Source organism: Drosophila kikkawai, chromosome 3L, assembly GCF_030179895.1.
Source record: "Drosophila kikkawai strain 14028-0561.14 chromosome 3L, DkikHiC1v2, whole genome shotgun sequence".
Lineage (NCBI taxonomy): Eukaryota > Metazoa > Arthropoda > Insecta > Diptera > Drosophilidae > Drosophila > Drosophila kikkawai.
Genome location: NC_091730.1, coordinates 6,995,550 through 7,486,318, shown reverse-complemented (window position 1 = coordinate 7,486,318; position 490,769 = coordinate 6,995,550). Strand labels below are relative to the sequence as shown.

Genomic DNA, 490,769 nt, shown 5'->3' with positions numbered 1-490,769 from the left:
GCATATTTCAGCTTATCGGAATCATGAAATATTGAAGAAACCAAGACATATGGCAAACATGGAATCCCAATGACGGCAAATCCCCCTGGGTGGGCCGAGAGTGGGCGGAGGTGGCTAAAAGACGAGCCAATGAACGTGACGAACAGGCAACCAAAACAATTGGCAAAAGTAAGAGCAAAAGAAAACTAAAGCTGGCAATTTATATATGCGCTCGTATATAGTGGTCTAACCTCCCTCCGTTCTATGCTTAAATTTACTTAGAGTTATTTATGCAAAAAAAAAAAAGAAGAGAGAGAGATAGGGATAGGAAGCAAGGACCAAAGGAAAACCCGTTCGGAGCTGGTCAGGTGCAAGATATATTGTAATTACTTGCAGTGCTCAATGAAATTTATGCAAAGCCAAATCAATTTCAATAACAAAAAACTGTCTCCTCGTCCTGGCTCCCCTTGCTTATCCTGCAGTTCTAATTAGACAACGCCCCCCATCAAGGATGCGGGCGATATATCCTTTCACATGTGGGTGGGAACGCGTAATGCATCAATGCTTTCCAAGGGGTGAGGCGGCAGGAAGGAAAGGAATGGAGATCCTTTGGCTCCTGCCTTGCGCAGAAAAGTGCGCCGTCTTTTTTGCACGTCCTCGCAGTTGACTGGCCAGCTAGAACCCGGCTCTCTGGACTCCTGTCTCCCATCCTGCACTGGGCGGCAATTTAGTTTCGTGGTTTCCGTCAACTTCTTCTTTGCTGTACATAGGCCTTGCGTCCAGTTTTCCCACCGATTTTCCCCACCCCGGTTGCTTCATCTTGTCAAATGCGGGCCTCCTTTGCCGCGCCGAAAGTTTGGAGAACCACGCCTAACGCGTACATACATTACCCTGGGATCTGGGATCTGGAATATGGGATCTCCCTCTAGCTCTCCCCCTGCTGGCCAACACTTTCCCCCATTTGCCGCCACGCCCGCCTTGCATTTTCCTGCAATTTTCGTTTTGGCCAAAAATGCATTTTCCTCCAGCAGCCTGCAGCAGCCTCCGACTAAGGGCGAATATTTCAAAGCCAGGGCTCGTTTATCCTGCAACCCCATCCCCATCCCCATGCCCATGCCCCTTGACCATTTCTGCATCTCTGCATCGGTTTCGGCAACGGCATCGGCATCGGCATCGGCATCTGCATCCCACGTTTTCTGGCCTCGACTAGGCCCGGTTCCTGGTTACGTTTCTAATTAAATTTTATTTTATGCCACCATTTCGGCGCCTTCCACCAGCCAGCAAATTTATAGCACTGCACTTGGCTGCGCATATCCTCCTAGCCGTTGCTAGTTGTGTTCGAGTTGTCCTCGTTGGATTTTGGGACCTTCAATTTCGGCTACGGTCCCTTTTAGTTAAGAACGCGTTCGGTGTGCGAAAATTTCGCCTGATTGCTCTTTGATGAAAACTCAATTATTGGCCGTAGTGCGTAGGACACACGTCTCCTCCAGTCCTCTAGTCCTCCAGCCCGGCCATGTCCTGGCTTAAGTAACGCTAGTCTGCTGCATCCTGCTTTGAATCCGAACCTCGTTTCGGTCCAGGCTCTGCCTGCTCCTGCTGCTAATTGAAACGCAGCAGAATCTGATGCATCTGACGCCACCCGTCATCGATCAGAAAACGAGTGACAGCGATGGTGATGACGATAGAGATGTGTGGTAATCACTTTTACATGAAATAATTAATTATTTAAAGGGGTATTAATTGGTTTGGTATATTTATTATATATAATTATATTTCAAACTAAATTGCTGGATATATATCTTACTAGGATTCCTAGAGTTTCAAATCTGATATCGATCAGATTATACCAAAATTTAGGAATCTTTACTTGGTAGTAAGATTAGATTAGTTTCATTTCTTTTCTAAATTCTTGAAACACTCTTATTTATTTGTTTAATATTTATTTTTTATATTTACAATGTATTTAATAATATATTTCTTGCAGTACTTCAGGAATTTATTTAAAATGGAATTGTTTAACTATTCTTACTGAACAAAGAGGAATATATTAATATTTTTATTTTATATAAGAAAATATAAATATAAAGAATTAATGTCAGCAAATAATAAAACTTGGTATATAAATTATAAAATTTATTCTTAATAGAAGACCCTCTTTTACCCATACTAATTCCTTGACCTCGACTGTATTCCGCTAGAAAATCATAGGCTGCGCTGGGTGCTTGTCCCCTAGTTAGCAGTGTAATCTTATACGAGCAACAGAGCCAGCGGCTTTTGGCATTTCCTTAATGAGTCTAAGGTGATATGACGAATGAATGATTGATTTTTTCCTCTGCGTTTCCGTTGGTCGTTTTCTAGCCTCAGTTTTCGCTTTTCCCCCGCTCTAAACTGCAGTCCCCTCTATGCCCGCCCACTGAGTTTTCCTTTCCCCGATTTCTTTTGCCATACATTTCGATTTTCCCCGTACACACACACACACACACACAGATGGAGATGATTGCAGGGAGTGGATACATGGGGATACTGGATGGCCGGCATCATCAGCGCCGCCATGTTCGTTTTTAGTTTGCTTTCCCCCTTGGAGTTATCCCCAACTGCCGCGACCCCCCCCCCCCCCCCCATCGTTCCGTTTCGATTCGAGTCCGAGGCTCCTGCAGGATCCTGGAACCCGGCTCCTTTGCTCCTCTCTTTCGCCCCATACATAGTTTTCTCTATTGAACATTTTACATATTAGAAATTTCGCAAATGGGCGAGTGTGCCTATGGCCGACCGAGGCCCCATACCCCGCCCTTTGTCTGCCCTTTCGTATGCAAAAAGTTATGTGTGCCCATTGCAGGGGGTTAGGGTTGGGGGTAGGGGCTGGTTGGAGGAGGCTTGTAACGCACACGCATCCGAGTTTAAATTTCGGCGTCGTCATAGCTGGAGAACCGGAGCTTGGAGCCGGAGCCGGGGCCATAGAAATAGGAACAGGGCCCAGCGTCATTTCTATTTCTCTGTCGTGGCCAGCGTCGTCAGCAGTGGCCTGAAAATACACCACCCCCTAGCCGCACACACACACACACATACAGAGGACCACCTCCCTCAATTTTCCACTACCCCTTTCTGTTGTTGTTTTTGTCGTGGACAACGGTGCGGCTTTTGATGCTCGTGAGTGTGTGTGTGTGTGTGTCCGGGTGTGTGGTGTGTATGTGTTTGACTGCAACGACTGAGGCACAGGACCTGCCTGCCTCCCAGGACCTCCAGCTCGTTTCGTTGCTACCTCCCTGTCGCTCACGATTGAGGAACCGCAGCAGGAACAGCAGCACCCAGTCATTCCATTTATGCGTGGTATATTGATAAAAGGCACTGAGACTTGAGTTTTAGGGTTTTATTAACTATATTAAATAAATGTAATAAACTAAATTTACAAATAATTAAAACAAATGCGTGAGAAGAAAATGTAAGAATTATAAGAATTATAGGACAGCGTGGTGTATTTTTTATTTGTAAAAATTTTTCTGTTAATTTCCTCTTTAAGATTAACCAATGATTATATTTTAGCATCCCTTAAAGTTATATTTTATTTTGTATTTATTTATTTTCTTTATTTTTTAGCCATTTAAAGATTTCCCCCTGTGCAACGCACCAAAAGGCATCAAAAAAGTCAGTTGCCAGTGTCGCCAATCGTCGTCGTTGCCTCTCCTCCTTTCTCCTTTCTCCTATCGCCTTTCGCCTTTCTTCTGGTGGCCAGGATCCGGCTGCTCCTGGACTCTGACCAGGATTCTGCTGCTGCTCGCACTTTCGGCTAAGCCATCGCTGCCGTTTGATGCGGCACCCACACACACACATGTGCGAATACATAGAATCACGGCCTAAACAACAATAACAACAGCAGGAACAAACGAAGAGGAGGACAACGAGATCCAGGATACTTCTCTGCCCACCAGGCAGGAGTTTTTCCCGGACTCCCCGCTCTCTAACCCCGGACATTTTCCTTCTGCTCCGAGGCTGGAGCTGCCTGCCATTGTATGCATGCATATTAAATTCAATCGAATGTATTCTCTCCACTCGATGCTTCAGCTCTTGCTCCCGCTCCCACTCCCACTCCCGTTCGATGCCTCCTCGGCGACTCCTCTGCAGGCTGCGTTCCTTTTTTCCAGCGCGCCACTCGGCGTATACGTAACGGAGCGATGCCGAAGCGAGCGAAAGCAAACGGTACGTATCCGTCGCACATTCGTTAGGAATAGGAATAGGCGGAGTTATCAACGTTTTCAAGTTATAATAAAAATGCAACACATTTTACAGACATGCCACTATGTGTACATACGTGTGCATACATACGTACAGTATCCTTCCATTTTCCCCTTCACTTTTTCCATGGTCTGTGCTTTGGCTCTGGCTACTTTCCATAGATTTTTTCCTTCGTTATTGGTTTCGAGTGGCGCAACATATTCCCTTTTTTTTTTGTTGTTGTCATTCTGCATGTTGTATATACAACAGACTTGGTTTTATTTTTTCCTCGATTTTATTCAGTTTTTTTTTCTTTTCGTTGCGATTTTTATTATTTTTCAATGCTCAAAACTCGACGTCGCATAAAACTTGTGTTTTTGCTGCCGCTGCTCCGGCAGGATCTGCCACCCCCCCTGGCTACCCTTGGCCCGAATCCTTGTCCAACGGACGCTGCTTGTTACAGAGTTTCCATTTCTCGCTGAGAGCGAGACATTTTGCTAATGCATTGATTAAAATTGAATTTTTAATTAAAATATTGCAGCAGCATGGGTTAGCTGGGTGTGTCTAGTGTGTGCTAGTTTTTGTTTGATTTGTGCACAATATTTATTCCTTTCCTCCTTTTTTGTATCGCTGAATGCTGTCATTTTTTGTAATCAGCTCAAAGGATTAGTTTTAAATTTTGCTCTTAGAAGTGAAATTACTTGAATTTAAAGCGAGTGCCAGAACAAGATTTATTCATCGCCTTTCACTTTCGATTTGCCATCTCAATTCAAATAAATCACAAGCAATTATGCAAACCAAGCATCCTTAAGGAATTTTCACACTTTCACACTTGGCCACAAAAGTCAAGTCAGAGGAGCAATCCCTGGCGTGCCATCTCCAGTCCAGTGACCAGAAAGCCACAAGTGCATTATACCAGCATAAATCTCTCAATTGCTTTCTTATGCAGTTCGAGGAAAGTGTGCATGTTTACACACAATATTTTCTTTGCATTTATTTTGCCCGAGAAGCATAGGCCGAGGGACGCACACGCAAGAAGGGCGAAAGGTGGACAATGGCCAGCATAAGTGAGCTAATAAATGTACAGAAAATTTCGACAGCAAACATTTACTTAAGCAAACGGCAATTGAGTATCGAGAATGCATTCAGCAGGCCAGAGAAAGGGACGAGCTCCGAATCTGAGACGTTTGGCAGGAATGAATGAATAAGTGGTTTGTGCACTGACGAAAAAAGTAGCTGAAAGTTACCTTTATAATATGTCATCAGAGCTAAGAAGTCGTGTGAAATTGTGGTAAATACCTTAAGATTTTTAAGTGATTTAAAGAATTCTATAATGCGTTTTGTAGCTGATGAAATATAAGTTACAAATCTGTAATATATATAATATAATCTTCATTTGTTATAAATCAAACTAGCTTCTTTTAAGACATCTTCTTAAAGCCTAGGAAAATATGTAAATTATATTTTTTCCCTCTGCAAATGTGCGATTGCCATGTGTGTGTGTGGCTTATGTGTGTGCGTGGTGTCAAGCCACAAACACCTTTTGCGTAAAATAAAGCAATCAAGCAAATAATGTTGCCACATTACACTATCAACAGCTTCCTGCTTTCCTTGACTCACAAACACACACACACACACACACCCACACGTGGGAGAGGGAAAGTCGAGGGAAAGTAGCCAGCCGCTCACAAGCTGGGAAAATTCTTTAATAGCTCACACAGACACACACAATCTCACAGCCAGGACAAAATGGTTGTGCAGACTGAAGTAAAATTGAAACAACCTTGAGGAATGCCGGAGCAAACACACACACACAGGAACACCCCCTCACAAACACAGACAGAGATGCAGACTGAGAGGCAAAAGTGTCTGGCAAAATGTCTCGACTCCTGAATTTCCCTGAGTCTCCCCTTCGCACTTGGCCTGCCTCTGTGACCGAGACTCAGTGGAAGTCAAGGCTTTGAGCCAACGACGACAAGGCTGTCCTTGTTGAGCAGCAGGATAAGGAAGGAGTCACAGTCTGAACACGAGTCGGAGATGGAGTCACCAGACCAGCCCCTCTCTCAGAGTCCCAGACAACTTGTGCACTTTCGCTTTTGGCCTGGCCAAAACTGCACATGATGCTTCTGTTGCTACTGCCACTGCTACGGCTTCTGTGCCATATTTAACAAATTATCTGTAATTTCTCGAGAGCAGGCAACATCAACTTGGGGCTTCGGCTCGACTCAACTCGACTCAACTGCATCTTTCCGCAGAGCGTGAAGCCAATTGCCGGGTCAGAAACCATTGGCAGCGATTAACCCATTAGGTGAGGATAAGGGAATACTTAGGAAGTTGTTTCTGTATTAAAAATGTTTTGATAAAGTTGAAGTTTATAAAAATATGTATTCAAAGATTCTAAAGTCTCTAGATAATTCCAATAAAATAATTACCTTGACAAAGAAATGTCAGACTCTCTCTTAAAAATGTCTTCTTATTTCAATATTTGAAATTAATGGTTAAAAATATATTCTGTGAAATATTCAAGCCAAACTAGACACTAGAATTGGATCCTTAAAACTTATATCTCACAAGAAGCTACCACTAAAGCACTCTCATGACACCCCACATAGTAAAAACCCCTGTTAAATCCGGTACCTCAACGGGTTAAGACGGCGCCAAACCACTTGTCAAGATGGCTAACGGCAGAGTGGCTGCTAACTGTTGAAGGGGCTTGGGTAAGCAAAGAGGGGAGTGAGCGGAAAGGCAAGGCAGCCAACAGCCAACAACCGGCAAACCAACCAGCCAGGATTTTGGGCTACAAGCAGCCGCAAATGCTTAACTTCAGACACATCCAAGTGGGGATATGGGGCAAAGAGGGATCAGGACGAGGAGTCGTAGTCGGAATAGAAGGAAGACAGACAGCAGGCGGCAACCACAGGCGAATTGCTGGCAAGGACGAAAGGCAGGATGAAGGCAGCTGCCGTCGCTGGAAGGAAGTTGTTTGTGGGTCGCAATTCAAGGCTGACCGAGAACGAGAACGAGATGGAGACCGAGACCGAGACCGAGAATGAGACTCGACCCTTTTGGCTCTCCTGTTGCTCCTCTGCATCCTCTTCCTCCTTCATTGACATCCCCCTCTTCCCGGTCCACCAAGGGTGTGTGTTTGTGTGGGTGTCTCACAAGATGAAAGCCACTTGCCATTCATGGCCAGTCGAGCGGCTGGGTTGCCTTGCTCGTTGGCTTCGCCGCACTGAGAGAAAATAAGAAAGGATAAGGGAAACATTACTTCCTAAAAATAACCTAATTCTAAAAATAAAAATTATAATAATAATAATATTCTTTCTGTAGTTGGTTTACTTAGGAAAATAACTTTAGATAGATTTTTAGATCTTTAATTTATGCAATTTTAATATTCCAGCTTCTCACATTCTCCATAGCTTCTTGAATTTTCTCTCAGTGGCGGCTTTTTGCTTGCTGCCCAACGGGTGGCCGGCAAACTGCTCCGGAATGACCTTGAGCATTACAGATGTACGCTTGTCCCCGGACTGCTGACTGCGGCGGCCTGTGTCCGGGACTCCCCTCCTTTGGGCTTCTCCTATTTATCTGCAGTCTGCAGCTAAGGATGCCCAGGATGTTTTAGGGGAACCAAAGGACTCCAGAGCGAGGCGAGACCAGTCCAAAGTCATGAGTCCTGGGAGCAGACCGAGTTTTGCATCAAGTGCAAAGTGATGTGTTAAGCTGTTAAGTGCCAAAGTAATTGTTTTCTTTCACCAACAACAACAGCATCAACTACAGCGGCGATTGGGGCTGTGCATGGAAAGCGTGATGGCTTCGCTTTCACTTGCCCCTTGACCTTGAGAAGTACTCGTGTCTGTCCTGGTGAGTGTGTGCCTGAATTTGTGACTGTGCGAGGGGGGGAAGTAGGGTGAAAGGAGGCCTTGTTGTTGTGCCAGAAGTTGCACTTGCTTTTGGGGGGAATTAAGTGAATTATGTCTTCGGAATTGGGGCCAGCAGTTTGTTGCCGAGTAGCTGCAGTCGCAGGGAAAGAGTTTCTAGGAGAGTCTACAGTAGAAGCCTTTTTTTTGGGATAGTTTTTATTTAACAGAGCAATGTTAAAAAGCTAATGAACACTCGAAATAGCCCTGATGACTAAAAATAATAAAAAAATTCAAGAAAAAAATATTATATATTGGCTTTATAAACTAATTTGTAAAAAGAAAATATATAAAAAATGAACATAATGTCCCTAAAATGCGCATATTCTATGCCTTAACTGGGCCATTTTATTTCCAAAACGTAATTATCGTAATTATCATACAAAAATATCAATAAATATGGATTTAAGAAAGCAAAAATTTAGGGTTTTTGGGAAGGCATTTGACGGTCAAAAACCTTATAGTTGCTAAGTTTTAATTTATTAATTACAAATATTCTGAATTAAAGTCTAATATTTGAAATTATTACTATTTGTTCAAGTTATGAGGAATTTCTATTCTATCAGATTTTTCAATTGCAAACTAAAAGTGTATTCAAAAATTAGTCTGCCAATCTTAGCCAAACTCTCTTGTCTAAATTTAATTCAATTGAAATCAGTTATTTAGCTTATTAAGCCAAATAATTTAAAGACTTTTTTGTTCTTGGAAAAACCTACCACTTTGAAAAATCCATCAGCGATTTTCCAGTTCCATTTAACCATACAAACCCTTGAATTCCAATTGACTTTTGAGGTTTTGAATATTCATAGCCTTGGAATTATTTTGATTTATTCCTCGACTATCCGCTTTTAAGCCATAAATAAAACATGGACACCGGTTGACATTTAGTTTTTCAATTTGTTTTTATTTTCTGTTTATTGTTGTATAATTTATTGTTTAACTAAACGCTTCTTTAGGGATAGATAATAATAATAATAGTAATAATAATAATAATAGTTCACTCACAGAGTACGGACAATACATATGCATATCTGACAGTCGAGTGTGTGTGTGCTGTGTGGCTGTAAGAGTGTGTGTGTGTGTGTGTGTTTACATAAAATTAGCACAAATTTAATGTGATGCTGCCTGCGTTGTTTGCTCATTCATTCATTTACAATGTTACAATGCTACAGTACGATTACGATTACGATTACAATTACCATTGAAGAAGTGCTGCGAAGGGCTCTCCGTTTCCGGGGGGTAAATCTAAGATTAAGTCGAAGCCTAAAGCTATGGAAATTTGTACATTATTTACATTTACATTTGGAAATACCATTAATATAAGTATGTGTGTTTGTGTGCTGCGTATAGGTATGCACTTCTCTATCCGTGTATGTGTGTGCTTATATATCTTAAAGTATTTGCTATTATTTATATATATGTATCTATATATGTATATAAAGTTGTAATTACCAGATTTGACAACATTCAGTGTGTGTGTGTTTGTGTGTATTTCTAGGGTTAAGCTACATTTAAGAAATGCACAAGTCTCTAATCGTAAATTTAATTGTTTACGGCTTACGGTTTTGCGGTTACATTTAATCGTTACATCTATTTATTATTATTATTTTTCGCGTGGCAAAAAAGGCAATCAACGCAACGAATTATCTTGAAAATAAATAAGACAAAGTACGAGATCCTATCCTTACAGGAAAGTTTCGAAGTATGTGTTAGGTTGGGCTGTGTGTGTGTGTGTGTGCGGGTCTTAGGGGTGTGCTTTAATAATAGGTTAATACTTTATACCTTCCTCGATACGCGCTCTAAAACTAGCCTAGGCATAAAAACCAGTTAGCAACTTCAACTAAGCACTAAACACTAAAAACGTTGGGGTTTCAAGTAGCAGTCCAAATGTATTTGTGTATTGTATTTTCTTTGTGTGTATTGTGTGGCTTTTAGGGTGGCTCTCATTTTTCTGGGCAATTCTTTCTTAAGACAAGTAATTGTTGGTTAAATCAGGGAAGTTGTTACATTAATTTTCAGGGTTGAAAAATATTTTAACAATTTTGGTGTGGTTTTATTTTGAGCTTTTTTTTAGGCTTTGGTATTCTTTAAAAGAATTTTGCTACTTAAAAATAATATATAAATTTTAAAAGGTTTTTTTTTTAAAGAGATATTTAAAGAATACAATTTAAGCCGTAAACTAATTATTTTTGCTTGCAAAATGCTCGTCTATAGTTTTACTTTTAAATAAGAAAAGCAACTGATATTTATATTTTTTTTAGCCTGAAAAACTATAACTTTCGGTTGTATTTAAAATTATTTCTTAACCTTTTTTAAATAAAAAAAAATAAATTCCAAATAAAAAATAAATCCAACTACTTACTGTTTTCCAACAATTACTTGCTTTCCTTAGAAATTCACCCACAAATTTTTGTATTTAAAAATTTCCCCACCCCTGATCCACCATACCCCAGCCGCCAGTCTCCGGGATTCAATCCTCGTGTGGCAGCTCGGCGGCATGCTGCTGCTCCAGCTTGATCTTCATCAGCGGCGATTCACGAACCGGATTCACGGGCGGCGCATAGGCGGCCGCCGCAGCCGCCGCAGCAGCTGCATCCGGATTGGCAAACAGCTCGCTCATGTCCTGGCCTGGTCCCGGGAAAAAGTCCTCGAAGCGGGGACTCTTGGTCACCGACTTCTGGAGCAGTCCGTTGGCAATCGCCTCAAAGTCTATGCCGGCGGGCAGGCTCTCCAGGAAGCGCTTGTTGTAGGCGCTGGCCTGGTGCTTGGCATAGTGGGCGGCGGAGTAGGGCGAGGCGGCGCCGGGTCTTTGGCTGGCGGTCAGGGACTTGGCGCTGCCGGAACCGGAGCTAGAGCCCCGCGACTGGCTGCCATACTGGCGGGACAGTTCGCGCTCCCGTTCCCGTTCGCGGGAGAGCTCACGGTCGCGCTCGCGTTCCCGTGATAGCTCGCGTGCATAGGAGGCGGCACTGTTGGGCGGCGCACCACCCGCACCCCCGCTCGATCCCCTTGAGGGCATTACATTCAGGCCGGGCAGACCCATCAGTCCCAGGGCCGAGAGATCGGGCAGGTTCTCTGCTCCCCGCCGCTCTGAACCCTGCTGCTGTTGCTGCTGGTGCTGATGCTGGTGCTTGGCCGCCGCTGCAGCCACTGCTGCCGCCGCGGACACCTGATCCTCGATCTCGGAGCGCTGCAGGTAAGCCGGCGACTTGTACATGTTCATCGACTGGCCGTGAGGCGACTGCTGTGGGTGGTGCGATGGCTGTTGCTGGTGGTGCGATTGCGCCTGGTGGTGGTGCGCCTGCTGTTGATGCTGTTGCTGCTGCTGCTGGGAGAGAATCTGGCGGCGCAGGGTCTCCGTCATGGAGCTAAGCGGACTGCCAGCATCTGGGGGAGCCAGTGCTGCATTCTGGGCGGCCATCTTGGCAGCGGCAGCGGCACTGTGATAGCCATTAGAAGCGGAACCAGCGCCAAAGTGGGACTATTGGGGAGTAGAAGAAAAAATATGGGAAGAAAGGGGGTTAAAGTGGGCTAAAAGGTTATCAAGTGGGAAATACTTAGGAGTCCCCAAAATGTTTAAAAGAGATAACTATTATTTTGTAATTAAAATCAATAAATATAATAAATGAAAATATAAGGAAATTGGTATAATATTAAAGAAATTTAATAGAAATTTTCTCAGGTAAAAATCATGTTCCAAACATAGCCAAAATGTATACATAGAAATACTACAAAAAAAGACCTTGGCGTTTCAAAAATAATATAATTACACTTTTTGTTTACACAAAACAAATTCCACCTAACTGAAATATAATTAGTATTGAAATTCATTCTGACAAGCGATAAATGTTTATTTTTATGTCTTTCTTTTTCAAATAACATTAAATTTCGCTAAAAAAAAACAAGCTCTAAGAACATTTATACCTTTACTGATTAAGAAAATAAGCTTATAATTTTAAAAACTATTTTTTTCTTTTTCAATTTCTTTTCCAATTAAAATGTAATATAAACATAAATATCCAAAAAGTACTTACACCATGGGCCTGTCCATTGGCATACTGGTGGGCACTCATATCCTCCTTGATTTCACGATAGTCCCTAAACACCACCGCCTTGATGACGCTGCGGATGAGCTCCTCCGGCCACATGCCCAACAGGATTCTCTGCGGACGACCCCTGGCCTTGGGCCTAGGATCGGCACCGCCATCCAGCGAGGGTCCCAGCATATTATGAACTCGATTGGCGTAAAGAACGAAAGTGGGATACGGGATGTCGAACTTGCGGGCAGCCTGCGACAGGGATAGGCCCTCCTTCAGCACACTGAAGATGGCTTCGGCCATGGCCTCTGGTCGCCAGGACTTTAAGGGTCCTCGCTCCCGGAATCTCAGCTGCTGCACCAGGTTCTGTTGATTGGTGTTCCAGCACTTTTGCCACATGGACTGCAACTGGTACTGGTAGCTGTCTGCTGAAAGGAACACGTCACGCGGACATTATGAAAAGGCTGAAATGGAAGGCCTTTTTTAGCTTGAACTTACCCGCCACTGAGGCAGCGCCGGTGGCAGCGGCTGCAGCACCCATCCAGCCACCATGTCCTCCACTTTCGATCATCTTGGCCTGGAATTGATAAAAGGGGAAAGGGAAATTGTTAGTTGTATATTTTTAATTCAACTAAAATGATAATACAGCTATTCTTAACTTAATATATTTATTTCTCCTTCCTTAAAAAAAATCCCTGCAGCTCAAGGAGTTGTCAGGAAAAGATTTTCCCGCCTTCACGACTTTAAAATAATTAGAAAACTTTGCATAACAGGTATCTGCTTTTTGTTTTTTTGGGGGAAAGGGGAAACTCCCAACCAATAGTTTTTCCCTCTGGCTTACTTCTTAAGGCCGCCTGTGACATTTGCACACGAATTGTGGCTGGCCGTAAAAGTTTATGAATGCCATAAATGTTGCCGTAGCATTTTCGTATGCAAAGAGCCAAGGAGGAGCCCACCAAAAGCAAATTAGTATACAAAGTGGGGCTATCCCGGACCCCATTGTCTTGGCGGCCCCTTTTTACGGCTCTGAGGCTCTGAGGCTTCACCTAGCGGAATATACAAAAAGCCATTTATTTATTGCTATTATTAGGAATTCAGGGGGAAGCTCTGTGCCGCTTAATTGAGCCAGCCTTTAACCCCATGGCGGCCGTATTAATCAGTTGAAACCGGTACAAAAACCCGGCCATTTAAGGGTTAACCGGGAGCTGAGACTGAAACTAAGAGAATCTCCATTTTTTTTTTTTTTTTTGTAATGCCACATAGGAAAAGTTAAATTGATGCAGGTTTCGTGCTATGGCCGAAACAGAGGCTCTGGCCATAAAGCCTTCCTTCGGCCAGCTGGCCACGCCCCCTCTGCGCACGTAGCCATGCATTTTATATGCAGGGGCGTAATACAAATTATGTGCAACGAGCATGAGCCAGAGGCAGAAAAAAAAAAACAAGTAAAGCAAAAAATATACAAAAAAAAAATATATAAAACAAAACAGAAATCCGACTAGGGAGACGAACCAAAAGAAAAAAAAAGTGCAGCTCATAAAGAGAACATATAATGCAAGTCTTAAATATTTGAGGAGTAGGCGCTGGAGGGCAGGAGAACCGGAAAACTCCATACCGAGGAGCCGAAGCCTGCATGCCAAGGAAAAAGGTCATAAAACGTATGAATAATTGAAATTGAAAAGTCGGAAGCATTTTTACATTTTTACAGGCGGCACTAGTGGCTGTAACTGTAACAAATGCGGCCGTGTTGCAAACAAAATGGCGTTAAAAATGCTATTTTATGTAAAACACTTTGTTAATGATGCCACTTTTTTTGTTTGCTACGTGGGGGTTGAATTATGGCGGGCAGTGTGAACACTTTTGTAGCTTGTAAATATCAGAGTTACAGAGCCGCAAAGCAGGTTAAATATGTGGGAAAGCTTTGTATAGTTACTATTTTTTTAAGATTTATGTCTTTATTGGGATATTAAAAAATATTGTTAGTTATATCTTAATTTTTGAGGTTTCATAGATTTATTTAAAAATATTTTCAGAACATGTTTGGGTTTCTTGGATGAAATTTTAACTTTAAATAAAGAAAACTAGAGTTTAGAAGTGGAAATAAATTCTTAAAAATTTCTTTCAAGATTTTTCCTTATATATTAAAATGTAGTAGTCCCATCTCTAGCTCTTTTCAGATATTAATCAACAAGCGGCAACACCCCCCTGCTGTCAGCCATTCATCCATCCATTCAGTCTGGGGCGATTATAAAACTCTCGCATAGTACAATTCATATAATAAAATATTACGAGCTCTCTGCTCTCTCAAAAATGTTTAATTAATTAAATTTTCAATTCCCCTTAGCTGGCAGCAGTCACCCCCTCTCATTCCTTCCCATCCCCACTCTTCTCAACAAAAACAAATTTGAAGTGTGCGCGCATTCAACTTTCTTTCAACTCATTTAATTTAATTTGCGGCGCTTCGCTGCTGGCGTCGCTGCCTTGGCTTCTCCTGGTTCTACATCTCCTCCTCGGCTTCTTCTGGATTCTTCCTCTTCGTCTTCTGCTTCTTGCCAATTACTCATCGTGTGCACGCCCCATTCACATAATAATTTATTTAATTAACTTTTCCGCTGCTACAAATTTCTATAAAAATTTATTGATTTTCGTGAGCTTTCCCTGGCTAAAGAAAATATTTTTCGTGTAGCCTTCAATACTTTTTTATTTGCACCTCCACTCCCAGAAGAGATCGGGGTATATATATATATTATATATGGAATTTCTATAACTTTGTGTGCGAGTGTGTGTGTGTCTGTTGGCAATAAAATATAAATTTATAACACACCCTCCACACACTCGCATTTGCCATCAATCCAAATGCATAGACCCAGGCCCCCGGCCACTCTCCCTTTGCCTTTCAACAGCCTTCAAGTTTTCACTACATCGCGGGTTAACTTCCCCCCCTTGGCAAGGGGTTTTTCCAGCACCACCCCCGCCCCGCTTGGCTGTATTACCCCTTGGATTCTAATGCAATTTTAATTTTATTTTTCAAGCGCGCACATAAACTCGGCGGCAGTACTCTACCCGAAACCCAACCTCTTTGGCGCGTTAGGAAAAGCACTAAAACTACACCTTCCCCCCGCTGGCATGTCCTTTATCCTTTAGCCCCCTTAACCCCCCTCCCTCGAAGTACCAGCTTAAAACACCGCTTTCCTCCTTGGCTCCTTGGAACTTTTGCTGTAGTTTTCTTCCTGGCGTTTTTGCTGTGTATATTTCTTATATTATATAACACTTTATTTATTATTCATTTTCGATTCGTGTTCCACCGTGGTGGCGTCTCAAGTTTGTTATTTCTCTTGTCTGCAACTTGCTCACCACAAAAACCCCACACTTCACCCACCCCGAACGCCGAAAGCCGCCTTAACCCCTGAATGGCCCATTGCCCCATCGAAGCTACCCCCCTTGTGCGTCACAACTACACGAAAGGTTGCCATTTCCTTTGCGTTTTTGGTGAAGGCAAGCTATTGCTTTTCCTGAGCGCCTGTTCCCTTTTAGCCTTCACTATTACTACTGCCAACTAGTTTTCTCTCTCTAGCTTTTGGCTGGCCAAGTTTCCGCTTTTCCGCCGTACTCCCACTCGTTCTATCTCTCTTTGGCTGTTCTCTGCCTTCGGGTTCATTCATTTATTTGTATTACTCAGCCAGTCACACGCATGCCACCCACTTGGGTGGTTACCAGCAACCTTGGCCACGTTGTCTTCCTCGGAAGTGGCTCCTGTTATTTTTGCATTGCAAAAAATTAAAGCTGAAACTTTTTAATATCTTAAGAAATCTAAGAAATATTTTATTCTTATTTTTTAAGATTAAACAATTATCTGAAATATTGATTTCCGATCTCAGTATCACTTTTATTTAGTATTTATCCTACTTTTCTTTCCGTGTAGCCGCACCTCTTTGTTTCATAGTTGTGCTCGGGACATCCATTCATTTTATAAGACGCCAGAAATAATTCATTTAAGAATGTCTGTCTCCTGGCCCCGCTAGGCCACAATTATCGAGTCCAGAGAACTGACACTTTTCATTGGGGGATCCCGCGAATCGATTTGCATTTTTATAAATCCCATTCCCAGGGCCCCCGAATTTCTAATGACACCTTTCCACCCACCTTCTCCCGCCCCTTCCTCCTCCACCGGCAGGACACCCAAAAAGGCTCCTTTGCCGTCTCTCTTTTATTTTGCCGCAAGACAAAAACGTCGACGTCGGCGGCAACTAAATATTTAATAGTATTTTATTGCACGAATTTCACATAAAATATGCATATTGGCCCAATGCATTATTCATGGGAATAATGTGAAAAACACATTTCGCTGAGGCGCCCAACAGAAGGGAAAGCTACTGTATATAGATACTTCTTGGTGTGCTGGGTATACTACTATATATACTTGTATCGGAATATAATGAAATGCAAGAGAGCTAAGCAACAACAACAACCAACAACAACAATAATAATGGCTATAAACAATTGCACTTGTGGAAATGCTGTCCAAGGAATTGCAGGGGCAACAGCAACCGGCAGCAGCAGCGGCAACAATAATTGTAGCAATCATAAAGCCAAGTGCGAGTGCATGAAGCGAGCTTCAACCCCACCAAGTCCCCTTCTACTCCCTCCTTTCTTTCTTTTTTTTTATACCTATCTACACACATACACTCGCTGAAAGTTTTGTTTGCCACAACAACAACAGCAATAGCAATAGCAACTCACCTACCAACAATGGCAACAATAATTTAAATGTAATAAATAATTATACGCCAAGTGTTGAGTGCAACGTGCATTGAGGTGTGTCAAGTTGCCGGCTAACCAGCAACTGGCAACACCAACAACAATGCTACTAGCAAAACCAACAACAATATTAAGAGGAACAACAACAACAACAACAACAAGAACAGCAGGAGCAACATCAACCGCAGCCGACAACAGAAATTGCTATAAAACATTCAAATGGGCCGCCGACTTCTTTCAGACCCTCCGAAAAATACCGCGTTCCGAGGCGGCACCCGCTTCTTCACCCTTCTGGAGTGTGTCTTCCCCCCAACGCCCCTGGCCAGTCCTGTTTCATTGTTGACCCCTCCCCGAAAATAAAAAAATATAAAGGTTGTCTTGCCCAGGACAGCTCCTGCGAGCTCAGGACGGCATTTGGACGCAACTTGGACATTGGGAAAGGGCAAATCGGTGAGAGATGACAACGTGACACGAAATGGGTTTAAATAATTATATTTTTGGGTATATAAAATACATAATTCAATTCAAAATTATTACATTTTATCATTATAATTTATAAATATTTTTAAGACAATTTAGCTCTTCCTTAATTTCTGTTAATTGCTTTTGATAGTATATCATATCCCTTTTCATACTTGAATAAGTACTTCCATATATTATTTTCCCATTTTCCGACTCCCTAAGGATTGCCTTTTAAGCAAATTCGTATCACGTGCCCATCCCCAAGGACCAAGCCTTGTATACACACGTATTTGTGGCATTTCAACTGTGCTCGACCCTGGACTTTTATAGAATTTACTTCTCCGTCCGACTATTGTTATTTTTGTTGCAGTTGTTCGGGGCAATTGTAACTCCTGCAGTCGTTGCTCATGTAATTTCTGCTGGCTTGTACTGACAAAGTAAAAATTAACCTCTTGCAAATAGTAATTTATTGTTTTTTAGCATTGGGGATAATGAGGATATACGGCCATTCACGACGGTTTTCTTCTCTACAGTTGCTGCCAAACGAAAACCCCCCGAAGCCTGCGCATTGTTGGTTATTGTAATGACTTGGGACTGGACTGGAGAGCCTTGCGTGTCCTTTGAGCTGATTGAATGTGCGCTTTCACTGCGAGAAAATGGCGGAGGCAGCAGCGCCAGTAGTAGTGGCTGAGGGGAGAAAGTCTACAAAGTGTTAAAACGGCTGCACACAGTCATTAAATATTAAACTTGTATAAGCTGCCAGACTAGAGCGGAAAAAACACGCCTCCATCATCAGGACCGAGGAGAAGAAAGCAGCGGTAGCTCGCTAATTATTCATGTCCTCGCAAATCTCGCAAGTTTAAATAAAAGAAAGGATAGCCAGGAAGCGAAAATCCGACTCCGGTCAAGCGCTCGAATGTATGCTACGCTTTCTCCCGCTTCTTGGCCTCCGCCAATCGAATCGCTCAAAAGACAGGCTCGCTACTTGCAACTGCAACTGCATTCGGGCAGTGGAATATATAGAGGGGTGAACGGGGTGCTGCCGTCAACTGCAACGCACTGCAAAGCCTTGAAATAATATTTAATATTTAGAGAGACATAAATATTAAATGAGCCCAAAGCTATGCAAAAAGGTAGCACAACTTTTGCCTCCACCGGCCCGCTGTCGCGTCCATTCGGCCATATAAAGCTAGAATTACAGCTAACATTCCGCCATTATTTCTGCGATCTTTAGAGGGGTATAATGGGCTAGTGAACCGAGAGGAAATAAAGTTAATAAAAAGGTTTAAAATGAAATTAAATTCATGTTAAATCGTTTTCTAAATTATAAGAACATATTGAACATATAAGTAAAAATATTTTATTGATATTAATAAAATTCTTTGCCTGAAGAGCACCTATAAATACACTCAAAATAAATTCAACTAATTTGCTAAAATCAAAAATATTACAAAATTCGAAATATTTATTTTTAAAAATTATACAAAATCTTCCTAATTCTATTTAGATTCATAGCATTTTCATTATTTTCTAAGAGGTATTTCCTTGGTCCATCATCTGCTACTTTCCATTTCTCTTTGAGGCGAAAAACTGCAACTATTTTGCAGCCGTGGCACGCTTTTCTTTGCTTTTGGGCCACAGTTTTTCCATTTGATACTTTGGGGAGTCGAGCAGAGAGTCTCTAGCTCTCGCTACACCCCGTTTCTCTGCCACCCCGGTTCTCCATTTCTCTGTTTCTCGTATTGCCCTCTCCCTCACTCTAGCCGAAAGCGCTTCTCAGTCGAACTCTGAGCCGCGTCGAACACTCGCCGGGCGCCATACGAAGTCTTATGAAATATGCACGGCCTGTGTAATTTCTTATTTAAAATGCCATTAAATTTTTTGAATAGCATAGAGAGGAGCAGCGGCCTGCCGCCCACTGTCTAAAACAGAGCGCAGCATGCACTCGGGCCCAGGGTGGGGTCCTGGGTAAATAGAGGCCCGTTAGCCACCCAAAAAACCCCCCCTGACACATGTGAGGCTGTGTGTGTGAGTGTGTGTGTGTGGGCCCAGGTTAGACAAATATGGTTTGGTCTGGGCTTTGGCTGCTGTTTGAGTTGCAGGCCATGGGGGAGTCGGATCGGTCCGAAAACGAAACTGAACTCGCCAGGAACTCAACTGAAACTGAACCGAAACGAGGCAAGGCGTCCAAAGTCGGGCAACTTTTAAAATGCATATTTGATTGTTTTTTTTTTTACCCTCCAACTGCAGGCCACTAAAAGGGGCAGCCTACACACTCGATTCTCTCAAGGTTTGGAGGTACGTGTAATTAATACAAATCAGGGATAAAGCCTTAGACTGAAGGGTTCTCATTAAAGTGGCAGCTTGAATCTAGAATGAGCACTGGAAAAATATTGGCTTAGAACTGAAAAGAATCTATTAAATTTTGTTAAATTTTTTTTCTAGACAACTGAAAAAACTATATATACTATAAAAACATCCTCTAATATTGCTTAGGTTAACAGTTTGCCTTAAGATCATGGCATCAATCAAACATAACTCAGTCAAAAAAAGGATCAAATTAAATTCGGAAAGCATTTCTAGGCTAGCTTTTTCTAGTTTAACAAATCTGTATATTAAATTTATGATTTTAAGAAAAAAATTCAAGATTTATGGGGTCGGAAATGGCTTCTTTACTGCTTAACAAGCTTCTGACTAACATTAGAATTGGGATGAAATTTTTTAGAGTGTTGCTAGACATCCATTAATATTAATCCAACTTATTTCTAATGCCCTTTCCCGGCGACATGTCAAGCGCCCGCCACTGCAAATGCCTTTGTATCCGTATCTGTGCCTGCAAATGTATCTGCAACTGCAACTGCGATGGCAGCGATTGTTGCCATATTCAATTCCGTATTTGCAGCGGCTAGTATGTGTGTAACACCTTTATTAGTCGGCCATAATATTGATTTAGTCGAGCGCTGTCTGCTCAAGATAATTATTATAGGCCAATGAGTGAGTGTGTGTGTGTGTGGGTGTAGGGGGTTGTGTGGGTGTGCGGGCACACACAAAACCATTACATATGTAAATATTCAACCGCACACGGATACAGCCACAGATACAGCTACAGATACAGATATAAACAAGCCCCAGCTGAGATTGCAGTTGCAATTGATTTGCAGTCTGCGGACGGCGAAAATAATTCGCAACACACACGGATTAAATTTGCATTAGGACCTCTGGCAATTAGCGGATCTGGGCGAATGGAGGCCAGGATTCTCTCTGACAGCAGCGCAGAGGCTTAGCACACAGCAAGTCCTGCCTAAGTCGAGCAGAGCAGAGATATCCTTTTGTGTGGAGTGCCACAAGCATTCCGAGCTAACATTCTTTTGCCATCAAATGATTTTATGCCATAATAATCTGCTCTAAAGGAAATATATGGCTCATATAATTGGCTTTAATAATGCTCTCGCCTGGATTTTGTTTTTCAATTGCTTTCAGAGAAGCAGGGGAATCAAGACGGAACAATCCAAAGTAGTGGAGATCGCAAAAAGCTGCGTCACTTTTATTTGTTTCGCTTGAAGTGCAGGAAATTGTCTGTAGCCCATTTAAAAATAAACAACAATAAAATAAATAATTAAGAAATACGCTTTCTGCGTTTAATTATAAACAAAAAGGCAGCCACATTGTTGTGAAATGAATTTGCTCGCCAAGTCAGAGGCAGAGGTAGCGGCAACTGAAAAATGGAATAATAAAACGCGCGTTACATAAACGCTCGAAATAAATATTAAATGCCCCAGTATTTTAATAAGTGAATCATTTTCAATGGCAGCAGCAGCAGCAGCAGCAACAACAGCAGCAGCACAGGCAACACGCGCAGCACAAATTAATAAAATAAATAAATGCCAAACTAGATTTTTATTTATTTGCGGTATTTATTTTTGGCCTCGCTCACAGAAATAAATCAAACTGGACGCGAAACCGAACGCTAAGACTTTCGACTCGATTTTGCTGCTACTACTAAATAAATCACTGGGCGTCCATTAGTTCCAGGGGCGCATTCCACAAGGGGCGTGGCATTTGTGGCCATATAGTTGGCTTTAGAAATTTACACGACCCCCATTGTCCGAATGCGTGGTCGGGCATTTTAGCAGTCGCGCCTTCACTGTTTGCTCTTCGAATATCCATTTTATTTGTGTTTTGATCTGTGTATTTATATATTTTTATTTATTTAACATCGTTTTTTCAACAAAAGTCCGAACAAAAAAAAAACGCTTCTCGATTGTTTTTAGTATCTGATTTTTTTATTTACTTTTAATGAGTCGCCACCCGTGGAGCGGAAATTTCGGATGCTGCCGCAAGTCCACTAAAAGATTTCTTTATTTTCGTGGTTTTCTCATAGAAAATGTAGATTGATCTCAAAGCGTTTCCAAACAACCACAAAAGGTTGAGGGAAAATTCAATAAAATGCTGAATAAATATAAAAATATATAGAAATATATATAGAATTGTGTCAAATAAATATTATGATATTTTTAGACTTCCGTTTGATGATTGAAAATTAATTTAAATTAAGATCTTGATATTTCTTTCTTTCGGTGCAGACTTTTTCAATAGAATTCGTCGTAGCCTGGTTCTTCTTATTCTCACTTGCCGAGATGTTTTACGTTTATTTTCCTTATAAAGTTGTATTTTTTTATGGCACGCAAATGACAGTGAACAATGAACGCGTCAAAGGCGGCCGGCAGTTAAGTAAAAGCTGTAAAAGCGATAAAAAGAATAATGCATAAAAAGTTGCTTATAAACTTCAGAGCTCTTCAGGCTTAACCCCTAGTCGGTGGCCGGGGGCGGAGGCAATTACACTTCCTAGAGGGACCCTAAAACACGCTCTCGAATAATATATAAACGAATGGGAACTCTCGACTTATCTGCAGTTCGCAGCTTCCAGTAATATATTTAAATTTATCGCCGTGTCTTTGTCTTCACCTTCGTCTGTGTCATCGTCTTCCACATTCACATTCGAAATTGACTTATTAATTAATTTATGCAGACACGTTTTAGTTTTATTATTTTTAAATTTGTGTAATTTGCTTTTCGTACAAAACCCAGAGAATTCGGGTGTATTAGGCTGGCCGAAAATAATCCCCAAGTCAGGTGGATTTGGCTACGATTCTAATGGATTACTGGGTGAATCGTAGTCGGAGATACCGATTTGTTTTGTTTATCGTTTGTTTCACAAGAAACTTTTGTTGCTGCTGCCATTTTATTATGTCTTTTTCGGCCATTGAGCATAAATTATTTAGCATTTGTGTGTTTTTCTTTTCATTTATATTGAGAGATATTTGAATGTTTTCTTATTTATATTTGCTGGCTAAATTTAACAATGTTTGTGATTTGATTTTTATGTCCCCGCTTGGAATTTAAATAAATTAAATTTTATTAGTAAAAATTGACGAGAAATATGCCGCGCTCCAATGGCAATAACAAACAAGATAGTTTTTGATTAATAAATGCCCCATCCGTGGGTCTGGTGTATACACAGACTTTATGGTGTAGCCAGCTGGCCAAGATGGATTTTATTATGATGGTTTCGGGGATGTTCTTTGATATCTCTCACTCTCTCGCGTACAAAACACTTTTTGTATACACTTTTATTATTTTATTACGACGGGCATTATGATGAATACGACGGCACACACACATCGGCTGGGTCTGCATTCGCTGCGTTTATTGTCGCGTCATGCGTCCCCCAAAAAACTGAGTGGGGCACGAAGGGGTTAAGCCAGTTCATGGCTCAAACAATAGTTTATATATATATTTTTTCTCTTAGGGTCCGAGGAGGAACTGTGTTTTTCATTCATTCAGACAATTGAAATGCTTTCATTTGGCTTTTTAAATGACCGACCGCCTTGGTATGCTGTCTTGGCTGCGGTGGAGCTTGTTGTTGGGCTCATTAGGTCGAGAGCCCCCCAAAGAGTTGTATAATTAGCTCCGATAAACAACCATATTTCAGGCTTTAAGCATTAGATACGTCCCAGAGCGAATCTGTCAGATAAACGCTATTTTTAAGCTCTATATTTGATTTTGGACTCGACAGCCGCCACACGCTGAAATAACTTAAAAAACAACTCCAACAGCTGATGGCCAACTCACAAAAAAAGTCTAATAGCAACAGAGAAGTTTGGCAAATGTAAGATTCTGTTTCGAGATGTATTAAAATTAAATTCAAACATTTCGTCGCCGTTTCTTGATTCTTTTTATTTCGTTTTTTTCTCGTCGCCCCGCGTGTGTTTTTTATTTTTTTTTTGTGTTTCTTTTTTTTTATAACATTTGCGCATGCGCAAACTGCCAAACGAGCAAATTAATAATTAATGCAAATAAACACACAAAGCGACACGACCAAAAAAACGAGCTGCTAAAAAGATACGAAAAACAACAGCAACAACTGAGGATTCACACAAAAGAAGATACAAAATCAGAACGCACGTGTAACAGAGCTTTGATTAATAAAGTAACCATTTAAATAAATATTATTAATAACGCCACTTTCGGTGGCTATAAATAAGCTCCAGAGGCAACGTTCGAATCTGAATGGCGATTTGGAATTTGGAGATCGGCTGAACGGGATATATAATAAGTATTATATACTGGCAAATCGCTTACGAAAATATATACGTATATAGAAATATGGCTTTTCATTCATTTCCGTTGCACCCAGAAAAGTGGACGGAGAAATGCCGGAAAATGGGTGAAATAAAAAGCACTTCGTCACCATGACAAAGGTGAAAAATGCCTCCACATATAGTGGCTTACAATAAAACTATATAATTACGAATGTGGCTCAGCTGACCGACGAAAATACTTTCGGGGGGGAAATGGAAAATACATGCAATGGGAGGAGGAGGCGTCTCTCTCTCTAAGAAAAGCCATTAATTAAAAACTATAAAAAATTACACGATCATATTTTATTGTATTCGCTTCGTTTCTTCTTTTTTTTTTTTGCCTTTATACATTTTATATTTTAATTGCCGGGCTGGCAGCGCGGGAGTCATCAACGTAAAAGTTTTCCCACTTTTTATTATTATTTAAATTTCTGTGTAATTACAGCGAGGACTGTCGTTCCTTTGTCTTCGCTTTATGCATATGCTATTAAGTATATTGTATTCTTTTTTTTTTTATTATTATATTTTTAAGGGGGCGTCCCGAGCTGCTAGGGGGAGTGGCAGCTGCCTTTAATGACCATGGCAGGCGTTGGCTTTCGATTGACATGAGCGCCTGCTACTGTATGATATGTATTTATTAGTTTGCTATATCTGTAGCTAGCTTTGCGCTGCCACACTTAATTGTTGGATTCAATTGAACTTTTTTATAATTCAGCAGCGTATCAATTACAATTTACGTCTAATTACATGCAAGACGGTAGCCAGGTGCCTAATTAGAAGCCTTTCGAGGAACAATAATCACAAGTTAGCCATGGGGGGGCCACTTGGGGAATGCATATAGGAAATAAAAGTATTTAAACTTGTATTAAAATGCTTAGAGATAAGCCAAAAAAATATAGAAAATATTTTTAAAATAAATAAATAAATAAAACCAAATCAAAAGTATATTTAGTGACTCAAAAAAATTCTAAAAAATATAAAAACAAATCCAGATACATCACAAAAATGTCTTATTGTTAAATGCCAACGTTTTAACGACTTTGCTGTAACCCCAATTGCATTGCAAACTCATTTCCATTCGCACTTTATCTGACAGATTTATTATAACATATTTCAGGGCTTTGAGTCAGCTGGATACCACTCCCTGGTAAATGGCCAGAATTATCGCTAATAAACCAATTTCATTATAAGCCGATGACATGAATCAGCCGTCGCAGCATCTGGCCAGACATTTACAGAAATGAAAAATAAAGAAAAAAAAAAAATAAAGAAAAGTCACACCCACAACGGCTCCGCCATGTCTCTTAGTCATTCTTAATGCAAACTATAAATTTAGATTTTAATTTCGAATAATTATGCTCGTTTGCATAAGGTGGTCCCTCCGCTCAAACAAAACAAAAGGCGGCTGTATCTGGCGAAAACAGTTCAAAGACCTGTTCGGCAGCCAGAAAATGTATAAAATAAAATTATATTAAATTAAACGAGAAGAAGAAGCGGGGCACAGCGAGGCAAGGGAATATAATTACACAAATTCTCGGCGTTCCCCAAGTAAATGTCAGAAAATAGTCGAGATTTTAGAGCACAAAGTACTGAAAATGAATAATAATAATAGGCAACGGCAATTAATCACTCACAGAAAATGCATCGAGAGGGAAAGATACTCGGATATTCTGTGGGAACGTCTAAATTACCGGCCGCTGACGCAGCGTTTTGTGGCCACAGCATTGGCATTGTGCAACATTTTCAATAATAAATTAATATACATATAACTAAATAGCAGTAGATGACACAGAGAACCCCGTTCCGACTTTGGGCATGGCCCATAGACCATAGACCATTGACCAAGTTGGCGTCGTCCATTCATCGCACACGAAGGTGACTCAGCTCACATAAATTTAATTATAGCGCGGCGCGAAATTTATTTAGTTTTGCTCAGCCCATTATAAAGTAGGCAAACACTCGCGCGCACACACACACGCATTAATGGGTATAAAAATATTTAATTAATTATGGCAAGCGGGAAAGCTAAACATACGCATATTCCTGGAAATGCGCTCACAAGACATACTGTTGTTTTGCCAAATAAATAAATAAATATAAAATATTGTGGACTAGGGCTGGGCTCGAAATCGAGTTCCCATTTTTGGGGTCCCCAAGCGTGGCAATTTAAAAAATTAGCCAGCATTTAGTTTCCAATTTTTGTCGTGTGTTCCGAAATGAGCGGCACACATTTGCGACTCATTTGAATTTATTGCTGCTGCTGCCGGTTGCCGGTTGCTGCCGCTTGCTGCCGTTGCTGCGGTTGTAATTAATAAAGTAAATTTGACCTCACACAGATGCAGAGACAACTCGAGGCGACAATATAATGAATGAACGCCAGCGATGAGAACAGCGAAATAGAGGCATGACAAATGTTTTAGCCTGCAATTAGCAGCAACTTGCAGACACAGATACGGATGGCAGGGTAAGTATGGATGTGGATGTGGCTGTGGATGCAAATGCAAATGCAGCAGTTGCAGCGGAGTAGCTGCTGCTGCTGTTGCAGTTGCAGACTGAGGCCCCTGAGTGTCTTGATAAATGTCTTTGACAGCGCAGAAAACAAACTGTGCAAATATTTGACAAAATACAACTATAAATATTGCTTAAGAATTAATGCGACGGCTGCTGCCGCGGCCTCTATTGCTGCTACTGCAAATGTATCTGAAGCTGTTGCTGTTTTGACAATTGGGGTCAACAAAATAGGTACCGAGAGATCTTTGATAACATCAACTGATGGAAAAGTTTAAGACTTCAAGAAAGGGAAACTTTTTGCCTTAAGCTGCTTATTAAAGTCACCTTTTTGGGTGCTACCAACTCAACCGCAACTGTGTGGCCTGCTGCTGTTTCTGGCAGACAAATAGACTCGTACAGTGACACCAAAAAGTGCGTGGCCCCGCTGACAACTGGCTGAGACGCTGGGCGCAACTGTGGCTTGCGGCCTGTCAATGGCACGCCGGCAACATCTCAGCAGCAGCAGCAGCGGCAACAGAACCAAATGCACCGCAGAATCTACGCCGTCGTGGAGTAACGGTGTCAATTGGACGACCGCAGATACTTGCATCCATCAGATACAGGGCGTGGTCCGCTGCAGGCCGACCACGAACTTAGCGTCTATCTTTTGTTTAAGCACATCTTCTGTTGACATTTCTGTTCGCCGTTAAGTAAATATTGAATAGAAAATGTATTCGTTGGGCAAATATTGTAAATACGATAGTTTCTGAGTTGATGTTTACCTGGAAAGACGGCGTCGAGCATACTTGCACATGCATTTGCATTTTTGTGCACAGGTGAGCCGGCGGCGGCGGTGACTACGACCCAGTGTGTGTATCTCACGGATGCATTTGCTATCTGCGAGACCTACTTGGCCATTTCCAGATGCCAAAAAGGGCCCGAGCAGGGAGATAAAATGAAAAACATCTGCCCAACGCAGCTCAGCTATTAAAAATCAACTTTCAATGACTTTCCAAACAATTTCCACTGACTCCGGGCTAAGCGGGGAGCATTAAAAACATAACAAAAAAGCAAGAAAAAACCATAACGCCCCACTCCACGACCCAAAAAATACACAGACACAACTAATAAAATGCATAAATAACAGCAGCAGCAGCAGAAGCAACTCAAAAGTAACATTAAAACTAAAATGGAAACATATGTTTCGCCTTACAAATTATATATCCAATCGTAATAATTACACGCCACAGCAGAGAGAAGAGACTACACTGGAAAAACGGGGATTTTGGGTAGAGAATATATTTTAATTTAAAAATAAAATTTGTTAGAATAACAAAAAAGTCAAGATGAGTAACTGAATAACCCTTCTACTCGCTGAAAATATTGTTATATATTTTATTTATATTTAAAATGGATGGATATTGATAGGATTAATATTTCTTAATATTTTTATAAAGTTATTTCGATGCCAGAATATTAAATAATATTTAAAATGATTTAAAACTTGACACCCCAATTTAATCCCCGTGTATTCCATATGATTCGATTTGGGAAGATCCTCACACCCCGCCACACCGAATCTCCTTTGTTCACTTCTTTGCCGGCCAAGCGGGGGTGCAACGAAAAGAACAATTGCAGCCGGGGAAGGGCAGGGAAAGGAAAACATGAGGAAGGGACTACAACGCAAACGAAGCAGATGAAGAGGAATGGCTAAATTAAGAAATGCAGTGCAGAGGGAGAATAAATAAATGAAACAAAAAAAGGAATTTGTTCTACGGCAAATGTACACAAAGTAATAAATATTGATGTGCGCGCAAGCAGAGGCAGAAGATGAACGGAGAAGTGAAAAAAATTAAAAAAATAAGAAAAATAAAGAGAGAGGAACGAACATTCCGTTTACATGTGTTCGTCGCTGCCAGCAGCAGCAGCAGCACACAAGATACAAGATACATACATTTAATAATTCACAGATGCATTTCCAGCAGATGTGTTAAAATTCGTAGAGTAATAAAATAACAAATCAAATGCAGGAAAAGGCAACTTCAAAGGCCCATTCCCAATCCCAATCCCAATACCATTCCCATTCCCAATACTCTGTTTACAGACGCGACTCGGCCCCGTGGAGATAAACAAACAGGCAGAGCCATTAGATGATCCGGAGATGGACTTGTGCAGGGATTGCAGTTGGACTTGGAGTTGCTTCTGCATAGTCCGCACTCGATTTCGCTCGCTTTCCTGGCTAATTTCACGCCGAATTATCCGCACGCCAAAGGATGCACAAAAGGACTCAAGCGAGTGGCAGGAAAACCACATGGAGTGCGGTGCCTCGGTGCAATCGAACCTTTCCAGCAAATTGCATTCGCATAAAGAAGAAACTGCAGTTGCACTCAGGCCTCAAGTGGGCGGATAAATGGGTGGCAAATGGGCGGAAATACGACTAGTGGGTGGGGTGGGTGTTGGAAAAGCGGCACAATTAAGTGCCAAGTGGAACCAAAGAGGAAAGAGTTTTTTTAGCTGATTGCCAAATTAGAGGCGTTTTACGTTGGCTTTTCTTTTTTACGCATTCCCTGCCGCAATACGTGCTTGTCATTATCCTGATGATGAGGGTTTGTTGATTTACTAGCATTTTTTAAGGAAAGTAGGTGAAAATTGGACTGATTATACACAAAGATAAAATTTTTCCACTTAGGGATTAATTATAAAAAACATTTTAGCTTGTTTTTAGCTGCTTTGCTTTACAATTTAATCTTTGCATTCTAGTTTCTTTTATAATTACTACTCCTTACCTTTTTGTATACATTTTAAAACTATTTAACTTAATTGTCACACAAATATTACAAAAACTATTATTGCCTTTCTAAGCACTTATTTATTAAAGTACACTTTCCCAAGATTGCAATTACTTTTGGCATATTATTGATGGTTATTATGGCAAGGCGACAGTATTTGCTTTCTGTGTAAGTACTGTCAAATTATAACACATTATAATGCCATTTGCGGTGGTGGTGAAACTACCAGATGTACAAGATAATTTTCTTTAATTTCGGTTTTCGTTTAAGCCGCCGCTATCTGTGTGCTCCCTTTTGTGAGTGAGTGCCCCTAATTGTTACAGGCTGCGGCAACATAGTATCTGCAAGATGCACGTAGCTGTAGCTGTATCTGCTGCTCTCGTATCTGTCGTATCTTCTGGTTATAAATATTGTATCTCTGGCCCAAGACGACTTGGAGATACACGCCGTAGCCGTGTTTGTCCGCTTGTAATTGCGTAAACAGACTCGTACATATTTTATTTTATATTTTATTGTTTCGCTCCGCTGCGCTGCGCCATAAGGGCAGATACCTATAATTTTCTTGTGTCTTTCCTACAATGAAAACACACCGAGGCAACAGTAACAGCAGCAGCAGCAGCAGAAACTCAAACTCAAGCTGAAACTGAAACTGAGGCAGAAACAGGCTATGGCAATAATAATCATCATCATCATCACGGTCGCCATCATTATTATTATCGTCGTCATCGTCGTAGTCGTCATAAAGACAACAGTCGCGACTGCACTAACGACGGAAAAGTGTGTGTGTATGTAGCCCACAATAAATGCGGAATAAATAAATAAAGTGTAACAAAAGGCAGCCAAATAAATGGAAATATAACAAAACTTAACGCAAGGAAAACAAACGAAGGAACGCAGCTGGAACATTAAGTGAAAGCGAATGGAATGGGCAGGAGAATGAACCCAGTGCATAGGAAAGTTTCAAAGTTGCCTCGGGTCATATAAAATATATATAAAAATATATATCAAGAACCAAGTGAGGGGTAAAGTAATTAATTTCTAAGAGTTTATAAAGTTAAATCTTTGATAAAAAAAAATCAAAGGGTACAAGGTCCCAACTTTAAGGTTCCAAAATATAAACACTATCCAATAAACAATTACGATAACAAATCACATGGCAAATGTTTCCACCAATAAACCAACGAATCTGATACTAAACCTATACTATATACCAATTAGCCAAATATTTTTCTATAATTACCCCCGAGGCAAGTGCACGGACTTGGGCCATGATTCGATGGCCATTGAAAAACCCAGATATACACAGAGCCATAAAAATTCTATTGTCCCCCAGTATACGCTAATCGTTTTTCATTTTTTTCCCTATTTTTTTTTTCATTTCTTTATTTAAACAATCACCGTCGGCCTGTAAATACAAAGATGATTTGGCCAAAATCGGCCAAGTCACTGCGTCACAGTCCCACGAGTCATCCGGCTAACTTTATCAGTCTTTAATATAAGAACTACAAGAGCACTGATCACGTAGCGCCAATAGGAGAGAATTAAAAATAAAGAAAAAATAGGAAAAAAAAATAGGGAAAAGGAATGAGCGGGGCTGGAGAAATCTTATCAGGGAAATTACCAAAGCCAAGAGCTGGCATCGACGCGACTTAAGATTACAAATTGTTATTATGATTATATTGTTGTATTATTTGCGCGGCGATAAGATCTATGTGGGTTTATGGCTCGCTCGGGTCTGCCATAAAATAAATTACTTATTTATTTCGAGTGTGGCCCCGTCGACCGGCTGCGGCTGCTCGGGCATCGAAAATTCCCTTTTTATATAACCTGGGCAAGAACAATTGCTGCAACGTTTATGGCCAAGGCAACAAACTAAAGAAATTATCGAAATTGCCTCGTAAATTATAGAATTCACATATAATTCAGGCGACTGACTGACTGAATTCCAAAGTGCCGCCTGGCCTTACGAAATCCTTTAATCTTCGAAATGGAAAATGCTTTTAACCACCAGCCCCTGGTACATATGTATACGAATGCCAGATGATAAGAGGCCCCTTGAGAGTTTCCCATTGGCAACCGACTCTGATTTCCATACTCCCGGGGTGGCCAACGATCGGCGGGGTTTTATGTAAAACCGGCGAACATAAATTTGATTTATTTCCCGGCCCCGGTTCGAATCAATCAAAGACCTCTAATGAGCTTCGGACCGCACAGGAAACAGCCGGTGACATTTGGCTTAAGTTGGGCTCGAACAAAAAAGAAAACTACATAAATAAGGAAAGATTCACACGCTCAAAAAAAGAGCGGAGATATAAAAAGAAAACCTCCTAAACTAACCATTTCCTCTGGATCGCTGGAGTTCAAGCAACCTGCTTTGCATAAAGCCAAAGCAGAAGAACCCACCGAGATGGAGATACCCATGGAGCAATTATGACTAACGCCCGAGACAAAGAGATACTGGGGGGGGGGGGAATTTTCGGGAAAACCCGGGAAAGGGGGCCCGCCCTTGGCTGTCAAAGAACTTTCAGCACTCGGCAATTTTCAGTAATATTCTTCTTGCAAAAACAATTCGCAAACGCACAAAAGAAAAGGCACGGCAAATACAAGGAAAAGTCAAGGAACTCGCACAAAAATTTGCGGAGAATATGAGGCGGGGTGGTGGGAGGACAAACCCTCTTGAATTTGAGTTTCTTGTGACTTTTCCTGACTGCTGGGTTCCCCCAGCGCTGCGTGTGTGTCTCCGCATCTCTCTCTCTCTCTCATGCCCTGTGTGTGAGCTGCTCTCGCCTTCTGGCTTCTATGAATGAAAATGCGATGGAAATGCTAGCGGAGGGGGGCTGGGGAAAACTCGAAGAGAGAACACTCTCGGAATTGACTGAGGAAAAGTTGGACTCTATTAAGTAACAGGCTCCCAGCTTCATCGTCCTTCTGCCTTTCTTGCGGCCAGGGACTTCCCCCCAGTGACGTCGTCAAATTTTGGTGGTTTTGCGGAATGAGGAAAAGTAAAAGAAAATGGGAAGAGGAAGCCTCTCCTTCTGCGCTTTTACTGCCGTCTATTTCTTCTTGATTTTATTTCTCATTTCATTTCAATAAATTAACAAAGGAACAGTAAATTGTGCGAGCCAGAAGCTGCGAATAATATGAGAAAATCAAGGGGGCATCCAAGGGTTTTTGCTCTCTTATATCTAATTCATTTTGCACGCATAAATATGCAGGCCGCTTGCCTTGGTAGCGTATCTTTATATATATTTACAACTTACAGTTGGAGAAATTAATTAAAAGAATAATATTTCTATGACTCTATGATGACTAAGCTAGAAAATATAAGATTTCTTATCTAAAACGTTTACTTTTTATAGAAAATACTATATTGCTGCTTTGAAAATGATTAATTTCTTAGAAATGAATATGATTTAGATTGTATACACTTCCACAATCATATTCTTGAATTATTTGCTTAGTGTACAAGCCAAGTTTCATATTCATGAGCAGCCACCCATTGATTATATGGATTTATTTACATAAGTTCCGAGTTGTATATAAACAATTCGAGTGCAAAAGTAATGTGGAAAAATATGCCGGCTCAAGAATAATGCTCAATGTCACACATTAAGTGTTTATAAACAAAAAAAAAAAAAATAGAGAAAAACATAGCCAAGAATGCAGCCAAAGTGCAAAAGTGAGGGAAAATCGGAGGCGCATTAGTTGCAATTATGGAGAATCAGATGCACGAGACGGACAAATCAAATATTTGTGCGACTTTTGTTTGCCTTGCCATCAATTTTTGCCAATTGTTTATAATTTTGTTGAGTTTCCCTCTCTGTTGCTCTTCGGTGTCTTTAGCCAGTTTTTGTCCCCGCATTTGTGTGTGTGCGTGCATTGTGCAATTTTCGTCATTAGCATTAAATGTTGTTGAATTATTTTTCAAGTCGCTGACGCACTTAATGTCGCGACCTCGTCGCCCCCCTGTGCCCTCGAGTCGGTTTTCTTATACAAATAGTAAATCAGCTTTAATTTGCAATCTAATAGAAATAACAACGAATAAGGTAAGTGCGGCCTGCGGTAAATGCAAAAGATTTCGTTAATATGCATGCACACTGCACCCTTCACCCTTGCACCCTGCACCCGCTTTCCCAGCCCCAAACGATAAATAAATAAGTGAGCGGCGTACGCGGCGTATGCGCATTATGCAAAGCGGAGGAAGAAGCGGGTCTCTGGGGTCAAGACGAAGACGGGGAAATGGAGCCCGACTTGAAAACTCTATGCTTGGATGGGTTTTTTCTCTCCAAGTATCAGTTCTACTCGCCTAATGCCTCTCTCTCTCTATATATATATTAATTGCTTTGGCGGTGCAATTATTTATCAATATTTATGATCGTGCTTCTGTTACTTTGTATCAGATTTGAATTTAATGATCTAATTTATTCGCTGAGATCTGTGTCATGTATTTGCATGTAAGTGGATTTTAAAGCCGTAATATTAGTCACAATGATCACATGGCTGGCTAGATGATTTCATGGCTTTGGCAGATAACCTCTGCAATTATTACTCATTATTTATCCTAAATCTAGCTACTTATTCATTGTTAGTTTTTAGTGTTCTTTGAATTTGTTTAATTTATATTTATATATGAAAAATTGGCTCCCAAAGAGGGCTGCTTAAAATCTTTTAAACAAATTCATCACTTTATTTATGTGAACATCTTTGGCCCAATTTCAAGAGATTTATTTTGATTTTCTTTTCCGTTTTCGGGGAAAAATAAATTTATCATAATGTCGGTTTCAACTAAGAATATGCAAAATGTTTAATTTATTAATAAGCTTTAATCTATTTTGTGAATAAAATTATACTCAGAGGGTTTTCTCTATTTCATTTGCAGAATAAAATTGAATATATAAGAGTTCAATAAAATTATTCAAAGAGGAAGGAAAGAAATGGGAATTCTGTTAGAGTTTTATCAACCAAAGTCTTAAATTTCTAAAAAGTTTTTTTAAATACTAAAAAATAAAACTAATATTTTATACAAGTATTATTATATTATAATCACTCACCCTCTCTTCTTCGCGAATCATCTCGGCAATTTCCGGCTTGATTTCCATGTCATCGTGATGGGAACCCACTGATGAGACAGAGGCACTGCCTCCTACTCCAGCACCGCCAGTCGGTGCACTGGCTCCCGATCCTGCGCCCGAGCCAGCTCCCGATCCCGAGCCTGCTCCTGCGGCAGCTGCTGCCAGAGCACTGGCCATGGCATGCGAGTGAGCCAATTGATGTTGGGCGGCCAACTGCTGAGCAGCAGCAGCGGCGGCATGGTGATGCATGGCGGGTGGAGGGGGTGGCACAACGGCGGCATGGTGAGCGGCAGCAGCCACGGCGGCGACCATGTGCGGGGGCAAAGCAGACTGGGCGGCCACTCCGCCTGGCGGGGAGTGCATGGCTGCCGAGCTGCTGCCATTGCTGTGTCCCGATGCTGGTGGCGGTGAGGAGCAGTTCCGCTGGGATCCTCCGGCGGAGGAGCCGCCTCCATTGCCGCCCGACAGCGACTGGGGATTGGGCGAGGCAAAGGGATTGCGCACGATCGTCGAAGTGGTCATGGCCAGTGGCTGGTTGGTCTGATTCTGGCCGGGAGTCGAGGTGGAACCGCGCTCCGAAATCTCCGACTCGCCGCCCTGCAGCGAGGGACTGGGCGTGGCATAGCTACCGTCATGGGAGCGCTTTCGCTGTCTCTTGTTGAGATCCAGGGCGCCGTCGGCCAGCATGCGCGGCCTCTTGGCCTTGAGCTCATCGTCCGCATCGGGATCGTCGTGTTGTCGCAAAATGGCAGTGGCTGCTGCCGCCAGCTCCTCGTCGTCATCGTCGTCGTAAACGGACATTGGATGTGCGGATGCCCCGCCATCTCCGCGACCCGCACTGACCTCCGCCAGGCCCCTGATCTTCAGGGTCTCGGCCACCTTGAGCAACGGATTTATCTGATCCTGGCAAACGTTGATCTCCCCCTTGTACATAAACTCCACCAGAGCCTTCAAGTCCGACCAGCTCACGTCCCGCATGATTATAATGGGATGCTGGCAGGGATTATCGTAAAATAAAGCCTGGAAGTAGGGCGAGCAGGCGGAGAGGACCATCTTGTGGGCCTTGATCGACTGACCCTCGCAGGACAAGGTGACGTCCACGAAGGACTCGCTCTGCAGCAGCTCGTCAAAGACATTGGTCAGGTTGGACTGGTAGTTGTTCCAACGCAGACAGAACTGCTGGTTGTCCCCGCCACTGGGAGGAGTTACCTTTCGGCGCGGAGTCTTCAGTTCCGGGCTGCTCTTGACCTTAGACTCCATGGGAGGCGATGATGATGCCTGGCCGAACTCGAAGAGAGCCGATGCCGCCAGCTTGAGGCTTTGCTGCTGGGGCTGTGGCGAGACGGGCAGGGAGCGGGACTTTTTGGCCTCCAGGCGGAGACGCAGCTCCTGGTCGTCGGGATCGCGGAGACCCACCACCTCGCTGGAGGTCAGCGGGCGGGGCGGCGGTGTCAGGGGCTGTTCGTTCTCCAGACTTGACTTTGGCTTCACCAGCACTGTGTCTGCTGTGTCTGCATCCTTCTCCGTGGACTTGATGACACCTGTGTCGGGTAGGTCTTTCTCTGTTTGAGGATCTGCCTCTTTGGGGTCCTCAAAACTAGTTTCCACTTCTCTCTCCGGCGAGGATCTCCGATCGCTCTCCTCCGAGTCCTCAATGAGGGGTTGTGACACCATTTTGGGATCTTCTACGCTGGGCATTGTATAGTCACTCGCCTCGAATTGATCTCCCTCGTACTCTGACTTCATTTCAAAGTCCATTATCTGTTTGGTCATGTCCATGGTTGGCTGGATGTGGTTTCCGTTTGTATCTGATGAAGTGAAGGTGTCTCTCGCGGATCCCTAACACATTTTTAACCGTGCCGTTACGAGAACTTTTCCGGGCAGAGCAGTTCAAGCGCTGGAAAAGAGAAAAATTTCACATGATTCTCAATATAATTAAAAGTACAATTCAAAGGAAACTATAAACTGGCGATTTCGCACATTTATCCAATCATCTATCAGTTTAAATTACAAATTTTAATATTCGACAGCCCCACCAAGTGGGGGAAATATTTCAATGAAAATTCTTTAGCAATTAAAACCTATATGTTTACCTGTATAAATTATTTGTTTTTTTCGGTTCTTAAAAGGCCTTTGCCATTTGAAATATTTCCAATTGAGCTAAGAGCTCAAATAGAACATCTTGCACAACAAATTTATATGAATGAGTTCTCAGCTAGCTTTCTCGGATTGCTAAACCCCATTTGTAAATAAAAAGGAAATGAGTAATTTAGCTTTATATTCTGCTAGAAAAAATATACAAAGCTCTTGTTGTTGTTGTGTTTTCCTTGGAAAAATCATTACTAATATATATTGCGTATTATTTGCATCAACTAATTGAATATGTTCGGTAGAATCTACTTAATATCTTTGGAAGTATTTCATGCATATCAAGCGCTCGCTCTTAGTCATAACTTTATGAAATAAGCCTATTAATCTTGCTTCTCCCTCTGCTGCTGAGTCGAAAATTTCCATGAATTTCTATTAATTTATGTTTAGTATTTCCTACGCCCGACGCCCGCCGCCTTCTGGCACCACCCACTGCCCGCCCATGGCCAGAAATGTGCTTTATTAGCTAAAAGCTAAGCACACATTTATTTATGTTTAATTTGGCTTAATTTATATTACTGAGCTGCAATTATTTGTAGGCTCCTCCGCTCGGCATTGTATTTATACACATCTATATACGTGTACGGGCAGCGGCAAATGAATATATATATATCTTTATATATATAGTATATCTATATGTAGTAATTGTGTGCGCTATTATTGCTTATTTTGTATTGTTGTCTCTGGATCTACTTGCATGCGCACATCGCCCATCTATAGATTTATATTTAATTAAATATTATTATTTATGGCAGCGCTGAGAGAGAGAGCCAAAAGTAATTATATTTATTTAAATATTTTGTATAATTTTAATTTATGAGTGTGCTCGGGGGGATGGGTTGTTGGGTGAGGCTACTGGGAGGTTGAGCCCGCATAAGGGGTGGAAAAGTTTCCGCAGCTGTCATAAAATTTAATTATATTTATTATTATTGTTATTATAATTCTTCTTCTTGCTACTTTTTATGTTTATTATTATTTCATTCCAATTAAATCTTGTGGCTGTAGCCACGACTCGACGTCGTCGACTGTTATTATTTTTGTTTATTTTATTGTTGTTGCCACAAAGAGAGAGAGAGAGAAAGCGAGTCATCGCCGAGGGAGCCTCACCCGCAGCCCATCAGTTCAGTTTTTCCCCCCTACAGCTGCCCTTGGAGAAGAACATTTTCTCTCCACTCGGCAGCTTTTCCTCCTCCTCCTCCTTCTCGCCTTTTTGGCAACTTTTGGTTTATTGTTATGGCCGCGCTCTGCCTTTTGTTATTCCTTTTATTTATTCATGTTTGTTGCTGTTATCGTCGTTGTAGCTGCCGCCGCCACTGTTCGCATTAAATTTGATGCTTCTTTGGAAAAAGTCAGTCTCAAATAAATAAATAAGTAAATTGCCTAAATGCACAACAAAATCCACAACTACAAACTGAAACGAGACTCAAACTCAAACTCGAACTGAACTTAACTGAACTGGAATGAATTTTTTCGGAAATCATATCGTCGTTTTCTTGATCTCTCATAGTTGCCAATTGCTTGGGCACTTCCTGTTTCCTCGTCATTTTTTATTTTTGATTAATTATTTATAACGAGCGCAGCTGTTAAACAACAACACAAAAAAAAGCATACTAAAGGGGAATAAACAACAGCGAAATGAGAGCCACTTCTGTGCACAGAACAAAAATATTTAAAGTTCATAAATGTTTCGGGAAATTGTATTTAATATTATTTAGAAGAATTTTGTGTTGAATTTTAATTTAATATAAAATAACTACACTTATATTTATACAATTATTTAATGAAAATTTATATAGCAACTGTAAGGTATCTATAACTCATTTAGTATTAAGCTAAATTATAAAATATTCGTTTATAAAAACGACTTTTTAAGTTAGTTAAAAACACTCTTTAGGATCAAAAAATAAACAAATTATATAACAATTAAAAAATCTTTAGAATAGATCCTTCCCATTATATTTTTAACCAAATTTAAAGTAAATAAAATTAAAAATAAAGTCAGGTACATTACCAAGTAATATATAATAACTTTTTTAAAAGAAAGTACTTTAATTTTATTAACAAATACAACTCAATTTTTCGAGTATATCAAGTTTTTTTTCCTGTGTGCCCTTTGTATTTATTTATTATTATTTTTGTATTTATTTATTTAATTTCGTCTCGAGGTTGTGGATCCTTCGAAGCTCGCACACACACACACACACAGAGGGGGTTGGGAGGAGGTTGGGTGTTTGCTGGGTGGATTTTCAGACAACGAGGCACATTTATATATTGTATATTGTATTTATTTATTAACGCTTATTTATTATTTATGCAGCAAGTAATAAATTACACAGGCGGCAGGGCTCGTTGCTGCTGCTACTGCTGCTGCTGCTGGGCCAGAGTTTGCTGCGAGTTTTCTCTGGGTTTTCTCCTTGCGGAAAATGTTTACAAACTGTTTTTGGCGCGTGCCACCCACTCGGTGGCGGTGGCAGAGAGGCACTCGGAAGCAACTCGCAAAAGTTGCTCCTTCGCGTAAGTTTTCTTCTTAATTCCTGTGCGCCCAAAGACGAGGCAGCAAGTAGCAAGCAGCTAGCTGCGGCAGTGGCAGCAACATCGTAGCCACGGCAGCAGCAGCAGCAGCAGCAACACCATAGCTTTTTACGACCTTTCGGTGGGTGGGATTGTGTTATAAATTAATAAATTACAATTTCTTTGGGTGGAACGCAAAATGCGCGGACGGGATAATTTATATATATAGTACATATACACAATATATATGCACGGGTATACTATTTCTATAAGGTAGGAAAATCGAGGAAAATCGATTTTCGTGCAGCGCCAATTAAATGCAACCTGCTCGGGCATTTGTCGTAAATAATACCACACTATAATTATCTTTAATAATCACGTACACTTCGGTTTGGTCTCCTTCTTTTTCCTTGGCACCACACACTCTGCTTTGCTTTCTTTTCTCACTGTGTTTTTCTTTTCGATGTTAATTATGAATATTAATAAAAACTTCTGGTGTTTATTTTTGTTCACTGCATGCAACACATGCTGCAACTAATCGTTGTTGTTGCTTCACTAGTCACTTGTTGTTGCTGCTTCAGTTCTGCTTGTTGCTGTTGTTTTTGTTGTTGTCACTAGACTTGCTTATGCTGTTGTTGTTGTTGCTCGAGTTTTTTTTTGCCGTGAAAACAAACGTGCACTCACGCCGAAAGTAAAATATCTACTGATTTCACGGTACATCGTATCCACTGAATACGTCGTGCAATGAATGAAACTCGAGACCGCTCAGTCTGCGTCGCCGTCGACGCCGGCAGCGCTCGGCGAGTGAGAGCGCTCGCGTTCGCTCGGAGGGGTAGGAGAAAGGCGAGAGCGAGGTGGTGAGAGCGCCGGTCGTTTTTCCGGTTTTTGCGGCGAATTCGTTAAGAGTAAGCAATTGGTTCTCTTAAAAAGAGGCATTTAAGTAACTAACAATAAAAATGTAGGTTTTTTGGGATTTCATTTTTATCACTTGAAAGATCTTCATGAAGATATGTTTAGAAGGTTATGTAAGTGATATTAGTAATTCTCATTTTATCTTATTTTGTCAAATGTATTTTGTAAAAATATGAAAAAATGATATTGGTTTATATTAAATGGTAAATTTAATATATTGGTAAAATTTTAGATCGATCGGTTAAGATTTATTTTTAATTTTTGTTTCCTAATTATTATCTTTTAATGAGTTATCTTTTATACTTTAATACCTTGTTTGATGTTTTAAAAGAGAAAGATATCCAAGAAAGCTTCGACCCGACAATTACACTGTTTACCAATTCCTTCAGATTGAAAGAAATTCTATAATTATCGATGGAGTTGGTAAAAGGTAAAACTGTAACAATTAGTCGTCAGAAATGCAGGCGATCGAAATCTGTGTCAACTAATAAGATAGGTTTAATTAATTTAATGAATTAGTTATTTTCCCTAGAGATAGGATAAGATTTCCAATAAAATAATAATTATTATTTACATTTTATAGCTATCTACAGGGAAAAATACTCAAATAATAAAATCGTAATAAATGAGGAAATCAAAACATACAAAAATAAAAACAAATTAAAAGATTTGATTACTATTTCTTGTAATACAACTCCAAAGTTTTCTAAATCCAAATAGATATCTATCATATCTGAAAGTCTTTTTTTGGTATAAACCAATAAAAACTACGCTACGGAAATATAATTTTAAATTTTTTGAACGTTTTTTTAATATATTAATTTCAACTTACATGTTATTTTTTTACTTTCAGAAAATATTACAACATTATATTTTGGTAAGTTTGAAAGCAACTTTATAACATAATATACATATATGAAAATAAAAATAATGTTGACTACCAAGATAGGTGTTAAGAATTGTTATTTATTTATTATTTTTTTTTTTTGTCTTCGCATTATTTTCATTTAAAGAAATTTAGTGGACCAAATTGGTTTCTCGAATCACTTACCGCCATATCTCTATCTTTGTAGAATGGGTATTCAATCAAAACCGGCCATATTTCACCCAACTCATCCCATAAATAAATCCCCCAAGTAAGAATCAAAGGAAATCGCGAATTAAGAAAGGCAAGTAAAGTATAAAGCCTAAAAACGCCAAAATTGGCGACTTGAAGAGATAAAGAAGCAGCAGCAGCTGCTGCAACAGCAACTTGCAGCAGCAACAAAGCGCTGCAAGAAAGAGAGATGCTGACCAATGTCCGGCAAGAAAGTGTTGCCAATAGTTGTTGCCAACCCTCTGGCGGCAGCTCCTTTAGCCGTTGTTGTTGGCTTGGCCCAAAACTATGGCAAAAAGAGCAGAGAAAAACGGCGCTCGCCACTTGGCCACGCCCCCAAAGCTGGCCGCAAAGCCAGCGCCGCATGGGAGTGAGTGAGCCAGCAAGCTAGGTGCTCCCGCACACACACGCTCGCACCCATTTGGGGCGAGAGAGAGTGGAGAGGGAAGCAACAACAAAAAAACGCGAGCCCCAACGAAACGAACGAACGGAAAACGAAGCTTCGGCTCTACTCTCTTCTATGCTACTGCTGCTTCTTCTCCTTGGAGGAGGCAACGAAAAGAGCAAAAGAGCACACAAAGGGGAGACGGTAAAATGGCAAAAAAAAAGGGGGGGAAAACTAGAGGAGAAGAAAAGGAGGCAAAGACGCAGGCAAGTGCAGTATTGCATTGCCAGTGTTGTTGTTGTTGTCCCGCTGACGTCACTTGGTAGGCGGCGCTACGAACGCATTTTTAATATTCGGCTCTCTTCTTGTCATTGCTTTTGTTGTAGTCGTTGCTGTTGTTGTGACACGCACCTCCATTGTGGCAATTGTTGTTGCTAGTTGACACGTGTGCGCAACCAATAACAACAACTAAAATAAATCCCTCTCCGTTTCAGCGTATGTATGTGTGTGTGTGCGTGCGATTTTGTATATTTTGCATATTTTATTCCATTTGCCTCTCTCTTTTTTGTGACCTTTTTTGCGCTCGGGCTTTGGAAACGAGCCTCCGCATGCTTCGTGCTCGACGCCGATTGGCCCGACCACTCGAAATATATATATATCTTATATATATATTTGGGTTTGGGGCCATATGAAATACTTTTATATATATATATTCTGCATATATAAATCGGGGGGCGTACATGGGCAAAAAAGCGTATCGCATCGCAAATGATTCTAGAGGCCCGAGAATTGGCGAATCGCTGACTTTTCTACATATTCTTCTTTGTGTTTTAGCTTTCTTTTGCGATTTCTTTTGTTCAGGGATTTATATGTCTTGAGATGGTTTTTTCTTTTATTGGAAAATGTTGCGCATAAAAATCCGGGGACTACCATGCGTATGATTTATATTGTCACCAGGTAATAATTTTATTCGTTTCTTTCAAAGCCTTTCAAATTTTGTTCAACAAATCATTAAATAATAATCTATATTCTAATATTTAAATTTATTTATTTACATACTATTCAGTATCTTGTATTTGAAATACAAATATTACGTATACGCAGCAATCGTCATGGTTTGCAAGGGCATCTTAAGTATTCAAAAAATATTTTGAAAAATATGGATTTATTTAGTAATAAATAACATAAATGAAAAATTACATAAATATATGTAGAGTTTAAATAATTTGGAAACCAGCACAATTTTTTTGTGTTTTTTGTATCTAAAAATTATCTGAAATTATCAACATTAAAGAAAGATCTTCTCCTTCTTCTAAACATTGCAATAAATCGGCCAAATTTGTTGCGATCTTTGCTTAAAGTAGCCATTGATTTCAATCAATCTCCAGCATTTCGTCACATTCGATAGCAGATCCTATCTAACTCCATCCATTCCTTCACTTTTCACCTAATATTTGGACTGGCAGCGAAAAACGCGACGGCGCTTTCGTGGCGGAAATGAAGGCCCTTTCCGCTTGACAAGTCCGAAGATGGCGACCGGAGTGCAGTTGCAGAAACAAAAAAAATACAACGGAAAATCGGAAAACTAACCGGTCCGCTGGGAAAGGAAACTAGCGCGCTTCCGTGCAGCAGCGATGAGGAAATTCAAAGTGAAATTATCGGAGCAGCGTGAAGAAAGCGTGTGGAGTAACAGGTTCGGGGGCAGTGGTCTGGAAACCACGTTAAAGGACATCCGCTGGCAAAGTGAAAGAGTTCAAATTGAAATAAGAAAAAAGAAAAAACACCAGACCATCACACACTTACGGCCAAAAGAGAAAGCAATGGCCAAAGAAATGGCGACAGGAAATGGCTAAAGCCGAAGCAGGTGCTTCGATATAAAGTTTGTCGATATTGGAAATGCCCTTTGAAATAGAAAAGATTTTCCCTTGAAAAGTATATTTTTTGTAATTTTACAATACATTTTTCTGAATTTAATTTATTCCGATCCCCAAATTCATTACATACTTCAAGGAGTGCAAAGTGTATACCCCAGAAATTGAATCCATAGATCACATTGAATTTTTTCATTGATCAACCAAATCTCCCTTCGAAAGAGTAAAGAATCCTAATGAAAATAGAAGTAAAGAGGGACTCTGTTTATACCAGTGTCGCCTGCAGGAGCTGAATATAAAAAACAGGGAGTGAGGGGGGAAAAGGAAGTCGGAGAATGCCTAGAAAGCCTAGCGCCTTTCAGTGGCCATCCGTAGAAGTGGCTGGCAAAAAAAAGGGAAAACTCTCGTTCTTTGCCAGTTTTTCCAAGCTTCTCTCAAACGCTCCTTGAAGCCACTTCAAGCTTTTCAAGCTCTCCAAGCCAGATATTGGAATCAAGGACAAACGGAATGATAACAGTAGCAAAAGCATAGTAACCTCAAAGGTTCTGTGGAAGAAGCTATACAAAAGACATTACTTCTTGAAAACCTCAACAAAAACCTTATGAAAAGTGGGATTTTCTAAATGAAAACTAAAAAACTTTAGCAGCTTCCATTTTAAGGGCCTGCTTAGCGATGCAATCCTACAGCTTGCATATGTTTTCCGCTGCTCCTTTGCTCTTTTCCCCCTTTTTCCACTTCTATTCAGGGATTTTCTGCTGGTGGCCACTGCGGCTAAGGCTGCTTAAAGTGTGGATCACGCAAAACCAACGAGCGACGCATGAAAAAAAAACTGAAAAAATGAGACTGCCGGGCACCACAACTGTGAAGAATGGCAGCGGGGGGAATCCTAGAGAGGTGAAACCGCCCGCGGAGGGGCAACAAAAGAAGTGGCCACATCAGCAGCAGCAGCAGCCACCCGGCCGAGACCACCGATGCAGCCCCTGGAGGTCCTTCGTCGGCCTCGGTCAATTGGGTAGCCACCCGCCTCGTCCTTTTTTTTTGCAGAAAATTGCGCATACGCGACGTCGTTGCTCCTCATCCTCGGAGGAAAGGAAGGCCTGCGTCGGAGGCGTTTTCTCTGCCGTTTTATTTCCCGACTTTGGAGCCTGGCAAACGTGCGCCAGCTAACAAAAGAGTTTCTAATGATTTTTGCGCCATGTTTGTTGTTGCCTGCAATACACTGCAATAGGGATAATTAAAAAAATGTATCTTAAAAAAATTCGATACCTTGAAAAGCGATGGAACTAAGAAATCATATTTTAAAAAGGATTTCTCAGTGGAAAATATAAATAAACGGATAAGCCTCTCTTAAGAAAAATTCCAATAAATAATTTTAAACTTGACTTGAATACACATTATGTAAAAACAAAATAATAGGACATTTGTTTTAAATATCAAAAATTGTTTAATAATTTGTATGATTTATTCTCTTATCTTTGCTGCTTTCTTCAATTATTTTTTCCCGTGCCTATTGTTGTCCTTGTTGTCGTTGTTGGCGGTGCCTGGAGAGGACACGGAAATGAAAATCGAAAGAATTGTTGACCAGGCCTCTTTGTCTACACCTCCTTCGCCGCTTTTGGGGCCCATGCGAGTGCAAATAAATTCAATCGATAGCCGGTCCAAGTTGCCATTGCCATTGCCAGAGTGGGCACTGGCCACCGCCGTCTCGCACCGCATTGAACTTCTCCCCAAACCTTTGGGCCATGCATGCGTCTGCTGCATTGTTTGGCTTATTGCGGGGCTCTGGGCTGGGTGGGAAAACCAGTGGGTGGGGCACTGCGGGCCTCCTCGAAGTTGCCGCTCGCGAATCCTATTATTTAGAAAAGCAGAGAGAGCACCCACCCAGTTCAGTTCTAAGCTGCGAAATGAAAATCCTCTTCTACGGAAAAAGGGGGCCAAGGAAATGGGAAATGGTTAAAGGTGGAGCCGGCAAAGTGGGAGACACATGCTCAAGCCCAAAACCAACATAGAGAGGAGCCGCTGCTGCCTCTGTCTGTTTCTGGTTCTCGTTCTCGAATTTTCCGTGCGATTTGCAAGCGCAACATTTCCACCGAAAACCCAAAAAGCAAACAGACGCAGTTCACTCTGAGAAAATGTGGGAAAAACTGCGAAGATTAGCGGGTTTTCTCTCAGTGCTAAAGAAAAAAATATAAAAAATATAATTGATTATAGAAAAATGTATCAAGATAAATACTTAAAATAATTATAATTATTTACTATATAAACAAAGGCTTTAGTTATCATTAAAAAATACCTTTGTTAAATTTTAAAAATATATAATTGCTTTTTATATACTAAATATTAATTTATCAAACTGTTTTTTTTTTTTTTTGTGTGCGAAAGGAAATACTCGCTTCTTCGCCAGGATTTTCAGCTAACATTTTCCCAACATACTTCGGGAATCGAAAAAAGGGGGGACGGACCCATCGTTCCTCAAGCGGAAACGCAATTTCCAGGCCTCCAAAAGACAACAAACAGAAATTTGTTTGTGCCAAAGAACATTGGAGCCTGCTCCACGAGAGCAAAACAGCAAAACAGGTAAATGAGAAGCGAGGAGGAAGGAAGAGGTCGCCAGAGGTGAGGACGGACCTCCTTTGGGATGCACCTGCCTTTTTGGTTTTTCGGTGTTTGATTATGCGTTGGCTTTCCTCATTTGGCCAATGGCCAGTTTATCATCAGCATTCTGTTTGTCGAAGACGCTTTGCATTTCTCCTTTTAAAAGGCAGGGAAGAGTCCTGCCCAAACCTAAATATACCCAACTTCTGACATGAGTTTGGACCGCAAGTTATCTTCAACGAGGTCTCATTAAAAGAGCATTTAACACAGTCTTGGTTAGGGTAAAAATTGGCTAAAAAAAAGTGGTAAGGAGATGGCCAAGGACCAGCGGTTCCCTTTTGGCAAGCCGCAAAGGGCCAACAAGTGGCTTATTGTTGGTGCGAATCACACCGCCACACTTCTACGGAAGTCATAATCCATGTGTTCTAACACAAATAAATCTGCTTTGGAGCTCATCTTCTACAAAAAAAAAAAAAAAAACAACCAAAACAAAGGGAGAAGTGCGAAAAAAGGGGTTGTAAAAGAAGAACACCAAATACCCTTTTGTCTTAATTAATTATAAATAATTAAAGACTTTCATTAGGTAGAAATATATTGTGAGGTCTTCGAATCTTTTCTTTCTAAAAAGTCGAATAATCGGTAATAAATTTAAGCAATATTTTACTATTACTTTATGTTCATTTTTCCACTCTTATAATAATCTATAGATTATTTACTTAATTATTTTAATCGAATTTCTTTAAATTTTCTATATTTTTAATAATTATTCCCCTTCAAACAAAAAATCCTCTCCCACGAGTTCATTATCTCGCCAAGGTTATCAAGGGTATAAACCAAAGCACAAAGCCAGCGCATTTTTCAGCTCCGTTAGCTGCTCTTTGCAACCCCACTCGTCCTGGGAAATCACAAGGACGAGCCCCAAAAGGCATCCCAAGCTCGTCAGCCTGTCACCCAGACAGAACGGTTGCAAAAACTCAGCCAGACTCCGCGACCGGCGTTATTGTTAAATATATATGTAATATATATATGTATATATGTAAAAGATTTCCCAGTTTTTACTCCACTCACTTGCCTGTCCTTAGAATGAACTCCTTGCAAAATATATTCACACACACACATAGCAGAGCCGGGGTAAAAAATGTAGGAATTTGTGTGCGTGAAATATAAAAAACTCTTTGCTGTCGTTTGTCGAGGTTGCAGCTGAGTGGCTCCGCGTTTGCCCCCTGGGTCCAAACTCCAGACCAGATCTGCGGCACGCGTCAACGAGGCGACAGAAAAGGCAAATACAGTATTACAAAATATTAAGGAAAATGGTATTACTCAGAAGTCTGAGCTTCTTAGATTCATAAAGAATAATTACAATTTTAACTAAGAGAAAATTGTATTTTTGTTCCATTTATTCTTACTAACTTATCTTCCCTGCTAAAATTTCAGATAAAAGTATATTCGAAAACCCAAAATTTTTCTCTCTGTGCCTGGCACTTCCTTTGGTGTTGGCTTTGCCACTGGCTTTTGGGTCTGAAGAGCCGCAGGAATCCCGTGCTGGCATCTCGCGCTTAAGTGTTATTTGTCTACGCTTACGTGGCGCGACCCAAAAGGATGGAGTAGACGTGTTCGGGGATGTGTCCTGGGCGTGTTCGGGTAATTGTGCCGCTCATATGTATGTGTGAATTAAATGTGCCGTAAAGGATCCCAATTTTCCGGTCACTTAACCGAAAACCAGCAATGTGCCGCAAAGCAGAGAAGGACACTTTTCATGTTTGCCATTGGCCATGGCCATTTGTTGTTTTAAGGTCGGCCAGTGTCCTTCTTTGGTCACTACTGCTCCTACCATTGATCTCCCACCAAATCAGCATCTTTGGTCATATAATTTACTTATCCTCGGTGCTCTCACATGACAATTTAATTGCTGACATAATGTCAAACACCGGCAGCTGGCAGCAGGACATCCGCTGACCGGCCAGCCCTTGGGCAAATGTTATCCTTTGCGTTTAACACATTTGCACTTTGGCCCCGGCGAAAGGCAAACAATGTTTTTAATATAAACAAAGTAAAACAAATTAGCGAGGGAAAAAAAATAGCAGCCGTCCAGAACAAGGACCACTGAGGTCGAGAATGTGTGAAATAGCTTTTATTTTATTACGTTATCCTTGCCTTTTCCGGACACATTATTATGCGGTCAGCGTAAAAAGTTTACATATATTTATGCGGCAAAAAAAAAGGACATACCATACCGTCCTTACTGTGTGTTCTATGTAGGTGTGTGTGTGTGTGTGTGTGGGGACAATTGTTTTGACTTAATTTACATGCCCGGCCAAGGATCATCAGCGCTTGGTGTTAAAGGACTCAACGTGTGCGGCTAATTACCAACACACGGAGCGAGCCAAAGAGCAAGGACTCGGTGTCCTTGCTTTCGGCCAAACGCACATTAACGACAAGTGCAGAAGTGCAAGGATGGGTGGATGTGAGGGGCCAATGATGTCGGACTGTTGCCGCAGTTAATTAGGAAATTAAATTGACTAAAGTGCTTGAGCGTTTTGCCTGTTTGCCCTGCCCTGGCCGGCCACATACTCCCGCTCCTTGGAAAATAATTTAGCGCAAATAAGTTTAGCGAATGTCCAGAGTCTGATTGATTTACATCACATTGCTGGCTTGGGGGAGGGAGAGCGCGTGTGTGTGTGTGTGTGCGCTTGGAAACGTATATTGCACATACGCCGCGTGGGCCGTTCGTACGTTGCACATACGCCGCGTGGGCACGCAAAACAGTTTTCTTGGAGCTCTCTCTCTTGGCTCCTCTTTCTTCTCCAATCCATCCTCCGCCATCTCTTTTCGATGAGTCTATGTATTTGGGGGGTTTGTTCGTTGCCTACTTTTAGGCGGCCTGCCATTCATTTTCATTTACTCGGCACGGCACTCGGCGCCTGCTGCTGCTGCCACTGATGCTGATGTTGCAGGTCCTGTTGATGCTCCTGCTCTTCCGGCTTTTCCTCCTGCCAGTCTTTTTAGCCTCCTGCTTCTGCTTCGCCTTATCGTTGGGTTTTCGGTGTACATAGAGCGCCAAGCGGACGCACAGAAACGCACCAACTGCCGGCTTTTGGAGGCGGAGCCAACTGGGGGAGAAATACAAACGGAGGAGCAAGCGAAAGGAGGCAAAGGAGGAGGTGCTGGCAAGAGACTGATGAGGCTGCAGCCCAAGCTCAAGCTGTACTTATAGAGCAAGGATTCCTGCCATTAATTATGATGGACATGCGTTCGAAGGGGACCCAGGCATCGTCCATAGCCGGGATCAATCAAACTGCAGCGAAGCTCAAATAATATTCAGAAAGTAGATAAAAAAAAGGGATCACCAGGGTCTGCCCTTTGACAATCTTTTTTCGATATTTTTTTGTTTAAGGAAATTGTCCATCAAATGTTTACGGACCCCTTCTTAAATGTTTAGCCCTTGCAATAGTTTCCTTTTTTTTATCTTTGCCTTCTCCAGTTGACAGACAAAGCGAGAGCGGGAATATTTTCCATTTGTGAGCCACAAATGCCAACGAAATGTCAAATAGAAAATGTTTTAGCGGAAATTTGATTTTAAAAAGCGTTTTGCCAGCAACTAAATGAGATTATGCGCTGCCAAAAGTGCAGGACACAGGACACTCACATGCCCTGCGCTGCCCTGCTCTGCTATGCTCTGCTCCATTCTCCGTTGCCTTCGGGGCAAGTGAGGCATTAAAAAATGCAAAATTATATATCAAAGCAGCCAGGACAAGCTGGAGCAAGAGGAGGAGCAGGCCGAGAAGCGAACGGAGACGAGCAGCGTCCGCTGCACGTCACATGAAATTATTATATCCCGCCACACATCCCGTCCAGGACATTGAAAATATTCCAACGTGATCCGGCTGCCAAGTGGCCTCCTTGCCGGGCTAGGGACATTTCAGAGGACATTTCGGAGCGCTCCGGCACAGGACAGTCAGGGCAGTCAACCTTGGTCCATGCAAAATAAAATAGCAACACGAAAAAATGCGAAATTTTGTTAGAAAATTGCAAAAAATTACATACATATTTGGTTTATGTGCAGCGGCGAAAAAAACCGAAGCAGTCAAAGATGTGAAGGATTTTCGCGAGGAGAGAGGGGGTAGCATGTAGTTTGTGTCACAAAGGACATGTGAGCTAACGGTAATGCACTGGCCTGTCAGCTGCAGCGAGTGGAGCGGGCCGTGTGCATGGCGTATACTTGATTTCTCATATGAAATATTAAGAACCTCCGCGTGGGGCCAGGCTCCATTGATGGCTCTTGGCTTTAAGTGCCTGGAATGTGCTCCATTGCATCCGCTTGTGTTAGAAGGATCCGTCCTAATAAAAACATCTTAATAAATCAACTTGCAGCGGGAGTGCTCCCCCAAAAAGGAGAGGGGTGCTGGAACTGGGAGGTGTATAAAACCACCCAACCATAATCAGGGCAGACAATACGCGCGTCCCTCAAGTTCATATTTCAAACGCTGGTCGAAACCCACCTAACCCTTCCTTGCCATGTCTGCCACTTTCAAGTGTTTTTTTAACCACTCGCGGGGGAGGTGGGTGAGCCAGGACGAGGACCAACCCTTCGAACACTTATCGCATTCAACATCATTTGCATGCGGAGTGTTCTGGCAGCGAAACAAATAAAATCAAGAAATAAATTAGAGAAATACAACAAAAATGAAGAAAATCCGGAAATGTTTGCCGAAAAAACCATAGAATCTATATGTGGATATATATATCCACACACACGTCCAACAAATATGGCCGTAGTTGATTTTTTGCAATCTGCACTTTTCTGGTCCTTTGTCGAAAATTGTTGCCGCAGACTCGCCTCCGACTCGAAGCCATCACGGGTCCTGCGAAAGGAGTATGAGAGTGAGCTCCATCGTCGTCTGTCTGGGATCTGGAATCTAGAACCTGCAAGCTGCCGGACTGCAGCCTGTCTGCCGCGTCTGGACACGTAGACGTGGACGAGGACTACTACCCATTCCTGTCCCAATACAACCACTGGCCCCAGTCCTTTGGCCACGTCTATGTCCATGTCGTCGTCGTCGTCACCTCGCGACGCATTCGTGGCACTCGCGTTTAATCAGCGATGTTCGGAGCAGGAAGACCTGCACTCCTTGCGGAGCCACCTTGTCCCCACCTCCGACTTTTATCATCATTTATTGTTAGTGGCTGGCCAAAAATGCTCTGCTGCTGCTTGTGCTGTTTTGTTGTTTAGATTTCTTTGTACCCCGGTCCGTCCGCTCGTTTCAATATTTGCATGTCCCATTCCGCCGGGATTGGGAATTATTTCCTGCTCGGACTCGAACGAGGGCTCCATCATATATCATGTCCAGGGAAAACACCCGTTCTTCTCCTCGCTAGGTTTCTTCTTGCCCAACTGCTGATTTTTCCCATGCTATTCCTCGGAAGCTTTCCCTGCTCTCGAGTTTTCCACAGTCACCCTTTCCTCCTCCGGTCCTTTTTTCATGCATTTTCATTATTTTCAATTTCCATTTCGCTCGGTCTGCAATTTATTAAGCGATTTGGTTATTCCCGCAGTTTGCCCTTTCCTAATTTGCATTTAAGCTGCCGGTCATCTTAAAGGCAGCCTTTCAATTATCCTTTGGCCCATCAGTCTCGTATTTTGGTTCCTGCAACAAGTGGCTAGTGGCAAGTGGCGATTGCTAAGTGCCGAATGGAAGTGGAAGTGGCTCTGCTGAAGCTGTGAAATCTCGGACTCAGAAGTGCAGTTGTTGCAGCTGGCAGCAGGAGATGCTGGTTATGGCTGCCCCAAAACAACAAGAAGGACGAAGGACACACAGGAGGAAGTGCCGGAGCCGGGGCACACAATTAACCGGCAGACGGGGCCAGAGCTGGTCTCTGGTCTCTCTGTGTGACTTCTGCTGCTTCCTTGAATGCCCCTGGCTTTGCAAAGGAGCACAAAGTGGGAGCAGGAGCAGGAGGTGGCCATTTTTCAGACTGGACACTTGAATGAGCATTTGTGGCAGTGCCTGCTTCGGCTTCTGCCTTTCCCCCAGACCACAAACAATTCTGTGTCAAGGTCGTTGAGGGGCCGCCTGCCGCCTGCCGACTGTGTGGTGTTTCCTGCTCCAAGACGATGCCGAATGATGAGAACGATAACGTCTCCATTTGCCGTTTTGCCAGAGCTCAACTGGGGCTCCGACTCTGGCTCGAGCTCTGTTGTCCTGGCTCCCGACTCCCAGCTCCTTTGTGTCTGTGCGAAGAGGAAGTGTTTTGTGCTGTCGGGGAGACAAATCAGTGCTTGTGCTTGTGCTTGTGCCCTCGTCCTCGTCCTTGTGGCAGAAATTCTTGGGGAATACCTTTTGGCAGCTCAGACTTGTCTGCCGCCTCCTGCCAACTGTTTGTGCTTGTTTGTTTGGTTTTCATTTGTGTGCTCGCTCCAGAAATTTGTGTGGAAATTGTTTTCTTTCCGCCCCTCCCGCCCAGGCAAGGTCCTTGCCTTGCCTTGCCTTGCCGGCTTGCTGTGTTTAAGATTCTGTGGCTTGTGCATTTTGTAAATAATCTTGTTTCACACTCCTCCTGCCCCGGCCTGGTGTCGCCTGTCGACAGGCGCCAGTGGTCAAGCCCCGAACGACTCCTGCATAATTTATGTGGGAAAGTCTCACTGCCGGAGTGTTGCTTAAGAATTTCGGCCAGGACACCTTGCGAATGTGTCTGGCCCTCCGGCCTGAAACTGACTCTCTGGCCCTCGGCCCGAACGAAAAGTCAATTATTGCCATTGCCATGGGTTTTCCGGCCAACAAATTAAATGGTTTTGTGGTCGAACACAAGTTCGAGTGGCAGCGATTGAAGAAAGTGTTTCGAATGGGAAGTCTACGCCTTCACAAATTAATTCTTGGGAGTCAATTTCCATTTAATTTGAAAGACCAATTGCTGTGCATTTGTGAAACCACAGCTGTTGAAATCTAAACCATTTTTGAAAGACCACTTTTGATTTCATTATTGGCAAACTTAGTTAGGGTGAAAGTCACAGTGTTTAAATAGAGCTGAGTGAAAGACAGAAAAAAAGGTATTTTAAGAGTTTACTAAAGATTCTTATTGCAGTAATATTTATATATTTAAAAATTAAATAAGAGGAGATATAAATATGGAAATATAGAATTAATAGAAACCAAAGCAAAGGCTGTTAGGATAGATACATGAGGTAAGTTATGCATTTAGTGTTCAAGATTTACATTAGAAAACAAGAGACTTTCCTTATTAATAAAATAAAATTCTTATAATTTGATAAGGATTATAATAAAAGGAAAACTTTCAAAAAATTATTTTTTAAAAATTTTGACATTTTCTTTTTCGAGAAAAATAACATTTAAGAACCCAAAAGTATCTTCAAGCTCTTATCTTGACTTAATCTTATCAGAAAAAAGACAGGGAAAAAGAGGAAAGTAATTCAACAAAAGCTTTCCACACGTACTGTACTATAGCCTTTGCTAAAACCATGATAGCTTTATATAAAGGGTGGAAATCTTGGCAAACACGAAGGCTGGGACTTTGGTATAACAGTATTTTAAAATAGTAACGAAAGAAGCTAAAGGCAAGTCATATTAAATGCTACTTTTTTACAACGATAACAATAACAACAAATATTTGGAACATTTCCAGTAAAGTATAATTCATGATTTCATCATCTTCTGAATCTTTCGTGATTTTGAACTTGTTGTTTGAACTTGTAGCTAAATCTACTCTAAGGAACTGAGCATAAAACAACGTTTAAAATCATAATTCCCTTTAGGAGGATAAATAAATAGATATTTATGATTTTTATTATTATGATTTTATTTATTTATATGATGAATTTTTGGAAATTATAATACCCCGGAAGGGTTCTTGAAAAGATTCTCCGATCATAAAAACCGAAGGCTGACAAGTAAAACAAATCTTCAAACTCTCGAAAAACCACCTGAGCCGAAACACCAATTGTTTACCTTAGACAAAAGGTGAACTAGATGCATTCCCCCGATAAGGCCTCACTATCGGATCGATTCGAGGGACACGGACCCGGTTCATGCGATGGAACCCAGACCAGACCCCGGCATTTATGGGTAATCACATCGCGCTAGCTGCCGCCTACTCATCCAATACAGAGTCCAAGGTGCACGCCGAGTAGCAATTATTACGTAGTTTCCAAGCGATTCAGAGTTATTTTGACGCCGCCGCAGAGCGATCCATAAAATTGATCGATAAGCCGAAAGTCAGAGGCCTTATCACCCCAAGTTTTCTATAGGAGAATGACTGAGAGAACCTGAATGCAGACACATTAAAAAGGAACGATCGTAATGGACTCGGCCGGATCATATCTCGGGCGAGCATTAGCATCGGACATGCAGCCGCCTTATCCATTATTATATTTTTGGTTCCCGGCTTATCAGCTCCGTTTGTTCGGGTCGCCGCCAGCTCGCCTTCAGTCGGTTTCCAGCGTCAGAGCAGAGCAGTCGGAAAGCGATCAGTCCGTGGAATCAGTGGCAATAGATTGACCCACGTGCCGAGCATAGAAACTAGCGAATAAATACATCAGCAGATCGGCCAGCGTCGAATTGGAATTAAATAAAACACAGCAGCAGCGGCGGCTGATAAGACACCTTGGTGCAGGCAAGAAGCAAAAAATAAAATACCCAAAATACACACAAAAATATACTTGGGAATACGTATAGCGACATCTACGTTCTGTCAAGATGATGTCACATACAGTGAGGTGCGTTTTGCTTAGTTTTTCCCTGGAAAAAACCCTATTAATTCTGAAATATTTCCCCCAACAGAGTTTTCAAGATGATGTACATTGTGGCGGGCATCCTCATCAGCAATGCGGAGATCTGCGACACAGTGGATCGCATCCAGATAGCGCCACGCGTCGACCTGAAGCCCGACTTTGATCAGAGAGCCCTGACCTCGGGAGGTAATAGTCCCGGCTCTCGCTCCCGCACCCATTCCCGTTCCAGTTCCGGTTGTGGTTCGGGTTCCGAGGACGGTGCTCCCACCAAGCGCCGGCGGGTTAGCGTTTCCGGCATAGCTGGTGGCGTGGTCAGAGGCGTCACCAGCCAGGTATCCAAGCGGGTGGGCCATCGCTTCAACTGGCTATCGGACATCCGGCTGATCCTGCAGCAGTGGCGGGTTTTGGCCCTCAGCTTCAATCTCTGGACCATTCCCAACTTCATTGTGCAGTGCTTGACCAGCTACATGAGCAAGAAGCTGCTTCTCAACAGCGACTGTGATATGATCTACAAGTAGACTAGGCAGCTACACCGAGAGGTTGCGAATTTATTGTTTAGTTCTAATTTTTTAGTTTTAACATAGCGTTAAGATTTGAATAAACAACTGCTAGACATAGACATGGATACGTGTATATTCAAAAAGGTGACAGTATAATTCGCTTGGCAGGAGGATGGAGGGTTTAGAAATTTATAGAAATGATTAGAAAACGGAAGATAATTTATAAGTGTGTTGAAATAATGTTTGAACCTTTGCTGATCTATTTCTGAATCCAAATATTTAACTTCTAACATTTTAATCAAGTTTATTTCTCTATAAGAAAATGTATTTAATTTAAATATGTTTTTTCTTAAAATGCCAAACGAATTATACTGTTCTGTGGTCCCAAGAGTCTCTTCCAGATTTAAGCCTTTCGTTATACGTTCCTTTCCGGGCCTAGTCCCCCTCTGCCGTGGAGTTATCAGAGTTATCCGGACTGCAGGGACTTCCGCCTCCCCCTGAAGCTCCACCTCGCACATTTAGGCTATTGTGCAACATGTTGGCAATACTGTCCACATCCAGGTTCTCATCCGTGGCGGAGATCTTACGCAGAGCAGAGCAAACAATGCTGAGATCACCCCTCAACTCGCTGACCACTGCCGTGATTTTCTGGGCATTGGACAAGACCTCGACACTCATGGTGTAGGGATTGTACCGCACACCAAACGGTCTCTGAATGCTGTCGGCAAAGGCTCTATAAATATTTACAGAAAATACGACTAATAAATTATACATTTATCCAGAATAAATCAAGGATTATCAGCTTACCTCATCTGCTCCTTGGCCTCTTCAAATGAGTCCGTGTAGTAGTATGCATTCTGGTAGGATGTGATGATGCACTCCTCTTGGCAAGTCACCTCCGGATCAAACTTCTTGATTTTCGCCTCTGTTGTAATCGCATGCTGCAATTCGGCCACGGAACTCAAAAGTCCGGCTCCATAAACCTTGAAAGAGCTGTCCGCCTGCTTGCACAAACCAAATTCCACGGTGAAAAAGTAGAGCTGGGAATGAAAGGGTGTCACTTTAAAAAGATAAATTATTAAGGATTAAAGAGGGAATACCCACAGTGGCCAGTTTTTCAATATCCGCATCACTGGCTCCCAAGGAGGCCAACCCAATCTCTTGGGAAAATTGGGCAAAGCTCGAGTTGGCCAGCAAAGGCATGTGGCCCAGAAGTTCATGGCAACAATCGCTGGGGAAATTAGAAAAATTATGAATCATATAAGTCAGCGGAAATTCCGTAATACTAATATTTTTTTTTTTGAAAGCAATGGGATTTTCCAATGAAAGCAAATTATTCAGAGAAGTATTATATTTAAAAATATCTTTCCCTTTAAAATATTTAATATTTATGTTGTGTTTTTATGAATTACACTTTTTTTATGTCGTGTGATCATTTCTTACTCTTGTCCTAAAAGTAGGCCAAGTATCTGTGTTATGTTTGCTATATATAAGATTAGCAATTATAAATAGTGATTCTTTTACCAGTTTATATTGAGTATAAGTCTAAGACTTTATTTTGTATAAAAAACTTGAATAAACTTACGGTTCGGGAGTGTAGAAGGGATCCGAAGAGTGCCGTATATACTGAGTGCAGTGAAAAACGCGAAATGCGAGTCCCGAAAGGAAGTCCCTGGGCGACAGATATCCTGCCACAGGTCTTAGCTGAAATCCCGTCTTGCGCTTGAGATACACACTCACATCCTGCAGTTGGGGTACGTTATCCTCACGGTAGCCGCAGTACTTTTCCAACTCGGGCCAATTTTCCATATACTCTGGAACTGCATGCAACACGTAGAGGCGGTGCAGCTCCAAGAAAACGGTGCCCCTTCACACAGAAAGTTTCAAAGTCGCCCACATCAATCGATGCTGCAGTGCAATCAATGCCAAATGCAATCAAAAACTTACCAAGTCTTCACCTCCTCCGGTGTGTACTGCACTCGGGGAATGGGATTGCCACTAAAGGTGAGGAAAGGATTTTAGGAGTGGGTTACAGGTGGGCTGAGATTTTCTATTATCCCGACACTTACTGTTTGAAGTTGTTAGCTATAGACGAGAACTGTTCACGGCGCTTGCGGTAAACCGGGTCCTTGAATCCCGGATGGTCGGCATCCAGTTCCGAGCCATACATCAGGACATTTTGGGCCTTGTCCAGGTCGGAAATCTTTCGTGGGAACCACACCATGTCACCGAAATCTGATGGTTTAAAAGTTAAAGTTTGAAAGGGGGAAGTAGGAATTTAATTTAAGTTGTCCTAAATATGGTAACTTGGTTTGAAATTAGGAAAATACAGATCTCTTAAAAAATTCGGAGATAACCCAAAATATCCTTAAAGATTATACATTTTCTTAAAAAAAAAACTCACCGAAACTGGAGCAAGCTGAGAGTGACGGAGCCCTGGCCAATCCCTGCGTATTCACGGACGTATAGTTCACGCAGGCCACCTCCCTGTTCAGCATCTTCACCACCTGGTCAAGCCTTCGGGGATCGCACTCCACATCCACTAGAACATCCGCCTGGTTGGTGGTCATCTCCAGCGGCGACAACTCCAGGTGCAAGACATTAATGCCCAGCTCTTGGAAGACCTGCAGAGCCCTGGCCAAGTTACCCACCTGGTTGCGCAGGGTAAAGATGATGGAGATGCGTTCACCAGGCGAGTGCTGCCGTGGAGGATCCTGTCCAACGCCACCGATGGCCAGCCGGGGTGGCTCTGGCGGTGCTGAGGAGTGACGCGACAGAGTCAAGTGTGGCGGAGCTGAGCCCGAAGAGCCGGAGGCCGTCGATGCTGTATCCTTTTTGAGCTGGTGCAGCGGACTGCCCTGCTTGACGGCCCACTCGCTCTCGCCGCTCCTGTAGAGCCACAGGCCCAGAAGACTCTTCCCGGAGGCACTCATCACTGCACTGCACTGCACTTCGGAACTGGAACACTGGGAAGCCGGAATTACTTTCACCGCGGGCACACGCGTCGTATGCGCAACTCAGCGCAACTGCAAGATCCTGCCGATGCGGCGGTCCTTTTATAGGCAGCCTGCAGGACTCCCGAACGCACACACGCACCCACCAGAGAGATACATATTCAATTGTATTTATTAAGTGTGCGTGGCGAGATAAATTCGTTCAAGGATATAAAAGCTACAAGTGAGTCTTTCCATTCCATTCAGAGGCCCCACCTCCTTTTGGGGGATGTGCTCTCGCTCTGATTGGCCAAATCATGCTGGAGTCAGGCCAAAACGCTAACGCATGACGTCATGGTACTTTATGAGGAAAGGGTATGTGGGTTTTCTATTTAAAGTGGAGTTTAATTTTAATTAATAAAAATTATAAATGTAAAATTATGTGTCATTATTATACGATTTTAGATTATATCAATAGGAAAAAAATGTTTAAAGCATTTAAAATTAAATGGAATGGAATTTTTATACATATTTAAAATGTATTTACCCAGCAATAAATCATAAAAAAGCTTACAAAATAACAGTTTTCTTAATATTGATATTTATTTTCCATATTTTAAAAGTTTTAGTTCATTACAATATTTTGTATCAAGCTTCGTTTACAATTTATTATTCATCTTAGAGTACTTAAAACTTCCCCTTTATCCCAAACATTTCACTTTCTAATCAGCAGCAACAACTTTCAATGGCTTGAATGGGGAAAAAGTCATGAGACTGGGGCCTGGGTTCAGTGAAAGGACAGACAGACAGACCTTTCTGTGCTTGACTTTCAAATTCAAGCGTTTAATTTATGCTGGTATCGCAGTAACTAGTGTACCGTAAGGAAAAACCTAGTGAACCCCTTTGGAACTCCTGCGGAAAAAACAAGGGAAGAACTCCTGTTAGATAAAATCAATGGGAAGTTGGTCAAGGGAAACTGCCTGACTCGGCGACATTGAGAGTGGCCAAATAAACGGGAATAGTCAAACCATAAAAGAAAACTCTTTCCACAACCAGCAACCACTTGATGCTTCCCAGCGACAGAGTCAATAGAAGATAAATAGCAATTTCTTTTCGCCCGCTTCTCTGGGCCCATTGTTTGCGCTTCAAGAAAGGCAAATAGAGCTCGGAGGGGAAAGCGGAAACCGTGAGCAGAAAACCAGAGTCAGGGCTACTTGACTATTAAAATATGCGAAAACCACGTCAGAGGGGTGCCGACAGCCACTAAACACATGCGTGGGCAGGGAGGACCAACCCATCCCGTCCCGTCCCGTCCAGTCCAAGCCTCCTCTCGGCTCATCAGCCAAAGCGATAAACTTAATGGTGCTGGCTAACTGATTGACCGGCAAACGAGTCCCAGAGCGAGGCACTTTCCACTTTCTATTTGCCCAAGAGCCGCCAGCCGTTTGATGGATTTATGGTAGCAGCGAGTGCCTGAGAGGATACGAGGATTTCGCCCTTTTCTCGCGAGAGAAATCTCCCAGACGGAGACGGAATCCGGACTGGAGTCGAGGTCACGATGAATGGCAGTTGTTGATTCCCTTGATTTCGGAATAATTAAGTTAGACCCACTAATTTGCACGGGAGGGGGTTTGGAAGGGATGAAGTGTGACTAGGATTAAATTTCAGCATTTGCCATGATTCGTCAGCAGGGATAATCGTATGAACATTTAAGGAAAATAGGTTTTAACAAATATTAAAGGTTTTCAGTTGCTCAAAATTTGTTTAAATATAAATTGCAACATATTAGTACAACTTATGAAAAAATAAAAATAAATGATAACGAAAACACTAATTAGTTAAAGTTGATTAGAGTTTAAGCAACCAAGATAAGACTAGCTTCTGGGAAATGGTTTCTACTTTATTACTAGATAAGTTACTAGGAAATAAATATTTAAATATACATAACTTTATTATCAATCAGATTATATCAATAAGGTAATCTGAGAAAGGTGCCATAGTTCTAGGAAAACTCCGTTAGACCTGTGCGCAAACATACTTCTTCATACATCATCCAAGTAAATATGACCCATTACTAATATCTAGAGCTTTACTAATTGTTTAGTTAGAGCCAGCAATCTCTTTCTCTCAACGGGTATAAATACTTCGAGGCGGCAGGTTCTGGACAACTATTGTATTCTGACACCCATCAATATGAGAGCTCTTTTGGTGATCTGCGTCCTGGCTTTTACCTCCTCGGTGCTGGCCCGCACCATGGACCGTTGCTCCCTGGCCCGGGAGATGTCTAAGCTAGGCGTTCCTCGTGATCAGCTCAACAAGTGGACCTGCATTGCCGAGATTGTGAGCTCCTACCGCACCGATGTGAAGGATCCGACCGGGAAGGACTATGGAATCTTTCAAATTAATGACTCGTATTGGTGCAAGCCGGCCAACGGGAACTCGGCGAACGGATGTGGCGTGAATTGTAATGATTTGCTTTCGGACGACATCACCAAATCTGTGCGGTGCGCCCAGAAGATTAAGGCAAAGCAGGGATTTTCAGCCTGGGCAGTCTGGAATCGTTGCAGCGGAAATCTACCCTCGATTAATGATTGTTTCTAATGGGAAATAACATTTTATGTCAGAGCATTTTTAAAGAGCAAGCACTTATATTATTATTTTATTATTATAATAATTTTCTGCTAAAGAAATAATTAAATAAATACTTGCAATTAATATATATAAACGGCAATTTAATATATTTTTTTAAATTAGTTATTGTAACAAATTTCCGGAAGCCCTAGTACCTTTGCAGTTGGTTTTTGGATGAAAGATCCAATGAAAAATCTCTCATAACTTGGTCAAAAAATCATTAATTTCAATTCGGAAAGCTGTTCTGTGTTACTTTTTACTAGGCTTACAAGTCTGCATACTAAATTAAAAATAAAAATTTTTGACAAATTTTGAAAAAAATAATGATGTAACCCCTTATCATATTTTGAAATTTTGAGAAAAAATTAAAAAAAATTTTTTTCTTGCGGACCTTGCTAGATTGACTCGGCTATTGATGCTGATCAAGAATATATATGATTTATAGGGTCGGAAATGACTCCTTCACATAAAATTCGAATACCCTGCCAGGGTATAGATAGTAAAGTAAAGTATACATTTTCAAAATTTAATTTACACTTTAACAAGGCAATAAACACACAGTAATTACTTATTAATATTTTTGCAGAGTAAGATACTGTTCAAGTAAAAAGAATTTATCTGAAGCAATCATCGATTGGCGGAAGGTTTCCGCTGCAGAAGTGCCACACGGACCAGGCCGTCCAGCCCTGCTCTCCCTGCACCTTCTGGGCGCATTGCACCGACCTGGTGATGTCATCCGAGAGCAGATCGTTGCAGTTCACATTGCAGCCGTTGTGCGAAAAGTGTCCATTGGAGGGCTGGCACCAATAGCGATCGTTGATTTGGAAGATTCCATAATCATTGGAGCCATCAGTGTTAGGGGGACCCACCACTTCAGTGCGGAAGGAGCTTTCGTGCTGGGCAATGCAGGTCCACTTGTTGAGCTGATCACGAGGAACGCCCAGATTGGACATCTCCCGAGCCAGGGAGCAACGGTCCATGGTGCGGGCCAGCACCGAGGACGTGGCGAAGGCCAGGACGCAGACAACCAAGAGAGTTCTCATATTGATGGGTGACAGAAGACACTAATGATGTAGAACGGTCTGTCTCGGGGTATTTATACCCCTTGTAGATCACAAACAAAGGGAATTATTAGTAATGGGCTTTACCAGTGATAAGACATATTTCATTGAGTAATTAAGAAATATTCATGCGGTAAGAGATATATAATATATTTTCTTTTAAAAGCTGGACAACTTATCTTGTACAAACAAAACCTTGCGTATTTCTCAGATATTTGATTAACCTTTCTGGGAAATTACCTATCGGTCTATGATCTCTGGTATCTATAAGAAGGTGAATGCATTTGTTGGCCCATTCGGATGAGCCATACTATGTAGTACTTTAAGTAAATACCTTGCGTAAAACATATTTTATAGAATCATTCGAATTTTTTCCTTTCTCTTTGTAAGTAATATAGTAATTTGAAACACATAATTTATGTTATAAGTATAAAACCCAATTAAGAAACGGCTAAGCAAAACCCATATCCATCCCTGATTGTTTCTTACTCTAAAACCCTTTGGAAGCCTCAACCGCTCCTGGCAGCTCGTGACCCAAGCGCAACAGCATTGCAATTCGCAAAACTCACCCCCAAATATTGGACACGCAGAGCGGATGTGACGCACTGCGTCGGCGCGCTACATGTCAACCCCCCAGAGAACGATTTGAACTTAAAATTCTTAAATGCCGCTGCTCCTCACCCTGTGTCCTGCCAGCAGTAAACAAAAACAAGTTGGAGAGCCAGAGAGAGAGAGAGAGAGAGCTTACGGCTGACAGCTGAAAGTCCCAAAATTTCCCTGGCTCGGGAGCACGGAGCACGGAGCCCACCACTCACAACTGGACGTCGAACGGGGGCTCAAGTGCGCCAGCTAGCGACGTCAAGGAAATTATCGATTTTCGCATGTGAAGTGAAAAATTTGACTCGACTCTCGACAGTGGCCGAAATCGCAAAAGTTAACCAGCCTGGCTTGAAGGTCTTCCAACATATAAAACCCCATCGAATCGAACTCCGTAGAAGCTCCCAGCTAGCCCGTAGTTGTGGGCGTGGCAGCTGGTCGAAGCCAGGTCCCAAGACGACATGGCGGACAGCGAGTTCGAGGAGTTCCACAGGCCCATATTTGAGCCCCACACGATTCCCACATTTGGAGCTGCAGCTGGCAACAAGAAGAATAATCCCCATGCATTTTACTCGTAAGTAAAGAAAAGGTTAAAGGTTACATTATAATTCCAAAAGTACCAAAGTGAAGTGATGCGGAGCTAAGAAGCTGCACGTGTCCCCAGGAGCACCCCCTTTGAAATTAGTCGGTATCCTTGAGGGGAATGGGAATGCATTTGCTGTTCTTTTGAAACTTTTTGAATGCCATTTTCCTCCTGACTGACTGACTCATCCATATGCACTCATAACACAATTTCCACAGTCTAATTCCCAACGATGACCTGGAGGACTCGCACTCCTCGAAGAGCGAAGGCGATGGCTCCGATCAGGAGGATGGCATCGGGCAGGTGGACCGTGAGCCCAAGATGCGTCAAGTGGAGGACGACGAGCTGGGCGATGGCCTGAAGGTCACTCTGTCTTCGGATGGATCCCTGGACACCAACGACTCCTTCAACTCACATTGTCATCACCCGTTGAATCATCAGGATGCAATTGGTGGTTTCCTGGGCATGGACAATAGTGGATTGGGTGGCAACAGTGCTCCGGTGACAATTGGAGCTAGCACAGATCTGCTGGCCCCGAATTCAGCAGCCACACGTCGACGGCGCAAGCTCCCTGAAATTCCCAAGAACAAGAAATGTAAGTTCGATAGATGAGAGTGTGTAGTTTCCTATTAGAGTGTCCTGCATGCAAGTAGTTCTAAGGGTCCTAACTGGTTTTCACTTCAACATAATGGTTTTTCATTAAGTTTTATTTAATCTATGAAAACCGGTTACTCCCCACTTGATATCCCTTCGTAGTTACGGGCTAACCCACTCATGGCCTCGTTGCAGCTTCCATTCTGCATCTTCTAGGTGGCTCCAACTTTGGCTCTCTTGCGGATGAGTTCCGCCACAATGGAGGACCTCCTCCGCTGGCAGCTCGTGGCGGCAATGGTCAGCAGCGCTCATTTCTGTCTCTGAAGTGCGGTTACTTGATGGACGAGGACTCTAGCCCGGACTCGGAGCGGCTGCAGAGCCTGGGCGATGTGGACAGCGGTCACAGCACAGCACATTCGCCGAATGACTTTAAGAGCATGTCGCCACAGATCACATCGCCCGTGTCCCAATCTCCCTTTCCGCCGCCTTTTGGGGGTGTTCCCTTCGGCCAGCTGGAGATGCTGGAGGCCACCCATCGCGGCTTGCACAAGTTTGTGCCACGGCACCATGACGAGATCGAGCTGGAGATCGGCGATGCCATCTATGTGCAAAAGGAGGCCGAGGACCTGTGGTGCGAGGGCGTCAATCTGCGCACCGGACGCCAGGGCATCTTCCCCTCGGCCTATGCCGTCGACCTGGACTACAACGAGTTCGATCCGACGGTGCAGCTAGTGAAGAAGGAGCGCTACCTGTTGGGCTACCTCGGTTCCGTGGAGACGCTGGCGCACAAGGGCACGGGCGTGGTTTGCCAGGCGGTGCGCAAGATCGTCGGCGAATACGGAAGCTCCCCCACCGGACAGACCTGCATTTTGGAGGTGTCCGACCAGGGACTGCGAATGGTGGATCGATCGGGACCGAATGTGAGTAGGACCTGATATCAGGAAAATATTTTCTGAGATAGATAACAATCCAGGCTAAACTAATTGTACTTAATTTATAAACAACCCCTGACCGGAACTACTCTTTCCCTCCCCTTTCAACAGCAAAACAAAAAGGATAAGAAGCCTTGCATCGACTACTTCTACTCGCTGAAGAATGTCTCCTTCTGCGCCTTTCACCCTCGCGATCACCGCTTCATTGGCTTCATCACCAAGCACCCGACGGTTCAGCGGTTTGCGTGTCACGTCTTCAAGGGATCGGAGTCCACCAGGCCCGTGGCCGAGGCAGTGGGGTAAGTCTTGCAAAGGGTAACCTAAGATACGAATCTAATAAACCCCTTCCTCTCCGGCAGCCGTGCTTTTCAGCGATTCTATCAGAAATTCATTGAGACCGCCTATCCCATCGAGGACATCTACATTGAGTAAAGTAATGGCAGGCAGGGTGGTTTGTGCTTCATTAACCAATATGATATATTTTTTGTGCGGTTATTACGAATAAAAACTAAAATCTCAAGAAATATTTGCTCTTCTTCAAAGAGATTCTTACAACAAATTCAATAAGCTCGCAATAGAAACCCTAGCGATAAAAAAACCAAACACTACTTTTAGATTATTCTAATTTTTCCGTTCCTACGAATTGTGCAAGATCTTAGACATGTAAATAGTTACCTTTTGGTTCCAAACTCCCCACTTGACACTCGCTTCAAGCAATCAGCAATAGCAATAGTTGCCCTTTATAGGAACACACCTTAAACACACACACCTAGCCTAGGTAAATGCACAACCAAGAAACCACACGATGATAAGTTGAACTCCTGTTGATGGCCCAGAATTTTGTATCGAAAGATAATGGCTCAGTTGGGTCTTTTGTAAAAGGCAGAGAAATCTGTTGGATTTATTTAAAGTAATTCGAAACCCTCTCGATCCATGGCACAGCACAAATACAGTGAGGCCAAAGTAATTTAGAGCTCTACAGATGTATATCCGGAGTTTAGTCTTAGTTTCGTCTATCTTTCAGTTACGAGACTCAACAATATCGAACACCAGCTGCTACATTTTCAAGTATTCTCAATAAAAGCCCAGTTCTAAGATGTGTAAACCTATAAAGTTGTATACAAAAAGACGAATATATATACTGTATATGTATACAAAGAAATATATAATGCAATTCATGCAAAACAAAAAGGAATGCAGGTGGTTTTATTTTATATTTGTTATATTTATTTATTTTTACAAGTATTTATTGTTGTAATTTTCTAAATACATATATGGCTCAAAAGTATACAGCAATATTTTTAGCTATGAAGAGTTCTTTGGGTATAAAGGCCTCCCAAAATGTTGCTTTACTGAACAGAGTTAAATGAAATCTGCCAGAAAGTAGGCAATAAAGCTTACTTTTTGCATTAAAAGGTAATTAATCAATCAGATCTATATCTTAACAGCAATTAAATGATCATTTATATTTAATCAAACGGGGTGAGATAATCCTGACTATGACGAAGCTTCAACTCTATGACTTTTCTGATATTAAAGTGTGTAATGATTTTGTTTATACATTATAAATTAAATATCAATAATTTATATATAAAACATAAGTATACATTTTAAAGTATTTTAACCTTAATTTAAGTTAATCAACTTTATTTTCAGTGCAGCCTTTCCTGTTACTCTTCCGAGTTTCCTTTGTGGGCATTGCAGTGAAATTATAACTCCAAGCTTCCATGTTTAATGTCGCCATTTCACCCAGGGAATTTCGTACATTTGCCACATATATTTGCCGATCGATCTATAACAATCACACATTAATAGTAACGCCCAAGGCTTTAAGATTCAAATACTGCCGAGCCATTACAAAGGCGATACATCAACTAGCCTTGGGCCAAAAATTATTATGCAATTTATACGAAGCCGACTTTCTTTGGAGGCGGTTCATTGATCGGGTGGGCCGGGTCCAGGTCCAGGAGCAGGTCCGAGCTGCCTTTGGGCAGTGTACTCTTACAGGAGCACTAACTAAATTCGTGTCGCTGGCAATGGAAATAGAGACCAGATGCCAGCTACTAATACCAGCTACTAACATCAGCCTTGGCAGCGACTTTGCGGCCGGCTGAGAGTGTGGGAACTGGTTTCGGAGGTTGGGAAAATCGGCACGGCATTCGCCTTATGCACTTGTCAGCCGGCCCGGCCTCTTTACGCTATCAATTAGAGATTAAACGACAATTTCAATTTAAAAAACGCTTGTAAAGCAGAGCAGCCGAAAAGCCAACTTGATTCGCCACACCAGAGGTGCAGCAAGGTGGGGGCAATAGACTCGTCAAACAATTTCAGACTCAAGGAGGAGTCTGAGCAGGGGCGATAAGCATACTTCTACCTATGAATGGTTAGAACTTACACTGGGAGAATAGAATGACAAGTCTTTAAGTTTTTAGAATTTAAAAATAATTAAGAGGGAACCAGTATCCTAAGAAAGATGTGTTCTTTTTTCTGCAAAAGATTTTCTTTTTTTAAGAGATACATTGGAGTTCGCTCATTTTAAAAAAAAGCTTGGCATAAATATAAATTCGAGTTCAATTTTACTAGAAAATATATTAAAATCCATTTACTATTAAATACCAATTTACTCTTTTAGAAAAAAGTGAAGTCAGGCATCTTCAAATTAAGCAAACAATTTCTTTTCATAACTCTCAAGAATATTTATGTTTAGAGTGTGTGTTTATCAATAAACTTAAGCCCAAGAGTGTTCCCCCCGAAACAAGTTGCTTGGCTACGCGCCTGGTAGCCCATGTGAAAAGCTACTCCAAGCCATAGACGGCAGCCGAGCCATCTCATCGCCGACTTCATTCAGTCTGCAACTCGCGTTTCAGCCGAGCAGACGCGCTCGAAACCAGGTCTCAGTCCTCAGTTCCAGTCAAGTGCAAGACCAAGTCCACGAAGAAGCCAAAGTCGTAGTCGCAGTCGTAGTCGCAGTTAGAGCAAGTGGAGCTCGGGTGGAAGTGGAGTCAATCAAACCGAGAGGCAGCTAATAAAAAGTGCTAATGGTGTGTTTAAAATATGAATAAACCGACGGTGCTGAGCCACAACAAAAAAATTATAAAAAGCTGTTACAACAACCAAGGCTGAAACCACAACGGTAACAATAACAAAAAAGAGATTTTCTTTTTCGTGGGACGAAGAAATCGCATTTGCATTTCACCGCTGAGCTGGGCTCGAAGATTAAATTGGATCAATCGATGTTTGTGCGCGAGTTCGGGTCTCGAGTCTCGGTTGCTGCCAGTGCCACTTTCATAAAAAGGTTGCCAGAACCCGGCCGAATAATAAATTCAAATCTAAATGCAAATATTGGGAACCCGTTAAGAGGTGCCGCAGACGCCGTAGAACAATAGCAGAAGCCGCATCTTGGGAGAGTCTCTCCAGTCTCTAGGCCCCGAGTGGGTAAGTAAGACTTATTCTTCTCTGCCAGCATGATCGATGCGGCTGTATCCACTGCGATTTGTAACTGTCACAACAAATAGGCGGGGGAATTCCTCATCCAGACTTTGTTGCTATTTGGAAAAAATCTTCATAAAGTCGATGGATTGCTTTAATGATGGAGCTGAGCTCCCGTGGACCCGAATTCGCCACTGCACTCGCAGCGATGCTCTGCATGAATCAAAGTTATTAAATAATTAATGGCCAGCGAGGCAAAAAAAATAAGAAGCAAAGAAGTGAAAAGCTGGATTGCTGCATGTTCGGACATTATTTACGGCCTGCTTAGCTAGGCCTCCGTATCGTGTCTCTCATTAGGCCGCGCATGGAGCCACCGCAGCTAGAATAATACTCCAACTGGCCACCAGGTCTGGTAATCAGATCATTTGGCCATCGATTTGCATCGCGAAGAAAGCGGCGGCTCCAATTTTTGGCAATTACGTAAAGCCCAAATGATGTGATGCCATTTTAATGAGCCCCCCAGTTAATCGTCTCAGACAGAAGAAACCGAAACCATTTTCTTAGAAGGCATTTATTTTTGTCTCGGGCCATTAGTCTCTTCCCAACTGATCCGTTACCACGGGCCTGTCCACGCGGACCACACGTTCCGCCACATTTAGGTATGCCTCGTACTCCACGGTCTCCGGCGTTGTGTCGTAGTGGTAATGGCCACCCCAGTTGCTGGCGGAGAAGGAGTGAAAGTGCTGCAGGCGTAGATCGAGGCCCATGTCCTTGGTCACCAGGGTGCCCACGGCATTCAGCTGGGCGGGCATCTCGTAGAACTTGAGCCACTGCTGGATCTGCTCGTGGGTGTGGATCGGTGTCGTGCTGAAGTCCCGCATCACATGCTGGTGGACACATCCCTTTTTGACCAAAAAGATGCCGCCCAGACCCACCACCTGGTCGCCGTAGTGCTGCTCCAAGGCCTTACGAATGTACTCGACAAAGTTCTCTTGACCTGTGCGCTGCTTGGCGCGGATTTTTAAAACCTCTCCTGGCTTACCTTCGCTCAGGAAGAGATTCAGGATGAGGGCGCATCGTGGCTCTGTGTCGGGTATCCTTTCCAGGACACACTCCTCCTGCTCTCCCCTCACAGTGGCCGTGTAGCTGCCATTGGTCAGTTCATCCTTCTCGCTCACCACAAAGTTGAAGATGCCCTCGCAGTTGGAGTTACGAATTGGCCAGGGTCCTGCCCCAGGTCCCACGGCAAATATCTTGCCAGGACCTTGGCTTCTCCGGGTGATCTCCTTCAGGTTGTAGAGCTTGTCGCGCTGGACAAGGGGTCGCAAGTAGGGCGGTCCGCCTGCCTCTAGGAGAGTGGGTTTCCCGCCCAGTCCACTCTCCACAAGACCAAACTGGCCTGCCTTGAGGTCTGGACAGGAACCGACACTCACCTCGGCGGTGGCAAAGTTGGCACAAAGAGCCCCCTGTATGACTGGAAAATCAAGAGAAAAGCTTTATCTGTCACAATCAGAGGAAGCATTAAATTATCAAAAATTTCGGGGGCATTCCACTCACCTTTTTGCAGCTCAGAGAGCGGCGGCACATGAAGTGGCTTCTCCTCGAAGAGCAGGCCCTCCGTTTGAAGGTGACTCCGACTCATGTTATCTCTGCAAATGCCACGATATGGACTCAGGGACTTGCCTAGCTGGAGGCACAGTTGCGACTGACCAGCAGACCATCGCCTGGCCAGAATTTGAACAATTTGAGTGGCCGTCATTCCGGGTGACGGGTGATAGGGCTGCGGTCATATACAGGGCGTCCTCCCCAACTGATATAGAATTTTGAGGTTTTTGGATTATTTTTAGTTTTTATTTTTATTATTATTCACTATTATTTACGGGGGGTTAAGACAATGGAAAACTAGATACGAATGGGGATGCGGAGATAAGATCTAGTCACGGCCCACCTTGTGCGTGGCCACGGGCTTGTCCACACGCACCACCCGCTCGGCCACATTCAGGTACGCCTCGTACTCGACGATCTCCGGCGTGGTGTCGTAGTGGTAGTGGCCACCCCAGTTGCTGAAGGAGAAGGAGTGGAAGTGCTGCAGGCGGAGGTCCAGGTCGTGCTCCTTGGTCACCAGAGTGCCCACGGCATTCAGCTGGGCGGGCATCTCGTAGAACTTGAGCCACTCGTTCACCTCCTCATCCGTGTTGATTGGCGTCTTGCTAAAGTCCCGCATCACGTGCTGGTGGGCAGCGCCCTTCTTGATCACAAAGATACCGCCCAGACCCACCACCTTGTCGCCGTAGTGCTCCTCCAGCCCCTTGCGGATGCACTCGATGAAGTTCTGCTCGCCGGTGCGCTGCTTGGCACTGATCTTGAGCACATCTCCGGGCTTGCCCTGGCTGAGGAAGAGGTTCAGCAGCAGGGCGCAGCGAGGCTCGGTGTGGGGAATCTTCTCCAGCACGCACTCCTCGTGGGCTCCGCGAACGGTGGCCGTGTAGCTGCCGTTGTTCAGCTCATCCTTCTCGCTTACCGACAGATTGAAGATGCCCTCGCAGTTGGAGCGGCGAATGGGCCAGGGACCGGCTCCGGCACCCACGGCAAAGATCTTGCCGGGACCCTGGATCTTGCGCGTGATCTCCTTGATGTTGTACAGCTTGTCGCGCTGGACGAGGGGCAGCAGGAAGGGTGGTCCGCCAGCTTCCAGCAGAGTGGGTTTGCCGCCCAATCCGCTCTCCACGAGACCAAAGCGGGCAGCCTTCAGATCCGGACAAGGACCCACGCTGACTTCCACCTGGGCGAAGTTGCCATTCAGGGCACCCTGTATCACTGCGGGAGAGGAGAGCAAACTGTTAGTGGAGCTTTATCTCGACCTCCATCTGGACAGTAAAACATATAGGCGTCCGAGTGCCAAAAGCTGCCCCAAAAGCTCTCGGCCAAAATCATATGTTTGTGTTTAGTTCGCGCAATGAAAACAGAAATCAGAAAACACAAATCAACAGAACTGAGCGAAAACCGGCTATGGAAAGTTTGGCTATGGCACAGTTCTGAAGGTCATTCGGCTCCCAGAACACAGAACACGGAACAGAGCACACAGCACAGAGCTCTCAATACAGCACGTATTGTTATCTGGCGGATCTGGGAAATCGGCTTAACGCTGCTCACCGTTCTGCAGCTCCGGCAATGAGGGCACATGCAGGGGCTTCTCCTCGTAGAGCAGTTGCTCGGTGTCTAGCTGCTTCTGGCTCATGTTGTGCTGGTGGTGGGCTTGTGTCCTAGTTTCAGCTCCTTCTACTCCAAATCAGGTTCCTTTCTCTCCCAACGAATCTCCGCTGGAGGCTACCGCTCGCTAGATCGTTGCAAACGCGACTGTCGACGCCAACCAGCTGGGGTCTCGCATTTTAAAGTTGAGTGCTCGCTCGGCTCCCGGTTTATAATTTGCCCTATAGTTAACATTGCTTGCCATACAGGGTGCCTGGTCGTGCCTTGCCTTGATGTAGATTAGATAAACTCTTGCAGTGTATTTAGTTTAATTAGAGTGAGGTATCTATCTGGGTAGAGTCTTCCCTCGCACGCCTAGTGCGCATGTCTGTCATATTTATGATGCGGTTAATCCAGTACAGTAGCTACTCCGTTTAACAACCGTACTAAACCTACCCTACCAAAAGGTGTTACCCAAAAACTTTCCACTTCACTGTTGTCACTTTCACTGGTCAGTGAAAAACAAGGTTCTCTGTCTCGAAGGTCTTTAGGGCTTAGGCTAAGGAACCCCAAAACTGGCTGCTCCGGTTTACGGCTCACATTTCCATATTCTTTGTCAGCAAGAAAGTTGTTCTGCCGAGTTGCTCTATAATTTATGCCTAATCAAATGGATTTCCTAAACTAATTGATGTCGGGATAGAGAAGAATGGTTATGGTAAACTCAGGTAGTAAAGTCTCTGTGGGGGCACCTTTCACTGTACCCCTTTTTGGGGAGATAAGCCCAGGCCACTGATAGTGGCTCTGCGTTCGTGTATTGTCATTTAGCGGTCACGTTTGCTACGTCAGTGGTCGGTGGCTGATAAGAAACTGTGCGGTTTCGCTATATAGATAGTTCAGCTTGGGTGTGTCGCGGGTCAAGCCGCAAGTGTTGGGTAGCTAGGGCGCTAATTTGATGTATTGCCGCGCTAATGAGCTGCCGAGCTGGCCTGGATCCATTTAATAGATGCCCGCTATCGGGGATGGTATTGGGAGACATGCAATGACAGCCTCCACGCCTCGGCGAAAGAGTCATGCAATCATTCTGTCCAGGATCGAAGGAAAAGACTGCTATCATGTCCAAACTGGTCCGAGCAATCCATCATTTTGCCAATGCATGGATAGTTTATCATAATTACTAAGTGAACCGAGTGAGGAGCTCGCTCTGTTCTGTTCTGTTCTGTTCTGGCCATCTACAGGCATTGGTTCTGGCCGACCGACCTCCTTAGCGGCCTGCAGAACTCGTTGCTGACCCAATTCCGCAGGCCGCCACTTCACTTTTTTCGCAGCTCGGCCTGAAACTGGTTAGGAGAATTGTGTCAGAGCTAATACTTGCATCCAAACTGCAGACATCCGACTAACATATGTTGTGTTCTTCTTGTTGTCGTATTGTCCATGTCACATTAGGCAATGACTGACAGGCGCCGATCCGCGACGTCGTCGTAATGGGCAACCGCATCGCATCCACCCGAGGCGACATCTGCGGCGGAGTGGAGGAGGGAGCCGCCGGTGAGGGCACCTCCAGGTTCAACACGCGCCGCCGCTACCAGCAGCACAAGCGGGAGTATTGCCTGCAGAGCGAGTATCGCTCCAAGACGCTCCCTGCCCGCCATCCGCATCACGACCAGAGCCAGAGCCATAACCACGACCAGGGCAAGGAGCGGCTTGGCTCCAGCAGCTGCCTAGGGGCCGGACCTAATGGCACGCCTCCACACAACGGGGAGACCTCGAGGGTGCTGTTTCTGCTCTACTTGATCAATCGCACTTGGAACGTCGTCATGGACACGATGGACACACGCACCAAGAGGTAAGAATCCATTCTCAGGCCGCAACACATTCTTAAATTATCATAATGAGAAATAAATACATATTTTACATTGTAATCGACGCTACTAATTATCTTCTAGTCGTTCTCCACGCGGAGCTTCCCCGCAGAAGGAGGAGACCGCGGACATTGAGCTGCAAGAGCGGCCACCGGATGAAGAGTGCTCTATTGGCATCACCGATCTGGATGCCTCCTCTATTTGCTCCCAGTATTCCTGCTGCAGCTGCAGTTACTGCGACGTCGAGACAGTGGGCACACAGACAAATGTATACAGCTCCATTGGCGACGATTATTCCCTGGACTCCATGTATGAAGTGGGCAAATCGGTGGCAGACAGGTAAGCCAAGCAAGTTGATTTTATAATAAGGTAAGGGGGATATAGATGCCAGCTCTTGTCAGCTTATGCTTGGCCAAGAAATTAAAGCCTACTTTCTGGCTTTCTTAAGATAACAAACAGTAAGCTATGAAAAGCGTTGCTTCATTTTATGCTGATATTTTATTTTTAGAACGAGTCAGGGTAGGCAACTGCTTAGAAGCAGCTGTCGATGGAGGGCAGGGAGCCGCTGCAGTAATGCCAGGTGGACCAGGCAGACCATCCCTGCTGGCTGAGCACCTTCTGGGCACAACGGACGGAGTTGGTGATGTCGTCGGTCAACAGAGCATTGCAGCTGAGACCACACTCGTTGTAGGAGAAGCGTCCAGAGGGAGGAGCACACCAGTAGTAGTCGTTGATCTGGAAGATGCCGTAGTCGTTCGAGCCGTTGTAGTTGGTGGGTCCAACCACGTGGGTGCGGTAGGAGCTCTCGTGCTCAGCAATGCAAGTCCAGCGAGCCAGCTGGTCACGGGGAACGCCCAAGTTGGACATCTCGCGGGCCAGGGAGCAACGGTCCATGGTGCGACCGAAAGCGGGGGCGGCCAGAGCCAGAGCAACCAGAACGATGAAAGCCTTCATGATTTCAAGTGATTGAAACTAATGCCCAAACAGTAAATGTCTCCGGGTTTTATATAAAATGTTCCGCTGATAAAGGAGTTATCGTTCGCACGCGTACTGATACGAACTCCATTCCTGCGCATTTGCAGCGCAGAGATCGCCATCTTTTCATTAACCTGATAGACCACGAAAGGAAATTTTTCCTGCACTTTGTAGTAAACATTGCCTTATCAGTAAACTGCCAAATACAAGAGATTAAAAGACTGAACGAAAAAAAATGGCTGAATATATCAATGAGAATACTACAAGAATGGCCAAACATTGATAAAGTCCAATTAAATAACAAAGTGTCAGCGATCCATCAATTTGAATCGAATTTTTCCATCGAATGACACGGAAATTTAATTCGGGGACTTTTTTATGGATAATTCCCAAGGGTTATCTGTGAGATTCGATGTCTGAAATCTCCTATAAAAGGAAGAATTTTTTGTGTGTTCTACATTAGTTTCAATCACTTGAAATCATGAAGGCTTTCATCGTTCTGGTTGCTCTGGCTCTTGCCGCTCCTGCTCTTGGTCGCACCATGGACCGTTGCTCCTTGGCTCGCGAGATGTCTGATCTGGGCGTTCCTCGTGATCAGCTGGCCCGCTGGACTTGCATTGCTGAGCACGAGAGCTCCTACCGCACCGGAGTTGTGGGTCCTGAGAACTACAATGGCTCCAACGACTACGGCATCTTCCAGATCAACGACTACTACTGGTGTGCTCCTCCCTCTGGACGCTTCTCCTACAACGAGTGTGGCCTGAGCTGCAATGCTCTGTTGACCGACGACATCACCCACTCCGTCCGTTGCGCCCAGAAGGTGCTCAGCCAGCAGGGATGGTCTGCCTGGTCCACCTGGCACTACTGCAGCGGCTCCCTGCCCTCCATCGACAGCTGCTTCTAAGCCGTAGTTTTGATTTGCCAGTAAAAACGCTTTGATTTCCTATATAGTTGGCTTATTTCTGGTGGGGATGGGCTCCGATTTCTCATTCCTCTATCTAATCACAGCTCAGGGATTTGGAGTTGCCCTCCAGCGCTTGACAGTCTTCATCGTCAAGTTAGAGGCAAGCAGTGGCTGCTCTAATGCTTGGAAGCGGGGTCTTATACGAAAGCAGGGGGACTGGTCTTATACTAGAGCGGGAGAGCGACTCTTCGGCTCGTCTTCGGGCTGGTAGCTAGTCTTCGGGCTTGAAGCTCGGCTTGGGTTCAGGCCAAGTTGGTGGCTTGGATCAGTCGGTGCGTGACTTTTCTTCGAGGCGGACGTGTCGAGATTGTGTTGGAAGCGGAGACGAAGCACTGTTTAGGTTACCAATTAAGTCTAAGTCGATGGCTCAGCTAGATAGGCTCGAGGTCTAGCCAAGTTCAATCGATGATCGACAGCCAGGCCTTAAGTGCAAAGCCAAGTCCTGTGAACCCGAAAACTACTCCCTCGGTCTCTCTTCCCCTGGACTGTTACGTGTCACTGGCGATTACGCGATATGCATTATCCTATTGTGTATTCTCGGGTGAAACGAGTTTGATTGGATAGAAAAGTGCGACTACTCGATTCTCGGCTTTCGGTTCTCGAGTCTCCAGTCTCGATTCTCGCTCTCCGGCTAACAGCATCGCGAGTGGAGTGCGCGCGCAGATTGCATTCTGCTGGTAACGGTAAAACGAGTACAACTCGGGGACTGGACCCGGCTAGAACTGGCCCCAACTGGCCTATTGCAGCATCCACGGACCGACCGAGCATCCATCCATCCGCAATAAAAATAACACAGACCGAGACCGAGGCAGAGGCAGAGGCACAGCGGTTCTGGCTTCTTGCTAATCTTCTCAATTTGTGCCCCTTGTCCGATGACGACGCAAAGTGCAGCATGAAAGTCAGCTCCAAGTAGGAGGAGCAGTGGTGTGTGTGTTGTGTGTATCGGAGTCGGGAATTTGAGAACGTTCTGTGGCCCAATTCGGAATCGTGTCAATATACTCCCAGAGCACAGCGCCCGCCGAACCTGATCCCAAATTGGATTTCGGACGACGACCAGCAACCAGGAGAGGAGAGGAGGCCTAGGTAAGCGCAAGTGGAGGAGATGAACTAGTTCAGTCAAGTCCCAACTAAGTCAGAGGGTCAGTCTTCCAAACGACTTGGTCAAGATCGTATCCGATGCGTGCCCGGGTTCAGGCCATATGCTAATGGGCACCGACTTTCTTTTGGAATCTAGATATGTAAATCTCGCTCGCTGGCTCGCTGGGCCGTGTGGGCAGCTCTGACATTGAACTGTGACGCCCACGCAGATCAGAAAAAGAAACTCTCGGCAGTTCCGAGAAGCAGAACCCAGCACACAAAAAAGAGCCATAAAAAGTCGTTAAGACTACTGCGTGTGCGTTATAAAAGTATGAAAACAAATTACATTTAACTGTACTCATGGGGAGATTGAAGTGAAAATTGAATTGGCAGCGGCACGAGACTTTGGCGTCTTCGGCGAAGCCCCAATCCGCACCAACAATGCCACTTTGTCCAGAAAGCCAAACACAAAGAGGAAAGCCCAACAAAGGAAGGCAGGGAAATAGTGGAGGGGGAAAAACGAAGAGGAGATTGTAAATAAATAAATAACACTCGCAGAGGCAGACAGAAACCACACATTCCGAGTAAAAAGCGAGTGTATGCCGGCCAAACTACAGAAAAATCTGTTCCGGTCTGATTTAACAATAGTTAAACAGCTTATGATGAGGAGTAGGAGGTGGAGGAGGAGGTGGCCCAGCTAACTTTCGGCACTACCTGAAATAGAAATTTCTTTCTTCTTCACCAAAATTTGCCACTTTGTGGTCTCAGCTTAGGCTTTTATTCTTCTTCTGAACCTTAAAGTAGGGGACTAGGCTTCCCTTTGGGAAACTGCATTAAATGAACCACATTAGCCCGGCCATCAGCAGATGTTGGACACCTTGACAGGCCCTGACAAATGAAGCAATTGGTAGAGATTGGGTAACCGCACTTGGGCAACAAAGAGCAAGCGGGCTTTGTGCACTGGATTCGAATGGAGTGGGCCATGAGCCGCGGGCTTTGTTCGATCGGAACCCAGACTAATTGGAGCCAATGGGCCGCCACCAAGGCGAGAGACAGGCTGGCAGGCAGGCCACAATAGAGATCAGAGGCCAATTGGCCAGACAAACAGTCACCCGGCACACAAGGGCTGCTCTGCATCAATTCAGGGCAGGTGGACTTGGGACCGGCCAGCTGCGAGGGGATTCACCAGAGAGTTTCCGCAATATACATACTTCATTCACATAATTATCGGAATGCTCCGCCAATCGAATTATCAATGGCCCTATCAATATGGTCCGATTTCCCGGCGAATCTTTTTTTTGCGACACGTCCAGATTAGCGGGCCCATCAAATCAAAATAATAGTACTCGAGATAACCGCCCTCCCTAGCTAGATAATTTTCCGGCTATAAAAGCTCCCCTCCTTGCGGGTCTCGACATCAGTTTTCGTCACAATGAAGGCCTTCATCGTTCTGGTTGCCCTGGCTCTGGCCGCCCCTGCTTTCGGTCGCACCATGGACCGCTGTTCCCTGGCTAGGGAGATGTCCAACCTGGGCGTTCCTCGTGACCAGCTGGCCCGCTGGACCTGCATTGCTGAGCACGAGAGCTCCTACCGCACCGGAGTTGTTGGTCCCACCAACTACAATGGCTCCAACGACTACGGCATCTTCCAGATCAATGACTACTACTGGTGCGCTCCTCCCTCTGGACGCTTCTCCTACAACGAGTGTGGTCTCAGCTGCAATGCTCTGTTGACCGACGACATCACCAACTCCGTGCGTTGCGCCCAGAAGGTGCTCAGCCAGCAGGGATGGTCTGCCTGGTCCACCTGGCACTACTGCAGCGGCTCTCTGCCCTCCATCGACAGCTGCTTTTAATCTGATTTCGACCCCGAATAAAATTATTTCATAAAATCTTATAAATGCCTGGTTATTCCTACAATTACATTTAATTCTCTGAAACAATTTATAAGTTTAAATCCTTTTGTTTTGGCCAGCTTTCTCCAACTTTTGATGCCCCAAGGCAACTACTTTTCGTCTCAATTAATAGTCTGCTATCGTGAGCTCAATTCCGAGGGGCCCTAGGCTCAGAGCAATCAGCTCGGTGGCAAAAATGCGTATAATCGATATGACATTATTGTCTTCGGTTCTCTCTTGGCAAAGAGACGGAAGTTCGCATTATTACCAAGTTAAATTTAGAGTCATTGACGGGTTCTGCGCTCAAGAGCTACCAGTCCGACTGGTTCGAACCTCATGTCGAAGCCGATTGGAATTATAATGAATTTGTCTGCGTTTGCATATTATTTGGCTTTGACCCGCTGTCATTTTTTAGCTGTCAGTCAGGCGAAGCATTAAGTTTACTTTCTATTGGGGGAAAACTGGCCGAAACTGATCGAATATATTTTATGTTTCTCCCGCAAAAATTTCTAACCTCGCACATCTATTTATGGCTTTATCACTGCGATAAGCAAATGCAAATTAGGTGTGCATATTCTATTCATCAGATTAGAAAGTATTTGGGAAATAAATCAATAAATTACCATAAAAGTGAAAACTAATTAGAACAGCTTGTTTCGAAATTTAAATCTTAAGTGGAAATATTAGAGAAACATTTTTGAATTAGTAAGCCAAAAAAGCATTAAATTAAATGACTTCTCCCATGCTTTGCAAGCTTCTTACTGAAATAATAATACCCAGCATAAGGGTAAAATAAATGGATTCAAATGACTTCACATTACTGGAGTTAAAAATCAAACAATGACTCATTACCCAAAGTAGAAAGAAATAAATCCCACACAGAATTCTACTCTGAATGTCTGTTTATGCAATCATTTTTTATTCGCGGTCAAGATCAGCTTAGAAGCAGCTGTCGATGGAGGGCAGGGAGCCACTGCAGTATTTCCAGGTGGACCAGGCAGACCATCCCTGCTGGCTGAGCACCTTCTGGGCGCAACGCACGGAGTTGGTGATGTCGTCGGTCAACAGGGCATTGCAGCTCAGGCCACACTCGTTGTAGGAGAAGCGGCCAGAGGGGGGAGCGCACCAGTAGTAGTCGTTGATCTGGAAGATGCCGTAGTCGTTCGAGCCGTTGTAGTTGGTGGGTCCAACCACGTGGGTGCGGTAGGAGCTCTCGTGCTCAGCAATGCAGGTCCAGCGGGCCAGCTGGTCACGAGGAACGCCCAGGTTGGACATCTCGCGGGCCAGGGAGCAACGGTCCATGGTGCGACCAAGAGCAGGAGCGGCCAGAGCCAGGGCAACCAGAACGATGAAGGCCTTCATGTTGACAATTTTTAAAAACTGATGTTGAAGGCCTGAAGGGTTTGGCTTTTATAGGGGAATAGCGCCCTCCCTATCTCAAGTGATCTATGTACACTTTCAAATTTCCATATCGAAAGTGCACACGAGACCTCAAAGAGGCACTTATTCAATATGGCTAAACAAAATTTAATCAGGCCGCAGCCTTTATCAGACACTTCCAGCAAAGTGGCCAAAAGCCGGTCCTTTGAGGTAACACAGAGTGGGCCAAGTAGGTCTCAGCTTCATCTCTTCTGTTTTTCTGGCTTTTTAGAGCAAGTAAGATTAATTTTTAAAGCTGAGCATTTGTTTCTTCAAGCCATTAACCTTGTTAGCATCTCCGCTGCGTCTTGACTGGGCAATTACGAGTGTTTAGTGGGCAGAAGGTACGGGCTACACGAGCTCTACTTTAGTGCACTTAAGTGAGCTGTGATTTGGTAAAGAACTCCAATCGGAGGCTTGGCCAACTCTTGTAACGGGCGTGCGTTCGCTCGTAAAACCACTGACTTGTCAGAGACCCAAGGCTACCACGCATCATCAATAGGTGCGCTGCACACGCTGCTTTCCCGAGCTGGTTGGACTTGGACCCAGGCAACGACTCCAACTTTAACTTCAACTCCAACTCAGACTCGACAAAGACTAACGATCGACGACCCAACCGCAAGTATGCAAACTACGGAGCCACAGTCAGTGCGGGCTGTTACATTAACCCCATTCGCAGCTGCGGGGAGGGGCACTCCGCTAGCGGTACTCCTGGGGTTACAAGTGGGCCCAAACCGAGCGCCAGTTGCCTGCGGAGGCAGCTGAGAGCTGAGGCATTCGGAGATTCCGAGATTTCTGCGATGCCAAGAAAGTTGTTAACCTTTCGCGTGTGGCTAAAAGCAAAGACAAATGACAAAAGGCTACTGTGGAGGCATTCGAGAGATGATGCTGGATGGGAGAACGAGCTGTCAGCCAGAGCTGTCTTCACATCCAGCTGTGGCCAGAGAGCTCTCCAGTTAGGCTCCAGCCTCGGGCATTCAAGCGTGACCCCCTTAGAGTCCCATGAATTATAGATGAATTCATAAATGAATGCTAATTTGTGGATGAGTGGAGCCTCGCTTGGCTTCGATGAGTTGTCGGTTCTATTGTCAAAGAAGAATGCTTATCACTTTTACTTTTTGCTGATTTATCGAAGATGCTAATGGCTTTTCTTTCCCGATCTGTGTCAGCTAACAGTTCTGATCAAGAAGAATTTTCTGCTGTCTGTCGGCCAGACCCCATTGCATATGCATGAGCTCGCCGAGGAGCCTACAATCGGCCCAGGCCAATTAAACCTCATTTCCATTCGTGTCGTCCCTAATTGTCAGCCAAACTTTGGGCACAGAACTGTTAGGATAATGGCCAAGACTCGCAGAAGATAAGACAAGAAGCCGCCGTAGCTGTTCTTCCCCATTTGAACGGTTCTCCATCTCCATTTGAGGCAATTACAATCAGTTAAGATTAAATATGGCCGACGTCATTGGAGTTTGTAAACAAACTCGGCCGATAAGAGGCCAACTGATCAATCTACTTTGTGGCCATTCAGAACCCTTTGGGGTCCTATCACCAAATTTTCATCGCAGTTGTAGTGCCATTGACAGTTCAATATGCTTATCACCTTATCGCCCCTCGAGTGCTCCTCTTCACCTCCTGATAAGGCACTTCACGGGGAGTATAAAAGCGCGCCAGGCGAGGACCTCATCATCAGTTTACTAAAGTAAAAGAATCAACATGAAGGCCTTCATCGTTTTGGTTGCTTTGGCTTTGGCCGCCCCTGCTTTCGGTCGTACCATGGACCGCTGCTCCCTGGCCCGCGAGATGTCCAACCTGGGCGTTCCTCGTGACCAGCTGGCTCGCTGGACTTGCATTGCTGAGCACGAGAGCTCCTACCGCACCCACGTGGTTGGACCCACCAACTACAACGGCTCGAACGACTACGGCATCTTCCAGATCAACGACTACTACTGGTGCGCTCCTCCCTCTGGACGCTTCTCCTACAACGAGTGTGGCCTGAGCTGCAATGCTCTGTTGACCGACGACATCACCAACTCCGTGCGTTGCGCCCAGAAGGTGCTCAGCCAGCAGGGATGGTCCGCCTGGTCCACCTGGCACTACTGCAGCGGATGGTTGCCGTCCATCGACAGCTGCTTCTAAACTGATTTTGACCCCGAAAAAAAATAAATAAAATACGTAAAGCTACATCTTGTTGACTATTTTAATACATAAAGGAGCTTTAAACTTTTTAGGATAGATTGTCTTAGTGACATTTTTTTATACCTGCCCTATTTCGAAAAGGAATTTCCTGCAAAATTTCTCTGTGTAGTTTCTCCTTTTAAACCTAAATATTAGTAAACTTTTATGAGATTTACGGTTGATGAATCTGTCTGAGGTTCGCCTGACTTGATCACTTTCTAATTTTGCCAAAAGAATTTTATATGAATTCGCTAATAAACATAATAGTGTGGGTCCACCAAAAGAGCTTTAAGTATCGGTTAAAAGAAGAAACATTGTTAAAACAAAGAGCCTTAAAAATATGCGCAAAAAATAATCATTGTTAAAACAAACAAAGATACACATCGCGACTGACTAACAAATTAGTAAGGCTGCTATTCGCCACTCTTTTCCAATAGAAAGTAAACTCGAAGCTACGTTTGTCAGCGGGTCAAAGTCAGATAATAACCCCGCCTGGGCATATTCATTATAATTCCATTGAGCTTGGACTTGTCTTTGGCAGAGTCCCAAACCTGTGTGACGGGCTCTTCTCGGCGCAGAGCTTGACAATGTTTTTATATTTAAATTTACAAAGGCTCCGAGCGAAACATGCAAGCTTAGGCCAACTTCCGCCTGGAATAATCAGAGACACAACTGTCAAACTTAAGAAAACAATAATGCCATATCGATTATAGAAATGACTAAGAGCCCCGGGCGTCCTCGAATTACGCTTTGTGGCCACGAATCGCGATTATCCCTCGATTGCAATCTCACTGCCCGAGGTGGCAATTGCGGATCGGAGAGAAAGTGGCAGCCCAGAAATCAACAAAGCAATTCTTTCTCAAAGCGTCTTTATTTCAAATCAAATACTCCTCCAGCTTAGAAGCAGCTGTCGATGGACGGGAGCCATCCGCTGCAGTAGTGCCAGGTGGACCAGGCGGACCATCCCTGCTGGCTGAGCACCTTCTGGGCGCAACGCACGGAGTTGGTGATGTCGTCGGTCAACAGAGCATTGCAGCTCAGGCCACACTCGTTGTAGGAGAAGCGTCCAGAGGGAGGAGCGCACCAGTAGTAGTCGTTGATCTGGAAGATGCCGTAGTCGTTCGAGCCGTTGTAGTTGGTGGGTCCAACCACGTGGGTGCGGTAGGAGCTCTCGTGCTCAGCAATGCAAGTCCAGCGAGCCAGCTGGTCACGAGGAACGCCCAGGTTGGACATCTCGCGGGCCAGGGAGCAGCGGTCCATGGTGCGACCGAAAGCGGGGGCGGCCAGAGCCAGGGCAACCAAAACGATGAAGGCCTTCATGTTAATGCTTTTCAAAAACTGATGTCGGAGGCAGGAAGGACTGTGCTTTTATAACAGAACCCTTGGCTGATAAAGGAATTATCTGACATACGTACGCTGATTGCGCCTATTGCCAGTCTTGTTTACACCTAAGCTTAATGACGATGGCAATTACCCACAAGTAATAATATAATGTATCTACAGACCACAAGTCCGCTTTTTTCATTACCCCGGCGTCACCTGATAGGAACCGTATGATTGATTGATGAAGAAAAGGCCACCTTCTCGATCATCCCATATATTGGCAAACACTAAAAGATATTGATAAGATATTTCTAGCAGCACACGCAGGAATAAATATAATTCGTTAATCAAAAGGTTTTGGGGGATTTTTTCAAGAGAGATATTCATTTAAAGATAGCCCGAGGAAGGACTATCTTGAGTGAGTTATCTTAGATAAGACAGACATTTGGCCCTATAAAAGCGCCACCCTTGGCGGATTCGAAATCAGTTTTCTGAAAAATATCGACATGAAGGCCTTCATCGTTTTGGTTGCTTTGGCTTTGGCCGCCCCTGCTTTCGGTCGTACCATGGACCGCTGCTCCCTGGCCCGCGAGATGTCCAACCTGGGCGTTCCTCGTGACCAGCTGGCTCGCTGGACTTGCATTGCTGAGCACGAGAGCTCCTACCGCACCCACGTGGTTGGACCCACCAACTACAACGGCTCGAACGACTACGGCATCTTCCAGATCAACGACTACTACTGGTGCTCTCCCCCCTCTGGACGCTTCTCCTACAACGAGTGTGGCCTGAGCTGCAATGCCCTGTTGACCGACGACATCACCCACTCCGTGCGTTGTGCCCAGAAGGTGCTCAGCCAGCAGGGATGGTCCGCCTGGTCTACCTGGCACTACTGCAGCGGATGGCTCCCGTCCATCGACAGCTGCTTCTAAGCTCGCTTAATAAACTTCACCTTAAACTAAATTTTGAATGTTTTGTTTGGGAATATACTTCTTTATCATATTTTATTGTTAATTTGGGAATACTTGATCATTCTCAACGATATGTAATCAATTTTTCCTCTTTCAAAGTCTACACTTCTGATCATTTTCATTGGCCTGTATGGTTCTTCAATTATTACCTTTCTCACACACTTTCTAAATGGGAGAAAACCAAAGAGAAAGAGTGGAAACAGCTGGGAACAGCTTCCCTTCTAGAATGGTGGCCACAGGCCGATGACTTTGACTGGGACCGGTCAATGAATTCTTAATGTGGCCAACGCAGTGGGCAATAAATTATACAAGTAGTCGTCCGGCTCTCTTGTTCTAAGAGTAGCTGGTGATAAACGAAGGTAAACTGGGCACCGACTCAGAGTCTCAGAACGGGAACGGGAACCCACAGCCCGTCCAAAGGAAGTGGAAACGCATAGACAAAGACCCTCGTCTGAGGAACAGGCTAAAACAAAGCAGGAAATCAAAGACCGGAAAATTATACCATTCCTGGGGACGGAGGTGGAGATGAAGATGGAGATGGGGCTCGCGGATCGTAGATCGGAGAGCTGTTGCCACTAGTGCCCCCAGCCGGAGTGTTTCCTATAATCTGAGCACATTAGCACAAGTCGGAAAGTCGACTGGAAATGGAAGTGCATAAGTAATTGCCCTAAGGTTGAGAGGTTCGGCGCCCTCTGGAGCGACATTGCGTGGGTCAGGCTAAGACAATTGCTGACGTCGGGGAAGTCAGTCGAGCGTTAAGTTATGATGGTCCACAGATAACAATTCCACTCGGGAGCCGACTTACCGCAATGGGCTTTACACTCGGTTTGTGGCCCATCTAATTGGTCTGAGTCTGAGGAGTAGCAGCTGACAGATGGAAGAAAGGAACAGGGAGAAGGGTGCCTGGGAAACAGGTTACTGGTGAATAAAGTTAGGAAAAAATACTGAGAATTTAATAACTACTTTCAAGGAAGTGCGAAAGAGGAAGTTTAGATGGTAAAGAAAATGTGGAATCTTAGATGAACAAAGTTCCAAGTCAAATGAATTCTTAAAAAATATATTTTCTTATGAAAAACGGTATTTATAGTTCTGTAACTAGATTTTTCGTATATATAGAAGCTATAGATAAAACCTTAGCTAGCAAAAAAGTATTCTAAAAAGCTTTTAAGACACAAATTACATTAATAGAGAATATTTTAAAAGAAATTATTGCCTTAAAAAGGAAATTACAAAGGAGTTCTCAAAAAAACACTCAAAAACAAAACTGGAAATAAGCTTTTAAATAACCTGAAAATTCCGCAATTCATGTGATTTTCATTAAGATTAAGGCTCGTAATTAAATTATCAATGGTGCCCTCTCAAGCCGACATATCTTCAGACGATTTGCCACTTGGCCTATCGGAACTGATGCCCCAAGTTCTACAAGTCGATAGTCGAGGGGGTTTACCTCTATCAGCTTTTCAATTTTATCAGCTCGCACGAGTTCCTCGAGACTCTCGAGGAAAATGGCCGAAATCAAAGTCTCAAAGCAGTTGGCTTTCCTATTCGGTGGAGTCAACAGTGTGTGACGACGGAATGTTCTAGGCGAGAGCAGGACAGGATCGCATTACCAGAGATATGACGTTATCTTTAAGTACGAGGGGTAAGTCTTCTCTGTGGATGCTCAGGCCCTGGCTGAACTTGCACAATCCCGAGATGATCGCATTACCCATTCTTCCAGTTTTCCACGCGGTTAACTTGACATGATCTTTAGCAGTTCAGCCATTGTCGGCGACAGGCCAACGGTGACACTGGCCCCCGCTTTTGAGGCCGAGCCACTTTCGGCATCAATTACCTGCCACCGATTCGACTCACAAATTATAAACATTTCTCTGTCTCTGGCAGCAGCTCCAAAACGCAACTGTGTCAAAAGGCAAGCTCCAGAGACTTTAAGCACCGAAAACTCTTGTGCCCCACGCCCCGCTGCGATATAGTTTCAGCGAGACAAACCCTAATTATATTATTTGACAGCTGGGGCCTGCTGATATATAACCTCGGGCGGGCAGGTGCCCTGCAATCTGTTGTTGAAAACAAATCCCAGTGAAAACTATAATGAGCGTTGGAAAAGCTCTTCCAAAAAAAAAAAAAGATACAACAACCATTTTAATTTGGAGTCAAGCGCAACGCCGTCAAGCTTGACAGTCGTCCGTCGACGACAATCAAAAAGATGACAAAAGCCGGGAATGGGCGATAGCTCAAGGGAGCTGACAGCCTTGGGAAATCTCGCTCGGAGAGATCTCGATCTCTGACAGCTGAAAAGTGGCCACATTTCTCTCCGGCTTTGTCGGTTGCTAAATTCTCCTAATAGTTTTATCTGCGAGTGAGTTTCGTGTTTCGTGTTTCGAGTGTGGGTAAAATTCGCCATGGACAAATGCAAATTCAAATGGGCTAAAGAAATGGAACTGCCATGAGAACTTTTGCCTGTCAGCGGTGACTTAATCTCTGGCATCATCGTCGCAAAGGTGGCAGCAAAGCCCACATCCGATCCCAGCTTATTGTGGTGTGTCTCTGCAAACACACAAATCAGGTGTATTTCCCATTCCTCAGCTTGTGTAACGTAGAAACAATTTGGCAAGGTGTCGGCTCAAAGCGAGGCAACAACTTTCCCATTTCCATGTCCATTCCATCTTCTTGGGTTTTATGATCTGTCCGAAATGGGTTTTCCACCGAGAAGAAGAATTCAGCTTGATGAGGATTCAAATGGGGGCTGGGGATTGAGGTCGACTCTGATCTCGGATCAAATACCTCCTGGAATGCCGTTCAACCCGCCCCAAAGACGACGACGACGACGACACCCTTGAGAATAGCTCAGCAAATTAATACATTAGGCTCTAGGCCGACTCGTACCTGGTCTTCGCCAATTGGCAAGGCCCAAAACGAACTCTAAATGGCAAAGTTGATCTCCGGCGATTAGCCGCAAATGGCAATCCCATAGACCTACATCATGTCTCTGCTCTGTCGCTCCGACTGCCATAGATGTAATTGAATCGAAATTGTTTTCAATCAAGCTAAAGTCCGTTGGCACTAAGAGGCCTCAACTGGATAGATACGGTGTGGAGTTTGAGGTGGAGACGGAGATCGAGATACATACCGTCGTACCATCCATGATAAATGCAGCGATAACGGCGACTTTTCATACGTAATTTGTTTTATGCCTGGAAATTAAATTAACTTGTTTGCCAGCCATTTGCCAGCTGCTGGCCAAGATAGAGGCTCCGCTTTAATGGCTAATAGATTTCATTTGCTTTGGCCAGGCCAACTGTCATAATGACTCTGTTATGTGTGGGCCATTATATAAAATTTCACTTTTCGCTGCCGCCAAAAAGGCTAGAAATAGGAGTCCACTGGCGGGGACAGTTTTGCAATTCCCGAGCGACACTAAAAGCCAACTCTTTATTCACTTTATTATTATTGGGCTAATTTTTTTGTAGTTTTTAAAGCAAGTTATTTGGTTTTGTTGATTGAGAGTAGCACAGGGATATGGTCACTCGAGAAGCTTCCTAAAGAAAAACATAAGGAAATATTTAGCGTCCAAATATGGAGGCACTCGATCATAATCTACGCATCAAATAAAGCCACACCAAAACTGTATCTCAGCATTGTGCGTAAGATACCTCTGGTGATGGTGATCGCTGGCAGTTCGCTGTCTTCCAGCTGCTATTCGAAATATTTATCTCAAAAATATAGCAGGCATTGTCTTCGCCATATCTCGGTGGGTCTCTGCTCACGCAACTCGGGTGCGGTTGCATGTTGGGGCGAATTATTCATAGTTATTCATTGTGCGGCATCCGAGGCATTCGGGTCTGGAAATGGCAATGCATATACCCGCAGATATAGTATCTCTTTCTTCGCCTGCCCAGACGAATTCCCATCTTTTGCACGGCCCAAGTTTAATGTCCGACTTTGAAGTGGAGTGGAAGTGGAGTCGCGGGTTTAATGGCGAAACAGCGCCACTTGACTGCAGCTATTAGCCCCCAGTTGTGGTCTGGTTTACGACCAGGTCGGGAGAGTGATTAATCATTAATCATCTGGATTACCACTTGGGCGGTTCCCGGGCTCTATCTCTATTTTATATTTCGGCTACTCGAACTCAATGGCACAATGGGCCCCTTCTAAGCCCATCGTCATTGTTGATATAACAGCAATTATGCTAATCAGCAGGGAGGGGCTCCACTCGTACCTTTCTCTGCGATTCATTGAACCTCTGAACAATGACGAGATCTTGGTTAACACTCGATTTTCAAGGTGGTTGATAGCGGCTTATCAGTCGAAAGCTTCGTATGAATTTCCCCTTATTCGGCAGCCTAAAACTAGGCAGCATTCGCAGCACGAAGTTCTTTTATTCTCTTTGAGATTGGACATTATGATGTACTCGGCCGCCTGATAAAGTTATTTTGGTCTTATTTCATGTTGTTTTGGTCTTGAATGAATTATTTAAATCTGCCAAGTAGCGGCGGCCTTTTTTTTTAATTATATTTCTATCTTTGAGTGTTACGAGCTCAAGGGCTGATAGGCCAGCCAAACGGGCGTCCCGATTTCCCATAAATACGCAGGCCAGGAGCTGATTTAGCCAAACAGTTTTGTTAAAACCAAACAAATCGACATGAAGGCTTTCATCGTTCTTATGGCTCTGGCCGCCTGCACCGCCACCGCTCTGGCTGGCCGCACCCTGGACCGCTGCTCCCTGGCCCGCGAGATGTCCGACCTGGGTGTTCCTCGTGACCAGTTGGACAAGTGGACCTGCATTGCCCAGCATGAGAGCGACTACCGCACCTGGGTGGTCGGCCCGCCCAACTGGGATGGATCCAACGACTACGGTATTTTCCAGATCAACGATCTGTACTGGTGCCAGGCCGATGGACGTTTCTCCTACAACGAGTGCGGCCTCAGCTGCAATGCCCTGTTGACCGACGACATCACCAACTCCGTGCGTTGCGCCCAGAAGGTGCTCAGCCAGCAGGGATGGTCCGCCTGGGCCGTGTGGCACTACTGCAGCGGATGGTTGCCGTCCATCGATGAGTGCTTCTAAACTGATATTGACCCCGAATAAATTAACTGCATATAAAACTTGTGGTTCTTAGTTCGAATAGTTGGGATTCTATCAAGGACTTTAGAGACCTTGGAGCCATTATATGGGTCTTTGTTCCTATCTATTAGGAAAAATATCAGCTCGAGGCTAACTCCCTTTCTTTCATCAAAAACATATCTTGAAAGGTCTTTCACATTTACTTGGAACTGGAAAACTCCCCCCTCCTACCAATACCCCTCAAGTTTTTACTGCTCCATTGATAAGTGCCTTTCAAAAAGTAACACTCGAATGTTTAAAAATAATCATAAAGTCTGCCCGACTTATATGGCAACTAATGGAGAGCACTCGCCTGGTTGAGACCATTAGCCCGGAGGAGGCTTTTTCACGGCTTATCAATTCCAGTTTGTGGAGCAGTCTTCGCTTTGCGATTTCAATTTCTGTCTCACAAATTGATTTATGCAGATTTTAGTGCTGCAACCCCAGTCGCAGACTCTGTTTTGAGTGATCTCTCAACACCCATCGCTGCCGTTGAGTTTCTCCTGTCTGCGGTTAGTGGCTGACATTGATCGAAGTGTTTTTTGTGTCTGTTGTGGGAACCGCATCTGTGTGGCTGCCTCCGTCAATCTGCGCTCAACTTCGACTCCGACTTGGAGTTGCGTGAGGGGCAGGCACACCTGACCAAAGAACCGAATGCCTGAGCATCTACGGTACGTGACTGATTGGCGAATCGATACCAGGCTGAGGTAACCATATAAACGTATAGGCTCATCATAAGCAACGATCCCCGCACAATGCCCGCGTCATTTGCATAGCCACTCATATGTATGAGCCGTTAACCCCTCATTGTGCTCCAACGGTACTTGGGGCCTCGAGAGGGAACTGCTGGAACCGAATGTCTCTTTCATCTGGGCGGGCAGTGAAAGTGTCTTTATTTCTAGCACATTAAAATGCAAATTCAGCAGAAAACAACAAAATTAAATAACAAATCAGTGACAGTCACAGATCAAAATCGATCGAAGTTCGATCGCTTGGTTAGTGGCTGGTGGTTAGTGGCTAGGAAACGGACCCACAGCCCACATACTCGCACCTCGTCTCCATTTGGGTGTCGTTGACAGCGGATATCCAAAGCACCTGTCCAGACGCCCCTCCAGCTTCAGCTCCGACTGCGTGTGCGACTGCAACTGCAGATAAGCCTTGGCTCAAATACAAGTACTCGCAGAAATATGTTCAATAAACTTAACGGCTTGTTTTTCCGGTGCGTTACGTGGTGGCGACCCAAAACTCCTATAGCCAGCCCCCCTGCTCCGCAGCTTATTTATGGCCGGGCTGAATGCAAATTCGAGTTCTCCCATGTCAGGCACGTACATTAATTGACTCCACCCGATTGGTTTTTCCCTCTCCAATTAACGCAGCGACAGCTCAACACTGCAGCGACACCAGCACCACCACCAGCAGCAGCAGCTCCGCTCGGGACACCGCCTCCAGATGGCTCCCAGCATGTGCGAGCTGCCCGGCCAGGGTCAGGTGCCGAGCCAGAGCCAAAGCCAGACGCCCCACAAAGCAGGTGGCTCCAACAGCTCGGGGACGAACAAGTGCGGGGCCAGCAGCCTCAATGGATCCCTGGCCTCCTACAAGATAGGTGGCTCCGAGCAGAGTTGGCCCCAAGCCCCAGTGTTTAGCAAGGTGAGTCAAACGCAATCTTAATGAAGTGGAAATCTAACGAAATCCAATCTCCAATCTAGGAAAATCAACGTCCACCTGTGTACAATCCCGAGGATTATGTGTACTCCTTGAGGAAGTTCACCAAGGGCAGCAGCTCGGGCAAAAAGCAATCAATTTACGATGTCAGCACGGGGATGAGTGCTAAGGAGGAGGCCTCCAGATCGGCCACGCTGCCAGCCAAGCATTCCGAGTACAAGTAGGAATTATAGAAACTAATCAATCGTAGACAAAATTAACCTAACCCTTCTTTACTCTGCAGATCTCCCATTCCCGCTCCGCCGGTAAACGAAAGGGAGATGTCCATGCGCCAATTTGGCTCCATAACCGATCTGCTCACCAAGTTGCGTGCCGATCTTCGAGTGTCCTTCAGCAGGTAAGTCTTCTTATCGAACAAGGAAACCTCAGAGATATAATTACTTTTTCCTGCAGCTTTGTCCAAGAGTTTGTGGCCACTCCTGCGGATGGTATTAGCCACCTGTTGGAGGTCCTGCGCGCCATTCAAATGGCTCAGGCCAGCAATGCCCCAGCACCCATGCCAGGAGCCAGCAGTTCCCTGGCCATGACTAGGAATCCCCAGAGTTATCAGCGTCGTGCCCTGCTCGATGAGCTGTCTTGCCTGTGAGTTGGCTCCCTTTACAGTCTCTTTCTACAGATTCCAACTAATCCCTCGATTGATCTTTCCACAGGCAATGTCTGAGCATCTGCTGCTCGCGATCTCTGGATGCCATAGCCCGCTTGGGGAATACTCCCGTTGGTCTCATGCCTCTGGCCTCCTCGGCCACGGGACAGGGCATCCGTGCCCGGATTCTGGCCTTACAGCTTCTGGCCTCCGCCTGCGACCGGCAGCCTTTTGGCAGTGGAACTGGCAGCCACAAAATAGCCTCCGCAGGTCACACAGCCGTCTCCGACGCCATGTCCACGTTGCGCCTGAGATGCAGTGAGCCAGTCCGCTTCCGTCTGCTGGTTGGAATTCTAAACAGCGGTGGTGGATCCGGGGAGCTCCAGTGTGCGGGTGTCAAGTGAGTAAAACAACCAATAATGGCCAAGAGAAGATAACAAAGATTTTCCATTTCCCATAGATTTCTCAACACTTTCATTGAAAGCGCCGTGAGCATCCAGCAGCGCCTGTACATCCAGGCCGAGCTCTTCCAGGCGGGACTCGATGCCAGCACCTTGGCCCGTACCATCTCCTCCTCCTCGCCTTGGCTGGATGCTTTGAAAAGCGAAGTCAAACGCTTCAACGAACTTCACATAGATGTGGACAAGATGATGGCCCAGGCGAGGGATGCGGAGCGTGTACGCAGCCAGATGGTGATCCTGGAGCGAAGGGTTCAGATCCTGCACGAGGAGAAGGCCGTGCTGACCTCCATGGAGAGGCGGCTGCAGGAGCGCTGTGCCGAGCTCCAGCGCGAGATCTTTCGCATGCAGGGTGCCCAGCAGCAGTCCAACTTCAAGCCGGTGGAGTCTGCTCACCAACCAGTTGCTCTGCCCCGCCAGGTACCGCCCAGCACCAAGACGAAGCCAACGAGTAGCTCCGAGCACGAGGACGAGGGCATCAGCAGCTCGGAGACCGGTGCCTCACTCAGTCCAGTGCCCATTCTCGTTCTGCCCTCCAAGGCGAAGCAGTCACGGAAGACGGCGGCGGTGGAGGAGGATGACGATGATGCAGCCACCATCGAGGATGTCATTGAGGAACTGGACAACATTGTGAGCGAGGCGGAGAAGCAGATCAGCAGCCAGGCGGGCACTAGTTCGAGGCCCAGGATGCGACAGCTTCGGCCCACGGAGCAGGAGATTGTGCCGGTGAACATAGTGCCGCAGCCACCGAGAAAGTCCCGATCCCTGGCTCACCTTGTGCCCCGCACGGATTGCTCTGAGCAAGATGGCTCCGACTATGGTATGGCGGTACTGCATCAGCCAGGGGATCCCGATGCTGCCGAGCGCCTGGCCGCCATGCACACCTTTTTCGATGAGGTGGACTACGACGCCCCGGAGACGGATCAACCCTCGGCCTATCAGATGGACTCGCCCTCGCCGGACATGCCGGAGGCGAATGCCACGGCCACGGCCTACAATGCCAGCACCAATCGGGAGCTGCTCGATGTGATCATGAATGCGCGGCACGACGAGCACGATCCCACCATGCAAGCCCTGCGAAAGAGTGTCCAGGATGTGGCGCCCATCATAGCGATTCCCCAGCATCAAACCACAAAGGTTAAAGCCCCAGCCCCGCCACCTCCAGCGCCGCCAGCTCAGCAATTCAATGGGGTCTTCTTTATGACGGGCATGAACACACCCCAGAAGTATCCCAAACCGGATATCACGGCTGCCCTGCAAGCCCGCCGGGTCACTAAGAATGTCGAACGCCTGGAAGCGGCCTTCGCATCCTCGCACTCCTCCCACGCCCACGAAGCCCTGAACGAGGCAGCCATCGGCAGGGAGAAGTCGCGCAGCAATCAGCAGATCTACTTCACCAGCAATCCGGCCATGCGGATGCACGAGCCTCCAAACTATCCCAGCGGAGGAAAGGGTGCCACCGCACGTACCCGCTCCTACACCCAGGGATCCATGTCCAAGGTGACGGACCTGCCCTCCGGCCTGTACTAGCAACCTAATCACTTCGAAAGATTCTCCAGCTCCTGTGCAATAGCAGTCCACTCCTAGGTTACATCCGCTTCACAAGATTCGCGTATTTATAGAACATTCAATAGATATATCCACAGATAATATATATATATTCGATATTATGCAATCATCTCGAGATAACTGCGCCCGAGACTAGCTTAGTGACGGTGGCAGCTTCAACAGGGTAACTAGCCGATAAGCGTTAGCTCAGTAGTTCTTCACTTCTAGCGTAATTATATTTCCATGTTTATTTTTCTTTGAATAAAGTTTATACTGTACATCGACTTGATATTTGGACGACTTTATCTATAGCTTTTTCGTGTGCCTGTGTGTGCAAATTGATAAGCAAGGTTCTTTTAACCCTCTGTTGGGGTAAGACATTTCAACTTGGAGTAGAAATAGTTGTCTTGCCGGAAACTGATAATTATCAGTGATACTTCGGTCTTATATGATATAAGAAAAAGCCAGACTTATTGTAATTTAAAAAGCTTCAATTATAAAATATAAAACGATATACAAAATAAACTTCAGGACGGGATCTTTAAATTCTCAAGACAAATTAGTTGAGTGTTTAGATCTCAAGATCTATAGATCCATATTCTTTAAATTCAGACCTCAATTGTTTGTTAGTCATGTTCTCCTGATCTTCTTTAAAGAAAAACAAGAAAGGAAGCTAACTTCGGCACGCCGAAGTTTGTATACCCTTGCAGATATTATTTTATTACATTTTAACTATACTTATTATGTTTACAGTTTGATAGTTACAGTTACATTCCTAGCTTTACATTTTCTCAACATCTACCGATCGCTTCTATGGCAGCTATATGATATAGTTGTCCGATTTTTATAAAATTTATATTTTATTGCTTATTTTTTAAGAGCATACTTTCAGTTAGAAGTTGATTTCCCAGTGAAGGAGTCATTTTTAAAATTTTTTCAGATTTTTTATATTTTTTATAATTTTTTTTTTTAGAATTTGTTACATTTTTTTAAATGTAACTGCCAAATTTGAATTTGAATTTAACTGTCAAATTTGAATTTAACGACGATCAGTTTCAGTGTGCCCAGGTGCAGTTGTAAAATAATACCTAAATATAGACTCAGAGGGTTTGAGTCTCCGCTAACTTGCGCCGGCTCCTAAATGGTTTGAAACTTGGACTTTTTATAACAGTTTATAACAGTTTTCAGTCGCTTGCTGCTGATTTCTGTTCGCCTGGTACCCCAATTTGGGAAACGGGCAATTTGCATGGAAATGTTCGGAAATTTGGATGGGCTGCTTAGGGATGTTGTTGTCAAAAAGGTTGTTGTTGCCATAAGCTGTTGTTGTCGGCAACAAATAGGTATAAATGCATAAAATGAAATATAACAGTTTATACCAATGATTATTTTTGCCCAAATGTTTTTAGAACAGTTTATACCAGTTTTCAGTTGCTTGCTGCTGGTTTCTGTTCGCCTGTTACCCCAGTTTGGGCAACGGCCAAATTGAATGGAAATTTTTGCTCACTTGCATGAGTGATGCTCATCTGCATCAGTGATGCTCATCTGCATCAGTGATGCTCATCTGGCTATATTTCAATATTGGAGGTCAATAAAGTCGGGCTTAATGTCAGTGATGCGCATGTGCATCAGTGATGCTCATCTAGCTATTTTTTTGCATTATTGGTAGAAAATTGCATCTCACTAGCTGCCAGTGATGAGCATCACTGATGGAAGTGAGCATCACTGATGGAAGTGAGCATCACTGTTGGTAGTGAGCATCACTGATGGAAGTGAGCATCACTGATGGAAGTGAGCATCACTGATGGAAGTGATCATCACTGATGGAAGTGAGCATCACTGATGGAAGTGAGCATCACTGATGGAAGTGAGCATCACTGATGGAAGTGAGCATCACTGATGGAAGTGATCATCACTGATGGAAGTGAGCATCACTGATGGAAGTGAGCATCACTGATGGAAGTGATCATCACTGATGGAAGTGAGCATCACTGATGGAAGTGAGCAAAACTTTTCATTCAAATTGGCCGCTTTCCAAACTGAGGTAACAGGCGAACAGAAACCAGCAGCAAGCAACTGAAAACTGGTATAAACTGTTATAAAAACATTTGGGCAAAAATAATCATTGGCATAAACTGTTATATTTCATTTTATGCATTTATACCTATTTGTTGCCGACAACAACAGCTTATGGCAACAACAACCTTTTTACAACAACATCCCTACAGCAGCCCATCCAAATTTCCGAACATTTCCATGCAAATTGCCCGTTTCCCAAATTGGGGTACCAGGCGAACAGAAATCAGCAGCAAGCGACTGAAAACTGTTATAAACTGTTATAAAAAGTCCAAGTTTCAAACCATTTAGGAGCCGGCGCAAGTTAGCGGAGACTCAAATCCTTTGAATCTATATTTAGGTATTATTTTACAACTGCACCTGGGCACACTGAAACTGATCGTCGTTAAATTCAAATTTGACAGTTAAATTCAAATTCAAATTTGGCAGTTACATTTAAAAAAATGTAACAAATTCTAAAAAAAAATTCTAAAAAAAAATATAAAAAAAATGAAAAAAAATTAAAAATTCAGGCAAAATTTTAAGAATTCAGAAAAGTTTTAAGTATTTAGAAAAAAAAAAATTTTAATTTAGAAAAATTGTAAAACATCCGAAAAAAATGTTTAAAATTCAGAAAAAAAATTAAAAATTTAGATTTGGCTTTCAAAATAATTAGATTTTTCCCCAAACGATCCCAAATAAATGCCGCCTTCATCAAACAATTGCACATTGAATTCACCATCTTTTATTGATTCATATTTGTGTGTTCCATCAATTAAATTTACATATTTAAATTGTATTTATAAATATTTTAATTATTTACACCTTCTGCACGCTTTCATATAGCCCGGAGCCAAGATCCGATCACCGTCCTCCACTGCCATCCGGTTGAGGTCTGTCCAGCCATCTGCTCGCTCCTCCAGCTTCATCTCTGACAATCCTAAAATTATATAAAATTACTTTATAGGGTGGGAAAGGTCTCCATCACAGCGTTGCAAACTTCTGACTGAAATTATAATACCCTGCAAGGGTATAAATAGCTAACTTCGACAAGCCAAAGTTGGTATACCCTTGCAATTTGCAAATGGATCAATATCCGTAATTAAATCGATTTTTTGAAGGCTAATAATATTGCTACTGCATTTACAATCTTTATAAAGTCTAGAAAGACTTGCCTGTTAATGCTGATCAAGAATATATATGATTTTGTGGGTTGGAAATGAATCCTCTACTGCTTTGCAAGCTTTTACTAAGATTATAATACCCTGCAAGGGTATAAAAACCTAAACCATTACCCGGCTAATCGCTAGCCAGATTAGTCGGATCTTATCGGCAGTTGCTTTGAATATTATATTCGAGTGTCGACCAATTGCATTGGCGGCTTTAAGTGCTCAATATTTTGGTCAGTCTGCATTTGATAGTGCTGCCAGCATGAGTAAAGTTTCCCCCAATCCAGTGCGTCCTCTGCCGGCGGGCCTGCAGAAGGTGGCCATCGAGGAGCTGAACGAGGTTCCTAGTCGTGTGGAATCCGACATTGCCGCCTTACGAGAGTGGCTGCAAAGGCAGCCTCATCTCTGCTCCTGCGTGGCGGATCAATTCCTGCTCAGCTTTCTGCGCGGCTCCAAGTTTAGTCTGGAGAAGGCCAAGCAAAAGATCGATCGATTCTACAGCTTGCAGGCCGTCATTCCTGAGATTTTCAATGAGCATCGTTTGGCCGATGATCCTCAAGTGCTGGAGATTATTCGCATGGGGTAGAAACTTGGAATTTCCAAAATCTTTGAAGCTATATTTAATTTGTGATTTCCCACAGAGTCATCTTGCGCATTCCCCTGGACAAAGACGACACTGGCCCAGCTGTGACCATCATTCGGGCCTGCTCCTACGACTTGAGTAAATTCAAGTTTCAGGACATCATTCGAGTGGGCTCCATGTTTGGTGAGATCATGATGCTGGAGGATGACAATGCCTCGGTCAGTGGCTACCTGGAGATCATGGACATGAGTGGCGTGACGGGTGCGAATCTGTTTGCCCTTCAGCCTCAACTTTTGAGCAAGTTCTCGGCCTATGCCGACGAGGCTATGCCCACGCGGCAGAGGGGCATCCATTTTATCAATGCGCCCAAGGCCTTCGAGACGGGCTTCAAGTCGCTGCTGGGTTGGTTTCCGGCAAAGATCAAGGAGAGGGTAAGGCACTTTCAGTCCTCAAGGAAGGTTTTACAACTCAATATTCATTGCAGGTGTCAGTCAGCTCCGATCCCGAGGCCATCTTTGAGTCCGTTCCCAAGAAATATCTGCCCGCAGAGTATGGAGGCACCAAGGGAACCATTCGGGATATAACCGATAATATGGAGGCCAAACTGGCTAGCTATCGGAGCTATTTCGAGGAGTCCCAGCACTTTGGCACCAACGAGAAGTTGCGCGAGGAGCCCACAAACCTTGGCCAGAAAGAGAGTCACTTCGGAATGGATGGCTCCTTCCGCCAGTTGATCATCGACTGATTCGATTCACAAACCTGTAACTTGCGCTGGGCTATAAACTAATAAATGCTTCGATAAGCTTTGCTGGGTGTTCTTCTTGGCGACTATTTCAATACATGGTTATCAGTGCTCAGACGATAGCTTATCGTCGATTCCAACTTGAGTTGCACAAATGGCAGGGTCAAAAATCGACATTCGTTCGCAGACCGCCAAGGAGATTCCAACCTCACGATGCCGTCCATCCGCCCGCTGAGTCCTGAGCTCCAGAAGAACGCCATCGAGAAGCTGAACGAGGTGCCCAGCAAGCTCGATGACGACATTGCCGCTCTGCGGGAGTGGATAAGGCAGCAGCCTCACCTGAAGGCTCGCACTGAGGATCAGTTTTTGGTAAACTTCCTGCGTGGATGCAAGTTTAGTTTGGAAAGGACCAAGGCCAAGATCGACAGGTTCTACACGCTGCGCACCAAGTATCCCGAGTATTATGGCGGACACAATATGGACGTGGACAAGACTCTGGAGATCTTTAAGCTGGGGTAAGTAGAAAGTAGCTGACAATCCTTTTTAAATATCCGAATCCTCTTATAGTACCATTATTCTACTGCCACGTCCACTGAACGATAATGGGCCACGTCTTGCTTTGATCCGCATGGCCGCTTATGATCCCGATAAGTACACATTTCAGGAGGTAAACCGAGCCAGTGCTCTTATGCAGCAAATCATGCTCGACGAGGACGATGTGGCCATTGTGAATGGCATGATATCCATATTGGATCTGGCCAATGTTACCACCGGCCACTTTTTGCAAATGACACCTTCGTTTGCCAAGAAGATGACGGTCTTCCAGGAGGAGGCCCTGCCCCTGCGACCCCAGGGCATTCATTTTATCAATACACCCAACGGTTTTGAGACGATCTTCAACATGATCAAGCCCATGATGTCCAAGAAACAGCAGGGTCGCGTAAGTGAAAGTTGTTTGTTGAAAGAACTAAGGTTTATAACTAATTTTTTTTAACCCGCAGCTCTATGTCCATGGAAGCAAATGGGAAGCACTCTATAAGCAAATTCCCAAGAAATATCTGCCCGTTGAGTATGGTGGAGAAAACGGTTCGATTCCTGAGCTCCTAAAGGAGTGGGAGCAGCGTATTCTAGACCATAGAAGCTACTGGGAGGAGGAGAACAACTATGGCACCGACGAGAGCCTACGAGTGGGACAGCCCGTCGATTTTGAGAGCCTCTTTGGACTGCAGGGCTCCTTCCGGCAACTTAATGTTGACTAAGGAACACCTAAAAATAGTCTCAACTGCAGCTCTTATCTTAGCTTACAAAGTTTAGGAACTCAAGTAGCCGAGGGCTTTGTACCTCTAATCGGTTTTTGATAAGATAAAAATAATAATAAATGATAATCAGAACAAAGGAGTAAAAAACAAATAAAAAACTGAAACTAAAATTTTAAAGCTTTATGAATTTAATAAAATACTTTTACAATATAAGATTCAAACAATTCAGAAATTTACTAAAGCTTTATTTTCAAAAGAGTAAAATCAAATATAACGAGAGACCACCTGTATCAGCTGTTGAAAAGCGAAAATCCGGCATAAACAAACACAAATTGAGATGTTTTTGAGAACAAAACAAAACGTATAATAAGAGCAAAGCCTTAATAATAAAAGTTTTTCCAAAAACTATATACCTCGGAAGACAAGAGAACTTCGCGTAAGACCAAAAATAAATCGTTTTCCCGAGAGATCCGTGGAGAGTCCATTTGTGTAGCTGTGCTCAGTCAGCGTTTGTGGGTCGTACGGATCGGTGTGTGTCGGATCTCTGTGCGGATCAAATCGGATCGGAGGGGGAACGGATACTCAGCATGGAACTTAAATTGGAAAACTGAATAATTTCCCCAGTGCAAATCAAAGTGCGATCCCTGCTCGGTAATCATCACATTAGAAGCATTTCCAAACTCATTACCCATCTCATGGGCCCCATAAATCGGCAGCGTTAATTGCCCCAACGAAATCGAAGTTCATAATTGCTCGGACATGTTATGTAGTCTCCCTAGTCTCTGTATAAGCGAAAAGCTAGAAGAGTTCTCGGCAGGCGTGGCACGGGTCTACGGCGTCCGATTTTGACGATGAGATGAATGCCCCCGCCGGGCAACGGGCAAAACGGTACCAAAATAGTCTCATGGAGTCTCTCGCCCAGCCTTCCCCCCTCGTTTCATCGATCGGCCTTGCCCCAGCAACCCAAATAAATAAATATTTGAACAAATAAACATGTGTGCCACAGACCTGTGTTTCTGGTTTACCTTTCGGCTTCCCAGTAAACTCTTGTGGCTCCTTTGGAGATCACAAGAACCAAGAAAATCAGACTCAATTAAGTAGGTTTCGTTATGGGAGAGCAATTAATGTTTTTTTTTTTTTTAATTAATAATGCCACTTTTCTCTGAACTGTTATCCATTAGTGTGCATTGATTAAAGGAATACCAAACTTCCTAGTAAAGTTTCGTTCCAAGAACACCATATTGTTCAAAACAACCCTCAGTTGTTGCATAATTTACCATTTATCCAAGTAATTTCCCAGGGTATTTAAGGCTTCGACCCTTGTCTTCCCGGTCTTGTCCTTTATTTAGTTTCTTTTGCATTTCATAATTTACAACCAGCCGAGCGGTAAATTAGCCAACGGAAGAAGAGAAGCGCTGGGCAACCATGTCGAGTAGGCGGGCACAGTCGCTGCCGGCGCACATGATGGAACCAGCAAAGCCAGAACGGGGACGCTGTGTGGCTGCCATCTGTTTCTCGTGGAAGGTGCTCACCTGCATCGTGTCCCATGTGCTGCTCGTGCTCCTCGTAGTTTCCTATTGCGTGGGCGGAGCCTACCTATTCCAGCATCTCGAAAAGCCCCATGAACTGGAGGTGAGTTTGGTTACCTAGTAAAGGAAACTCATTTCTGAAACCTTTTAAATTTCTCTACAGGTCAAGCGCGATATCCAGCATCTTCGATTTAATCTCACAGAGAACATTTGGCTGCTGTCAGATGACGCTGTGGTCCTGCGGGAAAGCGACTGGATGGCCAACGTGAGCAAACATCTGGCCAACTTCGAGAAGCAGATCCTGACGGCCATTAAAGCCGATGGCTGGGATGGCGACGAGGACCTGCGCAAGTCCCAATGGACCTTTGCTGGCTCTCTGTTTTACTCTATAATAGTGATAACAACTATAGGTAAGTAAAATAGAGACCATTAATTAGTAAAATTTACAACCAGGATAAAAATTGGGATTTATTTGCTTAGTCTAACAATAAGCCTAAACTATGCCTAAGCTAAGGGAACTATGTACAGCTGAGAGGGGGTGGAAGTGTTTTAATAGGAAGGAGCCAGGCAGGCACAGGAGATTCTTTGTTGCAGATCTCGTATGAAAGATCGTAATCCTAGACCTTCTTGGTGATCTTATCGTTCACCGTCCTGGGTGATGCTGCCACACTCTTGGCGCTCTTGCCCTCGGCCACTGCTGGAGATTTCTCATCGTAGCCAAAGCCTCCCACAGGTGGGAAATTTCCGCCATAACCAAAACCTCCATTTCCACCAAGTCCCAGTTGACCTAGACTCGAACCTCCAGCCAAGCCGTAACCTTCAGTGTACTGTGGCCCGCCAAACTGCGGATTGCTGGGATACTGTCCCAGTCCAGGAAATTGTCCACCTGGGGCTGCAAACTGATTGCCACTGAAGTCACCTCCAGGATAGGATCCATAAGGATACTGTCCAGTGCTGGGGAATTGAGTCAAGCCCAATCCGTTGCCGGGATAGCTGTTGAAACCGGTTCCCACATTCGCTCCTGGAAAGCCAGCACCTGGAATCGATTGTCCAACTCCTCCATAACCACCTGGATATCCTCCAATGCCATTCTGTGCTCCAGTGAAACCGCCATAGCCAGGCTGATAAGGACTAGGGTACAGAGGAGGTCTTCCTATGATTCCTGTGGGTCCTCCAGGACCCACTAAAACTCCAGGACTTCCGCCGTAGCCTCCACCAATTCCTCCAAACTGGCCGGCATTGGCCTGACCGCCGTATGGATTGTACTGGCGAGTGCCCACAGTGGGACTGTCCGCTGACCTGGTGGGCTCCACATCTGCATAATCCTCGATCTCATCGTTCTCCGGCTCCCCTGGAAGAGGTCGACGGGTGGTCGGCTCGCGTCTTAGCTTGTTGTCGTAGGAATTCCTGATGGGCGAACTCCTGTCGATGTCCCGGAAGGAGCGCTCCCTGCGATTGTAGGAACGCCAGACCCAATGGTCATGATCTCCCTCCGCCGACTTGGCCGCCGCTAGTCCAAGGAGACACAAGCCTATGATGAGGCAATAGCGTTCCATGATGATGAGCTTATCTTGGTCTTTGTCTTTGTCTCTGACTTTGCCTTTGTCCCACTTCTTCGATCACACACTGACCCGTATTTTGCGCTTGGTCGCAGCAAGCTCCCGCAACAGAATACTTCGGATTTGCGAGCGACGCACGCTACTTATATAACCGCACACGAGAACGAACCGACAAAAAGCCCAGCCAACAGACAGCAGACATCGCCGGCGATGATGACGCCGCACAAAGTCAGTCAAGCGACGAGGGCAGCCACAGGTGGGGATTGGCGACTGCCGCCCTCCGCTACCAATGAATCAACGCAAACATGGCATGGGGCAGACGATCGTGCCAGACGCTGCTGAGATCTTGGGCCCACGTATCGGCTGATTCACTTGAAGCGCGACCAGGCCGAGGCAGAGAGTAGCATGAGCCGCCCAGGAACCAATGAGGCAAGCGGATGATTCGGACAGTTGATTCTGTCCACCCAATGGTCACGTTGAAATCGCATAAATCTCGGTCGCGAATCGATCATTTGGTAATGGTAATTGCTCATTAGTCGACCCAGAAAACCCATTCCTGGAAATTACCATGAGTTGCTGGAAAAACCATCGATTGCAGGGCAGAAGTCATAGGTCAAAAATCCAGTTCGGACACAGTTAGTTAAGCACACGACACGTGAATGACCTCTAAAAATGGGTTCAGTTGGGTGGCGTTGCTGGGGCGAGGGTGTGGAGCGTGTCAATTGAAACCGAAAGTGGCATCGCTGCCAGCCAATTGTTTGTGGTCAAAACAACAGCAAGGTCAAACGCCACTGACCGATCGTGATTATCTTTTCTGACGTTTTAGATTTAGATTTAATGGTGGGATTTTTTTTTGTGATTTATAAAAGTATACCCTGGCATAGGGTTAGGTGGGCTAAGCTAAGGTTTGCGACAAAAGGATTACTTAATAAGAAATCAAAGAATAATTTCATATGTTTGTAGGATATTATAATTTTAGTAAGACGTTTTTTCGACGGGCTAAATCCTAAATATTCTTGAACAGCATGAAGAGACGAGTCGATAAATAATATATCTAATGATCTCCTTTAGAACCCTCTATATTTTTCAGTGCATAAATTGTTCTATGACTAAATTTCATAACTAAGTTAGGGCATTTAACCCATCACCATTCGCTTCTTAATATTCTTTTTAGTCGCTTATTTGATTCATTTTTCTGATGATGATGGGAGCTTAGTTTTTTGCTCTCTCTCCCCGATATGGATTTATGGCTTAAATACAAATGGGTTTAGTGACCGACTACGCCCATCAGATAGAACTCTGCGAAGCGGGGCTAAGACTGCTATCTATGAATTTGCACACTTCCTCAAACGCCAAAAGCGGCAGACTTGAAATACCAACTTGGTAATTGTTTGTTTTTGTTTTCTATTATTTTGTTCGAAGCGATAATGGGCTTGGCTTGTATTGTACAAAAAGAAGTGCAGATAGATTAAGCCTTAGCGGGTTTTAGACCCATTAGCATTTAAAGAACTTGGCGGTCACAAGGTTGAAGGTAAAAGTAGGGGCATGACTTGAAATCAAACTCACCGTTGGAAGTCGCATCCATTAATTATTTCCCCGTCATATTCTGGACAGGCTATGGCCACATATCGCCGCGCACGGATTGGGGCAAGGTGACAACGATTTTCTACGCCATCGTGGGCATTCCACTGATGCTGATCTGCCTGTCCAACATTGGAGATGTCATGGCCACATCATTTCGGTGAGTTTTGAAGCTATTATATATTTTAGAATATTTATTTATTAGTTTTCTGATAAATCCTATTTGATACTCACCAGGTTTTTATACTGGCGCATCTGCTGCTATGTCTGCACCCGTACCGCCAAGAGACCAAGGAATGCCCGCTCCCGTCAACGTTCCATGCGCTCCCAACGCAATGCCCGCTCTCAGCCGCCACCCTCTTTTCGTCGCTCCATGAAGATGACCCAACGCTCGGGCAATGACTCCGGGCTAGGGCCATCCATGGGACATGCCTACTCCGACCCGGAACTGCGGACAATGGGCAGGGGCTACGACGATCGAGAGTTTGGACACCGCTCAAGTGGCGGACGCAACCGTCGACATCAGCAGCAGCAGCATCAGCACTCGCACCACGATCCTCGCCAGCGGCACACCATTTACGGGGATGAGTACGAGACCCAGACTCTGAATCGCTCAAATCGCTACAGCAGCCGGCAGAGGCAGCGGGATCGGATGCGAGACAGGCATACGGTGGAAAGGGAGCGGTACTCCCGATCCCACTTGGATGCCGGCTCCATCGAGGACTTTAGCGACATTGCACCGCCAGCCAAGAGAGCTGCCAGTGTCCGTTCGGTTCGATCTCCGCATAATCAGGAATCCTCGAAGGCTTCCAGAGAGCTTCATCGCCTCCACTCGGCTCCTGGGAGAAGTAGAGCCAAGTCCGTGGATCCCAGGCACGTGTCCTCGCACTACGAAGATGTGGATGAGGATGTGGTGAGGAAAACTCCCATTATTCCAAACCGATACGCCTTGGACGACTTTGGCGGAGGCGGCCATAGAAGGCATGCAGCACCAAGGAGCCAATCCATGCCCAGATCCGCTCACCAACGACAACGCCAGAGGGATCGAGAGAGGGAGAGATCCCCGCAACCACCGCCGCACAGTTCCCATCGTCAGAACAATGGCAGGAGGGCTGGCAGTCTGGGTAGGCAGTCCTCGCGTTATGGCAATCATCTGGAACTGCCGGACTATGATGCGGGACGGGATCATCGCAGGGATCGACGTGGCCACTCGCAAGGACGATACGAGGAGTATGTAGAAGAGAGCTTCGATGAGGGGTCGCTTTATGGAGACCACTACGAGGATTATCCCGTGGAACGTCGTCGCTCCAGAAGCCGCGAACCGAGAAGAAATCGACGTAGAGAGCGAAGCGAACGTCTGCCTCCCTCACCTAGGATCATGTCTCCCATGGGTTTTCCTGTACAGCGGCAAATCCGTCGAAGACCCAGCTATGACTATGATGACGACGACTCTATGTATGGGGATGAGTATGGAGACTATGGCGATTTGCTGCCCAAGGACCGTCCTGTGCCCATTTGGTTGTGCGTCTTTCTGGTGGTCAGCTACATTCTTGGTGGAGCTGTCTTGTTTGCTTACTGGGAGAATTGGTCCTTCTTGGACTCTGCATATTTCTGCTTTATTACACTGACAACAATTGGTGAGGAGTTGTGGCTTAAATTTCTTTTGTTGATGATTTAATTTAATTTTTTTACAGGCTTTGGAGACTTTGTTCCTGCCAAGGGAGTCAAGGATGAATCAGAGCAGTCCATTGCCTACTGTTCTTTGTATCTGCTGTTTGGCATTGCCCTGCTGGCCATGAGCTTCAATCTTGTTCAGGAGGAGTTCATAGCCAATGTCAAGGAGGTGGCTCGTCGCCTGGGCATTCTCAAGGACGATGACGACGAGCACGATGAGGAATAAGTACTTGACACTTTTGGTCACTACATTTTACATAAATAAACAAGATTGCTTCTACTTTTACCCTAAAAAATCATTTAGGATTACAAATAAATTGAATTGGAGTCATAAAGAACACGAATGAAGGAGTGGAAAATTATTTAAATATTAAACTTAAAGTTTAGTTATTTTTTTGTAGAGGCTCCTTAACGTTATTTATACAAGTTCTACTAATATTTCCTTTCCCCTTGAATGGAACCCTCTTTAAATATTAAAACTTGAACTTATCTGTAAGTTAAACTTGAACTGGCGACCTTGAACTCAAGTCTTAAAAGCTCTTGCTAACTTTACATAGCATACTAAGTTTATTTAAATAATAATTGTACGAAATTCCAAAGTTTGATATACAGATTAAAAATAAAAAGAATATCGAAAAGAGCCAAACAAACAAAAACGATTCAAGTTACTGGGATGAGTACGGTGGGGGGACATCGATGCAATCAGGCCACGTTTTCTTTGTTATTCTGGGAATATGGTAAATAAAAGGAATATAAATATAAATCATCAGCGGGAGCTGTTTGTCCAGCGTTTAGCGGAAATCTCTTCCCTTGACTTACCCTGTTGAAGGCGGGCGAATTCCTTGGTGACGATTTGCTGGGCGTTAAAGAGCGAGACAAAGAGCTACTGCGCTTGCCAGTGCTTCCTCCGCCAGCCACCGGTGGCTTCAAGGCATTTGAATTCGAATTTGAGTTTCTGGTAGTGCCACGTTTCCTATTGATGTTATCCACGCCTTCAATGGGCGTGGAGTTCATAATGGTTTCCGTTTCGGAGAGCTCCTGAACCGAGTGCAGGGAAGAAGCATCATCCTCGCCCTCGCTGCACTGTTGGAAAAATACATTAAATATTTTAAACTATTTTGTTAGCTCATTAGTTACCTCATCTATGGTGGCCGTTGTGTCCAAGTCAGACCAATCCTGCTCCTGGCGATATCGCCTTACGATATCTTGATGCGGCGACGTGGCCACCAGCGATCTTGGATACACAAAGTCACGCTTGGAGGGCGTGGTCCCAGTGGGAGCATATGTCTTCAGCTCGCTTTGTTGGAAGCGCGTCACCTCCTGCTCGCAGATCTGCAACTGCTGGCGCTGAAGTGCAACATGCTCATTGGTTTGGCGAGTCAATTCCAAAACAAGATCGCTGGCTAAAGTGGAATGTCCTCTAAACATCTGCCTGTCCTCGGTGATGAGCTGCTGCCTCTCGGTGGCAGTTTCCTCAAGGAGATTTTTCTGTTTTCCTTGCAGCTCCTCCTGCTGCTTGTCGCTCTTTTGGCAGATTTCCAGGAGCGACTGCTGGTGCAGGCGGCTAGCCAGAACATTGACCTCTGTTTGCTTGGCACACTCTTGGCCGAGATTCTGTATGTGCACCTGCAGCATGGAGCACTTGGCTATGCCTTGGTCCAGGCACAGCATACCCGTCTCCATTTGCCCGCTGAGCTCTTTCCTGGCGGATTGAGAGGCTTCGTTACCCAACTTTTTGTAATCCTGAATCCCCGACTGAGTCCCATCGATGTGCTTATTCCTGGCCAGCCGATTCTCTTCCAAGTGACCAATGCGTTCCGACATGCTTTGAGTGTTCTTGGTCCGCAGATTCTTAATCTGCTCCATTTGCATCACCAGAGACTCGAGCAGCGCCTCTTCTTGCCGGGCCAGCGCCCGTTCATTGGCCAGCTCCTCCTGGAGCTGCTTCAGATGCTCTCCATCCGGCACACTCATGCCGCTGAGCTCATCCAGCTGCTGCTGCACTTTGGCCACATGCTGCTCCAGAGACTGGGAACTGCTGTCGATGATCTGGGTGAACTTCTCTTGCATGGAGTCCAGCATGGCCTTGTGGCGCTGGTTGTTCTCCTCCATCTCCTGCAGATTGGCCTTAATGTCCCTGCTCATTTGCAGCTCTCGCTGCTGCATCTGCTCCAGCAACTGGGCGACAAGCTTCTGAGTGTGCTGATCGCAGCTCTGCGAGATTTCGTTTATCAACTGCTTGTGCAACTGAGCCTGATCCGCCACAGACTGGCTGCAGATTCCCATTAGCATCTCGATGGTTTTGGTTGCATTGCTAGCCAAACGTAAGCTCACATTGCTGGAGTTTTCTGCAGATTCAGGAAAAGTAAATTTAAAAAACGATTTAAGATTTGTTTCTTTGGGAAACTTACCCAGTTCCTCGTTCAGTCTCCCTTTGGATGCTGTTTCCTGCTCCAAATACAGACTCAGACTGCCACCAATCATCTCCAGGTTGTCCTGCATGCGATCTTTGAACTTGTCGCAGGATCTGCGAATCTCCGCGTCCACATGGCGTCGCCTCTCAATAGTTCCATGCAGCTGATGGGTATCATCAGTGGCCAGATCGGCTGCGGCCAGGATTTCCTTGGCTTGCGTGGTAAGGACCTGCTCCGTCTTCATGTGCGAGGCCACCAGCTCCTTCTTCTCCTTGTAACGCCTCTTGGTCTTGGTCAGCACCTTTTTGGTGAGCAGCAGCGATCCCTTGGTGTTCATGAGGTTTTCCTCGGTCCTTTTCAGCTCTTGAGTCTTTTCCACCAGTGACATGCTCACCTCGCTGAAGATCTTCTCCTTGTTTTGGAGCTCATCCTTTAGGGCCTTTAGCAGCAGCATCTTTTCGTTGAGCTCGCGGTTCTGCGAGTCCAGCTTCAAGGTCATCTCGCCATATGTCTCCTCGGCCAAGTAGATGCCATTCTTATCCCTGGCGGCCATGAGGTCCCTCTTCAGCTTGTCAATCTCCTCGGTGTACTCTTTGAGCACCGTTTTCTTGGTCAACTTCTGGTTGACCTCGGGCTTATTTTGTATATTCTTGGCTCGATGGGCGTACTCCAGGGTGCTGAGCGTCTCCTCGATGTCTTTGTGACCTGGCGAAATGGTGGCTATGATGGAGGTCTTGGTTCTGCCACCCAGTGACTCCTGCAGGAGCCGTGTGAGCTTCGATTCGCGATAGGGAACATGGGGAGCACGATCCACCAGGGCAGTGATCACTCTGCCAAGCGTCAGTAGACTCTGGTTAATGTTGACCGTCTCCCGGACACGTATTCCCTTTTCGTTGCCCGCCTTGGAAACATTCTCACTGCCCGCCAGATCCACCAGATTCAACTTGCCGATCTTCAGCATATCCTCGCCTTCGATGCCGTTCTCCCGGATGTGGACCACAATCGAAAAGACCGTGTGGGAACGCGACGACTGGGCGTTCATCAAGGTAGTGGCCGTCTTCCGGCGCTCCTTGCCCTTCTCCAGCAGCTTGTACACATCGTCCTTGCTGTGCACGGGAATCTCCTCTAAGCCTTGGATGATAACAGAACCCTTCTTGGTGCTGTCGTCAAAAATGCGAATCTTGGTCATGTCATCAGTGGAGAGCAGATCGCACAGCTCTTCGTTGTACAGCTCCAGGTATGAGATGCGCATCGTGTACTCCACCTCCATCATGCGCAGCTCGTCGAAGAGGTGACTCAGCGCTCGCGGTATAATGCCAATATCAGAGTCCTAAAAGGAAATTGGTATTAGAAAAGATTTAGATTGGTTTTTTTTCTGCAATTAAGAAACCGGTTTTCTGGCTAAAAACCTGGCAGAAACCCTTTGCTTTGGCAGCAATTTAGGTTAGCAGGTAGGCAAGTAGTTTGTAGAGGATGGAATGGATGCTGTGAAAGGTCAAGTTTATACTTACATCTTCCCAGGAGGACTTCAGCTCGGCGCACTCATTGCCTACCATGGTGTGTGTCTTGCCCGTTCCCGTTTGCCCATAGGCAAACACTGTGCAGTTGTAGCCGTTCAAGACCTCCTCGATCAGTGGAGACACCACCACGGAGTAGACATCGCATTGCTTGGACTCGGGCCCGAAGCTCCGATCGAAGGTGAACTTCTTGGTCAGCTTGGAGTCCAGGGTGTGGCGTGTCACTATCTCCTTGGGCCCCACCACGTCCACCACCTCGGCAGAGCGTATGCATCTCTCCCGGGAGTTCAAGGGCCTGCGTAAAGAGGTCAAAAGTCAGAAGTCGCATTCCGATGCATCCTCCTGCGGCGTAGACACTCACCTGACGCGCACATACACCTGGATGTTTTGGTTGGACTTCTTGGGCGGCTGTCGCGACGTATTTCCATTGGACACATCCATTGCAGGCAATTTAAATCAATTATTTCGGCTTTTACCGCGCGTACAGTCCGAAAATGACGCCAGGCAGTTGCACTTGTATGCGTGCCCGTGTGAGTGTGTGCCGCCTGGAAATCCTTTTTTTCACTTTTCCCTTAACACACCTTGCAACCTATCAATTTATATGTACAGATTAAAGCCTTCCGAAGCGCGTTTTAGCACAAATTCCTAGGAAATCCGTGGGCGCAGACGTCTTCGTTTGTCCGTTTGATTTTAAAATAATGCGCAAAGTAGGGTTGTTAATAATATATCAAAATATCGATATATTGATGTTTTTCTATCGAAATCGCGATAATTGAAAAAGTCTGGCAACGCTAGTCGCTCAGACCAAAAAGTACCAGATCGTCCGTCGCGGACTGCCAACTTGTCGCAGACATCGATAGCGCTAAGTGTGACCAGTTGATGTGCTATCGATTACGCTATTATCGATAATTTTGCAGCTGGCAAAAACAACAACACAAAAGTTTAGAGAAATAAAAAAACATTAAAATTGCATTAAAATCACTCAACTCTATGAAATAAGAGCCAGTCTTCAACACAAGGTTATAAACAACATAAAGTATGGCATCCGCAACGGTAAGAAATGTATGTATGCCGCAATTAACCCCTAACAACCCGCTTTTTGGTGTGCCACCCCGACAAACCAGAGGTTTTCTTCTACCGAGAATAGAGATTCCCCTCAGGAAAACCCTCGGAAGGCTTTACTAACTTATCTTACATGTTGTCCAGGTGCCGCTGCTCGACGATGACACGATACCCTTTGGCGAGGAGGACGAGATGCGGGATCCCAGTCAGGCGGGCCAGAAATACACGTAGGCAGAAGTCGCCCTGTGCCAGCTGTTCTCACTTCAGTTAATACCTTCTTTGCTGCAGGCACCCATACGTCACGTTCTTCCACCTGTTCTTCAGGGGAGCCGCCATCGTGATCTACATGTTCTGCGGCTGGTTCAGCGAGTCCTTCATCACCAGCTTCGTGTTTGTGGTGCTCTTCCTCTCGGCGGACTTCTGGACGGTGAAGAACATCTCCGGTCGGCTGCTAGTGGGCCTGCGGTGGTGGAATTACGTCGACGACGACGGCAAGTCCCACTGGGTGTTCGAGTCGAAAAATGTGAGTCATTAACTAGGATCAACGAATTCCCTTGATGATGAAACGTAGTCTTCTGAATCCTTCAAGAGCCGCGTCAACAAGCACGAGCAGCGCGTCTTCTGGCTGGGCCTCATCCTCTGCCCGGTGTTCTGGGGCCTTTTCTTTCTGATGGCCCTCTTCGGACTGAAGTTCAAGTGGCTGCTGCTGGTGATGATTGCCATCGCGCTGAATGCCGCCAACCTGTACGGCTACATCAAGTGCAATTACGGGGCTAGCAAGGATCTCAACAGCGCCGCCACAGACTTTGTGAGGACGCAGTTGTTTAAGAACGCCATGGACATCATGACCAAGCCCAGTGGCGCTCCGCCGCCGACTAATGTGCGTCCCACGGGTGTGGTTTGAGCGGGCGCGGTCCAAGCCAGAGTCTACTAAGTCACCCTTGCCACCTTGTCTGCTGCAGCGCATTCCAAAGAGTATCAGACGCTTCTTCTGGACCGGACCAACGAATCCACCATCATCCCGGCATCGCTGTCTCTGTGTAACATATGTAAAACTTAATTTAGCCATATACTGCAATTTATTATAAACTTTTCTTACTTTTAACTGGATTAAAAGACCGCATGTCTGCCTCTGCGACATGCAGCCAGTATTTAAGCTTTTGGGTTGTTATTTGGTGTCTACGAAACTTTATAATTTGGGCCTGGAGATTACATTTTAAAATTTTCCTTCCTAAAATATAAGACTTAAACAAATTGTTATTGATATTTTATTAAAAATATTCAAATAAAACAATAAATAACAAAGTCTGCATCAACTGCCTCATCAATCTAGACAATTTTTAGTTTTGATTTTCGACCCCATAAACCATATATATTCTTGATCAGCATCAACAGGGGAATCTTTCTAGATATGTCAGGAAGAAATCGATTTTTTGGCCATTTTTGCAAAATTTTATAAGGGGTTACATCATTAAAATTTTGGATTTTGATAAAAAATTGAATTTTTAAAATTTTTAAATGAATTATGCAGATTTATTAACTGTAGAAAATCTTGCACAGAACAGTTTTCCGATTTAAAATTAATGCTCTTTTGGCCCAGTTATGATATTTTTAATTTAAAAAAAAAATCAAGAAGTTTTTTAATATAAAAAATCAGATTTTATAATACAAAATAATATTTTTCTAAGTCAAGGAATCATTTCCGACCCCATAAACCGTATATATTCTTGATCAGCATTAACATGTGAATCTTTTTAGACATGCCCGGAAGAAATCGATTTTTTGGCCATTTTTGCGAAATTTGATAAGGGGTTACATCATTAAAATTAGCAAAAATGGCAAAAATTTTTGATTTCTTAAAATTTTAAATTTGGTATGCAGTTTTTTAAATTAATAAAAACTAACACAAAACTGCTTTCCGAATCGAAATTAATGCGTTTTTGGCTTAGTTATGATATATTTTAATTGTTACCTGCAAGGATATACTAACTTTGGCTGGCCAAAGTTAGCTTTTTTTCTTGTTTTAAATTAAAAATAAAAAAAATCTAAAAATTTATCTTAGCTAAAAATTAGTTATTAATTTTAATTATTAAAATAACTAAATAGGTTGTAGCTTTGATTTTTAAATAATAAAATAAAGTCAAACGTTACTTATATTTGGTAGGATATCTTATAAAAGGATTCCTTCTAAATACTTGTTTTCCATTCACATAAAACATGTCTAAAGTGATGAAATGTTGCTTTATAAACTAATCTCAGCTTAAGATAATGTTTTCACGTTAACCACTAAATTTACCGACTACAATCAAGGCTTAAAAAACACAATAATACCGGCTATCAGACAAATTAGCTGTCTAATCGTTTGGTAAATAATAAATATAGTCGAGCAGCCGATAAATTCGCAATCTCCTTATGTAAGCCACGGTACTAACGCGTCGCTTAGCCCCCGGCTTAATGCGAAGAATAAATTTGAAATTAATTACATTTCCTGGGCACAATCAGTGCAGGATCTGAAACCACTGTGTGTTGGCCTCAACGCCTACTGCTGCCACTCTTTGTGGCACTTTAAAAGCCAGCTTTGACAAATCCTTTTGGGTGTGAAAACTGTAGGCCGTGTTTAAAGTGGCACATCCTCTTTTCTCCCAAATGCCGGTGTTTTAGGACGACAGCGAGGACAGGACGGGGAACTGGAGTTGGCGAGGTGGTGGGTAGTGGGTGGCTGCTATGCAGTGTCACGTGTTTCCTGTTAAATGCTCTAATGATGGGTATTAGGCCAGACTAAGTGCCACTCATAAGTGCCGCACACGCACCTGACTCCCAGGGCTCCTGGCCCTCCTCAACTTGGGCTCCCCTGGCTCCTTCGAATCCTCCCGAATCCGCATCCGAATGAGAGTCCGCATCCGCAAGCGACTTTGTGACCTGCCTCCGCCTTTGACATCGAAATTTACGCAATATGCGTTTTTTATTTCGCCCACCGTTCTTTCTCCCTCCTCTTTGGTCCGTTGTCATGGCCCGACTGACGGAATTTTAGCCCGCCTCCTGGTTGGCGAGGATACTAAACGGGACTCGCACAAATCCCCACCCCGCCTTCTGTCTGTCCCAGCTAGTTGAGTGTCCTCGTCGTACATAGTTCACCTGGCGGGTGCTCTGCGTACGTGTTTCTGTGCCACTTTCTGTCCTCTAACTCCAGGGATTTCTCCTTCTCAGAGCAGGGCTGATGATATCCTGCCAAAATGTCTATTTTTCATTAGTTTAATATTCTCCAAGAGAAACCAGAGGCTCATCTATAAATTATGATCAGAAATGTTTTAAACTGTGTGGGTAAAAGTTTTTTATTTCTTGAATACTTAATCTCATTTATAAATAATAATTTTAAGTGCTTTTTTATATAACTTTGTTTTAAACTTGAGATTTTAGATTGTATTAAAAATCACTATTTGGGGATTTTCAAATTTCTTCGTAGAAATTCTCAGTTTGTGAGTCTTATTTTTTAACTTAAGACTAAAGACTTTAAGACTTAATTATTATCTTATTTGATATTTCTTTATTAAAAAAAATAAATAACTACAATTAATTGAGTAATAATTGCAGGGTTTTATTTTTCACAATAAATATTATATATTTCTCATTTGCAAAAATTTGATTGAGACTGAAAAGTGGTGATAATAAAAATACATTTTAAATGAAAAACATTTCCTCTCGTTTTTACTCTCGGAGTTGCTTTATTTTCCCGCTCATTAAACATTCATAGGTTCCACATAATTATTGAATAATAATAAATCGGAATGGCAATCAAGATTCAGGATTTAAAAGCCAGCAGCAATCTGCAGGGAAACTGAGTGTATAAACCAGGAAGGCTTCATAAAACAAAAATATTTACTCAGGAATGTTTATTGTTTTTTACTCTCGACTTTTTGTGCTTCACTTTTTTTTGAACGTAAAGCAAACACTTTGACTTAATTAAAATGGCAAACGCAAACAGAAACTACAACAAGTTGGGCAAACAAAGGGAAATTGCTTTGATAGCTACGACACAAAATGGTCTCACTCTTCGCTGGACAAAATCCCAACGAATATTATAAGAATTTCTGTGGTCAGGCTATTAATTTTCTGACTCAAAAGTCAAGAGCAAGACCTACGCACAGGTGTGCAACTGTATGTGACTTTTCCATGTGCGTGTGTGGAAAATGAAAATGAAAAGTTGCAGTGAAAAATGATTACCAGCAGTGTTGGCTTCGTTCTCGTTGTGGCATTGTACCCACAATTTTGGCTTCACTCGCATATTCAGGGCAAATCAAGTTTCTGAAGGGTTTCAAGTGGAAGTTGTTGATACACTTTATTTTACCAAGGCAGTATAAGGACCCATAAAACCATATATATTATTGATCAGCATTAACAGACGAGTATTTCTAGCCATATTTTGAATTATGTTATCCTTAAACACTTTATGGTATTCAGTAGAAAACTCTTTTCCCTAATTACTATCTAACTTTTACTATATAACTACAGAAACTAGACCCACTAACTAGCTAATCGCACCCATTTTCTAAGGGTATTTCTAGGCTGACAACTACCTTTTCCTGGACTTTATGAGAATCCTGAAATTTGGTCGGTTTTAAGTGAACATTGCAGAGCCGTCTCTCTAATTACTGATGTGAAAATGTTGTGTCCATAACTGCCAGTTGACCGATTGTGTAATCCGAGGCGACGGCCGCCCATTAAATTTTATCCGGGCCTTTCCTTGCTTCCTGCTGAGTCGAGTGGCCCCGAGGCCAAAGTCGGGCTAGCAAACAAGGCCTAATAATTAACCAATTACCTGGCCTCACTTCAAAGCTGCTGGCCTGGCCCGCTTCTCGGGTAACACACTTCCCAACGCCCACACACAATCTCATACAAAATAGGGACCCTTTCAGGCCTTTTTGTTCTGGGTCCTGGACTTACTCGAGTTGCCTGTTGCTGCTGCCGCAGCTTCTGCTGGTCGGGAATCTGACCAGAGGCCACAAAACTTTCATCTCCAGCTGCGGACAGATGGAGAAGAATCGGATGGGCAGGAATTGCTTATTCATAGCTCACTGGCACACAAATGAGCGGCCATTAACGAGCTGCCTGATGGAAGCCCTGAGTTCTGACTGGCAAGGGAGTGTGGGACGGGGCCTGGTCCAAGTTGAAAATAGTAGGCGAGACCCTGCAGTGGACAGCAAGGATTAACCCGGATCAAATGTTGCCGAAAGAGTAGCAGATGAGATAAGCTTGAGTTAGTTTGCCGCTTGAATGGGTCTTATAAAATGTTAAAAAACGAGCTGACATTTGAATGAGGAATGGTTAGACATTTGTAAAATTATTAAGAAAATGTTAAAGTGTATACAAATCTTTAGAATTTCCAAAGATATATTTTCAACATTAAGTTTACAGCCATCGTGTTGCCTTTAACTCATGCTCAATTAATATTAAAACTGGAACAAATTGGGCTCATAAATTTGAAAGGCTACAAAACGTTGACAAAAGTAGACATTTTGTTTTAATTTTATTTTTAGCACTCAATTAGCGGGAGACATTGATTAAGGGGAGAGAGAAGAAGAGAGAGGGGGAGAGAGTGCTTGCCTGTGTAAACCTCCATTCGAAACGTCACATTCTTCGGTTAAGGATGCCACCTCGACGACCGTTAAGCGCGGCACTTGACAGGCGACCGTCTGTGTGAAAGTATCCCGTATCCTGGCATCCTTTGTTTTTATGCTCGCCGCTCCAAAGGACAAAAAGCGTGTATGAAATGCTCACCAGAGAGGCAGGAGAAAGGGACATCAAAAATGGAATATTACGCATACGCGGCGTGTGGTGAATGAATTTTTCCTGCCATTTACGAGCTCCACTCAAATGGCCTGCAGTGATTTCTGCCTTTGCACACACACACACTTTGTGTTATCTGTCAGAGTGCGTTGTAATGCAGAAATTAAATTTATAAATATGCATAATAATTTTTAATAACATTTCACATGGCGAGACTGTCACTTGCAGCGGCAGACAGTCTGGCAGGCAGAGACAGGCCAGGGAAATTGACTGCCCGGAGGGCAATTTGATTTTTCCCGGGTTAAGAGATGGAATTTCCTCTGGAATTGCATCGTCAAAAGATAATCTTAAAGGTAATCCAGCTTAAGCTTACCTGGAGATATTTTACCAAGCGAGTGTGTATGCATAATTATTTCCTTGAAAGAGTAATATATAGTAATTAAATTATATATTTTTATATAATTCGTATATTGATAAGAAATCTAATAGGAATTCCCATTGCTTAGTAAACAAAATAGACATTTCCCTAAATGTAGATAAAATCATTACCCGAAATATGTTCGCTTAAGAAGCATTTCCCATCACTGGCATCACTTTAACCCAAAACATACATATTAAACCCACCCAGATCCCACTCTTCTTGTGATGCTTGTCCCCACTTGATGGTTTTGTTATTCCTTCTCGTTTGGCCCCTCACGAAAACACAAATGTCCTTCCGGACGGGCACTCAAAACGATTGTAGCCGCTTGTTGCTCGGCTTGTTGCTCCTGAAACCAGATTCCTGATTCCCGATTTGTTGTCGTCTGTCGTCCGTCGTCCTCACAATTTAATATGCAATAAGCGGGCTGTCACAGGCAGCTCCAACTAAAGCCCAAGCTGAAACTCGAAGTCCAAGCCCTTCGTTTCCGATCCCCCGGGGGACTTCTCGTCCCAAAATAAACATGCGGAAAATATAGGTACGGGCTTATCATACTGGGACAGATGTTCGAATGTAATTGAGATTGCCACGACTTGGAGATGCCGGCGTGTGCAGCGAAAAGTGCAAACGATTTTAATTGAATTTCGCACAATTGATTTCATAATTTACAAAAAAAAAAAAGGAGAAGGACACGATAGCGACAGGGGAAGCAAAAGCGAACGCTGCGAAATTGACCAGCGAAGAGTGAGTGTGTAAAAGTGACGAGCTGGTCATTATCTGGGTCCTCCCCTCCGGCCGTTGTCGCCGTTCAAAGTAATTTAACTTAAGTGAGCACTTAATGCTGCTCCTCTTGCGGAAGATTTTCCCGAACCCATTCCGCTGCCCATTTCCATTGCGCTGAGTTAACGCGCAAGTGCATTAATTAAGCTCCAAAGGAGTCCATGGCAACCGGTTGGCAGGAGGATGGATGCGGGCCGAGCATGAATATAAAATACTGCTAAATGGCTGCAATGATTTTCATATCGAAAGGCTTCTTCAGGCAGGCAGCTGCCTTCATTGAGCATAAATTCAGCTAATTGGTGGCTCACACATAAAGGCCGTTTTATTGACACTAAACATGGCCCAAAAGCAGGCGCAACAGGGGGCGTATACGTAATGTTTTCCTTAGGCGGCAGGCAGGTAGCCAATCTGGCTGTTGACTTTAATTAGATACAGACATATTCCGGTGTTTGATAATCAAGTTCAGTGTCTTGTATATTGAGGATATTTATAGAATTGATTGATATATATATAAAGATATACAATTAGTTTACTGTAATCCTTTAATTGTTCACTTTAAATTCATTAGCAATAGCTTTTATTGTACCATAAGACATGTTTTAAGGCTATTTGCTGATTAATAATTATGTGGCCAGGGGTAATTAAAATGCTGATAATTATTTTCTGCACCATTTATAATATTTGTTGCCCTTTTTAATCCTCTTATTTTTGCTGCATTTTTAACGGATCATTGAGCAGTTAATGTGCATACAAAAATGCATTAATTATGCGGAACTTGATTTCAGGGAAATTAATAACTTTTCCCCTTGTTTGGATTTCTTTTTTTTGCGCCACTTGAAATCTATAGTAGTTTAAGTTTAAAGTTATGAGGTATTATATTTCGTATATTTGGATTTTTATACATTTTTTTATATATATTTAAATCTTTTAAGTGAGCGCTATTTCCTGGCAAGCTCAAAATATTTTAAATCTCTAAAGCCTCTTAGCTTATATACTCACTCTCCCCTGTTTTTAAGTGGGCAGTTTAAAATCCTTTTTGATTCTGTTCAAAACTACAATTTTATTTAGCGAAATTAAAAAAACATCAACAACAATTGAAGGGAAAACATGAGCAAATCGCTGGCAAACTGAGAAATTTAAAATCTGTAACGCCTGACAGCGCGGTACTGGTATCCATCGCTGGTCAGCACAGCGCTCTCGCCTCCGGCTGGGCCCTCCACGATCACCTCCTCTCCTCCGACCACCGGCGGCAGGTACTCCCGGGCAGCCTCACGCAGCTCGGCGGGCATCTCAGCCGGCTGCTGGTAGTGGTAGCCGTCCTGGAGCAGCTGCCCCGAAACGGTGGGCACATCCACCACACGGACATCGGCCTCCTCCTCCTGGGGAGCAGCTTCGGTGGTCTCCTCGGCAGCCGGTGGAGCAGCCTCAGTGGGTGGCAGGTACTCCCGGTTCACCTTGGGCTCGGCAGCGGACACCACTTCCTCGGTGTCATCGGCCGGTGGAGCAGCTGCCGGAACTTCGGGGGCAGCCTGTACCTCCTGGGCAGGTGGCAAGTAGGCCTTGCTGGGCGGCAGGTACTGCCTGGCGGGCTGCAGATGGGAGACATCCCGGCGGTTGCGATGGCGCAGCTTTAGGCGGCGCACCGTGCGGTACTCGTAGCCCTCATCGCCCAGGACAGTGCCCTCGGGATCGGCCTCGATGGCAGCAGGATCGGCCAGAACCTCGGGCTCGGCCTCCACAAGATCAGCAGCGTTCAGCAGGGCAGCCTCGGTCGAGGGAGGAAGGTACTCCACGGCAGCAGGATCCACCAGTTCGGAGACATCGCGGCGCAGTCGGGACTCGAATTGAGGAGCAGCCAAAGCCACGCTGGCCACAGCGGACAGGGTAAGGACACCACCAAGCGAGAAGATTTTCTGCAAGGAAAAATTATTTAATATTTATAGGGAAGCTGCTTTAAAGATGAGGTTCCCCTTTAAATATCCTTTGTATATTTTTCTGAGATATGAAAACCAAATCCTTTAGGACTCACCATTTTTCAAGTTTTGCTTTTTGGGGATTTGCGGTTTGCGTCTTGCAATTGAAAGTTGCCTGAGCTGATTGATGGTTTGCCACCAGCCAGTTGCTCAATTTATAGCCAAAAACCAGTACGGCCATAATTAGAGAAACAAAAAAATGTATATATATATATCCAAAGGCAGAAACAAATGGAGCCACTTGAAAGCAGAGTGCTCTTCTTAGGGGCTTCGCCTTGCTTCAGTTTCGCTTCGGACAATGTCAAGTGGCTCAGTTGTTGGCCCTCGTCCGTCGGCTTGACCTTTCTGCTCCGCATTTTTACTTGCTTATTTTTATAACATTTTTTTTTTTTTGTTTCCAGCGCTAAATATATATTTTTTGAGGTGTTAATTTGCTGTCCCGTCCAAGCGTACGGAAGTACTCTTTAAGGGCTCTTCAGAATCGCTCAGTTAGGGCCCGTTTGGTTTTTTTTTGCTCTTTCCACAGCTAATTTATCGGTTGAGCCTCCAGTGCGTGCGTATGAATAATTAACATAATTTAAATGCGCATTACATGAAACATAAACCCCGGCCGTAACTGTCGGAGCCAATGAAATTGTCATCAGAACTTGTTGCGGAAATTATTTATTGATTGCATTTCCCTCCCCGTTTGTTTGCCCTTTGTTAACCAAACATTGAGGGTCATTAAATAGTCATAAACATAATTGCAAATATTACATTTTACCCCAATTCAATTTGGATTGCGGTTCCCGGGGCGACATGAGGTGTAAGGTAGTATTAAAGGTGAGGAATTTTGATTATAAATATAACCTTATATCGAATATGTTCCCTTTTCGGTTAACCTTTCCTTCACCAAATGAATTCACCCTGTTTAGCTTTGCGTTTAATTTTTCTGGTGGCATTTAATGAATTGTTAATGAAGGAGCGAACCCGCGTATAAAGCGGGGGATCGGATCCCTTCTGGGATGATAAGCCCCACATCCTTGTTCGGGAAATTCCCTGCTGCCGCCGCCACATATAAATCATTCCTGGTTGTCGGCCTAAAAGGCGGCAACAATTTCCGTTGGCTCTTTAAGTTTCCCGCCTCGCAGTCTGCCGCAACGCAATAATTCGCCCCCATTCCCATTCTTATGCCCATTTTCTTCCAACTTGTTGCTTAGCCAAGTTTAAAGTGTCGAGGAGAGGCGTCTTGCTCCCAGCTTCTTTGCATAAAAGCCACTCATGTATAATATTTTATGTTTGCAGTGGCGATGGGTGGGGCATGGCAGTCGCCGTGTGAGGGGAATAATTTATAGCGGGAAACGGCAAAAAGAACAGGCAGATGGCATATAGGATATGTTAAGCCATAAATTGTGCTGGGCTCATTGATTCCAATGTGTGTGTGTGTGGGACTTTTGATTTCGTTTTTATACGAATGTAAAACTTTTGCTATGTCTATTTGCTGTCGGAATGCTGTGCTTCCTTGTCTGTTTGTTTCACAGTCAATTTGCATGTTGGGTCAGTGAAACGAACCAATGAAGAGTCCGGGCATTAGGGATGGCACTTGAAGGTTTATATTTCTAACAAAAAGTTTTAAGGATGCCTAATTTAAGTAATATACATTTCTATTAGATTTAAAAAGGATTTTAAAGTTGTTTTTGTGGGTAGAAATGTTTATAAAAGATGTATTTAGATATTTAATATCTTGTAAGTTTAATTTAATAAGAAATTATAGTATATATACCTGTTATATTATATTTTAAATATACCAAAGGAAAAAACTTCCTTTTCGCTAACAAAAGACCTGCTTAAAGCACCTCTCAGCCCCGAATCAGTACCCATTAGCCGTTAAAGCTGCTGTAAGGACCTGCACCTGAAAGGAAACTCTTCTTGTAAACCCGGCCAAGGAGCACAAAAAGGGGTTGAAAGACTAGCTGCCCGCGGCTGCCTTGGCTGCCAAGTCGAGAATGTTTGCCTAGGCTCTCGAAAAGGACAACCACCCCAGTCGAAAATAGAGAACACTTGAGTGGCAGCCGAAGGAGTAAGTCGAGGAGCTCCTCTTTAGTTTATGCAAATTCAGAGGCTTGAAGGCGCCGACGGCAACCGCTCGCCTGGCATTTATTAAGTTAAAATATTTATAAAATTTAAATGGGAACAGCACGGGGAAAAAAAACCATCGTGGAAGCGGCAAAAAAAAAAGGGTTCGAGGACCGTCAAGCCTATCGATTTACAAATTTAAATTACTTTCCTTTCTTCTCCGCCTGCTCCTTTGGTTTTTTCTTTTCATTTTTTTTTCGTGGAGGGTGGCAGCTCGCAAATCTCGACATGGAAATCCTTTTTTGCTAACAAATTCTCCTGCATGTTGCCAGCCAACCAGGATCCTGGATAGTCCCCCGCAAGGACAAGCATTTGCAATCATTTAATTTTGCATTTGCGTTGACGTTGCCTCAATTAATTGGACTATAAATCCAAGTCAGTCACTCTCTGGATTGTGACAATATAATTGAAATGTAGGGTCGGTTGGGTGATCCCTTAGAACTTGGTCATTGATTAGGTTGGCCCCCTGGCTTCCTTGGCTGTTTCTGGATTCTGGGCAAAAATTTGTTGTTAATGACAACAGCTGGCGGCAGGTAATTAAGTCACCGTTCCATGTTACATGTCCTGTTTGCGGTCTAGTGACAGGCAGGATGTATGGATGATGTGACCGAAAGTCGCTTTCGGCTGTCAGAGTTGTTGAAAAATTGATGAGCTGCCGCTGGTGGATACGTGTACAATTGCGGATCCGTGGGAGGGAGAATTTGATGAGCTTTGAGAGCTCAGCTAATGATAAATCCGTCAGCAATCAACGTTGAAGGACAAATCAGACAGCAAAGGTTCTTTAATCAATATTAATGACTTTTCTATGATTTTTATAAGCCTAAATTTATTTTTTTATAAACTAAGAGTAAATATTTGTATGTGTGAAAAGATTTCCTCTAACTTTCTGCAACCCAAAATATCCGTATTTATTTATTGCTGTCCCATTGTCGCTCAAAATTCAGGGATGACCGCAAAGCTTCATCAATCATTCGCCCCGTATGTCCCCAGTGCATTTCTGTTCGCATTAACTTATAGTTTTCCCATCCCCATCCATCTCTTTATCGCCTCCAACCGGAAAACCCAAGCAAACCCCCCGAAAAATGTTACGCATAAATATTTATAAACTCCAGACGGGGAATGTGAAGCAAACGAGCCAAAAATCGATGGCAAAGCAAACGTTTTTATTAGGCAACCCCCACAGACACACCCAGCACACACACAGATAGATACTTTTCGGAGGTGTTCTTTGGCTTGTGAATTTTTAAAATTCAATTTAAATTTATGTAGCCAGAAATTGCGTGCTAAGAAAAATGTTGGGTGACTTGGCGGCCGTTGAAATGTTGACAAAAACGAAAATAAAAATCGAAGCTTTGGCAATTAGATAAAAGCTGGCAAGTGGCCCGGCACTAAGCAATTTTCTCCAGGTATTTATAGCAGGAAGCGAGAGGTCATCCCTCGAGGTTTATTTTCTTATTCCACCAGCGACCGCGAGTAAATAAATAAAATTGCCAAAAGTATAAAGGTTAAACTCCAATTAGCTGTGCACTGGCTCGTGGTAATTAACTGGGCGAACAAGAAAAAAGGGTTAAGAACAGAATTTATTGTTTCGCTGTTCAACGTTGCGTATGCGTAATGCTCAGCCAAAGAATCTTTGGGCTTGTTCGTTGACTTGAAGCTTGACGCCTGACGTTTAACAAAGCTACCTGCCTGCCAGGCTGCCTTGCTGCCTGCTTCTTGCTCCTATTCATATTTCGTTAAAAATCAACCAAGGACTCCAGCTGTGGAAAACGATGAGCTGCCGGGTAGGGCACTGCACCTGCGGCTTTGTTAATTTCCCCAGACACCTTGCAACCGAAAAGCGACTGCCTTGTTGTCCCGCCCCCTTTGCAGCTTCTCCAAAGAAATGAAAATGAAAACAAATAAGACTGAAGTCCAATGGGGATGGGGACACCTTGGAAATGGAACTGGTGGAGGGGCGTACATAGGTCAACAAACAGCAACAATTTGATTTTGTTTGCCTTGCCCTCCGCAGGTTGGTTTGTTTGTCGATCTGTTTGCTTGTTTCGTGAGGGTCCTGGCAAATTTTAGGGGAAGCACACGGTTACACATGGAATTTTATAATGTTAAGAGAAGGAAAATTAGGGGAAATATATTAGGTAAAGAAAGTTTAAGAAGCCCTACCAGCAAAGATTATTTAAAACTTAACTTTCTTTAATATCTTAAAAAATTACTTATCTATGGAAAATAAGTTTACAATCTCTCTTTTCCAGTGTAAAGTCTAAATGTCGGGGCCAGCTTTCTGTTTCGTTTTTAAAATAAACAAATTAGGGGAAACTGCAGCTGCAGCATTCTGGTGAGTTCATTGAACAGGACTCACAGCACAAACAGACGCTTTGGCCAGGATAATGACTTTGTTTCAATTAGAATGTGACTGCGAATGCGACTGCGAATGCGAACGGGGATTCCCCCTGGGGGGCCTTAGATGGCCGGATTTATATTTTTTTAATTAGGTTTTCTGGCCAGCAGACGCACACTTCCATTTCAATTTACTTTTAATTATTCGCCCATTTGTTTTCACTCCCACTTCGCACACTTTTATTCTGTGCTTTTTAATATGAAATAATTGTTCGTTCGACTACAGCAGAAATAACCAGAGCAAACATGGCCAACAATTGGCGTGTCGTTTAAACGACGTTCAATTTGAGTGGCCCGACAGGGCAGGACATCGATACGGCTGTACGGTCAGGGGGGATGGGTTTGATGGTGAAACACATTGAATCGACACAGGTCCTTCGGCGCTCTCTGCGTGTTCGCTCTTTTGTTTGTGGAAATTGTTAAGCGGCAGATTCGTTTCAATTAAATTTGTAGCCATCAGTTGTCGACTTAATTAGTTGGCATAACCTCTGACTTGTGCAGCTTACAGACTATTTAACGTGGAAACGGGGGCAAAAGTTCGAAATTGTAGGGGGAAAAGTTTTGAATACATTACAGGTGACTTATTTAGAAATTAATGAGACTATGTATTCCTCAAAGTAAGAGGATTATTCATAGGAAAAGAATGGGGAAAAAGTTAAAAAATTGTTTTGTTTTTGTATATTTCAAGTTGGTTTTTTGGATGGATACATTTCCAGTTTTGTGACTTTAAGCTTTGCAGATTTATGTTTACCTATATTATTTTCTAAAAAAAAACCCCTCCAACAGTGTCATAACCAATATAAATATATTTTTTTGGAATTTGTAATGCCTGCCAGAGTCCATCTACCAACAAGTCTATTACATCATTATTCAGTGTTTTCCCTTTTTATACATTTCCTATTTCAGATACATCGAAGACAGGATGCCATAATAAGGCTAACACGGAGACAAATCCATTAAAATTGAAAAAATAAAAAAATACAAAGTGCTGTCCTCATCACCCGCTGTGTCCTGGTTATCCAACATGGAACGCTTATTTATGTAAGGTAAGGACTGGTTACCTCCTGATGGCTTTTGCCGATTATCTTGTTCCAGCAATTTGCCACATTCCTACGCTGTGCTTTGTCGCCGTAAATTGAGCTTAATTGGAAATTACACACCAATTGCCGCTTGTAAGAGCAGCACAAAGTGTGGCCAAGGACGCGGACGGAGAGCGCACTTTCATATGCATTACATAAACTGATTCTGTTCGAGCATGGCCACTTTTGGGTCGAGTTAATATAATTAGTTTCGGCGTAAAATTGTAAGCGTCAACCGCGAAAGACGTTTGCCCAAACACACGCGCAGTTTAAACCACACACACACAACACTCAACAGGCTCAAAACAGGACAAGGACATCATTGCACGGCCCCACACAAAGGAGTGAAAATCCTGCGGCCAAGGGCTGACAATCCCGTGGTATTAAAGTTTTCCACTTGCCACTCATTATGCCACACACCGACTGCCAACTCATCCCTTACGTATCCCTCGCCCGCCCGCGTTTTCCACTGGAAAATTCAGTCATCCTGCCCACGCAACGTGTCAATAGAGAGCAGCCCCCAAAGCCGCAGGAGATTTCCGTTCAATATTTGTACAATTTCCTATGTTTGCGCAATAGAATTTGCTGTTGACATGCCACTTTTTTGCTGGCCATGGGTGGTTTCAAATATGGCAACAAGGCAACAAAAAAAAAAGAAGAACTTTGCATGTTTTTGTTGCTCAATATTTACGGCATCTAACTGTGAGATAGGATAGATTGAAGGACCCCGGCTTTTGATTACATGTCATCCCTCAATCGTAGCTAGCGAATTTTCCAGCGAAAATGCTGCTCAGCTAAGTGTGAAATTATGAAAATTTCCGGTAACGTTGCAGGTGTGTGTGCGTGTGTTGTTTTTTAATTACCTGCAAAGCAAATTGCGTATACGCCGCATTACACGTCGGCAAGTGGCTCTAATGCGATGTGTGCTCTAGGGATGGCCATGTGTCATCTATTTTGATAAGGCGTTTGCTTGGAGAGAGGACTTTGTATTTGTTATTTTTAATCAAAGTCGAAAGATACAGAAATTTCATCAAAGGATAAAGTCAGAATTTTATTTTTAATCTAACAAAATTATTAGAATAAATCTGGAAATCTATCTTAGTTATATAATCTCTTTTAAATTGTTTAATTTGATATATTATAATCGACTTTAGGCCGCAGGACTTTTTAATAAATTCAATAATAATTCAATTTATTGTTTAATAAATAAAATCTAAAACGTTTTTTTACTGAAAAGGTTTTTCTTTTACCCAATTAATTAAATAAAACCAAATGCAACACTATTTTTTCTCTAAATTTTAATTATAAAAACAATTTAATTATAAACACAGCCAACTCAGTCTTGAATTTCTCCAACAAACAGCGTTTTAACGACTTTCAACTAACCAACTTGTATTCAATGGCCCAAAGGCCTTTCGTCCTTTTTTCGCGTCCTGGTAATGAAGGCACAAAAGTGCATGCAACTGAGCGTGAAGGCGACGACAGAAACAATGGCCAGGAGACGGGGAATAGAAAACGGAAGACGAATAGATGGAGAAAGGACAAGGGGTGGCATCCGCGAGATTCCTTGAGGCCAGCAGAACAAGACAAGAGGCTGCCCGCGAAAAGGGGTTGACGAAACTTTTTGAAGTTGCCACAAAATTGCGTTAACTTTTTAGTAAGTCACTTGATTATTCGCCTCGCTCCATTTGGGTCCAACGAACTCGTAAAGACTCCTTCAAGGAGGTGAAAATTGCTTCAATGAAGTTGCTTTGTCGTCGCCTCGTCTCTGGTTCCTCAATACCCCCGAGAGAAAAGGGTACCCGCTTGACCTTGGCTTGGCTTGATTTGGGTTCCAGAGTCCTGGGAGTCCTGGTGGAAGCTGCTGGAAGTCGGCGACATTTAGCGCATAATTGAGACAATTAAATTCGCTTTGACAGTGCGACCCGAAAAAGTCCAAGAGAATCGAGGCAAATCATCAGAAAAGCCGGAATGAAATGTAATAAATAAACCAAGCGGGGGAAAGGGGAAAGATAGGGCTGTCTGGCACAACACTTTGCCAAAAGGAATTCAAAATTAATTGAGTTTCAGTCGGGGTCAGTTCAATGCCAAGCACTGGAGACACACAATTAACACATTTATCTTGACAATTCTGGGCCATTTGCCTTAATCTAAGGATTTTTACTTGTTTAAGTTGTAACTTAATTTTCCATTTGTTGAAGGGGAAGATGGTTAAGATATTTAAAAAATGTATGTAATTTATTCAAACAGGTTTAGGAGTTTCTTGGTCTTTTTATGAATTAAAAAAGAAATTCATAAGAGCATAAAAATAATATACCTTAAAGTTATTTCTTATTAATATTATACAAATTATGGCATATAATTTTTTTATTTTTTATACTTTTCTTGTATAACTTTTCCCTCAGTGCACTTCCGCATAAAAAGGGTTGACAGAGGCCAACCTGTAAATTGTAATTAAATTTTTCCCTGTGGTCATAAAAACCTGTTCCCTTTTTTTTCCGGGTTACACCTTTCTGAATTGCTTTTCCCCTGGCCAGGATTTGATGTTCCTGCTGCAGAGCCTGTTGCATAAGTGATGTCCTCCCGGCCGAGGCGTCGACTACTTAGTATGCATTGCATTTCCCAAGCCGATTGGGCGACTCCTTTGCGATCCTGCCAAACTGCAAAGCTAAGGCGACAGGCGACGGGCTCCGACTGATTTTATTATGCGGAAAGTGATATTCGAGGAGCCTGCCATCCTGCGATTGGTATCCGTATCTTTTGCCGTACGGAGACGCGTAATTGGAGCGTAATGTGTTAAGTTGACAGGCACGTGAATTGCTTCTAATTTGTTGCCTTGCCTCCCAGCTCGTCCTTCCTGCTGCGAATCCCCTTCCGCAGCTTCTCTCCTTACACATCTGTTGCATATTTCATAGCATGATTACATTTTGTTCAGTTTTCTATACACTACACCCCACCTCCCTCCTGGCTTATATGTGCCTCGAAGTTCACAAGTTTTGCATGCAAATGACACTAAGACCAACAGAAGGCAAACATCAATCAAAGTTGGGGTGTGGGAAAAGGGAGGCAAGGGCTATTGACTTGCCAAAGAGTTACTTGAAAGCTGCAATCTTGGGGGAAACGAGAGGCCAGGGACCTGGGACTTGAGTTAATGAAATATGAAAATCCTGTAAGCTAGAGTAACCAACGCAGGCTTGAGTTTTGGCTATGATATATTTTGTTTCATTTATGGCAGCTAAATTTAGAGTTTCCCTTTAAGTTTCATTCATTCATTCTCTTGAACAATTTATACATTTAATATTATATATACTCTCTAAAAAGATAGTTTAATCATAATATTTTCAAAGCAAAATTGTTGCTAAATGTTCTTGTTTCATATCTCAAATTATCCATCAGTAAAAACTAGTTTTCAAAAATATTACTCCATCCCGAAGAGCTTTCTTTTCTACACCAAAACCATTTTAAAAATCCTCCTGCCCGAGGCGGTAATCTGTTCTAAATCTCTCATTGTTCGCTCTCAGGAAGTTTTGCCACTCTACATGGCCCGGTCGATTGGACCATTACCAGAATTTGAATAGTTTTTCCCTCTTGGTTTGCCCAATAAATGTTTTTTTCCTGTTTTATTCGGGGTTTTCTGATGCTGCTGCTGCTGCTGCTGCTGTTTTTGGTTGCTTACCAGCGACCGCCCCGAGTGGCAGGCGCTTGAACAAATATTCGCTTTTGCCATTTACCCCCGTCAACACATTGCCATTTGCAAAAACTACTGCTACTAGCAGGAACTGCACTGAAGCACACAGAATTTCATGAACATTTTAGGCCATTTCTGCAGCGAAATCTAATAGTAGTCTCGCCTTCAAACAGACCGAAAGGTATTGAACCGCGCGGTTGCAGTTCAGCTAAAATTCCTAACTAAATATTTAGCTTTTCTATTACGCAAACAGGTGGCAGGGAAAACCCATCAGATACCTTGCTCTGGGAATGGTGGGGAAATTTTTCAATTTGTACTAATCCCCGGCATGCGTAGCCAGCCAAAAAAATATAAGAATTACATTGAATTGAAAGGGAGGTAGTTGATTCTGGACTGGTCGTAATGGCGGATCAAAAAAATTTCAGCCATTTTTACTCTTACTTTTTTCAGTTTGTTTGCTCTTCGCAGGAAGGAAAAAAGAAGTGAGTATTGGACTTTTTTGTGGCATGAAACCTGGAACCACAAGGGCCCACACCTTGTCTCATAAAAAATGTTTGTGAAGGCGTATATATATTTGCTTGCACTTTTGGTCTTTCTTTTGTGGTATCGTAAAGTTGTCTACGAGTTTTAAAAAACTTGTATAATTCATTATATAGTTTTTTAAATTTATATTTTATTTTAAAAACAAATTGTGTTAAAAAAGAAGTTGAAAGAAAATCAGGGACTTGACTTCCTGTCTAGTCTAAAAACAAACAATGCATTAGCACTGTGTCTCTATACTTCCTATTAATATCAATTAAATTTAAATGTGGGTCACATAATCATATAGTTTATAACTAAATAAACTTTATCCTCATCCTTAAAGGGTATTTCTGGCTTTGTGATTCGTTTTTTTATTGAAAACATATCCTTTTGTATTATTTTTTTTCGACTGCTGCAGATTGGTAGACTAATATTTTTATTGGTAAATGGATTTGTGACAGCTTCGCTTGGTTTATGGCATTTGATTGAATATATTCCCAGCTTTTACTCTTTGCATAGAGCTTTCATTCATTCTTTCTCTTTGTGTTTTTGAGTCAGATTTCGATTTCGATTTAGAGTTTCGTTTTCAATTTCATCTTAAGCGGACTTAGACGGTTGAAGAGCGTTGGGATCGGGGTTTTTAACCCACTCTTTTTTATGTTTTTTTGAGCCGGTCAAGTGCGATAAGTCGGTTAATTGCTGTTGGATGATGCAGCAACAAATTACATCGCCCCATTGCGTGACTTCTCCGACACCATTCTGATCGAAGAGGTATATTTTCAGGTATTTTTCAGCCGAGTCATTGCCGACCTGCAGTCGGTGTAATTGTTACAATGCCCCAAAACACTTGACATTGGGGTCTTACAACGGCGACATTGAAATCGCAGCGAAGGTCCCCCCGACAAAAAATAGATACTATATTTATAGGAAAAAGATCAGCTTCAATTGTGTTTGCAGAATGGCGGAAGGGAATGAGGCGCTGGCATGCCATGGGCAGGGGTAATCTCTAACGAAAATATTGACAGATTCTTCGGCAATCAAATAGTGCAGAGCAAATAGGTAAACACACACGAGTCGGTTTCAGTTTCTCGGATCGCCAATCTCCAATCTCCGGGTCTCTTCACCACCGATCAATGACCATTGCCAGGGCCCGAAAAAGCCGGCGTCGAACACGTTTGAAGATGCCAGGCCCAAAAAGGTGTTTCGTCAAATGTGTTAATGCGGTTCGATTGCGTTCGATTGGCCATCGAACTTTTTTTAGTGGTACCCGCTAATTTTTTGTATAAATAGTTAAATCGATTTCAACAGCAGCAGCAAAACCCAACCGCAGCTCCAAGAGATTGAGCAGGTCAGAACCAGATTGCAGAGCAAGTGAAGCGAACGTTTTAGTTACAAGAAATATGGTAAGAGGGTTGCCAAAATTACTATTAAGTGAAGATCAATTAGTATCAATCTAGTGATATTTTCGCAATCAAAACTCATGAGTGATCTTGACATATAAAAGACATTTCGCACCCCAAAGAAAAATATTTTAAAAATAGTTCTTCTATATATTCCAGCAAGGATCCCAAGTGCTGTGTCTGCTGCTGGCCGCCTTAAGCCTGGCCAGCTGCCGCTTTGTGGTGCGTCGCGATGTGAGCCACCTGCCGCTGGAGTACCTGCCTCCAGTGGTGCTGCCCCCTGTGCCCAGTCGTGATTACTTGCCACCAGTAGAGCAGCATGCGGCTACCCTGAACCATGTGCTTCAGCCACCCCGTGATTATCTGCCTCCCAGCAATGAGTACCTGCCGCCCGTAATTGAGGAAGAAGTGGCTACCACCACTGAGGTGATAATTCCCGAGGAAACCACCACTCTAGAGCCCACCACAGAGGCTGCCACCGAGCCACAAGTGGAAGTGGAGGTCATTACAGAACCCGAAGAGGATGTGGTGCCCAAGACCCTGGAGCATGTGGAGGAGGCGCCCAAGGAGGAGAAGGAAGTGGAGTCTGCCATTCTCTTGGACGATGGCTATCACTACCGCACGCCCTCGGTGGTGCCTGATTTGCTGCCCGTAAAGGAGTATCTGCCGCCCCTGGATGGAAATGCTGTCGTTGAGGAGCTGCCCAATGGCGAGGAGGACTCCTCCGCCCTGCTGGATGATGGTTACCACTATCGCTCTGTGAAGCGACTCCGCTTCTAGTCCATTCCACCATTGAGTCACTCCCTCTATTATTATTCCACTACGAATTTCTGTTTCTGTTCTGTGCGACAATTGTTGTTTAATTTTACAAAATACATAGACAAATACTTTTCCGACATCGATGGTTTTCACACGCAATGGGAAAGGGCAAGGACAGGTTCGGGGGGAGTCGACTTGAAGGTACCTTAGAATAAAAACATTTAATTGAACATTTATCATATATTTTGTATATTTTATTTAACAGTCATTGAAGTCATTGAAGATTTATGCCTACATTAGCTCTGTTTTTAAGGTACTTAAATATTGAATCCTTTTTTAAAATATGGTAAAACTAGCACCCAATATACCCCTTTAAACCCTCTGATACCCATTAACAAGTCGATTGCTGCCGTGAACATTTCATTTATATTGATGACAGGAAATTAGAAAAATGTTTTCACAAAGCGCACGGAACGACGCCAGGGAACTCTTCTCTGGAAGACACTGTCGTCCTCGTCGTCGTCGTCGTTGAAGTCCTTGCAGCTCCTCCACCACTACCCCCCTCTCAATTGATTTGTTGCCGCCCGTGGCCGGGTTTTATTGTTGTCTTTACGTGTTGGCGCTCGGCATACATTTTCATTAACCAATCTCGAGAAAGTTTTCCGCAACTTTGCCCGCTGACAAGTTCACGCCAGTTCAATAATTCAGCAATTTTCCAATTGGCCGTATAAATATTTGAAAAGTTTTAAATGTTATTTCTGTTCGGGTTCCGGCGGAGGGTGTTTGTGTTGAGCCTAAATATAAATGGGATTTTTATGTTTCTGGCGGTGGCGAGATGGGATGTTCCCGTCGATGTTGAATTACTTATGAATTATTCAGCAACAGAAGGGAGAAAAAAAGCGCTGCGTTGGGAGAAAGAAAATCAAGTCGAAGCAACAAGTGGCTGGCATTTTGTACATTCTTTCCGCTTTTACCCCATTTTCCGCTGCGCAAGATATCAAAAACAAATAAAAATCTAACCCCGAAGAAGCTTTAAGTGCATTGCACTCTTTCCCATTTTTGTTTTCCTTTTTTTTGGGGGAGGGAAGGCGGGCATAAACCTCAAATAAATCGGGGCCAAAACAAACACCTGTAAACAGTCTCTGATTGAAAGCCAATTCCCATTTTTCGTTAAGCGTTGAACGCGGGAAAAGCTTGCGGAAAATGTAGGAAAAGCCTGCCGAAGCTTTGGCCATTCAATATTTGACGAAGCGGCTACAGGGAAAATCGTATAAAAGGCGAGGTCCAAGGAAAATTCGAGTCAGTTGCGGGTTAAATATTGCCGAATGCAAACGGAGCAGAATCGGAGTGGAAAAGCGGAAAATGCGGCCGGACTAAAGAAGACACAGTGCGAGCGAGTGAGACACAGATACACGGCTGAGCAACAGTGAAAATCGTTTGAAGGGCCATAGATTCAAGATAATGTCCCATCGAAAAGGAATCCGCCGTCTCTCCTGGCAATATGTGAAAATCACCCAGTGAATCCCAAAGTGAAAGTGTGCTAAAGGTGAGGGAGCAGAGCAGCAGATGTGATACAAGATAAATATAAACAACGATTGATAACAATGAAAAACTAGATCAAAACTGATAAGACAAAAAACTAAAACAAAAAAGGTCAACAAATTTCAAAAGTGCCTTAATTTGTCAAAAAAAGATGGAATAATATATTTATTTAATAAATTTACTAAGCAATACTATGAAAAATACAATTATAATATAATGGTATATGGGGTTTACCTATAAAATAAAATAAAAAAATAAAAATACCCAAGTAACATAATTATTTTTAAGGAATTCCTGGTGAATGCATTCTTTGACAATGATTTTTACTATAACTCTTAACCCTAATACCTTAATAAAAAACTATAATAATTAAAGTCTTAAATAAACGTTTTAAATTATTAAATAATAACTGAAATATCAAGCTCCTTGAATTCTCAACTCAGCCTTCTCTCAAACAATAAACAAACATAATTCAAAAGGCAACTCAATTTAATTGCACGATAAATCCAAACAAAATGCAATATTAATGTTAATTTATAAACATTTCAAAATTTCCGTAAACGAACTCAGGCACCCAAAACATTTTCAAGATAAGCAAAAATTACTCATTCTTTTTTGCCTCACAAAACACACCCCCAAAAACCCCGTAAATGTAACAGCAACAAATCATTAGCAAATATAAATCAAAATTAACATAAACGAAGTCCCACAGTGAATAAAGATGAACCCGAGAACAGCGCTCAAGTAACATGGCAACAACGGCTCGAATAAATCAAAATTAAATATGAATTAAGTCCGCATTAAAATTGCAAAGTAAATTGAATAAACGGAAATAACCGAAATAACTGTAAACCGGCAAATTGCCTTGAAAGAAAACGAATTAAACACACTTAATTTAACCGCAATACAGCCAAGCTCTTTCGCTCCAAAGTGAAAACAATTAAAATGCAATTAATTTACCAACATTTTTGTTGTGTAACAAATTAAATCTGTCTTCGTGTGTCGCCTCTTGTTAAACATTTTGCAATTGTCATTCCATTAATTCCGTCCGATCAATTCAGTGGCAGAGTCCCCGGCAACTAGCTGTGTGGCTTAGCAGCTTCATTGAATTTTCCTCGACAACAAATACAAACACAAACACACGCACACAAACACATAAAATGCATTTTCCTTTATTTTCCCTCGAAAAGGGCTCCCGATGTTGTTGTTTGGTATTTGTTGTGAGCCTCGGCACAGAAAAGTTTATTAATAAAACGTTTTGCCTAACAAAGCACAAAAATGATAAAATAAACGCGTCGCCGACAGGCAGCTTAGGGGCGGTGAATTTCCTGGCTGAGAGGAAGGAGGGATGGGCAATGACATTGTTCACGGTTTTTCACAGATATTGGAAAGGTATGATGAGTTTAGTTTATGAGGGAAATCCTTTATTCTGCATTGTGAGATTTTATTAAAAATTAAAGCAGTGTCTCAAGATTTTTGTGCTTTAATAAGACATTCAGAAAATCTACATTTAGCTGGCCTTAGATCTTTAAAGAAATTTTTGTAGACCTATTTAAAGTTAAAGGTTTATTTCCACTCCTATTATTCATGATGTAAACCCCTTTTTGAATAATACGAGTATATAGTATTTAGAAATAACTATAATTTAGTTCTCCCTGTCAAAACCTCACTCTCAAACTAGAAACTGTTCCCAATCCCATTTAACCATACTTCAGTGAGTAGGAGCCAAGTATTCTCCAGCTGAGTACTTCCATTGTCGATCAACTAATGTGCTCGCAATGTGTCAGCCTGCATCTTTGGGGCTGTACGAGTGTGCAGGGTGGCACTGTGTTTGGCACGCTTTTTGTGTTTATTAATAACAAAGTAATCAGAAATTGTAATCTCCCCGCAAAGCGTATTACAGCAGTAATAACAATGGCAACCCAACATCCAACCATCCGCCGTAACCCCACCTCAGCGCTTCAATCCCGTACCCAGTCTCTGCTATATTCCCATTCATTTGGCGATTTCAATGCGGGTTTATCTTTGCCGCTTGGCTGTCTTCACGGGGCTGCATCCTTGAATCCTCCCCGGATCCTTGATTCATTGTTGTTGCTGCCACCAAGCAAGCTTCCGGCTCAAGTATCTCCAGCAGTTGTTGTTTTTTGTTTTGATTCCCATTCCCCTGCATTGTATATATTTTCATATACTTATTTTCTATAGATTTGCTGTATATTTTCTGTTTTTATTATTTTCTAATTTGACGCTTCATTTGTCCATGAATTCTGGTTTTGTTTTGTACACTAACGGAGGGTATTTTGATGATAATTGAGAAAGATGGCAAATGGGAGGAATACATTTTATAATATATATATTATTACAATTTAAGGATAAAATATAAAATAAAAAAGCATTTGTTTTCATAATCCTTTAATTTGATTTTCTTAATTATAATTGAAGGCACTTTACCAGGTGATTTAAAAATCAAACAACATCCATTACCTATATTATCCCAAATTTAGTGACATTGTAAAAGTCTTCTACGTTAATAAAAAATCTCTTAAATATTTAGTGTTTTTAAGTATTTAAAATAGACTTCAAATGCATTGAAAGAGTGTTAATTTGTTGGTTCTGAAACCCCATTTATTTCTCGTTGTTTTCCCATTCTTCTTGCCCTTCCTGTTTTCTAATTTGACTTTTGTCGGGCGCTGATTTGTGCTTTGATTCTCGCTGACTGATTGGGATTTAGTTGATGGGGAGCTTGAGGACGACTGACTGACGAGGAGGAGAAGACGGAGGAGAAATTGGTTGGCTATCGGGGCCTGTCCTATTGATGACTCGATGGCGTGTCTTTATGCCTCTCAATCATTTTGTTTGGCTCGAATTTGTTATTTGTACACTCGCCTTTTTATGTAATTTCACCTATGCCAGTGGGCTTTCCTTTTTTTCACCTGCAATTTCAGTTTTGCCAATTTTTGCCTATTTCGTATGCAAATTGCCAGCCATTTGGTGTCAGTCTCAACACGCTGTCCCCTTTGGGTCTCCTCCTCCACCACCAATTCCATTACAGTCTAAGCCACTGGGTCAAAGTAATAAAGCAAACAAATTAATTTGATTTGTTTTGACTTGATTTGTGCCCATTTTCCTACTTCAATTACTACAGTACCTTGTTAAAAGTTTGCGTTGCGTATACGCAGTGTGGGAGTAGAACATAAAGGAATTTCTGATTTGAATTTACAATGCAACTAGCTACAATTTGCATGACATGGTCTTAACATATTGTTCTGTTTTGCAATTAGTGTTTCTTGAAGATTAAATAAAAATAAAGCTTTTTTAAGCTTTGAAATAAAGAAAACTTGTAGAAGAAACATTCAACTAAATACATATAAGTTCGATTTTTAATTAAAATCGACATTTATTTGCTTCATCCTCTACAGAAATGTATTTTATATCTATATTAATTCCGAATCTTTTTCATAAGAGATTTTCTGATGATTATACAAATATTTATACAGAAAAATATTCAGATATTCATTACCATAGCAAATCTGGAATTTTATTCGTTTTGATAATTTTTTGCAATAATAAACTGATTCATAAATTTAATATTTATGTTTCGATTACCAAGAATTTAACTTCAACTTGTTTATTTGCTCATCTCCCCTCTCTTGACGTGGGAATGGATTTTTTGTTTTGGTGTTTCGGTTGTTGGTTACACGCTTTAAAGACCCTTTTCGGCCACATCAAATACATAAAAAACGAACTGTCAACCATAAAAATCTCGCAAAAGCAACAATATTGGCAACGGCGGTGACTACAACAAATCAGTTTAATTTGAATTTCTTTTTTTTTGTTGAACCCACGCGTGTGTGTGAAAAAGGGAGAAAGTTTTTACACAGTTTATTTTGCCAAGACCTTTTTTTCAGCAGCCGCAGTAAAGAAAAACAAAATGCCGGGCGAGTTATCGAAAGGGAGCGAAACGAGAATGAGCCGGGGATGTAAAAATAAATTCACAATAATTATTTCAAATATTTTTCCTTTAAACGGGCATTTCATTTGGTATGCAGCCGCCTTGGCAATGGAAATATGCGCACATTTTAAAGTTCAAAAGTTCACCGTTGAAAACAAAGCGAAATAAAAAACAAACAAACGAGGAAAAATGCGAAAAATCTTCAGATGTTGTTCTTTATTGCATACGAAATTCTCAAATAAATTATCATCAGCCTAATCAACATCAACGTTATCATCAGCAGTCGAGGAGAATCGGAGAAGAAGAATACGGGAAATTCGCAGGAAGGCGCGACGACGATTTTCTGGGGAAAAACTTTTCTCCTGTGAGGTATGTATGCAAAATTACAGGAAATAAATTCTGATTTGCTCCTTTTAATATAGCCGAAACATTAAGTAGCCGCCCCGTGTGCGCTGGGCGGTTGAAGCTTAGAATTTAGCTGTCTTCCCAAAGAATTTTTCCCTTTGTGCGCTTTAGTTCATTCAGAAGCTGCCTGCCACTCTAAGCACTTAATTATTTAATTATGTTAAACGTCACACACACACAGGACACCACGGGACAGAGCACTTCCACCGACCACGACCCCACGAAACCACTGAAGCTGTTCCCGAAACCAACTTGGCTTCTGTTTACGTTAATTTTAGTACATTCTTCTCTGTCCTCTACCGCCTGCGGTTCCCAGTGCAATGTTGGCTCTGGTTTATTTACATTTCCGTTGTACGGGGCGTATGCGTAATATGAATATTTTTGTAAATTATTAAGTATACATAATGAGATAGTAAACTCGGCCCCACAGTCAGGCAGTGCGGTTTAGTAGTGTCAGAGTTGGAAATTGCATGTGCTCCCCAGGTGGGGCGTGCCAAATGGGCCAGGATAAGAAGAGTGCGAGGGCGAGTATGTGATGTTGGTGTGAGCCAGCAATTAGTTAAACACAAAAGTTTATGCGCCATCAGAGGTGGAGTGTAATCTTGTGCAGAGTTCCGCACTTCCTGGCATCCGGCCGACTTCCTGTTTATCCCCCACATCACTGAGAAAATAATTATTCAAACACACTAAATGTTTGCCTTTGTTAATTGAGTGTTTCTCTAGAAATAATATAGAATTTTAACATTTAAATGCTGTAGCATTTATTTTCTTGTTTATTTGTGTATTTATTTATTGGAATTAAAGTCCAAATACAATAGTAAATGGTTCTTATTCCCTTGTTTTTAATACTTTAAATTCAGTGCTGATATGTAATTCTAATATCTATTACTTAGCTTAATTTTCCTATTGTTTTTCCTTGTGTATAAGGCACTTTCCCTTCCTGTTCTCTATGACTTTTTATCTCATAGGCTCGCCTAGGTCTTAGTGTGGATTTATGCCGGCTCATCTGACTTAAGATATGTTCATTGGCAACCTGGCTGGCTAAAACTTTGAGCAACTAAATGTCCTGGTGTGGCTAAAAAGATGGTCTCACAAAAGTTTCGCTCGGGTGTCCGCTTAGATGTGCCAGTTATCTTGCAAAGAGAAAACTTTATGGATTACAGAGAATTCATAATTGAGCTGGGGTGTGATGTGAGAGCGTTTTAGGAAATTGATGGCTCAACGCAAATTAAAATTCCATTTGGAAGACGAGGCCCTAAAAAGTTCTACTTAAAGTTCCAAGACCTTTATTTCAAGGCTTTAATATTTTGTCTAATTTCAATTACTGTGCATGAAATATGGGCTTAAGGGCTTGGGACTGCCCCCTACCTGTAGTCGTCTGGCATTCAATTTCATATCGAATGATATTCCATCTAATCTATGCCTAATTTGTGTGAACACGTTACTAATTAGCCTGAATGTCATTAGCTGAAAGCTTTGAGCACATTTACTGGGCTGTAATACATTAAATTTCCTCCAACGAATGTGAACTTACTCTTTCTTGGGGTAGGAAGAATATTCCAAGAGGCTTTGAATGCTTATAAACAAACTAAATACATCGATTTCTGATATATAAAATGCATTTAATATTTATTTGTTTACTCAAGAGGCTGTATGTGCAGAGTATTCCTTACTTCACCTTCTTTACCAATTCTTTTCCACTGCAGATAAATCCAAGTTGGCCATCTTTAATTAGTAATTGAATATGCTAGCCGCATTGGGGATATATCTCCAGCCTTTAAAAGCCAAATCCAATCAGCTGTTGAGCGTGTTAATTTATTCATGGAATTATTTTTTCCAGCTCTCCTTCACTGACCTACGACCCTTCTTCCTTGGCCGCTGGTCTCAGGCTGATTAGTGCCAGCACAATCCTCTTTTGTTAGCAGTCCACGCACGAATTCGATGGAAACTTCTGGCCAGTCAGACCCAGTCACAGTCCCAGTCTCCGTTGTCCGTTTTCCGAATCCGGAACCCCCAATCCCGGAGGCAGGGCAGCACTCTGTTCAATATGTTCTCCGTTCATGTGCAGCTTTCATTTTTCTAATCCGAGAGCGTAGTCTATTCGGTTCTGCTTTAATTCCCCGGGCATCCTTTGACACATGAGATGGAAAATGCGAGTCCTTGAACTTGCCACACTTCGTTGCTGAAATACAAAACGCTGCTCATTCAAGTTCAACTCAATTACCAGAATCCAAATATTCAAGTTCAAATCAATTACTTTACTGAGCCAGGAGGCCTACGTTTGTTGTCCATTGCATTTCGGGTCACCTGACTCTATAAAAAAATAAATTGTTACGTTGCTGTCTTTCCGGTTTGCAAAATTAAACAAAAATAAATTTAAGCACATTTCGCGAACAATGAACTGAATGCAATTTTCTGTTTACTCAGCAATTGTCCATGAAAATTCGCCATTCAGACATATACACACACTCAATATTGGGTGAATAAACACACAACAAACTGCAAATGCGGATATGCAAGAATGTGTGCTCATGTCTGCCATATAAACAATCATAAACTTTGTGCTTTATGCGGCATGCGAGAGCATCGAAATGCAATCGAACGGAATTTGAATCGGAATTTTTTTTGACTCTTGATCAAAATGCAATTCACTTAAATTGTTCTCGTTCGCATTTTGTGTGCCAGTTTAATAAAGTGTAAAGAATTCAGAGAACAAAGGCATATTTTGATTTGTTAAAAACTTAAACAAAGTGACCAAAGGTGTAGTATTGTTGCAGAAACTAAATTAAACAAAGAAAAAAAAAAGATAAACTAACTACTAAGAATAAGTTTATAAAAACCTCAAATTTTATATATAAAAATACTCTTATAATATTATAGCTCAGTACATATATATCCCCTCTTCCTGGCAATAAAATTTGCTTTCACACTTTCTGATTTAATTTCCCAATGAGTTCTATGTTTATGAGCAACTGAGCAATCAATGCTTCGAGTACTGCCTTCAGCAATGACGTAGGGACTTCGAGGCGTCGAAGGCGAAGGTCCTGGCTTTGAGAGCTGGCTGTCTGCCAAAGCGATGCTTGACATTGCCCAGTGACTCGAAGGAGGTCCTCGGAACGCTTCTCCATGGGCACCCGGTCAGATGACCGGGGGAAAGGCCATAGCCTGCCCGCTGCATAACTTTAATGAAATTGCAGGCGGCTGCAGGCTGCACAAACAATAAACAGGAGGGGTAGGAGGCGTAAAGGAGCATTGCGGAACCACAAAACTAAATATGCAAAAGCACATGGGGTAATACAACCAACTAAAGGCTTATTCATAGCAGAGGGCTAAAGTCAACGGGGCCAGTCAGCTATCGGAATTGAGCCAGGAACTGGGGCCTCTGGGCCACAGGAGCACATGGCTCTAAGCGCAACGCATAAAGGATAACGGATAATGGACTTAAAATAAACAAAGCCAATGGCAAACGGAAGAGCTGGGTAAAAGGAAAAGGCCGGCGAACAAAACACAGCAAAATACAGAGAACGCCAACGAAAGATGGCAAATGGGAATGGAAGGAAAAGGAACTGTTTGGCTTTGTTTTGTTGCCGATTTACCCAGTGATCAGGAAAATATGGTAGTGTTGTTATTTAGGATAAAAATCACAACTACAATAATAATTTTAATAGCATACTTAAGCCTTATTACCGAGGGACACCAAACAAATTGTCTGAGACTTAGTAGCAATTTAGTAAAGTAGATTCTTGTGCTTTATGGGTATTCTTAACTTGGTAATCCTGTTATCCTTGAACATTTTTTGAGGTATGAAAAGATAGTTAAACTTTTAGAGAAAAGTATGAAATGTTTAGAGAAGTAACTTGTTTCGAAAAATGGTTTTATTTTTATTTTATTTAATTTAAAAGTTTTACGAAAATTACTTTATTTTTAATTTTTTAAATAAGGCATATTTTTGGTTAATATTTTCCCATAACGAAAGTACTGAGTACTCTTCAGTTGATCACTCTCCTTTGTTATTGACGTTACTCTTCACTCCTCAATGCACATCATTGACAATGAAGCTTCTGAAGGACTACAGGACGAAGGCTATAAACTTAGACAGAAGGCGGGAGGAAGTGGCCTGGTGGATGGTAGATAGCATCGCTAGGTAAAGGTAGAGGATGTAGCATTCATCCGCTTGGCTTGGCTAACTTGGATCATGTCACAAATTAGTAAGTCATTTTGCCAACCTGTTTACCCATTTAGCTGCCTGAAAATCATTTTCCGCCCAGCTGCTGGATTCGAACTTTGCCCCCCTTACTTTTCCCCATTTTGGACATCGTCCAATGCCTTTCGGTTTTGAGTTTTATTACGATACTCTTGACCGGTTTTATTGCCCCCAATATTTCTTGCATATACTGGCCACAATTCATTCAGCAAATATGTGGGTTCTGTCTGGCATTTGGCTTTTGCTTCTTCGGTTTTTGGCTTTGGTTTTTGGCTTGGGGTTTGTTTTAACAAATTTATAAGCTAAACAAATTCATATGGCCCTCTCTTCGTTCTCTTCTTGTTCGCTAGTTGAATTAATTATGAATGTTATTTTAACCCATTCTATTTGTAAGGCACATATTCATGTTTTTGGGTTGGAGGATTCCCTTTCCATGAATTAAGAGCGGTTGCTTTTGGGGAGAATGTTAATTAATGGGTATGCTAGACCTCGAGTGGAATTTTCAGCTTGAACTCAAATAAATTTCTGATTGAAAATGTTTTCACAAAGGAGTGAAAGATGAAAGAAAATATTTGTACTTACTGAGAGAAAAATAGAGAGTGGTCTAATTGATATGCGATAAATATTCTTAAACCGTTTTATTCTTTCAAAAAGTAAAGATTTCGTTTTACAAAATGATGAAATAATAATAAAATTTAATTTTTTTAAAGGTATGATCATATCTCCTTTGATTTCATTTCTTTAAGCTAACTAAATTTTCAAGTATTTATTTTGGTTTTTCCTTTCATGACACACATTGCTTTTCTTTCAGTGTCAGGGTCCGATTTACAGATGGCACACGCATTTCCCAGGCAAACTCCTCCTCCACACACACCTCTCATCTCACATCAGCTATCACCTTTTGCCCACCTTTCCAACCGGCTAATGAATTCGTTGGCAATGCAAATTTCCTACCGAAAAACACCTTAACGCGTCAAATGAAATGCAAACATTATACAAAACGCTCAAAGATGACGATGCGTAAACAAAAAAAGGCAGCAAATATCAAAAAATAAAAGCAGCAACAAAAACAAAAAGCAGGCAGCACATGGCAGCATAAACATTTGGCGGCAACTAAAAATATCTAGTACACTGGACGAATTTTTACACGTCTATTAATTACGGGATTAGTTTTTGACATGTTGATATTTTTATGAGGAAAAATATTTATGCAAAAATTTATATTAGGGCTTCAGCAAAAGATTTCGTATAGTTGCAAATATTTCATTTGTTACACAATTTCATAAAAATGTTTATATATTCCCTTAATTTTAATTAATTTTATTGTTAAATTATTTGTGTATATGTATGGTTATACAAATTTCGGCTTCCCTAAGTTAGTCTCCTTTCTTGTACATTTTTTTTTTCAGTGTAATTGTGGCGTGTGTTTTTGAGTATGTGGGTGAGTGTCGGCCGCACGTGTATGAGTGCGTGAATGCTGGCTTCACTAACTATATTTAGAGAGAACTTACCTAGAGGCTGGAACATTGTGTGGCAATGGTCGTGGGCTTAGTTGCCGGTTGGTGGGTGGTGATAGGGGGATTGAGTGTTGTATAAAGAGGGTGAGTGTGTGAGGGGTGTAAAAGGGGTCCGCTTCGAGTTTGGGCCAAATGCCAGCAGCTGTTCTGCTGCCCGGTTAATGAATGAATATGCATGAGGGGACAGACAAAGCTCATGCTCCCACTCAACATTCTTAGATTCAATTCCACACTTCTGTTATATTCGGTAGTTTTTGGGGAAATATTATTAGTTTTATTCGTCCGAAACTTAACCACAGTGAGTGGCCAAATTGGGGTATTTAGACAACGTAAGGTAAATTTATAAAAATTTAGGGAAATAGAGGAAATCAAAAGCATAACGCAGGTATAGATAAATGTATAATTTAATGGTTTAATTCTTGGATAATGGAAAAGCATAAGAAAATAAATTATATAAAATAATATGACTAATAGATTCTTTAATGAAAATTGTTATTAAAAATACAATAAGGGTTTTTATTTTATTTTAAAATTAATTTATTAAACCAACATCTTTTCTTCTGCTTACAAAAGGTATCCCTAAGTCTGGAAAACTCTGTCTGCTCCTCCTTTCACTTTCCCATTTACACATGTCGTGTTTTAGGTTTAGGTTTTAGGTGCGAGGGAGTAAAAGCTCTGCCCTCATTAATTTGCTTCGCTTATCAAATTGGTTTTGTTTTTATTAATTTTTGTTTTGGCGCGCTTGCTGACACAAAGTTTATCCTGGTGCTGGTGCTGTGCTTTCTTGTTTCACCGTGTTTTTGTTGCTGGCACAATATTTGCCAGACCATTAGCGCCATTAACATAATGAATTGCCATCGAACTGCGGCATCGAATCGCATCGAATCGAATATAACCGAGGCGATATACCATTATTTCCTACATGTCGGGACTGTTTACTCGCCATTTTACCTGGCGGGGTGTGCAAATGTTCCGCCGGTATTGGTGGCAGTGGGGGGGATGACATTGATTTAGAGGGGTTCCAAAAGCTCTTTTTATATTAGAAATGCAAACAAGGGATAAGCGAATGGAATTAAAATTGACGAGGGAGTATTAAGGTTAGTCGAACTTGAAGAATCTCTTCCTCTCTGTATTTATTTGAATTATAATTTATAATAAGACATTTCTAAACTGAATTTAAAGTACAATTTAATCCCGATAGCATTACAATCACACCTATATTTTTGTCTAGAGTTTAGTCTCAGTAAGGATAACTCAATCCCACCTCGATGGCTAATGATTGGCATTCCTGCTGCAGCATGACAAACATTTTCTGCTCTCCGACTGATTGTGATTAATCATTTGATTTGGCTTGCAAAAATTATAATTTATGATTGATTACGCATTCAGCTGTTGCTATTATCCTCAAAGGATCCAAAACAAAACAAAGTTCAGGCCAATTAAATCCATTGGCATCCTGCTATCTGTCAGAAAGGCTTTCACCGTCTTCTTCGATTTGGAAAAGCCCGCGAGGCTGCGTAGGAAAATTTCAAATAGCTCAAGACTTAAGTCATTTCAATGGATGATGCTTCCTCGAGGCAGCGATAAGTGTCGAATGACAGACGATGACGACATTTATGGGTTTTTGTCAAGGAGAGTTTTCAATTGCCGCGGCAACCGCTCCACAAATTTTCCCCCTTCTACCAGATTTTCCGTTTTGCTATTTTGCATATGCCTTGGAAGTTGGCAAAAGTTGTGCTTTTTTATGTTCTGTATTTTCTGTGTGTGGTGGCAGCAAACTTTGGTGACTTTTAACAGCCCAAAAATAAAGTTGTCTCTTTAGTTTTTGAGCCAGAGAAAAGTTTTCCTAATTGAGGCAGACTTTGTAGACTTTTTCTTCTGCTCGCAGTTGATATGAGAATATGGAAATATAACTTGCGAAATGGCTATTTTATTGATTACTCAATTAATTTCTACATAGAATTTCCACATACAATTTATAGAAAAATTGAGAAATAATCAAGAAAAATGGTTATTAAGACTTAATGAGGTGGTAAATTGGAAAAGCACTGACCTTCGCTCCATGGATTGTTGATATCTGGTGAAAAATACAAATATTTCTCATGAGCAGAAATTAAGAAATATGACTTATAGTTTATATTATGTGCCCGACGGGTGGCACAAATGTTTAACTAAATGGAAAACAAAGAACTTTTAATGGCAAATTGTGCGAACTGATTCACGAGAATTTCCAAGGAATTTCTCATGTGAATTTTTGGTGGGTTGCCCGTTGCGTTACTCGATAGCTTCGTTCTTGTCTTTTTTAATATTCATTTTTCCATTCAATTTTTCAATTTTTTTTCGAAGAAGAATTTCTTGTTGAAATATTTCTTCTTTTTTTTTTTTTTGGCAACAGCAAAACAATTTGTTTATAGCACGCGGAGCGTTGTGTTTTGGACATATTTATGCCGGTGGCCAGGCACTTGTGTTTGGCCCCTTCCGCTCTCCGCCTGCCACGCCCCCTTTGCGAAGTTTTCACCGCCGCCTTTGGCAAAAAAACAAAAGCCGATAAAAGGCAAAAGACGGCGGCGATGATGAAGACGAGACGCTGAAGCGCCGAAGAACAAGAAGCCGGCGAACGACGACCTGCGCCTGGCTTTAAGACTTTCCACAATGAGAAGTTTTTCCCTCGAACTGCCTGCTTTTCTTTTATTTCCGTCTTTTCCGCTCTGCCTTTTCCCTCTCTGCCTCTCGTTCACTGTTTTGCTGTTGTCTGTGGCACAGTTTTGTTTGAAATGCTAATGAAATCGGGCTCTTTGACTTTGTAGTTGGGTATAGAAATTAAAATTATTTTATTTTAAGATTTATTAAATTTATAAATTACTTAGAATCTAATCCCTATTCTTTATGAATAATAATTTCGCCCATTTTATATCTTTTGTTTTTAAACAAAACCCTGTAAAAACCATAAACCTTCTCCCAGCTCATCTACAGTATTTCTTCGATAATCTCTGGAAGTTTATAAGGGTATTAAAACTTCGCTAGATTGAAGATAAATTTTCTATACATTTTCTTCCTCCCACTTTTTGTTTCATTCGAAAATTTTACAAACAATCTGAAGTTGTACTCGTTCTGGCCCTCCCTGCCCCCTTTCTATCCTGGCTCCTGTTTTGATAGGACCTTGCGTGTCTGGCGAGCATTTCGTGAGACTTAAGTGGGCCGGCACCCAAAAACAAAACCCCTCTCAACCCCCTCTAAAAAAAAAGATCCTACAAAAATATATACATACTTAGGGAACGGTAGGCTCTGGCGGGGGAAATCCGAAAAGTAGATACGATATATTTATTGGCGGCGTCAGTTTGCGATGCTTTTTTGCGGGGGCGGCGGCAGTTTCTGTTTGAGTTGCTTTGTTTTGGGGTTTGCCTTTGCCTTTGCTTGTGCTTTCGCTTGTGCAAAATCGAATTTATTGTTTTAATGCCATTTTCTGTCGCTGTCGAGCGCAAAAATTGGCAATTTGTTTAGAAATTAGCGCACTCTCCCGTTTTTCTCTTTTAGCATGTAAAATGAAAATCAATTTCATTTTCCCCTCCATTCATTTCTCCTTTCAGCTAAGGACAGTCGCGGCGGGATGAGTGGAGCGCCGGGAGCGGGCCCAGGTGGGTCAGGTGGCCTAAGCGGTGGGGCCACCCACATCTTTCGTTCGCTGTCATCGGAAAGCCAGAAGCGGGAGTGGTCCAAGCGGCTTTCTCTCCGGGGAATGCGCCATGGCGGCGGCGGAGGAGGAGGTGGTCCTGGTGGAGGAGGTGCGGCAGGCACAGCCCCAGGACTGGCCAGCAGCAAGGAGGTGAGCTAATTGAACCACAAGCACAAAGACATTACGCAAAAGGTGCACTTGGGAAAAATACGAGGAAATTGAAAATAGGATAAGGGAAAAAAAAAATATAAAATATTTATTTAAATGATAAAGAAGAAATGTTTTAAAATAAATATAAATTAAACTAGTTAAAAAGGAAGTCAAATAACATATCCTAAATATAAACACATGATAACAATTTATAAAAATTTGGCAACAAGCTTTTACTTCTTTAAATTTTTTAACACAAATTTACATAAAAGAACAAGTAACCCTTTCTGATCAATAAGGCTTTCCTCGTTTTTTTGTAATTTGTTGTATTCTCTAATGGCCCGAATAATGTCTTAATTTTTGTTGCTTCTTTTTCTAGCCAGTGTACACAATGAGCCATTTACCGCATTTTTTATATCCTATTTCCCCTGTTTTTTTTTTTGCAGGAGAGCAAGCACAGAAAGTTCTTCAGCCGCTCGGCCTCGTTGCGGCAGGCGGGAAGCGGTGGCAGCCAGCAGGCCTCCATGGAGCTGCATGTGCCCGGCCAGGGGCAGGGTGGTGGTGGTGGAAGCTCCTCCGGAGCGGGCTCTCCCTCACAGCCACCGCAAACGCAGACACAGCCTTCGACGCCCAAGAAGTCCAACTGGGAGGTGATCGAACATTTCAATACAAGTGCCAAGGGAGGCAAGGCCATGGTTAGCAGCAGTTTGATTGCGGTGAGTATGGTTAGTGGATGGGGGCCAATGGGCAATGGGATTCTGGCATCAATTAATTTGCCCGCCTAATGGACAGAACGTCGGCAGCAGGCACCCTCCCTCTTACTTACCTGTGCTTTGGGATTTAAATATTTAATTTGATTGCGCCACAAATAAGCTGAGTTGGAGCTAAATTTAAATATAATTTCATTGCTAATGGGCAAGGAGAGAAGGGTGTCCTGGAAAATGTATTTAAAATCAAACAATCTGGCAAAAGCAAACACAGGCAGCAACAGCATGTCAGGAAATTTGGCTTTAATTAAATTTATTGTTTTATCGCAATCGAAGCTGAAATTGGGCTCGAGGGAAAAGAGCCTTGGGCCAAAGGAAAACTCTCTAAACTTTCTTACAGTCTTGTTTTAATTTAGTTTTTTAATTTATTTAGTCAAACAATTTTGGCTTCTTACTTGGGTTTTAGTTAGAAATTGAACATAAAACTTAAGCAAGTTGGAAAAACAAGAAATTGTATAAGGTTTCTCATTTTTAAGTAATTTGAAATTGAAAATTAATATTAAAAATGTTTAGGATTTTTGGTAGAGATAGGAAATTTTACAGTAATCTCAGTAAATTGTTCTATGCTTTATTTTTCGTTTATATATTTCCAAACATCAAACTCCCTTAAATGAACACTTATTTGTTGCTTTTCGAGAATAATAAAGTTAGTTTAAAGCTTTTAAAAAAGATACTTAACTGGAAAAACCCCGTGATTCTCTACACTCGTTTTTATTTGAGTTTTATTATTAACTCCTCTTTACCTTTGCAATACCTTCCCCACTGTGTGTATATTTCTTTTAGATACGTTTCCCTCTATAAAAGTTAACGTGTTTTAATGCCAACTAACAAGCGATGTCCTGGGAAAAGCACTACCACACACAGGCACAAGGGGCCACTTGGCAACTGTGTGTGTGTGGCGCGAGTGTGTATATTTCTATTTGCGTTCGTTGTCAAGAGTCAATTGACAAAGTTTAGCAAATTGAAAAGGCAACAAAAAAAAAGGGCGAGAGAGGAACGAAGAAAAAAACATTTTCTGGCATTCAAATGGGCGGCAATTTGCTTAAAAACGCCGCGGGGATCCACACACACACACACACGAGTCTCAGTTGGCCAGGGTGTGCCAGAGTGTGCATTGGTATGTGTTTGAGTGGGTAAAACGTTTAGTTCAATTGTTTGTGGACGCAAAAAAATCATAGCATACTTACAAGGGTCAAATGGATACTTTAGTACATTTAAATGAGAGTAGAAACATTAACTATAAACGTGGAAAGAAGCAACTCTTTAACTAACTATAAATTATTATTTAACACAGTGTCTGGATATTTTCAACTAAATTAGAGCATTTGTAGTTCTGCTTAATTGACTTTACTAAAAGTTTTAATCGCCAGTTTAAATAAATTTAATTTGATTTCAATTGCCTCAGGTATTATACATTTGAATTAAGTTTGGCACAATGATTTTTCAATTATGGCCAATAAAATACATTTAAAAGTAATTTATTATTGTATTTAAAACTTAATTCATTGCATTTTATTAGAGAAAAGTATTTATGAGCTTTAATTAATTATGTTTATTTACCTAATTGAATACTTTTAAGCATATAAACAAATCAAAGCCATAAATATTTATTGGAATTTAGTAAATATTTTCAAAAGTAATTATGGTTTGCATTTTACTCAACATATTTTAGCATTCTAATAAGTTTACAAGATTTCTTAAAATCCCCTAAAAATATTATTAATGTATTTTAAGGTAATTTGTGCATCCAAATATAAGTATATATTTAGCTAATTGATGCTCTATTTGTTTAAAATATAAAAATTCACATTTAAAAGCTTGTTGCTAACGGCTGAAAGTAATCTAAATTTTATTGACAATTTTCGGTGGTTTAATTGTAATATATAAATGAGATTTTATGCCTTCCAGCTATAATAATTCAATTATTTCACTCACTTCATCCCCCAACAGGCTGGCATTACGCGCTGCAACATCGACGAATCCATCGATTCCACCAACTCCAGCTCCACCTGCCACAGTCCCATGGTCTACCAACGTGACGAGGCGCAGCTGCTGCAGCACGGTAAGAAAAATGAAAGAATGCGGAGAAAGTCTTGGGTAATAGGAAAGCGTTTACCTCTCGTTACTGGGGGCTACTCAGGGTCAATAAAAATACCGACATGCACACATGCTTCCTTTGCCTGCCGAGAGGACCCTTATTTTTTTTTTTGTCTTCTTCCCCGCTCGCACCGCACCGCTCAAAATGTCACAAGTTGATTGTCATTGTCATATTGAATTTGACGAGGCTATTTCGCAGTCTCGTCTCTCTTTCTCTCGTCTCACGTTTCCTTGTCATTGGCATTTCACTCACATATCGCTTTTGCCACCACCCAACCCAAACCACTTCAAGGTTGTCAGGCTTCTCCTGTATCATCCAGCCCCAGACCCCATTACAGATTTATTTTAGTTTGCGTTTCCTGCGAACAGAAACCGAGCCCCGCCTTCGGTTTTGCTTGGCTTCGATAGACATCTGTATAGAGGACGCTGCGTAGATTTCTATGGAATTTACATAATCACGTTTGGCATTTATTTATTGATGCATATAAAAACATATTCCAAGATCCCTTTCCACATCTCAGACTCCATTCCGCCACACGGAATTCTGTTGTGTGTGTGCTGCTGCTGTGGTTTTTTGCATTGTGGTCAGGGCACGGGACAGTTGAATGATTTTAATATGCCGATTTGGCTGACGTTCTCCATTTTACAATAAAATATTTTATGGCTTTGTGTGTTGCATTTGAAATCAAGGTTTCCATTCTCATTTCTCACAGGGTTATTTTTTTAGGGGAGAAAAAGGGAAGGGCAGGGCAGCAGAAATGTCAGGCTCAGTTGATGATGATGTGCCACACACAATGCCTGGCAAATCGAAAATGTGTATAACACGTTAAGCGAATGAATTGTACTCGATGTCAGAATGGCCAAGGAAATATGTAGGTTTCCAAAAGGGGAGGTACAATAATTTGGTTTGGGTTTGCCTTCAAAAAAGACATACTTTGTGTTAACAAGGGTGAAAAAATAGTGCAATAGATTCATCTGGAACGGGAAATTAATTTTATAATGATTTCTAAACCAAAATAACATAATTTTGTGTGATTTTGTTTATTTTGTGGGTCATATTTAATGAAAAGAGAAGGAGGTATATAAATAAGTTGAAATTTCACTAGTAAACAACAGTTTAATAAGAGGTTTCTTAGTAAAATTATTTTGATTAAAGAATTATCCTCTTTTAACATTCATCAAAATAAACATTTCGCTTAATCTGGCATTAAAAGCTTATACCTTTTAAGCCTAGTCAAGTATCTAATTAAACATTATATTTTCCAACAAAAGTTTACAAGCAAATTAACTGAAAAATATGCATAAATAGGCAGAAACTTCTGTGATTTTGTATACATGTCACAAGTTAAATCAACCCAGATTACACACAAAACGGGTTTATATTTTATTCACTGATTTTAATGAGTCTGTGAGAGGCATTTCTAAACTATTTTATTCATGTGAGTCATGTGTCAATGGGAATTATCAACACAAATTTGCATTTAAAAGTCATCAACAGACTCATTGAGCTTCTGCTCACGCAACACCCACACACAACATTCATTGAACAATAATATATCATTCACACATTTACAATTACAAGTCTCCTGTAACTGCAAAACTTTCAAAAACTTTCCATGCTGTTTCCTCCCATTTCCATAATTCTAATTGTTGCCAAAGGTTTTCCCATTTGCAAAAGTCACTCGAATGTGTAATTATTTGTGTGCCAACAGCAATTTCGTATGCAGATTTCCCGGCATGTAATCATTTTGAACAGCTAATTGCAGTTGAGCTGCATTTCGACTTCAGATTCCAAAATTGAACTTAACTTTCCGTCTGAGGTATTAATTAAATTGGCTTTTGTGCAAGGACTCTAGGCATATATTCATAGAAGTCTCTGGCCGCAAATTGAATGACTCTGCTTTCAGGTGATCCTGGCAACATGGAGGCCAACAATCCAAATCCGGGCGGCGGTGGAGGAGGTTCCGGTGCGGCAAACGGTCCAATGAGTCCCAGCATCTCGTTCTGGTTCCGTTTGAACCGCATCATCCTGCGTCTCTGCTCCACGCACCAGTTCAAGAATCTCCAGGTAAGCTACTTACGCTGAAAGCTTAGCATAAAATCCTTTGCCAAACAATTTTCAAACTGGCCCAGATCCTGCTCCTGCTTCTGCTCCTGCCAAAGTTCTTTGCAACTTTTTCGCCAGCCTTGCTACTAAGTTTGCTCAACTTTTTTTGTTTCTGGCACTTGGAAAAAGAATGTGTTTTACAAGATAAAGAAATTACTAATGTTATTATACTTAAATAAAGAGAATTTTTGGGTTTTTATTAAGCTTCCAATAAATAATTTTAGAAAATATCCGTTTTTCCATTCAATTTGAATATAAAATCTGCAAAATTCCTTTCTCCCAGTGTACTAATTTCCTGATTTCATTCAGGTGGAAATGCTGTATCAGCGCTACTTTCTGCGTATGAACCAGAGCAACACCACGCACATCCTGGCCCTGCTTCTGGCTTTGGTTTTGGCCCTATCCTGCACGCACTTGGTCTTCACCACGCTGCAGCTGCGACGCAGCAGCTCCCTGCTACTGGAAATCGGCCAAATCGGTCTGGACGCAAATGCGACGACCGGTGGCAACTTGACGACAACCACAATAAAGCCTCCGGCATCAGCCTCTCCACAAATTGCCACTGGCAGGAGCAGCAGCAGCAATAGTAACATACCCTCCGCCATTCCGAATTTCGATACCGGGCTTGCGGGCTGGCCAAAAGGCACTGATTTCAAATCCGCCGTTAACCGCGACCCGGCCGACTTCGACGAGAATGATAATGGGCCCGGATGGGGACAGTGGCGGCGGCAGAAGCGCAAACATTATCGACGCCTCCACAAGCATCGCTACAAGCACAAGGCACACCAGCAGCATCGCACCAGGTGAGCAGTGCTGCCAATTACTTATTACTAAAGGTATTAGGGCAGAAAAAATATCAAATGTGAGGGCATTAAAAACAGCTGAAGCCAGCGAAAATTAATTTAGAAAACATTAGATAATATTTTCTAGAAGAAAGCGTTTTGATGAAAAGGAAAATACTAGGTACAAAAAAACTCTTGTTATTAAAGTGAAGAATATCCTTTTAAATCTAAAATGTAAGCCAACTTATCAGCACTGTAGAGGGGTAGGAAAACCCTGTAGGTGAGAAGTACATTTTGACAGGTCACCCCTCAACCAAGAATGTATTTCCCAAAAGGCGATTCATATTTCGCATTTGAGGTTTTTACTTTTACGCGCGGCTCTGAAATTCAATCAAACAACTTTAGGCTGGCCAAGAAGAGCTGAGCCCATAAAAGTATGTCCAAAGTAGGCTCAAATTGAATTTTAGGCAGAATGGTGGAGAGGCTGGAACAAGTTAAGCTTCAAGAAAAGTAATTTTAGCCAAGGCAAAGGCCACAATTGATCGAAGGGAATCCATGACATGGCTTTAATCAACAGAGGAAAAATTTAATTTAAAGCAACACCAAGAAAAGTCCAAGGCAAATATAATTTAAGACATTAATTTGTGATGGAAAATGTCAAACAAAATTTAAATGGATTACTTATTCAGGCAAGACACTTATTAACTTCCCTCTGCCATTGTCTAGATAATTAGAAGTTGAATTCAATGGAAAATCTAAGAGCCTGATTTGCTTATAAAATGAGCAGAGAGTAAGGCAGATTTCCTAAGGTCAGTTATAAATAGAAAAGACAAAGAACTCCTTGGGTTCTATTGGATGTAATTTGAGTCTCAATTATAATAAAATTATGCTGAAATAGAATACGTCTAAATGAAGAAGCGCAGATGCAGACAACCTTCAGTGTAAATTAAAAATATGAAATTCTCAGCCGTCTATTGAGAGGTGTTTAGGTTATTTTAAAAGCCACTTTCCCTGCAATTTTTGCTATTTTCTTGTACTTTCTACTATTATCTATTGTTTATTTATTTTCCTTTGAATATTTGTCAACAAACTAGACCGATTGAGAAGTATCTTCTACACGCACGCAAGACAAAACCTTAATCAATAACGTAGGCTCGTCTCCGTTAACTGACTCTGCAAATTCATTTTCTCTGCCGCTTCCATTTACATTTCGATTTATTTTCACACAAATATTTATGTTGGCCATAAATGGCAACAAGACGGATAGTTGGCCAAACACAAAACAGACATTTCCATCAATTGAGATACGAGTGAAATGAAATTTCCGACTTTATTGCAGATATAGGATACGGGAGAAGCGGAGTCTGGACGAGATCGAGCTGGTCAGTGGAGGAGGAGGAGCCCAGCTGATTGTTGACACTGCCCCCGATAATGTTTACAGAGCTCCGGCTATAGAGCGCCATGATGATGATGGTGATGATGATGATGATGGGCGGAGTGCTGGCAGTAAACGCATTACGTATACGCCGCGTGTCCGCGACAACAATCAAATTTCGCTTGCGGAACGTGATGAAGTGTTAAACACATCGTCAAACGCAGGAGCGTCAGTCAATAATTTGGACACTCCGCTGAGCTATGGCCACGCCCTGGCCCTGCTCCTGATGCAGGTGGATGAGTCGGTGCTGGTCTTCCTCATTGTCATGCTAATCTGCGGGATTGTCTACTCCTGTGAGTTGAGCTTTCTCGTCGCTCGGCTGACCTCTGACCGTTGACTTTGGCTCCTAATCTGTCTGTGTTTGCTTACAGTCCTGCTGTGTATCCTGTCCAAGCCGGCCATGAACGAGATCTTCCTCGTGCTCGTCTCCTATGTCATCCTGGGCACCTTTCTGGCCATCGAAGTCGCCGTCAGCTATGCCATGCAGCCAAGGTTGGTTTACTGGTTATTAAGCCTACACAGGCAGAATCAGTTTTAAATATAAAATTTAAAAAAAATCATAAGAATTTTAATTAACAAAATAAGAAAATATACAAATTATTTGATAGTCTTGAAAAAGGTACTATTTGAATACTTTGAGCTCTTGCTATCCTAAGTTTTCTCTGAGTGTCTGGCAGCTGTTGCCTGGCTTGACGAAATTAATCATTCACGTCTCGCTAATTGCAGGGACTTGGCCGGCAACAATCAGCTAAAGTCCTGCTAAGCAAACAACCACATCTGTGCTCTCCTTGGTGCTAATCGCTCTTCTCGTGTCCGAATTTCTCCTCTCCGGCAGCAAATCCTTCAATGGCAGCGCCTGCTGCATCGTCCTCATCTACATGACGTACACGATGCTGCCCCTGCGGCTCCGAGAGGCTCTGATCGGTGGCATCATCCTAAGCGTCGTCCATCTGTACACCTGTCTGAGGTTCACCACGGCCGCCGCCGCCAGGGAAGATGAGCCGACGGAGGCAATCAAATGGGAGGAGGTGAGTGGCAGACAGACGACACACGTGTGGTCTGAGCCTTGGTTAAGATGCTGGGTATTGTCTTTGTGTATAAAGTGATTTTTGGGCGAGGTATTTGTGAATTTAAACATATTTAATGGGCTTTAAAAGTATATATTAATAATGAAATGCATTAAAATTTAGTGAAGATCAATTTTTTAAATAATATAATTCATAAATTATTATTTTATATATATTGTTGTCTGAGTAAACATAAGTTAACTCTTTTAATTTGCTAACAAGGCCAAGTTTTCTATTCTCAAATTTCATGGCCAACTATAGTCTAGGGTTTCCTATGTCAATTGACATCCCCCTGTTGTTGTTTACATTTCAAATGAAGCATAGAGCCATTTATCAACAGGTTTGGCAGTTCCACAGAGCCGCAAATGCAAATTGATTTAACGAACAATAAAACTGAGACCCACTGCGCCATAAGGCGGCCGAGAGCTTTAATTGCCTCCCTCGCCAGTGAAAATGGGAAAATCAGTAGCGGAAAACAACAACAGCAGCAGCAGCTGAGAGTGGCACGTGTCCAGGGCCTGCGAGTAGACATAAATGAAATTAAATTAAATTGCCGCTAAATTGAATGAAATCGAGAATGTGAAGGGCGCCTCTTCCTTGCAGCCTCCTTAAGTGTTGTTTTCCTAGTATTTATGGCCTGTAATGTCATTAATGCCTACCGATCTGCCCCCGCAGCTGCTCTGTACTCTGGTGGCCCTCCTCCTGGCCAATCTCACCGGCGTCTACACCCACTGGCCCAAGGAGAAGGCCCAGCGCAAGGCGTTCATTGAGACGAGGCAATGCATCGAGGCCAGGCTGCGGACACAGCGCGAAAACCAGCAACAGGTGAGTGCTTTTAGGAGCAGTATTTCCTTTGAAATTAGGAGGTAACATAATTGAGGGTGCTTTGAAATAGTAAAATATACTTGAAAATATAATACTATTGGTAAATAATTCATTTTTAACAAAAGAAGCTAGCTAACAAACTTCAATAGAAAAATATCGAACAATTAAGAAACCTAGGGTGTGAAATCTAGCCTCTGAGAAACACCCAATCTCCTCCTAATACCTAAACCATAGCTAAAAATATGCCTTAATGGGGGAACCCTCTTTGGAGTCGCAGACAAAGCAATTTCAGCAGGTGTCATGTGTGGAAGCAAACAACATGAAAAGGCCAACAGGAGCAAAGGCAAGTCAAACAAATGAACAGAGAGCGAATTTCGCACAAATTGTTTGCATCAAACGGAATGTTGATTGAGGACCAGCGGGGTAACTGATTCAACTCCCAGGTTCTTTTCGGTGATTTTCAACGGCCTTTTATCTGGAGCACAACAAACAAAGGACACTTCAAGCAGAGAGTGTCAGCCCACGTGGTTTCATAATTTGGCAGCACCTTTTGATGGTGACTGCTTGAGCTTAAAGTAACACAGAAATATATAAACAACAAAATTCAGAGAAAAATGCAATGCAAATTCAAGTAATGTGATCGTAAAAAGGACACTCAGAAAAGGTTCTCCCATGTAAAGAAAATTGTACATTTATTATATATACACCGATCCCTAAGCCAGATTTAAATTTAAATCGTATTTTTTTTTGGGTGGCCAACACTTTGTTCCACATGTAGCATCCTGTAATGGATATGGGGTATTAACCGGAGATCCATTTGTTGCAGGAACGCTTGCTGCTGTCGGTGCTGCCGCGTCATGTGGCCATGGAGATGAAGGACGATATTGCGGGCCAGCCACGTGACACACAATTTCACAAGATATACATCCAGCGGCACGAGAATGTCAGGTGAGTTGAGTCCTGCAGGTCCTGCGGGTGTGCGTGTGTGTCTCTGAGTGTGTGTGTGTGAATTTATTTGCATGCAGAGTCAATAAATTGTTCGGCTGAGAGTCTCTGAATGTCTGAGCTTGTAACGCGAGCAATGAATTTGTATGCAAAGCCAAAAAGGAGCTAAAACAAAGGCACACAGATACAAAGGCGCACAGATACACACGCACACCAGAGCAGACACACAGAGCACTCAAGCAAGCATAATAAAGCATACTTTGGGGCGCACCTGTTTGAGCCAGAAATGTCGTCTGTCTGCTGCTGCTATTCCCTCGCTTCCTTTCAAAAGGAGTTGCTAAGATTTCTGTCCCAAGTTGCCAGGGCATAAAATATGGAAAATAGTTGGAATACGGATACTGGGCTGTGTGGGAAAATAAGATTTCTTATTGAAATTCAAATAGGAATAAACTTTTCGTGTCACAATTTATACCAACTGAATTTTTAGGTAAATTGTTAGGTTGGTTTCAAGTCACTCTTATTATTATAATATTTGAAACATAATCCTGGAATTCAGTATATCCTTCTATAGAGTATTTTTAGATTTTAACTCTCAAGACGCCCTGCCAGTGCTGCTTTGCTTTATATGTTTACCCTACCAAAAGTTTACCTCAGCCATTTTGTATTAAATTACGCGCTGAGCCGACTAAGCCCTTCTCAGTTACGAGTCGTAAAATCAGCAAGAAAGCAGCGCCAGATAAACACGAAACAAGTGGCAGTGCTAACGTGGCTCTGTCAACACATGGCGTTTTAGGCCAAGTGAAGGCGAACGTGAAATGGTTTTAACGTCATTAGATTTACGAGAATAAATAACCGACAACTTAATTCAGGCTGAGACAAAAAAAGGGGAAATAATTTTCCGGAAGAAGCAGGGAATTTAAATTTTAAACTCCATTTAAACAGCTGTTTTGGGGAGGTAAAGATTCTCATGAACTTAAGAATACATTAAATAAATCCTAAGTCCTAGAATATGTTTAAAATTCCTCTTTTAAGGTGGTTTAAAGCTTTAAGTTTGACGTTTTCAATTTGTTTTGATAAGTTTTTTGTTTTCCTTAACTGTTTACTATTTTCCGAATCTCCTCAAACTCGTTGTTTCATCTGTATCTTGCCTTTTTTTCTGTTTTTCAGCATTCTCTTTGCGGACATCTGCGGCTTCACCAGCCTCTCGGATCAGTGCACCGCCGAGGAACTGGTGCGTCTGCTGAACGAGCTCTTTGCCCGGTGAGTATGGGAATCGGTATTGGACCTGCCTCCTCAATGGAAAAGCTTTACGGCCAGAGGTTGTGGCCATAATTAATGCCAAACAGTTCAGACACTTGGCAAAAAAAAAAGAAGCAACTACTTTGAAATGTAAACAAGTTTGAATTGACAACAGTTTGCAATGGAAATCTAGAACCTCTAAAAGATATTTTAATAGGGAACATTTTGTCTTTAAATAAATATACAATTAAGATCTTTGATTTGTGAATAGTTTCCAGAATATACTTACTTTGACTATATTAACCTAAGTCTCAACAGGAGTTCCAAAAGAAGACAACTTCTCTCTGTGTAGTATCTATCTGTCTGCGTTGTTGTCTTATTCATGAAATGGAAACCCAGACAGAGCCTGTGGCTCTGTTAATTGCTCCAAGTGAGCGAAAGAAAACTGACCTCGGGGCAAACAAATAAAGCTGCTGACCTTTCTATGGCCTGACTTAGGCAGTAGTAACAAGTTGCTTTTATGCTTGAACGAGAGATGAAATTTTGGGTGTTAGTAAGGAAATTTTAATGCTTATCGGGCTCTCTTAGTGCCACTTTAATTTATTGATTTTTTATTCCGCATTTCAAGTAATTTAAGACTGAATCTGAATATAATGGAATTGTAATGAATCTTTTATTTAATTGAAGGTAAATAATATACTGTAAGGCCACACCAGATTTTAATTAATCTCGAACCTTTGAGACCTTTACTTTTTGGTTTCATTTCAAGTCCTTCAGAGTTATTTTATTTAAAGGGTCCCTGAAATAAGAGCCTGCTTCTTTTTGCGGTCCCGACTTCTCCGCCTTTGATTGTGATTTTCTTGACGATTTTCTTGGCGATTTTCTTGTCGATTTCTCAACTCCTTCATTTCCGCCTTCCACTTTTCCATTGCAGCTTTGATCGATTGGCTGCGGAGCATCATTGTCTGCGCATTAAGCTGCTGGGCGATTGTTATTACTGCGTCTCCGGACTCCCGGAGCCCCGTCCGGATCATGCCCATTGTGCCGTCGAAATGGGACTCGATATGATTGACGCCATTGCGTGAGTATCCGTATCCAGAACACGGGAACATGAAAGGATATTGCTGTTCTGCGGCTTTGTTGAGGCTGCACAGGAAGAAAAAATTAATTAAAATTGTAGTTCTTTAAATTTTGTAAAGTTTACTTAATATATATTTTAATTACAAAAATCTGCAGGAATTTATCATTTAATTATAAATTTATTTATATACTTTTTGATATTCTTTTCTCCCCCTGTATTTGTACTACAATCCCTTCTTTTGTTTTCTTTTTCCTGGAACTTTTGCAGGCTGGTCCGCGAGGTGATGGCGGTGAATGTGAACATGCGAGTGGGCATCCACACGGGCCGAGTGCACTGCGGTGTCCTGGGCCTGGTCAAGTGGCAGTTCGATGTGTGGTCCAACGATGTCACGCTAGCGAATCACATGGAGAGCGGCGGGATACCCGGGTAAGTCTCACCACATCTAATCTATAATCTACAATCTCCCATCCCAGTACCATCTCCCATATCCCAGCTGAAATTAATTGATCTTGGGGTCTTTAGCTGTCATCGACTGACACTTCAAAAGTGTCTTCTCTGTGTTCTGGATATTCTTGCGGGAGGAAATCCGCAGAAATTCAATTCACTTTGCTGCCATCCCCTGACCAAATTCAATTTCACTCTGCGGGAAATCCAATTCAAGCCATTGAAAATCCCGTTTCGGTCAGTTTGAGCCACTTCTGGGCGACAGCTGTGAATAATGGCTATGAAAGGCAGTCGTTCGTAATATCTGCTTCTTCCACACGGAAAACCCTGTCCGGGCGGGCGAAAAAAAACAAGTTTGCGCGGCGCACAATTAAAGCCAAAAGTTGTATACCTCCCATGAAGGCACTTGAGAGGCCAAAAGTGTCGTCCTTCGAGCTGTGCCCCTCCTTTGTTGGCTTAATCGTTGTAATTGCCACAAAACACACACGCACACAGCACACACAAGGAGCATTTTGCATGCGTCTTGTGGCCAGCTGAAGGCGTCAAGTTATTGGTAACTTGCGAGCACTTGCCAACCCCTTCGGAAGCTCCTCAAATAGCCCGACGCCCAATCGATTATGGCCCACAACTTGCAAGGCACCCGACTTGAGGCATGCCACGCCCCCGCCCACACCCGAACACCCACCACTGATAAGTGCCCTCGGAACAATATTTTGTTGCTGTTGATTCAGCTGCACTCACTTCAACACTCGAGCAATTTGTTTCTGTTCAGATATATACCCTGACTTCAAAGGATCAGGCTGGCTGAGCTATATCTGGCAGATACTGGGGTTTATCTTCTTTAATAATATATTTTAGATGTAGTTTTTTTGCATGGTTAAATTTAAGATTTATCTTAAGGAAAGTATTTTAACAAAGTATTTTACTAAGCATATTTCTCAGCCAATCTGTTTCTTAGCTTAAAAAAAGGAGATATTTCGGTTTCGAAAACCTGCTTAGATGGCTTTTAAATTCTTAAAAAATTTAAATTACAGTAGAAAAAATAGGCTTTGTAATAAAAGCCTATTTCTAAGGTTTCCAATTGAAATATTTTGTTAAATATTCTCTGTGAAATCGAACATTTTGTTGCCAAACACAGAGATAGGTATCCACATAAACTTTTATAAGACCGACATGGGCCTAGTACCGAGCCGCCCATTTCTAAGTCACGAGGAACTGTTCCGCTTTCGGCTGTCCAGTGGCCTGTCCACAAAGCAGCTAAATAGCCTCTACACGCGCTTTTGCGAACTGGATCGCTTTGAGGATGGTTATCTGACGCCATCTGATCTGCTACGCATCCCCCAGTTGGCCCTGAATCCCATGTACCGCCAGGTTGTGGACTGTTTCTTTGACAATCCTGGACAGGATGCCCGCCTGGGCTTCGACAAGTTCGTGGAGATCTTTGCCATCATCCTGAGGCCAGAGTCGGGTCCCTTTGGTGGCGCTAAACCTGGTCGCTCTGAGAAGCTGCGGTTTCTAACCCAAATGTTTGACTCCAGTCATAGTGGCTGCATTAAGCGCCTTGATTTTCGAAGGACCATGAGCTATTTGTTTAAGCAACAGGGGCTAGAGGACGAGGTGGCAGTGGAGTTGATGATGCTAGAGCATCAGGCCTTCGGAAGCAACACACGCGATAGGATATCATACGAAGAGTTCGAGCAGCGACTTCTGGCCGCAGATATAGATCTCACGAGCGACAAGTGGTCATGGAAATACTATAAAGATGAGTGTAAGAATGAAGAAGAGATTGAAGACATTCCATTGGGATCACGGGACAGTATCATGAAAAAGCTATCAACCACGATCTCCAACTATTTCTTGTCTATTCGGGATATTTTTTATCAGTAGCAGGAATAAATAAGGAGTTTCCTTAAAAATCTTGAGTATGTTTTATTTATACTAAGTTTAACTACCTCTTAAAGCCAATCAACTGATTTTGCTTCTCCTGTGACTTATTCCCGGTACAGTACAAAATAAACTTCACCACAAAATAGTGTAGTTTGCCAAGTCGAAGTTATCTTTTACAAGTAGCTTGGCCATGTTCTTTGCCCGCCTTCGGTGTTGATTTTTTCTTTTTTTGAATATTCACGCTGCGACTTTGGGTGGAAGTTTAAGTAACTGTTGAGTTTATTTGGGTCAGCCGGGCGACGTCAGCTCGTTTGTTAGCCCTGTCCCGGGTGAAATTAAAAGCAAATAGCTGCAGTGTTGGCCCTGGCTATATGTAGCAACAGCTACTCCTCCTGGTATGGCTTGGCTGGATGCCTGATAAGCTGCAATTTCTGAGCCGAGAGTTGAGCTGGCGTGGCATGTAAAAAGTTCGTTAGCAGCGGGGGTAGAAAGTTGCCAGCCTGCCTTGGGGAATGTGGACTGAAGCAATCCATAACAAAGCGTCGTGTAATTATCAATAGAATCAACAACAGGCCAAAGGATCCAAAGGATTCCAAGAAGCCAGGAGCATCTGCAGCCAAGAACAGCATTAAAAACAATTTAGTGGAAAGAGGGAAATGCGGGAAAGTGCGGGGCGTGGAAAATGAGCTCGTGGCTGCTGTGGCAGCAGCTTGTGTGTGGCATCTAATGTGAGTGTTTCCTGCGGTTAACTGCATTTTCCAACCAACCACATATCCTGGAAAAAAGAACTAACCTTAAGCTGGCCAAGATAATCATTAGGATGTGTCCTTTACTATATATTTTTTTCTAGACGCGTTCACATCACCAAGGAGACCTTAAAGTGTCTGGATGGCGACTATGAAGTGGAGCAGGGCAAGGGCAACGAACGCAACTCGTATCTCAAGGATCACCAGATAGAAACCTATCTCATAGTGCCGGGGGATATCTACAGGCCGGTAAGTTAACTTCTCTATTTACTTTCGCTCCCTCTCGTTTTGTATATATTTAATTCTGACCTTTTCTGCAGCACAAAAAGTCTCGGAATCGCCTGCAGGTTAATGGAAATATATCCAAAGAGCTGCGCATGATGGGTCATGGAACAGCCCAGAAGCACACTTCAAAGTGGGTTTTATAATTATTAACAAAAGAGTTTGATTGGAATTTCTTAAATTTTTTTATACATATTTGTTTTTGTTTATAATTAATTTTAGATTTGGCTTTGGGGACAGTTCGGAGAGTGCCAAGGATCCGGAGGACGAGGTCAATGAGTATCTAATGCGTGCCATAGATGCCCGCAGCATAGATCACTTGAGGGCCGAGCATTGTCAGTCCTTGCTGCTATGCTTCAAGGATAATGTGCTGGAGAGAAAGGTAATATAGATTAGGGATTTTAATCTTAAAAGCATGATACAAAATTCCTTTAAAACTTAATATAACTTTGCAGTCAGGTTACAACACATAGGGCAGCATGTGTAAACTTACATGAATAGCTTTGGGTCCAAATTAACTTGGCTTAACTTTAAAACAACAAGCATAGAACTCATGTTACTTTCAAGCTATTGTTTCCTTTGCAACGGGCACTTGTTTATTTATTTACAAAATGTATAGGAATATTACAGCTATGCCATTCTTTTAACGCTTTGTTTTTCAGTACGCCAGCGAGCCGGATCGCATGTTGTGTGTTTACTTCTACTGCAGTCTGTTGGTGCTGCTCGGAACGAGTGCAATGCGCCTGGTGGTGTTCCAGAGGTGAGTGCGGCATTGGGAATGGGCAATGGGAATCCGTATGGATGAGCTGAAAGCCACCGTTGTTGTTGCACTGCAGATGGGCGTCCGAGCGCAATGTGGCGTTGCAATGTGTTTGCCCGCTGGCTCTTGACTCCTTTGCATGCACACGCTGCGTATACGTGTTGCCGAAAAAGTTGCTCTATTTAAATTGGCAACCACTCTTCACTCTTGCCACTCTTTCATTGCAGCTCCCTGTTGACTCTGGCTTTGTCCACCGGCGCTGTGCTGCTGCTCGGGCTCCTGGTATTTCTGGTGGCATGTCATAAAATCAACTTTCAGGTGAGCACCCACACACACACAAAGAGCGAGCAAAGGGGGATTGTTGACATTCTGCATTTTTCATTCGGCGGAATGCCAAAACTTTTTAGCTGCCATCGGACATCAAACGCTTCTCATTGCGCATTCATAGCAATCGCAGGATATCGCAGTTTTTCGCCTTCGCCAGCGTCGCTTTGATTGTTCTCACCACCCTCCTGGCCATGGTGAGTGTACATGAATAAATATATTTTATATATATATCTATAATTTGACGGGGGTAATAGCCCTCTAGTAATTGGTTGCCTTTATAATATGCCATAAATATTTGAGTGAAAATTCAAAAAGGGACAAGCGAGAAGGCTACAACGTGGTACATTTTAATTTAATTACGAATGCCGCATTATGACAGCGAAATGGTTTTATTAAAAATGGCTTTTTCGAATTTATAAATTTATGAAAATAGTAGTGAGGCAATTACATAAGGTTTAAACTTTATATTATTCATAAAATAAAATTTAAAAAAAAGTCAAATAAATTGGTACATTTCATCTCTAAGATTTTCAATGAAAACATCTCAATTTTGAATTCACTTGAACTGATTGCAATCTCCTTTTAGTTTATTATTCAAAACAAAACCACTTTAAATTTCCCCCAAAAAAATCATAGAATCTGTCAAATGCAAAAATATTTGCCAAATAAAAGTTTTCTCTCTCTCTCTCTCTATGTGACACAATGTCAAAAGTTATTTCTGAAACAACAAGCACTGAATTATGCGTAGACTCTAATGCTACATACATGGCGTATGCGCAATATTATGGGAAATCATTAAGCTTTTGAAATTTTAGCCATTTCAAAAGACTTTAAGGTTGAATAAAAACTGGAAACTGCATCCCAACTGCCTTGGGGCTACTTTTACTTCTGTTTTAGGGAATTCCAAACTCGACCAAGTTAACTTATGATCCGACTTTTTATACCCTTGCAGGATATTTGCATTTTAGTTAGAAGCTTGTAACCCAGTGAAGGAGTCAATTCCGAGTCTATTTGTTTTGATCAGCATCATTAGCCATGTCGCTCTAGCTATTTACTTATTTTTTTCACAATTTTATAAGGAGGTCATTAAAATTGTCCAAAATTTAAAAAATATGTACAGCTTTATTCAAATTTGCAAAGGTATACAAACATCGAACATACCGAAGTTAGCTTCCTTCCTTGTTGTTTTCTGTTCTTTTTTTTTATCCTTCATTGGCTGTGCATTTACTTGCAGAGGAGCTCAGGGGGAAACTTTTGCGACTAGAAATTCCAGAGAGAACGAGACGATGGGAACCTCTTAAAAGGAATAAAAATAAAATTTACGTTTTGTAGTCCAAACAAAATTGGGGGCGCGCTTGTTGCGTTCTTGTTTTGCTGGGGCGCGTCAAAACAAAAGTTTTTCCATTAAAGTTCGGCATTGGCCCAGCAGAGAGCGGAGCCAAGCAAGGCATTCCATCGAGGGGCAATGAATCCTAGTCCCAGGCAGCTCCAGCTCCAGTTCCAGCTCCACATGATGAAGTGAGAGGTGGCTTTATGGGCAACTTGTTACCTGCCCCATGGCTTTTGTCTGGATCGAGTCTCCTTGCCCCCGGGTTCTTTGACATTTCGCTGTCACTTTTGTGTTTGTTTCGGGCCGCATTTAATGGCACTTTAAGAGGCATTCGTATTCATTTTGGGCCACGCTTAATGGCCAATCTCCGAGGGGAACTGCGACTTGTACGACCTGTTGGGGGCTGCGTCGTTAAAATCTGCCGCAGATCGTTAAACTTGTCTAATGTGAATTTCATGGCAAGACAGCTAATTAGCAATGCTCTCCACAATATATATATATATATATTTATATATAGTTCCAGGAATCGGCCCGCCAGCTGGAGTTGCTTCAGCGGAAGTTGTTCTGGCTGGATGTCAACGGGAATATAAATGTCACGGCATATAACCATCAGGAGATGTATGCCCTGGAGGATTCCGACTCCGATTGCGACTTTTATTTGGCCTACAATGTGAGTCACTAGTCTTTAGTCTATATCTCAAGCTATAATTATTATAATTTCTTGGAATTACCAGTTACTTTTGACTGCCCAGCTGGCAGTTGCTATGCAATTTATCCCCGCGGGCTAGGGCTGCATTTATATACATCTATAATTCTCTGATTCCGCCCACAGACATTCCTGCTGCTCACGCTGCTTTCGATGATGAGCTGTGCCACCTACCAAGTGCTGCGCATCCTGCTGAAGCTGATGCTGCTCCTGCTGGCCTCCGGCAGCTACATGGCCTGCTCCACCTACTTGTACACGCGCAGCAAGGAAATAAGCCAGGAGTTGGCGTAAGTAAAACATCCAGCATTCAGCATCCAGCACCCAGCAGTTGGCATCCGTACATTCTGCATTCAGAGAGGCAGCTGCGCTATCTCTGAATGAAAACGAATTATGGCGTAATGCAATTTCAGTTGGGTTCAGTGGGTCGCAAGGGGTTACAAGGACCACTGCTGAGTCGGCACCAGCTGAATTGCATTTACGGCAGCCGCAAACTGCATTAAAATTGTATTTAGCACCCACTCCGAATCCAAATGGAAACACAGAAGCCGCCGCCCTCGGCTTCATTTATCAACCAGCACTAACTTCTCTTGTTCCTTTCCGTTTCGTGTCCTTGTCGCCCTGCATTGCCCTTTAATGGACCGGAATAACTTCGTCATTGTCGCCATTTCGGGGTCTTTTTTTTTCTTTCATGTTACCAACAGCAACGAGGAGGCAATGCTGCGCTACATAATTGATTCCATATTCCTGTTCGCCTTTATGCTGGCGCTGATTTTTCACAGCCATCAAACGGAGGCCACTTACCGCCTGGACTTTATTTGGAAGCTGCAGGCCACGGGTGAGACAAGTTTAATTATTATTTCAAAGTCAATTGGGCAGGCAAAGTGTGCAAATGGAAACCGAGTAAAGCTACTTTCGAACTTTGTGAAAAATTATTCAGAAAACTTTTTAAACTGGTCAAAGGGAATGAGCTAGAGTGCTTTTACATTTTAGTTTCCAACTAATTAAGACGTTTTAAAGTTAAATTTATGTTGTAATTTATAATGCGGGTGCATGGAGAAGAAGTGTTTTAAACAATTATTGTTTCTGATTTTTGATGTAATTAATTTAAAAAGTATATTTTACTGAGAAAATGTATATTCTACTTATCAATTTTTACACTAACTGAATATTAAACTTGGGCAAGTTGAAGCCACTTTTAGGGCTGCATTAATATACCTTAATTAACTTTCAAGCTTACTTTGAAGCCAGCTTTTAATTTCGCATAAATTCCAACATGCAATATCACGTATACGCATAGTTGCCAGTATTCCCCTAAATTCACAAACGTCGAATTTCCTCACTCATTCATAAATTCCTATTCCATTTTAAGGGAAACCCCTCGTAGGATTCAGACTGATTAAAATTTGCGAGTTGGTTGAAAAGTTGTAAGCCGTTTTCCTGCGTTCATGACGTCGCTTTTTCCGTTTGACACACTGTCAGTGATTCGAAATGATTTCCAAAGAGATTGAGAGAGCGAGGGGGTTGGAAAAGTTTCGGGACATAAGCCACTTCATTAGTATTAGTGCACAATTGCAACGCCCACACTCACACAGATGCACTCAGACATTTTCCCCCGAATTTCCTTGTTTTTTGTTGTATGTGTGTGTGTGGGTGTGCTGTCAGCTTTCTGTTCTGCGTTCTGTTTTTGTGCTTTTACTTTACGCTTCGGTAAACTGATAAACTGATATTTCAATTTCACGCTTATGTTTTTTTTTGCTGCTCTCTTTGTGGCCATTTGTTGCGAATATTTCGCAGAGGAAAAGGAGGACATGGAGCATCTACAGGCTTATAACCGTAAACTGCTCGAAAACATTCTGCCCGTTCACGTGGCCGAGCATTTTCTGAGCCGCGAAAAGCACCTTGACGTGAGTACACAATTATACAAACAAATATTATTATATTTTTTACAGCTAATGGCAAAAAAATGGGAAAGAATTTAATGTAGACAAGTGTTCATGCTGAACAAGGGGCAATATCGCCAGGGGAGCATCTCTGGGGAAAATGTACCTGTCGCCATATTAGTGGTACCTCTCTTTTATTACTCTGAAAATAAATTCGAAAGAAGACGGATCGTTTGTCCTCCTCATCAACATCATCCAAAACCTCTGCCTGCTTTTATTGGGAATTTTCTGGACTTGTACTTGCCACGGCCCCGACAGCTTCATTTTTGGTCCTTCGCCCGAGATATTCCAGCGCCTTTTTTGCCAAGATAAGTACGGTGCCGAAATTCCCATCATATATGTATGTACATACATGCATATATATGTAGATATACTGCTGCATCCAATTTATTTAAAGCACTACCAACTTGGGCAGTAGTATATGTATATATATGCATGTGTTTACATGGCTATATGCCCCTTTCCTATTTTCTAAATCAGCCAATATCCGAAAGGGTTTACATCCAGTTTTTTTTTCCATACATAAAAAACCATACATCCACACCGATTCCGTAGTATATGTACGTACATACATACTTACACAATTTGCATACGCACATAGGTATGTACGAACATTGCCGATTTATGAACATACATATGGAGATCACCTTTGGTTCACAAATCGGCGGCATTTAGAAGAGAAAATAAATAAAGATCATATTCCATCCACCACAAATATACATATTTTCCATCCACTGCACATTAACAACAAAACAAAAAGATAAATAAAGATAACCCCCTCCTCCAGCTGGCCGATCATACGTGCATACATATATGCACATATCCATATACATAAATTGCTGGACCGGCAATTGAGCATCGGCAGCTATCAGTGTCGCTGCATTCAAACACAAAACCAAGTGAAACAAACAAAATTAAAAAATCTGCGTTTTTAATAGTTTTTTTGTTTGTTTATTTTGCGTAAATACATATGTATGTAAGTACTGGCCGCCAAGGTTGCGACGCTATTACCATACGCGTCTGTTAATGAGCCGTTCACACTTGGGTGCATTTTTTTTTGCATTATTGGTTTTTTGAGTTTCAATTCGACTAATTTACAACCTAATTTTTCCAAATCGTGTACACCGTTCCGATTAAGCATACATTTTCGATTTATCCTTTTGTCTTCACTTTCCAACCCCACAGTATTTTTCGACAAACATTTATTTGTCCCCGAATAATTGATTCTACATATTTTTTCTCGGTTCTATTTCAAATCGATAAATATAATTTTGTCGATTAACTCTGTTTTCCTGCGCTTATCCAGCGTCCCTGTATTGATTTAAAAATCGATAACATCCTTTTCGAGTATTATCTGTTTATTTACGCTTATCCAGCGTCCCTGCACTTATTCCAAATCGATAAATATAATTTTTTCGATTAACTCTGTTTTTCCTGCGCTTATCCAGCGTCCCTGTATTGATTTAAAATCGATAACATCCTTTTCGAGTATTATTTGTTTATTTACGCTTATCCAGCGTCCCTGCACTTATTCCAAATCGATAAATATAATTTTTTCGATTAACTCTGTTTTCCTGCGCTTATCCAGCGTCCCTCTATTGATTTAAAATCGATAACATCCTTTTCGATTAATTTGTTCTACGCGTTATCCAGCGCCCCCATATCTTTAAACCGGGTACATCCGTGCCAACGCGTTATCCAGCGCCCCCATATCTTTTGAACCGAGCACATTCGTGTCAACGCGTTATCCAGCGTCCCTGTATTAATTGGAAATCGATAGCTTTTTTTCGATTAATTTGTTCTACGCGTTATCCAGCGCCCCCATATCTTTTGAACCGAGTGCATTCGTGTCAACGCGTTATCCAGCGTCCCTGTATTAATTGGAAATCGATAGCATTTTTTCGATTAATTTGTTCTACGCGTTATCCAGCGCCCCCATATCTTTCGAACCGAGTACATCCGTGTCAACGCGCCATCCAGCGCCCCCTTATCCTTCAAATCGATAACCATTTTGAACGCTTTATCCAGCGTCCCTGTATTGATTTAAAATCGATAACCATCAATTTTGAACGCTTCATCCAGCGTCCCCGTACTAATTGAAATCGATAACATTTTTTCGATTAACTCGGTTTTTTTTTTGCGCTTATCCAGCGGCCCCTCTCCGAACCACGTCAAAGTCGATAGACTACCTCACTCACTTACATTTTCCGGCTCCTACGAGAGCTACGAGAGCCAATTGGTGACGGTGAGGAACCAAAATCCTTTTTGGCCGTTTCTAAGGAAAAAGAGTCTCACAGAGTCAGGGAAAAGAGTGAATCTACTGTGCCTTCCAAAAGCGAAAATCCCTCTCGCAGCAAAGGCCCATTGACAACCGCAACTCCACTAAGATCTTCGAGCACGTCGCTTGAAGTTCCACGGTCTGTTCCATCCACAAAAGCCGCAAGGTCAGTCGTATCTCCCCACTTCACTAGAGCAAGTGGCAGAATGGCTCAAGCTGAGGGAGACAGGGCCTTGAGGAAGTTCACGACCATAACCGATAGGGTGAGTCAGTTTGAAGCCAGAATCAATACCAATGAGGACACAAATCCGTCCATCCACACGAGTAGGGTTCGACTCGAACAGATCAGGGCCCTCTGGGACAAGGTGGAAAAGGAATATGAGACGTGCTCCGAAGTTGTGGCCAGTCAAACCTGCAAAGACAAAATAACAGCCATGCAATCCAAGTATGACGACTGTTATACCGTTTACGAGCGGTGCGCAGCAAGCCTCAATGAGATCATTGCAGATTCACGCGCACAACAGTCTGTTCAGTCCTCCAATCTGACGCCGTCTCAGGGCGGATGTCGCTTACCTCCAGTCGAGTGCGAAGTTTTCAATGGTGACTATGTTCAATGGCCCACATTTCGGGACCTTTTCTCCGCCATCTATATACGCAATCCTCGGCTTTCAGAAGTCGAAAAACTGTTCCATCTCAATGCGAAGACGAGCGGCGAGGCCAAATCCATTGTGGCCTTATCTCCGTTGACCAATGATGGTTTTGAGTCAGCGTGGAGAAACTTGCAGAATCGGTTCGAGAACAAGAGGCTGCTGGTCAATAGCCAATTAAAGATCTTGTTTAATTTGCCTTCTGTTGCCCAGGAATGCGGAAAATCCTTGAAGCATTTAGAGAGCACAATCCAAGGTTGTTTAACGGCCCTGCAATTAGCAAGAGTCGAGACCACGAATTGGGATTGCCTGCTTGTTTTCCTGTGCTCGTCCAAGTTGCCAAAACTAACGTTGGCTCTTTGGGAACAGTCCCTGCTAAGTAAGTCAGAGGTTCCACTCTGGGTTGAATTCCAGGCCTTCTTAAAAGATCGTCATCGAACGCTTGAGGCGATTGAGGAGTTCAAGCCAAACGCGAGCGTTCAATCCAGGGCACTGAGGGCTGACAATAGCTCGCGGTCGATCCAAACCTTCGAAAACAGAGTTACGGTAAACCCGCAATCCTGTAAACTCTGTGCACAAGAGAACCATCCACTCCGTGTATGTCCTCTATTCTTGCGAATGTCAGTCGCAGATCGAGAGAGACATGTGAAACAGCAGAAGTTGTGCTTGAACTGCTTCGCAAGAACGCATCTGCTCCGGGACTGCAACAGCACGCATAATTGCTACACCTGCAGTGGACGTCACAATACTCTCCTGCATCGAAGCGGCCCTCCGCCAGTCCATTCAGTGGTTATGCCTGACCAACAGTCCCATCCATCCACAGCAATCCAGCAACATATACAGTCCACTCCATCGACGGGTCAAGCGAATGTGCAAACGTTTCTTGCCGTTAACACGCAAGGGGTCCTCCTGAGTACGGCAATAATAGAAGTTTGCCATTTGGGCATCAAATACTCAGCACGGGCTCTCATTGACTCAGGTTCCGAGGCAACCTTTATCTCAGAACGGTTGTTCAACCTGATTAAGTTGCCTTATGAGTCCATCCAAGCGCAAGTTTCAGGGGTCAACCTTTCCGTTGCAGCTCAGCCCCGTAAGCGTTGTCAATTCAGACTAGGTTCTCCCGTCAAGCCCCATATCCAAATTGAAACCTGTGCGTATGTGCTACCACAGTTAGCCGGGAATCTCCCATCCTACACTATACCAGAGGATTCATTAAAGGATCTTCCACCTCTGCAACTAGCAGATCCAGATTTCTACCGGAGCTCGCCGATTGACGTGCTTATTGGTGCCGATATCCTGCCATCAATCATGCTCAGAGGCTCCCATTCCAATATTTGTGGAACACTCCTTGGTCAAGAGACCATATTCGGGTGGACTCTTTGCGGTCCTATTGCAACGAGTCCCATAAGCAGAATCTGTTCTTTTTCAGCCCGATTAGCAGTGACCGAGTCCAAACCAGGCAGCATCCTCACCAAATTTGGGGAGGTGGAGGATGTTCCAGTGAAGTTAGTAAAGGAATCCACCTCGGTTTGCGAGGAGAACTTTATCCGATCCACCAAAAGAAGTGAGGATGGAAGATATGTTGTTTCGTTGCCCTTTAAAGAGCCGGACAATATTAAGCTTGGACATTCCAGACCCATCGCACTAGCTCAGTACCTCCGAAACGAAATGCGATTAAGTAAAGATCTTCCATTGAAGGAGCAGTACGACTCAGTCATTCGAGAGTACTTAGACTTAGGTCATATGCACCAAGTCTCCCCTGACGACTCTAGCAGTTTTTATCTGCCTCATCACGCTGTCTTCAAACCAGATAGCACCACGACGAAGGTTCGCGTCGTGTCCAACGCTTCCAATCCCTCATCAAACGGGAACAGCCTCAATGATATCCTTCATGCGGGGCCTGTACTACAGTCCGATCTGACTATTCAGATTCTAAAATGGCGTTTCTTTAAGTATGTTTTTAATGCGGACATCACAAAGATGTATCGGCAAATCCGGGTCAATCCTGATCACACGCGCTTTCAGAGAATCTTATTCCGCAACAAATACGGTGAGCTCTGTGACAATGAACTCGACACAGTCACCTTCGGCGTAAATTGTGCGCCCTTCCTGGCCATCAGAGTGCTTCAGCAGTTGGCTCAGGACATCCGAGGCCAATATCCTTTGGCCAGCGACATCATTTCGAATTTTATGTACGTGGACGATGTGCTCGCAGGGGCTCACACTCGGCAGTCGGCAGTTTTAGCCATTAAAGAGCTTCGGCTGGCTCTCGAGAGTGCCGGTTTTCCACTGCGCAAGTGGACCTCCAACGAAAGAAGACTCCTACAAGCGATTCCGAGGGAACATTTGGTCAGTGCAGACTTCCTTGAGCTGGAAGATGCCAGCACGGCGAAAACTCTCGGGATCCGTTGGCAAGCTACATCCGATAGTTTCTTTTTTGTTCCAATGGTGATCCCCCTGCAAACTGCCTACACCAAACGAGAGGTTTTGTCTCAGATAGCCAAACTTTTCGACCCAGCAGGGTGGTTATCGCCTTTCGTAATCCGAGCCAAGATTTTCATGCAGGAAATTTGGCTACGGGAGCTAGGCTGGGATCAGCCACTCCCCACCGACCTTGTGACCAAGTGGCAAGAGTTTTTGAAAGGGTATCCAATCCTGAGGGAAATTCGTAGTCCGACATGGGTGCGTTTCCATCCTGCAGCCAAATTGCAGTACCAGGACGCGTATGGGGCTGCCATTTTCATCCGAGTCGAAACGACTGATGGCTGGTGTACCCATCGGCTGACATCCAAAGCCAGAGTTGCTAGTCAGGTCCATATCCATACCCCGCCTGGAGCGTTTTTCTACCTTCGACCGCCACAACATGGGGCGTCATCCGACGACCAGCTGCGAAAATTATTCGCCTCCCAATGGACGGCCCCACTGACCATAGTGACTCCTCAATAGATTAGTCCTTCCAATTGACATTTACTAGTCCTAAGTTGTGTCATCCAACGTCGTCGTTCCGTCCACGTGTCTTGTTCATCCTCATCCATAACACTTCATTTTCATATTTATCCATTTCTCTGTTTTTAACGTAGATCCGTGTATACAATGGCTCCAACGACCCACCGAAATCCTCGTCGCTCATCCGGGAGCAATGTATACAGAGTCTGCGGGAGAGTCCACGCTCTGAGGGTTTGCCAACGGTTTCTCCAACTGCCGGCTGTGAAGCGGCTCCGCGCGGTACTAATTAGCCAGTACTGCGCGAACCGTCTGGCAAGGAGGCTCATCACACGCTGCTGCACCTCCACACTGGGCAGCCTCGCTCTTCGCGGCCCCGACAAAGGCGCAACCCACCCTCGGATTCTCGGCCTCAGCGGCAGCCACAGCAGCGCCAGCAGGCGCCTGTATCCGGACCTCGGCGGCCCGCCACGCCAATGGATATGTCTCCATCCCGCAGCCGGTTGTGCACGCCTATCCTGGCGCGCACAAGGGTTAGCATCCTCTCCGGACGGTGTTCCCTTTCGTAGATCGCAAGTATTCCTCTTGCGAGGGGGGGAGAATGTTCATGCTGAACAAGGGGCAATATCGCCAGGGGAGCATCTCTGGGGAAAATGTACCTGTCGCCATATTAGTGGTACCTCTCTTTTATTACTCTGAAAATAAATTCGAAAGAAGACGGATCGTTTGTCCTCCTCATCAACATCATCCAAAACCTCTGCCTGCTTTTATTGGGAATTTTCTGGACTTGTACTTGCCACGGCCCCGACAGCTTCAACAAGTTTTGTTATATTATTAAATATATGAAATATTATAAAATGTATTTAATATATTGTATTATATTGTATTTTGAGGAAGGAAGTTCACAAATATAGGACTCTTGTAGGTGTTAAAATATTCTATGAGATTTTTAAAATATTAAAAATTTTTTAAAGGTTTGAAAAATCTTTTTTTCATATTTTTAAAATTTTTTAAAGACGAAAGATTAGTTTCTAAAACTATAAAAACATATTTGCTTGATAAAGCTTTCAAAAAGTGCTCAAAATGTGTCCCCAAAGTTATATTTAAATAAAAAATAGACCATTAGCATAGCCACTAAGCTGACTTTAGGTGTATGTACACGATTTCAGACATATAGTGGCTATATATTCATGAGGCGTGCTGGCAAACTGTTCAACATATTAAAAAACTTTGCGGCTGTGAAATCTGCGCCAAGTGGAGGAGCCCCAGAAGCGAGGGACGAGGCAAAGGACTCAGATTGGAAAACAAACCAGGAGGTTTAAGGGGAAATGTGGGTTAGGGCGAAAGAGGGAGAAGGAGCTGAGTATCCTGATGGCGATGCTGATGTGACCACGTGTATGCGGCCTGAAATCATTTCACTGCACTTGCCGCAAGGTGGAAAGTCAACGGGTTTCCAAGGCGGCGGGCAATGTGCCAGTAAATGGGGCAAGTCTGGGAGGCGGGCAGGGCGGGGCAGTCTGCCGCATTAAATGCAAATTCAACAAGCTTAGCCACATTTGATGTTCACATATACACACTCCATACAAAAGCCAATGAGATCGGCAGAAATCTCACTAGGCCAATATTGGATTTTTGGGCTTTCCCTTGAAAGGAGAAATTTATTTGATTTCATTTTGTGTTTAATTGAATATCAGAATATTCAAAGGCAAGCTGAGATTTATAATTGTGTTGGTTTGTGTTCAATAAAGGATTTAAATCCATTTTTAATCTGTATTAAATTTCCTTAAACTTTCTTGCAGGACTTGTATCACGAACAGTGCGATTCGGTGTGCATTCTGTTCGCCAGCATTCCCAACTTCTCCGAGTTCTATGTGGAACTGGAGGGCAACAACGAGGGCGTTGAGTGCCTTCGTCTGCTGAATGAGATTATCGCCGACTTCGACGAGCTGCTCAGCGAGGAGCGCTTCCGGTGAGTCCCAGCATCCGTTTCCGTTTAGCCACTTTGGGGTTTGGACCATTTCCGCTAACTGCTGCTCTCCACCTTCTATGCTAACCCCTTTCCCGCAGCTGCATTGAGAAAATCAAGAGTACGGGAGCCACCTACATGGCGGCATCCGGCCTCACGGCGAACACCTGCGACCGGGTGAACTTCAGCCACGTGACTGCCATGGCAGACTACGCCCTACAACTGTTCGACAAGATCGAGGAGGTCAACATGCACTCCTTTAACAACTTTCGGATGCGAATAGGTGAGGAAGCTTTAGCACAAAACTTTATTTGATGAAATTTACATAGTTTTGGTACTCGGGGACAAATTGCAATAGACTTTTGTTGATTTTCGAAAATTTCTATTTAAATTTATCAAACTTCTAAATATATTTTACCCTTGCCTTATCCCTATTTTAAGGCATCAATATTGGCCCTGTGGTGGCCGGCGTCATTGGAGCCTGTAAGCCGCAGTATGACATCTGGGGCAATGCCGTTAATGTGGCCTCGCGAATGGACTCCACGGGTCTGGTGGATCACATCCAGGTGAGTCCAAGCATCTTGATTTAATCATCGGCTAATCGTGGGCACTCAGCTGGCCGCGGCCTCGCTTTCACCAGCAAAAGTTGTACGCTGAAATGTTTATGTTTTGTGAAAGTTTGAAAAAGGAGTGGGCGGCTTACGGAGCCACGCCCACCTAATCAAGAACAACCTGGTCTGACCACTCCAGCGCGAAAGTTTTTAGTGTCAACGAAACTTTTTCCCCAAGGAAAAAAGGAACTGATATAGGTACACAAATACGAGATGAGGATACCTTTTACATCAGGGTGGCTCGATTTTTGTTGGATAAAGACTTCCAAGAGATACCTTAAAAGTAAATTAAATTAATTTTTAATACGATATGGATTTTGTCGCAAAAAGAAGAAAAGATTTTTAGAAAATGGGCATTTACCCCATATATATTCCTTAATTTCAAAAGTAACCACGAACCACCCTGATGCTCAAATGTGTGCAAATACAGATACAAATACAGCTACAGATACAGATACAAATGCGCATTTGATTTTATTTGTCGAGCGTCGACGGCGCTGTCAATAAAACGAAGGCAGAAAAAAAAATTTGCAAGAGAAATAAATTATTAAGCGGGCGAGTTTCGGGAGACTGGGATTCGTATAGGGAGTGCCCAGGCGACTGGAGGACTCCTACTGGATGTCCTGGGTGTTATCATGAAATATGTAGTCAAGGGTTGGGCGCGGGTGAATAAATAAAGCTGAGCCAGCTCCTTGTGCCTTCCTGCGGCAGCCATTGAACTTGTCAGTTGGAATTTATGTTATTGCTTGTTCTCTCCCACCCCCATTGCGTGTTCCTTTCACCTGTCCAGGTGACACAGGAGACGCAGCAGATCCTGGAGGGACGTGGCTTTGAGCTCACCTGCCGCGGCAGTGTGGACGTGAAAGGCAAGGGCTCCATGATCACCTACTTCCTCAAGGGCAAGAAGCCCATTGAAGTCAAGGAAGAGCTTGCCAAGGCCGAGGTTGAGCCACCCAAGACACTGACGTTGAGCAAGGAGCCGGAGAAGCCAGCCAGTGATACGGAGAAGCCACAGGATTCGGTTAAGGAAGATCCTTCGGAGCAGGAAGACGATCTGCTGCCCTCACCGGATATCGATCTCAATTCAAATATGCAGAACCTGACGGCGCAGCGGAGAAAATCTCTCTGCCGGCAGCACAACATCTCCTCCTCCTTTGGCACTACGGTGAGCAGTTCCACGGGCATCACGCCCAGCATTTCCAATAGCTCCAGTGTGGTCACCATTGGAGCTCTGCCAGCCATCCTGCGCGGCGGTAATCCTGCCTCGAATCCCACGGCCACTGATAATTGTTCGGAGTGTGGGGGCGCCAGTAAATCCCTGGCGACGCCCACGGCTCCGCCAAGGACTCTGGTGGCGGAACTCAAGGATGAGATAGCCAGAGATGAGAAAATTGGCCTCAAGGATTCCATTGAGAACCTAGAGATCCTGCTCAAGAACAACATCAGCCTGTCGGATCTGAGCAACAAACAGCAACAGAATCTCCGTGGTGAAAGCGTGTCCACCACCACGACTCTTCGGAAAAGGGATACAATAGTCAGCTTCAATGTGACAGAGACGGTAACAACCACAGCCACTCCGTTCTCCTCCTCATCAGGATCCTCCACCTGCTCCTCGCAGCAAAAGAAGCGGCGATCGGTGACCACCATTGCAGCCAGCTGCACCACTTCCACCACGATGCGCCTCCTGTCCAACGAGAGCCAAAGTTCCACGCAAACGGCGCCGGGAACGCTGGAGAGCTCGGTGCCCGGTCAATCCTCCACGGAGACCTCCTCCCAGGACTGGCAGCCCCGAACGGCCACGCTGGAACCCAACCGGAGTCCTATCAAGACCTCGCAGTCCATGAGCCCCATTGGACAGTTGACCACCGAGGTGTTTGTCCTTCCAAACAGCAGGAGCATGGTGCTCATCAGCAGCAGCAGCAGCAGCACGAATGTTGGCGGTGGATCGACGCTGGGTCTGGGCACGGGTGGGGGGGCCAGTAGCCCGAGGACCGGACTTCTTCAAGATGTTAGCACGTAAAGGATGCGCAGGCAACCGTGTAAATATGTACAAATCTGGAGGGCTTAGATGGTATTGTAGAAGTAGGAAAGGTAGTAGTAAAAGGTAGAGATAGTGGTTATTGGTTTTTGGATAGGGTTAGGTTGAATGTTAGCTTGTAGATTGATTGGGCTTGCCAGTATTCGGTACAGATGAACTTCTATAAGTTGGAATTAAATAATATTAAACGAATTTCAAGGTTATTATACACTTTTTCTTGATAAAGTAGAATAAATATATTAGAATCTTCAGTTACAAAGGCTTTTAAAGGTTTGACAACATTTCTTTTCCAAATAAATATTTATTTTAAATAAATAATTTCCCATGTTATATTATAACATTGTTTTTAACTTTCCCAACTTATAGAAGTTCGTTTCGTAGCCGCAACTCTTCCCTTCCCCCCATTGTATGATCTCGCATTTATTGTAGCTTTACGTGTTGTTCCTCAGTTAGTGTTTCAGGGCACCAAAATAAACAAAAACGTTTCCATATCACTCAGAAAAGTAAAGTACGAAAGCAAAGTATTGCACTTCAACGGGGTACCAAAGAGCATTGATTATTAAGAGCTAGAACTGTTAGCCATTCGATAGGTTGTAAGTGAAAGGAGGGTGGATGAAAGTCCTCTTTTGGCAATGAGTGTAGGTGTGTAAGGTTCCTATGTGCGTAAGTAGGTAAGATGGCAGCCAATGCAGCAGAAAATTAAAATTAAATTAAAAAGGAATAAGTGTGTGTGGAAAGAAATCGAATTTAATTGTTTTTGCTAAAACGAATAAGAAAGTATTAAATCTGTGAAGGGGAATGCAACAGTCTTTACTATACTTAAACTCCTTAAAATTTTATTTTACTTCAATATAAAAAGTAACCAACCAACTAAGAAAATCTCTAAAATATACATTGCATTCCCCTTGAAACACTTCTAAGCCCAGCTCTTGGACAGCACCCATTAACAACTCATTGGAAATATCTATTCCCTGCATTACCATATCCTTAAATTAAATTTTTCCGGCTGTCCTTGGCTGGTGTTCTCATTACCAAAACCAGAGATCTGTCAATTGAACACAAAGAGCAACATAAAATCTATATCCAACTGTTGCACAAATGATATTTTCTAAGGCCTAAGGTAATATTAAATGAGTATCAAATACAAAATACGTTAAATGTTAAAACGGCATCGTTTATGTGTAACGTTAAATGTGTTTCAATGTCTGTATGTCTCAATGTTGCTGAAAGCATCATAACTATATATATATAAATAGAATTATAATATTTAAATTGATGCAGAATATATATATAAATTATGCGAAAAACCAAAGAAAAACAAACAAAATTCTCGCTGTGATTTCTATGAAGAAAATGTAAGGATGCATAAATTATTTTATAACCTTTTGTTACTTAGTTTTAACTCGCAAATTTAACGAAAGCCTCTCGGCCGCCACCTTTTGACTATGCCTACAGCTACGAACTATGATTTAACTGATTGCGCAGTACATCCTATATATATATATATTTATAGTTTATATATAAGTGAATCTATATATCCGAATCGATGTTGACTAGCTTTGATGTTCAGTTTGAAAGTGAAGATAAGGCCCAACCAAGTATAAGAAACCCCCCGTCAATGTAAGTGTTTCATTGTCAACCGAAAGAAATATAAAAACAAAATGTGTTAATAAATGGCGCTATTAATTTGGAAACTCTACAGTCTAGAAATTATTTATTAGATCAAATCAATAGCATCGTAGTTGTTATATATATTTACAGCACTCCAATCGAGGGCTCTTACAGCTTTCTGGCCCGTCGCCACAGGCAATAGTAGCCCAGCAGATGAAAGCCAAAGTACAAACCCACCATGGCCAATATATTCCGGTAAAGATTGCTCTCATTAAAGCTGTACTTGTCCATCACATCCTGGCCAGTGTGGAAACAGGGCAGGTCGGCACTCTCCTGGAAGCAGGCTGCAATTACACAAATATATTGAATTCAAGTAAATGGAAGAATTTCCTAGAACTCACTTATATTCTGCACTCCGGACCACTGAGCTATGGTCATGGCCTCATTGGCATACAGCATCCAGGAGAGAAATTGCGTCCACCAAAAGGCCACGGGTAGGGAGCTGGGAATGAAGGCATTCTTTTATAACAAAGGACTCAAAAATTACCTCAACAAGAACACTCACTTCACTTGAATGAAAATACCAGAGGTTATCATAAATATATAATCCAAGGGCACCAGGTAAGCCATTGCCAGGGGAACCGAATTGAAGGCTGTGGAGAAAAAGCAACCGCAGGCTGTGGCCACATTCATTACCAGCACCACACAGATGGCAGTCACTCCAAAGGCATAAAATGTAGACCTCAAACCCGTCAGCCAATAGCAAATAATGACGAACAAAAAGGGCTCAATTATCATTCCGGGTAGCTGTAAATAAATGAAGAGAGGTAAGATTATTTATTTAAGAAGTAATACAGAACTTATTCTAAACATTTTTTAAATAAAATAAATAAATATATAAAAATTCTAGTACTCACCAAGGCCAAAATATTAGCGCTATAATATTGCCCTGTTGAATACAGTCCCGAACGTGTTTCCCTCATAAACAAGGGAAATCCCTGGGGGAACAAGTTCAGCACAGAGTACATGGGATGGTAGGTATTCTCCGATATCATTATAAACAATGCACCCTGCACCGCCTGCACTCCCAGTTGCGATGGCTCCGTGGTTCCGGCAAAGCAGGCGCCGATGATAAAAGCCATGGCAATCTTCTGTATAAATCGCAACCACTGTATGGTGGGGTCCCTCAACAGAGTCAGCGAGGCCCTCAGCCAGACCACATGGAACCGCTTGTACCAGGGCACGCCCCTAAAAGACTCCACCTCCGTGTCAAAGGGAAAATTCCCAGACTGTGCCATGTGGATCTCCAGATTCACCAGCATATCCCGCTGCTTGGCCGCCGAACTGACTGCAAACTGATCGCACAAATGCTGAGCAGAACGCTGCGAGGCCTGTTCATAGCCCGGATCGGTGGCCAAAACTCCAATTAAAAAGTCTGCTGGGTTGTAGGCCTCCGGACAATAGTATCCATGATTGGCAAAGAAGCTCAAAGCATGCTGAGGAGATCCCGTAAAGGCCACCCTTCCATCGGCCAGCAGCATTACATTGTTGAAGTTGTCAAAGAGCTGCGAGCTGGGCTGGTGGATGGTGCACAGAATGGTAGTGCCCTTTTGGGCCAACTCATACAGCGTGGCCACCAGCTGCTGGGCACTGAAGGAGTCCAGACCGGTGGTGGGTTCGTCACAAAACAGGATTACTGGATTGTTTAGCAGTTCCACGGCAAAGGCAAGCCTCTTGCGTTCTCCTCCGGAGAGAACCTTCTTGTCATCGCCGCTGCCAATCCGTGTGTGGGCAGCGGAGAGGAGACCGGTCCTCTCCAGCAACTCGTTGATGATGAGGCGACGCTCCTCCTTGGACACGCGACGATCCAGGCGGAGATGGGCCTGAATGGGTAAGAGAAAAATTTATTTCGAGAAGTTTCTAGAACATAAGTCGCTCTTTAAAGATACACAAAGTACACAAAACTCACCATAAAGTTGAGATGCTCCAGCACTGTCAGAGATCCAATAAAAAGATCATCTTGGTAGACATAACCACTGATGCGGTGCATGAAGGGCCCGATGCGCCGGCCGTTAATCAGAATGTCGCCTTGAACCACAGTCCCGGCTGCATCCCAGATCCCAATGCAAATGGAGCAGATCGTGGCGAGATAATGAGATAATGGTTAATGGATAAGCTATCTTATCGGAAACTACTAGGTACTACTACGCGCCACTTACCGGGCTGTCGAAAGGCCAAAGTCGACATAAGTGTTGTTTTCCCGGAGCCACTGTGAATGAGAGATGAGATGTGGTTTACTGAGGAATCTCTAATGGAATCTTATCGCTGTATTTGATAATCACAAGTGTAAATCCAACATCTTGACATAGTTGGCACATTTTTGGGCATCGTGTTCTTTTCCACTTGGATGAACTCTGCCACTGAGACTCGGGGATATATCGATTTCTTGGCCGGCTTACCTCGAGCCCATTAGAGCCATCAGAGTGCCCGGTTGAATGGCCCCCGTCGAGTTGTTGATGATCCGCTTCATCCGCTGCCCGGAGCCACCCACATTGGTGTACACACAGAGATCCCGCCAGACCAGTGTGGCTCCCTGCTCCGTGGGCGACCACTTGCTGTAGCTTCTTAAGGGTAAACTTCTCTCCGAACTGTTTCTTTTCGATAGTTTAGGAGTGCTGTCCAGGCTGGGCACCTCGATGGTGGCACCTATAGGCCCCACCAACTGCAGCTCGTGCTGCTCTCCAGGTTGTTCCAGGGGCTGTGGTGCCTCCACATCTATCAACTTGCTATCAGAGTCGGACATTATATGTCTGGGCTTATCCTATGTTTAAGATACTAAGTTTTGGAGACCGTTTCTCGAACCGAAGCGTGCCGCTGATGGGCACCAACTAACCAAGAGCGGTGACTGCTGAGAAGTTGTCGCCAGGCAAGCTGACATTAAGATAGACAGGTACAGTGAGCTTCAGGTATAACAAAATATTTAAATTAGAAATTACCACAATTTAGAGTCTACATTTGTAGATTTTATATATATTTTTTTAATATTATTAAACTGTTAGTGGCTCCAAAGAAAATTAAGCATTTAAAATCCAGAAAATTTCTCTTTAACTTTAACTATATTTTAAGGTTCCTCACTCTTCCCTTTATCCCCTGACTTTACTGTACTGCTCTGCTCTCAGCAATGCAAATAAAGCTTAGTGTTGAAACTAGGGACCCCTTCGGGGGTCTCCCAGGTGGCAGGGAAGCAGCGCAATCTTTAGGGTGGCCCTGGCAGCCAGCGCATTCGATCGTCTTGCAGTTTACCGACCGCTTGGGAAGCAGCGGACTTAGACAGCAGCTCCAATTACCATTTGCCCATGGCCAGCGATGGTGGGAGCAGCCGGAGGTGGAGGCAGCACTCCAGGCCAAGCCACCGGGAAGCCCTGCAGCGCCAGAGGGTACCCAGCCAGAGCAGCCAACGGGAAAACCGCCGAGCGCTTGGCGGATGGAAGCTATAATTCTGGTCTTTGTTTTGCTCGCAACATTCGCAGGGAATTTGCACAAAGAGAACAGAGAAATTGATTGAGAAATAAAAGTCTGCTAAACAAGAGTAATTCTCACACCTGGGAATGCGGAATAAATTTCACAAAGGTATTTTCTAAAACAAGCAGACTTTTCTATCAGGTACTCATTTTAATTTAAGTAATTTTAAATAAATATATAAACATTATTTACATTTTTAAAGGTTTTTTTTTAAAAATGCAGTCTAAAAACTCTGAAATAATTTTTTAAGGCTAAAAATGATAAGCAGCTTAAGGATTAAGCGGTAATTTCTTATTATATCTTATACTTATCAGATTTTTTGTCAAGTTTTAAAAGGATTTTTGTGTCAAAATTAATGCTTTCATAAAATTCTGATTGATTTTAGCTTTGTTTAGGGCCTAATTTAAAATTAGAAGATTAAAATATTTTTGTATGTTACCTATAGTTTTTAACCATTTATTTGTTGTATTTATTTTAAGCTCAACTCACGCATTATCCCATAACTATGCCTTTATTTTATATTTTTCGGAGTAAATCATACTTATGGCATACCTTTGGGCTGTTTAAGTTTCAGAAAACATTCACAATAACTACAGCTTGTATAAAACATAAATAACTTTATTTTTGTAGAAAGGTTTACTCAAATCCAGGCCTTTGTTAGCTTACTAAATAAAAATACAAGCCAAGGCCTAACCATATCCTTTCCAATTTCACATATAAAAGTAAACCTGAAAGAAAGAAAACAAATATTTAAAATATTTTTACCAGCTCGTGTACAGTCTCACTTAAATCAAAGTAATCGAAATCGCAGTTTTAAAATAAATACCAACCAGCTGATGGGAAAATCCAAGTGCTCAGCCAAATAAATAAAAACAAGAAAGGAAGCTAACTTCGGCACGCCGAAGTTTGTATACCCTTGCAGATATTATTTCATTGCATTTTACCTATACTTATTATGTTGAGAGTTTGACAGTTACAGTTTTACATTCCCAGTTTTACATTTTCCCTACACCTACCGATCGGTTTATATGGCAGCTATATGATATAGTTGTCCGATTTTCATAAAATTTATACCAAAATTCTGAACTAATAAAATAAGCTTATATCCCAGAGTAGAAAAAAATAGTTTGAAAAACAACGAAGTTATAATTTTTTTTCTATTAATTTCCTGATCGTTCCTATGGCAGCTATATGATATAGTCGTCCGATTTTTATAAAATTTTTACCAAAATTCAGAAATACTATAAAATGGTCATATGTCAAAAATAGTGCACATATGTTGAAAAACAGCCAAGTTATAATTTTTTTTCTAAAAATTTATCGAACATTTGTATGGCAGCTATATGATATAGTCGTCCGATCCGGCCCGTTCCGACATATATAGCAGTGAGAGCATATAGAAGACTATATGCAAAGTTTCATTCAGATAGCTTTAAAACTGAGGGACTAGTTTGCGTAGAAACAGACAGACGGACAGACAGACAGACAGACAGACAGACAGACGGACAGACGGACAGACGGACATGGCTAGATCGACTCGGCTGTTGATGCTGATCAAGAATATATATACTTTATAGGGTCGGAAACGTCTCCTTCACTGCGTTGCAAACTTCTGACTGAAATTATAATACCCTGCAAGGGTATAAAAACGATAACGATTAAAGTCGCAGCTATTGAAAGCAGTCGAGAGACACAGTATCAGCTTTAGTGACTGATAAGCCGATTTTGAATGGACTGAGACTGCCCTTTCAGCTCTCAGTTGCCGGCTAACAATTCAGCGGATAAGTCGCATCCACGCAGTTGAAATAAATATATTTTTGTTTTTAATTTTTATCAGTTCAAAATGAGTGCAGTGTTATGAATTAAAATTTAATAAACAAAACAAAACGCAACAAGGCAGCTAGAATAAAAGCGGAAATAAAACATACGATTCTATAGGGAAGCCAATAAATCAAAACATTTATTAAAAGTTCATATAGCTATTTAACTAGCCCCCTGAAACAGTTATCGCGTCAAATGGTAGGCACTGCTGTAAATCTCAAGTTAATTAGCCTATAATTTAACTTCTAGTACAAAAAGTGAGATTCGATAAGAAAGTTAGGAAATCCCATTAAATACAGCCAGACTCTAGGTAGAACTCAGCGAAACGCCTTTTCACGTGGGCCTAATTAATGGAATTATTTAATAGGTTTTGGTTTATAAACCAAGACGTTATCTTAGTAAATGTCTATACATAGATAAAGCTAATCTTGGAAGCAATTTGCAAGGCAAACAGTCTGAGATTAATGACACTCTGCAGTAAAGATATACCTCTTGAAAGGTAATCTTTCCAAAAAAATTGCAACGCCTAGCCTCGAAGGTTAATGGAATTGTAATGTAAATATTATAAAAATAGCTAGCTTTCGATAAGAGCTCCACTTGAGAAAAATTGAAATTCCAAATTAAGTAATAAATTGAAGAACCTAATCTAGTGACTAATTGGTCAAACAGACTGACAGAGATTAAGTAACTAGCAGGGGAAATATTAAGCAATAAATACTTTAGTAGATATTCTTTTATAAATGCAAATTTGACTGAATTAAGATACCCCTTAGTTAGTGTATTAACCCAGTCTGTTGATAAATTTGTTTGACTTGTGATTTAAATATTTAAAAAGTAATCTAGTGATAAGAACTGCAGTTTTACAGATGTTAAGATAGACTGGGAAAAGCAAAACAAACCGTCAGAGATTATTTAGATTTCCATACACACAGTTGCTAGGGTAAACATATACTAAAGAACCTAATCTAATGACAAATTTGCAACCCAAATCGTCACAGGTTAATTGAATTGTAATTCAATTTAAATAGATTTTACACGTGTTAGTATAACTTTGCATTCCAAACAGATATACTATATATAGAAAGTACCCCCAAAGTAATAGAAATTAATTGAATTGTCATGCTAATATTCACTTTAAAGCTAATCTATTGATAATACCCCTGCCCCTTGGCGGTTAAAATTCAAATTCTGAAAGCTGAGCAGCATAAAAGCTTTCACAACCCTTAGGAAAAACAATATTTAACAGCGCCGGAGAGAACGCGTGTGCGCAGAGTAAAAATGAGCGGCGCTGAGGTGAGTGGCGTTTATTGAGATTGTTTTTTTGTTTTACTCGCAAAACGGTTTGTTTTTGTTTTGAGACGCGTCTAAATTTATACCTAAAGTGCAGAATGCCGGCTGACAGTGACAAAATTACTAAAAAAAAAACCTAATAGCTCTAATGCAATTAGTTCTAACTCTATCTAGTCGAAACGAATTCATATAAATTGGACAAACGCGATTCTCTGATTGATTACGTATACTTCTATAACGCGGAGAGCAAACGGAAAAGAATATAACAAAACTAACAAAAAACAAAATTAAAGAAACATGCTCTGAGTGACCTTGAAATCAGCGGTGGTGGTGGCTTCGGCATGCGGCAATATGTTTGTTTACCTTACTAATATTTTTATATATATTCAATTGAAATGTATAGTGGAATTATCCATGAAATATAATAATTCCTAACTATAGAGTAACTCAAGTAACTGCCCCATCTAACGTATTGTTTACAATTCATAATAAAAGCGTGTCAACATGTGGCGGTAAGAGTGTTCATTAGCGATTGGCGACTGCTGAATGCTCTCACATTACATGTTCTATGGAAAATATGTGCAGAAATCTATATTTTCAGCTGATTATGCAAATTTAAACCAGATACATTTTCCATAGAAAATAACTTTGGAACTTGATATTATAAACCAACATAAGCAATACATTTTTAATAAGAACTGTGGTGTGACAAGCATTTAATTTTTACTTATAAATTAAAATTAATTTTGAATTAGCAAAGACTGAGTTAAAGATGAAAACACCTACAAAATATTTAAATCTTGAATGAAATTATATTATTTTATACATAAACGCTTAAAAGAAATATTTATAAATAAGTTTTTTATTATATAAATTCTTCTATTATTTCATTAGACTTTTTTAAGACGCTCTATTATTTTAACATTTTATTAAAATTTTTAATTATTTAAAAACCTTTAAATAAATATATTTCCATTATTATTAGATCATTATTTCTTTGTTCGTTGCTTCTTGGTTTCTGGTTTAATATATATTTCTCATATAAAAATCCTTGTGACATTAAATTATAATATATCATATATTTAAAGGACTTTAAAACCCTTTTAAAAGCACTAAAAAACCCTTGTACTCTTGTAAGAGCATTAGTTCAGCTTTACCAAAAAAACAAGTTTATAATGCCTTGTTTATTCTCTCCATTTGCCTCTCTCTCTTTTTAAAAGTTGTCATTGCCAACATCAAAATTAACCGTAAATGGAAGATGTATCAAAAAAGCTTACATACTTTCAGGCACCGGCCGGAAATGCGGCCCCGCGACGCCATAGTCAGATCAGCCAGCACAGTGAAAATAGTGAGAATAGCGCCACCGGCGATGTCCAGGTGCAGCGGGAAAGCTCAGGGCCTCGCAGCGCCTGCCAGTGGGTATGGCACGTGGTAACATCGATCTCCGTGGAGCCCACCATGTTCCTCTACATGTTTGCCTTCATGATCACCTCGGTGGTGGAGCAGAACTTCTATCTGTACAAGTCCTGTCGGGTGAACAACAACTTTACGGAAGAGGTTTGCCGCAATCTCAATCGGCCGGAGAACAAGGAATTCAAGGATCAGTCACTGCAGACCAATGCCTGGTTTCTGCAGTGGAACGACATTTCGGCTCACATCTTTCCCATTCTCTTGGCCCTGTTTCTGGGTTCCTTCTCGGATCGTCGTGGGAGGAAGTTCCCCTTGCTCATGGGTTTGGTGGGGAAGTTTATCTACTCCTCAATGGTGGTGGTCAATGCCAGGATGCCCACATGGCCAGTGGAGAATATTATCTTCTCGGCCACTCTGCCTTCAGCTTTAACGGGCGCCGATGTGGCCATCTTTGCTTCGTGCTTCGCTTACATTTCGGACATCTCGACGGTGCAGCAGCGCACTATTCGTGTGACTATCTTGGATGTGGTCTACCTTACGGCCATGCCCACAGGTGTGGCTTTGGGTTCGCACCTGTTTTACAATGTTTTTGATCAGTCTTATGCAGACATGTTTACTGTGAATGCTTCCCTGCTAGCAATGGCCATTATTTACACTCTATTTGCTCTAAAGGTGAGTTTGTATTTCACTAAATTTCAGTTTTATATTTTATATTTTTTATTCCTTCAATTTCTTTATCCTCCTTTCAGTGGCAAACCACCCCAAGGCAGCGATCTCTTAGGGAGCTTGGCTGGTGTGGCTTTTGGGGAGACTTCTTTGACAAGCAGCATGTGAAGGACTCTTTTGCTGTGTTGGTGAAACCTCGCAGGGCCCATAGAAGGAGCTTCTTGATCATCCTGCTGATCAGCATGACCCTGTACACATTCCAGCGAGACGAGGGCAGCTACCTGTACATGTACACCCTGGACAAGTTCGATTGGGAGGTTAGCTCCTACAGCAGCTTCAAGACCTTCAAGTCGTCGGCCTATGTGATTGCCATGCTGCTGGGAGTGCCGTTGATGAACAAGGTTTTGAATTGGAGGGATACGGTAAGTCCTTATCTCATAAAAATAGCATAACTTATAATTATAAAATTTATAATTTGTATTTTTTTAATTTCTAACTTTAGATCATCATCTTCATCGGAGCCTGGGCTCACTCGATAGCTCGGCTGTTCTTCTACTTTGCCAGCAACACGGATCTCCTTTATGCCGGTGCCGTGGTCTGCAGTCTCGGACCAATTGTGGGTCCCATTATCCGGGCCATGACCTCCAAGATAGTTCCCACATCGGAGCGTGGCAAGGTGTTTGCCCTGCTCTCCGTTTGTGATAATGCAGTGCCCTTCATCAGCGGTGTGTGCTACTCGCAACTTTATCGGGCCACCAAAAATACAAATTATGGCGGAAGTGTCTTCCTGCTGACCATTGCCACCCAGATGGCTGTCTTCCTGTTGATACTGTAAGTGACTTAACTTCTATTTTACTTTAATTATTTTATTTTAATTTGATTTATATTTCGTTATTAGCTGTATCCATATTGTGCTGGGCAAAAACTCACTTGCCGTACCGGAAGTTCCGGAAAAAGAGAGCGGCCTTATTGCCAAAAAGGAGGGGTTGCCCGCAAACCCAGAAGAAGTGGATAAATATTAATTAGCCCTCGCATTTAGCTTTTAAAGTGTTCCTTAAAAAAAAGACATAAAGCCTGACTTGCCAACTATTTGTAAACAAAAAAAAAGTGCGTCACAATATATTAACAATATTATTATATTTTTAAAGCTTTTTATTATTCGTCACTCCTTTTTTTTTACTTTTATATATACTTAAAATAAATAATTAAAAAAGTTTACACAAATTTATTACAATTGACTTGGTAGTCATAATTTATTTTACAAAAATTAAACAGATTTCTGGGAACCCTTTTTTAATTATATTTATTCCCAGACTGAAAACAAATCCAATTTAACTCACAAATCACTTGTTCTTGGAGAGGGTGCGCTGCTTCTCCGCATGCTCCACCACCTGCTCGTCTACGAAGAGTCCCTTTCTCCGTCGAACACTGTCCATATAGACTTTGGCCCTGTTTGCAGAGTCCGCCTTCTCGCCGAAATGCATCAGCTCCTCCTCGGTGGTGGGCAGCCAGAAGGGATCGATGTCGATCACCTGTAAATAAAAACAAAAAACAAAAAAAAAGTATAAGTAAATGGTGAATGGCCTTCCGGGAAATAATTTAAGCACTTGAGACGAAACAAAAGGACGAGGCGTCGCTGCGTCTATGCGCCTGCGCCTCGCACTGGATTGAATTTGGATTTGGAATTTGGGTTGGGCTCTTGGGCTGTGTGGATTTTACGGCGCAGCCCTTTGTCCCTTTGCCAGGGAAAGCGTGCATTTTCACATCTCCATTGTTTGGGCTCGAGAGGTTGCTGCGACAAAGGACTCGTCGCTTAATGACTTTCAAAGGACGCAGGGACACGCACATTGCGCGTTACGTGATAAGGCAGGCGCGCCAGGATACGCAGAATCCTCAATGGCGTGAAGAGCGTACCATTCCCTCCGCTTGATTGATGATTGCCTCCTGCGAGGCGAACCACTTGAGAATCTCTGGTGTGAGATCTGCATTGTTTTCTCTTCCTTTTTTTTTTCCTAGCAAGGACTCGTTGTCTCAGCGGGCGGGTGTCGAGCGGTTCACTGGAAAACCCAAACCCAGTGAGCTCTCCCACTCTACCAGGCCGCAGTTTGTATGCCTCCTGGCTTCCCTCATCAATGACTGAGAGACGAGAGCTTGCTCGGAAACTGATTGAGACGCAGAGGCATTTGGCCTTTTGTCAGCCAGAGAAACTTTATACTGCACAGTAAATAAGTATTATAAAAAAAGATCATAATTCGAAATTAATCAATTCGTAGTTAAAGAAATTAAGGAAATCCTAGAGGTATTATTTAGACAGAAATAATTACATTTCACGATTTGCTTCTGTAAATAAATCGCAATTTTATACAACTTAAAATTGTTAAATTCTCTTAACAATATTATAAAAGAGAACTATAGTAGTTTCTCATAGTAGTAACACCTTAATATACTTCAAATTCTGAGCAGTGTATGTTCTGGGCCATCTGTTCGCACTACGCTAAACTGCGGGCCCTCGAACATCTCTTCGCAATCCCATGTAGATCATTATCGGGCACAAAGTTTCGCTTGTTTAACAACAACCAACAACGCCATGTGGGGGATGGGATCGAGGGGAAAGGAAGAACTATAGGGAGCCACCAAGTAGTAGTCCTCGACAAGGTAAGGCCAGGCAATCCCAGTTTCGCAGTTCACAATCCCTGTCACAACACAGAACACACGATCTTTCTCTCTATCTCTCTGAGCTCTTGCCATCCTTTTTGCAAATGGTTCTGCGCATGCGCAGCAGCATCCCATTCGATCCTACACTGCTGTTGTCCCCTTCCACTCCCCGCAAAACGAAGGAGACCCTACGGCAGCTGAAGTGCTCCAGAAGTGCGCAGAACTTGCGTCTGAGCCGGGCCAGACAAATGAGCAGCCAGCCAGCAGCAGGCAGATGAGTGCACTGCCAAAAATATGTGGTAAAATGTTGTGATATTTGCCATACTTTTTAATGAGAATATTAAAAATAAAATATGTAATATTGTGGTAAATAAATTAAGCAACAGAGGCCTGCATTTTGGATAATATTAACTAAAGAAATTTGTGTAGAACATTTCAAGTACTCCGTTATCTTTAAACTTGCATTAATAATTATTCTAAGATCACAAATAACCATTTTCCAGTGCCTTTATACATGTATTTTTCCTGCCTGAAAGGTGGTTATCCACACTAATTCAGCACCACGCTCCAGATTACAGCCAAGTCAAAGGCTTTCCCCCACCTCCTTTCCCGCTGCAACTCCACCTTCACCTCCTCCGAAATTCTCCCATCTCGAAAGGTAAAAATATTAAGAAAAATATTGAAGCAGCCGCGAAAACCAAAACAAAAATCCAAAAGCAAACGACGTGACATCAACACATACTGACACATGCTATGGTTCGGTTTCGAATATAGTGTGGCATGGTAGGGTATATCTCTCTGTATCTCCATCTCTCTGGGCACACACGTGTTTCGTATCTGTGTGTGCTTATGAGTGGTACCTGTGTGTGTGTGTGTGTATGTTTACCTGTCCGACCGCGCGCGGTTTGTATGCAGGTAATTTACGCGGCAGCTACCGAAATACGCTGGCTGTCCGTCTGTCCGCCGGTCCCCGTGTCCGTCCGCGACCAAAGACCAAGTTGAGATTATTATCGCGCGCCAGAAACTGGCTGAAAGACTGCTGTGAAAGAGACCGGGCCCAGAGAATAACTCGATTCGAGTCGAGTCGACTTTTATACGAGAGTAGACTTGGGGGCCTGGGCCTTTAAGAGCGTTCTCCAGCGAACGGACAGCGGACAAACGGACAGCGGCCAGCGATGAGCGTCATTTTGACAGCCAGCGAGCGGACAATGCAAACCACGTTCCACTTAAGACCAACAACAACAGCAATAATGGTAAAGGAGTTGGGCAACAACAACAGCAATCCTTTTGGCCACTTGGATAAACACTTGCCCTGGGCATGGATATATCTCAGAACAGAGAGATTAAATACTATTAAAAAATAATATAATAGAATATTAGAAAGGTAAAGGTAAGATCATGATTTTTACGTTTTTTTTTTTGGAGACTTTAGACTTTTTTAGTTCGATTTCTGTTGGGAATTTAGTAATATAAAATCTATAAAATTAAAATATTATCTATCTAGATTACCCCCTTTATTTCTCCTTGTGCACTTGTGTGTGTTTGTGTTTATTCGCACCAGGCAGACTTTAGGGCACTGCCGTGCAATCCTCCTACCCCTTGGCTTGAACAGCACCACCTCCCTTCTACGGCTGCCTAACCTCCAACTCCGCCCCGACCACCTTCCCTCCATCGCTGAAACAGACTGTCTCCAGCGTAGTAGACTTTCCCTTTGGTGGGGGTCGGGTCTGGAGGGGACACACAGGGTCTTGTGGCAGGTATACAAAACGAGTTATCAGATTATTTGTTATTTGTCTTGGTTCTCTGCTCACAGTTTTGTTGTTGCCGGGCCTGTTATGCTTTTGAAGTAGTTCCAGAACGGAGGTCTTGCATGCAAAGCGCGACAAGCCACAGAAATAACAACAACCAAAGGTAAATCATATGCAACTCGCCAACTCCAGCCGTAACTCCAACTCCACTGCAGACCAAATAAAAAGTGGAGGAGAGCACAGGCCGAAAGTAAGACCAGTAGCCAAAGTTGTTATGTTATTTTACTTTATTTTGTTTTTGTTTTTTTTTTTCTCTCATTTTTCGGTAGGCTGCTGGTCTTGACCCTCTTCCTGTCCCCTGCACACACACGTAATCATAATAACAATCTTCAGGTTCATCAAGTGGCCAGCAGAGGAGATGGGTCTTTGGGAAGATGGGAAGTGCAGCAGTCGACGGAGGATTGAAGCTGGAGCATGGAGCACGCAGCATGGATGGATGGATGGAGGGGAAAAAAAAACAAAAGGAAGCTCAAAATTAAATAATAACAAAAGCGCGCAAGACAGTAGCCAGCAGAGAAAAAGAGATATTTGACGGTTAGACAGTGTCAGTCATAGGCTTAATGCAATTCGGTTTATAAAATAAATACCTAAGAAAGAATTCAGAAAATAATATACATTTTATAGACAAGATTTTAATTATAGAATTTTAAAGAAAGTCTTAACAAGCCCTTTAGAACCCTTTCATCTTTTCACTATGACACGCACTGTCCCCACATAGTGCATACTCTTGAGGCTGCTCCATCTTAATGCTGGCTACGTGAAGTGAAAACCCTAAAGGCAAGGGCAACAAAAAATTATGATATATGAAAATGGAAAATTAGTTTTTGTTCTTTTGGGTTTATGTTTCATGTTGCCCCAGCTACCAAGTTGCATCTTTCATCTTGCAGCAGCTCCAAGCTAAAAGGTCATCCACGGAGATGATTTCTTGCGGCTGTTGATCTGCCGATGATGCAGAGATGCTTAACGAACTTATTGTGGGCCATGATGCGGCAAGAAATCGGAATGGCTTTTTGGGAACGTTAACGTTAACCCCCTCTCTCTCTTTCTCTCTCTCTCTCTCTCTGTGTTAACCCAACCCACCTCTGGGCCCTTTTCCCGTTTGTTTCCCCCAACCAGAAGTTGGCCACTCGAGTGAAGTTGACGCCTTCGTTGTTATTATGGGCACGTGACAACTGCGCCCACGGCTAAGAGCCCTGCCCACTCACCTGGCAGGTAAGTTAAGGTAAAAAAGAAAAACAACAAAGTTAAAAGGTGGCGTGGAGAAAAGGGGGTGTAAAGGAGGACGGTGGGAGAGGAGGCCACTGGCCAACACACATGTGGGCGTGGACGGAAAGTGCTGAAAAACAAAGCGTTTTAATTGCTCGAGCGAAAGGTAAGCCAAAATCCTAATTGTTTTCGCTTTACCTTCCTTCAGAATAATGATGGAAATTGTAATCGAATATCTTTCAGATACTTTTCCACTTGTGCCGGCTAAACTAGTTTCCGTTAAGATTTCCACACACAGATAAAGGCTAACAGATATTGACTCGATACAGAGAGCATAAAATTGAAGTGTTTCTTCTTAAAAAATAAATCCAAGACAATTTTGATAGAATAATAAAAACAAAATCCTTATATTTAAAATGTATATTTTAGGTTTCTTATTTCGCATTAAAAGCTATACTTTAATTTCTTTCTCTGTTAAATGCATTGCCCCTTTAGTTTTCCCACCACTTTTCCACTTTTCCTGCTGTCTGGCACTGGAAATGCGTAAGAAATTATACGAGGCAACAACATCTTCGACGCCGGCAAAACTTGAGCTGAGAAATAGAAAATCGCCGGAAGTCATTATACAAAAACTTGTTGTTATCGATTGGTTGGGCGATATGCACTAATACTAACTCAAATACACTGATAGAGGCACTAATACCAATTCAAAATGCACGCACATTGAAAATAAGTTGTACATGCGACTAAAAAAAAGACTAATAGGAATGAAAAATCAAGATTTTGAATAGAGTTATTAAATAGAGAGAGTTTAGGTTGTCCAAAATAATATATACAATTATTTATATTTACTAAAATTATATTTTGTTGAGTCAGTAAACTTACTACCTTTTTAAGATTTTCCAGTGGCTTTAAACTCCACTTTTTGTTTGCTAAACAATTTTATTAATATTTTATGTTGAGATTAGCTCATCCGACGATCTTGTCCATCCGTTTGTCGTTGGCCAAGCCACCAAATGGCCAAAAATCCCAAGGAAAAGCCATCAACTTCATTGTTAATTGTGGCCCACGACAAGGTCAGAATGGCGAATGGGGAGAGGAGAGGGAACAGACTCTGGCCAAGAGGGAGAGAAGTCTGGTCTGGGGCTTTGGGTTACCCCGAATGGCACACAGCTGCAGCCTCAAATGGACCATATAACTTTCAGTCCAACTGTTGCCAACGAAGTTGCTGCCTCTGATGCTGCTGTTGCCATGTTGCTGCTGCTGTTGCCAGTTGCCTGTTGCCAAGTTGCCACTACTGCTGCCTGTGGTTTAGCTTATAAGACTTCAACAGAAGGTAACAGAAGGCATGAGCGCAGCGTAAGCTGAGATTTCTATTGACCACAGACAGTCGGCGATAATCTTGGGGAGAAAGAGCTATGCACTGGGAGAAAATCACGTAACTAAGGCTAATTATAAATGATTTAAAAATCAATCTATGCTTAAACACCCTTTAAAAATAACTGAATCTTATCATATCTAACACAAAAATAGGCAATATTTATAGTTTTCTTAATTATTCTCATAGATTTAAAGACAATTCTATTATTAATTTTTTTCGCTGTGTATATTGTGGAAAGGAGTGAGGGTAGCTACAGTGAGGCACGCACATGGCATATGGTCCGACAGGCGCTGCACTTGTGCCCCAGCAGGAGCAACAGCTGCTGCATCAATCTGTGCTGGGATACAGTACGACCTCTACAACTACCACAAACATCTATCTACCTGTTGAAAAGGCACCTCGCATTTATTATCCTAAATAGGTAATAAGGTATTCAAAGTAATAAATATTAATTAAGCCTAGTATTCTAGGTCTCCTCAAAGCTATAAGGTTTCTTCTTGCCAGATTTTCTTAGTTATAAATTTAGGAAATTAAAACTTCAGTACAGTAGTAACTCACCTCCCAGTGGCTGAACATGAGCTGGGGACAGGCCAGGCCAGATGTCTGCTTTCGCATCTCCTGGGCAAAGTTGAACGACTCGATCACTGGCAGCAGACAGGTGACCGCGAAGTTGCCGCTTCCTTGGGTCAAATCACCGGAGAGGATTTTGCCATGCCTTCGGCCAATTACAGCGTACATTTTACCTGCAAATAATAGTGCAAAAGATACGTTTCTTTGATCAGCTGTTGTTTTGAGTCTTCGTTAGCTAAAAATCGAATTGGAAAAGAGGGAAAAAAAGGGAAACCTCCACTAACAATGGCCGCCTTTCAGTTGGAGTTCTCAGTTTCTGCTTAATGCTTCTATATCGCCTTTTATTATTGTTGTTTTTGTTGTTGTTGTTGGTGGCTGGTAGTGCCGGTGCTGGAGCTCGTCTCAAGGTAACTCGTAAACAAATGAAATCTTATCGGGTTTGGCCCATAAAATTGGCGGGCTTTCGGCCGAACAGCGCGCGTTTTTCGCTTGAACTTCCAAGCCGGAGGAGGAGCTGGAGTTGGAGACCGTTTCCCCCAGGTCTCTTCACTCTCACAACTCTCTTTATACCCTAAACTTAATAAGGTATTACCATTCTTACTAAAATTTTAGGTTTTATGTAACAGATGGGTGTATTTTTTAAATATATTCAATAAATCATAAAACAGAAGAACTAAGGAGTGTATTTCCTTTATATTTTAAAAGAAATTTATAATATTTGTATTAAAATAAATACCAATTTTTCTTTAAAAATTTTTTCAATTTAGGGAACTTAAAGCTTCGGCTTTTAAGGCTGATCTTCCTTTCAGCTTAAAGTCTTTTCTGGATTTTTCGTTCTGTTCTTCTTTTTTTTTGGCATGCGCTACAAGAACGAAGCCCGAACATGAGACTGGAGCAGAAACAGCGGGGAATGGAGAATGGGGAGAGCCGACCAGGAGGAGGTGGAGTCCAAGTCGTTGGGGCTGGAGCAGGAATTAGTTTCCGGTGCCGTCGAAACAATGACAAAAACAACACAACGACGATGGCCAACAGAAACAACAGCGGCAACGGCAGCAAAAACGTCCGAAAGGATGCAACGGAAGCGGCAAAAGCGAGGCCTCTTTTTTGTTATTTTGTATTATTTTAATTTTTTTTTTTTAAGCCCAGCACGCGAGCCAGAGACACCTTGCCATCCGCTCGCTCGCTCTCACCTATACCGGTACGGATGCACCTCATAGATACTCTCACACACACACAACAGCATCAGCAGCAGCAGAAATGGATGCTGCAACCACCAGCGGGAAAAGCAAAAACAACAACAACTATGGCCCAGAGAACAAAATGTTCATTCATTCATATCCAGCCAACGATGTGCTCTCTTTCATGCTCTCTCGAGCTCGGTCGCAGCAGATTTTACACTGAGAAAAGTGTGTATTGCCAAGACTAGGATTTTTTTTTATATTTAAATCCTAAGCCAATTGGCTGAAAATAAAAATAATAACGTTTGTTATCAAGTAGAAATGCACCAAAATTAACTGCGCTTATCTTTTCACAATTACATTTTTAAGCCAAGGTTCTGATTCTTCACTTATAAAGTTTTACTTGTATTTAATAAAATTAATTTCACTTAAAATATAAACATATTTTAATATATATAAAATATATTTTTAAAAACTCTTAAACAAATTTTTTTTTTTTTAGTTTTCATTCTTTGTATCTACCAATTGACTGAAATGTTTAAATTTATTACCATTCCCAGTGATTTTCCAAGTACTTTATACAATTTATTTTCGCTCTGTGTAAAAACACGCACGCACAGGCAGCGACGCGAACAGCGACGTCGTCTCTGGCGTCGGCGTCAACGGCTCTCGTTCGCCGTTCGTTTTTGGTTTTGGATTTTCAGTTTCTGTTTGATCAGTTCGAAAAGTAAGTTGGTCGAGCGAACAACGAACAGCGCAGAACAGCGGAAACGGAAGCGAGCCGAGAGCACACAGCAGCCAGGAGCGAAGAAAGACGAGGCTTCCAGCAGAGAGAGAGACAGACGTCGCGGGTGTAGAATTACAAAATAATAAACAAAACACAAAATCCACCAAATAATTATTTGTAGTGCCACGAAAATTTCGAGTGACATTTTCGCCACAAATCAATCGATCGAGCTCGATTTGAAACCTGATTTGTAGTGTTCGATCGTGTTCAAGTGTGTGTGTTTTTGAGTGTGTTTAAGCCATGGGTTCTGGCCGTGCAAGCGAGATAGAGCGAGAACTCTGATTCGATTCAATTCGATTGGATTCGATTCGCTTTAATTCGAATTCAATTACAAAATCCACCGTAGTGTCAATTACAAACAACCGCAAATACAGATATCATAGCCAGCGAGTGAGTTTGGTTGGCAAGAGATACCACCAAAGATCCGAAGATCTAGAGATCCAGAGTTCCAGTTAAAAGCCACATAAATCATGCCTGCGACACTGATGTGGCTGCTGCTGCTATCTTACGTTGCCGTTGCAACTGTCGGCGGCACGCGACTGCCTCTGGAAGTGTTTGAGATCACACCGACTTCATCGGCGGCGGAGGATAAGCACAAGGCTTTGGAATACACTGTCTATGATGCCAAGGATCTAGCTGCCGCAGGATCTTTGGGAGGTGTAGCCTCCTCTTCCAGTACAGTAAAGCCTGAAACTACGCTAACAGTGGTTAATATTCCAACGGCAGAGCAGGAATCGCGGCGACATGCGCGGCAAATGTTGCAGAAACAGCAGCAACATCGTAGCGGCAATAGCAACAGGCATGGAGGACACGGAGGAGGCGACAAGGATCTGCGCATTCTCTACCAAGTGGGGGTGAGTTACCAAGCAAATCTATCTCTCTCCAAATTCAATTGATTAGCCTCCTGGCTAATTATCAGCGGTGTTTTGCCCATATTGCTCGTGCAACATGTTTGCATTGATCTATGCAAAAGCCAGCAAAAGCTAGCAACAACAACTGGCAATGGCAGGTTGCATAATGCAGTCGTCGTCAGCAGACACCTGTTCAACTGGTTGCCATTTGTAAAATGCCCACGCCAGTATTATCAACAACAACCACAGCACCAATATCTACACAGAAAATAAAAGCAAGATAATAAAGATTGATATTTGATAGAAGATGATTAATGTAGATTTCTATTAAGAGTTACATATTGAATTTAATAATTAATATGGGTGTTTTTTTTAAATAATACAGGAAACAATAGATGAGATTTAAATTTCTGAATTCAAACAAAATTTAAAACAGGAGCTTTTTTCATTGGCAGATATCTAACAAGATTCTTTATATTAAAAACAAATTTACTTTGGAGTTAAAATAAAATAAATTCTCACAGAAAATATCAATAAATATGTTAATGTAAATATGAAATAGTCTAATTGGATGTAATGTATTTTAAATGTTCAAAGAGAGATATATTATAAAGTCATTTATTATATCAAATTTCATATATTTAAATTATTCAATCTTTCCCCTCAAGTATCCACATATTTCTCTCCCTGTAGCAGCAGGTTTTGCAATGCAACTCAGCTTTTTTTTTTTTGTATTTATTTTTTTGGGCTGGGTCTCAGCTTTTCTCAAGTAACTCCGCCTCAGGCCTCTGGCTATATTTAGCAGCCGCCCTATAGCCATTACACTTGACACCCACAAAACCACTATCCATATATCAGCACACGCATATGGCACATTTAATTGCAACAGCAAAGCACACACCACACAACACAACACACACACACTCGCTCTAGATGAAAAATGAAAGTTGTTTGCAGCCAAGAGCCGCTGCTGCTGCTGGCTGGCTGTCGCATTTGATCAATTAAAGTCGCAATTGCTATATAGCCGAACGCTATATGAGAGCGAGATACCAAAACCAATTAGCCGGCCGGGTCAAGAGTTCAATGCTGCTGACTAAGCCGGTCGCTCAAACGGTCAACCAAAAAAGAACCGAGAACTGCCACAGATCCAACACGTTATCTTTCTTACGAAATCCATTACAATGCGAATTCTGATCATAGGTCAAGTCAAGTCGGTTTTTCCCCATTCATTGTTCCACTCCCGATACCGATCCCGATCTCTCTGGCCATAAATCAAGAGGCCGAGAGGCATGCCATATATCATGTATCGGAAATCTATTATGTCAAATGTCATATGGAAAAAACACGCCCTGTAAATCGAATTCTGGGTTGGTGTATATACCATATATATTATATTTCATTGCTGCGAGGTCGAGGCGTGAAATATCAACAGTAATCAAAAGAAAAATATTAACAATATAAACAAAGTAAGGAATGGGGCTGGGCACCAAAAAGGTTCGACGTGGGAATACCCTAAGACAGAATCAACTATCTTTAAAACGAACGCTTTTAGATTATAATAGATAATATCTAATAGGATGTATTACAAACTATCGATCTGAAACTTGATATTCCTCATTCTTAACCCCTAGAAAATTAACCCTCTTTTAAGCCAATATGCTCTGTTTCGGCTTGGCTCATAAATTTTAAAATCCGAATGTCTGCAATAAATTCTAAACGCATATAAAAAAAAGCATAACAAAGCAAGATCACAACACAACACCTAAAATAGACAAAAACACACAAAAACAAATAGAATGCAAGAGACTACTAAAATTGAGCAGAGAATTCCTGTTGTTTGGAAACTTGCAATAAAAACGCCTTATTGGAGAATAGAACACAACGGAATAGATCCACAAAAGGCAGCAGCAGCAGCGACAGAGACAGAGGGAGGAAGGAGGCTGCTGGGAGAGAAAAGTTGATAGAAGAAAACAAAAAGTTCCCATGCTTAAAAGCGCTAAACATTCAGTTCCGGTATTTAAAAACGTTTTCAACAACAGCCAGAGAGCGGGCCAGAGCAGAGCAGGGGGGCAGGGGAAGTGAGAAGGGGAAGACCTGAATGAAAGAAAATTCATGAATGAAATACGACCACGACGACTACAACCAAGTCGATGATGAAGATGATGATGAAGAACCAGATGATGATGATCATAATGATGGTGATGGTATGGCATGGCATGGTACGATATGGCTTGGTATAATGGGTGAACTTCAAGGGGGAGTGGGCATAGCAAAGGGGTCTGCAGATGGTGAATGTGTGAGTAGGTACAGGGAAAGAAAAGAAGTAATTTCTTATATAAAATCATATTTTAGCCGTTTTAAAATTTTGAAAAAATGGGAAATTTAACTTAACTTATTTTTTGGAGTTTTTTGTGTGTTAAACATTTTTATTTTGGCCAATTTTTGTATTTTCTGCTGGAGGGTTTCTAGATCGACTCGGCTTTTGATGCTGATCATGTTGATCATGTTGAATTAAACCCTCAATATTTTTTATTTATTATTTTCTACATTTTAAATCAATGCTCTTTTAGTTAATATAATAAAGCTTTAATAAAGTTATGTTAAGCATATAAATACTATTTTTTCTCCCTGTGTACATGTGTGTTTAAGTGAATGAAAAACGTAAACGCTGGATGAGCAACGGAGCAACTGCTACGTCAGCGACTTCAACTTCTCGCTTGGCTGGGCAAGTCAATCTCTGAATGAATGAATGAATGAATGCCAAAGCGACAGACCGTCCAAATGTATGAATGGATAAAGCCAACAACAGCAACAACAACAAAGATCGGGCAATTTGTTGGCCATATACAAACAGATCAGCCACGCATATTTGGCCTAAACAAGTCGACGGTTCGTCGGTTCGATGTGTGTGCGCGTGGCATGGCCATAAGCTATAGCCAAAGCGATGGGAAGGGGAATATCAAAAGAGGCTGCCACAAATTCCAATTGACTGGGAAATGCATAAACAAATCAAGCATGGATCCCAGCATAAACAACTCTTCCGTTTCCGAGAGTTTTTTTTTGACCAAGTTTGGTTCTGTTTTGTGGGCGTTTTAGAATGCGACCAGGTGTGAAAACGCTTTTTGTGGGCCACAATGCCACGAAAGAAGAGTTTGCCTGATGCCAAATAGCGCAATAAATATTTATGAAATAACATGTCTACATAAATCTTTAAATCTCTCATTGGCCGCTGGCCACACCTCTCTGTATGATGGTAATTTATGGAATTTTTATGCTAATGAATACATCCGATATGTTTGCCATGATTTGACAATATTTAATTTGAACATCTAAGAACTAGTTTTGTTGATCGTTGATCTGCTTTTTTTTTTGTCGTTTAAATTTATGCTCATCAGTTTTGATTTAATTTTTTCACAGAAACCATCAATGGAAGTTGGGTATCCGTTTTCTGGTGAATGAACCAACTCAGTTGCCTCAAATTTTGTGATTCTAGTGAATGAATTTCTACGATGAGAACTATCGTTAATTTAATGGGGAACAAACTTCCATGGAACCTTCTAATTGATCAATCACTGATCTTACCCAGAATTGGTCGACTTCTAGGGAATTGATTGAATCAAATCTTTGAATGAATCAATGATCAAATGGGAAACATATTTTGTCTTGTACGGATTATGTAAAAAACACATATTTATTTGTTATTCCAAGACAAGTTTATACCTTCTAATCCCTTAATGAATCGAGTGGCTTCCCTTGATTTCGCATATCATGTTTTCATAATTTCAATCTATGCTTTTTCTCTCAATGATGGAATTTTTTATGCTAAATATAGAAATTATTCAATGCGATCCGCGAGGGCACAAAAAAAAAAACAAATAATAATAATAATCATATAAAAAAGACAAGCAAATATTGAAAGAGAGTAGACAATATTTGTATGTATATATCGGTTAAGTGTGTCTGGATGCCGCAGACACAGATAGGCACATATATAAATATAAAAATATTTGCATAAAAAACAACCAATGGACGGCAGCAGCAGCATACCGCAATTATTCACCTAAAAAATGTGTTCAAGTCTACAATCTGAGAGGGGAGCTCCATTGAGAAAAATGCCTCAAAGCGGCAGTGGCCACAACTACAGCCACAACCTGAGCCAACGGATGCTCGGATACCAAAAAACTAGTTTGCCCACTTTTTTTTTCTCTCGGCTTCTTCTTCTACAATGTATATACTTTGTTGTTGGCGCGCGCGCCAAGTCAACTTTTATAGATAATATATATATATATATACCAATATGTATAAAAATATATTTCTATTTGAATTAAAAAAAGATAGATAAAGGAGGTTTAAAGAAGGGAGCTTAATTGCTTGTAAAGTACTGAACTAAATTTTTGGGAATTTTATAGACACATTTATATTAAAATCTAGGAAATTAATAGCCATAAAACTTATTCATTTCTAAAGTATTATTTCAAACATTTAATAAAAGCAATTTTGGAAAAATATGCTACTTCAAATCCATCAAATTCAGATAAAGATAATTTTCTACTTTCAAATCCTCTGCTTGATATCTATTCCCACAAAAAAAACATTTTGCATAATAATTCTTTATTTTCTATCTGTGAGGTCAACCAAATCTCTATATCTTGATCTCGATCGCTGCCAGACCTCCTCCATTCCGATCTCCATCGATATATGTAGATCCACTTGACTTTGTTGATTTCTAAGATCTCTCAAGTCTCCGCCGGCTGCTCCCATTGTTCAGCTGGATGGTCTTGGCTTTGTGCCACTTTTGGACATTTCTCTGTTGGCCATACGTATTGCTGGCCAGGCGGAAATGTGGCTTGGAACACTTCCGCTTTTGCTTCAGTGAAAGAGGCCTTGTTACAGTTATTGATGGACACGTTCCAATTTGCCAAAGAAAGCACAAGGGGCAACGAGGGGATGTGTTGACCAGAGCATTTTCCGATCGTGTAAGTGTGCTAATTACGTGCCCAAAGGCGCAATTTGTTTACAATAATAAGAAAGCGCACAACAACAGAGAAAAAAAGTAAAGCGATGGCGTAGCACAAAAAATAAATTAACTATAAATAAGCAAAAGCCAACAAAACGAGCGATGATGTGTGTAGTTGTGGCCGCTCGCTCGTCTTTCATTCATAAAAACGCACGCAGACGGCGGCGGAGTAAACAACAAATTCGATGGCAAACGGGGCGTGGCACCGGAGGCGACTTGCTCGTAATTATCAGACAAAAACAAGCACAAAAAAAAAAACCGTTTGCCAGCGTTTTAGTGGCGTTTTGCGCGCGATTTTTCCCCCTCTTTTGCAAAGAAAAATAAATAAATACAAAAAAAATTAATACAAAAACAACTAAAAACCAAACAGGCAAAGCCTGTTTGCAGCCGGGCAACTTTTCATTTTGCTAGCTGGCCGGGGCCATTCATTCATTCATTCATAAAAATCCCCGGCAACAAGCAATCGGCATTGTAGCCAAGATTTATTTATTTGGCGGCAAGCGCGTAAAAGGAGGCAACAGCACAGCAGCAGCACCGAAGCACAGCAGCACCAAAGCACAGCAGCAACATTGCAAGCAGCACTAGTGGCAGCAGCAACTGTTGCAAGTTGCAAGTTGCTGGCCATGGGCAACATGTTTATAGTCCCCCCCTTTAAAGTCGGCAACATTTTGCGGTTGTGTTATTTTCCTTTTGGCCAAAGCAACAATTACAATGGCCACAGAAGTGGAGAGGCTCAGCAAAAAAAAAAAAAAAAAAGCCACAAACAACTATGCCACGTTGTTGCTGAATGAATGAATGAATGAATTACTTTTTTCCGTTCCGTTGTGGCAAAAGCAGCAACATCACAAGCAGCTGAGAGTGATTGTGGTCGGGTATGTGTGGATGACGATGGGGTTGGGGTTTTGAGGATGAGGATGTGGATGTGGATGTGGTTAGTGGATGTCCGTGTGCGTAGACGTTCATTAATTGTGACGATCAACAAGCTACGCAAAAATCAACCATCAGCGGCAGCAGCAACTTCCCCCTGTTGCTCGTCGCCTTGTCGATATTGCTGTTGCTGCTTCAGCTGCAATTGGCTGCCCCCCGAGAAACCAGTTTCCCAGCAAAATACTCTACACAATCCTTGACAACTGCCTTGAGTATTACAGACTTTAAAAGAGCTTTGGATATAATTAGATTTAATCCAAATATTTACCAATCGGAACTTGTAAAATAAAGGTTTCCAAAAAAAATATTAGGAGTAGGAAGTCTGAAGTCTGAAGAGTTATGTCTTGACAATAGGAGTTAATATATTTATAAATATTTCCAGTTAGAGTATTTAAACTTTCTCAACTCCCCTTCGTTGCTGACATTCTTATAATATTTCTGCTGTTGTCTGTTGGCTTTTGCCCGCTTCCTTTTGGTTTCTGCTGTTTTATGAATGAAAATGTTTTTTCTTTGCTTGTTTGCGGTTGGGGCATGCTTCCGTTAAGGCAATCCAGAAGAGGAGAAAAAAAAAATGGTAAAAAAAGCGAGCAAAAGTGGCACGGTCAGTCTGCGTGCTGCCCCTTGGCAATGCCCCTACTCTAGTCTCGCCTATGCAAAGTATTATTATATTTATTTTTCTTCTTCACTTTTTTTTTGAGGAGCCCGGCAGCACACAAATCTTTTCTACTTCCGGCTCTCTAAGAGCTCAGCTTGAGTTGAGTTGAATTTTCACTGGAATTCTGTGGGACGCGGAATCGGAAGATGGCGAGAGGAGAGGCAGCAGCTAGTGACCTAACAACTTCCGTGTTACTTCCGCTTCTTCGGCTCTTCCTCCACATCTTTCACATCCGTTTCTAACAATTTTAATTGAATTTTCGTGTAAACACACCGAGTTTTGAAGCCATCCCATCCATATTATCTTGACCGGGACTAAAACAGAGGCTGAGCCGGCATACTTCCGCTTGCTCTGGCCACATGACGACGCCAGATTGCATAATTCTCTAGTCAAAAAATTGAGAAACCCAGAAGAAGATCCCATGTTAAGAGAAAAAAAAAACAATGTGAAAAGGAAATGTATAGAAAAATCATTAACGCACAGACAAAAGATAACAGCGGGCCGAGGGATAGGGATAGGATATATATGGTGCCGAGCAGGGGCTACCTGATGGCCCAACACACTTGTGCCAGGCGGCAGGCTGCTGCCATACGTCTCGTCTAACGGTCGTCAGGGCAGGGAAAATCGGAAAAATCTCCGGTCTACTCCGGACGTTGATCGTCGTGTGTGCGTCAACGCCCTCATGGGAACCAATAACCAAGAGCTCAGGGGTTCGGGGTTCTTTAGAGGAACCAACTGTTGCTGCTGCACAGAGACGTCTTCTATTTGTTGGGTGAGGAAATTTATGTCATTGATTGTCCCTTGGTTAGGCAGTTATTGATAGCACCAGATGAGCGAGGCAGGTGAAGCTGAAAATCTTAATTGTTTCCTGTGCTTTTTGCCAAAAATCTACAAGTCATTGTTGGGTTTTGGGGATTGCTCAAGATAAATCCGATTAAACTTTGAAAATTTAACAATTTGAACCAGGCCAAGTATTAATATAATTGTAATCAATAGGTATTTTGTTTAAATATCGTCCTATATAATCTCTCCTCTTTTAAGCTATAATTTAAGCTAGAAATTGCTATTGAATCTCTCTTTTATATAGGCCCCACTGTCTGCAATTCAAGACACCTCACTTCCGTTGCGTGGAGTGGCATTCCCGGCATTCAGGCAGCCACATGAGGCATGACAGCTATGAGGGGGCACTACACAGTACACGAGAATCTACCAGTGAGGTTTCTACAAGAATGCCATTGAGAGGGAGTTCCCCTGCTCCACTCCTCCCGTCTATATTTCTGGGGGGGTTGTGTGTGCGGGGTTAATTTGATTCAATTAAAGAGATGCTATGGGAGAAGCGGCTTTCCATTGAAATCAAAAGTCACAAAAGTTCGTCAACGCTTGCCGCCTCACGTTGCAGTGTCCAGATGGGTGTCATATAGGGGGGCTTTTCTGGGGTTTCCAACTCTTCAACGTTCATTGTCTTTGGCGCGTTCTCAACTTCCGTTGGCACTGCACTTTGACACATGAGGCTAATTGTTTGACTCTTTTGGGGAGAGGGACACGGACACGCGTGCTGTTGATGGAGATCGGAGCAAATTATAAAGTGTGGCAGCAGCAGCAGCAGCAGCTTTGCCCGGTCCCCGCCCCTTTTCTTTGGGGAGCTGTTAAACCGGAAATCCGGTTGCCTCCTCTTTCCTCTCTCCTCTCTTCACTGTTTGTTTTTTCAGTGTTTTTGTGTCGCTTTTTTTCTTTTCTTGTTGTTTTCTTGTCGTGTGTTGGCCCGGCAAAACTTTTACTACTCTTCCAGCTTCTTGGCCGCGAAAGAAACTTTCGTGTTGTTTATAAGTTGATTCTACGCAGTGCACTTGGAGAAAAGAAGGTTCTAAACAGAAAACAGATAATTTTTATAAATTACGTTTAAATTTGTGAAAAGGATTTCATAGAAACCTTAAAAGACTAGCTACAAGTTTGGCTTTAGTTTACCATAGGTGTAAATATTTTAAGAAATTAAAGTATTTTTAGTGTATATTTTGCCATCTAATTTGTCCAAATTCATTTAGAAATATCCCATAATCGACTCAAAATTTCTCTCCGTGATTCTATTGTGAGCGGAACAAAGATGAGCTGATGCCATTGGAATGTCGTTGAAGCATGTCTTCTTTTTTGATATTTGCTGCCCCTTCTGCCCTATGATTTGCTTATCAATATGTAAAATTTTTTTATACGAATAACGGTAATGTCTTTGAAGTGCCATTTCCCGACACAACACACACAAAAAACCGAAACTAAAAAACACTCCAAGAGAGACAAGGAGAGAGAAAAAAACATACAAAAAACTGGCAGCAAGCAAACTGAAGAAGGGGAAGAAATCTCAATAAACATGCTCGAATTTCAAAGAATTTCTCACGCTGCTTACTCAATGTGCCCCCTTAAGCACTTCGTGCATATCCTGCCATATCCTGGGGTGGACTGACAATGGTTCCAGAATCGGGCTGCCCCCCGAAAATCGAAAAGAATCTCAGCAATGCTCGAGGCTCGCTCCTCCTTCATGAAATGTGAATAATCAAAGTGAAAACAAATCTGCTCAACGAAAAAGGGTTAAGGACTTTGGCGGCCATATCCTCGAGCAGGTGCAACTGCCAACGAAACTAGGTCAAAAATGTGTGAGAGACAGAGAGTGTGTGAAACGTGGGGGAAATTCCGAAAAAGGAAGTTCCGGAAGGAAGCCGCAGCATTCTAAAAAAAAAATAAATCAGGAAGTAAATAAAACTAATAAAGGGGATAAGGAAGGCAGGCAGACAACTTCCGGAAGAGACAGAATGAGGTGGAGAATTGTCATAGAGAAGGCTGTGTGTTCAATTGAGCAAAAAGGTAAAAGGTCAGAGGACAACCTGTTCCGGATTCACTTCCGGCCTCGGGTTTCCCCTCTCTCTCTCACACACCTAACAGCTAATCCCTTTTTCCATATATGTGTGTGTGTGCACTCACTTCTTTACTTCCGTCAGTCGCACTAAATCACTTCCGGACTTCCGGTATGCAGCCATCTTCCTTCTCTGTCTCTCAGACTAAACCGAAAAGGATCCCCCCTGGAATGACCCTTAGCAGCTCAGGTAGCAGCAGGTGCAAGCCACAAGAGAAACAGAAAATACCCAAAAATAATTTGAATAAAAATCAAGAAAAAACATAAAGGCAGGGGGAGAATGGAGAGAGAAATGAAATTGAAACCAAACAAAAGGCAAAAAATAAAAAAGAGAAGAAAACCCTCGAGAAAAAGGGATCAAAAACCGAGAAGGAACAAGGTGCGCGACAGTTCCACTTAAAAAATTGATTGCTTTCGATAATTTCATTGGAAACCTGTTGTTATAGTTGTTGTTGTCGCCATCGAGAGTCACTAACAATAAAATCGTATGATAGAAGGAACATCATCAGCAGCCCCTGGAGTGGCATCCTCGAAAAGCACATACACAGACACTCCAACAGACAGTTGCTAGTTGTTGGTTTTTATGTTACGGCCAGGACGACGAAAAACAGGACACAATACATAAGTTTTTATTGGGCCTCGAAGCCAAACAAAAACACAGAGGAGAACTTTTGGGACTCTGTTTAGAGAATTCAATTAATGGACAGTATTTGTTGGAGAACAAACAAACCAGAGAGATATCCTCCATCTCGAGTTGGTTTTGGGTAGTAGTTATGTTAATCAAGTTGGCAAGATTGTGTTGACACAAGCGGACTATTATTGAAGGGTTCCCAGGCATTCAAAGCCTTGAAAGTTTGCCTTTATGGTATGTTTATCGTATGGAGATTCTAGCGAATAATCACTGGGATTTTGGGGAATTATGCAAATATATTTTTATGACTCGAAATGAAGTTCTAAGTATGTTCTAGGGTTACGATGAAAGACTTTAACACCTTTTCGTTATTTACTTTAAATTCCTTTAACTAACCCAACCTTTTTTCTTTCCCTTCCAGGACTCTGAGGATGATTTACCCATCTGTGCACCGAATGCCGTTTGCTCTAAGATAGATTTGTATGAAACACCTTGGATTGAGCGACAATGCCGTTGTCCCGAATCGAATCGGATGCCCAACAATGTGATCATCCATCATCATAGTCACAATCTAGGGGGATCGTTGGATACTTCAAAGTATAGAAACTACTATGAAAGGGAGAAGTTGCTGCAGCACAAGCGTATGCTGCTGGGCGAATTCCAGGACAAGAAGTTCGAAAGTTTGCACTTGAAAAAGCTAATGCAGAAGCTGGGCGCTGTCTATGAGGATGAACTGGATCAGTCACCAGACTACAATGATGCCCTACCCTACACGGAGTTGCAGGACAATGAGTTCCCGCGTGGATCGGCCCACATGAGGCACTCGGGTCATCGGGGCTCAAAGGAGTCGCCGGCCAGTTTTATTGGCGGCTGTCCTAGCAGTTTGGGCGTGGAAGATGGCCATACCATAGCGGATAAGACCAGGCACTACAAGATGTGCCAGCCAGTACACAAATTGCCAGTTTGCAAGTGAGTTTACAGAAATTAAAATTCATGTAAACATTATCTAACTTATATATTTTTTTTTATTTTACAGACACTTCCGTGACTACACCTGGACCTTGACAACAGCAGCCGAGTTGAATGTCACAGAGCAGATAGTGCACTGTCGTTGTCCTAGAAATTCGGTGACATATCTCACCAAAAGAGAGCCCGTAGGCGAGGGCAGTCCCGGCTATAGATACCTCTTTGCCTGCTCTCCTGTCACGGTAGGTCCTACAGAAAATATCCTTCTAAAAAAAATATAACTAAATTATTTTATAAACTTTTATTTACAGCGCCTTCGCTGTCAGCGGAAGCAACCCTGCAAGCTGTTCACGGTACGAAAGCGCCAGGAGTTCCTGGACGAGGTGAACATCAATGCCCTGTGCCAGTGTCCCAAAGGACACCGCTGTCCCAGCCATCACACGCAGTCGGGTGTGATAGCCGGCGAGAGTTTTCTGGAGGATAATATACAGACCTATTCCGGTTACTGCATGGCCAACGATTGAGCAGTTTAATTGGGATCATCATTCCACAAACACAAAAACAAAAAACCATTGTAAAGGAGGACAGATTTGAGCGGGGAGAGCAGCTATTATATAGATATATCGACTGAGCCAATTGAGTCTCGCCAAGTTACCAATTAATTAAAATGAGAAGAAAAAGATAACGGATAATCGAACAAATACAAATGCCTAGAACTTAAAATGCACAGATTCAGATGCGTGCGTTTTTTCATTGCTACCAAATTTTGGTCATAAAACGTATGATATAAATATTTAATTAGTTTTAAGAACCGATATATGTGCGCAGTTTGTTATACAAAATAATTTGTAATGAATATTTATGAAAAAACGAAACACAAGAGCAGAGCCAGAGCCCAGCAGCAGGGAGGTTCGCATATGTAATATAGCAACAAACTATACTCGTAATCTAACCCGCATAAATTGTATATATTTCTATATATGTGTATGTGTATGTATAACTAAAACAGTTTCAGTTTATAATTTAAACGGAAACGGAAATGACACGCAGCATATTTCAAAGAGCAGGACGACGACGACGATGATGATGATGATGATGATGTGCCAAACGCAAGAGGTGCAGTTAGTTATCGTAAGGATATAAGGATATACATATATGTCATTGAATAATTCATAGGGCAGTTCGAAACTGTGGCAACTCTGGCAGCTGTTTTAGTGCAATTTTTCTTGTATGGAATTTCCTTGAAATTTCCCTTTCAAGGAAATTGTAAATTAATCTAGAAATTGCGCAAAGGCTTTCCAAAAAAAAATAAAACCCCAAAAGAATCCTTTTATGCTACGCAAGTTAGTAAACACCCATGACTCCTCCTACTTTAACCCCTTAACCTAACCATATGTACATCGATTGAAGCTTCAGAAAATGTGGCAAACGAAACGAGCGATGTTTAAGTTTAAACACTTGTAAAAAGGCAACAAATAAATTTTAATTTATAAAAAAAATATGTTTTGAAATTTTATTTTTTACTAATTATTATTTTCTTTACTGATTTATTTAAAATTAACTTAATATTTGTCTGAGCTGCCCTTTTAAGTAGGCAATACAAATTAGGCTTTACGCACACAGACACGTCTTGGCTCTTATCTTAAGACTTTTTACCACATACTTCTAGGATCATATTTTATGCACAAATCATTGCCTACTTTTTGGCGAAATATAACAAAATTCTACATGTAACTTAATAAATTTCTTCAAAGTTAATATGTACATGGCATTTTACATGATTAAAAAATACACATAAATTAATAATAATTACCATAAAAAAATCATGCTAAAATAAAGCTATCAAACAACCATTTCCAAGTCATAAATCTAATTGCTAGCCTTAATAATAACTCCATTGTAAAATGTCTAGCCCATCTATTTAAGCAACGGCAAATCCTTAACGAAAACTTCTCAACCAACACGTCAGTCAGTCAGAGCAACGAAATGCAGCCAATTATAAAGCCATAAAATTACACTTCATGCTAATGGCAGACAATTATAGAACTTGGAAATTTGCTGCCTTGATTCTTGACCAAATGGCCAGATGCCTCGCATCAAAATTATTCAACCGAAGCGGAGCTAAGTCACACCGAAGAAGACGTCTAAACTCTCCTCCTCTGGCCAAAGCAAAAACAATTAGAAACTAAAGCAAAAGTAACCGTAGAAGCCGTTGAGTCAAAGCTTAAGCAGCTGAAAATGCAAATCATTGGACCAATGTTGATTAGAAAGCAGCTGCCGACGACCCGGCGGTTGTATAATTAAATAAATACCTCAAGAAGCTGGGGCCACAAATTCAATTACAGAAATTCCATAAAAAAAAATATGCCCAAGCAGAACAACAAAAAATTATCAAGAATTATGCTTATAAAAAGCATTACATTTTTTACCGAAAGAAAAAGAGGTGTAAAGTTATACAGTGCGAAAAGCCAAGAAGTAAAACATAAAAACGCGGTCACAAAAAAAAAAAAAAAGAGGAGTACTTTTTTACGGCATTAACCGGAAGATAAAAGCCGCAGCGTAAAAAAAAAAACAGTATAACCAAGAGCTCTAGGAGGGCTTAGCTTAGAATGCATAAAGCGGATTTATATTGGGCATAAGAGATCCTCAAAATCGTTTAGTGTGCCAACTAATTAGCCAAAGATCTTGGAAAAATGCTGCAGGCAGCCAAAAGCCAAAAGCTTCAGCTTGTAGCATCCACATGAAAACAGACAGAATGGGCACAGCCAGAAGACAGTTTATAGCATTTAGCCCCTTAACAAGACCCAGCGAAGAATGAACATACATAGACACTTTAGAAAAAACATTAATTAGAGTTTAAGGAGCTCGGTACATTTTTCATTAGTCGGGCTATGAAATTCACTCACTTTTAGCCCACAACACAGAACAGAAACCGACACCGCAGACACCGAAATTGCCATCAGTTAGCCACCAGAGTCAAGAAAATAATTCATTGTCGCCCATTCCATTTCTCGGCGTTGTCCTCAATCTCGATCTCTCGAGGTAGACAATTTTCACATCAACATGGGATTCTTGTCCCCAGAAGCTACTCTTCTTTTTTTTTTTTTGGCCCAGTAAAAGTCGCAACTGGCAATTGGATAAAGGAAAGTTTATATATGGGAGAAGTACTATTTAAGGAAAAGGTTATGAAATCTATATTAATATTATCTCGATTATATTTTCACGCTTAATACTATTCTATCCTATCTATTCTATACTATCCTTCCATCCATACAAAATCAGGCTTTAATCGCAGTAAATCGTAAGGCGCCAATTCCACTATTTATAGCATATATTTCCAAGACATTCCAAGATTGATTATTATTTTGGCGAAAGTCAATTTTCATCGCCCATCGAAACGCAGCGGGGCAATATGACTTTGACTTTGGCTACTGTTGCACACAGATGCCGTCGATAACTAATTATTTCCACTCATCTTTCAGCAGCAAAAAAGCAGCTGAGAGCTGCTAAGGTGTCTGCATTTTCAATATTTATGAGCCATCATCGTCGATGACTCCCCCCAGTCACAGTCTCAATCCCAGTTCCAATCCCGAGCCACTGACCAGATCCAAGCTGAGCTCAGGCCAAAGCATATACATATATTGATTGATTGGCTTTGATTATTGGCCGGACAGCCGATGGCTGAAATTTGCATGCCAAAAGCGACACAGAGAGGGAGATATTGGTTGCAGGGCTTTGGGTTCCAGTTCGAGTTATTGGATGCCAGATTTATATGCATCATTAGAAAAATGCCAACGGATAGCTTCTTCTTTTTTTATCTTTCACTGTTTGTAACTTTCTTTCGCATCATTAAAGTTAAAAACAACAAATTAGCCGCAAAACAAAAGCAAAGGCAAGAACTGTCCACAAAATAACCAAAACCCCGAAAAACAAAGTTGCATGTCTTGAAGCAAAGTCATATTTATGCACTGAAGAAACTGGGTAATAAGAATATTATAAAACATATTTACAGGAATTTCAACAAGTTTTGGTTAAAGATTAAAAGGTTTTAATGGAAATTCCTTAAGCTAAAAATTTTAAATACCAGATCATACCTCTAAAATCGTAAAAAAAATTCAATTCAGTCTTCATAAAACTTAAGAAAAATATATTTTTCGGCTTGAATATAATTGAATTATAAGTGAAATATAGATTATATTATAGATTATAATCAAAATATTTAAGAACTCTGACATATTCAAGATAAACTCCAAAATAAATATGGAATCTTTACATGGAATTCTTTACATTTCTTCGTTTTATATTTATTCTACAAAATTCTAAAGCTCTTTCTAGATTCTCACAGTGCAGGGGGGAAATTAGTTTCGTGTCCGAAAAATTTCTTCATTTGCGGGTCACTAATTAGACGCGATTTGTGAGCCCGACCTGACATGCAATCTCCCCCAAGTGAAAAAGGGGCCGACTGGGGCGGTAGAGCACCGAAGAGGGGCCGCCTTTAAATGGCCAACATCTGCATAATTATGCGTTGTTGGTGGAAGGTGCTTATGCAGCTCAATGAATTTAATTGAGCAACATTAAGCTCTGAATGGCAGGGCAGTGGTCTCTCTCCCTCTTGTTTCTTATCAATTTGGCCTGGGAGAAATGGGAAACAGAAGAAGCAGCCTCTCTCGCGGTTCACTCAAATATAATTATTCTTAATATATATCTTTTACCCTCGATGGGTACTTTTTTTTCCGGCTCTTTTCACCGTTTTTCTCCCTGGGCCAACACAGGAAGCTCCAAAGATTTCACCTGTTGTTGTTGGCTTAGAAAGCGAAATTCGTGGGTTCAGTTTATACACATATTTAACTTTATTTGTATTTGATTGCCTCTGTGTGAGACAATTTAAACGGAATAAGCCATTAATCAGTGCAATTAGTATAACAATTGCTTATTGATATCATCCGATGGATGTGGATTTTTGGCAAGACAAATTTCCCAGATCTTAATGGCATTTTAATGGGAGCAGCGATCAGACATATGAGATGCCTCTATGGCAGGGTGAAAGTTTATCGATTTATTTTTTGGGAAGCTGCTGGCCGAGGAAAACTTGTGATATGCAAAAAAAAAAAAACCAACCGATTGAGGCAAAACACTCTTTTTTAATGGCGAATCCAGACAATGCCATAAACTGCAACAATAAAGCAATAACAGTAACAATAACAATAATTGTAATAGCCAAAGTGCAATGCCAAGTCATCGTGATGCTGCACAGTGGGGCAATTATGATGGGATGTTTGCCCAAAACTTTAACAAGTGTAGGAATAATCTATATTTACATTTTGCATAAGTGTTTGAGGTTTTTTAGTGGCTCATTTAATTGTAAAATGAATTAAAATAAATAAAATGCTAATAGAAAATAACTAAATTCGCTTAAAAATATATTTAAGCTCTTCCCGATTTTCTCTGCTGCTAATTTAATATGAAAACTTTCTCTTTTGACCCAAAATGTAATAACATTTAAAAGAAAAATAAATTCTAAGGTAAGAAATCCTTACAAGAACTTGCAATCCTGGTCACCACAGTGCCACGCAGAGGTGCGGCTGCAAAACGAAAGCCGAAAGATACAAAGATACAAGATGCAAGATACAAAATCATGCATCACAATGGGCAGAGGCACATGCATTGAAATTGAAAGTAACACACGACTGTGCACTGCAACTTGATGATTTTCTAATTACACAAAAGCCAACAGCCAAGAGCCAGAGATGACTCAAGTGGCCGATGCTCAACGACGCTGAACATTTTCCCGAAAGGTGTTAAGTATGCAAATGACGAGCAGCAAACAGTCATGTTGTAATATTTACAGCCAAGCACATGATCTCTGTGTGGGCGGGGCGGCGACCATTCTGCCCGAAAAAGCGACTGGTAAAAGTCGGCAGAGATTTTCAGTTTTTCTTCTGCCTGTGACCCCACAGCCCCACAGAGTCAGGCAGTAGGAGATTCGCATCTTTCAGATACTTTTACATGTACTTTCTCTACTTAGAGTTTGGCTGGCATCGCACAATTTTTTTTTTTGCCTGCCTTTTAGGCCGCGCCTAATCGAAATTTGTGCGAAGACTGGGAGGCTGGCAGCCCGGAGACTGGCGGCTGGAGGTGGATCCGGAGGAGACCCCAAGATCAGCGAAGATCGGAGGCAGCGACAACGCTTTGATGTTGTAATTAACTTTCATTAGACTAACCAAACACGTTGCCAACTCCGAGAAGCCCCAGCACAACCAAAAAAATTATCGCAAAAAGGTTGCCAAAGAAATCTCTTCAAATTTGGAACTTCCGTAAGCGAATCTCGCATTTAAGTCTCTTTAGTTGGTTTTTTTCTCGGCGCTTTTTTTCATTTATTTGGTTTTGTTTTTTGGCACTTCCAGGTATAAAGGGGCACAAACTAAATTTCACTTTCGCTACACAATATCAACAGCGATTTAAGTGTGTGCTATATTTAAGTATTTACTTGGCCAACAAAACAAAAAGTGAGCACAACAAAAGCCAAATAAACCTAAGATGGGAATACCCTGGAATAGCGGTTAAGGCTATAAAAGGGATATATATTTAAAGGTAAAAAAAAAAAAAAACAGGTTCGTTGTAATATCGAAAATATTGTACAGTTTGTTGTATTGGAAATTGTATAATAACGATGCAATCAACAAAACCGATCGATTGTATTTAAAAATAATTTTTAAAATTTCATATTTTATTTCTTTTAATTTAGTTACTAGTTGTTAGTCCATATAGGTCCTTAAGTTATAAGAAATTCATCCAAAATATCAACAGAAAATATATACAAAACGTAAGAAAATCGATTTATGCAGCGGAATCTCTATCAAAATCAATAAAGTTTGCTAGAACCAGTCATTTTTTTAAACAATTTTTTAATAAAACTGATTTTATCTTCAAAATCCCAACTTAAGTTTATATCACAGAATATTGCTAAGTCGAAATACTATCTCTCTTTCCCCGGTACAACTCCTATTTACTTTTCAACTATTTCTTTTGGTCATGCGAATACGTTTCCAAGGCGCGTTGATTGTTTTTCTGGCCCAAACCACCGCACCACCACCCCCACTGCTACCCTTTCCCAATGCAAACGAAAAACAGTGAATAGAAAGAAAAAAATACTTTGGCCAAAAAAAGACAAACGATCCATGGGAAAGCCGCAAAAACGGAGATTCAAGCATTCAAATGAGATGCGGAGAGACTTGAAGTATTTGCCTTGATTCCGCTCAATTGGCAATTTCGGAAAGAAAGTCCCCCTCATGCGCGTCCAAAACCAAATCCGCTGTCCAAGAATCCCGCAGAGCTGCAGTGTAGCCCCTCTTGGCCAACTACTTGACTACCCAAAGAGATCGTGTCCGAGTGGCCCGCTGAGTAATTAATGACACGAACCCCAAAAAAAAAATCTCTTCACCCACCAGGTCCTCTTCGTCTAATTAAATAAACAAAATGAGTGTTTGCGAAAATGCAAAAATACCTCTAGGAGATAAAACCCATAAGCTTTTTTATAATTATTAGAAAAAACTTTCCATTTTAGACAAAAGGGTTTAAAAAGGGAAATAAATAAAAAGATTAAATAAAATTAAATAGGAAAATAGTAAAGTTATTTTTTAAATAAAAATGAAATTGTAAAGAAAATATTTAAAATCAACTTAAAATGAAAAAAAAAAGCACAGTTCTTTCTAAGAGCAGACTGCATTTTCACTTTCCTTTTCAACAGGCAAAAACCCAGTTTGACTAGGAAAAAAAAATGGGTATGAAAAAATTGGTAAGAAAAAAATCACTTGAGGAAAAGCAAATTAATGAAAAAACCCATTGACAGCGGCGGCAACTGAAGATGAAAAAAAAAAAAAGAAAGAAGACCGAAGGCAGAAGGAAAAATATAATTTAGGTGCAAGAGAAAATTCAAGCGCATCATGTGAGGAAAGGTTGTTTTTTTTCACGACTCTTTCTACTCCATCACCATTGCATCCCATGGCTGGATGACAGAAATGATGATGAATACGCGTTGGCAGCCGGGGCCAATCCTCAATCCCCCACTCTCCCCCCTCTGGGGAGCTTCCCGCCTTCTGCAAGTGGATATGGCAACAAAGCCGCAGACATCATCAGCAGTTTTAACGGCTGCCAAAGTTGCCAACGCTTCCAACTTGCGGGTGTTGCGGGGGCTCTTGTTGTTGTTTATGCTGTCCCTTTGTTGTTGTTGAGGTCTGTCACACCATCGGGTGAGTGACAGACATGTGAGGAACTATCTACACTAAAAATATTTAACTAAGAACATTTTGAAATATTTCAAAATAATTTCGAGGGGAGTTTTCTGTCATAGTAAAAGTTGAACTTGTTTACAAAATAAATGTAAGAAAATTGGTTTTTCCAATTTGTTCAAAATATTTAAACAATATTTCCCTTAGTGTAAAGTTTCCTATTGGGTGGCATTGGTAGGCAGCTACCTTGCCATTGCACTTAATGAAGCCACTTCCAACCCAGAGCAGGTAAAAAAATACAATGCGCGAAAAATGTTTCAATAATTTAATGCAAATGCACAATAACAATTGCACTTTTTTCCCCCACCTTCGGCTGGTTCCCTCATAAATATAACAATTTTCAAAATACATTTTTAATGAACTCATAAAAATCATTAAGACTCCATGGCAACCACGATGTCGTCAATCCTTTGTCTTGGTCTCTGTGTGGTCTGGAGTATGGTGCTGGAATGTCATGGGAGATGGCGGATGTCAGATCTGTTTCCATTCGCTGACAGTTGCAACACCGTGGAATTAACCGAGATAGGATCGCAAAATTAACTTAAAAATGTGATTTGAAATGGGTGCTTGAACTCGAGTTGAGGTGGCGGAAAATTCATAAAGAAATTGGCAGAGATTTTAGGTTTCATATGAATTAAGTGGATAAAGTGAGGGTTTAAGATGAAGATTAATGATAAGTAATAAGGGATTTTAATGCTAATGAAGTAATTAAAAGAAATTAGTAGTAACATAATTTATAACAACTTTTTGTGAATAAATATTAATTTTATTAATAATTTAGCTAAGAATTTAAAGCCTTAGTTAAAAAATATTGATTGGAATTCAAATACCCTTATGCTAGGTATTTCTAGTAATCAGGTGGCTTTTCCAAAACCGGAAATCCCCCTCTAAATACCTTATTAACTCTTTTTAAAATAATCCCTCTATACCCTATTAATCTTCACCAATAATTCCCTGATGAATGTGAGAAAACAATCTGGGACTATGGTAATTCCAACACAAACCTTTCACCAGAATAGAAATTTATGCCAAGATACAAAAGACACCGATTACCATCATCCTTTTCTCGGTTTCAACAGAGAAGTTTAGGGAAATTAAATCAAAACATTTGGACAGCTTCCTTTAGCACATTTACAAATTAAAATTGGCAACCGCAAAGCTGGAAGGAGGAGAAGGAAAAACACAAAACAGCCACAAGAAACGGACATTTGAGGGGAAAAGAAAATTGAGGAAGAGGGACAAGATACAGCTTCAGCTGGCAAATTGAAGCTGAGTTTGAACTACGCAAACTGTCTTCAGAGGTTAGTGGTATCGAGGAGAAGGAGGGCAGCAGGGACAGGGGTAATTAAGAGCGTGGGACGCCATCAACGAGCTATGGAAAACCACGGAAAATATGCGCCCAACTCGGAAAATAGAAAACCGACAGGGACAGAAACATAAGAGAGGAAAAAGTAAAATCATGAAATATGATAAACATGCGAAACATTTTTACAAGCCAATTTCGTTATTTTTTCTTCTGCTTCTTCAGACTCTTCTCCAAAGATTGCTTTTATTATTTCTCTTTTCTGAAAATGGGGTCAGGAAAAACACTTTCATTGGGCTTGAAAAGACAGAAAGAGAGAGAGAGAGAGAGAGAGAGCTTCGGTTAGTTGGTAGAAACTTCTTTATAAAGCCATTTTGGCCATTGTTCGGTCTGAGAATGCAACGCACAAAACGAATGCTGAAATATGACATTGGAGATGGGGAATTGTATTAATTAATTTGCATATAAACCAGTCCAAGTCGAGGTCAGAAAAGCACTTGGAAAGCCTGGCTGGAGGTACACAGGGAAATAATAATTGAATTTTGAATTTGAGGCTAAAAAACTTGAGTGAAATCGAAGAAAACATTATAGAATGCTTAGATTTTCTTAAAATATATAAATTAATAATAATTTCAGGATCAAAATCTTGACTGAGACTCCTGATTTCTGAGAAAAACCATGAGTATTATAACAAAAAAAAGGTTGAAAAATATTTTCAATTGGTATTTACTTTGAAAAACATTTTAATTAAAATTTTTATTTAATAAAAAATACGGTCTATATATAAAGTTCTGGGTTTTTGCCTTAATAACAAAATTATCTACAACTCAAAAAACTAAAATAGCTTTTATCCATTTTTAATCATTTTAAACCAATAAATATACTCTGTAATTCATTTCTTGTTTGTTTTTTTTTAGTGTATAGATACAAAGACGATCTTCCACTCATAAGTTCTAGCTGCTCTGGACAGTTACAAAAAAAAAACCTAGGAACCCAATGAAAGAAATGCAAATGCGTCGACGCCATACAAAAGACTTATGGCCAGACAAAAGGCCGAGTTTTGTCCAGTTTGTTATCCAGTTTGTAGCCGGCGATGCTTCACCTCCTCAGTAGGTCATAACGTTTGACACCTTTTCGATATCTATGTATATATATAGTGGTCACTGGTCAGTGCAACTATCTTGGCTTCAAGAGCTCGATATTCAACTTTTAACCCAGAGAAAAGAGGTCAAAGTTTAAGCCTTTGGGTTGCCTTATAATATTTTTAAAAATTATTATTGTTACCCAAAGTAAACTTTACTGGTACTTCTATAGATAATCTTTAGTATTTTTAATATCCCCATAACATGGTTCTGCCCTTAAGAACTGTAATCTTAGCCAAGCTCCGCGAAAATGGGGGTCATCTAGCTCCCGGAAATTACCACTAAAAAGAGTACTCAGAAAAGGATTTACGACCATAAAAATATTACACAAGCACTTATGGACCCCGAAAATAACAGCCTTGGGCTCTACGGTTAGAGACAGTAAAACCTAAAAAAGAGAGCAACGGGCCGAGACCGAGAACAACTTCATTACGGCCTGACAATGATTAGAGAGAGCAGCGACAATTTGCGCGAGTTTATTGCGGTTTACGAGGAGTATTTCGGTCCCACAGACTCCCGCGCGAAGGTGATAACTTTCAACGGTTTCACGTTTGTAATTGTAATTGACTTTGTAGCTGCCTGATGCTGAAGCTGCTGCAGATGCAGCCAAAAGCTAAGACTGAGGCTGAGGCTAAGGCTAAAGATACAGCTATAGCTACAGCTACCAGTCTGTGGGAAATTAATGAATTAAGCGGCGGCGTACAAGAAACAAAAAATGGAAATAAGTAATGCTCACATTACATTAGGCAGTAAACACAGAAACAAAAAAGTTATGGTCTTGAAACTATTAAAATTTAAGGGAAATTCTACTCCAAACGTTACCCAAATATACGAAACTAATATTTCAAAGTAAGTAATTATTATATAAATATCTTCAAGACATTTGAAGTTTAATTATTTGTTCAGTTTTAGTTTTATATCCATTTCACCTTTAATATTTATTTTTTTAGTACAATTTTTCTCCCCCATTTTATTTTCAGTGCACTAGAAGATGCGACGATGCCAAGTGGCAATGGCAGAGTATCGCGACTTTAACTCATTTCCACGACACTCAAATGAGCAAAAATTATTGCGGTTAAGTACGCGAGCGAAAAGATTTTCCAACTTCAGTGCAACTGGCTGGCTAAATCGGAAAGTAAGCTAAGGAAAAGCCCCTCCTCCGCCGGCTTGTTAGAAGGAAAAGAAAACCAACCAGAGACAGACGACGACTCAGAGCCAGATAGAGATAGAAAATTGCAATCCATCGTCGAGGGAATTTTCTCTGTTCCTTTGTCGCCGCGTTCGATGGCAGCTCGAATCGTGAATTAAATTTAAACGGCAGAAAAATACAAAATAAATAAATGGGACAAGTGAGCGAGCGACTAGCGGCAAAGAGTGTGGAAATTATAGGGCCTCCTAAGCGGGAATCTTCTTCAACTTTCCGAGTTTGTCTTGTCATTGATACTAGGTATGTTACCATACAAATAGGGGGAGGAAATGATGAAAGAAAGTTGGCCCTGGAAAATCGATTGCATAAAGTTAATTAAGAGGGAAAATATATAAAAATTTAATAAATATATTAGCAGAAATAAAGATATATAAAATATTTGAAACTCTTTAAAAACACTTTATATTTAAACGAAGTATTTAGATTTTATTTTCAGATACTTGGTAGATCTTAGATAAAGATTTCTCAAGTACTCTGGTTAATACCCTCTCTCAATCCAAAATAATAACAAAAGTTCAATCTTTTCACTCACTACCCTGGCTCAGCATCTGTATTTGATTGAAAACAAATAGTTAGATGCACAGCTCGATAGATAGATATCTAGATAGATAGAGAAAAGGCAATACTGAGAGGCTGGCGACCAAATTGGCACATTAGACAAATTGTAGCCAGGACGGCGGAGAGTCTCCAAAGCCAAGAGGGGCCATGGCAAACATCTCAATAACAATATCAGTGGAAATAGTAGTACTATCATCAACGGCAGCAGCCGCAAAAAGCAAGTCAAGGAAAACTGCAAATGCAAAATGCAAGAAAAAAAGGAAAAATACCAATGCCAAAGCCAAATCAGAGGTGGCGTCAGAAGAAAGTTGAATGAAACTTGCCATCGATCGTCATAAATCAAGCCGCAGAAAAGCCGCAGAGATTCATCAGTCAATCAGCCGAGTGGATCGGCAGATGCGATCAAATGTCAGGCCCACACCTCGTGGCTTTCAACCTTATATCCAACCAGTCACCATTTAAGCCATCATTGACCCATATTTTCGAGTCGAGTCTATGGCTCCCGTCACCCCATCAGCTCATCACTGGGGAATAAGCCCCCATGGATCATGATGACAATCATGACGATGATGATAATAATGACGGGGATGATGCCTCCTCGACCATGTTCCGTAACGTGTTGCCATTTAATTGGCTTCGTGTGAAGTTCAAGAAAACTTTGCCAAATACCCCAGTATGGTGCCACATGTCATCCCTGCCTCGAACACTTCCCTTCTCAGTTTACTCTGCTCCAGACTTTGACACTTTAGACTGGCTTGTCAAGCAGAAAAAAAAAAGTTGGAAAATGAATCAAAAAATATTTCACAGAATTGCGTTGTCTTTTCTTTTTTCCTACCCAACAAGTCGAAGATCCTTAGTAATCCTAATTTCCCAGAGAACAGATTTGCAAAACACTTAGCTCAAGTAACAAGTGTAAGCGCGTTGTAAACTCTAAGATTCCCATGTTCAAAGACTTTGATGAGTTAGAGAATGACCAACGCCGCAAGGATCGCAACAAGCATTGCATCAGCTTTAAGCCGCTTCAATATCCGCAAAACAAAAAGGATATCAAACTGCGACTGGCTGATGTACGCCATTGGGACCAGGATGCCTGGAGGAAACAAACTGGGACTACAACAATGCCGTCTATGTGTTCCAGAAGGTCTTCGACCAGATACCGCCCGAGGCCTTTGTGAAGTAACTGCATTAAATGAAGGCAGAGTTACGGAATCAGAGAGAATAGAGAACCCAGAATGAGGTGAATAGAGAACAGAAGTCAGGTCACAGGATACAAGCCTCGTATCTTAATCGTAAACCTTTTGGAAGCAACAGTTTCTTATTATTGTAATAAATAAGAGCTTGTGTGAGAGCATAAGTAGGCCCAGTCCTGTGTAAAGGATAGGATTATTTATTTCTCTTTAAGTTCTGTCTAACCTCTTTAGTTCTACCGCCCACCGCAGCCAATCCTGAAATGTTGTAAATGTTGTATCAAAAAGCAAAAAAGCTAGAAAATATTTATAAAAAGTGACCGAACTACAAGAAGTTCAGGCAAAAAGTAGAGAATGTGTTACTGAAGGTGTCTGCACAGATATATATATAGATATATTTCACTTCCCATAAAATACCCTTAAACAAAAAATCTTTAAGGATCTTAAAGGAGAAAAATTAAATATATTTAAATATTTACATCGAGGATTTTTAAATTTTTTTCAAACATATCAACGAATTTATTATGCTTTTCAATTATATAAAATTAAATATGAAATCAAATATAATGAAATGTTTTTAATATTCCAGAAGTTAATCATTTCCACAATAAAAATCTAATAAATTATTCGCTTCATTGTTCGTTTGAAGACCTTAACTATGCTTACTCAGATTTTCGACATCAATCCATTCCAGTAAGGGTATTATATTCGCTGCCTTTTATAAACTTCCTCAGCGTCTCGGATGTCGTCTAAACAATTTTTCAAAGAATTTTTCGTCATGCGCTTTAATTAAATTTTGTCAGCCTTCTTTTTGTGTGGTGTCATGATGGCCCGAACAGACTTGCCGGTCTGGTCTTCACAACTATCACTACTACTACAACTGCCACTGGTCTGGGTCTCGGTCTTGTGGGTCTGCTTGACATTGTTGACAATGACTTTACTTTGTGTTGTGTGTGGCTGCTACTGTGATGTCACTCACATGACCGAAAAAAAAGGAAAAAAAACTGAACTCGGATTGGGAGCTGCTGGAAACCGGCTAAGATCGCATGGCATGTCCAAGAGCCCAAACCAAATACATAATTACAAATTCATTTGGCACAATTATGCGGCACAGTTGCAATTGCCAAGTGCAATTGTTGCACAAACACACACAATCACACACACACACGACACCGATTTAATTGCATTTGGCAAACGGGCGCAACAAGTGGCAGAAAGACCCTGACTGAAGGCAAAAGCAGAAATAAAATAAAAGCCAAACACGCGAGTGTTCTCCCAATCCCAGAATCACACAAATTGCCACTAGAGGTGACATACTTAAAGTTTAGCTTCGATTTAAGGTGCAATTTTGGTGCGAGAAAATATAGCTAGGAGAGCTTAAAATAATTTCAATTAAATATTTTTTTAAAATAAATTAAACTAATATTTTCACCCAACATACCCACTCAAGGTAGCCAAAAAACTCTCATCTCTGGCAAAAGAAGCTCAAGAAAAACGCATGAAAATTGCAACCTCTGTAGACGGTAAATTAGAAAACTTAATGCGAAAGGTGCCGAGTGGAGTGGCGGGACGAATTTAAGGAAACTCGCAGCATTTGCCACGATTTTAATTTGTTTTCAGCTGCCGTAATTCATTCGAAGGGGACGATGCATCGCGATAAATGGAAATGAGCTGCAATTAGTTCGTGGGGGGGTGTCAGTTTTATCTATCTGACGATATAAGGTTTCCCGATAGCAGCAACTGGTTTCTGCAGCTGGCTTATCTAATGCGTGTGCATAAGCGAATATATGTATATATACATACAATATCTAGAAATGCAGAGATAAATTCTAGTTTGGCCAGTGCCGCTTTCACATCGAGGAAACCGAAGCGAACTAAACTGAAACGTATGCCAGAGCATCATAATCGGGAAATAAGTGAAATAAAAATGAGAAGGCTGAACCAGTTGCCGGAAAAGCAGCTGGAGGAAAATTCAGACTCAGTGGCATTTAGAATTTGTTTGTAATCGCTGCCATTTGTAACACACAATCCCAAGAATGTCAGAAGATTGAGGGCATTAGCTGAATTTATGGCTTTCAATTGATCTTAATTGATTATAGATTTTGCAGAAGGATTAATCAAATCGAGATAATTAATGTTACTTTGTAAGAGACTTACTTGAGTAGCAAACTTAATATTTAAATGTGTTTATTAGTAAACGAAAGACTTCTTCAAGAAGATTTTCTGAGCCAAATCATAAAGAAATCTATTCAGATTCCAGACCCTCCTAGCATTATCTAAAAAAATATAGCTTAGCCGCATAATGCCTCCAAGATTACTTCATTTTGATGCATTGAACTTAAGCTGCGCATCAGATAAGCTCGGGTTAGCTCACAAAACAGTTAGAATAGTTTAAGCCAAGCCCAGGCGATGATCATTTGAGCCATTAAATGGCTCTCTCAGCCGCTTGCATCTGGTGTTTTAGGTGCATTTGACCCACAATTGCTGGCCAACCAACGCCAACTGGTCCAAACATCTTCACATCCTGAAAGCCACCGAAAATTGCCGACTTAAGCATTTCGAAATCAATTTAGCAGACAATGGTAATTACCGCGGAAAAGCCGGCATATCTGTCTGCCAGTCTTGAGCTGAATCTGGATCTAGGATGGAACACTGGAATCTGGACGGACAGCTCTCTTATGGTGCGGATTATGCAATGGGCCACCGGTCGTTGGACATGATTGTTTCAACACCAACACTGCGAGCCTGCGAGTCAACGAACCTGTGACAGCTGGGCGCAAAAACAAAAAAAAAATGGTGCAATCTTTTTACCAGAAACAAAAACAACAAGAAAATAAAGCCTTCAACCATTTCCCTCACATATGCAACGGTACCTGGATATAAACTCAAAGTGGAACATTAAAGAACTTGCCCATTACGAAACGGCGAGTAACCGAAAAAAAAAAATAAAAGAAAAAGTACAAAAAAAAAAAGAACAACTAAACATGGTTTGGCCTGCTATTCCGACTACGAAGATACCCGCTTATGAATTCACCCATATTTTAAAAGTCAAAACCTAACCAGAATTCCGAATGTAACCAGGCATGCAACTAGAGTCTCATAATTAATGGATGCCTAATGGGATGTATATTAATTTTTTCGTGTTTATTGTAGCATTAATTGAATTTTGTGGTATAAACATAAGAATAAACATCATGTTGTAATATATAATTATTATATTAACCATAATAATGAAATTATTAAATATTTATATAATTTTGTTGGGAACAACGGAATACACCCGATTCTTATATGAATATTGAACTAAAAGAAGGCATTCAAGACCTGAGTCGCTGAGTGGCAACTGAAATCAGCCGGCAGGCAATAGCGGCAACTGCCACAAGTTTATATATTTAATAATATATAGCTCTTAAAGCGTGGCAGCTGCAGAAATCAGGAGCAGCTACAGCGGCTACTTCGGGGGCGCCGCTAATGAGCACCCCGAGGAAGCACGGAACCCAAGAACCTCTCCTATAGACAGATTCCCTGTTGCACACTTGTCATAAACAGCTAATAGACGCGTGCAGCGACAACTTGATTAATTGAAACTAAATGGGTTCGAGTCGGCAGATTGCAGGCAACGCTGCGTGCCGGACTGCAATTAGAAACAGTAAGAACTCAGCTCACCTGAACAGAGCAGAGCAGAGCAGAGCAGAACTCACCTGAACCGAAGAGAACTGAGTTGAGTTGATCTGGCAGGAAGTGCAGCTTGCAACTTGGGCACAATTAAGCAAATGACAAATGGCATCAAATTGCATGCAAAATGCTAAAATGGCAAATTGCAAATGGTAGAGGCGCCATCAGGTATGCCAGAGATCAACTTGGTCAGTGACCGGGCGGGCAACTAACTTGCAACAAACTAAACTGCAACTTCTGCAGCAACATGTTGCACATTCCAAGAGCTGCTGCCCGTTAGTAGTTAGCCCGGTGCAGTTTTAATAAATTTAAATGTGGCCAGAGCAAGAGCCAGCTAGCCAACCGAACAACAAAAGATGCTGTCATTTAAGCGGCCAACGAGAATTTGTAATTGATGCTACACAACATCTCCACAGGGAGAAATGTCAATGAAATCGGTCATTAAATGGGTAATTTATAATGTCTAAATTAAGTACTTGTTGGGAAATTAATGGAAACTTGCAGGAAATAAAATAAGGAATTCAATTTTTACGACTAAATGAGCTCTGTTTAATTTACTATAAATAAAGTAATTTTTTTTAAATTTAATTCCAAGCTTAACGTTTTAAAAGTTAAACCAAGAAACTATATAATTAATTTATATTCTCTTAACATTTTATATATTGATTAATCTAAATAAAAAATCGTTCCGAATCGTGTCTGGTTTTCTAGGAGAGTGTCGCTGAATTTGTACTTGGGAATTTTAAGGGCACCGCTCAAAAAGTTTATTTACCAAAAAGCTCTTTTATTAATTTCTATTTAACTTTTAACTTATAGAAAATATATTTCTTAAACTTATTCCATACTTTTTTTTCATTGTGTGTCTTCCACTGCAATTGTTGCTACTGATACGTGGTGCTGCTCCTTCTGATGCTGCTCCTGCTGCTAAAATTGTTCATTCTCATGGCTTATCACTGAATTTGCGAGCATTTGTGCGAGCATTCGTTACCCACGTCTTGCATAATGCACGGCAGCCACTTGCAACATCTCCATCTGTATCTGCAACTGCAACTGCAACTGTACCATCTGTGCCACGGTGACTTTTTGGATTCGTTGGCGATCAGGCACCGACCATTACACAAATAACAGCTAATAACAGTAATAATTCAAATTAATTTCGCACCATTTGAAATCATTATGTGATAAAGAGAAGATACCGGGGACGAGCCCAGCCACAGAGTACCCAGGACCGAACGCGAGTACCAACTACCGCGTGGAGGAGTATAGTACGAAAAAGCAGTATCAAGATCGCTATTAAAATAAAAATGAAGACAAAACTTTGGCAGATAAAAAAGGAGCAGCGCTAAAATGGCACCGAAATAGAGAGAGGAGAAGGAAAACCGAAGCGAAGGCAACCGAAAGCCAATAAAGTCTTGGCCAAAAGGAAAAAGTTGCACAGAAAAATTACCGCCAAAGACCAAAAGATCAAGCCAGGGGGAAATAAACAACAACAAAAACAACGGCAGGAGGAAAAGCGGCTAAGAAAAAAAAAAAGAAGATTGCTATTGGCACTTGAGCAGCAGCAGCAGCAGAAGCAGCCACATCGTGCTGCGTCTTCCTCTCTCTTTCACTCATTTAAGCTACAGAGAAATAAAAAATGTCAAGTTCTTAAAAACATGATTATATTTATGTTTAATATTTTTTTAAAAGTTTCATATTTTTTAGTAACAAAATTATATTAAAAACGGTAAAGTCAATATCCAATTGACAAAAAATATTTAATTGCTTAACAACATATAACGGACAAATTGACGGACAAACTGACGGACAGACTAAAGAATAAATTGACGGACAGACTGAAAAACAAACTAACTGACGAACAGACTGACCGACACTGTAGAGATAACAAATGCCCAAAAATCGACTTAAAAGTAAATGTATAAAAAACGTATTAATTTTATTATAATTTTTAGTAGTTTAGTAATTTCTTTCAGTGCAGCTCATGCTAAACAGTTGCAGCCTGCAGTAAAATAAGAAGAAGACAGCATAGAAAAAGGGCAAAAGCATTTTCATAGCTCAGTAAAGTTCAAGAGTTGCTGAGATGCTGCAGCAGTTGCTGTTGCTGCTGATGTTGCTGCTGTTGCTCTTGCTGTTGTGTTGTATGTTGCTTAGATGATCGTCGGTCGCATATTTTATAGCCAACAAAGAATGCAGACGCCGCCATTGCGTTGATGCTGCTGCTTCTGCTGCTGCTGCTGTGTCCTCTGCATATGCACAAAAGATAAGAGCCGAAGAAAGTTGCAAGTTGCGAGCTGCAACCACGCAACAGCAGCACCCACTCACCCGACTGGAGCAAGCAACATCTCCTAGGAGGAGTTAACAACTCCGGCGTTTATCCCATAATGATTATAAACGCCTTATGTGTGTCAGAGTCGGAGCCATATTGTCCAGTTTTCCACCCATTCCATGCTAATGAAGGAAGCGCCTGCAGCCTTGTCAACTACCATTACCCCATTACTCTGCCTTTTCCTTTTTCTCCTTTGGGTTCTTTTTTATTTTCTTTTATATTTTTTGTTGTTTTTGGGTTCTGAGATGGCTCTGGGCTCTCTCCATTAGGTGGCTCTAAAAAGGGCTAAGGAGACCAGCCTCTTTCTCACAAATTACACCACATTTGCCGCTGGCAACGAACACACAGTAGAGCCAGTTGGCAACCAGCAACTAGCAACTTGCAACAAGCAACTTGCAACCCAGCAGTAGAACAAACATTTCCCGCAACTATCAGGTGCATTGATCTATGGCTATTTTTTTAATTAACGCTCGGTTTCTTTTATTGTGCGGCTACGTGAAAAATGAGAAGCTCCACAGCAACAGCAGCAGTCTCTCCGCTAAACTTGAGCTTCGGTTTTCTTGGCAACAATTTCTTATTAGTTCATTTCTTATTGTTTTATTGCAGTTCCCAGGCGGTAGGGAAATTGTTTGCAGCCAAATAGTTGACTAGAAAAATGAAAGGAACTAGGTGAAAAAATTTCTAATGACATATTTAATACTCTATGGGCATGGGGGGAAATATTTATGGTATATCTATTTAAGATATCACTTTTTAATACAGTAATAAAGTAAACAAAATACTTAAGATTACGTAATGAATTTAACACTTTCTTAGCTTTAGAAATAAACAGAAATAAACCTAACAAACGATTATGTTTTTTTTCTTTAAAATAAAATAATCCCTTGACTAGCTTAAATACCCCATTTCAGTGTGTAAATATGAGAACATTTTGAAATGGAAATGGATGAGCCCGTCGCCTGGGGTTCATTAGTTGTTCTGGACACGAACGGGGCTACAGATCACCCAGAGGGAGAAAGGTCTCGAGAAGTGATATCATGGAGAGACCTAGAGAGAGAGAGTGGAGTGGAGTAGTGTGTTCGATGTGGAGTATTTCCCGAACTGCAATTAAGAAGGCCGCGACAAATTATGTTTAATGCGAGGCCATTTAGCTAAATTGAGCCCGAAGAGAAACGTTGAATATTTCAGCTGGTTTCGGCCAAGAGGTGTTAGGTGCTAGAGAGAACGGCTCCGACGACGACGACGAGTACCAGTCCAAATCGATGACAGGCTAAACGAGCCGAGTTGACATTGAAGCGAAAGCGGCTAGAACCAGGCCGGAGTATCTTCTGTGTTTGGAATGACTAATTGAATGGGGGGGCCTGGGCTCGGATATCTCGCAGATACCCAGCACGGGTATCCGCCAGATAATGCCAAAAGGAAGGCGTGTGCCTGGCCTAATGGCTTCGCCCAGCAACATGTTGCAATTAGCACTCTTCATTTGTCAATTGCAAACCAGGCCCTGGCAACATTTGCTACCAAACTTGGCAACATCGAGAGAAAGCGCTCAGCTTGAACACTCTCGCAAGCTCTCTTTTGAGATTCTCTGGTTGTCGCGGAGATTCTCTGGGATTCTCCGCTGGCCACTCTTCGGTTGCAACAACATGTTGGCTTCAAACCGGTCTCGGCCATGAACTTGGCGGTGAAAGAAGCCAAAAGCTGAAGCCTCAGCTCCAGTTGGGAGAAAAGTGCGCGAAGCGCCGCGTTTTCCGCTTGGAAATTTTTAAAAGACGCTGCCAGCCAGCGGCCTGGAACATTTGTAATCCGACGTTAGAAGTCAGCGGATCGTGGCCACCACCAGAAGCTTTATATCTCCCTCCCTCTGTGGATCCCAGACACCGCACCGATAGACAGAGACTCAGACCAAGACCGAGACCGAGACTGATACTGATTCCTGACTCTGGGACTCCTCTCGCGTGTGTGTCTGTGCCGAAAGATTGTTACTGGAGTTACTGTTAGTTGACACTAATACGAGCGGGTGAAATACGAGAAATACAAGAAAAACCGAACGTGAATCGCGAGTGCAAAAAAGAAATACGAAAAATAAAACAACAACTGCAAAAGATAAGGAAAAGAAAAATCAATTTAAAAGAAAAATCCAAGAAACTGAAACTGCAATGGTGCGGTTTAGTGCAGCCTGGAGCTGCCAATTGGCCCTGATTGCATTGGTTATGGCGGTATCCGCCTCCTCGGCGGATTATCCGGGCGTGATCGAGCTGGTGGGTTATAGCAATCGCCGGGCACGCACCTATTTCCAGGAGACACCGCGCTCCTCCAACCCCAATCCCAGTCCCAGCCTAACCTCGGCCAAGACCCGTGCGGACATAGAGACGGTGAAGAGGAATATAAGGAAATATGATCGCCTGTTAGAGCTCGATACGAAAAATCTGCCAGAGCAACAGAAGGATATGCTGGCCAGGATTGTGGAACGAGTGGCTAGGCTAAAGGAGTCGCTGGACATTGAGGAGCAACAGTTCAATCGCCAAGAGGCGACCACTGCCTCCAGGAGCAGTATTTCGAGCACCACGCAGCAGCAGCCACAGGAGGCGGAAACGGAAGCGGAAACAGAGCAGGACAGGGAACGCTTTGAGCAGAGCACACAGACACCGACTGGAGCCACCGTCGAGGCTGAGACGGATCCCACTCTAGTCCTGGATGAGACCACGCTCCTTGAGCTGCAAAACACAATGAACGAACAGGCGGCGATGAGCACCATCATGAAGGAGCTGCCCACCACCACGGATGTGAGTCAGCAGGAAACAGAAGCGGAAGCGGAAACGGAATCAGAGGCCACCGATGAGGAGGGTGAAACGACTTCACCCAACCTCACCACCCAATCCGAGCAGCAGACCACCAGCGATAATTCCCTCACGGAATCCACCGATCCCGACGATCAGTTTGTGGCCGCCAGATCGAACAATAATATTGCGGCCATAACGGCAGCCGATGATGCGGATGGTAGCACTACAACTACCGCCAACTCGGGCAGTCAACAGAGGACTCTGACCACCATGGGAAAGCTGAAGAACCGGGCCACCAAGCGCCCCTTTGCCCACAAGGTCACCGCCGCCCTCAAGAGAGGCGGTCAGCGACCAAGCAGCGTTAGTGCAGCTGCTGCCAATGCGGCTGCGGCCTCGAAACCCAGCAGCAGTGCCACCACCTCATCCACCGGCAGCCTGAAGCAGAAGATCTCCACCACCAACAGTTTCCAGCAGAAGCAGCAGCAATCTAAGCCCTTGCAAAAGGTCACGCCCTCGATGGGTGGAGGCACTGCATCCTCTCCATCTTCAGCCTCGTCATCATCGCTGCCTTCAATCACCACCAACTCGGCAGCTCCTGCCTTGCCCATCGAACAGTTGTACACTCGCACGCCTCAGGCCAATATTCCTCTGGCCGCCGCAGCAGCAGCATCTTCCTCAGCAGCAGCAGCCGCAGCAGCAGGATCCACAGGAGGCACTGCAGCCACATACAGCAGCCAGCAGGATACCATGGTTTATGATGGACATGTGAATGCCTCGGCCCTGATCGACAGCCTCAATACGCACGCTCGCGAGGAGTACTACCAGCAGAAACTGGGAGCGGGCAACAAGGATAATAAGGTAAGAAATGATAAATTATTTTTACATTTTTAAGGGGATTTATATAAAAAAAAAGTTGTTATAACATAATCAGGATTTTCCCAAGCTTTGCGCAGCAGGATGTATTCCCGCAGGCAGCAAACATATGTTTCTAAACCCATCTCCCAACTCCTTTCTATCTCTCTCTAAGGAAGTCAAAATATTGTCCATTCTTTAAACTTAATTAGCAATGAGCGACCACCAAAAAGTATCACAGTTCAAAGGGGAATTGTAGAAAGGGGAAAGGCGGCTAGAGCGCCTGTCAAGCCAGATACATATTTCCCAAGACAATGGGCCAAGACCATGGGACAGAGACATCTCTGGACACACAAAAAAAAAAAAATAGAAAAACGGAAACCGTTTCGGGCAAAGCTAACAAAAACCAGAAGAACCCAAGTAAAACCCCGTTGAATGTCAAATGCAGAATTATTGGAACAACTTGACTCTCAAACTATAACAACAAAGCAACAAGCGATGACAACGACAATGACAACAACAACAACGGCAACAACACCAGGGCATTGAAGGCACTATAAGAGCAACAAAAAGTTTAGAACTACACGGAGAAAAAATTATATTTTTGAATTATGAAATAGGAAATAAAAAAAAAGTTGAGACGTGAATGGTTTGCCCTTAAAGAACACCAAGAACTGATTTCAAACATATACAGGACTTTCTATTTAAAAATATAGATCTTTTAATATGCATAGTTAAAAAGAATTTAAGCCTCTCTCTGCGCTTCTCAAAAAGTTAAGGTAATACCTTAAAGCTTAAGGGCACATGCCCTTCTCAGAGATTTAAAAAAACCTATGGTTATACATCAAGAAGTATGTGCATTAAATACAATAAATACATTCAAAAATCATCTGAAGAAAGTTTATATTTTTAAGAAATTTCTAAAGTTCTTAAATATTTGTATAAATTAAACAAAAAAATCTTGTTAGGGCTTTATAATCCTTAAAAATGTTTATCAAAACTCCCCCAATTTCACATTTCTCTCAGTGCTTTATGTAGCTTTGCTGGGCTTGCTAACTTGGATAGTTGGCCAAAGCTGGCCACTTGTTATAAATGGAGCGCCTCCAGGCATATGGCTTTCCATTGCAAATCGATTGTCATAAGCTGGAGGATGTAAACGGGGATAAAGGGAGGGCTCGGGCAGGAAAACCGAACCGAAACTTTCAATACAATTGTTGAGTGGGTCAGTTTCAGTTTGGGCTCGTTCTGTTTTTGTTTTTTGGTTTTGTTTTTGTTTTTGTTTCTTTCCGCTGTATTTTTTTTGATGACATGGACAAGGGAACTGGTCAAGCCTTATTAGATACAGTCAAGACAGACGAAGAACTGCAGCCAGCTAGAGACAGCGATGAAGATGGAGGGCATCTGGCCGGAGGATCGGCAATGATTTGGGCAGCCAAACGCGCAGGCATCGGAATGCCTGGCAATTTGTTGCCACTACTGACCTATAAATTTTGATGTGCACCTAACAATGATGATTGGTAGTGGAGGCCGGAATGACTTCGCGTTTGAGTCGCTTTTCCGAGACTCTGCGCAAACAACGACATAATTTATGGCCATAGTGCGATCGGTGCTATCGATGCAAGGCGACATACATAGCCCAGCTTCCTAGCTCCTAGCTCTTAGCTCCCAGCTCCTCAGCGCCTCAGCTTTTAGCTCTTCAGTTTCTCAACTCCCAGCCATCGACAGGTTGAGCAACTCACTTACCCGGCACACAGAAAGCAGAAGAAACAGGTTGAGTTCGAGTGGCTAGATTCTAAGTAGCCTGGACTTACCTGAAATGAGAAGAGAAGAGAATTAAACTAAATGAAAATGTTTCACTTGGCCATGGGTGGTTGAGTCACTGGTTCTATGGCGGTCGTGTGCCTAATTAAAATTGCAGTCACATATCCGCACCTAAATGGGTTGCCAAGACTGCAAGAGAGAGAGAGAGAGACCAAGAGATTGAGACCCCGACCAGTCTAATGAAGACTTTAATTGTTTGCTTGCTGGCTCAATCGATTGGCAGATTAATCGAACTGCTTTTGTGCGGTTAGCATCGTTTGATGCCGTTTTAAGTAAAGACTGTGAATGGGATACGATTATGGGTTGGCTCACTGGGAATGTTTGCAGGAATTTAAGAATGAGTTGGATTAGGCTTGGGTCCCCAGTCTCCCCAGAAAGTTAAGCCCGGGGAAAGTTAAGACAGGAATAGCCTCTCTTATTGCCAATCCCCAAAGGTGAGCGCCGCTAACAACGTTTCCCATGGTTGTTGATTTTGATTTAACCAAATCCTATGATTCCATAATCTCTGTCACAGCGCCTCTCTCTCTGCGCTTCTCAAAGATTGCAGCTAAGCTTCATGAAATCAGATGATCGTTAATCCCAAGTGCTACACACACAGGATTTGCTTGTCCAAACAAAAGAATTTACGAGCAGCTTCCGCAGAGCTGACTTGGTTAATTAATAAATATTTCCCCACACACACAGACACGTTCACTATCTCACAGCACCTGCAGTGTGTCGGGCCCTGTGGAAATCTTCCGGACAGTAAACAAAACGAATTGAAAACCACTGAGTGAAAAGTGATCATTAATTACCATTCAATGCTCAGCCATCCAGCATGTTAATGGGCATCGAAAGGTCATAAAATCGAATCGAAGCTGCACAAGACAACGGCGCTCATCAGAGAAGAGACAGGGAGAGAGAAGAAGAACTTTATGATCTACCCATGGTCAGTTGGGGAGGAGAATACCCCGAGGATGGTGATGATGACGCTTGATCAGCGGAGCGTCAAGCTCGGGCTGGGTCTTGATTGCCGGCTGTCGGTTACCGCTAGAAATATCATAAATTAACGATTAAGCGCAGATTTGTTTACGGTTACCGCAGAGGGAGATGCGGCGGATCTGGCAGAGAGAATGCCTTGGTTTGGTTTAGTTTGGTTTTGGTGTTAGAACTGTGACCGCCGCGTGTAATTAACACATTGTTAAATAGATTTGTGTCTTTTTGGCCCGCATTTGTTTCTGCCTTTTTTGGCAACAATCGAAAGATGAAAGCATAATTGTTACATTGCCAACAAAAGAATTGGGATTCGCTCTTCGTCTTCGCTAATTTGCATACAAATAATAATACAAGAGTCTTTTTTCCGAAGGGGGAAGATAACAAAAACTTTCGCTGCTGCCAGGTTTTACACGCTTTCTTCTCGAAACACAATCAACTTAGAACTGCAAACGGGGCTAAAGACCAAAATGTATTTCGTTCGTTCGTTCGTTCGTTTGATTTGTGTGTGTATATAGACACGCCGATTGTGCTTAATTATAGAGGGCAAGGCACCGTTAGTTAGTTAGTTAGTTAGCCAGTTCTACAATGGCTAGGTCATGTCTGATTCCGGCTCCGCGATCTTCTTCGCATGAGTTGCGAATTCCTAGTAGTATTTTCCCCCTTTTACTTTGGGTGATGCAACCACAGCATAGCAACCGCATACGACTCTTTTTCACGCTTCCAACTCGGCTAATTAGTGGGGCTGGCAGAGGAGGAGGCAGTAGGAGGCACGGAGGCCCAGAGGCTTGGCATGAGCCAAAGCTTTGGTAAGACCACCACTCATAATAATTAATTATAGCCTTTGCCATATGCACATCGGCACTAAGAAGCATCATCAGGAAATTTAACTGCAGTTTTGTGATGAGCAGAGACTATAGGGTATGCCGACTTTAACATGATCAATAAAATAATCGCCTTAAGGTAAATGGTCAATAAGATTTAAGAGGTAAAGGAATGTGGGAAAATAGTAGTAATATATAGAAACTGGCAGCTATAAACCAATTAAATAATAGAGTTTTTGAGGCTAGAGATAGAATGGTTTATTATTTTATAACGTAAAAAGATTGACCTCGTTCTGGTTTGACTTTAACTACTTGATAAATATAAATAAAGTTGTCAAGTGTGTAATATATTTAACTATATTCAATTTGCATGAACTCGCAAGTAATTTTCAGAACCAAGCTCTCAACAATTTAATAAAACAATTTACCTAAAATAAATTGAATAAAATAAGCAAAATAAATTATAACCAATTGAGACAAAGAAAAAGACTATATCAGGTAATTATTGAAAACTAGTTCACGATATCTACCATTAAATTCACTTAGCCCAAGAAGCGTTTAGCCGGTTAGTTAGCCATAAGTTTTCTGTATGACCTTTTCTCCTCCAACAACGAAACAAGGTTGTTACACTTGTTATACAATTCGATCACTTTCAAAAAGCAGCAAAACTTTCGATGGCATTTTCTACTCTTCTGTTGCACCAAAGTTCGACTCGTGCCTCGTTTGCCGGCAATGACACCGACAATTTCACAAGTCATAGAGCATATAATAATACCCTTGTAACATGTAGAGAAAAAAAAACGACAAACGCTAAAAAAAGTGAATTGCAGTTAATGTGAATTTCTAGAAATCATAACGAATACAAAATAAAATCAGAAAAAAATATACATACATAGCAAGTAAAAGAGAAAAGAGACGAAGGCGGTGCCAAATCAAAGACGAAAGGAAAACCCTCCTACGGTTCGTGAAAGAGTGTGAAATTTGTTGTCCATCGAACTGACAGGCAGACATCGGCAGCTGCCGCCGATTTTCCCTATAAATATATTTACACGATCGCAGCATATATGGACAGTGGACGGCGGACAGCGGAAGAAGGCGTGACTTGGTCAGCAGATGATTGACATGGCAGAGTGCACTTATCGAGGGCCGTCTGTTGCTCGTGTGTGGGCCGATCAAAGAAGCCCTTGGAAAATCCGGGGGAAATCAGTCATGGAAATTGGACACTAAAGTGGGCTATCTCTAATTGAAAGCTGTTAAATGGCAGCTGAAAAACAATGCAATGCAGATGGCAAATGGTAGATTAAGTAAATAAAACTATAAATGAGTTTTAATAAAAGTATTTCAAGGGAAATATGAGAATATTTAAACATTATCATACCTGTCGGAAAATAAACAATAGATAAATAGACTTCTGCTTTTGTAGTTTATCTCATACCCCACACTATAACCACCTTTACGATATATCCCCTTGGGAATTCAAGAAGCTCATCAGCTTTCCGAGCTCTTGAATCAAAAAGTCAACACCTCGTACATCAAGAACTCTTCTCCTTTTCCAGCTCAAACATTTTCCCCCTGAGCATGATCCATTACATCACAAACACCGATTTTCCATAGAGAGAAAGGGGGAAGAGGTGGACCCGGCTGGCTTGCTTGGGTTAAACATTTACCGCTTTGTTTTATCAATTGCTTGTTAACACAAACACATGCCGACAGATATAGAGAGAGATGATTGGAGCTGACCGTTAGAGCAACGACATTAGACGCCCAAAGTTATGCTAATTTCAGATTGTTCAGAGGCAGCAGCACACACAGGCTCCCGGAGAAATGATGATAGACCAAAGACAATGACGACGATGATGATGATGATGATGATTCCATGGAAAACTGGTAGCAAGTTGAACAGTTGCTATGACACAGGGAGAAAATTTGTGGAAATTTGGAAAGATATTCAGAAATTATGCCTGAGAAACAAATTTTATAAACCCTAAAAAATGGGAAACTTTAAATTTATATAAATCAAAAATCATTATAATTGATACAAGATATAATGAAAATTAACCAGAATTAGGAATGCTCTTCCACATCTCTCAATATTCCTATTGATAAATTTTTCCCTGTGCAACGGAAGCTGCAATTCTGCCATCGAATGCAAATGAAAGCAGCGATGCAGAAAGCCAAGGAGGCTGAGAGAAAGGGGCAGAGCGTTATGCACTCATATATGATTAGGAAAAATCGAACAATGCTCCGGCAATCCAATCCAATCCAATCCAGTCCAAGACAATCCGACAAACACAGAAGAAAGCAGAGACTCCGCCAATCTTGTTTGGCTTTCTAACTTGCTTGTTTTTTTTTGTTTTGTTTTTGGGAAAGGGTTTTCTGTTTTTGTTTCTATTTCTGTTTCAGTTTCTGCGATGATTTATTAAAACTTTTACTAGCAATTAGGGTTGGGGGGGAAATGGGCGGGAAGATCTCACCCACTAATAACTGTAATTTATTTGTCCAACCAGCGAAAATTATTTCTCTTTGATTGGTCATCACAAAAACACCATAAATTAACCAACATAAAAAGCCGAGAGAAAAAAACATAAAACACTAAAGCAGAATCCCAGAAATGCGAAATGAAAAGTGAAATCCGGCAAAGGGTCAGACCCCCCCAAACAAAACAAAAGGCAAAACAAAGACCATAAAGGCCGCAAAAAGAAAAAGGGAAAAAGCAAGAGTAAAAATAGACTTTGTGGTAGTCAAGCCAGCAAAGCGCCTTTTCAATTAACCCAAGAACCAAGTCAGATATCTATTTGGTATCTGCCGACTGCCTACTGTGCCCATTCCATAATTTATCGAGCGAGCGATGCGCAATTTATGGCAATGACTCGAGCATCCAGAATTGGCCATTTGGCCAAAGCATTTATCTCGCCGCATGCTATTCAATTACGTGGAATGGCGAGACAAGTCTTCAAGATCTCTGCAAGATCATCATTGGGCGCCTATTTACCAAACCTAATGAAGAAGGTAATCAGGAGATGACTTTCAGATAAGCTGAAGGAGTAACTAATAGCTTAAAAATAGGATAAAAGAAAGGAGGTTTAAGTTTTATATTCTTTAAAATATGTAGTATAATCTACCTACTCCAATAAATACATATTATTTTCTTTAAAACAACCCCAGAAAACTCCCAAAAACACCCCATAAAATCCCCTACAAAAAAAGAACCTCAGAAATTGCCATTCAAAGAGAGATTCCCCCCTTAAAAGATCATTTGTCTCGTCGGAGATCATGCAGATCGTGCAGCTACAAGACATTGATATACTAATGAGGGCTGCACTTTCCATTGAACGATACGAGTGAGAGTGTAAATAATCATTAAGGCCGACTGCCAAAAACAAACTACATCAAGTTGGGCTAAAACAAACCTGACACCTAGACACCGGCAAAGGTGTGTGGGTTGCCCGAAGGGGGAGATATATCCTCGATCCCCCTATAGCATTAGCAACTCCCACACACCGAAACCGAAACGACTCACGACCAAATTAAGATCTCACAGCATTTGGCAAACTAATTGCAAATGTCTCTACTACAAGTCAAAGGGGGGGCCCCCTCGAGATGCCCTCGAGTTGAGGGAACACAACAACTGCAGCTATTTGCATTACAGAGACCCAAACGACCTATGAGATACTTGCCACATCTTTCATTCGCCGTCTCTTCTCATCCTGGCCATCGAATCTGTGTCTTTTCCTTTGTCTTTGGCGCAGTTTTTCGTCTTTTTTTTTTTTGTATTTTTTGGCCAAGATATTGGGAGACGACTGACTTTGGCCCGAGCTCCAGAGCCAGAGTCTTTGGCTTTCTTCTCGGTTGCTCTCTGGCAGCAACTTTCTGCTGCTTTGGCTTTCTAGGTCGTGTAATTGTACATACACAACAGCAACAGCAACGTCGAGGCAAACCAATTGCATTTAAATCACATTTTTTCTTTTAGTTTTTCCAGCATTTTCCGTTTTTCTCAATTTGTTGTTTTTTGTTTTGCTATTTTGATGGCTAATTCAATTGGTGATGCTGCCTTTTGCCACACCAAATTGATAAATAATTTATAAGAGCGGCCAGCCTTTTAAGCATTTATGGTCTATAAATTTAATATGAGCATTTCTACAAGAAACTGCCGAATAATCAGAACCAGAAAATATGGATATCATAACTTAATTTAGTGGTTCTCGGTTGGTAAAATATGTAGTTACCAGCTTCAGTTTGTTTGGTTTGATTTGTGTGGCTAGAAATTAATAAATTTATTAAAGAAATTCTTGTTCTAAGTATGACGGAAAACTTATCCAATTTAAGACTATTACTAATAATAATATTAATTGCATTTTTTAGTAAAAAGTACATTATATATTAAAAAAATATTATTAAATTTAATATGTATACAAATCACTTTAAAATTAAATGAAATTCAAGTATAAATTTAATGCAAATACTACTCCCTAATATATGCTTTAGTATCCCACCCTTGCCACTCACTCAAAAACACATTTATTTCTGGGCCAACTAAAGGCCAGAAAATCTCCATTACATGAGCCATAAGCTTCCGGCCGGCGGCGCGTCGCTCTAAGCCCAGCCATTTGTTAACAATTTTATAACACAGTGGCGGCCATAAAGCACGTGGGACTCGATGTTAAAAGAGCAACCTTTGCCAGGAACAAGAAATTATGCACCCCGCCTCCAGACGAGTAAAAGGAAACTTTTTGCGCATTTCAAGTTGAGGACAAGGCATTACAATTTATAAGCAAAACAAAAAAGCATAAATAAATGCAGTAGCAGAAGCAGCAGCAGTAGTAGCAAAAGTTGCAACATAGCCCGAGGGAGAGGCAAAAGTCAGGAGGCCACGCCCCGAAATTAGCAATTTAAATGCCCTCGAATGCCACCCAGTGAAATGCTGGCCGCCTTACAGAATCTTCAAGAAATATAAAAGAAGAAGATATATGCAGCCCGCCCCATAGAGCACTTTCTATGGAACCAAGACATAAATTGTACGAGAGTACAACGCCCCAAAGCAACAAAAGTCTGGGAGTAAAAGTTGTTGCTCTACTAAAAATCAGATGGTGATGAGGAAAGATCCATGAGGAAACCATAAAAAAAAAGCAAGTAAAATCAAAATAAAACCAATAAAAACGTTTTTAAAGGCCTCCACACACATACACACGCTGAAGATTTTGCCATTCAAAATACAATTATTTCGATGGCTGTGATTGCATTCACCTGTCGTGAGTGAGTGTCTGGAGTGATTTAAGAATCGAGTTTTGAGTGGGTTAAAATGCGGGTTGCATGTTCGCCTCTCAAGTAGGAAAGTCTCGGAGGAAAAGCCTCTTTTTCCATCCATCCCGTCAGGCCTTTCGTCTCTCCTCTCTTTCCCCATTTAATTGCAGGCGAGCATAGAAATTGCCGAATTAACGTCTGGCCCACAGACCTTTTCTGGGGGTCAAAGTTGCTTCTCCGACCGCAAATCGAGTTTTGATTTTATGAATTTATGGCTGATCGCCAAATTACCAGTTTGCTGCTTTCTTTGTTTTGCCTATATATACTTTTGTTTAGAAAGTGCAATTAATTCTTGGATCTATGATTGCTCATCTGCGATTAAAATTGAAGGGGAATTTGGATTGAGAATAGGTTGTTTGGTTTTAGGCTTAAAATCCCGGCTTAGGTTCAAAGTATTTATCATAATTTTACCTTATGAATTCCTTAACAATTCAACCGAAATATAAGCCCTTAAAATTTGATCAAAATAAGGCAAGGAATACAAAGTTAAATCAAAATTAACTCCTCTGCTTCTGACAGTAATCTTTCTGCAAACCAAAATATTACCATTTAACCTTTTCATATTGAAAGTTGACTTAAATATGAAATCAATATAAATCCTCCTCTACTACTCAATCAAGTTAAAGTTATCCGGTTCCCGTCTCATCTCCTATACAAAAAATCTTCAAAGCAAACAAATCCAATAAAAATCACAGCTCAAACATTTTCATTTTCGTTTCTTTTGTGATGGAAAAATGGGAAATACATTTGACTCCATCAACTCCACTTACAGCAAGTGTGGTCAGGTCGTGTTTTTCTATTTTTTTTTCTTCCATTTTTTATGTGTTTTGTAGGCCAGCTAACGCCAACACTGACACACTGACAACTGATTGCTGCTGCTGCTTGTTGCTTGTTGCTGCTGCTGCAGTTGCCGCTGACAACTTGACACAATTTTTAATAAGAGACGACGACAACGAGTGTCAATTTCCATGGCCAGGAAAAACCGAAACCGAGAAAGACAGAGGCAGCAGCAAAAATAGTATAAGGAAAATAAGAAAAGAAAAAAAAAATCAAACCCGTAGAATTGGAAACTGCAGCTGGCGGCAGCAGCGATCTCCTTCAAATCAGACAGCCGCATATCGATGGGCTTAAAAAAAAAACCATTTGAAAGGCTTTTTTTTTTCTTATTTTTTGCCAGCGGATATTACAAGTGGATAAATATTTTTGTAGCATTGTAAGGCAAAGGAGAAATATTTGCCTAGGAAAGTTGTGGCATTGGTGGGTTGTGTCAAAGCAATTTGTATTTATGTTTGCCAGTGTTTGTCCGGTCATTTGTCAGATATTTGCACGGGTAAACACACTGACTCCAAGCTGCCTGTTGCTGACTTTCCCAGAAACAGAAACAGAAAACAGAAGTTGCCAGAGGAGGAGCCCGGCTCAATTATGTGCGAAGATTCCATCGAAATCATTAAAATAACAAATTGGGCACGAAACGCAGCCCACAAAATGGCCAAAAGCCGCAAAACTCTTTTTTGGTTGTAGAAAGAAAATTGAGTTGGTCAACGACGAATGCAGTTTGGTGGCAAGGAGAGCCATGCCATGACCAAGGAAAACCGCAAAACAGCAAAATGGTGCAAAAAGGGTACAAAACCGACACAACAAAGCAACAGGCAGGAGGCAGGAGGCAGGAGGCTTCAATTATGGTGGAGGCCTTCAAAAATGCGCTTTCTAACTGAGGCCACAAAGCCTCCTGCATCCCTATCATCATGAAGTCATCGAAGTTTATCATCGTCATCATCATCATCGTCAGGCTGCTGCTAGAAAAAAGCAAGAGTTTCTTCTTTATGGGCTAAAAGCGTGTGCTGTGGGCGTGGCATTTGAAATGGAAATTTATGCCACAAGATACCAAGTCAGGCCAATATGTGTCATTTGTGGTAGTACCACCTTATCCACCTCCTACACCTCCACCTCGCAGCAAACCCTCTCCCTTTCCGCAGCAGATTCCCGGTGAGACAACACTAATTGAGTTCAAAGATCACGGAGCATGGAAAAAGTGGAAAAGCTCGACGGGATTCAGTGGAACTTTGCACAGTTTTATTAATCACTTCTGGCACACAGGCAAGGTCTGGTCTTAGTCCTGAGACCAAGCCAGGTTCCCAGGCCCAGGCGCAGCACCCGTTCCAGTCTTAGTTCCACAACCATAACACGACCGCATCTTCAATCAACGTCAAAATATTCCACCAAGAGTCCTCCTAGACCTGGTCTCTCTCTCCGAAAAACCGGACCCGTGGCTGCCCGCGAAAATTAATGAGCGAATTTCTCGCCCTAGACATTTTTTACATAGGCGGGCGATATCGGGTTTGACTGCTCGCATATGGATATGGCCAGGATGATGGGCAGGCGCAACAAAGTAGTCCACAATCCCAAATGCCTAGACATATGATGATGATGAGGCGGTGGCCAGCGGATGCCACCGATTCTGACAGGTTTATGCGCAGCAAATTGTGGTAAAAATTCTGGGTCTGGTATTAGGAAAATAACTTTAGGGCAAAAATAACTTTAGGGAAATCTTTGAAACCGAAAATAGCCTTAAAAAAATGTATAGTATAATCTTAAAAAAACATAAATTAAGTTAAAGGCTTTGAGAAAGCCTCTCCCATCTTAACAATTAAATAAAAACAAAGTAATAATAACACTTCAAGATCTCCAATCTCAACTTAAAGTGCCTTAAAGTAGGTTACTCAAGTAATTCCAGAAAAAGTCATATATTACCCAAACACTTCTATAAAACACTTTAAAACTTATCACAATGAAATGTACCGTTGAGGGTTATAAAAACCCCAAGTTCCTGCTGCCTCAATCAAAACACGATATACGCCAACGCGTAAACCCCAATTCACTGGACTCAATCCACCAACAGTGGCATCCTCACCCAGTAGATACAACTCGTGCTCGAATGCTGGTTACTGGACGCTGGAATTGAGCACTGGAGTTGGGTAATTTGATAGGCGACAACTAGCCAGCCACGGTAACAGCCAGCAGGCAACAGGCCAACAACCAACACGGGAAACATTGGACAACGGACCTGCGGTGGAGAGCTATGGGTAGATGCTCGTACAAAAAGTATCTCAACGTGTGCGTATCTTTTACAGCGCAACAAGCAAGTGCAACTAATAAATTAATGTGCCTGCCAGCCGGCTCTGTGGAGAATGGAGAAAGACTGCGACGGCTATGGACTCTGGTGGGGCCTTGTAACCACTCATAGTTGGCTGTCACCTGGCAAAATGAAAGCTACAACCCAGCCGCAGCTTCAGCTACAGCTTCAGACTCAGCTTCAGCTTCAGATCATAGCGTGCTAAATTTGCCAAGCAGCCAGCAAGGCAGTTGGCATGTCAATGGTAGATACAAGATACATTCGTATCGCACTCTCTTCTCAAGGAATGCGCTGCGTTTGCATACGAGATGAGCTGCACTTCGGATTGGCAGTCGGACTTGGGATATGCACTAGGGAAAAAAAATCCATGACTAATCTTAGAAATTACATGTCTTAAAAAGCGAGAAACAATAATATTGTAGAAGGAGATTTTAGAAGAGAAAACTTTGTGCAAATTTAAGAAAATATAAAAATCTAAAAAACCACTTAGGTCAATAGAATATCTATATTTCATTTTAATTGCCAATTTAAAAATATAATTTAACATTTTTAATTCAATATTTTGATAAAAAAAAAAAGGTTAACAATATTTTTAAAAGAGAAAAAAGAGAAAAGTAGCTACAAAGACTTTAAAAATTGCAACTCTCTTTAAATTCCAAAAGATTATCCCTAAAATATATCCCAAAATGTCTTTTAGGTTTATATTTACTGTAAATTAAATCTAATATTTTTCTTTAAGTGCCTTTAAAAGGGGGGGAAATATGGTAAAGAGAGGGCTGACCTGCATAACGGTGCCGCTATGGAACGAACTGCAGAATGAGCCATCAAACAATACCTGGCAAGAGATGGAGATGAAGCTGGAAACTCTCCGATCCGCTCGATCTGCCTCTCTTTATCATTATCCATAATAATAGAGAAGACAGCGACCGAAACCGAACCGAGACCGAGAGACCAAGACCAACACCGAGAGAGATGCAGCTTTCATATTGCTGTCCATTTTGATTATCATTCACTTAATTATGATTGATAGCTGTAAATGCCGAGGAGCCACAGAGCCATGTATATATGTATCTGTATCTATCAGATACCATTTCTTGGCTGCCGATTGCCTTTACTGTTAAGCTCAACGAACGAAGATCGTCCATACCATTTCGGTCCAACCACGAAATGCAAATTTAAATTGCCCGCGACTGTGAAAATTGCCTTCTACGAGCAACACTAAATTTGTCGCAAATTACAATTGACCAAACGACGAGTCGTCAGTGGGATTATTTTTTGTTGCTCCTTCAGACAGATATCTCAAAGTATCTACGAGTTATGCACTAGGCATCTCTGCTGGTCACAAAAAGAACCCAAAGGAAAAAGAGCGATGGGATAGGGAAAGGTATTTCTGCTTTATAACCACCGACTCGGGGGTTTTTCTTTCTTTTGCATTCCAGAAACATTAGTAATGGTCATAGTGCTTAGTGAAAATGACGTGGTATTCTCTATAAATATTAAATATATATTTTAAAGGAGAATAACTACCAATATTTTGTTATTTTAAGATTAAAGAATAGGCCAAGGTATCTTATATTTTACTAATAAGAAAGCAAAACTTAGCTATAAATCTTTTCAATTTATTATACGACTTAATAATGGTTATAATATCCTAAAATATTACCCTGTAAATATATATTAAATCAGTTAAATAAATCTTAAAAAATCCCACTTTTTTTTGCCAAATGAAAGCAACAAAAGTTGCAACAACTTGTAGTACTTAGCATTTCTTTGACAAAAGCCGCTCAACGAAAGCGTTTTCCGTGACCTGCAGCATAGATACTTGGAAACTCATTCGAATTCCGATCTAAGCTCGTGCATTCGTAATACAGACATTAGCCAGGTGCCTCCTCTTCTCAGCCTTTTTCCCTCTTTGCTTTTTCCTTTGCCTTGGAGGAATCACTGCAGCGTGTTCCCTTCGAGGCGGAAGCTAATAATTAACACAGAAAAAAGGCACAGACACTGATAGAAGGAAAAATGTAAAGTGGAAAATGGAAAATGCAAAGCGCGTAATGTCGGCATCTTTATCTCTCACCTCTTTTTTTCCTAATGCTGTACTCCATGGTGGGGAAAAGTCATGCGAAAAAAAGATTGTCAGATGCAAAACAAAAGCCGAAACGTAACCGCAGGGCAAAGGGGGCGTGGATGAGATGTGCAATGTGCGCTACTTTGATAAAATATATATATATATATATATAGAGAAAAAAAATAGCAAAGAAAGTCCAATAAAAGAAAGTGTTTGGCCCCAAGGCCCCAAAAACCAAAGAGGAAGAAGATGTCGGAAAAAAGCCGACGCTGGTGAAGAAGCAACCCAGTGCACATTATGCTATAGAAGATGAGGAATCGAGACAAAGCAAACAACTGCAGTAATTAGGCCCCGACAAAGAAATTATTTGCATTCGCTCTCTGGATATTTTTCATTTTAATTTGAAAAGCCTGAAGTGAATGGCCAAGCTCCCTTCAAACTTAATAGCTCATTTAAATGAACACCATTATTTTTTTTCCAAGTTCCCTTAAAGTTAAAATTATGCCATTCAAAATCATATTAAAATCTGGGTTATATTTATAATTTTTTGTATCATATAAAAAGTAGGAATTTACTCTGCTCTGACTCATATTTAATTGCCTTTCTGTACAAATTGTTTTGACCATTATAATGACTTCAACCGAATACTAATTTCGCTTTCTTTATAATTATATTTTCTGAAAAAAAAAGTATACCATTCAAATTCAAATTAAAGTGAGGTTTTTTTTTCTATCTCTGCCTGAAATTTATTTGCAATTTTTTGTACAAATACTAATTTCGCTTTCTTCAATTTGTTTCTTTCTTTCAGGTAAGCACACAACTGGCCACCACAATGACCATATAGAGTACGTGATTCGGTATACAAAAAGAGGAGGCTGAAAGTTTAGAAAGAACCCGCGGCTTGGCCCCCTCTCCAGTTATGCGTATTAGCGGTAAAAAGAAGCAATAACAACAAACAAACAAACAAAGAGAAAAGAAGAACACAACAAACATAAACGATTTGGCCTTTTGTTAGAGGTAAATGACCAGGCCTGAAGTATAAGCCATCAAGTGGTTATGGATTCGGTTCGTACACCTTTTATTCTCTTCGTTTTAAGTGAATTTTTTCAACATGTTTGCCTTGAAAAAATACACGGCTTTTGTGAATGAGTTTTTGGGCGGCTATTTGGGTTACTTATTTTATATGCTAACTGCGGAAGAACAGCGAAGAAAGTGATATATAATCAAGATTTGGATAAGGAAAGTGATTTTGTGGGAGATTTGTGGGAGAAATTCACATGAATAAGTTGAAGAATTTGAATGAATCAGAAATAGGTGGATTTAAGCTTGACAGCGAAGTTTTCTTTAAACAACATGGAAAAAACGCGTAGTATTTTAAAGCAACTTAAAGCTGAACATAATATGAATGTTTCTTAACGTTTTAACTTACAAAGAAATGTTGCAATTAGTTGGTGAAGTTCGTTGGTGTACGTTGGTGTAAGAGTTCATTTGTTGTTGAACTATGTTGGTGAAAATATATAAATAGCGTATAAAGTTGTTGCTTAATAGGCTATAACAATAAAAGCATTGTTATAAATAATTATATTTTTAGCCCATACAAGATTATATACTATACTATTGAATATATTTAAAATTTAGATCTTTTATTGATAGACTTAAAAAAATAATATAAAATTGTGCTTATACGCAAATTTAAGCTCCACTTTATCAAACTTAAAACATTTAAATTCACCAAGTCTCAGCAAAAAATCCATCTAAAACTTTCCACCTGTTAAATGTCACCTTTTCCGCTCCTAAACCAAAAAAGAACACAAAAAAATAATGTTGCAAGCATCCGGCTGACCGTCCGCATATCATCGTATCACCCAACTAATGTCCGACTTCCCTTTGGTATCATGACCGAATCGTTACCGTAATGCCACCAACATTAATTTTGTCCCACAAAGTGTCCCAAAAAAAAAAAAAGAGGAACTGTAACTGGCCACGAAAAAAAAAAGCAGAGTAACTCATAAACGTGCATTAAAGACCAGATCATAGCCCGGCATTTAAACTCATTAGGGGTTCAACAAACCTTAACCAACGAGCCAAAGAACTGTTAAGGAGACCGGACCGAGGGCCTCGAAAAACTAGAACAATAAACTCGGCCAACAGCAGTACCTTCTTCTTGTAAAAAAATATAATAACCAAGTAACGAGCCGGGGGAGAAAAATGTAAAAAAAAATATTATTATTATTACGGCACTGGGCATTAAACTCAAATGCGTAATGCTGACCACTGCGGCTTATGACCGAGCGAAATGAAAAACTATGGTCTTCTAGAAACAAATTAGAACAAATTAACGTTGCCTCTGCGGTTGACACATTAAACGGATTCCAATTCCGCCTCTAATTCCGATTTCGATTCAGTTTCATCATCACGAATGCTGCCAGCAATGATGACAATTATGAGCACGTCTTTGGTCGGTGGCTCGAATTGGTTATGGAATGTTGCTGTGCCTGATGTTGGGATTATTCAATATTTTTCTTGACTCCAGCCGAATCATGTAATTGCCTTGTATGCATCGTGGTTTCTCTGGGTGCACAGGGAAAAATGTATAGAGCTTTTCACTAATTCAAAAAAGCAACAAATTATTTGTAACCAAAATTAGTTCACTATTAAGATCTTAATGCCACATTTAAGCTTTTAAATTACATTACAAAAGACATGTAAAGCTAAAATGAAATTATAAATATTATTTCCTGTGTGGCAGCTTCTTCTTTGCTACTATCTTTACGTGTGTATCTTTATCTTCATCGCAAAGCGGCAAGCCACAGCACCGCCTTTGTTTGCCGTTTGACAAGTTATGCGCAGAAAAAAAAAGCAGCGCAGAAACAAAAAATTGTAACACCGCCTAAGATGGATATCAGTTACGCATGCGCAGCTCAGAAGGCCGCCGCTTGGGGTCCAACTTTGGCCAGAAGAGAGCGGCCTAAATGTCTAGGCCAGATCAGGAATCCAGGAGATTCAAGGAGCAGCACAAAGCATGCTCGAATATGGGTTTATTGTATGGGAAATTTATGAGGTTCCATAAAGGATAATATATTAATTCAGTAAACCATGTTTTATGTTTGTTTAAAGAGGTCTTTACCTTATGTTATTTGACTTTCTAATTTCTAATAAAAGAAAATTTATTTAAAATTTCTAGACTACCTTTATTACTCCCAAGAGGTATTAAAAAAACATATTTTTAAATGTTTACAGTTCCCTAAATAACTAAAAACTTATACTTAATAGTTATATTAAAGCTTCAGCCTTTCCAAAGCCTCTTCCTGGATCTTTTTGCAATTTAGAACCCATTAAACAAACTTTAACCCATGACGTAATTTATATGCAACACATCCGTTAGACTATTCAGTTCCAGATATACACAAGAAAAAAAAACCAAATCGACAATCAAACTTTACGATTTATTGAACATTTTAATTACAACCTGCGGACATAAACAACTTGAAAGTGTTGAGAGTTTATGAGAGCTTGGGGCGGCCACTCAGAAAACACCGAAAAAAAGAGCCATAGACATCGAGGAAGTGGAAAAGGCCCCAGCTGGAGATCACAGAGGAGGGAACTTGAAAACTTGACTTTTACTGGGACTCTCTGGGATGCTGTGGCCATGCCGATGATGATGATAATTATCAATTGCCCGGTGCAAAGCGGAAAAAGCGTTGGGCAAACAAATAAATAATGGTAAACAAACAAACAAACGACTCTCGGGGCTGTGGATTTGCATGAGAAACCACAGTTAACAACGGCGGAACTCAAGTGAAATGTGTGTGTGCAAGTGTAAGATTTTCGGTAGCTTGTCGTGTCAAATAAAAGAAAAAGGTCCGAAAAAAAATGTAATAAAAAAGATACATGCTCCTACATCCGTGAGCGGTAGGCTGGCAAACTACTTGAAACTTCACGCTTTATAAATAACAATAAAAACAAACCTTGGGGCGCAGAACGAAAGTACTTGAACTCAAGGTAAAAATTTCGTTTTCACTTCGAGCATAAAATTAAATAACAAACAAATAACACAAACAGCAAACTGAGAAAAGTAAAACTTAAATAATGGCAACTAATTTTCTGTTCTTTCCCACTCAAAGTGGTAGGTGTGTTGTGAGACACTCACTCACTCCGAGTGTGAGACTTTCTCGTAATTAAATCAAATTTCGAAATGAAAATGAAATGAAAATTATTTATTAATTGCACAAAGAGTACGGGGGTGGTGGGAGGAAGGTTGAATCTCATGCAAATTTCCATTGAATCGAGCGAAAAGAGAGACAAGCTTTTGAGACTTGCCAAGTAGCCAAGCTAAGCTAAAGGCGGTGAAATTTTATGTCTCTGTAGTATTTTTATTTTATTTTTTTTCTTCGCTCTCTTGAATCTCTTTAAGCTGATTTGAATAACAAGTGGCCGGGCTTTCGCATCTGCGAGATATATAGATACAAGCTGCCGCCGCTGTCAGTTACATGCGTTTAGCTCTGGCTCCGCTGCCGTCGTCTCTCATTAAAAGTAAATTTCGAGATGCTGGCATAAATCAAGCCTCTAAACGGCAACTCACAGATACAAATATATATGCACCTAGCTATATGTATATATACAAATTCGCGGAGGATAAGCTCTCGCATGCCCCGAGGACTTGAAATCCGAGAAGTGCTGATGACTGCAGGACTTGTTTGCTAAGCTTGTTAGCCGGAAAAACAAAGTCAGGAAGCCAAAGCAGCAGGTTTGCTGTGAAGTGGCTGGGAAGAAAAATGTTGCAATTTGTTATTTACAAAATTGTTCAACACTAAATAGAGGCTAGTTTGGGTGATATTTTTTTTTTAAGCTTTGCCTTACCTATTCTTCTATTTGATTTATGGCAAGTATTTATTTTTAGTGGTTAAAACACTGGGAAAAGTTTTAGAAAGACAAGAATTTGAAGAATTCGATAGCATTTTCTTTTAATATATAAATCAGTTTTAAACAATCTAAATTTAGTCTTTGAGTATTTTATGTCAAACTTTATCAAAAGCTAACATTGGTTATCTTAATCTTCTTTGAATTTTTAATATTCATAAAACTATGAAAGCGATTTGTTAGGTTTTACATAATTAGCTATTTTAAATTGGCAAAAGATGGTTATCGCATCAATTAAGAAGCTAGCCAGTAGTTTTTTGGTGTGTTTTTAAGCTTTGATATTTATTTAAAATTAAAGGGAATATTTATTTATGGCTGAACGTAGGTAGATAGCTTAAAATAGGGTTTTAAATAGTTTTTTCATTAATTATTTGACTTTCTTTTTAGAAAAGACTAGTAAAAACTAACCATAAACCAAATGTAAAATGTTTATTACTTCTTACGATGTAAATTCCATTTCCATTTACTTTAAAATAGCTTGCATTTTTCCCCAAATACTTTCCCAATGATAATATAATCTTAATTACCCTCTTGGCAGATTTTCTCCCAACCTAAACCCTCGCAAATTTCACAACCATTTGAATATGCATGTGAATATATATTTGCCATCATAGTCATCTACCGAATTTCCCCCCCATCAATAGCTCATCAAGTGTCGGCTAATCAAGTGGCAATCATGGCCACCATCGAAACAAGTCAATAAGCCAGGCGCATTCATCAGTACACAAATCACGCATACGTCATGTTGCACAGGGTGCAAGTAAAGTTAGCTTTGCTGCCACTGCAATTTACTGTTTGTTGTTTGCCATTTGCCATTTATTGTTTGCCATTTTGATGTTGTTAGAGGCCAAAGAAACACACACACACCGAAATTTCAACATCACTTACCTTGGGCCAAGTCAAAAAGGTATTAGGCACCGAAAGAAAGAGTTGCATAAAAGGAAAACTTTAAGGATGGCTCTCTGCTAAAGCGCACCATTCTGCTAAAGGAAAATCAACGGAAATGTCACTTTCTTTTCAATCAAAACGCAATTCATGGCACTCCAAAAAGGCATAAAAAAAACTAAAAAAAAAAAAATGGAAAAAGAAAAACACCAAACACGAAGTGCAGAAAAAGAAACACAACCCGTGAAAGGTCGCGTCGAGATTCCGCCGACTCCGAACTGCAGTCCAAATTGCAGGAAGCTGGCAGTGGAGAACACGATTTTCAAGTGGCACTCGGAGTGGGTTCGGGAGGGGGGAGCAGGGAAAGTCCGGGAGGGAAGTATGCATCTCCTGCTAACTGCCACCGGCTGAACTTTAACCTGTGTGAAAAGCGGACAGCGTACGAGTACGAGTACGAGCAACAGTAACAGCAACAAAACGCTTTAATTTGCAATTCGTGGAAAATTCTTTTCGGCTTAGGGCCTAGTTAGGGCAGCGCTAACCTTCTTCATTCCCTTCCCATCTTCCCCTCTATAAGGGGAACATGGTAAATATTTAAAAATGTACTTAACCAAAGTGAAAGAGACAGGCCGCCGGCTGTGAGGAGGAGTGGAAACAAAAGCATTGGCGGCGACAGTTTGGACACTTGGACGGAAGCGACAACCAGCTGACGCCAAATAGGGTCTGCAGTTCGCTTTGGAGTTGAAGTCCAACGAAAAGCCAAAGTACAAGCGATAAAAAATTCAATAATAATGGTCAGGGTCAGTGTAAATCACTCTCAAAATAAGACAAAAAAAAAAGGAGCTGCCAGGCCAGGGGACCTCCTACCTGACAGTAGGTGGCTCTGACTCCGGCTGACTCCGACTTTGGCCCAACTCCAAGCTGAATGGCAAATGACTGACATGGGAAGTACCGTTTCTTTGGATCATGGCCCAGCAATTTGGCCTAAACCAAAGATGCTTTCAGTTCAATTATGTGCTAAGTAGGAAAGGGAATTGTTTGAGTTGGAGTTGCGATAGGAAAAGGAAAAGGGGTTCTCCAATGGAGGCGTGGAGGATGCAACAAAGTCGATCGATAAATTGACAGCCGAAAGGAAAGCTGCTGCAGGCTGCAGTTACAAGAGATATTGCAGATTCTAAAAAGGGAATAATGGGAAAGTGCTTGACCTTTAATAAAAAGCAAAACCAGAAAAATGTAGATAAATATAAATGCTAGGCTTATTATTCATACCTTCCTTCTTTATACTCCAATAAAATCATTCCCTTTACTTCCTAGTTGCTCCTGTGATTTCTAAGTATTTTTACGCCTTGATACACATGAATATAAAGTAGATTCTTATAAAATAATTAAATAAATAGCTTCCAAACTAGGTAAAAGTTGAAAGCTACCTTCCAATTGTTCCTAGTTCTCAAGCAAAATGTGCTAAAAAATGCAAACTATAAAACTTTTTCATAGCCAAATAAAAGGTGCCAGAAAGGGAGACTGAAAGTTGCAGGGACAGAGTATCCTGAGTTCCCCCCTTCAATGGATAAAAGTTTCCCGAATGAAAAACAACTTCAAGAGAAAACACTGGGAAATGGTCGCAGGAAGGAAGTGGCTGATGGGTTGAGTTGAGAAAATATAAAAAAAAATAAAAGGGAGATGGCTGGAAATTACAAGAACTAAGCTACCAACAAGTAAAAGTGCGTTTGGCAGTTTACCCGGTTACCCAGGGTTACCAGACACAAACACATATTATAAAAATACACTGGGAGAATGGGAGAATAGCATATGAAAAAAAAGTAAGGATTTTCTAATTTCACATTAGACTCAAACACTTAAGAAAATCCAGAAACTTAATTCATTCAAATTATTTTTAGGGTATAAATAAATCTATTAAATATTTTATTATTATATAATTATATTGTATTTTTTGCTGCGTAGATACTCGCACTCGTTCTGCACTCGGATCCCCTCCAAGTTGCATCAATTTCTTAATAACTTTGTTCCCCCTTTTCGTTCGACGGAAAAGGCGCGTTGCAACTCGCGGCGAGCCAAGCAATTTTGTGTGGCATTATGTGAGGGTCTCGTTTGCCATTAACCTGCTTTGGCCAAGGCAACACAACTCGACTCAACTCATCGCAACTTATTGCAACTCAACTGGACTCGAATCAACTCAAGTCGAGTCTACTTTGAATCCATAAAAGAAGTTCTCCCGCGACTCCTCATCTTTTGCTTCTGCTTTATTACACTTTAACCGTTTTCGCTTCTGCTTTGTTATTAAAAAATAAATTTAAAAAAAATTGAGAAGAATAGGGTTTAAAAAGTGGACATATTGAATACCCTTTTACCCATTTTAAAAGAAAGAGCGGGGAAAGGTTTGTTTAATAAAATTAAAAACGGATTGTTGGATCTGTAAAATCTTTTAGGATAAATATGTTAACTCCTGCTAGTTTTAATACTGCTTAAATCTCCTGTACTTAAGAAGATAATACTTTTTTTTATATATATTTCGCAAAGTTCTGCGAAATATTCAGAGTACCCTACAAGGAGAAAAGAAAACTTTTGGTAGGAGGCAATAAGTTGGAATGGGTTTGGTCTGGGCCAAGGATGGAACTAACAATCCCAGGGGGAACGGCGTCAATTTCGCACTTCATCCGTGCCAGAGCTGGCAGTAGACAAACAGCACTCTGCAACGCCTCGACAAGACAACGCTCCTCTGCGGAGCAAACATTTGCCCAGTGGTCAGGCTACGTCCGAGTATCCAGCAACTTTAATTGCTGGCCAAATAGTAGATGGCAGCGGGAAAAAGAAACCCTTTTGGCCACATCAATCAACAGAAGCTGGAACTCATCTCCCATCTATTCTTGTTACTTTTTTTTCTTGCAGAAAACGGCGACAGCGAAACCGACGAAATATCATTATTATCCACACAATCAGCACATATATCTGCTGCCCGAGTGCGCCATTCAGCAGGTCTGCAATGCCGTCTACGTAAGGCTCAACTACACCCAGCCATTGTGCGCCTGTCCGTCCAGGTGAGTTGCTAGATTGGAACGACCTACCCACTTGTCACTCCCCAGTGAGTTCTAATTAATCCTGCAAATCTAATCTCTGTCTCCTCTCTTCACAGATATCGTGATCCCTGCTCAGCCAGTCTCAACGAAGATGATCAGCATACCACAAAATTGGTTGGCGATAATAAGAAGAAGGTAAGTGAGCCTAGCCTAGACATAATGTTGTTCTTCCCAACCGAATTACTTAGATAATTGCTTTGGCCATGATTTGATTCTGGGCCACGACTTGAAGAGATCACTTGGGAACCGAAAGTGGAACTGCCGGAGTGCAGTTTGTAGATCATTTGTTAGATCACTCTCTCGGTATAATCATTAGTTCAATGGATAGTTGCAGGTTCCGCGGCGGCACGACTTTGGGTTTAGTCTGGGAAAACGAAACCACAAATATGATTTGATCTCTTTTTAAATGAATCAATGGATGATGGTATTTCAGAGGCATTGGTAATTTAATAAAGAAGATCCACGAACTTCATTTTCTGTATTTGTAATCAATTTCAAACAGCGGAAGAGAACTATTTTTTTGAGGAAGTAAATACCAGTTACATTTTTCGTATTAAATAATTAAAAGAGAAAATATTCCCATAGATTTATTGAAAGAAAGAAGAAAAGTGAAATTGTTTTGTGGGAAAATAATTTTAGAGCTAAACTTTAAAAGATAGTTTCCAAAAGATCCTTTAGGAAGTACCTTTGTTACTCAATTTCTGCATCATTTTTTAAGAAATACAAAATTATAAACCTCTAAATAAATAAATAAAATATTCCTTAGCATAATTTTATTAAAAAAATTTCGACTTTAAAATATTTAAAAATAATTATACTAAACTTGTTCTTATAAATCCTAAACCAGCAAACAATTAAAACTGAAGATACTACATCTTACCTACTCTATTCAAGAGAATCTCTATATAAACAAGGCAAAAATAAATACCTCTTAAATTCAACTCCCCAAATGGTCTGTAATTCAAATCAGTTAGTAAGAAAGATCAGTGGCATTTACAAAAAAAAAAAAAAAAAACACAACAGTTACTCCCCTTTAACCATGGCGAATTTCCCAAGGCGGTGTTGGGTTAATGAAAAACACGATGTCTGGAAGCCAGCAATATATCATTTGATCAGTTAAAGATCAGCCCCCTAGATGGAGGCATCGAAATTGAGACTCATTTGCCGGATGACTGACTTGTGAAATTGATTCCTTGGTCTACGCCACAGACTCTCACTTGAGGATTCGTTTTCCCAGCATTGCCGAAGGCACGACCATGATGATGGCCAGGTCATTAGGGAGATCACCTTGTGTGCGGTTTCCAATATTATTTGCTTTATTGCCTGGCCATGATCTGCTCCTTCGGCCCCTGTTTTCCACCGATATGCGTTCAGTACATTTAATTGAGTTATAAATGCCAACAGCCAAGCTGCTCTCTCGGACTTGAGGTCTTGAAATAAATTAAATAATAATAAAAAATCATTTCTAATGGCTTAATGGCCGGGCCAAGTGCTCTGCATGGCGTGTGAGTGTGTATAGAGTGTGGGCAGTGTCAGACATTGTCATAATTACACTTCACTTTACCGTTAAATGCAACACTTGCTGCTGCTGCTGCCACTGACGCTGCTGTCGTGGCTTCCGAGGCTTTTCTGCTATTTCTACTTTGCCGGAACTGTACAGCAAATTATTAAAATGCGTTTAGCTGGAAAACAAGAGCGGAGCAGTAGGAAAAACTGGAACAGCCGGGCGGACCACATTAACCTGAATGCCACTCAATGAAGCGAGCAAGTTAAAATAGAGGAGAGAAAAACAAAGTCAGAGCCCAAAGAGTAGCTGAGATTTCTTACCAATCGACTTGACATGCAAACGAGCGCCGCAAGAGTCAATCAAATTACGTTCGGCGAACAACAGTAGCCCGAGCTGTAAATCAGTTAAAGGACAATCAAGTTGGCCAATTGAAAGCGTAGCAAAAAGGCCAAACACCAGCTCAAGCCCAGGCCAGCTAAGTGTTCGGGTTTAGCCCTCGGTTATAAAAGTCTGGCAGATCTCCAAATCTCTCCCCTGGGCGGTGACTGCTCCTGTTTTTTTTTTTTACCTTTTTTTTTTAGCTCGTGCTAAGTGACAGCTACGTGTCCAGGCTCTGTCCATAGCGTTTAGCATGCCAGCTTTCAATTTAGAGTCATGATCGGAGTCATGAGACGGTGTCGGTGTCGGTGTCTAGTATCGGGATTTCGGGGTAACTTTCTTTCCTGCCCTGCGGGCCAAAGTGAATGTCTAATCGCTGGCAGAGAGAGACTAACTATTAAATATTAGACCACGTCTACCATGTCTAGACAGACTCTGCACTACAACAAAAAGTATTTACAGACTTTTTTAAGCAATTCATAAATCAGTTTTACTTTTCGGGCTTAATGGAAGCTTAAGGAAGACGCATAAAAGTTAAAAACCCCATAGAAAATGGGGTAATGGGGTAGTTGCAATATATTTTAAGGTTTATCAAAGAGAATATAATGGTTTATTATTTAAAAACCCTTGAAAAAGAAACCTTAAATTGATGAGCGATAATTACAAGTATGTAGTGTCCGTTTAAAGAAGTTTATCGGTGATGATCTTTCATCTTCGTTTTAAGATGGTTTAGAACATTTTCCTAAAGAAATCCTTCCATAAATATAGGTAGTTCTTTTCTAAACTATTTTCTTTTTTAAAACTTATTACTTGTAGACCGTAAAAACTCCTCTTACTTTTACTCTCTTTCCTACTTTTTCAACTTTAATTTTTCAATCCTATTTTTCCCATTCTCTTCCTAGGCCATCACGCTGGCCAAGACCTGTGAGGCCACCACGGAAATGCGAGAGTGCCGCTCACCCAAGGATTGGTCTCTGCTGGCGCTCCAGAATACACGAACTGGCAAGTCGCATTATCTGGTTATCTGCCGCTGTCCCGATCACTTCAAGATGGGTAAGTTTAAGTATAGAAAACAAGGAAAAATAGCAGTGAGCTTAAAATAACAATTGAAAAAGTGACCCAGAGAATGCTATAAAATATTAAACAATAAGGGTCCTTTACTATTTTATTTCAAACTTTTAAGCGCAAGTTTAATTGATTTTAAATCTGTGTCACTTCCAAACCCTTAACCCATTTCAAATCACAACATTTTCATTAAATTTTTACCATTTTCCAGAGGGACCCATGGCTCATGACCAACCCACCTATGCCAGTGTGCCCGGCATTCGAGTCTTTGGCATGATGTGCGTGAAGCCAGGCTACTCTGTGCGCAAACCCAGCACCCAGCCACCCAAGAGATACCAGCTGCAGAAGCCCTTCTATCGTCCCTCCATTGGAGGCGGTGGCGGAAGTGGCTCCCTGGGTGGCCAGAAGGATAGCTACGGTCGACCCATCTACGGCGGAAGTGGCTCTGTGGGCAGTTCAGCCATCAGTGCCAACTATCAGCCGCAGGATCAGAGCTTCCAAAATGGCGGCAGCAGTTCGTATCAATACCTAAACCGACCGGAGAGCAGCCCCAGCAGCCACAGCTCCGCCAACTTCCGGCCGGATCAGTTCTCGATCAACAATTTCCCGGGCAGCAATTATGGACGCAACAACGAGAGACGCGGCGACCTGCCGCCAATCGAGGCAATTTCAAGTGGATCGGGAACCGGTACTGAGGAGCAACCGGGCAGCAGTACTCCCGCGGGCGAGGAGGAGGCCAGGACCACACTGCAGGTGGAACAGGTAGAGACAGAACCAGCGGCTGCAGCGCTTCCTGTGGCGGCGGAACACACCAATGCGGCGGAGGAGGCACCGCTCGAGAGCCGAGCCAAGAGATCGCTCTCCGAAACGGAAGACTACGAGCCGGAGTTTCCCTGGGATCGCGTCATCGAGTTCCAGCAGAGCATCATATGGGACTAAGAGGGTTCCGGGAATAAACCAAGCAACCAATCCTAGTAGATACAATTTCAATAGCACAAGGCGATTTCCGGCGACCGACTAGAAACTGTGCAAACAAACATAAAAAAACAACTGTGACTGAAGTGAGGACGAGAAGATGAAACGGATGAAAATGGCTTCGAAAAAGCATAACGTTCACGTCACGTAACGTCTAGCGTAGCGTAACGTAATTAGCGGCTAAGCTTTTCTTAATTTAAAACAATTTTTAGGCATTTCCCTTGGCATTTCTCCACCCGAACCCTCTCTCTTAATTTATATATTTATACATACATGTATTTATTTACAAAACATTTACGAATTAATTAAACAATTACACGTGCCCGGGCACAGTCACACTAATTGTTTAATTAATTTGTTTTGCATTTAAGCGTAAACAAGGCCTCAACTTTTCTTTAAAATAATGTTTAACGAATTAAACGAATAGTTTAGGTGCAAAACTGGAAACTATTTTAGAAAAAACAAAGGAAACAAGTAAACGAAAAGAGAAAAAATAATTTAAAAACAAAAAACCAACACCGAAATTATTTAAACTAAATTTAGTTGCTTATTTATGTTTAGACCTAAGCTGCATTTACTAGTAGTTAAATAAAATACTATTTTAAAAATAATTTTTAATCAAGAGCAATATTTTTTGCGGATTAAGAAGGTAAAGTATAATAAAACTAAATTAAAAACTTAGTTTTTTAGAAAATTCCAAGCTGAATTAAGAACGGAATAAATTCAGATTTTTCGTCTCGATGAAAATTACTTGGAAAAGATTTATACCGAAAAATATATCAGCTTTCAATATAATATTTATATATTTTATATCATTTTTGTTCCAACTCACCCAACATTTCCGCATTAACCACAATATTACAGCTGTACATGGGAGTAACCAATCTCTGCGGTTGATTCTGAAAAGCCTGACGACACACTTCTTTGGCAGCAGTCAAGACTTGTCCTAAAAATAAATTCAAATTACTTTTAAAAAATATTTAAAACTCGAATATATTAATACCCACCCGAAAAGGGACCCCTGGCATTCAAATCCTCTCCCTCCGACTGAATGGACCACTCGAGAACGGCAAAGCACACGCCCTGCATGGGCTCCTCGCATAGTGGACCTGCTCCCGAAGTCAATTGAAAGCCATTCACCAAGGAACTATTAAAATCCTTGCGAGGATCACTAGCAGAACGAATTTCCGTATCCGAAGCCTTGGCATGGCTTGACCAAAAGTCCGGTTGCTCATAGTCACTCAGGTTGAGCAGAATATTGGTGCCACAATTTCGAGGACCCAGAGCCCAGACTCGATCCACAAGCTCTGCAGGGGAGAGAGAACTCAAGCCGAACAGCTGGAGATCCTGGAGAGCATCAATCAGCTTCAGCTTAATGGAGGCCAGCAGTGTTGTCCACTTCTCCGAGAGCAGTTGGTTCCGGGGAATTGCAGATAGTTCCTATCAGAAAATATATATTATTAAAATAACTATAAAGATATCTTAAAAGCTAACCTTGAAAAAATCTGAATGCTTTTCCAGAAGCTCCACTGCCTCCACCGGCAGGGGCACCGCTATCACCTTGAGCGTGCCCAGTTTGTTTAATGTCTGCTGGACAGCTATTTTCTTGCTCACATCCTTGTCCTCCGCGGTCTTAACAATGGCCTCATTTACCATATCCACGGTGGCAGCTGGAACAATTGTTTCCCTGAAGGACACTATCGGCTTGGACACATTTACCTTGATCTTGGCATAGCTCTGTTCCAGATCATGGACACACTTTTCCACATGCACCTCACCGAGAGTGGTAATCACGTGTTCACCCGTCGTGGCCACAGACACCTGGACACAGGCATCAGCTTGGTTTAGAAGCTTTAAGCCTTTGACCAGCTTGGGCATATCCTGCGGCTGAACGGGTTCAATGGCCACTCGGAGGATGGGCGTGGCCATGATGCTGAGTTCACTGAAGGAAGTACAATCCAAGCTGCTGCTCAAGGTGGCTGTCTTAACAATGTGGGATTCCAAACCACCGATTCCAACGATATTTCCCGCGGGTACTTCATCCAGAAGCTGCAGTTCCCCACCCATGAACATGTAAAGATCGCCTATGGTCACACGACTGGCATAGGGAGCCTCATCCTCTTTGCGATGCGTGGGCTGGCGAGGATCGTGTTTAGGCGAGAGATTGAACAGCTGCATGCCGCGCTTCAAGGTGCCACTGAAGACTCTGGCAAAGGCTATGAACACGTACTCGTTGGGTTCTGCCTCCGGTTCGGATGCCTCCTTCTTGGCAACCTCCGTCTGAGAGCTCAGCTGCTCCACACCCTGGGTAATCTTCTCCAGCTCAGTTTGTTCAGTTTGCTGCTTTCGCTCTTCAATCCGGCGACGTACTTCGTCCCTGCGCTGCTGCAGCTCTTGGTCGGTCAGTCTCTTGGGTCTATTTTGAGGCAGTTGGGTTACATGCACGGGAGTCATCTTGGACACGAAGGCAATGACATTGGAGCTACCGGCATCGCAGCTGGTAAAGCTCTCCTTAAGCTTCAGGGTTTCTAGAGGCAGCGAATTTAGTTCCACATTTGCGGGGTAGAGTAATCTCTGGGCTCTCTCCTCGCTGATTTTGTGCGGCGGCGGAACGTGGGCCACGACCATGTGCAGGACACTCCTATCAATGGGGAGCCACTGTCCAAGCACTGCCTTGATTTGTAATTTGGGATCATTCAAGCGCAAATCTCTAACAGCCAGCTTGAGTCCCAACTTCTCAGCTATGCCAGGCAGCTTGTCCTTATCCTTTCTGATGGCTATGATGTCGTACAGGCTCCAGATGTTCTCCAGCACAAACTGCACAAACATGGGCTTTTTGGCCTTCTCCTGGGCACCCGGCATAGCTTCCTTTTTCTTGGAGTTGTAATAAAAGTCACCCCACAGCACCTGCTCCAGGTCTTCTCTTTTCATTTCCAAACGCTTGGCATACATGGCGGCAAAGTCTCGGACGGAGAAGGCCCAGCCATCGTAGGCGGAGCAGAAGATGACGTTACCAGAGCTGGGCGAAAAGTACAGATCCGAGTCGTCCACTTCCTCCAGGGCAGATTCATAGTTGTCCTTTTTGGTAATATCCTCCCTGGCCAAAATATCCGAAGCGAAAATGCTGCCCAAAACCGCATTGACTTGCTCCAGAACTTGAGTTAAATGAAAATAGGCATCCAGGGGATCCAGTTGCTTCTCTAGGATCAGACGATCCAGCTTGTTCAGCACCAGGACCGGCTTCAATTGCTCCTCGTAGATTTGCTTTAAGCAGGCGCGAGTTTGCGGGCCCACACCTTCCACCACATCAACCACAACGATGGCGCCATCGCATAGCCTCACAGCGGTGGACACCTCGCTGGAGAAGTCCACATGTCCGGGGGAATCAATGAGATTGATGAGGAAATCCTGATTTCCATCAGTATTCTCCGCTTCCTGGTAATACAGAGAAATGCTGCTGCTCTTCATGGTGATTCCACGCTCCTGCTCATCCGCCCGATTGTCCAGGTAGCGCAGCTTACCCGCCATCCGTTGGGAAATGATGCCGTTGCTGGCCACCAGTGAGTCGGCCAGTGTTGTCTTGCCATGATCCACATGGGCCAAGATGCAGATGTTGCGCACCTGTTGCTGGCGGCGCTGCAGCTGCACAAGATCCTTGCCCTCGATCACGGGCATCCTTGTTGTTTATAATGATTAACTTGTGGCCAATTGTCAGTTTGATATTAACTGGGAATTTCGTCAGTTGGTCCAATTGTATTTATAAACAAAAACCGCACGCGGCAATTTCGCAATGTATGTGACCAGCTGCAGGAACTTCAAAAATAACTGACCACTTGTTAAGTTGCAAAGTTTATGCGCATAAGTTCATATATCTACAAATATTTTATATTTAAATAATAATGAGTAAATGAAATGTTAAATAAATTTAATAAATAAGCAAAATATACTTTTACAAACCAAAATATTCATACTCAAAATCCCGAATTCCACGCATAAACGGAGTACATGTCTTCCCAATATCAAGTTGGCAGTTCTCGTCGCCAAAACAGCTGTTCACCACGCATGCAGTTGCTCTCTTCCTCTTCCCAGCAACAATTTCGTGATTTCGCACGAAACTTGAAATAAAAGTCCGAAAAAATGGTGGAATTAACGCCCGCGGAGAAAAAAGCGCTGATTACACGCAACCTGCAGGAGACGCTCGGCGATGACAAGCTGACAAAGATCCTGGGCGAGCGTGATCTTAAGATCTACTGGGGCACGGCAACGACGGGCAAGCCACATGTTGCCTACTTCGTGCCCATGTCAAAGATTGCGGATTTCCTGAAGGCAGGCTGCGAGGTCACCATCCTCTTCGCCGATCTGCATGCCTACCTGGATAACATGAAGGCCCCCTGGTCACTCCTGGAGCTGCGCACGCAATACTACGAACAGGTCATCAAGGCCATGCTTAGCTCCATTGGCGTTCCCCTGGAGAAGCTGAAGTTCGTCAAGGGCAGTGACTATCAGCTCTCCAAGGAGTACACTCTGGATGTCTACAAACTAAGTTCGGTGGTCACACAGCACGATGCGAAGAAGGCCGGTGCCGAGGTGGTCAAGCAGGTGGAGTACCCGCTGCTCTCTGGTTTGCTTTACCCCGGCCTTCAGGCCCTGGACGAGGAGTACCTCAAGGTGGACGCTCAGTTCGGTGGCGTGGATCAGCGCAAGATTTTCACCTTCTCGGAGAAGTACCTGCCGCAGTTGGGTTACGAGAAGCGTATCCATTTCATGAACCCCATGGGTGAGTCATCGCTGCCTGCCCTACTAGAACCTAAGCCTTAATAGCTGGTTCTTCTTTTTTCAGTGCCCGGTCTGGCTGGCGGCAAGATGTCTTCTTCCGAGGAAGACTCTAAGATCGATTTGCTCGACTCCCCAGCCAATGTGAAGAAGAAGCTGAAGAAGGCCTTCTGCGAGCCGGGAAACATTGCCGACAATGGACTCCTATCCTTTGTGAAGCATGTTCTCTTCTCGCTCTTCAAGGAGGGCGAAGGATTTGAGGTGATCCGGGAGGAGGAGCACGGCGGTAATATCACTTTCCTGAAGTACGACGAGCTGGAAAAGTACTATGCGGAGGATAAGCTGCATCCTGGTGACCTGAAGGCAACCGTGGAGAAGTACATCAACCGATTGCTGGATCCCATTCGAAAGGCCTTTGAAAAGCCAGAGCTGCAGTAAGTTATATTTGGAGTACAATTTGTTTAGGCAGAAACTTAAGGATTTATTCCATTTACTCCCTTAGAAAACTCAGTGCCGCTGCTTATCCGCCACCGGCCAAGGTCAAGGCAGGAGCAGCTGCCCCAGCTGCTGGTGCTGATGAAGATGCGCCCCATCGCCTGGATATTCGTGTGGGCAAGGTCGTAGAGGTGGCTCGTCATCCAGACGCTGACACCTTGTATGTGCTGAAAATAGACTTGGCTGAGGAGCAGCCCAGGACGATCATCAGTGGCCTGGTGAAGTTTGTCACCCAAGAGGAGCTGGAGCAGCGTCTGGTGGCGGTTCTGTGCAACCTGAAGCCCTCCAAAATGCGTGGCATCCTGTCCGAGGGCATGGTCTTGTGCACATCCAAGTAAGTGGCATCCAATAACATAATCTTTGTGATTTTATTAATATTTTAACCCTTGATCTACTCCAGCGCTGATCACACTGTTGTGGAGCCCATTGTGCTGCCAGCAAATGCTGCTCCTGGCAGTCGCCTGGCCTTCGAGGGCTACAGCGGCACGCCCGACGAACAGCTTAACCCCAAGAAGAAGGTGTGGGAGAAGCTGTCCGCGGACTTTAAGACCAACGGCGACGGCCTGGCCGTGTGGAAGGACAACTTCCTTTTGACGCCCGAGGGCGAGAAGCTGTCCAGCAAGCTGGCCAACTGCGCTATCAAGTAGGCTTTCGAATGCGCCAGTCAACCTGAGCCCGTGTAATACTTACCACTAAGCCGAATGTTCACAAACGGAAACTGATGCTAATTTATTGATTCCTTGTAAAGAAAATATATGCATTTTTTAAATAAAGCTCAAAAAAAAAAAGGCCCATTTAATTTAAATGTATTTGAGTGTAATTAAATATAAATAGAAGCTCAAGAAAGTTGATAACTTTAGTAATTCATTTAAATAAACTATAAGAATAAATTAATTCAAATTCCCCGCCTAGTTCCCTAAACGAGTTGGCAGCTCTGCTTTCCATCAGCTGTTTTCAGTAAACAAAACCCGGCGAAGGAAGTTTCTTTAGTTTTTTAAAGAAATGTTAAAGATTAACCAGCGTTTCCTGCTGCGGCACTTCCTGCGCCACGCCCACAACAAGGTGCGCGTCCGCTTTGCTCCCAGTCCCACAGGACACCTGCATTTGGGAGGACTTCGCACTGCTCTCTACAACTTCCTGTATGCCCGCCACTTGGGTGGAAAATTCCTGCTCCGGATCGAGGATACTGACCAAACGCGACTTGTGCCAGGCGCCAGTGAACGCCTAGTAGAGGATCTGCGCTGGGCGGGCATTGAGATCGACGAGGGACCAGGATTTGAAGGCGAAGTCGGACCCTATGTACAGAGCCACAGAAGGGAAATTTACAGGTGAGTTCCAGGGATAAAATTCACCAATTCCATTAAAGAAACTAAAACCTTCCTAACCAGTAAAGCCATTGGAGAGCTCCTGCAGAATGGCAGGGCCTATCGGTGTTTCTGTACAGAGCGCCGCCTGGATTTGTTGCGTAAGGAGGCGCTGAGAACCCGCCAAGTTCCACGCTACGATAACAAGTGTCGGCATCTCACGGCAACGGAAACCGAAGCACTGCTGGCCAAGGGAACACCCCACTGCATCCGGTTCAAGCTGACAGATCACGAAGAACCACTAGAGGACCTTATCTATGGGAGTGTCCATCACAATGTAAGCGACACAGAAGGCGATCCGGTGGTCATGAAGAGCGATCAGTTTCCCACATATCACTTTGCCAACGTGGTGGACGATCACCTGATGGGCATCACGCATGTCCTGCGCGGAGTCGAGTGGCAAATATCCACCACCAAGCATTTGCTGCTCTACAAGTGGGTTTAATTTTGCAATCATTTTTCTTGCATTAAAATGTGGTTTATTTTTCCAGAGCCTTTGGCTGGCAGCCACCTAAGTTTGGTCACCTGCCGCTTCTAGTGAATGCCGATGGCACAAAGTTGAGTAAGCGTCAGGGCGACATAGGTATCCAGCATTTCCGGCAACGAGGCTACTTTCCCTTGGCCCTGATTAATTATGTGGTGTCTGCGGGTGGAGGGTTCGAGCATAGAACCAATGCCAAGCAACAGTTGCTTAGCATGCAGGAGCTAGGCGAGCAGTTTCAGATTGAGAGGGTTAACTCTCATCCTAGTAGGTTAAATCCGGAACTTCTGGATGATCTGAATCGCCTGGAAATTGGAAAGCGCTTGAGTGGAAAAGAAAGCCGCGGGGAGTTGGTCAAGCAAGTTCAGGATTTGGTAAAGGAAGCCTATCCCAAACAGTAAGCTATTATTAAATATTAAACCCAACTAATAATAAAAGGAAACCATATTTTATGGCAGCTCCAACTTGGATCTGGCGGAGGATCACATACTGGATGTTTTAAATTGGTCTTCCCAGCGATTGACTCTACTCCAGGATCTCACCAGCAGCAAGTTGAGTTTCCTTTGGGTGAAACCTTTAGATTTTCAACTAAAAGAACTCACGCCACAGCAATTAAATAATCTGTTAAAAGAACTCCACTCCCATCAGGACTTTGCCAAGGATCCGCTTAATGTTAGGCTAAAAAACTTTGCCCAAACGGAGCACCTAAAGTTCCCCCTCATGATGAAGGCCTTAAGGGCAGCCTTGAGTGGCTTAAAAGAAGGCCCCGGCGTGGCAGAAATGATGGAAATCCTGGGAAAAGCGGTAACCCTCGAAAGACTCAAAGAGGCCATGCCCCAGGAAAGTCTTAACATAGAACAAAAAATATAATTTCGATTAAGTTTTGTTATATATTCTGTTGTATATCGATTACATATATATTTTATATTGATAACTGTTGCAAATTTGAGAATAAGATCAATGAGTAGACACACCACACTAAGAATCAAAATTATGTATGATTAATTCTCCGTCAGTTTCAGAAACTAATTTCTTGTCGCTCCATTTTTTGGCATTTTTCTCGCTTAAGCACCACTCCTAGATTAATTATTTAAACGCTAATAAGGTCGCTTAACTAAAGTCGCGATTGGTGAGTATAATGGGCGCAACCAGACTCCAGCCATAGATGAAGACACCCAGCCAGCTGGAGATGATCTTGACCCACATGGAAGCCTCGTTGCCGTTGAACAGCTCAATGTCAGAGTTGGGTCTGTCAAGAGAGATAAAGGGGAAACCCTTGTAAAAACTGGGCTTTAAACTATCTTATGATACTCACTTGTACCAATTGGTCAGTGTCATCATAACGTAGAGCGAGGCACACACAAAGACCACATGGAACAGGGACCAGGAGTAGGTGACGCCTTCGGTTTCAGTGTCGGTGCTGGGCTTTCCACTGGCCTCCTTGCCACCCGCCTCTGTGTCTGATAGAGCTTCTGTTAAAACTACATTAATTGGAGTGCAAAAGAGGAGCCGCCACATGGTGTTTCACACAGTTTCAAGTTTTCAAATTACCAAAAGGATTAGTTGGGTTAATCGGAAAATAAAATCAAGAGAGAAAACAAAGCGGCGAAGGCAAAACAAGTGTTAATAATCAGTATTAGCTTGGGTTTGTTTTTTTACAGCGAGCGGAAAATGAAAAGTGAGAGGCGGTTGAATGCGAATGCGTGAATGGCAAAAACTGTGGAAATGTGTGGGGGTAATGGCATGGAAATGCGGACGGGAAATGGGCAGAAACTTACCACGCTTCTCGCTGTTGTCATGGGTGATCTTCGACACCTCCACCGCCGAGCTGATGCAGTTGTAGAGGATGCACAGGAGCCAGACCACCAGGCCAATGATGTTGGTGGTGTCAAAGGTAACCTTGGAGTTGTGTGAGGGTGGAGCCACAGTTGTGGTGGCATTGCCAACGCCATCCATCAAGCCGAACATGCCAGGATTGCATTCCTTCTCTGGAAGTTTATAGATTTAATTTCAACGACGTTTTAACCAGGATTCCTCCAAGGATTGCCTACCCGGATTATTGGCCACAGCGGACCAGGTCAAATAGATCGTGTACAGGGTGACCAGGGAGCTCTGCAGCAGGCCGGAGTGTGGCAAACGCTCCTGAACAGCGGGCAAGATCGAGATCACGCTAATTACCAGGCAGAGTATGAGGTTGATAGAGATGAAGAACTTGTTGATGCCGCATCCAGTGCTCTACAAATATAAAAATCTTGAGTAAATAACAAATAAGCCTTATAAACTCCCACTCACAGTGGTAAAGTAGATGTACAGCAGCGTAATCCCGGTCAGCGATAAGATATAGCCCAACAGTGTGACCCCGGCCAGGGCATAATAATAACCACGACTGTTTTCAGCGCTCTCTGTAAGAAATTTAATTAGCCAAGATGAATCATCTTAAAAAATCTCCAAAGACCCATGACTCACCTATCCAATTCTCCGCCAGCGAATGAGCAAAATCCACAATAATGACCAACTGGACAAGAATAAAGGCCAGACCGCCTATTAGGCCCACCCACATCATAGCCGGCCCAAAGGATCCATCGGGAATGAAGATGGCACCAATGGCTGCCCCGAAGCAGATCAGGAACTTCAGAGGCCAAAAGTTGTTTTGAATATGCGCGCGCGGATCCCGGGAGCTCTTTACGCCCAGCATGATCACCGACATCAGGGCGAAGAAACAGGCCATTCCGAAGCAGATCCTATACACGGCCATGTAGCCAAGCGCATACTCGCAGTCCACCTGAAGAGATCCTCCCGAGAAAGTATCGATGGCCTTGGAGCTGTACGAGGAAGTCGAATTGATGCAGAAGGGCAGCTTCTTTAGCGTGTCCTGTAGTCCAGGAGAAAGGGCAATGGCGCCCAGGACAGTGCCCACCAGCAGGATGAAGGCGTACATAAAACGCGACGAGGAGGCATTGGTGCAGCTGGGACAGGCCGAGCAGCACATACTAGCCGCAGTGCCGCCGCAGCACATGGCGCACTGGACGAGAAAAATTGATGAAATTAACAAAGATATGATAAATGTAATAACAAATAAGAAAGGGTTTAAGAAAATCACTCGAAACATATGTTATTGATTTGTTGCAAATGACCAGAAATTACGCTGGTAGATTTGTAGACCTAGTTAGCAGCTAATTAGAAACTAATGTACTCACCTGAGCGGCTGAGCAGAGGCCCAAAACAGCTCCCATCTTGCGGTAAAGTTATTTATTTGGGTGAATTGGAAAATTGCGTTTTTGTAAAACTAAACAAAAACCTTTTTGTTGTGAAAAATGTGACTGCAGTATGGCATAAATCCCGAAAGAGTGTGACCAACTGGATGGATATCGATATATGAGAGTTTATCGCACTGCTTACTTCAACTGCTTACGAACTGCTTACGTCAACTGGACAAGCAGTGAATAGAGAGAGAGATGAGGAATAGGAATTATGCACCACTCTCTCGCAACAAAATTTCACAATATAAATATCGATAGTATCGTTTTTTGTACGATTCTTTATTACAATTATCGAATAGAATTAAATGTAATACCCTTCAAAGGTTTACAAATTAAGCCATAAGTTTTGACTAAGTAATTAACAAAAATATTATTCCATCCAAGCAAGGCACACCCTTTTGAGATTCAGTTAATATTTTTCTGTACCACCTTCAATTTAATCTAGAATACATTTTTATTAAAAAGGATATATAATATATTCGTATGCATTTTTCTTACTAAATTTCTGCAACCAAGCAGTGACCATCGATAGTGACAAAAACTATCGATGGTGGCTCAGAAAGGGGAAGCATTCGATACCTCGATAGTACCATCGAACACTCTACATTCTACACGAGAATTCGACCCCAAGCATGTAAAACTTTGTTTTGACATTTTACTTTGAAGTTCAGAGTGACCAAGGGGAAAATATCAAACAAAAATATGGCGATTTCGATATTTGGGCAAAAAGTATCGTTATATTTAGGTTTTGAAACACGCCAGATATAGTGGGAAAATAGCTAAATTGGCAACACTGTCACTAGCCAGAGAGCCGCTCTCAATTTGGGAATTCCATAAGCAAATTCTGTTAAACTCTCAATTTGGGAATTCCATAAGCAAATTCTGTTAAACTCTCATTTTAACAGAAAATTCTGTTAAACGCGCGCTCAATTTGGGAAGCAAAGTCTGTTAACGAGCCAAATTCTGTAATCGAGAGCATTTCTATGTTAAGTAACAGTTTGCTTTGAAATTCAGAGTGACCAAGGAGAAAATACCGAAAAATATCAAACAAAATATCGTTATATTTAGGTTTTGAAACACGCCAGATATAGTGGGAAAATGGCTAAATTGGCAACACTGTTCCCACCTATCCTATAAATACGGGTCGCAAGCGCCATTTTAAAAAATATTTTTGTGCGGAGCGGAATTCGATTTAAAATTTTCAAATTTTCCGGTGTTGGCGGCTCTTAACCGACAAGATCCTGCATGTGTGCATTTTAGCTGAAACCGAAAACCGAAACCAGCGCATTGGTGGTTGCTACCCGTCTCACTCTCTCTCTCCGCGTGTGCATGTGTGTGCGTGTGCCAGGAAAAGTGTGAAGCAGAAGAAAGCAAAGCGCAGCTCTAATTAAGAAAAACCCAAGATCGAGATAAAAGCGAGAATCAAATCATAAAAATGGCAAGCGAAGTGGCCCAAATACCCGCCGAGGAAACGCCCGCAGTGGCGGCGGCAACAGAGAGCTCCGCCGAGCAGGCGGAAAAGCCAGCCGCTCCCGCTGGCGATGCTGCCGCTGCAGCCGCCCCCGCAGCAGCCCCGGCTGAAAAGAAGGAGGGCGGAGAGGCGGAGGACAAGAAGGAGGACGGAAAGCCGGAAAATGCAGCTGCCGACGGCGAGGCAAAGAAGGATGAGGCGGCCGCTGCACCGGTGGCGGCGGCCAAAACGGATGCCCCGCCCGCCCAGAAGTTCAATGTGCACAAGACCAACTTCGAGAAGGACATCATCTATCTGTACCAGTTCTCGCGCACCCCGCTGCTGCCCTCGCTCTCGCCCTACTGCCTTAAGGTGGAGACCTGGCTGCGTCTCGTGGGCCTGAAATACGAGGTGGGTGCTAGATTAAAGCCACTAATTAACGAAAAACCCCTAGGAAACCCTAAGAACCCGAAAAGTATCCCAGATTTTTCTCGCATTTTTGCGGTACAGATTTTTTCCCAGCTCCTGCGGGAGAGTAAGAGAGAGCGATAGAGAGAGCGCCGCCATCATGGTGTGCGCTAAGCCTGCCTGTACGTATACTGCGTGTGCATGTGGTGACCTGCCCTGCCCGTAACTGAAAAAGGGATACATTTAGCGCTCTCTCTTTCTCTCAGCCCGTCCCGCCGCCGCCACCGCCTTTGTGTTTGTGTGAACCTGTAGCCTGGTCCTGTATGTGTAAAACAGCGTATACATAAAATTTGTGTGTGCGCCGACGCCGACGTCGCGTCGCTGCTTTATGCTCCACTCTCTGTTTCCCCAAACCACATCCCCTCCCCTTGCGAAAACGAAGTCGTGCTTCAAATTTTGCACTTGCCGACTCTCTCCCCTTCTGTCTCGCTCTTGCCTGGCACTGGCTCCGGCTCTGGCTCCCTCTCTCGCTCGCTCCGCCAGAGTCTTGCCTGCTCTTTGTCTTTTGTTGCTGCACTGTTTTTTATTTCACTTTTCCTTCGACTTCTTGCTGCTGCAGCCTGCCTGCTGCTTGTAATTGCTTTTAATAGAAATTGATGCAGTTTAAGACGGACTCAGAAATAGCTGTCCCCGTCCCTCCCTCCTCCTGATTCTCCTTGTCCTCTCTGCTTATCTGCCAGTCCGTTAAGTAGCTGTAATAGAGTGTGGTAGTAGTAGGGGGCGGGGGAGGAGGAAAACAACTGTCAACGACTTCCATTGGGTGCCTTCCATTTTAGCTTTTCGCTTTTTATTTCTTCTTGAGTTGTGTTTTTTTCTTTCTGTTTAAAGCGCGCGATGCGGTTTGCATATTTTTCATATTTTTATAGGCGCGCACACAAACGGAGGCGTCGAGGAAAACTTGAATAGTCGAAGGGGCGGGGGAGAAATGGGTGCGGTCACCCGCACAAAACGTAGAGACGCAATTGTTGTTTAATCTTATTAATTACATTGGTTAATGAAAAACGAGCCCCCGGAGGAATGTTAATTGATGCCTTTCCAGATGCCGGAGAACTGATAAGTGAGCGCAGCGCCCTCTCCCGCTCTTTCTCCCCCATCTTTTGCCATATGTTGCATTCCAGGCAAGAAAGAAGTCGAAAAGAAGTGAAGCAATTATGATTGACAGTCCATCAAATGGCCCGCAGCTGGAAATTACTTTCCATTTTCATTTCACATTCATTTCCACTGATAACGAGGCACCCTGAAATAGGAGTAATAACAGAGGAAAAACATAAAAAAGAGTTCAACAAACTTGCGGACCTTTGACATTTCTGGTTATCATTGTTGTTGTTGCTGCTGCTTGGCATTAATCATTGAAAAGGGAGGGTGACTGTGAATATTGTATGCAACTGACTAAGCCAGTTTGCTCCGACCGACCCCCTTGCATTTTTTCTGTGCCTGCCCCCCGCTGCTGCATTTTTCTCCTTCGCTTTTGTGTACACATTCATCAGTGTAAACAAGAGCAGAAGTTGTTTCTTTATTGATGATAAACCAATGCATATTTTGTTCACACCCATTAAGAAATACAACAGCAGCTACAACTGAAGCAGGCACAACAACAACTGCAGTAGCAGCAGCTATGCATCAGTTTCGCTTTTGAGGCGGTGGCCCGCATTGCTGGAATTCCTGGGTGTCGCGACGCATATTGTAGATTGTGCAATTAATACAACGTTTTTTCCTGCCATATGCACATTACTTACTTACACATACGCCACTCAAAAATCTTATTAATATTCAAATGGGAAATGCTGGCGCGCCATTTCATTTGACAATATTGCCAGCTTTAAAATATTAAGTACCGCCTAAGATCTGGCAACACTGCTTCCTTTAGCTGCAACTGTACGTGTGCGAATGTGTGAGAGTCCGTACGCGCGCGTATGTGTGCGTGCATGGGAGGAAGTGGAGTTCTTTTTGTTGTTGCTTTTGTTTTAATTAATAAACCGCATATTTGCATTAAAACAACACAGTGACCGGCCTTTGTTGTTGCTCACTCGACTGCAATTCTTTAGTTCCAGCTCTCTCTACATCTCTCGCTTGCTCATTTACTCTCTTTGGGATTTCGGTACAGGGGTGTGGATACACACACAAACACACGCATGCATGCAAATGTATGAGCTGCATAATTGCATTGCCTCTTCTTCTTGCCTGACTTTTTACACTGAACGAAAATTGAGGGGGTCCATTAAGTAAAGGTCCATTATGTGCGCCGCCTTAATTGGCATAATGATTTAATAAAAAAATAAATATTTGCATTGTATGGCGGCGCGGCTTCTGCTTCTTCTTCTTCTTCTTTGCCGACAGCAACCGTTATGCGTTGGCGTAGGCAGCAGAAGAAGAAGACGAAGCGGAGGAGTGGAAAGAAGAAGAGGAGCAGACAGGCTGCCTTTTTTGTGGATCATTGGAATTGAAAAATGCGAGACACAAAAACGGACTCCACCCTTTTCGCAGAGCGATGCTGCTGGAAGGCAAAAATCTCTCTATACCGCTCTTTCTCGCTCCCTGTTCTCGCTCTCTCTGTGCACTACACTCCTCCACTCTGCTCCTCTCTCTCACTGTGCGAGCAACCACACCCTGCCTCTCCCTTTTCGGCGGAGGGCGCGAAAGCATAAAATATGCCAACGGCTCGCTTTTTTGTTATGGCAGCAATTTCTAATTAGAAATTATTATGTAGATTTGTGCAGCCAAGCTGAAAACGAAAATGTTAAAACCGGACACCCGCCGCCTATAACTGTCACACGAGTCCATAACGGTAACGGTTCAAATGCCCCGTGCGGACGTGTGTACACACTGGAAGGCATTGGAATATGTCAAAATGTTCAAATAGCGGGCAATTGGAACACAGTTTCCCTCCCGCTGCGTCCGCGTGTATGTGTTTGTGTGAGTTTTAGGGGTGCTGGTTTTTTGGGTGGGTTTTCTGTTTTTGGTTTTCGAGTCCGGGTTTTGGGTTTTTGGGTTCCTGGGAGGTACAGCTAGCTTTTCGGGTAGTGAGTGGTTGGTTTTCAGCATCTGCTTGGCATACATAGGAAATACCCAAATACGCGCACACAGATACACACGTTCGCAATATGCCGGCTATATGTATGTCATGAGCGCCATCTAGCGTCCGGAATTCTTGCCGGGAAGAGATGAACTACATTTTCTCATTAGTCACAGGGAGAAAAAGGAAATTAAAAGAATTTACAACGGTTTCCATATGGACATTGCAATTTACATGCTTCTTCCAAGGACTTTCCATTATATGTGTTAAAAATGTTACAATTTTATACTGGATTTTTTGTTTTGTTTATTATATTATTTGTGGATTTGTTTATTTTAGTCCTTTCATCTTAAGTTTTAAGTTTTCTTGTAAATAAGAATTAACATTTACGGTCAGTATTTCTGGGATGCCCCACATTTAATTAAAATTTCGATATTTGTATAAAACAAAAGCACAACTAAACGATAATGGGGAGCAGGAAGTGCCGCCGTGATGACCAGTTGTCTTAATCATTTTTCTCACTGCATGACTCGGCCTGCTGCCCCCAGATAAAAAGAAAAGGTTGGGGTAAACAACCCCCACTCCCACTTCACATTCCACATGCCACATTCCAAGCACAATTACTCATCCTCAGCGCTACAGAAAATAATGTATACTCTTGTTTTCTGGCCCCGTTTCTTGCAGAATGTCGATCATAAGATGCGTTTCCGCTCCAAGAAGGGTCAGCTGCCGTTCATTGAGCTAAATGGCGAGGAAATCGCCGACTCTGCCATCATTATCAAGGAGCTGTCGTCCAAGTACGAGAAGAATCTGGATTCGGGACTCACCGCCGAGCAGAGGAATGTGTCGTACGCCACGATTGCCATGCTGGAGAATCATCTCATCTGGATTATCTTCTACTGGCGCGCCAAGTATCCGGACAATGTGCTCAAGGGATACAAGGTCAACTTGCAGCATGCCCTCGGCCTGCGGCTGCCCAACTCCATTCTGAACTTCTTCTTCAAGATTACGTTCGGTCGCAAGGTAACTGATAAGTTGGAGGATTCATTCATTCATGATCTCCCTGGGTTTCACTTTCTCTGAATTTGTTGTATGATTTTATATTACAATTTAGAAATTACATTGCATACTTTTGGTCATTTTTGTAAATAACCTTTAGAATGGTTTTAAGTATCTGTAATTTACCACAACCATTCTTAGAGACTTGATGCTAACTATTTGATGTAATTTTTATTGTTATCCTTAAAATCTTTGCTTTAAGGAACTCTCCCTTTGATTACTTATCGGTGTACATTTTTATTTTGGTAATGCCATAAATATTAACTATCAATCTATATTAATATTAGAAATAACACAATGTTAAACAAATGGAAATGGTCATAAATAATTCTAGCTTAAATGGAAATAGTTTTGTGTGGGGAACCCAGTGGAAATGAAATCAAAATAGATGTGAAAGTGAAAACCGGAAGACAAATGGAAACAATATTTAGTTTGAAACCCTAAACGTAGCTCAAGTAGTGTTGATCTAGTTACATTTCGCCGTGCCAGCAGCTCGCACAACCTCTCCAGTCAGTTCCTAAAACTGAAGATATCCGCACTTTGTTTAGATTTCAAGTGTAATCCAAAACTGGAGAGGTTTGCGAGATGGCTGACTGATAAGGCGGGGATGGATGGGTAGTGTAAATAAACAGTACTTGAGAAGCAAGCGGTGGCATATTATATTGCACCTACCTAGCAGTAACGGAACTAAAAACTCCAAACACCAACCCAGCCATACCCCCGCACATAGTTTACTCCGAATCGTCGTGCCATAAACAATCAATGGATCCCTTTTGTGGGTTGCATTTGTTTATGTCGCTATATTGGTTCTCACATAACAAAAAAATTAATGAAAAAAAACCCAAGCATCCGAAAAACGAAACAAAAATAATGAGAACCCAACGGGAAACAAGAAAAAAAACAATAGTTATTTTATCACTAACTCTTGCATGGTTTTTCTCTTTTTTCTTTTTCGTTCTTTTTTTGCATACCCCTTTGGTTTTGAACATCTAACTGTGTAATGCGTATTGCCCCCCTCGAATCCCCCAAAATAACTCGCACTCCAAAAAACAAACAACCCGTAACGTATGCTTGTGCATCCCCCGTAACCCCCATCATCATCATCCGTAACTCTGCTGTACGGCAAACGAACAACTATTGAACACAAAAAGTGGTTCCAGGGCACAAAGAAGCTGAAGGCGCACGGTATTGGCGTCCACAGCGCCGAGGAGATCGAAGAGTTCGGCAAGAATGATCTGAAGGTGCTCAGCGAGATGCTCGACTGCAAGCCGTTCTTCTTTGGCGATGAACCCACCACCCTGGATGTGGTGGCCTTTGCAGTGCTGTCGCAGCTCCACTATCTGTCCAAGGACATTACGTATCCGCTGCGCGACTACATGACCGAGAAGTGCCCCAACTTGATTGGCCATGTTTCTCGCATGAAGGACAAGTGCTTCCCCGACTGGGATGAGATCTGCACGAAGCTGGACCTTAACGCGCACATTCCCAAGCCAGAGTGAGTACTCGACTCGCAGTATATCTTATAGATTGTTTTCTAATTTTATGTAAATAAACTTTTTAGGCCCGAGACCAAGGAGGGCAAGGAGGGCGGCGAGCAGGAGAAATCAAACGAACAGGAAGGCACCGAAGGCGACAAGATCGAGAAGGAGTTGGAGAAGGACAAGGTAAGTCGTTGGTCTTAGATTTTAGATGGTCTTTCTTGATATAATGTCTTGTTTATATAAAATTAAAATCAGTTACAAAACTCAAATAAGAATGATGTACAACTATTCACACTTAATTCATAAAACAAAGACCCTCTAGAATCTATTACAATTTCAATGAACTGAAATTGTAACCAATTTTTCTTTCATTTTTCAGTCGAACGAGAAGGAGTCGACCGAGGAGAACAAAGAGAAGGAGGAAACAAAGTAAATTCGCCGTTAGTTATATGCGTACATATATCTAGTATATATGTGTATGGATCGAGAAAACACAAGAAAGCAACACCCCACATACACACACATTATATATATATACATATGTAGTACTATACTATATAGTAAGGCCCTATATAGCTAGGCGCTGCGCTCTCATATATAAGCATTCAGACATCAGAAAACCACTCGAAAAAAAGAACACCCATTTACAAAAACCTAGGACAACTGTGTAAAGCAAAAGCAGGCAAAAAACAAAAACCATCAGCAAAGAGAACGATCCACTAAGTAATGAAAAACAAAAAGAAACAAAAACAAAAAAGTATATACAATAACGTAACGTAAAACTTTGGACATCTTTTTTTATATATATACACGACGACGTTTGTATTACAAGAACAAGAAACAAAAAACAAACAACAAGAAAAAATTCAACAAAAAAACGAAAAAAAAACCGTAAAAACCATTTAGTATAAAATTATAAAAGTTTATACGTATAAATATTAAGAAGAAAGAGATGAATGCGAAGAGCAAGGGGGAGAAATTATAAAAAATTAGTTAAAGAACTCGAATAAAGAAAGAAAAAACAAAGAAAAGTGAGAAAATGTGAGTAAAAAAAAAGAAGAGTGAAGCCAGCGATATAGGAGGGATGGCAAGGACAGGAAAGGAAGGTGTAGAGAACAGCATACAATACGCATTAATCATTAGTTTTCATTCAAAACGCGATCTATATAATACACACTCATCCACACTCACAACACACACTCACTCACACACATATAGCATATGCAGCAACAATTGCAAACTCGATGGTATTGTTTACTCTTCCAAAATTGATTAAGCTTAAAGTAACGAAAAAGGATCCGCAGCCAGTACGCTATATATAGGAGGATACGATATGATATGATATGATATATACAGTGATGTCGCTGTAGTAGGGATGACATGCAATGGGAATGGTATAGGAATGATATATAACGGAATGACGGCAATTAAGTTTATTTTTTATATATATATGATTGCAAATAGTAATTTTTGATTCTCGTGTGCAAATAATTAAACAAAAAACGGATAAAATTTATTACTTATAATTATAAACATAAATCTTATATACGCGCCCCCATTATGCATAAAGATGTGTATAAAATAACAAACGAAACGAAACAAAACATAAGAAATATGTATGTTGGCTCTTTTATTATATTATATATATTATTTCTATATAAATATTATTGTAATTGTGTACTGTGTATTATGATTTTTTTGCTACTAAAAATCACGTTTTCGTATGAGATGCTCAGAGCTTTATCGATGTTTCAACACACACACATAATAAACAATCAAACGCATTCGAACCAAAAATGAATCTTTAAAAATACTCGGCAACACATACGAAAGATACAAGATACGAACAAAATTATTTGTAATTTTTTTTATACGAATTTGTAACTATTTTTTGTATATTCCCCTTTTTTTGGTACGTCCACCGAACAAAATTATATTATGTACGCCTCATTTATTTTTGTCTACTGTCTTCTGTGTTTTATACGATTTATTTTTAATGATATTGATTATGCAAATATATATATAAATATAAACATAATTTCTACTGTAATTAAAAAAATAACAACAAAACGCTGCAGACAACAAAAACAAACGCAAAAACCATCAACAAACTCATAGAAAACACAACAAGAGCATCCATGGGGAAAAAGCAGAAACGGAAGAACTGAAAGAAGAATTCACTGCGGGGAGGTCACCTTTCGCTCTTTCTCCCACTCACTTTCGCCCTTTTATATCCAGTCGGCCTCCTCCCTTTTCACACACGGATTCCTCGGTGTTTATTGTTTTCCTCCTCCTTTTTTTTTGTTTGTTATCGCGCTGCACTCGCGTTAACTTCTCATAAAAAATAAAAAAAAAGAAGGAATCATCAGCAGCCACAGATGGAGAATGAATGAAATCTTTTAATAGGGTAAAACTCACACAACTAAGAAATAAAAAGAGGGAAAAAAACGAAAACAAATACAGAACCCATTGAGGCGCGACAGAAGCAGTGAAAACAAATTTAGGAGAAGGTCAAGAGAAGAACAAGAAGAAAAGAAGAGAAGCAGGAGAAGACGAGAGCGGGCGACCGATCGATCGATCCACGGAAGGGAAAAGCAGATGAAAATCTCTATAACGATACGATTTGTAGACTACGCAAGTATTTTTATGTATTAAAGGTTATGTTGTAAGTTTTTATCACAATATTTGTATTGTAGCTCAGTGTTTTATATGATTATATAAAATGGATAAAGCAAAGAAAACAAAAAAACGAAAACGATAAACCGAAAGAAAACCGAAACCCATAAAAAAAAGCGTAAAAAAGCAGAAAAGTGCGCAACCCCGACAGAAAGAAAAATTATTGTATTACATACATCTTATATATAATAAATATGCTTCTTAATAAAAAAAAAACAAAACAAAAAACAAAAACAAAACAAAGCCCCCAATGTGAGACCAACTGATTTACGACGGCGGCTTCCTCGCACTGTCCCGATAAAGACAGTCGCATCGGTCGACTTTAAGCCGGGGTGCTTACGCCGTGAATGCAAAGGCTACAGGGCTATGGAAGACCACGGGAAAAATTTAATTATGACACCCGAGTTATCTTTGGACGTACACCCCTGATAGCTCTAATTCAAGTTTGCTTATTCATATCTAAACAGTCATAGTAGCCCTCGGCAATATATTTCCCCGATAGCAACCGCCCCAAGAAGGAGGAGGAGGTGGAGCAGGAGGCGGCACCGAAATTATTATTTGTGTGGTCACTGTTTTCGTGGTCAACAATCAGTCGTTGATGAATCAGTTTTGGGCCACTTTTAATTGATATGATTTTTTCCAATTATAATTGATCTCAGTTAAGGAGTTAACCAAAGCTGGGCAATTCAATTAGAGGCTCCGGCGTTCGCCGGCAAAATGAAGTAAACACAGCACTGAACTCTCTCTCTATACAACAGCTCAAGGTCACAAAGGAGACCAGAAAAGGAGGCCTTCCTCTATATATTTATTTGCACCCAGATATGCCAATCAAATTGACATTCAATCCAATCTGACCCAATATATTATATACACGGTAGAGTGACGGGGCGATAATCGATATTTGACCTAGGCCAATAAATTTACCGCCCTCGCTCATTTCCCTGGAGTTTGGCGGGAAGTTTGTCTAATCAACATTTAATTTGATGTTCGATTCGAACGCTTCGAAGCCATCAAACATCAAACAACATGGCAGGGGGCTTCGGAGCTTCTAAGCCCCTCGAACTAATCAAGGCAAACACATCGGGAGAATATATACATTGGAATTATTAGGCCCATTCAGTGGTCCCCCTTAAGCCCCACTCGGTGTGTGTGTGTGTCTCTGTCAGCGACATTTCTGGCAATTTATTGAAGACGAATTCCAATCAGAGCAAATCATGCGAATATGGCAAACGGAATTTATTACGCCAAGCGTGCAGGGGTCGTAAAAAATAAAAGGTAAGTGTGATATCGTTTCGATCCATCTAAAATCCGTCATAAGTTACAGCTGCAGTCAAGGTAATAGCATGCAGGTAGATTTTTATATATTTTTCAGAGTTTTTTCTAGGGAGAACTAAGCTCGAAATTAAAGTTTGACTTGGATACTTACTAGATTACAAACGCGATTACTATTACTATTAACATTAATATTAACCAATTAAGCTTGCATCTCTTACGTTCTTACTTAAAAAATATTTAAAATCTAAGAGATATAGAGCTATAGATACTTATATTTGGTACTCATTGTATTATTTTGGTTTCAGGGATTATAAAAATTAATCTCTAGATCTAAAAGGTCTTCAAATCGTTTTACATTTCATTTAATAACATGAAATATTTACTTATATAACTTATTAAAAACATATGACAAAATATATAGAAAATATTTTAAAATCTAGTTTTTACTTATTCTTTTAGTTTATATTGTATATTATAGTAGTTTTGTTCTTTAAAAACCTAATGATCCTAATTTTCTGATCACTTTTGTATCTCACCTCTCCCAAAACACCGTTACCTATTCGCTGTAACGGTAACATTTCGTTTGTCCTTTGTGGCAAATATTTTTTTCCAGCTGCCAGAAGCAATGCCAGTATTGGCGTGCACGTTGCACGCGGCGACAGGTGGGTGGCAGGGAGAGGGCCTTAGGGGGACTGTTTGTGTGTGTGCAAGAGATAGATAAGTAATTCCATGGAGCATGCAGCCCGGTTTGATGTCGATTTGGAATTCAAAGGCTCCCAGCATTGAATTGGTGTTAAGCACGAACCGAACGAAATGGAAATGGAAATGAGAGAACGAGACTGAGAATGAAAATCAGCAGTTGTCATTGTCATTGGAATTGGTTTGTGGACGTGCCAAGTGGGGGGGCGGGAGTGGCGTTTGCAGGAAAGAAAAGGGAGATGAAAGACACGCCATCGCAAGGAGGCTCCTCTGTTCATCCAGTTGCCGTTGTTCACTGCAACAGCTCGGTTCGGATTAGCTCCTCGTCCTTAACTGCTCTTTTTTACCGTTATTTCGCGTAGTTTATCTCACTGGTTAACCGTTATTTCGAGTTCATCCTGACTGAATTTCGTTCATTTGAGAGGATTGAGTGTTGATAACCTGTGATTCTGTGCGTTAAAACTTCCTGTAAGATATTTAAACAATAAAATGGACTTTAGTTTACCGAAGGATATATAGTATCTGAATTACTTGTGAAAGCCTTAAATAAACAGAGTGATATGAATAAATTGCCTTGAGCTACAATTTATCTAAAATAATATTGACACAACCACACGAGATTCATTAAAGTGGTAAAATATTGTTTATGAAATATATTTTTTTACACGTTTATATTGTGTTTATCAGACATTTAATCTTTAACTTTACATTTTATTTCCACTGGCTTGTTTATAATCCAGTTGTTTTAATTGTCCGATCGTGCTGAAACGCTGTAAACGGTTGTAAGATATTTATCTTCGGCCTAGTATTAAATTAAATCGTTGTAGTTCGAAATTACAACCCATAAGCCTATTTTTTGTGGTTTTTGCTGTTTGATTTAATGGATAATAAAAACCTTTATACATGGAATTAACAAATAAAACCCTCTCTTACATTAACTAATGGAATCTTTATTAGATTTTCTGAAACAAAAAGTGTAGAACTCCGTCATGTCCAATCAACTGTTCTTTCTGAGTTTGGCCGACATATTCTCTGTGTATCCTGCCATATTCAAGGAGCAAAGCAAGAAACTAAAAAAGACCAAGCAGATCTACCTACCCAGCGATGAGGAGTGGCAAGACAAGATGTATTATATGCTTCTGGAGATCCAGCGTCATGTAAACGACTCCTCCGACGAATCGCTCTCGCTTCAGGATATCAACAAAAAGGAAAAGCCTCTCTTTGATCCTCTGAGGATAACCAAGATTCTGACTCCGGGTATTAGTCCTAATGGACGACGTAGCAGAACTCTAAAGTACTGTCATTCCACCACGGTGAAGGTCAAGCTGAAGACGGGAGCCCGCTGGACTTTGCCCACTATCGCCAGTGCCGCCAAGCTGCTCCGCAAGCCACCGATAATGGTGGATTTTAAAAACGAGCACGAGATGAGATTAGCTTACTCCTTGATCTACGATGTCTTCCGATGTGGGTAGATCCTTTTGGATTGTAGTTTCTATTGCCATATTGAGTTTTGATGTTTCTAGATAAGATTGTGATGTCGAATGCCTTGAGCGATGTCTGCTTTTTTGAGCAACACAAAGAGGTGAGTTAAGGATATAGGGATGCATATAAAATATTGCATACTTCTCGGCAAATTATCTGCTTTAAAAAACACAAGGAAACCTAGTTTTTCTCAAATTTTAAACTAGTTTTATTCTAAATCCTTTCTGTTTAGTATATAAATGACGAGCAAAGAATTTGGTTAATGCTTTTCGAACTCTACGATCGCCAGTTTAAAGGCCGTAACTCCGAGGAAAAGGGTCTCCAGGCAAGTCTCTATAAGGAGGCAGAGGTTACAGGTGGGTGTTTACGTCCTATTATATATCCTATATAATCAGAAATTCTCAACAGAGCTGGCGGACGTTCTCTGGCAGCATCGCATCCGTCTGGCTGCCTCAATTTCTAGGATGCGGATACGGGTGGGAGCTCTTCGGCTCTCTCAGTTGCTGCCCATTCACCTGCAGAATGAGAAAGTTGCCATTGCTGCTGCCAATCCGGTGGTCACGGGATGGATTAATCCGTTCTTAGTGCGGTGAGTCAACGGATGCTAAAAGTTTCTCCTTAAAAAAGTATATAAATCTGATTTTATAGAAATAAAGAAGAGGCGGATAAGATACTCACCGAAATGGGCTTCACTGTCCATGGTCCGGATGATGAACAGCCGCTTCTGGAGCAGCACTGCAAGTGGGATAATATTTGCCCTTTGGTCATATCCTGTATACCCAAGGACCGCAGCGAGTTTACCAAATCCAAACTAATGACCAAACACTATTTTATAATGCAGGTGAGATATTGGAGCTATTAAAAAGTTGAAATCAAGTTTATAATAAATAAAGACCAGAAATAATTCTCTGTTCCTTGGTTAGTTAGTTAATGAAAAGCATAATATGATTGATCTATATTTAATCTTTTTTTTTATTAATAGGATACATAGTTTCTAGAGATAAATAATAAACTTATAAGTTTAGGTGGTGATTATTAAATCACATTTGCACAGTGACAACCTTAACCTAAGGATTAATACTAACGGAAATGTGGTCAATATTTTTATTTTAAGTATTAAAATTACGTAATCTTTGAATGTTCAATAAATTAATATTTTATTTTATTTTCCTTCTTTGAAAAAAGTTACTTCTAAATGATTACGAAAATAAGAACGACCTTTAAGTATTCATAAAAATTACTGGAACGATACGTACATACCTACTTAAGGCATTTTCTCGCTAAAAACTGGTTTACATTGTTTAAAAATACAATTTTCTTAAAAAAAGTGGTTAACGAAACTGCAAACGAGCAACAAGCAATAACATTAATTAAACATTAATTAAACTGCAAGGGTTGCAAACTTCGGCTTTTCGAATTTATCTTCCTTTCTGGCTTTAGCTTAAAACACATATTGTTTTCCAGGACAAAAACTTTACCTTTGGACCTGCCATAATGTCCAAGTTGATGGATTACTTTGAGTTGGATGGGGATATTCTGCAGACCCACATTGGATCCCCGCGATCCACTGCCTATTTGGCAGCCCTTTTCTACTCCATCAATCGTGTTAACAACTTCTATGTCTATGGAGCTGGTGCAAATCTAAAGGATTATCGCCGCTATATGGAAATGATTGGAGTAAACAATATCAGATTGTTTGGCGATGCCTTCACCTCGTTTCCCATGGAGTCCAATCGATTTAGAACTGTAGTTGGCATATTTGCCACGCCACCGAACTCCTTTAGCGCCATTTCCGATCCCATAGACTTGATATGTTCCCGCGGCGGTGATCTTAGTATGCTGGAGGTTCTTACCGAATCGGAGGTCAGTGACGAGGGTCGCCAGCGAGTGGCCATGATCCTGGAGGAACAGCTGCTGACCTTGACCATGTCAATGTCGCGTCCCCAGGTGCAGTTTGTCCTCTACCAAACGCACTCGATTGTGGGCACCGAAAACGAGGATATGGTGAAGCATGTCCTGGAACTGATCAATAAGCTGGCTTTGGAGAAGCATCGCAATGCCTACAAGGAGCTGAAGCGTTTGGAGGCAATAGCCGAAGCGGAGGCAGCCAACATTCCCGCAGCTGCGATGAGCAAGGATTCACCCAGGAAAAAGGATAAGCCATCGAATCAGCCCGAGGTGCCAGCCCCAGGATCTGGACCAGGTTCAACTGCCCCACCGTTGCCCAGAGTGGATAGCATTGATCTGATAGTCACACCCGATATCGATGAGTTTGTCCAGGATATAGTGCCGGACATATGCATCAATCAGGACGATTGCATCAAGCAGCAGGCCACAGGAAGCTACCTATCCCTTGTGCGGCGGAAAACCCTGACCCATCTGAACGAGAAATACCTAATCCGAAGGGCGGAACAGAGAGGACTCTTTGGCAAGCCCGAAAAGGATACCAAGGAAAAGGCCAAGCCCAAGGCAGTCAAGCTGCAGGAGCAGCAGGCAGAAACCACGCCCCAGGACATGGGCTATGATCAAAGGAACTCGGGCCGATCCAGTGCCCAACAAATAGTAAGTAGCATATATCTACATTATTGTACACTGGCCGAAAAAACCCTGACCGATGGAACAATATACACAAAAAGGCTGTTAGACTTTACACTTTATTGTTAACAAAAACAAATTTGAAAGGTGGGCGATTGTTGTTAAAAAAAAAAAAAATCTGAAAATACACAAAAATGAGGGATTTGTGGGAGATATAGGCGGTAATGTGACTGGAGGTTGAGGTTGAGGCGTGGGGCTATGTACACTCGAGTCTTATGAGCTAATAATTAACATGTCCATACTGTCTGCGGATCGATCATCGTCGATAGACACGCGATCGATGTCATCATTATGGGCCATCATCCGTTGAATCATTTTGATCTGCATCATTATCTTGTACCGATATCGACAGGCGCGTTTCCTATTATCTCAGGCTCGTGTTTATATAGAATACTTTTATGTCACTGGGATTTCGAAGGGTTATTAGTGTAAATTACATCAAGTTATCAGCATTTCTGTGGGTTTTTATCAACTTTATTACGACCTCCCATGAATTTTAAGTGTTTTAATTATATTTGATAAAATTGTAAATAATTATTCCGTTATTTGTTTTAATTACTGTGCTATGTATTATTCTTTATCAGTATGAACACTTATTTTTATTATTATTTGTATGCCTTCACTTTCTATTATTTTGTATTATCTTTATCTATATTCACATGATTTGTATTATTTGCATGTAGTGCTGGCGTAATTACATTTATTTGTATCATTTATATATTAGATTATTCATTTATTTGTATTCACATCATTATCATCTTCTGAGGATGCAAATCCACATCGTCTCTCAGTTCATCGTTATAATTATTCACATTACTTTAATCTATATTCACATCCTATAATCTGCAGCCACATCACGCCGTACAATCATCGAACCATTAGAGAGGGTGAGGTTTGGGTAATTAGCGTGAGGTGGCAAGCACTTTGCCTTGGCTTAGTCACAGGCTCCAAGGGATTAGGTCACGCTGCATCTCGGTCTGCTTATCTCATGGAGATTGATCGGGTCACTGGGAGATCGTCGTGTTCCTTACTTTTTCCAACCACTCATCGATGAGGTCTTGGCATAGTTCTGGCTCTTCTGCTGCTGATAGTTCTGCTTGACATCCGCCTTCTTGCTGGAGTAACCCATTCCGGAGCCCATGCTGGAGCTGCTGCTGCCATTGTAGCTGAAGCTGGACTTGAAGGTGGGATTGCCGATGCTCTTGAACATGGGATGGTTTTTGCCGGCGCCGACTGGTGGAGCTGCTTGGTTGTAGTAGCTCTTGTTGTTGGACAAGTTGTTCTGCTGCTGACCCTTGTCGGACATTTGGCGGGCGTAGGACGAGAGACCCAGACCCACGGCGCCCATTCCAACACCCAAGCCTACTGTGCTCACTCCCACTCCGCCCATGCCCACGCCGTAGGCCTGTTGCTTGTGGCTGGTGCTAAAGGTGGCCGCCTGTTGGTCACTGGCCAGGGATCCGCTCTGCGTGTAGAACTGCTGCTGCACTTCGACTATGTAGCGGTAGGCCTCCTCCATGCTCTTTGGGTTCCTTCGCAGGATCATCGAGTGCGTGGGCTCGGGCAGGTGATCGCGGAACACTTGAAGTGTGATCCTTTCGATGTCCTCCAACGCGTACAGCGTGTCGTTGTGGGTCAACTTTCTGTTGATCAGTCTGTGCTTTAACTTGGCCATTTTCTGGTAGTAAAGCTCGATATTAGAGTCCAAAACAGCACTGCGTATTTTGTGTATTAGGGAATAGCTAGACTCCCTTTCCGCGTAGTTGTACAACAGTTGATCCTTTAGCTTCAGCCAGGACTCGGCCTTCAGTAGGTGACCGTTGCCGGCTCCATTTCCGTTTCCCACGGGAGCGCTCATCTGCCGGGTGAAGACAGCCTCCCGCGCCCGATCCGTGCACTTATTCTTGATGTGTCCTATCAGCTGCGCTTTGTAATAATCATCGAAACTATTTATGGCCGGCATTAGGGCCTCGATTTTGTGAAGGAACTGCGGCAGCTTGCCGGGATCACTGCCATCGAAATTCTCAATAAGCTTCAGGCGACTGAGGACCTGATTGTATTTATTCACAAACTCGGGATCCATTTTGCATATGGGATTCGTGACCCTTTTCGTTATGCTACCGTTATTATATAGCTAAAGATATGGCTTCACCGTTCGTTGCGTTCGCGACGACGTTTCGGGAGCGACTGTTTCCAAATTTGAAATCACCGCCACAACGACTGCGACGCGCCAATAATTGTTGTGTATGGAAAAACAGATTTTAGATTCTTACAAATGTATAAATTAACATTCATTAACATGAATTTTACTTGCAAGACCCCAACGACAACGGATCGGAACGGAACGGCCCGGCCAGCTAGCTCCCGAACAGTGGCGGGTTCTGGGTTTTCGCTTTCGGTTTTGATTTGGGTTTGCGAATTCGAAATCGACACGAACCGTGGTCGAACCGACACTGAACTGAGCAGATCCGAACCCGAACAGAAATGAACTGACAGAATAAAAACAGAACGGAACTCAACAGCGCCCGCCATTCATTCGGGTGGGAGTTGGAGATTACCTCCTACCAGTGGAGTATGCAGGGTATAATGAGCATTTTCAGGTGGTATGGAGCGGGAAAACTTATGAAGGATTACTTGTAGGCTTCTTTGGGTTCTAAATTAATTAAAAAAAGGTGTCTTAATCTTAGAGGTTTCAAATCAATCGAATTTGCTTTGAAAAATATGCAATAAGATGGTTTCAGGTTTATAGTAAATTGTAGCATACTTATAGACGCAAATTAAATTATAAAACTATTTTTGCGGCTGCTTCCTAGAAACTTGTTCCTTTTTGGAATATTAATTAATAAAATCCTTTAATAATAAACGTAAATATACAAAATTAAAAAAGTTCTATTCTATTTTAAAATTTCATATATCAGAAATTACGTAGCCGACTAGTTGAACAGTCCTAGGAGCTAGGATACCTAAGGCTTAAATATTTTTCAAATACCATCAGTATTCTTGTATATGGTTATTAAAAATCACACTTCTAGGTTTAAAATAATTAAAATTTCATCTACCGGAAATTACGTAGCCGACTAGTTGAACTGCTTAACAAGAGTTTCGATATTATAAATACCATTAGTGTTTTTATGGTTTCAACATTAATATACAAATATTTTATTGATCGAAATTATTCTATTTACATTTTATAAAATATATTTCAATGCACTAAAAAATATAACCAGTTAATAAAGTTCAATAGAGGAATTTCTGCTTTCAAAAAAATATATATTTTAATTAGTTTTATGTTCAAAAATAACGGGTAACCAGAATGTCGTGACTTTCCCCTTAATGTTGCTATTTGCTTACTGTTGTTGTTGTTAAGCACGCTGAATCATAGGCGCACACTCACACGAATGCAAACATAGCGACACCCTGCGCACTCGATCGCGCTTAGATATTGTCGGTCAGATAGAGATAGAGATAGTGCCAACCCAACGGACACGGGCACACACACACACACACACACACACACACAGTGGCTGCCCGACGAAAACCCCAAAGCACGCACATACCCCCTAATACACAACATCGAAGACAACAACGAATTTCATGAAAAAGTGCGCACAAATCGCTTTAAACGAAGCGTTAGATTTGTTTTTATTTGTTTTATTTTGCAATTCGCCATTGTTGTTGTTTTAATTGTCAACGGCGATAGACGGATAGAGATAGCTAGACTCAGTGAGAGCGAGAGAAAGCACACAGACACGCGAGGATAACGGCAAATGATCGACAAGCAGCCGATGCTGCTTGACGAGGAGTTCACCCTGTTCGCTTGCACTGCTTCGAAATATAACGTATACGCACACTAAATTCCGACTCTATTCACATGCAAATTATTACAAAGAGCAATTGCATTCAAGGTCCTTTCATAATTTCAGATTTTTCCGAAGAATCTAATTGTGTGGCTCACGCTGCACCCTGCGCACTCGATTGCTCATCGCTTGATCTGCACTCAATCGACCCCAGCAGCATCTAATTCAGCTCGATTGCCTCCAATCTTGACACGTACACTAGGAGAAAAAAAAGTATTAGCCAAATGAGTCATATACATAATTAAGCCATTAACCTGGGGGGAAACCTTACATAGACGAAACGTTTTACATTAAATTTAACAATTAACATTTTAGGGCAATTATCAAAAGTATTATTTAAAAATTTAATTAATTTATTTCTATAATATTTTACACCAAGAGAAATGCAAAGTTTGATTTATTTTATTTATTTATTAGAAATAACCATTCATTTTTTTTATGTGAATTGAACTTATCATTTTATTTAGATAATGTCTTTCACGGCAGTGGGTTTTTTCTTTGACAGCTTTATTGAAAGTATGATGAAGCTTTTCTTTGAGTGCCCTGGGCTACACATACCAGCGCGCACCTTTATTAGAGCTAGCACTGCTTGGCGGTTGCCCCGCTTAACCCCGCCTTTCCCACCCAATGGGTCGCTTTTAAGGTCTGCTGCGCCGGCGTGCGCGGTTCAACTAATTAGCAACAATTTCTGAGCGTTAGCGGCTTGTAAAACTGTTTAATAATAGCAAAAACTTGTCGGCGTGTAGTCATCGACGAGGACAAATAACAAAGAAACCGAGGCAGACAGCGAGAGAGAGAGGGTCGGGGCAGAGATTAAGGGGAAAGGCGGGAGTGGGTTCCATTGGGGTGCTAATTTAAATCCCGTCTCTAAACTGATAAGCGGATTTAATTGCTATCAACTTCGAGTTGGATGACTCGGCCTGTCGCTCTTGCTCTTGCTCACCGCACTTTGAGTACTTTGCCTGCAACTGTAATTTTTATAGTTATTATTTTCAAGTAGACAACAACAGCGACTTCGAGTTGCCGCTTTGATAAGCAGGTTCAGGGACATCCCCACACCCATCCGATCCAACCCAGCCACGGCCCAACCGATCCGCACGCCCACAAGCGAATAATAATAAATACCTCTGCCAACCTTAAGATACCAATTTCCAGTTAAAAAAAGATAATAAATCATTTAGATAATGACGATATATTATTATTTCATTCACAAGTGTTATTATCAAGTGAGATACTTTTTACAAACGGAAGTTTTAGGCTTTAAACTTAAGGAATCATGTGGTTTTGTAAATATATATATGGATTTCCTATTTGTTTTTTGCAAAACAATAAGACAGGCTAACGTTTATGATTGTTATAAAAAACCGATCGTGATAATTTGATAAAAGATATTTATAAGGGTAGTAATTAAGATATGAAGGTAGAAAGTTTCCAAAACGTACATTTATTTTTCATTTTAAATGGATACATAGAAGGAAATCTTGGGGAAGTAATTTCCAATTATATAATCTAAAGGATTTTTTAGGAAAATCAGAACTTAAGCCAAAAACTTTAAGAAAAATAAATCTTAAATAAGCAAACTTCTGAAAAAGTGATTTTGTTATAAAGAAAATTCCAAGTAATCAACCGATTTTATGAGATCCAACCGTTAAAAACAAAATACAAAATTTAAATAATAAAATACGCTATTAATAGGCCCGCCCCGCATTTCGGTTTGCATTGTTGTCGAATGCCAGGTGTTAAAATTATATACAAAATAGCCCTAGCCCTGTGCCCAACAGCGAATTGTTTATTATTATTTATTTGTTTCGCCATAACTCATCTGCACTCAAGTGGAAGCCCCGCTCGATTCGTATCATTTGCAAGCCAAATTTGGCGCGAATTCTTTGCAAACATTTTGCGCATATTAATTGTGTTCTCAAAAAAATATTCAAAAAAAATTCTGTTCAATTGTTTGGGAAACTAATTACGTGCGCGCGCGCTCGCGCCAAATCTCTTTGCAGCTCCAGCGTTTGCAGCGTTCGACGAGCGCCAGTGCGATCCGTTCGCACCTGACCAAGGTATCCTCCATTTATCGGCGGCCCATCGCCTTCAATTTCATCAGGCGCGAGTGCAAGCGTTTTTACGTCTTGCCCGTCTACATGGTGAGTGTTTCATATTTCTGTTTTTCCCCCCAGACAACGTTTAGGGCCAGCAATAATATTTACAGCCCCCACCCCTCTTATACACACCCACTAAAACCCACCCACTCGCAATCCGAATCCCGATTTCAGCACAGCACCAAGCAGAGCATTCGATTATGGTGGCAATACGCGTACAAGTGCGTCACGCCCGCCGCCTCGGCTGATGCGGTGTGGAATCCAAATCTGAAATTCCGGCTACACTGTAGCCGGCAGCTGCGGATACGGAAATTGCGACGTGGTCCCTGGTCTAGAAGGCAGCCCCTCCGGCTGCATATCAACGACATCAAGCTTTTGTGCCAGGTGCGTCAGCGGAGTAAATAAATTAACGAAATGAAAGTCCAACTAAAAATCTGGTTTGAAATTCAAACGTTGAATGTTAGCCGCCTTTTCAGGGCAATATCTATCGATTCCAATCAATCGTTTCAAGTGTTGGTTAATATTTATATTTTTTAAATTATTTGAAAAACTTAAAATATAATAAATTATTTGTAATTAAAATTAAATGAAACCTTCCCTCTACAGAAAGAACCAAGAAACCCAACAATTATGTTTAAATTTTAAAGTATTTCAATTAAATGTAAACATTTTATTTAATTTACGAATAGTACAGGATATCGAGTGAATTAATTATTTAATAAAGGAACGAAAAATAGATTTAATAAGCAAATTATGAATACAATTTTGTGAAAGAATAAGGAACATTTTATGAATGCATTTCACAAAAGTTTATAATAAAAAACCCAGGAAAATATTTAATTACACTAATGGATCTTAAATAGTAATTGAATTAAACAAATGACTGGGAAAATGGAACAAAGGATTCTCTATCCACAATGTTAAGTATTCTATATGGTATTTGATTTATTTATGCTTGAGCGGTGATTGAGTACAAGTAAAAAATATATATTGTGAATGCGCTTCAATTTGAAATTGTCGGTCAATGTCCTGGGGGTAAACACCTTTTCAATGACTTACGAGGCTGAGTAAATGGAGTAGTACGCTAGGGGTTATAGTTATAGTTGTAGAGACGTAGTAATGCTGATCCAATTATTTGCCACAATATATTCTATGAGAGTCCCATGCGCTATGCTGCAAAGAGCAGATAAATTAATGTATATTTTTGGGAATTCTCTCTATATGTAAACCCACCTGGCATTTACTGCTGCAGTACCATTGATTCAGGCAGCTCGTACACTCGTATATTGCTTCATTAATCTGGCAGTGTTGGCAAATTTTCTCCTCCTTTCCGTTTGTGGTGGAGGCATCTCTGTGCTGCTGCTTCTTTTTTAGGCCCTTACCCGTGTTCGAGGCTCCCAAAAATGTGGGTTCCTCTTCTTCGTAGCGGTAGCTCGTGGAATGTAATTCATTGTCCTGCAGAAAGAAAGCAGAATTTGTTAATAATTAATTTTATTATTATCCAAAAGGATGGCTAACCTGTCTTTTGGCTTGATTACGCTGGAAAACCAAGGGACTGCTGTTGGACAGCGGCTTGAGTTGCGACTCATTCTCCAAAAAGATTTCCCGGGCCGACATTTGACTGTAGTATGGATGCTTTCCTGGAACCTGCAACTTATTGAGGGAGGAGGAAGCGGCCAGATTGGGCGTCGAGTTGCTCATCTCATGAGCGTATCTATAAATATTTTAGAAAAAGTGGATAAATATAAATATAAGTACATTTCGATATAAAATTATTATATACCTTTCTTGCGCTCGGTGTAGCCTGGGTCGCTTGCTAGCTGGCGGAAAGTCAGAGTTACGTTCTAACTGCTGTAGCTCTTCTTCTACATCCTGGATCCCGCGCATCAATGCCGGCCCCAAGGGCAGAGAATTTCTTCTATAGTTTTGTTGATGCTGTTTCTCCTCGAAATTTCGAAAAGATGCAGCTAGACCTTTTTCCTTCAGACCCAAAGCTCTGCAAAAGAGATGTAAGTATTTTTTTACCAAATAATTTCCCATTACTCACCCGCGCAGCCTTTGTATATCGCCCTGTGCGACCTCCACGTTGTTCAGGCATTGCTCAAGGGATGTTGAGGCCAACCTGGAGGGCAACTTGTGAATATGCTCCCCGAACAGTAACTCCTGTAACTCGTATAGCTCTGCCGTGCCGCACCCCTTGTTAATCACCGAGGGCAGCAACTTCTTGATGATGGACACTCGTTCCATACGCTCCATTCGTCCTCGAAGCTCCACCTTCATGCAACGCAGATGTAACAGCCGATTCCACTCATCTTCCTTTTGGGCCAAGAGTTTGTCCAGCGTTTTTATATCTAAGTCGATTTCCTCCATGAAAGACTTGGGATCTGGACTCATTGAATCCAGTTTTTCCTTAAAGATCGCGTCCAGGTCTGGGAACAGCTCCTTCAAGCGATGATGGAAGTTGGCATTGGGGTTTTTGAGATCAGGAGCTGAAGGCTTTTGGCGTGGAGACTCCGGCTGACCAGCCTGCGTCTGGGTGGACACAGTCTCCGACCTACGTGGCTGCGGCTGTTGCGGCACAGCAAAGTTGGTGGCATTAACCGGAACTTGGGGTTGTTCTTGCTGCATTTGAGCTTGTGGCTGATGTTGTGGTGGAGCCTGCTGTGGAACAGTGGGCCGTGAGGAGTTAACCTGCAGTGAAATTCGTGTGGGGCCAGCCGGTGTTCGTGGTGTGCCAACTTGAGCTGGAAGGACTCGTTGCGTACCGAATGGAGCTTGAAGAGCTCCTGATGGGGCAGCCTGCAGGGGGACGGCGGCCCGTGAAGGATCATTCTGAGCTGGAATGTCCCGCTGATGACCGACCTGAGCAGGCTGAGACCACTGTAATGGAGATGCATACGGAGAACAACCATAAACTGGAACTGTTACAGATGAAGCCGGCTGCTCTGGTGGAGCTACCACAATGTTACTCTTTGTGGTATGCGGTAAATTATCCGTAGGATAGGAGATCTCCATGGGCACTGCCGGCGGTGTGGGAGTGTTCAAGCTGTGCGAAAGTGCAGCCAGATTGATAGGCTGCTTGGCGTTGGGTGACGGTTGAACCAGTGTATATGGTGAGCTTAGTTTGAAGGCGGGCTGGCTCTGGAGAGAATTAACTGCTGGGCTGGCGACATTGGACGCTCTTGGTGGCTGCATTTTGAGCACTGGAGTTGACTCGACCGAGTTCTGTGCAACAACCGGATGAAATTCAATAGTATCATCTTCATCGTCTACAACACGACGCTTTTCGTTGCTCAATGGAGGCGTCACCGAACGACGCCGCTTCAGTGTGACATCCACCGCCATGGGTTCCTCAGCTTCCTCCACATCATCCTGCTGTACCAGAGTCGTATCTGCAGTTGCCTGCTCCAGTTCCAAGCCGGCGGTGAGCGTATCCAACTCAATTCCAGCTTGACTTGGTTGCCTGGGCTCTTTTATCATAAGGAACTCCTCCAGCACGGAGGAGGTACCGTTTTCGTTGGACTTGTCGTTCTCCTGCTGCTCCAATTGTGGCTGTACTGGTGGCGGAGGCTTTATTATCTTAGCTTTGTTCTCTTTAATGGGAGTTACATTTGCCGCCTTGGCTTCCTCTGGTTTCTCGGGGGAATCCTCATTTTCGGTATCGTCCAGACAAATAAGTTCTGGCGACTGGCTGAGACTGCGACTGTGACTGCGTTCAGAGCTGCCACTGCGGTCCAAGGAGCGGCTGCGGCTCGGACTCCGACTAAGGCTACGACTATTGCTGCGACTGTAGCTCAAACTTCTGCTGGAGGAGGAGTAGCGTCTTCGCCGTCCGCCCGACTTCTTGTCCTTCATGTGCAACTGATATTTCCCATCACACTGGTTAATGTGTTTGCCCCTGGAAATGAAGAGGATTGTTAACCAATTTTGGTTAGACGAGGTGCGGGAATAAAACACTTACCACAGGAGACTGCGTCGCTTGAGAAAAATGTAAGGGTTACGGTAGGGTGCGGAATCCAATTGCCTGATCTGGCGAATGGTTTCGGCGGGAGTTGGAAGCGGCTCTTGCTCAACCACAGAAGCGTCCTCCGCTACCTTGTCCTTTCCTGCGGCATCCGCCGCAGTCGGACTCCCATCGTCATCGGGTTTCTCGGAGGGCTGTGACATAGGTTTGGCGTCCGGTCCCGCTTTTATTGTCGCCGTACCGGGGCTGGCTTGCTTGCTAACCGCTGCCTCCATTAGAGCGTCGTCGTCCTCCTCCTGGCTGTATTCGTCGCTGCTTAGCTCGGAGTTGGATGTGTCGTAGATCTCCACGTTGGTCATCGCGACAGCTGCAACTGCACGGACAGCATCAGGTATGTACATAATGGACACACAAACCCCCCGAACTCACGCGCTCACGTCTGCAAAAAGGCGACACCAAAAGCGTCTGCCGGTTAAATTTTCGGCCTCCTGCAATCGCTGACCTCAGGCGATCACAGAAAGTACCGGAAACCTTGGCCCCACACACCTCAGAACGTGCAAAGCGCTTTTATAATCTGTTTTTTTGCTTACCTGCAGGCGAATGTCGCGAAATTCTTTAATAAAAAGAATTTGGCATTTGGCGAAATAAGAAGTCGGCAAAAATCGATGACACTATCGATAGTGCGGCAGTCGATATTGTAGTGTGACCGCAATCTGTTCTTTCGAACGCCATCTGGCAACACTTCGTTGCATCGCTGGCGAACGGTCACACCGCTGGCTGCTCACAAAAAAACAAATCAAGTTCGCACAAAAACATTGCCAAAAAGGTAAATGGCGGTTTCTAAAATCCAGTGAATTCATCAAATAAAGTCTTTGGCAATTAACCCCTTTTGGCGGCGTCATACACGTAAACAGTGGTTCAAGTGCGGTTTATATTGGGTTCGTTTGTGTTATGTGTATGTGTATGTACTTCAGGGAATAACCGATAAGAGCAGCTGCGGGATTGATAGCCCTGTGGGTGGACTTTGTTTTTGATAATAGTGGGTGGTGATGCGATCGCGGCTCAGATCAGCAGCGCAAGAGAGTGATAACCGTAAACCACACCACGTCACACCACCTCACGCCTTTCCTATGCGGACACAAATACACGTACACGTGTACGTCAGCTGCCCCCGTGGATGTGTTCGTGTGACCAAAGAACTCTTTTGTTGTTGTTCTCTATATAGCATATATGTAGTAAATGATCGAAAAAATGAATTAATTAAATACAAGCAAGTTGACCAATTGCATGCAACAATAAAGCGTTGATTTGGTTGACTTTTGGCGTATATATCTTCAATTAAATCAGCGCAGGAACACTGAACTCATATGCATATGAAGCGAATAGATAAGACTTTGGCCGAGTTAAGCAATTTACATATAGTTCCCTTGGAAGTTTGTTCAGTTTCTTGGGGAATATGTGAACAGAAATTATATTATGTTCATGATAACCCTAAAGTTGACGTTTCTCTATCTCTGTGTTATATCATAATCCCGGAATCATCAACACTTTTTGAACTTTGCTTAAAGTTTAATTTTAAACCTTATATAAATAACGTTCTAAAAGACTTAATTATATGGTTTCAATTACATTTAAACTTTAAATTCCTACGAGCATAGTTATTTAAATTAAAGTAAACTTGGCTTAGTAATACGTAATTTATGTGCATTTCACACTTTGTTCCCTCTTTTTAAAGAGCAAATAAAGCTGCTCGGGAGCTTCTACTGTAAAGATATCTTCGCTTTGCCCCATAACGACTACCTGTCGCACCTTCCGAACGGACTTTGTCCACAGCGGCTACTTTTCCACGGGAGAAGTCATCGATTGCCGCTGATTAGATTCCCTCAGCTGCTTCGACTTAATATATAGCCATAGCCAGTCCCGATATCTGGCGAATATCTCTCGGGTGCTGCTGAGGTAGCCGCGAAAGTGTTGCCCCAGTCCGTTGCCAGCCGGTGTGGGGTGCAGGTGCGTTGCCTTTCCCGCTTTTGACGCTCTCTTTCAACTTAGCCGCGTGTGTGAATCCGAACAGAAACCCCCAGAAATTTGCGAGTGAGTGCGCCGAACGCTGTTTAACGGCCATAAAACGCGTGGTTTACAGTGGCCTTAGTGGGTTTACGAGCTCCGTTAGGGTCGGGGCGTTTGAAACCTGCAATTAAAGTTTCGATTACGTAAAGATTACTGCAGTTTTTTTTATTGGTTAAGCATTTCCTACTTGCAGATCAAAATGGTGTCACTGGAGAAGCTGAAACAATTGAGACTGATCCACCTATGCATCGCGCTCACCTTCTTCACCAGTGGGCTGTGCATCAACTTCATCCAGCTGTTGATGCACGTCCTTATAAAGCCCATTGACAAGCGACTCTTCCGGAAGCTGATGTACTACCTGTGCTACTCGCTCTACTCCCGTGAGTATATACAGCTGCGAATATCCTCCAGAAATCCTTGTTACAGACTTTGTACTCCCACTCACAGAAATTGTCTTTGTGGCCGATTGGTATGCGGGCAGCAAGCTGACCGTCTATATGGACAAGGATGACTACGAGAAGTATGCTGGCAACGAGCATGTCCTGCTGGTCATGAACCACAAGTACGAGATCGATTGGCTCAACGGCTGGATGATCTGCGACAAGCTGGGAGTCCTGGGCAACTGCAAGGCCTATGCCAAAAAGCCCATTCGCTATGTGCCCATTATTGGCTGGTGCTGGTGGCTGGCCGAGTTTGTCTTCCTCAACCGCAACTTTGACAAGGACAAGACCATCATCACGGAGCAACTTAAGGTGGTCTATTCCTATCCCGATCCCACCTGGCTGCTCTTGAATCCGGAAGGTACTCGCTTCACTGCCGGCAAGCACGAGGCATCCGTTAAGTTCGCCCAGGAGCGGGGCATGACGGTGCTGAAGCATCATTTGATTCCGCGCACCAAGGGCTTCACCGCCAGCTTGGCTCCCATCCGTGGTCTCTGTCCCGTCATCTACGACATCAATCTGGCGTACAGGCCTACAGACAAGGTGAATATTTAATAGTTTAACATTATAATTAATTATTTAAGACCAATATTATAAGGCAGCTAAGTTTGACAATAATCGAAATTTTAATTTTGCATATATACTTGTTAGATTAGCTTGATCACCGTTCCTAAACATGACCGTCTACCTATTGCACTGCAATCTAATCTCACCTAGTTTTCAAGGTTTCCGTCCAATTATCTTGTTCAACAAAATGGCAATAATCCACCTTGACGAAATCAGTTTATAACCACTTTAAATAATCCTGTCAAATGCGTTCTCGATTTGGATTTGAATTTGATCAGCGAGGAAGAATTTTAGCTTATGTTTAGTGCATAAAACTCAACTAATTGCAGGTTATTAGGGCCTTAAATAATGAGAGTTTGCTTATATTTAGTGAGAGTGTGAAAGCCATAAAGTTAGTCATAAAAGCGAGTCATACTAAAATTTAAGCTACCATTTTTCCCACTGGTTTCTAATTATACTTTTATCGCCTTTATAGACCCCATCCACCATGCTTAGCCTGCTGCACGGCAAGTCTGTGGAGCCGCACATGCTGATGCGCCGCATTCCCCTTGAGCAGGTGCCCGAGGATGAGACAGAGGCCGCCACCTGGCTGCAGAATCTGTTTGTGGAAAAGGACAAGATCATCGATAGCTTCCTGGAGACCGGAAGCTTCTTCAAGACCTCCGGCGTGAAGGAGGTGGCAACATACCACATCAAGCCTCGGCTATCTTCGCTGGTTAATTTCGCCTGCTGGGCGGCATTCTCCCTGTTATGCATTTTCTATTACCTGGTCACGTCGCTGCTGGCGGCCAATTGGACGGCCTTCATTACGTCCCTCTCCATTCTGGGACTCTGTAAGTATTTGAATATGCGAATCCCTTGACCCTTAACTTATTCAATTGAACTACATTGCAGTCTATTGGATGATGGGCCAGGCCATCAACAAGACCCAGATTAGCAAAGGCTCGAGCTATGGAGCCGGATCTGGCGCCACGAAGGCGAGCACAAAATAACTTGCAATTTTCCGGCATTTAGTTTTGATTGTTGACGAACTCTCAATTATCTACAAGTGACTTTGTAAAAAGGCAGCCAGCCAGTCCCTCTCACAAATCTCTCTGCTATAAAAAGGATCAATTCGCGACTCCTGGACTGGGCTGGACTGAATCTAAAGTGTTTTTGAACAGAAATTAGTGCATGTTTTGTCTAAGTTTATGGTTACGAGGTAACTCCCGCACACTGGAGCCATCAATTTGCGTACATATGTAGTTGGTAGTTGTATACCTAAGTGGAAGTTTAATTGTTTGATCGATATTGTATTTTGGCGAGCATTGCAATAATTAAATTAAACAATAGTATGTGACGAGGTTTGTTTGTTTCTCGCTGATAATGCAAGCAGTTCACTGATAACGGCCAACAGCTGGTGAGCTGAGCAAGCAAGCAGTGCTGCGGTATGTATTACTGGCAAAAAAATACTAAAAGTGTCAGCGGGTAATCAGTTTCACTGTCGCTTATTACCATATATAATAATTAAAACATAAATATCATGCTTACCATAGTTTCCTGGTTATCTTTATCACACCCATACCGCTGAAAGGTCCAAAAGTCCTGTGCCAACAAGCGATAGTACGTATAACTGAAGGCGGAGACGGAGAGCCACTAACTATCAATTATCTTTACTCCACTTGTTGCGCAGACATAAATTTAGTTATCAGCATGTAAAACAGTTTCGGTTCCTTATCCTTCGGTTCCTTATCGATCGGAAGCATTACACGTTCCGTTAGTTCAACTGCTTGCCCTTGGCGACACAAATACATAAACGAAAACAGCAGTCGTCGGTGTTCCGAGATAAGCATTGCTGCTGGTCCCCCCATTAACTGATAACAAGTGATTAAAAGCCGGTGGTTTATAGGTTTCTGGGTGTACTATCGACGGGATCTATATCACTGGCAAGCTGCCTAGAAGAATTCACTTCATTCAGTTGAAATCTGCCGCCTGGTAGAACAAGTTGTCACTTCCTGGCCTGGTCTCTAGTTTTTTAAGATTCCAAAGAGCAAGAAGAGTGTGATAGTGTGAGTGTTACGATACAGTGTGTTATGGCAAAGAGAATACATTTCTATTTATGTTTATTTAAGCTTGTTTACCTAAAAATAGTTCACTTAAAAAATATTGGTTTGTTCTTGTTGTTTTCCAAATTTAGTTTAGTGACTTCATTTAAAGACTCTCCTAATAATTCACTCAAAAGAGGCTTCACTGTAGATGTGTATGTTTATAGCCGGCGTGTTTGTCATAATTTAAGCAGTTCATGACACATTGGGAGCAAAGTTTGAGTGGGCCATAACTCGATATCGCTCGCTGGACATATTTATTAACTATGTACAGAGTCTGTAGTACAGACATTCCAGAACATAAAATTCAAGGTGTATTACGTAAAGTTTGCCTAAATTTATATTGGTATTTATAGCTGAGGATGGCGCAACTGAAGGGATTGGGGCGACTGCTGATCGCTGTGACCTTTTTCACGGCCGGCTTCTTTATAAACATTGCCCAGCTCTTTCTGATCTTGGTGGTGAGGCCTTTCGACAAGCGTCTCTCCCGAAGTATTATGTACTATCTCACCTACTCCTTCTATTGTAGTAAGTATCCAATAGTTAATAATAAGTTAAAAATTCATTGACTCACGATATCTCCCTTTCAGTTCTGGTTTGTGTGGCTGAATGGTATGCCGGTGGCAAGCTGAGGGTCTACATCGATCCCGAGGACGAGAAGAGGTTCTTCGGCAAGGAGCATGGCCTGCTTCTGATGAACCACACGTACGAGATCGACTGGCTCACCGCCTGGATGATCACGGACAAGCTGGGAATTCTGGGCGGCACCAAAGCCTACGCTAAGAAGATGCTCCGCTATGTTCCAATTGTGGGATGGGTCTGGTGGATGGCCGAGTTCATCTTCCTGGACCGTAACTTCGAGAAGGACAAGATTGTGATCAAGAACCAGCTAAAGGAGGTCTTCTCGTATCCGGATCCGGTGTGGCTGCTTTTGAATGCAGAGGGAACTCGCTTTACTCCGGCCAAGCACGAGCTGTCCGTGAAGTTCGCCCAGGAACGGGGTCTTCCCGTGCTCAAGCATCACTTGATTCCGCGAACCAAGGGATTCACCACCAGCCTGCCCACAATGCGAGGCATCTGTCCAGCCATCTACGACATCAATCTCGCCTTCAAGCGGGATGCCGAGGTAAGGACTTCAAGAGGTTCTTTAACTATTAAACAAATGTTAATTAATATTATTTTATAGCCAAAGCCCACCTTGCTGTCGCAGTTAAATGGAGAGCCCGTGGAGCCGTACATGTACATTCGACGAGTGCCGCTGGAGCAGGTCCCCGATGGTGAAAAGGAGGCCGCTGCCTGGATGCAGGACTTCTACGTGGAGAAGGACAAGATCATCGACAGCTTCCATGAGACCGGAAGCTTCTTCAAGACTTCGGGCGTGAAAGCGGTCCCCGAAAAGATCTACAAGCCTCGTCTTAGCACGCTTCTCAACTTTATTGGCTGGGCCAGCTTCGCTTCTCTAGGAATTCTCTACTATTTGGTCACCTCATTGATTGCGGGCAACTGGTTTGGATTCATTACCGTTGTACTAATCCTCGGAGGCTGTAAGTCTTGAAAGCTTAGCCGAAAATATCTCATTAATGACTTTTACTCTTATTTTCAGTTTATGGTCTTATGGCGCACGCCGTTAATGCCTCGAAGATCAGCAAAGCGTCTGCCTATGGGGCCGCTGGCAAGAAGTAGGTTCGAAGAGTTTTGGGAACTCGGCAACATCTTTTTTAATGAGATGGATTATATTTAATCATTACTCAACTACATGACAATAGAAGTAAAGTACATTTTGTTGAATGTACAAGTGAATGAAGTTAAACTGAATAAAAAGTACTGAAATTAAATTGATTTTATGGCTAAGAGAAGTATATATAATATGTATTACTTGGCAGAACTTGTTTAACGGTTTTTTAATGCCTTTTTTGAAATACATTTTCTCGATAGCCTGCCTATCGTCACCAGCTGAGCGCAAGCAGTTCAAGACAGCTGTCTTGGTGGTATATTTACGGTATTTTTTACCACCACTGATATACGTACGTTGAAAATACAAGTATTCCACCGCTCGCCAACTTCGGTCATACCGATTACTTCCCAATTTTTTACAAAAAGTTCCAATGAAAATTAAAAAACATCTTTTCGTACCTTTAATGCAATAATATGTATATATTTATATATATATATAATATATAATATGAAGGTGAGTCGGTGCATCATTAGTGCAGGTAGCGGTTCGCGACGAATCATCCGACGAAAGTGAAAAGTGAAACGTAACGAAAAGTATTGGGAGAGAGAGTTCTGTGGAGTCCAGTGTTTTTCCTGGGGGCTCAATTGGCGTTCAAGGACTGCCCGCAGGATTAGCGACCGCTGGGGTCGGGCGGGGGTGGTGCAGGGACCACAAACCGCTCAGGTTTCTGGCCACAAATCCCTTTGTTCGCGTCCCAAAAGAAAGCGGATGGCTGATGACGTTGAAAGCGAGTTACGTTTATGTGCCCCATTGTAAAGGTTGGATTACCTGCCACCGTCCAACTACGAGTGTGCTTGAGGAGCTCGGACTCCTTGGGCGAACCTGATCCTCCGGCTGCGGCGCCCCCGAAAAGTTATCCAGGAAGTGCAGCCTCGGCATATATGTATGCGCTCCCCCCCATATACATACAGAGATATACTTGCATGCGTGTACAAATGTCGCCACACACCAACGCGTATGGCCAGCACCTGTGTATGGGTGTGTGAGTGTGCAAGCGAGAGTGTGTGCGTGAGAGCGACAGCTGACGTTGGGGGTATTGCAAGAAGAAGAGAAAGACGAAAGCGAAACTTTTTTTTTTCTGTGCCACTTTATGTGTCCAACGAACGATCATCGGTGTAAATGGGGAAGAAATAACTCTTTTATTTGTATAATCTTGACTCGGACCAATTTTGGTAATAACTTACATATGGGTATATTGTAAAGATATCTCTTAGAAACCATAATTTATTTTTAGAAATTTAATTATCATGATAACTTTAATAACTTCCTTGGTATTATATTTCTTTATTGGTTAACGGAGATACAATGAAACTTGACTTCTTGTTTTCTATAGTTGGTTAGTTTTATTAAATGTAATAAAAATAAATACAGAGTATTCAAAGTTACCCAAAACTTGACTTCCGTATGCTTCCCATCCGCAGCATGCCGATTCAGGCTCCCTCATGGACAGATTTTCTGAACTGTCCCATCTGCTGCAATGAATTCGCGGCCAGCCAGCGCTGCCCGGTCAGCCTGGGCTGCGGACACACCATCTGCAAGCTATGCCTGACGACCCTCTACAACCGGCAATGTCCCTTCGACCAGGTGAGTCCTCCCAGCACTCTCCTAATTCCACATGCTCCTACAAGCTTCCTATTTTTTACAGACCGTGATTGTCAGCGACATCGACAATCTGCCGGTTAACCATGCCCTACTCCAGTTGGTCAAGGATTCGGAGCTGCTGGAGCTGGGACCTCCACCGCCCAGTGTCCAGAAGCTTGAGCCGGATCAGCTCAAGTGCTACCAGTTGGGCCAGCGATGCATTGAGGAGCTGGCCCTGCACTTGAAGTCCTTCCTTAACCTGAACGGCAATGGCAATCTCCTGACGCGACCCATGCAACGCAAACTGGTTACCCTGGTCAACTGTCAGCTGATGGAGGAGGAGGGAAGGGTGCGGGCCCTGCGAGCGGCAAGATCCTTGGGAGAGCGTACAGTCACCGAGCTGATACTCCAGCACCAGAATCCCCAGCAACTTAGCTCCAATCTGTGGGCAGCGGTGAGGACTAGAGGATGTCAGTTTCTCGGACCCGCCATGCAGGAGGAGGTGCTAAAGCTGGTACTCTTGGCCTTGGAGGAGGGATCTGCGCTCTCGCGAAAAGTGCTGGTCATGTTCGTGGTGCAGCGCCTGGAACCGCAGTTCCCCCAGGCCTCCAAGACGAGTATCGGACATGTGGTGCAGCTGCTCTACCGCGCCAGTTGCTTCAAGGTGTCCAAGCGGGAGGCGGACTCGTCACTGATGCAGCTCAAGGAGGAGTTCCGCACCTACGACGCCTTGCGTCGGGAGCACGATGCCCAAATCGTCCAGATAGCCACTGAGGCGGGCCTCCGAATTGCTCCGGAGCAATGGTCTTCCCTGCTGTATGGCGACGTGATGCACAAGAGCCACATGCAGAGCATCATCGACAAGCTGCAGACGCCCAGCTCCTTTGCTCAATCGGTGCAGGAGTTGGTCATCGCATTGCAACGCACCAGTGACCCGGCCAAGCTGGCAAGTCTCCATCATCACTTGAAGTACCTGGCCAACATCGATCCCTGTGCGGAGGTGGCTCCCTGGCCGGATTTGGCTGAAGCCTTGGACGCGGTACGCCACTCGGTGGTGGGGCTGGTCAACTTTCTTCAGCACCATGGCGTGCGCAAGGCCCAGGATGGAATCAGTGGAAGTGGCAGTGGCGGAGCAGCTACCAGCAATCCCAAGTACAAGATCAGCCTGTGCAGGGACCTCAACGTACGCAGGGTTTGTCCCAGAGGTGCCAGCTGTACCTTTGCCCACTCCCAGGAGGAGGTGGAACGCTATCGGGCTCGTAATCGTGGTAAGCACATGAAAACACCACTGGGCCTGCAGGGGCCGCCGGGCATTAGTGGCGGAGCCATCAAGAAACCGCTAGGCGAACAGGATGGAGGACAACCAATGGGCATGCCGCCGATGCTGCCTGTGTCGCCGATGCACTACATGAGCTCACCGAGGGGCGGATATCTAGAGCCCAGTTTGGGTCTCTCCCCCGGAGGTGGAGGATTGCCAACACAACAACCGCCACCACCGCCGCTGCTTCATCCATCGCACCACAGTCCCATTGCACGACTGATAGTGCCCGGTCGCTATGATCCCCGCTTCACCGGCTACGGCGTGCCACCGCCAAGGAATCCTTCGCCGAGGGACTATCAAGGCAATCCGGGTCCAGGAGCACCTCCGCCTTCGCAACGCAATCCAAACCCACCGAGCTTCAGTGTCAATAACAACATGCACAAGGGCTACATAATGCCCGGAGGCGGTGATGTCTTCCACATGGGCCATCCCTGGGAGCATGCCTACCTGGGACAGCAGCAGCAGCATCCTCAGCATCCCCAACAGCAGCAGCCACCGTCCAGCAAGCCGAATCCCAGCCGACCGTTGTCGATTTTAGCCGCAACAGCTGATACCTCATTTTATGAAAAGAAACCGCCGAATAGTGTAAACATAGATCTGGACAGATCCTCGGAGTCCGATGTGGATGTTCTGCCTCTATTTCGTCGCTCCAACAACAACAACATCAACAGCAGCAACAACAACAACAACAACAGCTCCCACACTAACAATAATAACAACAATCACAGCTCTTCGCTGCTATTCTGGAACAATTCGAGCAAGGAGTCAGCGAATTTTGTACGCTCCGATTCCATATTGGATGACGATGCGTCTACGTTTGATGTGCCCACCGGCTCCTCCATGCACAGTCGTTACGGTCCGATTTGTCCCAAGAGCAGCACAGGCTCTGGTTCCACCAACTGGAACAACTGGCTGCTCGAGAACGACATGAAGAACGCCGAGTTCCTGAATGACAAGAGCAGCGATCTGGGATATGGGGGTGGCTACAAGAGCGATAGGAACGATAACTTCAATGCCAGCAAGGTGAGTGGGTGTGGCGCCATGAGGGAGGGGTTGTGTTTGCCTTTCTAATCTCTTCCGCCTTTGATAATTAAATTCACTCGATGAGTAGTAGAGGTGGAAATAAATCAATGTTCTTTACCTTTATTTCGATTTATTTCGAGCTCTTGTAGTGATGAAGAATTTATGCTTCAAGGGTGGGAAGGTTGTGTGCCAACTCTTGTATAATTTGTTTCTGTATCAGATTACAAATCTTCAATCCCTAATCATTTATATTTCTATTCCAAGCAGCAGCAGCAACCGATGTGGGGCAGAAAGCCGCAACTGATGTCGGAGGACAGCTTCGAGGGCGGCATTGATAGTGGCATGATGCTGCAGCTGGAGAAGAACCTGGTCGATATTGTCGATCCCGATGACAGCGGCATCAAGGTGGACTAGGCCACGGTCCTGGGGCACTCTCTCACCCAGAGGATATTTCTATATAGGGTTTATATATAGAAGGAAGGAGAGTGGGAGAATATGTATAATGCAATCATTTTACACATCGTTAGAAGGTTTGTACCGCACAGTTCAAACTCTTTGGTAGAATTTCAATTGTAACCGTAACTGTAGTTAAAAAAACTGATCCGACCGATCCGTTATTGGATCGGAGCCAAAACAAAAAGAAACATCAACTGGGTTGGGTACCGTCTATTAGAATATATTAAATAATTGTCTAATTAGTTCATTGTTCAAATTTTGTGTGGAAAGAAAATATGTGTTTATGAAATCACGTTAAATGTGTTAAGTTTTCACATTGCGGGGAATATGTGTTGTCGTCGTCGTAGCAAATGAATAACAAAAAAGCAAACCGAAACAAAAACTCAAAACTTAGATTGTAAATGTTTATGTCTAGCCAAGAGTTCAGATTCAGATGGTAGAAATCCCCGCAGAAGCAGGAGGAAAAGAAGAATGATACAGAGTAGTGAGAACGTCAGGCATTATCCGAAGACTTTAAAAACAATTCTACCCCAGAAATAGAAAGAGATGCACTAAATTATTGTATCGTGATCACAAGACTAAATAACCAAAATCCAACAATAGTGAGTTTTTCCGTCATCCCCCAGATTATTTGTGATCAAAAGATGTTTGATTGAATGTATAATGTGCATAGGTATAAACATATATATTTTTTTTAATTATTAACTATATTTCAAAACGCTATTTTTATATACAAAACTAAAAAAAAAAAAACTAAAAATATTATAAAACACATACACAAAACACACATGCACACACTGAGCCACACTCTAAGGACACGAACGATCGATCATTTGTATGTGTGCGAAATGAATGTTTATATTTCTTAAAGAAATTTTAATACCGCTATTGTGCGATGTTGTTAACTATTGTACTATATTATATTAAATTTATTGAAAATAAATTAAAATCACGTCCCCAAGCGAGAACAAGACGAGAAAGGAGGAGCAAGTGGAATGTCTGACAGGGCTTTGAGAACATTTACACACACACCACCTACTTACTCTCTCTCTCTCTCTATGTCGCCTATATAAATGTATATTTATATAATAGAAACTAACCAATTTGTGCGCTCTATTATTAATATTATATATTAATGTCAGTTGAGCCCGCGTTTTGCTTTCAAGACTTTGTACATCATTTTTATTTTTCGTATGCGAGGAGAACGAAACAAAAGTGACAAAGAGATGATGAAGCGATGATTTTTTGTAACTTGTATTTGTTAAGCGATGAAATCAGGAACCTTTATATATATATAATTGCTGCGCTTGATCATAGAAGAATACACAACATATACTATATCTTTACAAATATATATATATTTATTGTTAACGATGATGTTTCGATGCCGTGTGTGTAGTAGAATCCGTGTAAGACTATATTCCCCTGCCGCGGCGGGGAGTATGTGTTCAGTTGTGACAGCTATAGTTGAAATTGATCGAAGCAATTTAAGAGAAAACTAAATGCGTACATTTAAATGTATATTTTCCTATTACTACTCAGAAACTAAAGCATTCAATGTGAAAATGTATAGAAGAAGAGGGCCAGGCGGAGGCGTACTTAATTCCGGATGGATACAGGTCGGGATCCATGGCAACGCCGCCTGTCGTCAAGCTCTCCGCCTGGCCTGGGCTGTGGTGAAGTTTTTAAGCTTAAACCCAATGGGTTCAGTTCATAATAATAATATTGATAATGATAATGATAATGTATTTGTTGCGTTGAGTTTTGTAACTTTATAATTTACAATCAGTCCAGCAACCCGCCAATGCCAATACCCCGAAAACTCTGACCGGAGGCTCTTTTTGATACAGGTCGTGCCGAGCAATTCACACATACTTACACACAGACATTTTCTATTTACACACACACAATGACACACACACACACATACACACAACACTTATTTAAATGCATATATATTTATATAAATATGTTAATTAAATGTATTTTTGGTATTATCACTCAATGTTTCTACCCTAAGCAAATTTTCGAGTTCTGTTAATCAAAGTGGAAGAGAAAAGAAAATCTATACAAAAAAAAAAGAAACAATTATTTATTTTATTTACCAATAAATTTTCACAAAAACCTTTAGTTCTTTGAGTTGTGTTCTCTTTTTCCTGTTTTCCCTCTTTTTATATTCTTAAGTTTGCGATGAGATAATGTATGAGACATATCAGAAGATGGGTAGAAAGGAGGGTTAAGAAAGAAGGTAACCAAGAAGCTTAACAAAATAACCACCCGCAGAATAAGACACACCCACAGCAACCACCACCACCAGATAGGAAATTGAACAGATACAATACTTCAAGAAAGAAAATACCTATAGTTAACGAAACTATCTAGTTACAGACAATCCGCATTACTGTATGTTCTCGATATAAGATATAAGGGTAACGTAAAACACAATATATGATATATATGTATATGTATGATAATAGGCGCTTCTGTTCCTCAACCTAGGGTTAGTGATGTTTAAATATAAAAGGGACATCGATCCAATAAGTCTATTAAGGAACCTGCCAGGAGACGACCGACCGCTTTTCGAACCACCCAATAATATAATAGAACTGCACTGCAATCGAATATACAGAAGATATACTAGATAGTTAGCCAGAGGACTCTCTTCCAGCGCATCAAATGTGTTTTGGTGAGGACAATACAAAATACTCTCAATTTTAAACCAGGATATACTACGCGTAAGAATCTACAGAAGAATAAAGAAGCTCAAGCTCCCGGCAAGGTTACCAAAGTCCCGCCACGCGACTCTCTCTGCGAATAAAGTGTTGCTGTTTTTTGGTGTAATTTATAAGTTGAAGATCCTTGAATTGTGATGATGTGAAATTTACAGTTAACATGCGAAACTAACTCCCAGTTCAATGGGAACGAACAAATGTCTTTATATTAAATGCTAAATGATGAAACTAACTATATACGAGTATGATAAATGTATCTAACTAACACACTACACACGACCTATAGCCGAAGGAAGTTGAATATTGTATCATAGAACCATGTATGTGTGTGTGTAAGCAGAGATTGTATTTTACATGCATTCTTCAAGAAGGCTAAAGCTAAACCCTTCCCCACAAGTGGGAGAAGGGTGCTTTTATCCCCAAACTCCCGAATACCTAGGGTCTGTGTCCATGTTTAAGATACCCTAGAAAGGGATTTAGTTGCGGGCTTAAATATATATTTATTTTATATCTGTGCTGGTCCGTCTATATACCATTACCATGTATAATTATCATTTTTATTGGCTCTTCTTTGAACCATCTTACTTGCTGCCGGCAGCTTTGATCGAGGAACTGGAAGATAAGCCAAGTTTTTCGCTTCTTTCTTTGTTTATTTCTATCCCGAATACCTAATTTCCTTTTCTAGGGTATCTCAGTTTCGGCTGTGTCGAAGCCAGACATCTCTTCTAGTTTTGTGGAATGTTAATCGATAATGTATGTTCTTGGATGTGCTGAAAATAAATATATATTTATCTTCAAAATTCATTGTAAATGTTAGATATGGGAAAAAAACTAAAAACTAAACTTATAGAAAACTAAAAACCAAACTCAATTTGTGTGTGTATGCCTGAAAATTAAATAAATGAAACTTAATCGAATTCTATTTATCTTTGGGACTATTTCTAGCTAAGCAATCCGATCGGTTCTTGCGGTTAATGTGGTTTTGCTTTGATTTCTTTTTATATATTTTATTATATTTATAAATCACCAACCACTTGAAGATATTATATAATAAAGGGGATATATACTATATATGTAAAAATCAACGAATTAAACATTCAACTGGGGCTTCCACAGGTCTGGCATCTCCACATCCTGGGTCTCGCCCAGCTCCAGCATCAGGACTGCTCCATTTTTGGCTGTCTCTATGGCCTGCACCAAGTTCCGGGCACAGTCTTCGGCCTTTTGACGCTTCACTTTGCTGAACATGGCCAGCATGGGGGTCTCGTAATCAAAGGTTGTCTTATTGCCTATATCATCCAGCAGACCAGTGTCTGTGAATCCCGGACAGATGGTAATAAATCCCACGCCAGAATGAGCATAGTAAATGGGGTTCTAGAAGATGATTTAAGATTGAATTTTGGGAAATTAAAATAAAATCCAAAAAACTTACAGCCAAGGCCCTGGTAAAAGTGGTAACCCCTGTCTTGGCCGCCGAGTAAATGGCCATTAAGGCCGTGGGCTGAAGACCAGCCACCGAGGATATATTCACAATGACTCCACCCCGGCCACCCTTGGCCTTGTCCATGTACTCCAGGGCTGTCAAGGTGCTGTGGATCACGCCCAGCTTAACATGTTTAAAATTAGTAAATAATAATTAGCAAATAATTAGAATTTCAAGCCACAAACATCCTCACCAGATTGATTTGTATGGTCAGATCGATAAGGCGATCGTTCATCAGTCCACTGCCATTGACCACCACATCGAAGTGACCCAATCTCTCGGCGGTGGCCTTGTAGGCCGCCTCAATGTCCGCCTTCTGGGTGATGTCCACTTTTTGGTAGAATATATCCGTGTTGGGATTATTGCTCTTCCACTCAGCCAGCACTTGGCTGTTTTCAGTTAAATCAAATATGGCCAGCGACTGTAATGATGCAGGTAATTAATGCCTTACTCCAGTTTGGTGCGATCGGTACCTTTATTCGCCGCTGGAGCAGCTCTTGCACACATTTCTGGCCTATGCCGCCGAATCCGCCAAGGTAAACCACATTCTTGCCGGCCAAATTCATGTCTCGCTGTTTTGAAACTTATTTGCTTGTTTCGGTTTCGGATTCCGTGCAATTCTGTCGGCGGCAATTGCTAAACTAAAGATCGCCACAGCTAGCACCCTTGTCCATTGGTTCAGAGAAGTGCTAACGACCCCATCGCTATCGCTCTCCGTTCTCGAATCTCCGCTCTAACAGAGCTTTTTGGACGATTTTACTCTCGGAGGGAGAGCATTATCGTAGTTATTATAACTGAATAACTGCATTAAGCTTGTAATAAAGAAGAGCTTGGAAAAATAATGTTAAATACTTTTGGGGAATATAAAAAACATTCAATGTATAATTATGTTTTGTGTTACTTTTAAGATATATTTTAAAATATATAATTGTGATATATATATTAGTATACTTATATTTAAGATATATTTATGTGTTTGTGGGGCTTTTACTGCAAGTTTTCAAAGAGAGAGTTTATAGGAGAATTTTTATAATCTTGTTTTGATAGACTATAGTCTTTTTTATCTTTCCTTTTACTGCAAGTTGGTAAACAGAGAGAACAGGTTAACTATTTTTATTATACAGAATTTTTAAAGCCTAGTACTTTGTTTGAGAACTTAATTAAAAGGTAAATTTATTCAACCTAGGTGAGTAAGCACCCATATTCAGATATCATAAGGGGTAAACACATTGTAAAACTAATACTTGATGGTTACATATAAAGTTATATATACTTTCTTAAATATATATTATAATTATTGCTTACTAACGTATGTTTATATAATTTAAAAAAAATATTTACTTACTTATTTCTTATTTTAAAGACTTACTTCCACCACATTCCATCGCAGCTTCAACTATTTTTCCACTCCACAGAGTTATTTGTGTCAGCTCCCGAACTGAATGTGTTACTGACACCGACATCTGGTAATGGGATATTTCTGTTTATTGGTTAAATGCGAACAAATCGATTTCCCCCATTTGTGTTCCGCCCCGAATCCAGGTTGCGGTTGGGCACATCCGTGGAGAAGCCTCTTCCACCTACAAGCCGGCAATGTATCTTTGGAAGTGGAAGTGTCGCTCAATTACGCAACCAATGGATCCGTGTCTCAATATTAAGTTCACTATTGCAGCATCCGTGCGGTAGCGTACCGGAGGCCCCAAAAGGCAATCGACACCAATCGGATCGCGGGGGATCGACTTGCGGATTTCGAGGTCATTGTGCAGACCGGGTGGCAGAGTGGGTGGCGCGCCTCGGGTTACCCGCAGGTGGTGGTATAAAACACCCACCGAAGACTGGCTGCGGCATCAGTTCAAGCATTGAGATCTGAAGAAGAGGATGATGCACTGTTTCACGTGGACGATTCTTGTGGGCCTTCTGGCCATCGCCTCAGCTGCCGGTGGAGTGCCTCAGCGGCAGAGTAGTGGCTACCAGGAGCAGGACACGGCCAGAGCTTTCTACTCGTACGGTTACAGGGATGACAGTGCCGCCAGGGCAGAGTACTCCTCACGGGACGGCACTTCCAGGGGCTTCTATTCCTACGTCGATGCCAATGGTAAGCTTCAGACTGTCCGGTACGAGGCCAATGGCATCGATGGCTTTAAGGCGGAGGCCAGCAATCAACCCCAGGCTCCTGTGGATGAGGGAAAAGCCCCACAGCCCGTTACCGACACGGAGGAGGTGCAGCAGGCTCGCCTGGCCCATCTGAATGCCCTAAGGGATGCGAGGGATGAGGCTTTGGCCGCGAGTTTGCGCGAGGAAGCTGCTCGCAGGCAACAGGAACAGGCGAGGAACAACAATGAGGATCAGCAGTCCGGGGAGCAGAGTCTCAGCGACGAAGATGCAGCCATCTTGGAGAGAGTTAGAGCTGAGCTGGAGGCCATGTTGGCTGAACGTCAGCGAGCGAGCAGTCTCCCCCGGAGCAGGGAAGAGGAGGAGCAACGACAGGATCAAGATCAAAAGCAGGAGCTCAGACAGGACCTGAGAGAGGAGCAGAGGCGTGATCAGCGACTGGAGGAAAGGCAGCGACAGGATCAACGGCAAAGTTTGCGGCAGGATCAGCGTCAAAGTCAACGACAAGATGAGAGGCAGGATGAACGACGGGAACAAAGGCAGAGGCAGGATCAGCGACAAGATCAACGCCAGGATCAGCGACAGGAACAACGCCAGGATCAACGTCAAGATCAACGCCAAGATCAACGCCAAGATCAGTCCCGTAACGAGGAATCCCTGCGAGACTCTACCAACAGCCGGGAGAACGATCGCCAGATCGATCGTCCAAGCTTGCAGATTTCCTCCGATCGCGACAGCGATGATCTCCGCCTGCGCACCATTTACTCCCTGTCCGATCTCAGCTCCAGCAGCTACCTGAAGCTCGGGGATCTGGCCAGTGCCGAGAAACTGCTCGAGGATCGCCTGGACAACACTGATCTCCGTGTGCCAATTGGCGCTTATTACACCCTGGTCTCTCCCAACACCAAATACAGCGTGACCACGCCCACCGAGCTGAGAACCCTGCGTCCTGTGGCCCTCAGTCGCAGCTTGTTGGTGAGCAAGCGCAACTGAAGGATCCAAGGATTGGGGGAATTAAATTGAGGAAATGAATCTAGGCCGGCTTATGATTGCGGGATGATTAAAGTATAACCATGATGTGTTTATATTCATGAATAAATGCAAGACAGAGCACCATTGTGCCAAATTTAAGGGGTGTTTTCATTCAAGTATGGGCTTCCATATTCTAAGAAATGTTTCTAAGAAATATTTATCATAGCTTTCTTAAAAATCTTTCAACATTTTCTCCTTTTTATAAAATTAAAATAAAATTCATAGAAAACTCCCTTAATTTTTTCCATATTAATTTCGAATTTGCATCATTTATTGCTCAACAATTAACAGAGATATGTATTTCAGAGAAGATTCGATCTGGAAATCAAGCTACTGGCAGGTAGTTCCTGGCAGGCGTCTGGGCCTGGCTCTTGGTGTGATAGTTGTAGACGAATCCCGTCGTGGGCTGATAGATATAAACCGGCTGGGAACGAACGGCGATGGGAGATGGCGGCGATATCACTTTGATCTTTTTCTCGCCGAGCAATTGATTGCGCAGCTTCTCGGCCTCGAAGCGCTTGAAGAATGCCACCTTGGCGGCAGCCACCTCGGGAGTATCCTGCACCGGCTGCGGACCAAAGGAAGTGTCTCCGGCCAGCCTCAACTTGGCCTGCTGATGGGCCTCCAGATGCTGGGCTCTTAGGGCGGCCACCTCAGGAGTTTCCTGATTTGCCTGCTGGTTGGGAAGGTTGGAGGTGACGTGGAAACCTTCGGAATCAGCCACATAGTCCACCGTTTGGGTGGCACCATCGGCACTCAGATAAGAGTAGGTTCCACGGATCACTCCGTCCAGAGTTCGGGTCTCGTGCTTGGAGTAAAGTGGTGCCATGTATCCATACGAGTACTGACCATGCTCGTCCTGGGTGTGGTACTGACTTATGGTATCCCCACTGGGCGGTGGTGCTCCGTACTCCAAAAGCGGTGATGCCATAGCCCAGGTAAAGATGGTGAAGATCAGGCAGATATTGAGGAAGTGCATCTTAAGCTCGCTTCGGTTGTGTAATTTTGTTTGGGGGAATTACTTTTAAGGCGCTGCTAGTGTGGTGGACTAGTACTCGCTCTAGAGAACTCTGTGCTGGGATCGGCTGGGGATTCTGCCTTTTATAATGCGGCGGCACCTCCTGCCGAAAAAATTTACAATTTCGTGCGTTCTCAGGAAGGTCGTCCGGTCGGGTTTTACTTTCATATTCCACCAGCCCAGGCCTGGCTGGATTATTGTTCCTTTTTCCTTTTCCTCTTCCTCAGCTTCCTCTTCGGTTTCCTCTGCCGTTGCTCTGCCCCCCTTTTGCCCTCTTATTGTACATAAATATTTTGTCGATTTCGATTTCAACAAGTTCAGCATAAATTTGAGCACAAAAGCCGCAATTTGTTTTCATCTGCGGCAGGGGCAGCAACGCGTATCTCATTGCATCCGATGGGATCGTTGTACGTGGACATGTTCGGAGACAACCAACAACGTTCCGCAATGCCACAAAGCAAGAACTTAATCAGGCTGCTTTTCACAGAGTTTGGAGTTTACACTGAGACCAAAATTGTACAGAAAAATAAGCAAACATTGGTGGTTAAATATAAAATAAGTAAGAACAAATCAAGGTAAATCTTACTGCGTTTTTTGCCTAAAGATTGAAATTTATTTACAAATAAATATTTTAAAACGTGTGTGTTTTAAATTATTATCATATGTTTCTCCTATAATTATTTATTTTATTTATTATAATTATATAACACCCTTTTTATCCTCAGTGTAAGCCTGGGATCGTCGTGGAGGGGTCAAGGAACCGGGTTGGGCTACGGGACATGCCGGCTACCTTTTCCAGTTTCACTTATTTCGGTTGCTGCCTCTTCACTGGTTTATGCTGCTATTAAATTTAATTGAAATCAAAACTTGCCTTACATTTATAAAGAGTGAATGCTGCGGTATGCCATGTTGATGGCTGGGCCAAAAGGTTGAGGTAGGACAGGGTCCATAGTCCCATCCAGGGGATACGGTCTAGGGGTTAAGCTGCTCAGGAAGGGTTAAGTTCAGCCCGGATGCTCTTGTTCAGGTAAAACCAAATACATAAATAAAATTCTTAATCGAAACAGATATAAACTATAAATTCTCCTGTTTAAGTTTAGGAAAAAAATGAAAATGCAACTCAGACTGATTGAAATTTTTTTTATTTAAATTCGAAACTCTGGAATAATGAACCGAAATTCAGGCAATGGAAACTGTTCCTGTCCATTCAGTAGTAGAAACGCGGAGAGTAGTACCTGGGGACGGTGTATCCATAAACCGGGGTTGCTGGCACCACCACATGACTGCGAGCCACTGGGATCTTGGCCAGAACTTGGTTGCGCACCGCCTCATCTTCGACGCGTTTCAAATGCAGAGATTTGGCCGCAGCCACTTCCACGGTGTCGGTAACGGGATGTGGCAATGGAGCATGGCCACCATGGGATCCACCTACGGGTGAGCCGTACTGTTCCACGGGATGATGTACCTCCGGTTGAGCACTGCGACCAGTCTCCACGACAGTTGGATGATGATGGGACTCTACAGAATGCTGAACGGGAACTTGATGTGAGACAACGGGATTTGGCACCACTCCTGGATGCTCCACAGGATGGACTCCACCTGGGCTAGCGCTTCTTCCGGAGATTCCCAGTGATTCCAGTGGGACTATAGCCTTGGGCAGATTGGTGGCAGCGACATGGAAACCCTCGTTGTCAGCCACATAGTCAACGGTTTGGAGTTTGCCCGCCGCATCCCTGTAACTGTAGCTGCCCCGGGTGATGCCATCTAGAGTGCGGGTCTCTTGCTTGCTGGACAGCGGTTCCGCATAACCGTAGGAATACTGACCCAACTGATCCTGGGTGATATACTGCCGCTGTGTGGGTGTGAACACGGCAGAACCCTCGGCGGAGTACACAAACGGATATGTGGTGGCGTACAAGGCCAGGCCGTGGGCCAAGCTCATGCTGGCCAATAACAGAAGAGGATACTTCATGGCTTTAAGAAGTGAGAATCCTGCTAGTTAGTCGAGTGTGTGTGTGTGTAGAGTGCTAGTTCAGTGGTAACTGTTGGTTCTGATCCTAAGACAGCATCCTTTTATACCCAGCAGGTTCTCGATCGAGTTCTAGTTCTGGTTTAAGCTGAGGTTCTTGCCTCCTCCTTCTCCTGCTGCTTCCACTTCTTATGGGGTTCTTTGGCACTTGGAGAATCATTTAGGAGATTTAATAATACATTTATTTAAAATATTATAAAAGAAATAATGTCCTTAGAAATATATAATATTATTTTTTTTAAAGGTGACTCAAGAACAAAGAAAAGAATTGAAGAATTTTTAAAATAATTCATATAAATGATCTCAGGTATTTATTTCCTTTACAACCTAAAAATTTATTTGTTTAAAAAGTTTTAGATCCCGAAAGTATCTAGATATATATCCATTTGTATATTTTATTTTATTTTTCCAAATGTATCCATCAGATGCACTTGAATGCAAACGAGCTGATCGCGTTGTCTTGTCCACTTGTGTCGTTAACGGGCATTTCAGTTCCACCTACCCCGCTTTAATCTCCTCCTGAAACTACTGCTCCTCCTGCTTCACCTCCTCCTGAGGGCGGTGTCAATTTGGTTTAATTGTGGCCAAGGCTGGAGTGGGCTCAAATGAGGGAGGCAACAACCGAAGCAGCACCATCAGCAGGCTCCTTCGCTGACAATCGCTGCCTGGCATCGGCATCCGTGATATTGGCGCTCAAGAGCCTTGGATGGGCTTGTGGTGCTTGCTCCATCAAGGCCAAAGACCGCATCCAGCCCAGCGTGTAATTGATATGCAATTGTTGTTGCTGCTGTCGCCGCATTGTGCATCTCAACCTCAGCCTCCTTTTCGTTGTCCCTCCAAAACCGAATCCGAATGCGAACGCGTTGCAACGGGGCCACGACAATGCCTCTGTGGCAACAACTGCAACGGCATCTCAAGGTGAGTGAAGGCCAAGGGCCACATTTGGCCCCAACCTGGACACTGGACTCTTTGGTGTGCCAGTGGCGCAACCAAAGGGGTGCCTTTAGTTACTCGCTTTTCCCTTTTAAAGTGATTTTATGTATAAGCCTCTGATGCATCTGCAGCTGCAGTGTCTTGTATCTTTTGCTGCTGCTGCCTCCCTTGGGTTTTATTTTTAGCTGAGGCTTTATCGGCTGTCCAAGATCTGCGGTGCTTAAACTTCGCTCCCGATTAGGAGGAGGAGCACAGCTGCAAGAATCACATTGGCCTTGAGTGGCACCCGGCTGATAAGTGCGTTTTAATGTTAGCCCCGTTGGCACTTAGTTTCAATCAGAGCCCAATTCTCGCCATTCCTGCCAGCCTTAATGATCTCGTTAGTTCTTGGCTGGAATTGAAATTGCAATTGGACTGGTTTGGTTTACTTTACCTGCTTGGATTCCTTGGACACTGGGCGTGGGCCACTACTCCACTGATTTGCGAACCATCATCGTCTGCCTCTCACTCGCGGCTAATTAGAGTTGTACCTGAGATAGGGCCAGGTGGCAAGACTCTTGTCTGTATTTATTGGCCCTTGATGGGGTCTGTTTTTATGCCCTTGAAAGAGTGTATAATGTGTGACAGAAGGTGATGGGGTTTAACACTGATAGGAGTGTTTTAAATAGATTTGCATTAAGAGAAACATGTTCTACTCTTTATAAGGGGTACTTAGAGGGTAGATAAGCACTATTACTTCAATATTTTATTTATTAAATACCTGTTTTTATGAATAATTTCTTAAAGGGTAGACAAACTTTTGTCTGTTAATGATGGATTTCCTTTCAAAATTTATAATAATTCTTTAAAGGGTACCCAAACTTTCGTCTCTCTAATAAGTCTTCCTTTTATTTTGTTGTTTTCCTTTTGGCCAGGCCTATGACTTCATCATTTGGCCTGTTGGCCACGAAACTAACCAAATAATTCTGACAGTCAGTTTCCATAAATCACTGTCAATGTTTTTTTTCTTTTTTTGTACGCTTAAGGTTTGTTTTGGGTTTTGGGCTGGAGTTTCTGTTGTGCCACTGATTGTGTTAATCATTTTATTGTGTGTTGAAGCAATTTCCTTATGATTTCCTTCTGACTTTTACTTTTTTTTTATTCCTGATTACCTTTTCCCCGCCCGAAATAGAGGCCGAGTTCAAAGAACCCATTTACCTTTTGAGGAGGCCTACAAATCTTAAGCGCTTGGACTATTAGAAACAAAAAGTGATTTGCATACTTGAGCATGAGCTCATGCCCAAAGTGGTTAGTAGGGCCGCCTCCTCGCTAGTCACACCCCAAAGTCCCCCCTCATTATACCAATTGTCTGTCACTTGTTGTGCGGCGGACACATAAAAATTGGCTGTTTTACTAGCTCAGTCTATATGGTCAGCCCCCTACCTCCCACCGCCTCTAAATGCCCAAAGCTTTAAGCTTTATTTTCATTTATTTTCACTCACAACAAACCCAAGTTCGAGTGGAACTTGTTGGTCTGATAAGACCGCGGGGCCTAGCCTTACTTTTGTTATTTTGAGTTCTTTTTAGCTTTAGGTTTTTTTTTTTCGTTCTGTTTGATAAATGGCTTCGTCGTGTGGCTTTCGTTGTTAGTTTCGGTTTATAAAATTCTGTGGCGAAATGAAGTCATCGCTGGAAACAAATTATAGGGGTCAGTATACATATATACACGGAATGCCCAATCTCTTTCTTTCTTTATCTCATTCAGAAAATCGGCGAATTGTTTTTTATTTATGTTTAGTAGCTATCTGATTTGCTGTCGTCTGTTTTGATAAAATTCCAAAGAGGATGTTAAGCATTTTCATACATTTTCACTCAACGAAAGCTCACTCGAAAACCAAAATATCACTCATACGCCGCTTGGGCCTTAGCTAGCCGATGGCTGCGCATTTGCCCAAACAGTTGAGTTTCGACATCGACAGCATTCGCGCGTTTGCCTTTAAGTAAAATATTTGGAAAATATCCAAGGAATAACAGAAATAATATTTTGGAAATTTAATCAACAATTTTGAAGCGTTTTCTTAAAAAATGTAAGTTGGAAAAGTGTGAGGAATATAAACACAAAAGCTGGTCCTAGTTGTGAGTACATCCTGGGCATCCTTAGGCAGCCTCCAAAGCGAGCTTTATTTTTTTCACCCTCCAAAGGGAAGCTGTGCCTGATTTCAAGAGCGCGATTCTGACCCAATTCTAATGCCACCCAATCGCGTTCCCTTGCCTTTTTTTTGTTCCTGCTGCAGTTGAAGGCTTTATCCTGGCATTGTTTTAGGCGCAGTTTCCCCGCTTCCGTGTGTATATATGCGTGTGTCATCGGTCTGAATTTCAAGCCCCAAGAAAGCCCCCCTAAGAACCCCTTCTCCCAACCGGCGCTTGCGCGTTTCCCAGCTCCCAAGTGATGTCATCTGGGCTGGTGATGATGTATGTATATATCGCATCGTACATATACATATACATATATTATGTAGCATGTCCAGAGCATAGGCCCCCTAAGTCAATGATTTCTCTATTGCGTTGCGTGTTGGGTGAGAATCCCCTTTTGCTTCCTGTTTCGCGCCCGAAAAAAAATTAATTTATGCATTCAGTCCGAAGCTCTAATATTTCAGAATGTTTATATACACACATAGAGGGGGGATATTTACACTCGTATCTGGTGCAGTATTTCATGTTTTCTGTAGTTATAAATACACAACAAGATGACCTAAATTTCCCATTGCTCATTTGTTCTCCGGCAGTCCACTTGAGGTAGGTTGGGTTAATAATTATGTCCCCCTTCCTCCAGGAAGTTTATTGTTTTCTATATGCGGCTATCTTTAACCCATTTGCATTTCCATAAATATATTCCCAATTAACTTTTACCATTTCGGTTAAAAACTAATTAAAATGTTGGCAACGAATTCGCAATGCTCGACTGGATGAAAACTCGTTCCCAGATCAGAAATACAGGGAAAGAATCCAAAACGGAGATGGCAAAAAAAAAAAATATATGAGGAGAAACGAATTATTTATGGTCTGACAGTCAAAGCGGATTATTTCTGATTTAGACTATCCACGCTCCCCATCACATTGCCTCACTTTCTGGGGCCGGTGGTCATGTTCGTGGCGGGCAACATGACTTTCAGATGGTTATATCAGGGAGAAGCATATTTTAAATATTAAATAAAATTGGTAAACTAAAGAGCTGGTATCCCAAACATGACCAATACATCCGGTATGTGGTAGTTATCTTCTAAAGATCATCAGTTGATTTGGATAAGTTATGGCATCCGTTTTAATAAGTTTGCCAACGGATATGAAGTCCTTAAATGGCTTATAAAATTTAAATATAATTCTGAGTTTTTTTAACTACCTAAAGAATATTTTTTCTAATTTATTTTATTTTATTCTGTTATTTATTATTATTATATTCAACTTTGTAGGGAACTCTCAACTTCGATTTGCTTTAGTTTCCCGTCTTTTTAAAGCTCTTCTTTCATATTCCAACTTCTTTTGTGTCTTGTAGTTTGTCAACTTTTCTTGTTTCTCGGTATTTATGGGTTCCAATTACAAAGTAAGGGCGGAGTAAAGGGTTCCATTAGTCTTCTCCGGGGACGTGTTCGCCAATTTGTTTCGGCTTCAGCGGAGTTCAAGTTCAATAACCCCTCAGACTCAGAGACCACTAAAGATGATTAACGACTAAAGGTCTTGCGATGCATGCAATCCTCTCAATTATCCACTCCAATGGAATAGATTCGATGGATTATCTGCTGGGAATATGGGCTATGAAATTGCCTCACCCCAGAGCTGAACCCAGAGCAGCGCGTAATCGGAGAACGGGGCGTAATGAGGCGATGACATAAGCAGGCTTGATTCGCTGACGGAACACACACATATATTATTTGAATCGGGTTGGGAGTGGGTGACATGCTCGACGGGCTGCATCAAGGTCAGGAAGGCGATTCAGCCATGACCTTCGGCATAAGGATACCACCGATTTGTTAACATCTGTCCCGGCACAAGCCACAGCATCGTATGTTACCCCAAACCCCGAGCCTCGAACTGGTTGGAGTCGCATCTTATCGCCGCCTTAAATGGTTCCCCAAACAGCTTCCAGCTTCCAGCTTCTCTCCTGGGGCTCCAGCCACCAACCTTAAGTGGTGCGTAATTAATGGCCCCGCCAATAAATGCTCACGTTTTATTTACTGTTTATGGGAGGATTCGACTGCCCGGCCATACATTTTCGAACTTCGTGTTGGGTAGCCTGTAAACACGACGACAATTTATGCTACAAGCAATTTTAAAACTAAATTATCATCCAAATTTATGCCACGTTCGATGGGCAAACAAATTAAGTGAGGTATGCTAGGGGCTGGGAATGGGTAATGCTTATTGTAAAGCATTAAAAACAGTAAAAAATGCGTAAATATAACGATACCCTAGGGTCATTAGCCATTTTTAAACACTTAAATAAATTATAAACTTAAATTATAGTTCTACCTTAACTATATTTATTTATTTCTGCTATAACTTAGACCTTTGGTAACTGTTTGATCATACCAAGCTACCGCTAACCTCTTTAAGAAACCTCGATTAGGCAAACCCATTGGCTATTTATTTTTGTTTATTTGGATATCGCACAAAGGCGATAATTAGCGTCGTTAGGGGGAAGGTAGGGGGAACGGAACCCATCAGATGACGCCATTCCATTATTGGATCTCTCCCAATTTTGCAATTTGTTTTTCCTCCTCTCTGGAATCAGCTGAGAGAGCTTTGGCTAGGCATTGTTCTTGTCCAGTACCCAGTATCGCTATATCGTTGAGATAGGAAACTGAATAAAACACACAGATAAGCCGCTGGTTGAGATACGCATGGGAATATAGCCTCGTTAGTCATTGAAGACGTACAAGACCCACCGCAATAATGTTGGTCAGCGTGGTGGCCCACAGGTGAGGAAACTGCGTGGATATGGGTAATTTTCCAAGCCGATTACGCGGAAAGGAAAAGTTGCGTGTCAACGGAGAAACACAACAAAACGAACTGACCTATCAGGCTACACATAATATCAAGCTTTAATGGTTCCCCAACCTTAAAGAGGTTTTTTTTTGGATTCAATTTAATAATAAATAAGTCTTTGGGTTTGTTTTTAAGGAAACTTTGGGTATATTAAAGTAAGGCTCCTCACAGAGAGCCTCCCCAGAGATTTACAAATATAAAATCCATATAAGGCTTTATCATTAATTAATAATCATCCCTAATTCCCTTCCAGAACCACCATGTCCGAGGCAGCAAATGGCAGTCCATCTCCCGCTCCCGAGGCCCCGGCAGCCGAGTTGGCCCAATTGGCCCTAGAGGATGAGGCAGCGCCCAAGGTCAGCTTTTCGGACCAGTTCAAGGCCTTCTCAAAGTTCGGGGACACCAAGTCCGATGGCAAGCTGATAACGCTCTCGCAGAGCGACAAGTGGATGAAGCAGGCCAAGGTGATTGATAAGAAGATCACCACCACGGATACGGGAATCCACTTCAAAAAGTTCAAGGCCATGAAGATCTCGCTTGGGGACTACAATAAATTCCTGGAGGATCTGGCCAAGACGAAAAAGGTGGAGCTATCGGAGATCAAGCAGAAGCTGGCCGGCTGTGGAGCTCCGGGTGTGGTCTCCGTTTCGGTGGGTTTTAAGCTGATATGTTTATAGATTCTTTTTGGTAATCTATAAATTATTTTCAGGCTGGCAAGGCGGCAGCTGCCGTGGACCGGCTGACGGATCCCAGCAAGTACACTGGCTCCCACAAGGAGCGCTTCGATGCCACCGGCAAGGGCAAGGGCATTGCCGGCAGACGCAACCTGGTCGATGACTCTGGCTATGTGAGTGGCTACCAGCACAAGGACACCTACGACGCTGGACACTAAAGGGGAATCCCCCAGTATTTTGCAACCGCCCACCCCTCTTAACATCTCTCCTCCTCTCTCTCTCACTATTCTATACAATTTTGTGTTTTCTTAGTTTATGTTTTTCATTTCCTTTGGTAGCTGCAATTATTTATCGTAAATACTTTTGTGTATATAATATAAGTTTGTGATAATTTAAGTGCTTACAAATAAATTGAGATACTTTGATTATACCTTTTGAGTTCTGTTTTTATGGTTTCCTTCTATTCTCCTTCGATACGTAAACCACTGACGCGGCCCAAAAGAGTTCAAAAGCAAATCCAAATCAAATTTATATAAATTTCATGGTCTTTAAATCCATGTTTGTTAGTCGTAAGAATAAGAAGTACATTTTTAATATTGAAATTTGTGAATGAAACTTAATTATCATATATGGAAACCAAAGATATACGACATACATAAAAGGATATGTTATGTTCTCATAAGATTTTTGCTTGAATAAATAAAGAGACACATTTACGTAAATAAGGGATTATAAATGATGTAAATTTAATATAAATTCCCACAGAAAGGGTAGGGAAGGGATCAATATTAAGAGATCATTGGGTTTATCTCTATTCAGGCATTATCACTGATGCAAAGCTGACATCGCAAAAACCAGAGCGGTGTGAAGCGGACTGAACGCTAGAGCGACCAGAGATGACGATCGAAATCGATATGGCGGCGGCGTAAGTTTGCATAATCCTAACCCAGAGCAGGTGGAAAACTGGCTATTGATTGCAGCCGTGCCAAAGTCACTACAAGCTATATCGTATATCCCCGGAAAAATCGCTATAAAAGCGGTGATCGCTACTCACCCAAGTTAGCAGTGCAACTGGCGAGCTCCGAGCTTGATGAACCCACAAGGAATATCCCCGTCTACCAAGAATACCAGCCAGAGCAAGATGTCCTTTCGTGGCAAGAACGCGGTGGTTACCGGAGGAGCCGGAGGCATCGGTCTGCAGGTGTCCAAGCAGCTTCTAGCTGCCGGAGCAGCGGTGGGTTATCACATGGAGTCTATGTAGTGGCTTTTCCCTAACCCTTTTGTATCCCAGAAGGTGGCCATCATCGATTTGCAGGACAACCTGGAGGAGTTTGTGAAGCTACGTGCTGCTCATCCCACGCAGAGCGTGATGATTATCAAGATGGACGTTGCCAATAAGAAGGGAGTCGAGGCCACCTACGAGGAGATAGCCAAGACTTTCGGCAACATTGACATTGTGGTGAACGTTGCAGGCATCTTTAATGACAAGGATGTGCAAAGGACGCTCCTTGTAAACCTGGGTGGCATCATCAACTCCACTCTGAGTGCCTTACCGTATATGGACAAGGCCAATGGCGGCAAGGGAGGCATAATAGTCAACATGAGCTCAGTGGTGGGCTTGGACCCGATGTTTATCATTCCTATTTACGGAGCCACCAAGGCGGGTATCATCAACTTCACCCGGTGTCTGGCGGTAGGGAAAATCTATAAAATAATTAACCTTTAAGATAATAATGATCTATTTTGTGGTACCCAGAATGAGAAGTTCTATCAACGCTCGGGCATCAGGTTTGTGACCGTCTGTCCTGGAGCTACGATGACGGACATGTTCACCAACTTTACGGAGAAGATCATCTTTCCGGAGACCAGCGACGAGACCTACAGGATCCTGGATAGATTGAACAAGCAGAGTGCCGCCGATGTCTCGCGCTGCATACTGAATGTCCTGGAGAAGGATAAGAACGGAGCTGTCTATGTCATCGAGGGAAAGCGCATCTTTCCCTTGGACCTGAAGCCCCAGTGGACGGGCAAGGAGCAGGCCCTTTAAATGATGATAATTCCACCAAATCCTGCACACACATACACACTATAAACAAACTCTGAACAAATTACCGAAATTAGTTATTTAATAAACAAACAAAGCACGCTGCACATGTGATTAGTCCTCCCGCCAACTGACCAACACTTCATCCGTTCGGAATCGCTGTGTTACAAAGGCTTCCTCGAGGGGCATCCTGGTGCCAGAGCGGAACATCTCCGCACCGGCATGGGCAATCATTAAACCATTGTCGATGCAGTAACGTTCATCGGTGGCGAAAAGCTTTCCGCCCCGCTCCTCGCACATAATACGCATCATCTCCTGGAGACGCTCGTTGCAGCCCACGCCGCCTACAATGAGAACCTGAAAAGGCGTTTAAAAAGATCTACGAGGAAAGGTTAATAAAAAGATCACCTCATTGGAGTCGCAGTGAGCCATGGCGCGCTCTGTGATCTCCACAAGCATGGCAAAGATGGTTTCTTGCAGGGAATAGCACAGATCCGCTTGGCTGTAATCTATGACCTCCGCTTCCTGCTGTTTCTTCCGCTTATTCTGCCTCCGGCCCGGCTCAGCCAGGTCCTCGATGTAGGACAGAATCCCAGAGAAGCTCACATCCATGCCCTTGACTACATAGGGCAGCTTAATATAGCGACTGCTTTGCTTGGCCAGCTGCTCGATGTTGTAGCCAGGACTGGGATCGTTGGACAGCTTGATGATTCGCGCAAATCGATCCAGACAGTTGCCCACGGCTATGTCAATGGTCTCGCCAAAGATGCGATATCGCTGATTGGAGTAGGCAATCACCTGGGTGTTGCCGCCGCTTACATACAGGACTATGGGATTTTGGGCGCCGGTGATCAGACGACCCATTTCGATGTGGCCGATGCAGTGGTTTACGCCGAGCAGCGGCTTTTCCCACAGCAGAGACAACGTGCGTGCCACAATAGCGCCGACCAGCAGTGGAGGCGCCATTCCCGGGCCTTTGGTATAGCAAATGACATCTAGATCTGCAGGTTCCAGTTGCGCCTCCTTCAGACTGGCCTTGACCAAGCCCAGGATAGCCTCCCGATGATGTTTGGCCGTCTCCTTGGGCAGAAAACCTGTTGCATGTTATTAGATTTATGAAATCGTATAGAAAGCCGGTGGCCATAATCTTGAAATACCTTCTCCTGGTGGCGTAATGTACGTTCTCCTGACATTGGCCAAGACTTTGCCGTCTTTAATAATGCCAATGCCAATCTTATTGGCACTTCCCTCAATGCCCAGAGCGCAAACCATAGTTAATAACAAAAGTTATTATAAATAATTCCAGCAGGAGGAAAATGTAAACAAAGTCCAATGTGGCCGCCAAATTTTCGGTTTATAAAGTTGAAATTCAGCGACAGTTGGGCACACTGCTCCCACCCACGCAGTACTGCCAACTTGCCACCAGCACCTGTGTCTTTGTGTTACGCAGCCCTGGACCAAAACCAGTTGGCAGCACCGCCAATGTATATGCGTAATTAACGCTAATTAGTCCGGAGAGCGAAATCGAAACAATATTATTTCATTCGAGCAGCAGTAAAGTGCGGGCGAACGCCAGCAATCACCGTGCATATATTGGCATAGTGAACTCAACTTGTAAGTGGAGTGTGAAAAGTGATAACCCACGCAAGCAACAACAACTAGCGTTAGACAAAGGTTTAGTAGTACAGTAAAGAAAAACAAAAACTAAAGCAGCGAGATAAGAGAAGCAGACAAAGCAGAAAGCAGAAGAGTTCATCGCACACACACACACAAAGCCACACACAAAACACAACTGATACAATTATTTTGCAGAAACGGCGAAAAATAAAGCGAAAAACAACTGCAACGCAGGAAATATAAAGCTTAAAAAGAAAAAAGAAAATAATAACAAACGAACGAAACCCGATAAATCGCACAAACTCTGATACGCCCATCCATTCTGCGGTCCGTTCCAGTCGCTGGTCAGTACGACGTGAACCAGCGATTCATACGGTGGTAGCGATGGCGCGCGAGGACGAGCAACGCATTGTGGACAACGAGGAGGTGTCGCACGCGGCGGAGGAGGATAATCCCGGGAGCAACAATCGGCAAGACAATGAGTTGGCACTGCCCTCCGGCGGCTGCTGCATGCCCTCGAGCACCAGCCATCGATTCATGGCGCTGGTGTTCATGTGCCTACTCGGTTTTGGATCGTACTTCTGCTACGACAATCCCGGGGCCCTGCAGAGCGACTTCAAGAGGGACTTGAATCTTACCAGTACGGAGTTCACGCTCATCTATTCGATCTACTCGTGGCCCAATGTGATCCTGTGCTTCGTGGGCGGTTTCCTCATCGATCGCCTCTTTGGCATCCGCCTGGGAACAATTATTTACATGATGATCTTGCTGGTGGGCCAGCTGCTCTTCGCCAGCGGTGGCATACTGAACGCCTTCTGGCTGATGATCCTGGGACGGTTTATCTTCGGCATCGGAGCAGAGTCGCTGGCGGTGGCCCAGAACAGCTATGCGGTGCTCTGGTTCAAGGGCAAGGAGTTGAACATGGTCTTCGGCCTGCAGCTGTCGGTGGCCCGATTAGGCAGCACCGTCAACTTTTGGGTGATGCAGCCCATCTACGACTATGTTAGCAAATTCTACCATGACCACCAGGCCCTGGGCGTCGTCCTGCTGCTGGCCACTCTCACGTGCGTGATGTCGCTGATCTGCGCCCTCATCCTCGGCTGGATGGACAAGCGAGCGGAACGGATTCTGCAGCGGAACAACAACCCCTCCGGCCAGATTCCCAAGCTCACGGATATCTTCACGTTCAAGCCGCCCTTCTGGATGGTCTCCATCATTTGCGTGGCCTACTATGTGGCCATCTTCCCGTTCATTGCCTTGGGACAGAAGTTCTTTGTCGATCGCTTCGGCTACACTCCGGCTCAGGCTAATACCGTGGACTCACTGGTGTATCTAATTGCCGCGGTATCCAGCCCCGTGTTCGGTTTCATCATCGACAAGGTGGGCAGGAATGTGACCTGGGTGTTTACGGCCACGTTGACCACCATCGGAGCCCATGCCCTGCTGACGTTCACCCAGCTGTCGCCGTACGTGGGTATGATCGTGATGGGACTCTCGTATTCCATGCTGGCCGCCAGCCTATGGCCCTTGGTGGCCCTCATCATTCCGGAGTATCAGCTGGGCACTGCCTACGGCTTCTGCCAGTCTATTCAGAATCTTGGCCTGGCCGTCATCACAATTTTGGCTGGTTTAATCGTGGATAAAAGCAACGGCAACCATATGTGGGTGCAGCTTTTCTTCATGGGCTGGCTGACCATTGCCTTGATCTCTACTGGCGTCATCTGGGCCTACAACAACAAGCATCGCGGCAATCTTAATATGACTCCTCAGCAGCGGGCGCAGTTCGTCAGCGCCGAGAATTATCAGAACTTTGAATAGACGGATGGATGGAACAAAGGACGGAGCGAGGGAGCGCTACCCGCAGATTATCGGATCATTATCGGTTATTTAGTGTAGGCATAAAATTGTTCTCTGCGGGCTGCGGCCCGCCCTTGATCCTGGTCCACGAACCGGATGGTGATGCTGAAGTGTGATGTGCGTCTCGAGTCGCAAATTGGTATTTACTAACTGCAATTGTTTTTGTCCACGACGGGGACGAAGGGGATATATACAATACGCCCCGATCGGCCTTGAAGAGCGTTGTCAGGGCGATCAATAAGCTATTTTACGCTATGTATTTTTAGACAAATTTTTTATTATTACAAAAGTTACCGCATGTTTTTTGTGTCAACGTTTTACAAATTAAACTAAACATCCAAAATCCTATGAAACACAACCAGAACTCATTGAAGACTTGAACGCCCAGGGCGGAAATTCGGGATTTAATTGTATTTGTATATAGTATGTGTGTTACTCGAACCTATATCTTTCATTCGTGGCAGTTACTAGCATTTACACGAGTACAAAACTATGTCCTGGTGTAATTGAAAATTAGTTAATTAATCCGTCTTGATTACTATGTTTATACACAAGCCTTAATTGCAAATAAAAATTATGTAAATTACAGATTAACAAAGAATATAATGAATTAATGAAACAAAAATCATATTTACAAGTTTATTTTCAGTTTCAATTGTAAACTAGAGCAAAACCCTCTCGTATAATTGTTTAAAAAATCCTAAACCTCACAGGGAAGAAAGAAAACCATTCATTAAACGTTCATTCTTTAGTTTACTCCATTCTTTTAAAACATTTTAATGTCTGTCCGCCGCTCCAAGACCTCAATGCACTGCCTGCTGTCCAGACTAAGCACCTTCAGTTCCTTTAGAGGCTTCGTTTTCTCCTCCGCCGACTGGCCACTGCGTAGCGTTTCAAGCAGCAACAAAGCCGTACCCCGGGCCGCCGTCAATAGCTTGGTGGCATCGTGTATTCTGGCGAATCGAATTGTGAAAGGTGTCAGATTTATGTTTATTGCACAAGTGGCATATTTCGGGATGACTCACCGCTTAAAGAGCAGCTCCGGGCGACGTGTATACTGGCCGAACAGCGCGAATAAGTTGCGCGTCATGTCATAATTGAATTGCGCTGCGCCCGCAGGCGCAAACTTCGTGTTCATGACCATGCTATCAAGCATGAAGTCATCGATTTGATGGGCTATCAAGCGGAGCGTTTGGTTGAACAGATTGGCGGAGAGTTCGCTCTCCAAATTGTGCAGCAGGGTGACCAGCACCTGAAACATTTCCCCGCCGCTGGGGGAGAGGATGAACGGCTCTCTGCTGTTCTGCTCCGGCATGGTTGGCCATGCATCCCTTCGATAGCTCATCGACTTGGCCTTCATCTCGTTGGTTGCCTTTGTGGCCAGATCTTTCGTAAGCTGACTGGCCCAGTGCTCCAGCTCGGCAACGGCATGCTCAAACACCGAGTTGATCTGGGAGGCATTGGGACCGGCCAATGCCGATTGCAAGTGCAGATAGTGCACGTTCTCGCCCCACTCGCGCAACACCATCACCAGGTAGTTGATGGCGTTCAGCACGGGAATGCTGCGCACAGCTCCGATGCTGTGGAGCTGCACTAAACGTCTTCGGAAGCTATCAATCAGCTCCAGTTGCAACTGCAGAAACTGCAGCTGGTGACCAGGCTGTATCAGCCCATAGTAGCGATCTTTTATAGCGTCCAGCAGCCGCATAAACTGATCCGCACAACGCGGTATCTTCAGATCGTCCTCGAAAGTGTTGGGGTCAATTAGCTGGAACGGCGTCTCCGCCTGCAGTATGTAATCCATTTTTTCCGCGCAGACTAAGCAAAATTAATATTAAATAACAGGGCATTGGGGGCAGTGACACCTTATCTTACATCGCTCTTCTAGGGAAATCCAGCGGAGCAAGTACATGGGCTGTGTGATAACAGAAATGGCGCTGGGGAAGCTAGCCGGATAGCCGAAGGTTTCCCGCAGCTCAGACTCAAAGGCCAGCGTCTCGTCAAGCAGATGGGCGAAGAGGATCTCGTCCTGGGCAATCTGTTCAATGTCCACGGCCAGCTTTTCAATGGTTAACTGTACCAGTCCTCGCATAAACTCTAGCTATAAAGACATTAGTCTAAGCTTCATGGAAGGTGAAATAAACTTAAACTTACCCTGAGATTATAGTCCAGCTTGCCTGCCTTCATGGCCGATGGCTGGAATGTCTTGCCCACAAAGAAATGCGTCTCCTTGCCCCAGTTGAGGATCTGTGTGTAGAACCACTCGGGCTTGTCCAACCGATTCGTTTGCCGGGTGCCCGTAAAGTGAAATGTGAAGCGCTGGCGGTAAGGGGCCAGCAGGAGCTGCACCACCTGGTTGATGGGCTGACACACGATGCTGGGAGTGATGCTTAGGAGAGGCGCATGCTCTTCCGCTGGTGATTTGACGAGGAACATGTATTCGGCCAGGAGTTGGGCCTTGGCAGTGTCTCGGGTTGGCGAGTAGTTGAGGGCCTGCTGTTCAAGGTGCGCCCAGCGCATAGTCTTCAGCACGGCCTCGAATTCGCTGGACAGGCGCTTGAGGAGCTGTTTGTGCCAGTAGATGGCAGTGCGTTCGGCGAAGGATTTCAGTGAAGGTGCCTGCACGGCATGAAGGCGACCTACTACGCTGTGCTCGCAGTCGTTGCCCTCGTAGAGCGTTAGGTAGATATTCACCAACTTGGCTTCGTCCTTCCCATTGATGGCGTTGCCCAAGGCAGCGCTGATTTCCTGGATATCTTGAACCAGCCGCAGGTACTGCGTCAGACGCTGTAGCTGCCGGACCCGTCCCAAGTCCTCTGCCACGCCGTCCAGTGCGGGTTGACACTCCCTTAGCTTCGTTTTCAGCTTCTCACCGAACTGCGCCAGTTTCTCCATCTCAAAATCGAGGCTTTCGCAGACCTGTTGCTGGCACTGGAAGGCAGATTTGTAGCAGGAAACATTCTGGGCATCCTCATAGTCAAGCTGGCAAAGTATTTGTTATTAAAAAACATGTAAATCGAAAGCGTTTGCCTCTCACCGTTTGGTACAAGGCTTGGAGCCGCTCCCTGTAGTGGCTGGCTACGTGTTTGGCCCGGTGCAGCTGGCTGGCATCCTTGCCGATCTCCGCATTCAGTCGCGCCACGATGCGCGACTCCATTTCGCTAAGCTTTGCATGCATTTTAAGGCTAAAACAACATTTAAATTTAAAACTAAATTGGGCCACGATCCACGTATAAAAAAATAAATAAATGGGATCAGTGTGACCAAAGCGGAGTTGCGCGAACTTACTTTACGTTATTCGGCGAGACCAGGGCTGCAGCACTTTTGGCTTTTGGTATATTTTCAAGGCCCCTCGACGGTCACACTGTACAAGCGGGCTTCGTTCAAAAAGACAGGTGCGGCGTCGTTTTCTTTTTATTTCTCTTAGCATAGAAATTGAAAAGAAAATGTTTACGCCCAGACAAAAAGGATTTGGTAATGGCTTTGTACCTTCGCCGCATACGCCGCTCAGCTTCAGCCGGGAGCTGCGCCAAGTCCTGCAGGAGAGAAATCTACTCACGGCAAAGTCACGCAGGAAAGGTGAGAAAAGCGTCGCCAGGTGTGTTTCATATTCTAATTGCTTATTTATATTCGCTCTTCAGTCTGCTCCATGCTGGACAGCAACAATAGCAGTCCCATTGGCTCCCCCAATCCAGAGTCTGGCAAACGCTTGGGCTTTCGTCTGCAGGCCATCCAGGAGATCATCTCGTCGGAGAAGTCCTATCTGGAGCAGCTAGAGCTGCTCATGAACTACTTTGTGCGCCCACTAAAGGAGCAGGCAATCATCGATGGCTCCAATCATACGCTGCTCTTTGGCCAGATCGAGATGATCCACAATTTGAATGGGGAGTTCCTGCGCGAGCTGGAGGCGAATATGGAGAATGTGGCGCAAGCCTTCCTGAAAATGGCTCCGTTCTTTAAGCTGTACTCGGTGTACGCCTTTGACTATCGCGGTGCGTTGTTTCTCATCCAAGATCTGATCAGCAAGAACCCGGTTTTCCGGAAGTTTCTGGAGAAGACCGAGAGTCGTCCTGAGGTGCAGCGCAAGCTCAACTCCCTGATGATCGTTCCGATTCAGCGGGTGCCGAGGTATAAGCTTCTTCTAGAGCAGGTGTTGCTTTACACGAGCCCGGCGGATGCGGACTACAAGCTGCTTAAGGGTAGGATCTACAAGAAAACCTTAATTAAGACTTCCAATAATACGTTTTTCTTTCCAGAATCTGTCAAGGAGATCGAGGCGACCGCCTCTCACATCAACACCTGTGTGGAGGAGCAGGAGATCACCCAGTATCTCATTCACCTGCAAAACTCTTTGGTGAATCGTACGCCCAACATTGTGAAGCCTTCGCGACGTGTTATCAAGGAGGGCATCCTCCAGAAGATCACGCACAAGGGCACCGAAATCAAACGCTACTGTGTGCTCATGTCGGATATATTCATGTACTGTAAGCTGGTCAAGGATCGTGCTCCCCACACCGCTGTGGAGAACTCCCTCGAGTGCTGCTGCATTTTCCCTCTGAAAAAGTGCAAAGTTTATGAAATGCTGCCGGGAAACTTCAAGCTAACGTGCCAGAGCGATGGCATTATCTTTGGCACCGGCGATGTGCAGCTGGCGCGCACCTGGGTGGGTTTCATCCGCGACGCCATCGATCTGCATGTTCAGTGTCGCAAGACGTTGCGCAAGGACTCGAGCAAGAGGACGCCCATTCGCAAGAAGGACATGAAAAAGTTTGGAACTGATTATGTACTGAGTCCCAACAAACGTAAATGCGAATATGAAACGGTGTTCCGTAACAAGAATCGTAGTACTGATTCCGAGGAGGAGACCGATGATAGTGCTTGCTTTCCGCGCAAGCGCAAGGTTCCCGCTGCCATCTCGCGGCCTCCAAATATCAGACATATAAACGGAAACCCCGCAACTTCTGTGTCTATGAAGCGTTTGGCTCCACCAGCACCACCACCGCCGCCGCCTACCTCAGTTCAGTTGCGCCATCAGCCGGGAGGATCGGGAGAAGCCACTTCTAAGGAGAACCGCATCTCCAAGTTGTATAAAAAGATTGCCACCGGCGATAAGGTGGCCAATGTCCGAGGCATCCTCAAGCGCAGCAATGTGCCGGCCCCTAATAGCGATCACGATCCCAGCTACGGATTCGCCAGTCGCTACTCGGACTCGAAGTCATATTTCAGGACTCACAATGTTGACAACACCATTCCGACAGTGGTGAAACGCGAGGATCTATTCAATGGTGAGCACATGTTTCCCGTGCATTTAGGCATGAGGAGCCAGGAGGAGATTTGCTCACCGCCGCAAAAGAAGCGGGTCAAGTTTGACGACACTTTGGATGCCGGGTCTCTGGCCATGGACCAGAAACCCTTTGCATTCCCAAGCAACGAAGGAGGTGACGCGGCAACACCCAAGCCCGCTTCATTGCGTGAGCGAATCTATGATTTCTTTGCCAATCTATTCTAGTATTAGATGACTTCAAACATACATCGATTATTTAAAAAATCATTTACAAATATAATAAAACAAATTTACAATTCACATTACTCGAAGCCTTGTCGCAGCTCGCGGATTTGGCGCATGAAATCCTCGACGGCCTGCTCACTGATCTCTTCCAGCCAGCTACCATTCCGCTTGAAATGAGATCCTATTATAACAGCTTGGGCCTGCTTGTAGTAACTAGCAATGTTCTCCTTGGTCACGCCAGAACCGATTAGCAGAGGAACCTTAACCCGGCCGGATAGCTGCTGGAGATCTTCCGGACTGGCTGCATGTCCCGTGGCTGTTCCTGTGATGATAATGCCATCGGTGAGGAAGAATTCGGCTGCATGGGCTGTTTCCAGGAGACTGACATCCGCTGTTATGGCGTGGGAGCTGTGTTTCTTCTTGAGATCCGTAAAAATCAGCACATCCTCGGCATCAATCAGCTTGCGGTAGCGCAGCAAGTCGCCCGCACAGGCGTCCGTGTAGCCTTCATCCGCTACATGACCGAAGACGAAGCCCTCGCTGCGTATAAACTGCAGCTGGCTGGCCTTGGCAATCGCCAGCGCCTGCTTGTTCCCGCAGGCAAGCACCTGGACGCCGCAAGGTGTCTCTTTGGGTATCACCTCTCGTACTGCCTGTCCCAGTCGTGTCATGCAGGCCACTATCTCAGGTCCCAGGAGACGTTCGGGAATGTAGGGAATATCGTGCATATTCTCTATGAGCACAGCATCCTGGAAGGATAATGCTGGAAGTTCAAATGAAGCTTCTTATGTATATAATTTATATCCTACCAATTGGTGTTTCTTGTACAGATTGGCCTCGTAGATGGCTTTTTCAATAGTCTGCTTCCAGTTGCCGGTGTATCGGGGTGTTCCTGATGTTGAGACTCCGTCGGATTAGCAGTGTTCGGTTCGGATTGTGGTCTTTCTCTCACCTGGCAGGGCATCCACGTGTATCATGCCGATTACCTTGCATGTTTGCTGGCCAAATATCTTCACAAAACGTTGCATGTTTAAGTTAAAAATTTTAAAAAATCGAATTGGAAGAATATGAATATATAGTTTGCCGGTAAACAGCTGATAAGTAGCCAGGGATGGAGAGTGAAGGCTATAGGAACTCGTTGAATTTTGGTAAGTTAATATTGAACTAGTAGATTGGAAAATAATGCTAAAACATGTCCTTAATCGGTTTTAATTTACCAAAAGTGATAATTTAAATATTTATTTCTTTATTTATATTAAAATATTTTAAAATATAATTCATATTAGTCCAGTAAAACATACAGAATATTTCTACTTTTCTCGCTCATAAGTAAATTTCAAAACATTTCCGAAAACCTTTCAAAATTCTAAGGGAAATTTATTACATTACCTGTATTTAAACTCTTTCCCCAAAGTTAATAAGTCAAGAACAAGAAAAAACCCCCTTGAGGCCTTAAGGAAGCAAGTATCCTTGTACTCCCCAATGCATAGGCCCGTATTAGAAACAAAGACCTAACGAACCGGCACTTTAAATAAATGGAGAGTGCAAACAAAAACAATTATGACACTTTGGGCGGAACAATGGAGGGCGTTATCGCCCCAGAGACAGGACTAGAAATAGCCAGGAGTAACACCAAATGGTGACTTGGGGGGGGGGGAAGCCGGGAAGTCACTCAGCCTGTAAAGTTGCCAAATGAAAGGCTTCCCCATTTGGGCTGTTCGCAGCTTCTGTTGTTCCTGTCGCCACTCGGTTACATTGTTCCTGGATAGCGGGGCTTGCGTTGTCCTCGAGTTCGATTTGGTTCCGCAGCAGGATGTGGAGTTGGAGGTGGGACTCGTGCCCATTTCTGGTTGCCGGCGCTTAGCGGAAACGTTCGCTGTGCGCGACAGAATTTCAATTATCACAGCGTGCGATATTCCCTCTCTCCCCTTTTTCATAGGTTCCATGGGAACCAGCCTCTCCTCGTCCCTCTTTTTATATTCGACATTTGTTTGTTTTCCCGGCATTGTTTTCCCGCGTTTCCATGTGTGCGTGTGAGCGAGTCCTTTGTGCGGGCAACAATTGCGCTTTGTGATGTTTACAATATGTAAAAAGCGATTGTTGTAATGGACACTATTCCTGCGGGTCCATTCGATCCAGTTTACCCATGACGGAGCCATAAAAAATGTGCATTCTAATTGGATTTCAGTTAGCAGTTGATTGGCCGACAAGGTCAAAGGTCCTTTTATGCTGATAAAATCGAAGTTCCCTCTCGAATTCCAACTCGTTTGCTCTCGCCCCCTTGAAGGACTTGAGCAAATATCCCGGGCCGAGTGGAAACTCTTTACCTGTTCGGCAAACAATATAAATTATTTATAATCCGAGAAACGAGCGTCCTTTCGCACTTTCAGCCCACTTCCGCACCCAGTTCCCCAGCTCTCGGCAGGACCTGTGTCCTCGCACACACATGAGCTTGTATATGTACACACTTTATTCGCTTGTAGTTGCAACAAGTTGTTTCCGTGTTTGCCTTTCGTCCTCCCCGCCGCCCTTGATTATGCGAGCTGCAAACAACCTTCATCTGCTGTTTGTGTCTCCCTTTCACAGGAGGTAAACAGAAAGCATAATGTGCAGGATATCCTCCCTGCATGTCCTTTCTATGAGGGCCCTCTTTTTCTAATTAGCTGCCCCTAGCCGAGCTCAGGCTAAGCACACAGGCAGAAAAAAAACAAAATAAATTTAAGTACACGGTAAACAGCAAAGCAATTAATTGAATTCAATTTGATCAGTTAAAAAACTTTTCCAACTCTAAACTTACAAAAAAATATAAATTATTTCATCACCTTTTGAATAGAAAATAATTATTAAACTATTCAAAAGCAACACTTATTAAAGCCCCAACTTGTGTGCCAGTGGAGAGGAAAACTTAAATGCCGACGTGGCCAAAGAACAACTACAAACTGGCCAGCCCACAGATGAAAGTTGGCCAAGGGGAGAGCTTCTTGAATTCACACTAATTAAGCAAGCTGCAAGTGCATAAAATATTATTATGTGGTGTGCCATAACAAAGGATCTTCAAAAGTCAAAAACAAGCTGCTGATAGCCCGGCGGACATGGCAAAACAATTGAATTATTTAGCAGGCAGCAGGGGAAACTTTTTTTTAGCCTCCTAATTGGAAAGTTGCCGTCAGTTTTAAGGAGTCCTGGCTCCTATGGAGAGCCTCTTGCATTCGTCCACCGCCTGTCACCTGCAGATTGGGCGACAGGTAAGACGAGGCAAGCACTGGCTCTTCCTGACCGCACCACAAACTTGTCGACATTCATTTAACAGACCAAGGGGGGTTGGGTATATTAACAAAAATCGTGACGAAAAACTAAACTGGGCGGGCTGCTTGAGAGTCAAAAAGCCTAACGAGTTTTCCATTTATCTCCGCGTAAATTATACCTTCACACCTAATGCCTAATACCTGGGCGGTGCGTTCGCCCCACTCTATATCATGGCGAATCAGCGGAGGCCATTTTATAAATTAGCATTTCAAATATTCAGACGTTGATTTGCCATTACTCATGCGCCCCGTTGTCCGCGTGAGAGAATTTGATAAATTCCCCATTTTATTTGGCATTTGAGCGTTTTCATTAGCTAGTGTAAATGCAATTAGTCAATAAATTGAGTGAATATTACCAATTTCCATGCGAGCCGCGACAGACATTTCGGGCGCCTCAAAGGACAAGGCCACCCACCGGCTAGGCAAAGCAAGGTGAACCTGTGCGTGCTCCTGCTATCGCCGGTCATAATTCCTGGACGCCACCGCCGACGCATCGATCATCGATGGCCACAGGAGTGGGTAATAGACGCCACACGCAACCGATGGGACCAACAGCGCCTCGGCAAATTGGTAAATGAGCGAAAACAGCCTCGAAATGTGTGCACAGAGTGTGCTGTGCGGCTTGTAAACTGCCAAGCCAGCGAATCGATGGACCACCGCGGCGGAGATGGAGAGCCGCTAGGTGGGGTTTTTGCGGCGGTGGCTTTAGGGGAAAGGAGTCAAAACATTTTCGCTGCCCAACAAGACTGCGAACGGAGCTTTGTGGTGACCTTGATGGATCCGATTTTGGTGTGTTCTTATTTTGCATTTTCTGAAAATGTCCACAAAACCACACGACATTCGGGGAAGCGAAATTTAACTAGTTTTAGCTTTCGTAAGAACTAATTATTATGCAGTAGTTGGACACAAAAATGTCATAAATATACATTTTGTAAAATAAATTTACCTTTCCTTGCTTTTTAAGGCTTCAGCGTAATTTACGAATAATCACCACTACTGGGACTTCTTTAAAAGCCCAACTTGTAAGCGTCAAAAATTTCAATATTTTTCACGACTCAGACTCAAAAGTATAACCAGCTTTATAGCTCCCTTACCTGCTATATGCAGAGCTGAGTTTTAACAATTGCTCTGCGGTTCGTGACGGTGCTTACCTGGCACTTCGTTTAATGTTGTCTGCTTTACGGCCCCAGCAATATTCGGCTAAATGATTTAGGTGACAAAACTTTGCAGACAACGGGGAGGGCAACAAAAAAGAGCAGACAATGTGAAACTTTGGTATAATAAAAAAAAATAAATAAATGCTCTTACAGAGCTCTGGAAAATGAAAGTAAAGCGAAAATTGCAAGCGATGCACGACAAACAATTAAAGCACTCGCAACACGCATACGCCACGTGTGCACAATTTGTTGATGCTTCTGTTGCTGCTGCTGCTGCTGCACCTGCCTGGGGTAAAATAAATTACTCAATTCCCAGCGTTTCGGCTGACAGCTAGCCAGACAGGCCGGCAAATAGAGCCATAATGCGCAACGTCGAATTTTCAAGAGAACTTTAATTAAACTAAGCCACAGACGGTCGAAGCGGTCGACACTGTCGTGACCTCAGGTGGCAGAAATGCGATGGCACTCCCAGCAAACTCGAACGTCGAGTGGTTCACCCGAAAAACACTGACGCGTCGGGAAGCGGCGGGAGCGGCCACTGGCCCAGACATGGCTGGGTGGACATTGGTGAGTCGTCGACTATCGCCGCACTTTATCTTGGCCAGCCGAAAAATTGTCACAACGTGTGGCGCGCAAATGTGTGCTAAGCTTTTTCATTTCTCTCTGTTTTTTTTTTTTGAAGCAGAGATGGTACCGTGAGTGACTTGAAAACCTTGATCCCATAAACCCAGCATATATTCCAGGAACTTTTGAAGGTTCATATCTCTGTCATTTACACGTTTTTCCCAGAAGACAGAAGGATTTTTGTGCAGCTGAGGGCCCCTCGATTACGTGGAAAAACCAAGTCGAACTTTGGTCGTGACCAGCTGCGTCCATGGTGTCAGTTTCAACCTTGACTTTCGCCGTACTTCTCTGCGTGTCCGTGTTGGCCTGTCTTTAGATAACCGAAGTTCGGTCCGACGGGCATAATTAGCGAAAGTGATTTGTATCGGTTGACTTGGTTGGTCTAAAAATAACTGACATTTCGAGTGCAGGCTTTTGGCATTTCCCCAGACCTCCATTTCATTTGCATTTTACCTCGGCCAAGCTGCTCCTTACATTCCGGCTAAAGCCGCTCTGGGTGCGGGCTTATCTCGGGGGGTTACGAGTGCAGCTCCGGGATTAGGCAGCAACGACGCACCTGGAGCAGCAGCCTAATGAAGCTGGGAAATGCATTTTCCAGAGTGGAGCAGAGCAGGGCAGCCTTTAGGAGAATATCATTGGCATTCCATTCAAGTGGCTCGGGGTATTTAAGCTTGCTTATTTGGCTCATTTAAGCAGGCAACGTTTTGTCTTGTCTTATTGTGTATATTCTCCATTGTTCAGACATTCGTGAAATGTATTCAATTTGGTTAAAGGATTTTTTAGACGAAAGCTTAAGGAGGTAGTTGTAATATCTCAATTTAAATTGTAAAATTGAGGTTGTTTCTGAATAAGTTTAGGGTAGTTTTTTTTATTTTTCCAAACTTTACTTGAAGTAGAGGCCTAAAATTAAAGCGTTTGAAGGTATAGTAGCTCCTGTACTATCTTCGAAGCCTCTCAGGTCTCAGTGTGCGTGATTATACCCCTCTCTCCCCCCCCCCCCTGTATGAGTGAGGCAACCAATCAAAGTTCAAAAGTTCACATCATTGACAGCGAACAACTTTGGCTGCTTTGGCCCAACTCAAATTAAGAAAAGATAGCAGGGAAGCTATGTTGAGAAGAGACGCACAAAACTTTTATCATTTTCACAGTCCAAGAGAGCAACGAGAATAGTTAGTTACGGCGTACTTGGGAGTCCTCCCATCCATCTCCCATCCTGCGACAAGGCCTCGCTTTTTTACCTCCTCGATATTGTCGCTTATTTAAGCTGCTTAATTTTGAGAGGGATGTCTGGCGTTGTCCCTGACAGCCCAAAAGGGGTGGCAGCAGATCCTGTTGTTTGCCCTTCGACAATCAATCATCTGATGCCTACTGCCAACAATGCAGAATGCAAAAATGTGTCGCATTCGCACCTCCAGCCATCCACACCCAGGGCCGCAAATGCCAAAGTCCCAGGCCAATCAGGCGGAAGGTATGACTGCAAATCTGTGGGCACGGCAGGCACATGCCTTCAATCCCCGGACACGCTGCCAGCCGCTGTCGATGTCGATGCTGATGCTGCTGTGGCTGCCGATGCTGCTGCTGCTGCCAGGACACGGCGTATATAGCGTAGATGCCTGTCTCCGTTGCTGAGCGCCGTGTACGTGGAGGCATGAAATTGGGTCACCGGGCAAGAGGCGGGGTTCCGGGTCCTGCTGCCGTTCTGTTCTTTTTCGTTCCGCACGGATTCAGATTTTGGGCAGCCCACAAAAAGCTGAAAAAGCTAAAGTGCACATGGACAAAAATTGGGAACTTGGTAGCCTAGCTTGAAAGAAAGAAAGAAGATTTATAATTAATGCAAATAAATACATAATCTGTCACATCAGTCGTTATAAAAGATTGGTAAAATATTGAAATCATTGGATAACAATTAAGAATATTACTTAATAATTAATGTAATTAAATCGAATAGTTAAAGTAATTAAAAATTAGTAATTAGAACTTTCTTTAACTAAGACATTCTCCACAAGTCATCATGTTTTTCATTCCTTTTTTTTCTCGTGTGTAATCTTTAAGCGGTTAAGGATGTGAGTGCTGAGGATTTGTGTGGGCAGGTGGGTGGTTGTGGTGGGCGGCTCAAGGTGGTCTTTGGTGGGCGGTGAGTGGCCAAAGCGCAGGAAGGAAGCCAACGCGCGCTAAGCGCCGTCGCTTGATGGAGCTCATCATAATTTTTGGGGCGCCATGGTGGAAAACAAAAAAGGAAACAAAACAAATCGAAGCGGAGGAGCGAATAAGAGTCAACAGGCGAGAGAGAGAAAAAGAGAGAGCGAAGAGCGTCGAAGGGAGAAAGCCAGAGAGCGGAAAAGCTCTCCCGGCAGCTTTTCGAGTTTTTGGAGCTAACCTTCATCTTGAACTTCATGGCGGGAAGGAGGGTCGGGCGTTCTATGTTTCCTTTCTAGGCCAAGTCCCCCTTTTCACTTTGGCCACAAAAAACATATGCAACAGGAGGAAGTTCATTCATGGCGAACCCAAATCAACAAGCCAGGATGAAGCATAGAACCGGAAGGGATAATTCTATGTTTATTTGAAAGTTTTAAATATTTATTTTATACGGAAATGTATGAATGTTAAGAGCATGTACATTAATTCAGCTTCTTTAAGATTAAATTACAACTTTTTTTTTAAATTAAAATATAATTGCGGAATGGCTTTCATCTAATTTTTCTACTATTGCAGGGTATTATAATTTTATTTTTATTTATTTTTATATTAAAAAAATATATATCATATACGTCAAAATATCAATTTAAAGAATTCGGTTTAGGTCATCTGAAAGACAAAAATTCTTAAGGTTCAAAAAATGTTTCCATTATCTTATAATGTTTATGTGTAACCAAAAAAAAACAAAGTTTTTTCACTGATAAATCCATAGAAACTTCTATTTTGTAAATTTAAGTTATACACTAAATTTAAATACTTACAAAATATATTTTAAGACTCTACATAAAACATGATTTTGCAATTGTGAAACCATTAAATTTGAAATTCAAATATCAAAAACGGACCAACTCCCCGCCGAGCTTTGTTCGAGAGAAACCCGAGGCAAAAAACATCGCACTGACCCTCTCTCTCTCTCTCGAGAAGCTTTTACACACAAATTCTCTCTATTGCTCTCCGGCACACGCACACCATTGCAGGCTCTTATCAGAGGACTGAAGGCAGGCTGGAAGCCAAGCAGGACTCGCATTTAAAGATAGCACAGTCACAGTCACAGGAGCAGCAGGAGCAGCAACAGTGCGATGGTTGCACGGCTTATAAGGTGAAACGCGAAACTGGAGCAGCTCAGTTCGCTGTTGGCAGGCGGCGCTGGAGGTAGTAGCTCTCTCTCTCAATCAAGCAGCAGAGGAAGCCCAGCAATCAGGAGCCGAGGAGCACACAGTCGTCGGGGACTCCCAAATATCCTCCAGAGCCATCCACAAAAACTAACCGAACCCACCAAATCGGGAGTGTGAAAGTGAGTGCGCGAGTGCCAAGTGAAATGAAACGAAACGAAATGTAAACTCGACTAAACTAACAACAAATTGAATTGAATTAAACTGAGGAGTGGTGCAGCGAAACAACTAAAGCCAAATTGCGTGCAGGACCAAGGATAAGCGTAGCAAAGCGACGACCGGATCCTCCCGTTCATGTCACGCTGCATTTGCACATAATTGCAAACTGTTGCGCGGCCTGCAGTTTCGCTTTTTATTGCCAGGCTATAAAATAAAAATCCATTTGCCCGAAACCATTCCCATTTCCTCGCTCCAGCTTCCTTCTCTCCCCGCGACAACTGTTGCATATAGAACACCATAGCACAGAGCACACAGCACACCACATCGTATATGGGGACTGAGGATGGCATAGGGAACCGGACACCGACTCAGGACACTACACAGCACACTGCACTCGGGGCCACAGAATATAACCATTTATTTTACGATCTCAGCCTTGGTCATGCCCCATTAAATATGCTTCTGAATGTTTTGTTCAAGTTGAAACGGAAAGCGAAATTCGACGAAACGAGAAGCGAGAAACGGGAAACGAAAAGTGCACAGCCCAAAAATTATGCTAAAATAAATACCACGAAAATATCCGCATAGAAGACGAAGCAGAATCAAAAAAACAAATTCAACAAATAAAACCTAAAAGGAGAAGCAACTTTCCAGCAGAAATTTACATCAGAATTTTAAGCTCTGGTCAAGTCCCAGTCTCGTGTCAATTTATGCAGCCATAAAAGTTAAAGGGGAACACTCGAGCAGGAGAAGTCCTTTTCTAGCAGGTGAGTCCTTGAAACCATTCTCAGCTAACACTGGAAAATCGTTACCAAATCGACAGTCGCCTGCCAGTGACAATTAAAGATAACCAAAGCATTCATGGCTTTTTTAAATATTGATGCCACTCTTCGTTATTTATTTAAAGCCTTTAAATTCAACATAGACACAAAAACCCTTTCGGTGAATTATTATTCATGGCCAGCGTGTATATGTGCGATATATTATTAACACCTGAGTGTCCAGCTGAAAATATGATTCGTGTCTAATAACATCAAACCAAACGCGAATCTGTTTTATTATTATGTTTCGCCATAAGGCATTCATGCATTTTTTGTGAATCAATATATATGTTAGCTTCCAGCTACCGATGCATTTATTACTATAAATCCCGGCAAAGTCGAGGCCGACGCGGCGTATACGTAATGTACGTAATGCGTATTTTCTTTAATCATGGCAAACAAACATGGTGAGCTTTCCGACTGATGTCTGATGTGCGGCTTTGATGGCATTTTGGGCCCCGGGGCGACTTTAATGACCGCCGCTTTATCGGGGCAAACTATTATGACCACGTATACGACAAGTATTATGCGTATTATATGTGAAATGTGCCGTGCAATTTGCTGCCTTATATCATTTTGTGGTGTCTGTGCGAAATGTGCAGCTGTTGTTTTTATGGCCTTTGGACTGAGGCTTGGCTGGGGGGGGGGGAAATAGGATAACAAATGTACTCCGCCACACATATGCTCGCTGATAAAAGTAAACAAAAACAGCAACAGGCTGGAGAGCAAGGGAGGGAGGGGTATATTGTGTGTGGTATATACACAGTTAATTAAAAATCAGCTCCAATTTGGTTTTTGCTCTAATTAAATTTATGCTAAATCCGTGTCAACAGCAAACACACCCACCCAGGGGCACGTGCATTGCCATCAGAATGCAAATTCCGAATCAAATTAACCAAAGTATGCCCTGGCGGCCCACCTGGCGTATGAGTGGTGCCATCTGTTGTGTCTCCTCCATTACAAAGACAAACAATTAGGAGGCAAGAGAAGTGAAGCAAACGGATAAAAGGGAAGAGTGAAATAAGGGGAAGAGCCCTGAATTAAAAGGCTTTTCTTTCTTTATTCTTGGGTTACCCAGAAAGAGGTGTCCTCACGAACAATCAATTGAAAAAGTAATCCTCAAAGAAAGCTCCAAATCTTGGCAAACTTCCCTTGCCAAGGTGCAGACCCTGCCCCTTCGGTTAGGGTATCTTTAAAGAGCGAAACGAACAAATGAAATGTGCGGGATGACAACGGTTTGGGGCCTGGCCAGAACCAGGCTTTCATGTCAACTTTGTTAATTAAATGAAGCACTTAACATCGAGACATATTTTTGCGCCAGACCCCTTTTTGCGCCTCCGGGGAGATTCACTCACCGTTCCAGCTAACGCAGTTGTGTTCTCACTGTTTGCTTTTTATTTTCCCAGCGACTATATAATGCCAGTGTCCAGTTCCATTTTAATGACTGTCCGAACTTCTTATCATAATTTCCATTTTGCTTCCGTTTGCCGCGGCATTTCCCGTTCCTCGTTCGTTCGTTGTTCGTCGTTTGGCACTTGTGTGCTTTATTGCTGCGTCCTGGCAACGCCCAAACCCACTTCATCCATCCGTTCCCGAACGCTCTCCAATTGAATGTGGACGAAGGACTTCAAAGACTTTTGTGGGCATTTCATTAAAACCACTCGCTGGCACTGCGACTTTTGCCTTTTTCGCTGCTGTTTTGCATAAAGGTTAAACAGCAAGAAATAAAAATGAATAAAAAACAACTTGTCATTCAATTTCACTCAACAAAAGCGGCAACGATAATTGCAATAGAAATGTTTATTGTTGTCGACAGCCCGACCAACTTTTGTTATTCATAATTATTTTTAGTTTATTCTTGTTGAGCAATTCCTTTTTTATTCCGGACACTCCAATTGTTTTTGACATACGCCTCTTTTGTTAGTATTATGTTTTTTTGTGGTTTCTGTGGTCAGAATGGTCAGGGAAATGGGTTTGGGGCCGCAAACCAAAAACAAATACACACATTTCTGGTTGTAAAAGCTAGAGACTTGTTATTTTTATTTTTTAATTTTCAATGAAACTGGATTTTTGAAGACAAAGCTCAATAACTGAAGGATTTTGTAGTCATTTAAAAGGCTTTGGCAGTGGGATCTGTGGTAATTTCAAAAATCAATTCAATAAAATATTCTTATTGGCTTTTATTTAAAGGAGGTTCTCTGAAATTATAGAGCAAGAAATGAAATATTAGCATGAAATTAGAGAACTTTAAGCCTTAAATAAATATGCTTCAACTAAAATGAAGGATAAACTATAGATATTTTGGTTTTAAGAATATAAAAGGAAAGAATCAACACTATAAATTCAAAAGTACATATTTAATTACATTACTTTAATCATCTACCAAAATCAAACTAATTAAAAATCCCTTTAATTTTAATACCTTAATTTGAATCATAATTGGAAGACTCTTGCCAGACAATATTAAATTTCCCTGGCCTGGACATTCATTTTGCATGAAAAGCATTAGTAATGCGATCTCATTTGGCTTTGTTAAATTGGGAGAGCACCCTTAAGTGGAGACGGTCCTGCCTGTCCCTTGACCACTGAACTATTGAGGCTCTGAAGACTCTGGCTGGGGCCAGGTTGCCATGTCAATGGGCTCACTTACATTGGGTATTCAATTCATATTGCTCTAATATGCGACAATAAGTATCCTTCATAAGCTCGATATACATGTATCCTCCTGCTACCAATTTCCGATGACCTCTGGCAAAACTGTCGCAAAATGTTGTGTCGCCTGCTGTGTGTGCCAAAATATTTGTGTTATGTCGCTGTCGATGAGCGTCAAATCAGAATTCGATATGTGCGACAGGCAAAAGACTGCGAAATACATATCTTCAGCAGAAACACAATAAGCTGGCAGCCTTACCTACTTCCATATCGAATTGGAAATACCCTCAAAGTTGGTCCTTCCAATGCAGAGTGGCTCCTTGAAGGAGTTATTAGCATGCCCACTGGGTTATGAAGGGTATATTGCATGAATGGGCAATTAACCTTATCAAGGCACTGGTTCCCCGGCGTTCCAGCAAAACAAAAAATGTCAACCAAGATGTGTCCTCGACATCGTTAAGATTGAGGGAGTGAGGAAAGGCGGCAAAAAATAAATAAAACGAGACGAAACCGAAACAGAAACCGAAACCGAGTCCTGGGGCAGCCAGGCTTGCCTAAAATATACGCCATTAGGCAGACGGAATGCCAGGACAAGGAACGCAGGACGAACCTTCAACGGGGTGGCAAAAGCAAAAAGCAATTTCAAATATTTTCGTTACCTGCTTGTAGAATTTTTACGTTTTTCTGATTACGGCTACCTTTTTCTTTTATTGTTGTTGTGTAATTGTGCGCACTAAGGAAAAAAAAAAAAGAAATGGGAGAAATGAAAGGAGACTAAGAGGTCGATGAAATGGGTTAAGGGAAGACAAGGAGTGGAAGTGGCAGTGAAAGCCTGAAACAGCTGGCTGACTGGGCGGCAGCACTTAAAGCCCAGGCAGCTCTAAGGCTCCATTTTAGACATTTGAAATGCAAAGAAGCATTGCAGGAACAGGGGACAGGAAAGCCTTGCATATTATAGCCAAGTGGAGAGGACTTAGAACCCGGCTCTCTGGCATTTTGATGCAGCACAACACAAACAGCCAAAGAATGGCAGCGAAATGTTCCTCCTTTCCTTTCAAGGGATCAGATTTGTCAACCTCCCAACAATACAGGACGAAGAGGTTTGTTTATTAACCGTAGCATACTTGGCAGCTGAATGGAAATTCCTCCTAGAAGAGTATCCCGGAGAAGTCAAGAGTTGTCAAGGCAGAGCTATAATTGAGATTTGTCTTAAAAATGTACAAGAAATGCTCATATTATTCTGGGAAAATTATGACTGAAGGTAAACTCAGGAAAGCATTTCTAGGAATTATCAAAGAGCTTTTATGGTTTTAATGCTGCAAATGTAAGGTTGCACATGTGTTTTATGCGGATTAAAAGGAGATTCTGGCAACTAAATGCATTCAGACCTCTTACACTTTAACGAAAATGGAAATATATAAATGTTTGAGTCACAGAATATATATATATATTCCATATACGATTGATATATACTTTTTGTGGCTTTTAAAAGTGCAAATGTTTGGCTGCTGCAACAACATGACGTACGAGTGATATTCTTTGAAAGTTAAAAAACTGGAAATTCAGTCATTTAAGTCAATTATTTGTGTCAGCAAAAATAATAAACATGATTTACCTCTTCTCTATCTGAAATTAAAATCGAACTCCACCTGCATCTCTCTTGTTTGTTTGTATTTATTCCGTTGGCTTTAAGAGCGCTTCATGTCCATGCAAAAGTGGAATTATCCCAAATCCTGCTGTCGCTCTCCGGCAAAGCTCTCCGGCAGCTGCTCTCCGGGCCTAGACTATAAATAGATTCTTGGTCTCAGCTTCAACTGTTGCGCAGTTACGAGCGGATAACTAAAAATAGATGGCAGCTGCTCCTCCGCAGAGTGGCATAAAATCCAATAAAATCCAAATGCTTTCCTGCAGACAAACCCCGAATTATTCGACACGTTCGTCGCTCTGGCCAGCGAATGTTTATGTGTTTCAGTGTAAACACAAACACACACGTGGATGACAACACACACACACACACACACTCGCATAACCCCTCGTATACATATTTGTATAGCTGTTGGATGTTTATCAGCTTGTCGCATGATTGATTTATATGCCATGTGGATTATTAATGGACGGGGCCAAGTCAATTGGAGCGACTCCGCCAGACTCGGCTCATTCATTATTGAAATCGTACATGAAGGTGACACAAACATGCACACACAAGCGTGTATACTTCAGGGCGAAATATCATCGCATTTGGACATCAATTTCTTATTGAAAGAGCTCACTTTTGTGACTTATATACATGACTTTCATACTGTTTTATATGTTTTATACAATTTGTTAAATGGTGTTTACAGGAAGAGTAATACTTTAAAATTTTAAATAAATTGTAGCATGCTTAAAGGCCTTAAATTAAGGATTTTATCACTAACTCAACATTCTCTTTCTATATTTTCAAGAACTTTAGAACATGTTATCATATCCCTTTGCTTTGAAAAGCCCTCAAGGATAAGCTCAGATACTATTCTATATCAATATAAGCCATTCGGAAGACGATGTTAATTGAAAATTGAGCTGACAAGAGGGCACAGCCATTGTTTTGATTCTCTCCTTGTCTTTCTCTCTAAGAAAAAAGGGAGAAAAACAATGGAGAAAATTGTAGGTTGCTCTGCGTCTTAATTGCTACTCCTTCGGGGTAAAAGCATCGCCTGGTTAACTGTGTTTGCTCAAACAGAGCTGGAAAATGGAAAGTGTCCTGGCCAAGGAGCTGCGGCTCAATGAAGGCAGCGGAAGCGGGACAAAGTGAGAATTTCCCTTTGTCTCTGCTTTGCACCAAAAAAAAAAAAACAGAAAGAACGAAAGAAACTTTCTTCCCGGCAGATGGGACTCTCACACACACACGCACATGTGACAATTCCTGGGGGAGACCGACCAGACCTAAGTAAACCTGGTGGGTGGAGCCGACGCAGCTGACTGTTTTATGGCTCAATCATAATTTTTCACACTGTTAATGTGCAAATGCGTGGCCAGACAGGAGCAGGTGGTGCTTGGGGATGCCACTCGGAGCTTGGAGCCCGGAGCTCGGCTCTTCAGTGCTCAGACAGAGCAAACAGCAGCCCGTGAGCCGTCATGTGAGTGCGGGTGGAAAAGTTTTCAAGTGTTAAATGAGATAACGTAAACATTGTGGGGCTGCTCCTGCTGCCAGGACAATGGCGGTGCCTAGCAACACGTTGACAGACTGACAGTTCCGTGGCCAACCCCGGCATCCACTCTCATAATAATTATTAAAAATAGCTCGCGCTGCTCGAAAAGTTCTTAGGCAAAATGAACATTTTTATGCCAGTTGGAAAAAAAATTTACCTCGCTTAGTGCTCTTCCCTCGCAGGTCCTTGTAATTTATTGTTAAACTGACATTTTGATTGCGCTTCTGTGTGGAGTATCTGCAAATATTTGCCAGCTTCTTTTGACATTTTGCAGGCGCAACACTTTCGCTCTTAGCCAAGTTAATTGAGTTCCAAACAAGTGGCAATCCCGTCGATTCTCGGCTGGAAAGTGCACTAAATGGCTGGCCGTTTCGAGTGGCCGTGGCTAATGAATGACCCTGGCCCGGACACACCGGATTAATGAAGAGCTCGTCGTCTGGCCGTGCTTGCCGTTGGGATCAGGCTCAGAGACATTTGCTTGCTTAGCCAATGCGAACTTTGTTTGCCAATTGCTATTTGCTGGCATTGCCAATCTGCAAATATTGATGATGCCTCCCTGCACTAGGAAAAATCAATTAATCGGAAACTGAGAAATATAAAGAGTTTTTTAGTTAAGTCAGAAATTATCTAATAAATATTATGTTGTTACCCAGAAACCATCTAATAAATACTCAAAATAAATTTTAAATTCTTCTTTAAAAGTCCAAATTTCTTCATTTTTCTTCAAATTTCCTGTTTAAAAAAGGCAAGCCTACATTTTATACACATTTTTTCCCAGAGTGATGAACGATGTCCTGTCTGGATGCTTCTTTATTCATATGTGTTGGGGTTATAAAGGGATATACATCACGCAGTCCTCTCCTCACAGCCCCCTGCAATGCCAAATGTCAATTTCAATTTATTGAATATGCAAAGTGAACGCGGCGGGGAAAAACTGAAATAAATGGGCGTTAGAATGAAAATTGAAAACGATGCCAGCTGCTAGGACCAAGACCATGCCGCTGCGTTCTTCTTGTTGTCAGCCTCGTTGGCTGCTTATTAGTTTAAATTGTAAACAGGAAGTGTTGCGGCACCGGATATAAGGCCAAGGCGATGCCAAAGCGAGGATATTCAAAAGGGAGCAGCGACAAGAAGCAGCGCGACAGGCGAGGATTCAACTTGGCTTGCTCCTGTCAGCGGCAGGCGAGGAATAAACTTTTAAGCGAATGACAACAGCGGAAGCATTGCGCCAAGAGAAGTCTCTTCACTCGGCCTTGGCTTCCGCCAAGTCCTGCCTCTAGTCCTTTGCTCCTCCAGCTGCTCCTCCACTTTAACGTTATATTCTCTCTGTTTGCCGTTTGTTGCAACTGTCGAGCATTTAGTTAACTCTTGGCGGTGGTGTCCTTGTCAGTGTCAGTAAGTCATTCAGTCAGTCAGTTAGCCGGGCCACGTCAGGCCCGGACAGCGAAGCTCGAAGCTCAATGGGGTCTTTAATTTGTTCTCCTGCAGCCGTTGGCAGCTGCCAGTTCCGCCCCGTGGCCATCTCCCTTGATTTATTCAGCATTCCCCTGCATTTTGCATGAGCTGCTTATTGTAGTTGCCGCCGTTATGCTGATGGTATGCGTGTGTTTGTCTGCACTGAGGGAAAATTAAAGGATATTTTGATTGTTCTTTCATTTTCAGAGGGTAATAAATACAATTTTAAAAAAGAAATTACATTTATTTAAATATCTTGAACATGTTTTGTATATATTTCTTACTATCTTATATTTATTTATATATTTTATTTATAAAGACTTTTTTTCTTTGCCTACATTTTGTCTCTCTTCACACAAACGCTTCTGCCAATTTCAAGAAGCTCTTAAAGGCAGGCCAACATGGCGTATGGATAATGTGTGAGCAGTCCAACATAAAGGAAAAGCGAATAAATGCCAGAACAAATAGAGTGTAGCAGGGGGAATTAAAACCAACAAGACAACAGAAATTAATTTAAAAATCCTTGAGTGAAGTGAAGGATCTCCCAAATGGCTTAATTATATTAGCAAACATTAAGTTTAAAGCTTAAGTGGGTGGCAGGCGATTTGATGGCATGCAGGGGTGGAGTCAAGCTTCCGCCTGTTTTATTCGCTTTCATGGCGAATTTACAAAAGAAAATTGTTGCTGTAACAATGACAGAGGAGCTCCTACTGCCCCCCCCCCATCCCTTACTCACTTACCATTCAGCGCCCTGGGCCCATTGTCTCGCTTTTCTTCGTCACAATCCAAGCGCAACAATGCGACGTTTTAGGCATTTATGGTGTTCCCAAAGTTGATGTAGTCGTTGTGCCAGAGACCTCCATGCTACCGTTCCTGTCCCCCCTGGCAATGGTAATTGAAGTTGTTATTGCCGAGGAATCCTACAAGGCGGGGGTGGACCTTGCCATTGGGCAGATATCAATCATATTTATGCAGTTACACGTACGACACAGGACACACACAGGACTGGCACCTTTTCGGCCCTCCTGATCCCAGTGTTTGCGTGATTTATGCGTCTCCTCCTCCGTGGACAATGTATCTACTGTTCCTGCCTGCTTTTTTACTTTTTCTGCCAAGCTGATAACCAAATTTTGAACAACATAAAAGTTGCTTTTGTCAGTTGGCAAACAATGCGCATAATGCATGAGCAAAGGCCCCTGCTCCGGGTACGGGCTCTGCTTTTGCTCCTATTCCAGCCACACCCACAGTACCACTGCCAATCCCGAGGTACTGGCCAAATTTCAATGCTTTTGTTGGCCCCCCACACGAAGGACGGACATGTTGCGGAATAATGGACAGCTTACTTGCGCATTAAGCTGCTTTCAATAACGTTCTTGGCCAAAATACAAGTTTGATTGGAAAACTCTCGATGACGATGGCTGGCCATGGTCGAAAAGAGAACAGGACCAAGAGCAGGAGCTGAAGCTGAAGCAGTAACAGGAGCAGTAGCCATTGTCTGTCAACTTTTATTATCATATTTTGTACATTTTTGTTGCTCTTTGCCGTCGGTTCTGCGCAAATCAATTGCCAAAGTCTGGCACAAAGGAATGTCATTAAAAATAAGCAAACGAGCAAAGGCCTTTGTTAATTCTCAGAAAACTGCAGCTACACTACAGGGGCATTGTCATTCAAATTGTAATAATTGCTACAAGGAAACGCTTTTAGTAGTTATGAAAAAATCTAAGGGTTTGCTTGTCTAGACTTTAGCCAGTCATTAAATCTTCTTCACCACACTTTATCTCAACTTTGCCTGACTTTCTTTTTATGTGCAGCATTAAACTTAATTTATTTCTTTAGAATAAGTAATGTCCCTGAAAGTTTAATGAACTATTACAAGTATTACAATAAACGCCTTTTAAAAAACTTTAACTTTGTCTGTAACTTTGAATTAATCTAATGTTTTGTTCTTTTAATTCATTTTTCATATAAATCTCTATCTATTTCAAAACATAACTCTGAAAATTTTAAGTAAAACCCCAGCTTAACTATTATGTTTTCCCTGTCTAGACTTTGGCCCGCCAATAAATCTTTTTCCTTTTGGCATAATCGTATAATTTTCTGTATCATAACCTCCGGACCTAGGACTTAATCTGACTTTCTTCTTCTTGTTTATAGCTGAAATTCAATTTATTTGTTAGGGGTTTACATATATGTATTTACGTACTATTATGTGGCCGGAATGCTGTTGGCCAGGCTCAGGAAAGGCAGCGGCCATGCCACACTCCATAAAGGTTAAAACTTTATAACTGACAAAAGCAAGCGGCAGACAAATGGCCAACTTTTTTACCTCCATTTCCCTTGTTTGGGCTTTTTTCTTCTTTATTTTTTTTTTTTTTTGTGAAAGGCCTGTCTATGCAGCCCTGAGGCTAAGGGGCCAAGAGGCTCTCTTGGTCGCAAGGACCGGGACACGAAGACAGTTTAATGGGCTTTGACAACAAAAACATAAAAATTTAACTGACAGAGACAAGCCCCGGCAGCACACACACACATAATATTATTTATTTTTGCCGGAATGTGTTGTTGTTTGCAGATGGGAATTGTGTTTTGGTAATTTGTAAATCTCAATGTGGAATGCGGGAGATTGCTCATTTAGCAGGCATATTTCAAAGTAGGCAAATGGTTAGCCATTATGGAGCATATGTCTAGCAAATGGTTAGCACTTGTCAGGAATGCCTCAAGAATTTATTAAGAATAAATAAAGGTTAAAATGTAGCTTACTATTTGGGCAAAAGAAATATTTAAAATCTCCTGATTTGATTTATGAGCTGAAAGTTACTCTAACGAACTCCTTTTCCCTTTAGATCCCCCTTAAACCTTGATTTAAAGCTTTGAGAATGACCTTTCAATGGTTATTAATTAGGGTCCTTGAAATTTGAGTGTTTGCAGCAGGATATTGTGAATGGGTTCCATTATCGTAAAGATTCTTCCGCATAAACGACCCCCGGCGCTGTGTGTCCTTGGCTGTCTGCCTGCCAGTCTGTTGCTTAGCATTTTTTGATAGAGCCTGTCTGTCAGTCCTTCTCTCTCTCTCTCAGGTCCTTGTCTGTGTCCTTTTCATTCATTCTGTTTGTCTAGGCAGCCATTTTGGCTGTGCTGCTGCAGCCGCTGCTGCTTTGTTTTGTTTTGTTAGTGTTGCTGTTAGCTGGTGCGGCGTTTTTGTTTTTACTGCTCTGCTACCGCATTTCTAATTGAATTGCTCGCTACGTAAACGTTGCCGTTCTGACACGAACAGGCTGCCGCCGCCGCCAGGACCTCACTCACCCACTGACACGCAGGAACAGAGAGAGCGAAATATCCTGCCCCCGCACACACACAGACACCCGCTCATGGCCATAATCGAATTAGATAAGTTAATAACTTGATAAAAAGTTACAGCGCGTTGCCGCTTTTCTCGCCTTTGTTGCTGTTGCTGTTTCATTTGGCCGTTTGTCATTCATTGTTTGTCAGTTGTCGCTGTCAATATAAGCGCCGAAATGAAGTTGCCAAACAAAATTTTTTCGCAAAAAAAATTCGAGGGAAACAAACATTGAATTTGCAAGTTTTTATGGCGTTGCCGGGTTCGGTTTGGTCAGGCGGTTTCCCGAAATAGCCATAAATGTGAATATTTATGCGAGATTTACACTGGGGAAAAGTGAGGGGAATACTGTTTAATTTAAATTAAGAAATAACTAATAAATATAATAATAAAATAATTTATAACTATGTTTAATAGCTTTTTCAAATGAATAACTTAATTTTCCTCGAAAACTCTCTTGTTAAATATTAGAAAACAGGTGTCCAAACTGTTGAATATTTAATAATTTCATCAAAAATTCAACATTTACAAATATTCTTTCGGTATATGAATGAAAAAAAGGGGAAAAAATACATAAAACCTTCTTTTGGCCAGAAGGCCTAAAAAATCAACACGGAAATAATCGAGCAGGAAAAAGCAACAAACAAACAAACCAAAAAACGACAGAGCAAAGCAACCAGCAAACAACAGGCTGAAAGCAAAATCAGAAGGGAAAATGTGGCGAGAATTATTCCCTGAATTATTGGCCTCGTTATGGCAGGGGCGTGGCATAATTTACGAGCCACCACCACCAGGAACGACGACTAACGCGTGAACCGCAATTTCCTTATCGATTTTGTTTCCCAATTTATGCGTGATATCTGCTTATATCTGCCAGGCGGACATATGGCTTTAAGGAACGTGACGGGCTGACCAGAAACTTCAGGCACCAACGAAGGGCTGGTAGTGGTGGTCGTGGTGGCCGCTTAAAGCCCTTGATCAGGATGTGGCCACTGCCACTAGACTGACACTAATCAGTTCAAAGCACATTGACCCACTTGGGGACATGGAGGAGCACGCCCCTCGAATGTAAACAACATGCCTGCGTGGAGGAGGAGGAGGAAATGGAAAGCCTTTTAGCGGGCCAACGGTGCGTATGCGTATGCAAACCACAATAGCCGTCAAGGCGGCCACTCGGCCATATGGACCATGGCCACGATGATGGCGTTGACAGCTCCAGCTCTCTAGCTCCACTTCGCTGCATTTTAATGAGTTTATTATGCTCATAATAGAGCGGGGGACGGGAGGCCAATAGGGACAGGGACAACTGAGCCAAAGGAGCGAGCAAAGCAAACATATTTAGCCGGTTGGGCGATAAATTAAACAGCAAGGAGCTACCAGTCGACCAGTTCCATCAGTCCACTGGGCAGCAGCTCGAACTGGGGCACATAATAAAAATGATGTGTGCATAAGTGGGCTCTGGCCAGAGGGAATTTGCTTCCCAGCTCCCTACAGTCCACTATGGTCCCTCGGTAGTCCTGATACAGAGAAAAAGAAGGCTGAAAAGTCCTGGATATTAACGTACGAATATGTTATTTATGAGGCAGCAAGGAAGTGTTGGTCTTTAATCAATAATAAATACCTTGCATTTCTATCTGAAACTTTCATTTACCAAAACAAATTTAAGATAAAAGCAAGAAAAATATTTGCATGTATTTAAAGCTTTTAAGTTGTTGCTTAAAATAACTTTTTACCTTGAAAGCAACAGTAATCCTTGACCCACTTTTTGTTTAAATTTATATTATATAGAATTAATTGTTTCTCTCAGTGTCTATTCCCTGCTCAAAGTCTAGCGTCCGAGAAGGCTGACAAAGCAATAAGCTTACCTGGCCTGTCTCCGCCTTCCTGCCTGACGCTCCAGGGCGTTTCCTGAGCTCATTAAAGTCACGGAGGCCATAATCACCTTTAAAAGTTGTTCCCAAAGTCCGGCTTCCAGGAATTACCCAAAAACAAAAAAAAAGGTCTCAAGGTGAAAGAAATCCTTTAATAAATTCCTGGAAAATTCAAAGACTGCCGAATTGTACGGCGAATGACCGTGAATTTCACTTTGCTGCCCAGACAAAAGTAATATTTATGTATTGTACATAAAATCGCGTATACACCGTGAAGAAGGCGATGGAAATGTAGGCCAAGTTTTTAATAAACACCCGACACGCAAAAGTTTTTTGGCACGCACTCACTGTAACACACTTACAGAACAATATTTATATGATTACTCTGGCGAACAAGTTTTGAGAGCAACAAAGGAACAAGCCAGAGAATAGAGTACAGTGGCAATGGCAATTTGGGGTCCCTGAATTCGAGGTGTAGCCTGCATATGTGACCAGGGGTGTGCGCCCGTGTGTGGCCATTGGTGCACTAAGAGAAATCAGTATTGAAATCAAGTTATTTAGGTAGGTTGTATACTTTTACTGAAATTTTCTTATAGATTCTTATAAGCAAATAATTATGAAATGTTGTAATTAACCCCATTTTAATCGCAGTGCTTTTGGCACTAAAAAGTGGCCAAGTCGCCGCCTTGTTGCCTTATTAAATTAGTGTGCGCACTCAACTCGAGCTGGAACCTGGAGCACAGCTGAAACGGAAGTCTGGCATATCCAACTTTTTCAATTTCCTGCACAGGGAAAGCGCGTGTGTGTGAATGCTAGTGTGTTTGTATGGGGGCGATACTGGCACACCGTTTTTAGTGGCATTTACCATCAACCGCCGGAGAGCTTAGCGCTTAGCGCGACTATGACCAAGCCAAGCCAGGTCGTTGCCAAGCCCCTGCGATTACCGCGCTGGCTGCTTCCAGGTCAACTATCCTGGCTTATCCTGTCCCGCGTTTGGCTTAGCTAAATCAAAAACCCCCCCAAGCTGCCAGCTCGCTAATATACGGACGGTCAGGTCCTGTCCAGCTCGTCCTTCTGCTCTGCCCGCCCGAATCCTTGGCAGGTAGCGACCTCGCTTACACATATTTTATCTCATTTATTTCTGGTAATTTACTTTGATTCATCGATTTTGTAATATATATACTTCGTGGTGGTGGTGGTGGTGGTGGTGGGGGCGAGCTAAGGAAACAAGGAAACACGCTTTTATTACACTAACTGTGGGGCACTATAACTTTTTTACGATGTTTGTTATGCGCTTGGGAGACGCGTGAGTACATGAAAATGTTCTTAAAATTTCTAAGAAGACCAAAAGGGGTTGCCAGTTGAAAGTTTTTAAACTTAAGTAAAGTTTAATGCATATTAAATATTAAATAAAGGGGGGAAGGTAGATACAAAAACAATTTTATTATGAGTAAAAATCTGAGAGTTTTCAGGGGAGTAATAATATAGCCTTTTAATAAACATAAAACATTTCTGGCATCTATGCATTTATAAAAGAAACTAAATAATTTATATAATTTAATCATCTAAATCTTCCAATAAGGAATCCTTTAATGTCTTACCCCTACCAAAAGGGTATTAAAAACTTTTCCTTTATCCACTTACCAGTACATTTTCCGTTGCTATACAATAAATATCAGTCTGCTGGTGTATTTTATTTCGCCCTGGCCATGCATCAAAATGTTTGTGTGTATCTGCTGTGTCGAAATCTGATTGAGTTATTGGGCTAAAATTTCCTAGAGCTTCTTTTTCTCCCTTTATTGTTGATGCTGGCAATTGTGCACATAACAATCGTAATAATAATCGTATATTTTTATGCGCAGAGATAGGGAGAGGAAGGACTTCATAAAAAGCCAGTACTGGATTAGGGATTTTGCTCTCGGAGGTTGAAAGGCTTTAATGCGATTTGTACATATTAATCATACGCCATGGTGCACAGTGCTAAAAACCAATAACAAGGATTTATACTAACAATATTACTGGGGGAGCGATTGGTGGGGGAAAAAACTTATGAGGCTCATTTGCCAGAGTGTGGCAGACAATGAAATCGAATTTCATTAAATTAGCAGGGACGAGAGACTGAAGCAAGGACACGACTCTTATTGGATGCTCGAATCAATGACCAAAATAACAAAATACAAGAAGGAAAAACAACGAGCGCCATTTAACAAAAGCAAATACCCAGAAGTTTGGGCCGAAGGTAAAAACAATCGATAGAAGGGAATGAACAACGTCCCTCCCAGAGGGCAATTCATTGACAATTTGCCACGACAGACTCTGAAGTTTTTGGCACCTGATTGGGATTGGGCTAGGGATGGGGGCGGCGGGAGTCCGAGTCCAAGACATGTGTTGGCGGAGGAGAAGGTCCTGCGGCGGAACTGCCACCTCGCTGGCTTTATTGTTTGCAATTTGTTTTTAGCTGTCCAAACAGAACTTTATTTTTATGGCTCAACCTGAGGCTAGGCCATATCGGGAGAGAGCACACCCTATGTCCGCGTCCGCAGGCTAAAAATATCCGAGACGTGCCGCTCTATTTATAGCCGCCGGCGTGGCACATAGCGTGGTGTTAGCATATATAGCGGCCATAACACTTGGCGGCAACAACTAATGCCGATTGCCATAACCAAGCAGAAATCGTGGATGCCTCGCATTGACATTTAAGCTGCCACAAATTGCTTTTCTGTGGCGCCAGTCGAAGGAGAAATCCCTGAATCCTGCCACACCTCGTCCAGGGTTAGGCCTGGTCATGTGGGCCTCCCTCCTGTTGGGTGGGCATTCGTCTACGGCTTATCGAGCGCATTTGCATAACGAAAAATGAAATTTTCAAATTATAACAAATTGAATTTCCCCAAAAGCGAAGCAGGCACACACACACACAAACAAAGAAAAGCGAGGGGAAAAACCTGTCTAAAGAGGATAAGCAACAAAAGCGAGGCAGACGGCGAAGGCGGTTCTAAATATTGACATATGCCAGGACTGCAAAGGTAAAAGCAGAAAATGTCCAAAGGGATTTACTACAGGATTTAAATGGTAATAGTTTTGCGAGAGACCTTGACATGCTAATTTAATGATAGCCCTTTTTATTGAGAAATATTCATTGAATTGTAAGCCTTTCCATCTCGATATTTCCAAGATTAGTTTAGATATTTATAAGCTCATGTTTCTTTTGTTTGTCTCTCAACCGAAAAGAACCAGATCCGGTAAACATACTTCTCGAAAGCGCTCCGATTGCAATCAGTTCTCCGGTTGAATGATTCCTCTATCGCCCGTTGTCTGCAGTTTCGAACCAGTTCCAATCGGATGCACTCGGCATCCTTGTAGCCCAATCAGTCACCCAGCTACGTGTTCAGCTCAACATGTTGGCATCGAATTCGCGGCACATTGTGTTGTCTTTTGATCGGCGGACGCCATTTCTTTTCCAACCCTCCATTCGACAGGCTCAACTTGCAGGGAGATGGATGAGGAGAAACCTCCTTCGAACTCGCAACGTCTCTGGTTTTTTTTTGTATTTATGCGTTGATGTTTTACGTGCCCGAAATGCCAAAAGGAGCCCAACGCAACACATAAAGATATACAATATGTACGGGTATGTGCGAAAGTCTACTCTTGGCCGTTTGTGCGATGATTGTACGTGTGAAGTTTATATTGTGTAAATGCGGAGGTCCGAGGTAACTCGGTTAGATGTTTGCTGAAAAATGTATGTATGACCCTGGAAAAGGGTTGGCTTTTCCACCTCATCCCCCCGCCTCGAGTGGCAAATGAATTTATGTGGTTTTTGCTTCTGTTTCGAGGTTGGGTTACATCCATATTTGTATTCGATTCCATTCGTCAAATGCAGAAAGTGAATTTAGTGTTTTGTGGCTTCGTTTTTTTTTTTTTCTCATTTCCCTTTTCCGTTTGCCGGCTCTTCGGTTCTCCGGTTTCGCCCCGTTTTCATCCCGTTTTCCGTGTTATTAAAGCATGGCAAAATATTGACGCAGCCATTAACAAAAGCTTTTAGTGCAAATACAGCTGGCAGTGGCACATGGCACATGGAACATGGATGATGGCACATGGCCACCGGCGATGCCATCGTCGAAAAGGCAGCCAAAGGACGGCCGTCACTTTGACAGTCCTGTCGTTTCGAGCGACGCTTTGTGCTCTGCCCCCTCACTGCGTTGCACATTTCCATTTGCATTGTTGCCGCAGCTCCTTCTTCGGCCGCCTGCCCGATCCCGCTTACATAGTTGCCCCCACAATTGCCCCAGCAACGCCTTCCATTTTACCGACCTCCAGGATCACAGGAGGACACTGGAAAAAAATAATTTCTATAATAGAAACCCCCTCCTTACATTTGGAGTTTAGAGTCTATATATATTTATTTAATTTAATTATTTGTAGGCTGTGTTCATCATTTAAAAAAGGTAGTTACAGGTTGAATATAAGCACTTTGTCTATTTTTTAAATATTTTTCTTTTCGTGTAACTACGGCTAGATGGTAAATGGTCAAAAACTGTCTATCTGCTGCCCTGCAGGTTGGCTGTCCCATACTGATGCCTTTTCTGCCGTTCCACATTCACTTTGGCATGTGCAATTGCCTGGCCCAACAGCAACATCCCATGATGGCAGCAACAAACAACAGACAACATTGTTGACGTGCGTTTGTGTTTTGTGTCATGCAGGCTCTGCCTGTGGCTTTGATTTGACTTTCAGTTGCCAATTCCAAAAACAGTTCTCGCCAAGGACAAAAGCAGCTTTAAATCCGCACACTGACAGCATTGTGATGGGAACATTAAAAGGATATTCGGACGTCTGGCCATGAATAATCAAAGAGCCAAGCTCAAGTTGAGACTTGATTTGATTTTGAAAAGGAAATTAATTAACTGACTTGTATTGATTCTCGGGATTATCCAAATTCCTTGATCTAATCATCTTTAATTGCCTTAAAGTGAGGAGATGAATCTCAAGAGAGATTCAGGTAACTCCTTTGAACAGCTTCACTAATTAAATTTAATACATTGTGCGAATATTTTAAGAGAAATAGCTTAAAAAAGTGAGTTTATTTTTTCTCTTGTACTAAATAATATTAAACGCCAATAGTTTATTCATTAATCTTAAATCAAACTCCAATATAAGCTTCCGAGTTAAACTATTTTCCATTGTATATACAAAATTTCTTTTCAAAAAGCTTTTCCGTGATTTGATTTAAAATTGAAATGAATTAATAAATGGGATTTTTAAAATTCATCATCCAATTCCCCGCAATTGTTTCAAAATGGCCTCGCTGAAAGCTTAATGGAAATGAACAAATCTCAATTGTCTAAATATTTCAGCATGCCTGCGAACAATTTGCCACTTTGAATTCCCATTCCTTTAGCCGAATGGCCAATCATCAAATCACCAAATTCCAATCTTCCCAATTCCCCAAATTTCTGTTCTTACTTTCCCTTCTTTTCCCAATGGCGAGCAACCAAAGATGGATTTCGGGGAGACCTTCGAGGAGCTGGCTCGATCTAAAACAGGCAAACACAATTAATGGGATAAAAAACGAACTCGAACTGAAGTCGCGCACTCTAATTTACTTTATTTCTGGACACGGACAGAGGAGCGGGCCGGGCAAACGGAAACGGATACTCATGCAACCGAAAGCGGAAATGTTATGCCGACGACAAGGACTCAGTCTCGCTCTCTGTATGTGTGGGAAACAAAAAAAAAAGGACGAAAATAACAGCCACGAAAGCGGGTCCACAGACAGGGTCGAGTCGTGTCGAGCGGAGCATTTCTAGCATTAAATTTATGTACATGTCATTGGGGGCGTATACGTAACGTGCCCGAGGGCCCACGGTATTTTTGGTCGCGCGCTCCTCGGCAGCCTGCCGAGTGCCCATAAAGTGTTGCAAATCGTCCTTTGCCCTTCCTTCGTCCGCTTAGTCCTTTAGTCCTTCCTTTTGGCCTGGGCCGTAGCCGTACCTGGGCGAAATTTGATGGCATTGCTTAAAAAAATTTGGTGCCGGCGCGCCTTAAATCCACACAAATTAAGCCCTAAATTAGAAAGCCATCACTCGAAGTAATTGCCGGGCCGATTTTATGCTTTATATCTTGGTTTTTATCTCTGCAGTCGCAGCATTAGAGAACGTGCCAGGCATTCCAACAGCGACAGCAACATGACTTAGTAGACTTAGGGAGACCATTCCCAGCAAGGACAACGCAACAAGGCATAGCTCGCAGTGGCATATTGAGTTTGGTTTTCTATTTTTGAGTATCTTGAGCCGACTGCTTAAGAAACATATTGGTAAAAGCTATGAACTTGGAAGATATTAAAGTAAAGGTAGAAGTTGAGGTAACTATACCATGGTGGGTTTTATTTATACTACATATATGTGGATTTTGGTCTTATAAATGTATATTTTGATCTTGTATTCAATTAACTTTGTACTACAAATAGCTGGCTATTCTGTACCTAACTATTGGTGAAAACTCATATCTATTAGGATACTGGTCACTCCTAACAGATACCTCAATTGCTATTATCTGAATTAAGTACCATTTAGATTACTATTCTATTCAAATATCTTTTTTCGCCTGCGGTATGTGTTTAAAATTTCATTTTTATTTCCACATTTTATTACTCAATTTTATTACGAGTCTTGCCTTTTCTTGTCTCCAACGACCTTTATTGTCTAAGGAGCCCCGAACCAGTGCACTTTCGGGGGTGCCCACATGAAACTTTAATTTATTTTTGCATAATTTTCAAGGTTTCTGCGCCGTATGGTGCTTTTTCTGTGTGTGTGTGGAAAATTGTTCATTAAACACCCACAGGAATGTGCTGTTTTTTTTCTCGTAAATGTTTCGGTTTTAAGTTGATGCGGCAGCCGCTTGGGTCTGTTGGTCCCCGAGATTCGGGTAAGTCCCCCACATCGCTCGTCACCCGTCTCCCGTCTGGCAGATTTTGATCCAATGATCCCGTCAGTGTGGGTGACAGTGACACCAATTATGCATAATTTTGATGGCAACCGAGGGCCTTAAATGACCAAACAACAATAACAAGTTTATTAATCATGCATAATGGTATCTGCCTAGGCAGATAATAAACAGCAAAGTTGTCGTTATAATCATGACTGTTGGCAATGGACAGGAAACGGAAAAAGGTGAAAGTCCAGTATTGCATAATTAAAAGCTCAACGTTAATTCGTGTTAATAGTATTTTCCATTCGTATTTTTATGTTGGCTTTTGACATGCGTAACTTCATTTGGCAGCGGTAAATTTTTAAATTCACATTTTAAATGAGCTCTAAAGAGAATGTCTTGCTAATTAGTAATTAATTTAAAACCCGAGACTTTTTAAAATATATGTGAATGAACATAGGTCCTTGGTTTTTTTTTACAAATTCAGAAATTCTTCTTTTATGATGTTTTTTAAATTTTAAAATATTTATTTTGCCTTTAAAACTTTGTAAAATATATTCAGCAATTGTTAAACAATCCTATATATTATTTCAGATTTATTTGCCCAAACATTAACCTTTTCAATTTTTAAATTAATAATAATTAAAACAGCTAATTTGCTGTTCCCCTAAATACCTTTTTAAAACCGTTCGAGCTGCGTCATTAAAACAACAGCAAACTTCGTTTGTTCTATGGTCTTTTGAGTTGTGTATATTATTATTTCCGAGTGCCACGCCCACAAACAAGCCAAGACATGCACCGCAGGAACGCCTCCGTGTGGCACATCATCCCCTTATCCCGTCCCAGAGTGATACCACCTTTTTTATTCCTTGGCCTGACCACAGTTTTAATGCCTTTTTCATTGTCTTTTCATCGTCATCGCGTCGGGCCCATGTCTCTGGTCACGCCCTCAGCGCTGGGCCACCGCCACATCAGGATCTTGGCCAGAGCTGGGCCCCTTTTGCATACTGGGAGGATTTGGGGACTTAGGGAATGGGTCTGGGACTGGAGCGTGGCTTGGGAAAATTGACGTCATGTCATCAATCAATCTTGCTGCAGAGCTTGAGGCCACACGCCAACGCATCATCACAGTTTTTCCTTTTCCTTTTTCTTTTCATACTTTTTCTCCCGACAAACTGTGAAATTTCGCCTTAATCTAAGTTTAGTCGGGCAATTTCAATTTTACAATTTCACTTTTGAGTTCCATTATGCAAGGGGAGGCTAGCTCCTAGAGCGGTTTGATTTATGTTATTTTAATGAGCTCATGATTGTCCGATCAGGCGTAAAACCTACGCAAAAATTCAAGACCTTTAAGTGGTCGCGCCCTCAGACAAGGGAGAACATAGAAGGGTTCAAGGCCATTGCCTTGACCTTTCGCTGGCCATAAATATTCAAGGAGCGTTCTAGGGAAACAGCAACAGCAATAGAAACAGAAGCGAGGAATAGCAAATAACAAATAGCTAACGAATTGCGTCGGGGTGCTGTTAAATTTTAATTGCGTCTCAGGGCACGGGCGGCGGCCCTCGTGGCGTATGCGTTATGCACCATGTGACCAGGAGAAATTGTCGCTGCTAATTTCCCATTTAACAGGACTCCTTACCCCCAACCCAGCTCGAGAGTGTGTTTGTTGCGCTGTTTTATTGCTCGGTTATTTTAATTAAAAACTTTGCTCAGCTGACAGTAGCAATTGCTGTCTCTCCGCCGCTTTTAACCCTCTTACTCGTACTTGGCTCAGCGACTTTGGCTCGAAGTTTTCTGCGCATTTTGGCAGCCCCGAGCGGCAGCCGTGTGGTATGCAGACAACAAAGCTGTCAGCCCAAGAGCCACTTTGTGCCAGAATCTCCTTTGTCTTGGCCTCATTTCCCCTCCCGCTCTCGACAGCCTGAGCGACTTTTGCTATTTTTACGCCGCTAAGCCGCCATTAAAGCCATATGCAAAATATGGCCACGTTAAGATGTGCAAACAGTCGAGGGGATGGTCTGAGGGATGGGTAAAATCCTACGCTTTCTCGTATTTATATTTGTTCGCTGCTCTTATGTCACCTTGTTGATGATGTTGGCGACATTTCAAAAAAACAAAAGCGCCAAGCGGAGCTCCTAATCCCGCTTAACGTTCCGTTGACATTGCTGTGGCAACCAGCGAACGCCATCAGCCAGCATTTCGTCACATAAAAATCGCATGGCCAATATATATATACAAATATATTTACAAGGACATACAGAATGCGGAATAATGAAAAATGTATATGAGAGTGGCCGAAAAAAAAGGGTCCTTAACGCAAAATAAATCATAAAAAAAGGGAAATCGTGAAATGCAGATTACTTGGGCACAAACCAAGCCCATCTTAAAACGGAATTTCACAGGCAATCGGCTAATGGCTTGTAAGAGTCTTGGTAATTGAATTTTCACGTTGTAAATCATGGCTTAAATAGTCTTAAAAGTGGTTAAACAAACAAGGATTTAAATGGTAATCAACAAGTGGAATTGGTAAAGAAGAAATCTTTTATAATAACAAAGGGATTTTGTAATAACATGAGTATATAAAATATACAAAATTAGGCACCAAAAAAGCACAGAAAATTTTAGTTAAAAACACCTACCTTCAACCCCTTAAACTTTTCTTAATTAGTTAATTTAAACAAGATGAAACCCGCAAATGAAAGCTAAATATTATTTTAAAACCAGTTTCCTTTTTAGGCCAAGCTGCAAATTTTAAGTGACCTTAGTGAAAATGCCAGCCTTTTGGTGAAAACACCATTTTGTACCTTTTTTGAGTGCATTCTGGGGGCCCTCTCCAACACATTTTAATTACCGCGCATTTAAGCAAACAAAAGCGTGAATATGCAGTACAAAAATACATTTTCATTGCCCCAGCCTTGTGTGTGTATATGAAACTGAAGAGTGTGTGTAGGTAGGTGCGTGTACATAGCGCATACGCCACGTTTCGAAGTCCGTAAATAAGCTGCGGCGGCCTTAATTGCAGACTTTGTGAATGCGACGAAGGCGGGAGAAAGTGTGGCAGTGGCAGTGGCAATGGCAATGGCCAAAGCGCAATGAAAGCAAACAATAAACTCGGCCAGGAATAAAGACCAATGGGCAAAATGGGACGTTGCCGCAGAAAAACGAAGGAAACAGAAGCTGAAAAACAATTTTTATGATGGCCTGGCCTCTCTTGCTCACACAGTAAAAATGAACTTAAAGTCGAGCCAACGAGTTGGAAACATTGAACGTCTGGCAGAGCCATAACCCATCTTCACCCATACCCCTTGTCATCTCCATATCCCCTGGGAGATGCTGTGCATTGAGCCGTTTTGGATTTACTTGTAATTTGCAACAATGTTGAGCTGGGGGAAGCTGCAACGTCTTGCTGCCGCTTTTGTTGTTCGCTCTTCGTTGTTTGACATGTCAAAGCCAAACAAAGCGCCGCTAGATACACATATACGTAGGAGTATATATGGGGGGGAATGGCAGGAGCCATGTCCTGCTGCCAGCCCCGTCTCCCCCGCCTCCTAAACCCCATTAGCGCCACCCGTGGCTTTGATTGGCGTCAAAAAACGCATCAAACGACAAGGCAAGGCAAGGTGACTTTCAAGTTCAGTGCACAAAGACAAGAGAGCGGGGGAAAACCAAAAAAAGGGTAAACAAAAAGGAAAAAAGGAAATTAAGAATACTGAAACTTGAACTACTCTTAAAGGGCAATTATTTTTAAGGTTAAATTGCTCTCTAGGTTAGGCAGATTCTTGAATAAGCCAATTAATGAAGTAAATGTTAAGGTATCACAAGGCTTTGCAATCTTTAAAAAATTATACACAACTAAAGGCAGATACTCGACCTATTTTTCTCTTTCACCTGATATTAATAATTAACTTTAAAATTAAATCTCTCCTCTATATATATATCCTTATATTTCCTGCAAACTTCAGGCTAAAGCGAGCATGCCCCGCAGCTGGAAAACAAAATCAAAGCGGAAACTTTTAAAAGTTGTATGGCCAGCAAATTGGCGGCATTGAGCCAATCCATGCATTAATTAACAGCATAAAGAGTTTATAGAAAGTTCGGAGCTTGGTCGACAAGAAGAAGTGCCAAGTACAGACGTAATTTGGCCATCGATTTTGAATGAGCTCGGCCTGCTTGGAATTTCTAATTAAAGCGGCCAAAGGCGATGCGAGATGCGCTGCGGGTGTTCAAGCGGCAGGCACTTTGAAATTGTTGCAATGTCAAAGGCAACAATTAAATGTCGACTCGTCCTCGGTATCTCACCCACTCTGGTGGTTTTTGGCCACCGATTCACAATTAGGCCGCAAGCACAAAGCAAATTAATTATGCATGCGAGTGGGTGTGGGGTGTGTGAGTGTGTGAGACGCGCCTCCAATTTCCTGTGTGACATTCCTCATTGCCGAAAACATTTTTGTGCTGCCGCAAATATAGTCCGTGAAAGGATCGAGTGTCCTATGCGTGGATGTGTGGACTGAAAAAAAATCCAGGAATTTACAAAGAGCTTAAATGATTTTAAAAATATTTAAAGTACCTTAAAGAGGCTTCTTTTGATTTTATAAATTTTATTTCATATTTTTTTGAAAGAAAATTAGATAAATAAAAGATTTAAACTCGCTTATTTTCTTACACCTTGTTTTTTTTTCAGTGTCTGAGTGTCTGATTTTGAGAGTTGTTCAAGACCTGCGTCTGGTAATTAGGCAGCCTGGTTACGCCTCGCCAGGCGTATACGTAATTTGATAGTTTTAATTGGACATTCCTTGGGCCCCAGAGAGACACTCACACACACGAAGAAGAAGGAGTGCAAAAGCCAACCTTTCATATGGAAATTTTGATTGGAATGCGAGCAATATTTAATTAGATCTCTGCTGGCACCCCCAAAGACACCTTGCATTAAACTTTCAGCAAACTTGTGTGAGCACTCTCGAGCCTCAAGTCTGGAGAAGCCTTGTGTTGATTTTCCTCTTGGCTGGCTAATTAGAAGGATTTCCCCATGGATTTTGGCCCTTAGAATGGGAAGAAGCCTGGCAACTTAATCAATGAGGATTTGTTGCAGTCGCCATAAGTGCACCGTTTTTGACGCCCAGACGCCCCTTGTAATTAATAGCCGCAAATCCAAGGCAAGTTAATTGAATTTCTGTTGCAATTGCGTAAATTGCCCATACGCCCCGGTGTTCCATAGGTGGTGTGCGTGTGTGTGTGTGTATTTTCGTGCTCCTTGTTTGTGCTTTAACAAATTAAGCAATTTACCAGACAGCTGCACAGGGCAGGTGACCCTTCTTGGGCGCATTTATCAAAGGCAACTCGTTCTCAGGGGCCTTCCGTTCGGCACTTTTGCATGTTCCAGCCACATTACTCATGGTCCCTTGGCCCATTGTTTGGGCCATCTTTTGTGGTGTACAGGGTAAGAAAACAGAGCCAAAACAGAAGCTCATGACTTCAGGCGGTTTACTTCTTACAAATGTACTTAAATTTATATTTAATATCTTTTTTTGTGATATTTAATTATTTAAATTCAGGAAAGTAAGAGAAGACAAGTTTATTTGCTTTCAAAAAATACATTTTATTTAAAACCTCCTTTTAAAATCACTTTCTTTTCCCAATTTCTTCATCTGTTTTCTCAGTGCATTTGTGTCTGCTGTTTGTCCAGCATCTTGTGGCCCACACAAAAGGGATCTCTCACTCTCTCTGGTTTATTGCATTTGACAGTGAACTAGAGCTCTAGTCCTAGGACTTGTGGCAGTCCTTGGTCCTTCGTTCTGGCCGGCAACATGCTGACTACAAATTGCCAAAGCAAACAAAGAACGCTGAGCGGAAAGTGTGGAAAGTGATGCATATGCTGCACTTTTGTGATTTATGGTGATGATGATGATGATGCCAATGCCGATGATGCGGAAAAACGAGTGGATCCACCCACTGGGATCCAGTCAGTGGGTGGCCACATAATCCCATTCCTTGGGCTTTTGCGGTAGATGCAATTTTTTCGCTTCAGGTTTAATGCAATTCATGCTTATCGCATCAACTATCGGTTACTGACACGTTTATTATTAAACCCTTTGAAAGTTACAAAGGCTTATGTGATATTCACAGTTGGAACTATATTATTGAACTATTATAATCAAGTTGTTGTTGGGGTTAAAGAGGTATTTATGTGGGATTTTCTTTGAACAAAGATTAGATTTAGGGATTTTTTGTGTATTATTAATAGTTTAAGTTGATTTAAGATTATCTTTCAGGGTCAAGGAGTCATTTACAACTGTATAAAGTAAAACTTCCTTTCCTTTTCATTTTAAAACAAAGCTAATTAAATATCTTCTCGTATTCATTTGATAAAAACTATTATTTCAATAACAAACCATTGTATTCATCTCTATTTTCCTTTGAAACAATGGAAATCAAATCGAAAATCATCAAAATTTGCATTCTCTCCAGACAAAGGATTAACATAGCAAGCCAGTTATTGGCCATGATTATTGCCATTATTGAATGCCTTTAACCTGCTAGTTGCTGGTGGCAATTAAATTATATTTGTTCACAATTGCTGCATTGTTTAGCCCACTTCCTTACTGCCTGACTTTCAGAGGTAGCTCGTGCGTAAAGTAATTTATGTTTTGCCACGCCCCCAACACCGAGGCAAACATACACGCAACTAAGGAAGACATTTGAATGCCGCACATTTGTTTGGCTCAACTCTCAACCCCAGAACCCTTGGCCATTTGTGCCTTTTGAGATGTCGAATCTGGAATATCTGCCGCAATGTAAACGAGTTTTTTTCGGTGGTTCCCTTGGTTTTTTTTTTTCTGTAGATATTTAAAGCCACATATCATGGTTGGGACAGGAGTGAAAATAAATTTTATGCCACAGCATGCGTTGCCGTTTGTTGTTGAGCAGCTGCTTTGTCATTTTCACGTACACCAGCAGCGTGCACCCCAAAAAAGCTCTCCCTTTTCCCCCTTATTTTCAGGGGCATGAGCACCGACATTCATCTGCCAGTTGCCCTGGAAAAACTTGGCTTTCGGTGTGCAAAAAGAAGAGAAAAAAAAATGACATAAAGCGACATAATAATTTTGCCTTTGAAATTGCCTTACAATTGCTTTTTTTATATTTTGTGTGTGTGTGCGAATTCCTTTTCCCTTGGGGTTTGTGCGTTTTTGCCAAGCTTATATTTAGATTTTTGCACAATATAGAGTATGCTTATATGGAGAAGGTATATATAAGGTATATGTACCCTTAATTTAGATTTATAGCAAGAATAATTACATTCAAAGACCAGATTCATTAGGGATTTATTTATTATTCCTTTCGTTTGTATTTCTTTTATGGGATTAACAAACTCAAAGCCTTGATAAGCGTATTCCGTATTCTCCTTGGCGGCCGCGCAGATTTTGTTTTTCAATTTTCCGCCTTCTATTTGGATTTCGCAACTTTTCCTTGTGCACCTTCCCACCGCAGAAAATGTTTGCACAGGTGGAAATGCTTTTAAATTATGCGTGGTAACCAAATCAGCTCACAAAATGTGTCTAAAATTGACTCGAATGCGGAAACCCGTCTCAGACCCTTGTCTCAGTTCATTTCGGGGGCACAAAAAACGATAATTACTGCCAGTTGATGGGCGAACTCGCGACTTTGTGACAGCTAGCCGGAATATTCGGGAAGTCACATTAGTGCAATCCACATTTAATTTAGTTTTTTTTTCCCCCGCAAGCTCTGCGAAAACTTTTTCGAACAAGGGTTGCTGTCAGCGAGGACATACACACACACACCCTGGCCCACATGTCGTATGCGCAATCATTAATAAAAACTAAATAGATTGAAGGAACAGCGCAAAGGGGCTTCAGGGTCCTGGGTCCTTAGTTTTATGAGACACTGAGAAAAGAATTAGTGTTCTTTTTGTTTGAGAATGGAAGCCTTAAAGATTTATATACTGTAGATGAATGAAACGTAGGAAATTCAAAGGACTAAAAACCCTCTTAAATCAATAACTTTTCTATGCGATATTTTTCCGTGTAATGTAACCCATCAAGTCACACACACACATGCCACTTTCGCGCTGCCTGGCCTGGCCAGTGACTAATTAATCTTAATTAAAGTCTAAGTTGGCTGCGTATTTATGTACCCTTCCCAGCTCGCCTGAACATTTTCCTTTACTTTTATATGGGCAGCTGTTGCTGCTGCTGCTCCTGTGGCTCCGCTTCCATTTCATTTAATTGCAATACATTTGTCTGTCGCTTAATGGCAAATTTACGTGCACCATATAAATCAACTTTTGTGTGAAGGCTGATTTATTTTTAGGATTTTCGAAAACAAAACAAAGGCCGAGCCTCAGATAACACAGAAATGGTTTGCAAATTATTTTCCTACTCCGCTAATTATGGCGCCAGCGGAATAACATGCGGAAGCTAAGGCCCTATGCATGAATGCGCTGATTACGCACACGGACATCATCGCAGTCCGCAATCATAGCTGTGTTCTGGCCATTGTGGCCTGCTGCTGCTGGATGCGAATTGTGTTTTCCAACTGTATAGTAGTTCCCAGTTGCCATGACTGCCGGCCATTTGGGGGGCCAACTCTGTATACACACCGCACTCCTCCCCTCATATGTCGTTTATGGCATTTAAAGCCACTCTGGCACACTGGATAATACCTTCATTGTCCCCGAGAGTGCTTAACATCCTGCCAGCCTGCAGGTTACCCATTCGCATTGTGTGGCGAATTTAATCAAGTTTTATTTTTATGGCGACAGTAAACAGGTTGATAATGTTGCCCAGTATTTTGTTGATGGCGCAGGCTAACACTACTTTTCCGGAAAAATGACAAGTCAATAAAACATTGTCATGCCATTATCGGAATAGAGATAGGGGCGTAATTACAAGAACTGGAATAAATAGTAAAACAAACTAAATTTATTTGAGTGGCCCAAATGGCTTTGGTTTTATGGCGAGCCTAAAATATCAAGTGCTTACTTTATATATAGAAGTAGCTGTCATTAATATAACGAATTTCCAGGGATTCAAATATTTATTGGATGTGTTTTGCTATAGACTTTTTATCAGATTTATTATCAGGCTTATTTTTAAGGAGAAAAGATGTCATTTGATTCCTTAATTCAGATTTAATACAACAATAAATGAAAAACTTATGAATAAATATAAAATTTAAGTGTAATTCCTCCACACAGTTTCTGAAATATTGCAGACTTTCCCTTAAGGATTAAGCTCTTAAAATGAAAATCACTTCTTATTTCCGTTTCCTCAAATCGAAATGGCCCACTGTTATCGAGGACCTTCATCCGATTTTGGCAAATGAAAAGACGAACAACTAAGCCGGTCACGTTTGAATGGCCACAAAACAAAAAAGAAAAGTAGCAGCCCACAAACTGGTGTTCAATTTGCAATTTCATTTTCGCCACACCGATTTGCTCATCCATAATCGAGGGCCAAACCCCTGGCAAACTAATTAATTAACTACTTTTCTGCTTGGTCCAGCGTTTATTTTTGGTCGTCTAATTATTGTTATTAGTATTTTGGACCAGGCTGCAGTGTGCCAAGCAAAAATAAACTACCTTGCCAGCTAATTTATGGGCCCAGGACAATTCGGACAGGTGCTGTGTTCTGTAGCAAGTGTGTGTGTGTCCCAATTATTCATGCAGATCGATTAGCCATGAACACCAAAAATGGCTCATTAAGCTCAGCTGATTAAACGTTAATTAGGATAGCGGAGCCTACTTCAAAAGAAATTTAATTAAGAGCCATGCCCAGAAGTGAGCAAAACGACTCAGCAATCAATCGATAGATAGGCCAAACAAATGCAATCCTCCATTTCCACCCTTGATATTTGCACGGAATTTGGTTGGGCAAACAGCAAATACATGAACTCGAAAAAAGAGGGTTCTTTAGAATCTAAATTCTGTGTAAATTTAGTTCGATTTGCTATGATTTTGTAGCTTAATTTTGAACACTTTTTGATAAGTTTAAAAACTAGCAATTTGTATAACTTTTATTAAAGAATATTAAGATTAATCTCCGCCCCGTTTTTTCTGAGTGTTAAAAAATCATCGGCAAGTCAACAGAAAAGCTGATGAATTGAATCAAAGGCAAATATAATGGTTTAGGTCCCTAGAACACAGTCTAGCAGGGTCCAGCCTGCCCAAAGTACAGTGGCTATAAAAATGCCAAACAAGTTGGCTTAATTAATTTATATTTTTTTTCTTACGCTTTGCTCTAAGGAAATTCCTGTGCTGCAAAATAAGCCATGGGAGATGAAGAAAATCTTTAGCAAATGAAGAAAATCTCGTCTGGCTTTTGTATTTTGTAATTGCTTTTAATCCGAACACGAAAATATTTACATACACACACACATAATTCCGAACTTAAGTCCCCGGCCGGAATTCAATTATTGCCAAAAATAGCAGAAAACAATTCTCGAGCGTCTGCCAGAAGTTTCCACCTTAAATAAACATTTCGTTTCCTTGTTATCCTTGCAGAGCCGTGATAAGAACGCAGTCGGGAACGTGGAGCCAGGACCAATTTATAATCGGGCAGGCAAATCCCGGGCGCAACTTTCCAAGTGATTAATTTCACAGAGCGAGAGGGAAGGCCTGAGTAAGAGAGAGAGAGAGACGAAAAGGACTTGAGCCAATTACGCCGGCGATTGGAACAGAGCCAGGAGCCAGATGCCGCCATGAGTTTCCTTAGCTCCATGCAGCAGTATGTAACCAGTGGCATCTCCAGCCTGGGCCTTGGCAACCGCCGCTTCTCCCTCTCCCGCCAGGAGTCCTCCGAGCAGCAGTCTGGCGGAGGCATTGGCTCTGCACCTGGCGGCGGCCTCGTTTCCGCTCAGCAACAGCCGCCATTTCCGCAGCAGGCATTGCAGCAACAGCACTCGCTTCCGCCGCAACAGCAACAGCAGCAGCAACAGCTGCAGCACCCGCATCCGCCGTTGCAGCAACAGGCGAGCATTGGGAGTGGCTTGGGCGGTTATGGCGCTCCAGCACCACCCACCGGGGGCGTGGCATCGACGGCGAGCGGCAGTAATTACCCCTCCGGCGGCGTGGTAATCGGCAATCCGAATGCAACCAATCCATTACTGGGTGAGTTTTATTATGGATCCTATCTTTCTTGTATATATTTATTTTTTTTCTTTTGCTTTGGAACTGGGTGAAAATATTGCATTTGCATTAAGAAAACAAATTAAATTGGGGGAAAATAAGTTGAAGAAATAAAATAAGACTTTAAGCTGTCTTTCTCCCAGCCTCCAGATTTCCTAAAATATAGAATTAAAGCCACAACACAAGCATATCTTAATACTTAAGGGAAATAATTGATAATTTATTATATTTCATTTTCTATTTTATTTTTAATAAGTTTATATTTTTTCCTATGTAAAAGCATTGGCCTGTTAAACGCTTTGGCAAAGGTCACGTCCTCGCAACGAAGCAGGTTGGCATGAATCCCAAAACAGCCTTGGCCCTAATTAAGTTGCTAATGGAGTTTTCCTATGTGGTTTTTACCACCCCCTCGGGGGGACATACACACTGGATAAACAGGGGAATAAGTGCATAAAAAAAACACACCAGTCACCTTTAAGTTAAGTTCGACTTTCACTCTCTATCGGCTGTGCCATAACTTGGCCCAAAAACAATTTGTTTGCGTATGCGTGCCACAGCAATGGTAAACATGGAAAAGTTTATTGAATCCGCCAGACGTTATCGTCATCGGTTCTCAATATGAAAATTACATTACATGTCTTGCCAGCCACCAAATGCGCCCAAAGTTTCCCAATCGCTGAATATATATTGTGAGGCAACGCCTCTCGCATATGGATCAACAAATGTGCTGAAGAAACCACACAGCAGCGGCGGAGTGTGGCGTCTGGGTTGGGGTTTCTTGGGTGGTACACGCTTCAAAAATTAAGATTTTCAATTTTTATAAAATATTTTATTTATTAGCTTATAAACTAAGGCATTATTATTCTGAAACAGGTATCGGCACAATACCTATAGAACACTTCTTAGTTAGAGCTGAATTCCTAACATTAAGCTTACCAAAAAACTCATTTTGACCCTTTATTTTTGATGACTTGTTTTTAAAAGTCACTTAAAATCATTTTATCTAAAATACTCTAGGTATTTATAAATATTTGAATATTTTTTCACAGTTTATTTCTGAAATTTTGAAATAAAAAACCGAGAAATTATATTTTCTGAATAAACCTGAAGTCTTATCCTCTCTATTAAAGATTTTCCTTTAAAAGAAGCTCTAAAGTATATCAAATTCCTTAAGAAACTTCTATTTATATCAGACAATTTACCTAGATTTTCTTCAAGTGCAATCACTGCTAGCCAAGCGAAAGCAATCAGCCTGCATATGTGACTTCTTGTGCGGCTTCGTTTCCGCTTTGGCTCCGCTTGGCTATGCAAAACTTGTTTGCCAAGCTAAACGATGTTCGAGGTTGTTGTTTCTGTCCTAGTTGGCAAATGCAAACACATTTAAATGTCAAGACGCGGCATCAGCAGGAGCTGCGTGTCCTGGCCACAAACCGCCGGGATCTTGTTGGACCTAAACTTTTCAGCATCCTAGATTTGTGCTATCGCCATTGCCAACGACATTGACTTGGCATTTGGCTGGGACTTTGATTCACCGCCGTCTCCAGCATTTGAATCAAAATTGAAATTGGCTTATCTTGTTGCAAGAGCCACGAACGAGCGGTTTTTCCGGCCAGCGCAGAGGGGGACGTTTTCCCGGAAAAGCCATCAATGTGTAAGCGTTTTTTCCTTGTAATGGACGGGGTCCAGTGTAGTCCAACTTTGACTTTCCGCTTTGTGCACACCCACTTTTCAACTGAAATTTTCGTGCATACTCGTGTATATATATTTTTTTCTTCTGGCTTCCACCCACAGTGGCTTCTCCTTGGCCCGAAAAGCTTTCTTTTCGAAGCCGCAGTAATGGTTAGCTATTTCCATTCCAAAAAAGCACCGAACCACATGCACTTCGTGTGGGACTTCTGTGCTGGAAGCTATAGTCCGGGACTCGGTCTAGGAGCAGGGCCAGTGGCAGGAGGAGCCGCAGGAGCCGCACAGATGCATGTCAAGGTTGCGGGCTGCGGTTACCTTGAGCATGGGCCACTGCACCACATGGCAAAGGCGCCGGCACCACATTGACTTTGACTGGTCCTCATTTGCCACCTGGCTTCCGTTGGAAACCATCACCAGCATCCCACCTGCTCTCCGCTGGAATTTGCATGTTATGTGGAATAATGGGGCATAGAGCCCCAGGGAAATACATAGCTTCCAAGTACCTGTATTTGTGAATGCTCAATTTTCCTTAGAGAGCAAAATGCATTTGCTTCTTTGGCTACCAAAATGGACTCCATTGAGCGAAGAAAACAAATTTTAAAAATAAAACACTCCCTTGACAGTTTTGTGGAGTTTGATGTTCTATATTCTGGTTTATAAGATTATAATTTTAAAGAATAATAGTAAATTTTGGCAAGAAACACTGTGATTTGGTATATGAAAATATTGTTATTAACCATATTAGATATACTTTCACCGTGCTTAAATTATTAATATAGAATTTATAAAAATGTTTTACAAAATTGTATGGTAATTTTATTTTTAATTAACTCCAATTCCCTGACCCTTCCTAAACCGATTTCCCTAACTATACTCGTCTTACTAACCCTTTTTTTGTGTCCGCCACAGGTTACCCAAAAATAGCAGGTGCAGGCGGCAACCCTGGATCCGGCAGTCCTTCGACATCCGCCTCTGGCGGCGGTAGCGGAACACCTCAGTCGCGTCGCCAATCCCGGGCTCTCGAATGCCTCGCTCCGCCGCGCACTGGATCCTTCCGGCAGCGTAACTCGCCGCTCCATCAGCCTGATCCGCCGCCCCGTCCGCCGCTGGCCTTCTGCAAGCGCCGGCTGAGCTGGCCCGAGGTGGACCCGCGCTCCAATTCCGGGTAAGCTCCCCTAATGCATACCTGATGATGTGCGAATGGCTTTGGCAAATTTAGGACTTTTCTGGCAGGGATCGGAAACATAACTCATCCTTGTTGGAAAGCATGTCTGCCTGCGGTAATTAACCAGCAGATGGAAATGCTAATAGGGAGGAAGGTATTCGAATGTGAAATGCATAAATTAGGCACGGGAGCGGAATGATGAGCCTCTCCGGGGATTTGACGGCTCCCTGGCACCGACGACGTAAATAAACCAAGTGCGGAGTTAAAGTCACGACATGGGGGATATCTGAAATAAATTATTTACCAATTAATTAATGTACTTCAATTTCAGTTGTGCTCTCGATTTGTTTTCCGAAACTTTACCGCTCAACCTTCATAATTATGTAATTACAAAAGTTCTTTCAGTTAGTTCAGCACTGAAATTTCCAAAGAAAGTTTCGCACCCATGGCAACTTTGGATGCGGGCAAAACCTTTTGAGTGTCGAAAAGTTTTTCGGAAATACCAAGCTCACACACTGAGCAAAGCGAATTGTGTTTTAAAAATTTAACAACATTTTGGTAGAGGGGGTTGTATCAAATCAGTGTGACCCTCTGCAAGCCTACTACAAAATCTACTTTTTAACTCAGAAAATCGTAGAAGCCCTTGAGTTTTATTTCAAACTAAATCGTTTATAAGCAAGCTGCTCAAAGCCAGACTGGCAGTGTGTTTCTTGATTTCATTGGAATCAGACATCCTTGTATTTTTCTTTGAAATATATTTTATTTTATGGTTTATTTATTTTTAGTTTTAGTTAGTAACAATATTTTAATTTTTATTTAACAAATTTAACGATAATTTTGCAATGTATACCCGTAATGGACGGAATGTGAAGGAAGACGGAGGCCTCGTTTTACTTGGTTTACATTTTATTACATTTCTTAATTTTATTTATTTTTATTTACTATTGTACCTCATATACGACCGACAATGGACGGAATGTGAAGGAAGACTGAGGCTTCGTTTTACTTGGTTTACATTTTTATTACATTTCTTAATTTTATTTATTTTTATTTACTATTGTACTTCGTATTCGTCCGATCATCGTCGGAAATACGGGACTGGGACTGGTTGAAGTGTTATGTCAAGACCTGGTCAGGGAGGTCGTGAGGTTGGTGTTCTAACTCGTGTTCTATGTTCAGAGGTGGCTAAGCTTCTTGCCAGACTATAAGGGTGATTTCCATGCACTTTGTTGCAATAGTGTGAAGTTTGTCGCCAAGTTTGGCCAGCTTCAGGTCTCGTTCTATGCTACTAGTCCGCATGTACCAAGGTGCCCCAGAGATCCTCCTTAACTTTTTTGCTTGAAGAATTCGAATCAATTTCTTTTTAAATATTTTCCGATTGGCAGCAATATCCACCTCAGAGGTGACTATATGTCTCTCGATTTTCTCTGCAATTGGGAAGAACGTTGATTCGCATGACAAATAAAAACCAATAATAATTTTGTGCCATAAAGTTCAAGTGAAAATGAAAACTTTTCACCCACGAAAATTGTTTACCTTGAAGTTAAATACAAAATAAATATTTGCGACAAAATAAATACCAAAAAAAGAAGTTCACGAAAAACTTTTGACAGAGCCACAGGAAAATGAAAAACAAAAAAACCAAAGAAGGGAGAAAATTGTGAAAAATCTTAAGAATTGAAACCAAAATTGAGTGTCTCTGGAAGCGATGAAATCACAAAGCAGACGAAAAATAAAAAGCAACACAAACATCTGGGCGAAAAAGTTTAAAATTAAATATCTCCCCGAACAACTTTCGAGCTTCAAACAATGCAGTTAGTGTCCCAAGCCGGTCACACTCCTTCTGCCCTATCATTTACGGCAATTACGTTGACCATTTTCGCACACCTTCCTCTCGCACATCAACACGGAGAGGTGTCCACGGAAAGTGTTGCCTACATTTCGGCGCAAAAGTGTCGACAGAAAGTGTTGCCTACTTGGGGGGGGGGGAACCGGCAACGCTCCAGTTTATTTTTCGCCATAAACGTAAACGTAAAAAATCATGAACGACGGCGACAAAGTTAAGCCGCTTAGCCGTTTCCGCTGCTGAGTAGGCAAACTTTGTTACCAACTTTTTTCTCTCTTATATTTTTTTTTTTTGCCACAGCTGCTTGGATAAGTCCAAGAGTGTGTGTGGTATGGGTGTGCGAGGCATGCAAATCAAATGATTAGGCAGCGCATATACTATCCTTACTAGCCCTAGTTAGGATCCCCACACACAACTTCACATCCAGAAAGTTTCAAACAAATGTGCACTGAGAGAACAGCAAAGGTTTAGGGAAATAAATTTAAATTTAATAATAAATTTGAAATATATTTTATTGTTTTTTGTGTGTTTAAATTAATTAAAAATTTAACAAGACATGTAAAGAATATAAAATGAATACTTAAATTCAAATTTAAACGTTAACTCATCAACATTTAAATCCCTATTTCTTACCATGCACCAAAATGCTGAATATTTGTATACAATTAGCAGCTCAGGGCAGAATTTAGCTTTCAGGGCATCAAGCATACGCCGAGTGGGTCGGTCCCATATCGTTGCCGTAGACAACGGGCAACAGGCCAAGGGACGACGACGACGACCCTTATCAAAATGTTGAAATAGGTAGGACAATGTCACATTTGTATATTGGCAACGGCATATTGACAGTGCCAATTAAAGTCAGACACCAAACTGACAGCGGCAGCAGCAGTCAATTTGAATATTCTTTGATATAGAATCGGGCAAGTCCATAAAGAGTGAACCCTCTCGCACATTCAAACTCGTTGCCATGCTCATTCAACGTTCTGATGTCCCCATTTTTGCATTTTTCGGTTCGCAGGGTTCAGGAAACGGATGGCTCGTATTTTGAGAACTTTACATCGCTCGGCTGGAAGCGGGAGAACCGTCGCATGTCGGCCACGCGTGCCGCCGAAGCACGTGCCGAGGCTAATCCCGAGAACGAACGTGATCCACCAGCGCCCCAGGAGGAGTCCATTGACCGCCAGGATGAGAAGGAGAAGCTGTACGCGGAGGTGCTGCATACCATTGCCAATACGGTGGGCGCCCCAGCGCCCGGCGGCCAGGTAAATCAATATCCAAGGGGACGGAAAGTTATGCATTTTGGGACCCTCCCTTTTTTGGGGGCAACTTATGCAAATAGTTGCAAATTATACAAATTAAGGCGATTTAGGGGTTACCAGAAAACCAGATACTCAGATTCTCGTGCCAGAGACGACACCACCGCATGATTGAAAGGCTTAATCGGAGGCATTAGGCTTTGAGACGTTTTGCAATTTGAATGATTAATGCCCTGGGTTGCCCAAAGGCAAGAAAACACACTCAGGGATTCAAATGGGCGGAGATTTCGGGACAGGCAGGAGATGGGGTCACCTCATTTCATTTCCGAGCTCTCAACTTGATGTTGAGGGCAGAAATTCAATTAAAAGTGTGCTCCCCACTGCTGATTGCCATTTCAAAAGGAATTTTCCAATATTTTCGCAATATTTCTGCGATGGCCGGAGCCAGCTTAACACGAGTTCATTTTTCAATTATCGTTTTTAATTTAGCTGTAAGAAAACTGTTAGACGCCCAGTGCACAACTAATGAAACTCGACCAGGTCCTGGGAGAGAAGGCAAGCTCCGGGGGAGAAGGATGCTGGGGCAAGGTTACGCCGGCATAATAAAAGTTTCAACTAGTGCTAGGAAAATAACGTAGCTTCTCTCCTGCTGTGATTGAGTTGAAACCGGTCAAATCTCGCGGGTCCCCGCAAAGCGGATTGAGAAATGGGGAAACAGAAGCAAGGACCACAGGACCAGAGTGAGTTGGCCAAGTCCGTAAAGTTATTGCCTGGCCTGGTCTCTGCGGGAGATCCGTCTCTGGCTCTCTGGCCATTTTTGCATTTAATCGTAAATAATTATAAATAAATGCGATTTGCTCGGAGGGTTAGGTCAGCCCTAATGGAAATTAATGAAAGCAAAAAAAACTAACATAAAAAAAATAACTCGAATGCAAGGAAGGCAGTTGCAGACACAGATGCTACAGTCTGAAAGGTTGCTTAGTTATAATCCGGCCAAGAGGTAGTCATTAAAACGAAAAACGAACTGAGCTGAGTTGCCTTCAAGTGAACCTCAGATTACTTTCAATTAAAATGAGTTATATCGAGGTGAACTAAAAGCGCGCTGCGACCGCTTAATGAGCGTAAATACAAGTCGAGAGAGAGGGATTATAAGTACACTCATCTGCTAAATACATTTCAAAGAAAATCTTAGTTTGCCTTTTATCAATTCCTTAATTAGAAATTAATTTTTATTAGCTTTTCTGTTAGCTTCCAATTTATTCCAGCTACCAATTATTGATTCCAGAGATTAAAATAAGCCTGATATAATTATATTTCCAAAAATATTGTACAGAGCTCATTCATAATTTTGTTGTTGGCTGCAGCAAAGGCAATCAAATTATAATAACTTCCAAGTAGTCGGGAATGCGATGAAAGCGTTACTCGAAGCGTGATCTAAATCAAGAGTCGGCAGGCTAATAAATTCAAGGAAGATAAATCAATAGAGATGAGAGGAAAAATGCCAAAAAAAAAAAGCAGGATTTTGTTTGATGAGGAAGGAAGGGCGGCGAAGGCCAATAAACAAAATTTGGTGCCAAAGGAAAATATGCAAATTTTCCATTAAATGATATTATGATTTTGTTGACTGCCAAAATATTTATACAAATAAATGACAATATAATTAAATTAAATTTTTAAAATATTTACTCTCCCTATGGCAACGCACAACGTACAACATGGCGTATGGATAATACGTATTACGTATACGTTTTCTTGACAACAACACAGTTTGCGCATTACAAGGACGAAATGTATCTGCACGCACAGCGCGCCTTCGGTGTCAATCCGGATCGTCATTATCGCCTGCTGCACGCCTCCGCCGAGGATAAACCAAAGATAATCGTACTCTCTGCGGTGGTAATCGAGGCTGATGGCCTCGAGGCGAAGGATGCCAATGGTAAGCCCAGCTTTTCCAGCTTTCCACACACACTCGACACTTTCGCATCGTTACCCCTGCGCCCCCTCCTTCAATGTATCAATCTGTCCATCTATGTATCGTGTGTAAATATTTTTAGTTTGTAAATTGATTTTGCGGCTACTGCGGTAATTGCATTATGAAGCCCTCTGTGGGTGCCTTCCCCTCTCTCTGTGTGTGTGGGCAAATCAAGAAGCCAGACGAGGCGTCCATAAACGTAGCACCATGTGCGTTGACTATTTCCCCCAATTATCCTGTATTTTCGGAGCCTTTTTGTTTGTCCTCCTCACAGTTTTGCTTATGCCCCTTCGTGGTTCTCTCTGTCTCAGTGTGCGTTCAATAAATTTGCAATTTAATGCTTCCCATTTTGTTCATTATGCTCAAGAGCAGAAACCTCACTACCAGAAAATAGACGTACACTGAGGGAAAATTAAGCGAAAATTTTAGGGAAAAATGTAATATATATTTTACGTAATTTATAAAATTGAAATTTGCTTTTAATATCAAGTTTCCAGTTAAATCTTGATTTAAATCTAAGGGAAACTGCTACGTAAGTTTCAGAAATATATTATTCCCACTCTATATTTCTCTCTGTGCATTAGCAGCAGCAGCCTCATCGAAGGCAACGCAATTTCGCATTTTAATGTGCTCAAGGATGTGTAAGGAATACGTTGAGTGCTCCTTCGTCTGCGTCTACTTCTGTTCGAGCATTTTTCTACCGCCTCCTGGAGTGCTGCCTCCTTGGCTCCTGCCTTCTTCTGGTGTCCTGCCACCTCCCTCCCATTCGACAATAGTGCAGTGGCAGTGGCAATGGCAATGTTAGTGTAACGTCTGCCATCTGCTAAACGTCTGAAAGCCCCACCAAGTAGGCCGAAATGGGTAAAAGCGGCTGAGAGGATGTGGCCCTGGGCAGATGGCAAACAACTCGTTGCCAATGAAACGTGGCTGATGAGAGCGGCGGACTGCCTTTGTTTTGGCCCCATTTTCTACTGGCAAATAAGCTCCGAGAGCCGAGAATCAGGTTCTGTTCAGTTCAGTTCAGTTCCTTTCGGTTCGGTTCGGTTCGACTCGACTTTCATTAGCAGCCAGTGATTCCTGGCCTGGAGTTGGACTGTGGGACTGGTCAAGCGTGAAAGGCAAGAACCGAAATTGGTCATTACAATGAGTGCTGCCACCATGCACAGGTCCGAATTTCGAATGAATCATTTCTGGGCGGGTAATCGATTTGCCTTCGAAAGGAATCGGTTTTAGTACATAATCAGTATTGGGTAATTCAATATAGGCTCCTTTATTTGCTGCCACTTTGAACTCAATTAAATAAATCGTGTCGAACCAATGTCCCCAAGGCAGTACAATTGCTTCAATTATGCCAGGAACAAAATCCTAGTTCTTGTGAAAAATCTTAATCTTGGTAGCGGGCATCTGTGGCTGCTGGTGGGTTTATGGGCTAATAGCTCATGGCTCATGGCGCTTGCCTGTGCGCGTAAATCACAGGCACTCAATAATTGAGCGGCACTTTATGCAAATGAAATGTTAATCATACGCAATGTGTGACTGGGACCAGCTGACGCCACGCTGTCCCCGCGGGCAGTGCCATTAATTGGCATTTAATGTCATCGGGACGAGCTTCTTCATTAATGCGGCGCCATTTCTCATTCCTTCTTTGCCGCTCCATTTTCCGCATCCTTGTCTTTCGCTTCTCGGGGATAAATATATAATTAAATGCCATCTCCATGTATTCTTTACTTCTGTTCATAAAAGCATTAATTAAATATTTAACAGATTTCTTAATATGTATTTATTCTCCTTTTATTTATTTCTCCTGCAGGTTTCTCGGATCCGTATTGCATGCTGGGCATCCAGCCGGACGGAGACGGTTGTCCGCCCGTGTCGCCGCTGCCGCTGCCGCCGACGCCGCGCGCCCTGTCCGCGGACATGAGCGGTGGTTTTGATAACAGCGCCACGGACTCGCCGCCGCATCGCAAGCACAGCTTCCGGCTGAGCTTCAAGCGACGGGAGGGGGGTCGACGGGAGCAGCGCGACTCACTGGGCGGCCCGGTGCCGGCCAAGCTCATCAAGGCTACCAGCATTAAACCGCATACACTGACGCCCAAGTGGAACGAGAAGTTCAAGTTGTAAGTGAATTATTAATTGCACAGAAAAAATATAGAAATGTTTCTTAAACATAAAAAAAATATTCAAGAGACTCTGGATTTAAAAAAATAATTTTATTTAAATACTAAATAATATCAAAACATTAATAAATAAATAAAACATTATTTAATATTTAAATTTATTTAAAACATCGATTTCGCTCTGTGCACACTTTCGGGGGACAATTTAATTCGATTGTTTGCCAAAATAAAAAGGGCACCGCGGCACATTTATTGAGGGATTTGTAAAAGGAATTATTCAATTACTTCCTCTAGTAATTTAAATGAAATATTTAGAAATTGTCAGGCGTCCTTCCTTCCGCCTGGACGAATGATAAATGAGGAAACCTGGCATCCAAACCAAACAAATCATTTTGAGCCCTGATCTCTGTCACATGCTCCACGATTCGCTTCAATGCCAAACGTAATTTACGAGTTGTAAGCCGTAAAAGAAAGAAATTCATTTACATTTTCCATAAAATTGAAACGCAAATGCACATGAAATGTTCCATAGGAAATGCAATCAAATGTAATGTTGCAATTCCCATAAAAATGAAAGAGAAAAATGAAAAATCAATAAAGCAGGAGAGTAACACCCTAACAAAAACATATATATTTTAAAAAAAATTCTGTATATTTTATACAAGTAAATATTTAACAAAACTTCGCTAAATCCTTTCCAAAATGCTCCAATGGTTATGCTAACCCTCTTTTATCAGCTTATCACTTCCCAGAAATGCAAAATAAATACTCATTTATGGTTGATTTCATACCAAAGCGGATTTTCCAAGGGCTTTCTGGGAAATCAGCGACAACACTGCGGGAATATTGTTTCAATTTGAGAGCAAGAATAAATCTTGTAATAAATTAAACGAAGCACAAAGCCCAGGCAAATGTTCCGGGAAAACGCACCATAAACACATGCTAACACGTTCCAAGGTTTTAATGGGGGAAATATGAAGCAATTTGTACATGAATTTAACATGAATCAGAATTTTCCTTTAAAATTTATTTATATATTTTGCAGCGACATAGATGACATCAACACAGACACCTTTCACCTGGACATTTGGGACCACGACGACGAAAGCTGCGTCCTAGACGCCGTCTCGCGACTGAACGAGGTCCGTGGGGTGCGCGGACTGGGACGCTTCTTCAAACAGGTGTGCCAGTCGGCTCGCCAGGGCTCCCAGGACGATTTCCTCGGCTCGGTGAATATACCCCTGTCGGATATCCCCTCAACCGGACTGGATGCTTGGTTTAAGCTTGAGGCACGAAGTCATCGGAGCACTGTCCAGGGACGCATCCGGCTCAAGTTGTGGCTGTCAACGCGTGAGGATCGCAGCACGGTGGGCGAGGAGAACCATGAGCAGCAGCTGCACAAGGTCGAGCAGTTGCAAATGGTTTTCATGCAGCACGAGGTGACCACGCATGAGCCATCGTGGACCTGGTGTGGCGATCTGCCGGGTCCGGCGCTCACCATCCTGCATCAGCTGGCAGTGCAGGCGGATCTATCCGATTTGCATTGCGCCATGGCAAGGTGGGTTGTTTTCTTAATATATTTCTTAAAAAATAATTACAATTAAACTTTCAATTTCAGTTTTAAATAATTATTATGTTATATCCTTCCGATTTAGTTTAAATAATATTTCTTTGCTTCTTCTAGGTATGTGGCTGCCGCCAAGCTAAATCGCTCTACCCCGCTGGACCCAAAGTTTCTCCATCGACTGCTAAGCGACGTGGAGAAGCAGTGGAACCAGCCCAACCAGGAGCCACTCAGCCGTGATCTGGAACAGTGGTTGGCGGATGCCATGAATGGATTTGTGGAGCGCTCTCTCAATCAGATACGCCGGCATAGGGACATCTTCCCAGCGCTAAATCCGCCCTCACTGATTCGCCTGGAATTCCTGCTGCGCTGCTTAGGACTCCTCGGCTCGATGAGGGCATTCCGGGCCGTGTGTCCCTTCAACAAGGGTGTGCGCGGCGAGGTGGTCAATGCCCTGCGCAAGGGATCCGTGATGTGGGGACAGACCGTGATCCGGGAGTCGCAGAGCCTGCCCAATCCATTATCGAACTTCGTAACGACATTAACGGCCGACATTCAGCTGGGGCAGACCTACTATCATGCCCTTTTCGACAAGTGAGTATTGCACGGAGAGAAAATACAAGATTTAAAAATGTTACCCAATTTTTTACAATCCAATGGGTTCATCCATCCCAAAGTTCTTCTTTCCTTCTTTCTTACACTGAAAATTATAAGCTAAACTTTAATTACCCATTATTATATTTTAAGTTAAATTTTTTTCATGTGTAGATTGCGGATTACGGGATCACTTTTAGTCGCCGGTTCGGGTTAGTTACCTTTGGCCCATCACCAAATTGAGTATGTCGGACACGTGTCGTACATAAAAGCGGGCTCCCTGCTCTAAAGTCCCAAGTACCATACCCAAGTCCCTTCCAGCTCCCGGTTACCATGTGAGCATGCCACACATGCACTCCACTCGCCCGCTGACCCAATTGAATTGTGTGTGCCACCCGCGCAAATGGCGTCATTTCGATACCAACTTATCCACTATCGTCGCCGGGGGCGACTCTACACTCTACTGTCGGTCTCTAATCAGTTTGAGCATTTGTCAAATGCCCGAGTCAAAGTCATAAAGCTAACGAGCATTAATGAGGGCCGCAAAATGTTGTCATGACAGATTGCCGGCAGCGGCGTTGCCGACAACTGGGACACTTCAATGTCCAACTGGGAGTGCTTTTCAAGGGGCAACAAGTACCCCAAATAGTGTGAATATATTTTAAAAACCCCACTCTTGTAATAGATACGAGCATTGAGCAGGAAGCAACTCCATTGAGCAGGTACACAAAGAAGATTTTCAATGGAAATAACACAATAGATTTATTCAGAGGAATTTTTAGACCCTTCTAAAAATAACAGAAGACTAAAATGAAAGAATCTTGCGAAATAAAAAGAAGGAAAGCAAGGTATTATTATAATTTTAAACTTGATATTTTTCCCCTCTTATTCTTCCATTCGCCCAGCACTGTTACAGGTGACAGAGTTTCAAAATCTCTGGCAAATTAAATGATAAATCGATCCACCTAACGAAGCGGATCACGTTACGCCATTAGGCCAGGCCGGAAAGGGCTTCAATAACGGCTCGTTTCGTTACATTCCGTTTATAGGTGCATAGTGGCGCATCCTTGGCCTTCCCGCTGGACTAATCAGTCACATATTTGCCAGTTAGCGCGGCCATAAAAGGACCTTAATGAGGACATCAAGTGGCTTACACACATAAGCCCCAAATTAATTGCGCTGTCATAAAAATGCTCTCACGTTGCCCTTCTTCTCTGGGCCTCGGTGGGTCGTTGGGCATCCTGACAAGGCATTTAGCAAATGTCCAGGGGCTGTCAGTGGAAAGTGTTGAGCGCTGAGTGCTGGAGGCCAGAGTCCTGAGTCCTGCGGCATTAGCAAAATTCAGTTGGAGGCTAATTGCGGCATTTTCTTGCTTTAAACACAGGCTGATGGCTTTGGTTTTCGGCTGCTAAGGTTGTCTTGCTGAAGGCGTTAATTTTTAGTTAAAAGTTTCTTAAAATTGATTTAATTTAAATTTTATAAGAACTTGAAAGTAGGAGAACTTCAATTAAGTTTTATTTAATATTTAATTTGGAGTTTTACGTCTCAATAAATAAATAACAGGAAAACCCATTATTAAACCGAATTGTTTGCAATTTTTAAAGTAAACTATTTCGCTAAAACCCTAAATTTAGTTTAATAAATGTGTAATCCTATAATGGGTAATCCCTTGAAGCAATGCGCAACCACGTAATAAAAACTCCTCCTCTTTCCCCGCAGCACGAATGGCATTCAGTACTTTAGCATCATCTACAAACAATACGATGCGATGGTGGGCGAGGAGGTGTACACCCGAATGGCCGCTGGCCAGGTGCCTGGAGTCCGTATGAATCTCTCCCAGTATGCCGTGCTCGAGGGCGATGCCGAACCTGTAGACACAAAGCCCTTCGAATTGTTCCTGGCCCTCCAGGAGTTCTGCCAGCTAAAGCGTCATCTTTCGGCGCAGCCACAGCCGCCGGAGAAGCCTTTAGCTCTGAGCCAGAGCCACGAGTGGTTCATCCCCACGCTAGAGCGTTGGATGATGGTGAGCAAGGCCAAGGCGCTGCAGAGGATTAGGGCGGCCATACGTATGGATGCCATCTGTGAGGGCGAACGGATTGTGCGCTACAGCAGCTCCTCGGTGGACACAGCGAGCACACTGCTAAACATCAAGGAGTTCTGGAAGGTGATGAACTGGCCAGACGAAGACACGGCCATTATGCTAGAGTCCCAACTGATCGATGTGGTGTGCTCGGCGGCGATGCACTACTGTGACCTTATCCACACGGCTCTGGCGGACAGTGGCTACTACGAGCAGCAGGGTCCATTCCGCTGCTCCGATGACATGTGCGTGACGGTCAATAATGTGGAGTATGTGCGTCGCACGCTGGCCGAGTTCCGTTCGGATGAGCAACCACTGGAGGAGTCGGCCGACAATCTGCTGGAGGCCAGTCTCACCCACATGGAAAACCGAACCGAACGGATCCTGTCCAAGCTGGCTCCGCTCATGCAAATGTCGCTGCAAAAGGCCATGTTCCATTTGGCCTGGTCCCCGGACTCTTTGCCGGCCAACCAGGCCATTGTACCGCTGCTGGAGTACCTGGACTGCCACCTGGCGGCGCTAAATAGCGCCCTGCTCACCAAGAACTTCAATCGATCTCTGCGTTTCATCTGGAAAACGGTGCTCGGCGAGATGTCACGCCAAATGGAGACGGGCGATGAGACGGACAAGCCCACGCATTTCCACAAGCGTTTGTACGAGGCGCTCCAGCTGCTCATTGACTTCTTCCACGCCGAGGGTCAGGGTCTGCTCCTTGAGTGCCTGCACACAGAGGATTTCTGGCGCATAGAGCAGCGACTCCAGTTCCACAAGACGGACACGGACCGACTCATCGATATGTTTTACATGCAGCGTCTGAGGGAGCAGCTGATGGCGGTGACTCCCTCGCCGTATGGATCGTTGGCGGTGCGGGCCTACTTCAACCACGACTCGCTCTGTGTGGAGGTGCTGCATGCCCGAGATGTGGTGCCCCTGGATCCAAATGGCTTCAGTGATCCCTTTGTGGTTATCGAGCTGCTGCCCCGAAGGATATTCCTGCACTGCATGGAGCAGCAAACGAATGTGCACAAGGTAAAACCTATTATTTCTTTAAAATTTATCAATATATCTGATATCGTGCTTAACTTTAATTTTATTTTATTTATTTTCCCCTATTGCAGCGCACTCTGAACCCCATATTCGATGAGTGCTTCGAGTTCTCTGTGACCCTGGAGCAGTGCCTCACCGAGGGCGCCATGATTTGCTTCACAGTGATGGATCACGATGTCCTAACGGCCAATGATTTCGGAGGCGAAGCCTATTTGGCCCTGGGCAACATACCCGGAGTGGCGGACTACAGCACCAGTGTGGACAACTTCCATGGGCTGAAACAAATCGAGCTGCCGCTCATGGAGCAAAAGGATAAATGTGAGTAGAGAAGCACCTTTAAGCACTTTTAATCCCATCACGATGCTATGTTAAGTTTTATTATCCCTCATTCTCCCCGAAAGGCAATCCCATTTTGCAAATCCTGGAAGTGCGAATCAACGACAAGCAGGCCCAGGACTTTGTTCGCAAGCAGAAAGCGCGCTTCATCAATTGATTTTTGGATGGATTGAGACTAAGACAGGACAACCGAACGAACCGTTTGTAAAACGTTTCCAGCAGAGCAATGTAATTGCCTCGACGACGATAACTTAACCGAAGCTAAACCTTAGCCAGTATCCATAATTCAGCATTGTATGTATTGTACCTACTCTAGTTGTTCGACAAAGACTCCTCCTTCTCTTCAGTTTGTAAATGTTAGCAAAGAATCGAAATTCAAATGGTGCAAAAAAGTGACGAGCAACAAGACGGGGGACACTCCCCGTTCCCCCGCTGCTTGAACAAAATTCGGATAAAAATTATGGATTAAAAAAACACTTAACACAGACACACACACAAAATTAGGGACTTAGTAGAAGCCTAGCATTGCTGAAATTGCCATAAATTGGGCAATCAAAGAAATCGTATCTAACAGAAATCATTAAAATTTCATAAAGACACAAAACTTGAGCTATGTTGTGCGTTTTGAAGACTTTTACCAAGGCCAACGCATGAATACAACATATACACACATTTTTGGGTCAATTTAAACTCTACGAATACATATATTTATATATCAGCAAAGTAACAACGTGTATACTTAACAAATACAAGTGACAATTCAGCACCTTTTCTATACGCCAGTGAAAGCCAAGAAACAATCAAAATTTGCGTAACTCCGAGCTTCTTTGAAACCCCCCACAAAACCAAGGACACGAAACACAAGACATACTATACAAGCAGGAAGCTATTTACAATATATATATATATATATACGAGATATGATGATGATGAGATATATGTACATGATGTGTACTATTTATATCACGCCCAAAGGACAGTGTAACTAAGTCTAAAGTATATTTGTAAACTATTTTCTGAGCACAGATTTTGTATAAATTTATTAGACACGCGCTAGTACCCCGAGAGGCAGCCTTCGGCTCTTTTGCTTATACTTAGGGCTTTTCCCCATGTCTTTTATCCCCCCGAAAACTTTTCTAGCCCCTCCCCCGAATTGGTTTTTCCACCCAGAAGAAAAGGTCTCGCTTCTATTGTAAATTTTGTACTATATACAATGGTCTCTATAACGAAGGAACTTGAAGATATTATGAATAATTGAGGGATTGTTGAAACTGTAACTCTTAACTGTAAACTGTAAACTGTAAACTGTAGCAAGAACTTTTTATACCTTTCGCAAAGGCAGCCGAGGGAAATTTTAGAGGGCAAAACTAAAGCTAAAGCTGAGGCTAAACTAAAAACGAACAACTACCAAAAAGATGCACAACAAACAAAGAGGAAAACCCAAGTCAAATTACAAATATTTTTAATATTTACACTAAACTCGAGCAAACAGCCACAAACTACTGAGTACGAGTATTATGCAAAGAAGACAACAAACAACAAACAAAACATATGAATATATATACATAAATGGATAAATAATTAATCGGTAATCAAGCAAGTATTTAGTTAGTAAGGCAAACCTTTGGTTCGCAGTCCTTGCACAGCCTTTCAACGTCTGTATCTATACGGTTTTTGTTATGTTTCCTTGCGTTAGAATTCAACTTCGATACATCGAATACTTCGATACCAGGAGTTATGATCCCAAAAAGAATCAAACATCGAAGTAGAGTCATAATTTCCAGTGCTATATGTGCCAGGCTCTCCTACAGCCCGGCATAAAACTCCACGCTCCTCACTCCGAATCTTCCAAGAGCACTCGTTACCTTTGACTTCTCACTTCAAACTGCAAACGGCTATCTTCCAGACTTTATGTGCAGTAAACAAATAAATAGTTAAATTGATAAACGTATAAATATGGGCAAGAGTTTGCTGTACTAACCAACCGAAACTACTGTGTTGATATGTGTACCTATGATAATTTCCTATATCGAATAGATAAAAATGCAAAAACACACCCCACGGGCCTACAGCAAGAGTAAATGAAATCAAATCAAATTAAATTATTCATGTTACTAGCACTAGCTAAGCAAAAAAAATACAAGTAAATAAAAAACAAATATATGAAGCAAGCAGAGTGTAGGGTAAAATGTAAACAAAACTACAAATTTCAACTGACAAGAAATGCGAAAATTGGCCAAACAAAGAGACCAAACGCATTTCCCAGCCGCCACAAAACCAACAAGCAACTGAAAAACCATTGAGAATCAAGGCCAAAACATGCATAACCTATACCTATAACGATATATAATATATACAGACACCTATTTGAATGTGCAGTTGTTGTGCTAGTTACAGACTACAAAAGAAACCTACAAAGAGCCCTCCTACGTATACAGAATGCAAATACAAATACTTTTAATTGCTATATACATACCATATACAAGCGACCAGCAGATGGCAACAAAAAAATACAAAGAAAAATACAAAGAAACAGCAACAAATGGCAACTATTTTCGATTATATATACGTTACAAATACCATATTTATTTTCCTTTTACACAAAACCACAGCCCACCCCACCCACAGAGATACTAAGTATTTATATGTGTATTTTTTGTATGCCAAGACAGAACTACATATAAAACACTTTACCGCCGAAACTTGATATGAATATTTTGAAGGAAACTCTAACAGACAATTGTAAAAATATAGTTTTTTAAATGTGAATACATATATATGGAAAATGTGTGTGTGTTTTGCAACTACCAACGGGCCACAAATCAGGTTCCTAAGCTCCCCTCCGTACGGATATACATTTATCTGGGCAGATGTCTTAACAGCAAACACCGCAAACTCTTAAACTAACCCTAAGTACATAATCAAATCAAAGCAAGTCGATGAAAACTGAAAAACTAAAGAAAATCCTTAACGCATATTCAATGTAAAAATTCAACAACAAAATGCTGCAGAAAACAGAAACATTATCAAATTCAATCAATAAATGTCAATGAATAATTAAATTACCACTATCTTTCATTCGGAGCGGGACTTTTGGGTATTCGCAGGGGTAAATATTGAATTACAATTAAATTCAGTTGGATTTTAAATTGGGTTTATGGTAGTTTGATTAACTTGTTGAACTTTACATCAACAGATTTTAAATATTATAAAGTAGTAAATTTTATTTGAACTAAAGGGAGGCAATTTTAATTACGTTTTCATTCACGATATTTTTGAATCATTTAACTGTGTGATTTAATTTTATAAATAAAAATAAATAGAGCTCTGTTTCCTTTACATTTAATATGTCCACTCGGACTACCTAATGCTCTCCAGCTGATATGCCGGAATCAATCCCGGCGACAGGCCAACGTCATCCATATATGCCGGCTAAGGAGGAGCTTGGCATGAAAATAAATTGTCGTCCCGCTGACAGGGTTTTGCGGCCAAGTGCGGGTAAGTGGGAAAGTGTTTACGGAATTGATTTGAGGCATTATCTGGTGCACGTCAAAGGTCTGGCTGGTGAGGAGGGGAGGCTCCTCGGCCCAGCGACGGAAGTGTGGAAAAGCTTTTATCTAAATTAAATCCTGACACATGCGAGGCCGCAGTTTTCCCTGTCTTGTCTAGTCTTTTTTCATTGAGTACAAACGACTGGCTGGTTGGTATTTAAAGCCAAAGACTAGGGTCATGTTAAAGCGATCCTTAGAGACACTGGCATGACGTTCTATTGTATTTAAGATATACTATCCTAAACTTTTTTCACGACACACAGTTGAGAAATCTGTGCAGTTTTATGCAACTTTTATGACACCCGCCAAGGACACAGAGCGCACACAGGAAACTTTTTACGACTTGCAGTGCCAGAGAACAAACATCAGGCGTACACACGACTTGTGCCTGATGCGTAAAGTAAACAGAAAGTAACGTCCTGTGAGAACCTGAAACGGATTTCAAGGCAGAAAAAAATAGTGCTCACATATACATATGTATGCAAGGAGTGCTGCTGACATAGAGCCCGAAATAGACAAATCACAGGATCCTGTGCGTGTCAGCATCGAAGGAATCAAACTTGCAGGAGACCCGCATCCTGGAGGGGAAAAAAAGACTATAAAACAACAAAGAGTTTTCTATGTTCTCTAAAGTCGAAGGGTTTATACTCTAAAATGTTTCCAAAATAACCAAAATAAAATATAAATTTAAATTAATAAAAGTAAAACGCAACTTTAATAATAAACTCACATAAGAATTTATGGCAACATCCTCTTCAAAAATTCTTTAAAAACAGCAAAATAAATCTCAAACTTTATCTTATTAATTATAAAATTAGTTCCACTTCTTTCCCCATCATTAATTATGTGAGATGTGACTGAAAATTGTGCAAAACAATAAGCAATTTCCTTTTCTGCTTTGCCAGCTAGCATTCAAAATAAATCCAATAATAAATGTGGATGCTAGCCAACTTTATTTCTAGCTCTTGGCTGCATTTGAATAAATTAATTCAAACCGCGTTGCCAAAAGTTGTGACTGAAGAGTTTTCTAATTATTTTAAACATATTTTTATACATTTCCTATGCTTCTACCAATAAAAATTCGAGTATTCATGCTATATTTATTTACATGAATGACCATTTTGAGTACCATCATTTTGCTGCAGCTCAAAATTGCAGCCTCAAACTGTGGTAAGAGTGACCCAGAGACTGCCGGGGTCTGGCCCCATTATCGATGCCACTCATCCTAATGACACGATGCAAATTAAGCCCCAACTTATGCCCCACCGCCTGACCCCTAATGCTACAGCAGCAGCAGCAGCAGTCAAAAGCGCTGCACAGTCACGTGCGGCAGCTGGCCAAAAGTGGTGCCTGACAGGCAATGAGGCCTAATGTAGTAAGCCTCCAAGTGCTCCTCACCTCCAACCTCGGTAACGTCAACCTAACCAGCCACTAAATGCACTGAAAACAAATATAAGCAACTCTCTTTGAACCTAAGGCCTTTGCTTGTATTTATATCAAACAAATACCTATAATAATCACACATAAAACCCTTTCATATATAGTAATTAATCTTTAAACATATTTAATAACATCACAAAGAATTTCTTTCAGTGTATGAATGCAGTGCACGTGTTGCAGAAGTTTTGGTTAACGGTTATTAAATGCAGTTTTTGCAGTTTGACAACAAAATGCAGTCGCCAAAAGTGCAAAGTGCAGATGGTAGAGACCGGCACAGCACCAGCTTCAAGCCAAAACCGGAGAGGAAAGTTGGGAAAGAGACTTGGTCAGAAAAAAAATATACAAAGAGAGAGAGCTAGAGAGACAGACTTGGCCAAGAGCGCGACCGGTTTGAGCCGCGTTTTAGACCAGTTCGGGTTTAGACCACTCACAGGTGCCTGAACGTTGTCGCAACTCCCCAGCGATCAGTTTGAGCCGAGATCGCGACGCGTTCGCTTCGAGTTAAACCCCGTCAGCGGTGCATTTGCCATCCCCCGAGATTGACAAACAATATATATATATATATATACATATATATAACAATAACAAAAGTTGTACTCCAAACCGAAGAAAAAAAAAAAAAAAAAAAGCGCGCAGTAAATTCAACTATTTTTAGCGGATTACGTGAGTGTCATTTGAATTTTTTCGGCGTGAAGTATACGCCCGATCGGCTGGCGAGAAAAAAACAGAACAAACAACGGAGTGTTGGCCAAATTTGCTAACCATCTGTAAATGTATCTGTGTCTAAGCCAGAGTCTGTATCCGAGTGTGTGTGTGTGTGTTGGCCAGCTCCAAAACCTGCTGCTATTATTAGCCTTAGCCAAGATTATGGGCGATTTCATTATGGCGCTGCAATTTGCTGTGCCGCCGCCAGAGTTTGGGCCGAGAAGATTTGAGCTTAGTTAGACGAGTTCCGTGGTCCACGGCGAATCTTGGCCATTGTTTTTGGTCTTTAAACCAACGCGCGAGAGAAGCTGCAACGCCTTTCGTTCGTTCATTCATTCATGCCAGCGATTATATCATACACCTCGCTCCACTCTCGCATCCAAGTATTACTAGTAAACGTGTTGGCTGGCATTTTGGCCAGAACCAGTAAAGGTTTTTGGCCCACACACACACACACTCGCAATCGCAATCACAATCACAGTCGAAGTCGCGATCGCACCAACGCATTTGCATATCTCTGACGACGTCATCGCCCAAGCTCGAATTTATATTAATATTAATCTATATGATATTTCTCTCTGTTTCTCGAGTGAAGTGTAATGAAATGTGTACAGCAGCCAGAAACTAACAACCTGTCGCAGTGGCTGGCAAAAAGCGTTAACAATAAATAAGCGAAACAATACCACCAACAGCAGCAGCAGCAGCAGCAGCAGCAGCAGCAGCGGCAACACCAGTTCAACTGTATAACAATGAGGAGAGAAGGTAAGCCAGTTTTTGTATTTTTATTTATTTTGTAGCCCACAGCCGTGCCGCGGAATATATTCCTCCTATATACCGATATGTGTATATATATTGAGAGGAATGTGTGTGGATGCAGAGACCTCTGTACAGAGAAAAATGCAAATCTGGCAATAAAAAATATTGATTTAGGCGTTGTTTAAATTTTAAAGGAATGACCGTCAGGGCTTTGATATAAAGAAATTTAAGGCCAGCTGAGGGTAACTTTAAAACCTATTAAAGGTTTTCGAGGTTGAATTTAATTTGCTTAATTGCAAGACAGTAATTTCCTACAGTTCTGAGGTCACAAAACTTATAAAAATCATAATTACAATACACCCGAGGGCATAAAGAGAAAACTTCTTACTTTAAGGCTATATAAAAGCTTTTTAAATATTAAATCTTCTTTTAAAAACACAAGATTTTAACGCTTTCTTTTAAATATTTATGAACTCTAGTTCAAAAGTAAAGTTTGCAATATCTCTCCCGTTTTCCCCAGTGTCTGCTTAACTTGTTTATTTGCCATAAATTTGTTTTTGGCCCAGAGGAATTGCATTTTGTGCCACTTAAGGTTGTCTTCCACCTTCAGTTTCAATTTCCGCAAATCGTTGAACCGAATGCGGGGGCGGTGATTTCATTGATTCCCATTGATTACGCACCAGTTGACCCTGAAAGTGTTGCTGGTTAACTGGCAAAACGGCAGCTAAAGACTGACCTTATAAGAGCATGATTCCGCTCTCTTCTTGGTAACACAAACACAGTTTGTTTGCCTTTTCGATGTGTCTTATGTCATTTGTAGTCGTCAACAGGATGGGATGCCAAAACCCCAAACATTTTTGGTCTTTTGCCAGAAAAACTGCAATCTGTGGAATTGCCTTTGGGCATTGGACATGGCATGGACCAGTGGGGAATGCCAATACCAAATGGATCAATGAGTGAAATTTAATGGCTTTATATGCATTTAATTTATTGCTTTCTCTTTTGCCCGAAATGACAATCGTGATGGTAGGAAGTGCTGCCTGACATAAGCATAAGGCATAAGGCATAAGCATAAGCATAAGCCCTTACCTAACGATACTATCATGGGACTGCCACTACAATGAAAAGCGTTTTTCAAATGCCTGGGCCTTATCTTTAGTATATCAGCAGCTCCCATAGTTAACTCGACCCGAGCCAACTCATTTCCCCATACAGCCAGCCCACTGTGCATAACAGAACTAGCTTTCGGTTCGGTTTGGTTAGTTTATTTTTCTTTATTTTTCACTCGGTTATTTTTTATTTTTCGTGTCTTCACCGCTGGCGATGTTTATGCTTAACAGCCAGCCATGCTTAGCATGCTGCCTGCCATCCAATAAAAGTTGCACGGACAGCAGCAGCAGCAGCGGCGGCAGCAACATCTAGAAATTCAAAACCAGCGCCAGCGGCCAAGTGTTTCTATTTCTCCTCCTGCTCCTCCTTCATTTCTATATTTTTTATTTTTCCTTTACAGATGACAATGTTGTGATAATAATGATAATTTTGTGTGTCTCTTATTGTGCGCTTGTTGGCTTGTTTGGGGTCAGCACGGAGTTGGTAGTAGCAATTAGAGGTAGCAGGACCACGGCTCATGGTCATAAGCGTAATTCCAACAGATGTAGCGAAAGTTATGTAATGTGGTTGCAGACAACAGGTTTTTGGCTGGCCATTTGCAGCTGTGCTTCGAGATGCGTTTGCATGGATAGCCTGGCTTCAAGCCAAGATACAAAGATACAAAGATACCAAGATACCAAGCCATATGCAAATGCTGGACGACCATCAAAAAAACACAAATCAATCAGAGCTAATCACCCGTGGCAAGGCGGTTATATAAACTCGTGTTAAATATGCAATCCCACTCTCGCAGCTTTTGCAACCTTCTGCTGCTCGTCTTGGGTTTTGCGTGTGAATCTAAGAGACAACAAAAAACCCAAGTAACCGCGGTTATGCATTGAAGATAATTAACACACAGGCCCTGCTGCTGCTGCTGTTGCTGCTGCAGCAACTTTCATTTGACATTTGAGACTGCAATTGAAATCTGCAAACTGACAGATGACGATGATGCAGTGATGATGATGTCACCATCACATGTACTCGTAATTAATGCCTCGTGTCGCCTGCACACTCATTGCGTGCAAATTATATGAAAACAAAAATCAAGACATTCCGCGACTGCAGTCGGGCTATATAAATCAATGATCGACTCGCAGATCGATGCTAAGTTGAATGCTTATTGAATCAATGATGCCAACCGGTTTTGTCTGCTATTGCGGTCGGGTTGAGGCAGAGTCAAATTCCTTAGGATCTTTCGGGTATCGTTTTAAGCAGCCGAAAATTATGGGTTTCGTTTGATTCTTCACACCGATTCGATACGCCATAACTTGCATTTTTATTATAAGATATTTGTGAGTATTAGTTGGCTTTTAATTTGTATTTATTGCTTAAAGATCTTTTGATTTAAAACTCCACTTGAGATGAAAACAAATTCATTTGAATTGTGTTTTTATTAAAATACTTAAGAGACCATGGATACTCCGAACTTATTTAACTCCCAACTTCTAAACGATTAACTTTAAATTTAATCAAATTCCCATTTTCCTTTGTTTTTATGGGCAAAGAGCGGAACGAAATCGCCTAAATAACCACATCACATTTCAATTTGCTCCGCTCCAGCATAGGAAACAATTAGAAGTGGATGAACAATAAGCAGAGCTCAGAGCTCAATATGCACACAAGCTCTTGACTTGATACATAATTCAATGCTCGCCGAATCGGAGCCAGCAGAGGTCCAGAGTTATGGCAACGTCCTCAGCCTCAGCCTCAGCCTCAGTTTCAACATCTAATTGAGTGAACAGGCATTTGATGAAATGTGCCCAAAACAGAGAAGCAATCAAAAAACTTGTTGAAAACACAGTTTTTGGGCTTCTCGAGTGCCTTAAGCCGGCAGCCGAAATTCTGTGAGCCACACTTGACATTAAAGTCTCCCATTTTTTCCCAGAGGCAGAGCCGTCCACGCCCCCACAGTCCACAGATCTTCAACGTGGCTAGCAAATTATACATGTATTTCGAGCATAAGCAAATATTATACAACAGCCTCAACACAACACACACACAACAAATAGCTCTGCCAAATTATAAAAGGCAACACCCCTCTCATAAATCGCTGTCTGCGTTTGCCGCCAAAAGACCTTGACGGCAAAGCACAAAAACCACACAAAAAAAGGTAGCAGAAAAGAGAAAAACTTTAAATACAAATAGCCGACAACAAAAGCCAAATGGGGAAAAAAACTCCCAAGATTGTTTTTGATATTGAGCGGACAGTCGTTAAGTTGAACATATTTAGTTTATTTGCTACTAAGATGAGCTATGGGATGAGCGCATCGTCAGCATTCACATGATATGATGGAAGACTGCGACTGGGGAGATGTCAGGCAAGCACTTTTGGAATGAGCTACTTTAGCCTTAAATAAGAGATTTAAGTTCATTTTTAAACTCTATTTAAGCTACATTTTTATTCTAAAAGAGTATTGTGATAAACATTTCCTTACTGTCTCCATGTTTCATATCAAAAAGTCATAATTTCCCAGCCTCTGTAATTACCTCGACTCCCCCTTTCTTTAAGGAAACCCAAGTGGAGTTCCTGAATGCAAAAACAAATGGAATTTCCTCTATAACACGAAATAATTATTAAACAATGAGTTTGCAGAAAGATAAAGGCCACAAAGGCAAACAGCAAAAAGCCTTGTTGCCACTTAACGAGCTGCAATATTAATTAATCTCTATCCGTGTCCCGGGCGCATTAGAATACTCGTATCAGCCGCCAACAGGGCATTCTCGGCATCGCCGATCCGATCCGATCCAATCCAATCCGCTCCGATCGGAGCAGCTGCAGCAGCCTAGCGTGGGAAAGCAACCGTTGGCGGAAAAACTGGCCAAGGCGGACACAAGAGGCCTGGGATGTTAGCAGTGGATGTGGCAATAAAGCCACGATCTGCTCTCTGTATGCTTCGAGTTTGCATACGCTCTCTCATGTGTCGATTGCAGCCTCATTGGTTTATTATTTGATATTTAAGGTACACAATTTTAGTTTTTCCACCCAAGTATACTAGGTACGGGGCAAGTGCCCCTATGGACATTGTTGTCAACATGTTGTGCAATGGAAATGAATGTACAAAGCATGAAACTAATACAATACAGGGGAACATCCATAAAAGTAACTTATACCTGAAATTACACTTTAATTAAATCACTTTTAAGGCAAACCAGAAGTTTAGTTTATAATAAATAACCTACTGATATGTGTCTTAATATTTAGGAACATTTTTTATAATAAAATGTATAATTTTTATGGACTTTATACTGTCTATAGGTACATAATGTCGCCTGTTTGTAACTCGATCTTTATGAAAGTCCGTAGATCAATAGATTACAGCAACAGACTGCCGACTAGGTCGTAAAAATATAGCTCGTTAAGTGTGGTGTCTGGCTTTGATGGTCGAGACACTTGTGCAGTTATTTGAACTATTAATGAAAACCGAAAAAGAAAACGGGCTAAAACAAAAGTTATAACGGTTATAACTGTGGCTTGCAGTCACACAGATACTTAGATATGTTCCCTGTGCGCAATGCCATGGCAGACTGCCCATAAATATGCCGCCGCGAACAGGTTTAACCTGGGTAACCACCAAGGTACCTAGTCACCTAACCACCGAATCACCTTACCCCAAAACCAAAAACCTCCACCTCCACAGAAAGAATATTTATTATGCGCATTGTTTTGGGTGCCATTTAGACCGTGCGCCAGCAGATACAGATACAGATACGGGCATAGATACGAGTCCAGGCGGATTCGAGAACGCAGCTAGAACGCCGCCTTGGTTGAGTAAATGGAAACACCTGACGATCTCTATCGGTTCTGCTCCGAGACCCAGTTAATGCGGCCACAAATCTAGCGCCGTCGTCTGTCTAAACAGATCATTGTGCTTCCACTCAGAACGTAGTATATGTGTTATGGCACCCTTGCCTCCTCGCCGAGGCCAAAGTGAAATCAATTTACTCATGGAGCGAGCATTTCATTGGAGTGCCATTGTGTGCCATTATGCCGGAAGGCGACAGCGACAGTTTCAGCGACAGTTCCATATTGGCGTCCAACATTAACCCAGAAGCGCAAACAGCGGGCGCCCACATAACCTTATGGAAAAAGTGTGCTAATGAAGTGTGAATATAGAAGAGTGCCCTTCGCCTATCGATGCAGAATAATAATGAAAAGCTAGTTTCAAACTAACAAAGTACTCAAGAGCTCTTGTAGAAAATAAACACTGAAAAGAGCTGTTATTTATGGGAGGATTTCAAGAAAGCTTGATACTTGAGATGGTAACAGTTTGGATAGAAAATAAAGTAAATACTTCAGTTAGTTATGATTGGATAAAGAACTAAAATCTCTTATTGTTATATATTGTTATGTTGTATTAATTGTATAGCTTATTCAAACTTAAACCTAGTATAATACTCGTCATTTTCCATAGATATCTTTTTAAAGAGGAAATGTAAATTTGAGGCACTCAAAAAAGCATTTTCCTAATTCCACAATTCATCCAAAGCACTTCTATTTTCGAGTGTGCCACCTGAGCTCCCTAAGCCCTTGACTCTAACTGTTTTTTTTGGAGATGGAAGCCCAAAGACAATCACGGTCATAGAGATTACCACCAAACAACTGTTGCGTTTGATGTGAAAAACGGCCCACATAGAGCCCATATGTGTATGCATTCCCATTCGCAGCTCTGGAGTTCCGGAGGAGGGCCTGGGCGTAAGACAGGGTCAGGTTGATTGAAATTGATGTGGCAAACGTGACGCAGTCAAAAAAAGGGACCTGCCCCGTTCCGGACACCTTGCTTGCCCAGTTAAAACTACCCTCCTGGGCCACGACTTCAGTTGTACAATTGCAGAAATAAAAAAACAACATCGATTCGGTGTAAACAATTGTTGTTGTTTAAAGTGAGCTTGCCAAATAAAAAAAAAACAACAATAAAAAACAAAAGAATCAAGGGAAAAAAATAGCGAGACGGAGTTTCAGGGGGGTTTGTGGGGGGAGGAAGTGGCCTTAGCTTAGGCCGCTAAGTCAACTTTCTCCGCACGAGTGTCGAGATTTAATATTGTTTGCCCAACACAACAACACGGCCAATTGTAACCTTCTTTTTGGAGTCCGTTTCTGTTCGATTCTTTGCCACTCCGGCCATTGATTTTAATGGCTTACTCTCGGCTTGGCCCGGCAGGGCAACATCAAACGCCGCAATAAATGGCTAAAAAATTAATAAAAGAAATATGGCATCTTTATCGCACTTTCATCGCCCATCGCCGCACTTGGCCATAATTAATTTCATTCCCTTGCCTTTTTGCCCAAAAGCTCGAAGACGACGTGAGCGGGCATTTATGGCTAGAAAGTTTCGGGGCTTAGGTTTTTGGGGTTTTCGGATGGGTTTTGGGCTCTGGGCTTTGGGTTACTGCTGCTGCATGTCCATTGTCGTTGTCAAAATGTTTCGCCAACTGACCGCCCATTTGAATTTTTTGGCCAACTTGTCGGTGAAAAGCCGTAGATTAACATGGGGCCCAGTTTCGAATTGCCACAGTGGAGTTAACTGCTCCTTTTTATATCCTTTTTATGGGGGATATAGTCCGAAGGATTTTGGAAATTTATTTTAAAATATTATTCTGCAATATATTCTTTAATTTTCTGATAAAGAATCGGCATAAGTTTTCGTATATATATTTTTTCTAACTGTTACTTGAATTATTAATTAATGTTGTTTGATGGAGATTTTTAAATAAATATATACAATATACAAATAATATATTTTAACAAGGTTATCAAAACTTCGAGCAAACTTTCCTTCCTGTTTCCCCTAACAACATATTCCTTTTACAAGTTTACCCCTGATAGTTGAACTTTGACCAACTTTTGCTTTCTTAGTCTGGCCTTAATGAATAATATATAATGTCATACTCACATATTTATACAAGTTTTGTAAGGGAAGCTAAGGTTATTGCCCACTGTACCAAGGAACAGAATAATTTTAAACGCTGCTCATTTTTCAAGTCTGCGCGCCCTTCTGCGGCCTCTTTTTACGTCTGCTAGTGTTTTTAATAGCCTGCAGGGTTAAAAATTTAATGGAAAAACGTTTTAATAAATCAGTTAAGTGGTCTTGCCGCTTTTTTGCGGCTAATTACACGCATTAGTGTTGGCCAGTCCCAAGTCGCATCAGCATCAGCAGTCGCAGTCGCAGTGCCAGATCCCAGATCCCGGGTCGGGTCTGCGGTGTGTTAACAGCCGCAACCATGTCTCCAGCTTCCAGCGGCTCTTAACTCTTGACTCTCCGTCACCATCTCCATCTATGGGCCTCCTCCAGTCCGGTCCAGACCCGACCCTCGTCGCAATGTCGGCCATGCAGAGCGTAATTTAGCAATTAAAAGCGATTAACGCGCGGCAACCATGGCTACTTAGTGTCTAAGATCTGGAGACGAGACCACGCACTATATATACATATATATTATATATATATCTGTGTGTACATCCAGATATATTATATCCAACCCAAAGCCAGTTTAAATACCGCATCGAAGCGAGTCAAATCAGCATTAAGTGTTTGGCTTTTAACAATGCAATCAAATTTTATGCTGATTATTGAGCACATGCAGCGCTAGTTAATAGTCGTGAGCAATTAAGCAGAGATGTTTTTTCCAAATGATTTTGGTGTTTTTGATATGATTAAAATGAATAATACATCTGGGAAACAAAGGTTTCTTTCATATATAATTAACTTTTGATATCAGAGTGGCTGTTGAAGCTGTTGAAGCTTTTTATGATAGATAAATGGGTATTTATCCCAAGGAAAATTAGTTTAATAAAAAGAAAAATACATTAAAAATTATGTATTTTACAGATGGAACATATTTTCTAAAGTCTTTACAATTTGTTAAAGCAAAACCAGAACAAATAAATAAAATAAAGCAGTAAATATTTCAACACTTGTTGAAAACTAAAAATAATGTTAAGTTATATGCCTCAAGGCAAAGCTTTAAAATTTAACTATTTAAATTCTATCGTAGACATATTTTTTGCATTTTTTTGGCCATTAATATATATTACTTCTACTTCATTATTCTCGACCTAAGCAGCTCTGTTTTTTCATGGTTATAAATTCCTAAATTCCAGCTTAACTCCTTGTGGTTCTTGGCCGAAAACAATGGCTGATTTATGGATATTAAAAAGATCACTTACTGCCCCATGCATATCACAAGAGACTCAAATTTCTGGGAATGACAACGTAAAGTGTGTTATTATTTATTCTAGCGACTTCTGGGGGCGCCGCAGGGCTATTTATGGGATTGTAGATTGGTGCACAGCAGCTTGCAGTTTTTTTTTTTTTTCGGCCAGGTAATGGCCTCCACCTGCATCACCTTCTCCTTCTTCGCCTCCTTCGATCTTCCCCAGTATTTGATTTTTGTGAAAGGCGTTCCAACTGCGGTTGAGTGTTACAGATATTCGGTCGCAGGCTGGCTGTGGCCTGCAGTTCTAGTGAATGCCTTGCCCCAGTTTTTCCAGGCACATCCATGTGGTTGGTTGGTGTACACATTGGGGGAAAAACTTTCTAAACCGCGCCCCGAAAATATGCCGCTCTGGCCATGAAATTTGCATTGCTGACCACACAGCAGCTTTGGCCATAGCAATAGCTTTACCCAAGTTCAAGTCGTTCGTTCAACCTTTATGAGTATGACACTTGACCACAGGCGGAATGGCCTGAGATTGGGAGTGAACGTGGACGGTGGACCTGGGTTAACCGAGGTGGAGTGCATTTTTGTGGTCGATCGACTTCTCACACCCAAACACTCGGAGTGTTACACAAATTGCGGCGAATTAACTTCTCGTTTTCGCTGGCAACGACTTCCGCTCTTAACCCATTGTTGCTGCGCCGCCGGAAGCAGCGAAAGTTGTGAAATCCATCGAAAACAATGGATAAAAGCGGAGGCGGCGGCGTAGATTGAGATGGGAAGATGAAGGCGCCACCTCTTTAACGGTCGAATGACAAAATGCAAATCTCATGTAACCTGGACCATCTAAAATGCTTTACGAGCGAGATGGGGGAAAAACATACAGTACACAGCGGGAAATCTTTGTACTAAATGGATATAAATTCGATTTGAATACAGGGTCTTCTTTTTTAAATGAAATAACATCTTTTTGAAAAGAAAATAAAGCTTATAGTATTGAGTTTTAGTAAAATATATAAATTTACCTTAAAATAAAATATTTTTTTTAATATTTAATGATTTTTTCATGGTGTATAAGTCATAAAAAATGCCCCTCCATATCAATAACTATAATACTTAAATGGTTTCTTGCTGTGTACTTGTATAGTACCGACTTATAAGTATAGTGCATAATATTTGTGCACAAAGATAACGATGCTCTCGAGCGGGTTCTCGAGGCTTTCACGGTTTATTAAGGGGGGGTAAGGTTAATTCGGTGCAAAAATGCCCACTTTTCAAAAAAATGTTGTGGCGAAACGGCTAAAGCTAGCTTAACGAATTAAATACCATATAATAACACAACATTTGAACAGTTTGTGATAAATTTTGTATTGAAAAATATTTAGAGGTAGAGGAGTTATAGGGAATCTCCCGAGTCGCCTCCAAAAAAAGTTGGTTTGCGGTGTACATCCTAACTGTCCACAGAATCATCCGATCTACAAAAATTATACCTCATTCGTTAAAGGATAAGTGTCCCGAGGTATTCTCGAAGCGTTTTTATTTTTAAAATTTTTTCCCTATTTTTTATCAAAATTTGAAGTCAAAACCCCGATTTTTGACTAAAAAATTAAGTTAATTTGTTAAATAAAAAATATAAGAAAATTAAAAATTAAAAAAAGCTCGACGAGAATACCTGTAGAATTATCTAAAGAAGTTATGTTCCAAATTTCAAACCGATTGGTTCAGTATATTTTTAGTTATCGTGTACACCGATTTTCAAAATGGCATTTTTCAGGAGAGCGCTTTAAACTTTGTGATTCTCATGCATTGAACACCAGACGACCTTCGTTCAACTCCGCATAACTTCGTCAATTTTACTTTGATTGATGTAAAACTTGGACACAATATTCTTAAGATATTGAACTTTTAAAATAAAAAATAAAAAAAAATTTACGAAAAAAAAAATTAAATACCTTACCCCCCCCTTAAGGCTGTTTATGTGGCGTTAAATGTTAAGGCCTCTCGCTGTTGGCCACGCCAAGGTAAATGCGAGAGCAAACACATTTTAATGGCATTCGCATTCCATTTGGCAGCGCCGCAAAAGGAAAAGGCTTTAGGCTTTAAGGCAGGCGGCAGAGCAGAGGCCTAACAAAACAAACCCCGAAAACCGCATAAACAAATCAATGTGCGGACTGGAAATCCGACGCATGGGAGTTGTGACTCTCGCTTCGGCTTTGATGGCCGCCAAATGATAGAAGTGGTCAGGAGCGGTCCAAATCCAACCCAGAGCCATTGGGACCACACAGAGACCCCGAGTCCCGAGACCCAAGACCAGATGAAAGGGTCGCCATTTCTGTTTCTCTTTCTGTTTCCACTCTCCCCCAGTCCCCCAGCTCTGTTCGATTTTTCATTTGACGACTTTACCGCCCACACCATAAATGTGTGTGCTTGTGTGTGTGTGTGTGGATCCCCAGGCGCTGAAATCACCGCATTGAACTTGAAAGTTTCGGTATAGAGCAGTCCGAAGCGGCCTGGACCCCCACACAGATCCACAGATCCAGATCCCAACTGACAATTGTATCGCGATTGACCGCCGGGCAGGGAACAAATGTAAATGCACTCAGAAATTGGCTTCAGCTGAAATAATAAGAAGGCTGCCCGCCAGACTTTAAAGTCGGCTCTGTGTCGAGGGTAAAGGAGCAGCCGGAGCAGGAGGAGGAGTGTGGAGCAGGAGGAACGATCCTAGGAGGCCAACGGGCTAGATAACGACACCCTTTAATTGGCCTAATCGAGGCAATAACTCAATTTTATCAGCCAGCCACTGCCAGTGCGAGTCGTTAATGATATGCTGTGAAAGAAGATGGCAAATTATAAACACATTTGTCGGAGAAAAAAATATACAAGTAACTGATAAGAAGTTTGCTACAGGCAATTATGATTGACATACGTGAATGTCGGGAAAAAAACTTATCAATGGGGTTTATTTTTCTTTATAGAAAACCTTTTTGAAACTGGTTTTTATTACAAAAACACTTTAATATGATAAGAGTTCTTGTTTGGGAAATATTTAATTGGCATATTGAAATGTCATAAAAGAAGCAAGGCGTTAATGATGCACTTAAAAAAATAAGGAATGAAGTTAATTATAGTTTACTATATGCAATATAGCCGCTTAACCCTTCAAATCCCAGAGACTCTAAACGTTTTCTATATCTAAAACCTTCTTTAAATTTCACAAATGATTTTCAAGACCTAAAACAAATATTATTCCTGCCAATTATAGCAATGAATTTCAAAAAGTAAACATAGTTTGAGGGTAAAAATATGTTACCTGCTGATTGACATATTCCGAGTGTCATAAAAAATGCTGATTTATGCTCTGGCAGGGTGCGTAAACAAATTCATGGGAAACATCGGCCAGAGATTAAGTTTGCGGCGTGTGTAACCAGTTTTGCCCTTAGCCGGGCGCTCCCTTTATCAACTGTCACCTTGGCTGGAGTGACGCACCCAGCGAGAACCGAGAGCTACGTGACCAAGTGACAAATTGCAGGCGAACGGCGCCGAAGGACGGACAACTTCAATTTCCCTGCCATGAACTTGAAAGAGGGAATTTCTCCAACTTTTTGAGTGGCTGCGGTGGAATGCGGGGGGTAGGAGGTAGAACGAACCAGAAGAGTGCCAGGCGAATTTAACGGGACACAGGCGGAAAGTGCAACGAACTGCAGTTGCAATCATTAAGCTGGCTGGGTGTGTCCTCCGCTCGCCGAAGGATCATAAATTGATATAAGTTATGCAAGGCGCACAAGAAGTTTACGCCGAGTCTGTTGGGATTGCAGCTTAATGGCCAGTCGGTCTTTCAACATTAATGCCAACCCCCCCACCGATTCAAAAGCTAATCGAAATTGTTTCTTATTTATGATTCTTTGTCCTCGATTTAAATTTGCATTCACTCTTGGCCGGGAAAGAAATAAAGGCCATGATGTTAAATGTAGGGGAATGGGAGTTTTAAAATATATATATTTAACTTTGAGTTATGGAAACCTTTTGGAGTGAAAACATAGGGCAAGAGAAACGTTTATTACAATTTTTAATACAAATATATATACATATACATTATTTTACCTTGAAAATATTATTTTTGGAAGTGCAAAGGATTGAAAGACTTTACTGGTAAAGAACTAGGAAATATTAGTAGGAAAATTTCATACCGAAAATGATTATAAAATCTATTATAATTTGAGAAATGTTGTTGTTACTCGAAATATTCATAACTTTCATTTTTTTTTCATATGTATGTGGCAGATGGTGTTTTGGTAATAATAAACATTTTACTATGGAACTTTTACGAGGCCAAAACACTGAACACAACAGAGCCATAAAACTTTACGTTTGCAGTTTGCAAAATACAAAACGAGTTAGCCATTTATATCATCCAGTTTGGGTGCAGTCCCGATTTGTACTTTAGACAATGCTTCCTGAAACTTTTGTCGCTTTAATTAAAAGTTCTAAACTGGCCGATAAAGTGAAGACATGAGGCTAATTGCCACGAAGCCAACGAGCTAATCCCATGTGTTTTATTTACCCCGTTGCAGGCATCGCAGAGAATTGCTAGACGGGTCCATTAGCAGTCAATCAGCGGAAGAGGAGCGCCACAAGGAGATTTCCGAAGCAACAGACGGGGACGGGACAGCAGCGGCATGCACGAAAGACAAGTGAAGAAGTGAGTGACGGAGTCGAGAATAAGGAGAGCAGCGGAATCGCGGCCACTTAGCAGCCAATCGGTGGTAACACATTTACCTTCCAATTACCATTACAGGTTGAAGGGCAGCCATTATGTGGCCACGCACGGCCGCCTCACGCCGGATCCGCCCTACGTGCACTCTAATCGGGGCTACTCCACCGATGGCGACGAGACCCATTCGCATCGCGCCCCCTCCGAGCGCACCTACTCCGAGTACACGCTGACCCACGAGCGCATCTCGCCGCAGTCGCACCACTACAATCCATCGCGCAAGAAGCGCTCCTCCTCAGCGGGCAAGGGCAATGGCCACCACCAGCACCTCCAGAGCAGCTACAGCCACAGTCAGATGGGGCTCTCCAGTTCACCGGACAACGGGGGTCCCCGTTCGCTCAGCGGGCCACCGCCCACGCGCCAACCGCCCCGGGCCCCATCCGCGCTTAGCTACGACCAGGCCGGGGATGCCGGCAGCGACATTTATGTGACCAGTGCCGCCTATAAGGCGCCCTCTGAGATCAGGCAAGTCATTAGGATTAGGATTGGGATTAATCCCGGAAAAGTCTGGGACTCTAGACTGAATTTGTTAAAAAATAAGAAAGGAAACTAGCTTCGGGAGGCCTAAAATTGTATACCCTTTTTAATTGGGTCTAACTAGAAAATATTTGAAGATACTAATTTATCTCTTACCTTTATAGTCGCTACAGCCAACGACCGGTGTCGCGTGGAGCTCCTCGGAGTGTCTATTCCGTGGCCAGCACAGCCAAGACGGGGCGCAGTGCCCGCTCCACGACCAGGCGCGGTGCCAAGATCGAGACGATGTCCGCTCCGAATCCCTTCTGCCCGAACGTCAAGGGCGTCTGCTGTCTGATGCTGCTCCTTAACCTCGGCCTGATCCTGGTCACGCTGGGCTTCGTCATTGTGGTGCAGTTCTATGAGCCAGTGTACGTGTGGATCCTGGGCATTGTGTTCCTGATCTTCGGCTTCCTCACTCTGATCGGATGCATGATCTACTGCGTGTATGTGTTCCGGGATGCCAAGACACCGTCCCAGGTGCGTAACGAGGATCTCTACTGGACGCGACACTGGCAGAAGAACATCGGATACACGCCACAGGAGATCAACTACAAGGCGGACAAGTACGATGCCTACTCCGATCGCTATTCAGTGAGCAAGCTGAGTGGCAAGTACTCGGATCGCGAGAGCCAGCGCTACTGATCCTTTGTTATTTATGGGAAATGCGGAGTGGAATCTCTATCTGGCGGAATATCCATAGGAGCGTATAAAAAACTTATATCTTAACTAATTGTAAGACGACGTACTAGTTCTAAACGGTTATTAACAAGGCCCTCCAACGTACCTGCTGCAAGTTGCTTGCTAGTTTGTATGTTTCAAGAGAGAAACGGGACGGAAACGAGAGGATACATGAGAGTATTGTAATCTGCCATATTTGAAAAGGTTTACCGCTCGTCCGGCTAATCAACGAAAGAGTTTTATGCTAAAATTGTAACTGCAAATGCTTTGTAACACACGAGAAATAAACAAATGAATAATACGTAATACAAAAAACGTTTTGTGGTTAATTTATATTTATTATAAAAGTGTTTCGTGCAAAAAATGATCATTAAACTTTTTGAAGTTTCCACTCACGTGAATTTGAAATTTTAAATCTTTTTGAAACGATATGGCAGCACCGCACAACGTAAAGTCAGAAACCAACGACGTATATCGTAAATCTGGGTTTTCTGAATTTCCAGTTACGGTCACACTGTGTGTAAACAAATAATAAACAAACACAAAAACGAATAAATTCTATTGTCATTATGTCCTTTCACCTGAGCACGAATTACAATTAAATCTTTTATAAGCTAGACAAATTGGTATTTAATAAAAAAGCATTTTAAAGAGAGCGTAACCGATTCGTAAGGAGTAATTCTAGCTAAATTCTTTATGAGAAATATTACGTGATTTTCCCATTATTGCAAAGAAATTATTATAAATATGAATATTTTTTAACATAAATTTAAAGAACATGTGTCTTTTAAATGCTTAAAAAATTTCAGAATTTATTTTTAATCAGTGTTCGATAACACGATAACTGACATTTTTATTGCCATTCACAGGGAACTATGGCTAATTGTTGTGGATTAAATATTTCTTCAGAAGCGTTAATAATAATAAAAATATATTAAAAAATTAAAATTTATATTTTGTGTTGTGTCCAAGTTGATTAAAAATAAACACTAAATAAAATTTCCCAATATGTCGCTCTCGGTTTTTCCACATCTTGTCAAACGGTCACACTGTGGTCATCGATAGACAGGGTCGCGTGCAATCGAAACTTTGACAGCTCTCAACACCACTAACATATTTTAGTTTTGCTTTTTAAAATGGAATGCACCGCGAATGCAGTTAATTATTAATAGTTAAAATGTGGCCAAGGTGTAGTCCGAAGTCGTTGCCGTTTGCAGATCTGATTCGTGTGCGTCTCTAACGATAGCAAATCCCCGAAAAGACGTGTCGAAAAGCGACCCCCCGACCACAGTGTGTGTGTGTACAGAAGGCGAAGCTGAGCGAAGGCTCGACTCAAACCAATTGCAATATTAAAAAGTGGAAGTGGAGTGGAGTGGTCAGGGTAGCGAGTGCAGCGCTGCCGCCGCCGACACCGCCATCGCCAACGACGCCGCCGCCTGGAGCGCCCCGCGCCCCCGCATCCGCATTCGGGTTACACACGCCAATCACACACAGCACACTTTTTCTTTTTGCAACGTACTTGTAACACTGTAATATTGTTTGGAAAATTCGCCAGACGAACCGTATGCGAGTGGCGACATGATAATTTGTTCGATTTGTACACACTGCATGTTTAAATTATTGTGAACAAAGAATTAGTGTCGCTGCCAGCCACCGAAACCGGAGAACCGAGAGCACGAAGCGATTTTCGGTAGTCGCCGTCACACCAGACATGATGATCCAAGAGCCCGTGCAGGTAAGCCCATGTTCCCCACGACCCCCTGGCCTTTGGTAATACATCGAAACTCTCTCCTTCTCACCCATTTAAGGCCGCCATATGGCATTGCATGAACTACTACGACCTCAAGGATGCTGTTTTTCTGGCGGAGCGCCTGTACTCGGAAGGTAAAGGGTCAAGGTCTCATGGCTTGGCGAATACATAACTGACTGTCTCCTTGGGTTTATTTTTGCAGTGGAGAGCGACGAGACTGTATTCCTGCTGGCCACCAGCTACTACCGCTCCAACAAGGTGCACCAGGCCTACTGGCTGCTAAAGGAGAAGCCTCGCACCTCGCCGCAGTGCCGATTTCTGCAGGCCAAGTGTGCCTTCGAGCTGAAAAAGTATTCTGAAGCTGAGAGTGCGCTGATTTCGTCGGGATTCGGGGATGCCAAGAACTGTGACGAGCTGCAGCGGGACTTTGGAGACTTGGCGTGCTTTGCGTACCAACTGATGGCGCAGATCTGCGTCCTGACCGAGCGCAACAAGCTGGCGGTCAGTGCGCTACGGCGGGCGCTTAAGCTGAATCCCTTCATGTGGCATGCCTTCGCTGATCTGTGCCTGCTGGGCCAGGACACGGATGCGGCGTCTATATTCCAAATCCAGAGCACGGACGTGTTTAACACCTGCCAGGGCAGCAGCGCCAATGCCAACTCAATGGTGATGTTCGGCGCCGAGCAGCAGAATCCCCAGCAGCAGGTGCACCAGTCACTCATCACGAACCTAAGCAATATCTCCAACTACATCCTAACCACGCCGGGGGATCAGCAGCAGAACCAGAACCAACAGCCGGTCCAGCAGCTACTCAACCAGAATCAGAACCACAATAGCAACAGCAACCTGGTTACGCCCATCAATAACAACAACAACAATAATAACAATCTCAACAGCTCCATCAGCATGCTGCGTGGCGGTAGCGTTGTGCAGAACTCCAGCATGCTGGCGATGCTGGAGGATACGCCCATGGGCTATACCCAGGACCCAGTGGCGCAGCACCAGCAACTGTACGACATGACCGGCGGCACTCCCTTCCGGAGACAGTTCAAATATCTATCGGCCATTACACCGCCCACTCCTAGTTTCGGCGTTATGCCACTGACTAGTCCCTGCCCCCCAGGAGATGGCTCTCTTATCGGCCTCCATACTCCTGTGATGAACGTCAGCTATTCACCGATGCCCCAGATGCTGGCCGAGGTCAATCAGGAGCCCAAGATGATGGGTAAAAAGCTGAAGACGCATGTCGGCAGCTTGATAAACCGCAAGGAGGGCAGCCTTAACAAGCCCGCCGTCTTCACGCAGGCCGGGAACATAACCCCGCGCACGCCCAACAACAATAATGTGGGCAACAATGGGAATCTGAATGTGCCGCCCAATCCCAACGCTGCAGTGCGTCGCAGCTCGCGGCTGTTCAGCAACTCTGCCTACTCGGTCAAGGAGAACAATAAGTCGCCCAACATAGCCAATAAGTTCGTGCAGCCACGCTCACCGCCGCGAAAATCCAAATCACGGATGACCAAGATCTGCCTAAATAATGAACTGATTGAGGAGAAGTCCCATCACCTGTCCGAAAAGCGTAAGGAGAAGGTGGAGACCATCACTTCCTCGGGCGCACTAAACAACAGCGGCGGACGCAGTGCCGCCGAGGAGGCCAAAGTACTGCTGAACAACAGCCTAAACAATGCCCAGACGATGGCTCACCAGCTGCTGGGACTCAAGAAGCAATCGGCGGATGGTCTGATGGTTCTGCTTCAAAACTTGGCCGAAGCCTACCAGCTGCTGTCCAACTTTCAGTGCAAGGCGGCCGTTAAGCAGCTGGAGACAACGATACCAAAGCACCACCTGAAATCCAGCTGGGTGCAGTCGCTCATTGGAATAGCCAGGTACGAGATGCGCGACTATGAGGCGGCGGTGGAGATCTTTGAAAGGATCCACCAGACGGAACCGCGTCGCCTGGAGTATATGGAGATCTACTCTTCATCTCTGTGGCATCTGCAGCGGGAAGTGGAACTCTCGGCCCTGGCACAGGATCTGATAAGCCAGGACAAGACCAGCCCGGTGACCTGGTGTGTGTCCGGCAATTGCTTCTCACTGCAAAAGGAGCACGAGACAGCCATCAAATTTTTCAAGCGCGCCGTGCAAGTGGATCCGGACTTTGTCTACAGCTATACGCTGCTGGGCCACGAGCTCGTGCTCACCGAGGAGTTCGACAAGGCAATGGATTACTTCCGAGCCGCCGTAGTCAGGGATCCGAGGCACTACAACGCCTGGTTTGGCATCGGCACCATATACTCGAAGCAGGAGAAGTATGAGGAGGCCGAAAAGCATTACGTCAAGGCTCTGAAAATTAATCCGCAGAACTCGGTGATATTGGTGCACATCGGCGCCATGCAGTTCTACATGAAGAAGAAGGATCTGTCGCTGCAGACGTTGAATACGGCCGCGACGCTGGATCCCAAGAATCCACTGACCCGATTCCATCGCGGGTCCATCTATTTCTCGCTGGGCAAGTACCAGGAGGCGCTGCGCGAGCTGGAGGAGCTCAAGGAGGTGGTGCCCAAGGAGTCAGTGGTCTTCTATCTGATTGGAAAGATACACAAGACTCTTGGCAACATGGATCTGGCGCTGATGCACTTTAGCTGGGCCACCGAGCTGGATCCAAAGGGTGCCAACAATCAAATCAAAGATGCCTTCGACTCCATGGCACATCCCAGCTGTTGTCCGGCCAACAATACAACCCTCGATGTCGATTTGGAGCCCACCTCGGAACGATCGGACGACTCGACGCAGGCGCAGCAGGACGGCAGCTACGACAGCGACTACTAGGAGGGGAGCTGCGACTCCAAATCCAGGCGGTTGTATATACGTTGAAAACAGAGTAAAAACACATTAAACAAAGAGGAACGCGTAGAAAGATAAACGGAGAACAGATAACAGAAACCAGATTGATTGAGTGATTGCTGCTGTATTGTCGTAGAATGGAAAGCAAACCAATTATGAAGTATAATAAAGTCTAGATATCGTTTAGCATTAGTAACTTAAAATATACAACAAAGTAAAAGGTTTAAACGAAATTGTGCACTCTGAAAGTCTAAGGCAAAATAACAACAAGAAACAAAAACAAAACAAAAAAAATTAAATACAACTTAAAAATATACAAAGATGAAGAATACATTTCAAATGTTAAGCTAGGTCCAGGATCAGCTTGGACATGGTTTGATCCCATTAAAATTCTACAAAATGGCTAAGAACTAGGCTCCCAGCTTATATGGATATCAGCTAATTTGAATCCAAAACGTCGAGTGATGATGATGGCTCCGTCTTTATGGGAAATCCCAGGATCTGTTCGTGGCTCAAACGCTGCGTAATTTCCAGAACATTACGCAGGCGATTCACGTCCACATTCAACATGGTGGCCACCGCCGGCAGGTGCTCCTCAATCAGTATGTACCGCCGCGGTGACTTAATATTCAGTATGTCGTTGACATCCTTGGAACCGAAGATCTCGCAAATGGAATCACTCAGGGAGATTGGCAAGGAGCTCTCGGAGTCCACAGTTGGCGAAGACTTGTTCCAAGTTTCGCCTTGTGAGGCTGCAATGGGAGTGGGTTCAGGAGTAGGGCACAATTCCTGGAGGGGAACCCGCGACGGTGCCGAATTAACTTGCAACGGGACATAACTGGTATTCTTTAGCTGCTTGTCAAAGTGCTCTGGGTATTTGGGTGGCAGTTTCGATTGGGAGGATGTAGAGGATGAGCTTAGATGCTTCTTGGAGAGCGGTGTCTTGACTGCTTCGTGGCGATTCAACGGCGCCCTGACACGTTTTTTTGCTGCAGGCTGTGAACTCTGCTGGTAAGTCGTCCTCTTTCTTTTCAGATTCTTCTGGGGAACAGCTTCATGGAGTAGCTTGCATGTATTCTTAACCTCCATCTGGTTTTTCAAATGCGTAATCTGTGCCGAAGGCTTTTCGACATTTTTCTGGGGAGCAGTTTCCTGGACTTCCTCATGCCGCTTCAAGTGCAGAATCTTCGCCGAGGTGTGCATTTTGCTTGACGATTTAAGGTGTAAGATTTGATTTGATTCTTCTGCTCTCAGGTGCACCAACTTGTCCGAAGCTCCGGTTGGGTGCACAACTTTATCGGTTTCCTTCAAGTGGACCACTTTTGACGGTGGTTCCTCTTGCTGGCAGAGTAGCTGGCTGTAGACATCCTCGGATTCTCCAAACAATTGCGGAGAACGACATTGTGGGGTTAAAGCCTTGGTCAGTTCCTGGTGTTCCTTGTCGATCAGGCGCTGCGACCTGCGCAGGATTTGCGTGGCCCCAAGCCCCTTGAGTTCCAGATCGGAGCAATATGTGCTGACAGGACTTGGATTCTGTGGCAGCAGCCTGTCCATTATGTTTAATGCGCTGGAGCAACGGGCCAAAAATTAAAATTCATGTTTTAAACAACCGTTGAAGGACGAACAACAAATTCGATAGCTCAATTTTTATCGAATAGCTATCAGGGTTACCAGCTGCACATAAATTTAGTTAGATAATTTTATGGGTTTTATGTTATTAATTAAAAATTATGTTATTAAAAAAATCAATATTAATCAAAACTTATAATTTGTACTTTACATTTTACATGTATTATTCTTTCATACAAATTTAAACTGTATCTAAAAATGAAAAATTCAACAATAAGAACTGAGTCAAGAAAAAAAAAGTTAACACCTTCATTATTTGAAGTCTCTTTCATACAAATTAATAAAAATAAAATTAAGATTTAATTATCATTGTTAATTTCAAAAGTGCTGAAAGCCCTAGCAGTGTTCAAGTCTGTCATTCCGTGGCAACATTGATCTGGTCACATTGTAAAATTGTAAATTATAAATATTTCCTTTTTCAGGTGTCCTAAAAACCTGAATTATGGCCGAAACACAGGGATACAATATAACAAAGGACCCAGCCTTGGTGAAGAATCGCATCTTTCTGGGAAACCTGCCCATATGCACGCGTGAGGAGCTGGTGAGCATCTCTCACCCGTATGGAAAGGTTCTTGGATCAATGGTACAGAAAAACTACGGATTCGTGCAGTTCGAATCGGAAGAAATCGCCAATAAAGCCGCTGCTGCTCTCAACAAGTCAACCTTTAAGTCGAATGTGCTCACTGTGCGCAACGCCAGCATTAAATCGAAGCAGGCTAATGCGATGGCCAAGAAAAACCAAATGCAGAGTGCACAGATTGTGGGTGGAATTGTTATGTCTGCCGAAGCTGCTGCGGCCGGTCAGCCTTTGATCAACGACTGCGAGATTATAGTGGTCAATCGGGAAAACACGTAAGTGGTGGTCAGCATGGGCCTCGCTAAGGTTTTCATTCAATTCTTCCTGCAGCAAGTACGCGGAGTACGTTGAGGAGCGCCTGAGGAACGCCGGCCTTCGGGTGGATGTGCTCTTCCCCAACCAGGAAGTGATGCTGGGCAAGGTGCTGGCCAATATCTCACATCGAGGCTGCCTTTATGCCGTTCTGGTCACGCCCCAGCACGAGGAACTTAACAGCATCACAGTGAATATCCTTTATGGGGTGCCTGCCGAGCATCGGAATATGCCGCTCGAGGATGCCATTACCTTGGTTGCCACGGATTTTAGGCTAAAGAAACAGCGCGATGCTTCAAAACCAACGGTGACCACAACCATTCACAAGGGACAGAGGCGACATCCCGATGATATGCAAGAGCTCATCGAGAGATTGGCAGACAGCCATCCCCTGACAGCCTCGCAGTATGAGGTGATCATCAGCTATCTGGAAAAAGAGCGGCAGGAGCAGCTTAAGCGTGAGGTGGGCGAGGCCAATGCCCTGGCAAAGCTCAAGGCTCCCGATCCAGAGATCGAGCTGCAGAAGAAAATCCTGAGCATCATGAACAAGCCGGCGGTGACAGCGATCAACTGCGAGCTCATGTATCCCACATTTGAGGCGGTGAAGGAGGACAAACGACTGATGGAGCTGCTTGGAGATAAGCGAGTCTTGGGGGCGTTGGAGAGCATTTACAACTCCGACTTGGTGAAAACTGTATCCGAGCACTTTTAGATACACGATATTTATTAAATGTAATACAATAACAACTAACTGATGGGCTCTTCTACGGCCAGGAGCGCTTGGCCTCGTTTCCCTCGTACTTGCCCCGGTACTTTAGGCCCGTGACCAGCGTGGAGCTCTTGGGGAAGGCTGTCTTGCCGCCGAATTTGGTGTCCGTCTCGGGATTGAAGCGTAAGTACTCGTACTGAATGTGCAAATTCTCAGGCAGATCTTGGCGTTTCAGGGCATCTAGTGGAACCGTTGTGTCCACGGGAGTTTCGTAAAATGCGATAACATCGGACAAAGTGCGCAGTTCATGCACCTGGGAGTTGGGCACCCCGTGCTGCAGCTCCTGGAAACAGGCGGACAGGAATTTGAACTTTTCGGAAAGGTTTTCCAGCTTGTCGCCTTTCAACTGCAGAGAGGCGGCAACGGAGCGCACTCGTTCCGCCGCATCGCCCGGTGGTGTGTACGGCTTGTGGGGACGCAGAAAACTACAAACACGGATATATTAACTAATGTTTTTAGTACAAATGTGTGACAAACATACCCTCTGGAGGCAATTGATTCGCCGACAGCAGCCAGGGGACTGGTCTTCTTCGGCTTGGCTTTTGCAGCCTTGGCAGCTGAGGCGAAGAACCTCTGGAGGCTTCCCGCTACCTAGAACATACAGGGTCGTTTCATTTTATTTAAAAATTAGTAGTTTTTACTCACAATTGGTTTACGTAAATTCGCTGCCATCGGTATTTTAAGTGTGACCAGAGTTGACGCCTATACTAATATTTGACGGTCTTACTGGAATTAGTAGTATTAAATTAACAGAGCTCTTTTTGGAAAACCAAAAATCGTATTATACTAATTAATTAATTTTTGTTTCTATTCATTATTTAAAAAATTAATTTAAAAATATTTATTTTCTAATTTCCATGGCTAGACCGAGTTTTCTGCTGATTATTTTAAACCTCTATATAGGCTTGAACAATTCTCCATGAACGTGTCGCACATTTCTAAAAACATGGCTTAAAATTTAGATAAAGAATTAATTTAAAAATGTGCAAATATTAGTTTTCAAATTTTCTTTCTTAAATATATAATTAATTTTTTGTTACAATCTGTAGTTTCTTGAAACCTCGCCAATACTGTATATATAAGATATAATTTTCATAGTTTAATTAAATAAATTTAATTAATTTAAATTAAAATTAACAAGAAAGGATTAATTAATTTTAGAATATCTAAAATAATTGTCAATATTATATGTAATATAAAAAAAAATATGTACAAAAAAAATGCCCTCTGGACATGGCTAGCAAGATTTTTCTGATGACACTAATCAAGAATATGTTTTTATTTTATAGGGTCGCAAATGACTGCGTTATGCCAAAATTTGACTAGAGTTATACCCTGCAAAGGCATAAAAATGAAGCTAAAAGTTCCATTCCCCACACATTAAGATTACATCAAATTATACATTTTATGATTTGGACAAATTTTAAACAAACAAACATAAAGAAAACTATAAGCTTAACATGCTGTAAAATATTTTAAATGATAATAACTTAATTTAAAATTTATAAAGTAACTCTTAAAAATACCAGCTCTAAAAAATACCAAGACTACTTCCAGTATTTTCGGCCATTTTTTGTGCGTTTGCGTCTTTCGTTTTGGTCGTGCGGTCACACCTCATCCTCTCTTTCTTTTTCCGGTCGCCGAAATGGTAAGGAACGCAATATAACCGAAAACTGAAAAATAATTTGTAAACATCTCGCAAGTGCCTGCAAATTATTCAGAGTTAATCGTAAAATGCGTTGCCGCCGCCACAACACGCCTAGTGCTAATCGTATTTCCTTTGCAGGGTATTGATATCAACCACAAGTACGATCGCAAGGTTCGCAGAACCGAGCCCAAATCCCAGGATGTTTACCTGCGTCTGCTCGTCAAGGTAAGGCCAAGATGGTGGACAAACCCAATGGGACGTGGCACTAATGTGTTTTTCTCGTTGTCTTTTGCAGCTGTACCGCTTCCTGCAGCGCCGCACCAACAAGAAGTTCAACCGCATCATTCTGAAGCGTTTGTTCATGAGCAAGATCAACCGCCCGCCGCTATCGCTGCAGCGTATTGCTCGCTTCTTCAAGGCTGCCAACCAGCCTGAGTCCACCATTGTGGTTGTTGGTACCGTCACCGATGATGCCCGTCTGCTGGTTGTCCCCAAGGTCACCGTGTGCGCCCTGCACGTCACCCAGACCGCTCGGGAGCGCATCCTGAAGGCTGGCGGCGAGGTGCTGACCTTCGATCAGCTCGCTCTGCGCTCGCCCACCGGCAAGAACACCCTGCTGCTGCAGGGCAAGCGTACTGCCCGCACTGCCTGCAAGCACTTCGGCAAGGCGCCCGGTGTGCCCCACTCGCACACCCGCCCCTATGTCCGCTCCAAGGGACGCAAGTTCGAGCGCGCTCGTGGTCGTCGTTCCAGCTGCGGCTACAAGAAGTAAACACCTTGCTGGCTGGACTGGATTTGGCACCCTTTTGGTTAAGATATTGATTTGTCTCGCCGTCGTGTACTCGCCGCGGCAATAAAGTGGTTTTATTCCAAAAGGTGAAAAGAATGTTCTTGAGCTATATACAAAAGTGTATGTGTGTGTGTGCGTCTCCCCCGCGGCTAGTGCAGGTGCGTGCTCCAGTAGTTGATCACCGGCTGATCGTGGGGCTGCACGCCCAGCACCTTCTTCAGTTTGCCCTGGACGCTGCTGGACTTGGCATGATTGAGGCAGGTCACTTTGCTGTCGGTGAGATAAAGATTAGATGTGGAGCACTTGGAGAATAACGAGAAATTCATACTTTTTCCATTCTTCGATGAGCACCTTGGTCTGTTTATTGAGCACCAGTTCCGTAAAGTTTTTCTCCTCTACCGCTTTGAGCAGCTTCACCATAAGATCTGGCACTAAAGGAAGAATATAAGAAGGTTGATAGAAACGACATGATCTTCAGGTGGGAGATATGCTTACACTTTCTGGGCAATTCTCCCGGCCACTTGACGGACACCTCATGCCCATTGACATGCTTGTCCAGGAAGTCAATTCGATATACGGAGGCACTGGCCATGGGAACGGCTATGTCGTTGGACACAGATATGATTTTGTACTCGGAGCTAATGGAGTGCTGGTGCTGGGCATCAATACGCATGAGATTGTGCATGGGCTCGGGCAACAGTTTCTTAAGGCACACCATGAAACGGAAGGTCTTTCTAGGATCACCGCGGACCACGATCTTGACTCCTGTCAAGGCACAATAGCAAACTGTGGCGAACTCCTCCTTACGCACCACGCTCTTGAGATGCCGCAGTGAGAAGAACTCCTCAAGATCCGGATCATCGATGCTTTCGATCATGGGCAGGGTGGAGCTGTTGTAGGTGAGTCGCTGGGCGGGCGGGCGACCGCTGCTCTGTGGCGGTAGCCAGGGCAGGTTTCCGAAGGTCACGTGCTCGGTGAGGAATCGGGATCCGGCCAGCAGAAGCCATGAGAAGTGAGAGTGTAGCTGGGCAAAAATGTGCTCTTCGCCAGTGAGCTCCAGCAGGGACCTTGACAGTAGGATCTGTGCACCAGAGAGGCGTCTCTGCCTGGCCGAGCATGTAAGTTCCTCCGCCTCCTTTGTTTTCCTGGCCGCCGTCTGCAGCTCTGATGAGACTTTCTTTAGGTGCTCGGCCAGAAAGGGTTTGATGTTTAGCAGGAAGTACTTGTCCTTCATCAGGACAATGATTGAGAAGAGCTGCGAGTAACCACGTGCCTGCAGGTCGCTCAACCGGAACGTGTGACTCAGGATGTGGCCGCGGGCGGAGTCACCGAAGAACACAAATTCGCCATCCTTGCTGGAATCCGTCCCATTGCTCAGGCTCAGCACAGCCGCCTGTTTCACCAAACTGGCCACCTCCGGCAGCACCGCCACCTTGGTGCTAACAAAGGTCGCCCCGCTCTCCGTGTCTCTGCTGTAGATGGCATTGTTATTCCGCCCCATGGAGTAGTTGCAAGCGGAGCAGGACTTTTGGTTCTGTTGCTGGTCCAGCGGAAGGTCCTCCAGCTTGGTGTCCCTAAGTGTCTGGGTGCAGAAGATGGCGCAGGGGCCATGCGCCTCGCAGAAGTGGCACAGAGCTATCACGGCATTCATCTTACAGCTACAACAAAACAGCAAATAGCGAAGGAACTTCTGTATAATTATTATTATTATTAATTTACAATAACAATATGATCACAAGACTATTCGTTTATAATGCTGGAATTCGTTAGAAAATTAAGCGGATTTTCTTCTTCACGGCAACTGGTCACATCTAAATTGACAAGACGTAATCAAACTACGTAAGAGTACAGAACGTAATTATTAAAATCGAGGATACGGTAACCCTGGATTCCCCAAGTGGGCTCAAAATTTAAAAGCCTTTTTTGTGGATTTAAGAATTTAGTTTTTTATTTATTTTTTAAATTGGTTTCCTTTTAATTTCTATTATTTATTTCGTTATTTTGTAATAAGGTTTTACTTTGCTTAATTTCCTTTCCCAGAATACTCACTGTATTTATTTACAAAATTACTTAACCAGAACGATGAGAGCTGGGGCACACACATTCTGGATGTCTTTATAACCCCAATTGGCTGAGGGTGATAATTGGACGAATCAATAATTACTTCAATCGAAACGCAGCGCAGATCGGTGCCCAACTCCAGTGGTCTTCATTCGTGAAAGGTGTTGTGCCACTGTCAGACGCTTCCGAAATGCAATTGTTGGCTTGGATATATCTACTAGGGTGGTTCTTGCCCTTGGCTAGAGGTGCCTACGATGCTGTGCTCCCTTCGGTGGGTCAGAATATTACGGAGTTCTTGCACGCCCGCCAGAAGCGCCATCAATTGATCTACAGGAATGGCGGTACCATCCGCTTGGTGGTGGGTCCAGTGGTGGCCACCCAATTGGAGGATCCTGTCACCTGGCGGAGCATGGTCTACTACTATGTGCTTCACTTTGGAGCGTTTACCTTGCCATCGGCTCCGCTTTATCCGTGGGACAAATGGGAGACTATCTACGAGCGATCTCTTCAGGAGAAGATCAGGAGCTTGGATGAATCACACGAGGATGATACCCGAGTGTTTGTCTACGCTGCCTTGGAGAATTACATGGACCAAGTCAGTGGATCGGTGGGTCGAGGTCGTCAGTGTTTGTTGCGCGGGATCTGTGAGAATGCCCAGGTTCATCACCATGTGGGAATTATGTCGGAACTACTCAACGTTCTGCTGACGTAAGTTTTGTTTATTAACTTTTTATATAGAATTAAAATTCTAAATATAAATATATCTGCAGACCTGGTAAAACGCGTTTGGATTTGGCCTATACAGATGCCGTAAGAGCTGGACAAGCGGGCATTAACTGTGTTGATCAGTTTCCGGCTTGTCCCAGGGGTGAGAGTGTCCTGGATGCCTATACAGTTGAATTGGATTACTAATATTTCATAGAGCTTTGCGGGCAAAGCTTTTACTACCTATAAATTATTACTGCCACATATTCTATTATCCCGAAGATTCCCTCTAAAGTCTCAAATAAATCCAGATAACTCACCGATTATCCTTGATTATTGCTGTTCTCAGTTAGATCAACAGCAATCACTCGTCAACTTTACACCCATCACAATCAGTCTCAACCATCTTGGCTTCACGTTGAATTTTTAACACTGATTGCAAGTGATTTGTGCTGCTGATGCTGCCACTGCCACGCCTTCTTCCTGCTCCCCCACCTGGGAATTCCGGTTCTGGTAAACCAGAAACATGACCGTGTGCGAGTGCATTCCCGGCAGCCCCGCAGCTTCCAGGGTAAAAATCCGTTAACATTAATGGCTTGTGGCTGGCTGCAACTTTGGCTTGAAGGAGCAGCAGGGCGCTGCAGCGAAAGCCAGCACACGACCGCCATTTTGTCAACAATGGCGTCAATTAAATGGAAAATGCAGAACCGCCAGCAACACGCCCCGGCTGCAACATCCTCACCCACAGCAAAGCAACAACAACAACAGCAACGAAAGACAATAAATGCGTCTTAAGTGGCACATTAGGCTTGCAGACGCCGCGCCGTCGGTGGAGGCAAATGGGTCTTTGGTCTCCATACAGGGTGCAGTTGAGCGAAATTGTGAAGAAATGAAAAATGCCTTGAAAATCTCAAAAAATTCTGAATTTCTGCTGTTTTTTGTTCCTAAGTTTTCTTTTATAACTTAGAATTTTATATATCCAAAGACTCAGCTTTTGGTGACCCTGTGAAGACAGAATCTTTCGCCTCAGCTGCTTCTTGTGTGCAAAGCTAATTCAAATGCGATTATGACAACGCGAACAACGAAAGAGGAGCGTCAAGCGGCGGCTGGGGGGAACTTCAGGGTGAGGCTTGAAGCATGCGAGGGAGGGGCCATGCAAAGTGCAGCTAGCGAGGGGGTTAAGGGGGTGGCGGCGGCCTGCACAACTTTGCGGTGTTTGAACTTGTGATGGCGCAGAGGAATAGGTAACTAATGTCTGCGGCTGGTAAGTTTACACGTGTCAAATATCGAAATCAAGGAATTATGCCATATAAATTATAATAATATATGCCATATAAATTACAAAATTATAAGCCAGTAATGGGTTTGGAAATTCAGCTGAGAACGGCATACTATAATCAAGTATACGACATGTTGCCTTGCAAGGCATGTTTATTATGTTGTTTTAATTATGTTAATAAATTACCAATAACTGAAAGTATAGTTTATTATAATATATAGTTTTAAGAATTTTCAAACAAATGAAATGTATTTTTATGTAATTCCTTTTATACATATATTATTTCCTTACAAAAACCCTAAAATGCGCATTAAACTCATGTATAAATCCTTGTTTCATATAATAATCCTCGATATAGTATTGAAAGTACTTCCCAAATTCAATTCCCGCATAAACCCTACATGTGCCTGAGCCAAGCCTGCATCGATATGCACACATGCTCATCCTCGAGCCGAGTCAACACAGTTTCCTGCCCCTCAGACATGCTTCCGTGCATTTCCGCCCCAAATTATGCAGCAAGAACAAGCGGATTCCGACATCAGGACAAGACCCATTAGACATGCACTTTGATTTGGCTGAAAACTTTATTGCGGATCCCCATTTTCCTTCGCTCAGTACTCCAACGGCCATCCGCAGCAACAGCAGCAGTAAATCAATCATCCTCCACAATCAGCAGTCCGTCAAGGAAGTTGAGGCCCCGTGGACAGGTCCTGTAGAGATGCAGGCAATTGGCTCCAGCTTTTCCGGCGGCGTAGGCCTCGTGATAGGAGTTATCCAGTTCGGCCTTGCCGGGGCTAAAGTAGGTAAGATAATTGTTAGATTATCAGGGGTTAACTTCAGGTGTTTAGTAAATAAATTTCACCTGAGTACGATGTCCATAATTTCTGAGAACACGCCTATGTGATGGTGGATTTGGGCATTCTCGCAGATGGATCGCAGCAGGCATTGCCTGCCCATGGCCAGATTGTTGTTTCTCCTGCCCATATACTCCTCCAGAGCTGTGTAAACCAGGAGTCTGGCATCGTCTGCATATCGGACTCCTCCATTGGCCGTATGTATCTCGATATTCCTTTTCATCTGCGCTAGGGATCGGGCAAAGGTGCCCTCCCACTTGTCCCAAGGCCAAATCGGAGATGTGGGCAGGCTATATGTTCCACCCTGGAGAGTGAACGAAAGCACACATGAGCGAAAGGTCACCTTGTCCTCCAGCGGAATCGGCAAAGATGGGCCAATGCTGAATTTCATTGATCCACTGTTTTGATAGATCAGCCAGCGCTTCTGGCGATGTCTCATAAACTCCGTGAGATTTCGGTGGTCCGAGCCGAGTCCCCATGAGGGCAGGCTGAGCAGACTCAAAGCCAAGAGCAGACCCGTAGTCCACATCGTGCTCTCAACGACTAACTAACAGGTGTAGGCGTCACGGCTTTAACTCGCTTTCAAATCGCTCGTGAACTAAGTGAGCCATCATCATTGGGATGACAAGTGGAAATTTCGGAGACGCAAACATTTGGTGAGGCAATTAGCATTGTGAATGTGACAAGAAGTGAAATGCACTGAGAGAATAATCAAAAACATGACAGATTTTATGGGTGACTTGTACTTGTAGTTTTCAGTTTTGATAGAAAATTAATATTTGTGCTTAATAAAAATAATTAAATCAAGTATAAAATATGACTTTTACTTAAAGAATTACTGAATATAGTGGCTTATGCTCATTGATATTTATTATATCTGCTGCACATAATTTTTTCCATGTGTGAGCCTCCAGTTCTGGTTTTCTATTTGCACACGTGAGTGGAAAATTGAGTGGCCAACGGCTATCCATTTTGGGTACGGCCCCAAGTGAAATGACCCAAACGGCCAAGATCAAGATGAAAGGTCACAGAAATATGCGGGGAAAAGCGGACCACTTAGATGGCCATTAAGAGAGCGGGGACTATCTTCTCGCATACAATCGGCTGGCGATGGAGCGATGAAACGAAAAATGCTTTGCAAATTATTTAGACAAATAGGGGAAGCCTGAGGCGAACCGTTGTGCTGCAGATAATATCCTTTTTCGGGTTGTTTTGTGATTTGTCGACGTGGCCGGAAATGAAAAGCAAATAGCAGCAGTGGCAGTGGCACTGGCAGCAGGCAAATAAATTTGCTTGAATAACAACAACAATGGTAGCAACAATCGGCCAACAGCAAAAGCAGCAAACAGAGCTGCAAACCGCAAAGCCAAAGGGGGCAAAGGAGGGAAAAAGGATACCAGACCATAGTGGCATACAGACAAACTGTTACTGATATTTGCACACAGCCACCACCCACATATGCCTGACAAAATCACAATGCCGCGCAACTTTTCCCGCCCAAAATCCAGTCCCATTCCTCAGCCACCTGTCCCTCGGACATTTCCGCTTTCTGGGAACAACAAGCAGCTAGCACAAGAAATAAATTCGTGTTGACAATTGTAACGGCGCCTGTAGCGTCTGCAAAGTGAAATATTCATTAAAAAAATTCGTTTGAGAAACGAACCGAGTTTGTCTCGATTTGTGCTTACCCGATTGGCTAGACCAGAATTTGTTTAGTATTTTATCTCAGATGTAAACCAATTTCAATTAATATTTGAATTTGAGATCCTGAAGTTGGCGTTACCAGATCTGACATGGATCAGTGTGGCCATATCGAGTAGGTATCGATATTAAGCTTAGAAGCGTTACCAGATCAGAAATAGATCGGTGTAGCCATATCGATCAAGTATCGATGGCAAGCTTAAAAGCGTTGCCAGATTGTTGTCCTTTGACCAGGCTGTCAAGTTCATTTCCTGCGGCCATTCTTTTTCATTGAACCGGCAGCAGAAGTGGACGTGCGTCTCTCTATTCGGGAAAATTAAGTTAAAAAGCCTGTAAAGTGCGAAATATTAAATCGCGAAGTGGCATCCGGATAGATAAAGTGGTGAACAAGTGCCACAAGTGATTTTTATAAAGTGAGTAAGCTTGCGTCTGTATTTTGGTTATATTTAACCTCGAATTTTCTGCAGGTCGCAAACTTAGCTTTTTGCCGGCGCTGCCGAGACCCAGACGGGGCTCCTCGCCGCCGTTGCTGGCGCCTAGTCGGCACAGTAATCATCATCCGTGGAGAACCGAGAGGAAAACTCCCTGGATTTAGATTTTTGGGGCACAGGTACGCCATAGCCGCCGCCAGTGCGACACGGTCTTAATTAAATTACATTTACAGATCGTGCCCCACGTAATGAACTCATAACGAGTTAAGGAATTGTCAACTCGGGACGGAATAATCTCGTAACGAGTTAAGGAGCTTTAAAAGGAGCTAAGGAGGGTTCAGGAACAAGCATCGAAAACTTCTGCTGGACTCTAGAGCGTCCTAAGGAGCACCCCTCTCGGGTGGCCTCCTAGGAGGGGCTTGCGAGCCGTAAGGATGTCTAATTAGCATGGCTGCGCTGCTGAACTTCGAGGGAGAGTAATCCTGCAGCGCATCGTTGCCTGATCGAGCAACGCATCTCTACCAGGAGCCGTTTAGGGATTTCTCGGTGTTTTCATGGTTCCTGTAGCGAAACTTTGACCTGCGAGTCATGTCTGATTTAACCTCACATCCATATTTTTGTGCCTTTGCCGTGGTCGATCAGACTTAACCTCCCTTCAATATTTTTGTCTTTTGGCATGGCCTAACGAATTTAGCCAAACTACTTTTTCTCGCTTTTGTGGCAGCCGATCTGATCTATACGAATTAAAACAATTTAAGTATGCTGCGAAGCAGAGTTATTTTTGAGAGACAAATGCGAATCAAATGTCAACAAATCGAATACAATTCTGGAATACTGTGAAGAAAGTGCCCAGAGGCAAAACATACTTTGAATTAATGTGTGAATTTTGAATTAATTTAAATTCTTCGAATTAATTTAGTTTTAACTATCTATAAAGTTTCTTAAATCGAGAAAAGTTAAAGTTAGAGTAGCGATGAATTAAGGCCAGTTCTAAATGGCATCGAAAAGTTATAGAGTTGAAGGAAGCAAGGGTCTGTCGAATTTCTTTTTCAGTGAACCACGCCGGAGATCGATCTTCTTCGTTGGAATTATCCTGAGTGAGTTACATAACCAATGGTATTGTGTTCTTTCGACAAATTGAATGAGAGAAGTGACCTTAACTTAATGCTTTCCTTAAATTGAAATTGAAATGAATTATCTTTTGCAACTTTTCGAAATCAGTGCAGAGCTTAGCTTACATTTTTCTCTAAAACAATTACGTTAACTAATAGAAATAAAATCTAGATTACGGAATCTATTATAATTGATCTCGAATAAAAAAAATGAAGCTTAGTTTTGAAACAAGTAAATGAATTTCAGCAATAATATTAGTTTTAAAACTTAATTACAGTTAGTTAAAGTGAATCTAAATATAGCTGCGAATTTAGTATAATTTTGTTCTTTAAAAAAAAAAAAAAAAAGGATTACCTCTTTAGATCAGCTACACTTAGAGAAATTTCGATTAAGTTTTATTTAGGGTCAATATTACCACATCTATTGTTCCTTTAGCTATATCTACTATTATCTTACAATGTTCCTAGATTATTCTAGCTATAAGAATATTAGAAAAGACGATTAAAATCATGAATACCTGAAACTAAAACTTTTTGAACTCTGCTGATGAATCCGTGAGAGTAGGGTATCCGAAGGGGTCACCGGAGTTATGCCTCCAAAGGAAGGTGATCATAGGTTGGGTGGGCATACCGCGAGCACAACAACAGCCGTGTTCTCGCAAAATTAACTTTCTCAATCCTTTATTTTCTTTCTTCAAATCTCTAGTCTTCCTCTCTTTCCTTCCTTCTGAATTTATTTGTTTTCTATTCCGGTTTAGTTCTAGTTCCTTTTCTTTTGTCGCAAGCACGCTCAATTCTCGATTCTTTTAATAATAAAGCGCAGAGGTCTGGGTCAAGCAAGACCACCACCCCCAAAGCCGACGAGCTAGAGCCGGATACTATAGCGTGCCCCCGCAGCTCAGATCCTCAGTAACCCGTCAGATTTTCTAACGTTACACGCTACAGTTATAATTTTATTATTAATAAGAAAAAAAGTGGCGCCCAACGTGAGGGGCCTCAGTGAGTACAGTAATACCTCATTGAGACTCACAGATAGATAAATTCAAAAATCTTTTCTATACTTTCAAATTTTCAACTTTAATTTTCTTCTCTAAAATTTTTTTTTCGTTCATTTGTTAATTGATTAGGAAAACAAGGAATGAGAACTTTGGGTTTTCTTCTTGGCCACGATTAAATTTTAACGATAAAGATTTTCCTCATTACGCAAAGGTGAGAAAGAATTGGGTGGAGGAAAATACAGATGAAGCGAACCGTGGTTGATCTTCTGGCCCCGTCCAAATTTTTCAAATCGTTGCGTAAACTAAACTTTGGGAATTTTAATTTTTTTTGTAAGATTCAATCGCTTTGGAATATAGAGTTTCTGTCATATAGACGTACTCTATCCACGAATGACTAACAGTAAGATTTAAATTTCATTTCTCCTCAGAGGAGTTAGATTTTGTTGGAGTTATAACAGGAATACAAAGGTTTTGTTTGCGAATAAGCCGTTGTCCGTTTGATATTTTTGCAAATTTTGACATCCTCTCTGTTGGTTCTATTCTTTTTTTTGAAGATGCGAACCACACCACTCTGTTTCTTCAAATTCTATATTTTCCGAGGAAGTTCACTAATTAAATCGGTACCCTACGACACGGGGACATCAAGCATTGAGTTCAAATTTCTAAAAGATTTTGTTATATATATTTTTTTTTGTATTATTTTGCTATTATCTTATTTCGTTGTTGGTTTGAGTTATTGTATCTTGATTATCGCTATTTGAAATCTCTTATCTCTTATCTCTATCGTTACCTTATCTTAAAATGGGAGTAGGTCACTCTCCAGACAAGGGCTCTGAGGGAGCAACCAAGCCAGTCTGTCCGTTGTGTAAACTTGAGATCAAGTCTGCAACTGACATTTTTAAAACGTCATGTAATCATGAGTTCCACAAGAAGTGTATAGAACTACACTTTAAGAGAAGCGAATTCTGTCCCGTTTGCGAAACCGCTTGTAGACCAGTAGCAGAAAATAAAGGGTTACAAACACGATCGCAATCTAGAAGTCGTCAAACAGAGGTTTTAGAAACTAGAAATCCATCAGAGGATATGCCTAGTACGTCAGTTAGGTTAGATAGCAACCAAATTAATAACGTTAATGCTATTACTTTACTCGCCATGGAGCGTAGATTGCTCGAGATTTTATCGGAGAAAATGACCGAATTAGTGAAAACTACCGTGGTTGAAAGTGTTAGAAGTATGATTGCAACACCTACTAATTCTGCTGCTAATGGTGACGAAAGGTCAACTACGCCTACACCGTTAGTAGAAGCCATCCAACCACAATCTAGCGGTGGTGAACGAATACCTAATGCAAATAGGTTTATGACTAACACTGGATCGCCGGTTTCTCATAGAAGTTCCTCGTCTGATCTCATAAATAGACCCGACAAAGTAGTTCACATCCTGAACGGATGGAAAATCAAATACTCAGGATCAGGTGTAACTATAGATAATTTTATCTACAGAGTAGAAGCCCTCACGCACCAAACGTTAGAAGGAAACTTCCCAGTTCTCTGTAGGCATGTTAGCGTTCTCTTTGAGGGTAAAGCCAACGAGTTTTATTGGCGTTACCACAAATCAGTTTCCGAAGTTCATTGGGACAGGCTATGTTCTGCATTGCGGTGTCAATTTCGTCAAAGAAGAGACGATGTAGACATAGAAGAGTTAATACGAAACAGAAAACAAAAGCCTAATGAGACATTCGACAGTTTTTATGACAGTGTAAACGTTTTAATTGATCAATTGGAGACACCATGGTCCTCCCGAAAACTTGCACGTGTTCTTAAGAACAATTTAAGACCTGAAATAAGGCACGAACTACTGAACGTAGATATTGGAAATGTTCCCGAATTGAGAGAAATATGTCGTCGACGCGAAGCTTTTCTTGACGATGTCAAACATTCGCACGGTTACACTAAAGTAACTCCTTTTCGACGAGAAGTCTCGGAGTTAAGTTCGAAAGTAGATTCTCAAGTTGAATTCGAATCCGATAACGATTTAGAAGTTGACGCATTTTCCTTGGTGTGTTGGAATTGCCGCAAAGAGGGGCATAGATACCAAGATTGTCTGTCTGAAAAGCGTGTATTTTGCTACGGCTGTGGAGCAGCTAACACTTATAAACCGAATTGTGTTAAGTGTACAAAAAACTCGCAATTCGGCATTACGAAGTTGCAACACAAAGTGAAGACTTCGAATGCCGCACGTCATCAGTCAACAATGACCGATTAAAGGTTGTTGCAGATTTAGAAGCAACACCATCTAAAACACTTGACGTTCCAATTAACAATGTCAGTTCACTGCATTGTAAAATCAAAGATATATCTGAAACAAAAATACCTTGCTTTTACCTTGAATCATGTACTCAGAAATCAACATCTCGAAGTTCTAGGAGAATCAGAACGTTTTGGCAGAATGTCAAAAACTGCACTCTCGGATTGAAATATATATGTGGTATTCCTACTGGAACTAGAGATCTTCGTCCATTTTTGCCTGTTCGTGTACTCGATCGTACTGTTTATGGGTTACTCGATTCCGGTGCTTCCATTAGTTGTTTCGGCGGTGAATTAGCTAAAGAGATAATTTCTACAGAAAAAGCGTATAAGTCTCTAAATATTAGTGCTACCACGGCAGATGGAAGTCCACAACGTATTGTAGGCAGAATGAAAACTGATGTAGATTATGGTAGTGTGTCAAAGACTTTAACTATTTATATAGTGCCTTCTCTAAAACAAGATCTTTACTTGGGTATAGACTTTTGGAGGCTGTATAATCTTCTTCCGAAGAATTTGCAGATATCAGAACTCGAATCGAGTGATGTTGGCAGAAAGGTCGGAGTTGATCAACACGACTTATCTGAAGAGATGGAGTCAAAGCTAGCTAGTGTCATAAAATGTTTTCCGTCGTTTACCGATGAAGGTCTTGGCAAGACTAGCTTGATAACTCATTCGATTGATGTAGGGAATGCTAAACCAATAAAACAACGGCATTTCCCAGTTTCGCCTGCAGTGGAGAAGAGTATGTATGAAGAAATTGACAGAATGTTAAAACTAGGCGTGATTGAGGGATCAGATAGCGCGTGGTCTTCACCTATTGTCATGGTCACCAAACCAGGCAAAGTGAGAATCTGTTTAGATTGCCGTAAGGTCAATAGTTTCACTGAAAAAGACGCGTATCCACTTCCCCAGATCAGCGGAATTTTAAGCCGCTTACCTAAAGCCGAGTTCATAACAAGTCTCGACTTAAAAGATGCTTATTGGCAAGTGCCACTTGAAGCTCAGTCTAGAGATAAGACTGCTTTTACAGTCCCTGGTAGGCCTCTTTACCAATTTAAGGTGATGCCATTTGGGCTATGTAATGCCACCAGTACCATGTCTCGTTTAATGGATAAAGTCGTTCCCGCGCATCTTAGGAATGAAGTGTTTGTCTACTTGGATGACCTTTTAGTAGTTTCTTCTGACTTTGAGAGTCACTTGGGAGTTCTCAGAGAAATAGCCGTTCAAATCAAGCGTGCTGGATTGACGATCAATATTGGCAAAAGTCATTTCTGTATGCGGAGAGTTCGCTATTTAGGTCACATAATAGGAGATGGTGGTATTCGAACCGACCCTGAAAAGGTAAAGGCTATAACTGATTTTCCGGTGCCGAAAACTCTGAGAGGCTTGAGAAGCTTTATGGGTTTGTGTGGTTGGTACCGTAAATTTGTACCGAACTTTGCAACAATTGCTGCGCCGTTGACCGATCTCATGACAACAAAGCGAAAATTTTCCTTGACACCCGAAGCGTTAGAAGCATTTAAAGTGTTAAAGAGTCGCCTTAGTCAAGCTCCGGTTTTATGCAGCCCAGATTTTTCTAAACCATTCGCCATTCATTGTGATGCTAGCAAGTCTGGAGTTGGTGGAGTGCTAGTGCAAGTATCCGAAGAAGGAGACGAGCGCCCGATAGCATTTATTTCAAAGAAGTTGAATAAAGCTCAGCGCAACTATACTGTGACTGAGCAAGAATGTTTAGCTGCGATAGTAGCGCTGAGAGACTTCAGAGCCTATGTAGAAGGTCATGATTTTAAAATCATAACTGACCATGCTTCGTTAAAATGGCTCATGTCCAATCACGACCTTAGCTCACGCTTAGCTCGATGGGCATTAGCTCTGCAAAGATATCGTTTCAAAATCGAACATCGTAAGGGTATTTTGAACGTTGTTCCTGATTCGTTATCGCGTGTAAACGAGGATGAAATAGCAGCTGTAGATCTGCAAGAAGGTTTACTAATTGATTTAAACTCAGAAGAATTTAAGTCCCCGGAATATCAAGATTTGGTAGCAAAGGTTAATGCTAATAAAACAAACTTTCCGGATCTTAAAGCAGAAGACGGATATGTATACAGAAAAGCAGAACATCTAACTGGTGAACAAAAGCATGATGAGTATGCATGGAAGTTATGGATACCTAACGGTTTAGTATCTAAAGTTCTGTTTCAAGCGCACAATAGCCCTTTAGCGTCCCATGGGGGAATACATAAGACTATTGAACGAGTGAGAAGATACTATTTTTGGCCTCGACTCGTGCCTGACGTAAAAGCGTACATTAGTTCTTGTGAGACTTGCAAGTCTACGAAGTCACCGAGTCATGTTCTTAGGCCGCCTTTGGGAAAAGCGCCAGAAACGGTTAGACTTTTTCAGCGAATTTTCATTGATTTTCTTGGACCGTACCCACGTTCCAGAAGTGGAAATATCGGAATATTTATTGTTCTCGATCATTTTTCTAAATTTATTTTCTTGAAACCAGTTAAGAAGATAAATGCGAGTGTCGTAGTTAAATATCTCGAAGGAGAGCTGTTTATGACTTTTGGAGTTCCGGAAACAGTTGTGTCTGACAACGGTTCTCAATTTCGTTCCGAAGCATTTCAAAAACTGATGCGGCAGTACGAAATATCGCATACATTAACAGCTGTCCATTCGCCGCAAGCCAATGCGTCGGAACGCGTTAATCGTTCTGTTATCGCTGGCATAAGAGCTTATCTACGTCCGGACCAAAAGGACTGGGACGAGTACCTTAATAAAATATGTTGTGCCTTAAGATCCTCAATTCATTCCAGTATAGGGACTACTCCATACTATATGGCTTTTGGTCAACATATGGTAACCACAGGTTCTACATATTCCTTGTTGAGGAAGTTGAACATGTTAGACGATCGTTCATTAATGTTCAATCGGCAAGATTCGTTCGAATTGATTCGGGAAGATGCGACTAAGCAAATGCAGAAAGCACGTGTGCAGAACGAAAAGCGGTATAATTTGCGATCGCGAGAAGTATCTTTTGCTGTAGGACAGGAAGTTTTCCGTCGCAATTTTAAACAGAGTTGCTTTCAAACCGGATATAACGCTAAATTCGGGCCCACATTTGTGAAAGCCCGAGTAAGGAAAAAGCTAGGAAGTTCATATTATGAATTAGAAGATTTGCAAGGTCGAGTCCTGGGAAATTATCACGCAAAGGATATTCGACAGTAAAGTCGCTCCAGGCGGTATCAGCCTAGGGTATCTCTAGGGGAAAAATACCCTAGTCTGATTGTGGCAGGGGGGCTTTGTAACGGCGCCTGTAGCGTCTGCAAAGTGAAATATTCATTAAAAAAATTCGTTTGAGAAACGAACCGAGTTTGTCTCGATTTGTGCTTACCCGATTGGCTAGACCAGAATTTGTTTAGTATTTTATCTCAGATGTAAACCAATTTCAATTAATATTTGAATTTGAGATCCTGAAGTTGGCGTTACCAGATCTGACATGGATCAGTGTGGCCATATCGAGTAGGTATCGATATTAAGCTTAGAAGCGTTACCAGATCAGAAATAGATCGGTGTAGCCATATCGATCAAGTATCGATGGCAAGCTTAAAAGCGTTGCCAGATTGTTGTCCTTTGACCAGGCTGTCAAGTTCATTTCCTGCGGCCATTCTTTTTCATTGAACCGGCAGCAGAAGTGGACGTGCGTCTCTCTATTCGGGAAAATTAAGTTAAAAAGCCTGTAAAGTGCGAAATATTAAATCGCGAAGTGGCATCCGGATAGATAAAGTGGTGAACAAGTGCCACAAGTGATTTTTATAAAGTGAGTAAGCTTGCGTCTGTATTTTGGTTATATTTAACCTCGAATTTTCTGCAGGTCGCAAACTTAGCTTTTTGCCGGCGCTGCCGAGACCCAGACGGGGCTCCTCGCCGCCGTTGCTGGCGCCTAGTCGGCACAGTAATCATCATCCGTGGAGAACCGAGAGGAAAACTCCCTGGATTTAGATTTTTGGGGCACAGGTACGCCATAGCCGCCGCCAGTGCGACACGGTCTTAATTAAATTACATTTACAGATCGTGCCCCACGTAATGAACTCATAACGAGTTAAGGAATTGTCAACTCGGGACGGAATAATCTCGTAACGAGTTAAGGAGCTTTAAAAGGAGCTAAGGAGGGTTCAGGAACAAGCATCGAAAACTTCTGCTGGACTCTAGAGCGTCCTAAGGAGCACCCCTCTCGGGTGGCCTCCTAGGAGGGGCTTGCGAGCCGTAAGGATGTCTAATTAGCATGGCTGCGCTGCTGAACTTCGAGGGAGAGTAATCCTGCAGCGCATCGTTGCCTGATCGAGCAACGCATCTCTACCAGGAGCCGTTTAGGGATTTCTCGGTGTTTTCATGGTTCCTGTAGCGAAACTTTGACCTGCGAGTCATGTCTGATTTAACCTCACATCCATATTTTTGTGCCTTTGCCGTGGTCGATCAGACTTAACCTCCCTTCAATATTTTTGTCTTTTGGCATGGCCTAACGAATTTAGCCAAACTACTTTTTCTCGCTTTTGTGGCAGCCGATCTGATCTATACGAATTAAAACAATTTAAGTATGCTGCGAAGCAGAGTTATTTTTGAGAGACAAATGCGAATCAAATGTCAACAAATCGAATACAATTCTGGAATACTGTGAAGAAAGTGCCCAGAGGCAAAACATACTTTGAATTAATGTGTGAATTTTGAATTAATTTAAATTCTTCGAATTAATTTAGTTTTAACTATCTATAAAGTTTCTTAAATCGAGAAAAGTTAAAGTTAGAGTAGCGATGAATTAAGGCCAGTTCTAAATGGCATCGAAAAGTTATAGAGTTGAAGGAAGCAAGGGTCTGTCGAATTTCTTTTTCAGTGAACCACGCCGGAGATCGATCTTCTTCGTTGGAATTATCCTGAGTGAGTTACATAACCAATGGTATTGTGTTCTTTCGACAAATTGAATGAGAGAAGTGACCTTAACTTAATGCTTTCCTTAAATTGAAATTGAAATGAATTATCTTTTGCAACTTTTCGAAATCAGTGCAGAGCTTAGCTTACATTTTTCTCTAAAACAATTACGTTAACTAATAGAAATAAAATCTAGATTACGGAATCTATTATAATTGATCTCGAATAAAAAAAATGAAGCTTAGTTTTGAAACAAGTAAATGAATTTCAGCAATAATATTAGTTTTAAAACTTAATTACAGTTAGTTAAAGTGAATCTAAATATAGCTGCGAATTTAGTATAATTTTGTTCTTTAAAAAAAAAAAAAAAAAGGATTACCTCTTTAGATCAGCTACACTTAGAGAAATTTCGATTAAGTTTTATTTAGGGTCAATATTACCACATCTATTGTTCCTTTAGCTATATCTACTATTATCTTACAATGTTCCTAGATTATTCTAGCTATAAGAATATTAGAAAAGACGATTAAAATCATGAATACCTGAAACTAAAACTTTTTGAACTCTGCTGATGAATCCGTGAGAGTAGGGTATCCGAAGGGGTCACCGGAGTTATGCCTCCAAAGGAAGGTGATCATAGGTTGGGTGGGCATACCGCGAGCACAACAACAGCCGTGTTCTCGCAAAATTAACTTTCTCAATCCTTTATTTTCTTTCTTCAAATCTCTAGTCTTCCTCTCTTTCCTTCCTTCTGAATTTATTTGTTTTCTATTCCGGTTTAGTTCTAGTTCCTTTTCTTTTGTCGCAAGCACGCTCAATTCTCGATTCTTTTAATAATAAAGCGCAGAGGTCTGGGTCAAGCAAGACCACCACCCCCAAAGCCGACGAGCTAGAGCCGGATACTATAGCGTGCCCCCGCAGCTCAGATCCTCAGTAACCCGTCAGATTTTCTAACGTTACACGCTACACAATCTGAATGATTTATAGAAAATGCGTGCAGACGAAATATTCACATTTAGGGGGAAAAAACATGCCTATGGGTAGGCGTAAATGAAAAGATCAACAAGCTAACCGATTTGGATCAGTAAGTCTGCCTTACTTAGTCGGTGTTTATCTGTGAATATCAATGAAGACTCCCACAATTTCGACAGTCATTGTTGACTGTCGTGTTTATAAATAGTTTTTAAAGCGATAAAGAGAGAAATTATGTTTAAGAATCCAAAATCAATACTTTAAATTTGAAAACTTGACCCGCTCTTATGCTCCTTTTAGCTATAAACTTAATTTTTCCTGGCCATAATTAGGCAGCGGGTGAACGGGGAAAAGTTGCTGGTAAAACAATATCTGAAGTGGGGCAAAACATTTCTCGAACTGTCACAGCCAGGAAGAGAATGGGCACCATAGCAAGCGAAAGAAACTGTGAAACCCAATGGACTTGTAGCTACCTCATACGACCAAGATCCCTAAAAAAAAAGAACTCGAAGAAAAAACGAAAGAAACGACTCCCTAGAGCGAGGTTCTTCTTCTTCAATTTCTCACACAAACTGTATATAATATTTATTATGTTGGCATAATAAATTGCAACATGAGGCAGATTCATTTTCGCACTTGCGGACATTTTTCATTTCGTTGCCCGCCGGGCAGCAGCTGCTTGGACTTTTGTGGGACGACAGGAAAGGTGCCCGGGAGTGGGCTCCAAGCCGAATGTGGGTGGCTTCCGGTTGGTCTTTCAGGCTGGTATTTCCTGTGGTGGTGGTTGAGCGCTAAGGAAACCATTGGCGCCACATTTACGACGTCACCTCGCTGCTGATGAGCAAAAAGAAACTTGTTGCCGTCTTTTAGTATGGTTCAGTGCTTAGATGGAAGTTCAAATGTCCTTTAATTAATAAGGGTGATTAAAATTATATATTTTTAATTGTATATACCAACCTTACAGGTATCTTGAGTAAATATTTAAAAATAGTTAATGTAAGTCTTTCCTTTCAGTGCTCAACCTTTAATTTACTTTCCTTTTATTAGTAAAAACAACCTTATTTTATTAAATTCGTAAAATATATTTTTAAGTAGTTATTTATATTATTTATAATTTACAAAAATGTATATTTAAAATAGAGCTTTTATAAAAACCACTGCACTCGTTTCTCCTTTGCTGCAGTTACTTTTATTTTTGGAACATTTTTTAATGAACTTTTTCCTTGTTACATGAACTGTTTAAAAAAGAAAAATAATAAAATATATATTTATAATACATTTTTAAAAGCTCTCCATTTGGAACCACAAGACCTAACAAGCTGTGAAATCAACAGCTCCGCCGCAAGTTACCTTTCTTGGCTGCTCTACCTGTTCCTGGACTGTCATGTGCCCTGGCATGTGCACATTTTAAAAGGGAAATTTAATAAACCTTGTCCTATTTCATGCTCATTAGTGCCATGATAAATTGTGGAGCCACGTAACCGGGGCGCGGAGGAGACCGTCCCGGACCGAGGCCATTTCTCAGGTGAGACTGCCACAAATGGAAGGGTAGAGAGTGGTAGAGTCGGGGAAGAGGCCCATGTAAATGTGGTCCGGGTGAAAGTTCAAAGGCCAGATGCGGCGGCGGCGGCAGCGGCGCTTAACTGTTGCACAATGCACGACCCTCCCCCCAAATGGCCATAAATTAGAAAAGTTCGCCTCTGATGCGGACAAGTTGCCTTTGATTTGCCAGTTTTGCTTGCCGTTTTATAGCCGTTTAATGTGCTGACATGTCGGCAATTACACGAGAAAGATTGTCTGCGATTGGGGGGCGGGAAATTGAGAATGCGGGAAATGGAAAATGGGGAGAGTGGAGGATGAAGTTCATGGAGCTCACATAAATTCTAGCAATAATCTCATTGTTTTCACATGCGCTTCATTGCGCGGTTTTTATCACGCATCGGGCGAGGCGAGAACTGAACGGAAAATCGAGACACTTTTCCCCCCATCTGTTTTCCTTGTCTTGTTTTTTGTTGGTTCTTATTATTGTTGTTTTTGTCAACAAAGTTTTGCAGACACAATATGTCTGCGGCAGTCGGTTGTCTACTCCATATATATGTATATATATATATATATATATATATTATCCCTTCTCTTTTTTCAGTCCGATTTCAGTCCCTTTGGCTGCTTCCATCTGCCAACTGATGTAGCTACTTTTATGGTTGATGTTATTACTTTTTTTGTTGTTGCCTCCGCTGATGCCCTGTTTTCCCATTTTCCTGAATTCCCCTCTATTTTCCCTGCATGTTTCCCGAGGACTGATACTGCGGCATGCAACAGCATAAAAAAGTTGAAGGTTGAAGACAATCTGTTGGGCGAGTAAAAGATTTAATACCGTGGAATTAGCTTATTTTGGAGTTTTATTAAAAATAAGGAGCTTTATTTATTGCCTAACTTGACAGGTTTATATTTCGAAATAACTTTTATTACCAAGTTTTAATCTTCTAATTTAAAAAAAAGCTTTGACAGTGAATGCAGATAATTTCCTAATGGGTTTGTATGTTTGAATTACACTTATTTTTATAATAAACTTTATTTATATTTCCCTATTTTATGATTAAGGCAATACATCTTAGCCTTAAGCTAAATTATAAATTAAATATAAACAGTTTAAATCCTTCTACATGCTAGAGATGACCTTCTCTTAGTAAGGGTATCTAACATAACTAACTTTAGTTGCTGGTTATTATTGTTTCTTTTTGTTTACTATTTTTTTTTTTTTTTTTTTTGCTAGTTGGAGCGTTGCTTTTTGCCTTTGTGGCTGCTGCTGCACTTCAGACGTCGCCATCCTCGTGGTTTGGCGACGACATTTAAAGCGCCATGAATATGCAAAACTTTTACACTTGCTTTTTATGCGCAAATGTATAAATTGAGGAAAAAATGAAGAGGCGAGAGGAGAACAAACGTTGCTGCTGCCGCTGCAAGTGTATTTTTTGTTTGCTCTCTCCGGGCTCAGCACTATTAGTCGCCAACTGGCAACTGGCAAGTTGTGCCGGCAGGATGCTGGATGCCTGGATTCTCGCCCCCTTCGTCGCGTAATAATTCTTCAATAATAACGGAGCAGAGCCCGGCGGAGGCCAAAGCGTTTGTCGGTTAGGTGGGAAATGGGATCCGGCAGATCCGGCAGCTTCGAACCTTCCTCCGTGGCAGCCAACTCCATTGCGGGCTATAAAATAAACACTCACTCACTGCTGCCACCGCTCCTTGTCGCGTTATCCTTTTTCCTGCAGCTCCTCATTGTGCACAGAGAAGAAATTGAGGCGTTTTTTAAGTTACAATTACAAGATGTTTATGTAAATAATTAATTTAATGCTCTTCAATTTTAAGAAAATAAATAGTTAAGTATTTTATATTGATTAAATAATAATTGGAAAAATATTTATATATTATTATGTTATATATAAGAATTTCAATTATATAGATTACTTTTAATTAGGCATATTTGCGAAATTTTTTGCTGTTTAATACAATTTTTTAATATATGTATTTAAATTAATATTTTTCAATATAATACAAATAATAATTATTATTATTTAAATTATAATTTAATAAAATGGAAAAAATAAACAAAAATTTTTTTCTAGTAAATTTAAGGTAATTTAATGAAATAGTTAAATTTTGTTGCGTGTTTGCAGTTTCTTCTTGCAGTTTTTTGTCGCTGGCTGTGGTTTAAGTTTTCCTTCCACTTTTTCTGTTCTTTCCTCTTTCCTTTTTTTTTTGTTGCATCTGCGGCTTGGCGAAATTTGTTTGCATTTGCAATGCAGAATTAAATTATTGCTTCCTCTACGCCCGTTTCTGTCTAACTCGGCGACGCAACTGTCTGCTGCTGTTGCGGTTTTCTCCGTTTGTTGCTGTTGTTGTTGCTTCAACTGCTGTTGCTGCTGCTACATATTGTTGCTTTGCTTACCGCAGCAACATTATCGCCGGGCTTTTGGCCTGTTATTTGAACGCCGCTTGGAGACACGGAACTTGTGGCTCACGGAAGGACTATATTGATTGGACGGCTATTCAGAGCTGGCCAAGATAAATATCCTGGGTCCCCGAACGCCATTCAAGATGTTGCCGCAAGATGTTATTGATTATTAAATAATAACATTAAATGATTTAAGGGAAAAGGGGAAATATCAGCCAGATGGGCGATGTAATTATCAAATAAAAGTTGACAAGAGCAACGACCTAGATTAGTTTTATAATAATCTACACTACGCACTCTTTATTATCTCATAATTTCTGTTTTTATTTTCAATTTTAAACAACATTAATTTCAAGACCCCCCATATAAGCAGTATAAACACTGATGATAACAATTAGATTATATAGTTGTAGTTGTGACGCTTCAAAGGTCTTAGACCGATAGCCAACCATGGGAGATAACGCAACACAATATTGCGTATACGTATAGTATAGTGTATATACATGAAATCTAGTCCAAGGGGGTCTCTGGCGATCTTTAGTTTGCAATTGGCTTTCGACTGAATAGCACGTAATTTTCTGACAGAGAAAACAAGTTTTAAATATGGATTTGTCTGGCAAAAATGTGGTTTACTTTGGCGGCTTCGGCGGCATAGGCCAGAAATGTGTGCAAGAGTTGCTTCAGCGAAAAATAAAGGTAATAATTAAATTTAAAATACAAATATATCATTAATATAATCTGCTTTTTAGTCGTTGGCAATTTTTGATTTAACAGAAAATAGCCAAGTGCTGGCTGAGTGGAAAAGCAACAATCCCGACACAGATATATTCTACCAAAAAGTAGACATCACCCAAAAGTCAGACATTGAGGCGGCCTACAAGGCCACCGCCGAGAAACTGGGTCACTTCGATGTGGTGGTCAATGGCAGTGGACTGATGAACGATCGTCTGATCGAACTAACCATTCAAATAAATCTGGTAAATATATTACTTATAAATTTAGTTTCTTATTAATTATTTTACTATTTTCAGCTGGGCGTAGTTTACAGTTGCCTGACAGCCCTGGAGTACATGGACAAGACGAAGGGTGGCCATGGTGGAGTTATAGTGAATATATCCTCGGTGGCTGGACTGCAACCCACGTCATCAATGGCCATTTACTCGGCTGCCAAGACGGGAGTTACCACCTTTACCAGGGCCCTGGCTGTAAGTTTAAATTTATAAAATTAATAAGCAGTAATCATAATTTATTAAAATTTTTATCTAGCACCCAAGTTATTATGCCCGCTCTGGCGTGGGTTTTATTACCGTATGTCCCGGTTTCACTGACACTGGCCTTTTGGACGATATTCTTAACAAGACGACCTTCGAATACCAGCCCCCCATGATGGCCGGCAAGGTAAAGAAGCAGACTGCAGAGCAGTGTGCTCGGAGCTTGGTCGGGGCCATAGAGACGGGCAAAAATGGGGCAGTGCTGCTGCTGGAGCTGGGTGAGACCCACGAGGTGGATATACCAAGCCATTGGAAGCCTCAATTTGAAGATTGAATATATTTTTTTGGTTGAATAAAAGATAATATATTAAAATTGGTTGGTAAATTAAAAAAAAAGATTTTTTTCTTAGAAAGTAGAAACAGATTAGCTGAGAAACATAAATATGGATTTAAGGAAAGTTTGTTTAGCAAACAAAAAAGATAATTAATATCTTAAAAGCAGCCTTAACTACTATCTTTACTACAATGTATGCTAGGTTTATCTCTATCGGCACGCTTTTATGAGTCTTAAGATAACGTTTTAAGCGTAGAATATATTATGATAATTAAGTGATTATCGCTTATAAACAACCTTAGGTATTTGGGTTATCATTGAAACCTTAAGTTGTCAACTTTTATAAAAACTTTCCGTTCCCTATTTCGCCTCGCTAAGCACTTCCACCGAAAATAAGTAAAGGAATTTCGTAAAGTTTCTTTTATTTGTGCAACCATTACTTTTTTTTTTTTGGCACATCCTGAATCTGTCGCTGTCCTGTCGCTTATTTGCCGCTTTGCATTCATTCCAAATATTTGCCGCCACATTTTCACAAACAATTTTCGCATGCATACTTTGGCAGAGTCAAAAAACCAGTCGACTCCAGCAAAAAGCCAAATCCGGCAGCAACTGTCTTAAGTCAGGAACCCAGGACTAGGCGAGGATACACACACATACACATACAACAGGTCACCCCCTCGCAGCTCCCAAGGTTCCTTAATGCGTTCCCCTAAATTATGCGCGGCAGTTGGAAAGGAAAAAACGCGGATCTGAAGAGTAGAAGTTGGTAAATCGAAGTGTCAATACCCTTAGAAACTTAACTAAATTCATTTTTATTTAATGTTATTCTAAAATATTATGTATATATTATATTCGAGGGCAATATAACTATATCTAATTTAAATATTTATATACCAATATAAATCTATCAAAGTCACATGCCTGCTTCAAGGGTATTTGCGCGAAAAGGGGAAAAAAGAAAGCCGAGGAAGGAAAAGTGGCGACGAGGTAACAGCTCGGGTCCTTCCTGGCCAAGTTTCCCAGATTGTGGCCCCCAGTCGTGCCCATGCCCATGCCCATGGTTAAGTTGGCCCGGGCATGAACTGTGACCCCGGACAGGGAGCAGAAGTCAAAAGCGTGCGGGGGTTAAATATGTTTTTTGTTATTTATGCAAATTCGTTTCTGTGTTGCCAGCGACCTGGGCTTTGTTGTAAGTCATAATGGCCTACACATGGCGGGGGATCGGGGTGGTCTTTCCAAGGGGGGACAAGGGAGGCTAACCTGTTGGCATTCGGGCTTCGTGTTTATGTGCCAAACACTCGTGCTTTCCCCTTGTTTTATGCAAATTTTCCTAACCGGCCGCATTTTCTCGTCCATTTTTCACAGGAACTCGACTCGACTTGAGCCTGGAAGCTGCTGAGCTATCGCCGCGCTACTCGCTCTACTCGCTCTGCAAGTTTGTCTTTGCCGGCATTCTATTTTCCCTTGCTTCATATTTAATGCCCAACAATAGGCTTGAATAATGAATTCGTTTCCCTGCGACATCCAGCGCACACATATACCATAATACCGAGCAATATACTATGTAGAAACCCCCGCTCAGGGTTCAATATTTGACACTTTGGGGCCAGCACTTTAATCTCAAATTTTGTGCCAGACCTCGCACAGAGTTTATTAGATTTTATGTCATAATTTATAATATGACCGGGCCTACGAATTACTCAAGGACGAACAACAGCAACATCAGGACCAGGAGCACCAACACCCAAGTTGTTAAGTTGCCAGGTCGAGGACATGGGTAATTCCTACTGCTTCTGGCTGCATAATCACGAAAAACACTCGAAACATTTTTAATTAAAATTTGTGTTGTGTTTTGGGCTGAAGTGTTGGGTCGGCCTAATGGGTTACACTTAGGGCGTGGCTGCAGGTCAGCCCTCTTTGCATTAATTTATGTAAGCGCAAGGGGTGCCCATAAAATTAAATCAATTAAAACGAGTTCGCCTACCTGGTAACTTAATGAATACTAATTAATCAGATTGAGCTTCAAGGAGTGTAGTTTTGTATTAAAAATAAATGTACTAGCTAGTAATTATAGCAATTATGGTAAGTTAAAAGTATGAATACATTTTTCTTTATTTAAAAGTAGAAATATTTAGAAAACCTTGAAGAACCCTAAGTAACTTTAGCAAAATAATTATACCCTAATATGCCTCCTTTTCAAAATGTTTATGCAAGAAGCCAGGTAAGTACAGTGCACACCATACACATATGTAACGTAATAAAGCACCTAGAGCTGAGGTATGCACAAGGACACCATCACTAAGGAGCCTGCTTTCATTTAGAGGGCAAAACTTATCCTTTCGAGCTCGGAGGCTGCGTTGTTTCGGGTAGTTAGTCTCATTCACGCCGTTCCCGCATGTGCGTGAGTTAATTTATTTAAATCTCACTTGTAATTCATATTTCAGTGGAAACGTTGGGCGCATAATAAGCAATGCCAAGGCTATATGGTGAGCTACGCACTGCGGGCACTGGGAACTAGTGCAAAACATTAAGGATCCGAGTTCTCAGTTCCGCTCGTTATGTGCTGCTATATCCTTGTGTGTGCAGGTGCAGGTGCGTGTGCGAATATTTGAGACATAAATTTGGCAAATTTCAGGACCCCAGACTGCTGCTACGTGTTGTTGGCCTGGACTCGTGCCGGGTGTAAATTTGCAGATAAGTAGCATTAGTTGGGCCTTCCATCGTGCTGCCTCAGCACGGTTATTATGTAGTTAACGAGTGTTTATTAGCATTTTAATTACCTTTTGGGCGCGTGAAAGCTGCGCGCATTAGTCCGACCTTTAGTCGGGGATCTGACGGCGCGGCGTTTTCGGTTCTGGTGGCAATTTGCCCCGGGGACTTGGCCGACAATACATGGCTAAAACTTTAATTATGTTTTCAATGTTTAATGAGAGGCATCGGCTTTGAGCGTTGAGGGGTCTCAAAATATTTACTCATTTCAGCTGGTGGATAAAACAATTCAAAAGTTTATTTGGTTTGGAATTGGATATACTATCTGCTAGGGGGTACAGTAAAAGTTAATTGTAAGGGACTTTTGAGTACAAAAGAAGAAGTTATATTATATTTATTTAGATGTTTAGCGATAATAAAAATTGATAAAAATTATACAACGTAAGAATAACTGATAAATAAGTTAAAGCAAACAGATTACGAAATTCTTAAGCTTAGCAAACACACAAAACTAACAATTTAATTATTCGAATCCCCTTCAAAAACAAGCATTTTCACAAAAACCCTTGAACTAAACCAATATAGTTACCATTGCTTTTTGGCAGCAATAAGTTTGGCTCCAACTTTTCCGCCATAAAAAAGTGTGCACAGGGTTTCAATTAAGCGGACTCCACTACAACGCGTTCCATATGGTCCAATAGTGGAGAAATATTTGCATTGCGCTAATAAAAGCTAGGGAAAAATTGCAAAAACTAATTGGATGTGCAAGGGGTGCTGAAAAAAAACCAAAACACAAAAAAAAAAGGAGAAAAACGCAAGAAGGATGAGGTATACACTACGCCAAGGTGGGCGTGGCCTGAGGGCGGGGATGGTTGCTTGTTAAAAGTTCATTAAACTCATAGAATGCTTGTAAAGCGAGATGATAAATTAATCTACAGCGGGCAACGGAGCGCGCTATTGAGTGGGCGCAGCGAAAGGGACAGAAAAACGGGGGGAAAAGCAGTGGTGACAGCAGGGGGAGAGCTAACATAAATGACGAGTTTAATTTGTATGCAAACAAGTTGGCGGCGTCGTCCCGACACAAACACGCCAAGAGGACGATGTTGGACCTACAGTAATTACGCACACATTTAAAGAAATGCAACATGAACACTCACACACACACACAGAGAGACGGACAGCGGGGGAAACAAGATGGCGAGGTAGCCATGATGGCTGCTAACTGTTTCCGCTTGATGCTGAGTGACGTGCGAATGCCAGGAATGAAGAAGCAACACAGCAACAGAGAGTGCCAGAGAAAAACAGAGAGACAGAAAGAGAGAGGGAGAGAGAGACACAGGGGCAAAGTGCAGAGAGAATTATTGTGATGAAATAGTGTATGCATTAGTTAACGTTAGAAGGGGGCGAAAAAGCATTTTACTTGGGGTCCATGATAATGCCGGCGAGGGGACTCTAAAGTAATGATGCTGAAAACATGGCAACTTTGTCATTTGTCGTCTCCCTCGAATGCTGAAGATATTTCAGAGTAAACTGTATGCATTTTGCATTAAATGGGTCAGTATTATGATGGAGTTTCTAACAAAAAAAAGCAAAATGAAAAAAAAATACATAAAGTCAAGAAAAAGGGACTCCCTTTTAATTTTACTAAGGAGAAAAAGTAAAGCAAAAATACAAGAAAAATAAAAATATATTAAAATCCAACAAATGCGATTAGTTTATTTTATAGTTAAAGTAGGAGTAGTAGTAGAATGAAAAATTATAGATAGATATAAATAGGAGAAAATTGCTCTACATACCCAAAAGTTATTTTTAAATCTCTAAAAGTTTTCTTAGTTTATTGAAAGAATTTAATAAGAGCTTTAATTCCGATCCCTTCCATCTAAGTGACTCAAATTAATTAAGAATTTATTTTTCCATTAAACAAACGTGTTTACTAATTAAACTAAAATTAAAGACAACAGCCATCCAATTAGAAAATACTCGGACACCATGGCGTATGCGTGATATTTCAAGGAATAACTTCGATCCACCTTTTAATTGGATTCTTGGCAATAAACTCATTCGCTTGACTGGCAGCCTGCGTAATTAGCATAAACTCAAATAGTTAATTAGCGTAATAATTGCCTTCATTCAAACGCACAAAGAAAGTGAGGATTTTAATATCGAATGGCGTGAGAGCAGGAAATACAACGAAGGCGAGGCGAAGCCAAAAACCAATGTGTAGCAAAAACTAAATCTATTGGCGTCTTAATTAGCGTGCGTGTTCAATTACAATCAAGAAAGAGAGAGAGTCAGTGCTGGAAAAACCAGAGGTGGAGAGTCCAAGGGAACCTAGCCATCCGAGATTGGGTGGCATTGTCGTCCTGGTAATAAGCCATTATCAGCTGCTGTTACTTGAATTTATTTGCCAGACAAAACACGCAGAAAACAAAGCAGAGCCCAGAGAAGCACGTTCCCATGGGATGGGAATGAGGACCGAAGGACAGGCTGCCGCCTGCCATTCATGAATTTCAAATAATGTCGAACACTTTGACTTCGTCCATGGTGCCCTGCAATGCGATGCGATTGAGGCAGGACGTCCCTTCGCTCCGCTCCGTCCGTTGTCGTGATTCCATTCCGTGATGCCTGGCATGCCAAAATCCAATGAAAGACGTTTAGTTTGCCCCGGTGTCGTAGTCCTGCGACGTCTCAAGGAATTCGTAAAGAAAACAAGCAATGAAATCGCATAACTAACAATGAATTCCTAACTTGAAGCTACTTGAGCAGCCAGCCACCAGCAAGAAAGAAGCCACCAGATGAGCTGAACGTGGTCTATGTCTGTGTTTCTAGCTACTACACTGCTCCACGCCCCCAATTCCATTTTCTTTTTAGCCATCACACACGTAACTGCACAGGGAAAATTATTATTTTAGTCTGAAAATATATATCCTGAAGTCTGAAATATTTTCAAGCGTGTTTTGTATATATATTTTATTGATATAAATTCTTTTTTAAATGTTATTTCTCTCTGTGCATAGTGTGCAGAAGTCGACAGGGAGTTCCTTAGAGATTTCATGGCAAAAAATAACTTGAAGCGTGCTTTTCTCCCGTGTGTCCTGCGGGCGGGCCTTCATTCCTATGCTGACTGTGTGCTGCCGGTCGCGATTTTCCTTTGCTTTTCCCATTTACCTTCCAGCTACTGCCCCTCCTCCTGCTTCTGCTCTTCTCCTGCTCCGGAAGGGATGTGGATTCTTTGCTCTGCTTTCTGTCTGCCGCTCGGTTTACTTGTGGGCGCATATTTGATTTCTGCTCGCTGGAATTTCAGGGGGGGCATCACAGCCCGTTTCCGGCTCGAGATTCATATTGCATCTCAGTTTTTACGCCATTTGAGTAAAATGCAGTCGATGCATTGCATAACATTGAATTTATCCTATCGACATGCCTCACCCGAGAGTTAGCAAATATTTATAGACACGGCAGCTGGCAGAGCTTTCAATTAGAGTCTTTGAGGGAGAAAATACAGAAGACATAAGATGTACATCAATGGGAAGGTAAGATATAGCTTATCTCTTAATTATTTTTGATGTCTGGCCAAAATGTAAGAGATAAATGGTTATTTTTAATTTTTCATTTATTTTTTTGAAGTATTTTGTTGTGAAGCTTATAAAAGAAAATTCTTCTCAGACTTAATTTTGTGTGTGTTATTTCTCTTGAATTTTTATTTCCACCTTTGAAGGCAAAATCTGTAAACTGTAACTTCTGTAAATAAAATAAAATCCAATGTGCTAGTTTCTATTAAAATATAAAGAGCTTTTTCTATACTTATCTTTTTCTATCTCTTACTTTGAATCGAAGATTTCTAAACTTGATGGTTTTTATATTTATTTAATGGCACAACCCAAAGGAAAATCACTCAAACTGGTGTAAAACATATACGTTATTGTGGGTATATAGTATATTATTCGACCCGACCTGTTCCCATTGCTACGAAACCAATAAACATGCGAGTAATTTCATCGGCAAACAAGACACAAATCCCTCCTTGTTTTGCTTACTTTTTGCAAGAGAAAGAACAACAAATGAACCAATTCGAATTGAAGTTTTTCGAGTGCAGTGAGAAATGGATTTCATGTACAACTTCTGCAGAGGAATGGATTACGATGTGGGGTTGGCGACTGCTCTTGACTTGCATTTCAAGTGCATGTTGTTGGATGCTGATGCCGCCGTTCCTGCAGCATTGTTCCCTCGCATTGTGGCCTCCTCCTTGGCCAGCTTATAATACCAACAATGCCACTGACTGGCTGCAGATGACAGCATCTCGTGTTCCAGTTGCTGTTGTCTTAATGCCCCGGCCTGCGGGCCAGTCAGCTTTTGTACCAGTACCTACCTACCTACTCCGGCGAAAGGAAAAAACATGTTAATTTCGGGACTGGTAGGATGTATCCTTTGATGCGGGGAATGCGATTATCACTGCCTGATGCAAAGCGCCGCAACTGTTGATGCATAATTTAGACGGAAGACTGGGGGCTCTAAATGAAAAGACGGCTTATCAGCAACGCCTCTAATCAGAGCCAGGTAACGAAATATACTCGTACTACTCCTCTCGCCTCGCCTCCTCCCCGACAGACATGTTTGACTTGCAACCAAGAAGCCAGCCACCCAACAACCCACAAGGACATCAAGAACAACAAAAAACAACGGCAACGGCAGGCAAATAAGCGTTATAAAAACACCGAGGAGACAGGAAAAAAGTGTGTGTACAAAATAATTCCACAACAGACAGAGGGTAAAGAATAAACAACGAGAAGGCAAAGGTGCAAGTCAGGTCGCACAGTGGTTGAGAAAGGGAAATGTACTTTCATAAAAATGGGGAGATTGAGAAGGATCTAGAGAAATCTAATTTTCATAGATTCTAGATCACCAAGGTTAATAATTCATTTTAAAGAAGATTTATTTTAAGAATTCTATATAATATTCTAGTCTTGATTGTCTTAAGTTTAATTTAAAAAAGTCTCTTTTACTTTTCACAGTTTATATATCATTTTGATGCCTAAACTTTGAGTCTTTATCCATGGTCCCTGGACCATTTTTTGCGTCTTTCCCCGTTGTTGCCGGCGACTTGTTGGCAAAAGGCATTTTTACGACACCTAAACAGAAGACGTCCGCCCAGGCAGGAGGCTTCTGCTGGGGAAACTCTGAGACTCAGAGTCTCTGGAGCCGGAGGTAAAGATGGAAGCTGGCGAAGACGAGGCTGTTTACATATAGGGTCTCTGGCAGCAATTTTTGAGTGAGGAGAGAGAGAAAGAGAGCAACTGCTCACAAATTCTAATAAATGTAAAAGAAATTGAATGAGGTTATGGGGAAGGTTATGCCACGGCAGCTGTGAAAATGGCAGAAATTGCCAGGCAAACGCAATTTTTAGCCGCGTCGTTTTTTCACTTTTTTCGTTTTTTTCATTTTTTAGCTGTGTGGGTAAAATGAAAACTAAACGAGTTTGTGCTGGCCTAGGCAACATCATCCTTGACTTGGATTTGATGGCAGTCAGCAAATTGCCAAACGCACTGCGGTGCTGAAATGCGTCTGACGATGGCGACAGTGAAAATTGCTGAGCCAAAATGGATATCGTTTTAATTTTTTCAAATTACAACGCCGTCAGCGTGGGGATCCTAGGCATCGTTATGGATGGAGAAATTGAGACAGTGAACAGCGTGGATTTGGGTTTATACAAGGGTCTATATGAATTAAAGCTCTGTGAAATGTTTATTATTTAATTTAAGGTAAAATGGTATTATGTTTAGTTTTCTAATACACCATATGGTATTTGCTTATAAAAATAGTTTACCAAAGTTTTAAAATTCATAGAATAATCTTAGCTTCATGTTTTCTCAGTGCACAAAGACTTTATGACCAGGAATTTAAATTATAATTGTAAACGGCACGCTGACTTCAAACCGGGCTATTGAAACTCGATAATGTTGCGAAGAGGAATTCCTGATTTGCAACCGGATATGCAGCTCTCTGGGAGCTTTGTGCGCTCGCCTGTGTATGTCTGTCTGGGTGTGCTTGTGGCAGGAGCAGCAATTTGGAAGCGATTTAAATTGGGCTGCCCATACGCACATGGTATGGATGGTACAGTGGTCCGGCCGTACGATGTCCTGGTGGCTGACTGACTTTACATAATGCCTGCCTGATTAGAGCAAAAGGGCATGTCCGGTTCGAAGGATCCCTCCGCCGCCGTCGTTGCCGATGACCGCAGTTAATAGTGCCTGCATGTAGGCCTCAAAATATATAACCAGGCCATGTGGCCATTTCACAATGGTGTATGTGCAGTGTGTGTGTGTGCGTGGGCATGTAACTACATAATGGCCAAAATGTGTCCGTGTGTGTGGCGAGTGCGTACGCAAAATTCATGTCTCTATACGCACAGGCGGCAACATTGGCGAATCAATAATGATGACCTGAATACGCAAGAGCTGCAGCCGATTAACTCTGGACCCTGCAATGCATACACAGACGCAGACATTCAAAAATTACGTATACGCACATGGCACACACCTAGCTATTGCGTATAAGCAAAGATATTACGTATACGCACACATGTCTCGAAATATACCATGGAAATGGTTATTGTTTTGTTTCATTTTCTGGTCTCGGCTTTTTGTATATCCTGTTTGTCATTGCTGTTTTGCTTCAATTTGCTGGTCTTCCGTTTTCCCAGTTGCAGTTTGCCAGCCATGGCAGGCCCAGTTTCATTTACGCTTTCGCCAGCATCTTGTGCCTTTCTTTTTGTGCCTTCTGTTTACTGTTTTCAGTTTGCAGCAACTCTGTGTTTTCATTGTCTTGCCGCTTGATTGTTCAAAGCGCAGCTTTCGGCTGAAACATTTGCAAAGAGTCCGATTGGAGTGCCCACCCCTGGCAAGCCATCCCTCTGCCTAGCCCCTCCTTTGTTGTTCCAGTCACCTGCCAACGCGTTTTACTACGATACTCCCCTCCCTATATACATACATACATACATATACGCCCGGATGCCCGGCCGTAGTACATAGGCCTCGCTCTCTCTCTCACTGTGTCTGTGTTGGTGATGTGTGTGCTATATTTATAGGCATGTGCATTCCATGTGCAGTCCGTTTTCATTGTGGGTCATTCCCGCTACCCATTCTCCGCCTGCTCCTGCTCCTGCTCCCGCTCTGGGTCCTCTCACGTTTTTATGTTTTCGACGCCTGCCTGCTTCCATTTGCATTCGCACTGTGCACACGGAATCCGCTTTGCCCACACACTCAAACAGACAGACACACATGCAGATGCACAGACAGATACGGATACAGATACAGATACATACAGGCCTCGGTCCGGTCTCTTCGTCACCCCCTCCATGTGTATTGCGTATACGCCGCGTGGCCCATTGTGAGCCGCGCCTCGCCTCGTTTTTCCCACCCGTCTGCCTCTCCTCGCCGCCTGTCCACTTGCATTACTCATATGCAACAGCAAACACCATGAAATGCCGAAAGAATAAAAAAGGAAAATTGCAAACGAAGAAGTAATACAAAAAAATTGTACAAAAAATTTATTCATTTACGTGGCGAACCAGGGCTGCACCACCACAGCCGACGATAAACGCTCTGAAAGTCGCTCGAAAGTGGGTCAGCAATCGAAGCCTTTAAAGTCCATTAAAAATTGATCAGGGTCCCTCTCTTGCAAATATATATATATATATATATTTTAATTTTAATGTGTAAACAAGCCATTGAGCCCGGTCGGTGGGTGGGTGTGGCATACATACCGCCGCTGTTATCAGAATATTTTATGACAAGAATATATGTAGTAATATTCCATGAGGGGGAAACCAGGGAAAATTGCTGAAATTGGAACTGTCCAATAATGTGAAATCTATGTTATCTATAATTACAAGTATAAGGGAAATGAAACTAGATAAATCTGACATTTAAAATGGAAAAAATACAATTGGTTTTTGGGTAGATATTTCTGTGATCGATGAAGCTTAGCTGTTTTATTGTTTCAAAGTGTTTATATTTGAAATAATTACTACAGAATAGAAAAGGCTTTTACCTTCCAGAAGTTACTCAATTGCCACCGAATTTTCCTACCAACTGAGGCTTAAAATATTTAGACAATTCCCCCATTCTGTTTGGTTTGCCATCAACTTCAGTAAGTTTTCACTTCACTGATATGTCATTGTCTTGTCATTGCTTTAATTGGTTAAATATTTTCATTGTGTCTGAGGATGGCATTTAATAGTCGGGCAGCCATCAAATATTTACAGTTTGGTATGAGTTAACGTTGCAATCCCCATCTATTACTTTCTAATGCTGCTGCATATTTCTGCATCGATTCCTGTAATATGCCATTTATCTTTGTTATGCATAACAGGGCTACTTCGCTGGCTTTTCCTGGTTTTCTCCATTTCTCATTTCTCATTTCCCTGTTCCTGTCCCTGGCCCCCCGTCTGTCGTCTTACTTAACCCATTTGTTATGGCACTTAAAGCCTGACCCTTATTGCATTCGCTGTACATATAGCTTTGCTCCAGCCCTGTGTGTGAGTGAGTGAGCGAGTGAATATGTGTGTGTGTGTGTGTGGGTCTCACTGCAAACATGGCCGTCATTCGGCTCTTCTTCTTTTCGTTCATCTTCTTTGCAATGCATTTTGCTGCATTTTATTTATTGTTCCACAGACTGGATGTTGTTGCATGCATACATTTTGCATTGCCACCTCTGCCAGCCAGCCAACCGGCCTGCCATTCCATCCCCCCCCCCTGTGTGTGTGTATGCATTTTGTATTTACGCCTGCTCCAATTTATTTATTGTATGTATATTTGTTTATATCGTATATATAGAACTCTCAACAAATTGCCGCTCCTGCTGCTGGATGCTGCCATTGCAGCTGCAATCTTTTTTCGACATTTTTTATTGGGCGTTGGCCGCTTTATCGATTGATTTTCAAGTGTTTTGCGGCTGCCTTCGCACCGCTCTGCAACTCCACCTCCAATGCAATTTCAATTATGCACGCACAAATAATTAAATTGTTTTAATTGCCAGCGACCAAGTTGCTGCCAGTTGCTGTTAATTAACGATGGAGGGGGCTAAAGTGCTAAATATTTATCAGTGGCCAGCCGCACAGGACAACTGTCCATCTTCGCTCAAAAGTGTACACAGAGTAGTAACTGGATAGACACTGGGAAGTGGTAGTAATCCCTTAAAATGGTTTTATACATTTTAAATGAATTATTTTATATATTTTGATTTGATTATGAATTATTTATCCTTGACTTTTTATAATTACATAAATTTAAGAGATTTTAAAGTTTCTTTTTTTTTGTTTAATATATTTAAAAAAAGAAAACACTCAGCAGGCAATGGGCATGAAAAGTTTTAATTTTCATTCCATTCCATTCGCATCGTTTTCAGCTTATCTAAAATTACTCCTTTACACACACACACACATATAAACCAAAAAGAGGAAAAAGGGAAAAGGAAAAGGAGAGGAATGTGTGGATAGCCTGGCAGCCAGATTAGAAAATATTAAGGTCAACAGGTTAGTGTGCTGTCCCCAAAGGACACAAAAAACGACAGATCCGGCAAAACAGTTATCAAAAAATGTTGTTCTGTAAAAAAGTAGGTTGGCTCCGGGACCCGACCCGGCTTTCCATTTACCATCGCCCAGCTAGTGTGTGTGTGTGTGCGTGTGTATTTTGATTACTGCCTAATTTGGTGACGGAGCGAATGTAACATGGCGTATACTTAACGCGGCGTCTGCAGCTTGGCTCTTTCATGTGAAGTGCGGTTTCTTGCTTGAGTGAATGAGCGAAACCTTTCCTCTTATCTGCTACTTCTCCCCCTCGACGCAATTTACGTACAATTGCTATACAGTGAGAAAAATATATGAAAAAACTATGAAATAATAGAAATATAAAATTAGAAATATAATTATTTGCAGTCTAATTTAAATTATAAAATAATCGGACTTTAATTTATATAATAAAATGTATAGATATATAAAAGAAATAGAAAACAATAAATAAATTACTTTATAAATTAAATTAAATTGTTTATTAAGACATCTTTAAAACTATATCTTACCCCAAAAACACCCTTGAATTTTCACTTTAAAAACTTCTTAAGTTTTCCCTGTGCATCTCGCTCTTGTGTATTTGTATGTGTGCTTGTGCCTGGTTCTAGTGTGAGTGTGTGCGTGCTGATGACGATGCCGGCGACGTTTCAGCAACACTTGTCGCAAAATGCCGCATTAAGCAACGTGCGTGGTATATAAAGTCGCCATGGGTGTTAGGCTATGTTAAGGCAAAGTGCTGGGATATAGAGAAGTTTTGTGGAATGAGGAGTGGGAATGGGATTGGGAATGAGTGTGGGATGTGGGATGTGTGTGTGGCTACGGAACTTGGCCAGGACGCAAAGCTGATGAGAGTGAAGAGCTTTCGGTTTGCCCGGGATGGGGTTTGTTGATGCCGCTCGAGTGGAGCTGCCTTGATGGGTTCCCAGCCACGATCGGTTAACATTAAGCGGTGATGCACTAAGGCAAATGCTTAATTGTGGGATTAACTAAGGTGAATAAAAAGAAATCAGAGCTTTTAGGGTAACAATATTCATTTACTAGCAAGAATATTTAAGTATATTCTTCTTTGTTTCCTTCAGATGAAAGAATTGAATAACATGCTTTGGATTTTGGAAAAATGGTTTATCTTCTTACAAAAGTACTTTCTTATTTACTAAATATTGAAATATATTATTACTTTTATTTGAATTAATAATACATTTTCTATATTTTATTATTAAGATGACGGATTTTCCCCAGTGCATTTCCCAAAATGTTTATACAAAAGCGGCTTTTCCGCCATGTAAAGGAACCGAATACACGCACACTTGGGCAAACACGTAGAGAGACGCTGCTGACAAACCCTTGCAGGACGAAAGCAGAGACCTCCGCACGGACAAAATGTTAGCATAATTTTAGGCACGAATGCGCCACTGCCACCGTCCTCTATCTGTCCCAGTATCCTTCGTTCTTCGTCCTTCGTCCTTCGTCCTTCGTCCTTCGTCATCTTGTCTCTGCTCCTTCGCCTTTGTGGTCTGCTTCCTCGGCACAGAATTGTGTAACCAAGAGGCGAGTGCATTCGAGGATATGCTGAGGGGGTATGGACACGAGAAGGGGGTAAGCATCTGAGCATAACTCAACGAGTCAATGACTTCTTGGTGGCAACGTTGATGTGCCTTAATATTAACAACATCATGGGGAACTCTGCACATGAGGCGGCATTTGAAGAGCCACATTGCGCATCAAACTGCCACTTACCCGAGCACACACAAATAAATTTTGCAAATGAACACGTTCCAAGCGATGCTTGATGGGTGCTGGGGGGTAATGTGGGGTGCTGGGGTGCTTGGGTGGGTTTCTCACTTCCCAGGCTCCACTGTAGATGTCTGATAAGTGTGTCAACAGCTCGGGATCCCCTGCTTCTGCACGCAAAGAAAAACTAATAACAATTTAGAGTGTTATTTGTTCTTGAAGAGCTTTTGTTTAATTAAATATATACTATGGGATAAATAAAGTTGTATTCAGGAATATAATTCAGGAAACTTTATAGTAGAAACTATATATATTATATTAGAATTAGAAAATTTTAATACCAATGATATATTTATTCTAAAAGTAGCTAAGAATCTCTTTGGAAGTTTTGATTATTTTCCTTGACATTTAACAATCTAGAATACCTTTTTCTAACTAAATATCCTAAATATAAATTATAGAAATTATATTCCCAGTGTCTAACTGAACTAAATCAGCAAATTGGCTCCACTTGACTCTCTGCTGGCTGCTTTCGGCCGGGGCCTGCTTATTAATAATCATCTTCTCGTTTTCCTTTTTTTGGGTCTCCTCTTTGGGGAATGGTAATTAAGCAACACAATAATAATTATAATCATCATCTGGCAAGAGATGCATAAATCAGCAAATTACAGGCGGATGCCGCGCTGCCGCTGCTGCTGCTGCATAATTAAATAAAAGGCGAACGTGATAAATAACAATCTTTCAGCAAATACGCTTGGGAGATTTTTGCATTAAATTGATTAAATGCGCAGCACATGCAAAATGATAACAACTACAGAGAGAAACAGGAGCAGCAGCAGCAGCAGAAATTATCAACTTGGACCGAAAACCCGTTGAGACTCATAAAAATGTGCCACTTAGCAGGGAAGTTGGGTGGAGGTTCGGTGGGGTTGTAAACCGGGGAATTGGTTGAGGGAAAGGAACTTGGAAACCAAGCGGGGAGTTGATGGGATAAAGGAGAAGGAAGGAGGGAGGACCTCACGCACACTGCGGCATAATATGTTGCCTGTTGGCTTTATGCGGCTATGTGGCTTTCAAGAGCGTTTCTCTCTTTGTGTCATGGTGAGCATGCGCACTGCCCTCAACTGCCAAAATGGCGGCCTACAGAAGCAGGAGATGAATGGGGGGGCGGATGAGGAGGGATGGGTGATGAGGGCGGTTGGGGGGGTTAAAGCCACGTTAACAAGAGAGCTGAGTTTCTGCAGTTCGGTGCCGTAAATGTCAAGTGTAATGTCACAATCAGCAGCAATCAAATAGGCAAACACACACGCACTGCCGCACGCATGCATACAATATATACATATGTGTGTGTGTGTGTGCGAGTGCAACATGCACAGGAAATGGAAGTCCTGGCGAAAATTCTCGCTCATAGAAGCCTTCCTTCCGCAACACACATGTAACTCTAAGCCCATACAATCTGGCAGTAAATATATGCAAATCGTTAAACAAACAAATATTTAAATTAAAGGCAAAACCAGATAAGTGGCCAGGTTACGAGTAGAGTTGAGCTTGGCTGTGGATTTAATTTAAACTACAGGGTTTTAAAAATTAAATAACTAATCGAGGTAAATAATTATTTTTATTTTTAATAAAAAACAGCATAACCTCGGCTTATCCCTGACCCTAGAAAGGAATTTAGTTTTCACGACTTTGCCCTTTTGAATTCCCGCCAAAAAAAAAAGTCTCACTCATTATGTGCATTTTTCAGGCATTTCCTTTGGCACATTTTCCTTTTATTTTGTTTCCCCTGATGCAAAACTTTTTCGTAAAAATCATAGTGCCCGCGGTTCAAACAGAAAAGGGAAAATATAAGAACCGAAAAAAATAAAAGGAAAATAGAAAGGCAGCTGCCCGCGCAGCTGGCCAATCTTCTCTGGGGTCAACCTCAAGTCTTGGCTCTCAAGTTTCCCGATGGTCAGAGGAGAGATGGTTTGTTTTGGACCGAGAAGGGTGGCTAAGTGCGGCAGTGCAAGGGGCCAAAGTGTTATTAGTTTATGCGGTGCATGCTCATAAAATGTTGTTCTTTTTCGAGTGGCCACAGCGCGAAGTTTGGAACGTTCCTTCTTGTTTAATTCTTGTTTTTTTTTATTTGTCCGTTCTTGGAAAAGAGGAAATAATTAAAAATTTGAAATAGCTGCGAGGCTCTTAGTTACGAAGTTTGAAAGAGCTGCTGAAAGTAGTTGAGCGGATATCTGGTTTGGTCATGTCGGAAATAATATGAATAACTGGTTGAGAGTCCAAAGTCATATCCACAACTGGAGGTTTAGTAACAAAGAAGTATTAAGGATAAATTTCACTTACTTTCGTTTAAATGTATTTTCTATGGCAGGTCACTCTCTTTAACTTTTATTAAATAAAGACATTAGCTTCAATTAATCTACTGGTGGGTTCGCTCTTGATTGATTGCCCATCATTTATCATCCGTTGCTTTTCTGACATTTCAGAATGTATACGCAAGGAACAGAGAGCTACAATGGGAATGTAAACGTATTTGTATTATTTTATATTTAACTTAATAGGTTATTGTAAATATTTCATATTTTTAGTAAAACTAATACTAAATGTATATACTTTTTAACACAGAAGAGCCATGTCCTAAAGTGAAAACATTTTCAATATAATTTTCCCCTTGGCCACAAACTGTTGAATTTCCCCCTTATTTTCTCCCCCATTGACAATAATTTTACACTTTATTTTAAGCTGTTTATGTTTATTTTTCTCATTACGGGGTTACTTGTTTCCCCCAAATCTTATAAAAGACCAATTTCTGCGTTTTTAGGGTGAGCAACAAAAAATTCAAATTTTATTACATTTTCCTTAATATGTGCAGACATTTGCTGCAAAAGTTTTAATAAATCAGCCGATCGTCACGTTACCAGACCTCTTTTACTATCAAAAAATGCGACTTTGCCAGTGCTTGCGTAGCCAGGATATGCATGTCCCTGTCATAGCCCATTGCCTTCGTCCTTTAGCTGACTGTTGCAGTTGTAAAAATGCTGAGCGTCAACCAAGCGGAACTATGTGGCCAGACTTGGGCCCAAAGTAGCCAGCTGCCCCTTCTAGGACCTCCCTCTACCCATTTTTGCCATTCAGGTCTTGTTGAACACTGTTCCCCTTGAGTGTGTGTGTGTGTTTGCGAATATATGTATATATGGACACAAGTGTCAAAAGCCTTTGTGGCAACAGTGAATGGCGTCAGATTTTGACAATTGCTTCTTACTTTTACTATACGCTTTTCTCCCAAGTGGTTTGCTCAAAAATTTTGAGCTCGTTCACATTTGCAGTAATTAACCAACGCCCCTATGCGGCACGCCCCCTTGCAATTAAGAGCAGGAAAACACAGGGAACGAAATTGAAAAGCTTACATTTCTGCTTCCCTTGCAGTTACAATTTTCCTTCATTTTCTAGGGTCTTTTCCTCATAATTCAAAATGAAACTTGATAAAATAAATAGGAATATCTAGGCTTCATAATTAATATCGAAAAAATGGTAAACAAAATTGTGGTTTAATTTTAACTTATATTCGCAATATTTTGTATGAAAAAATGTGTATACCCACCAGTATGTTTTGCGAATTGAGTGCCGGGTATTTGTTTAGTCGAGGCTTTCGACTGTGCCTTTTCAACTTGTTTTGCTTGGCTTCTGTTTGGCTCTCTTCTGGCACTTTGGGGGCTTTGCCGCGCCCCCAAAGGAGCTGCCTGAGAGCCTCGGCTGTGGCATTTGTCCAACGTCAACTTCAACTTCAACGCCAAAGCAAAAGCTGATGCTGATGCTGATGCTGAAGCTTCAGCTGAAGCTGAAGTTTTATTGTTATTTCCCCCAAGTGCGTGCAGGAGGGCTTTATATTGGCCATAAAATATGTCATATGAAAAATGTCACCCACATGGGAATGGGCCTGGATCCTCGGTTTTATGACCGCAGCATCCGGATCCAGCACCCCTTATAGTACACTCTCACCCGCCTCGACATTTTGCAGTTCAATCAACCTTTCAATGCCCCGCTTTTGTGTGCAAATTGTTTACAAATGCAACAGCAATTATGCAATCATTTGTGGCTGGCAAATGAAAAGAGATTTACATGCCCGGACCGCCCCAAAGCCAAAAAAAAAAATAGAAATGGGTAAAACTGCAAATCAATGGTGCAATAGAGCAAATATATATCGAACTGTATGTGTGGGTATAGAGGGGATACTGAATGTTCCAATGGCCCAGGTCAGTGTTGTTCAGCTGGCCAACGCCCAAGCCTCGGCCTCGTCCTCGGCCTCGTCCTGTTTCCCCTGTCTGATTGTATGCAATTGTGTTCTGCGTATGAATGACCAGAGACCACATTGCGAATGAGTGCTCCTGACTCGGCCTCTCTGTGTCACCCCCTTGCATGCTGGCGGCCCTTGATCCTTCGTCCCCTCAACGGCACCGCAACATACACACGCCCACGCCCTCTCCATAACCATGTGCATGGGCTTATTTGTATGTATTGTATTAGCCAACATAATGGCCGCAACAGCAGCAATACACAGATGTAATGGCAATAGCAAAATGACACCGAAAGAGATTTGGGGAACAAGCTCTTTATGGTATACAAAAAAATTTCCTAGCTTATGGAAACTAAATTTATTGAGAATTTTTCAAAGAACTTTAAAGAAACTTTAATGAAACTTTAATGATGAAAGAACCTATTCTTATTTAATTTTGTTTATATATTTTGAATCAAATAATTTACTTTTTTCTCGCTGTGCTGCAAAAACAGCGTCCTGCTGGCAGCAATTTCGCATTGGTCATAACGCCGACTCCACAACGGGTCAGGCCGCTTCCGTTTCTGGTGCCTGGTGCCGGTTGGTTCTGGCCATCGGCAAAAGAGGAGGCCGGATGGAGGATAAGGTTGGATGGTGGATGGTGCTCTCATGCTCGGTGGAGGTGCTAGCTGCTCTTACTGCAATCCAATTTTCGTTGCTGCTATGTTTTTGACACTTACAAAGTGGTTACGGCTTTTGCTTTGGCATTTCTCACTTCAGCAACCGCACAAGCAGCGCACCAAACACAACACACACACACACACAGCCAGCAAACAGAGCTCTGGCACCAAAAACACAAACAAACAATGTCGAGCGGCCCGAGCAATTTACCAAATGTGTGTCAAACTCCACCCTCTGGCTCCTTTACCAGCACTCAGCACAGCCTTCTCCCGGCTCTCATTGACGAGGTCAGTTCTTAACAAGTTATTGGATTGCCATTATCAGACGAGCATGAGGAGGGCCTCATTTCAATTAATTTGCTTATTGCCACACCCGTGATTGATTTATTTTTGCCAAAAAACAAGAAAAAAGAAAAAAAGAAGAAGAAAGAAGGAAGGCGTCCGCTGGAAATTCCTGTAAAAAATAGTTTACGACTCTGGATTGAAAGCTGGAATTTATTGTAGACAATAAACCAATTTAATTAAAAACTTGTAGATGTTTAAAAAAATTTTATGAAAAAAGTATTACAGATTTAGAGACACGTTACTGTTTAAAAAAGGGTTTTCTGCCCTTGGTGAATCCCTTTAAAAGGATAACTTTGGCGCATCCGTCATTAAGGCATTTCCGCATGTCTTTCTTGCTTCGTTTTGAAATGATAATGCTAAATGTTGGCCCGCCCCTGTACATTTTACAAATGTTGTGCATTAGGGGCATTAATTTTACACACTTATGACACCCGAGCGACTCGTAAAAGCGAACCGCACGCAAAATTACATTGGGCGAAGATGTTTCGCCTTCAAAGGACGACATGTGGGTGGATGGTGGCCAGGATAGCTGGAGTAAGAGGTGGAGAGATGTCGAGATGGGGGCCGTTCCCGGCTGTCATGGCTGCCGGCTAAGCTGTGGCATTTATTAGAGCTGCCACGCGACATTCGCAGGATCCGCACAGCCACAACCACAACCGCATAAGCTCATTTCCAATGGCGCTGTCCATGTGACAGCCATGAAAAAGCAACCCGAAGGAACGCAGCCCAACGTCTTATTGTTTTCGAAGCTATATCCCTTGGCCGGAGACAGGATGCGGAGCCAGGAGCTGCGATGGGACTGAAGTCAGATCCCAAGCAGTTGCTAACAAGCCAGCCAAATTGTATTTGCATGCAAGGCGCTACATCCTTCGTCCTGTCAGCTACAAATGTATGCAGATGCCTGCAGAAACCAAACCAACGCACACGACAGCCACGACATTCTAAGTGAATTTTATGTCGAAAAGTTTGAAAAGGGTAGAGAGAGGGCTGCTGCTGCTGCTGCTGCCAGGACATCATCCGCCTTTATCCTCCGGCATCTCCTTGGGCCTCGGTAAGCAACAGGTTCTGGGTTTTCCTGCCGAATCTTGCAACATGCTGTGGGCCATAAGGACAAGAGAGGACGGCGGTGTCCTGTCTGGGCCCCGCAGCGGCATTTGCATTTTCGGCTTTCCTGGCCTCGTGTTTCGGGAGTTGTGAATTATGTAAATGCTTAAATAATAAGATTCACCCTGGTCTCTATTACCCTGTGACCCCGTGACTGCTGCTGCTGCTTCTCTGCAATCTCTCTTCCCAATGCGGTGTGGCTTAGGCTAATTGAAATAACAAATTTGATGCAATATAGCCCTAAATAAAGTCGTGGCGATATAACAAATTTTATGCAACCAAGGGGTTACATTAGATAAAGAGAAATATATATCATTTGGCTGGGCGAAGCTAAATAATAAGTTTAGGGGAATATCTTTTAGGGAATTCCAGCAAAAGTAGTATTATTTCCAAGCAAATCGCATCCCAGACAACTTTGTTTCAAAAGCATCATTGTAATTAACAAAGGAAACAATCGCAGGACTCATAAAGATAACAGGCACTTAATGTTATGAAGCTTAGCTTGGAACTGCCATTAAATGGCTCTGGAAAACACACTGATTTTGTGGCTCGGAGTCCCACCTCCCCACATACTCCACATTCCTGCATTGCCACAACCCAGACCCGGAAGCAGACCAAGTGGAGTCTCTGGTCCGGACCCCCAGCAGCTGCCACATAACAAGTTGCGCTAATTAGAAATATTCCGGGCCATAAACAACATTCGTTGGTCCCTTGGCATGTTCCGGTTTTTATTAAATTACGCGTACGCGCTGCGACAGTAATTTCTTTTTGGCTCGTCGTCTAATGAAACGCAATAAAATATGAAACAGTCTGGGATCAGACTGGCTTCAAAGGTTTTCCACTTAAGTCTAAACTCTGGAGGCAGACATTAATGAGGGGGTGCACTTTAAATATTTTGCTAATTTGTTAAACTGCGTAACAGCAGGCCGGATATCAATTTCAAAGTCTAAAAGTTCTTTCAAGACATTATAATTTATAATTTAATTTTTAATATTTAAACAGTATTAAAGGGAATAAGAAACTAAAGAGAGTAAACCCTTAAGTTAATAAACAAAAAAATTTAGTTGAATTTCCTAATATCCACAGATTTGTGCTTCGGAATGTCTCAACCCGACTTTTCCAGTTTAAAATTCATATATGCAGCCACGTTGATCGGAAAAGCAGCCAAGCTTTGGAGGAGTAAAGCAGTCCTCAATGGAAATGACTGGCTAAAGACCCTAAAAGAAGGCTCCCAAAACAACACCCACTTTCGGGTGCTTTGTGGGTTGTGTGTGGGGGAAAGAAGGAAGTTGCTTGGTTTTCTTGGTACGCATGTTGCATATTTAATGGATTTTGACAGCCTAATCCATTGCTCGGTGGCCCAGCCGCGGTGGCTGTCTGGGCTCGTCGGCTAGGTTATGCCCGGAATTTCAAGCATAATTTGCCGCATATTTCTGGCTACTGTATTATTTAACTATTAACGTTCAATTGCCGCTAAGATTTATCGCCAAGCTTACGGTCTCCGCATTTTTTTCATATCACCCGACACTCCTCAGGTTGCCAAGTGAGAGCGTATCCGTATCCGAAGCCAGCTCCATCTCCGTCTCCGCCTCCGCATCCGTCTTAGTCTGAGCTGCACGAACAAAAAGGTAATTCAATATCTTAATATCCGCATAGATCAAGTGCAGGTACGTGCAGGTTTGCACAGTTTGACTCGGGCGCCGTTTAACGTGGCATGCCTCATTTCCAGGGCTTCTTCTTTTTGGATTCCTGCTGGCTTAAGGCACTTTTCTGGGCGGAAAAGGGAAGAATTGTAGGAAAAACACCTTTATTCTATATCTCTTTAGGCTGGTTTTATAGAATATTTTGCTTACACAGTGGGGAATTATATTTAAAACTTGTTTGAAGTCATGTTTAAAATATGAATTAAAGCAAAATATTTTTAAATTGTAGAAGAGGTTTAAGCTAACAGTTTAGGCTAAGTATTATTAGCCTTAAAAGAGCGCAAGCTCTTTCTGCTTTTAAGATATAATTTGCATTTGGTAGGTGATTCTTAAATTGTTTCTAAAACGAGTTAAGGTATACTTATGAGGGGATTAGTCTAATATTAACTACAACTCTACTAAAAAATAAATACAAAATTACCTTGAAATGACAGCTTGTCAATTTAATTTATTTTCTGTGTAACCACATCTCTTTGTTAGTCTGGCAGTTGATTGCTCCGCGTTGATTTGCGAAATAGAATTGCCGAGAAAGTGTTTTTCCTGCCGGCTTTCCCTCTGGCAAACCAAAATGCTTGTGCGGTTATTATTATACATTTACGAAAATTTCCTTTTTATTTTTGTTTTTGTCTTTTTGTACTTTGTTTCGACCGAAAATCTCGTCGAAAGTTTCGCAATAAAACTAAAAGTTTCAACGTTTATTGTCGCCAACTTGAAACTTTAAACAATGAGCACAGTTCATGAGCCACAATTTTTGTGAGCTGGTGCAGCAGGCAGCCAGGATTGAGTTTTGTGGCAAAGGGTTGCTGGCATCAGCCAGGACCAGCAGGATAATTAAAAGCCAACCCTCCCCCCGAGTGTGGGCCCAAAAACTTTCGGCAATTCTAGTTTTTAATTCCTTTTTTATTTTCTATTTTTTTATGCGGTACAAGGGGATCAATTAATAGAGAGAGACAGATAGGCCGCAGCGGAACAAAAAACGCTTTTTATTTTCAGCCTTTGCCGGTCATTATAAACTTTTATAAATTATGCAAAAAAATTTGAATTATTAAAAATGTCATCCCAAGGGGGCCAAGACAAAGGAGGTTAGGGCTTATATTTTATTTAACGCGACTAAATTATTGCTGTCGCTGACGTTTTTATTGACCCATATGCTGGTCGTTGTGGGAGTGGCAGGAATTAAACAAAAGGAATTAACAAAGTGCCAACTAAAATTGCCATTTGCGGCAGCCATATCGTTAGAGTCGCACACATACACGAATCCCTATATATCGTTTTAATTTTCCCGCTTCCTTTTTTGCCCAGGAAATAAAAAAGAAAATTTATTTATTTAATTTGCTGTTTGCCAGAGCTGCGTTTTGTGCAAACAAATGCGCGAACAATTCATTTAAAATGTAACGTGCACACACATTCAGATCGTACGCGAACGCATAAAACTGAGTGTATTTGCACGAAAAAAAGGAAATATACCTATATATATAAATATATAGAGGTATATACCCGCACACTCACTTGCATATATTCCAATCGTGTTATTTGCATTTAAAATTGCCAGGCAACGGAAAGCCAACTTTTTACAGGCTTTTTGGCGTTATTTTTTTTTCTGTTCGTGGTTTATTTGTGGACAATATTTGTACTCTACCTTTTTTTTTTAACTGAATTTTGAATTGTTTTTTGTGCTTTTTATTTTAGCCAGTGCAGTGTTTGTTTTATTTTATTTTAATTGAATGACATAGAAGATATGGTCTAGGGTTGGGTAGCTATAAATAAAATAAATAATTAAATGAATATTTAAATGAATGGCAAAGGAACTGCAAAATTAATTATAATTTTAGCCACCGAAAGGTTATGAACTAAATATGGAAGAAAATATTAAAATTTTAAAATTTTCTCTATTATAAGGCCTAAAAATAATTGTAATATGAAAAAACTATAAATTTATGATCCCAAAATACATAAATTCACTACGAATAATAAAGAAAGAAACCAATTAAAGTAACAAAATCTTTTAAGTAAAAACCCTGGCTAATTTTTAATGAATACCGTTTGCAAATTCATTTCCATTTAATACCAAAGACACTTTATTATTCGTTTTCTTGCTTTGGCCAGCGTTTCATGAATATCATGGGCGAGTCAATTTATTTTTTCCCCCGAAAACCAGAGATTGCGTTATCATTTCGAGCCCATTCCAAGCAAAAACTAATAACATCCGCTTTGTGGTTTGTTCGTTTTGATTTCAATTCAGATGCCTCAACGGCGAATGCAAAGCGACTGTCAATTACACACAATTAAGCCGGATTTCTATGTATTTGGATTTCCATTTCCGTTGCGTGCTCCGATATTAAACGTCAGCCGCAAATCCACAAACAAAATCGAACGATCTAAAAACCGGAGTCCGTCTGTTGGTTGGTATTTGCCGGATTTTCTGTTTGTACATAAACGTAGAACGGAAATTGATTTCGTTTTTATATACGTATATATTATTTGTTGTTATGGAAAACCAACTTTGTTTAGGTAACATTCTCGATTTGCACGCCCGCATTGCAGGGGTCACCGAACTCGGGTCAATTCAATAAGCATATTATAATAATCAGGCCACAATGATGATGACCAATCCCAAATGCACATAAAAGATGTTGACAGAGGGTACTAGGGATGCCAGATGCTGGCCGGGGGATGAGTGAATGGAAAAACTTTCTAATATATTTCGCAAACAATAATGCCGGAGGCAAATTGGGATTCGGTAAAGGACGAAGGAAGTGCAAACAGCAGCGAGAAGGAGATGGACACTCGGCATTTGGGAGTCGGTATCATATGGAAACCCGGCAGGATTACCCATAACATAAGCTACACGACCAACTCTCAAGGCTGTCCACAAAAAAGCACACAAAAATAATAACAGAAAAAATAAAGCAGAGGCAAAAGTAAAACAATCATAAGCAGCAAAACTTTTCCATATTTCGCCAGCACTATCCGTTCTCTATCTGCTCTTGTTTTGTGGAACTTTGCCGGGGTTTTGTAGCATACATTAGAGCGTGTTGAAGCGCATTGAATTGTGTATTGGGAATTGTTTACAATGCTGCAAAAGTTTTTACGTTCGCTTAGCCAAAGGCAAAGCGACTCTGCTCCACTCAACGCGCCTGCAAAGTTTCTTAAGCAATTGCCGGGAACGCAGGACGAAGGACGAACAAAGGGCGGCAAAGGATGGGCGGTGAGTAGGTTTTGGCATTTATTAGATGCACAACCCTCCAGCGATCCGAGTGTCCTGCTTCCTGCATCCCTCTGCTCTGGGCCATGACATAACTTTTCAGCCACAGCATTTCGCTTTGCGGTTGTCACCGAAGGACTCTGACTCTGGGCCCCGGGTTTTGGTTCTCCGTTTAATTTATTTAAAATACTTTTTGCTGACTGCAGCTCTGCGGAAAGTTCCCAGTGCAACAAGTTGTAACAAACAGGACAAAAGGCGTCCTTGTTCAATGGGCAAAGGGACCTAAAAGCCGCATAACTTTACAAAAGTCCAGCTGAACTTGTTCAGTACTTGCACAAATTATGCAAATTCCTTCAATTATCTATATGTTTTTCCTCCATCGGATGAGAATGTTTATCAATGAAACAAATTAGTACAAGTTGGGTTTTTCAAACAAGAAAGGAAATTGTATAAGCAATTAGGAGTCATTCAAACTAAAGATGAAACTGTTTTTAAAACACATATTATTAAACTACCTTCGTTTTTCCTTTATCAGACAAAACTTCAAATTCTCCCTAATTTTGTGTTATTTTATTTTAGACAAAAGTCAATTTCGCCTTGACTTTCAGCTAATATCCTGTCGGCGAAACTATAATCGAGATGAACCATCAACGAGTGCTATTTGGATTTGTAATTGCTTTGGCTGCGGGCCACGTTCTGTTAATTATATCCGAATGGCTTTTTTGGCAGCTCCGGCAATTATTTTGATTGCATCCAACCGGCCAGCGCAGACCGGGAGATTGTTGTTTTCATTTGAGAGCCATGTTAATGCCCTTTCTGTTGAAAACTTTTACGTCGTATGCGCAATATGGCTTTTTATGGCCATTAATTAGAAATACAATTTCCCCCGGGGGCGATGTGCTTATGTGTTTCAAAGAGGGAAGACTCAAACCGGATGCAGGATGCCCCAGGGCTTTTCTTGACACCTGAACAACAACAACAATAACAAAAGGATCTCGGCTTTTGGTCTCGGATTGCGTCTCAGTTACATCCGCCCGAAGGACAAACGATGCGAAGGCTCTGCCTCCGATGCTGACTGATGAGATTAATTAAGCAAGGCAAACAAAAGGATTTTAGTTTCATGCAGATACTCCTGACACACACATGTACATAGATGGACTAGCTTCATTGGTGGCGGTGTTGTTGTTGTTATTGCTGTTATCCTTGTTGGATTGACAGGCAGCATTGCGTATGCCTGTTGGCATTTTTATTGACAAGGACACATTAATTACTCAATGACATTGTAATCAAATATAAGCATTGCCCGAAAGCATTTGCTAGTTCTTGCTCATCCTGCTGTTGTTGTGGTTGTTCCTGTTTGCCATTATCCTTGTTTCTGCTGCTGTGTGCGTGTGTGTCAAAGTTCAGCGTGGGTTCCGTAAATCTTTTCCTGATGTCAATATTGCGCATACGCCACCGACATCGCCACCATGCACGAGTGTTTATTTAAGTTACACCGCCCGCCCTATAAGCCTGGACACGCCCTTATATATATGCATATACCCCGGTGGATGTGTGTGTGCGTCTCTCCGGGTCCTGTGTTTTATTAATTACGTAATTATGTAACAAATTAAATGCATGTACAAGCGTCAAGGGAAAGGGAAGCCGGGTTGCTGGCAGCTACTTAAACCGTTTGCTTGCATGTCGATGGCACTAAGTGGGTTAACTTGTGCCCGAGCATGCTTTATATGTAGTGGAACGCATCTCCTGACACACATCCTCAAAGGATTGCCGCTCGCAAAGAGAGTGCTTCGTGTTTACTTGGTCCGCATCCTGGAGTTCATCCTCAGGTACAAAGCGAAAAACAAGTTTTGAAACCAAGCCATGAATAGAATACTTGGAAATCAGGATAAGAGGCTGACAAGAAAGCTAAAGCAAACTGAATATGATGGATAAACATGTCTTGAAAATGTTTAGAATTAATTGGATGGTTTCAATTAATTAAGTGAGTTGCATTAAGCTGTCATCTTTACAGATAAGATATAAGATAAACTTTACTTTAATTTTATTATTTTTCTAATACATATCGTGTCATATGGTAAGGACATATTTTCCCAAAACCAATTTAGAGAAAATACTCTCTCTGCCAGATTTAAAATCACAAAAAAGAAATGATTTGTGTTTAGAGCCAAACAAAGATAAACAACCGGCTGGGCCACAAATCTTTCGCCAGACTCCGCACACAGCACCCAAAGAAATCTGAGTAATTACAGATCCGACACTCAAAGTTTATCCAGTCCTGCACATGCTATGGCAAGGACATTTCAACTCCATCCAACAGCCATAAAAAAGTTTCGCTTAACGTTTTCCGTGGCGCACTGAGAGTGTGTGTGTGTGAGTGTGTGTGGGCTGCAACATTTGTCTCATTTTCCCCTGTCGTTGTCAAGAGTCTCCGGTGCTCGTCCTCGTCGTGGTCCTGCTGCTGCTTCTGGTCTCACATTACACCACGGCACGCATTTAAAATCCAAATTAAATATTTCCGCATGAAACTCAAATCTTACAACTGATTAAATAACCCAGGACCGGAAGAGAGGGAGAGACAGAGTGAGAGAGAGAGAGATGGCAGAGGAATCCTGGCGCAGGACCAGGGCATTCTTGGTGTTGAAATGCTGCGGGGCAAGTCAAAAAGGCAGCGAAGGCGGCAAGGACTTAAATTGCGACAAATATGTACGTATGCAGTGCACTGAGATAAAAAATTCAAATATTCTAGAAATTTGGAGTTTTAAATATTTATTGAATATGGGATTTTCTTTTTTAAAATATATATAGTAGTCAATGAGAAATAAGTTATTATTGCCAGTTCCCCAGCTAAATCTACTAATTCTTTAACCTAAACATACTTTATAATAAATAATGGATCGCTATCGAACAACTAACTATATCCGGTCGCCGAAAAAAGGATCCTTGGTTTATCGCAGTCTCGACTTGCGTCTCCAGAGCGCCGCGGCGGCATATTACTTGAAGTGGAGCTGCATCTGCCTCCTGTGGCTGATAGTGCTTGGCATCGACTTAATACGGATACACCGATCCTGCTGCCCTGAACCCCGTTATAGATGGGTTTTATTCGGATTCATTTTCTTAGCCTTCATTGCTCTGGTCTATTTCGTTAAGTATTTGCATCTTTTTTTCAAGAGTGACCCTGTGATTGGCACTGAAGATCAAAAGCGCCTATTGGATGGCTTGGATAACAACGGGGTGGATACGGTTTTGGATCTACCAAAGATAGAACCTGTCATCTGCGAGACGTCTGACACACTTATTAACGAAAGTACCATGCTCCTCATGCGAAACTATGCCTTAAGACGTTGTCTGTCGAACCAGGAACCCTCCCAGACTCTGAAAACCAAAAGTCGAACTGCTTGTCCCGAAGACTACCTCACCGATCTTTGTCAGCTTCCAGCTCTCATCAATCGAGCGAAGCGGGAACGTAGACTCTTGGAGAAGAGCATAAGTGTACCCGAGTTCCAGAGTCCGGCCTGCAGAGAGATGAGCCAGCGACTTAGGAACACCGTCTACAATTTGTCTCCGGCACCAGTAAGCAACAGGCCCATAACCTTCGAAGAGTTTGGCACCGCGCACACCCAAAAGGGCAGCACCGATCCTGCTCGATTCTCCTCCCAACAAATAATGCAATATGTGGTTAATTTGAGGACATGGATTCAAAACACCATACTGAAGCGTCTGGTCAGGGAGCTAGACTTTGTGAACAATGTGATGCAACAGCGCGGTTTCGTGGGCTTCGAGATCGGAACTGTGAGTTTGGACACCCTACGCCGGACTGTGGAGGGCCAGCGAATCATGCTGCCCGCTCTGCCCGCAGTGCTGGCCTTTCTGAACATCACCGGGGACCAGATGTACGTGGTACAGCGTATCCGGGAGCTGGAGAAATCCGCGCCCGATTCATGGAATTCAGGCGTACGAGTGCCTACCGATGCCGCCATTATATTCCATTTATTCTGCGTTTACCTGGACACCCAGTTGATGCCATCTGAAGGATCCGAGCCACCATTCTCCTCCCGCTATGTGGTCCAGGCCAACGCGCAACATTCCATAAGGGACATTATAAAAGCTGTGAACAACTATGCAAACTTTGCCTTTTTGGTCACCAATGACGAGGATCACAGAAGGCCACGATTTGATTTTATCTGCGGTGGGGAACTGCACAGATGCGCCGACCAGAGAGGCAGCCCATATCAGGTGATCATTGAGTTCCTTATGCATCTGCGTCAGCACCAGGACTCTACTCTAGAGGGCGTCAGCCTGAACAAGAATGGTGTTAACATAATGTGGGTTATTGGAGAGTCGTAGGAGTTTTTCTTTAATTGTTTGTTAAATATTATTACCTATTGTTATATTATAACTTTATAATGTGTTACAATCGAAATTGAAAGCCTTAAATAAATGTATAAATCCGAATTTTTTAGATAAGACCCAAGTTTGAAAGGTTAACATAACTCTAAAAGTAATTCTTGATATTGCCGGACTTGGTCTCGAATATTTTAAGGATATATTCCGAATAAAGTTTTTCTTTTCAGTGTCGGTGTGTTAAATGTGTTTGTATAATTGGCAAGCCAGCAGACATACGTTTGCGGGATGTTTCCATATCCCTCTGCTCCCTCCTGTTCCTCTCTTTCCCTCTTTTTAGCCATTTTCTCTTCCTTCTTCAGTTATGTGTCCTGAATTTTTAGCATTTAACAAAACTCAGCTCGGGCGTCGTTGTCCTGGGGTAATTGTGTTGTTATTTGCCAGCGCCCAAAATGCGCTGGCTTCCGTCTGCGTGGAAACTCATTTGGCCTGGCCAACAGAGAGACGGAGCACCTGGCTGAGACTTTGGCTCTGGGATGTGTGTCTGATTGTGCGTTTTATGAATGAATTTAGCCGCCTCCCCTGGCTCCTGCCAGAACACCTTGCTGATTGCAGAAAAGGACGAGAACAAGATGACAATGAGGGCGGCGGTGGGAGAAAACTTTGCCCTTAGCTTTTGGCCAACTTGCGTCCTTGCGCTGTCACTCACTCGCCCATTGCTTACAGTTACAACTTTCTTAGACAACTTGACGTTGGGTTTCACAGGGAAAAATATTGCCATTTGGTCGATGTTATATTTTCATTGAAAATTCAGTATTTCTTTTATCCATTTCATTGAGGAAATCTATTTTAAATTTATGGGAATACTTGAAAAGTCTATGAAGAACAAGTTTTCTTTTCTATAATATTTGTAAGATTTTCTATGAATTATTAAAAGTTTCTATTTAATATTTATATAAAATATATAATTAGGATCTTTAAAATATATATTATAACCAACAAAATATGTCATTAGCTTTTCAACTCTAACCAAAAAGATTTGATCAAGAAATTGTGTTCACCAAGTTCAACACATCCTAAAATATTATTCTCTGTGTTTGACCAGACCAAGATGCGCCTGGACTCCTTGGCCATCACGGGGCCAAAGTGAAAATCATTTGCACGGTAAAACGTTTTTCGGTAAACTCGTCTTGACATTGGATTTCGGAATATAAAATAAAATTACCAACAAATTGAAAATTGCATCCTGCGTGCAGCAGTGCCCTTCATCCTTCCTTCCTATCCAGGCATCCCATGGCGCCCGTTCGAGTTGGATACACGAAAACTTTTCTATTTTATACCCAAGGATTATGCTATGAATATAAAATCTTGCGAAATTACACCAACACAGGCACACGTGCCTACATGTACACGTAGAAAGTAACTGAAAGTTGCGGTCGTGACGTTGCAGAGGGGGCGGGGCCAAAGGTTATGACTGTGCGAATGTGATTTCAGATTGTGTGACTTAGTTAGGTTCTGCACTGGAAATATTACGAGGTGATTAGGTATGTTATGTCCTTCTATGGGGAATTGCGAATAGAAATAATTGGACAAGGGATCATGTTACATTTAAGGAGTCTATTGGGGTATATCCTTAAATGAATAAATGAATGAGATAATAAATTTACTATAAATAATAAACGTTCAAAAGATGTATGTAAAATATTTACTTCTTAAATGTACCATAATATTTATTAATATATTTAATTAATACAAAACAGAAATATAAACTAAACCCCTTGTAAATCAATATTCATTATCTGTAAGCTTAACAAATGACGCTCCAAACTTAAAAAAAAAAATCCTCACCTTGGGCTACAAATGGGGCTCCTGTCTGCAGGACTCCCGATGTAAGTGGAAACTTGTTATCCGATCGGCGAGTTGACGCTTGCTAACAAGTTCCTGCCCCGAAGGCAATGAACGGGATGCAACAGCTGGCATTTTTGGCTGAAAGGTCGCATTCTGGGTGCTGGCCTCGGGCTCTAAAAGTGTTCAGTGTAACACTCTCGGAATCGTTGCAATTTAAGAAACTTACTTGCAGTTTCTTCCGCTGCATCCTGCAGCCTGAAGCCTTCTGGCGTCCTGGTGAGGAGCAGCATCTGCCGGCGCAATCATAAGCCAACACCTAAGCACGTCAACAACACGTGGAGATGCCCCCGCCATCCCAGTGCTCATCAACTAACACTATTTAGTGTGAGAGGAGGAGCGGCGAAACTTTTTGCAGCTACTACTACAAGTAAAACTAAAATTTGCCAGATCATTGCTTCCGCTACGTGCAGGGATTCAGGATGCTGCTGGGATTCTGCTGGCATTCTATGATGCAGCTTGCAGCTTGTCTACGTGGAAAAACGATTTTCTGCCCCTGGGAGCTGTAATGTTATTATGCATACGGAGGAGTCCTTACGTCGGCATCCCTGTGTTGTGATTGTCAGTGCCAGTGGAAGGGAAAAACTTAATTCGAGTGCAGGCAATGGGCAGATTTGCCTAGGCACAACTTTTGGGCCAAATTAAATGTTAATTAAAACGTTATCAGCTTTGGGGTGTGTTTTCACTGTGTTTGCTAGGCCAAAAAAAAAAAAGAAAAAGAAAAAGAAAGCCTGGTCTGAACAGTTGTTGGGCATTACTTGCATTGCTGGGGCTTTGAAACTAAAGTTAAACATAATTTCTGCACGAATTGCCACTTGGCAAGTCTTCGCCGCTGCTTACTGTTCGCCGCTTGCTACTTGAGCGTAAATTGCACAGCTCCGGACTGCGGACTCCGGACAACGGACTCGAAGTCGGAGTCAGTTTCAGAGCCACAACCGCACACCCTCAGCCACACCCACACCCACATCCCCCTCAGTCAATCTCACACACACAAAGTGAGGCAGCCAGGCGAGTAAAGCCCGAGGGTTGGGTCCAAAAGGGCAGCAAATGAAATAAACGTGAGACGTGGAGCAAGGCAGCGAGTTCCACTTTCCAGTTCTCAGTGCAGAATACACAGAGAGAAAGTGGTCTTGGGATACTGGTAAAAACTTCTAAACTACAATTATGTTGCGTTAAAGCAGACAACAAATTTCTCAAGTTGTATTTCATTCTTTTCCTTGATTATTTGTTGGGGAGTTTCAGTTTTTCTTTAAAGATTTAATTTAAAGTATATAGATAGTTCTTACCTTATATATTTCTCCCTGTGCATCTCTCCCATTGAGCCACTACAAAACTGCAATGAATGGTTAATCAAGCAGCCGGCTTGAACAGCTTTTGGCTTCATTTTACAGCAAGTTGAACTGGGAATGGGAATGGGAACGGGCACAGAAACTGGATCGGGTGAGGGATGCCGGTTTCTGGGTGGAGTTCCAAGTGCCGGCTGCTTAACGGCAAGTACAGGAGCTGGGGCCATAGCCAGAGCCGGTATATTATGTGCAGAAAACGCACATAAACAAAGGCCCAAAGCCGGAGCTAAATAGGCCGAGTGCAAAAAGGCAAATGCAAAAGGCAAAGGCTGAGGCTGAAGCTGAAGCTGAACCTGAGGTGTGCCAGGCTTGACATGACCATGGACAGGCCGCAGAAAGGACCTGCCAACTATACGGGAATTAGTATAATGCCTGGCTAAACTTTTAAGTATATAGTCAGGGCCGGTGAAAGGCCATTGTGCATTGATACGAGTATGTAATTGATGGATGCACTTGACTGGCAGCAGAAACTGAGACTGTGAAGCGATTGTTCCTTAAAAAAAAAAAAGGAAATTCTTCCCCTGAATAATATTTCTTCTTTTTAAGGCGCGGATGTTGGCATTCATTTACTTTGAACTCGGATAATCTTATCGTATAAGTCAACTCTGATGGGTTCTAAATCAAAAACTTAATATTTGCCCTGGCCAAATTCTTCTCGTCCGACAGGAAATATATATATAAAGAGTTTTTTACGACTACCGTAAGCTGCTTTATGGATTCTGGGGCTAGGCGAACAAAGCTGAATAAATAGGACCAGATGCAGCAGTAAATTCCGCGACTGCCCTGCATTACCTCAGCTGACAGTTTAACTATCCGCTAAAACGGGGGAAAAAAATATATATAAAAAGGGTGGATGAAAATAAATTTTTCCGTTTTATTGGTGGAAAGGCTTAAAAACGTTGAATTTCTATTAAATATCTGGCGCACACGTCGTATACGTAATATCAGATTACGGCGACGGCTTAAAGGCAAAAAAAAAAATTAACAAAAAGGAAAGAAAGAGAGAAGAAAAACAAAGCTGACTGAAAACAAAACCAAACAAAACAAAATAACAAAACAACAAAGGTAAATATACAGAAAAGGAAAGAGTGCAGCAAATACAAAAAACTCGCGCTGGCATAAAATAAAATGGAAATTACACGGAGTGAGATGGGAGTTGGCTTTGCTATAAAGGTGCTTACGTTTTTTAATTACCTCGTTTAAGGCACAACCCATTTGCACGTGTATGGGTGTAGCTCTAGAACTGTGTGGGTGTGTGTATTGTGTGTGTGTGTTTTTGTGCGCTTTTATCAACTCGTTTCGCCGTGTTTTACTCACTCGCAGACGTTGCCATAAGTTTTAATTAAAATTACTTTGCCCGCTGCCTGCCGGCTGATGATGCCGGTTGCCACTGCCAATCCAGCTCCTACTCCTGCTGTTGCTGCTGCTCCTGTTCCATCTCCTGCTGATCCTTCTGGCTGGAGTGTTTTGCCGTGTGCTTTTTGTTATTTGCTGTTTGCCTGCTCGCACTCATCACCTGGCCACTGTTTACGGCAGAGTTTTTTTGCGGTTTTTTGTTGCTGTTTTCCCTGCACAGGCCCCTCCGGCGGAGTTTTTTTTCCGGATAGGCATAGGTATATGAAGGCATTTCCAGCCTACGTCTCTGACATTGCCCCATTGCAATGACAATGGTCGTTGGCTCCAATCCCAGCTACAGTTCAGTTGGGTTCATCTCGTGCCGACCGGATATTAAAACTCTGCGGAAGTTGGCAAAATATTGAACAATTATCAAGCTGCAAGCCAGCCAAAGGATGCGGTTTTAAAGGTTTGCTATACAAATTGGGGTGTACCTGAGATTAGAAAATAAATCAATATTTAAATGTTGATAACAAATTAAAGACATATCTTCATGGACATTGTTCATACGCCGTGTTGAACTCAATTACTCTTAATATTTTGGTAAACAAAACTTAATCAATGTTAATTTCATGCTTTCCTTTATTTAAGTTTAAATAAATTTTTATAATAGGCCACTCTAAAATAGCTTCATAAAAATATGTAAATTTCGCCACAAATTTAAACAAGAAAGGAAGCTAACTTCGGTACGCCGAAGTTTGTATACCCTTGCAGATATTATTTCATTACATTTTACCTATATTATTATGTTTACAGTTTGACAGTTACAGTTTTGCATTCCCAGCTTTACATTTTCTCTACATCTACCGATCGGTTTATATGGCAGCTATATGATATAGTTGTCCGATTTTTATGAAACTTATACCATAATTCTAGAATAATAAAAAAAGCTTATATCTCAGAGTAGATAAACATACGTTGAAAAACAACGAAACTATAATTTTTTTCCTAATAATTTCCCGATCGTTCCTATGGCAGCTATATCATATAGTCGTCCGATTTTCATAAAATTTTTACCAAAATTAAGAAATAATATAAAATGACTATATCTAAAAAATGGTGCAAAAATGTTGAAAAACAGCAAAGTTATAATTTTTTTTCTAAAAATTTATTGAACATTTGTATGGCAGCTATATGATATAGTCGTCCGATCCGGCCCGTTCCGACATATATAGCAGTGAGAGTATATAGAAGACTATATGCAAAGTTTCATTCAGATAGCTTTAAAACTGAGGGACTAGTTTGCGTAGAAACGGACAGACGGACGGACAGACGGACAGACGGACAGACGGACATGGCTAGATCGACTCGGCTGTTGATGCTGATCAAGAATATATATACTTTATAGGGTCGGAAACGTCTCCTTCACTGCGTTGCAAACTTCTGACTGAAATTATAATACCCTGCAAGGGTATAAAAAGGCAAAATATTTATTTTGATCATAGATGGGGGGGTTAATGCATTTGTGGCTTTTGGTTGTTTTGCTTTTAAACTTTTTGTATACATCCGGCTGTCTGTAGTTTTGTTTAACTTTTTAAATATTTCACATACTATTTCTTTATAAAATACAATCTAAGTTGAAAATACAATCAGAGTTTTAAGAAGTTTTGAATGGCTAAGAAACTATTATTTTATATTTTCATAATATTGACAAAATATAGGTATATTTTTTTAACTTTAAAGTGAGAGAACCAGAATTATGAAAGGATGTATTTATCGAGCGCTGATATTCAACTGGGCGTGACAAACCATTGCCATTTTGGTTCGAAAGCCGGGCATTATGGACTCCGCAGCGTCGCCGTCATCATTCAAACAATCAGCCAACTGTGAAGCGGAGCAGCCAAACGAGCGGCTCTAAACGCGCAGTTCAACGCTTGGCTTGTGTTGGCCCCTCCACGCGGGGCGTCCACAAGGATCGCCCTACGAGTCCTGCTCGTCCTGCTCGTCCAGGAACTGAAGCTGGAGTATATTTGCCACATGCTGATAAGCAGACATAATAATAAAAAATGTATGAGCTGCCTGGCAAGCGGCGGCAGTCATAATAAAATGTGCAAAATAAAATGGAATGGCGAGCAACCGCAGCGAGGGAGACCGGAATGCCAAGGACTTAGGACCCGCACCAGGAGCAGCAGCAAGAGCAGGACGAGAACCCGGACCACTACCAGAATCACGAGCAAAATGTTGGCGGCAACGGATGTGCGCCAAAAGCAGCTGCGGAAACGTTGCACAATTTTGCGGCGACAGCGCTAAGATGGCTAAAAATGGTGGGGGCGTGGCGGTGGTTGCGGAGGACAAACGCGACATAATGAAGTCAAAAGTTGTGGCGTCAAGCGGCCCAAAAGAGTTCCGAACGTTTTGCTAATGAGTGCTCAGAATGCTGGCTGCGATTATCAGGGGCCAAACACACCGAAGCAGGGCGCCGCTCAAAGACCACAGATGATGGCTTATACCATCGCTCAACGGGTCCATGGCAACTTTAGCGGAAATTCCTTTTTTGAAGCCAGCAGGAGTTAGCAAAGGTGCACAGGGAAAAATACAAAATAGCAATCTAGCTTTATACAAAGCTAAATATCTAGTAGATGTTATCTACATATTTGTATTCACAATTCAAAAATTAAGATCTAAAAAACTTTATATCTTACTATTTCATTTATAAACTGTACTTTTTAAAGCCTTGTAAATGATTTTGTATACTTTTTCCTGCGTGTATGTCAATTTTTAAAGTAATGCAGCTTTCGAGAACAACATGTTGGTTGCATAACTTCCTTAATGCGAATAACCAACAAGGAAAAGGAGCAGAAATACCCCAACATTATGCCACTCAACGCTGTTCAGTTTGTGTATCAGAGTCCTGGGAAGCCCTGGCTGGTAAACTGACTGCTGGATGCTGTTCATATTTTGCGACAGAGGCGACAACATTCATGGCCTTTGGCATTAAGAACCTTCATAAATTTCAGGGAGCAGCCAATGAGCAGGGTCCTCCCTCTGCCAGCAGAGTCTGCATTTGATTGATCCTTGATGTGGGAGGCCGGGCAGGACACCAAGAAGTCCTGGGGCCCCTCCAAAATGTGCGGCCAGGCGATGGTGTTGATGTTGTTGACGTTATTCGTGTTGTTGTTTGTTTGCTTGGCCTGTCAGTGATATCCCTCGTGTTTTTGTTGTCACAAGCAACAACAATTTAATAACAGATTCATTACACACAAACACACAAACACACACGCACACATGTCGCTGTTCCTTGCTCTTGGCTAGAAAAATAACGAAACATCTTCCGCATGACAGTTGCTGGAAACGAGAGAGCTTGCCGCATCATGCGTATCATTATGTCAACAGAAAATAAGTGTCTCTATATATCGAATATAATAAATTGAATATATTTTCATCAGCAATAACAGCAAACAGCCGCAACAACAACAAGAACATTGCTGCCGGGAACACCAACTGGCAGGAACAACATGTTAACCAAATAGAAAAGTCGGCGGAAAACTGGCATGGGAAATGATGGGGAAATTGTGGAATTGTGATATGTGCGAACGGCTCGACAAGTGATATGAGTGGTAAACAATTCAAGTGACAGGAACAAATATATCTGCATAAATTGGATCATACTTGAATATAGTCATATCGAGGGGCACCTTCGAATATAATTTAAACTGAACTTGTAGTAAAGATTTTTACTTAAAAAAAAAACTACTTTTAAGAGCAAATAAATATGCATAAATCTGGTACAAAAATACAATTATTTGTTTAATTAATTACCATATATTAAATTCATCTGTAAAAGTCACTTCTTAATTTATTTAAATAACTGTTTTGTAACCAATTTCCTGTATAGCCCCTTCTGGCTATCTTCTACTATTTGTTTCTTGTATCTGCAATGTGACCCTTTCGAAATAGTAGCCTTAAAACGTCCCTCAAAGCGAGAGCAGCAAAAACATTGGCCATATCCTTTTCGCATCCTGTGGCTGTCAGCGTTGTGAAACTTAGCGGAGGCGTCGAGGCGCTAACAGTTTTGAAGTTTATTTGGCATGTGGCAGCATCCAGCCAGACGCTTCTGTTTATCTGCTGCAGAAGGTTATTATCGGGGCACAGTCAGGCGGCGGCGGCGGCGGCGAGGATATAGTAGGATATCCCCAGACCGGAGACCCTTTCGCTGTGGGTTTTTCAATAAAGTCGTGGTATAAAAATTTCATACGAACTTGCTTTGATATTTTATTTATTTTTATTTGCCCCACCCGCTTTCTGCTCTCCGTCTCCCTATCGCACATTTTTCTTACTTCTTGCTTCTAATCAATTCCAAATCATTTAGCACACGCATGAGCTGTCAGTGTTTGCATCGGTGTGGGTTTGGTTGAGTGTGGCTTACTGTCCGTGTGTGTGTGTGTGTGTGTGAGGGACGCCATTTTGATTGCGTTAAAGTTGTGCGGCTTTAAGCCGCTCAAAGGACCAAGGCAAATGGCGGCCATAAATCAGAGGCGTGACAGGGCACAAAAGCCAGCCGACAAAAGCCAAAAGCTCTGCGGGTAATTATGGCTAATTAACGTGCCGAAAGCCAATGGCCGTCCGGCAGTCGATATTACGATCCGAATATCGCAAAACTTCTCTTTTAATAAAATCATCAAATTTGCCTCAAGGCGGCATAAAAGGCTTTTGCGGCAGCCATAAAAACGTCGTCGTCAATGTCGAATGTCCGAGTTCGAGTCGCAGTCCTTCTCCCAGGACCAATTCTTTGTCCTCTACCTCGTGCTCATGCTCGTCCTCGTCCTTGTCCCCGAATGTTTATGGCCAGCACATGTTCTCCACTGGAGTAGTAGTGCCGAGAATGGGTCTGTAATTTAAGTGGCGTAAATTATGGTCAAGAGGTCTCGAACCCTTGAACCAAAAAAAGGCAACACGATGGCCCATTACCAGGGTTTCAGGACCACCATGTTCCAGGTCCTTGCTTTGTTACATGTGTGAAGATTCTGCCCAAAGCAATTTTTGGCCATTTTATGTGCGTACGTACCACCAGTTTGGGACAGACCAAATATGACAGTAGCTTTGGCCAGAAAAGTAATTTCGGCAGAGAGAAATTATAAACAGCAGGGACATTTTCCAGTTTCAGTTCTCTCTTTCCGGCACACAACTTTTGCTAAAGTTCATTTTCCTTCGCCAAGTATTTTCCCTTACGTTATTTACTTTGGCTCGCTGCGGAATGCGCAATTCAGCACGTTTCCATTGTTCATAATAAATGTTCATAAATAAGTTGATTAGTTTTTTATGCGGTTAGCTGGGCGAAACGAGTGGCATTTCGGGGCGCCGTCTTCTTGGTCCTGATTCCTTGAGGACGGTAATTGAAAATGGCTCTTAGTGCGTGATTATTACATTTTTTTCTGCGCCACATTACAACGTGATGGGACAGAAAAAGAAACGGAGGAGGACGTGGAGGATACTGTCTCTGCTTCCACGATGTTTATTGTGTATTAACTTGGACTGGAAAAAGTGCGCGGTAAGGAGCTTTTGTGCTGATCGAAAAATGGGAAGAGTTTTTAAGAAAGTAGAGCTGAAAACCATATTTAAAATTACACAAGCTTTTTACAAGTATTTTATAAAGATAAACAGCTTTGTAAACTTTTTATAATTTCACATCTCAGCCTTCTTAAATTCCATAAATTACTAAATACAAAATAAATAATTTGTACAACCTCCCAATCATTTCTACTGCTATCATAAATAACTTTGACTATTAGAATATATCCTTTTTCATGGCTAAAACCCATCAAAAATAAACTTTTCTTTAAAGGACTCCCTTCTCTGTCCATAGCCGTTACAGTTTTTCAATTGTCTCTGGCCAAAACGGAAACTAAGTAACGGTTATTTCATCTTAAAGTGTGCATTTGTGTATGTTATGTCGGCCATTTCAAACGCCATTTCCGCTACGCCAATAGGAAATTCTGAATTCCGAGTAAAACTTTTTGAAAACTTTGCCACATTTGGCAATTTACTCAGTTGATATGCTCAACAACTACTTGGCAAATTGTTTGCGATTGCAATTTCCGTTTGATAGAGACAAAAACGATCTAAGAACAATCTATTTTTTATGACTGTTAATAGATTTTCCTTTTCTGTTTTTCGTATTTTGCTTGGAATACGACTTTTGTAGGGAAGATTGATAGGTTCAAGGGGTAGTTTTTTTTAGTTTTTTTTTATTTAAAGAAATAATTAAAGTGGTTACTGTGAACCTATGGACTATAATTATGGCTAAAGGGTACAAGTATCTTCAACTTCGTTTTAGAAGTACCTGACTTTCCTTTATCTTTTCCTGTTGAAGTCACAACAAGCCGAGTTATTGAATGACTGTTGCAACAACTTTTAATTATTTAACGTGCTACGTTTGGCACACACAATGCATCCTTCGACTTGGGCTGCAAATGCATTTTGCATAATTTGTTTGTGCGCTGAGGCGTGCGCAGGCTTCAACATCGTCATTGTCCCTAGTCCCTGTCCCCTTCCAAGTCCATGTCATCGTCAGTCGAGTATAGAGCCCACTCCTTCATCGCCGTTTGGAGCTTGTCATATCAATCTCTGGGCTCAACCCATTTGCCGACTGTCAACACGGGGCGGGGGTTGAAATCGAGGGTTTGTAGGTGATACAGGATCCCCTCTGTGTCTCTGTGTGTGTGTGGCAAACATCAACCCTCTCTTGCCACACACACTTACACTCTCACTTTAATTTATGTGCCACGACCCTCCGTGGCCCAAACAATGTCACTTGGCTTTTGTAAGCTCACGTGTTACATGCAAATGCGCTTCCTGACTCCTTTGGCTCCTTTGTCTTCTGCTTTTGTTAAGGTAGGATGGGTTAGGGAGAGGGGAAGGGGTTAAGTGTGGGCAAATATTGTAATGATGTATGTGATTCCCTTTCCAACCCCTTCTATCATCGCTTTATTGAAATCGCTTCTTATCCGCAGCCAACTCCTCTTCGAGCACTCACTTCGGGCAACCACTTGAAGAAATTTTTGTGTGGAAAAAATGCAACATTTTCGCAAACATCTCGCTTAATGAAGTAACAACATGCTTGAGTTAAAAAAAAAGTACATGAAAAAAGTCATTAAAAAATGCTAAATGCAAGTGCCAGCTGGGCAAAAATCAATATACAATCAACACACAGGGACACACGGGAGGAATAAAAAATGGAAAATGAAAATATGCCCGCCGCAGGCCTCAAGGCTGCAATTATCGTGAATGACGTTGTTGGCCATGTTGTCAAAGGAATTGCAGCAGAAATATGGGGAAAAAAATGAAAAGAAGAAGAAATTCTGCAGATGAAATTGAAAAACATGTAAAATGCGTTGACGATTGCGTTTTTCAAGTGCAGCCGAGAGTTGACGTCGCCGTGGCCGTATTTCAACTCACATGAGTTCGCGCACGGCCAGCTGTATACCAATTAAAAATGCAGTGGACAACGCCCAAAAAAGTATGCTGCAAGAAGGGGTGTTGGGTGTTTGGGGGGCGGGAGTTGGGTGGTGTTGGGTGTTGGGTGTTGGGGCTGCTGGAAAAAGCACTCACCATGTGGCGGCTGCTGTCAATGACAGCGCAAATAAAATGCAACAAAGCGTGTTGTAAAACGCGCAAAAATGAAAATCAATAGTGAAGCCTCCCGCCGCATATATATACATATGCATGTTCGCACATACATATGTTGGCCCCACATATACATATATACATACTATATAACGCACAATTCATATGATGCACCCTGGGCGAGAAAACTCCGAATAAAAAGCTTCACTTTGGGGAATATTATTTTTTTTTTTGGCAGAAAATATTGTCAAAAGGTTTCAAAATGTTGGGTAATCATATTAAATATCTTCCTGAACGATACAATTATTTTTTATATTCATAAAATGTCAGATAATGCTGTCCTGAACATTAATACTGGTTCAGAAACCTACCTTACATCATGTTTTTGGGATAAACCATATTAAAGAGGCCTAGAAAGGCTTCGAATACCCGTTTAATTTTCTTTTAAATATTTTATATTCATTTAGTTTTCCCTTAAAGCCTTAAATCTCCTAATAAACTATCCTCATGGCTTTCAGAAATTCCAGATTTTTCGGCCCATTTGCACTGTGCAGCATTGCAGTTGGTTTCGGGACTTGGTCAGCTGCTGCTTCTGCCCTGTTTTACATAGGCTTGGGCGTTTGTCATAGCAACAACAATAATCAGAGAGCGACATCGGGGGAGGTGTAGCAACAACATAAACACGGGAAACGGAAACGGACAAGAGGAGGCGGCTGGAGGGGTACAAGGGATAATGGTGGGGTTTAAGGTGCGGGGCGTCGGCCATTCCCGGTCCTTGTTGACGTCAGTCATAGAGCGTGCAAATGTTGACCTACATACAAAACGTTGAGCAAACAGGCGCATAAATGCCACGTTAAACAACGGCAACAGCAGCAGCAACAGCAACATCAGCAGCATCGCCGCGCAGTGCAGATAAGTTTGCCTTTTTGCCCAGCTGCCAACGCATTGTTAGAAATTGTCGGAGGACATGGCCAGCCGGCATAGTTAATAGCCCATAGACATAGTCACCGACATGGCCATACCCATAGCCAAAGCAATAGTTTTGCATAGATGCACTGGCAAAATCGAGAAAATGACAGGGGGAAATATTTAAAGAATTTGATGGCCTCTAACACTAACATATTTAATATTTAATTTACTGTTATAGTCAATTGGAACATACGAAAAATCCAAAATATTAAATCATTTTATATTTTGAGCCAAAATGTAATGAATTATTTACGTATCTTTCAAGTTCCTGATAATTCTGGTAATATTTAACTACAGAAACATCTATTTAGTCCTTCTTTAATCTCTATTATATCAACGTACATTTTTCTGGAATTTACTAGTCACTGGCTTCTATTTGTTTTCCGTGTCCTGCTGTCCTTGTTATTGTTTTTAATACTTACCAGCATCATAATTGTTATGTAGATTTATAGAATTGGGTTGACTGGCCAACGGTGACCAGTCCCCAGCATCGGATATGAACCAGCCCCATTTGAATGCATCCAAACAATGCCTCTCTACCCCCCCATTGTGAGCCAAGAAACGAATGACCAACTGAACTGAATAGACTAGAAGTTTATAGGATGAGACTCGGAAGAAGTGTCTCTCTTTTCGAAATTTACAGCCCCGCCGGGAAGTTTCCGCTTTTTGGCACGATGCATGTAACATACACAGGGAGTGGACCAAAGTGCCACGGCAGCTGGTGCGCCTACCTGGCCAGCGACTACTCCACCATGGCCAGGCCTAATGATGACAGAGTGGGGCGAGTGGTCTCTGAACAGTGGCCATAACGGTTGACGCTTCCCTGGTGTTGTTTTTGCTCCCTGTTACTGCTGCTGCCTCTTGCTCCTGTTAAGGCTCCTCCTCCCGTGTGTAGACACGCATTGGCAGTCAGTCAGTTAGTCAGTTTGTCAGTTAGTCACTTTGTCATTCAGCCAACCAGGCAACCAACAAACAAACAAGCTCTCGCTGCTTGAGCCAAAGAGTGTAGCCGATGTTGCCGGGCAGGAGGCGATGAAGTGAAGACTTTCGTGAAGGATCGAAGCTGTAAATACTCTTTTGTTGTTTTATTAAACATTAAATATTTTAAATGCTGCCTAATACATTAATATAAACTTGAAAATTCTCTAAAAAATTATACACCCAAGACATGATAAGCCCTCAAATCTCAAGGACTCTACCCTTTGAAAGGGTAAAAACCAGGTTTGTTAACAAACACAGATACACAAAACGCACACCGGGACAAAACTCAATGAGTCAATGACTTTTTGGTGTCGCTCGTTGATGCGCAACGCGGTCCCGTTGTCATTAGCAGCGACACCAGCACCAGCCCCAGCACCGCCTCTGCCTCTGCCAACAAGGACGACAAGGACACCGTCACGCTCACAAATGCAAGTCACAATCACTCACACACACTCACAGTGCGAGCCACTCATGAATATGGTTACAGTTGCCTTGTTTTTTGTGTTGCGAGTATTTGGCGTTGGCTGATTCGTTGTCGTTGCTGCTGTGGGAAATGCGAGCGGGTCCAAAATATGTATGTACATTTTTGGCAGCCAAACAAACACGGTTTTTGGCTTATGTTTTATTGTTGTTGCCTTTGTTGCGGCTGCGGCTGCTGCTGCGGCTTTTGATGCCGTTGTTGCGGCCGCTGTCCTTGGCGCTGCTGCCTAATGTGTGCCAACACCATCATCACCAGGCAGTAACAGCCGGGCACCACCACCCCTTTGGAGCTTTTTACGCATTCACGCGTCCTAAAAACAAGAAATTGGCCAACGACAAATGTCCCCCCAAAAAAAATGTATGCACTGTAAGGAAAATTGAGTTTTAAAATAATATTATTTCGATTAAAATAACTTGAAATTGGTATTTATATAGTAAAAATAAGTAAAAAGCTAAATTTGCCTAATTAAAATTAAAAATATTTGAAATATGCTACAAAGCTTTTGAAAATTCTTAATATATTAAACAAAAATCTTAATAAATTATTTTTATATATAACAAAGCTGTAAGAACAATATTTTTTGTTTTTCTTAGTGACATCAATTTGAAACCGCGCATTATTAGGCTAAATATTATGAATCTTGGCAGCTTCCACACTGCCCTATTGTTGTGGCTCTTCTTTTTTCCCTGGAAACGAGTATTTGCCCCGCCTTGTTGGCCATAATTTCCCCTGATGCTCATTAGCGGGGATGGCCCAAAAAAAAATATATATAAATAAAAGTAGACAACATTTATGCGACGACAGGAAGGGACTTAAGTGTGAAATTGCTTTGCATAATGCCAAGTAAATTATGCGGGCAAATATTGGAGTCCATTAACTGGGTTGCCAGAAAGCGAATGCTGCCGAATGCCTGCAAATTAATGAGTTATTTTGAAGAGCCACCATCTCAAGATGCTTGATTAATTGAAAGTAAATGAGATTGTTGACTCACTCCAGGCCCGATGAGGGAGACATCAACAAGGCAGAGTTCATGATGCCTACCTAATCTATGCCAACGAAGATGGAGCTGGCCGAATAATTGAAACATTGAGCCAGGCACTCACGCATGTGG

The 490,769-nt window shown here is 42.3% G+C and overlaps 65 protein-coding genes and 3 long non-coding RNA genes across 101 annotated transcripts; 41 read left to right on the top strand and 27 right to left on the bottom strand.

Moving 5' to 3' along the window:
- Positions 1-8,988: 8,988 nt before the first annotated feature.
- bab2 (bric a brac 2) lies at positions 8,989-39,689 on the bottom strand. Of its 2 annotated transcripts, none has more exons than XM_017162295.3 (5): positions 39,394-39,689; positions 34,331-36,248; positions 12,641-12,719; positions 12,140-12,570; positions 8,989-11,586 (listed from the first exon to the last, which is right to left on the bottom strand). In XM_017162295.3, the coding sequence occupies exons 2-5, from the start codon at positions 36,128-36,130 to the stop codon at positions 10,576-10,578; spliced, it is 3,321 nt and encodes a 1,106-aa protein (XP_017017784.1). In that variant the 5' UTR covers positions 36,131-36,248; positions 39,394-39,689; the 3' UTR covers positions 8,989-10,575. The 2 variants fall into 2 exon arrangements, with proteins under 2 accessions (XP_017017784.1, XP_017017787.1); XM_017162298.3 differs by having other exon boundaries at positions 12,140-12,567.
- A 14,534-nt stretch (positions 39,690-54,223) lies between these two features.
- On the top strand, positions 54,224-55,231 carry LOC108071482 (uncharacterized). The gene is made up of 2 exons (XM_017162241.3): positions 54,224-54,597; positions 54,662-55,231. Exons 1-2 carry the CDS (start codon positions 54,578-54,580, stop codon positions 55,128-55,130), a joined length of 489 nt encoding a protein of 162 aa, XP_017017730.1. The 5' UTR covers positions 54,224-54,577; the 3' UTR covers positions 55,131-55,231.
- Trhn (tryptophan hydroxylase) lies at positions 55,141-58,113 on the bottom strand. Its single transcript, XM_017162240.3, has 7 exons — positions 57,517-58,113; positions 57,182-57,347; positions 57,060-57,110; positions 56,698-56,979; positions 56,217-56,343; positions 55,920-56,152; positions 55,141-55,845 (listed from the first exon to the last, which is right to left on the bottom strand). Exons 1-7 carry the CDS (start codon positions 58,043-58,045, stop codon positions 55,548-55,550), a joined length of 1,686 nt encoding a protein of 561 aa, XP_017017729.1. The 5' UTR covers positions 58,046-58,113; the 3' UTR covers positions 55,141-55,547.
- Positions 58,114-60,229: 2,116 nt separating this feature from the next.
- LOC121502631 (lysozyme P-like) lies at positions 60,230-60,683 on the top strand. The gene has a single exon (XM_041776330.2). The coding sequence runs from the start codon at positions 60,239-60,241 to the stop codon at positions 60,644-60,646; it is 408 nt and encodes a 135-aa protein (XP_041632264.1). The 5' UTR covers positions 60,230-60,238; the 3' UTR covers positions 60,647-60,683.
- A 498-nt stretch (positions 60,684-61,181) lies between these two features.
- On the bottom strand, positions 61,182-61,728 carry LysX (Lysozyme X). The gene has a single exon (XM_041776329.2). The coding sequence runs from the start codon at positions 61,717-61,719 to the stop codon at positions 61,291-61,293; it is 429 nt and encodes a 142-aa protein (XP_041632263.1). The 5' UTR covers positions 61,720-61,728; the 3' UTR covers positions 61,182-61,290.
- Positions 61,729-62,468: 740 nt separating this feature from the next.
- Aplip1 (JNK-interacting protein Aplip1) lies at positions 62,469-65,628 on the top strand. 2 transcript variants are annotated; one of them, XM_017162337.3, is made up of 5 exons: positions 62,469-62,908; positions 63,136-63,512; positions 63,728-64,431; positions 64,555-64,742; positions 64,803-65,628. In XM_017162337.3, exons 1-5 carry the CDS (start codon positions 62,796-62,798, stop codon positions 64,873-64,875), a joined length of 1,455 nt encoding a protein of 484 aa, XP_017017826.1. In that variant the 5' UTR covers positions 62,469-62,795; the 3' UTR covers positions 64,876-65,628. The 2 variants fall into 2 exon arrangements, with proteins under 2 accessions (XP_017017826.1, XP_017017825.1); XM_017162336.3 differs by having other exon boundaries at positions 62,471-62,908; positions 63,707-64,431.
- A 1,713-nt stretch (positions 65,629-67,341) lies between these two features.
- mwh (multiple wing hairs) lies at positions 67,342-93,418 on the top strand. 5 transcript variants are annotated; one of them, XM_017162270.3, is made up of 9 exons: positions 67,342-67,878; positions 72,505-72,904; positions 73,005-73,259; positions 90,193-90,463; positions 90,523-90,698; positions 90,762-90,875; positions 90,932-91,120; positions 91,189-91,521; positions 91,582-93,418. In XM_017162270.3, the coding sequence occupies exons 2-9, from the start codon at positions 72,543-72,545 to the stop codon at positions 93,107-93,109; spliced, it is 3,228 nt and encodes a 1,075-aa protein (XP_017017759.1). In that variant the 5' UTR covers positions 67,342-67,878; positions 72,505-72,542; the 3' UTR covers positions 93,110-93,418. The 5 variants fall into 5 exon arrangements, with proteins under 5 accessions (XP_017017759.1, XP_070141205.1, XP_070141202.1 ...); XM_070285104.1 differs by lacking the exons at positions 67,342-67,878; positions 72,505-72,904; positions 73,005-73,259 and adding an exon at positions 75,144-75,942 and having other exon boundaries at positions 90,199-90,463; XM_070285101.1 differs by lacking the exons at positions 67,342-67,878; positions 72,505-72,904; positions 73,005-73,259 and adding an exon at positions 75,144-75,942.
- On the bottom strand, positions 68,309-69,638 carry LOC121502640 (ester hydrolase C11orf54 homolog). Its single transcript, XM_070285105.1, has 2 exons — positions 69,430-69,638; positions 68,309-69,346 (listed from the first exon to the last, which is right to left on the bottom strand). Exons 1-2 carry the CDS (start codon positions 69,629-69,631, stop codon positions 68,463-68,465), a joined length of 1,086 nt encoding a protein of 361 aa, XP_070141206.1. The 5' UTR covers positions 69,632-69,638; the 3' UTR covers positions 68,309-68,462.
- Positions 69,702-71,248, bottom strand: LOC108071508 (ester hydrolase C11orf54 homolog). Its single transcript, XM_017162274.3, has 2 exons — positions 71,026-71,248; positions 69,702-70,689 (listed from the first exon to the last, which is right to left on the bottom strand). The coding sequence occupies exons 1-2, from the start codon at positions 71,108-71,110 to the stop codon at positions 69,806-69,808; spliced, it is 969 nt and encodes a 322-aa protein (XP_017017763.1). The 5' UTR covers positions 71,111-71,248; the 3' UTR covers positions 69,702-69,805.
- LOC108071515 (lysozyme D-like) lies at positions 73,400-73,956 on the bottom strand. The gene has a single exon (XM_017162281.3). It carries the CDS (start codon positions 73,872-73,874, stop codon positions 73,452-73,454), a length of 423 nt encoding a protein of 140 aa, XP_017017770.1. The 5' UTR covers positions 73,875-73,956; the 3' UTR covers positions 73,400-73,451.
- LysB (Lysozyme B) lies at positions 73,972-74,814 on the top strand. The gene has a single exon (XM_017162282.3). The coding sequence runs from the start codon at positions 74,377-74,379 to the stop codon at positions 74,797-74,799; it is 423 nt and encodes a 140-aa protein (XP_017017771.1). The 5' UTR covers positions 73,972-74,376; the 3' UTR covers positions 74,800-74,814.
- LOC121502636 (lysozyme D-like) lies at positions 77,345-77,836 on the top strand. The gene has a single exon (XM_041776336.2). It carries the CDS (start codon positions 77,369-77,371, stop codon positions 77,789-77,791), a length of 423 nt encoding a protein of 140 aa, XP_041632270.1. The 5' UTR covers positions 77,345-77,368; the 3' UTR covers positions 77,792-77,836.
- LOC121502632 (lysozyme B-like) lies at positions 78,729-79,217 on the bottom strand. The gene has a single exon (XM_041776331.2). The coding sequence runs from the start codon at positions 79,190-79,192 to the stop codon at positions 78,770-78,772; it is 423 nt and encodes a 140-aa protein (XP_041632265.2). The 5' UTR covers positions 79,193-79,217; the 3' UTR covers positions 78,729-78,769.
- On the top strand, positions 80,931-81,427 carry LOC121502635 (lysozyme B-like). Its single transcript, XM_041776335.2, has one exon. The coding sequence runs from the start codon at positions 80,960-80,962 to the stop codon at positions 81,380-81,382; it is 423 nt and encodes a 140-aa protein (XP_041632269.1). The 5' UTR covers positions 80,931-80,959; the 3' UTR covers positions 81,383-81,427.
- Positions 82,274-82,768, bottom strand: LOC108071477 (lysozyme B-like). Its single transcript, XM_017162236.3, has one exon. The coding sequence runs from the start codon at positions 82,739-82,741 to the stop codon at positions 82,319-82,321; it is 423 nt and encodes a 140-aa protein (XP_017017725.2). The 5' UTR covers positions 82,742-82,768; the 3' UTR covers positions 82,274-82,318.
- On the top strand, positions 83,234-83,704 carry LOC108071513 (lysozyme B-like). Its single transcript, XM_017162278.2, has one exon. The coding sequence runs from the start codon at positions 83,251-83,253 to the stop codon at positions 83,671-83,673; it is 423 nt and encodes a 140-aa protein (XP_017017767.1). The 5' UTR covers positions 83,234-83,250; the 3' UTR covers positions 83,674-83,704.
- LysS (Lysozyme S) lies at positions 88,320-88,818 on the top strand. Its single transcript, XM_017162275.3, has one exon. The coding sequence runs from the start codon at positions 88,355-88,357 to the stop codon at positions 88,778-88,780; it is 426 nt and encodes a 141-aa protein (XP_017017764.1). The 5' UTR covers positions 88,320-88,354; the 3' UTR covers positions 88,781-88,818.
- A 2,490-nt stretch (positions 93,419-95,908) lies between the features above and the next one.
- LOC108071533 (uncharacterized) lies at positions 95,909-97,658 on the bottom strand. The gene is made up of 2 exons (XR_001770588.1): positions 97,614-97,658; positions 95,909-96,119 (listed from the first exon to the last, which is right to left on the bottom strand). It is a non-coding gene; the product is annotated as an uncharacterized lncRNA (long non-coding RNA).
- On the top strand, positions 96,356-97,737 carry LOC108071530 (retinol-binding protein pinta). The gene is made up of 3 exons (XM_017162302.3): positions 96,356-96,930; positions 96,990-97,362; positions 97,416-97,737. Exons 1-3 carry the CDS (start codon positions 96,611-96,613, stop codon positions 97,674-97,676), a joined length of 954 nt encoding a protein of 317 aa, XP_017017791.1. The 5' UTR covers positions 96,356-96,610; the 3' UTR covers positions 97,677-97,737.
- Positions 97,738-97,843: 106 nt separating this feature from the next.
- On the top strand, positions 97,844-99,109 carry LOC108071532 (alpha-tocopherol transfer protein). Its single transcript, XM_017162304.3, has 3 exons — positions 97,844-98,188; positions 98,241-98,613; positions 98,675-99,109. The coding sequence occupies exons 1-3, from the start codon at positions 97,887-97,889 to the stop codon at positions 98,930-98,932; spliced, it is 933 nt and encodes a 310-aa protein (XP_017017793.1). The 5' UTR covers positions 97,844-97,886; the 3' UTR covers positions 98,933-99,109.
- A 337-nt stretch (positions 99,110-99,446) lies between these two features.
- Positions 99,447-105,670, top strand: galene (potassium two pore domain channel subfamily K member galene). Of its 2 annotated transcripts, none has more exons than XM_070285084.1 (6): positions 99,447-99,567; positions 100,312-100,564; positions 100,625-100,871; positions 103,635-103,761; positions 103,839-105,238; positions 105,296-105,670. In XM_070285084.1, exons 2-6 carry the CDS (start codon positions 100,358-100,360, stop codon positions 105,499-105,501), a joined length of 2,187 nt encoding a protein of 728 aa, XP_070141185.1. In that variant the 5' UTR covers positions 99,447-99,567; positions 100,312-100,357; the 3' UTR covers positions 105,502-105,670. The 2 variants fall into 2 exon arrangements, with proteins under 2 accessions (XP_070141185.1, XP_041631144.1); XM_041775210.2 differs by having other exon boundaries at positions 99,447-99,583.
- On the bottom strand, positions 100,899-102,120 carry LOC121502626 (uncharacterized). The gene has a single exon (XM_041776323.2). It carries the CDS (start codon positions 102,015-102,017, stop codon positions 101,079-101,081), a length of 939 nt encoding a protein of 312 aa, XP_041632257.1. The 5' UTR covers positions 102,018-102,120; the 3' UTR covers positions 100,899-101,078.
- A 149-nt stretch (positions 105,671-105,819) lies between the features above and the next one.
- Klp61F (Kinesin-like protein at 61F) lies at positions 105,820-109,922 on the bottom strand. Its single transcript, XM_017162299.2, has 6 exons — positions 109,568-109,922; positions 109,201-109,501; positions 107,687-109,019; positions 106,413-107,623; positions 106,095-106,358; positions 105,820-106,001 (listed from the first exon to the last, which is right to left on the bottom strand). The coding sequence occupies exons 1-6, from the start codon at positions 109,645-109,647 to the stop codon at positions 105,978-105,980; spliced, it is 3,213 nt and encodes a 1,070-aa protein (XP_017017788.1). The 5' UTR covers positions 109,648-109,922; the 3' UTR covers positions 105,820-105,977.
- Positions 109,923-110,104: 182 nt separating this feature from the next.
- On the top strand, positions 110,105-111,424 carry LOC121502629 (uncharacterized Golgi apparatus membrane protein-like protein CG5021). Of its 4 annotated transcripts, none has more exons than XM_041776326.2 (4): positions 110,105-110,259; positions 110,413-110,495; positions 110,557-110,791; positions 110,840-111,424. In XM_041776326.2, the coding sequence occupies exons 1-4, from the start codon at positions 110,245-110,247 to the stop codon at positions 111,170-111,172; spliced, it is 666 nt and encodes a 221-aa protein (XP_041632260.1). In that variant the 5' UTR covers positions 110,105-110,244; the 3' UTR covers positions 111,173-111,424. The 4 variants fall into 4 exon arrangements, with proteins under 4 accessions (XP_041632260.1, XP_041632262.1, XP_041632261.1 ...); XM_041776328.2 differs by having other exon boundaries at positions 110,106-110,259; positions 110,858-111,424; XM_041776327.2 differs by having other exon boundaries at positions 110,112-110,268; positions 110,858-111,424.
- A 6,852-nt stretch (positions 111,425-118,276) lies between these two features.
- On the bottom strand, positions 118,277-119,369 carry LOC108071498 (translation initiation factor IF-2). The gene is made up of 2 exons (XM_017162259.2): positions 119,280-119,369; positions 118,277-119,163 (listed from the first exon to the last, which is right to left on the bottom strand). The coding sequence occupies exons 1-2, from the start codon at positions 119,280-119,282 to the stop codon at positions 118,387-118,389; spliced, it is 780 nt and encodes a 259-aa protein (XP_017017748.1). The 5' UTR covers positions 119,283-119,369; the 3' UTR covers positions 118,277-118,386.
- Positions 119,370-130,353: 10,984 nt separating this feature from the next.
- LOC108071496 (uncharacterized) lies at positions 130,354-131,306 on the top strand. The gene is made up of 2 exons (XM_017162258.2): positions 130,354-130,427; positions 130,584-131,306. The coding sequence occupies exons 1-2, from the start codon at positions 130,425-130,427 to the stop codon at positions 131,202-131,204; spliced, it is 624 nt and encodes a 207-aa protein (XP_017017747.1). The 5' UTR covers positions 130,354-130,424; the 3' UTR covers positions 131,205-131,306.
- Positions 131,307-136,785: 5,479 nt separating this feature from the next.
- Positions 136,786-179,535, top strand: LOC108071534 (adenylate cyclase type 6). 3 transcript variants are annotated; one of them, XM_070285267.1, is made up of 27 exons: positions 146,393-146,623; positions 147,070-147,339; positions 149,341-149,452; positions 151,395-151,555; positions 151,904-152,397; positions 153,716-154,104; positions 154,183-154,303; positions 154,647-154,839; positions 155,554-155,703; positions 156,530-156,651; positions 157,816-157,908; positions 158,822-158,968; positions 159,236-159,394; positions 162,150-162,294; positions 162,366-162,460; positions 162,550-162,709; positions 162,990-163,087; positions 163,315-163,405; positions 163,495-163,608; positions 165,262-165,414; positions 165,577-165,737; positions 166,152-166,285; positions 167,245-167,354; positions 175,058-175,227; positions 175,326-175,507; positions 175,666-175,790; positions 176,626-179,535. In XM_070285267.1, exons 1-27 carry the CDS (start codon positions 146,408-146,410, stop codon positions 177,853-177,855), a joined length of 5,595 nt encoding a protein of 1,864 aa, XP_070141368.1. In that variant the 5' UTR covers positions 146,393-146,407; the 3' UTR covers positions 177,856-179,535. The 3 variants fall into 3 exon arrangements, with proteins under 3 accessions (XP_070141369.1, XP_070141368.1, XP_070141370.1); XM_070285268.1 differs by lacking the exons at positions 175,058-175,227; positions 175,326-175,507; positions 175,666-175,790; positions 176,626-179,535 and adding exons at positions 136,786-137,043; positions 173,396-175,042 and having other exon boundaries at positions 146,388-146,623; XM_070285269.1 differs by lacking the exons at positions 146,393-146,623; positions 147,070-147,339; positions 149,341-149,452; ... (4 more) ...; positions 154,647-154,839; positions 155,554-155,703 and adding an exon at positions 155,801-156,377 and having other exon boundaries at positions 176,626-179,512.
- Positions 160,463-161,323, top strand: LOC121502641 (calcineurin B homologous protein 1). Its single transcript, XM_041776341.2, has one exon. It carries the CDS (start codon positions 160,586-160,588, stop codon positions 161,297-161,299), a length of 714 nt encoding a protein of 237 aa, XP_041632275.1. The 5' UTR covers positions 160,463-160,585; the 3' UTR covers positions 161,300-161,323.
- Positions 179,536-179,539: 4 nt separating the features above from the next.
- Positions 179,540-182,357, bottom strand: st (ATP-binding cassette transporter scarlet). Its single transcript, XM_017162307.3, has 7 exons — positions 181,944-182,357; positions 181,704-181,753; positions 181,454-181,590; positions 180,402-181,367; positions 180,050-180,291; positions 179,886-179,986; positions 179,540-179,828 (listed from the first exon to the last, which is right to left on the bottom strand). Exons 1-7 carry the CDS (start codon positions 182,285-182,287, stop codon positions 179,653-179,655), a joined length of 2,016 nt encoding a protein of 671 aa, XP_017017796.1. The 5' UTR covers positions 182,288-182,357; the 3' UTR covers positions 179,540-179,652.
- Positions 182,358-184,768: 2,411 nt separating this feature from the next.
- LOC108071536 (lysosomal proton-coupled steroid conjugate and bile acid symporter SLC46A3) lies at positions 184,769-189,332 on the top strand. Of its 4 annotated transcripts, XM_017162309.3 has the most exons (6): positions 184,770-185,025; positions 185,968-186,120; positions 187,405-188,199; positions 188,277-188,615; positions 188,696-189,024; positions 189,092-189,332. In XM_017162309.3, exons 2-6 carry the CDS (start codon positions 186,106-186,108, stop codon positions 189,213-189,215), a joined length of 1,602 nt encoding a protein of 533 aa, XP_017017798.1. In that variant the 5' UTR covers positions 184,770-185,025; positions 185,968-186,105; the 3' UTR covers positions 189,216-189,332. The 4 variants fall into 4 exon arrangements, with proteins under 4 accessions (XP_017017801.1, XP_017017798.1, XP_017017800.1 ...); XM_017162312.3 differs by lacking the exon at positions 185,968-186,120 and having other exon boundaries at positions 184,769-185,025; XM_017162311.3 differs by lacking the exons at positions 184,770-185,025; positions 185,968-186,120 and adding an exon at positions 186,444-186,470.
- A 148-nt stretch (positions 189,333-189,480) lies between these two features.
- LOC108071523 (elongation factor-like GTPase 1) lies at positions 189,481-263,785 on the bottom strand. Its single transcript, XM_017162292.3, has 5 exons — positions 261,481-263,785; positions 260,994-261,426; positions 260,819-260,932; positions 195,802-195,986; positions 189,481-189,725 (listed from the first exon to the last, which is right to left on the bottom strand). The coding sequence occupies exons 1-5, from the start codon at positions 263,659-263,661 to the stop codon at positions 189,537-189,539; spliced, it is 3,102 nt and encodes a 1,033-aa protein (XP_017017781.1). The 5' UTR covers positions 263,662-263,785; the 3' UTR covers positions 189,481-189,536.
- aos (protein argos) lies at positions 197,729-211,194 on the top strand. Its single transcript, XM_017162294.3, has 4 exons — positions 197,729-198,632; positions 209,183-209,730; positions 209,798-209,969; positions 210,039-211,194. The coding sequence occupies exons 1-4, from the start codon at positions 198,249-198,251 to the stop codon at positions 210,249-210,251; spliced, it is 1,317 nt and encodes a 438-aa protein (XP_017017783.1). The 5' UTR covers positions 197,729-198,248; the 3' UTR covers positions 210,252-211,194.
- Positions 218,058-221,775, top strand: LOC121502851 (uncharacterized). 2 transcript variants are annotated; one of them, XR_011444965.1, is made up of 3 exons: positions 218,058-218,106; positions 218,163-218,243; positions 221,441-221,775. It is a non-coding gene; the product is annotated as an uncharacterized lncRNA (long non-coding RNA). The 2 variants fall into 2 exon arrangements; XR_005991100.2 differs by lacking the exon at positions 221,441-221,775 and adding an exon at positions 218,395-218,697.
- dsx-c73A (doublesex cognate 73A) lies at positions 231,190-260,542 on the top strand. Its single transcript, XM_017162293.2, has 5 exons — positions 231,190-233,051; positions 255,874-256,022; positions 256,118-256,196; positions 258,849-258,999; positions 259,223-260,542. Exons 1-5 carry the CDS (start codon positions 231,570-231,572, stop codon positions 259,948-259,950), a joined length of 2,589 nt encoding a protein of 862 aa, XP_017017782.1. The 5' UTR covers positions 231,190-231,569; the 3' UTR covers positions 259,951-260,542.
- Positions 263,786-264,053: 268 nt separating the features above from the next.
- Positions 264,054-266,043, top strand: TyrRS (Tyrosyl-tRNA synthetase). Its single transcript, XM_017162333.3, has 4 exons — positions 264,054-264,763; positions 264,827-265,193; positions 265,262-265,588; positions 265,655-266,043. The coding sequence occupies exons 1-4, from the start codon at positions 264,124-264,126 to the stop codon at positions 265,899-265,901; spliced, it is 1,581 nt and encodes a 526-aa protein (XP_017017822.1). The 5' UTR covers positions 264,054-264,123; the 3' UTR covers positions 265,902-266,043.
- Positions 266,044-266,205: 162 nt separating this feature from the next.
- On the top strand, positions 266,206-268,043 carry GluRS-m (putative glutamate--tRNA ligase, mitochondrial). 2 transcript variants are annotated; one of them, XM_070285404.1, is made up of 5 exons: positions 266,206-266,582; positions 266,643-267,053; positions 267,110-267,496; positions 267,558-267,650; positions 267,709-267,815. In XM_070285404.1, the coding sequence occupies exons 1-5, from the start codon at positions 266,257-266,259 to the stop codon at positions 267,713-267,715; spliced, it is 1,224 nt and encodes a 407-aa protein (XP_070141505.1). In that variant the 5' UTR covers positions 266,206-266,256; the 3' UTR covers positions 267,716-267,815. The 2 variants fall into 2 exon arrangements, with proteins under 2 accessions (XP_070141505.1, XP_017017809.1); XM_017162320.3 differs by having other exon boundaries at positions 267,558-268,043.
- Positions 267,970-270,453, bottom strand: Serinc (serine incorporator TMS1). 3 transcript variants are annotated; one of them, XM_017162321.3, is made up of 7 exons: positions 270,297-270,453; positions 269,566-270,121; positions 269,392-269,501; positions 269,151-269,334; positions 268,878-269,087; positions 268,415-268,580; positions 267,970-268,348 (listed from the first exon to the last, which is right to left on the bottom strand). In XM_017162321.3, the coding sequence occupies exons 1-7, from the start codon at positions 270,330-270,332 to the stop codon at positions 268,210-268,212; spliced, it is 1,401 nt and encodes a 466-aa protein (XP_017017810.1). In that variant the 5' UTR covers positions 270,333-270,453; the 3' UTR covers positions 267,970-268,209. The 3 variants fall into 3 exon arrangements, with proteins under 3 accessions (XP_017017810.1, XP_017017811.1, XP_017017812.1); XM_017162322.3 differs by having other exon boundaries at positions 268,415-268,571; XM_017162323.3 differs by having other exon boundaries at positions 268,415-268,559.
- A 1,065-nt stretch (positions 270,454-271,518) lies between these two features.
- Positions 271,519-279,868, top strand: fax (failed axon connections). Of its 2 annotated transcripts, none has more exons than XM_017162262.3 (5): positions 271,519-272,220; positions 275,975-276,313; positions 277,510-277,844; positions 277,911-278,013; positions 278,210-279,868. In XM_017162262.3, exons 1-5 carry the CDS (start codon positions 271,795-271,797, stop codon positions 278,261-278,263), a joined length of 1,257 nt encoding a protein of 418 aa, XP_017017751.1. In that variant the 5' UTR covers positions 271,519-271,794; the 3' UTR covers positions 278,264-279,868. The 2 variants fall into 2 exon arrangements, with proteins under 2 accessions (XP_017017751.1, XP_017017750.1); XM_017162261.3 differs by having other exon boundaries at positions 277,501-277,844.
- Positions 279,869-283,469: 3,601 nt separating this feature from the next.
- On the top strand, positions 283,470-293,180 carry LOC108071505 (uncharacterized). Its single transcript, XM_017162269.3, has 8 exons — positions 283,470-283,944; positions 284,004-284,062; positions 284,195-284,318; positions 284,371-284,551; positions 284,611-284,803; positions 285,427-286,524; positions 292,418-292,558; positions 292,688-293,180. Exons 1-8 carry the CDS (start codon positions 283,470-283,472, stop codon positions 292,916-292,918), a joined length of 2,502 nt encoding a protein of 833 aa, XP_017017758.1. The 3' UTR covers positions 292,919-293,180.
- On the bottom strand, positions 286,651-289,024 carry Gagr (Gag-related). The gene has a single exon (XM_017162268.3). The coding sequence runs from the start codon at positions 288,638-288,640 to the stop codon at positions 287,585-287,587; it is 1,056 nt and encodes a 351-aa protein (XP_017017757.1). The 5' UTR covers positions 288,641-289,024; the 3' UTR covers positions 286,651-287,584.
- Positions 293,181-293,433: 253 nt separating the features above from the next.
- On the bottom strand, positions 293,434-297,180 carry RAF2 (RING-associated factor 2). Of its 2 annotated transcripts, none has more exons than XM_017162260.2 (7): positions 297,068-297,180; positions 296,475-296,850; positions 294,561-296,411; positions 294,297-294,509; positions 294,032-294,227; positions 293,747-293,968; positions 293,434-293,686 (listed from the first exon to the last, which is right to left on the bottom strand). In XM_017162260.2, the coding sequence occupies exons 2-7, from the start codon at positions 296,834-296,836 to the stop codon at positions 293,645-293,647; spliced, it is 2,886 nt and encodes a 961-aa protein (XP_017017749.1). In that variant the 5' UTR covers positions 296,837-296,850; positions 297,068-297,180; the 3' UTR covers positions 293,434-293,644. The 2 variants fall into 2 exon arrangements, with proteins under 2 accessions (XP_017017749.1, XP_070142255.1); XM_070286154.1 differs by lacking the exon at positions 297,068-297,180 and adding an exon at positions 296,907-297,041.
- A 14-nt stretch (positions 297,181-297,194) lies between these two features.
- Positions 297,195-300,890, top strand: Agpat3 (1-Acylglycerol-3-phosphate O-acyltransferase 3). 3 transcript variants are annotated; one of them, XM_017162263.3, is made up of 5 exons: positions 297,195-297,303; positions 298,738-298,924; positions 298,992-299,527; positions 300,027-300,384; positions 300,446-300,890. In XM_017162263.3, the coding sequence occupies exons 2-5, from the start codon at positions 298,744-298,746 to the stop codon at positions 300,541-300,543; spliced, it is 1,173 nt and encodes a 390-aa protein (XP_017017752.1). In that variant the 5' UTR covers positions 297,195-297,303; positions 298,738-298,743; the 3' UTR covers positions 300,544-300,890. The 3 variants fall into 3 exon arrangements, with proteins under 3 accessions (XP_017017752.1, XP_017017753.1, XP_017017754.1); XM_017162264.2 differs by having other exon boundaries at positions 297,251-297,415; XM_017162265.3 differs by lacking the exon at positions 297,195-297,303 and adding an exon at positions 298,432-298,568.
- Positions 300,891-301,997: 1,107 nt separating this feature from the next.
- Positions 301,998-303,470, top strand: Agpat4 (1-Acylglycerol-3-phosphate O-acyltransferase 4). Its single transcript, XM_017162267.3, has 4 exons — positions 301,998-302,163; positions 302,226-302,761; positions 302,822-303,179; positions 303,239-303,470. The coding sequence occupies exons 1-4, from the start codon at positions 301,998-302,000 to the stop codon at positions 303,316-303,318; spliced, it is 1,140 nt and encodes a 379-aa protein (XP_017017756.1). The 3' UTR covers positions 303,319-303,470.
- A 220-nt stretch (positions 303,471-303,690) lies between these two features.
- roq (RING finger and CCCH-type zinc finger domain-containing protein roquin) lies at positions 303,691-309,881 on the top strand. 2 transcript variants are annotated; one of them, XM_070284937.1, is made up of 4 exons: positions 303,691-303,823; positions 304,792-304,954; positions 305,016-307,295; positions 307,560-309,881. In XM_070284937.1, exons 2-4 carry the CDS (start codon positions 304,793-304,795, stop codon positions 307,707-307,709), a joined length of 2,592 nt encoding a protein of 863 aa, XP_070141038.1. In that variant the 5' UTR covers positions 303,691-303,823; position 304,792; the 3' UTR covers positions 307,710-309,881. The 2 variants fall into 2 exon arrangements, with proteins under 2 accessions (XP_070141038.1, XP_017017802.1); XM_017162313.3 differs by lacking the exon at positions 303,691-303,823 and having other exon boundaries at positions 307,563-309,881.
- A 1,519-nt stretch (positions 309,882-311,400) lies between these two features.
- Positions 311,401-312,614, bottom strand: LOC108071539 (alcohol dehydrogenase 1). The gene is made up of 4 exons (XM_017162314.3): positions 312,440-312,614; positions 312,160-312,387; positions 311,916-312,089; positions 311,401-311,857 (listed from the first exon to the last, which is right to left on the bottom strand). Exons 1-4 carry the CDS (start codon positions 312,530-312,532, stop codon positions 311,573-311,575), a joined length of 780 nt encoding a protein of 259 aa, XP_017017803.1. The 5' UTR covers positions 312,533-312,614; the 3' UTR covers positions 311,401-311,572.
- An 84-nt stretch (positions 312,615-312,698) lies between these two features.
- Cpr72Ec (Cuticular protein 72Ec) lies at positions 312,699-315,129 on the top strand. Its single transcript, XM_017162256.3, has 2 exons — positions 312,699-313,432; positions 313,509-315,129. The coding sequence occupies exon 2, from the start codon at positions 313,845-313,847 to the stop codon at positions 315,069-315,071; it is 1,227 nt and encodes a 408-aa protein (XP_017017745.2). The 5' UTR covers positions 312,699-313,432; positions 313,509-313,844; the 3' UTR covers positions 315,072-315,129.
- Positions 315,130-315,435: 306 nt separating this feature from the next.
- On the bottom strand, positions 315,436-316,089 carry Cpr72Eb (Cuticular protein 72Eb). Its single transcript, XM_017162238.3, has one exon. It carries the CDS (start codon positions 316,087-316,089, stop codon positions 315,436-315,438), a length of 654 nt encoding a protein of 217 aa, XP_017017727.3.
- A 1,188-nt stretch (positions 316,090-317,277) lies between these two features.
- On the bottom strand, positions 317,278-318,166 carry Cpr72Ea (Cuticular protein 72Ea). The gene has a single exon (XM_070285755.1). It carries the CDS (start codon positions 318,098-318,100, stop codon positions 317,336-317,338), a length of 765 nt encoding a protein of 254 aa, XP_070141856.1. The 5' UTR covers positions 318,101-318,166; the 3' UTR covers positions 317,278-317,335.
- Positions 318,167-320,714: 2,548 nt separating this feature from the next.
- Positions 320,715-325,216, top strand: ringer (tubulin polymerization-promoting protein ringmaker). 3 transcript variants are annotated; one of them, XM_041776739.2, is made up of 3 exons: positions 320,715-320,777; positions 324,366-324,762; positions 324,822-325,216. In XM_041776739.2, the coding sequence occupies exons 2-3, from the start codon at positions 324,373-324,375 to the stop codon at positions 325,002-325,004; spliced, it is 573 nt and encodes a 190-aa protein (XP_041632673.1). In that variant the 5' UTR covers positions 320,715-320,777; positions 324,366-324,372; the 3' UTR covers positions 325,005-325,216. The 3 variants fall into 3 exon arrangements, with proteins under 3 accessions (XP_041632673.1, XP_017017740.1, XP_070141947.1); XM_017162251.3 differs by lacking the exon at positions 320,715-320,777 and adding an exon at positions 321,014-321,156; XM_070285846.1 differs by lacking the exon at positions 320,715-320,777 and adding an exon at positions 322,245-322,331.
- Positions 325,217-325,836: 620 nt separating this feature from the next.
- Pdh (Photoreceptor dehydrogenase) lies at positions 325,837-326,937 on the top strand. Of its 2 annotated transcripts, none has more exons than XM_017162332.3 (3): positions 325,837-326,020; positions 326,081-326,479; positions 326,543-326,937. In XM_017162332.3, the coding sequence occupies exons 1-3, from the start codon at positions 325,877-325,879 to the stop codon at positions 326,831-326,833; spliced, it is 834 nt and encodes a 277-aa protein (XP_017017821.1). In that variant the 5' UTR covers positions 325,837-325,876; the 3' UTR covers positions 326,834-326,937. The 2 variants fall into 2 exon arrangements, with proteins under 2 accessions (XP_017017821.1, XP_017017820.1); XM_017162331.3 differs by having other exon boundaries at positions 325,838-326,020; positions 326,078-326,479.
- Positions 326,895-328,191, bottom strand: Tcs3 (Probable tRNA N6-adenosine threonylcarbamoyltransferase Tcs3). The gene is made up of 3 exons (XM_017162330.2): positions 327,988-328,191; positions 327,239-327,924; positions 326,895-327,187 (listed from the first exon to the last, which is right to left on the bottom strand). The coding sequence occupies exons 1-3, from the start codon at positions 328,100-328,102 to the stop codon at positions 326,945-326,947; spliced, it is 1,044 nt and encodes a 347-aa protein (XP_017017819.1). The 5' UTR covers positions 328,103-328,191; the 3' UTR covers positions 326,895-326,944.
- A 94-nt stretch (positions 328,192-328,285) lies between these two features.
- Positions 328,286-330,892, top strand: mrva (minerva). Its single transcript, XM_017162316.3, has 2 exons — positions 328,286-328,444; positions 328,643-330,892. Exon 2 carries the CDS (start codon positions 328,832-328,834, stop codon positions 330,263-330,265), a length of 1,434 nt encoding a protein of 477 aa, XP_017017805.1. The 5' UTR covers positions 328,286-328,444; positions 328,643-328,831; the 3' UTR covers positions 330,266-330,892.
- Positions 330,893-331,037: 145 nt separating this feature from the next.
- Rint1 (RAD50 interactor 1) lies at positions 331,038-333,574 on the bottom strand. The gene is made up of 5 exons (XM_017162315.3): positions 333,342-333,574; positions 332,459-333,286; positions 332,180-332,405; positions 331,330-332,122; positions 331,038-331,257 (listed from the first exon to the last, which is right to left on the bottom strand). The coding sequence occupies exons 1-5, from the start codon at positions 333,480-333,482 to the stop codon at positions 331,071-331,073; spliced, it is 2,175 nt and encodes a 724-aa protein (XP_017017804.1). The 5' UTR covers positions 333,483-333,574; the 3' UTR covers positions 331,038-331,070.
- Positions 333,575-333,652: 78 nt separating this feature from the next.
- Positions 333,653-335,893, top strand: RhoGEF4 (Rho guanine nucleotide exchange factor 4). Its single transcript, XM_017162327.2, has 3 exons — positions 333,653-333,883; positions 333,946-334,503; positions 334,561-335,893. Exons 1-3 carry the CDS (start codon positions 333,751-333,753, stop codon positions 335,811-335,813), a joined length of 1,944 nt encoding a protein of 647 aa, XP_017017816.1. The 5' UTR covers positions 333,653-333,750; the 3' UTR covers positions 335,814-335,893.
- On the bottom strand, positions 335,789-336,932 carry LOC108071551 (uncharacterized protein F13E9.13, mitochondrial). The gene is made up of 3 exons (XM_017162329.3): positions 336,766-336,932; positions 336,623-336,705; positions 335,789-336,562 (listed from the first exon to the last, which is right to left on the bottom strand). Exons 1-3 carry the CDS (start codon positions 336,839-336,841, stop codon positions 335,891-335,893), a joined length of 831 nt encoding a protein of 276 aa, XP_017017818.1. The 5' UTR covers positions 336,842-336,932; the 3' UTR covers positions 335,789-335,890.
- Positions 336,933-344,154: 7,222 nt separating this feature from the next.
- unc-13-4A (BAI1 associated protein 3) lies at positions 344,155-394,505 on the top strand. 4 transcript variants are annotated; one of them, XR_011444920.1, is made up of 12 exons: positions 344,155-345,193; positions 375,188-375,793; positions 378,407-378,662; positions 381,527-381,770; positions 383,532-383,700; positions 385,547-385,853; positions 386,899-387,411; positions 387,538-388,011; positions 389,731-391,120; positions 391,210-391,456; positions 391,540-391,768; positions 391,836-394,505. XR_011444920.1 is itself a non-coding variant. In XM_070285635.1 (12 exons), the coding sequence occupies exons 3-12, from the start codon at positions 375,385-375,387 to the stop codon at positions 391,629-391,631; spliced, it is 4,101 nt and encodes a 1,366-aa protein (XP_070141736.1). In that variant the 5' UTR covers positions 344,155-344,247; positions 344,907-345,193; positions 375,188-375,384; the 3' UTR covers positions 391,632-394,505. The 4 variants fall into 4 exon arrangements, 3 of the variants coding, with proteins under 3 accessions (XP_070141736.1, XP_017017738.1, XP_070141735.1); XM_070285635.1 differs by having other exon boundaries at positions 344,155-344,247; positions 344,907-345,193; positions 391,540-394,505; XM_017162249.3 differs by having other exon boundaries at positions 344,155-344,389; positions 344,907-345,193; positions 391,540-394,505.
- A 2,440-nt stretch (positions 394,506-396,945) lies between these two features.
- Positions 396,946-412,499, top strand: LOC108071559 (uncharacterized). 2 transcript variants are annotated; one of them, XM_017162338.3, is made up of 5 exons: positions 396,946-397,128; positions 397,766-397,932; positions 410,799-410,926; positions 411,023-411,463; positions 411,640-412,499. In XM_017162338.3, the coding sequence occupies exons 3-5, from the start codon at positions 410,904-410,906 to the stop codon at positions 412,157-412,159; spliced, it is 984 nt and encodes a 327-aa protein (XP_017017827.1). In that variant the 5' UTR covers positions 396,946-397,128; positions 397,766-397,932; positions 410,799-410,903; the 3' UTR covers positions 412,160-412,499. The 2 variants fall into 2 exon arrangements, with proteins under 2 accessions (XP_017017827.1, XP_017017828.1); XM_017162339.3 differs by having other exon boundaries at positions 397,761-397,932.
- Positions 412,500-413,253: 754 nt separating this feature from the next.
- Cdc27 (cell division cycle protein 27) lies at positions 413,254-416,875 on the top strand. Its single transcript, XM_017162318.3, has 3 exons — positions 413,254-413,930; positions 414,004-414,079; positions 414,148-416,875. The coding sequence occupies exons 1-3, from the start codon at positions 413,907-413,909 to the stop codon at positions 416,772-416,774; spliced, it is 2,727 nt and encodes a 908-aa protein (XP_017017807.1). The 5' UTR covers positions 413,254-413,906; the 3' UTR covers positions 416,775-416,875.
- A 352-nt stretch (positions 416,876-417,227) lies between these two features.
- mei-P22 (meiotic P22) lies at positions 417,228-418,456 on the bottom strand. Its single transcript, XM_017162319.3, has one exon. The coding sequence runs from the start codon at positions 418,341-418,343 to the stop codon at positions 417,228-417,230; it is 1,116 nt and encodes a 371-aa protein (XP_017017808.1). The 5' UTR covers positions 418,344-418,456.
- A 318-nt stretch (positions 418,457-418,774) lies between these two features.
- Neos (nuclear receptor coactivator protein neosin) lies at positions 418,775-420,054 on the top strand. The gene is made up of 2 exons (XM_017162334.3): positions 418,775-419,270; positions 419,326-420,054. Exons 1-2 carry the CDS (start codon positions 418,861-418,863, stop codon positions 420,017-420,019), a joined length of 1,104 nt encoding a protein of 367 aa, XP_017017823.1. The 5' UTR covers positions 418,775-418,860; the 3' UTR covers positions 420,020-420,054.
- Positions 419,990-420,810, bottom strand: mRpL50 (mitochondrial ribosomal protein L50). Its single transcript, XM_017162335.2, has 3 exons — positions 420,722-420,810; positions 420,558-420,667; positions 419,990-420,501 (listed from the first exon to the last, which is right to left on the bottom strand). The coding sequence occupies exons 1-3, from the start codon at positions 420,746-420,748 to the stop codon at positions 420,072-420,074; spliced, it is 567 nt and encodes a 188-aa protein (XP_017017824.1). The 5' UTR covers positions 420,749-420,810; the 3' UTR covers positions 419,990-420,071.
- An 859-nt stretch (positions 420,811-421,669) lies between these two features.
- On the top strand, positions 421,670-422,610 carry RpL18 (ribosomal protein L18). Its single transcript, XM_017162326.3, has 3 exons — positions 421,670-421,724; positions 421,863-421,949; positions 422,020-422,610. The coding sequence occupies exons 1-3, from the start codon at positions 421,722-421,724 to the stop codon at positions 422,494-422,496; spliced, it is 567 nt and encodes a 188-aa protein (XP_017017815.1). The 5' UTR covers positions 421,670-421,721; the 3' UTR covers positions 422,497-422,610.
- BHD (folliculin) lies at positions 422,427-424,266 on the bottom strand. Its single transcript, XM_017162324.3, has 3 exons — positions 423,010-424,266; positions 422,843-422,945; positions 422,427-422,784 (listed from the first exon to the last, which is right to left on the bottom strand). Exons 1-3 carry the CDS (start codon positions 424,163-424,165, stop codon positions 422,664-422,666), a joined length of 1,380 nt encoding a protein of 459 aa, XP_017017813.1. The 5' UTR covers positions 424,166-424,266; the 3' UTR covers positions 422,427-422,663.
- Positions 424,267-424,390: 124 nt separating this feature from the next.
- On the top strand, positions 424,391-425,536 carry LOC108071548 (uncharacterized). The gene is made up of 3 exons (XM_070285842.1): positions 424,391-424,411; positions 424,555-425,283; positions 425,346-425,536. Exons 2-3 carry the CDS (start codon positions 424,766-424,768, stop codon positions 425,485-425,487), a joined length of 660 nt encoding a protein of 219 aa, XP_070141943.1. The 5' UTR covers positions 424,391-424,411; positions 424,555-424,765; the 3' UTR covers positions 425,488-425,536.
- Positions 425,537-427,036: 1,500 nt separating this feature from the next.
- LOC108071493 (uncharacterized) lies at positions 427,037-429,118 on the bottom strand. 2 transcript variants are annotated; one of them, XM_070285923.1, is made up of 4 exons: positions 429,102-429,118; positions 428,590-429,030; positions 427,422-427,717; positions 427,037-427,353 (listed from the first exon to the last, which is right to left on the bottom strand). In XM_070285923.1, exons 2-4 carry the CDS (start codon positions 428,824-428,826, stop codon positions 427,212-427,214), a joined length of 675 nt encoding a protein of 224 aa, XP_070142024.1. In that variant the 5' UTR covers positions 428,827-429,030; positions 429,102-429,118; the 3' UTR covers positions 427,037-427,211. The 2 variants fall into 2 exon arrangements, with proteins under 2 accessions (XP_070142024.1, XP_017017744.1); XM_017162255.2 differs by lacking the exons at positions 428,590-429,030; positions 429,102-429,118 and having other exon boundaries at positions 427,422-427,943.
- Positions 429,088-430,481, top strand: LOC108071495 (uncharacterized). The gene is made up of 3 exons (XR_005991319.2): positions 429,088-429,527; positions 429,582-429,724; positions 429,779-430,481. It is a non-coding gene; the product is annotated as an uncharacterized lncRNA (long non-coding RNA).
- Positions 430,482-432,336: 1,855 nt separating this feature from the next.
- On the top strand, positions 432,337-445,398 carry LOC108073879 (alcohol dehydrogenase-like). 2 transcript variants are annotated; one of them, XM_017165664.3, is made up of 7 exons: positions 434,394-437,787; positions 437,842-437,984; positions 438,039-438,902; positions 444,403-444,513; positions 444,567-444,794; positions 444,849-445,022; positions 445,084-445,398. In XM_017165664.3, the coding sequence occupies exons 4-7, from the start codon at positions 444,421-444,423 to the stop codon at positions 445,360-445,362; spliced, it is 774 nt and encodes a 257-aa protein (XP_017021153.1). In that variant the 5' UTR covers positions 434,394-437,787; positions 437,842-437,984; positions 438,039-438,902; positions 444,403-444,420; the 3' UTR covers positions 445,363-445,398. The 2 variants fall into 2 exon arrangements, 1 of the variants encoding a protein (XP_017021153.1); XR_011444948.1 differs by lacking the exons at positions 444,403-444,513; positions 444,567-444,794; positions 444,849-445,022; positions 445,084-445,398 and having other exon boundaries at positions 432,337-437,787; positions 438,039-438,741.
- Positions 445,399-473,566: 28,168 nt separating this feature from the next.
- On the top strand, positions 473,567-475,021 carry LOC108073756 (transmembrane protein 209-like). Its single transcript, XM_017165523.1, has one exon. It carries the CDS (start codon positions 473,567-473,569, stop codon positions 475,019-475,021), a length of 1,455 nt encoding a protein of 484 aa, XP_017021012.1.
- The last annotated feature ends 15,748 nt before the right edge of the window (positions 475,022-490,769 follow it).

What these genes read in the sequence shown, in the direction of transcription:
- LOC108071513 (XM_017162278.2), top strand. Translation starts at nt 83,251, where the DNA reads ATGAAGGCCTTCATCGTTTTGGTTGCTTTGGCTTTGGCCGCCCCTGCT.
- LOC121502629 (XM_041776325.2), top strand. Translation starts at nt 110,245, where the DNA reads ATGGCATCCGCAACGGTAAGAAAT. An exon ending in CATCCGCAACGGTAAGAAAT is followed by an intron (nt 110,269 to 110,412) that starts GTATGTATGCCG and finishes CATGTTGTCCAG; the next exon opens with GTGCCGCTGCTCGACGATGA. An exon ending in CAGGCGGGCCAGAAATACAC is followed by an intron (nt 110,496 to 110,556) that starts GTAGGCAGAAGT and finishes TCTTTGCTGCAG; the next exon opens with GCACCCATACGTCACGTTCT.
- LOC108073756 (XM_017165523.1), top strand. Translation starts at nt 473,567, where the DNA reads ATGGATCGCTATCGAACAACTAACTATATCCGGTCGCCGAAAAAAGGA.
- st (XM_017162307.3), bottom strand. Translation starts at nt 182,287, where the DNA reads ATGTCCGACTCTGATAGCAAGTTGATAGATGTGGAGGCACCACAGCCC. An exon ending in ATGGCTCTAATGGGCTCGAG is followed by an intron (nt 181,754 to 181,943) that starts GTAAGCCGGCCA and finishes TCTCATTCACAG; the next exon opens with TGGCTCCGGGAAAACAACAC. An exon ending in TGGAGCATCTCAACTTTATG is followed by an intron (nt 181,368 to 181,453) that starts GTGAGTTTTGTG and finishes TTACCCATTCAG; the next exon opens with GCCCATCTCCGCCTGGATCG.
- LOC108071534 (XM_070285267.1), top strand. Translation starts at nt 146,408, where the DNA reads ATGAGTGGAGCGCCGGGAGCGGGCCCAGGTGGGTCAGGTGGCCTAAGC. An exon ending in GCCCAGAAGCACACTTCAAA is followed by an intron (nt 162,461 to 162,549) that starts GTGGGTTTTATA and finishes AATTAATTTTAG; the next exon opens with ATTTGGCTTTGGGGACAGTT. An exon ending in CGCCTGGTGGTGTTCCAGAG is followed by an intron (nt 163,088 to 163,314) that starts GTGAGTGCGGCA and finishes CTTTCATTGCAG; the next exon opens with CTCCCTGTTGACTCTGGCTT.
- LOC121502626 (XM_041776323.2), bottom strand. Translation starts at nt 102,017, where the DNA reads ATGGAACGCTATTGCCTCATCATAGGCTTGTGTCTCCTTGGACTAGCG.
- Tcs3 (XM_017162330.2), bottom strand. Translation starts at nt 328,102, where the DNA reads ATGGTTTGCGCTCTGGGCATTGAGGGAAGTGCCAATAAGATTGGCATT. An exon ending in CATTACGCCACCAGGAGAAG is followed by an intron (nt 327,925 to 327,987) that starts GTATTTCAAGAT and finishes AACATGCAACAG; the next exon opens with GTTTTCTGCCCAAGGAGACG. An exon ending in CTCACTGCGACTCCAATGAG is followed by an intron (nt 327,188 to 327,238) that starts GTGATCTTTTTA and finishes ACGCCTTTTCAG; the next exon opens with GTTCTCATTGTAGGCGGCGT.
- LOC108071551 (XM_017162329.3), bottom strand. Translation starts at nt 336,841, where the DNA reads ATGCAACGTTTTGTGAAGATATTTGGCCAGCAAACATGCAAGGTAATC. An exon ending in ACACGTGGATGCCCTGCCAG is followed by an intron (nt 336,706 to 336,765) that starts GTGAGAGAAAGA and finishes TCTCAACATCAG; the next exon opens with GAACACCCCGATACACCGGC. An exon ending in TGTACAAGAAACACCAATTG is followed by an intron (nt 336,563 to 336,622) that starts GTAGGATATAAA and finishes TTATCCTTCCAG; the next exon opens with GATGCTGTGCTCATAGAGAA.
- RpL18 (XM_017162326.3), top strand. An exon ending in ACCTGCGTCTGCTCGTCAAG is followed by an intron (nt 421,950 to 422,019) that starts GTAAGGCCAAGA and finishes TGTCTTTTGCAG; the next exon opens with CTGTACCGCTTCCTGCAGCG.
- LOC121502640 (XM_070285105.1), bottom strand. Translation starts at nt 69,631, where the DNA reads ATGACGGCCACTCAAATTGTTCAAATTCTGGCCAGGCGATGGTCTGCT. An exon ending in GCTCTCTGAGCTGCAAAAAG is followed by an intron (nt 69,347 to 69,429) that starts GTGAGTGGAATG and finishes TTGATTTTCCAG; the next exon opens with TCATACAGGGGGCTCTTTGT.
- LOC108071523 (XM_017162292.3), bottom strand. Translation starts at nt 263,661, where the DNA reads ATGCCCGTGATCGAGGGCAAGGATCTTGTGCAGCTGCAGCGCCGCCAG. An exon ending in AGCATTCAGATTTTTTCAAG is followed by an intron (nt 261,427 to 261,480) that starts GTTAGCTTTTAA and finishes ATTTTCTGATAG; the next exon opens with GAACTATCTGCAATTCCCCG. An exon ending in GGTTAATGCGGAAATGTTGG is followed by an intron (nt 195,987 to 260,818) that starts GTGAGTTGGAAC and finishes TATTATTTGCAG; the next exon opens with GTAAAATGTACGCTGTAATT.
- mrva (XM_017162316.3), top strand. Translation starts at nt 328,832, where the DNA reads ATGGCGCGCGAGGACGAGCAACGCATTGTGGACAACGAGGAGGTGTCG.
- LOC108071482 (XM_017162241.3), top strand. Translation starts at nt 54,578, where the DNA reads ATGATGTCACATACAGTGAG. An exon ending in ATGATGTCACATACAGTGAG is followed by an intron (nt 54,598 to 54,661) that starts GTGCGTTTTGCT and finishes TTCCCCCAACAG; the next exon opens with AGTTTTCAAGATGATGTACA.
- ringer (XM_041776739.2), top strand. Translation starts at nt 324,373, where the DNA reads ATGTCCGAGGCAGCAAATGGCAGTCCATCTCCCGCTCCCGAGGCCCCG. An exon ending in CGGGTGTGGTCTCCGTTTCG is followed by an intron (nt 324,763 to 324,821) that starts GTGGGTTTTAAG and finishes AATTATTTTCAG; the next exon opens with GCTGGCAAGGCGGCAGCTGC.
- RAF2 (XM_017162260.2), bottom strand. Translation starts at nt 296,836, where the DNA reads ATGACCAACGTGGAGATCTACGACACATCCAACTCCGAGCTAAGCAGC. An exon ending in AAGCGACGCAGTCTCCTGTG is followed by an intron (nt 296,412 to 296,474) that starts GTAAGTGTTTTA and finishes CTTCATTTCCAG; the next exon opens with GGGCAAACACATTAACCAGT. An exon ending in CTACACCGAGCGCAAGAAAG is followed by an intron (nt 294,228 to 294,296) that starts GTATATAATAAT and finishes AAATATTTATAG; the next exon opens with ATACGCTCATGAGATGAGCA.
- Pdh (XM_017162331.3), top strand. Translation starts at nt 325,877, where the DNA reads ATGAACCCACAAGGAATATCCCCGTCTACCAAGAATACCAGCCAGAGC. An exon ending in TTCTAGCTGCCGGAGCAGCG is followed by an intron (nt 326,021 to 326,077) that starts GTGGGTTATCAC and finishes TTTGTATCCCAG; the next exon opens with AAGGTGGCCATCATCGATTT. An exon ending in ACTTCACCCGGTGTCTGGCG is followed by an intron (nt 326,480 to 326,542) that starts GTAGGGAAAATC and finishes TGTGGTACCCAG; the next exon opens with AATGAGAAGTTCTATCAACG.
- GluRS-m (XM_017162320.3), top strand. Translation starts at nt 266,257, where the DNA reads ATGTTAAAGATTAACCAGCGTTTCCTGCTGCGGCACTTCCTGCGCCAC. An exon ending in CACAGAAGGGAAATTTACAG is followed by an intron (nt 266,583 to 266,642) that starts GTGAGTTCCAGG and finishes CTTCCTAACCAG; the next exon opens with TAAAGCCATTGGAGAGCTCC. An exon ending in AAGCATTTGCTGCTCTACAA is followed by an intron (nt 267,054 to 267,109) that starts GTGGGTTTAATT and finishes TTATTTTTCCAG; the next exon opens with AGCCTTTGGCTGGCAGCCAC.
- LOC108071477 (XM_017162236.3), bottom strand. Translation starts at nt 82,741, where the DNA reads ATGAAGGCCTTCATCGTTTTGGTTGCCCTGGCTCTGGCCGCCCCCGCT.
- LOC108071515 (XM_017162281.3), bottom strand. Translation starts at nt 73,874, where the DNA reads ATGAAGGCTTTCATCGTTCTGGTTGCTCTGGCTCTGGCCGCCCCCGCT.
- LOC121502636 (XM_041776336.2), top strand. Translation starts at nt 77,369, where the DNA reads ATGAAGGCCTTCATCGTTCTGGTTGCCCTGGCTCTGGCCGCCCCTGCT.
- Klp61F (XM_017162299.2), bottom strand. Translation starts at nt 109,647, where the DNA reads ATGGATGTGTCCAATGGAAATACGTCGCGACAGCCGCCCAAGAAGTCC. An exon ending in CAGGTGTATGTGCGCGTCAG is followed by an intron (nt 109,502 to 109,567) that starts GTGAGTGTCTAC and finishes CTCTTTACGCAG; the next exon opens with GCCCTTGAACTCCCGGGAGA. An exon ending in TGAAGTCCTCCTGGGAAGAT is followed by an intron (nt 109,020 to 109,200) that starts GTAAGTATAAAC and finishes ATTTCCTTTTAG; the next exon opens with GACTCTGATATTGGCATTAT.
- LOC108071493 (XM_070285923.1), bottom strand. Translation starts at nt 428,826, where the DNA reads ATGCCACTATGGTCTGGTATCCTTTTTCCCTCCTTTGCCCCCTTTGGC. An exon ending in ATATTATCTGCAGCACAACG is followed by an intron (nt 427,718 to 428,589) that starts GTTCGCCTCAGG and finishes TTCACTCTCCAG; the next exon opens with GGTGGAACATATAGCCTGCC. An exon ending in ATTATGGACATCGTACTCAG is followed by an intron (nt 427,354 to 427,421) that starts GTGAAATTTATT and finishes TACCTACTTTAG; the next exon opens with CCCCGGCAAGGCCGAACTGG.
- LOC108073879 (XM_017165664.3), top strand. Translation starts at nt 444,421, where the DNA reads ATGGATTTGTCTGGCAAAAATGTGGTTTACTTTGGCGGCTTCGGCGGC. An exon ending in TGCTTCAGCGAAAAATAAAG is followed by an intron (nt 444,514 to 444,566) that starts GTAATAATTAAA and finishes TCTGCTTTTTAG; the next exon opens with TCGTTGGCAATTTTTGATTT. An exon ending in CCTTTACCAGGGCCCTGGCT is followed by an intron (nt 445,023 to 445,083) that starts GTAAGTTTAAAT and finishes ATTTTTATCTAG; the next exon opens with CACCCAAGTTATTATGCCCG.
- LOC108071536 (XM_017162308.3), top strand. Translation starts at nt 187,369, where the DNA reads ATGGAAGATGTATCAAAAAAGCTTACATACTTTCAGGCACCGGCCGGA. An exon ending in ACACTCTATTTGCTCTAAAG is followed by an intron (nt 188,200 to 188,276) that starts GTGAGTTTGTAT and finishes TCCTCCTTTCAG; the next exon opens with TGGCAAACCACCCCAAGGCA. An exon ending in TTTTGAATTGGAGGGATACG is followed by an intron (nt 188,616 to 188,695) that starts GTAAGTCCTTAT and finishes TTCTAACTTTAG; the next exon opens with ATCATCATCTTCATCGGAGC.
- Gagr (XM_017162268.3), bottom strand. Translation starts at nt 288,640, where the DNA reads ATGGATCCCGAGTTTGTGAATAAATACAATCAGGTCCTCAGTCGCCTG.
- LOC108071508 (XM_017162274.3), bottom strand. Translation starts at nt 71,110, where the DNA reads ATGAGCCAGAAGCAGCTAGACACCGAGCAACTGCTCTACGAGGAGAAG. An exon ending in ATTGCCGGAGCTGCAGAACG is followed by an intron (nt 70,690 to 71,025) that starts GTGAGCAGCGTT and finishes CCTCTCCCGCAG; the next exon opens with TGATACAGGGTGCCCTGAAT.
- aos (XM_017162294.3), top strand. Translation starts at nt 198,249, where the DNA reads ATGCCTGCGACACTGATGTGGCTGCTGCTGCTATCTTACGTTGCCGTT. An exon ending in CACAAATTGCCAGTTTGCAA is followed by an intron (nt 209,731 to 209,797) that starts GTGAGTTTACAG and finishes TTTATTTTACAG; the next exon opens with ACACTTCCGTGACTACACCT. An exon ending in TTGCCTGCTCTCCTGTCACG is followed by an intron (nt 209,970 to 210,038) that starts GTAGGTCCTACA and finishes TTTTATTTACAG; the next exon opens with CGCCTTCGCTGTCAGCGGAA.
- Neos (XM_017162334.3), top strand. Translation starts at nt 418,861, where the DNA reads ATGGCCGAAACACAGGGATACAATATAACAAAGGACCCAGCCTTGGTG. An exon ending in GTGGTCAATCGGGAAAACAC is followed by an intron (nt 419,271 to 419,325) that starts GTAAGTGGTGGT and finishes TTCTTCCTGCAG; the next exon opens with CAAGTACGCGGAGTACGTTG.
- dsx-c73A (XM_017162293.2), top strand. Translation starts at nt 231,570, where the DNA reads ATGGTGCGGTTTAGTGCAGCCTGGAGCTGCCAATTGGCCCTGATTGCA. An exon ending in CGGGCAACAAGGATAATAAG is followed by an intron (nt 233,052 to 255,873) that starts GTAAGAAATGAT and finishes TTTTTCTTGCAG; the next exon opens with AAAACGGCGACAGCGAAACC. An exon ending in TCCCGATCACTTCAAGATGG is followed by an intron (nt 259,000 to 259,222) that starts GTAAGTTTAAGT and finishes ACCATTTTCCAG; the next exon opens with AGGGACCCATGGCTCATGAC.
- mwh (XM_017162270.3), top strand. Translation starts at nt 72,543, where the DNA reads ATGGGCAACCGCATCGCATCCACCCGAGGCGACATCTGCGGCGGAGTG. An exon ending in GGCAAATCGGTGGCAGACAG is followed by an intron (nt 73,260 to 90,192) that starts GTAAGCCAAGCA and finishes CAATTAACGCAG; the next exon opens with CGACAGCTCAACACTGCAGC. An exon ending in GCCAAGCATTCCGAGTACAA is followed by an intron (nt 90,699 to 90,761) that starts GTAGGAATTATA and finishes TTTACTCTGCAG; the next exon opens with ATCTCCCATTCCCGCTCCGC.
- LOC108071559 (XM_017162338.3), top strand. Translation starts at nt 410,904, where the DNA reads ATGCACGAAAGACAAGTGAAGAA. An exon ending in CACGAAAGACAAGTGAAGAA is followed by an intron (nt 410,927 to 411,022) that starts GTGAGTGACGGA and finishes TTACCATTACAG; the next exon opens with GTTGAAGGGCAGCCATTATG. An exon ending in AAGGCGCCCTCTGAGATCAG is followed by an intron (nt 411,464 to 411,639) that starts GCAAGTCATTAG and finishes TTACCTTTATAG; the next exon opens with TCGCTACAGCCAACGACCGG.
- Trhn (XM_017162240.3), bottom strand. Translation starts at nt 58,045, where the DNA reads ATGAGTGCCTCCGGGAAGAGTCTTCTGGGCCTGTGGCTCTACAGGAGC. An exon ending in ATAGCTAACAACTTCAAACA is followed by an intron (nt 57,111 to 57,181) that starts GTAAGTGTCGGG and finishes CCTCACCTTTAG; the next exon opens with TGGCAATCCCATTCCCCGAG. An exon ending in ATATTGAAAAACTGGCCACT is followed by an intron (nt 56,153 to 56,216) that starts GTGGGTATTCCC and finishes TTTCATTCCCAG; the next exon opens with CTCTACTTTTTCACCGTGGA.
- LysB (XM_017162282.3), top strand. Translation starts at nt 74,377, where the DNA reads ATGAAGGCTTTCATCGTTCTGGTTGCTCTGGCTCTTGCCGCTCCTGCT.
- RhoGEF4 (XM_017162327.2), top strand. Translation starts at nt 333,751, where the DNA reads ATGTTTACGCCCAGACAAAAAGGATTTGGTAATGGCTTTGTACCTTCG. An exon ending in GGCAAAGTCACGCAGGAAAG is followed by an intron (nt 333,884 to 333,945) that starts GTGAGAAAAGCG and finishes TTCGCTCTTCAG; the next exon opens with TCTGCTCCATGCTGGACAGC. An exon ending in GGACTACAAGCTGCTTAAGG is followed by an intron (nt 334,504 to 334,560) that starts GTAGGATCTACA and finishes TTTTCTTTCCAG; the next exon opens with AATCTGTCAAGGAGATCGAG.
- LOC121502631 (XM_041776330.2), top strand. Translation starts at nt 60,239, where the DNA reads ATGAGAGCTCTTTTGGTGATCTGCGTCCTGGCTTTTACCTCCTCGGTG.
- LOC108071548 (XM_070285842.1), top strand. Translation starts at nt 424,766, where the DNA reads ATGCAATTGTTGGCTTGGATATATCTACTAGGGTGGTTCTTGCCCTTG. An exon ending in CTACTCAACGTTCTGCTGAC is followed by an intron (nt 425,284 to 425,345) that starts GTAAGTTTTGTT and finishes ATATATCTGCAG; the next exon opens with ACCTGGTAAAACGCGTTTGG.
- LysX (XM_041776329.2), bottom strand. Translation starts at nt 61,719, where the DNA reads ATGAGAACTCTCTTGGTTGTCTGCGTCCTGGCCTTCGCCACGTCCTCG.
- LOC108071530 (XM_017162302.3), top strand. Translation starts at nt 96,611, where the DNA reads ATGAGTAAAGTTTCCCCCAATCCAGTGCGTCCTCTGCCGGCGGGCCTG. An exon ending in CTGGAGATTATTCGCATGGG is followed by an intron (nt 96,931 to 96,989) that starts GTAGAAACTTGG and finishes GATTTCCCACAG; the next exon opens with AGTCATCTTGCGCATTCCCC. An exon ending in CGGCAAAGATCAAGGAGAGG is followed by an intron (nt 97,363 to 97,415) that starts GTAAGGCACTTT and finishes TATTCATTGCAG; the next exon opens with GTGTCAGTCAGCTCCGATCC.
- LOC108071505 (XM_017162269.3), top strand. Translation starts at nt 283,470, where the DNA reads ATGTCCAATCAACTGTTCTTTCTGAGTTTGGCCGACATATTCTCTGTG. An exon ending in AACACTATTTTATAATGCAG is followed by an intron (nt 284,804 to 285,426) that starts GTGAGATATTGG and finishes ATTGTTTTCCAG; the next exon opens with GACAAAAACTTTACCTTTGG. An exon ending in GATCCAGTGCCCAACAAATA is followed by an intron (nt 286,525 to 292,417) that starts GTAAGTAGCATA and finishes ATCTCTTTGCAG; the next exon opens with CTCCAGCGTTTGCAGCGTTC.
- mei-P22 (XM_017162319.3), bottom strand. Translation starts at nt 418,343, where the DNA reads ATGGACAGGCTGCTGCCACAGAATCCAAGTCCTGTCAGCACATATTGC.
- Agpat4 (XM_017162267.3), top strand. Translation starts at nt 301,998, where the DNA reads ATGGCGCAACTGAAGGGATTGGGGCGACTGCTGATCGCTGTGACCTTT. An exon ending in CACCTACTCCTTCTATTGTA is followed by an intron (nt 302,164 to 302,225) that starts GTAAGTATCCAA and finishes TCTCCCTTTCAG; the next exon opens with TTCTGGTTTGTGTGGCTGAA. An exon ending in TGTACTAATCCTCGGAGGCT is followed by an intron (nt 303,180 to 303,238) that starts GTAAGTCTTGAA and finishes TCTTATTTTCAG; the next exon opens with TTTATGGTCTTATGGCGCAC.
- LOC121502632 (XM_041776331.2), bottom strand. Translation starts at nt 79,192, where the DNA reads ATGAAGGCCTTCATCGTTCTGGTTGCCCTGGCTCTGGCCGCTCCTGCT.
- LOC121502635 (XM_041776335.2), top strand. Translation starts at nt 80,960, where the DNA reads ATGAAGGCCTTCATCGTTTTGGTTGCTTTGGCTTTGGCCGCCCCTGCT.
- mRpL50 (XM_017162335.2), bottom strand. Translation starts at nt 420,748, where the DNA reads ATGGCAGCGAATTTACGTAAACCAATT. An exon ending in CGAATTTACGTAAACCAATT is followed by an intron (nt 420,668 to 420,721) that starts GTGAGTAAAAAC and finishes TGTATGTTCTAG; the next exon opens with GTAGCGGGAAGCCTCCAGAG. An exon ending in GAATCAATTGCCTCCAGAGG is followed by an intron (nt 420,502 to 420,557) that starts GTATGTTTGTCA and finishes CCGTGTTTGTAG; the next exon opens with TTTTCTGCGTCCCCACAAGC.
- roq (XM_070284937.1), top strand. Translation starts at nt 304,793, where the DNA reads ATGCCGATTCAGGCTCCCTCATGGACAGATTTTCTGAACTGTCCCATC. An exon ending in GGCAATGTCCCTTCGACCAG is followed by an intron (nt 304,955 to 305,015) that starts GTGAGTCCTCCC and finishes TATTTTTTACAG; the next exon opens with ACCGTGATTGTCAGCGACAT. An exon ending in ATAACTTCAATGCCAGCAAG is followed by an intron (nt 307,296 to 307,559) that starts GTGAGTGGGTGT and finishes TTCTATTCCAAG; the next exon opens with CAGCAGCAGCAACCGATGTG.
- Agpat3 (XM_017162263.3), top strand. Translation starts at nt 298,744, where the DNA reads ATGGTGTCACTGGAGAAGCTGAAACAATTGAGACTGATCCACCTATGC. An exon ending in GTGCTACTCGCTCTACTCCC is followed by an intron (nt 298,925 to 298,991) that starts GTGAGTATATAC and finishes TCCCACTCACAG; the next exon opens with AAATTGTCTTTGTGGCCGAT. An exon ending in CCTCTCCATTCTGGGACTCT is followed by an intron (nt 300,385 to 300,445) that starts GTAAGTATTTGA and finishes ACTACATTGCAG; the next exon opens with TCTATTGGATGATGGGCCAG.
- Cdc27 (XM_017162318.3), top strand. Translation starts at nt 413,907, where the DNA reads ATGATGATCCAAGAGCCCGTGCAG. An exon ending in TGATCCAAGAGCCCGTGCAG is followed by an intron (nt 413,931 to 414,003) that starts GTAAGCCCATGT and finishes CACCCATTTAAG; the next exon opens with GCCGCCATATGGCATTGCAT. An exon ending in GGAGCGCCTGTACTCGGAAG is followed by an intron (nt 414,080 to 414,147) that starts GTAAAGGGTCAA and finishes TTATTTTTGCAG; the next exon opens with TGGAGAGCGACGAGACTGTA.
- unc-13-4A (XM_070285635.1), top strand. Translation starts at nt 375,385, where the DNA reads ATGAGTTTCCTTAGCTCCATGCAGCAGTATGTAACCAGTGGCATCTCC. An exon ending in CCCCAGCGCCCGGCGGCCAG is followed by an intron (nt 381,771 to 383,531) that starts GTAAATCAATAT and finishes ACAACAACACAG; the next exon opens with TTTGCGCATTACAAGGACGA. An exon ending in TTGCATTGCGCCATGGCAAG is followed by an intron (nt 387,412 to 387,537) that starts GTGGGTTGTTTT and finishes TGCTTCTTCTAG; the next exon opens with GTATGTGGCTGCCGCCAAGC.
- galene (XM_070285084.1), top strand. Translation starts at nt 100,358, where the DNA reads ATGTCGAGTAGGCGGGCACAGTCGCTGCCGGCGCACATGATGGAACCA. An exon ending in AAAAGCCCCATGAACTGGAG is followed by an intron (nt 100,565 to 100,624) that starts GTGAGTTTGGTT and finishes ATTTCTCTACAG; the next exon opens with GTCAAGCGCGATATCCAGCA. An exon ending in AATAGTGATAACAACTATAG is followed by an intron (nt 100,872 to 103,634) that starts GTAAGTAAAATA and finishes TATTCTGGACAG; the next exon opens with GCTATGGCCACATATCGCCG.
- LysS (XM_017162275.3), top strand. Translation starts at nt 88,355, where the DNA reads ATGAAGGCTTTCATCGTTCTTATGGCTCTGGCCGCCTGCACCGCCACC.
- LOC108071532 (XM_017162304.3), top strand. Translation starts at nt 97,887, where the DNA reads ATGCCGTCCATCCGCCCGCTGAGTCCTGAGCTCCAGAAGAACGCCATC. An exon ending in CTGGAGATCTTTAAGCTGGG is followed by an intron (nt 98,189 to 98,240) that starts GTAAGTAGAAAG and finishes ATCCTCTTATAG; the next exon opens with TACCATTATTCTACTGCCAC. An exon ending in CCAAGAAACAGCAGGGTCGC is followed by an intron (nt 98,614 to 98,674) that starts GTAAGTGAAAGT and finishes TTTAACCCGCAG; the next exon opens with CTCTATGTCCATGGAAGCAA.
- Cpr72Ec (XM_017162256.3), top strand. Translation starts at nt 313,845, where the DNA reads ATGATGCACTGTTTCACGTGGACGATTCTTGTGGGCCTTCTGGCCATC.
- Cpr72Ea (XM_070285755.1), bottom strand. Translation starts at nt 318,100, where the DNA reads ATGAAGTATCCTCTTCTGTTATTGGCCAGCATGAGCTTGGCCCACGGC.
- LOC121502641 (XM_041776341.2), top strand. Translation starts at nt 160,586, where the DNA reads ATGGGCCTAGTACCGAGCCGCCCATTTCTAAGTCACGAGGAACTGTTC.
- BHD (XM_017162324.3), bottom strand. Translation starts at nt 424,165, where the DNA reads ATGAATGCCGTGATAGCTCTGTGCCACTTCTGCGAGGCGCATGGCCCC. An exon ending in GGGAGAATTGCCCAGAAAGT is followed by an intron (nt 422,946 to 423,009) that starts GTAAGCATATCT and finishes TTCTTCCTTTAG; the next exon opens with TGCCAGATCTTATGGTGAAG. An exon ending in CTCATCGAAGAATGGAAAAA is followed by an intron (nt 422,785 to 422,842) that starts GTATGAATTTCT and finishes TCTCACCGACAG; the next exon opens with CAAAGTGACCTGCCTCAATC.
- Rint1 (XM_017162315.3), bottom strand. Translation starts at nt 333,482, where the DNA reads ATGCATGCAAAGCTTAGCGAAATGGAGTCGCGCATCGTGGCGCGACTG. An exon ending in TCCAAGCCTTGTACCAAACG is followed by an intron (nt 333,287 to 333,341) that starts GTGAGAGGCAAA and finishes ATACTTTGCCAG; the next exon opens with CTTGACTATGAGGATGCCCA. An exon ending in GATTTCCCTAGAAGAGCGAT is followed by an intron (nt 332,123 to 332,179) that starts GTAAGATAAGGT and finishes AATTTTGCTTAG; the next exon opens with TCTGCGCGGAAAAAATGGAT.
- TyrRS (XM_017162333.3), top strand. Translation starts at nt 264,124, where the DNA reads ATGGTGGAATTAACGCCCGCGGAGAAAAAAGCGCTGATTACACGCAAC. An exon ending in TTTGAAAAGCCAGAGCTGCA is followed by an intron (nt 265,194 to 265,261) that starts GTAAGTTATATT and finishes TTACTCCCTTAG; the next exon opens with AAAACTCAGTGCCGCTGCTT. An exon ending in ATGGTCTTGTGCACATCCAA is followed by an intron (nt 265,589 to 265,654) that starts GTAAGTGGCATC and finishes GATCTACTCCAG; the next exon opens with CGCTGATCACACTGTTGTGG.
- fax (XM_017162261.3), top strand. Translation starts at nt 271,795, where the DNA reads ATGGCAAGCGAAGTGGCCCAAATACCCGCCGAGGAAACGCCCGCAGTG. An exon ending in TCGTGGGCCTGAAATACGAG is followed by an intron (nt 272,221 to 275,974) that starts GTGGGTGCTAGA and finishes CGTTTCTTGCAG; the next exon opens with AATGTCGATCATAAGATGCG. An exon ending in AGATTACGTTCGGTCGCAAG is followed by an intron (nt 276,314 to 277,500) that starts GTAACTGATAAG and finishes GAACACAAAAAG; the next exon opens with TGGTTCCAGGGCACAAAGAA.
- Cpr72Eb (XM_017162238.3), bottom strand. Translation starts at nt 316,089, where the DNA reads ATGCACTTCCTCAATATCTGCCTGATCTTCACCATCTTTACCTGGGCT.
- bab2 (XM_017162295.3), bottom strand. Translation starts at nt 36,130, where the DNA reads ATGGACATGACCAAACAGATAATGGACTTTGAAATGAAGTCAGAGTAC. An exon ending in CGGCGCTGCCTCAGTGGCGG is followed by an intron (nt 12,571 to 12,640) that starts GTAAGTTCAAGC and finishes TGTTCCTTTCAG; the next exon opens with CAGACAGCTACCAGTACCAG. An exon ending in CCAATGGACAGGCCCATGGT is followed by an intron (nt 11,587 to 12,139) that starts GTAAGTACTTTT and finishes ACTCCCCAATAG; the next exon opens with TCCCACTTTGGCGCTGGTTC.
- Aplip1 (XM_017162336.3), top strand. Translation starts at nt 62,796, where the DNA reads ATGGCGGACAGCGAGTTCGAGGAGTTCCACAGGCCCATATTTGAGCCC. An exon ending in AATTCCCAAGAACAAGAAAT is followed by an intron (nt 63,513 to 63,706) that starts GTAAGTTCGATA and finishes GCCTCGTTGCAG; the next exon opens with CTTCCATTCTGCATCTTCTA. An exon ending in TGGATCGATCGGGACCGAAT is followed by an intron (nt 64,432 to 64,554) that starts GTGAGTAGGACC and finishes CCCTTTCAACAG; the next exon opens with CAAAACAAAAAGGATAAGAA.
- LOC108071539 (XM_017162314.3), bottom strand. Translation starts at nt 312,532, where the DNA reads ATGAATTTGGCCGGCAAGAATGTGGTTTACCTTGGCGGATTCGGCGGC. An exon ending in TGCTCCAGCGGCGAATAAAG is followed by an intron (nt 312,388 to 312,439) that starts GTACCGATCGCA and finishes GCATCATTACAG; the next exon opens with TCGCTGGCCATATTTGATTT. An exon ending in CTTTTACCAGGGCCTTGGCT is followed by an intron (nt 311,858 to 311,915) that starts GTAAGTTTTTTG and finishes ATCATCTTCTAG; the next exon opens with AACCCCATTTACTATGCTCA.
- Serinc (XM_017162321.3), bottom strand. Translation starts at nt 270,332, where the DNA reads ATGGGAGCTGTTTTGGGCCTCTGCTCAGCCGCTCAG. An exon ending in CGCTGTGGCCAATAATCCGG is followed by an intron (nt 269,088 to 269,150) that starts GTAGGCAATCCT and finishes ATAAACTTCCAG; the next exon opens with AGAAGGAATGCAATCCTGGC. An exon ending in ACACTGACCAATTGGTACAA is followed by an intron (nt 268,349 to 268,414) that starts GTGAGTATCATA and finishes CTCTCTTGACAG; the next exon opens with ACCCAACTCTGACATTGAGC.